The sequence below is a fragment of the Lissotriton vulgaris genome, chromosome 7, assembly GCF_964263255.1.
Source record: "Lissotriton vulgaris chromosome 7, aLisVul1.2, whole genome shotgun sequence".
In the NCBI taxonomy this organism is placed as follows: domain Eukaryota; kingdom Metazoa; phylum Chordata; class Amphibia; order Caudata; family Salamandridae; genus Lissotriton; species Lissotriton vulgaris.
This window is the reverse complement of record NC_141695.1, coordinates 549,329,537-549,906,252: the sequence shown is the minus strand read 5'-3', so window position 1 is coordinate 549,906,252 and position 576,716 is coordinate 549,329,537. Positions and strand designations below refer to the sequence as shown.

The window sequence follows — 576,716 nt, the reverse complement described above, 5'->3', positions numbered from 1 at the left end:
ACGGACCAGGGTACCTTCCTGGCACGCATTTCGGAGAAACTGGCGCCTTGACACGGTGTCCCATGGATACTGGGAGGCGACTACAACACGGTACTGGACCCTGTGATGGACCGCTCGGTCCCGCCCAGGCCAGAGGCAACATCCCTGGGGGCCACGAGGGCACTCACACAGTGGGCGACACAGTGGGACCTGAAAGATGCATGGCGCGCGCACAACCCCGACGCTAGGGTATACTCATATTTCTCAGGGGCGCACACACTGCACGTCCGCCTGGACAGGTACATGGTGTCTACGGAACTGTTGCCGCACATTACTGACTCCCAATACCTAGGCCGGACACATTCAGACCACAACCCCCACACACTACACATGGCTTGGGAACACCCGCACCACCCATCCCTACATGGCGGCTACAACCTGCTTTACTATAACACGCCCCCTTTCGGGACTCCCTGCAGGCCTGCGTAGCGCAATACTTCACTGACAACTCGGACACAGCGTCCTCTCCGAGAGTGGAGTGGGACGCCTTCAAGGTGGTGATACGGGGACACTGCCTGAGCGCTCAGGGAAGCATACAGAGGAAGTTGGAGGTAGAACTGCGCAGGGTAGAAGCGGACTTGCTCCGCTGGGAACAGGAGGCGGTGGGCAGCACAGGAGACCGGCTGAGGGAGGCCCGAGCGGAACATGAAGCATTGCTGGAAAGGCTGCGGCACGTTAACTTCGCGGCCCACTCGGCGCGAGTGCACCAATACAGTCCAAACCCCGGAGGCTATTGGCCTGGCTGGTCAGACAGGAGAACCGCACGGAGCCAGTATCCGCTATCCGTACGGCTGAGGGAGAGATAGTGTACACCCAAAGCAAGATACATCAGGCGTTTGTGGGGCACTACCAGGCCCTATACAAATCACAACTGAGGGTCTCCGCGGCCTACATTGCGGATTACCTTGTGGACATCCCACTGCCTTCCCTCACGGACGCACAGCAGGGCGCTCTAGGGGCACCATTCACCCCGGAAGAAATACGCGAAGCCGTTTTCGCACTGTCCAATGGCAAGTCCCCTGGCCCGGATGGCCTGCCCGCTGAATTCTTTAAGGCATGTTCGAACACGCTGATCCCGGAGATGCTCAAATTGTACAACAATGCGATTGAGGACTCGGCGCTTCCAGACTCGCTCAATGAGGCAAACTTGGTCTCACTACTGAAGCCAGGCAGGGATGGTACGCACATGGGGTCATACAGGCCGTTAGCCATGCTGAACACCGACTATAAAATCTTCACCTCCCTCTTGGCCCAACGCCTGGCCCTGGAGGTCCAGACCCTGGTACATGCGGATCAGAATGGCTTCATGCCGGCGAGGAGCACCTCCCGCAACCTTCGTCGCCTCTTCCGGGTTCAGGAAGCGGCCGCAACGCATTGGCCGAGATCGGGGTGTCTGGTCTTGGACCTGGAGAAGGCTTTCGACTCTGTGGAGTGGCCATATCTGGGGGCGGTATTGGATAGATTAGGTATGGGGGATGCCTTCGCTGACATGGTCGGACTGCTCTACCAGAGACCCAGTGTCCGAGTACGGACGGGCGGGCTGCTATCGGAGAAGGTCAGGGTACGCAGGGGCACTCGACAGGGTTGCCCCCTGTCGCCCCTCCTTTTCTCTCTGGCCATTGAACCCCTGGCGGCTCTACTACGGGACAGAGGAGCGGAATGGGGGATCCCGCTGGCCGATGGAATGTACACGGTCTCGCTCTACGCGGACGACCTGCTGCTCTATGTGCGGGACCTTACCGCGGTACCCGCCGAGCTGTCGAACATCTTCCAGACCTTCGCGGAGGTCTCGGGCCTCAGGGTCAACTGGACCAAGTCCGGTGTATACTCGTTCAGCCAAGACTAGGGGGAATGCGATGTGCACCTTGGTGGGGCTCGGCTCGCATGGTACCCAACCACGTTCAAATACCTCGGGCTACACATCTACAGAGACCCGCAGAACATACTGGAGGGTAATCTGGTGCGTACTATCTCCTCATTGCGAGCCCAGGTGTCCTTCTGGAAGACTTTGCCATTGAACGTGCCCAGCCGGATAGCACTATCCAAAATGATAGCGGTCCCCAGGCTACTCTACCACTTTGCGAATATCCCAACGTATGTCCCCTCACGGATATTCCGCGACCTGGAATCAATGCTTCGCGGCTTGATTTGGAACAAGGGACGCCCGCGCGTGGCTCTGGCTAAGCTTTACTCCCCGACTGCGGAGGGAGGACTGGCAGTCCCCAACATGGAGCTATACTACCTAGCTGCACAGCTACAATGGGTGACGTACTGGCTTAGCGACACACATCTCGACGACACGGCCACCGCGGACTACCAATGGACCCACTCCCAAGTGTGCGCCCTGTTTCACCCGTTGACCAAGGGTCCCCGCCCTCTACCCCTACATATGGCTGTGGCCCGCAAGTGCTTTGTCCGTAGCCTGAAACTGACGCAGAACGTCAGACCGTTTGCCCCGGCCCTCCCCCTGTTGGGCACCCCGAGGAGGTGCGGGATGATAACGCCACGCAACCTGGAACACTGGAATGCAGCCGGAGTAGAGACCATGGGCGACCTGTATGCAGATGGGGCCCTGCTTCCATTTGCGGAATTGTCGGAGGGCACAGGCCTGCCGGCAGGGCAGTTCTTGCTCCACGCGTCGGTACTGCGGGCATATACTGACTCCTGGGGGGACATCCAGGAAGAGCCACCGATGCATCATCTAATCCAATACTTGCATGTCATGGGCAGAGGCTCACACATTACACACTGGCTGGCGCAGGCGCTTCTCTTTCACACACAAAAACCCACGCAGCAGATCAGGGACAAATGGGCAGCCCACCGAGGGAGGGACTGGACAGATAAGGAGTGGAACCTAGTTCTAGCCAGCCCTGTGAACGTCCCCCGCAACTCCCGCTTCCGCATCATCCAGTTGTACATATTGCACCAGGCGTACTTAACACCAGATAGAATAAATAAGTATTTTGCGATCGACACTGCCGCTTGTCCCAGATGTGACCTGCTGGGCGCGGACATCCTACATATGGTCTGGCACTGCCCATCTCTGACTACATACTGGGGGGAAGTGACATCGCTCCTGACTCACAGCACAGGCCCGGGATTGCCTGACACGTGGGAGGCATGCGTTCTTGGGTTGTATAAAAGGACTAAACTGAATAAAGCACAAGCCCGGTTCTGGGATCTGGGCCTCCTCACAGCCAAGCGGCTGCTCACCAAGCACTGGAAGCGACGGGAACCACCTACCCCAGCACACTGGTTTGCGTCCTTCACTAACTGGGCCAGGGCAGAGGGAACGGCACTTCACAGGGAGGAAATAGCGGGTCTGAGGCAGTTCCTGATCGCACAGCTCTGGGATGGCATCCTGGGGTCCTTGCAGAGAGAGGGCGCGGTCAGAGGGCTCATGTAGAGAAAGCTGTGCTGGGCGAGCGCCATGGGGGCGACAACTCAGTAGGCGGAACCACCACGCATCGTGCCCCCCCCCCGATCCGGACACCGACCTACGCGCGCAGGCCACAGACACGGTCCGCCACCCACACGAGTGCTCTCCAGCAGACGCCACCTTACAATTCGCCCCCAGCTCCAAGCCGTTGACACCGCTCCCCCAAGTGCACTCCACCCCCCCCCACCCCCACCCCTTCCCCTCATATGTTCACTTGTTTGAAGTATCGGACTCCTGATTCCCAGCTGTGGCCTCAGCACCCTTCCACGTCACGGTGGACAGACGCCACTAGCCGCGCCCCCGACAGCGAGTCCAGGCGCGGGCGACATCTGCTATAACAACAGCTAGGCTACCCCACTTGACTGCTACACACGCCGCTAGCCAGGCCGGCGACCGGCGAGACACCACGGCCCACAGGAGCTGTCCCATTTCAAGTCCGCGCTTATTTGCGCATGCCCCACTAATATACTGACGCATTATCAGTGTACACTGCACCGTATAGAGGGGTCTTCTTTTAGCACCGTGTAAGCAGGACGGACACGACGCAACACAGACTCGAAAGCGACATTGGGACACGCCGATACGAACTGTTCTGTTTCGTTTGCTGAATTCATGGTTTAGTTCTAGAAAAATTGTAAACTAAGACGTCACTTATGGAACTGTTTATTTGCTGAACGAAAGTAATGTGACCGTAATACCTGAAGTTTAACATGCCAGAGACGAGTGGGGCGCAACAGCACACCATCCCCTGCAGACCCTCACCCTCAGGATCTACCGTCTTTTTGCAGCTGGCCCGCAGGGTTGTAGGCTTTGCTATATGTACTGCACTTTTGAACACTAATAAACGTCTTACAAAAAAAAAAAAAAAACTATCCAATCTATATGGGGTCCTTTCAAGACTGACCTTTTTGCAGACCGCCTGAACACCCAACTACAAGAATTCTTCAGTTGGAGGCCGGACCCTCAAGCTCGGGGAGCAGATGCCTTCCTCCAAGACTGGAAGGGCTTGAAACCATATGCCTTCTCTAGGAAAATTATAAGAAGCATGAGAGTTCTTAATCCTCCAACTCCTAAGTATTCCGTGCTTTGGGATGTTACATTGGTACTTCGAACCTTGTCCTCCTGGGGATAGAATTCTTCTCTCTCCTTGAAACGTATCTCTTTTAAACTCACTGTTTTATTATTCCTGGTTTCTTTCAGAAGAACTTCTGATGTTAAAGCTTTAGATATTTCTAACAGATCCTTTCAACCTGAGGGTGTATGTTTCTATGTTTCTATCTTAAGAAAAGAACCAAAACTATGTCGTCCTCTATCTTTTACCCCTTCTTTCCGCAGAATGAAAGACTCAGTGTGGTTAAATGTCTGAAAGAATATGGCAGGAAGACTGTTAATCTGAGATTGAGAGAGACTCAATTGTTAATTTCCTATAGATTCCCTCATGAGGGAGTTTCATCCCCAACCCTGGCAAGGTGGGTGAAGGGAGTTATGTGTGAAAGCGGTGTGGGTACCTCTATCTTTGGAGCTCATTCCATCAGAGGTGCATCAGCTTCTAAATCCTATTTCCTTGGTGGGATATAGGAAATTCTTAAGGCAGCAGACTGGTCTAATGATAGTATGTTTAAGACTTGTTATTTTAGGCCAATCTCTAATGTGATTGATAATGTTCTTAATGCACTTTGAACTTGCATAATATGGCCTCCGTGTCGTGCCATAAAATTTAGATTTTTCACAGCCTGCTGGGCAGAAAATCAGGATTTTATTAAGGAAACGGAGGCTAATATTATCCCACCACTTTTGGTTTATATTTTTTGAGCCCTCCCTATTGTTTTGACAAATATTACGAGATGGTATTCTCCTTCTTCTTTCAGAATAAGAATTTGTATTCCTCTGGACTGGGATTTAAGAAGCCTTCTACGTTTGGTGCCATGTTTTTTCTTCAAGTTGAATTTCTTTCTTCGCAGCCTGTCAAAGAAGGATGATACCTAGTCATAGAGGGACTCTTCATCTCCTCAGAATGTTCACTTAAGTTCTATTCGATTGTTGCTGCTGAGCTGTAGTAATAAAGGAGATTTGCATAATAATAGCCTCCGTGTCCTTAATAAAATCCAGATTTTCTGCCCAGCAGGCTGTGAAATATCTAAATTATCCATTTCGTTGCTTCTGGGAGCCAGGCGTGAGTTGCGCCCCTGGACCCCTTCAGAATGCTAATATGTTGCCTTGTAGGGGCCGCTGGAAGGAGAACGTGTGAATATTTTTGTTGTGTAGGCACCCACATTTCTATGCCCCAGTTTTCGAAAATGCTTGCTTCTCCAAGGATTGCGTCCCTTATAGATTCCCCGGACCACGTTGTTACGGTTGCCTCTGAGCCCCCTTTGCCTGGTATTGAGGAAAACTTGAACGAAGTAAGGTCCGAAGTGCTGACTCCAGACAGCGCTGGAACGTTGTTGAGTAGCCGAATAAGGTTGTTTCTGTTGAGGATGTCGTGTGGGCCCTTATGGGCGTAATGAGGGAAGAAAACAAGTTCAGCATCTTTTTCCGGACTTTGATGGTTCTGACTCCTGGATAATTCACTTGAAGATGCGAGCACCTTCAGTTGTTGGGGTCGTGCTTCAGATGAGTGATTGTTCCCCTCCTGATGGCCTTTCGATCCCAGGGCATATATACATTGGGCCTCAAAAAGCCTCTGTATTTGTATAGAAGAGTCCCCACAGTCTTTGGTTGGAACTTCTGGCATGTGGCACATAGAACAGCCCATTACTACACCCTCTGATACAATTTGAAGTTCTCCTTTCAGTGCTTTTGCCAGTCCCTGGCCATTAATTTGGCTGTTCTGAGTGCCTGGCGTTGCTACTGCGGGCTGTGCAGTATTGTTCTGGCTCCCAAGGCCTGGGTCATGGGTAGCAATTCCTTTGATTTTGTTTGGTAGAGATACGTACGTTGCCGTTGTGGAGTGTAGTTCGCTGACTCCCAAAGCCAGAGATGTTCCCACGGGTGTACCCTGTATTGGTTGCCCCATATTTTCTATGGTATCCTTACTGCACACCTGAGTCGAGCTTGTCCCGATAGTTTTCGTTTTGGGTTTTAAGACCAGATTAAAAATAGGAAAATACGGAAGGTCCTTGGATTTGATGGCTGGTATACTAAGAGCCGCTGGCCCGTCAAGCCCTACTCTCCTTTTCGCTAGACGTTGTTTTTTGGATTGTTTTTTCAATTTCTTTCTCTCCCTCCTTGACAATGGAGGTTTCATTGGGAGGTTTGAGGACGTGTGATTCATGTTTTTATAAGCTGTATTAGTGGGATTGGGCCACTGAATCGCTGATTTCGTCGGTGTTAGGCTGCTCAAATCGGAGCGTTCTGGACCAGCTTGGAGGTTCCCTGGGCTGGTCCCCGGTGGCAAACAAGCCGAGCTATTAGGATCTGAATCAGAAGACAAGGGGGTAGCTTTTCTCCCTGATGGAGAGCCGGCCAATGTAGCAGTATGTAAAAACTCCTCAGAGGAGATTGAAGTTTGGGGCTCCTGAGGGAGTTTCACTGTCCCGTTTCCCTTGATGTTGCTCTTCACACTTTCCAAAAGTGCTCCCAAGATTTCTGGGAGAGAGGAGAGTTTATTAATTATTGAAGAACAGGAGCAGAAATTCGAGTTATCCTGCGGCCCTACAGACCTTTCAAGAGAACTTAGCCAGGAGCCCAGATCAGAAAGTGCTGAGGCCAAAGTTTGAATTAGGTCAATCTGCAGTTCCATTTTCTGAGATTGCCAAAGCATGGCTGCAGCAATTGCGTCTTGCTTTACATGAAGAGATGTCAACGAGACCGAGATGGAGTTTATCAATCCCATGGAATGCGAACTGAGGCCCGGTGTGTGGGCAAGGGATTCCTCAATTCGGCTTCTAGAGAGGCCAAGAATCGCTTAGACGACAGGGGGCTTTCAAACATTAGGCTCTTTTTTAAACATAAAGGGTCCTTGTGGCTGATTTGGAAAACACCTGAACCTGGGCTGCGTTGTGGTAAGGGCTTAGGTGTCAAATCTACCATGTTGCAGTTGTCAGAATATTTTGGAGGAGTAGACGGTGCTCTGCTATGAACTTGGACTTGGACTTGTAACTTGGCCGCAGTATTTATTACAGAGGTGTTTGTAGTGAAGTTTGTAGAGTCTGAGCCCAAGACTGGTTCCAGTAGGTTCCCCAGGCCAGTAGAAAGGACACTTGGTGAAACAGTGAAGCTGTCCTGGGTCGTGATGGCGTCGTCCTGGGAAAGTATACACAACTGGGGATTCTCATGTGAGACAGGGGCTTTGGGCGAGGATGAATGCGGATTTTCTGAAAGTGAGTTTTTGAAGTGAACAGGGCTGGAAGCGGAATGTTTGTTGTGACCCAGGATATCCCCATTTGTTTCCGCGTTCGACTGTGATGTTGCAGTGGGGGGAGAGCCTGTTTGAGGAGCAGAGTTGCCGAAGAAGTCACTAATCCGGGATTGCGACAATGAGCCACCAGTGTGGTGAGTTTTGTCCAGGTGTGGCGGAAACTGCTGCTGGTCGGCCCCCGGGGAGACGGTACGTAAAACAGTGCCCTTTCTCTAAGGTAATTTCCTGAGCGGCTTGGAAGTCTCCATAGCAATTCCGCAAATATTGCAGCTTGCTGGAAGCGGAGCTTACACGCTCCCTGGTACCCTCCAGGAACTATGGCGGCCCAAGAGTGATGGTGAAAGAGCTGCAGGTGCCACAATCCACCAGCGACAGCCCGAGAACAGTACGTCAAGTTGCTGACAGTGGTGTAGACAAAGATTTCAAGTTGCCGCACCGCTTCTGACCTCCAGGCTCCGGGCCGCTGCCAATCCTGACCGTCTAGGTAGGTAACCGCTCTTTTAATGGTAAGCCCCTTTGAACACACTCATCCAAGTGTTACCTCCGTAGGTGGCGACACCACTGAAACTCCAGGTGGCGGGCAGGTAGGCAGGCAGTCCGTCTGGGAGACCTCAGCCACAGGCGATGGTCTGACAGACAGGCTGCCAATCGGTGACTGGGCGGCGAATGGGAGGCTATGCGGTACTTTCTGGGCTTAATGATTGTGATTGACTGGTTGTGGAACAACAAGGTTACATCCGTTATACTAAAAAGATACTAAAAAGATACTAAAAAGATAACGCTGGCAGACGTTAGTCTGCCAGCGTTATCTTCATAGTTTATGATTTGTGTGTTCTGACCGCCGCTTTGCATTTGTTCCACGTTTATTTGCCAGCGTTATCTGCATAGTTTATTTTTAGCCTAATTCTTCCCAGCATTTGCGTTCTCCCCAAGCGCTATCGGCGCCCAGACCCCTCCGCCTCCATTTTGATGATTGTTGTCCTCCGTAGCTAGCCCGCCCCGCCTCCCAGCTGAGACGCCCTCGCCCCTCCCCCTCCCCTATCCATATATGACAGTTGTTCCCGCGCGCAGCGTCCACGCGCAGCGACCGCGCCCAATTCGCGCCGAAGGTGCGCCAAAGGTAAGCCCGTCTACGCCCGTCCGCGCCTGGACCGCGCCCAGCGCCAGACCCCCTGCCCCCCGTGCTGCCTACGATGCCGCCACCCTCCTAGCCCTTAACCCCGGTCGCGCCCCCAACTGCGTCCAAGCCGCACCTGGACGCACCCATGGACCGTTCTCCTGCTTCTCCTGCAAATTTAGCGGCACCGACAACATCTCCGCTACGACCACACCACAGATTCCTGACCCCAACCACCTACAATGCATCCTTCTCAACACCCGCTCGGTCCACAGGCACGCCATTGACCTTTGGAATCTACTAGACACCATCTCTCCTGACGTCGCCTTCCTAACGGAAACATGGATGAACGCTTCCTCCGCCCCTGACATCGCCATCGCTATCCCTGATGACTATAAGATCACACGCAAGGACCGCACCGACCATACAGGAGGAGGTATCGCTATCGTCCATAAGAAATCCATCCGCATCTCTACCAGCTCCGACGCCAACCTCGCTAACTCCGAACACCTTCACTTCCAGATCCACATCGACCCCAAGACAACTCTTAGAGGCACCCTCCTCTACAGACCACCAGGACCCCGCGCAAAATTCAGTGAAGACATCACGGACTTCATCACCCCACACGCGCTCCCCTCCAAAGACTACATCCTTCTGGGAGACCTCAACTTCCACCTTGAAAAGATCAACGACCGCAACACCACCACCCTCTTAGACAACCTCGCCAACCTCGGACTTAAACAACTGGCCACTTCCCCCACCCACATCGCAGGTCACACACTCGACCCCATCTTCTCCTCCAGCAACCATGTCTCCTTCAGCCACACTACGGATCTCCTCTGGACTGACCACAGCTGCGTTCACTTCACCTACAACAAGCCGAAACCCATCATCCACTTCCAACCAACTCTACAAAGAAACTGGAACAAAATCACCACGGATCAGATCTCCACATCGCTCCTTCGAACCTCCCCAGCCCTCTCTTCTAACGCCAACGAAGCCGCCTCCAACCTCACCCTTTGGTTATCCAACACCGCCGACACCTTAGCACCACTGAAAAAACGTCAACACAAATTTGGCAACAAGAAGGCCTCATGGTTCAACGATGATCTCAAGAAGTCCAAGAAACTGTGCCGCTCCCTTGAAAAGGCCTGGAAAAAAGACCCATCCACCAGCAACAAGGACGCCTTCAAAAGCGCCACCCATACTCACCACCAACTGATCCGAAAAGCCAAGAAAACAGCATTCAAGGATCGACTTGACAACAACGCCCACAACAGCAAGGAACTCTTCAACATCGTCAAGGAATTTTTCAACCCCTCGGCCAACTCCAACGACATCACCCCCTCTCAAACCCTCTGCAACTCCCTAGCCTCTTTTTTCCACAACAAGTTTGCTGACATCCACAACAGCTTTGACAACCAACCCGGAAGCCAACCCACCCTACCATCTGCTGACCATCTTCCCCCCGTAAACACCCTTAACGCCTGGAACCCAATCTCCACTGAGGACACCATCCGCCTGATGAATTCCATCCACTCTGGATCCCCCACAGACCCATGCCCTCACCACATCTTCAACAAAGCAGACTCCGTCATAGCTCCGCACCTCCGAGACGTCATCAACTGCTCCTTCAACTCCGCTACCTTTCCAGAAGACTGGAAACACGCTGAACTCACCGCCCTTCTGAAAAAACCAACAGCAGACCCCACCGAACTCAAAAACTACCGCCCCATCTCGCTTCTTCCATTCCCGGCCAAAGTCATCGAGAAAGCTGTCAACAACCAGCTCGCCGCCTTCCTCGAAGCCAACAAATCACTCGACCCCTCACAATCTGGCTTCCATGCCAAACACAGCACTGAGACCGCCCTCATCGCAGCTACAGACGACATTCGAACTCTACTGGACAATGGAGACACAGTCGCCCTCATCCTCCTCGACCTCTCCGCAGCCTTCGACACAGTCTGTCACAGCACCCTTTTACAACGCCTCAGAAACATCGGAATCCAAGGAAAAGCACTGGAATGGATCACCTCGTTCCTCACCGGAAGAACCCAGAGAGTCCGCCTCCCACCATTCAAGTCCGAGGCCTCTGAAATCATCTGCGGAGTACCTCAAGGATCCTCACTCAGTCCCACCCTCTTCAACGTATACATGAGCCCCCTCGCGGCCATCGCCCGCCAACACAACCTCAACATCATCTCCTACGCGCAGGGCCGGACTGGGAACTGAAAGCAGCCCTGGCAAATTTTGGCAGACCAGCGCCCGCCCGGCGCGCTTAGCGAGCGAGCGCAGCGAGCGAGCACGACCACTAATATGGGGGTTTGGGGGGGTTCTCCCCCCACGAAAATTTTAGAAAAAGACAGACCAAAATGGTGTATTTTACAGCACATTTTTCATTACATATTCAATTGTATCAACTTTCAAATCACAGTAAATAGTAGATGATGACCTTAAAGAGCACCAGGTTACCCACCCAGTCATATGTACCCATAGACAGTCTTTCAGAGAGCACCAAAAATAGACACAAGTAATGAATCAGAGAGAACAAAGTAAAAGTGAGACCAACTCCCACTACTAAGGGGAGTTTGGGGGCTTGTCCCCCCAAGAAAATTTTGGAGACAGAAAGGCCAAAACAAAGCATTTTTCAACACATTTTTCATTGAATGTTTACTACAGGAGAGAGTTTAGAAGTGTATATTCTTTAAAGTTCTTTTAAACTATTCTGAGTGTTATGTGACGCAGATTAGCAGATACGCATGTCCATTTACTTCGAGGAGTTAATAATTGGCATAGCACTCCATCACTAGCAGCAATGAAAGTCCCTGATGTGCGCTGCATGCACCAAAGAAAGTACAAACTGCTCCCAGATAAATGGGAGGCCTCAGTCAGACCACAAATTTTTTACCATGGATCGGGGATATGTCCACAAGGATTTCAGATGCCTGCATGGGATGGTACCGGACTTCACGACTGATATAATTTTCTATGGATTGATGTGTACACTAGCATCCATTCTGGGTCACCCAGATGCCATGCTAGTGTACACATCACCGCTGCTGCTCCGGTTCTCAAATGATAGCCTAGAGCCAGGCCAGCTAATAGTCAAGTATCCTTATAAAAAGTTGACAGGGGACTCCTTAATATTGTAAACTGGTACTACAGTCAATTCATAAAGGGTATATCATAACCTGTTCAAACTAGAATACACTGCTTGCACTTTTATCATAAACAGCTCAATATATGACTGGATTTTCCCTGCCATTCTGGCAAAATGACCAGGAAAGACATTAGATAATTTCAGACAGCACTACTTGTTAAAGCGGTGTCGGTCTGAATTATAGGCAAGACAAAAGATTTCATAGGGTAATCTAATATTTGACCGAGCCTGTCCTGGACCTTTAAAGCTCTCAGAGGTCTTAAATGCTTTGAAATTCCAAAAGACCATACTTTGTAGTCACCAAAATTGTGCAAAAACTTAGTTTTCAATCTGCTGGTTGGGATCAGCGAATTATGGGGCAAACCTAGGAGGCATAGGACAGATGAGTGAGAGAGACTTATGTCGAGTTAGCCTGTTCACTTAATGTGCAGGTTTCAATCTACTTTCCACAGGTTTCAGTCTATACTGTGTAGTAACACACTAAGGAGCTGGCACTTGGGTCAGTCGCAGGTGGACATCACTTGCAGCTCCAAGTCTATGTATCCTCAGATACCCTTTTGAGGAGGGTGAAGATAGAAGAGGGTGAAGAGGAGATGGGATTTAGAGAGTGTATGGCAGCATGTTAGGAAATGTTTGTGCATTGAAAGGAGACTTTACATACCAGGGTTTCTGATATGGCTCTATATTTGTACATACTGAGATGATGTGTATGTTGGCCTGACAGTGGTGCTGGACATACCTGGGCAATATGTTTAGCATTAGATCATGTCAGCATGCACTACTATTTTGATTTTTTGTATGAAAGGAAACTCCACAAATAATGGCTGCTTTCATAAAATTGTATCTTAAAGCCGAACGATTATTGACCGCAAACAGTCAAACAAATGTAACCTAAGGATGGCTCCACAGTGACTTTTTTTAACCAGGGCACAATTGGAACTTTAGTGATGCTAAAGGAAACTTTTAAAATCTGATTTTAATTTCAGTAGAATTAAGATCTTTTAACGTTTTTATCTGTGTAATATTCCATGTTTTTTATTAACTGAAATAAATGTATCTATCTATCTAAAAAAAATACCTGGGCAAGAGGGAGCCAGGAAGGATTGTCCAATGGCTGAGAATGATCAATTCCGGCTCAACAATGCTTCACACACCAGAGGAATCTGGTTTCTGGTATGATTTCTATATCTGCACATTTTGTTTTATGTCATGACAATGGTGATTTACAGTTTTAAAATGTTATGATAGTATGTCCTTGTCATACTATGGTAAAGTGGGCACTGTCACTTGGATGTATATGCAATCTGATGAGCAAGTGAGCCCTGGGATATACTAATGATTAAACCTTGCTAGTTGCACCACCCTGAACAGGAACTCTAGTAGCTTAATCTGCCACTGACTCTGTGAGCTTTCTCACTTCACAATTAGCAGCACTTGCCGCTTTGAGGATCAGTGATCACCTTCACAAGCTGAGAGTATGAGAAGTACTCTGTCATGCAGGAATAATAACCCTAGCAGCCTAAAAGAATTTTGGATGGTGTGTTTAGTGGCAGAGGAACAGTGATGGACAGTATATTCTGACATACACTTTTGTTCTTGGAGCTTGTGATTTTTATTCCCCTTTTATTTGGAGGGGACATTGCCTGAGATAGGCACTGCATCGCCTGTAGCAACCACAATATTCTGATTTCCATCTATTTTTTTCTGCAACAAAATTTCTTTATGGGCATATCCGTGTTCGCTTAGAAGGGATTTTGCTACTCGGTGGTCTGCTAAACCTAGAACTATTGGGATATTTTATTATTTCTCTTTTCAAAACAGTTTTTAAAACATTTTGCTTTTCAACAGCTTATTAGACAAGCATTGGCATAGCCAGTGGGTCTCGCCTTTGGGAACTTGTATGCATTTAGCCATGCAGCACATTATCCTGGGTGCTACAACACCTACTGATACTTCACATGCCACTGGAGCCTGAGCTGCATGCCAATAAAGGCCTGGCTTGTATGGGACACAAGGGGTGAAAAAGCTGTCAGGTACTACACTATGGAAGACATATAAACAATATGAAAGCTTGGCAGTTATGCTCATGAAAACGGTGTAAATGTACGCTGAACTCACTCCCAAGGTATCTGAGGGGATATTAACCTCAAAAAGAGTATATCAATTATATCTTCTACCAACCCAAGGATCACATAATACACACTGGGTTGCACACGCCCAAAGGTGGAAGCACTAACAGTGCTTGTGGAGAATGGGTCACTCACACTGTCCCCAAACATCCATAACCAAGCAACACCAGCTCTCAGTGCATGAAGCATTTCAAGGCGTCCTGTGGCACCGTGATCTCCTGGGAAACTGAGGTGAAAAGCAGATACAGCCTGGGAGCCATGTTTGGAGCAAAGATAGCACGGATTACTGTGATGATAACAGTGCAATAGTGGTAAAAGTGAAGACTAAACGGATATCAAATACCATAGTATGAGCTCCCCGTGTCAAAAACAGATAAAAGTTAATGAACTCTCACCCTAGATGTATTTCAAAATATTGCTAATAATACTTCGCTACCTCAACCTCAGAATTTGTTATTGCAGACAGCAGTGGACGACGGAAGCCTGCTTTTAATTTGCATTTATTCAAGCAAGCTTTGCTGCAGCCAAAAAGTTGTCAATCTAAATTGGCGTTTTTGTAATTACTTGTTGCATTGTTTGCTGTTGGATGGAACTGCATCTTTTGAAACAATTGTTATTTCTGCTTTACCGAAAAGGAAAGAAATGCAAGTTACAGCTTTAACTTCAGCGCTGTGCACATTGAATGGGATACATCTGTGCTACTCACGGCATTCAGCAGTAATCTTTTACGCACAGAATGCACCAGAAATGCTATTACAAATGCCTGCTTTGCTTGGGTGACAATAGCTAAAATACAGTTGAAGTCATCAGGTAGCAGATACAATTCTGCAAGAAGGGCACAGAGAATATTTATTCTTCTAAATTGATAATCGGATGTCCGAGTGCTAATATATGCTATTTAGACTTGTCAAGTGTACCGTACCACCTTCAGCATGTCCTCGCTGTGCACTTTTTAGTTTGTGGCTTTTGCTAGCGAAGGGAGACAAACCATGTGCGCGCACAGACAGGCGATGTGCACGCGCATGGTGTCTCCTCTCTGCAAGCAGATAAGAAAAGTGTTCATGAAGCAGACGAGCTGCGGCGCACAGGCATTCCAAGGGTGCCTGTTCCGAGCACTTTCCTTTTCTCTTATTTGATGGGCCATTACTCATGTCTTCTGTTTCCTGCCCTCGCTACCAGGGCCGGACTGGCTACCGGGCATTTAGGCATTCTGCAGAGCTGGGGGCTGATGTCACTGCGGTGGGGGCTAATTTCGTAGATGGAGACCTGCGTGTGCTTCAAAATCAACATTGCAAAACGAATTTCGTTTTGCTCACGCAGGTCCCCATCAACAAAATCAGACCCCAGCTTGGCAGCATGACAAAACGCCCGGTAGCCAGTCTGGCCCTGCTCGCTACTCTACCCCCCACCCCACTCTCTCTGCAGTTCCTCCCCTGCTGTGTGGGGCGCAACGGCGACAGCTTGTTTAAGCAAAGTAGTAGAAGGCTGTTTTTAAACATTGAAAAGTGCACACCAGACTTAAGCATTACAGAAAAACTCCAATGTCGACTATTAATGGACAGACAACTCCACCAGCACGAATGCATAGTTTCTTGGTAAAAATCACATGGATAACCAGTGGGAACAGCCTGCAACATAGGGTCTTTTAAAAGTCACGCCCATTTTAATTTAACATGGTCATGAAATCGGGAGCTGTGGCAATTCTTGTTTTTCTCTGTCATTCCTCCTTCATTCTCAACCCCATGCCTCACAGACACTGTTTGTGCTGCAGTGCTTGAAAGCAGCTTCTCAGCACCGAGCACTATACAAAATACAAATACATCATTTGATGGAATGGAATCTTAATGTCAAAACAAAATTCTGCACATGTGGATGCGTAAGAAAGCAGAAGACCAAAGTGACACCTTTCCCATGAGCGGTAAACACATGTAACCTACACTAGTGCCGTGAAAAACACAGTATTCTGGGAAGCACTATAGAACACTTCCAGAAATTAAACTCTCTTTACAGCAGGAGTGCGCAGGGAGGAGGGTACACCCAAGGGCAGAGAGCCTCAGACACAGCGTTTACGAGCCCTGGCAAAAAAAAACAATTTGAAGTCATGTTTCACCAAATACACTCACACCATTTGCAGCACGGAGGAAGCTTCCAGGTGCGGTTCACACAAGAGAGAGAGGCGCTCCCTGCATTCCTCCGCGGCGGCACTAGGCGATATGTGTCAACGGCCATCAGCGTCTTTGTTAGCTGCCACAGACCACCCATCTCACCACAGACCGACAGGGTCCTGCAGCCTCGCTCCCAGAGGCCCTTGACAGTTCTGGTGGTAAGAGTGAGGCCCCTCTTCTAATGCCCGTGTCACCAGGGCGAACCGGGAACAGACGGGCCCACGTGGAAGCATAAAAACATGTCTCACAAAAACCTAAACTCCAAAATAGCGGCTGCCAAACTCTCGCCCTTGCATTAAAAAAAAACATAAACGTCGACCGTTATCTAATTCCTAAATCCACGTCACTACATTAGGAGAGGGTTAGTTTCTTCATCTGACACCACTGCTCACTGAGCCCTTCAAGACCGGAGGGAGGGGAGGCTTACCCGTGGGGAATTCGAGCAACTTTGGGCAGCGCTAAAGACAACTATCAGAGATAGGCCTCCATTTTACCCTCCACACTAAGTTTCTTTTTCATTTTTTTTCTTCACTCCTTTTCATTTGTTCGTTCCTTCCATTTTATTGTACATTATTCAATTATCCCTCATTCCTTCGTCTTCCTTCCATTCATGTCTTTTCTCCTCATTCCTTCCTCTCCTTGCCTGTATGTCTTTTACTTTCTCTTCCTCCCTTTTTTTACTTCCTTCGTATTTTACTTAACTTTTCCTCCTTTCTCCACCTTACTTTCTACCTGCCCACTTTCTACCTTCCTTCTCCCTTCTTTCCTTTCTTTCTCACTTTTATCGTTCTTCATTGTTTTCATTTGTACGTTTATACCATTTTGCCATACTTTCAGCTCTTCCTCCTTCATTTCTGTCAACATTTCATCATTCTCTTCCTACTTCTTCTCTTCCTTAGTTGATCTTTTGCTTCGTTTCTATTTTCCTTAACCATTCCATCTCCATCTTTCTACTCCTTCCATCTGCTCCCATTCCTTTCAGCCATACTTCCTTCTTCCCCTCATTTTCTCTTTTATATATATCTTGTTCCTTCATTCACTTCCTACGTTTCTACTGTCCTGTCTTCTAATTTGAGTTTATTGCCCCATCGGCCATCGCCATTCCTCACACTTATTTCATCCCCCCCCCTCTATACCATCCTCACTTTCATTCTTCCTGCTCCACTAACCCTCCTTTTGTTCCTTTTCTTATCCCTTTCTTCACCCCCCCTCCCTCCCTTGCTCCTCTGCACTCCCCTTCCTATGCACTTTCCTTTCCTTCCTTTCATGGTTAGTGTTCTGCTTTTCTCCCTTTCCGCTCCCTTTCTTCTTTTTTTCCCATTCTTCCTTTTTCCCTCCTTTCATTCTACACTCTTTCCTTTCTTCCCTTAGCGCACCTCCCTCACCTTTCTTCCCCTAGCCTTCCTTTTTAACTCCTTTGCTTTTGTTTGTCTTTCCTTCTTTCTTTTCTACCTCCGTCCCTCCTTCCATTCTTCATGCTTTCCTTCCGTCACTTAGCTCATGCCTGCCCCCCCCCCTCCCTCCACGCAGTCCTTTACCTCTTCCCTTGAAACCCAGGGAGGGCGGCAGCTGCCCTCTCATCGAACGTACCTTCTAATTTCGCACCCAATCGCACCTGCAGCGCTGCGAAGGCCGATTTTCCTGAGCAAAAAAAATACATCATTGCCTCGAAAGCAGTGAAAAGAGGCAATCTGTTGGCGCTGTTGTTTTCATTAATCATTGTGTTCCAACCTGTGCCACGCGCCGGCCTGCCCTGCTTGATAATGTAAGCTACCAGTGCGTTTCATGCCAGAGACTGGACTCACCTGCGGGCGGCAGACAGGGGGTCTAGATGTAATAAATTACAGAGTGCATCTCCTCAGCGTCGACTCGTATGTCTGGCCTCTCAGTTCATGAGATGCCTGCCTCCTCCTAAGTCCCCTCTGCAAGTCACACGCACTTTTTGAAAAGATGATCACGCGCATTGGGGCTGCGCTAGCCCCAATGCGCATGATCATCATCACCAGACCCACCCCAGCTAAGGGTGAACTGCGGCGCGCAGATTCGGCGGGAGCAGGAGACATCTGAGCGTTGCGAGCAGCATGTATAATGTGCAGCTGCAGGCGGAGCAAAGAGAGACACGGCAGAGCACTAGTCTGACAGTATTTCAACACAGTCAGACTAATACGGTCGGACGGACGGCCTCAGTCACTCTCAGGGTCCAAATCGGCCCCCAGCAAAAAAACGGCCCCCTGTCCCAAAACCGGCCCCCACCCCCTCCAGCCTACCGGGGGATTGCCCGGTGCCCGACATTATCAGTCCGGGCCTGCCTACGCGGATGACACTCAACTGATCCTTTCTCTCACCAAGGACCCCAGCACCGCCAAAACTAACCTACACGAAGGAATGAAAGAAGTCGCCGAATGGATGAAACAAAGCCGTCTGAAACTGAACTCAGACAAAACAGAAGTCCTCATCCTAGGTACTTCCCCCTCGGCATGGGACGACTCCTGGTGGCCGGAAGCCCTCGGAAAAGCACCCATCCCGACGGACCATGCACGGAACCTTGGCGTCATCCTGGATTCTTCACTCTCAATGAACAGACAAGTCAGCGCCGTATCCTCTTCCTGCTTTAACATCCTTCGCATGCTCAGAAAAACATTTCGCTGGATCCCCTCCGAAACAAGGAAAACAGTCACCCACGCTCTAGTCACGAGCCGACTGGACTACGGAAACACCCTCTACGCAGGTACCACCGCTAAACTCCAGAAGAAACTACAACGAATCCAAAACGCCTCAGCCAGGCTCATATTAGACATCCCACGCAACGAACACATCTCTGGCCACCTTAAAGACCTCCACTGGCTACCCGTCAATAAGAGGATCACTTTCCGACTGCTTACCCACGCACACAAATCACTCTACAACATCGGACCAGATTGCCTCAACTCTCGACTGTCCTTCTACACCCCCTCCCGCCAACTTCGCTCTTCCAGCCAAGCCTTCGCCACTGTACCTCGCATCAACAAGACCACCATGGGAGGCAGATCCTTTTCATACCTGGCTGCCAAAACATGGAACTCACTCCCCGCTTACCTTCGCCTCACCCAGAATCACCTAGCGTTCAGAAAGCAGCTTAAAACATGGATATTTGACAAATAATCCTCCTCCCCTTCCTAAGCGCCTTGAAACCCTCTGGGTATGTAGTGCGCTATACAAATTTTATGACTTGACTTGACTTGACACCAACATCTAGTAGCTTAACAGTCATTTTCGTGTTTGAGCCTGTATCCCCGATGGTTGAATCGGACAAACTTGAATATAATTTATCGGAGGGGTCTAGTGATGATATCTGCTTTGAAGTAGCTTTGCCCGTTTCTTTGAGAGATGTCACGCAGGGAGCAAATAAGAATTACTCAACCCACAACATTCTCTCTTGGAGCGTGGCAGGGTTAGCATGTAAAGTTACGGACCCTTTATGGGTACAGTTCATTAGCAAATTTACGCTTATCTGTCTCCAAGAAACGTGGCTAGTAAATTGTGACATCTCCTGGAGGGGTACCGAGCCTTTTATGTTCCGGCAACTAGAGCTACCAGTGGAAGAGCTAAGGGAGGTCTTGCCATTTTTGAATCGTTGGCTCTTCGATGCAATATTAGGAATATTCCAACTGCCAATAGAAATATTCAGGCAATTTCCTTGGGACACAAGGCCGGTTCCCTCTTGGTGCTAAACTTCTATAATTCCATCAATAGAGAAGAAGGTAGTGGGATCACAGATTTGAACAGCTTTGTCAAACAGGAAGGGGGCTCTCACAAGAAAAACCTGCTCATATTAGGAGACTTTAATATCCACCTATGTGGCGACCCCATGTTACATATCATGGGGCTCTTGGGATGCCCACTAACATTGGGCCTCCATTTTGAGCACACCATTCAGGGAGAAGAATTAAATGACATGCTTGCTGAGCAGGATTTAGCCCTGGCAATGAATTTTGTCTCCCCCATTGTAAATTAAGGGATCCTAAATTCAAGTGGAGAGGCAGTGGAACTTTTATAGACCATATATTACTATCTAGATCTATAGTACCTCACCTCAAGGGCTTTTCAATCATCCCAAGTTCACATAGTGATCATAACCCTCTCTGTGTGACTATAGGTGGGAGTACATTGAAGATAAAAGATAGAGTGATAGGTAGTAATAACCTTCAAACCACTGACGGAGGGCGTCGGAATAAGTGGAAACAGATCATCCCGTCCATTTTTCATGAGTCACTTAAAGTCGAATGTGAGGCAGATTTGTCTTGCTACCTCAACCCGGAATCAAGTCCTCCTTGTATACTAAAATCCTTTGAAGGAATCTCGTCTAAAATAGGTGATATGTTACTCGCAAAAGGGAGTAAGAGTTTGCCTGGTGGACCTAAGTGGTTCTGTCATATCTGTTCCAAAGCAGCGAGAGACCTTAAGGCTGGGCTAAAAAAGATTCCTAGGGATAGTGCTTTGATCTGCATTCTTAGGAAAAACTATAAAAATGCCCTAGCCAAGCGTAAGGCGGAAATAAAGGAAGCATTGTGGAGGGAACTCCTAGACCCCGCAATTCTGGCTAATAGTTCCAGATTTTGGAGCACAATAAACCGATCACCTATTTTAGCGGAAGGGGTCGGTAAGGTGGGCTCCAATATCACTAAGGACGAATGGGTGTCCCATTTTGAAGGTATCTTCAAAAATACATCCTGTAAGCCTCACACCCTGTCAGGGCAAACGGGAAATGAATTAGTGGTTTTCTCGGAGCATGAATTCAGGGAGGGTATCGCAAATTTGACTAATAAGAAAGCGCCAGGCCCAGATGGTATCCCCCGGACCTATTCAAATCAGAACCCAACTTTTGGGCGGGGATCTTGACTGCCGTGAGTAACGCAGCTGCTAGAGAAGGATGCCCAGATTCATGGGGTGTTTCCACGATTGTCCCGATACATAAAAAAGGGGATCGTAATTGTACAAAGAATTACAGGCCAATTTCGTTGATTGATTCCGTTGTCAAGGTCATTGGGGGGGCAATCCTTAAGAGATTGTGTACCTGGGCGGAGGAAAATAAGATTATCGCGGACCTACAGTACAGGTTTCGCCCAGGACACTCCACAATGGCCCAGTGTTTAAATCTCTGTATGATCATAGGGAAGTACACAAAGGCTCGTTCGGGCTCCGTTTTTATGGCCTTCATGGACCTCTCATCCGCCTTTGATTGTGTAAATCGGGGGGGGGGGGTTTGTGAGGGTCCATGGAGGCCATGGGGGTGGAGCGCAGCCTGGTGGACTTCCTGAGGGATCTCCACAGGGACACCAAGGCAAATGTCAGGTACTCCAATGACCTAAAGGTATCACGAAACTTTGAGATTGAAAGGGGGGTCAGACAGGGGTGCATATTAGCCCCCTTCCTTTTTAATTTATACATCAATGACCTGGAAGGTGCTTTGTTGGAAATAGGGGCTGATTACCCGTATGTGGGAAGGAGAGATCTGCCCGTCCTCTTGTATGCGGACGAAGCAGTCCTCCTGGCACGCACCACAAAGGGGCTTCAAACCCTGTTAGATGCATTTCATGATTTTATGGACAGGCGCGACCTGTCCATAAATAATACAAAATGTTATGTGATGCAGGTGGGGCCATGCTTAAAAAAACAGTACCCTTTTGAGGTGAACGGTATAAGTGTGCCACACTGTAAAACATTTTCCTATTTGGGTGTCCTGCTAGACCATCGGCTCAATTAGGTGGCACTTTTAAGCAAAAAAAGGAGCGAGGCCATTAGGGCAAACGCAGCACTGTTTGGATTTGCAGCTAGAATGGGTAATTGTCCAGTTGCAGCCATGCTCAAAATCTATAGGGCCAAGAGTGTGTCAATAGCAAGTTATGGCAGTGACCTGTGGGGATATTGTGGGCTTCAGGACCTCCAGGTGACAGAAAATAATTTCTTGAAGTAGCTCTTGAGCGTCCCAAAGGGGACAGAAAATCTGTCAGTTCACGAAGAAACGGGTATGCCATATATAAGTGATACCGTGGCCCTACGCCCCTTAACTTTTTGGCTACAGTGTTGGCTCAATAAGAACCTAGGCCTCACACACAGTATACTAAGAGAGGCTTTGAGACTTGATAACAAGATGAAGATCCCCTGGTTAAAATATTTAAAAACACGTTTTAAAGAGTTGGGACGTCCTGATCTGTTTTTTAATCCAGAATGTATCACCGGGCAGGATGTCGTGTTTATAAAGCACTCCTTTATACAATCAAAAAAAATGGACAGAGAGGAGAAAGAACTGCTGAAATCTAGTGTGAGGAATCATTTGATGCTTAAAACCTCCATAGATATTGAACAGTATTTATCTTGCCCGTTGCCAGCCTATGAGCGCTTTTTATTAACAAGGTTTAGATTTAACTTCTTTCATCTTTTATTGGCAGTTCCAAGGGGCAGTAATAATGGGATGGTGTTAGCACCCTGTGGCTGCGACAACTTGTCTCCACAGGACCTGCTCCACTTTCTATTCTTTTATAAATATTATGTAATGCCCAGGACTGTCTATTTATTACCTCTTTTAAAAAGACTTACTTTTGTCCAAGTACGTCCCGCTCTTTTATACTTGCAATTGCTTACCTTTGATTGTATCCCATTTGTGGCCGGGTTTCTTAAATGCGCAATGAAATACAGAAAATGTTTGGACTTTTAATACTATAGTATCTTACTTGGGCCCACTGATGTTGTCTTTAGTCCCCCCTGCCTCGTGTGTTAATACTGCTGCTTTTATACAACAATTGTTTTTATCTTCTGTATCATGGTTTTAGAGTGTATGTGTTGTATTTTAAAGTGTGACTTTTATGGTTTCTATCAAAGAATAGCGAATAAAGTATTTAAAGTAAAGTATTGTATTGCATTGAAGCTTTTGTAGAGTGCTTACTACACCTATGTGGAGCTCTGAAGCACTTACCTACACAAATAGTACGCTACACCAGGTGGGGCATGTAGTTGGAAGAGTGCTGTTTCTGTTTTGAGCCTATGGGGTAAGTATTTTCGTATGACTACTGAGATGCAGTTATCATGTTGCATGTTGGGGAACACAGTATCTGGCAATGTGATGGTTGAGGGTATGTGAGTGATAGACACACAATAATTATAATAAGGGCTAACCATCGCAGCCTCAGGTGCCACCGGGTGGTGTGTGACTGTGCACCAAAGGGGGGGGGGGGTCCAGCAAAGGCCCAGTAAGACAAATGGTGAGATGTGCCAGGCAAAGATGCTTTCAAACGAATCAAAAGACATCAATGGCACAAACATGGGAATTGGTGACATAAGCAGAGGCCATGCTCTTTTTTATTTGATCATTTATTTAGATATTTATTTATTTATTATTAAAGGCAGGGATATGTCCTACAGCTGAATAAATACAACCATGAAAAAAGAAGGAAATGGAAGAGCAATCAAGACTACTAACCTGAGTAGAAACTACACACACTTCCACCTACTCCTGCTATGTTGAATTTCTCCAAAAGTTTGAGCAGAGCTTCAAACCTCAAGCCTCACTCAGGCAAACCCTAGTCGGGCTATGGCTCAGAACCAAACCAGACTAGAACCTTCCACACGTGAGGACGAGAGACAAAGCACTTTTCAGGTTGAAGCCATGACAGCTCAAAAGCAAATCATGGTGCCTAGTGTTGGCCTGCTGCCCTCACCCCTCCATGCAAGCACACTACTTTTCTTAGATCTAGTTTACTTATCTAGTTTACTTATGGAGGCATCCGTTAAAAAGTAAACGCAGTCTCATCAGCCTGTTTCCACACCCTTTGCATGCTCCACAATACCTTTAGGAGGCTCCCAGTCAACACCATAAGGACAGTCATGCAGGCCCTCGTCACCAGCAGGGTGGACGTTAGAACATACTCTATGCAGGAATCACTGCACGCCTCCCGAAAAGAATCAAGATAATACAAAACTCAGCAGCAAGACTTATCCTCGACCTCCCCAGATGGACCCACATCACTGCACCTCAAGAAGCTACACTGGCTCCTGATCCAGAAGAGATGCCAGTTCAAGATGTTGACCCATGCATACAAACCACTGCACAACGAAGGACCAGCATACATCAATAAAAGCATGACCTTCCACCAACCGTCTAGACACCTACGATCTGCTTCCCTATTCCTCGCAGACACCCCCGAATCCACTGAGGCAACACCGGGGGGGCCCTCTTCTCACATTAGGCGGCCAAACCTTGGAACGACCTTACCCTGCACCTCAGAACTGCCTCATTGCTCTGGGAATTCAGGAAATAAATAGTTCACCACAAGCAGCTTGTAACTTCAGCAGGTGATATATCGCGCTCTGTAAATGCTGAATCCTCCTGACGTTCTAGAATTTCCTCCCTGAACAGCTTTCATTTTTTTTATTAGTAGTGAATGACATTTCAGGGTAAAAAAATACCATGTGGTGAAAGGAGACTTCCAATGCTTCCATTGTGTCAGCTAGGACTGCAGGACATCTAGCCCCCAGGCACCAAATCCCAAAATGACTATTGTGCTGACATCTCTCGTCCACACGCCAGGCCCTCCAGAAAAAACATAAATCCATAAAGAGGGGAAATAGTGGTGCCAGCGCTTACTTGATAAGACTATGTAAATTTACAAATTGGAGTTTCAGAAGCATGTGCATTGTTCCTTAACTGAAAAACAAAGGTTGAGGAGGGTCAAGGGGACTATATTTATAGACCATCCAAACTCAATACCCCTAGTCAAACTACTACAAACACAAGGAGTTGGAGGGTCTGTTAACTAACATAGCTGAGTCTAAGTGGTCCTATTCAAGTAACCCTTTTGGATTGCACTGAACCAGACCAGGTGGTCACATGACACGGGTCTATAATAGATATCCTGTCAGCCCACCCATTTGGCGGAGCCTCGTCATGTAGGACGTCTAACCAGGGTGGTGAGTCCAAGCCCAGATGAATTGGCCAGACAACACTCACTTCTGGTTTATATTGTTACAGTGTCCAGAGTGGTGCTGAAAAAATGCAGTGCAAAACAGGGTGTGAAGATAAGGAACAGATCAAATCAATTGTTAAAGAACTGTCCAAACTACTGGAGTGGTCTTGTAGACCATCCTACCGTATCCTCCTGACAAGTAGTTGATGGAGGAAAAATCCCAGCAATGTGTGGGAGTCGAGCCTCACCTCACCCGGCAACAGCTCGGAGATTGAGGCCCCGCTCTCTCCGTCGGTACCTCTCGGCTGACACCTGTTCCTTTCATTTTTCACTTTGCACAAAATATTTGAGTGTACCTTTGCAGTAGCAACATCTTCTTGTATCTGGCCCTGAAGAATGCCGGTGTAGTTTCACCTTCGGCAGAAACATGTTGGCCTAAACACAGCAAAGCATCACAGTGATTTTTTTCACACTGTTTTACACTTCTTTTTAACCTGGCGTCCTGGTGAATATCTTTAATAAAAATATTTTTCTTTGCCTCGACCGTCATTTTAGCTTCACTTATCTTCACACCCTGTTTTGCACTGCATTTTTTCAGCACCACTCTGTGGCATGGACACTGTAACAATATAAACCAGAAGTGAGTGTTGTCTGGCCAATTCATCTGGGCTTGGACTCACCACCCTGGTTAGACGTCCTACATGACGAGGCTCCGCAAATGGGTGGGCTGATAGGATATCTATTATAGACCCGTGTCATGTGACCACCTGGTCTGGTTCAGTGCAATCCAAAAGGGTTACTTGAATAGGACCACTTAGACTCAGCTATGTTAGTTAACAGACCCTCCAACTCCTTGTGTTTGTAGCATTGTTCCTTAACCCCTTGAGTACTCGAGACGGAACCACTCAGTCGGACGCGCTGTGCTGGTGATGGAGTGGTTCGGTCACGGCGCGGCCGCCCCGCCCACGCTGCAGGAATTCCGCACCTGCGCGGGCATTCTATTGAGCGGGCGGGGCCGTGACGGAACCACTCCGTCACCAGCACAGCGTGCCCGTGGCTCGTGGCGGAGTGGTTCCGTCACGAGCATGGTGGCGCCCCGCGGACCCCTCCTCCCCCCCAGCGCCACGGCAGAATTACAGCCGCGGCTAAGGGGTGAAGAGATTCAGTACTCAGTCCACAAGAAAGCCGTAAATTCCCAAATGTTTGGACACATGCCAATGTGTTGAGGAGACATATAGCTGTAAGATATGCAGTTGTTTATCTGATTCACAAAGGTCTCAAACATGCAAAACATTTTCAGGGATTCTGACACACATGAAAACATTGCAGTCTTTTCTTAACCCTATATGGGGAGAATCTGCAGTCCTCAAAACGTGCATAATTAGAAAATGTATGGAATTTATGTGACTTTTTAATATTTTCTCTTCACTTTAAAGGCATTGCCATCAACATATTCACATTACTTGTTTCCTATCAAGGGAAGACATGGCTTGGCAGTTCGGGCTGGACTGTTCTTATGAGGCAGAGGGTCAAGACTGATTTGCATATAGCTATGTCTGAACTGGGGTGGTGAAGTGAGTTAGAGAATGATGATAGATTCAACCCGTGAATGTCTGAAAAGTTTCAGCACTCCGTCCATCAACTCCTTCCATATACATTGATGAGGGGAGTGACATATGCATTAAATAAGGTGGGGCTAAGAGCCAATCCCTGAGGCACCCCACAGGGGAGAGAGAAAGGTCTAGAACTAGCATCTCCCATCTCTACCCACTGTTGTCTCCCATTAAGAACCAAGCTCAATAATGCTAGTGCAGTATTCCTGAAGCCTAGAGAATGCAATCATTTAATGAGAAGTGTATGATGAACCGTGTCAGAGGCAGCAGAGAGATTCAGCAAAATCAATGCTGCTCTGCCACCTTTGTCGACTACTCCTTTTAATTCCTCGGATGCTGCCACCAGTGCTGACTCAGTACAATGGTTTGCCCTGAAACCCTATTGAGAAGAGTCCTGCAGCTGGTTGGTGTTTAAGAAGAAAAGTATTTCCTCGTTCATCGCCTTCTCCAGAATCTTGGCCCGAAACAGAAGACAGGAAATGGGTCTGTAACTTTCCACCCGCCTAGGGTCCCCAGAGGGTTTTTTCACCAAAGAAGTATGGAAGTTCTCTTCCAGGTGATTGGGTATTGTCCAGAACAAAGAATCACATTTAATAGATCCATGAGTGGTCCTGCCACCGTACTGGCCACTAAATTAATGACCATAGGAGGACAAGGGTCCTACTGGGCACCGAATTTGATGGAGCTTATAAGATTAATAGCTTTTTCACATGGAAGGGGAGAAAAACTATCAAATCAGGGTGCTTCCAAAGGCCCAAGAGTTGGTCCGCAGTTCAAAAGCTCGACCTGATCTGAAGCTGCCGCTGCATTCGATATATTCGAGGCAAAAGAAAATGCCTGGAATATAGAATTAACTTTAAGCTGAAAGAAAGCGGCCAGCTGGTTACAGAAGGATGCACCAGGGACAAAACTGTTACTATTATTTAATTTGGACAGGGATTTAACTGTCTTAAAAAGTTCCCTGGTAGAGTTTGTCGCTAATCTAATTTTACCAGAGAAATATCTAGTCTTTCACAGCTTTAATCAACTCCCTAAACTCTGAGAGTAATTTTTTGAACTTGATTTTTTTCTTCAGGACAGTATTCTTTCCTCCAAATATGCTCCTTAAGTCTGCATTTCAGTAGTGCGGTTTTTAATTCCTGTGAAAACCATGGGGCTGATGGGTTTTTCCTGAAGCTCTTAAATACTTTTTCTGCATGCTGCATCTAGCCATTGTGTATAGGTGATTGCTGCATTATTAACATTGTTGTCTAGAGCGGGAACTGACTTAGAGAGTGTGTTCTGCAGTGCCTCCGTATTAAGATTTTTCCATGGCCTGTATTTAATGGTTCTAACTGTATTGTTCAATGATGCTCCATTACAGGGAGTTGGTATTGAAAAGAAGAATGCCTTATGGTCTGACCAAGAAAGTGGCAGAATTTATCTATTTCCAGTTCTTGATTGTTTGTTAAAAATCCATCCAGCGTATGATTAGCTAGATGGCCAGGTTATTCAATTAACTGGTGTAGGTTAACGCATTTTAGAGCATCCACTTAGTGGTCTGTATCCGAGTTGGTGGACAGCTCAAGATGGAAATTGAAATCCCCTACTATGGTAAAACCTGAATAATCTATTAAGGATTCCATAAAGGCCTGAATTTTATGTATGAAACTGGCCCATGGGCCAGGTGATCGATACACTAATAGTCCCTGAAACGTGTATGACATATTTATTTTTAAACTGAAGCTGAGTGTTTCACAATCCAAATGGAGTATTGGCCGAAAACTGGCCTCAATTTAGCACCGGTACACAATCGCTATCCCCCCTCCTCTCTTGTCTACTCTGTCCAGTCTGTGGACGTTGTGATGGTGATAGGGGCTTGTAAATATGCCCCCCTGGTCTTGGGGTGGCGATGCAAGGAGAAATTATTGATTTCTCCTCATATTTTGCTCTTTCAATGTATGCTGTAGGACACATACAAACAGCAAATCGTCTTTCAAGATTGTTTACGTGCAGGAAGGTGTCCCTTCCTGAACTCAAACAATTGACTCTGCAACATGGCGCAAGGGTGCCTGCGTTGGCTTTTGGTAGCTTTTTTAGTGCCAGCGCTGGGCGAAACGCAGGGGGTGTGAATACGGCACATTCCTGCATTTAAATAATGTCAGAGGGCAGTGTAACCAATTTAGGAGTAACACTGCGCTCCAACATTTTATTGTAAACATCCCCCATAGTGTCCATGGGCAGATTCAGTGCACTTTGCCACACTTTCTCCATAACTTTAACACTGTTGATTGAGGTGTAAATTTAGAATCATAGACCACTTTGGAATTGTACTGTAAATACGTGTAGATAAGCAAAACATGAAAACGATATATTTGCGATTCACCCTAAATTGTGCGGTTTGCAAGGAGGTAAGCTTACCCCAAAGCCCCAAACGCCTGCCTTCATCTGCACCCTCATTGATCTGCCCTCACTCCCTGCTCCACCACCACCGAGAGGACTGAACAGAGATCCCTCGGAGAGGAAACTGGATTAGCTTCAGAGATGGCAATGTGATTTCAGTCATAATAAACACTGCTGGCATCAGGCAATTATTAAACATTTTAAATGCCCTCTGGGTTAGCAGGGCCTGCTTGTGTCTGCTGTCTAGGCAGAAACACTCACTCATCCCTCCTCCCCTACCAGGCAAAGTCATTTTGGCTTCCCTTTCAATGCCATCTTCTGTGCTCATTCCACATTTAATGACAATCAGTTTTCAGTTATGCAAAACATTATCTTCAAGTGAACAATCTCTTTTACTTAAGTCCTACTTGGGAGGGTGTTGTCCACGAGTCATCATTGCTGGCTACGCCTGCCCCTGCCATCACTGTTCCCTGAAGTGCCCTTCAACCCCTAGCCAACTCCTTGTAGGTGCACATCCTCCTCAGACCTCAGGAGGGGAGAGCAGCTGGCTGTTACTCTGCACAAGAGCTGGAGGGAGCCTGTCAGCATGTGCTGGGCGCCTTGGGCTGCAGCTTTCTTAATACACTGCCCCCAGCTGCTTTTGTTTACAGGGGATGACGCAGAGCAGGGAGGGAAGGATCACAGAGCCACAGAAAACGTGCAAAGAGAAGCATGACAGAGACATAAATGTTTCTTCTTCTGTGTGTATGTGAGTGTATGCATAAGTCAGCCTGTCCTTTTGTGTGTGTATCTGCAAGTCTATGTGTGTGGGTATCTATAATCCATGCTATGTGGACCAGATCGGTCCTCAAAGCATGGGAAAACCCTGACAGAGCCAGGCAAACACTATCTTTGTGAGGACAACTGCGTTATGAGGACCGGTCCACGTCCTGTACTTTCGAGCGAGAGTGATTTATATTTGCCTCGGCCTGGTTTATTACCTACCCTACTATCAAAGTGTGTGTGGAGTTAGAATAGTAAATACACACTTCATTACGGTCAAGACCGGTCCTCACAATAATAGTTATGTTGTTTGTGTGTGTGTGTGTGTGTGTGTGTGTGTGTATGTGTTTAATCTACACTATGAGGAATGGACTGGTCCTAATTGTGTTGGTATGCCATGACAAACTCAGACAAGCATCATTGCTGTGAGGTTCATGGAGTTATAAGTCCCCGTCACAGCAGTGTGTTTAAGTACTTTCAATCAAGTGTATCAAAAAGGCACAATAATAATTACTCAGGTCCACTGTCTAACTTTCCCCAGTAACAAGGCGCACACACACTGACCATAACAGTCAATAACTTGACCTTGTAGATACAGGCATGCCATCATATGTGTTTGTGTGTGATGTGCGTGTGTGTGTGTGTGTGTATGCTGTGAGGGAAGGTAGGTGAAGGCTCACTGGTTAATGGCGACCCTGTTATGGTTTGGCCATAGCAGATTGTGGTTTTATTTGGTAATCCAAGACCATCCATGCTGTAGTGCTGTAGAAACATTTGTGCTTGACATATTATGGGAATTCATTACATCATGGCTATCCCTGACACAAAGGCGGCCATTCCTTGGCATATTGAGGGCTTTCCAGACAACACTCTGTGCCAGCCATAATAGCAACCCATATTTTGGCAAATTATGTGAATTCTTGACAGCAGTGGGGCTATCACTGGTACATCAGTGGCCCTCTATTTACATAATGTGGGTATTCCTAACAGCACTGTGTCTCTCCAAGGCATTATAATGGTGCATCCTTTGTATATTTATTTTAATGGCATTGATGACAACATTATGGCTAACCTAGCATTATAGTTAGACAATCTTTAACCTACTGTGGGCATGCCAGGGAAACTTCTGGCTATCCCAGTCATACTAACCTTCCTTCCTTGATAGCTTGTGGGCAATTATGACAACATTCTGTTTATTCAGAACCTAAAAGGGGTCCATCCTCAACATATTATAGCCATTTTGACAATATTCTGGATACCCCTTGAATAATAGTGACCCCTCTTTGATACATTGTGGGCGTTCTTGACATATTTCTGTGTATCCCTCCTGTAATGGTGGTGGACATCCCTGCTTCCATCCCTAACATTTGGTGCTGATAAGTGGTCCTCAAAGATATAATATGCTTGCATGCCTGAAGTACACGCAAGTGCTTGATAAAAATGAAGTTGTTGTTTGGAACCCCAACATTTATGTATTAATTAAGAAAGGAAGTTATTTTTGGGAAAGATTAAGAGAACAGAGTTTATATGTCCAACGTGAAAAGCCTGTATTTAAAAATATATATAGTACCAGAAACTGGCAAGCTGATGTTTGTGGAAACAAGTTACATTTTGATATTTAAAACTGGGATATGTGGGTGCTAATTCAAGCTGAGTTTGGGGACCTAATGCTGATCTTGTTTCATTGGCACCGGAAGGCTGTTGCTGGTACTGCTGCTGTCTTTTTACTTGTGAGTATGCAATTCATCGTCTGATACTGTGATTAGTTTTACCCGAGAGAGTACATGTAAGATGGCGAATCTTGTCTAACTTCTGATCCTATGATCCTATTGTTGCCTGTAAATGTAGTGGTAGTGCTGCTGTATGAACCTTAAGATTTATGTAGTTCTACTTTGTATGGCCTTTGATTGTGAGATGCATGATTTTTGATTATCCTCTTTGCTATTTTCAAGAAGATTCAAAGGGCTTCTGTATAGGTGCACGTTAGCGGGATATCAGCCAGACATCTGAAGATGCCTGATCGCCCACGCCTGCCTTCTCGCGACTTAAGTACGAACAAGGCTGTAAACCTAGTGGTGGAGCAACCACCAGCTCTGCCATCTCAAATATGATGTAGACTAAACTCATAGCCCATCTATTTCTTTTTTTTTTTTTATTTATTACATTATACAGCGCAACAGCTACCCAAAGGTTTCCCGGAGCTAGAAAACGCAAAAAGAAGGAAGGAAAAGCTAGCAAGTAAAAAAGAGGGGGACTATTGATTGAAGAGCCATGTTTTTACATCTTTACGAAATTTGGGATAGTGTTTTCAGTGCGTAGATGATAGGAGAGAGAGTTCCAGAGTGAAGGAGCCAGATGGGAGAAGGAGTGTCCACCCATTCTGACTCGTCTGATCCTAGGAATTTGGAATTTGTGCTGGTTAGAGGATCGAAGAAGGCGGGGGGCAATATTGGTGTACTAAGGCCTTTAAATACTGAGGTGCTTCACCAGAGTTAATCTTATGCATGTAACACAATGCTTTGAATTTTCCACGATTGTCAATCCGGAGCCAGTGGAGGTCACGTAGTGAAGCTGAGGTAGCAGTTCTGTTGGGGAGTTTGCAGAGCAATCTGGCAGCCGAGTTCTGTACAACCTGTAGCCTGTGCAGCACTTCCTTACTTGCGCCCAGATACAGAACATTTCCATAATCCAGTTGTGATGTTATAAGGGCATGGATTACAGTTTTTTGGGTGGGCAACGGAAGCATCCACAGGATTTTTCTCAGCCATTTTAAGATGACAAAACAAGTGGAGCCTACTTTGACCACTTGTTGCCTCATTGTCAGTTGGTCATCAAGAATGACGCCAAGGTTTCGGGCGGATTGCACAGGAAGCGGGGAAGAGCCCATCTGTGAAGGCCAATGTTGGGGGCCCCAGAGGGTTTTATTGTTACCGAAAAGAATGAGTTCGGTTTTTCCACCGTTAAGTTTTAATTTATTGCCGTGCATCCAGTCGGCAATGTTTATTAGCCCTGATAGGAGCATTGAGGTATTGTAATTTGTTTTGGAAGAGAGTGAGAAAATGATCTGGGTGTCATCGGCGTAGGAATATACCGTGAGCCCAGCTTGCTCAGCTATTCTAGCCAAAGGGCTGACATATATGTGGAAGAGCAAGGGACTCAGTATGGAGCCTTGAGGGACTTTATACTGAGAGACATGAACTTTGGAGTTAGAAGTAGGGAAAAAGACTTGGGAAGTCCTGTTCGATAGAAAGCTGGATAGCCACTTGAGTGCAAGGCCGGTGATACCACAAGAGTGGAGGGTGTTTAGGAGGATGGTATGGGAGACAGTATCGAACGCAGCACTTAGATCAAGAAGAATAAGTGCCACGGTTTCTCCTTTGTCGACCTGTAGACGGATGTTTTCAGTAACACCCAGCAGTGTTGATTCCGTAGAAAAGCCTGCTCTAAAGCCTGACTGGGAAGTGTGAAGGGAATTATGGGTTTCCGCAAAGTTGGTAAGCTGGACATTAATTTGTTTCTCCAGGATTTTCGAGCAGACTGGGAGAAGGGAGATGGGTGGAAATTTGATGGTACCTCTGGATCAGAATTAGCTTTTTTCAACAGAGGCACAATCATAGCATCTTTCCAGGCTGCAGGGACATTAGCTTCAAGTAAAGAAGTATTCAGTAACTCCATAATTAGATTAAGTGTAGGATGGTTTAAAGTTTGAATGACGGAAGGGAGAAGTGGATCGTTAGGGGACCCTGATTTGATGCTGCTAAGGATGTTGCGAAATGTAGTGATATCAAGTAGAGTCCATTTGTCTAAGCTGGTGCCATTGTTGGTTAGGGTGGTTTCCTGAGGGGGATGTTGATTAGGGAGACCATCGGCTTGTGGAATTGTTGAAGTAGGCGACTGACTAATCTGGTGACGGTGTCTCTCAGACACCGTCCGCCAGATTAGTATGTGCCTGCAAACATGCTTTTCCGCGGCGGCTTTTCCGCTGTGGAAAAGCATGTGTAACTTCACTGCGGGGGCCCGTTGTGGGCCCCCTAGGTGAAGGGGGGATGGGGGGTGCACATGGCGGGTACCTATGGTACCCCCCTGCATTTGTATGCAGAAAGCGGCAGGCACCGCGCGGTGCCTGCCTCCTTCTGCATGCAAATGCAATGCGTGCATTTTTAACATTGCCGCGGGTGCAGCTTGAAGCCGCACCTGCCGCAATGTTAAAAATAGAGGATGTGACCGCCACCCTGGCGGTCACATCCTAATCGCACAGGAGGGGACTCCGCAGCCCATGCAGACGTCCCCTCCTCCTCAATGATCGCGGACGGACGCAAGTCTGTCCGCAATCATAATCGGCCCCTTCGTTTTTACATTTGTTTTTTTCTTGTTTGAGTGCTTCAGAGAACCACGGGGCGGGAGGGTAGTGGTTGTTGTATTTCTTTTTGGACGAGGGTAGGCATGTGTTAATAGATGAGCTAAGCCAGTGATAGATGACCGCATCTTCATCCAGGGTAGTAATGGAGGCTACCGGTCTGGTGTTTTCAAGGAAGAGGTTAAATTTGTTTACATCCAGGTTTTTCCAGTTTCTGCCATTTCTAGACCCAGGTGGATATAAAGGATTTTTCAAAGGTTGCTAACATTTCATTTGGAATTTGACCAAGAAATAGTCGGACCAAAGAATGGGAATGGCAGGTTTGCATAAGACGGTCATGAGGTTGAAAAGATAGGATCTAGTAAATTGCCTGCTTCATGCGTGGGGCCGGAGATATGGAGAGTGATATTCAAAGCAGCTAAATCAGCAATGAGATTGACACTAGTAGGCTGGGAGGTATCGTTAAGGTGTATGTTAAGATCGCCCACGATCAAGAAATTGGTAGCCTGAAGTAAGAGCTGGGCCATGCGATCACGGAATGAGGCAGCCCGGGAACTGACTGGTCCTGGGGTGCGATAGATAAGAGCTCCTGAGAGGGTGAAATTAGGTGAGAGCACAAGTTTAAAAAGATCGGCTTTGCAGTGCTGGAAGTCAAGGTCGTCCCATTTGTATTTGTTTTTAAAAATAATTGCTATCCCTCCTCCTTCTTTACCAACACGTTTTCTACCCACGAAGGTATAGTTTAGGGGGAGAGCAATTGCGATATCCGGGCCAGAACTATCGCTTAGCCATGTCTCGGTGAGGAAGACAGCATCTGGTTGAGAGACAGAGAGTAGGTCATAGATATCTCTTTTATGTCTTGGAAGTGATCTACAGTTTAGGCTAAAGAAGGTAAATTCGGAGAGGTTTGTCGTGTTTTTATTTAAATGGGAGATCTGTGCAAGATCTGCAATGCTCTTATTTATATTAGGTGTTGAAGGTAAAAGGAGAAAGCCACAGCCATAGCAGTGTAAAGGGCTTAGGTAACAATTCAGGGGAGCATCGGGTGTACAGTGACTGTACCGGAGGGACAAAAGGGCCTCTCGGGGTATTTGAGTGGACCGTGAAGAAATTGGACAGGGGTTCTGGCCCCAGGCCCCATCTGGCCGCGGACGGGCACAGACGGGCTTGCCTCCGGCGCGCCATTGGCGCGCCCGCTGCTCGTGCGCGTTGTGGAAGCCATTTAATGCTCTATGGCCAGTGTAGCCAGCAGCACTAGCCCGCCGACCTCCACTCCCCTAAGGTGGCGCACGGCGGAATGCGCCCGGGAAGAGATCCCACGTCCCCAGTCAGCCCTCAATCGGCCGCATGGAGAAGCGTGAGACCCACAGGAAAAGTGAGTGTAGCAGGTGAGGTGAAAGAATACATTTAAAACAGTTAAAATTGCGTTCCTATGATTCCTGGCTTTCCGCCTCCGGAATCTCCCTAGGCCATCTAATGCCATTTTCACCAATGTCCTTTCTGTCTGAACCTGTCACGTGCCCCATGATGGTCCATATCGAAAAATCCTTACAATGCCCTTAAACCACTGGTAGAAAACACTTAGTTGATGGTGGTCATTAGTTATATTATTTTTGAAGAAGGACCCCTCCTATGATGGTTATTTGAGGGTTATCTCTTTGCGGATAACATAAGTAAAAAGCGGTCATGCAGACCGACTGAGGCAGATTATTTTTTCAAGCAAGCAGCTCCCATAATGTACACATACACTCTTTGAGTTAAAATGTCTGCTGGAATCGTGGACAAGTCTTGATTTGGAAGCATGGCTGCCATCAGCCGGAGCAGTGGTCGCCATTCTGAGAATCGATTTGGCAGGGTGGAAAAAATTAAAGGAAGTAGGATCGATAAGTGATGAAGGATGCTATAAAGATAAAAAAATGATAAGCCATTCTAAATTGCGTACCCAGATTTTTTGAACTGCTTGTATTCACTATGTTGACTTTTTATTAGAGAAAGTGGGTTTAAAAATGCACTGATTACTTATATTTTTACAATATAAATTTCCAACACGCCTGGAACGAGCAAGGCCTGGTTCACATACCATTAAAGTACTGGAGTATTTCAAAAGTGTCCCTTCAGAACATCTGGACTTTCAGCTCATTTATGTGGAAATTGATCTGCAAATGCATCCTTTGGCCAATGTTTACATTTTTTTTCTCTAGGGTAGAACTTTCTTGAACACCCAGGTAGGACTTTGACTATGCTCACTCCACTCTGTGCACTTGGGAGAATTGTTCTATTTAACACCACTTTGAGGGCCTTCTGTATGAGGTTTTACCATTGGGTAGCGCGCAGGCCTTCCTGCTGCGCTACCCTAGGGCAAAAGAAAAGGGCACGAGTTTGTTGTATCTATTAGATACTGCACATTCCCATCCTTTTCCCTTGCGTTGGCGCCACAATGGGCTGCCGTTTGCCAGTGCAGGCCCCGTTGGGCCATGGTGCAAGGGTGCCCGTGTTTTGGGGATGATTATTTTTGTGCAGGAAGGGAAACTTTCCTGCACAAAAACAGTCACAAGAGACTTTTTCCTCTTTCTATGTGTGCAGCACACATAGAAAATAGAAAGACGAGGAGAAATAAAGATATACTCCTCGTTGCGCCTACCTTACGCCTCCCCAGGCGTACGTTATTGGTGCTGCCTCTGATTTAAGATTTCTCATAAATGTGGGGCAGCGTCAAAAAGTCATGAATGTTACTGGAAACGCCCCTAGCAACACCCATTGCACGCCACTTTAACGCAGAAAACTGTGTTGAAGGGAACAATATTTACGAGGCAACATTAAGCAAAAAAAAGTGGCATGGTGCTGTGTCGTAAATATGGAGCAGACTCCTGCGCCACGGAACGTCACAAAAAGTGTCGTTCAGACAGGGTTGGGTGGTGGTGGGCACCTTGGGGTAGAGTTAGGTGTGGGGTCTTGCATTGCTGCTCATTGTGCGCCATGTGCTGCGTGTCTGAGTGTAGCTCCTCCAGCTGCTGCCTGTTCAGTTCAGAAAAGCTTCTTTTTCCATCGTCTGTGCTTATCCGCACAGAGGCGCTCATGGGCCGGCAGCCTCCCCTCCTTCCATCATTAAAACATCGGTTCAAATAAATACATCATTGCGCTGTGAATTCCCCTTTCATCCAACCGAACATCAAGCGACAATAAACACCAGAGAGACTTGGCTCCAATGCGGAATTAGTACACTTTGACGTGCTGCCCTAAATAATTGAACACAACCCTGGTGAGAATTAAATGTGCTGCTGCTGTTTAATGAAGATTATGCTTAACTGGTTATTCTTTGATTTCGATTCTGGCAAAATCCCTGGGGTGGACCCGAGGGAGGAAATGACTGATTGAGGTCTCGGTATGAAATCAAATGTAGTCCTCATCGCTTCAAAAATCAAATGGGACAAAATATAAGCTTTTCGACCAAGATTACTAGAATGTATTACAAGAAATAGCCCATGTACTTCCAGGGCTTTGGCCATGTTTAGCTTTGGATCATGTGGATGATCCAGTTAGCTCAGGAGGTTGTGCACACGGTCCCGTTCTGCGCTGGATCCACCTGTATTGAGTGCACCTAAAGCAGCGGTTTTATTTAGTAATTTATGCATTTTTATATAGCGCAAACTTTACCCAGAGGTGTCAGAGCGTTTACAATAGAACAAAGTAAATTAGATAAGGAATGAGAGTAGCATGGAAGTAGGTAACGCTACTAATAGGTACTCCTATCTGGATCATGCCCCGTGCAGTGCCCTCGGTCTAGGTGGGAACTTGCATCTGCCCTTTGGGCAGTGCATCAGGGAAAGAAAGTGTGCCAGCTTCAACCCGCTGCTCTGTCTTTCTCTGAAACAGGACAGCCTGATATTGAAGAAGGAGGTCAGAATTCCTTTATAGGCAGTAGTGGCCAGCATGCCTCGTGGATGGTGGGGGTGGGCAGGGGGGCGCAGGGTCACGTGGAGGAAGGGAGTCAAGCGGGGAGATTGGGTTCAATAATGATAACAAATTAAATCTACCTTTCTGCTGGCCTGGAGGCCGCGCATTAACTGCTCCTGCTCTCCTGCCTCTGACAGAAACAGGAAGCCTCCCTCCCTTCCCCAATGCCAATCACAATGCTCCAGTGGAGCGTTGTGATTGGTCGGGATGCTGCCCAGCCAGGGGCTGTAAGGGATGGCATGTTCTCTATTTAGGCTGCAATGCAGCCTGTATGGAAAACAGGCCCGGACTGGCCGTTGCGGGCACCGGGCAATCCCCCGGTGCGCCGCTAGGGTGGGGGCCGGTTTTGGGCCGAGGGGGCCATTTTTGTTACAGGGCCATTTTTGCAGCATAGCTGCAAAAGCGGCCCTGTATCAAAATCGGCCGAAAACCGGCCCGACAAAGAGCTCGGTCGCATCCCCAGGGGGCCGGCCGAGCACTTTGCCAGGGCTGGTGGAGAAGTGCAGAGTGGGCATGACTGGTTTGGGCGACCCGAGTGGCCAAACCACTCCTGCCCTGCCCGGCAGCTCCGCCGGCAATGCGAAAGAAACATAAAATGGCAATAACCAAAACTTATTACCATTTTATGCTTTGGCTTTCTCCCACTGTGAGAAAGCAGTGGGGCAATGCTTCTCCGGCCTAGTGGAGGAGCCGTCCCTGTCTATAGGCGAGTTCAGTGTGTGACGTCACTCATCTACAGAGTTGCTCTGGAGCATCTCTGTGACCCTGTTCTAACTTCCAATGATTCTCTTGGGGTTGCACTAAATGTGAGCCACTTTCTAGGTGGCACACAGTTAGTCGGTCTCCCACAAGCGTATGAGCAACTTGCTTGTGTTTGTAGAATGTCATGGGTGCAGACTAAAAGCTTTACATAGGCCCCAGCCTCCATTGACATGAAGGGATGCCCCCTTCAGATTGTTTTGCACCCAGGAAGTTGGCGTAAGAGACGGAACCACACCTACACCTGTGGCCCCTTCTGTAATACAGAAGGGCCCCAGGGCGCAAAGAATGGGTGGCAATATATCTGGTGTACAGATGCAGTTCTGTCATATAGCTTCTGCTGCAGATATCTTTATATCATCTACAGTCACTAGTGGAGGGTTTGAAATCAGATGTGAGATAAACACAATTTTCATACGTGCAACACCCATTGGGCTGAAAGAGCTTCACACCCCCTCCCCTGTCGTGTGTCTCAGCCCGGGCTTCTGCAGTTCAGGCTGCTGTGTGCTCGGCTGGGCAGTGTCTGGAGTTTTATTTCCAGCACACCCGAGTTTTTCACAGGTCTTTAAAGACCATTGAATATTTACATACCTTTTGTAAACTGGTTACCGAGGCTTAGTTTATTTTCTGGTTTCAGTACCCCCACTCTGCCTATTCCTTACCTTTGTATTTTACATTTACTGCCCTAGTGTGAGAATGCATTTCATGAAAAGGATTATAAAGTAGGGTTGCCAAAATAAAAATGCCAGCCATGTGTTGTTTAAAGAGCCTGCAAAGACCTCGTCTTGACACTAAATAGGGTTATAAATAAAAAAGTATTTATTAATTTGTAATAGAACTTCTCTGTCTTTGTACCCTTTAATTAGATCATTCAGGCCGCCCAAGAACACAATTAAAAGTGCATTCTATTTATATTCCTCCACTCGCGATTCCTGATTAATGCCATAATAGCAGGACTTTAAGTGGGCCAGGCCCTGCCAGTGCTCAGCACTGGCAGTTCTTAAAAGCAGGACATTTTCTCACACTCAGACTGGAAAAGAAAATCCTAACTCTGCAGCATTCTGTATTGCTAATACATCCTTATTTATTTTTTGGTAGGCACAGACGATTAAGTGATTTGCCCAGAAACACAGGATGTTGAGCTGACTTTGACAGTCAAACCTGCCTCCTCAGCTCCAAAGTTGGCAGCTCTAGCCATTATGCTGCAACCTCTTGCGCAAGAACTAAAGCATTTTCAATATTATATACAACAAAGCCATAGTTGTATGTATGCATGTAGTATATTTATCTTATGTAACTAACAACCTTTGACAAAGCCAATTGTCCTGGCTTGTTGTATGTGTAATATTACTTATGTGGAGGCAATAACAGAAGGGGCAAAATAGCAGTCGGGCGGCACATTATGCTGAGCACAGATTTTTAGCATAAATGTTTTAAGCTACTACCTTAATTATATCGGCCACGCCCCTCTTTGAGAGACCCCTCAGTTTTTTCAGCCCACTTAAAGCCCTTCGTAATAACAATAGTTTAACATATTTCTGAAATCCTACACTGCCATCAATGACATGCAGAGTCATTTCAAGTGTCTTGGAATGCACCTTGCATTCAGACAACTCACTCCTCATTCTCGCCCTTCACTTTCACACTCACAGCGATCGCAATGCACTCACACTGATCACCATGCACTCACACCGTTCACACGCTCACCCTGCACTCAGTGATCACTGTGGACTCACAATGCACTTGCGCTGTTCACCCTGTACCTCACCCTGCAGTCACACAAGCACACTATTCACCCTGCACTCATGTGACACTTTACTCACCTGTCCACCTCACTGCTCAATCTGCAATCTCACTCAAACAAGCCCATCACAAATCATGCATTCATCCGTCCCACTCTGTACTTACATCCGCACCCAAATTCATATGGTCACCTCACTCACCCTGCTGTCCCTCCTCTTACCCTACTCTCACACTGTTGCATCGCTCACCATGCACTAGCATGGGCACTCCAGCTACCTACACAGCGTAGAGTGTTAATGTGCCTGTTACAGAGAACGTGTACCATGTAGATCACAGAACTGAGCATGAGTTACCTATGAGTAGCAGTATAAAAAAACTAAATGTTTGTCAGAAAGGTGCTATAGAGAGATGAGGTGCATTGTTGGTGAGTGGCAGTGAAGGAATTCATGGAGAAGGAGGAAATGTGAGAGGGGCGCCAAAAAGACTGTTGTACCATGTGCAACCAGTGCAAGGGCTAGCCCTTGCTGGGAGTGTTACCCCCTCCAAAGTTCAGGTCTAGTTACATCCCTGCCATTCTTCATCCTTGGAAAACTATACCTGCTCGATTCAGAATTTTTTAATAGACTTTGTATCTGTTTCATGGGTGAACATACTCAATGCCCAGTTCTCAAAACCCTTTTTCTCTCATGTCAGACTTACATGTGGAAACCTTCAAAATTGCAGATAAAATATTGACTCTGATATATTGTTATGTTATGTTAGTTGATGTGTAGAGCGCTCTAATCACCTGTGCAGGTATCCAAGCGCTGAGAAGGTGTATGTAAGTAAGTAGTAGTAATTTTATTATGCATAGTTAATTGAAACCAGTGCAAACATTTAAAAGAAGGTTTTAAAATATAGTAAGAAAATTGATTCATATAAAACATCATTAAAAGGAGGTGTATAGGTAGGAAGACCTCGCAGAATTATATGGAGAGCTAGGTCTTCAGTTTCTTCTAAAACTCAAGTAGTAAGGAGGAGACTAAGATGTTGTGAGAGGTCGTTTCATGTTTTGCGATGTAGGAGAAGGAGCGACCTCCTGTTTTACTTTTGTGGATGGGGGTGTGTGCTAGTGAGAGTGTAGGTGTCTAGATGAACTGAGAAAGTGTATGTGGCTGTTGAGGTATGAGTCCAATGTCATGTAGGGCTATGTATGTGTGCATGAGGAGTTTGAATTGGCTGTGTTAGTGGATGGGGAGCCAGTGGAGCTCCCTGAGGTAAGGCGAGATGTGAGTGCGGTGAGGAAGGTAGAGTATGAGTGTAGCTGTGGCGTTCTGGATGGTCTGTATTCTGTTCAGGAGCTGATTGGAGAATCCAGTGTACAATAAGTTGCTGTAGTCAAGTCTGCTTATGATGAGTGCTTGCGTGACAGTTTGTCTAGTGTTCAGTGGTAGCCACCTGAAGATTTTCCGAAGCATCAGCAGGATGTGGAAGCAGGGAGAGCTCACTGTGTTGACTTGTGCTGAGATGTTGAGCTTGTCGTCCTGGATATTTCCCAGATTTCTGGCGGGCGGTGGGTGCTGGTGTGGGCCCTAGTTCTGTCAGCTACCAGGTAGCGTTCCATGGGAAAGTCCTGTTTCCAAATACCACTACTTTTGGTTTGCCAGATTTGAGTTTCAGGCAGTTACCAAGATCATGCAATTGGTGAAGTTGGTCCTGGTAGTAGGTGTCTTGTCTATCAGGGAAAGGATGAGGTGTGTGTCATCTTCATAGGAGATGACGGCGATTCCTTGAAATCTGTTGATGTTGGCCAGTGGTACCATGTACAAGTTGGACAGTGTCAAGCTGAGAGATGAGTTCTGGAGGCGCCGCATAATAGGTCCTTGGCATCCGATATGAATGGAGGCATTCTGACTCTTTGAGTTCATTCCGGGAAGAAGGAGCAGAATCTGGAGGTTTCTCCCTGCTGAACTGTCACTTACAAAGCAAAATGTCCATTAAATGTGTGAATTATTCCATAGTTGAGACAAGTAGTGGAATTTTCCCAGTGTCATTGCTGGAGTCAATGCAATGATGTACACACTGACATTTTTATAAATGTATATTGGATTAGATTGGCGTTCATCTGACATGCTTTTAACACTGTCACATCCAATATTAAACTTATGCCAAAATAACTCATTGCATGGGGGAAAAGTCTTGGTAAGGGCTTAGAATAGACTCACATTTTTTAAAATAATTTTATTTATAACATTTTGGAATTAAAAAACAGCAAAAACATAAATTCATCCTTTGATACACATTACAGAATACAGAGCAGCAGTACATGATAACAGTGTCTAATTCAGCCATATTTAATATCACATATTGAGATAGCAAATTCCACATCAATAGCAGGAGGTTATTCGAAAAACATTATGCATCAGGTGAGTGTGCCAGTATATATGCAGTGAAAGGACCCCAAATATCCAGTGGCCTAGAGGCCTGTGGTAGCTCTTCCCCATAACACACCAATTGATCACGACAATATGCAACATCTTTGAGCCATTGTGTCATCTGTGGTGCAGGCCTGCCATCCCAGTGAATGGAGACTCTATGTCTTGCCATCAGCAGCCCCATTACAGCCAACGTTCGATTAGCAGATCTAAACTTTAGCACATAGCCCAGGAGGCATACAGTCATATCACAAGGTAAGGTTCTCCAAGCATTTCCCCTAGAGCTTCAATAACTTTTTCCTAGAATTCCAACACTCTTGGACAGTTCCAAGCAAGATGACAGAAGTCAGCATTATCCGCCCTACAGCGCCTACAACAGGGCGAAGCCCTGAGCCCATATTTATGAAGCTGCAGCGGCGTATAATACATCTGATGGAGATATTTATAATGGATTAACCATAAATTTCCATTTGATGCATACTGAACGGTCAGTGCACAGCATGATTCCCATTCATCTTCTGTGAGCGGCTGTGTTAATACATCATTCCATCTTTTCATAGGTCCCTTAACAGTAGTTACCTCATCAGCCTGCGAAGCATTATATAACCTGGTAATTCATTTAGTTCTACGGCGTGAGGCGTACAGTATCTGCAACGCTGTCAGAGTGGGAGGCTCGTCAGGAAAACCAGGTATAACACCTGGACAGCAGCTTTCAAACTACAGTATACAAACACCGCCACAGAAGGCCTAGCCTCGTCTCCAACAAATGCTTGAAGATCAATAAATTTGCCGGCAGGGTAAACATCGCCCATTGTGTCTATCCCTGCTCTGCGGAGCATCTCGAGTGAGCCCGGTTCACTGGACACTGATATCTCCTCATGGTGCAAAAGCGGCATAGATGGGGCATACAATGGCAGTCTCCCTAGTTCTCTCCAAGCATGTGTTGTGCATTGCACCGTATCTATTTCACCTTTCTCAAAGACCGAAGTACTGTTAACAATCATCGCCTTCAAGGGTACTGGTCTCACCGCACCGGCCTCTACCGCTACATGTGGTGTGTACGGCGGTGCACTCTGCCAGTAAAAGGCATACTGCGCTTGTGCACATAAGTAATATAAGTTCATATCAGGCACTCTAAAGCCTCCCTTCTCATAAGGTCGCGTCAGGACATCCCACTTAATGCGTGGTTTCCCCCCCCGCCCCCCAAACCAGTGTAATCAGTAAACTAAATGTGTTAAAAAAATGTGACTTCAGTATTATAGGTATAGTGGTGAATAGGTATAAAAGTTTGGGTAGGACTACCATTTTAAGCAGAGCTACTGGATCCGCAAACGTCAAGGGTAGAGGTATCCATCGAGTGACCTGTTCCTCAAGCCGGGTAATCGTGGTGCCATAGTTTTCACTAATAACACATTGCGGGTCCCTGTGAACCCATACACCTAAGTATTTAACAGGGTCATCACTTCATAGCAAGGGGAAGCCGAGCTCGAATCGCTGTGTGGCCGTTGTCAAAGAAAGCACCACCGATTTATTCCAATTGATCCCCAAACCGGAGTGCCATTCAAACCTTACATATTCCCTAATGAGTTACTCCAGGTACACTGCCGGTTCCCGCACATAAAAAACCATGTCATCAGCGTACATGAAAACTGCTAACGGTCTCTGATGAAAACGAGAATAGACTCAGATTTAAATGATGCATGGTGAATGAGTTTCACAAATCATTTTTTTTTTATTTTGTGAAGAAAGAATTTGCAGGTGATACATTAATATTTTCTTTAAACATTGTGTGACGAGGGCTAGTAGTGAAAAAAACGTTGTTAGTTATAGGTGCTGCCATATGCTTGCTGAGATTTTCTGTTCATGACCTAATAAAAATCAGTTGTTGACGTTCTGCACTGGATTCCACACACAAGGACATGGGTAGAAGATGCCTGGCACTTGGTATGACCAAAGGCCTTGTTGTATTCCCTATGTTCCATCCCTCTTCATTCTAAAGTGCTTGCATGTATCAGGCAGGAGAAGGCAGAGTTAGTACTAGAAGGACCTTTCTGTCTGGGTAAGGCATGCTTTCCTCGGCTGGTCTGGGAGGTGGTATGTCTAGCCACCTCAAATGTTCCAGGATCCTCAGGGGTACAGGTGGTGGAAGAAAGTGGATTATTATTTGGGACGAGCAATCACCCACCTCAAGAAATAATAACACTATCCTGTCAGGGAAAAACTAGAGGTGCACTTTTGAGCAGTTATTGTCCTATTGTGAAATGAAACCATTTGCCACAGCCACTCCTCAAAATTTGCTGGACAAATGACAACCTCCTGCTTCCTGTAAACTGCCCCCCTTAAATCCTATCCAGTTGAGACTATTTTTACTGGTCCGGTGTACTTAGAAATTCACAATTCACCACAAAAATTCAGAAAAATATCTTTGGGGTTAACTATCAAACCATTAAGTGCTAAATTATCTCTAAGGGCCAGATGAACATACTTTGGATTTGTTAATAGTGGTTGTAAATTGTGAAACAAATTTAAGCGAATCTAACAGTATTTTTCGAACCGACCTATATACATTTAGATCAGTGCGCAAAATACAGAATCGCAGTTGGTTGCTATTTGACCTACCTCATGAATATTAATGAGGTAGGTCGAAAATTGTGACCAACTACTATTCGCTAACATCAAAGGGATGGTGGCTTGCTGGGTTCAGTCAGCCAGTGTTCCTTATAGGAAAACGAGACACGTTTATAAAAAAAAAGGGAAAAGTTTGTCAAATCAATTTTTAAGAGTAGGCTGTGGTCCCAGGGACCGTTGCCTATTCCTAAAAAAACATATTTTATTGACCATTCAGAAAGGTAAAAGGGTCCCCTGAGGGCCCCTTCCTGTTAGTTGACGGGTTTCTATCTTCTTAGAGGTGTCTATAAAATATTAATATTGTGCAACCGCATTTTGATTGCAAAACATTAATACATACCATAAGGGATCGCCATTTGGAAGGAACGGCCTAAACATGCCCCTTCCAAATAGCGATTCCTTATAATTTGCTAAACCCATTTAGTGTTTCAGTAACATGTTACAGTATCGCAAAATGGGTGTAGTACATTGTGAAATCACATTTTCTTGTCGCGAAACCTGCGATTTGCCAAATTGCTTGGTTTACGACAAGAAAAGGCATTAGTGCATCTGGTCCTATACCTTTTATAGTTTTCCCAAATGTTAATATTCCATTGTGCTTTAAAACGTAAAGGTTTCCATTAATTTTCTTCAAAGAATCTTTAAATATGGCACATAGAAAAACATAACTACTACCACTGGTAAAAACAACCAATCAGAGGTGGCTTAGGGAATCCGATATCGACTGTGGGTGGGGTTACTATGCGGGTATTAGGGCAATTGCAAACGTTGATTTAGCACTGCCATGATGGATTTTTCAAAATCTGGTGATCAAGAGGGTAACTTTGTAAGTGCTGTGGACAACTTGTAATGTACACTGGTGACAGTGTATCTTGAAAACTTCACAAATATAGTTACTTTTTCTGCAGTATTTTTCATCAAACCTTAATTCATAAACTAAACTTTAAAGAGATGCTGCCATTTGAAAGAACATTCCACATGAGCCTGACTTACCTGTAATTCAAATCAATAGTTCCATAAAGGCTGGAAAGGCTATTAATTCTGTAGCAAAATCAGTGTTCTCTTCCACTGTCATGACTGATCAACAGACCACTACAATCATCTGTAAAAATTAATGTTCGACCATTGAATGTGATGAAATAGGACCGAAAATTGCAGACGTTGGGCCATATGTATGAAGCAAATTCGCATTCGCAAATGCCGAAATTCTGCGAATTTCGGAGTTTGCTAATGCGAATTTGCAAAATGGTATGTATAAAGGAAAATGTGGTGCAAAATAAAGCATCGCAAAATTTGCGATACCTTATTTTGCTATTGCATTTAAGGAATCGCAAATTATGCGATTCCTTAAATGCAATGTATGATGCAAAAAATAATTAACAAATTGTCCCTAAGGAATCGCAAATTACCACCAACTTCAAGTTGGTGGTAATTTGCGAATTCCTTGAAAAATGCCCATTTTTGCATTTTTCTAAGTGCCATGTGACGCACATACATGCCCTTAGGGCATGTATGTGCACAACATGTGCACCCATGCAAATTTCAGGGGTGCAACAGGGTGTCCTTTGGACACCCCTGCACCCTTGAAATTATTCCCAATTTGCGATTCTCACTTCCCATTCATTCCTATGGGCCTCCTGGCCCATAGAAAGGAATGGGAAAGTATTCCTTAATTGCGATTCACAATTTGCTAATCGCAATTAAGGAATTTTAAGAAATCGCAAAAAAAAAATCGATTTTCTACATACATACCAATTTGCAAATCTCAAATAGCGATTTCTTAAAAATCGCTATTTGAGATTCGCAAATGGGTACCTTCATACATATGGCCCCTTATCCCTAATTTGCTGGAGAAAGTTCATAAAAATACATTACATTTTCCATCAGGAATACCCATCCAGTGTGAACACCTTTCAAAGCTCTTAAGCGGCCCGCATTTGACAATTATGTGAAAGGAGAGTGATTAATGGAAAATCCATTTATAGAAAAATCAAATTGGGCCAGCCTCTCCACGCCAAACAGCACTCAATACAAATCTTACGCGTTTAGAGGTATGATGGTTGCCTTTTAAAGAAGCCTTGAATTGTTTCAGGTAACCTATTCCTTCTTCCCATATTGTGATTCAGTAAAGTGAGTACATCAATTTCCATCCATACTATACAATGTACTGTAATTGCATTCTAGGTGTTTCCAGTGTGTGTAAATAAAAGAACTGAGGCACAGGTAGATAATGATTTACCAAGGATCATACAGCTCGGTCATGAGGGGAAACTGTGATTTGAGGCTAATTGTCCTTGTTCCAAACTCAGCAAATATATCAGTAGGCTTTTAAATAAAACTAATATATTAACCTTTTTACCCTACAATCATTCTTCATTTTCCATAATCACATTAAACTCCCCTCTCCAATCCAGCACTGAGTCAAATCCCAAAAATATTTCCCGTGTTAGCAGGGTTGGGGGTCTTGAAGAGCCAGGTTTACTGTCTGCAGTTCTTGTTCTCTGTTCTTCCCTGGACTCCAAGCAGCCTCCTAATTGCTACTGGTGGGTGTGGGGATGGTCAGGCACGTGCACCACACCGCAATGTAGTGTAGATGGAAAGGGTAGGAAGAGAATTTGAATTTAAGATTCAGCTTCCCCATGTCTTCTTTTGCCCCCAATTATTTAGGGGTAAATAATGCAGAAACACGCTACGTGAACAAAAACAACATTTACTAACTCTAGAATTCGTTCTCCTCAATGAGTAAAAGCTCAATGTTACATAAAGTTCCCAATATAATGCGATTATAATATCATCATCATTGGTGTTGCATATTGTCTTTGGATCACTAGGCTTACCCTGGCCCCATGACAGGAGTACTGAAAGTACGCCATCTTGCAAGGACAGGATGCATTACCCAAAGCACGGTTAGTGGTGCAATGGTGCCCCATTGCAAAGGCAATAGAACAACGCAGTTTCAAGCTCTCGGTGGTTATGAACACTCCTCCAACCTCTGTCCATCACAAGATTGTGAGGACTTGCATCTCACAGCCAAAGTAATGATGTATGAGGGCATGCCAGGGCTGTCTAGATGGGTGGTGGTGTAATTTTCTAGAATTACTACTTAGCTCCCCCTTCCATGAAACATAGTAAAAACATCCTTGGCCGTCAACCCTTCCTTTCGCCCAACTTCAGGAATTTTCAAAACTAGTTCAGTCGAGACCTGACAAAAAAGGCGCCACCTGCTGGATGATAATCTCAAAAGGCCCTGTGCCAGGGATAAATATACCCTGAGCCCAACAAATCATACTAGTAATGGGCCTCATGTTCCATAACTTCAAATCTTATTTAAATAACTTTATAACTCCCTAAACTAAAATTGTGGGAATTAAAGCTAAAGATACATCTGTGCCAACAGGTCCTTCAGTTAGCCATTGTTTTGTTGTCTATTCTTCCAGTCAAAGCTGGCCCTAAATCGGATTGAGCGGGACACCGCCCTCAGCGGAAAGAAAGTTTGGTATTTTGTTGTGGGACGAGGGTTGATGCAGTGACGGCAGAAGGTGTGAGAAAAATGGGAGAAGGGCAAAGGGTTGATGAGGTGCTAACAATTACGTTGAGGTACATTAAGGGCTGATTAAAAGGGCCTCATTTTGATGGCGGTCGGACATGCAGTGGGATTGAGACTGCCTGGCAAGTAGTCGGCAGGCCCACCCGCCATACATTGATAAGACCACTGTGTAGTCGGTTGGAAACTGCATTTTTCTACTGCTCCTTGTGCTGCAAACCGGAAAAGGGCTGTAGCACATGCAGCAGTAGAAAAAATCATGTTTTCAAACATCAATACACTGTGTGCCAGACACACAGTGCATGGATGTTTTGGGTGTACCACATGTGCCCCCTGGTCACTTAGCAGCTACCCATGCGGGACAGGTGCTGTGCTTAGGGCCCTCAAAGTCCCTTTCCAACAGCTTTTTCATGGCAGTGGGACCACCATGAAAAGGCTGTGGGAAATGGACATCCTAATCCTACGGCAGTGGCTGCGTAGGCACCACCTCCATTTTAGGGATTAGCAAGACCTCTGACCTCTGGTCTGAGGCCGGCTCTCCCCCCAGCAGCCCCGCTGTGCTGTGCCCCACTGCCAACACGCTGACCTCCACCTGAGAGGTGCTCGAGGCCGCTGTCTGCCCGCTGGTGTCCGTTGCTGCTACCAGCCTCTACCTGGTAATTAGCCCGTATCCCTACCCGCTCTGCTGTCCTTCGCTTCAGCATTCTGCTTCTGTTATTTAATTAATTCATGTTACACCGTTTTTAATATTCTGGTAATTCTGCTTTCTTTCGCCTGTTATTTCCCATTGTTTTTGCCCTGCTTATGTTTCTTGCCGCTGTTCCCCCTGCAGCCCCTCCCCCGACAGTCCCCTCTCCAGCCTCCCAGCTGCACGTTCTCCACCCTTCCCTATTTAATGGTGGCCTCTGCGGGGAGCGCAAGCAAGACCTCTGACCTCTGGTTTAAGGCCAGCTCTATCCCTAGCAGCTCTGCTGTGCTGTGCCCTGCCGCCGACACGCTGACCTCCACCTGGTAGGTGCTCAAGGCCGCTGTCTGCCCGCAGGTGTCCATTCCTGCTGCCTGCCTCTGCCTGGTAATTAGCCCGTCTCCCTGCCCGCACTGCTGTCCTTCACTTTAGCATTCTGCTTCCTTTATTTAATTTTATTCTCTTTTTAATATTCTGGTAACTCTGCTTACTTTCTTCTTTTCTTTCCCATTGTTTTTGCCCTGCCTCCATTTCCCACTGCTGCTGCCCCTGTGGCCCCTCTCCCCTGACGTTCCCCTCTCCCGCCTCCCAGCTCCACGTCCCTCCTCCATTCCCTATTTAATGGCGGCCTCTGCGCAGTCATGCCGCTGGCACGCCAAAGGCAAACCTGTCTGCACCCGTCCACGACCCGACCACGAACAGCGCCAAGGATCCTGGATCTCCAACCATCTACTGCTATGACTAACGCAGCCTCCTCTCACTTAAACCCGGAAGAAAGATAAACTGCCAACACGCCACACCACACACGACCCACAGCCAGTTCTTCTGCCGCCACTGCCTCCAAACCTTTACCGTCGCACCGGCTGCCGACACCGCCAACGCACTACGATGCATCCTCCTCAACGTACGCTCCATACACAGACATGCCGTAGAGGTCTGGAACCTCATGGACACCCTCTCGCCCGATGTCGCCTTCTTTACAGAAACCTGGACCAACACCCGTCCCGACATAGCAATCCTGGACAGATACAAGATCCAGAGGAAGGACCGCCCCAACCACCAGGGAGGAGGTCTCGCCATCGCTCACATAAATTCCCTCCGCCTCTCCACCTCCAGCAACACCTTCCCTGCCATTGAACACCTCCACTTCCAGGTCCAGACCATCCCCAACTCCCCACTCCGCAGCACTCTCACCTACAGAGCCCACGGCCCGAGCCCTCTTCACCGACAACCACACCGACCTCATCGCACCCCACGCCAGCACCTCCATGGACTACATACTCATTGGAGACCTGAACTTCCACCTCGAAAACCCCAACAACCCCAACTCCACCACCCTCTGGAAAAACCTTGGCAACATCGGACTGAAAGAACTCCTCACCTCACCGATCAACAATGCTGGACACACCCTCTACCCAAGTTTTGCAGGAGGAAATAGCGTCCACTTCAGTCACACCACGCAACCACCACTGCGTACACTTCCTCGTCGACAAACCCAAGCCTCCCAAACCAGTACTGCACCCCCGTGAAGGAACTGGAGCAGAGTCACCGAGGAGCAGCTCAACTCCACCCTCAACCGCAACACCCCCACCACGACAACGAACGCCAACCTCGCTGCTAGGGAATTCCACACATGATATCAAACTGTGCAGACTAGCTCACCCCGCTACGCAACCCCAACAGAGACTGCCCCAAGAAAGCAGCCTGGTTCACCACCAACCTCCAAGAAGCCAGATGCACCTGCAGACACCTGGAGAAAAACTGGAGAAACAGGAAGACACCCGAAAACCTCACCACCTACAAGAACGCCATCACGGAATACAACCTAAGCAGCAGAACCACTAAAAGGACCTTCACCCGCAACAAAATCATCACCAACTCCACCAGCTACAAAGAACTCTTCAGCGTCATCCAGGAATTCACCAAGCCCCTTACGAAGCCATGGACATAACCCTTTCCCAGGACCTTCCACCTGAAGATAAAAAACCTCTATGACAACTTCAATGACCACACACCTGATGCCGCAACCATCCCGCCCTCCGATAACGCCGCCAGCACACCATCTCCTCCTGGTCACCGGTCACGTCCGAAGAGACCACCACAACCCTGAGAGGCATCCACTTGGAGGCCCCCACAGACACCTGCCCACCTCACATCTACCAGAGAGACTGGACTACTGTAACAGTCTGATCCTCAATGGTCAACAAAGGCTCCTGAATAAACTTCAAATACTGCAGAATGCAGCAGCCAGACTGCTTCTGGGCACCCCTCGGTTTGCACCTATTGCCAGGGAAAAAAATAAACTGCACTGGCTTCCGGTAAGGAACTGAGTTCGCTTCAAAGCTCTTTGTCTGGTTTTTAAGGCGCTGCAGGAATAAGGACCTGATTTTCTTAAACAGCATTTTTGCTGGTATACACCAAAAAGACCACTTCGTTCGTTAGGGGCCAGGCTGGTCTCAGTGCCAGGCATAAAAAAAAGTTTGATGGGGTGGCAGAAGTTTTATATATGGTGTGGCCAAAGCCTGGAACAAACTGCTGTATCCCTTAACCCCTTCCATGCTGATGACGAGCTGGGCTAGTCATGGCGTAGCCTCCTCGCACGCTGATGACGAGCCCCGCTCGTCATGTAACATGCGCTTTTGAAAATCTCAGCGTAGGAGCGGAATTCCGCTAGCGCGCATGTGGTTAAGGAATACAACAAACCTCCTAGCTTTCAGGAGGAGCCTAAATACTTGTCTCTTTTCTCAATAAACTTCTTTCATTTTTTTGCCACAGGAGATGTAACTAGCACCGGGACACCCACGGGTTACAGTGCGCTGTATGAATTTCATTAACATCAACATTAACCGCCATTGCACCAGAATTACAACCCACCATCAATGCCACCTTTGAGACCGGCATTTTCCCTGATGATTCGAAGCACGCAGTAGTCAGGCCCCTGCTCAAGAAGCTCTCTGCAGATCCAACGGATCTCAGGAACTATTGGCCCATCTCACTCCTCCCCTTTTCAGCGAAAGTCGGTGAGAAGACCGTCAAAGTACAACTGACACGGTTCATCGAAGACAACGCCATCCTGGACCTGTGTCAATCTGGATTCTGCAGTAACCACAGCACCGAGAGTGCCCTACTCGCCGCTACTGATTACATCCGCATCCTCCTTGACCAAGGCCACACCGCAGCCCTGAGTCAGCAGCATTCAACACTGTCTCCCACCGCACTCTCACCACCAGACTGCATGACGCCGACATTCAAGGAACCGCCCTCAACTGGATCCGATTGTTTCTCGCTGGCAGAAGCCAAAGGATCAAACTGCCACCCTTCCTCTCCAACCCACGAAAATCAACTGCAGAGTGCCCCAGGGATCATTGCTCAGCCCAACCTTCTTCAACATCTACATTGCCTCCCTCACCGCCATCGTCCGGCAGCACGGCCTCAGCATAAGATCCTACGCCGACGACACCCAGCTCATCCTTTCCCTCACCAAGGACCCCACCACCTCCATACTCAATTTCCAGGAAGGAATGCAGGAATTCACAACCTGGATGTGCAACAGCTGCCTGAAACTCAACAGAAGTCCTGATCCTCAGGGCCACACCATCAGCATGGAACAACACCTGGAGGCCCACCACCCTAGGCAGCCCCCCAGCCCTATGGACCATGCCAGAAACCTAGGCATTGTACTTAACTCTTCCCTCTCCATGTACCGGCAGGTCATCGCCGTCACCTCCAGCTGCTTCAACCCCCTCCGCATCCTCTGCAAGACCTTCAAATGGTTCTCCCTGAGTCAAGGAAAACAGTCACCCACGCACTCATTACCAGCAGACTGGACTACGGAAATACCCTCTACACTGACATAAACAAGTCCCTGCACCGCAAGCTCCAGACTATACAGAACACTGCACAAGGACTCGTCCTTGGAATCCCCCGACTCGAGCCCATCAGTCAACATCTACAGAATCTCAACTGGCTCCCCATCAAGAAGAGAATCACTTTCAAGATACTCACCCAAACCTACAAATGCCTACACAACACCAGACCCCAATACCTCAACAATAGAATCACCCTACACGTACCCAAAAGAAATCTCTGATCAGCCAACCTCGTCCTTGACGAATCCCCTTGCATCCGCAGATCCAAAACAGGGGGAAGAGCCTTCTCCTACATCGCAGCCAAGTCCTAGAACGAGCTCCTGATCGACATCAGATGCGCCCCCTCCCTGAACACTTTCAGGAAGGCCGTCAAGACCTGGCTCTTCGATTTGACACAACTGCTGACCCCTCCCCCCCAGCGCTTTGAGACCCTCACTGGAGAGTAGAATGCTTACAAATTCCCTGATTGATTGATTGATTGAGTGTCTTACCACCGCCCAAATAGTCTCCTTCAACATGTCGTAGGTGACGGTCTGTCCCCCAGTCTGCTGCGGTCCGCTTTGTATTGGTCTAGATGTTGGTGAGACCGTCTCCGAAATCCTGTCGGTGGCGATCCCACCAACATCAAAATGAGGCCCAAATCTCTTTAACAGACCTGATTGAGACCAAGTGGAATGGACGAGCTGCTTTTGCATGACATTAAGCCAGGCAGCTCCCTGCTGCGCCCCTGAGAACATTGGCACCCCGGGCTTGGGCCCAGCTTGCCCATGCCCAAGGCCAGTCCTCCTTCCAGTTATCAGCACGGACTCTCAAGGGATGCTTCGGCAGCTTATGATTTATTTATTTATTTATTTATTTATTTATTTATTTATTTATAGTGTTTTATATAGCGCGAACAAGACCCGTGGGTATCAGAGCGCTTAACAGGAAGGAATTACATATAAAGACAATAAAAGCAATACTAACAACAAGAAAATAGTGAGGTAGAAGGCACTATACTGTATGGACGCGATTCAATATATATATTCATAATGATTGTGCCATTGTTATTATATAGAGAGCAAGGCTTGGCTTGTGTCGTGGTAACAAACCATGCTCGTTGAGGTAGTGTTATAAGGCGATTCAGTGCATATCAAGGGTAGTAAGTATAAATAAATCAAGTGCGGTAGAGGTTATATATAGTGGTTGTGACATATACTTAAAGTTCCACATATATGGATAAATAAGTCAAGTGAGATAGAAGTTATATAGTATGACTGTGAGATATAGTTCAAGTTCACACATATATACGAGGTAGCAGCGGTATCAGTTCGTTGTTCGATGATGATCTTCCAGTTTTCCATGGAGAGGGCAGCACTCAGTTAGCGTAAATGATCATCCCGGTGATCCTTAGGTTACTCTAAGTAGGGTATTTACTCATCAAGTGGCTCTTCAATTCTCGTTTGAATGTTACTGTATTTTGAATCTTCCTGATGTTTGGGAGGAGTGAGTTCCAGATTCTGGGGGCAGCTCCGGAGAATGCTCTGTTGTAGGTCTTTTTCTTGTGGAAAAAGGCTGGTCGTAATAGCAAATCTTTTGCACTTCTCGTTGTTCTGTTACCTCCTGAGATCTTAAGTTTCTTGGCTAGGTATCTAGGTGTGTTGTAGTGAACCGCTTTGTGCGTGATACAGGCCATCTTCATTTGAATTCTGGCTTCATAAGGTAGCCAGTGTAGTGCTTTCAGGTGAGGAGATATGTGATCGAATTTCTTCGTTCCCGTAATGAGTCTGGCCGCTGCGTTGAGGCAGGCTTTTAGTGGTGCTGTGGATGTTTTTGGCAGGCCCGCCAATGTGGTGCAGCCATATTCGATCCTCGAGATGACTAGTGATTGTATAGCCAGTTTTAGATCTGTCTCAGTGATAAAGGGTTTCAGTTTTCTTAAATAATTCAGGTGGAAGCGGGCGTTCTTGGCCATTGCGTTAATATGGTTTTTCATGTCGAGGTTCTTATCTAGTGTAATTCCTAGTGATTTGGCTGAGTTAACTAGGGTCGGGGTGCAGTTTAGCGCAGTCACCAGTTTAGTCCACTCTATAACTTCAGATTGGCTCCTTGTGGGTGAGATTAGCAGGAATTCGGTTTTCTGGGCGTTTAGTTTCAGATGATTCATTGTTAGCCATTGCAGAGCACTCTTTAGTGTCTTGTTCATTAGGTCAATGTCCTCCAGGGAGGCAATCTTTATGTATAATTGCGTGTCGTCCGCATACATGTGATAGGATACCTGTGATTTTAGAAGGATCTCCGTGAGGGGTTCTACATATAGGTTGAATAGATCTGGGGATAGCGTAGAGCCTTGTGGGACCCCTATTGCGTTGGGGCTCGGGGAAGAGATTGCTTGGTTAACCAGGAATCGCTGAGTCCTGTTCTGTAGGAAAGAATCAAACCATTTCAGCACGTTTCCGGACAGACCCATCCTGTTTTGTAATCTGGTCATAAGCACTTCGTGTTTTACCGTATCAAAAGCTGATGATAGGTCTAGGAGGATCAGTAGGCAAGATTGATTTCGGTCTAGGGCTTGTAGGGCGTCATCGACAATGTGCAGGATCGCAGTTTCGGTACTGTGCCCTGTTCTGAAACCTGACTGGCAATCATCCAGTAGCGAGAATTTAGCGATGTGTTGACTTAGTTGGCCCTGCACGCATTTCTCAATGAGTTTAGCCAGTAGAGGGATGTTGGTCACTGGTCGATAGTTGTTCGGGTCTGTAGCAACAGCTGTCGGTTTTTTAAGGATGGGCATCACCTGCCCTGTTTTTAGACAGTCAGGGAGGGTTCCTTGTGCAAGTGAGGCGTTTATTATCTCAGTCCAGATCGGAACTAGCGTGTGGCTGATTTCTCTTACACACTTTCCTGGTAATGGGTCTTGAAAGTGGTTGTTCGGTCTGAGTGCCGCCAGCGTTCTGGCGATTTTTTCCTGGTCGTATAGTTCAAATGTGTCCCAATTTGCCTTATTTTTAGTTTGGAGGCACTCTGGTGAGAAATTGGACTCGTTACTGGATTGAGGTAGTGCCTTAAGGTTAGTTGCTGCAAGTGTGAGGTCATCTTCAAGCAATTTAGATTTTTCGGTGAAAAATGAGGAGAATTCCTCGCAGCTTATGGGAGTTTTTGTATTCTCTAAGACCGTTTTGGCTAGTTTATTTGACTGTTGTTTTAAAATCTCAAAGAGTTTTCGTGGTCTGTTTATGGCACTGTCCAATTCCTCTCTGAAAAATTCTTTTTTGGAGTTGATTATTTTTTTGTTGTATTCTTTTCTTGTTTTTCTAAGCGCTATCAGCTCCGGGGAGGAGGGATGTTGTCTCCACCTCCTTTCGGCCATTCTCAGTTTGCGCCGGTCCTCATTCAATGATTCATTAAACCAAGGATTTCTTGGTTTCTCTGATACTTTTTTCGTTTTTAGGGGCATGGTGTCATTGACGATATTACCCATTGAGGTTATGTAATGATCGGTCAGCTCAATGACATTTTGCTTATTGTTGGGTGGCTTCAAGTCTCTCTCACACCTTTTAACCAGTAGTTCAGTGTTAGCCTCCTTCGTGTCTCGGATCAGTTTCTCGAGCTTGCGTGGTTGCACGGTCCTGCCCTTTGTCAATGTAGGTATCGTGAATGTTATGATGTGATGGTCAGACCAGTCACATGGGTCTATAGCAAGGATAGAGGTCTCATCCTTTTTTGAGATAATCCAGTCTAAGGTCGCTCCTTGTGAGTGAGTGGGTTGGTTGCAGGCTTGTACAAGTTTTAGCTCATTGAGGAAGTCTTTAAGCGCATTGACCAATTTATCACCGCCGTCATTCCAATGGAGGTTAAAGTCACCTAGGAATATGTTATTGGCGTCCGAGTTAGAGTTGGTCGTTATGATCTCCATCAGTTGTTCTGTGAACTTAGCATTCTCTCCTGGTGGGTGATAGAATGTATGCAGTTTGCAATTTTGATTCTTTGGTGTTCTCACATTAATACCAAGGTATTCACAGGATTCTAAGGGGTCAGATTGGAAATGACAGACCTCGATCTCCGACCGGTGAATGCAAGCTATGCCTCCTACCACATTCCTTGGTCTGTCAAGCCTGACAATGTTATATTGTGGTGGTACTAAGAGATCCATGATAGGAGATGATGATTCATTGAGCCATGTTTCCGTGAGGATGGCCAGGTCAATTTCCTTATTGATGATGAGGGCGGCTATGTCTGCTGCATGTTTAGTTGCCGAACGACAATTAAGTAGAAGACAGTTCAAGGCTTTCTGAGATTTAGCGAGTTTTCCATTATCCGTTTCAGATGTAATAAGCTGAATATGTTGAAGATTTTGGTGGATTGCTTTCCTGTCATTCTTTCTAGTCGTTCTATTAGAGTCAGTAGGTACTGTTTTGATATTCTCCTCCATACTGCGGGCAGGTTGCTCATAGGACCTGAGTAAGGCTCGAGTTTCTTCAATCGACAAGGGCTTTGTCCTGTTAGGTCTGTTGTGTCTAAGTACCAGATTCTGGATGTGTGAAACCTTGGTGTGCGTGCTTATCGTCATCTCCCAGATTTTTCCAATTGTCTGTGAGACTTTCATCGAGTTTTGTGCTAGATTACCTACAAGTTTTTGGAGCTCCTTGATTCCTTTCTGTGTTCGGGATGAGTTCTTGTGTGAGGTAGATCTGGCTGGATGAGCATTGTAGTTTGCTCTTCTCTGCAACTGATATGATCTCATTCCCACAAATCTTTTCTTGGTAAGGGGTGTTTTTGTGGATATGGATCTGTAGGATTCCGGTCTTGTATTCGCGGAAGGAAAGGCAGGGTCGATATCATCAGCTTTGTTCATTTCGTTGACTTCATAGAGGGATTCACTTGGAGCTGGGATACATTCTTCCAGCGCAGTGGAGTTGTGCGTTAGCGGCACTGGCTCTATCCTTGGGACCTTATTCTTCACTTTGTTTCCAAGGTTGTTGGCCATCGTTATCCTTTCTCTCTCAGTCTCTGGTGTTGCCATCGCATTTACGGTTAAATCTTCAGTGGTATCGGTTTGGTTGTTCTGTCCATCTAATAGATTGTTGTCTCTAGTGTTGGAGTCGATGTTATCACGTGTGATATCTGGTAGTGTCGCGTTTTGTTGAAAGTTTGGTCCTTCTGAGTCCTCCTCTAAGTTTTGGAGAGTTAGCTCAATGCTCTCAAGTTCTCTGTCGGTTACTTGCATCTGTTCTTCCTTGTGGGTCAGGCTATGCTCTTCATTAGCCGGATTGGAAGACCTCCCTGTTCTTCCGGTCCTAGTATCTAAGGTTACCTTCCCAATTTCCGTTATATCTCCACGGCTGGGGGTTTGGGAGTTGTGGCCCCCTGGTTGGTTGATGTCCCCAGTTGAGTTGAAACTGTTGTCCCGCATGATTTCATGCTGGGTCATGGGTGGTTGGTGTCTTGGTCTCTCCAGGGTTTCTTTTACAATTAGGAAAGTCTTCTCAAATTCCTCAAGGTCCCTATTGGCTGCTTGTATCAGCACTATTCCCGTTTTATATAACGTGATGCATAGTTCAGCATTGCAATTTCTTGATGGGGAAGTCATTATTTTTGTGCCATGAGGGATGTTTTTCATCTCTATTATGACCAGCATTTCTGTGAGTGCATTGCGCCATTTCGCTGTTTTATTTGTGTGAAAAATCAAGTCATTCATTATGTTGCCTTTGACCATATCAAAATATGGGTCGGCGAACAATGTGTCCGGGTTTTTTCTCAATGTGTTATGTTTGAACTTTTTGGCCGCATTTTTGGATAGAGTAGGATGTGCTGATCTTGTGCAGCAGGCCAATAATGTACTACTATAAACTGCCTTACTGTTTGGGATGGAATTATATGTGAATGAACAGTGCCTCTCTGAAAGATAGTTTTCTCTTTCTCACATACACAAAATGGCCAAGGACTATGTGTATGAGGCTATAAGAGTGTGGGGCACAGAAGCGAATGCAAACTTACATCAGGATCAACTCTCGGCCAGCCAGAGTCATTTGATGACAGAAATGTCAATCCAAAATGTCACACTTTTTTTAAGTGTGATGTCAGTAGGTAATGCCACTTGACAGCAGTGAGCCAGTGACAGGAGCTGTGGGTGGTCCCCACTTCCGTGGAATAGCTTGGACCCCGGCACTTATATTTTGGCAAATTAAGCTTTTAGCGTACCAAAGTGAAGGCAAAGTGACCCTGAAGCACCTAACAAAACCTAGAAATAATAATATAGGTTTCTGCAAACGCTGTGTCCTCTTTAGATGTTCTACGCCGCAGGGCACGTTCCCAACTCATTAGGTATATATTAAAACCACTACAGAGAAGCAGTGAAGAATAGATTGGAAACGAGGCTGAGAAGAGAATCCGATGCTGTCAGAATGAAAACACAGAGAACTACTCGCCTGAGCAGACAACGACCGAGGCACATTAATTCAGCTGTCGAGGCGGGTGCTTGAGCGAGTGCCATTGGCACACCGTGTGCTCGTTAGTGGGGAAAGAGAAGTCGGATCAAGCAGAAAGCACTGTCTGGTTTGATTAGGGGTGACTTCAAAAGGCTTTCTCTGTCATGGAGCGCGCCCCTATTGGAGCCAATGGCTGCTAGGTAGGCTGAACAGGAACAGGAAGTATGTGTCATCTGGTGTCTGGGATGCTGCGAGTGAATGATGTGATTGAATGTTGGTGTGTGGTCTGCAGTGAAAGCTAGGACAGAGGGACAGACGGAGGGAGAATGAAGCCCTGATAAGACCTACCTGCATGGGCTGTAACCTAAGGGCTTAACATGAAATAAAGCGTCTACCCCCAACCCCACCACCTTGAATGGGGTGGCATAATGTGATTGGACAATTGGACATGAAGTGCACCTGAAAATCAGACCACGCAGGAATTCTCGCTGCAGGTCCACACAGCATTTTATTGGATCATGTGGCCTCTGTTTCCAGGCAGTCACTGAGACATGTCAATCAACAACTCATTATTAGGATGGAAAGAGGCCCTGATTTCTGCATGATAGTCCTGCAAGTGAAATTCTGTCTAAAAAGTAAGATAGTGCGGGATGCCAAATGTCCTGCTTTTCTTTCTTGTCATAGAGGAAAATGCAAGCTGAGGTACTTGTAAAGCTCTATGAAGCTGCTCAGAGCTGCTCATCAATCAGGAAGATGTAACAAAAAAGGCGTACGTCAGGAAGCATCATCAAATAGGCCACTTGGCTGTCTCAGTCATGATACTGTGATCCTTGCAAGATATTTTATGGCATTTAATACACTAAGTCTTTTTCTAGGCATTACCAATATTTTCATCTACGAGAATAAAGGTAGAAGGACATTGTAATAGACATTTCTCCGGGTCGTGAAGCAGTAGGTTTGTAATTGCTAAACTCAATGGTTGGTCATATCTGTATCTTTTAAAGAGCCTGGGAATTGATTTGGAGGAGAGAGATATGGAATACAACCTCAAAATAGTCCCTTGCTAATTACATAGCTGCCAAGGTTTCAGATTGCAGTGTGTGACATTTTGATCATTTCAGTATAATTATGAGTGACATTTCAACGACTATGTGTGAGCAAAATCAATGAAAACCTACTGATAACGCCCATCACAACAAAGCAATTAAAGGGGGGCATGGCTAAGCGCGACTCGGTGATGAGCTCATCGCGTGCCGGGTGGTCGCCCAAAACCGGGGGCCTCTCCCTGACCCATCTTGGTGAGACTCCTGAATTTCAGAGACCGGGATGTAATACTACAGCATGCCAGGAACTCACCGCCTTTCAAATACGAAAACTCAACGGTCAGTTTTTTCCCGGATTACACTCAGGCTGTTCAGAGGCAACGACGATCATTTCTGGCTGTTAAAAAATCTTTGAGAGAAAAAGGATTGAAATACTCCATGCTCTTTCCCGCTAAGCTTCGAGTAGAGGCCAATGGGAAGGCCTGGTTCTTTGATCAGCCAGAGGCCGTAGCGGACTGGCTGGAGGGCTGAAGAGGCCCTGAGGAACACTCCCCACGTTGAGTCTGGTGATTTTTGTCGTTCGTGGTATGTGGATTTGATAGTTGACTGACTATGTGGAGGGGCTCCTGGATGAGGGGCTCCTGGATGCTCTTGTGGACTAGGGGTGGATGATATTGGGAGTGCTTGCCGCAAACTTGGGATTGCTGGTACTATTGGTCATATACCCTTCCCTGATGCCTGGGACTGGTCTCCACGATGAGGATTACTGTATTGTGTGTTTTTTCTTTCTACGGGGGGGATTGGGAGGGGGGTCCTTCATCCCCGCATTTAACCTGTGTTACTGTTTTTGGGGCGACAGGCACTCTGCGTAGTTTGTTGTTGAGCTAGTTTCAGGCCAGAGATGCAGGGAGGCAGGGAGGGGGGAGTTGAGACTGGGGTTGGGGGGAGGTTCGTCCTTTGTTGTTTTATCGGCTTCAATGATGCTCATGGTTTTGGATATGGTGTCATCCTTACTTGGGATCCTTAACACTTCACCATGGGGCCACACCGGGATAAAAGTTTCACTTTACTTAGTTGGAATGTCAACGGTCTTGGAGACAAGGTAAAACGCACAGTAGTCCTACAGTACATCAAACGACACTCGCCGGATGTAGTCCTCCTCCAGGAGACACACTTGGTGGGTTACATGTGTAGGGCCCTTAACAGGTGGGGGTACAAGCTCAACGCCCACTCGGGATTCACTAGTGGGTCCCGGGGAGTGGGTATCATGATCAAAACTTCCTTTCCATTCTCACCCCAGTCTACACAGGTTGATGATCGGGGGAGGTATGTCGAGCTGTCTGGGAGGGGAGTACAATGACCCTGGTGTCAATATAAGTTCCCCCAGGCCTACAGGCTCATTCGTTCACTGATCTAGGCACTTTGCTTCATTCTCTGCCGAATGGCCTTCTGATGGTGGGCGGTGATTTTAACGCAGTGTTGTCTGGGGAGTCGGGTCGTCGGCCCCCACGCGCCATGGGACCCTCCAAGAGTTGGCTTCCTGATTTCATAGAGGCATTTGGTCTTTCTGATGCTTGGAGGGCCCTCCCCCCTAGGGATACGCAATACACATTCTTTTCCAGTGTCCACCATAGTTTCTCATGCATTGATTACTTACTCTTGCCTGCCTCCCAACTGCCTCACCTGCAAGGTGTACGTCACCTGGCGAGGGGCATATCTGACCACTCACCGGTGTGGGCTAGATTGACGCTGGGAGAGTGCCGGGTTGACATGGTGGCACCTAATAATCCATGGTTCCTCCGAGACCCCTCTCTTTGTAGGGACCAAGAGAAGGCGATTGATCATTGCTTTTGCCAGAACCTTGGGTCAGTGGATTCTCCTCAGACTCTTTGGGAGGCATTCAAGTCTGTTGTGCGAGGGGCTGCCCTCTCTTTGGTGGCAGGGATCTGGAAGAAGACTTCCAGGGCAATTGAGGCGGTTGAGAGTGATGTAATACACCTGGAAGCGGAAGTGGAGTGGGGGGAGACCCTGGACGCGGAGCATCTTTTGCGTCTAAAGACGGAGGAATACAAGGCTCTCGCCATTGAGCGTGCCAAGTCCTGGGGTAAAGAGAGGGATGGTAGGGTGTAAGAATGGGGGGATAAGCTGGGAAACTTCTTTCTTAGCTGCATAAGAGGGAGCGGGCTAGTCGACTGGTGCCTGAACTCATGACCACTTCGAGTGAGAAGGTCCGGGACCCGGCCCTTATAACTGGCAAGTTCGCGGCACACTACTCAGCGGTGTACACATCACACTTGCCCCCGAGGAGGCAGATTCGGCAGATCTCCTTAAGGACATCGACCTTCCGTCCATATCGGAGGACAACCTGAGCTACCTGGACAGTGAGTTAACCAACGACGAAATTGTGCAAGCAATCACGGCCCTTAAACCGGGTAAGGCGTCGGGGCCCAACGGACTCCCCATTTAGCGTTGCATCTGCAGGCCATGTTCGAAGATAGCAGAGTGATGGGAGAACTGACGCCCGACCAACGGCTGGCCTCAATAGTAGTTAGCCCTAAGGACGGAAAACCGAAAGATCGGAGCACATCTGACCGACTCATCTCCTTGATCAATGCCGAACCAAAAATACTCGCTAAGCTTCTAACCACCCGCCTCTTGCGAGTACTCGCCTCCCTGGTGCACCCTGATCAGTCAGGATTCATACCCCACCGCAGTACTGCTCTAAATCTAAGGCGTGTGCATGGGGTGATAGCACGGGCAGGCACGATACAGGAAGATGCTGTTATCTTGTCTCTAGATGCGTCAATGGCTTTTGTCACCATCGAATGGCCCGATATCTATTTGCAGTGCTTTCTAAATTAGGTTTCGGGCCGCAGTTCATCTCTTGGGTCAGACTCCTTTACTCTGCCCCCTGGGCGCAAGTGGTGGTCAACAACAAGTGCTCAGAGCCCTTCCTTCTCGCTTAGGGCACCATGCAGGGATGTCCATTGTCGCCCCTGCTCTTCCCCCTATCCTGGCTGCCTGGATCCGCCAAGATTTGTCCCTCAGGGGGTTGCGGTGGTCGGCGGACTGTGAGGACCGCATTTCTCTCTAACGTGAAACGTGAAAAAGCCTTTTATTGATCGATTACTTAAAATCATTACAATATACTAGCAATGTAAAAGAATTGTATAAAAGAAAATAAGTTAAATTCCCTGCTTATTGCTACGACCTAGTAGAGCATAAAACCTTAAAAACAGTGTCACATTCTAGATATACAGTTTGAGTGCAAAGTGCATTAGTTTTAAAAGGGAGGTATGTCCGCGACTCCCATACTTCCGGGCCGACTGTGTTCTTTATCGGGCTCTATCTACTCGGACAATGCAGCTCTAATTAGTTCTATGAATTTCCCCAGCCGTGCAACTGTTTGAGTTGAGATCGAAGAAAAACACAAGTCCGAGACTTCGCTGCTTCGTGTGAGGCCCTGGGCTCTGCAGATTGGGATGACCAAACGGTGCCTCTTACTAGCTAACTTGGGGCAACAGCACAACAGGTGGAGCCAGGATTCCTGATGGTAATTGCAAAGTCTGCATGCAGCTAACTTATCCGGGCGGGCCCAGCTTTGGTTAAAGTCCACGATGGGCAAGGCGAGAAGCCTCTTGAAAGTGATCTTTTTTCGGGTTTGGACAGATAGTGCTTGCTCGAGGTAAGGCTGTGGTTTTCCCACTATATAGGAGGCGTCCAGTGAAGAAAGGTTTAGTTGGTGATGTAAACTATCCAGGTCTCTTGCGTGTGATATATACTTGACCTGTCTGTTCACGGCTCTTTTCCATGCAGCTATTGGAATGTTTGAGTTGTCCAGGTTTTGCACCTCTATTTCTCACAATTTTGTGGCCACTGACAATTGCGCATGCCATGGGGATCCACTTTCTTCAAAGATTGTTTTAATATGCGCTTTCAAGGTTGTTGCTGGAGCTCGCAGGGTACTAATATAGTATTTTATAGTGTCGCCAAGACAGGAAATATCTGGGCGAGATAGATCCAGCTCCAGCCTTACTCTGGCTCTTCTGGCCTGTCGTGAGATGCCTAATACTTTCTTGTATACAGAGATTTGGTAGCTCATGAAAAAGTCAGTAAGAGCGCCAGGAAAGGTTAAGTGGCCGTAGTTGACTGAGGGCACTACTTTTGCTTTTAGGACTTTCAGAATGGGTTCAATGAATGGACTGTGTAGTCTTCGGTTGAGACTTCTCAAGCTGAAGATGATTCCGGCCCCTTTGTTTCTTAGATATTTCAAGTGAGCTGATGATTTTGCCCCTCCCGTTAGCCTGAGACCCAGATAGTTATAGCTTTTACAAGATCTGATATGAAGGTCACCTAGGCGCCATTGAGCTGTCTTCTTTCAATGGTACTTTCCAAAGATAAGGATCTTTGTCTTCTCCTGATTTACCAGTAGATTATTCTTTTGATTGAATCTGTGTAGCGCTTCTAAGGCTTTCTGTAGACCTGACCTAGTGTGGTCCAAGATTACAAGGTCGTCCGCATATTGGAGGATTTGAAGCCACACATTCCCCAACTTTGGAATAACTAGATTTGCCCCCTCCAGGGCTTGGCCCAAGTCGGATGTGTAGATGTTAAAAAGTAAAGGGGCAAGGACGGACCCTTGTTTGAGGCCGTTATTGGTTGGGACCTTGGTTGTTAACGACGTTTGGCTGGTTTTAATGCGCACCCAGGTCCTATCATATAGAGCAATTATCGCCTTTAACAACTTTTGAGGTATGACCCAGTTGGTGAGTTTTCTCCATAACTTATCACGATCCACTCGGTTAAATGCTGCACTATAATCTACGAAGCAGCAGATCAAAGGGGGTTGAGAGGGCTGAGTTGTGCGTAGGGACAGATGACCCAGTGCTAGAATGTTATCTATGGTAGAGCATTGAGGTCTGAATCCGGTTTGGAAGAATGGGAGAATGTTGTGATCCTTTGCCCAGGTTTCTAAATCATTCAGCAACACTCTGGCGTATGCCTTTGCTTCTATGTCTAGCAGAGCCACAAGCCGATAATTTTCGGGTTTTGTGCGGTCACCTTTTTTATGAATCGGGAAAAGTATTGAGCCATTCCATGATGATTGAACGGTGGCCGTTTCAAAGGCATACTTGAAGAGGGGGGTTAGCTGGTCCGCCCAGAATCCATGGGACACTTTGAACACTGCCGCTGGCACTCCGTTAGGGCCCGGTGCGCCATCTGTCCTCATTTTCTTATTCAGGTTGGTTATCTCTACTGTATTGATGACTGGTGTTTTGTCCTCTTCCTCGGTTGCTGGACGGATTTGTTGTTCTTGGGTATCTGTCTTTTTCTGGTCTGTTGTGTACAGTAGCTTTACGTAATTAACCCACGCCGTTTTCTTTGCTTTGACCGGTGTGGCACAGTTGTCTGATGTGTCTCCAAAGTCGAGTGTGACCCTTTTCTTTGAGCAGGTTAAATATTTTCTGCCACTCTGCCTCAATTTTCTTTGTACGAATTTCCCAGATTTTCTTCCTGTGTTCCCTGCGAAGCGCTTTTATTTCCAGTATGCGGGAATTTGTGGCTCCTTTTCTTCTCGCCTTCAAGGCCTGTGAGAGACTCCGTTTGGTTTGCTCTAAGTCCCTAGAGTTTGGTTGTAATGAATGGCTTTGCAGATGGAAGACCTGAGCTTTGGGAATGCCTCTGACCTGTCCTAGCATTGTTTTTAGTTCCTCAAGTAGTTCCTTACAGAGCTCCACGGGAGGGGCCAACCTTCTATCTGTTTGGCACTGCTCTTTGTGTGTGACCCATTCCCTGAGTACTGGACTTAGTATTGTGGACCATTTTATTCTATTCAGTACCACATGGTGCTCTTAACCTGTTGAGGTACCCAGTGTTCCGGGGTGTTTTGCGGTTTTCCCATTTAAATCAAGAGTGACCCTCAATGGCCTGTGATCACTTTCATCCCTGTTTACCACCTCGAAGTCATTAAGTGTGTTCACAATTTTTCAGAGATAAAAATGTAATCAATTGTTTACTTATCCCTGAAGGTGGGCAAGGGAAGCCATAGAGGGTCCACTGCTTTCATGGATGAGTGGGTGGAAACCATGTTATGCTCGAGAAGAAGCTGTTGTAGAGGCGCCAATTCTGTTATTTTTGGAGGTTCCCTTGTACCATCTCCCAAGCCCCTGGTATTCATGTCCCCTACGATGATTGGATGATGTGAAGCATACTTGTTTATAAGATGGTCTATTTTTATAGTTAATGTTTTTAGTGCTTGCTTTTTTTGCCGTGTGGCAGGGTTTATATAACAATTAATTATCAACAGTCGAATTGAGATGTTATTGCTTTTAAATCCCCCGATCAGTGCTGCTTGCAGGGTGGGGAAATTAGTTGCTAGTGATTTTACCTCTATTTTGCGGGTATGATTGATATAAATTGAGAACCGCCTGCTGCTCTCCCAAAGATGTTGCATTTTATTGCTGCGGTGTGAATCTCATAATAGCCTGAGAGAATTAGGGGTTCAGTGGCCCATGTCTCTTGTAGGCACAGTATGTCATTTTCTCACATCTGAGCATACGCATCCCACTCGGGGTGACAAATGCAAAAACCACAATTGATGGACAGAATGCAGAACAATGTCATACATTCACCCCAGTACAGAGATCTGGGCCTAAATCCATAGTTTCTTTGCACTCCACACCACCCCAGTTCAGACATGGCCATATGTAAATCAGTCTGACCCTGTGCCTCATGGGAACAGTCCAGCCCGAACTGCCATGCCTTCCCTTGGCATGGTTCTGATTGCTGGGCCGGACTTTGGACTGGCTGTGCTGCTTGATCGCTGATTTTCTGCCAGCCCGAGCTATGTGTCCCATGAGTATGTTTGCCCTGATCCCGGGTTCATGGTCCATAACTGATCCCACTGGTTTTCTTTGCTCTGCCTTCTTGTTGTTTAGTGCATGAGGTGGATGGACTGTTATTGCCGGGCCTGTTGGATTTTGACAGACCTCCATGTGGGGGTTTGGCTGTGTGGGACTGTCCCTCCCTTTTGTGTTGCCCGAAGCGGCTGGAGCTATGCATGTTGAGTTATTTAAAGCATGATGGATTTAGTCCCAGATCTCTGTACTGGGGTGAATGTATGAAATTGTTCGGCATTCTGTCCATCAATTGTGGTTTTTGCATTTGTCACCCCGAGTGGGATGGGTATTCTCAGACGTGAGACTCATGCACTCCACACCACTGGATTCAAGCAAGCCGGGCTGAAGACGGCTGTAATGCCAGAAACCGGTCCTCAGGAACTTGTTTCCGGTCCAGGGAAGGCATGGCATGGCAGTTCGGGCTGGACTGTTCCCATGAGGCACAGGGTCAGACTGATTTGCATATGGCCATGTCTGAACTGGGGTGGTGTGGAGTGCAAAGAAACTATGGATTTAGGCCCAGATCTCTGTACTGGGGTGAATGTATGACATTGTTCTGCATTCTGTCCATCAATTGTGGTTTTTGCATTTGTCACCCCGAATGGGATGGGTATGCTCAGATGTGAGTCCCATGCACTCCACACCACTGGATTCAAGCAAGCCGGGCTGAAGACGGCTGGAATGCCAGAAACCGGTCCTCGGAAGCTTGTTTCCGGTCCAGGGAAGGCATGGCATGGCAGTTCAGGCTGGACTGTTCCCATGAGGCACAGGGTCAGACTGATCTGCATATGGCCATGTCTGAACTGGGGTGGTGTGGAGTGCAAAAAAAGATGGATTTAGGCCCAGATCTCTGTACTGGGTGAATGTACGACATTGTTCTGCATTCTGTCCATCAATTGTGGTTTTTGCATTTGTCACCCGAGTGGGATGGGTATGCTCAGATGTGAGTCCCATGCACTCCACACCACTGGATTCAAGCAAGCCGGGCTGAAGACGGCTGGAATGCCAGAAACCGGTCCTCGGAAGCTTGTTTCCGGTCCAGGGAAGGCATGGCATGGCATGGCAGTTCGGGCTGGACTGTTCCCATGAGGCACAGGGTCAGACTGATTTGCATATGGCCATGTCTGAACTGGGGTGGTGTGGAGTGCAAAAAAACGATGGATTTAGGCCCAGATCTCTGTACTGGGGTGAATGTATGACATTGTTCTGCATTCTGTCCATCAATTGTGGTTTTTGCATTTGTCACCCCGAGTGGGATGCGTATGCTCAGACGTTAGTCCCATGCACTCCACACCACTGGATTCAAGCAAGCCGGGCTGAAGACGGCTGGAATGCCAGAAACCGGTCCTCGGAAGCTTGTTTCCGGTCCAGGGAAGGCATGGCATGGCAGTTCGGGATGGACTGTTCCCATGAGGCACAGGGTCAGACTGATTTGCATATGGCCATGTCTGTACTTGGGTGGTGTGGAGTGCAAAAAAACGATGGATTTAGGCCCAGATCTCTGTACTGGGGTGAATGTATGACATTGTTCTGCATTCTAACTATCAATTGTGGTTTTTGCATTTGTCACCCCGAGTGGGATGGGTATGCTCAGACGTGAGTCCCATGCACTCCACACCACTGGATTCAAGCAAGCCGGGCTGAAGACGGCTGGAATGCCAGAAACCGGTCCTCGGTAGCTTGTTTCCGGTCCAGGGAAGACATGGCATGGCAGTTCGGGCTGGACTGTTCCCATGAGGTACAGGGTCAGACTGATTTTCATATGGCCATGTCTGAACTGGGGTCGTGTGGAGTGCAAAAAAACGATGGATTTAGGCCCAGATCTCTGTACTGGGTGAATGTATGACATTGTTCTGCATTCTGTCCATCAATTGTGGTTTTTGCATTTGTCACCCCGAGTGGGATGGGTATGCTCAGATGTGAGTCCCATGCACTCCAGACCACTGGATTCAAGCAAGCCGGGCTGAAGACGGCTGGAATGCCAGAAACCGGTCCTCGGAAGCTTGTTTCCGGTCCAGGGAAGGCATGGCATGGCAGTTCGGGCTGGACTGTTCCCATGAGGCACAGGGTCAGACTGATTTGCATATGGCCATGTCTGAACTGGGGTGGTGTGGAGTGCAAAAAAACGATGGATTTAGGCCCAGATCTCTGTACTGGGGTGAATGTATGACATTGTTCTGCATTCTGCCCATCAATTGTGGTTTTTGCACATGGGCAACACTGCCAGAAATCCTTGAAGGTTTGATAGAATTATTAAAAACTCAAACAGGAAGCAAGATGGGCCCAAGTAATAAGAGCAGCTCTACACCTGCTGTAATCCCAGAAAGCCTGCTGGGTATCGCAGCTAGAGGCAACACGGGGAACCCGACAACAAATTCTGAGACACAAGATCATTTGGTAACCACCAAACCTTTTAGCAGTCCATCCAGCTGTAATTCCAGCATTAGTATCTCTTCCCCAGGGAAGCAAACTGAGGGTAACAGCTTCAACCAGAAAAGGAAGGAGGAACCTCTTTCAAGGAGGGCTAAGAAAAAGTTAAAGAAAGAGGAAAAAAAGGTAAGGCATCAAAAAAAGTGCTCTCCTATTATCAACAGATACTCAGAATTCACATATCATCATAGAGAAAAGACGTCTCTTCCCGATTTTTTCAAAAAATCATGCTTTAAATAACTCAACATGCATAGCTCCAGCCACTTCGGGCAACACAAAAGGGAGGGACAGTCCCACACAGCCAAACCCCCACATGGAGGTCTGTCAAAATCCAACAGGCCCGGCAATAACAGTCCATCCACCTCATGCACTAAACAACAAGAAGGCAGAGCAAAGAAAACCAGTGGGATCAGTTAAGGACCATGAACCCGGGATCAGGGCAAACATACTCATGGGACACATAGCTCGGGCTGGCAGAAAATCAGCGATCAAGCAGCACAGCCAGTCCAAAGTCCGGCCCAGCAATCAGAACCATGCCAAGGGAAGGCATGGCATGGCAGTTCGGGTTGGACTGTTCCCATGAGGCACTGGGTCAGACTGATTTGCATATGGCCATGTCTGAACTGGGATGGTGTGGAGTGCAAAGAAACTATGGATTTAGGCCCAGATCTCTGTACTGGGGTGAATGTATGACATTGTTCTGCATTCTGTCCATCAATTGTGGTTTTTGCATTTGTCACCCCGAGTGGGATGGTATGCTCAGATGTGAGTCCCATGCACTCCACACCACTGGATTCAAGCAAGCCGGGCTGAAGACGGCTGGAATGCCAGAAACTGGTCCTCGGAAGCTTGTTTCCGGTCCAGGGAAGGCATGGCATGGCAGTTCAGGCTGGACTGTTCCCATGAGGCACAGGGTCAGACTGATTTGCATATGGCCATGTCTGAACTGGGGTGGTGTGGAGTGCAAAAAAAGATGGATTTAGGCCCAGATCTCTGAACGGGGTGAATGTATGACATTGTTCTGCATTCTGTCCATCAATTGTGGTTTTTGCATTTGTCTCCCGAGTGGGATGGGTATGCTCATATGTGAGTCCCATGCACTCCACACCACTGGATTCAAGCAAGCCGGGCTGAAGACGGCTGGAATGCCAGAAACCGGTACTCAGAAGCTTGTTTCCGGTCCAGGGAAGGCATAGCATGGCAGTTCGGGCGGGACTGTTCCCATGAGGCACAGGGTCAGACTGATTTGCATATGGCCATTTCTGAACTGGGGTGGTGTGGAGTGCAAGAAAACGATGGATTTAGGCCCAGATCTCTGTACTGGGGTGAATGTATGACATTGTTCTGCATTCTGTCCATCAATTGTGGTTTTTGCATTTGTCACCCCGAGTGGGATGGGTATGGTCAGACGTGAGTGCCATGCACTCCACACCACTGGATTCAAGCAAGCCGGGCTAAAGACGGCTGGAATGCCAGAAACCGGTCCTCGGAAGCTTGCTTCCGGTCCAGGGAAGGCATGGCATGGCAGTTCGGGCTGGACTGTTTCCATGAGGCACAGGGTCAGACTGATTTGCATATGGCCATGTCTGAACTGGGGTGGTGTGGAGTGCAAAGAAACGATGGATTTAGGCCCAGATCTCTGTACTGGGGTGAATGTATGACATTGTTCTGCATTCTGTCCATCAACTGTGGTTTTTGCATTCGTCACCCGAGTGGGATGGGTATGCTCAGACGTTAGTCCCATGCACTCCACACCACTGGATTCAAGCAAGCCGGGCTGAAGACGGCTGGAATGCCAGAAACCGGTCCTCGAAAGCTTGTTTCCGGTCCAGGGAAGGCATAGCTCGGCAGTTCGGGCTTGGACTGTTCCCATGAAGCACAGGGTCAGACTGATTTGCATATGGCCATGTCTGAACTGGGGTGGTGTGGAGTGCAAAAAAACGATGGATTTAGGCCCAGATCTCTGTACTGGGGTGAATGTATGACATTGTTCTGCATTCTGTCCATCAACTGTGGTTTTTGCAAGTGTTGTCCATGTATCCATGAGAGCTGCGCACGGGAAGGTGCCGATGCTGTTATTCTGGATCTCGCTAAACTTGTTCTCTAAGGAGTCCACCTTATTGTTCAGCTCCGCTAGTCATTGCGCAATGGTAGATAAAAGATCGATTTGTAACTCCATTTTCTTCGATTGCCAGAGCAGTGACCTGGCCGTGTTTTGCACTGTTTCCCCGGAAGGGGATGCTCCTAGATCGTGAATGGTACTGCTCTCATAAAGCTTCTGGCTTTGGGAGCTTGGTGTGGGGGAAGGAGAACGCCGGTTGTCGTTAGAGCTTCTGAAGAGATTTGAAGTCAGCTCCAGTGTGCTTTGTATCATGGATTCCAAGTTAAGGAGGAATGTTTTAGATAGGCTTCCCGAGTTTTGCAGCTGCTCTGACACACCTGTTTTTCTTAAACCGGAACCTATGAGTGCCCCCGACGGTATCTGCACCGGGGAGAGAAGACTAGGTTGTTCCTGGCAATGTATTTGGGCAGTCACAACTTGCTCTGGGTTTCTGCGGATTAATGCAATGCTGTCACCAACTGGGTCGCTTGTATGTCTGAGTTTCTTTCTGGAAGAGCGTCCCGGCCCCGAGCAGGATTGAGAGCGTCGTCTTTCAGTGCTTGTACTTCCTTTGTTTGCACTTTGTGCTTGTGTATCTGGGAGCATGGGATGGGACTGGCTCCCTGAACTGTAATCCAATCCGTCGCTAATCTTGGCTCTTGGTTGATCTAGCATGGCTGAAGTGCTCTCTGTATTGGGCGGACGTTTATATAAGAATTATGTTATGAGGCCTCCCGGTGGCGACTTTAAAAATAACTTTTTGTCGTGTTCTACCATCCTTGCACTCCTTAAAATTCTGGGTTATACTTTAGACTGGTCTAGTGGCTTTGTGTGGCCATTTTCTTGTTGCTGAGTGTTTTTTCCTTCTCTTTTTTTTGTCATTCTTCTGTGGGGATAATCTGCTTATCAATGAGACTTGTGTGCTCCTTACGGCTTCCTCCACAACTAGGCTCTCTGTGGGGTGGGGGAGGTGCTCCTTGAGGCTCCCGCTGATGCACTTCCCTCTGTTCGGGGGGAGGTGCTCCTCATAACTCCTACCCCCACTCTGCCCTCAATGTAAAGGGAAAGATGCGCTATTTTGATGTTGAAAGATTGCTTGGGATCTTGTTGCTTAGGTCCCTTTGCCTGCCGCCTTGGCCAGGCGCTGCTGATGATCCCTGCTTATATGTGGTCTCTTGCCTCCAGATCTCAGCCTGATCTCGGCTTAACGTCTCGTCCACCGCTTCCCGCACCTCCACAGCTCCGTCTACAGCAGCAACAGGGGGTGAAAGGTGAAGGGTGGAGGGAAAATTGTGTGGGGTAAAGCGAACAGAAGGTCTGACTGTCACCGCACCCTCCAGGCCACAAGGGAGTCACAGGGGCCACAGCCTCAGCACTCCACTGCACACCACTGCCCACCGCAATCCGCCAAAGCCGCTGTACGCGCTCCTCCACAGCCTACCTCCGCCGCCGACCGCTAGTGAAAGCAGTAGCGGTCGCTGAAGCTTGCAACAATGCCGGGAGTGGGAGCTACCAAGAGCATCTTGTGCGTCCTCGCCGTCCTCGAGCAGCGGTTGCGGCGAAAGCCAGGGCACTGGGGCACCAAGACCACGTTCGCCGATACACCCAGTTGGCTCAGGGGCGTCAGGGGCGTAAACGAGAAAAAAGTCTCGGAGGAAGGTAAAGCCGCTGCCGTTGCTGAAAGCTGAAAGCCTAAACTGCTTCGAGCCTTGCGGCGGCGGTGGTCATCGGGAAGATGCGCAGCGGATTCCTGGATACTGAGTGTGTCCCTTACGCGTACGACATTCTGCTCTATTTGTCCTCCCCTAATAAATCGCTCAGGTGTGTCTTGGACATCTTTACGTCCTTCGCTAGATCTTCGGGCTACTCTATCAACTGGGGAAGTCTCTTCTCTATGTCCTATCTGGCGGAGCCCCTTCTCTTCCTAGGGACTGTCGAATACAAGTGGTAACCAATGGTTTCCGCTATCTAGGGATTTATGTCACAGCTGATGCTAAGCTCCGGTATAAGAGGAACCTGCTCCCGTCCATTCAGCGTCTGCGACGAGATATCGCAGTTTGGAAGGCCCTACCACTCTTGCTGCTCAGACGTGCTGCTTTTTTCAAGATGATGTTCCTCCCCCGCTTCCTTTACGCCCTACAGAACTACCCAGTTCCAGTCCCTGCGTGCTACTTTAGGAAGCTAGAGGGGTTACAGAGGCAGATGCTGTGGGATGGGAGGCCCAGGATTGCGCTCCATAAGTTAACCCTCAACTGGTATGAAGGTGGTATCAGCCTCCATGACATTAAAAAATACTACTCGGCGGCTCATCTCGCTGCCATCAACCAGGGTACGTACCAAGCCCAGGGAGATCCGGGATATGCCATGGACAGATGGTTACTACCTGTTGGCCCATACAATCGTGCCCTCTACTCTAATCCCATTACCCTACATCTGACCAGACAAACGTCTCACTCGGTCCAGGTGTGGCACGCAGTTAACAGGAGTCTGGGATGGGAGCACAAGTTGACACTCGCTACCCCCCTCTGGGACACAGCTCAACTGGGTTGTCTTTACTCCTCCAAGGGCTTTGACAAGTGGGACATGATTGGCATATCTCGGGTGGGTGATCTTTGGGTGAAGGGCTGAATCCTTAGCTTTGGCCAGTTGAAACAACCAAATGAGCTCACGGACACAGAGTTTTTCCGATACTTCCAGATCCGTCACGCCCTAACCACCGCCAATGACGAGGGATCCACTCCTCCTGACTCCTCACCACTGGAAGATAGGCTACTGGATTGGCTCCTCTCACAGAAGGCTATCTCTTTGACATACAAGAAACGAATTAATAACACACCAGAGCCCTTACTTAAACTGGCCTCTTATTTGATGACGAGGATTGGGCGGCAGCGGTGGCCTCGCCGAGGGGGTTAGATATCTCCGCACATCTCCGCCTAATACAATTGAAAATTCTGCACAGGGTTTATATTACAGGGCCGCAGCTGGCCCATATGGGGCGTGGTGACAATGTGGAATGGTGGCCACATTTATGCAGATTCGTTGGGAATGTGAGTGCATTCAAACTTACTGGAAAGGGATCCATAAAGTCATGTGTGAGGTCCTGCACAAATCCATTAATCCATTAATCTAGAGGCGAATAGATGTTTGCTTAATGTGTGGGAACCCACGGATCTAATTGCAGCCGAAAAGTTATGGGTCACACTGGGGGCCACTGAAGCCAAGAGAGACTTTGCCCAATTATGGGGGGCAACGATGCCCCCTACTGTCACGATGTGGAAGCGAAACATGGACTGGTGCATGTTCCGGGAGAAGACTGTTTATGTGGCACGGGTTGCCCCCGAAAGTGGTCCAGAGTCTGGGCTAAGTGGAATTCAAACAGGGAAGATATATGTATTGCACTGGTTGCCCCTATTAACGACGAACAACTGTCTCCATAAGTGTGTAACAGAAAATGTGTGATATTTCATCTAGATTTTGTAACCTTAAGAAACTGCCATGTTCAACCATATGTTCTATTTTGGTACTGCAAATGCCGATTGAATAAAAATAAATAAATAAGAAAAACAAAGAAATTAAAGGAAACATTATGTCAGGCAAACCTAGTGGCATCCAGACTGCATTGCATTTTCAAAGCAAATCCAGGAGTTAGCAGGGCTCACCTGTACACCTCCTTCCTGGCACCGCAAGGATAGTGAGTTTGTGCAAGCACCGTGGTGGTCGCCTCCATGTTGAGGGATGAGACATAGACACTATTGGAGGCTTCTGCTTTACATACTGAAAAGAACTAAAGTCAGGCAAGATTACACACAATACAGTCCCATTTCACCCTAAATTTACATCTTCTGATGGTTCCACTCAGACAAATTGTCTTTGCATATGTATATGTATTGTGTTTTATAAAGTTATATGGATAGCTTAAACTCCTCGATGTACATTACAGTGAGATGCAAAATATGGCCAACGAGATTCACATGATAATTCCAGACCAGTTCATTGCATAGTTGAGGCACCACAAGGAGCTAGACCAGGAAGCTTTACCGTCAACAGGATTGTTTTTTCTGCCTATCTAGGTTATTGGGTTGAAAGGATCTGGTTATACTCAATAGGGCCCCAATTAACATTACGAGGCGGGGCAGAGAACTTGCCAATTGTTTATTTTTAGGAGTAGCACCAATTACACTACAGTATAACAGCTGAATGGCTTTTCGTCTACGTTATGAACATCTGTTCACGTGACAATAACCTGTCAGCCAGTGCTTCCTCTGACACTTAAGGTTCCCCCAGACGCATGCAACCTTCTTGGTACAACAGTTGGGCTCCCACAGATAATTAACATGGGGAAAGGACCACTGAACTGGTTAGTTATGACATCTAGGCCCAGTCACATAAGTGGGGTACAGTTTTTATCAGGGACAAGTGTTGGAACCCTGGGTTATAGGGAATTTGTGAACTCTCATAAATTCTGGAACTCTCTCACAGAAATGTGGGAAAATGCATTCTTTTAGCCAACATTTGAGTATTGCTAGGCTCTTTGGGTACAAAAACATAAGACACACCACCCTGGACTGCTCTGGGTGTAAAATTTTCAGAAATGTCTAGGTTTTCTATGTTTCTCTCGGTGACGATTGAGCTAGGGCCTAAATTCTAAAGCAACCGGCATTGTAAGTAAAGGATTGATTTTGCTGGATGAAATATGATGTCTCCAGGTCACATTTTGGGGTGTTTTGTATCATGGGCGGTAAGCCCAGCCACACAAGCGGTGTACCGTTTGTATCAGTAGATGTGTTGAAACACTGAATAGTAGAACTTTTGTTATTACCAATTACATTTTTCTGCACTTTTGGCATCAAATTGTAAGCAAGTGTGCATGAAAGAAAACATTTTGCTAAATGTCCTCTGAATCACAATAGTACTAGTCACTCAAAATTCACGGGAGTACAAATAACCACTATTGCTAAACTCAGTGTCTTGTGCACACATCATAAATGAATAGGTTTCTATCACACACATTTTTAGTTCACTAGAATTTATCTCATGAATTGCTGCATGGTTGGCGCATGATAAAAAAGCATTATACAAACTCTAAATAATATATATGCAACCAGAAAGTTCTGACGGATGTAACGGCATATAGGTTTTGTAAATCAGCTACTATGACAAAACATTACAGATGAAAAACGTTGTCACCAAGTGTTATTTTTTTCTGCCTATTGTCAATTTTTTTTGTTTCAATGGTTAGTTCCTACTGGGGAATTTACCTACAGAGGCAGTACCTTCAGACATGATGGAGGGGGCAGGCAGTGACATCAAGAGCAGACCAAACAAGGCAGGAACGCCTTCAGGATGCTGACCAAGGTGTGACAGTCATCCAAGTAGAACACCAACACCAAACTGAGGCTTTACCAGAGATGGATTCTGTCCAAACTCTTGTATGGATCAGAATGCCTGTGAATGACGGAAAGCGACATCACCAAACTGTCAGCCTGCAACACCAGTTACCTGGAGAAAATCTTATGCATTTTCTGGCCGCAAACCATCTCCAACCTGGAAATGCTCACTAGAAACTAACAAGAGAGCATGGACACCAACATCATGAGCAAAAGATAGAGATGGATAGGACACACCATCAGAAGAGAACAAAACACAAGAGTAGCTCTCCACTGAACTCCAGAAGGCAAAAGGAAGAGAGGCAGGCCAAAGAACACCGAGTCGAACTGTGGAAACAGAAATGAAGACCTGGAACCAACAGCTGGGGCATCGTACAGAAACGTTGTTGCTGCCATAATGAGGGCATCCATGCTCTCTTGCTTGCCTCTGGTGACCAGTTCCTAGTTGGAGATTGTTTGTGTCCAGTTACACTGTGTGGTGAACGCTTTTCTGATTACCTGTTTTTCAAGAAAATGTGTCAGAAACTAGGATCATTGTGGAACAAGACTTGCGTATAACATTTTGTTATGTAGAAATCCCTACACATAAATAGAAACACATATTTGCAAATGAAACTGCTTCAGCACTAGATTGAACAGTGGCATACGTAGCCACAGATAATGTGCATTCTTCATGACAATGGGTCTGTCCCGTGTTGTGTTTAGTGATGGTTCCTATTAGTTAAATGGAATGATTGCTGTGTGGCCCTAACTTGTCTGTCCTTGCATGCAGTCTTTATTGTATCTGCATGATCGATTAAGCCTTAAGACCTTGCCATTTATTTTGTTTCCTAAGTGTACGCAGTTGCCCATTACCTAGATGGTTGTGTTCTTTGAAGGTATCCCATTGCCATCTCCATAGCTTTGGGTTATGGCTGTGTGCCCCATACTGTTGGTGGACTGTCTACTGTGTTTTATTATGATTATGCATGTTAATCTGTGTGTAAAGTGTATTCTAGATGTGAAGAGCATTGCTTTGTCAACAATATGACTTTCAGATCGCATTATCTGCTTAAGGGTGATTTATGATCTGGCTAATGGGTGGTTCTGTTAGTCCTATAACAGTCATCTTGTGAGCATTGGATTGCATTGTCCACCATAAGCCCCGGTGCCATTGTCAGTCTCCTAGAGGGCTTGTTTAGTGTGTTCTGTTGGTATTTTTAACCATATGTTTGCATATTTACTGAGAGAGCATTATGGGCGAGCAAAGTTGCACAGCCTCTTGGCTCACAACTTGGTGCAATTGTTTAAAACGTTGACAGCTTTGGAAAGTGTGTATCTAGTAAATATTTTAAAAACTCTAAAAACCGGGGACCAGCTCAAAGTAATTGGGGTACTGATTTTGCTTTGCAGCTGTTCCCATTGTCCTCAGCTGTGAACTCCTCTCCCCATCGCACTGAGATTCACACTCACCTGTCCTAAACCCACCCAAATTGTATTGTATTGTAATTGCATTTGTATAGTGCCTACTACCCCTAATGAGGCGTCAAAGCGCTTTTTCGGTGAGTAGCACGCTACTCCGGGACACTTAGAGTATTGGTGTTGAATTAGTATATTGAAACATGCAAGTAAATTTTAAGTGGTGGATAGATTAGTCAGTTATTTGGATTCGGAAGGATAGCAGAAGGATAGAAGAGGAAAAAAGGTTTGTAGTTATGTAGCACTAGATTACCCCTGATGGGGTGTTGAAGCACGCTACTCCGGAAACCCATAAAGGATTAGTGGTGAATTAGTATGGTGAAATATGAAAGTAATTTGAGTGGTGGATATTAAGCAGTTATTTAGAGTGAGAAGGATAGCAGAGGGATAGAATGGGTTTGCATTCATATAGCACCTGTTACCCCTGATGGCTGTTGAAGCGCTCTTCTGGCTAGTAGCACGCTTTTCCGAACCTATAAAGGATTAGTGTTGAAAATTAGTATATTGAAATATGTAGTAATGTATGTGGGGGATATGCTATTCAGTTATTTGAATAGAGAAGGGTAGGTGGCGGGATAGAAGATGGAAAGAGGTTTGTATTTATATAGCGCTTGTTTCCCCTGATGGCTGTTGAAGCGCTTTTCTGGTGAGAAGCACGCTTTTCCAAACCTATAAAGGATTAGTGTTGAAAATTAGTATAGTGAAATATGTAGTAATGTAAGTGGGGGATATGTTATTCAGTTATTTGAATAGAGAAGGGTAGGTGGCGGGATAGAAGAGGGAAAGAGGTTTGTATTTATATAGAGCTTGTTACCCCTGATGGGGTTTTGAAGCGCTTTTTTGGCGAGTAGCACGCTACTCTGGAACCCATAAGGATTCGTTTGGTGAAACATGAAATTAATTTGAGTGGTGGATATGTTAGTCAGTTATTTAGATTGAGAAGGGATGGGGAGGGGTAGAAAAGGGAAAAATGTTTGCATTTATATAACGCTTGTAACCCTGATGGGGTGTTGAAACGCTTTATTGGAGAGTAGCACACTACTCTGGAACCCATAAAGGATTAGTGGTGAATTAGTATAGTGGAATATGGAATTCGAGAAGTGAACATTTTAGTCTGTTATTTTGATTAAAAAGGATAGTGAAGGGATAGAAGAGTGAAGTGTTTTCTTTTTTAGGTCATAGCAGCAGGAGGAGGTTTTGGATAGGTAAAAAGGGTTTTTGGAGGGTAAGAGTTTAGAAAGGTTTGTTTTGGGGGATCGGTATAGTAAAAGAGGTGTTGGATGATGCAAGGACGGCTAGAGTAGGAGAGAGTCTAGAAAGGGTTATTTTGAGGATCATAGTAGTGGTATGGGGTTTGGGATAAATGAGAGAGTGAATGTAGAGGATATATTAATAGAGGTATAGGGGAGAGATAGGGTAGAGCATTGGAAAGAGTAGTAGGAAGAAGTCTGAGATGAGTCAGAAAGTTGGGCTAGAAGATATATTGAGAGAAGATTACGCTGAGAAATAAGGTGTGCATTGGAAATGCTAAATTAGAAGAAATTGATAAATATATAGATCCATAAGTACATTGAAAGTATATAGATGCATAAAGGAGGAAAGTATATGTAGATTGAAGATATTGATAGAGGTACAGGATGAGAAATAGGATAGTGCATTGGTATGCTTTTTCAGGAGAAAAGTAACAGACACACAGATCCAAGTACATGAAGGTACATAGATGCACAATGGAAGCAAGTACATGTAGACCAAAGATATATATATATATATTTTTTTTTTTAACAACACTCACGTGCTTCTGGAGCCCGGGAGGTGGGTCCAATCTGGATATTGCCGTTTTCGGGTCGCAAATGCAGACCCTTTAAAGGGGGCTGCAGAGCGGCTGGACTGTCTTTTTTCTTGCCTCTCCACATTCTAGCAGTTGTTCCGTCTATGCGACGGAGATTTCATATTTGTCTCTCTTTTATCCACATCTCTACAGGTGCAGCGTGCTGAGGTCCCCGACGTAGGAAGAGATCAGCTTTCCCCTGTCTGGAGCACGCCGGGAGCCGCATGGGCTTGAGTGCATACTCACCTGCCCCACGAGACTGAGTGAGGAAACTCTGGTTTTATGAGCATTGGATGTGCTGGGGAGTCTCTGGTCTTTGTGCCCGGGGTCAGGTGAGAGGGAAGTCGGTCTTGCAGGTGGTGCCTGGAGTAAAGTGAGGGGGGATTTTTTCGTTCCCTTTATGGAGTGTGGATTTGTGGCATTTTTCAGGAGCTGTTGGAGCCCTAATTTACTGTTGAGGACAGGGATTGTCTGTTTGGAGCACATTGTGACAGTGCAGGATGGTATTGTGCCAGGTGATACGCAGGCAATAAGTAGGGCTTGTAGTAGGTTGGCCAGTGGTTGGTTGAACTGATATTAAACTGATTTGGATTGCCTAGTTTTGTCAGCAGAGCGCACAGGTGTTGATCTTTTGTGGCTACTGTTGCACTGGGAAAGCTTGGAATTATTATGGCACCTAAGGTTCAGAGGGGTGAGAAGCGCTCACGGATGGAGGACTTCATGGAGGCTATGATACGTATGATGGACGATATGGGGGAGTCTTTGGTGGATTTGCGGAACCGAGTTGAGGGGCAAGATGGAGCAGAGAAGAGGCCCAGGCAGTCTAGGGTTGCATTTCCTCCAGTGCTTAAAAACTCCAGAGCCAAACAGGGTGGAAGTGAGGCCCCCTTGCCCTAAGCTATGTCGATGCTGAGGCTGCAGGGCCTTCGACCCAGTGGTGGGAGTTCCTCCTGAAGGGGTGAGTGGGGCAGCACTAGCACCGGTTGTGGTGGCACCAGTGGGTGCTCCCAGTGCAGAGGGGGCCCCAAGCTAGCTAGTGTCTGTCCCCTGTGAGGTCCCGTCAAGCGGGGTACCTAGGCACCCAGATTTAGTAGCCAGTTTAGCAGCGGTGCTCCCATGGTTGACTAAGGCAGGGACTTGGGCCCCTGCAGTTGGCAGTGGGGTCTTGCTAGACGAGGAGGATGCCTTAGAAAGGGCCAGGAAGCTGGTGGCACAGGTGGAAGGGTCTAGGAAAGGGGAAGTGTAGAATGTTGCGGCAGGTGCAGCAGCCACTAGTGGTGCAGTAAACAGCAAGGCAGAGCAAAGTGGTGCAGGGAAGAACAAGGGTGGACCTGAACCTAAAAAAGCAAGTACAACGATGGAGGTAGAGCACGCCAAGAAGCAGGATGCAGCAGCAGCAGGTATGGCGCAAGTGTTACCAAGTTTAGGTTTGGGGGAATTAAGGTTCTCCAGAGATCATCTGGGTAGGCACATCTCACAGGAGGTAAAAGAAAAAATTTGGAAAGGGGAATATGTTAATCTGTTTTCATTATTACTTGATACAGATGAGTAGGAAGAAGCAAAAACGTTTAGGGAGTTGGCCCATACCATAGATTGGGGTAATTGGTCTCAGAAAAAGAAGAAGGTTGAGGAAACTGTGGTGAATTGAACAAAAAGGGTTCTCCAAATATCATGCAATAATGGTGGAGCGTTTCCCTGGGCTATGCGCGCAGATGGCATGCTATCAAAATAGGATTGCCTATGTGCATGATGAATACAGGGGAGAGGGATGGATGAATATGATAAGGAATTCAGGAGGTCAAAAGCAACTGACCATGGCTTAACCTGGGATCAGATTGACGTCATCATGTGGTTGTGTCACATGAAATACATAAGTCAAGATAATGCAGGAGGGCAGTCCTTTCGAGCAGGCCCCGGCTAACATGGGTGTTGGGGAGAAGGGGGCATTCTGGGATTTCAATAGGCGAACTTGCACCAGGCCTCCGGGTTCATGCAGATTTAAGCATGCCTGTTCCTTTTGTGGCATCTCCTCACATCCTGAATCCAAATGATTTAAAAAGTCAAGGGAAAAACATGGTTGAATAATTACAGTTGACAGACCAGATTCTTTTAGAAGGCTTCAGTGATGGTTTTAGGATTCCTGCACCTGACTACCTAGGGGTCTCTTACTGCCGCAATCAGCAATCTGTAAGGCCCTACAAGGCGGTGGAGGTAGCCAAGATTATGAAGGAAATGAGGCTTGGGAGGGTAGCTGGCCCATTTGATGCTATACCGGTAGAAGGTTTTGTTTTCTCACCGCTGGGGGTGGTACCCAAAAAAGACTCGGGAGAGTTCCACCTTAATTCAATCATTGAACAATGCTATCGATGGGGCCCTATGCACCGTGAAATATGCATCTCTGGATCAGGTGATAGAAATGTTACAGGGGCTGGGACCAGGCACATTGCTAGCAAAGTTTGACATCGAATCAGCTTTCCACTTACTGCCGGTGCACCCACAGTGTTTCCATTTGTTGGGTTTTCAACTGGAGTGAAAATATTACACGGGCAAGTGAATGCCCATGGGGTGCTCTGTCTCTTGCTCCTATTTCGAGAAAGTCAGCTCTTTCCTTGAATGGGTTTTCAGGCAGGTGACAGGGCATAAGTGGGTGCTGCATTACCTGGATAATTTCCTTTTCTTGGGTGCAATAGGTTCTCAAGAGTGTGACAGGGTTTTACAGACCTTTTGTGCACTCTTGTGTGAATTCCGGGTCCCTCTAGCGCAAGGAAAGACAGTAGGACCGGTCACTAAAATTGAGTTTTTGGGCATAGAACTGGATTCAGTGAATGGGGTATCATGACTCCCACAAGGGAAAGTTGTGGCTTTCACCTTAGCGTTGCAGGAGTGTCTGAGCAAGAAAAAGGTCAAGTTGCACCAGCTACAGAAAACGTCCACATGGCCCGCCCATTCTCACATTCCATTTTGCAGGCAATGTCAGGCTTAAAAGAAAAACACCACCACACTCAATTCTCCATCGAGGTCCGACAGGATATGCAAATTTGGATGTGATTCCTGCGTGATTTCAATGGCACTGTGGTGTGGCCCAGTCCCTCTAGGTCCAGGCCAGAGCTGGGCCTAATGACATATGCCGCAGGAAGTGAGGGGTTTGATGCCATCCTGGGCCCTGCATGGACTGCTCAACGTTGGCCTGCATGGAGGGTGGATTACCGCGTGACAGGTAACATTGGGTATTTGTATTGTTCCCCATTTTGGTGGCACTAACCATCTGGCCAGAACAATTTTACAATCAATCTGTGTTTTTTTGATCCAATAACATGTCGGTAGTGGAGTGCATTAACCATCAATCAGCTAATTGTAAAATGATGCTACAGTTGTTAAAGGAAATAGTATTCCAATGCATGAGATTGAATGTGCTGTTTAAGGACAAACATGTCCCAGGAGTGCTGATTCATGCTGCTTATGCTCTGTTTAAGATTCAGGTGTTCAGTTCATACCACGCAGGAGCAGCGGAAAGTCCAACGCCCTTTCCAGACCAGCTATGACAAATGTGCATAGACAGAATATTGAGTTTTAAATAACGACATACACAAATATCGAATTGGAAATATTGTGCTAAAGGAATATAGTCGTACAAAAGGAGGTGGTGATGGACGGAGCCAGGAATATAGTCAGCAAGAATATCCTGGTCAAGAATATCGACTTTAAGGTAAGAAATATCGTTTTTTGAAAATATCGAACTTAATAATATCATTTGAAAAAACTATTGTTAAAAATATCGATGTTTAAATTAGTGTTCTGTATTTTAGCATTGCTTTTGTTTTTTAATATATGTGTTACATTTTTAGTAGTGATTAATTTTATATTAATTAAATGTTGCGTTTAGTTCTGTACCGGGTTGAGGGTTTATAGGGGAATAGGGTGGGAAGTGATTTAATTATAATAAATTATCTATTTTTTATTACTTATTGGTATTCATTTAATTTAGATTTTATAGTGTCATTTATTGTAATTAATCTATTATTAATTAATTAATAATCGGTTGTTAATTTTTATTATTAAATTAATTGGCAATTATGTTATTGTGTTATTTTTTTTAGGCGCGAGTTGTGGGTTTATAGGGGAATAGGGCGGGAAGTAATTTAATTATAATAAATGAATTCGATTTTATTACTTAGGGCCCCATTAGGATGTCGGGCAGGCGGTGGCGACCCGCCCGAGATCCGTCCCCACTCGCCACCAATTTCCCCCACCATATAACTATCGCAGGGGAAAGCACGGCGGACAGAAAGACCGTCCACCACTTTTCCGCCCAGTCAACAAGTCGACCAGGCGTAAAAGAGTTCAATATGGTGGCGGTGTCTGCTAGACACCGTCATTCAGATTATGATGGGGTGGACACATGCCTTTTTGTGGCGGCGTTGCAGCCACTGAAAGGCATGCAGGAATCTCTTGCGGGGCCCTGTTGTGGGCCCCCAGGGATTCTGGGGTGAGGGGTGCACATGAGGGGGTACCTATGTACCCCTCTACATTTCAATGTACAACGTGGCAGGCACCGGCGGTGCCTGTCACATTGTGCATTGAAATGCATGACGTGCATTTTTTGCATTGCAGCGAGCGGTGCTTTTAGCACCGCCCGCCGCAATGTTAAAAATGCATGATGCGCCCGCCACCCTGGCAAGCGCATCATGCATTTTTAATGGGTGGCGGTCCCTTTTTACGTTGGGATGGCGGGTGGACAAAGTCCGCCCGCCATCCTAATGACCCCCTTAGTATTTGTTTAATTTAGATTTTATAGTGACAATTGTAGGAATTAATGTATTATTAATTAATTATTAATTTGTTGCTAATTTTGGGTTGTGGGTTTATAGGGGAATAGAGTGGAAAGTAATTTAATTATAATACATTATTTAATATCTTTTATTTATTAGTATTTATATAATTTAGATTTTATAGTATTAATTGCTGGGAATTAATGTATTATTAATTAATTATTAATTAGTTAATTATTATTAATTATTTGATAATTATGTTCATTGTATCATTGTTGTAGGAGCGGGTTGTGGGTTTTTAGGGGAATGGGGTGGGAAGTAATTTATTTTAATACATTTATTAATAATTGTTATATATTAATATTAATTTAATATAAAATTTATAGTGTTAACTGTGGGAATTATTTATAATTATTTATCAATTGTTTGGTAATTAATATTAAGTCATTAATTAATTGGTAATTCATTATGGTAATTGTGTCATTTTTTAGGAATGGGTTGTAGGGTTTATAGGGGAATAGGGTGGGACGTAATCTATTTAAAATTAATTAATAATGAATTGATAAATAATGGTAATTAATTCATTAAAAATTAAATACAGCAATTGGATAATGAATTTGAGATGTAAGTTGTGGGGTTTATAGTGGTAAAGGGTAGGAAATAAATATTTTGTAATTAATTAATAAGTTGTTAAAAGACAGTAATGTAATAATGTAAAATTAGTTATGGAAATTGTGTAATGATTTTTGGGTGTGTGTTGTGGTATTTATTGGGGTAGAGAGTGGAAGGTATTTTAGGTTTTATTAATTAATAATTAGTTGCTCATTATTATTCATTCATTCACTGATAAATATTTATGGTAATTGTGTACTTTTATTTTATGTGTGGATTTAATTTTATAGGGGTAATGTTTGGTGAGTAAATTATTTTTTAACTGTTTTAATTTATTATTTGATCAATAATATTTGTTCATTTGATAATTTATTATGTTAATTATGGAGGAACACTTTTTTAGAAATTTAGATGCGTGTTGTGAATTGTGTGGTGTTATAGGGTAGAAAATAAAGAATAAACAATTATGTAACAATGAATGTTTTTAATTATAATTAATTTCTAGTAAATATAGTTATTTTCCCCTCCGCCATCCAACACTTTCCCTACTGTTGCATTCACTGGAGTGGGAATAGGAATGTTTACCCATCCGCTATCCAACACTTTCTCTACTGTTGCACTCCCTGAAGTGGGAATAGTAATTTGACCCCTATGCTATCCAACATTTTCTCTACTGTTGCACTGAATGGAGTGCAAAATTTAAATTATTTTATATATTTTAATGTTTTAAGTTATAATATAATTTGTACCCCTCCGGTATCCAACACTTATCCTACTTTTATACTCACTGGAGTGGGAATAGTAATTTTTACATCTTCGCTATCCAACACTTTCCTTACTGTTACACTCATTGGAGTGGGAATAGTAATTTTTACCCCTCTGCTATCCAACACTTTCCCTACTGTTGCACTTACAGGAGTGGGAATAGTAATTTTAACATCTTCGCTATCCAACACTTTCCTTACTGTTGCACTCACTGGAGTGGGAATAGTAATTTTTACATCTTTGCTATCCAACACTTTCCCTACTGTTACACTCACTGGAGTGGTAACAGTAATTTTTACCCCTCCCCTATCCAACACTTTTCCTACTGTTGTACTCACTAGAGTGGGAATAGTAATTATTACCTCTCAGCTATGCACAACTTTCTCTACTGTTGCACTCACTGGGGTTGGAATAGTAATGTTTACCCATCCGCTATCCAAAACTTTCCCTACTGTTGCACTCACTGAAGTAAGAATAGTAATGTGTACCCCTCCACTATCCAACACTTTCCCTACTGTTGCACTCAATGGAGTGCAACATGTAAGTTTAAAAATTATCAAATATTGTAATGTTTTAATTTATATTATAATTTGTACCCCTCCGGTATCTAACACTTATCCTACTGTAGTACTCACTGGAGTGGGAATAGTAATTTTTACATCTTCGCTATCCAACACTTTCCTTACTGTTGCCCTCACTGGAGTGGGAATAGTAATTTTTACCCCTCCGCTATCCAACCTTTTCCCTACTGTTGCACTCAGTGGAGTGTAAAATGTAAGTTTAAAAATTAATAAATATTTTAATGTTTTAATTTACAATATAATGTATTTTTAATTAGATTTTATGGCGCCTTCAGGGTTGGATAACTGGTGGGGCGTAACAAGCAAGACTGGCACGGGGGCTATAATTTGTTCATGTTGAAATACTGAGGGCCTTGCTGTCTTTATCAATCCCTAGATCAAAAAGAGACCAAAATGCAGGGGGGACCATGTTATTCTGCATACAGCACAAGGGAGATCATGCTGCCCAGTGGGCAACATAGTCTTTTCTGGCCTACAGACCGCGGGGCATCCACTTTTAATTCACGAAGATGGTACCCTGCTCACAAATGTTCTAGCATTGGCGCTTTGGGCAGCAAGGTTGGATAAACTCAAATTTGGTACCCATTATTTCAGGATTGGGGCAGCCGCCAAGGCCACGGCTAGAGGCCTATTGGGCGAGCGGTACAGAGGATCGTGAGTTGGTCTTTTAATTGTTACAAATGATATGTGCGTTTACACATGCTTTGAGGTATGTTATGTCTAATGACAGTGCTTTGTGTCTTCAGTTTCACACAGTTTCCATGTCCTGTGCTGCAGGAAGGAAGTTTGTCGTTTGTGCGCGGTCACTGGAGCCTCGCCGAATCCAGTTCCCCGCCTTGGAGTTAGGTAGAATGGAAATTTGGATAGCAAGTCACTCGTTCGTGAACAGGTTGAAGCATCATTTTTTCACAGGCAACTATGTGGACAGGGCCCGTCGGGCAGGTTTCAATGTATCTTTGCATGGGCAAGGAGGTTTGCTCCTGGGGCAGTTGTGGAGCTTGTAATTGGTTCTGCTGTCGAAGACTTACACGCCCGTGCAGCACTAATTGTCCATCTGGGGGCAACGACCTGGTGCATTTGGGTAGGAAGTGTGTTGTCGAGGTGGTGATCACTGAGATAGGATGGTTGGCGAGGAAGTGTGTAGTGATAAGATCGTCACCAAAATTCTGCAGTGATCAAGTCCACTCAGTTCAAGTGATTCAAGGAGGTTTTATTGATAAGCGTGGAAGGGTATACTCAGATGTGAGTCCCTTGCTCACTGCACCATCAGGATTCAAGCAAGCAGGGCTGAAGACGGCTGTAATGCCAGAAACCGGTCCCCGGAAGCTTGTTTTCTTTCCAGTATAAGAATTGGCTTGGTAGTTTGGTCTGCCCTGTTCCCATGATGCACTGGGCCATGGACAGACTAATTTGCATGTAGCCAGGTTCTGAGCTGGGATGGTGCAGTGAGCTAAAAAACGGTGATGGATCAAGCCCTGATCTGTTGACTGGGTACGAGTGTTCTGTTTAATTCAGATACTCTGTCCATCACCACCCCCTTTTCTGAATCGTTTTGTCCACCATAAGAGTGGAAGGGTATACTCAGATGTGAGTCCCTTGCTCACTGCACCATCAGGATTCAAGCAAGCCGGGCCGAAGACGGCTGTAATGCCAGAAACCAGTCCCCGGAAGCTTGTTTCCTTTCCAGTATAAGAATTGGCTTGGTAGTTTGGTCTGCCCTGTTCCCATGATGCACTGGGCCAGGGACAGACTAATTTGCATGTAGCCAGGTTCTGAGCTGGGATGGTGCAGTGAGCTAAAAAACGGTGATGGATCAAGCCCTGATCTGTTGACTGGGTACGAGTGTTCTGTTTAATTCAGATACTCTGTCTATCACCACCCCCTTTTCTGAATCGTTTTGTCCACCATAAGCGTGGAAGGGTATACTCAGATGTGAGTCCCTTGCTCACTGCACCATCAGGATTCAAGCAAGCCGGGCCGAAGACGGCTGTAATGCCAGAAATCGGTCCCCGGAAGCTTTTTCCTTTCCAGTATAAGAATTGGCTTGGTAGTTTGGTCTGCCCTGTTCCCATGATGCACTGGGCCAGGGACAGACTCATTTGCATGTAGCCAGGTTCTGAGCTGGGATGGTGCAGTGAGCAGCTAAAAAAACGTGCTGGATAAAGCCCTGATCTGTTGACTGGGTACGAGTGTTCTGTTTAATTCAGATACTCTGTCCATCACCACCCCCTTTTCTGAATCGTTTTGTCCACCATAAGCGTGGAAGGGTATACTCAGATGTGAGTCCCTTGCTCACTGCACCATCAGGATTCAAGCAAGCCGGGCCGAAGACGGCTGTAATGCCAGAAACCGGTCCCCGGAAGCTTGTTTCCTTTCCAGTATAAGAATTGGCTTGGTAGTTTGGTCTGCCCTGTTCCCATGATGCACTGGGCCAGGGACGGACTAATTTGCATGTAGCCAGGTTCTGAGCTGGGATGGTGCAGTGAGCTAAAAAACGGTGATGGATCAAGCCCTGATCTGTTGACTGGGTACGAGTGTTCTGTTTAATTCAGATACTCTGTCCATCACCACCCCCTTTTCTGAATCGTTTTGTCCACCATAAGCGTGGAAGGGTATACTCAGATGTGAGTCCCTTGCTCATTGCACCATCAGGATTCAAGCAAGCCGGGCCAAAGACGGCTGTAATGCCAGAAACCGGTCCCCGGAAGCTTGTTTCCTTTCCAGTATAAGAATTGGCTTGGTAGTTTGGTCTGCCCTGTTCTCATGATGCACTTGGCCAGGGACAGACTAATTTGCATGTAGCCAGGTTCTGAGCTGGGATGGTGCAGTGAGCTAAAAAACGGTGATGGATCAAGCCCTGATCTGTTGACTGGGTACGAGTGTTCTGTTTAATTCAGATACTCTGTCCATTACCACCCCCTTTTCTGAATCGTTTTGTCCACCATAAGCGTGGAAGGGTATACTCAGATGTGAGTCCCTTGCTCACTGCACCATCAGGATTCAAGCAAGTCGGGCCGAAGACGGCTGTAATGCCAGAAACTGGTCCCCGGAAGCTTGTTTCCTTTCCAGTATAAGAATTGGCTTGGTAGTTTGGTCTGCCCTGTTCCCATGATGCACTGGGCCAGGGACAGACTAATTTGCATGTAGCCAGGTTCTGAGCTGGGATGGTGCAGTGAGCTAAAAAACGGTGATGGATCAAGCCCTGATCTGTTGACTGGGTACGAGTGTTCTGTTTAATTCAGATACTCTGTCCCTCACCACCCCCTTTTCTGAATCGTTTTGTCCACCATAAGCGTGGAAGGGTTGTCAGTAATTGACAACGTTTTCCCTCTGAGGCGGAAGCCGGAGGTTTGCTCTGTATTATGATGATTTAAAAACGATTGACTACTAAATTCGTTTTTTCTGTTTTAACCTCTGTAAATATTTTAAATAGCTTGTGTTTTACATTCCTGCCCCCCACCCAGGCGAGACTAATTCGCCGAGGCTCGGGTTCACTATCTTCCCTCAGCGACGCTGTTCACGCGCTGGGAAGCCATCAGCTCGACTTTGGGCGCCATCTTGTGTTGGGAAGGCTGCCCGGTTTGCTCTGCGCCCCTCCCGCCCTCCCAGGGTATTTAAAAGGCGTTCCCTCCCTCGCTCAGCCAGTAATTGACAACGTTTTCCCTCTGAGACGGAAGCCGGAGGTTTGCTCTGTATTATGATGATTTAAAAACGATTGACTACTAAATTCGTTTTTTCTGTTTTAACCTCTGTAAATATTTTAAATAGCTTGTGTTTTACATTCCCGCCCCCCACCCAGGCGAGACTAATTCGCCGAGGCTCGGGTTCACTATCTTCCCTCAGCGACGCTGTTCACGCGCTGGGAAGCCATCAGCTCGACTTTGGGCGCCATCTTGTGTTGGGAAGGCTGCCCGGTTTGCTCTGCGCCCCTCCCACCCTCCTCCCGCCCCGCCCTACTATGTATATTAATAACAGAACCGCCCGACCGCGCAACGGGCGGGCGCAGCGGGCGCGCCGGCGGCGCGCCGAATGCGCGCCAAAGGCGAGCCCGTCTGCGCCCGTCCGCGCCTGGCCCGGGCCTAGGGCCATCCCCCCTGGTCCGTCCCATCCTACCCCCCGTATCTGTTATACAGCCGCTCAGCTACTGTCTCTCCGCCCCATGACCAGTCATTTATGTGGCACATCCCACCCTAACGCTCTGCCTACAAAGCTTGCAGTACATTGCCCTGGCTGTCACGCTATGTTACCGTCCACTCGCAAATCTCATCAGATTGGCAAGCATCATCCTACGGAATCCTACACCATTGCGCTCACAAATGTCCGTTCGCTTGGCAAACATAGCCAGGACATCCATGATCTGATACAGGACCATAAAATAGATATCCTGTTCATGACGGAAACTTGGATGGGACAAGCATCTGATCCGGATCTTGTCATAGCCGTCCCTGCTGGGTTTACCACTTACAGACTGGACAGGCAAACCAAGAAAAAAGGCGGCGGCATTGCTATCATTGCCCGTGACTCCTATATCGTAAGGCACACGCTAATTCTCCATACTTCCTGCGATGCCTTAGAATTCGCAATAAAACTTACCCCTTCCTACACCTTCAAAGGGATCCTCCTTTATCGACCACCGGGACCTAGGGGTGACTTCCTGGGGGCTCACAGATCCTTTCTGGAAACATCCGCGCTGGAGAATTCCTTCACCATTCTAGGTGATTTTAATTTTCATTTTGATGTGCCCGAAAATCCCGACACAGCCACGCTTTTAGCTGACATGTCCACTTTTGGTCTATCCCCTTTGGTTCATTCCCCTACGCATGAAGGAGGTCACACACTAGACGGCATTTTTTCTAATGCCTCGGGCCTCAAACTCACAGAAATCCTCCCTCTAATTTGGTCGGATCACCATCTCATCCTGGCTTCACTTCCAGTGGGCGACCCCCTGGTCGACAAACCCCACCCTATTCCCTGTCTCCCCTACTTGGCATGGGATGACTTAGATGTATGCAGGCTGGAAACCTTGCTTAACGATACCCTCCCTACGTTATCTCCGGACCCTAACAATGCCACGTCCCAATTTTACAACTGGGTGAGCTCAGCAGCAAAAGATCTGGTCCCAGTTAAACAACGGTCATGCAACAGATCTACCCCTTCGGCCCCCTGGTACTCAGAGGAACTTCGTACCCAAAAGCAACAGTGCCGAAATAGAGAGAGACACTGGCGGAAGGACTACACACCTGAAGCCAAACTCCTTTATAAAGAGTCGGTAGCAAAATACAAACATCTTATCTTGGACGCAAAAAAAAAGTATTATTGCAATAAAATTTAAACTGCTCAAAATTCCAATAAATGCCTATATGAGACCACCAAACAATTAGCGGGTTTCTCTGTGGATCTCACACCTCCCCCGTCCCAATTCCTCTGCGACGCTTTATCAAAGTTCTTCTTCAGCAAAGTTGATGACATTTACAGGGTTTTCGCCAGTAATGTTACTCTCTCTCACAGGCCATCAACTCAACCTGAAGGACCCATTCTCTCGCAGTTCAGCGAGGTCACGTGTCCGCAGGTGCAAAATACTATATCCACCATTAAATCGGGATCGGCCCTTGACCCGTGTCCCTTGAAGGTCTTGAGACCTATCATGGATGCAGTCTTACCCTCTATAACCTATATCTGCAACTCCATGTTCAACACTGGCATCTATCCCGAGACACTAAAGAAAACCCTAATAAAACCGTTGCTCAAAAAACCCACTCTTGATAAAGAAGAACTCAAAAGCTACCGCCCCATCGCCGGTCTCCCACTATTAGCAAAAATAGTGGAAAAAATTATGAATGCCCAACTCTCCTCATTCATCGAGGATAACAAATGCCTAGATGAATCACAGTTTGGCTTCCGTCGCTTCCACAGAACCGAGACGGCCTTGATCAAAGCGGCGGACGACATCAGATCTATCCGGGATGCGGGAGGCACCGCCGTCCTGATATTACTAGACCTGTCGGCGGCCTTTGACACGGTCGACCATACCACCTTGGTCGACCGTGTCGAGAGCATAGGCATCCAAGGTCACGTCAAAAATCTTCTTGCCTCCTTCCTGGCCAACAGGACCCAGGTCGTCACTGTGGGACCTTTTGAATCCTCCCCCCTGTCACTACCGTGTGGAGTTCCCCAAGGCTCATCCCTTAGTCCGACACTATTTAACATTTATGTGTCGGACCTTGCCAAAGTCATCAGGGCACATGGGATGAGCCTCACTTCATACGCTGATGACACTCAACTGGTCCTTGCCGTCAAAAATGACGGGCTTCAGAAAGCCAACATGTTCAACCAGGGCATGTCGGCTATCGGGAACTGGATGTCACAGAATTGTCTGAAGCTAAACTCCGACAAATCGGAGGTTGTAATCTTCGGCAATCTCTCTCCGGAGTGGTCCCCCCTTTGGTGGCCGTCATCCATGGGTCAGCCCCCAGTCCCGGTCGACAAAGTGAGGAACCTGGGAGTCATGTTCGACAACCGTCTGAACTTCCTTCCACATGCCAACCAGATATCCTCTTCAGCCTTTCACAAACTTAGGCTCATCAAAAAAATTCTGCCCTTTTTACCTGAAAACATGGCGAAAACGCTGGTAAGCTCCCTGGTGCTCTCTACCCTAGACTACTGTAACGCTTTGTTTCTAGGGGCCCAGGAGAGAGTGTTAACAAAAATGCAGTCTATACAGAACGCGGCCGCCAGGCTACTAGGGCGAATCCCCAAATTCCATCCGGTTTCACCCACCTTGAAACAACTCCATTGGCTTCCGGTGAGGAAGAGGATTAAGTTTAAAACCTTGTGCCTAGTATACAAGGCTTTACACAACGCTGTCCCTGCGTTCTTCACTCAGAACCTCACCCCCTACTGTCCATCTAGAGCATTACGCTCTTCCAGCTCCCTGGACCTGGTGATTCCCCGAACTAAATCTGTCAACTGGGGTGACAGAAGATTCCTCGTGGCTGCTCCAAAGCTATGGAACACACTGCCTCATTCGATCAAGACTAGCACGTCACTCTGGTCTTTCCGAAAAAACCTCAAAACCTGGCTTTTTAATCAGTGATCTCCCAGTCCCCTTGTTGGCCAAACATTGCAGTTACTTAGCGCCGAGATGCCCACGGGCCTTTGTTTCGCGCTTTACAAATGTTAAAATCAATAAATAAATAAATAAATAAAATATTCAGATGTGAGTCCCTTGCTCACTGCACCATCAGGATTCAAGAAAGCCGGGCCGAAGACGGCTGTAATGCCAGAAACCGGTCCCCGGAAGCTTGTTTCCTTTCCAGTATAAGAATTGGCTTGGTAGCTTGGTCTGCCCTGTTCCCATGATGCACTGGGCCAGGGACAGACTAATTTGCATGTAGCCAGGTTCTGAGCTGGGATGAAGCAGTGAGCTAAAAAACGGTGATGGATCAAGCCCTGATCTGTTGACTGGATACAAGTGTTCTGTTTAATTCAGATACTCTGTCCATCACCACCCCCTTTTCTGAATCGTTTTGTCCACCATAAGCGTGGAAGGGTATACTCAGATGTGAGTACCTTGCTCACTGCACCATCAGGATTCAAGCAAGCCGGGCCGAAGACGGCTGTAATGCCAGAAACCGGTCCCCGGAAGCTTGTTTCCTTTCCAGTATAAGAATTGGCTTGGTAGTTTGGTCTGCCCTGTTCCCATGATGCACTGGGCCAGGGACAGACTAATTTGCATGTAGCCAGGTTCTGAGCTGGGATGGTGCAGTGAGCTAAAAAACGGTGATGGATCAAGCCCTGATCTGTTGACTGGGTACGAGTGTTCTGTTTAATTCAGATACTCTGTCCATCACCACCCCCTTTTCTGAATCACTTACACGCCCCTGCAGCACTAATTGTCCATCTGGAGGCAACGACCTGGTGCATTTGGGTAGGAAGTGTGTTGTCGAGGTGGTGATCACTGAGATAGGATGGTTGGCGAGGAAGTGTGTAGTGATAAGATCGTCACCAAAATTCTGTAGTGATCAAGTCCACTCAGTTCAAGTGATTTAAGGAGGTTTTATTGATGATGGTACAAGATCACAGGGAGACCATAAGTAGATCAGATTAAGACTAGAGCAAGACCAGATTAAGACCCAATCAGGAGCAGCCAGCAGCCAGCAGCCAGCAGCCAGCAGGCAGCTTAGCCAAGTCAACTGTCATTTATCTCTGCAGAGTCCTAACATTCTGACAGCATCATCACATTAACATTCCACTGGTGGTAGCATGGCATTGCATTAGCATTAGCAGGATATAACAAAGTGCCCACAGGCAGTTTTGGCATGGCCCCACATCATTCCCAGGTTCCAATAGCGGGGGTGGGTGGGTCGGTCTGGGCCGTGACCCCCTCAGTAAAAATAATTAATAAACAGACTTACAAGTTGTTTATGTCCCCATAACTCCAAACCATTGCATATTGGAGCATCCAGGGGGGAGTTAACCTCTCAAAACCGGGCAATGAAGTTTTCATAGAGCACTTGCTAGCATGGTTGGTAGGGAGAAGAGGCAGGGCATGACCTTAGTATGTCTCTGTGAGGGGGGGCAGATAGTTGGTCAACTATGCTAGCTTGTGGCGGTGAGGTCATGATTGGTGGGGCGTTTTATGGTCCTTAGTAGGCATCACCATTGTTAATGGGTACTCCTGGGGGGACACTGGTCTCTCATGGAACTCCAGGGGCATTTACGGCCGGTAGGCTGGAGGGTGCGGGGTGGGCAAGTTCTGCTTCGGCAGGCCTTTGGGCCAATCCCCGCACAGGTGCATGGGTGCCGTTGACATAACAGCACAGCCCCTTGGAGGTAGTATTTGAGGGCGTAGGGGGTGCCCGAGGGAAGTAATCTTCCGGGCAACAGGGCCTCTTGCGCAAGGTCACTCCGGTAGGAGGGGTGGACCTAGCATGTAGTTGGACCAGTCATCAACTTGCATGTAGGCTAAATTCGGAACACGCAGCAAAACAAAAATATATATAATTTAGTTTTAGGTTACGAATGGATATGTATTAGACAATATGTTAAGGTTAGCCAAACAAAATAATTGTAAATACATTGTATAAGAAATTTGGTTGATGTATGAATATTCTGTACTGATGGTCAGGTTTTTTGCGCGTTTTGTAAAAATACAAATCTTAAATATGTTTTGTATCATTTAATAAAATACGGCTGGGGTTTGTGTTGATTTATTGGTAGTAGTGGTACTCATGTGGTCATGATGGGGAAGGGATGTCAGCTTAGGGCTGGGGACTCGGAAATACCTGGCCATAAAACACAGTGCATGTTCCATGCACATGCGTGGCAGCCAATGGTTCCATGCATTTGTGACATACTTAAACAGTGTAAACTGTAATATCACTGCAGTGGGTTGGCCCAGATAGTCCCCTCACAAGTATAATTTGGAAGTGGCCATGTTTTACATTTTTTTGTTTAATGTTTTTGCATAGTGCTTGCACTAGTTTACGTCTGCTTCAGACTGCTTTGCATTACATGGAGCGTGAAGATGTTACAACTGTTTGAAGGAAGCTTCTGTGTTAATCATTATCCAGTACATTTTCGGATCTTTCCGAGACTTTATGACGCCTACTTAAAGCCAGAGAGGGAAAGGTAGAAAGCTCTAGAGGGCTGGACCTTATGAATACATTGATGTCCCCCAAAATGTTAAATTTTCACCAAGCAATTGGAGAGTAGTTTTTGCAAAGCCAGCACTTGCCGTACAGATTGTGAAAATACATTTTATTTCTGGACTGCCACTGGATTCTGAAGAAACACTTAGAGCGAATAATGTGTTTTATAGTTTCTGAATGACTACAGTGTCTAGGGAGGTGAACGACACCATAGGGCTGAGCATCACCTCACTGGTGAAGACCACAGAGACCTCCCGTCAGATAAGAAGGGTTGCTTTGCAGTTTCAGGGCTTTGAGGCATCTACTAGTGACCTCTAAGGACCTTCAGCTGTCACACAAAAGCTGGAGCGGGGCTCAAAACCAGCTGCAAGAGGAGCTAGAAGCGTGAGCAGCAAACTGGGATTTGGAAGGTCAGGTTCTCTGCGCTGGACCATTACATCAGCCTGGCCGTGGGTAAAAGCACTGACAGTTCTGAGGTGGGGAGATCTGAGGAGCTGCCACCGGCAGTGCGATGTACTGCCCTCTGCTCTCATATCCTAAACTTACTGGTTCCCTATGGAGTGCCTTTCTAACAGAGGTTCAGTGGCAGCTCTTTAAATGTAAGTGACTATTTTTCAGTGCACATTACAATACCAAAATAATGTTTTGCACTCAGCATCTTTTGACTTCCCACACAGTCAAAATAATTGCAATTCGGGTCTGATCATGTATCTGATTCTAAGCGATAGGTGTTAAAGGAGAGTAGCATTTCTTATGGTCCCTTTGCTCTCTAATGTCTTTACCAACCAAGGCACTGTTTTGTCTTACTGCTACATGAGGTTTTTGTGAGTTCCCTTCATAAAGAATTAGCATAGTCTAGGCTAGGGCTGCCACTTCCTAAATACAAAGGGGCATATTCTCAAGGACCTATCGCCGAGTTAGCAGCACTTTAGCGCAGCTAAATTGGCAATAATGTTATCGCCCCATTCACAGCTTGGTGCTAACAGCCCATATGACCAGTTTACCTGCGATAGCAGCCGCAGAAAACATCGCCACAGATGACTCCGGCAACTATCGTTAATGAGTATGCCTCCCCGTGCAAAAAGCTGTGACAACACCACACCGCAACATTCACAACGACCAGCTAGATCCACAAAGGGAACCCAAAACAGGTGATAAGGCGCATTAGCAGCAGTAAATTACCACCTGCTCTGACCTGGTGCAAAGTCTGACGACAACCTGCACCAGAAAAGGGAGCCCAGCCCAGAGCCACAACTGAAGAACAACAGATGCCATGGAGCTACTGATCATGCAGCTTGGAGCCCCAACAGGGCCACAACATCCACCCCCGCCACCCCAATGCCTGCCCCCCCGGACCATCCCCTCCCCCCGGACCACCACAGAGGCAGAGGACCTTCAGGAAATGCACCAGCCTCACAGACTTCACATCAGAGAATGTCATTGCCCACTAGAGGCTCAAAAGGACAACCATCCTCTGCATCCTGGCCATCATAGCCCACAGACTGACGGTACCAATACAGCGGACAAACAACATCCCACCACAGACAAAGCTGCTTGCTGTGCTGCACCTGTTGGCCTCTGGTACCTTCCAACCAACAACCCCCAGAGTCGGAAGATTCTCACAGCCAGCCCTATCCAAGTTCCTCAAACCTGTCCTGGATGCCATCATCAGCTTGGTACACCAGTACCTATAATTCCCACACACTGTGCAGTAACAGCTGGAGACCAAGCAAGGCTTCTATGCCATAGCTGGCTTTCCACACGTGTTGGGGGCAATTGACTGCAAACATGTCCTACTTGTGCCCCCTGCAGACACTGCACCCAATTACAGCAACAGAAAGCACACGCATTCCATCAATGTGCAGGCTATAGTGGACCACCAGGGACTCTTCACCAATGTCGTCGCAAACAACCCAGGCAGTGTGCATGATTCCTACATCTTCCGACAGTCCATCATCAACCAGCGTTTCCAGGATGGCACCTACTGAAATGCACTGCTCGTTGGTAAGTACCAAATGAACACATCACACACCTCAAATCCACAATCATGCAACTCAGACCCTCTCTGAATGCACGTTACAAACTCACATACAACATGCCAAACAACATGCCACCCACCAGACATGACAGCACAACTTACTGTGGAAATCTGGACCAGCCATGTACATAAGCCATCAACGGCATGACACCTCAGCCACACAATAGCAGATTGTGGGGAGAGGCGGGAATCGGGCATGTGCGAAGGAGGCTAGTGACCCATGAATGAGAATGTACAAAATGCCAAGTGTGTCGTGGATGTGATGACCAGACTTCAGTATGCAGACCACACACATATCCATGTTTGACATACACCACTGGTGTGTAGAGTTTAGTGGACAGTGGGCGCAACCATGTCACCCCAGCCAGTGGGGAATACCGTGGAAATATAGCTTGTTACTTCCCACCCCTGTAAGCGTGAGTGGAGTCGGCTGGCCCGGCGTATGCCAGGCCAGCTTAGGGGTGTGAATAAAAAGCACGTAACTCTGGGCGTGGTTGTCTTCTGGAATGTCCAACATGTCTGCCAGGCTGGCGCCTCTCACCTCGCCACGAGGCAGACGTCGTGAGTGGTGTTACCTGCAAAATTTGTGCACCTGCTGCACCCCGGACCACTGGTCCCCAAACCCGTCTTGCCCACCCATACACACCCAGGCCTCACTGTTCACCTGCCGACACTGGCGTGTGTCAAAGAGGGCCCACCACGTGCCCGTGCAAGCTCCAAACCCAAGGCCCCCCAACTTTGGCAGCCTTCTCAGACCATCACAGTCACCGCGAGCAAGGCCCGCAGTACTCCTTTCTCGTTGACATACTCCACCGGCATACACAGCGAACAAGTAGGTCATACATTTGGAACTGAGTCAAGATTAAACTATGGCCAAGTACATATTTTATGGCAGAGTTTATATCATTATACTCCATTCGATGTGGTGCCACCAACTCTGTGCATAGCATTCCAACCACACGTGGCTGTGGGCCCTTGCCGACTTCTGCCTTTGGCCTACGCTGTGGTCCAGATGGCCCCACACCAATCCAATGCAGTCCGTACCAGGCAGGACATTGCATCATCGCAGGCTGCACACCCGCTCGGCTCTGGTGACTCTACCTTCGTTGACGACAAATCGTCTCCACATGCCATTCCAATGTCGTGTGTTAGAGATCCAGGATGTGCTGGCTGAACAGCGGTTGACCCATGCTGACCGCTACCTCCAGCCTACACTGCGGTCAAGTAAGTCACACATTTGGAACTGAGTCTTGATTTCTTCATGGCAGAGTTAATATCACAGTACGCAAGGAGAGGAGTAAGAGGAAGACGCGGGTCAGTACGGAGGAGACTAGGATCTCTGTTACGGAGGTGATCGGACACTACCAACAACTGCACTTGTGCCACTAACTTTGCGCATTGCAAGCCGACGACACTTGGCTGTTGGCCACTGTTGACCGCTGCCTCCGGCACACACTGCGGTCGAGTAGGTCACACAATTGGAACTGAGTCTTGATCTCATCATGGCAGTGTCCATACCATTATATAGTCCTCATCGCAGACTGCATCCCCTCTAGCTCTGGTGCCACTGACTCTGTGCCACGGTAGTCATGGACACTCTCTGGTTGAACTTTGGTTGCGTCTGAGTCTATGGCCTGGGGATTAGCTTCATCATCATGTAGCTGATACTGACATGGTGGTAAAAAGGAGTCTGTATCATTCAACTCCTCCATATGCCTGTTTCTGCTTGCTTCTGCCCTATGCATCATGCCCTGGCAGGACGCCTCCCCCTGTCCACTCAACAACATTATCCTTGGACATCAACCAGGACACGCTCAGCTCTCGTGGCCCTAGCTCAGTGCATAGCAAGTCACAGTCCGTGGCGGTGTGCCTGTGCCGGACGCAGTGCATCCAGGGCCACTAACTCTGTGCAGCTCAAGTCATGGATCCTTGCTGTTTGGATGTATGATGTTACAATGCATACTTTTACAACGCATACCTTTACAACACATTTTTTACAACACAACATCCATTACAACGCATTCCATTACAACGCATCCCATTACAACAAATTTTTAAAAACTACCTTTACAACGCATTCCATTACATCGCATACTACCTTTACAACGCATACCATTACAACGCATAACATTACATTGCATGTAAGGTAAGAATTGGATAGTGTACGGGTAAATATTACTATTCTAACTCCAGGGGGGGGGGGTACAACAGTAGGGTAAGTGTTGGATAGTGTAGGGGTAAAAATTACTATTCTAACTTCAGGGGGTGCAGTAGTAGGGTAAGTGTTGTATAGTGTAGGGGTAAAAATTACTATTCTAACTCCAGGGGGTGCAACAGTAGGGTAAGTGTTGGATAGTGTAAGGGTACTATGTGTTGTAATGCTATGCGTTGTAATGTTATGCGTTTTAGTGACTGCGTTGTAATGACATGCGTTTTAGTGGCTTGCGTTGTAGTGTCATGCGTTGTAATGGTTGCGTTGTAATGGCATGCGTTGTAATGGATGTTGCGTTGTAAAAGTTTTGTTGTAATGGTAGTGCGTTGTAAAAGTTGCGTTGGAAAGGTTGTTTCCCTTGCCGTTTGATCTTTTAACTTCTGATTGTCTGATCGCTGTTGAGTTGTTTCCAGCACCAACCAACCCCTGAGGGATGGCTTACACTGCCCAACACCCATCCAGCACAGGCGTCACTGGACATATGACCCTGGCAATAAAGGGGGCCGGGCGCATGTGCCCGTAGCCAGTTCTACATACTATCTAAGTAGGTCCGTGTGGTCATTATGTATGCATGAGGGCCCCGGGCCATACAATATTACATTGTGATGTGTACAGCAGGCGCAACCTTGTCACCGCAGGCAGTGGGGTAGACCTGGGACATGTAGCTGTGTCGTACCCCCTGTGAGCGTAAGTGGAGAGGACCGGGGTACAGCAGCACAGCGTAGGGATGTGGTTATTCAATACGAGGCTCTGTGCGTGGTTAAGTTTAGGCCTTGCCAAGGAAGTGACTAATTCATGTGTCTCTGTTTTAGTGTCTGCGCCACCCATCCAGCAATGGACAATGTTGCTATGTAGCATGCCCCAGGAGTGTGCGGTCGGACTGATGGGTAAATGAAGGCGTGCAAGCCGCTCGGGGTCCTTGATCATACATGCGAACTGTTGTGTGTGTCGCTATTACTGAAGCATAAGCCAAAGTTCTACCCTCAACCGCATGGCGAGTTCAGCCAGGCATGAACTCTACATCTGTGTCCGCCCTGTCCTTACCATAGGCCTACACACACTTGGCCGGCCACCTTCAGCGCACAATGTCACTGTGTCATTGTCAGGCTTGTGGACATGCACAGACAGACATGACAATGGTGTGCCGTAGGGGTGCAAGTGATGCAACCGCGCTGGGCACACTAGTGAATAGGCTCGGGGGAGGGAGGAGCAGCAGTGAGGCTACGTAATACACATTGATGCCGCTCATTTGCAATAAGCAGTACATGTCACACAGGAATCACTTAGTCACACATTTAACGCACCAATGAACCAGTGAGCCTGCAGCACATCATGCAGAACCTACTATTGACTCATGTCTCTCTGCACTGTCACAGGTGATCAAGGATATGCACTCTTTGCTGGGATGATAACACCCCTCCAAGCCCCGAACACACAGGCCCAGAGGCAGTACAATGTGGCTCACAAACTCACCAGGGGCATCATGAAATGCACATTTGGCGTGTTGAAATCATGTTTCAGGTGCCTGAGCATCACAGATGGAAGGCTCTTGTACAGCCCAGACGTGTGCAAGATGATCGTTGCATGTTGTGTGTTGCACAACATATATTGTATGCAGCAATGCCCCATGGATACTAGTGCCAGATGCACCAGACAATGATGAGGAAGATGAGGCAGGTGGACTACACCCCACTGCAGCTGCAGCAGGAATAGCCCATAGGAACACCATCATTGATGATTTCTTCACATGAGCACATCACATTGTGACAGTCCTTGGCAATTTTGGGACAGTACAAAATGACCACAGGCACAGCATGTGCACAACATGTGCCAATAAATGCATTCCAAAACACATTCCCTGAGTGCATGTCACTTATCTGTACAAGCACATCACTCAGACAAGTGTGAGTGCGACATGTAGTGCTAACAATTTTATACTTTTTTGATGGTTGGTGGGTGTGTCACCTCTGTGCAGGGAGGCTGCTCAGGGTGTCACGTATTCGACCTGCCAGTTCTGTGGTTCACAGTTAGTACAGAATCCCACTGTTCAGCGTTTCACATGTGTCCCACATCATTCCATTTTGGCTGTCATTTGTGACCTACAAGTGACAACAGGGCTCCTTTTGGGGTCAAGTATGTGCCACCATGATGCAGGGATGCAAACTGTGACTCAAGTCCCACAACATGGTCAACATGTACGTAAGTGGGAGTCACTGCCCCAACAATCGTCCATGCTTTCATAATTGATTGATCATGGACATGATACGTCTGTGTGCAGGAGGTGTTGATTGTCTCTCTGCGATGGGGAGGGGAGATGCGGTTTCACAGTGTGTTTCATGTATGTTTCCACATTGGCACAGTTCACATGCAGACTGCATGTCAATGTACATTGTGACTGTTTGTGAGGAGATGCCTATTTGATACGGGACAGTGGTCATTTGTTTTACTTCACGGATGTGGGGTTGTGCTCGTAAATTGTCATCTCACCCTTGTTTTACTCTGCTTTTATGGTGCACTTTCCCACATGACGCGTGGGAATTGCAGGCCTATCGCTGGTTATCGCAGATTTTTGTATTGCGATTGCCCTCATCACTACTATTTTTGCATTTGACGTGTTAACGTGAACCTATCGCATGGTACCACCGTGTTGAGAATACAACGTTAAACACAGCGATATTTTCCCGTGATAGACTGCAATGTGAAGAGTTGCGTTAAGCTAATTTTGCAGTAATCATCACACGTTCTTGAGAACATCCCCCAAAGTACGGCAACTTGATCACTCCACATAGTGGTGGTGCCAAATAGCTGCGAAAGGGTTCAACAAGAGCCTTTTTGTAGAGTATATTGAGCGCTCCTGTGGGCAAAATGAAGCCCAGAGTGCTGGAAATTCTTCCACTGTTGGCTTTGGCTTTCATAGTGTTGCCAACTTATCTTTCGGACCAGTCCTTACAGTTTTCATATTTAAGAGAATCCCCATTTCTTCGATATTGGATTAGATCTCATACGGGCTCTGTCCATTGTCGACACTAGAAGTCACATTTTATTTTTCAAATAATATTTCCGGACCCAACCACTAGGTGGCATATTGCACAGCATGTGACCGTAGAATCGACTCGCGCTCCAAAATGGTAAGATTCTGGGCAATGCAATTTATCTTATTGTGCCTCAGATTGTAAAACATTTGTCATGGAAAAACGTGCTGCCTAATACTGTCCCAAATATACCCTTTCCCTTTCTCTTTCATACCACATTCTAGTTTCTGTCATCTGGTTAAATCCAGACCACGTGCATTGTATTTGTTTACTTGAAGTACTTTTCAATCGAGAAGCTCGGGTTAAAATAAAAAAAAGTTTCCTGCTGCTCATTTGACCTTGGTATAGGCTATGTTAAGTCTATTGAATAAAAATAACATCTATTTTTAGATCTGGCTGACAGCTCTAGCTGTCTGCAGACATCTTGTTTGCATTAGCTTGCTTTGAGGTTGTATCACTTCCAGCTTGGATCGGCCCGGGGGAATATTTCTCTCTCTTCTTGTACTATTTGCCACTGGGTGTTTCATTCCACCTACTACGGAGTGCTCTCATTGAAATCCATCGTGTGCTTTGTTTCCATGGTTATAAAAAAACAATGTGGTCGAAGGAATGCAAGAGTTAAAATTAGCCAATGACTATCGCCCTGAAGGTATTCCAGTCAATGTTTTTCACTTAGAAAACCACTTTAATCAAAGACTAGCCATATGCAAATCAAATTTTGTCCTACTCCTGTAGAAAAAAAGCCTGAAGGCCCAGGCCAAGGTCCTCTCCACTCAGGAAAACCAGCAACCTCAAATCAGTTTCAACTTACTTGAGCCTCATCAGTGAGCGGCCAGGATTAATTCAAACATTCTTCCATCACTGTGTAGCAGCAGTTGTTAATCTAAGTGCATGGAATATGCCCAGATGTGGGTCCCATGCTCAATGTTCCAATGGAATGAAGCTATACCACACTGATGAAGACTAACTAGGTTAAAAAAGATCTGGGTTTACTTAGAGTTACTTGTGTTCTTATCTGGAGGGAACGAGGGAACCTGGTCTACCAGTCTAAACTGGACTATTCTTATTGGAGCAAGGCAATGGATGGTTTCTATTTAGGGAGGGACAGTGGGTGAACAATGATGGACTCGCATGCATTACGGTAACCAGTGCCTGAGACTTCATTCAGACATTCCTCCCATTACTTTGTTATTTGCGACAGTAGACTCTTTAAGTGCGGTTGATATACCCAGACATTTGCTCACTGCTCGCTGCGCGGCAACACTGAAGCTTTACCTCATTGATTAAGCTTAGGTTATCTGGGACTGCTTGTGTTTCTGCCTGAAGGGGACTTGGTATGATAGTCTGGAGTAGACTGGTGCTATTGGAGGCAAATTGCTTATGACAGTTTGTGTCATGTCACAGTGGGTGAAAAAGGATGGACTGGAATGATTCACAAATGATCGCGAGTGGCTGAGATTAATTCTAGCATTCTGTCCATCACTTTGTTGTTTTTTGCTGCTATATAAGAGTAACACAGTGAGGGATTGGCTAAGCCATGACTAGATAATAACGTTTGGGGAAAAAGGCAGATTATATCAATAGAGACAGATTTATGAAAATTGTGTCATTTTCAGGTAAGTAGAAGTTACACATATTTATTTTATTGCAAAAATGTTCCTTCTAAAAGAGGAGTGACATACATCAGTCCAAAAAATCATGCTTAGGTATTTAGAAATAAGATGCACTTAAACCTTTTTTAGGTCTCACCTAGGCAGCGCATGAGGCATGCTGTATCTACAATATGGGCTTCAAGTACCTCCAATCTTCTTCATTTGTTCCTCTTACTGTCCTTTGTAAATGCCGGCTTTTCTTTGGTGAATACGCTTAGTAGTCCCTACTTTTGGACTTTTGTATCCTCCCATGAGGACTGCCCCTATTACACATGCTGTTACTTTTCAGGTTATTTAGGATACGTTGAGCACACTTTTTATTTGCCTGGCTCTGCTCATATTAAGTGTTGTGTCTTGTTTACTTCGTGCGCCAGCTTGATGAAAGATTTTCGGTCACTTTCTTTGCTGCGCCCCCACCGAGCTTGTTTAGGACTTGTTTTATTTTGTTTCTGCAGAGGCAGGAAGGGAAGACTCTCTGGTCGCACGGCTGCTCCACATGATCTTCGATTTCCAGTGTGACTGAACAGAGGCTAAAGGCCATTAAATCTTGACACAATGCTGCTTTCATGTCTTTTTTTTTATTTAGAGTTTGACATAGCACGAACTCGAACCAAAGGTATCAGAGTGCTTTACATGAACACCAGTTGCATTACAGACTTTTGTTAGGCACAGGGCGATTAAGTGATTTGCCCAGAATCACAGGATGTTGAGTGTCCCTGCCAAGACTAGCACCCAGTTCCCCAGCTTCAAGGTCGACCGCACTAGCCGTCTTATTACTTTCCTGCTCATGGTAGCACAGTTCTAATGTGAGCATGTGTTTGCAAGACCTTTTTTAAAATTATTTTTTTTAATAAAGAGAAGGCAGACTGTGTAGTTTGTTTGAATTGCACAAATGTTGTTTATTGATATGATTTTGGATGCCACGCAATTTTTATTTTATCAGCACGGAGCCCGCTTCAGGGCACTTTGTGCTTCAGTGTGTTGTCTTCTTTACACACCGGCGCTGGGGAGGGACATGGCAGCCCTGAAGTTTGCTTTCTACGCTGCAAGACCCCCCAAAGTCCAGCCTCCCCTCCCCCCCCCGCCCAGGAGTCTTGTTGCAGTTTCTTCATCAAAGTAAAATTCCTTCTCAGGGTGGTGGTGGCTGCATGAGGATTTCTCTCCTTACACTTTCTCAACTGTGTCCAGGCGCCTTTTCTTACTCTTGTTGCCCAGGGCCTCAGTGTAAAATGTGGTGCATCTCGGAAACGGCCCATGGGGTTTGTGGCCCTCCTTAGCCTGCAGTTCCTGTTGCCCGCTGCAGGGGGCCCCAGGAGGGAAAATCCCTGCAGCGGTGCATCCTGGTGTCCCACTGCGGGGAGCAGCCTTAGGGAACACCATCACCTCTGCCTTTTGTAGGGGAGCGGCCCCTCACCCCAGGTACCTGCAGAGAAGGCTCGGGCTGGATAGCACAGGGAAAGCGACGACATGGGGTTACCCGGGGACAGCGATCTGGGTGCCCTCACCCTTCTCTTTCCACATCAAAATATACCACCCCACACCAGCTGAGACTCACATCAGCCTTTAGGAGTGATCCCTGTACAAAAATTGAAGACTGTTCAAGTGTGTATAAAGAACGCATGCCATGCTGCTGTAGTGGTTTTGTTTATTTAAGGGATTCAGTACACTGTGTGTATGTGTATCAGGTGGCTCAGAACGCACACACCCCACAATACACTTTTACCATGCTGAATGGTTCTGTTCATGTGAGAGAGTTTGTGCTACTATACTGGTCCTATGTGTGTGCGTCAGGAAGTTTACGTTTTCTGAAATGCCCAAAACAATTGGCATTGCCTATGCCTTTCTTTTATACTTTTAAAGACCATCAAATGAAATTGAATTAGCTGACTGTGTTTCCAAAGGTGTCACCATATTCTACCAAGTTAAGTTGGAATCAGAATAGGCGTGTTTCCCTATACAGCTCAGCTGTGGTTAGGCACAATCAGTAGAGAACAATTCGTACCTATTTGAACAAAGACGAATAGTTCGAGTATTTGAGGAGATGACGTGTTATGCTGTCACTACATTAAATTAATTTCTCTGTACACCAAGAACAAAAAGGGTAAATACACGAGCTTCAGAAAAAATACATTACAGCGTTAATTGCAGCACAGTCTGTCACGGAAGTGCAGTTGTTTTCATGTCAAACATTTGCGCTTTCTTCTTTCTTGCTCTCACCAGGCATATGTTTTCCGGATTAAGGGACTCGTTGGATGGGGCTGGAGAAAGGCGAGGATGGGGGGTTGCTGGCCGGAGACGAGAAACCAGTAATATATGCCATTTTACCACATTGGCAGTTCAACAAACATTGTGAAATGATACCACTTTATTTCCTATTGGAAAAGCATGAGCCTCTTCTCGTGAAAATTGCTTGAGGCCATGAGCAAACCTACCAAACAATTCTAACGTGTCTGATACAAAAACATAATATTCTACAGTTAAGTGTGCACTGGTCTCGCATGTTGATCTGCTAGAAGTGTCACAAGTAATTGCTATCTTTGGTACCATATGGAATATATTTTTAAAACTGGGAGCGGAACATTTGTTGCAGTCTTACTGTATTATTTTGTCCTTTTTACAATATGAACACTGCCTGTGCAGAGCTTGCATCTCGTTAGTAACAATTTAACAGCAGCAGTCAGCAAGAAGGGGACCTGTCACTGCATGGGACATGTTTGGCCACTTTTTATTAAAAATGTTTGACCCGTTTTAACCCCTTGTCTGCTGATGACGGAACCGCTCCGTCATCAGCTGCGGTGGCGCTGTGCTGATGACGGAGCGGGTCCGTCATGGCCCGCTCGCTGCTCATGCGCGGCGCGAATTCCGCGGCTGCGCTGAGCGTTCTATTGAGCGGGAACCGCTCCGTCATAAGCACAGCGCCACCGACGCTGGTGACGGAGCGGTTCTGTCACCAGCATGCGGCCGCCGCGCGGCCGCCCGCCCCCTTAGCACTGCGGCGGAATAGCCGCCGCAGTGAAGGGGTTAAAGCATAGAAGCCCAACCATGGGTGGTGTGGCCATTTACTAGTGGCACATGAAGTAACAGTAGATGTTGTAGCACCCAGGATAATGTGCTGCATGGCTAAATACTTATAAGGTGCCAAAGGTGAGACCTATTGACTATGCCAATGCTTGTTCTACATTAGAGTATTTTATCCAATGCATATTGTTTGCATGGTTAGGGCTAAGAAATTTTAAACCCTTTGATATTAGCTGTTGACATGTTTTCACTGAAAATGTTTTCTTTAATATTTCACTTCTTGCACCTCTATTGACATAGGGCTGATTGGTGCACTTTACTACACCATCAGCTATGCTTACACTTGGATCTTTCAATTGTAACTTGTATGTCTTTTAAAGTGTAGGAATGGCATTGCTTGTTTGTGAACAAGCACCAAAGGGGGTCAACACATTTGAGGGGGACTTCCCGGATGAGTTCTCCAACACATGCCCTGAAGTGCATGCAAATGAACCTTCCACTAAAACTTACACATACCTTAAGCACTCACATTTCCAAGATGAATGCTTGTACCTTAAAAAATCAAACACAACAAGATGAAGGATGGAGTGCTGAAACTTTTCAACGACTTACCCCCAAGTCACAGATCTGGGTTTAATCCATTCTTCTTTTGCTCACTATGTCACTCTAGTTTGGACCCAGCCATATGCAAATCAGTCTTGACACTGTTCCTCGTGGGGACAGTCCAGCCAGAACTGCCAGGCCAGGTCCTCCCTGGACTGGAAACAAGCATCCTGGGACCGGTTTTGGGGTACTACCCCTCATCAGCCAGGTTAGCTTGAATCCAGTGACACAGCTTCTCTGCTCCTCGTGGCCCCCTCCCCCGCAAACAGAACTCTTTGTGCTGGACTGGGAAAGTAACCTTTCAGTAGGACTAACCTAGACCCTGTATCCAACGCTCGTTCCATCGCAGTTGGCTTGAACTTGTGACTTTCTCCCAGTCTCGCATGACAAGATGGCTGAGAGTGACGCTTTGGGCTCTTTGGCGCTATTTTCACTTAAATCTTTGAAATTGTATATCCCTGGTTCTACTGATTGCATTTTTGTAGTTTGAGTCTTGTTAAATGTTTAACATTGGGCTCTATTTTTCGGAGTTGGTGTAGGATTTTTCCTGTGTTGTGTTTTCCCTTTATTACTGTTTGAAGTGCTGCTTAAATACTTTACACATTGTCCCTTAGTTAAGCCTGACTGCTCAGTGCCAACCTACCAGAGTTTTGAGTGCAGGTTAATCAGTATATGTGAATGCCTTTGTTTAAATTCATTGGCTCATTCAATGCTAATCTATTGGTATTGATACTGCTTGTTTAAACTTTATAGACGGTACCTTGGTGTAATTCATTGCCAATCAATTTTATATTCATCAGGAAGACGGGAGCTGGTTCTACTGGTATGTGATATTTGAAGCTTTGTGCACGAGGAAGGAATGGAGTTTAGTGGCACCAATGGTGTCAGATTCCCTCATGTCTGCGACGTAATCTTCAGTCTTGAAATTCCGCCCCGTTAGTTCACCCACACGCCTCAGATGTCTGCTGTAACTGCTTTTGTACATTTTAGAGCATTACTGACTGGAAGAAGAACCGGTAAAGCGTTTATTTTCCCAAGACCATAAAGCCACTTATGTTTTTCCACACCGTCTGTAATTGACCCCATCACTTTTATGGCTTCATTGCTAGATGTTCTCATTGAAGGTCACCCACTGCGTTCGTGCTTCGGTCGTTGCACAGACATTTTTGTATTTAATATAGAAGCCTGTAGGAGAATAACATTGGAGAAACATGAGATGAATTGAAACCAGAAAAACAAGTCTTACTGCCCAAAAATACACAGAAAACCTATGAGTGCGTGTGTGTGTGTGTGTATGTGTATATTATTTTTCATCCATTCACATCTGCAGTCCCACCTATCTTGTCACACAATAATTCATGTATTCATTCATCCAAACTCTTGGACAGGTGTTGTCGATATGTGTAAGTATATGCATGTGTACAAGTATGTGTACCTAATAATCTGTGTGCATTGATGTCTTTATGTGTGCTATCTCTGTGTTCTTGTGTGAATGTACCCTTGTAAGCCTGCATACATGGGTGCGTGTATCTATGTAGTTCTGTGTCCAGGAATGTTTGAAAAAATGTTGGTCGATGTTTTAGGCGTGTTGCCATACCTTCATGTGTCCCTCTGTATTACGCTTTTCAGTATGAATTCCGTATACAAAAGCTAAATTTACTGGCTTTATCAATGCTTGCTTAAGAAGAACTAGAGGCTTAGGCCACGTTATCTGTTTTAACGAAGTCCAATGCTAGCTCTGGTAACCGCTTACTTACCCCACTTTTCTGCCCTCTGTGAGCTCAGCTTACTGTTCTTCCTGTTGGCCTGATGACTGACATGTTGGACTATTTTCCTGGACCCCCTTTCCACTCTTTGTTTGCAACTCCCTTTTTAAGTCTCGCTAGAGCCAGCGCATGCGCTGACCTGGCGAGACATTTAGTAGCTGGCTTTTGAAATTGCTGCCTAAGGCTGTTGCCTGCCGTCATTAAAACGCGGTGCTCTCACTTTCCCCGCGGCGCTCTCACTTTCGCCGCGGCGGGTGCTCACGCGTGCACCACATTTGAGGCCGGACTTGTTCTAAACAGCTATCAACACTCGCTCCCTCATTCCTTTTTGTGCCTAACTTTTTATACATAGCAGGCGCTATTACTTTTATTGTGCCTGGTTCCTTTGAGGAGGTAGAATGTTGTGTGCTCGGATTGCAAACCAACCAATAATGCTGTGCAGATTTCCGATGTGCTCATTGGCTGGGAAGTCCGCATGTGCTTCTCTAATATGTAAATACTGTCTGCATCTGATGACCACCGAAAGCAAGAGAGCCTCAACTCTCCAGTAAACATGGCAGGGATAGGACATGTGGTAGCCACCCGAGCAGATGACTACTGTCTAACAAGACAGGGCGGGTTGCTAGGTAGAGCCGGTGACCACATAGAATTTTATAGCATTGCTTGCTGTGGGCTGTGAGGGATTATGTGACACTGCTTAGAGTTTATCCATGACCCTTGGCCGAGAGATTCACTGCCCGGGTTCATTCACACCTAACAGTCCACAAGCTGTTCTGGCCCCCAAAAGGAATGCATAGGAAGCAATGCTCTCGCAACCACATTACAGTGTAAAACAAGCAATAAACAGTAATAACAAGTGGGTAGCGAACAAAAGCAGATCTTTGTGTTTCTATTCCTTTTCAAAAGACGTTTATTGGATCCACATTCAGCCGACACGTGTTTCGTCGTGTTCAAAAGTGGAGTCAACACGACTCTTCAGGGCTGGTAGATAGACCCAAGCATCTATGGGTCGATGCGATAAGTGAATATTGTTGGTAGAGGAATCCTGTGTATGCGCTGCTGAGTGTTCAATAAAATTAAATGAAGAAAACCCTAATTACGGGTTTGGAGCGACAAGTAGGTCTTCTTGGATAAATGTTCAAGCCCAGTGTGGCTCGTCAGTACCAAAATGAGACTAGACACGTGTGTTCCCGGTCGCCGTGTTCCAAGGTCCGTCCTTGGAACACGGCGACCGGGAACACACAGAGGAGGGATACCGAGCTACAGTTCGAATATCCACAGAGGGATCGAACTATGAACCAGGTCTAACTTTGAAGTTTGGATCCCCTCCCGGTACAGTGAGACACACACACGTAGCTCGAGAAGGCTTTCTAGGTGAAGTGTAATGTTTTAGTTTCAAGCTGTTGTTCGCTTGGAGAGAACCGGTTCAGGCTGACCCTTATCGAAGGAATGTATTTTTCTCCACTCCGAAGACACAACTTCAGGCCGGCCGGCTGGGAAAGTGTCCTTGGTACGGGGAGGTACAAGAATTTGGTGGGCGGCAGGTTACTGGCCGTGAATTTCCATGAAGGAACGGGCTTTGATATTAGCGAAGGTGTTAGTCAGTTTGTCAGTTAGTCCGTAGGCGGCATCTAGCCGTTAGCATCTCTGCCATTATTCATCTCATGGTGGACAAGTCGCCATCTTTGAAGTCGGAGAAAGATTTAAGACCGAAACTCTCTGAGAAAGACTGAACGAGAAGCAGCGCGGAGCGCACTGACAGAGAGAGAGAGAGAGACGGTAGCTAATAATCAGTAAGGTTCCGGTGTCCTGAAGGGAAGCAGACGAGGTTGAGCCTAGCGGTGCAGACGTGTACTTGTGACGGCTGGGGTGTGACTGCAAGGCGAGCCAGGATACAGAGACGAGAAGGGAACCTAGATGACTGCCGAGTCCAGACTTCCCACTAATAAGGTGACCTCTGTCTAAACTTTAATAGAATGTGCACTCTAATCTTTACCTTTTCTTTGCAGAATATCTGTTGCATAGTAATGTGATTGGTGTCTATTGTTAATAAATACCCTAATTCTTATAGAATTATTGTGTACCTGGTGTTCATGTTCAATCCTGGTAAACTACATTCCTAGTTGAGAGTTGTTTATGTGAACGGATGAGAAATCCCGATCAGGTAAATGGTGATCAAATAAAGAGGGAGTGAGTGGACCTGTGATGTCAAGAGCAGGGAGTACACTATACAATTTGGAACTATATTCAAAGTTATTATTATTATAGTTTTACCCCGGGTAGGTAACTGAGACTTGGTCCCGATAACTGTTCATAGGAATGTGGTCGTCGTTGATATACGGCGTTAGTGAGAACACTGGGGAGGACTACCAGTGCCGATACCCACAGGATTGTGGCTTGAATAAGTGAGAGCGCTAGGGGGTCGAACTAGCGTGGAGATCGACAGGATTGTTGGTCGTTTGGAAACGGGAGCATTGGGTTCTGCAGGCCCATGTGTAGTCGCACCGGATTGTGCGCAATATCTGCCCTAGGGTAGACCGGTCTGGGTCGGGGTGGCCGCGAGACCAACTGATGTGAATAAGATATTGTAGAAAATTCCTACATGTATATTATCATTCCCCATCCTTAGGTGCGACCTGTATATATATCTGTAAATCTATCCATTGTGAATACGATCTGAGGAGGGAAGGTGAGTACGTTTTGGCTGGGTCATAGGGGCCCCTGGGGGCTGATCCCATCTAAACAGAAAATCCAGCCATAACATCTGGCGTCACGAACTGTTTACGAAGCCTGTGTGCATTGTGTTGTTTTAATCTTGTTGGTTTGCGCTCGGCTTATACGTATTAATTTTGTTTATAATTGTGTATATAATTTTTTGTGTGTCATTATGTTTGCGAAAAAATCATCGTCGGTTTTCAAATTACCGATTCAGATTCCCGGCTGGGAATGTACCCCTTACGAGGCCTTGGCCCGTGAGTGGGCTGATTCTACTGGTTTGAGTGAAAATTGGTCTTCATGCTTGGAGCAGGCGGAGCCTGCCGATGTGGTATCGTGCTTGCAGAAAGCGCCAGTAGTGAAGGGTGATGAGCTTCCTATTTTAGGACGCAGAGGGTGGATTGTTCTTAATGCATACAGAATATTGCATGAGAAGTTTGTTCAGCTACAGAAGCGGTTTAAAGATATGGAAGGACAGTGTGTTGAATTACAAAATGCACATACTCTGTTGCGTTGTCAAAATAAATTGCTTGCCGACAAACTTGAGACATATCAGACCATTGCTGAAAGAGCTGCGGTCCGTATTGCACGATATAAGTATAAACATCGTCGTGGTCGTGTATCTACACGCAAAGTGCGTATGGTTGTAGCGAAAGCTGGAATGGATTGGAACCCCGATGAGTGGGACGGTAATATCTGGGATTCTCATACTTCTGACTCCTCGGCAGAGGAGGGTGATAAGCGCGAGTCTTCTCGCTCCGGACGTGATTGTAAATCTGCTTCGTGTACTAATATGGGTCCCGACACCGACCGTGCTCGTTCTTCCCGTTCGGATGACGTGGCTTGCACTGATTGTGCTACTAAATCTAAGATGCGGGCTTCCTCGGAAGCTCTTCCTGCAGTTTCTGCTCACCCGATTTTTCGACGAAAGTTACAACAGGCCCCTGGTAATCCGGGTGGTATTGCTCTTGATTGTATTGAAGACTTTACTCAACAGGAGGTTAGTGACATTTTGCAACGATTTCGACAACGGCCTGGTGAGGCCTTGCTTACCTGGATGGTGCGTCTTTATGAACTTGGCGCTGCCGGTATTATGCTCGATGCTGTTGATTGCTTACGATTTTGCTCTTTGAGTTCTGATTCTACGATTCAGGATCATTTTCGGAATTATAATGGTGCTGGTCAAATTTCTTTGCTCCAGCTTGCGTCCGACGGCTGTAATCATAAATATCCAACTGAATCTGATTGGCCTACTGATGAGAAACCGTGGTACACTCTGCGCGATGCGTCGCAACGTTTAAAAGAGGAAGTCATGAAAACGGCTATCTTTCTTAGTACTGCTGATAAACTTTTGGATGGTCTTTTAACATCTTCTGTGCGTAATCGCATTATACGTTCTTCTCCTGTTGCTTACAAGCAGGTCATGATGACATTATTGATTAACCAAACTGGCAACCCTTTGTCTGTTGTGCTTGAATCTGTTCGTCAGCTTGGTGAGCTGGGTGAATGGTTTAAACCTGAAAGACAATCTCGGCCTGAGGGTTGTACTGGTGGTGACTATAAGTTCTCTAGACGTGACATGTTCCTTGCTCTCATTGCTGATGGTGTCAAAAAGGAAGACATTGATGGTGAGCCTAATAATCGCTTATGGGACATGTTTCGTAAGCGTGGTCTGGATCGAAAGGAGGGTGCCCGTCGTGTGCGAAAGAATGAGTATGATCGTGGTTCGGATGACAGTGGTGACGAGAGACGACGTGTGAATTCTGATCGCCGTGATGATCGGCGCTATGAACGTGATGGATCCCCTCGTCGTAATGATGGAAGGGGGAGAGAGGATGATCTTGAAAGAGGAAGTGATGATCGTGTTTCTAACAGACGACGGGATGCAAGGAGTTATTCCCCTGACGTACGAAAGAGGGAGGATCGTAACAGACTCTCTGACCGTAATTCACAACTTTTTGAGCCTGACACTAATCCGTTTCGTACTGGAGACGGATATGAACAAGACATTCTAATACCAAAGAAAACCGAGAGTATTTACCCTGATTTGTCTTGGTTGACAGAGCGCAGGAAAAATGACTAGGAAATAGGTCAAGCTCCGGTACGCAAGTGGGCCCACAGAGATTACAGACCCTATGTAGATATTGAGATTTTTTGGAAACATCGTAATATCCAAAGGGCCCGAGCGTTAGTTGATACTGGGGCGGAGGCCACTCTAATTCATGGTAAATTGAGAAAGTTTCATGGACAGTCCTTTACGATTACTGGTCTGGGTGGTAAAGAGACACCCGCGGTTCAGACTGCACTCGAAATTAAAATTGGTAGAATCCCTCGTAGAGAATACTCTGTGTTGGTTGTGCCACTTTTGGAATACATTATTGGAATTGACATTTTGAAAGGTATGACTTTGCATTTGGATGATGGATACTATCAATTTGGTACACGACAGTACATTTCGACCAGACCCGTACGGGTTGGCCGTTTACTCATGCCACCTATTAAAATACCTTTAGCAACGAAAGTGATTTCTCAAAAGCAATATCGCATCCCAGGTGGTCATGAAGAAATTACCGCTACGATTCAGGATTTGGTTGACGCAGGAGTCATTACTCCGGTCACATCTGCTTGGAATAATCCCGTTTGGCCCGTGCGCAAAAGTGATAATTCTTGGCGCATGACTGTTGATTATCGAGAATTGAATAAAAATACGCCTAAATTGACTGTTGCAGTGCCTGACATCGTCACACTGATTGAGAGAATTCAAAAGCATCCAGGTACGTGGTATGCTTCCATTGATATTGCTAATGCATTCATTTCAATTCCGATTGCCCCCGAATGTCAAGAACAATTCAGTTTCACATGGAATGGACGTCAAATGACGTTCCGGAGTCTTCCTCAAGGCTATGTACATAGTCCTACGATCTGTCACCGGCTGGTGGCGGAACATTTGTCTGAAGTGCCCACGAATCCACAAGTTCAGGTTTGTCATTATATTGACGACATTTTGATTCAAGGTGAAACGCAAGACCAGGTGCAGTCCCATTTAGATCAGATCATTGACTGTTTGCGAGCGAAAGGCTGGGAAATTAATCCTGACAAATTACAAACTCCATCCCAAGCTGTGAAATTTTTAGGAATTAATTGGCATGAGGGTCACAGAGAGGTGATTCCACAGGTTAAACGAAAAATACTTGATTTTGCTGTTCCCAGAAACAGGAAAGAAGCTCAATGCTTTATTGGTTTGTTTGGATTTTGGCGTCAGCATATTCCCCATTTGAGTCAAATTTTAGCTCCACTGTATCGAGTCACTCGTAAGAAGAATGCGTTTGAATGGGGTGAACCTCAACAGACTGCTTTTAATTCGGCTAAAGAGCTATTCAGTATGCTCTGGATTTGTGGCCTGTGAGTGAAGGTGATGTGGATTTGAATGTGTCTGTGGAAGGCCTGTATGCCAATTGGAGTTTGTGGCAAAAGCAGGGCAGACATAAAGTGCCATTGGGTTTTTGGACTAAAAAGTTACCTGAGGCTGGTGAGCGTTACTCACCTTTTGAAAAACAGTTGCTTGCTTGTTATTGGGCTCTGGTGGATACCGAGCAATTGACCTTAGGCCATGCTGTGATTTTAAGGCACGAAATTCCCATTATGCAGTGGGTTTTGAGTTCACCTAAATCCCATCGAATTGGACATGCTCAGGAGGCTAGTGTGATTAAATGGAAATGGTACATTCAGGACAGGGCACGTGTGGGTCCGAAAGGTGTGGCGGTTTTACATGAGCGAGTGGCGCAGGCGCCCTCCAATGAGATTGAAAGTGAGTGTTTGGTGCCCGTAGTGCAGGAGTCTCCTGTGACGTGGGGTAAATCATTTGATGATCTGTCCGCGGAGGATAGAAAACATGTGTGGTTTACGGATGGTTCTGCGAAATTCATTGGTGACAAAAGACATTGGAAAGCTGTCTCTTATAACCCGATCACACAGAAATTATTAAGCACAACTGGAGACGGTAAGAGTAGTCAATATGCAGAACTCTATGCAGTTTACCACGTTTTGAAACAGGAACTACCTGGTACATGTCATATTTTCACTGATTCCTGGTCCACTGCAAATGGACTAGCGGTGTGGTTGCCAACTTGGCATTCTCATAATTGGGAATTGCATTCGAAGGAACTGTGGGGCAAGGAGCTGTGGCAAGAAATTTGGGAATTGCTCCCGCAGAGTACTGTAACAATCTTTCACGTGGATGCTCATACTCCAATTGACTGCCTTGACAAATTTTTCCATAATATTGCAGATGAACAGTCTAAAATTTCTGAGGCAGTGGTTGACATGCAGGATTCTGATTTGGCGGGATTGGCGAAGTGGGCCCATCAGAAAGCAGGACATTTTGGGGAGAAAGCCACTAGCAGGTGGGCTGCCGATAGAGGGATTCATATTCCTTTTTCTTTAATAAAAGATGTCATTCTACATTGTCCCATTTGTCAGCATTCTAGGAAAAAAGAGGTGCCTCAGATTGTTCGAGGTCACTTACATCGAGGTAAATTGCCCGCCCAAATTTGGCAGATTGATTACATTGGTCCGCTCCCTATGAGCAGAAATTGTCAATATATTTGCACAGTGGTTGATACTTATAGTGGCCTTTTGGTCGCTTTCCCTTGCAAAAACGCTACCCAAGTGAATACAATTAAAACCCTGGAGCTAATTATTCTGTACTATGGTGTCCCATTCCAGATTCAATCAGATAACGCATCCCACTTTCGTGGAAGATTGGTGCAAGAATTCTGTACGGAAAATAATATTGATTGGGTGTTTCATATTCCATATTACCCACAAGCTTCAGGATTGATTGAGAGAATGAATGGCTTGTTGAAAGAACAGTTGCGCAAGTTGACTGATGACCGTTACAGCCAGTGGAGAGATGTCCTACTTCAAGCTTTGTTAATTTTAAATAATCGTCCTTTGTTGCATGCTGAATCTCCTTTAATGCGTTTGTTTCCTCCACATGTTGATGCGAAACCGAATTCTATATCAAATACTGTTATGTATTGGGAAATTACCCCCGGTGCTCTGGCTCCATGTAGAGCTACCCCTGGTTCTGCAGGCCTCGACCTGCATGCTTTAAATGATGCTAAATTCCCAGGAAAGGATCGAATCATTGTTGAAACTGGCATTGGTGTCTGTATACCTGCCGGTAGCTTTGGATTAATTGCCCCTAGATCTGGCCTGGCCCTGAAAGGTGTACAAGTGCTCGGAGGAGTAATTGACAGTGATTATCAGGGAGAGATTAAGGTTCTCCTGCTTAATAGCAGTGAGACGGATTTGTTCATCAAAAAGTCTGACCGTGTTGCTCAATTACTGATTATGCCTGTCTTCAGTGGTGAGATCAAAAAAGGCTCTGCCCCAACGTTGCTAACTGTGCGAGGACAAAAAGGCTTCGGATCGTCTGATCTTCCTGGAGCTAAGATATGGGTGCAATCGCCTAAAAATCCTCCTGAACAGGCTGATATTATTGCGACCGGTCATGACAACACCGTTTTGGTGATGAAGCCAGGGAAAGATGGCTGGGAAGCTGTCCCAGCTGATAAATGTTACTTACGAGAATGATTAAGGCCTTTGTTTGTATTGTTTCAGATCATACTTTGGATTGCTGCTGCAGGATGTGTCGGCGCTGGACTCCTTTTGGCCTGTTACGCCGGGAGAGGAGAGGATCTACCGACGCCGGTTGATAGGATAATACGAGCCCCGCGGTCTGCGTGGATGTCGTCAACTAACTTTTGGATTACACTCGCCAAGCGGGTGACAAACTCTCCACATTTCTGCCTTACCCCCATGAAGTCCGTCACTGACATTTTAGCGACCTGTTTGGTTGCTGTCCCTGCATCCACCGAAACTCTACGTCATATTTTTAATATATCTAATGCTCGACCTAATGTTATTCTGGGCGACTTCGCGGCCCATGAATTCTGTCCCTCATGTACTGCTCTTCCAGATCTTGATGTCCCTATTCATTCCCGTATTACTACTTTTAATATTACCCCTGGAGACCTATGCTTTATCATGACTTGCGACCCAAAAGCTATTACTGAGTGCTTGAAGCTTAAGCTCCGAGCCGCTACTTCCTTTTCAGCTCATCAACGTTTGTTATGTTCAAAGAGACTTCCGAATTCATGTCTTTCAGTTAAAAATAATATGACATGTAAACGATTATTAGTAGCCACTAGCCATTATCGTTCAATGCTATTACCAGCTGGATGGCTCTTTTCCTGTGGGAATTCATCTTGGCCCTATATTCCTGCGAATATTTCTGGTGGCCCATGTGCCATCACTAGATTGAGTTTGTTAATGTTTTCTTCACATCCTACTTCACATTCCCGTATTGTACGTGATTCAATGTCATTGCATGAAGATTGTGATTCCTCTGTTAATCTCTATTCTAGATCAGAGTACCTTGGTTTAGCTTTTTCTATTATTGGAGTGCCTGCATTGGCCGTTTATAATGCCAAAACAATCGGCAAAATGGCCTGCTGGATGGTTAAGTCCATTAACCAAACGTCTACTGTTTTATCTGATCTCTCATTAGACGCCCAAGGTGAACGTCAAGCTATTTTGCAGAATAGGGCCGCTATTGATTATCTCTTGTTGAAACATGGACATGAATGTTCTGATTTTGAAGGTCTATGCTGTTTTAATTTGTCTGACCATTCTAAAGCTATCCAATCCCATATTGACAAACTCCATGACTTGACTGCAGAAATTAGACAACATATAGATCAGGGTTTCTTTGACTGGCTTTTTAATTGGCTCCCTGACATGCATTCCTTACGACAGATTTTAGGGGGGATTATTGTCGCTATTTGTGTCCTAATAGCTATTTGTTGCTTGATTCAGTGCATCCCTTCCCTGCTGCAATTCTTTAGACTTAGTAAGGGTCGTAGATCAGTTAGTTTTGTTTCATATTATTCTTCTACCGATGTTAGTTCCATTTAGTTTGTGGTTAATAGACTGGAGTCAAGGGGTGTAATGTAATGGCTGCCTTTTTGCTAGCTCTTTGGAGAAGGAGAATGATGGAGAGTGACTCCAGCCTATCACCCCCATAGCATAGGGATTAGGCCGATAGACAGGGACCCTGTCTTACATATATTAGGGCATTTTCGTACCATTTTCCTTAAAGTAAGGCTTATGAATTTAAGTTAGGGGATAGATATATAAGTATTAGTTATGATTTGCTCATTTACTAACATGCTGGGCTATTATCTATGGAGCTATGCATATTGTGGGCTCCGTAGGCCTTAAACGAGACAGACTCCATTTTGCTTTCTGCCCGGTAGCTCGAGAAGGCTTTCTAGGTGAAGTGTAATGTTTTAGTTTCAAGCTGTTGTTCGCTTGGAGAGAACCGGTTCAGGCTGACCCTTATCGAAGGAATGTATTTTTCTCCACTCCGAAGACACAACTTCAGGCCGGCCGGCTGGGAAAGTGTCCTTGGTACGGGGAGGTACAAGAATTTGGTGGGCGGCAGGTTACTGGCCGTGAATTTCCATGAAGGAACGGGCTTTGATATTAGCGAAGGTGTTAGTCAGTTTGTCAGTTAGTCCGTAGGCGGCATCTAGCCGTTAGCATCTCTGCCATTATTCATTTCATGGTGGACAAGTCGCCATCTTTGAAGTCGGAGAAAGATTTAAGACCGAAACTCTCTGAGAAAGACTGAACGAGAAGCAGCGCGGAGCGCACTGACAGAGAGAGAGAGAGAGACGGTAGCTAATAATCAGTAAGGTTCCGGTGTCCTGAAGGGAAGCAGACAAGGTTGAGCCTAGCGGTGCAGACGTGTACTTGTGACGGCTGGGGTGTGACTGCAAGGCGAGCCAGGATACAGAGACGAGAAGGGAACCTAGATGACTGCCGAGTACAGACTTCCCACTAATAAGGTGACCTCTGTCTAAACTTTAATAGAATGTGCACTCTAATCTTTACCTTTTCTTTGCAGAATATCTGTTGCATAGTAATGTGATTGGTGTCTATTGTTAATAAATACCCTAATTCTTATAGAATTATTGTGTACCTGGTGTTCATGTTCAATCCTGGTAAACTACATTCCTAGTTGAGAGTTGTTTATGTGAACGGATGAGAAATCCCGATCAGGTAAATGGTGATCAAATAAAGAGGGAGTGAGTGGACCTGTGATGTCAAGAGCAGGGAGTACACTATACAATTTGGAACTATATTCAAAGTTATTATTATTATAGTTTTACCCCGGGTAGGTAACTGAGACTTGGTCCCGATAACTGTTCATAGGAATGTGGTCGTCGTTGATATACGGCGTTAGTGAGAACACTGGGGAGGACTACCAGTGCCGATACCCACAGGATTGTGGCTTGAATAAGTGAGAGCGCTAGGGGGTCGAACTAGCGTGGAGATCGACAGGATTGTTGGTCGTTTGGAAACGGGAGCATTGGGTTCTGCAGGCCCATGTGTAGTCGCACCGGATTGTGCGCAATATCTGCCCTAGGGTAGACCGGTCTGGGTCGGGGTGGCCGCGAGACCAACTGATGTGAATAAGATATTGTAGAAAATTCCTACATGTATATTATCATTCCCCATCCTTAGGTGCGACCTGTATATATATCTGTAAATCTATCCATTGTGAATACGATCTGAGGAGGGAAGGTGAGTACGTTTTGGCTGGGTCATAGGGGCCCCTGGGGGCTGATCCCATCTAAACAGAAAATCCAGCCATAACAGCGGGCTTAGATTAAAAATGATAACAGTTATCTTAGTCTAAGCCTGCCTGATTGTATGAAATGGCGGCGGGCCGCGAGACAGGCCTTTCATTCTTTCACTTTCTGTCCAGAGTGACTCCAGTCCGACGCACACTGCACACTCACTCACAGGGTGACGCCGGCGGGGGCCCCCCACCATTTCGGACTTACTTCTCGGGGGCACGGCCGGGGCCCCTACCATCGAAGAAAAAGACCCTGACTCGGGCCCGGCCCGGCCGGGGCCCCGCACGCACCATGGCATGAAAGCATTTATTTTCAAACACTGTGACAGTGACTGACTGTCACTTCACTGACTAGACTGACTGTCTCAGGGTGAGTCATGGCCCCGGCCGCAGCCGCACCATTTACTACGAGCTCCTCCAGACATTCTCAGTCCCACTCTCCAGCCAGCCTCCCAGGGGGGCCCCCCCGGGCCCGGCCGGGGCCCCGCCCGCACCATCTCAAATATACTCGCAGGGGCCCCGGCCCCCTGTGCAGCGCTGCGCACCATTATGAGCCTCACTGCCTAAGCCTACACAGGCCAGGCCGTCTGTATTGTGTTGTACTTGTGCAGCTGAGAGTGACGTGAGAAGGGGCCCGGGGGCCCCCAGGAGCTCGGGGGCCCCCCCGCAATGCGTGGTCTGCGGGGGCTTGTGTTACGCCCCTGCTGTGTTTCCTTTCAGTGACCGTCTCTTTTGAGTGTAATTCAGTTGACGCGATGCACACAGCACGAACAACTCGCAGTTTTGTTGCTCCTGTTATAACAGTAATTAAGGCTTGGTAAAGGAGGCACTAGACAACTGACTTGCCTTTTGGACCACTATTAAAGTTTTCATCTTGGCAGAAGGGGGAAAGTATGGGATTTCCATCCAGTAGCCTCTAAAGATGCCCAGATATAACAACAAGCATTGGCATAGCCAATAGGTCTCGCCTTTGGGGCCTGCTGCATAACTAAATACTTATGAGGTCCCAAAGGCAAGACCTATTGGCTATGCCAATTCTTGTTAATTTTGGAATTGCCAAAAATGACAAACTGTTTCAGCAGAGCCATTTTCTGTACACCGCTTCACCTGCCCCTGATGTACCCCTTCCATTCTGCGCTTTCTTCATAGACTGTCTTTGCTCTTACCTGATTACTGCTACCTGCACACAGCGACTGTTATTTTCTGTTTTCAGTTGCTGGCTGCGGGTCATGTTTCTGTACCATTACTCCCCACATCTATGTTTGTTCCATGCCACCACTCACTCTTGGAATAGGTATCCCTACCTCTTCCTCTACAGTGTGGCTGTTGTATCATGACAGTAGGGCAGTAATTCACAATATCGACTACAAAAATACCAACCTGCAGAAACACCATCTTCATAATATCGACTATCAATGTATCATCAAAGTATACATGTATAAGGAAATATTTATTTATTTATTTAATGATTTTATAAAGCGCGTAGTAACTCAATGAGCATCCCAGCGCTGACCTGATTCTCCGAAGGTTCTGCCGATAAAAGAAATTATGTCTGCGGGAAAAGAAGGGTCTTCAGAGTTTTTCTAAACTGGAGATAGTTCGGTTCTATCCTGAGTCTACGTGGTAGGTGGTTCCAATGCTTGGCCGTGTGAACCGAGAAGCGATGGCCGCCGGTCTTGGCTTTTCTGACTCTGGGAACAACTATGAAGTTTTCTGTATTAGACCTGAGGTCTCTCTCCGCTTTGTATGGGATTAGTACTTCTTTGAGAAGAGGGGGGCCGGTGTTGTTGAGGGTTTTATGGGCCAGACAGAGGGCCTTGAAGACGACCCTTTCTCTGACTGGGAGCCAGTGGAGAGATCTTAAAGCCGGTCTGGCGGAGGATCGGCCTGGTGTGCCGGTGAATAGGCGGGCGGCGGCATTTTGCACTTTTTGCAGTGAGTGCATGGTGGCTTCAGGGGCTCCCAGATAGAGGGCGTTACAGTAGTCTAATCTTGCCAGGATTAGACCCTGAATGAGGAGCCTCCTTGCGGTATCAGGGAGCAGGGGGAAGATCTTCCTGCAGGCTCTGTAGAAATTTAGTTTTACTACTCTAACTCCACGGCTTGTACCCTGACCATAAAATCCAAGTCGATGTTTTGGAGTCAATATTGTTGCAGGTTGATATCAAACGATTGGTACTGTGACCCGCCACTGGTTGGTGTCACTAGTTGCTTTTTTAGCATACCTCTGCCTCCCTTATCTCTGCATTGCCGTCCCTACCATCAACTAACTACAGCCAACATCTTGTGCCAGAAGTCAACCTATGTTTTATTTATCTAATTTCAAGATCACTGGCGTAACGAAAGTTGAGGGGGACCCTCACATGGTACATGCTCTGGATTAAATCTGGAGCTCTCAGGCCTGACTACTTTGCAGAGGGGGCCCCCTGCAGCTCGGGTCCTCCCCCCCACACCGCGGGGATGCGGGGACCTGTGTTATGCCACTGTTCCGGATCCGCTTGGATGTCCTAACATGATGATGATGAGGATGATAATTGTTCCTCGTTTTGTGTGTCCTTGTGGCACTGCTCTCAAGACTAGACCCGACAGTGGTGAGATGTGAGCGGTTTTGAATCTAAATACTTGCAGCATGATGTGCGGAAAATGATTAGGAAAACACATATGCCAGAAATCATGTTATGCGCTACAACCTATCAAATATATGGGTAAATAGAAAATATAACATACAATTGAGTAACTGGACCCGCTGGATAAAAGAAACCAGCAGTGTAGTTTTAAAATGTGGAATATGCATTTTCAGTGAAGTCTGCCTAGCAATGTTCTGTTATGTTAATTACTGTTTCTACACTGCAAAGCAACCAGTGAAGGTTTCATGGCACTGAGCCCAAGGTAGGATAAACTGCAGATCATCCTGCTAGATTAGGTAAAACGGAAAGAAAATAACTAGGTGTGTGTGAAATTTAAATCGCGCCGGCGTAATTTGTGTCATTTCCTGACAATATGCCATTACTCCACATTCACATAATTTTGCTCACAATTCTCCTAATTACATGGTTGTTTTTCACACCTCTAAAAATACCAAGGGTTGTGAGTGATTCAGCGTAAGAGGTATACATATTTCAAATTTGACTACCACTTTTCTATTTACTCATCCAACCTCCAACTGCAAGGGCCCCCTACATTTAGATGGATTACAGCATTGCCCTCACCAGAGAGGCAAATGATAGTCTGATGGCTCATTCTCTGCCGATAGGAGGGATGGGAATTAGGATGTCAAAAACACAAACGTCAGCCCCCAAATAAGGACCATTAATTATGACTAACTCACAAATTTGAAATTAGATTCAAATACACTACTCTCAGGACCACAGTGTAAAAATGAACCCCTTCCATGCTCATGACGGAACGGTTCCATCATGACCACGCCCGTTTTCATTAGGGCTCAGCATCAGGGAGGAATTGGGGCCGCACAGAAGGGGTTAAGCATTGCAATGGGGAGACCCAATCTCCTAAAGAAATGAAGTCTAACCAAAATGATACAAACTAGAAGCTCTGCTACTGGTAACCTTCAAACTGGTCACACACGCCTACAAAGGCCTCCATAACACCATACCCCAATACCTTAATGAAAGACTCTCCTTCCACTCCTCCAAGAGAAACCTCTGCTCCACCGACCTAGCCCTAGCCACGGTCCCCTGCATCCACAGAGCCAGAAGGGAGGGCAGATCCTTCTGATACATCGCAGCCAAGACCTGGAACAAACTTCACCTCAGCATCAGACGAAGCCCTACCCTGCAAATATTCAGAAAGGACCTCAAGGCCTGGCTCTCCAGATGACCTCGGAGCTGCCCGAAACCTCCCACCCTCCACCCCCTAGAGCCTTGAGACACTCACAGGTGAGTAGTGCACTTTATAAATCCCTGATTGATTGACTGCAACACAGAATAGAAGAAAACGCACTTGATATTCTGAAAAGATTGGCTGATTCTCCCTACAACGCATTTAGATTAACAGAGTAATTTAAAAGAGTTCAAATAAAGAACATCAGGACACAATAATAGACTCAGGTAATTTAGATAACTAGTTATTATATTAATGATCAAAAATGTATACAAATAAGCAATTTCTTAAGCATTTCAGTCAAGAATATTAAATCATGTAGTTCGAAACATCACATCTAGTCAGAAGTTCACATCCAAAAGAATGAGTTTAAACAAACATCGGATACAAGATTGCAGACTTCTGCCATTAGAGGAAAAAAAATAGTTCAGTCCTATCTAAGATACAAAGCAAATGGGTAAAAGAATACATTTTAAAGCCCTCTAAGGGCGGGTTCATGAGCTTTAACAAAAATAAACAAAAATCTATTTGTTCGGCAAAGACGAATTCCAAGTTGGTTGCATGAATGTAGCAGCATTAGCAAAAGGGCAGTTCGAGATAGGGAAAATTAGGCAATGTGATAAAAAGATAAAATCCAAAACGCAATGAGTGGTGTTCCATAGAATATTTAGCAACGTGGGCATCCCGCATTGAGAGGAAATGAAAAATAATTGAGTTTTGTTAACAAAGGAAAAAAAAATATGGCGTGTCTCTCTTTTGGGGTTTCTTTTTTTATAGTCGTTATGACATCTTAATGATGTGATGCAACTCCACTATTTAGTTAGTTGTATGATTAGTTTACAGATGTAGTCATAGAATTAATTTAGTTACTGCTAGATTCTTTCCCATGCATTTTATGTGAAAGACTTGGCTTTCCGGGCCTCATAGGTTTGTCAATTGTAGAAAATATGCAATGTAACAGACTATGACATCGGGTGACAGCTGACTTTCCCACCAAGCTATTTCACCGTGAACTGCAAAAGAATTTCCTTTGTATGTATACTGAAACATGCACAGTACAAATAAAGCAACATTTGCAAAAATGGCAATGCATTATTATGCTTGCTAAGTGAAAAGTGCAGCTCAGCAAAGGATACGTTTAAAGCTTGAACGTATACATCTGCTCTAAATGAATTATACTTAATTGGAATCAAATATAATGCATCAAATCATCTCTTCATAATAAAAGACTAATAATAAAGATTTCACTAATGTATTATTACACTAAGTAGATTAGCATTAACTATGATCTACTACCACAATCTTTCTACATCCATACATGTAAATTATTTAAAAAAACATTTTACCAAAATCGTTTCTACATTTTTTTAAATCATTAGGGTCTCTAATATCACCTCTGTACTCAACTTCCCAGCTAATTTTATCACATAATTGCACCACAATCTAATTACAATGCGTTTGAAATGGAAGGCAATGAAACTGTTAGACCTCAACTTAAGATTAATTCGTTTTCAATCTTTCGTGAATAATAAAACATATTGTCATGAGTATTCTTCTTATGAAAATCTATTAATAAGTGCTATAACCATTTTGCAAGGTATTTTGTCCTTTTCTATCTTTTTCAAGCACACTTTACGGTGCTGTTACTTTACTTATCACTATTGTTGTAATAATTTGTCTATTTTGTGCAACGTGCACATCCAGGTTTTTGTGTCTAAATCGCTAAAGTGTCATTCAATGTGAATTTTAAAAATGTGCTCTGTCATGAGCATTTTCTAAATGTAGTAACAGCTGGGATGGAGTGAAGCCTAGGGAAAGACAATTCCGCAGAGTGGGAGTGAGAACTGTAATGCTTCTTCATTCGTACCATTGGTTCTTACACTGGGATATTACAGACAAGGGAATACTGTAATACCCGAAGAGTCAATGGAACAGTGGATACTTGGCATCACTGAATTTTAGGGCCCCAAGAATTTCTGCTGTTACAAGGTTCTGGATAACATGTAGCCTAAGCAACAAGTACAATGAGAATTCCAGTAGTCCAGGCTGGGGCCATTAGTGGCCATGATGGCCAGACAAAGTAGAATGTTACGCAGCTGTCGAATTCAATAGTAGTAAGAGGATGCAATTGAAGAAATCTGAGACATGAGATTTAAGATCTCGTCCAATTTGACATCAAGTTTTTAACCACTTTGTCCAGCTGAGGCTACAGATCCATTGAAGTGGGCCAGAACAGAAGTAGTCAAGCTACAGGGTTGCGGAACCCCATAGGACCTAAACGTTTGTTTTATACCTGGACATCTTGCAAACTTGCTGTAGAAAAGAAGGAAACAGACATAAAGACATGTGCCGATTGACTGCTATACCCCGAAGCCTTCCTACCGGTAAACACTGAAAAAAGGACTGGATGTGGCATGCTTGTACATCGTCAGACTCATATAGGTCCCCAGGGTAGAATTTAACAAGGAGCAGGCACACTGCTTGTATATTATTTGTCAAACTGGACCATTAAATTAAACTTGACTTGTGATCCGAAGACATCTCCATACACCACCGTGCTCGAACCCCACCCCTCCCCCTCACTCATCCACAGCCATTTTGAAGTGCGTGCCTGACTGAATTAAACTTGACTTGTGATCCGAAGACATCTCCATACACTCCCCGTACTCGAAACCCCCAATGAGGTGGCACGCCCACCCCTCCCCCTCACTCATCCACTGCCATGTTGTAATACGTGCCTGACTGAATTAAACTTGACTTGTGATCCAAAGACATACACCCCATTGCTTGAACCCCACCAATGAGGTGGTACCACCCTACCTCATCCCCAGCCATGTTGAAATGCGTGCCTGACTGAAGGAATCAGCAGCGCTGAGACCATTCCTGCTAGGCTCACCCTAGTGAACAAGTGGACCTTTTGCCTGTGCTGACTTGTAATGTGCGTGCATATTGGAATAGGCTGAAATATTGTATAGAGCTTGGTTCGGTATAATGTTCTAAAAAAAAAAAAAATAAAAATATATATATATATATATATATATATATATATATATATATATATATTCATACCTACCTGGCTGGGCATGTAGGGTAGCTGCTGAAGGCGTAAATAGACCAACGCTATCATCCTAGCAATCTGGCTAAGCCTTTCATCCTTACTAGGTTGGCGAAGGATTGAGTTAGGAAATAGTAATCTCTGTTTTTACAGCCCTTCCATACCCGAAGTTTGAACCCTTTATTAGAACAATTTGCTGAAATCATTCAGGTGCAGTAGTCTTTATTAATAATGCGGCTGCAACTTCAACAAGGTGATAATGTGGATTTTTATAATATTTCTGATGGTATTTTAAATTGATGGCATTTTATCTCATTTTGTCCCTGTGATTGTAAACCTATCTCGGGTCCACCGTTGCCATGTTTTATGGCATTGCAATTCCATGTACGAGATGAAGCAAGTGAGGTCTCCTGGACCCTGGCAGTGATTATTTTTCCCCCGTGGTTTGTTTTTGACGTTTTGTTTGTTCATTTGAGGCGAATCTCTCTTTGAGACGTTGTGAGGGCTGCTTTATGCAGGCATCAATTGCAGGCTTGCCGCAAATGACGGCCCGAGCCCATTAGAGCCCGCTCTTATCTCAAAGCTGGAGCCTCATGTGTGAGGCCTCAACAACCTCTGCAGCAAACACCAGGAAGAGGCTGAAGGTGGGAGGGCGGGGGAGATACTCTCCCCTGCTACAGTGTTTGCCAGCAGACGCTGGGAGGAAGAGCCCGGCCGGGGTGGGTGGGGGAGAGCTGCACTCCCCATGCCCCCTGAACCTCCGCTCTCTGTGCCTGCTTCCCAGCTGTGGTGAAGAATGTTCTTATCTGCTTGTTAAAATAAACAAGCAGATAAGAAAAGTTCTTTACCACAGCCATAAAGCAGGTCACGGTGTCTGGAGGGGCTGTCCGAAAAACGGACAGGGTGGCACCTAAATACACTCCTTTCCATTGGGAAGTCAGCGTTTACCATAAACACTGACGCTACCCAATGGAAAGGAGGGGCGGGGTATAACGTCCCCTTTTATAACAAAATCTCTCGTAGAGGCGGGGCAGCTTTGCAGCCACGCCCATGCCTCTGCGAGACCTAAACAACTTAAAATAGTATAACTTCATAAAGCAAGGAATGAAGTTAAGACATAAAAACATTCAGAGGCCATTCTCCATGTTATCAGCATATAAACTACGGAGTCTAATTTATGTAACACTTGTCTGCTAAAAAGAACCATTAAAGAGATCAAACACATCTCAGATTTCAAGCATACATCTTGTTCAGTAAATGCTGTTGTTTTTGCCAATGCATTATATTTTTTCTAGCTCTTCATATTGTATACCAGGCCATCTGCAGACAGCAATGTACTGCCAGCTCTGAGCTCCTTAAGAGCCTAGTGCACGTTAAGACACACCATGATACAATGGCAGTCCCTTTCCTGGGTTGCACATACGGTTCACTGGTGGTGGTGTGTTCATAAAAGCATGTTCATGTGTGAGGAGCATGACACTTTTCTGAAGACACTGAGCACAAGAATTGAGAAGTACCTAAGGCCTCATTTATGGGTAATTGGCGTAGGGCAGCGCCATAAGTCTTCTTGCAGCTCTGCACTATTCCAATATGAAAGGGCAGAAATGAACCGTAATTATGAAATATGGTACATTCCTGGCCTTTCTCTCAGCGCTAGCGCACAATTTGCTGCCTAGGGCTAACGGAGGCACCACTGCACCATGGTGCAAGGGTGCCTGCTTTGCATGCAGTATTGTTTTTGTGCAGGAAGGGGTGATACATTTCTCCTCATTATACCTGCACTGGGGAGGTGTATGGTGTTGGTGCTGTCCCAGGTTTACCTGATTAAGTAATTCTGGGTCAGCGTAAAAATTCATGGGTTTTGCATGGAAATACCCACTGCAATGCCTATGGAACACCTCTCTGGTACAGAGTAAGGCAACACAGCAGGTTGCGCTGCCTTGCCTTACTCCATATCTATTAGGCCATGCAAAGCCATAAAAAACAGCTTAGCGTGCCCTCATAGATATGGGTGAGAGGTTTGCGCTGCCAGAGCATCAGAAAAACTGATGCTCCTGTGGTGGACACCTCTGATAAATAAGCCCTAGATGAAAATCTATTGAAGTGTCCACTTTAATTCATTGAATTTGGTTTTGCATCAGCAATGTTGCCATTCAGTTTGTTCCTAAAACCTCAATTTTATTTAGAATACTAGCTTGCCTGTCGCACGTTGCTGCGATCTCCGAAGAAAGGAAATTCAAGGAAACTCGTCATGATAACATTCAATTTACATTGTGTCATTTTTATTGAAACATATTCATTTTAATATGGAAAACATTTCAAAGTGTCGTTTTAATTCTATTTATTTATTCGAGTGCTTGTGGATACACGATTTTTTGTTTTTCCGTCTGGTGTGTACATTATTATTCGAAAGATTATGAGGGCCCTTGGGGTCCGATATTTTAAAAAAATGTATGCCAGAAACCTTTGCGGAAGTGTACTTAACAACTTCCCAAAGTTTCCTGGCGATCGGATGAATGGTGTTTTAATTCTATTTATTTATTCGAGTGCTTGTGAATACATGATTTTTTGTTTTTCTGTCTTGTGCGTACATCAGTATTCAAAAGATTATGAGGGCCCTGGGGGGCTGATAATTAAAGATTTTTTATAGCAGAAACCTTCGCTGGAGTGTACTCAACAACTTCCCAAAGTTTCATGGCGATCGGATGAATGGTGTTTTAATTCTATTTATTTATTCGAGTGCTTGTGGATACACGATTTGTTGTTTTTCCGTCTGGTGCGTACATCATTATTCGAAAGATTATGAGGGCCCTGGGGGTCCGAAATTTTAAAAAAATGTATGCCAGAAACCTTCGCGGGAGTGTACTCAACAACTTCCCAAAGTTTGCTGGCGATCGGATGAATGGTGTTTTAATTCTATTTATTTATTCGAGTGCTTGTAGATACATGATTTTTTGTTTTTCCGTCTTGTGCGTACATCAGTATTGGAAAGATTATGAGGGCCCTGGGGGGGCCGATATTTAAAGATTTTTTATAGCAGAAACCTTCGCGGGAGTGTACTCAACAACTTCCCAAAGTTTCATGCCGATCGATGAATGGTGTTTTAATTCTATTTATTTATACGAGTGCTTGTGGATACACAATTTTTTGTTTTTCCATCTGGTGCTTACATCAGTATTCGACAAATTATGAGGGCCCCGGGGGGCCGATATTTAAAAAAAAATGTATGCCAGAAACCTTTGCGGGAGTGTACTCAACAACTTACCAAAGTTTCCTGGCAATCAGATGATTGGTGGTTTAATTCTATTTATTTATTCGAGTGCTTGTGGATACATGATTTTTTGTTTTTCCGTCTTGTGCGTACATCAGTATTCGATGGATTATGAGGGCCCTGGGGTGCCAATATTTAAAGATTTTTTATAGCAGAAACCTTTGCGGGAGTGTACTCAACAACTTCCCAAAGTTTCATGGCGATTGATGAATGGTGTTTTAATTCTATTTATTTATTTGAGTGCTTGTGGATACACGATTTGTTGTTTTTCCATCTGGTGCTTACATCAGTATTCCAAAAAAGTATGAGAGCCCTGGAGGGCCGATATTTTAAAAAAATGTATGCCAGAAACCTTTGCGGGAGTGTACTCAACAACTTTCCAAAGTTTCCTGGCAATCGGATGAATGGTGTTTTAATTCTATTTATTTATTCGAGTGCTTGTGGATACACAATTTTTTTATTTTTCCGTCTTGTGCGTACATCAGTATTTGAAAGAATATGAGGGCCCAGGGGGGGCGATATTTCAAAATTCTTATGGCAGAAACTTTCACTGGAGTGTACTCAACAACTTCCCAAAGTTTCATGGCGATCGGATGAATGGTGTTTTAATTCTATTTATTTATTCGAGTGCTTGTGGATACACGATTTGTTGTTTTTCCGTCTGGTGCATACATCAGTATTTGAAAGATTATGAGGGCCCTGGGGGGGCCCGATATTTTAAAAAAAATTATGCCAGAAACCTTTGCGGGAGTGTACTCAACAACTTCCCAAAGATTCATGGCGATCGGATGAATGGTGTAGTAATGCATAAAGGACAAACAGACATACATTCGTTTTTATATATTTAGATTACTACGGGTGTTATATTATTCTGTATATTAGAAGACAGCCCAATAATTGAAAATAACTTATATGGTGTAGTCATTACTTGTATCATTAAAGTGTGTGCTATTGTTCATATTTTATTGTAATTACAATAAATGTCACTACGACTCAAAGGCAATAGGCCCATTGAGAGTGACCTAGAGTGAGAGTGTGCACCAATAACTGTGCATCACACCGACTGAGTGAGTTTGTACTCCAAGGCCAATGACTCACACCAAATGAGTGAGATAGTACACAAAGTGGAGCACTGTATGAGGATCACACTTGATACATGAGACTGTAATGCCACTTTTCTAAGCATGCTGCTGAGTGAAGGATTTAATGTTTTACTTTAATTTGTGACAAATAAATTAGGCCTGGGCAGAATTTAAACTATGCCAGAGTAATCAAAATAATTTTGGTAATTCCGAGTTACTTTTAGAAGCGGAATTATCGCTAATTGCGAGAATATACCTGCTTGCACGTTTATGATTTAGGGGTTGGACGAAAAAAATATTACTGCGGGAGCACATTTAGCAAGTGCAGGTAGCTGCTCACAATCACTATTCTACCACATTTAGCGCTATTTCATATTTGTATTATTTATTTTATGTTTTATTTATAGAGGTTTATATAGCGCGAATGTGGCCCTTGGGTATCAGAGTGCTTCACAGTTACATAAGGTACATTTGGAATACAGTGGGTATAGCAGCATTAATATATATAATATTCCGGTACATGTCTTTCTTAGCCGTTTCAGCAAAAACAATTTTAGTAACTGATTAAAGAACATGGTGTAACAGTATTCCTATACACTTGGTTCTGATGTGCTTTTCCGTGAGTTCTACATCAGAAACAATTACTGATCGACGTTTCGGTATTAATCACAATGCTGATGATGAGCAGTCTTGCCTAAGGAAGGAACTTGCTCATTAGGAAGATCTTCGCTTCACTGTTGAATATTGCTGTGTTTGGAATTTTTCTCATGTTTGGAGGGAGTGAGTTCCAGATTCTGGGGGCTGCTCTTGAGAAAGCTCTGTCATACGTTTTCTTCTTCCGAAAGATGGGTGGTTTCAGCAACAGCTTTCTGGCACTCCTGGGTGGTCTGCTTCCCCGCTGAAAGTTCAATTATCTGAGCTAAGTACCTTGGTGTTTTGTAGTGGAGCGCTTTGTGGGTAGTACATGCCAGTTTAAGTTGAATGGTGAGAGGAGATATGTCCGTATTTTCTAGATCCAGTAATGAGTCTTGCGGACGCATTTAGACATGCTTTTAGTGGTGCTGTGGAAATGTTTCATAGACCTTCTAGAGTTGTACATCCATACTCATATTCAATCCTTGAAATAACTAAGGAATGGACTGCCAGTTTGAGGTCCGCTGTAGAAATGAGTGGTTTCACTTTTCTAATATAGTTCAGGTGTAACCGGGCACTTTTTGCCATTGATTTGATGTGGGCTTTCATGTCTAGGTTCTTATCAAGTGTGATTCCCAGTGATTTAGTAGATTCAACTAGAGTAGGGGTGCAGTTTAGCGCTGTGATCAGTTGGTCCATTCCTTCACTTCTGTGGGGTTCTTTGGTGGTGATATTATTAGGAATTCAGTTTTTTGCACATTTAGGGAGTCATTAGGATCGCGGACGGACTTGAGTCTGTCCGCGACACCAGAGTAGGAGGGAACATCCACATGGGCTGCGGCGTTCCCTCCGTGCAGATTAGGATGTGACCGCCAGGGTGGCGGTCACATCCTCTATCTTTAACATTGTGGCGGGTGCAGCTTCAAGCTGCACCCGCCTCAATGTTAAAAATGCATGCACCGCATTTACGTGCACAAGGCGGCAGGCACCGCGCGGTGCCTGCTGCTTTGTTCACGCAAATGCAGGGGTGGTACCATAGGTACCCCCCATGTGCACCCCCCACCCCCCCTTCATCCAGGGGGCCCGCAACGGGCCCCCGAAGTGAAGGTCCGTATGCTTTTCCACGGCGGAAAAGCCGCCGCGGAAAAGCATACATTTCACACCATCCTAATATGGCTGGCGGTGTCTGATATACACCGACAGCCATGTTAAAGCTTTTCCGCCGTGGTCGGAAGGCGACTGCGGCGGAAAGGCTGCGGACAGATTTCAAGACCCACCGCCATCCTAATATGGCATGGCGGTGGGTCTTTCGAGGTTCCGCAGCGGTTTTCCCGCATCCTCCGGGCCGGCGGTGTCTTCCGCCGGCCCAGAGGATGCGGGATAACCACTATCATAATCGGCCCCAAAGTTTCAGATGATTGCTAGTTAACCAGTGTAATAACATTTTTAAGCCTCATTCATTATCTTTCTGTCTTCCAGTGTTGCGATCTTGATGTAGATCTGAGTGTCATCTGCCTACACGTGATAAGATATGTTTGCGTCTCGGAGAATTTCTGTAAGGGGTTTGACATAAAGGTTGAATAGGGACAGAGATAGTGTTGATCCTTGAGCGACTCCAATCGAATTTGGGCATGATGGGGATAGCGTCTGGTTGACCAGGAATATTTTTGTTCTGTTCTAAAGGAAGGATTCAAACCATTTCAGAACATGTCCAGATAGCCCCATCATGTCTTGAAGAATGGCTAGCAATTTTTCATGATTTACCGTGTTAAAAGCAGACAACAGGTCAAGAAGAACTAGTAGGCGTGTTTGATTGTGATCTAGGGCCTGTAGCACATCATCCACTATATGTAAGATTGCTGTTTCCCTACTGTGGCCCAGTCGTCAGCAGCTTGAAATTGACGATGTGATTGCTCAGTTGATTTTGCATACATTTCTCAATTAGTTTGGCAAGTAATGGAATATTGGTTACTGGGCGAAAGTTATTTGGCTCTGCCGGGTCCGCTGTAAGTTTTTTGATGATGGGGAGGACTTGACCTGTTTTTAGACACTGGTAGGATCTCTTGAGATGGTGAGGCATTTATTATTTTTGTCCATATTGGGATGACAATATGGTTGATTCTTTTTAGGCATTTAGAGGGGAGGGGTTTCATTGTAGTGATTATTAGGTTTGATATCCGAGAGAGTTTTGGCAATGGTATTCTGGTCATATAACTTGAAGGTTGCCCATTGTGCATTGTTTTTCAATCTATCATGATTGTTTGTCGTGGTATCATTGTTCTGTGGTGGAAGTTGGCTGGAGAGGTTGTCGACTGCCATCCTGAGCTCTCTTTCTAGCGTGCCTGGCCTTGTCAGTGAAGAATGTTGAGAATTCTTTGCAGCTCAGTTGAGTTTTAGTAGTTTCTTGGACAGATTTGGCCAACTTATAGGATTGTTGCTTTTTAACTTCTTGAATAGTTTGCAAGGTCTGTTTTTGGTGTTGTCCAGTTCTGATCTAAAAAGTTCCTTTTTGGAGTTGAGTACCCATTTGTTGTACTCATTTCTGATTTTTCCGGGAGTTTTAAGCTGGGGGGATGATGCGTGCTGTCTCCATTTTCTTTCTGCAAGTCTTAGTTTCTGTCTATCTTCATTCAGTATCTCATTAAACCATGGATTTTTATCTTTCTCCGATATTCTTTTCAGTTTTAGTGGCATGGTGGAGTTGACTATATGTTATGTTATGTTACCCAGATTTGTGTAGCGCACAGCTGCCCCAGCAAAGAGGCATCCCGGCGCTGCAAGCATCGGAATAATGGACCTAGACACCAAGACAGTAAGACGCCCAAAACAGAAGAGGGGTCTGAAAGAGACTAAACTGAAGGAAAGAGAAGAGTTTTGATTGCTTTCCAAAAGTCCAGCAGACATTCCATTCTGCGGATCTGAGGAGGCTCGGTGTTCCACAGGTTGGCTGCCAAGCAGCGAAAGAAGCGGCCCCAGCGCGAAGGCGTTTCACATAGGGAACAATAACCAGGTGCTGCCCCAAGGAGCGCAGCTGGCGTGAAGGGACATACAGGGTAAGCAAATTGGCTAACAGGCTAGGTGAGGCAAGCTTCAGGATCTTGAAAGATAGACACAGTGTCTTAAAGTGATTGCGTTTAGCCATAGGTAGCCAGTGAAGTCTCCGGAAGGCGCCAACAGAGGGGCAGGTCCGCAGGAGCCCCAGCAAGGCTCTGGTGGCAGCGTTTTGGACACGCTGCATCCGCACAACTTCAGCCTGATTGGCCCCTAGCAAGAGAGAACTAGCATAATCCAGTCTGGATAGAATAGCTGACTAGACAATCAGCTGGCGCGTAGGTGAATAAAAAAACTTCAAAAGCGGCTTAAGACCCCGTAGGAGGCCAAAGCAGGTGCCGTCAACTTTTTTAGCATGGTCTTGGAAACTAAGAGAGGAGTCCATCCATACCCTCAGGTTCTTAACAACTGACTTAGGGGTATGGGTGCTAGCCAGAGCGCTCGGCCACCATTGCCCACTCCACAGGCTCAGGTTCTTCCCCACTAGCAGAACCTTTGTTTTGCTAGCGTTCAGCTGCAAGCAACTAGTTGTCATCCAATCTGCAACGGCAGCCAGGCCACTTCTAAACCTAGAGGCATCCGATGTTGAACCCTCTGCCAAGGCCACCACAAGCTGCGTATCGTCTGCATACGAGATAATGGTGAGGTCCCACTGCCTGGCGACCGCTGCAAGAGGCTGAACGTACAAGTTAAACAATTTGGGGCTTAGTGCTGAGCCCTGAGGCACCCCCTGATCGATGGAATGTGTCTGAGAAAGAAACTGGAGGGCTGACACTCTGGAAGGATCTTTAGGTCAGAAATTATCTGAACCATTCCGGAGCCAGGACAACTACACCAGCTTCTTCCAGCCGCTGTAACAGAATTCCATGTGAGACCGTATCAAAGGCGGCACTCAGATCAAGCAAGATCAGTGCGCCGTCTGACCAGAATCAAGTATGGTCCGCAGATGTTCTGTCATGGCCAGGAGAGCAATCTCCGTGCTGTGGCCAGGGCGGAAACCATTTTGAAATTCGTCATTGACTTAGTATAGTGCTCAGTGACTTTGTTAACGTTCAGCAAGTTGTATGGCGGATTTAGATACTTCTCACGTCTTGCTACTAGTAGCTCAATATGAAGGTCCGAGTCCACTTTTGAAGTTTGACAGGCTGCACAGTCTTGCTCTTTTTTATGGTGGGTATCAGGAAGGTTATTGCATGGTGATCCGACCAATCGCAAGGAACAATTGAGTGGACTGTAATATCTTTACTTCTAGAAATTACCCAGTCTAACCCGTTCCGTGCTCATGACGAGCTGAGCTCATCACGAGGCACGGTCGCTCTGTGCTCATGATGAGCAGAGCTCATCATGACCTTTGCGCCGTGCCCACGCGGGGATAATTCCCCTGCTGTGCTGGGCGTTCCATTGGAACAGGCGTGGTGGTGATATGCTCAGCTCGTCATGAGCACAGTGCCCCCGTGCTGCATGACGAGTCGAGCTCATCATGAGCTCTGCGGCGCTGCACGCGTCCCCCTTCCCCCAGCACAGCAGGGGAATTAGCCCCGTGGGGAAGGGGCTATCAATCAATCAATCAATCAATCATGGCATTTGTATAGCGCGCTATTCACCCGGAAGGGTCTCAAGGCGCTTGGGGAAGGGGTCCGCTACTGCTCGAACAGCCAGGTCTTCAGTTGCTTCCTGAAGGAGAGGTGGTCCTGGGTCAGCCGGAGGTGGATGGGGAGGGAGTTCCATGTTTTGGTCGCCAGGTAGGAGAAGGATCTGCCTCCGGCGGATGCGTGGTACGGCGGCGAGGGCGAGGCTAGCAGACCGTAGCTGGCGGGTGGGTGTGTGGAAGGTCAGGCGGTCGTTGAGGTACTTGGGGCCCAGGTCGGAGAGACTTGTGTGCGTGGGTGAGGAGCCTGAACGTGATCCTCTTGTTGACGGGGAGCCAGTGCAGGTCCCTCAGGTGGCCGGAGATGTGGTTGCGTCGGGGGATGTCCAGGATGAGTCGGGCGGAGGCATTCTGGATGCGTTGGAGTCTTTTCTGTAGCTTGGCTGTGGTTCCGGCGTAGAGGGTTTTTCCGTAGTCCAGTCGGCTGGTGACGAGGGCCTGGGTGACCGACTTCCTGGCTTCGGTCGGGATCGATCGGAAGATCTTGCGGAGCATGCGGAGGGTGTGAAAGCATGAAGAGGAGACGGCGTTGACTTGTCTGGTCATCGAGAGGGAGGAGTCCAGGATGAATCCCAGGTTGCGTGCGTGGTCTGTAGGCTTGGGGGCGGTCCACAGGGCTGGGGGCCACCAGGAGTCGTCTCAGGCAGAGGGTGATGGTCCTAGGATGAGGACTTCCGTCTTGTCTGAGTTCAGTTTCACGCGGCTGTTCTTCATCCACTCGACGACGTCTTTCATCCCTTCGTGTAGGCTGGTTCTGGCGGTGTCGGGGTCTCTAGTGAGGGAGAGGATCAGCTGGGTGCCGTCGGCGTAGGAGATGATATTGAGGTTGTGTTGGCGTGCGATGGTGGCGAGAAGTCTCATGTAGACATTGAAGAGGGTGGGGCTGAGTGATGATCCTTGCGGGACGCCGCAGATGACTTCAGTGGCCTCGGATCGAAACAGGGGGAGGCAGACTCTCTGTGTTCTTCCAGCGAGGAGCGAGATGATCCACTTCAGTGCCTTCTCTTGGATGCCGGTGTTGCTGAGGCGTTGGACTAGGGTGCGGTGGCAGACGGTGTCGAATGCTGCAGAGAGGTCCAGGAGGATGAGTGCCGCTGTTTCCCCGTTGTCGAGCAGGGCTCGGATGTCGTCGGTGGCTGCGATGAGGGCCGTCTCGGTGCTGTGGTTGGCTCTGAAACCAGGCTGCGAGGGGTCGAGGGATCCATTCGTCTCGAGGAAGGTAGCAAGTTGTCTGTTGGCGATCTTCTCTATGACTTTGGCAGGAAAAGGGAGGAGCGAGATGGGCGGAAGTGTTTGAGGTCGGTGGGGTCCGCTGTTGGTTTCTTCAGTAGGGCGCTGAGCTTGGCGTGCTTCCAGCTCTCCGGGAAGGTGGCGGTGTCGAAGGAGGTGTTGATGACGTCTCAGAGTTGGGGTGCGATGGTGGAGTCGGCCTTGTTGAAGACGTGGTGGGGGCAGGGGGCAGTCGAGGATCCGGAGTGTTCATCACGCAGGCTGTGTCTTCGGTGGTCACCGTCGTCCAGGTGCGGAGGGTGGCGGTGGGGTGCGTTGGTTCGACGGTTGGGTGCGTGGAAGGTGCGCCGAAGCTGTTGTGGATGTCGGCAATCTTGCGGTGGAAGAATGAGGCGAGGGAGTTGCAGAGATCTTGTGAAGGGGTGATGTCGATGTTGCCGGTGCTGGGATTGGAGAACTCCTTGACGATGCTGAAGAGTTCCTTGCTGTCGTGGGCGTTGTTGTCCAGTCGATCCTTTAGTGATTTCTTCTTGGTGGTGCGGATGAGCTGGTGGTGCTTGCGGGTTGCGTGTTTGAGGGCGGTCATGTTGTCAGTGGTCCGGTCGAGGAGCCAGGCTTTCTCGAGGGTGCGGCAGGTCTTCTTGGAGTCCTTAAGTTCGTCGGTGAACCAGGGGGGCCTTCTTGCTTCTGGGTTTGTTGGGGAGGGTTCTTCAGTGGTGCAAGGTCATTGGCGCAGGCGGTCAGCCACTGCGTGAAGTTGCGGGCTGCTTCGTTGGGGTCCAGTGTGCTGGCGGGTGGGTTTTGGTTGAGGTTGCCCCTTTTGAGTGAGTTGCTGTGTGCAGGCTTGAGTAAGGTTTAGATCTGTTAAAAAAGTCTTTAAGTTTGTTGACCTGTTTGTCATTATTGTCGTCCCATTGAAGTTGCCTAGGAATATGTTATTAGTGTGACTGTTAGAGTTAGCCGTGATGATCTCCATTAACTGGTCTATGAAAGTAGCATTATTGCCTGGTGGGTGGTAAAGTGTATGCAGGTTAAACATTTGATTGTCTGCAGTTCTTATAATGAGACCGAGGTATTCATAGGATTCGAGAGGGTCGGATTGTATTTGGTTGACCTCTATATCCGATCGGTGTGTGCAGGCTATACCACCACCTGTCTTTTTTAGTATGTCTAATCTCACAATGTTATAAAGAGGGGGCACCAGTAGATCCATGAAAGGGGAAGAGGATTCCGTAAGCCATCTTTCTGTTAGGATTGTCAGGTCTACTTCCTGGCTAAGGATGAGGGCAGCAATGTCTGAGGCATGTTTTGCTGTGGACCGACTGTTGAGCAGTAGGCATAGTAGTGGTTTCCCTGAGCTACTAGAGTTCATCTTTGAGTATTGGCTTTTAGCTGGACTTGTTGTAGGTTGTTAAGATTGGGTTTCCTATTCTTAGGCCAGGATGTTCTTTTTGCATTGATCAGGAATGATTTAATTTCCTCACTTCTACTGCTAACTTTAGGCTCATACGACCATAGTATGGTTAAGGTATCATCTTCTGATAAGTATTTAAGATTTCTGTCTGGTCGATTATGCCTATTTGATAATGGCATGGCTGTATCTCCACTCTTTTCTTGAATATCATGCACTCATTTTTGTACATGCTTGACTTTGTAGTGGGTGCTTACCATGATTTCTAGTATTTTTTCCATAATTTGTAGTACGCTTAAAATGTCCTGTGACATATTGCCCACTTGTGTTTGAACAGCTCCGATTTCTCTCTGAGTCTGAGGTGATATATTAGGAGCACACCTGCCTATTTCGGGTTTTGTTTGGTCCTGGTGCTTTAGAACTTTGATGTCTTATGTGTTCCTATTTTTGTCATTAATTCAAGTATTTGCACCTCCTCTATGTGTGGTGTGAGATGCGCTCCCTATGCCCTGAGCTCTTGATCTTACGCTAGGAGGATATGAGTTTCGTAAGGTCGTAGATGTAATTTGTAATGTTGTTGAGTGGGGTATGAGAGGGGTGTTAGCTTCCAAATCCTTTATTTCTGGATGGAGGTTCCCGTTGACTTGCCTACGTGTGGGAGAAGTCAAATCCTGTGGGAGAGGCGCTGATTATTCCCACTGTAACGGCATTGGGCGGTATTGGCATATGGTATAGAATTTTCTCATGTCTCTGTATCACTTCCGTCCAATGTGCCTTCTGTTAAAGTTGTGTCTCCTGGCAGCATTGTAGGTTGTGGTTCTAGAGGGTCTCTAGGTGTTGTGAAGTCTGTGGTGGTAGTTTTGGTGGTGAGTGGGGTGACTGCCTGTGTGGTCCAATGTTGATTATATAACCTTGAATTATCTACACATTCTTTTAACATTGAAAAGAGGCTGTTGAACTTTTCTAGCTCGTTGTTAGCTGCTTGTATAAGCACAATACCGTTCTTGTAGATGGTTATGCATAGATCCGCTCTATCTTGTTGACGGGAAGATCATAAGTTTTGTACCATGTGGGATGTTGCTTATATTTTTTATGTTGAGCATCTTTGTAATGACAGTGCGCCATTTAGCAATTTTTCTGGTGAAAAAAATCAAGTCATTTACAATAATGCCTTTGTTTAGATTAAAGTAGGGGTCAGAGATCAGCGTGTTTGGTTATTTTCTAATTAGGTTGTGTTTGAATTTTTTGTATGCATTCTTAGATAGGTTAGTTGGGTACTTTATGACATATGAGTTTATGACTGCTGATTTTAAATTGATTCCGGCCATATTTACTGAATAATATTAAATAATTCTCAGGGGTGTTCCTGCAGTGGTGACCTCACTTTGATGTCATTAACTGTCTCTTGCTGCTTGCAGATCTCTTGTCGTTCCTGTAGGTAGGTGTCTCTCATCGCCTTTGTTTCCTTGTGTCCCAATTTGATGTATCCTCTTGCCCCCTGGGTCTTTCAGTGGTTTCTGTAATGTCTTTACTATCTTTTCGCACCTTAAATTGTGATCATTTGGGAATTATCCTCCTCTGAAATAGAATTTATTTAATTCTATATCATTTGGTTAGGGCGTGTTGAGAACATGCAATTCCATGTCATTTCACAAACCACATTTACATTTATTGGAATTATAGTGAGTCATTCCAAGATGGCTGCCGTCATAGTGGCCTAGGCTCATCTAATAGCTGTAAGAGATGATGCATCCCAAATGCAAAAATTGCACTTGCAAAGGGCCAGATTCTCAGAATCTGGCCCTTTTGCGAGCGCATTTCGCTTGATGCATCTGGCCCATAGTCTCTGCTCTTTCACCCCGCCCTTGGCCTGCTCTGTGCGGGGTTGGGAAAGGGTGGGGTGAAATGCTGATCGACCTGTAGCCATGGGCGCTGCAGGGCTTAAGCCTGCAGCGCCCATTTCGACCTTTAGCTGTGACACTTAACACGTCACACGTGGGCGAAGCACCGAGGCGTGCCAGGGCCCTACTGCCAGGGATGGCATTCCTCAGCCCTGGTAAACTCTCTGAAGGCTGGTGCAGGCGCCCATGTGCGCCCGTGCCAGCCACCAGACAGAGACGGAGACTGTTGCAGAACAGAAGGAGGTTGGCATTTTTTATTATATCAAGAGTGAATAATACTGAATAATAGATTATTATTTACTCTTGGTATAATAAAAACAAATGGGCCAGAAATAAGCGGGAGTGCCCCCTCAGCCCATTAAGAGGAGCTGCCCCTGCAGACATATTTACAATCTTAGGTGCCGAAGAAAAGGTGATTTGTCGAGATCGTACCATTTTCAATCAAATTCCAGAGCAATAATTAATGCCCATATCCCCAGGTTCAAAGTTAAAAGCATTGCCATGAGATGACATGAATCTATAATACATTGATCATTTGTAAAGAGCATGGCTACTCCACTGAGTGTCTTGGCGCTATAAGGACAAGGCAAAAGCTAGGCACTGGGCATATTATTGGTGGGCTTTAAGAGCTTTCCTGAACACAAATTGATGTGACACAGCACAAAGTGATGGCAGAAGAACGGTAAAGGATCGTCCTCCGTTCTTAGCGAAGCGAAACCCAGACACATTAACACAGAGAAGAGGAGCGAAGAGAACTAAGCTGTTGATATTGTACGACCCTGTCAATAGGATATTGTGGGCCACTCTTTTAGAAGAAACAATGTATGTTGGTAAGGAATTTAAAAGAATACTTTTTAAGGAGACACTAGGGGTCACTCGTGTGCATGAACATGAAGGGCGTTGCTCCATCATTTGTAGAAGGAGAACAGGAAATGTGATTGAACCAACCAATCAGCTCAGCCCATAGGGCTGGCTGCTTTCTAATACGGCCGGTTCGGTTGGAAATTGTAATTTTTTTTTACAGGGTTGTTACCTGTTCATTAGTGTATCAGGATCAGAAGTGGCTGCTACGGGACCCGGGTGGTGGGCGGTACTCGGAGTGGGTTGCGCTCTTGTGTCCTTGCATTTGTACATATTTTGGTAATGATGAGAGCAGAGGTGTCTAGAGCTGATTCAGGTATCGCAGGGAGTGAGTATTGTGATCCTTGACTGGTCGGTGGTACTTTGTTCAGCATGTGCCTCCTCTTAACCTGGTGTGACCTAATTAGGACCAGACGAGTCATGTGAAAAGCAGTTTGTTCTTCTGGGTGCATTAGCACTGGTTGCACCCAGTGTTTCTAATTGCAGCGGGTGAAAGCAATGCTCTCGTTTAGATGTAGTAATTTGAAAAAGAGCAGTGGCTTGTCATACTGAAGAGGGTGTGTGATTACACTTCTACCCCATAAGTCCCTGGCTGTAAGCCATGTACTTGTTTCCAACATCTGCTTGTACCATTCCTTGTGCTTTTTATGGTCTGGCTTGACAGCGCAGCTGACGTCAGACAACTACGTGAAACGGAGCATCACCAGGAGAGGGGCTTTTGCTCCATCCACTTGTTTGGAGCCAGGAGCACATGTTTTGATTAGGCATGCGTTGATGTGCTTCCACACAAAAGTGTTCACTCGCCCTGCTGCTGGGATCATTTTGTTTATTTATCCAGCTGCCTGAGGCTGAACTTTCAGGGACACAAATATGACATCGTAATGCTATTTAAGTGTCTTAGATAACTAGATAATTAATGGTGTTTTTCTCTGGTAGCAGCACAGATCAAATAGGAGGACAGGAGCCATTAACCTACATGGATTTTTAAGTCTGGCTTGACAGCGAAGCTGTCGTCTGACCTTTTAACTGACACCAATATTATTCTACAATTCTATGTGTCATGCAAATGCATTTCCATTCCCATGCTGTTTGTAATGATTAATGATTCACATTACTATACCGCATTATTTTAAAGCCAGATCTATTGGCATTGCCAATGCTTTTTTTTTATCTGACTTGAGAAATGGTCATATGACCAGGGTACACTTTGGACTCAACATCCTGACAGGTCCAGACATGATTAGAAGGGTGAAAACTCTTTGAGCAGCAAATGCATTTGTGGTGCGTGAGCTTTCCAACCTGTGCTTTCAAAGAATAACACACTCAATTTTAAAACAATTACACCTGATAGCCGCATTGTTGAGATTTACCTGTGCCTGTAGTTCCCCAGCACTTTCAAGTTCTGCTTTGTGCACTTTCTCCTGGAGTGAATGTGTTTTTGTTTATAAAATAGTATAGCATATTCAGCCAGGCCTGGCTTTGGCTTTTAAATCAACAGCACAATTTGTTTTGGGACTTGTAGTTTAATATCTCTCTGTGTAGTTATGGGTCTACAAGTCTCAGAACATTAAGTTAGGCAGAAGCATAGCTAACCTTAGTGCAGCAGGTATTTTGACACTAGGGCCCAAGGCAGAGAGGGACCTGCTGCAGTCCCATGTTTGACTATGTTTTAATTCCTCAGAGGGTTTGTTTGATCACAAGACCTTTGACATCATTGCTACACCGCTGAAGACAGGACATGCTTGGGTTGTCTTTGCACCTTTATACTAGTTATGGCATTTCTGACTACACTAGGTCTGAAGAGCTTGGCAGACTGGGCACAGAGGTGTGCTGGTTATTGGTATTATGACCATAGCCATAAATTGGCTCATTGTTCTCAAAACCCCTTTGGAATTGTCTAAAACTTGTAGCCTTTTAGCAATTTCCTTGGGTAAAAGTTGTATAAAAATCATTATTTGGTGGCTAAGATGGCGGCTTAGGCAGACATGTTCTTCGGAGGATCCCCGTCCCCGTCCTACGTTCCGTGCCTAATTAGCTGACCTACCCGCTGCCGAGCCACGGTGTCAGTGGCCGGAGGTGGGGGGAACGCCTGTTGAGCGATTGGAGACGCCCGGCGAGTCCAGAGGCGGAAAACCGAATAGTGAAGCGGGAGAGTCAGCTGGGCCGCACTAGAGCGGAAGAGCGGCAACCCGGCTCCCGCCTTGAGGAGAGGTACGGGGGGCCTGCGACACTACTGTCGGACCAGGAGGCGTCACCGGAGCTGCCCACGACGACTGTGGAGGTTCTGGTGCGGCGTGTGCCGAGATCTGCCCCGGGGTCCCGGGCGGGCGACCCGCGGAAGGAGGCGCCGGGTGGCCCGGCAAGGGAAAGCAGGAAAGGCCCCGGCTGCAGCCTAGCCGGAGGAGGAGGCGAATCGGCCTCAGCTGGTGAGCACAAGTAAGGGCAGCGCCAGTTGACTGGGAGCACATCTACCCCAAAGAGTGAACGTGCTCAAGCTTGCATCGACCGGGTGGCCGGGAACTGTAACATGTGGGCCCCGGTCTTTGTGGAGGAGGGGTCAGAGAGTCCGGCGAGGAGAAACAAGTGAGGCCCCGGCTGGGGCCTAGCTGACGGGGACGCCTCAGCCTCGGGCCACAAGCACAGTGAGAGCATCGGCGGCGGTCTAGGAGCGCACTGCCCCCGGGAAGAGAGCGCTCGAGCCGGCACCACCAGGGAAGCCTGACATTGGGAAGCGAAGGCCCTGATATCTGGAGTCGGGTTGTCGGTGTCGGCGCCGGGGGTTATACAACCACCGAACATTGTGACATTGGTACCGGGGGCCGGGACGAGCAGGCCCAGAATGGACACATGAGATCGGGGGGCACGAATCGGGCCCCCGGCCATGACTGCAGTCCACGTCTCATCGCTGCTGTCCGCGACCCGACCCTAAGGCAAGGAATAGGGCTGACGTTGCTGGGGCCACGGTGGTCGGTGAAGGAGACAGGGGCCGAATCCCCTGAGGGGCCCCTCAGAAGAACCACCGGACAGGGGAACTGCCCTGGAGGAGGTGGGCGTTCCGCCGGTGCGGCGCGGGACAGGAGCCCTGGTCCCGATGAAAGAACCAAGTTCCTGATGCCGTAACAAGACTGGTGGCTCCAGGGGACCACGGGTGATACCAGCAGATCACGGAAGCAGGTGCATGCACCATTGCTGATGGGCTACGCGATCCAGGCACTCCATGTTCCTCTCCCCCTGCTGGCCCAAGCCGACTGACTGAGACCTCGGCGGGCGGGCGAAGAGGCCGGGTAACGGAGGGGCCGACTAGAAGGGAGAAGATGGCTTCCTCCAACCGCAAAGGAAATCGCACCATCACTGACATTCTGTCAAAAGGGACCTCCAAAGCTGAAAAAAGTCCGGACAAACCGGCTCAAGGACCCCCCCTAAAGGGACGGACCGCGAAGGAGGAGAATCCCCGGCAACCAAGGCTTTCATGGAGGCCCTCTACGCCTCCCTTAAGTAGGACATCCAATCCCTCTGACAGGAAATGGCGGGGGATTATAAAGAGTTACGCCGGGATGTCGACAAACTTGGGGAGCGAGGAGCGAAGAAGTGGAGTTCCTAAGACAAGAAATCGTTTGGCTTAATGAACAGCAGACTGATCTCCAGTCCCACACGGAGGACCTCGAAAATCGCTCAAGGCGAAACAACATTCAGGTTCGAAATGTGCCTTCTAGAGCGGAGGGGGAAGATATCACAAACTACCTACAAGGCCTTTTCCGGACAATACTTGACGAAAGTGATGACTTTGAGATCTGTATTGATAGAGCGCATCGGGTGGGTCCGGCCCGTAGGTCTCAGGGTCCCCCCCCCCCCCGACATCCTGGCCTTTCTGCCCGACAACCCTCTCAAGAAGCGCATACTGAAGTTGGCGCGTCTCAAACAGCCTATTCAGTATCAAGACCAAGCTCTGGAACTGTTCCAGGATCTTTCAGCAATCACCTTACAAAAGAGGAGATCATTCAAAATAGCTACCACCTTCCTCTGCAAAGAGGGGGGGCACCCCTTTCGACTGATCTTCCGGTGGAAAGGAGCCCTCCACCAACTGCGTTCCTTGAGAGACACTTGCTCCCTACTGGGTATCCCGTACGAAGAGGACCGACCGGGAGACGAAGAGCGGGGAGGCTCCTCGGGAACTCCGCTAAAATCTTCCCAAGCAACAAGCGACGGCTGGCAGAGGGTTCGACGCGGTCGATCTTCAAAGAAAAACCTCAAGCCGGATCTAAAGACAATGGAACAAGAAAAGGCAGCAGCAATTCAGGAGGTTTCCAAGGACACTGGAGCTGGCTCCTGAGAACTGACGGGGAGGTCATGATTAGATAAGTATGGCAACGGGGTAGGGGGACGGGGCGGGGGGTCTCGAGCCGTCGAGCCACCACTGGCACTTGTCCCTTGCAAGTACTTGTAGACTGCAGGTCCGGACTGGTATTACTGGGGCCTAGGTCGCAATCCAAAAACTGAGTTTCATGTTGGGGAATGTTGTTACATTGTCCGGTTGAGAAGTGTTGGGGTGGGGGGGGCTAGTGGTGTTGATACTGTGCAACTGCACACCGTAAGTCCTCTGCAAGATGTGTTGCGGGCGGCTGGAGGGGGGGCTATGATGTGGAGTGGGGTTGGAGAGACCTTGGCTACGTAGAAGAGGGATTTCGTTACTACGGGCTGGGCAAGATGGAGGAGGGAATGTTCCAAGAGGGGAGGGCAGGGCGGCGGATGGCTTCCATAGAGGAAGCACCAGGATTAACTGAGAATGCCTATTACTATAGGAACCTGGAACATTAAGGGACTCAACTCCCCGCAGCAGCGCCAGAAGGTCTGGAAATATATATTAGATCAGCACTTAGATATCGTAGCACTGCAGGAAACACATCTACTGAAAGCTGAAGACCACCGACTTAAACATAAGAAATACTCCCTTATCTATAAAGCCTCTGCAACCACTAAACAAAAAGGGGTAGCTCTTCTCTTCAGCTCGACCCCCCAGTTCCAACCTATGTGCACTCAGGGCAACAAAGAGGGGAGATGGCTGATGGTCAAGGGATGGATGAGGGGCAAGATATGCACTTTTGTGTCGGTTTATGCTCCCAATACTGGCCAAAAGAATTTCTTGCTTACACTATTGGGAAAAGTGATTGATTTTGCAGAGGGCCCTTTATTCCTCATGGGGGATTTCAACCTGGTCTGGCACCCTACACTGGATAGTACGCACACAAGACGCTCGTGTCAGGGCACTTACCCAGACACTATTCAGACACTCATTGGGGACATGGGGCTTTTGGACACCTGGCGGTTAGCGCATCCACTCACCCGTGACTACTCTTCTTTATTCGCACGTGCACCAGACCTACTCACGACTAGATTACATCTTTCTCAGTCAATCCCTGCAGGGCAATTTGCAAGATGCAAAGATACTCCCCATCTCTGTATCCGACCATGGGATGTACACAATTTGTCTGACCTGGCTTGGTAGCGCCCCAAAACCTGCCCGTTGGTACTTCCCAGAAGCCCTGACGAGGGATAAGGAATGGACTGCGCAGTTGAGGGAGACTATTAGAGAATTCTTCTCCTTTAACGACCCAGATGAGACCTCTGAATACAATACCTGAGACACGTTCAAAGCGGCTCTGAGAGGTAAATGCATAGCGCTTAACTCAGCCCTGAATAAACAGCGCGCAAAAGAAAGGGAAGATCTGGAAAAGGAACTAACGAATGCTGAACAGGCCCACAAGCGGACACCTACTAGGCAGATGCTTCACACACTCACAGCACTCAGAGGCAAGCTGAGGTCCATCTATAATAATAGGGCAGAGTTTACCCTCCTCAAGCTGCGCAACCTATCTCATACCCAGGGTAACAAAGTAGGGAAGCACCTGGCCAGACAACCGAAGGACAAAAGAGAAAGAGAATATATAGGGGGTATACAAGACGGGTCGGGGACACTTCTCCATAGGGACGAGGACAAGGCGGGCCTTTTCGGGTCATTCTATGAATCCTTATATATGGCTGATTCGCTTAACATTGAACACCAACGCGCTTTCCTGAGGGACTTGCCTGTCCCACAGGTCTCACCAGAATGGAATGAAACTCTCACTGCTCCCATCACCCTAGAGGAGGTCCAATTAGCTATCAAATCGCTGAAACTCCACAAGGCACCGGGAACGGATAGGTATACTGCTGTCTTTTATGAGACTTTTGCGTCTGAGATCGGGCTACACCTGGTCCGGCTTTTCAACCGTATGGCCACGGATGGCATCACCGCGGACTCCATGGCCGAGGCGGTGATCTCCGTGATCCCCAAACCGGGCAAGGACCCTACCCACTGTGCCTCCTACAGGCCCATTGCTCTCCTAAACGTAGATGCAAAGCTGTATTCCTCCATACTGGCCAAAGGAATGTATGACCTCATGCCACTTATCATCCATCCCGATCAGTCAGGATTCATTAAGGGAAGGCAGACACATGACAACACCCGGCGCATAGTCCATCTAATAGAGAAGGCCAACAAGTTTAAAATCCCTGCAGTGGTAGTCGGCCTTGATGCCGAAAAAGCATTTGACCGCGTAGATTGGAGTTTCCTGTGGTCCACACTGACGAGATTTGGCTTCTCTCCCCAATTTATTACAATGCTTCAGGCCAACTATAGACACCCACACTCTAAAGTCTCAGTCAATGGCGTGCAATCAATCTCCTTCAACCACTCCAGGGGGACTAGGCAGGGTTGCCCCCTGTCCCCCCTACTCTTCGCTCTTAGTATAGAACCCCTAGCTATAGCGGTGAGGGAACATCAGGGGATAGAGGGCCTCCCTTTCTCCGGAGACGCCCATAAAATCTCACTTTTTGCGGATGATGTCCTCCTCTCATTATCTAATCCGTTGGGTTTGCTCCCGTACTTGCAGGAGGTATTTGGGCTCCTTTGAAAAAGCGGCAGGCTTCAGGGTCAACCTGGACATATCCTACATTCTTAATCTAACCCTCTCACAGGCGGAAGCCTCACCTCTCCGATCGCTCACGCCTTTGGACTGGGCATCTTCTTCCATACAATATCTAGGGGTTCAACTGACACCCAAGGTTGAGCAACTGTATGCAGCCAATTTTCCCGCAATCCTCACCCGCATCCAAAAGGAACTGGTAAGATGGAAGCCGCTTTTTCTCTCCTGGCTGGGACGCATCCATGCTATAAAGATGACCCTCCTACCCAAACTGCCTTATTTGTTTCAGGCGCTCCCAATAGAATTGGAGGAAGACTTCTTTAAACGACTAAAGTCGATGATCCTGAAATTTGTGTGGTAGGGAGGGCGGGCACGCTTCTCATTTTTCATGCTCCGACAACCGCAGAGGGAAGAGGGAGCTTGACTCCCCGATCTTCGCCTCTATTATAAAGGTGCCCAACTGCGCATTCTGGTCCATTGGGCACAAATGGAATCAGAGAAACACTGGCTCCACATGGACCGTAGCATAGCGAGCAGGACAATCTGGGACTTTATCTGGCGCGACAGAAAGGACAGACCCCGAAATGCTTACATCAGCACTCCAACACGCACCACCCTCAAAGTGTGGGACTCTGTGGCGGGAAGGGAGGGCTGGACATCTTTCCCGTCACCACTCTCTCCAATTCACTTCACCTCTTCATTCCCCCCAGCGCTCCGGGAGGGACCGTTTGATGCCTGGAGGAAGGGTGGATGTCTTGCACTGACACACTTGTTCCACAACTATGACCCCCTTACATTTAAAAATTGCAAAAGGGACTATGGGGTGGGGGATCAGGAGCGATACCATCATGCGCAGCTGCTACACTGGGCTCTTACTCCACGGATTAGGGAGGGTGCCACCAGACCACTCACCGGGTTCGAACTGTTCCTCCTCAGGGCTAAATCCATGAAAGGGGCTATCTCGGCGCTATATAAATTCCTACTCTCCACGGAGACCGCCCCGCGGCCGCGATATATGTCTTGGTGGGAGGGGATGGCCTTGCGAGACTTCACGGAGGGAAAGTGGACCCGCCTGTGGACAGATATCTTCCAGTTCAATCAATCCACAGCGCTGAGAGAGGCACATTTAAAAGCAATGGCGGACTGGTACCTATACCCATCTAAGCTTGCTCAAATCTTTCCAGGTACATCAGACAGGTGTTGGAGGGGATGTGGCCTTTTGGGAGACTTCCAACACATTTGGTGGGATTGCCCCTCCATTAGGGCATTCTGGGAGGAGATCCTGGCTCAGATAAAATCCATCCTGGGATACCCTGTCCCGACCACGATGGCAGAAGCCCTGATTGGCATTAGGCTAGAGCACCAAACCAGGGCCGATAAAAGAATTATGTGGCTATGTCTGGGAGCTGCCAAACTGGTGGTGGCGAATGCATGGAAGAAGAGAGAGGCGCCGGCGATGTCCCTATGGCACTCCCGCGTATGGCAGCTGCTCAGCTTGGAGCGCATGTCTGACATATCCCGAGAGGACTTTAAAAACTTTGAGTACCGATGGGGACCGCTGATTTCATTCCTCTCGAAGGGCTTGCCGTCGGCAGTGTGCCCCTCCACTATCAGGGCCATGCATCTGTTCCAGATTTAAAGATCTCATACGGTTGACATTCTAATGTATAGCAACTCCACCACTGGGGGGAAGGGTGGGAGAGGGAGTTTTGGGGGGGGGGGAGGGAAAAGTTGAGGGATTCAGGTTGGTTAATATATGATTCAAGATATAATGTCCACTTTTGGGTCTCATTGAGCTCTGGAGAAACAATGCTAGTCAAGCGGGCTCGTTGGCAACCAGTTGGGCTGGGGAGCTTGGAGAGCGCACTCAATACAAAGACACTCATGAAGCACCACTGCTCTCGGAAAATATCCCTTACGGGTTAAGCTGGGACTCTACCTCGACCACCCAGAGGCTGAACTCTACGAACTTATGGCGGACGGACCTGAGGTACATTAAGACCATGGGAAGCTCCGACCCTCCCTCTTGCCTATATTGTGAATGATGAGCTCTATATTTCGAAGGGCCCCTGCGTGGGCTTACTGGCGGATTGTGCCTTGAGTCTTTTGATGTGGAAAACAATAAAATCTGTTTGGAAAAAAAACATTATTTTGTAGATCTAGTGTTCAGGATTGCCACAGTGAAACCAGTGAACAACCAGCCTGTGTATTACGGCAACACACTCTACGTACAAATCACCACCCCACACACACTCCTGCAGAGACTGCAGACTATACAGAATTCAGTGAGTGGCCAGACTCATCCCGACCTCCCCAAACAGACCCACATCACCCTCCACCTCAAGAAGCTCTCCTGACTCCCAATTCAGAAGAGATGTCAATTCAAGATGCTGATCCACACCTACAAAGCTCTTCACAATCAAGTGCCAGCATGCATCAACCACCGCTTGATCTTCCACCAATCCTCTAGAACCCTGCGCTCCGCCTCCCTCTCCCTCGTACACCCCAGCATCCACCGAAGCAACCGTAGAGGACTCTCCTGCTCCTACCTTGCCAGGAGTCCTCCCCCTCTGGACCTCATCCTCTCTTCTACAATTCAGGAAAGGACGCAAGACCTGGCTGTTCAAATGAACCCATCCGTAGCAGCAAGGTTCGCAGTGCCTGGATACCCTCGCAGGTGATAGCTGTGCATTATAAATCCTGATTTTTTGATTGACTGAACAGCCCCACAGCTCCCTGTTTGGGCTTGCACGCAGCACTCACTCACGCCATCATATTTTGTGCAGGTGATTATGCCCAACCACTTTCAAATTTCACTAGCTGCCACTGCCTAGATCACAAAGATATTGAGAGATTGTGTCCTGTGTAGGGATGTTCAAGATGACCCAGGCAGCTGCATTTATAACTACTTGGAGTTTTTTAATCGATTTTTCTGGGAGTCAGAAACAGAGAATGACATACCTCCAATTCCTCCTTATGGAGGGGTTATTACTTTCAAATTGGGGAATACCCTTGGAAAAATTATGATTAGCGTTTGGCTTGATTTCCAGTTGGGTTAGATTCTTACAATTAGTCTTATCTTCTTTTAAGTTGTCTCGGTCACTTTTGAATATGCCCTCTTCGTTAATTTGTGAAGATATTTTTAAAATTCAAAGTTTTGAGATTTGGTAACTATGCTTTTGTGAGAAGTTGGCCTGGTATATAACACACACGCGAATTACCATAGAGTTATAATGTGAACGTAAAAGTTACAAAGTAGTACATTTTGGACACTTCCGGATGGAATACGGTAAAACCCTTTTTAACTAGGACACTTGGATAGTTAACACGCACGGAAGCACCTGAGTACTCGAGTTACCTCACCCAGGGAAGCCGGGTGCATGGGTGTTCTTTCATGTCGGGTTTAGTCGCTGTTTCCAATGAAGAGATGCGAGAAAGTGCTGCAGGCGACCAGGAGAAAAGTGTCCGGGTGGATCCAAGGGTGGATCTGAGTAGTAAAGAACCTGAAAGCAGAGGGGACAGAGTCTGGGTCACTAGCCAGTGACCAGGAAGGAACAAGGCGATGTTGAGATGCAATCAGGTGAAGAGGTAAAGCTTGTGTCTGCAGCCACGAGGACCAGGAGGTGTCGACGACAATCAGGAGCTGGATTCGAGCTGACCCACAAAGGATCTAGTTGACTGCGGTGTCGGTATCTGGATTGGACCGAACAAGCCTTGGCAAACGCAATCCACGCAGGATGGGAAGATTGGCTTCAGTTCAGATCAGCAAGGTCTGGAGAGCTTCTCCTTCGCAGGGAAGCTGGAGCAAACCCAAAGCAACCGGGCAAGCAGTGTAGTTTCACAAAGAAGTCTTCGGAGGCCTAACTAGCCAATGGGCTAGCAACCGGGAAGACACGTTGAGCTGAAATGCAGGCGCAGGCCCCACGCGACACTCGTGAAGTGTGGAGGGCTGAGCTTTGGTGCAAATGCTGCTCGGGTGTGCGGCTTCTCAACCCCCAATGCACAACTTCGAGGGTTCCTCAGAAGCTGTACAAGTAGCAAAAAGCAAGTAGTCCAGGATGTCCAGTCCCATGTCTCTCGTGTCCGCCACGGGTCTAAGCTTTGCTGTGGATGTGGATCGGTGTTGGAGAGGTCTGGAAGTCCAGTTCCTGAGTTGCTAAGTCTTCGGGTTCTGGCAGAAACGTCGACAAAGCAAACCAGCAAGTTACTGGTGGTGCCTGTTTGCACAGGGTGGTCACTCCTTGGCAACAAGGGAGATGTCTTCATTCTTCCAGTCGATATGGAACGTCGAAGGTCCAAGAGTTTCATTTCAGAGTTTCTTTCCAGGATAATCTAATGTCTCTAGACACAGCTCCTATCTTTATACTAAACTAAGGGGCTGGATTACCTGCTAGGTCCCTCCTATGGGTGGAACCTGAGAAGGGGGTGGTTACACCCCTTTCTCTTTGTCCAGTTTCGTGCCAGAGCTGGGGCTGGAGTGCCCCAGCAACTGGTTCGAACCAGGCTATGCAGGTAGCACCTTGTGTGCCCCAGGCAGTGTCTGTAAAAGCATCTTTCCAATGAACCCACCCTGCCCCAATCCACTACAGGCTGTCTGGGGAGGTGCTAGCACCTCCCTCGACAGGAAACCTATTGTCCAGGCCTCCCCTGCCACAGTTTTGTCCAGCAGCAGGAGGTCAGACTCGTGTCTGTGGCAGCAGCATCCATTTTGTGATGCTGAGGCTCTGTTTAACTTTAACCGGGTAAAGCAGTAACTATAAGTCTTCTCCCTCTAGAAGGGTGGAATGCTACCCCCGCCGCCAGGACTAGCGGTGGGGGGGGGGTGTATTCCAAAGTGTTTGACACCTTACACAACATGTTTTGATAAAGCCAAACCAAAGTTAGCATTAACCACGAGGATTATAATGCACTTAAGAGTATATGGTATGGCTATATCATAGAACAGCTATAAGGACATGGTCCCGAAAGCTGCAGATGGGCTCAGCTCATGCTAAAGCACCATCTCACATAAAACCAAGCACTCTGCCTTCAGGATTGTCAAGGCCTACCATAGGAGTGACTTACAGGTATATATGTGTCTATATATATGGGTAGATATAGGAATACTATATCTAAGCAAGGGGTGATTACACCACCTTGCCCAAGCTGAGTGATAAGCCTGTGGTGTCAGTTTGGATGGCCAGCCAGGGGTGGCATAATTCATGCTGCAGCCCATGGTAGGCCTTGGATTCACCTATGCCCTGGGTACCTATGGTACACTATACAGGGGCTCACACGGTGACCCAATAACCAATTAGATATGTACCTAAAGTACATGGAGTCCATTTTACAGATAGAGCAAATAGCCTGGGGCCCTGAATAGAAGGATCCCAGGCCAACTAAGTAAAAAAACTGCTAAACACTAGGCAACAAGTTGAGGTAACCATATAGTCAGATATCCTCCTTCCTATAGCTTTAATTTGTACTGAATATATGTTTACGAGGAAAATAAAATATTCACTGCATATTTTATCTATGAAAGCAGACTTTTTGGTTTTAGATACCAAATTATCTCCTCAGCATTACGGTATAGCATAGTATTATCAAGAACAGAAAGTAACAATGTATGGTAAAAACACGGGATATTGTATATTATGAGGGTTATCTCAGAGTTAGAGTCTCACATAAGGTCAGAGGAGGTGAGGCAAGAGATTGTGGAAGAGTCTCCTCCTAGCTGGTTCCCATTCCCTTCTGCTCCTTTTTGTTCTTTGAGTTCTTCCTTGCCACTCTGAATTAACATGCACACCCTCTGTCTCTCCTTACGTGGACTTTTTATCCTCAGGTGCTATCAATGGCGCCCGGCACGGATAGGGGTGTGGGGGTGTTAAGGGGATCGAAAATAAGAAAAGAAAAAAGGAAAAAAAAACTTACTTTACTGACGTGTCTCTCTTCCGTCTCTCCTCCTCATCCCTTCGCACCGCAGGAACAGAACAGGAAGCACATCGAGGGTTCCCTAAGTCAATCACAACTCAGCAATGCAGCCTTGTGATTGGTCTGAGTGCTGTGGTTCAGCACTCAGACAGGCAGTGGGAGCCTGGGCATGTTCCCTACTCTTGCTATAATGCAGCCTGGGTGAAGAACAGGTAAAGTGAGCATGACTGTTTGGCCGGCAAAACATTCATGCACACTTACAACATGTGCTCACCACTCCCCCTGCTTGTGTCATCGGAGCAGCCCCACCCTGCCATGCAAATCTGAAGCAGCAGGACAAAATAAAATGATAATAACCTTGAGCTATGATCGCTTTATTTTTCCTTTTGTTTTACTGATCCTCCCTGTCTATTTCAGAATCCGGCAATGTAATATGCCTCCAGTTACCATGACACTGGGAGCATCCACAGCGAGGATACCACATCTTCCCCTTTTACAATGAACAAAAGAATAACAAAGTGTATTAATAAATTATATACATTGTAGTATTGCAATATTATACGACTAAAAAATATTACATGACTAAGCAATAGTAAAGAAAATGGTACATGGGAAAGAAAATGCAACAGTAAAGACAATGCAACAATCACTGCCATCACCCCTTTTTATACACATTTTCTTTAACATTTGTTCGCTTTTCACATACATAACGTAACTTCTGTATTTTACAGGTAAATTCACTGCTCTGCCAGTACGAGTCACTTTGTTGTTAATGTTAGATGATTACACTACATTCCCTTCAAAATGCCTATTGTGGGAATCAAGATGTTGTGAAGAAAAATCTTTCTTAAAGTCAGTAACATCATCCCATATCCAATCCATGGATGAGGTTTTCTTATTAACAATACAACTTGAGCTAATACCATCTCTGTTACATTTGGCCATTCTACTGTGATGCCACACTTTATAGTCACTTAACTTGGCAGACTTCGAGTAAGTATCTATGACCTGTAGAGGTGCAGAGTATCTGCTTTCCTCTTTTTTCTCTTGTTCCAAGCTTTATTTTGGCCCAATCACCAATCGTAAGATCAACATACTTAGAGCAATGTTTCTTGTCGAAGTTGACTTTATAAGGCTCATGTATCTTTCTTAAATTAGAGCGGACAACAGCTGGTGACCATTTCCCACAAACCTTCATACAATTCCCCGCTACATTGTCCTTTGTGAAGGGTTCCCTTCCTCTTAAAATCCTAAACTGACTGTAGCTGGTTCAAGTGGGTGTGATTCTGTAGGCCCATATGGTGCTGAATAATTATTTTTCCCAATCTTTTCCAGCACTAAACAAAGCTTGAACACTGCCCATAATCACTCTATTGAAGCGTTCAACAATACCATTCCCAGCCGGGTGGTATACAGGGTTATTTTTCCACAAATACAAATCCTTTTTAAAAATGGTGAGAATTTTACTGATGAAAATTGTGGACCATTATCACTGAGGAGAGTTTTTGGTATACATTCACGTATAAACAGTCTTTCTAATAAATTAATGACTACCTTAGAGTCAGAGCTTTCAGAAATTTCAATTTCTGGCCACTTCGAGTAATTATCAATAACAACAAGAATGTGTTTCATACAACCACTATCATCTTCAATAGGACCTAACCAATCAATACTTAAATCTTCCCAGGGATGATCAGGGATAAGTCTGGAACCAAGTATCGGTTTAAACACCTGTTGGGTCTTGTCAGAATTCCTACAAATTTAACATTGTTTTACAAGATTTTCAGATTCTTTATCAATTCCGGGCCACCATTATGACATTTTTATTTTGTTTTTAGGTTTGACTATACCTAGATGTCTTTTGTGATTGATTTGTAAAATTCTAGTGCGTAAATTTGTCAGTGCAACAATCCTTTAACCTCTGCATAAGTAATTGTTATCATCAATGGACAATTCATCTTTAATCTCCCACATTGCTCTTAGTTCACCTTGTAATTCTATTTTATTTGGCCAACCATTAACAACATAGTTACGAGTATCCATCACTCAGTGTTTTATCTTGCAAATATCCAGTGTCCCATTTTTCTTTTGAAATAGCACATGCAGGATCATAACAACAGCTACACTAAAGTTGTCCCAATCAGCATTCTCCGATTCTTGTAGAGGTAAAGGAGATCTACTAAGATAATGTGCCACTTGGTTCCTTTTGCCAAGTACATATTCAACCTCATACATGAAATCTAACTATTTTAAATTCATTCTAGCAATTCTTGGGGTAGCTTTGAGTATGCCCTCGGAAGTCAAGATTTTGAGCAAGGGTTTGTGGTCAGTGCGTAAGGTAAATCATGTGCCCCATACAAACTGTCTAAATTTCTCCATGGCCCAAACTGTGGACAACATCTCTTTCTCTATAACAGAGAATTTCTCTTCAGCAGGGGAAAGAGAACGAGATGTGAATGCAACCGTAACTTCAACTCTTTTTTCAGTGACTTGAGATAGAACTGCACCAAGACCTTTGCCAATAGCATCAGTGGTGATGAATCTGTTGGCAAAACAATCCTGCTATGTAATATGATTTTAGTTTCCATGATACTGGAAGCATCCATAGCGAGGATACCACAGCCACCACTGGGTGCTATTCGTCTTACAGCATCCTGTCTTCACACCATCTCTGCAGGGTTGCAGTCCTCTCCTTAGCTCTTCTGGCTATGGTCCTGTATCCTCGTAAGACGAGAGGTAGCTACAGTCTTACAGAGCCAAGTGAGATAGATGTAATCTGATAACACTATTCATCCATGCATTGCGCATTTTTGTTTGTTATATCACGCAAGTTTCTAATAGTCTTTATTTGTATTTGTTTTTACCAAGATCACGAACAGTGTTTCTGTGATGATCCAAGGCCAGTGGTGCTGGAACAGCTTTCAGAGTGTGGGTGCAGCCATCATTGTTACATCACTGAAGTCATGGTGATAGTGAAAAATCAAGTGTTTCACAAAGAACAAGTATAGAAAATGAACCATGTCCATTGATCAGGAGAGTGGTAAAGGTGTGAAATGTAGCCAATGGAGCATTGTGGAGTACACTGTCACAAATATCTTACTATAGCCTGGTGTGGCAGCACACTGTCATTTTCACGCACCACACTTTCCTTTGAAATGGTTTTAAATTTCACAATGACATGCAGTTCAACATATGCTATGGGACTGCCCACATCTGCGGGACTATTGGCGGGAGGTTGGCGAGACATTAACCGAAGTAACAGACAGGGAATTGCAATATACCATGGCGGTGTGAATATTGCATTAGTTCCTGCACACACCCAAGAATAGAATGACGAGTACATTTATTGATATGGGGTTAATACTGGCCAAGAGGGAAATAACTAGACATTGGAAATCGAAAAAGGGTCCTACACATAGGAGGTGGGTTAATGAGTGTCTTAAGTGGGCGGCGAGCGAGAGTACACTCAGGTATCAACTGGCTCACCGCAAATCCGACCACAGGGCACTGGAGGCGGCAGCGGCGTGGGAGTCTATGGTACAGGCTTTGCGAGACAGCACGTTGGAGGAGGAGGAAGGAATTTCCAACTCCGGTGCTGAAGCTCCCACAGACACACCAGGTGCACTTTCCGTGTAGATCATTAAACACTCCTGATAGCACTCATACACATACACTAACAGCGAGTTCAGGCATAGGTGGGGGCACTCGGAGGTGGGTGGGGGAGGAAGATAGGGAGTTAGGAAGTTGGGGGGGAGGAGGGGGTTAGGAGGGGGGGATGAAAAATGTAAAAGCAGACTGAAGATGTACTTGCATGGGAAATACTACCGCTCAGAGGTTGCCGTGAATAATGCTCCATCGCTTGACGCCGCCCGACCTCCCGGTTGTGGACTTATGGGCCGTGTATGAGAACCATGTGCACAAGAAATACTCATTAGTGCTGGTAATGCAATGTGCTTATAATTGTATGCTATGTAATTTGATTCTGCAATAAAAACGGTTTAAAAAAAAGAAAAAGAAAAAATGACATGCAGTTCAACTAATAATACTATTAGCACAGAACCAATAATGTGGGGAAATCGGGTTTCAGCAAACATTTATCATTGGGACATTACCAAATTAAGGGGCCTATTACGATGGCCACCGTAACGGAACACTGGACCGACCATCGAAGTTGCGGCGGTTCTGCCAGGCCAATTAGGATGCGCCCACCACACTGGTGAGTGCGTCCTCAACATTAAAATTGTGGCGGCGGTGCTGTAAGCAGCACCCACCGCAATGTTGGGGGCCATATTGTATATTGCCAGGCACAACGTGACAGGCACTGCGCGTTACCTGCCACCTTGTGCATGGCAATGGTGGGGGGTACCATGGGTACCCCTACTCCCATGGGGGCTCGCAATGGGCCCCCACTGTGATTTCCTGCATGCCTTTCCATGGCGGGGTCTCCGCCATGGAAAGGCAGGCATCTTAATATGGATATCCTGTGCCTTTTCCGCCCGGCCGGCAATCCGACCGGCAGAAAAGCGCCGGATGGTATTATCGTCCTCTGCAGTGCCCCTCGCCATACTAATATGGTGGGGGGTGAAACGGGGTAATTTGGCGAGTGGATCGCCACCACCGGGCCGGCGGTGGCAATCCACCAGTGATCCTTATAGGCCCCTAAGTGTCTTAAATTGTTTTGATCCTATTAAAATAATTTTTTCCATAAGATTTTAGAATTACCAAAAAAATTGCTTCATTTATGCTTATCTAGCTGCTGTTACATGTTGAATTATTTGTACAGTTCATTTACAGGTATTCAAATTTTAGCCTTAGAAAAAAACTCACATCCAACAGTATTTCCTTTCTCTCCTAGTTACCCAGCAGAGAGTTGACATAGCATAATCCTCTTCCCTTGCATTCAGAGGAAGAGAAGTAAAAATAAATCTCCAAAAGATATAGGACCTCGTTATGAGTTTGGGGGTGCGAAAGCAGGACCGCCCCCTATCACACAGCCAATCCCACGTACAAACTACCTGCCAGATCATGAGTGTTCTCCTGTATGGCATGAGGCTCTTTGGCATTCCCAGGGTGGTGCCTATTAAATAGGCAATGCAATGTGAACGTCAAAGGCAGTACCTGTGTGGCATGGACTACTAAAGTCCATGTTGTGCAGGTACTGGTGTTCATTCACACGGGGGCACATATTGTGCCCTTTTATGTGCATCCACATGGCATGGGGCACAAGGGGGCCCTGTAGGGCTTCCTTTGTTTCCGCTGCACCACACTTTTGATGGTGGTTGCACTGCCATGAAAAGTGCGGCGGTGAGGAAACTCTTAATATGCTTGCCAGGCCACAGCGGCCCGCCAAGCATATTGCAGCCTCAATACCAACGCGCCACCACCAGGACTCTCTGATCCCTGGCGGTTGCACTGGTCCTGGGGTGGCCCGACTGCCCTGGTCATAATGGGGCGCTTGGAAGACCGCCACCACTGCGGCCCCACGAGTCTGGCGGTCTGTGGACCTCCAGACTCATAATCAAGCCCACAGCCTGACATTGGACCCCTTACTTTGAAAGCACATCAAATGTGCCAAGATAAAAACACAATTTAAAGGCATCTTTATTGCTCATTCACTTTCTGAACTACAGCATGGTTAGTATGGGGGTTCCCTACTTCCAGCGCCTAGGTGGTTTCTGTTAGCACCATTTTTAATTAAATGGAAAGTATGTTCTGTATGTGAAACTTGCATGTGCTCTCTTGTCCATTGTTTTAATATTCAAATGATTAATTATCTTTAAATCAAGCAGTACCATTTTCTACAGATAGCAGAGGCACTGCCTTAAGAATTACTTATAATTCTCTAATGATCTGACAAAAGAAGCCCATATCAGGAAGTTAATTATATGCTATTGTTTCATAGTGTTTTTGCAGAATGATTTAATTCACGCCTTGGTTAAGTGAACTGCTGTGCGCTGTGCCTCTGCTCCGAGGATCGTTCTAATTATAATTCTTATATATAATTTAAAAGCTATTTTCATTCATAATCACCCTTTTGTTTGCAGAGTCTCTTGCAAAATGCGTGAAGATCTCCCTCTCTCACTTCACTCTTAGTGTGATGTCTCCTCTGGATAGGTTCCATTGTTTGTCAAATCCAAGCTCCTCTGGTAAATCACAGAAAAGACTCCTGGTTCATCTCGGGCTGACAAACTCCAAGAAAGTCCTCCAGACAATTTTCTATCTTAGGAAGGGTAGTTTTCCTTCATAATCATGGTGTCAATTAAACATATTAAGAATCATGTCTAATTTGACATCCTTTTCCTGCTGTTGGATTCTGCAGCTTCACTGCTGCCTACACTGGCGAATGCCTCCAACTGATCTCAAGACACCGCACCTGGTGACTGCGATCACAGAGCCATCGGTGGTACTTAGGACATGGGGACACTCAGCTAATTGCTGGGCTTGGTGTACATCAACATGGCATCCTGGTGTGAAGTGTGTGTACAGTCTTCCCTTGACTGCCTTTGACCTCAGTCAGCCTCTAGTAAGTAATGGCACAATTGTGACAGTACGCCCCCTCCTGAAGCTTTAGGTTTATCAGACCCAATTATTTTGGCAAGTATTACACTGATATTAAAGATGCCATTCCAAACTTTAGTATGCACTGTTTGACCCTCTGACTGAGGATGGTAACCAGAAGAAAAAGCTACTTCAACTTCCAAGGCTTTGATAGACCCTGACATAAATGCCATTTATCAGCAATTAACATGTGAGGTAGCCCATGAAGATGAATAATATTTGTCAAAAACATTGAGGCATGTCCTTGGCCAAAGATGAAAAATGAACCATTTTTGAAGAAGTATTCAGAACAACCATTATTACCTGGCATTCTTCAAACAGTGGAATATCTGTTATAAAGTCTAAAGAGATTGTATGCCACAGACAGCAGTTGTAAATATCTAAAAGGTTTAGAAAGTACTGACTGGTGCACGAATAGGACAGTCAAAACATATTATCAGGCACCAGAATGAACAGCTGCCTCACCAAAAAGATTGTAATGGTAAATCCAAGGTAGTCTCAAATTCTCTTTACCAGAAATTGCAGAATCATGACATATCTTCATTAAATCCAATTGTAATCGTTTAGCTGGAACCAAGAACTTGTGGACTGAAATACAATTTATTTCATGAAACGATAGAATTTTGAGATGGAGATCATCTAATTCCTTCTGCCCACCTGTTCTTGAGCTACTTTGATTCTGTCTAAAAAAAAAGCAGGAACCAAAGGAGGGTTTGGCTTGAGCGCAGTAAGGCTAAGCCTACAAATGTCTGAAAACAAAACAACTGCCAGTACTGCTCGTATTATTTAATCGAAGACACAAGGAGCTGAGTGTACCTTTCACAACTCCGTGGACCAAACATTCAGTCTACACCTAATGTTTATGTAAAGAAATTTATTTTCTACTTACAAAATTATTAATTTCAAAAAGCTTTTTTCAATTTTTTGTATATATCAACAGAGAATTGAATCTCAGAAATCGAACACAAAGATTGGGAAAGAAATTTTCAATATTTACAATTTCAAGTGAAACATGGGAAAGGAATGTGGGTGATGCGGGGGTTAACAATATACCACAAAAAATGACCAATACGTTTTACACAAATTGACAAGCTTGGCATTCATACTACAGTCATTCTACATGAAACAACATGAACAAGTGAGGGAAAGTGAACAGGTTATGTACAAGGGGAAAGGATTCTCATCTACTATGTACAATTTGAGTAGGCAAAAGTCAAGGCTCGGTTCTACACAAAAAACACAAAATACATTTAGTAGAAAGATGTCAGCTTAGTTAGCTCGATTCAAATGCACTAAATGCACAAACTAGATAAATCTCAATTAACCAGATGACACCAAGTCACCATGGGGAGAAATTTGGTAATTATTCAATCTAGAGGGGTCGACGCGTTTCGAATCCCATTATTCCTTGGGATTCTCCTCAGGACCAGAAACAGACATAGATCTGTAAAACATAAAATCAACAAAAAACACTCAGTCAAATGTCTGCACACCAGCGAGATACTCAACAGTTCATTCAGCCTCACACACACACAAGTAGTACCTGTCAAGTTTTCTTGTTGAATTCTTCGAGAAAAGCTGTAAGAAGGAAGGGATGGTCCGTGAATATTTAAATCGGTCGCAAATTCAAGGTAAAAAGCCGGAGTTGCAGAGTGGGACTCCCTGATTGGAATAGGAGAATGGGAGAATGATCAGGTCTGTGGAATTTTGAGCCCAAGACCCGCCGAGGCGGGGAATTGAACCCTGGTCCCGGGCTAGACCTCTGCATCAGGGTCTGCCGCTCTAATCATTGAGCCACACTAGGATGACAGATCTAGCCATTGTTGCTTAAGTACTTACCTTTCCATTTAAATGTTTGTGCTGAATGTCCTACTGCTCACAATATACAGCACCTGGACATAATTCTTTTAGGGCCTACATTTTTTTTCTTTTTTCTTTGCAAATAGGAGTATTATTGAATGGCAATATGTTTTATATTCATCCTGAATTGTGAAAGGTTGCTTTTAGTTTTCATATAGATATACATGTATGTTGGATAGGGTTTCAATACTATTATAGAGAGACTGTATGTGTGAAATCGGAAAGAAATTCTGATGTTTTTTCTCTCAATTTTCATCACAAATAATGATATTTTTCTCCTGGGGAAATGATTTCAATGATTTTTCTGTCATGTTTCATCACAACTGATGATATTGTTCCCACATTGGGATTCAAAATATATATTCAGGCACTCTTTTCGGTCTTCTCTCGGACAGGAAAAAAATCGACATGCATAGAACATTTTGTCTTTTTATCAAAGCTATAGTTATAGAACATCCCAGTGATATTCCCACTAAAAATGGATTCAAAAATATTGTTTAACCATAATATTGGTGTCAAAATAAAAATCTAAAACATAGCATAGGCTATTTCCTTTAATCTTTCTAATAAACTATGTTCCATTATTGATTCTTGTTTAACGAGTTCAGAAAAAGAAGCAAAAATAACTAACTCAATGGACCTTCTTACAATGTCCTTCGGACCGACAGTCCGACCGAAGCAGCCGCAATCCGATTCCAACCACCGGGCAGGGAAAGTCCCCCCCCCCAGTAATACAATGCAACTGCTGCTTCTGCAGAGGTCCCATCTATGGCCGAATACAAGAGTGTGCAAAATCACAGGAAATATGTGATATGCACACACATGCATAACATATGTGGGGATATGCCTTGTGCACCATGTACCCCAATGCTGAAGTGTGGTATGTGCACAGTCCAGTGGATACATGCCACCTATGTACTTACCTGCATTCCAGTGCCCACAGGGTCGTAGTCTCCGGGGTTCAGCTGCTTTGGTTAAGAAAGGTTACACGTCAGAGACTGGGTAGATGCTGATTTGGGGTGACTATGCACCCCAAATCCATTGTTCCGAAAAGGATCCATAGTGCTAGTAAACACCAGGGGATGTTGTTTTAGCAATTCATCAAAGACAGGTTGCTTAAAAATGTGTTTTAAGTTTCCTTCTTATTGTCAGAGGAAAGTTGCCATGGTAAGACCCTGCACTAATGTAGGGTGGAAGTTGTTTAAAAAACACAAGGGTGAAAAAACCTCTTTGCAATGCGTATAGGTGTTGATTGTTGTCAGGATTTCAAAACATATTAGACATTGAGTTAATCACACGATTGGAAAGTCCTGTGAAGTATAGAAGACAGGGCAGTGTATATTAGGCTCATGAAGTCACTATACCACACAACACAGTTTCACTTAACATCCTCACTTCTGGGTTAGCATGAACAGTTCTAGGAGTCAGTAATTAGGGCACATTTAAGAAAGAGCACTGGCTAGGAACTTGTTGTTTAACCATCCTTATTTGCCTATCTGTCCTTGTATCTATGTGTTTTGCTCCCTTTCTGATTCTTCACAATAAGGGTTTCCACTTAGTTCACCTATTGGTCCATGTGCTTGATTCCTTTTGTTTTCTTGCTTGGCTTTCATCTTTAGACCTAACAGTCTTCTGGTGTCATGAAGTTCCCTCCTGGTATCACATCTGACAGAAGCTCGTTATAGCACATCCTGCCATTATGATGGGTAAGCCTAACTCTATCCAGCTGTGGAACCAGGGACTCACTTTCACTGACGAAGATGTTAATAACATATTGTCAGCTTCACCACTCATGGTGGACTTCAATGTGGCACAAACAATCTCACAAAGTGCAGTTTGGGAAAATCTGACTGAAAAAAAGAAAAACCGCATCAGAACCATACTACATGGAGTAACATTAACAGAATACCTATGTTCCAACACAACCCCTACAGGTCTGATGGTCACAAATGCTTAAACGACGCAGCATTCCGAAAAGACTGTCCCATATCGCCTGTCATTGCACCAGGGACTGGATTATTTTAAGAAGCCAGACTGCCAAAAGACTATCAGACGCAATCCTGATAGATATTCAAGCAACAGAAAGCCATTACAAGACCACGCTGACATCCTATCCTATAAAAAAGACTGGATGAAGTTAATGAGATGGAGGAATACAAAGAGGAGTTGACCCAGTCCAAAACCATCAATTCCAGAAGGATTAAAAAAAATTCTCCTTTGTTAAAACCTATCCTTATTCAGATGCAGACTACAATGCTACAACTAGGACACCACATCTTGGTGAGAATGGATATCGAAAGCTTATATACAAGCCTACCACAATACGACATGCTTGAGGTCCTTAGCTCCTCTCTAGACGATACTGAGTGGAACTACAGGACACCAAAATCTTTTGTTCTACAATGCGCAGAGGTAGCCTTGAAAGACAACTTCTTTGAATACGAGAGTACACTGTTTTTACAAACATACAGCGCTTCGATGGGCAGCACGTTCGCTCCGATTGTAGCCGGGCTTTATGTGTACAACTTTGAAAAATCGCATATTCTGAATCCCACTTCACCATTCTTTAAGGAGATAACATTCTATAAAAGATACATAGATGATATCATCCTCATATGGGAAAGCACAGAAACCAGAGTACAAGAATTTCTGAACTGGGTCAATACCCTGGACCCAAATTTGAGGTTTACACACACAACCAGTCAGAAAAGTATCACCTTCCAAGATCTAAATACAGAGGCACACAGAGGCATCCTTACCACCAAGACACATTTCAAACCAATGGCAAAAAACTCATTGCTACGTTTTGAAAGCTTCCACCCCAGACCATTAAGGGAGAACTTGCCCTATGGCCAATACCTCCGATTGAGATGCAATTGTAGCGAGGTCAAGGACTTCAAATCCCAATCTAACTCACTAACTGAAAAATTGAAGACCAAAGGCTATCCTGAAAGGGTAATCAATAAAGCTAAAAAAAAGTGCCAGAAACCAGAACCAAGACATTCTACTGGAAAATGTTGGAAAAAACTGCACCTACTATTTCACTCACCTGCGTATCTACGTATAACTCCATTTCAAACAAAGTAACCAAAATCATTCAGAGCAACTGGAGAATAGTAGCATCCGGTAAATTGCAATTGGAAAAGCCTATTTTCCTACAAAAGAGCGCAAAACCTACGAGACAGCCTGGTATCCACACGCCCCAAACCAAAAATCACCACGAATCACACGATCCTGAACGCGCGGGGTCTACCGAATATAATTGGCCATTTTCCCTGCGGCAACTGCAGTGTCTGCCGCCTCACAAGAGCCACAAAAACACTAAACCTGGAAGTGGGAAAAACATGGCAAATCAAAAGACATACAGATTGCAATTCAGCAAATGTTGTGTGTCTTATCACGTGCCCAGGCAGTCTCTGATACGTGGGTATGACTAGCCGCAAGATAAAGACCAGGATATGCGAACATAGGAGCTACAAGCTACAAGCGAAACTCCACAAAAATGACCGATCACTTCTTGACAGCTGGACATACGGCCAACGACATGCCCTGCGTAGTCATTGAACAACTAGATACAAACACAAATAACTTACAGAACCTACTCTTAGAAAAAGAGCAACGTTGGTGTCATATCGTTATGCCTGACCTCTGTCCAGGGACAGGGCAGGCAAGTAGGAAGGGGCAGGGGAACCGGAAAAGGGAACAGGAAATGAGGGATTAACTTTAGTAGGAAGTTGTGGTAGGAAGAATAAAGACGCATTATCGAAACGCTCCAACTCCTGTGATTCTTTCAAAGGGGTCTGCGACACTGGCGACGAGGGTGGGATTGCCCTTATACCCACCGAAACTAACGCAGCCCCAGCCGTCCGTGCATGGCCTCTGACAGGCAAGTCTGCAGCTCATCACCCGGCAGCGCGAAGGAGCGCGAAAAAGGCAAAATCGGCGCATCGGGAGCTGCAGAGAGCGCATGAACCAGCGTAAAAGGTGCCACAAGTACGAAATTGCAGCGGGGACCAAGCAGCTACCGCCCCCCACCAAAGGTGACTGTGGTGGATTTCAGGCACCAAAAGCGGCGCGAAGTGAATGAAGGCGCAGAAAACGACCCCAACCTGGCGTGTGAGCACAAGAGTGCAGAAACACTGGGGTGAGTCCTACATCATAAATTAAGGACATTTGCAGTGAAGCAAAGTGAAAACTAAAGCAAAGGGGGGAAGCAAGGCCCAACAGTGCAGCATCCTGAGAGGCGGCCATTTTGAGGTCAGCCGCTGGCCATAGACTCCCCATGACTCTGGAAAGGCGGCCATTTTGAAGTCATAATTGTCACACAATGTCCTGCAAGGTAAAAGTTAGTAGACAGTTATGAATAGCATGCACATAGCATTGCTGCAATGGACAAGAAGGAGATCATTCATTTTTTTAATCAAAAAATAGTTATTCATTTTTTTGTTATAACATTCATTTCATAGTTGGGAGTACACAGTTGAGAACAGCACTGCAAGAAATGTATTGACAACCACATGAAACTTGGTGCAACAAACGTGAATAAATAGTGCAGGTGGCGACGCAAGTGAAAAGAGTGAAAACAGCGTAGTCGGCGCACTGTGTATAGAGTGCAATTTATCTACAGTGAGTGGGTAACAACGGCGCATGTGACATAGTGATATCACAGTGGGCACAATTAATTAAATAGATTTAGAGCCACTAAGAAGAAGTGCGTCTATTAATTAGGCTGTTGGGTCGACAGCGTTTCGATCCGGACCATTTCGGATCATCATCAGGACTGGTTGTCTGAATTGAATGGTGCTGTTGAGAAAGGGAAGGAGTGTTAGGGCGGGGAATATGGAAACCGTGAAGGATCAAGGGACAATTAAAGGGACTGAGGTTACCTTGAGTAATCCTTTTGAATTGGAGTACTTGTTATAGGTGTAACTTGAAAGGCCAGGGGATCACTGGGGATCTCTTCACTGGAGTGAGCCAGTTGAGGCTGGGAAGAGAGAAGGAAAGAGGGTAACTGAACGGGCAATGTACACATGAGCCATTCCCCATCGTTTAAATGCAATCGCTTCGTGTTTGGTTTTGTTTTTAGGGTTTCACAATGTTTCGATTGTGCAATGTAAACAAGAACCATTCCACATCGTTTGGAAACACCAAGATTAAGCAAGGTAGGAGAAAAGTGGGGGAGGGAAAAACAGGGGGGGTTTGGAAAGGGGGGGGGGGAAGGGGAGGGCAGAAAGTTGGGAGTGCGTACCTCACTGGGGGTTCCAAAATATATGGAACGTGCCTGTGGCTCAGCCAAGTTAGAGAGATTGCTTGGAGGCACCTTAGCGTTTCAGTCAGCCGCGTGAGTCAGCTGTACTTGGAGCGCTGGGGAAAGAACAAGGGAAGTTTTAAAATTGCGCCCGTGTGCGTTATGGCACGATATAAGGCCAGCGGGGTGTACAATGTTACCTGCATTACTCGCCGCATCTGAGTTACTGTCGGAATGAATGATGCTGTAGGCGGCGTGCATCAGATCGGCGGTATTTCATTTCCGCATTTGGGCGGAGATTGAGACCTGGGCGGGGCAAGCATGGGCGTCAGAGAGGGTGTGTTACTACTTCGAAAGGGGATTGGGTAACCCAATTACGAGGGTGGAACCAGGAAGGTTGCCATGGCTTGGCGTCTTAAGGGGCAAGTTACGCGATAATAATTTTCCTGAATATGCCGCGAGTGCAATGGGGAGGGCAAGAGAGGAAAAGTATGAAAAGCGGGGGCGGTTTTAAGGCGAGCACAGAAAAGGGAATGTTGAATTCTCTTGGTGAGAGTATCAAAATAATTCCAATCCAATGTTTTTACAATGAATATTTGTGCATTTAACATTCAAGTGAGGAAAAGCAGTTAAACAACAAAGTAGTGTTGTATCAGATATAGCAATTCAGTTTCAAATGTCACAACCTAAATAAACAAAGCCACACTCAATGTGTATCGTTTTGTAAAAGGTCACAGTTCTGAGGCAGGTTATGGCCCCGGAAATAGAATCAAACAGGTGAGGAAATAACAGCCACAGCTCAACAGAAATGTCAGAGGAGGGGGGGGGGGGTGTTAGTTGTGGGATTAAAGTCAAGTGGTGACAGTACTATTCCATTCATCAATGGTATTGAGGCCCTTGTTGATGGAATCACAGATTGTCATCCATTTGCATTCTGCCTTGTTAAGGAGGGTTTTAATGTCTCCTCCTCGAGTAGGCAGTGTAGGTTTTTCAATCACTTGCCATTGTATGTCAGTGTCAAGATGGTCGTTCTGTAAGTAATGTGCAACCAGTGGGGCTGTCATAGTTTTGCAATTGATGCGACTCTTGTGCTGGATGATGCGCTGTTTGATCATTTGCGTTGTCTGACCGATATAGATCAAATCGCAAGGGCATCTAATGGCGTAGATTACGTTTTGAGATCTACAGTTCGTATGTTTTCTCAGTTTGTGAGTACGGCCATTGGCAACGAATTCTTTGGTGTTGATAGTTAGACAGCAAACGCTGCAGGTCTGGCATTTGTAATGTCCTATCACAGGGTCAAGTCCCCAAGCTGCTGTGATGGTATTTCTGTCCTGTTGGATTTGTGGCCAAGTTATGGTATGTACTAGATGGTTGGCTAAATTGTTACCTCGTTGATATGAAAAAAGAGGCTCCTCCTTGAACTGTTCGTGGGAGCGTAACAGAGACCAATTTCTTCTGATAATTTTGTTTATTTTGTTGCTGTGGGGATTGAATTTCGAAACAAAGGGGATCCTAGACATAGGTTTCTTGGGCTGAGTGATTAGAAGATGTTCCCTGTGGCAAAACCATGCTCTTTTCTTGGCTCTTGTTACCAACCGTCTGGGGTAACCCCGATGTATTCGTTTTTTGGTCAGAATGTCCACTTCCCTGAAGTAATCTTTTTTCCATTTGCAGTTGCGGCAGATTCAGAGGAATTGCCCGTATGGTAAGCCGTCACGCAATCCGCGTGGGTGGTAACTTGAATATAGCAACAACGTGTTCTTTTCAGTGGGCTTTCGATATAAGGTAGTGCCCAAATGCCCGTCTTCGGCATGGATAGTCACATCCAGAAACGGCAAATTATTTTGCTTACAATCGCTGGTGAAAGTAAGGTGTTCTTGAGAGCGGTTGAGCCAATCTACAAAGGGTCGCAATGTGTCAGCTGTGCCAGTCCAGAGTAATAGAACGTCGTCTATATACCTGCGCCACAGGTTGATGTTATTAAAGAAAGGATTCAATGGTGTCAAGATCAATGTCTTTTCCAGATGGTACACAAACAAGATGGCAAAGTTTGGGGCGAAGCATGCGCCCATGGAGACTCCTTTGGTTTATAGGAAGAATGTATCATGGTAAAGAAAGTAATTGTTTTTCAAGGCTATTCGTAGAAGGTCCATGATGAATTCTGTGGGGATGCGTGTAGGCTGTGGTCTGGTGGTTAGTAAATTGTGGATAACCTGTAGGCCTTCGTCATGGGGGATGTTGGTATAAAGGGACTCGATGTCCAAACCTGCCATCACTTGTAAGTTGGTATCAAAGGGTAAATCCTCAATGGTGTTAATGAGGTCCATCGTGTCTCTGATGTAGGTGTCAGTTTCAGGTACAAAGGGCCTAATGATGGAGTCTATGCATTTTCCAAGTGGCTCCAGGATTAATCCGCACCCGGAAACAATAGGTCTGCTTGGAGGATTCAAGTTGTCTTTATGTACTTTGGGCAGAACGTAAAGTACCGGGGTGCGGGGTTGGCGTTGTTAAGGAACTCGAATTCTTTCTTGGTAATTATATCTTTTTCTTTTGCTTCCATGGTGACTGAAAATATTTTCTTTCGGATATCCTCAAGAGGGTCTTTGGGGAGAGGTCGGTAATGCTCTTGGTTAGCCAATTGTCTTTTGATTTCCAGGTCGTATTTGGTTGTACTCATAATCACAATACCTCCGCCCTTATCGGCCGGTTTTATGATGATGTTGTTATTTTCTTTGAGTGTTTTCAAGGCCAATTTTTCAGTGAGCGGGAGGTTATATGGAGTAAAATGTGGTTGATTCTTGAGGTCCATCACATCTTTGAGTACCAATCGCTCAAAGGCCAAGATTTCAGGTGGCATGGCATGTGAGGGAGGGTTAAAGGTGGATGGCGGTCTGAAAAGTAATGGATTTACGGGTACAGATTCTGCTTTGTCCGCAAAGTAGTGTCTTAATCAAATCCGTCTAAAGAATTTCAGAAGGGTAGCTTGGAGATCCAGGAAGTCCGTGCGTTCAGTTGGCACGAATGTAAGCCCCCGAGATAGAAGATTGATCTCTTCACTACTGAACACATGATCCGATAGATTAAAAATGGGTATTTGTAGATCGGTAGTTGCTGGTGAATTTCCATCTACTGTTGTGGATGTTGCCCCATTGGTAGAACCGGCTGCGGGTTTGGCGTTCTCCTTGAAGTTGCGGTTGATATTGCCGGTTTCTGTTGGGGCGATTTTGAGGGGGTTGGTGTCCGCGGCCATGGCCTCTCCCTAAAAAAACGGCCGGAATCAGAGGAGGCGGTCTGGCAGTGGAAGTGGAGGTACCTGGGCGGTTGTCAGAGTCTGAATCTTCCACTGAGGTGTTTGACGAATCAGAAAAAGTAATGCGCTGGTTATTTCTGAAGCGGCCCCAGTTACGGGTTCTTGGTGGAATATACTGAGTATTGTAGAATGCTTCGTCCAGGTATGGATAGGTGTTTCTCACTTTATAGTTGTTGATATCTTTTTGTATTTTGTTAGTTTTCTTGTTTAGTTCAAAGGTGTTGAAGGTGTCAATAGTGGAATTGATTTTCTCTAAAAGGCTCTTTGCATCCGTCAGTGATGGATCTTCCAAGATTTGTTTTTCCAAATGAGCTATTTCCAGGAGTTCCAAGCGGCTATGTTCGATGGCTGTGTCTATACCCAAGACCCAAGTGCCTCCAAGCAACTCTCTCCAACTTGGCTGAGCCACAGGCACGTTCCATATATTATGGAACCCCCAGTGAGGTGCGCACTCCCAACTTTCGGCCCCTCCCCTTTCCCCCCTTTTCCAAACCCCCCCCCCCTGTTTTTCCCTCCCCCCCCCACTTTTCTCCTACCTTGCTTAATCTTGGTGTTTCCAAACGATGTGGAATGATTCTTGTTTACATTGCACAATAGAAACATTGTGAAACCCTAAAAAAAAAAAACACGCAGCGATCGCATTTAAACGATGGGGTATGGCTCAAGTGTACATTGCTCGTTCAGTTACCCTCTTTCCTTCTCTCTTCCCAGCCTCAACTGGCTCACTCCAGTGAAGAGATCCCCAGTGATCCCCTGGCCTTTCAAGTTACACCTATAACAAGTACTCCAATTCAAAAGGATTACTCAAGGTAACCTCAGTCCCTTTTAATTGTCCCTTGATCCTTCACGGTTTCCGTATTCCCCGCCCTAACACTCCTTCCCTTTCTCAACAGCACCATTCAATTCAGACAACCAGTCCTGATGATGATCCGAAATGGTCCGGATCGAAACGCCGTCGACCCAACAGCCTAATTAATAGACGCACTTCTTCTTAGTGGCTCTAAATCTATTTAATTAATTGTGCCCACTGTCATATCACTATGTCACATGCGCCGTTGTTAGCCACTCACTGTAGATAAATTGCACTCTATACACAGTGCGCCGACTACGCTGTTTTCACTCTTTTCACTTGCGTTCCCACCTGCACTATTTATTCACGTTTGTTGCACCAAGTTTCATGTGGTTGTCAATAAATTTCCTGCAGTGCTGTTCTCAACTGTGTACTCCCAACCATGAAATGAATGTTATAACGAAAAAATGAATAACTATTTTTTGATTCAAAAAATGAGTGATCTCCTTCTTGTCCATTGCAGCAATGCTATGTGCATGCAATTCATAACTGTCTACTAACTTTTACCTTGCAGGACATTGTGTGACAATTATACCTTCCTACCCAGTCCTGACCTGGTCTATGGGTTATACTCCTGTCTTATTTACTAGATTGTGGGCAGCCGCTGGGCTGCGAGAGTCTGTACCCTTGGGTACTTACATTCCTTGACCATATTCAATATGGTCTCATCGTGGTGTCAATACATAGGACACATACGATGTCGAAGGAGTTTCACTCCTATACGGAGGACTATATTAACTCTCTCACGGTTGGTCCATCTCTACTTACCCATGCCCCTTCGTCCACCACGTCCAACACTCCTTCCACCGCTTCCAAAACTCTCCTAGAAAAATTGGAAAAGTTGAAAAAGAAACAAATTCGTACAGATCTCCATGCACGCATGCTCACTGACTATCTTAGATCAGGTACCATCCCTGTGGGCTTACAAATACGCAACACTCCTGCCATTTTCACAACCGACCCCTTGTTCCAGAACAAATTTAGTCACCTGGCCACAACCTGTTCCAGACATTGGATGGTCTTGGGTATAGACACAGCCATCGAACATAGCGGCTTGGAACTCCTGGAAATAGCTGATTTGGAAAAACAAATCTTGGAAGATCCATCACTGACGGACGCAAAGAGCCTTTTAGAGAAAATCAATTCCACTATTGACACCTTCAACACCTTTGAACTAAACAAGAAAATTAACAAAATCCAAAAAGATATCAACAGCTATAAAGTGGGAAACACCTATCCATACCTGGATGAATCATTCTACAATACTCAGTATATTCCACCAAGAACCCGTAACGGGGGCCGCTTCAGAAATAACCAGCGCATTACTTTTTCTGATTCGTCAAACACCTCAGTGGAAGATTCAGTCTCGGACAACCGCCCAGGTACCTCCACTTCCACTGCCAGACCGCCTCCTCTGATTCCGGCCGTTTTTTTAGGGAGAGGCCGTGGCCGCGGACAACAACCCCCTCAAAATCGCCCCACCAGAAACCGGCAATATCAACCGCAACTTCCGGGAGAACGCCAAACCCGCAACCGGTTCTACCAATGGGGACAACATCCACAACAGTAGATGGAAATTCACCAGCAACTACCGATCTACAAATACCCATTTTTAATCTATCGGATCATGTGTTCAGTAGTGAAGAGATCAATCTTCTATCTCGGGGGCTTACATTCGTGCCAACTGAACGCACGGACTTCCTGGATCTCCAAGCTAGCCTTCTGAAATTCTTTAAACAGATTCGATTAAGACACTACTTTGCGGACAAAGCAGAATCTGTACCCGTAAATCCATCACCTTTCAGACCGCCATCCACCTTTAACCCTCCCTCACATGCCATGCCACCTGAAATCTTGGCCTTTGAGCGATTGGTACTCAAAGATGTGATGGACCTCAAGAATCAACCACATTTTACTCCATATAACCTCCCGCTCACTGAAAAATTGGCCTTGAAAATACTCAAAGAAAATAACGACATCATCATAAAACCGGCCGATAAGGGCGGAGGTATTGTGATTATGAGTACAACCAAATACGACCTGGAAATCAAAAGACAATTGGCTAACCAAGAGCATTACCGACCTCTCCCCAAAGACCCTCTTGAGGATATCCGAAAGAAAATATTTTCAGTCACCATGGAAGCAAAAGAAAAAGATATCATTACCAAGAAAGAATTTGAGTTCCTTAACAACGCCAACCCCCGCACCCCGGTACTTTACGTTCTGCCCAAAGTACATAAAGACAGCTTGAATCCTCCAGGCAGACCTATTGTATCCGGGTGCGGATCAATCCTGGAGCCACTTGGAAAATACATAGACTCCATCATTAAGCCCTTTGTACCTGAAACTGACACCTACATCAGAGACACGATGGACCTCATTAACACCATCGAGGATTTACCCTTTGATACCAACTTACAAGTGATGGCAGGTTTGGACATCGAGTCCCTTTATACCAACATCCCCCATGACGAAGGCCTACAGGTTATCCACAATTTACTAACCAACAGACCACAGCCTACACGCATCCCCACAGAATTCATCATGGACCTTCTATGAATAGCCTTGAAAAACAATTACTTTCTTTACCATGATACATTCTTCCTACAAACCAAAGGAGTCTCCATGGGCGCATGCTTCGCCCCAAACTTTGCCATCTTGTTTGTGTACCATCTGGAAAAGACATTGATCTTGACACCATTGAATCCTTTCTTTAATAACATCAACCTGTGGCGCAGGCATATAGACGACGTTCTATTACTCTGGACTGGCACAGCTGACACATTGCGACCCTTTGTAGATTGGCTCAACCGCTCTCAAGAACACCTTACTCTCATCAGCGATTGTAAGCAAAATGATTTGCCGTTTCTGGATGTGACTATCCATGCCGAAGACGGGCATTTGGGCACTACCTTATATCAAAAGCCCACTGAAAAGAACACGTTGTTGCTATATTCAAGTTACCACCCACGCTGATTGCGTGACGGCTTACCATACGGGCAATTGCTCCGAATCGGCCGCAACTGCAAATGGAAAAAAGATTACTTCAGGGAAGCGGACATTCTGACCAAAAAACTAATACATCGGGGTTACCCCAGACAGTTGGTAACAAGAGCCAAGAAAAGAGCATGGCTTTGCCACAGGGAACACCTTCTAATCACTCAGCCCAAGAAACCTATCTCTAGGATCCCCTTTGTTTCGAAATTCCATCCCCACAGCAACAAAATAAACAAAATTATCAGAAGAAATTGGTCCTGTTACGCTCCCACGAACAGTTCAAGGAGGAGCCTCTTTTTTCATATCAACGAGGTAACAATTTAGCCAACCATCTAGTACATGCCATCACTTTTCCACAAATCCAACAGGACAGAAATACCATCACAGCAGCTTGGGGACTTGACCCTGTGATAGGACATTACAAATGCCAGACCTGCAGCGTTTGCTGTCTAACTATCAACACCAAAGAATTTGTTGCCAATGGCCGTACTCACAAACTGAGAATACATACGAACTGTAGATCTCAAAACGTAATCTACGCCATTAGATGCCCTTGCGATTTGATCTATATCGGTCAGACAACACAAATGATCAAACAGCGCATCATCCAGCACAAGAGTCGCATCAATTGCAAAACTATGACAGCCCCAATGGTTGCACATTACTTACAGAACGACCATCTTGACACTGACATACAATGGCAAGTGATTGAAAAACCTACACTGCCTACTCGAGGAGGAGACATTAAAACCCTCCTTAACAAGGCAGAATGCAAATGGATGACAATCTGTGATTCCATCAACAAGGGCCTCAATACCATTGATGAATGTAATAGTACTGTCACCACTTGACTTTACTCCCACAACTAACACCCCCCCCCGTCCCCCCCCCCCTGACATTTCTGTTGAGCTGTGGCTGTTATTTCCTCGCCTGTTTGATTCTATTTCCGGGGCCATAACCTGCCTCAGAACTGTGACCTTTTACAAAACGATACACATTGAGTGTGGCTTTGTTTATTTAGGTTGTGACATTTGAAACTGAATTGCTATATCTGATACGACACTACTTTTTTGTTTAACTGCTTTTCCTCACTTGAATGTTAAATGCACAAATATTCATTGTAAAAACATTGGATTGGAATTATTTTGATACTCTCACCAAGAGAATTCAACATTCCCTTTTCTGTGCTCGCTTTAAAACCGCCCCCACTTTTCATACTTTTCCTCTCTTGCCCTCCCCATTGCACTCGCGGCATATTCAGGCAAATGATTATCGCGTAACTTGCCCCTTAAGACGCCAAGCCATGGCAACCTTCCTGGTTCCACCCTCGTAATTGGGTTACCCAATCTCCTTTCGAAGTAGTAACACACCCTCTCTGACGCCCATGCTTGCCCCGCCCAGGTCTCAATCTCCGCCCAAATGCGGAAATGAAATACCGCCGATCTGATGCAGGCCGCCTACAGCATCATTCATTCCGACAGTAACTCGGATCCGGCGAGTAATGCAGGTAACATTGTACACCCCGCTGGCCTTATATCGTGCGACAACGCACACGGGTGCAATTTTAAAACTTCCCTTGTTCTTTCCCCAGCGCTCCAAGTACAGCTGACTCACGCGGCTGACTGAAACGCTAAGGTGCCTCCAAGCAACTCTCTCCAACTTGGCTGAGCCACAGGCACGTTCCATATATTTTGGAACGCCCAGTGAGGTACGCACTCCCAACTTTCTGCCCCTCCCCTTTCCCCCCCCTTTCGAACACCCCCATTTCGACCCCCCCCCCCAATATCCCCCCCACTTTTCTCCTACCTTGCTTAATCTTGGTGTTTCCAAACGATGTGGAATGGTTCTTGTTTACATTGCACAATAGAAACATTGTGAAACCCTAAAAAAAAAAAAAAACCCGCAGCGATCGCATTTAAACGATGGGGAATGGCTCATGTGTACATTGCCTGTTCAGTTACCCTCTTTCCTTTTCTCTTCCCAGCCTCAACTGGCTCACTCCAGTGAAGAGATCCCCAGTGATCCCCTGGCCTTTCAAGTTACACCTATAACAAGTACTCCAATTCAAAAGGATTACTCTAGGTAACCTCAGTCCCTTTTAATTGTCCCTTGATCCTTCACGGTTTCCGTATTCCCCGCCCTAACACTCCTTCCCTTCTCAACAGCACCATTCAATTCAGACAACCAGTCCTGATGATGATCCGAAATGGTCCGGATCGTAACGCCGTCGACCCAACAGCCTAATTAATAGACGCACTTCTTCTTAGTGGCTCTAAATCTATTTAATTAATTGTGCCCACTGTGATATCACTATGTCACATGCGCCGTCGTTAGCCACTCACTGTAGATAAATTGCACTCTATACACAGTGCGCCGACGACGCTGTTTTCACTCTTTTCACTTGCTTCGCCACCTGCACTATTTATTCACGTTTGTTGCACCAAGTTTCATGTGGTTGTCAATACATTTCTTGCAGTGCTGTTCTCAACTGTGTACTCCCAACCATGAAATGAATGTTATAACAAAAAAATGAACAACTATTTTTTGATTCAAAAAAATTAGTGATCTCCTTCTTGTCCATTGCAGCAATGCTATGTGCATGCTATTCATAACTGTCTACTAACTTTTACCTTGCAGGACATTGTGTGACAATTATACCTTCCTACCCAGTCCTGACCTGGTCTATGGGTTATACTCCTGTCTTATTTACAACATTTTGAAGTCAGGCGCCACCCGAAATCTCAGCTTACAAGTCACTAAAAGAAGCGGGAAAGCTCATAAACACTGCAAATCAAGCCACAAGAGCTCACGAAGTGACAAGAATAGACCAGAATGTCTGTCACCAGCTCTACAGGTACCTCAGGAGGAGTGGCGGCTCCGACCAACCCACCAGGCCCAGCAGCCACAGGCAACCCAGCGCTGGCACCCCAGGCGCACATGGGAGTACCTCATCTACGGCCACCGGAACCCCTAGAATTGACGCCTGGCATTAGCATGGGACCCAAATGGAAGAGTTGGATCGAAGATTTTGAGGACTACATGACTGGGTCACAAGTACAGGACCCCAAGCAGAAACTCATAGCTTTACGAAACTTAATAGGTAAAGACATCGCGCAGATCATCAAAGAGCTGCCAAATGCAGCCACTGCCCCTTATGACGACGTGAAGGGAGCCCTTGACAGAAGATTTTTACATAAGCGTAACCTGGATTACGAACGTTACATGTTCAATTTAGCCACGCAAGAGAAAGAAGAGCGCATGTGCGACTTCATCGTTAGCATCAGAAGATTAGCATGCCACTGCAAGTTTGATGATTTCAACACTGAAGACGCACTGCGACTCCGCATAATTGAAGGCTGTCAATCCGAGTCGCTAAGCCGGCGGCTACTAAAAAAACATTACACTCTTGAAGAGATCGAGGAACTAACGAGGATCAACGACCAGGCGGAAGATCACGCGAAGAGAATGGAGACCCACAAGACTGAGAGGAAAGAACAAGCCTTCCGAATGCACGCGTATAAGGACACGCGGCACAAAACTGACTCTCATAGGCCTAGCAAACCAACTCACTTTACGACCTCCAGAAGGACGTCGTCCCGACACGAATCACGACATACAAAATCTAGCAAACCGGCGTCAGCTTGCTACCGATGTGGACAGGATTACCCTCATTCAGGGCAATGCCCAGCTATCGGCCATGATGTCATCGCTGTGGGAGGGAAAATCATTTTGAGACAGTTTGTCAGGCCCAACAGTCAAGGCGAAGGCCTTCAAAAACCCGGCATACCACGCGACATCACGTTCGCGCAGTAAAAGGGAGGGAAGGACATTCCTCCAGCTCGTCGAGGTCAAGTACTCGGTCAGCAAGCTCATATCGATCACAAGGCCGATCAGCGAGCCCACATCGATCTCAAAGTCGGTCTGCAAACATATATCGGTCACAAAGATCAACATCCAGCGAGTCATTATCACACACGCCTGTGTCACAAGACAGTGATGAATACATCTGTATGGTGTCGGACCCTGACCGCCTGAAGAGATACCCGAAACTGGACATCAAGATTGGAGACCACCCGGCCAAATTTGTCCTTGACTCAGGAGCATCACTAAACTACATCTGCGCGCTTGAGTACCAAAGCATGAAACCACGACCCAAGCTAGAGCCAGCAGCTGTCCGCATACTCACGTGGATGTCAAGAAAGCCACTGCCATGCTTAGGTCGTTTCCACACGACGCTGTCATACAAAGACCGGAAGATTCCAGCCTACATCCACATCGTGGAAGGCCCAGATTTAGCTGACTGTCTGCTCAGCCTGCCGACAGCCGAAAGGCTAAGACTAGTAGAAATCCTCTACATGACCGAAGTTGCTCCCGACATCGTTGCGAAATTCCCGAACCTCTTTAAAGGATTAGGGAAGCTCAACCACTTCAAAGTGAAATTGCATATCGATGAACGTGTGACACCCGTCGCTCAACATCATAGAAAGGTACCCTTCCACCTACAGCAAGACGTAGATGACGAACTCCAAGATCTTCTAAAGACGGACATCATCGAGCGCACGTCAGGACCTACCCCATGGGTGTCACCGGTCGTAGTGGTACCCAAGAAAGGACAAGACAACAAAGTACGGCTATGTGTGGACATGCGTGCGCCCAACACTGCCATCGAGCGGGAGCGCCATCCGGGACCACACATAAGTGATATGATCACGCGCCTCAACGGAGCTACAGTATTCTCCAAGCTTGACCTTAACAAAGGTTACCACCAGCTGGAGCTCCATGACAAGTCGAGGTACATCACGACGTTCACAACACATCAGGGCCTTTTTCGATATAAGCGATTAAACTTTGGCATTTCTTCAGCCACAAAATTTTCCAAGAGGCCATCCGGAGAGTCATCCAAGGGATTCCTAACGCTTTCAATTACAGTGACGACCTGCTAGTCTTTGGGAAAGACCAGACTGAGCATGATACTGCCTTGGACAGAGTATGCCATGCGTTGCTGAACGCGAGCCTGACTTTAAACACCAACAAATGCGAATTTCACAAGAACACACTGAAATTCTACGGTCACATCTTTTCCAGAGACGGAATGAAACCAGACCCAGAGAAAGTGTCTGCCCTGGCTGACACTCCTACACCCCGAGACGTCAGCGACCTCCGTTCTTTCCTTGGAATGGCAAGCTACTGCGCACGCTACATCCGAGATTACGCTACCATCAGCTACCCTTTAAGAGAGCTCACACGTCAGGGTCAACCATTCACGTGGTCTACTGCGTGTGAACAAGCATTCGTTGAGATCAAAAAGGCCGTGAGTTCAGCTATTAACCTTGCCTATTTTGACACCAAAAAAAGAACAGAAATCACAGTTGATGCCAGCCCGGTAGGTCTAGGTGCTATCCTGGCACAATATCGACAGGACTCAGACCAACGCCACATCATCGCGTATGCCAGCCGCAGCCTCACCGATACTGAGAAAGCATACTCCCAATCGGAGAAAGAAAGCCTGGCGGTGGTGTGGGCATGCGAACATTTCCATCTGTTTGTATACGGGAAGCATTTCACCATCATCACAGACCACCAAGCACTCGCCACCATCTTTGGCAATCCCAACGCCAAAATGCCACCGCGCTTTGAACGATGGGGACTACGTCTCCAGGACTACATCTATACCATTGTCCACAAGCCGGGGAAAGCAGAAAATCCAGCTGACTATATGTCCCGACACCCCCAATCACTCACCGGTGTCGCGCACTCCCTGGCAGAAGAATACATTCATTTTGTCATTGGCGCCGCCTGCCCGCCTACAGTCCCACTGGAAGCCATCCGGGAAGCATCAGCACAAGATCCAATCCTGCAAGATGTCATGGACCGCATACGCAGCAACTCCTGGCGCCATGTAAAAGACACATCTCAAGACTTCAATTAGCACATCTGCGACTTGGTAGCATTCAAACATGTCCAAGAAGAACTGTCCATCAGTGACGATGGTCTACTCTTGAGAGGGGGAGGATTGTAATCCCACAAAGGCTACGTCAAGGAGTGATCAACCTCGCCCTTGAAGGTCACAGAGGCACAAGTGCCACAAAGAAGGCACTGCGGGAACGTGTCTGGTTCCCCACACTGGACCAGATGGTGGAGACAACTCTCAAAGGCTGCGTACCATGTCAACTAGTGAGTCGTGAAGAGCCCCCGCTCCCCTCCAAATGTCAGAACTGCCAGAAGGGGTATGGCAACAAGTCGCCATCGACTTCTTTGGTCCGTTAAGATCAGGTCAATACATCATCGTCGTCATGGACGAATACTCTCGATTTCCATTTGCACATCTAGTGTCATCCAGCAGAGCGACCACAGTGATTCCCGTGCTTGATGAAATCTTCGCGGCATGGGTCATCCCTCTGCGAGTCAAATCCGACAATGGGCCCCCGTTCAACGGCCATGAGTTTACAGAGTTCGCAGAACACCTCAACTTCAAGCACCAGAATATCACACCATTATGGCCTCAAGCCAATGGCATGGTGGAACGCTTTATGGGGACCCTGAAAAAGGAAGTTCAGCAAGCAGAGTTAACCCACGAGACATCCAACAAGACCTGAACGAATTACTGCGGGCATACCGCACCACACCTTATAACACCACCAATCACTGTCCGGCCACTGTGATGCTAGGAAGGACTCCCCGCACTCGACTGCCCATGTTGAACAGCACACCTCAGCCACGGACTGTGAACATTGACCATGACACTTTAGTCAAGATAGACCATGAAAAGAAACTGAAAATGAAAGCGTATGCAGATCGGCGCAGACGAGCCAGAGACACTGACATCCAAGAAGGGGACTGGGTGATGGTCCGGAGCGACCGAAGAACAAAATCTGACAGTCCTTATCTCGCTCACCCCCTCCAGGTCAGCAAACGGAAAGGAACTATGATCACAGCGGAAGCTGACCACAAACGAATCACCAGAAACATATCCCACTTCAAGAAGTGCAATTACAACAGCCACCATGAGGTCCAGTCACGTGAAACTTCCACTGACTCAATGAGCCAAAGTGAGAACAGTGACCGAGGTAACTACAGCCCAGCGAGATCTGATAGCACCGCGGATCGTCATGCCAGGACACCAGAACAATTGAGTCGCCCGAGAAGACAAATTAGAAAGCCAGCACGCCTCATCGAAGAAATATGAGAGACAGTAAGACTTTGTACAAAAGGGGGAGGTGTCATATCGTTATGCCTGACCTCTGTACAGGGACAGGGCAGGCAAGTAGGAAGGGGCGGGGGAACCGGAAAAGGGAACAGGAAATGAGGGATTAACTTTAGTAGGAAGTTGTGGTAGGAAGAATAAAGACGCATTATCGAAACGCTCCGACTCCTGTGATTCTTTCAAAGGGGACTGCGACAGTTGGGTATACAGACTTTCTACTCACCTAACAGGACTCAACAACAACGTCCCATGAAACGCACTACAAAGAGCATAAAATCTTGATTGTCCAATGAACACAAGGTTAATGTCATCTCACAACCACAACAATTTGTGGGCCCAACTAGACAGTCAACCAGTAATTATGTGGAACTAACAAAAACAATGGACAGTCCTCTTCGATAAATGTATGCTACATGCAACATAGCACACATATCAGAGCCAAACTTGTTTTAAAATGTATGCCACACGGGGCTATGCATTTTACAACCAACCATATAATCTACCAGTGAGGAACACAATATGGTATCACCTACACGCGGAATTAATTATTCCCATTGATAACACCAAACATACCATATCCTAATTTCATAATGTCTTATGTATCACGCTATGTAGACCCGTGATGCATTTTAGACACTTGTGTGGGCACCCCACAACTAAGTATTTCCACCCTTGTCAGACAAACTCCTAAAGATAGTCACCCCCGCTAAATCCGTCTTTTGCACGATTGTGGGTATTTCGTATTCGAAGAGAGGCTCAGTTGACTGCATGCGCATGCGCCCACTCTTTGGGCATCGCTGCGCCACCACGGAGACAAGGTAAACTGTTCTTACTGTTCTAGTTCCATCATGCCGCAGGACGTGACCAAGCCTCCCGCCCTGTAATGACACCCTTTCCAGGAAACTACTTGTTCGTGCACACGCAGTGAACGCCATATCTGCGAAATCATGTCTGCGCCGTAGGTCGCAGTGGTAGCTATCCAAAGACAAAGTAAGTTACAGCGCTCAGCATAATAGGGCATCTTAAGCGTGGTTATCCATACGCCTTTCACCGCTTTTATTCACTTCCAGCAGGGTCTCAATACAGGAAGCTCCTCTCTGTGATAGAATCCATGGATCCGTAAACACGCAGAGCTTAAGTAACCTGCATTTATATCATGTCTGTCTTGTCATGTCTGTCAGTTTGTCTTGTGAGTTACTGCAGCCATGTTCTTATGTATGTTTATTCAGATCACGCGCAGTAATTGTCAACAGATAAGCTATTGTTTTTAAACTCTCTACAACCACTTGTACCCTAATGGGGCACGTTTTGCCACTATAGCCGATCACAATCATTGATAGTATGCGCCTGTGTCACATTTTTGCACAATAACTTCTATGCTACCATACTAGGACAGCAACAAAAAAACGTTGATGTGTGCTTTTATGGCACATTGTATCCATGCATGGTTATTTACTATATAGTCATCATGCATTGCCACATCCAGTCACATGCATGATGCTTTCATTTTATAGCCTTGCCATTTGCAGAGCAACCCTATGCATGGAGGAGCGCAGAAGCTTAAGACATGCATGATACAAGCAACCTGTTGATAAATATGTGTGTCTACCGTATTTTTCCTTTTTTAGATACTCATTGCAAAGGATCAGTAAGTAACTCGATCCCACCACACTCACAGCACACTTTAGGGCGTGCGTTGATATATACATCTGGTGTGGCCTCTTAGTTTTTTGGCCACACTCACATTCCTGGTCCTGACGAAAGCCTCACGAATACCGCAGAAGGCTGAAACTAGTTGACCTAGACTCTTTAGGGATACTGAGCCACATTTTTACCTCACTAGTGTGCCAACTATGTTTTTAACTCTGTCCTGGGACCCTTCTATTAAAACGTTTACAAGGGCATTTCCTAGCGACATTTTTATCATTTATCCACATTTCACATAGCACTTTCACTTTCCACAAAAAAAACGCTCAACTGTAAATCAGGCGTTGAAGCACAGCTGGATTGCGTTCGGCAATCCAGCTGGGACCCTGATGATGAAGCATGCCACCTACTAGGTAGGTGGGTGAGGGGTCTTCTAAAAACAACCACTGGTTCTCTGCGTTCCCCGATTAGGGTATAGGTCATCAAACACTGACCACAACCCGTTAGGAATTTGTCCACATTGTTGATTCCTTTCTAATCTCACCATTATACCATATTCCATTTTCTATTGTATTCTGCTTGCCTAATAGCTGGCCCATCACCCTTGAAGTTGTAAAACCCACCCATTGTAGAAGCTCTCAGCTGGTTCCACTGATTGAGATGACCCCCCAACCCTCCAAGGCGGTGTATCCGGTTTTGAATTGCTAATAAACATTTTGACCTGCTTTTCCCTCGTTTGTCTGACTTGCATCTTATCAACCACATACCTGCTTGCAGGGATTTAGGGCCATTAGGGTTTCTTGGAGGGTCTGGCAACCTGGAACCTGACAATCTGCCAACCTATGGACATGTCTGAAAAAACACTACAATTTGGTATTCACAGAAGGCACTTACTCATTGGTGAGTAAGTGCCTTCTGTGAATACCAAAATGAGTAAGTGCCTTCTGTCAATACCAAAATGGTAGTAAGTTTAGGATTTTGTCTTAATTTAGTTCTGTGAATCGTGCCCACCATGACTTGGACTTGATTTTGAATCAGAATCCTTGTCTTGATAATCAGAACCGGTTTCTTACTCGATTCAGATAGACATTTGAGAAACACAAGACGAAGCCAGCTGCACGCTCAGGTTTATTAACTCTGAAACAAGGACATAAATAACTCCTGGCCTGTGTCAGTTATATAAACAAATGCCTTCCCAAACAACTTTGACAAAAGAGGCAGCTTCACCCACCTTCTATCAAGGGGTTAAGAGACGAGTTAAAAGATGCCTTGTCGTTCGTTGTTAACCAAACACACTACATTTAAAGTATTAATAATGTAATGCTACAAATAGATGCCCAGCAGAGAGTCCTTTGTGGTACATGGAGCTGTTATTCGCATCAGCATTGAATATCTAATGTTACAGAAACTGTTGAAAGAACCCCTGGGCAGAAGAGCCCATGGAGATTGGAGGAGCAAAGAAACCTCGCACTGGAGAAGAAAAGGCGAAAGGCACCGGTATACTTATAATGGGACAACATGGGCCATTATATGCAATCCGGTCTTCAGCTGTCGGGAAAATTGTCTGACCCATTCTTAGAAACAGTGGCGGAATGAACAAGGAATGACGTTTCTATTAAGAACAAAATACCTCTGCGAGCTTTTGGTTCCACGTCCTTTTACATAACTCAATTTCTCTCTTTTATTCAGATTTTTTTTAGACCAAAACACACCAACGTTCATGTTGTATGATGTAATAGGAAGTTTTATGACAATAGGACACATTTCTCTCAGCCACATAAAGGTGTCAGCCAATTTAGAACAATTGGTCTTAACCAGGGATATAAAAGTGTCTTCAGTACATATATGGAGACATTTGAGTCCAGATTATGAGTAATTCGGAATTCCATGTGGAAATTCTAGTTGGCCAGAATTATTTGTCCAGAATATCCTCATGGAATTCCTTCAATTCAATGGAATCCCCAGGGAATGGGGACTAACTGGGTGGAGCCAGTTTTACTGGGCAAAATTCAGCATGGTATTTCCTGTTCCAGATTAACACTCCCATTTACCACCTGCTCTAAGCAGATGGAAATGTAAGCTGGGGGGCTGCAGTGGCATGGAGGTGAGGGGAGGGGATTGCAAGGGTGGGTGAGGGGCAACTGTTATCTGAAAGGGGGAAGAATTGCATGCTCCCCCATACCACAGCTGAGGGTCAGACAGGAGCTGGAAAGTGGGAGGGGCTGCAATGCAGGCCTCCCCACTCACCATTGTACCAGCCAAATTGTGCCTGAAAAAATTGGATCCGGTGTTGCCGCACTCAGTAAGTCTGGTTATGGGAACACTGGTTGGATCGGATGGAGCAGGAATTCCTTTGGGAATTCGGTTCCGCTGATTCGTAATCGGCTCCTAAACGTTAATAGAACATTTAAATCGCCAATGACAATACTTAATAATTTATATCGTTGAAACATTACTTATTTTATTATTTCTCTGTTTCTGCTGCTGATAACGATTTGGCCGATTTTCATAATTAGATAACTAATAGGTTAATGCAAGAATTAAGTCAGTTGTAAGTGTTTTCTTTTTGAAAGCTCATTAATTTGTGTTCTCGGCTTCTACTGTGTGTATTGAACAGAGCTTTTACTTTACATGTAAAAGGAGAGTTATTGAAGTATTTACTGCATAGAAATAAGGGTTTTATTCACGCCTTAAACATTTGTATCGGAAAACTAGTGCTTAGATTTGAAATTAACACAACATTAATGGCGGATCTGATGCACATAGTACATGTTAGTGTTTGTATGAGTCTTGGGAAATGTGGTGAAGGTGAATGGATGAATGTTATTTGTAAAGCGCACATCTGCTTTCTAAGAAGCTTCCCTAATACAATGCATTGTAGGCACGCCATATTTTCAGCAGTTTGTGTATAAACAACTGTTCCTAGGACCACAACATAGTTTATAGCACGACATTTTTATTATTTCGCCACCCCACATGCTTTAATTTTTTTCAATGAAAGAGAACGTAGACATTCCACAATTAAAGCCCTTTGATATTCCATGCTATAATCACACATTACAGTATCTTCCCTACTTCACTACCCCCCGTATGGACAAAGAAAGTGACATAACAGCAATGACATAAAATGTTGTTGTATGCAATGCATAAACCACAGCAGTGGGTACCAAGTGTGCACAGCCAGCAAGGAGGAAACACACTTCTCTCCTAAATTCTTTAAGAAGGAGAAATAGAACAATATGATATTAAAAACCAGGTTGACATCAGGGGGCACTCCTCCGCAATTATATTTTAATATAGTTTTATTTTTATAGCTGCTAGCTGAGCCACGCATGTGCAAGGAGGAGCTGGGTTGGGCCAAGGGAGGGAGGAGGAGTGGAGTGGAGTGCACTTATAATGGGATGATACTTGGGATGATACGGGCGGCGGATGTGGCCGTTTGTAGGTGATCCAGCAGGGAGCCGTTTGGTATAAATGTCCAAACGTGAAGATTCCTCCTGCCGCATTGCCCATGGGGCACATTTTTATTAAATGATAAATCCAATGGTGTCTCCTATAAGAAGGAGCCTATAGCATCTTGGGGAAGACTTTTCTACTAAGGGCTTCGACAAATTACAGGTCGTATCATTAAGTGACACTACTCCCTGTATCTGTGCACTTCAGGGTGCCCAGGACAGTGAGTCGATTTTTCTTCTTGGTCCTGACGAATGCCGAGCGAACTCAGCTCAACTGGCAGAAACATGTTGACCGTGTTTTAAAAATATTTTCTTTTCACTTTTCAAATGGGACTTTGTGGTTCAAATTTGCACAACCCGGAGTAGTCCAGAAAAATCTATGTTTTTCGATCACTGTTTTTAACAGAGTTAGAGCTACCCTCTTATTAAATAATTTTGAGGAGTAGTGCATACTCTTTTTAGATTCACTTTCACTTCCCTAGCGACAAAAGGGACCCAATGAAGACAACTGGCTACCAGTGTTCCACTGGGGCCTGAGGGTCCTTTTAGCTAGTTCTTTGAACACGTGCACTCTATCCTTTCCAACTGACAATAACAGCCTTGTCTAACAACTTAGCGGTATTTAGTACTAACTTTGGCTAGTAGAGTTTGTCTGTTGTGGATACTAACACTCTCCTGTTGTTTGAGTTATGCACTTATAAGTCAAACAGACATGCCAAACAGACATGCGCAGTTAGGTTTCTCCAACCCAGCTGTATTCCACAGCCAGGTGGAGAAACGGCACAGACTTCCTGTGCCTGAGCAAGAGTTAAACTAGCCCACTCAGGCAAACACCCGCGCTGCTCTCATGCAGCATGAGAGCAACACAGGATTGGATGGGGAGTTTCGGATGTTGTCCCAGGGAATGCTGGGAGTAGCAAGCAGTGAAGCACCAAGCCGAAAGCGGGTAGCAGCATCAGGTACGTTTTTTATTTATTAATGATTTCTTCCACTACCCCTCTGCTGCCCCGCCTCCCGCCACTTTTTCTTGCCTGCAAGTATGACTGGTTGACATACTTTAATGTTTAGAACCCTGTTAAAACCTAACTGTTAGAAAATCCCTAAAATTAAGGGCAAATGTATTTCTTTGATGCACTGTACGAGGTCAGAGTTGAATGCAAAAGACACCAAATTAGTTCTACTGTTATTTTAAAGCAGAAACATAAACATGAACATGTTGGTACATTTGGTTTCAGAAGTAATTTATTGTTGAACAACAATACAAGATAATTTACACTTTTTCCCAGACATGATAAACACATCACTGTAGGAAGCTACACATAGGCAATAAACCATTAGTATCGAAGGAGCTCCACCTGGTCCCACCCTGCCCTCTGCGCACAGATTAAACATGGAGTCAAGCAAGACATCTGCTATATTGTATATTTATACTGCTTTCATAGGCCTTTGTATGACAACCCTTGGGGCACAGGTTTTTGGATGCAGGGGGGTTATCAAGCAGTACTGCATTGTCAGGTCCACGTTTTATTAACCTCTTGACTATTGAAAGGTTTTTCATTTGAGAAAGAAGATACCCTTTTAAAAATGTTGTGTGATTTTCAGAAGAAATTTTATAGATTTGAATATATATCACTTTAAAAAGCAACACATTAAGGAAATGTCACCAACACCTAGATTGAGCACCACACACAGAGCAGTAGCAAGGCACATACCCCAGAGCAAGCCAAATATCAGATTCTTCATATTCACAGATGTAGACTTGCTCATTTTTGTTGTTACTAGTGCAGATCTGGAGATAATGGGGTATATTTATCATTCAGTTGTGTAGCACATGCGCCATGCAATGGGGCGCAAGGGCGACACAACTACTAAGTAAGATTCATCAAGGCACGCTAGGCCACCTTGCGTGACCCTGCGTGGATTGATAAATCTAGAGTAACGCAACGCAGCACAAATAACTGCATACATAACTATGCCCCAGGGAGGCGTTCCATGGGTGGGGTGTGGATGTTCCAACGCTTCCATCCATGGATTTTACTGGTCGACAGGGAATGCGTCAAAATGCTATTCCTTCCCAGGTGAGAAGTAACAAAGAGAAATATCTTTATATCTCCTCTTGTTATGTGTGCTGCACTCTGCAATCTGCTGCGCACATAAAAAGAGGAAAATGCCCTACATGATTGCATTTGTGCAGGAAGGTGCTCCTTCCTGCACAAGAACAATCATGTCTGCAACGCAGGCACCCTTGCACCACGGCGCAAACGTACCTGCATTAGCCCTAGGCAGCAGTTTGTGCGCCAGTGCAAGGAAATGATAGGAATGCACCGTATAACATTAAATACAGCACATTTCTGGCCTTTCCCTTTCACGCAGCGCAACAAGGTGGCTTGCTGCGCTGTGTTAACGTTTGATAATTTTGCCCCATATCTTGTAAATACAGCTGCGCATCTTCAAAAGTGCTTATCATACATTGTATCAGTGTAGTGAGTTGGGTTCCAGCTGTGGAGACCCGTGTCTAAATTGTAAGTCACAGTTTCGAATTCCAGCCACCAACTGCCATCCACCGGAAGTCGATAAAGTAAACAAAATGAGCCTAAGTAATAGTGACATTGTCTTCAGCATGACAAAGTCAGTTGTGAGCTTTGTTTGAACTTTGACTTTTTTCCAACTGTAAATAAAATACAGAGACCTTCCAAATGTTGATTTTCTTGTTGTGACTGTTTTTAACATTCATTTGTGAAAGTATTATTCTTAAGAGTTTTGAAAATTCAGTGACAAATGACTGAAAATTCGATGCATCATGTTTATATTAGTAATTTTAACATTATGAAAACGTGTTTTCTCTTAATTATAATGTAATGCTTAAAAACTCTCCCTGATTACAGTTTGTACTTTTTTAAACATTTGTAAATGTTTGTGCTTTTTAAGTAAATTCACAATATGTTTAAATACTGTGTCCTAAACAATCTTTGAGGCCAACACTCATAATTTGGAGTTTTGGTGTTCATATAAGGTACTCAAAAATCTAGTCACATACATGTCACTATACCAATCACTGAAATGTCAAACTCAGAGCAGGGTGAACGTGAAATACTTGGAGTAATATTCCTTTAGTCCAGAACTATAAATCGAGACTTTGGTGTAAGTTACAGTTGTTTAGGAAGTTGCAAGTGAAAAATAACTAAAAATGTTGGAAAATGAAATTAAATGGAATATTTGCACAAATGTTAACCCAAAACAAAGCATTAATCTATGTACGTAGGTGGACTCAAGGCATGAAAATACTAAGAAAACCATCTACAGAGTCAAGAAGGATGGATAACGGATCGGGTACACAAGGTTGGGAGGAAGGAGGCACTTTATTGAAGTTCTTGAGCCCACAAAGCTGTCAGTTTTCTTATTGGAGGTGGTGAGATGATTCCTGGAGGGGAGAGTTTTTCCTTCATTCCAGAATTGACTAAGTGATACAAAAGGCTGGTATAGGTGGGATGTTGCTCAGTATACTGATTTGGTGAAAAGTATTGTTCTGGATTCATTTGTTTTTGTGGTGTCCTTGTCAGGCTTACTGCTGTTTTATTTTTCTTCCTACTCTTTAACATCATTTATTTGGTACATTGGTTTCACTGTACTTTTACTGGTTGATCCCCACTGTAGTTTAATTTATGACGTTACATTGGTGTATGACAATGCTGAATTGCTGGTGTTGCAGCATGTAACTTCATGTTTACACATCAACAATTATAGAGTAGACTGCTTCCTGGACTATTCAGTACTAAATGTTTATATCCACTTTTCCCTCACAGTCATAATTTACTCTACACTATAACAGCATCTTTGTGAGGTCTCCCATATACCTTCACTGATGGTAAAGAGGAAATATCATTTTCCCCACGGTACCACTACTGTGCCTACGCAGTTTCTAGCAATGGGGGAAACGGTTCAGGAAGTGGAGTGAATTTCGTATCAGCAAACATCTACCAGATACCTGGATCATGCAGAACTCTTTCGTTTTCTTCACTGTTCCTAAATTGGCATATAGGAACACCTCTGGACCGATTGCAGTTCTTTCAGTGTCACAGTTACGGAAAGCGTTATACATATGTCTGCAACATGTCCATGCTTCATGAAGGTTTTGATGGCTGGGAAACAGTAAATCAGAGGTCAGACATTATGGTTCCTCGAAGTGGATTGTTGGGCTGGATCAGAGTCACTCACTTGACTGATAGGCAGGTGCCTCTGAAAGGTAGAAGTGTTGTGGAAGAAGCAATTGGTTGTCAGAAAGGGCAGTAGCTTTAAAAAGTCTGAAAGACTAAGGGCCTGATTCCCATGTCAGACGGACCGGAGTCAGTCCGACATTTACTGTAACCGGAAGACCTCCTGTCGTCAGTTACAGACCTGCAGGTAGGATGCGACCAAACCCTGTTTGGTCGCATGCCTATACCTTTCAATGAGAGCATGCGTTCCAAAAGGAATGCATGCTCTAATTGAAAGAGCAGGGGTGCAGTTCATCCCTGCACCCCCTGGCAAGCATCTCAAGGTGTCTGCCAATGTGTGCCGGGATCAACAGGTGGGCACCGTAGGTGCCCCCTATGCCGCCATTCATCGACCTTGCACCCATGGGGGCCCTGCTGGAAAGACCAACAGAAAAAGGTAATTGGAAACTGCCATCATACTCCCTCGGCCGGAAAGAGCTGGCTGGGTAGTACTGAAAGGTTCCCAGATGGCGGACGGGCTCTCCGAGCCCATCGTAAGCCATCCCGAAAGCCGAGTCTGGAAAACTGAGTCAGATTCCTTTCCGACCAAGCCCGTCAGAATGGCTCGGTCAGAAAGAAATCCGAATGGCACATTCCGATGCAGGCAGGAGGACTTCGATTGACGGTCTGAGTTCTTCCACCCAGCCTCGGAATCGGCCCCTAAGTGGCAGCATTTGTATAGACCACACTAAGTAACTGGGTAGGACAGGACTGGTACTACGTATGCAGCATCAGGTGCATATGAGGTATGCCACAACCATGTCGGGAAAGTCTTCTCTATATTTCAGGTTAGCCTTGCCACCATTTTACTTGAGTGAACAACAAATCGGAATAAAGAATGATAGATAAATGAGCGTAGCCTTCCATGTTTGAGTGTGTGCTCAACTATTTCCATGTGCAAATGCTAGAGATTCCGGTTTGTGAACCAAGTGGCTCTTTGAGTGTCTCAAGAAATGCAACATGGATGAGAATTAGCCCATATTTTAAAGCAGGAAAAAGACTAGATGATTTAGCAGTAATTTTCAACACTTAACTTCGCTTTTCCTCATCACAGCGCTTACTTAGGAAGTGAACAGCACTTTTGAAACAAGAACGTCAGTCCTAATATTTCTGAAACTTAAGATTCCACAAGAGACCTCCGGATTATACAACAGTCGCAAATGAACCAATGGTCCAAATCGAAATCTTTGTCGGGCGTGGCGATGAAAAACAGACTATGGACATTACTGGTAAGCAATTTAGGCACTATCTTCACTCATCACTTCCTTTCGTCCTTAATAATGAGGAATACCTGAGCAAAAATCATTTTGATCTGTATTAAACCTAACATAGCACTCTGCAGTTGTTTTTTTAGTTTTTTATTTATTACAATGCCCACCGAACACTTTATTTGTACAAGCAAAAACTGAACAGTTTCAGGATGAAGTGGAAATCCATACAAGAATACCATCCTGAAACAAGAAGGCCTTATGTTCTCCACCTTTAATTAATGATGGTGAACTAGAATATGTGAAGATGCCCAAGTTGCAGCCCTTTGGATTTCTGTCAGAATGACCTTCTGAAGTTTAACATCTGAAATATATTTGGACAGTACAACCTGTGCAAACAAATCTGCCAGGCTAATGATCGGGTCTACAGAAGATTTCCTACAATTACCCCATGCGCGAAATATTCTATATAACTGTCTAACTGTCTACAAAGACAAAACAGATCAACTAAAAACTGTCTGACTGCAATCCAACACATGCCACAACTTCCTCTCATCTCAGACTGGGGGATGAAAGATAGGTGGCAAAAGAATCCACTGAGAGATAAAAAAGATTTGAGAGATCTTAGCCTGGAACCTGAGGTTAGGTTAAATAATTAGAACCACTGGATGAATCAGTGAGAAAGACTTCCTGAATTGGAGAGTCAGCCCTGTTAGGCGTCACCAAGCATCTTACAGTAATTCTTGACATTGGAGGGACTGCTGCACTGATTCTTCTGGATTTAAGCGCAGCGTTTGATACAATTTCACATTCCATACTTCTCAGCAGACTTGTGGACCGTGCATCAGGGGCTCTGCCCTGCAATGGCTTTTCTCCTTCCTACAGAGTCGTACTTTCCAGGTCACTTCCACTTCAATTTCTTCCTTGGTTCACCATATGCCGTTTGGTGTTCGCTAGGACTCTTCTTTGAGCTCTATGCTTTTCAACATATATGTTCTTCTTTCAGCGGTAGAGGAGTTTGACATTCCTATCGGCTGTGGCTTAATGTATGAAATACAACTGCTTGTAATTAAATGGTAACAAAATAGAAGTTATGGAGGTGGGAAATCAACCACAGGTTTGGGGACCATCAGGCTGGCCTGAGGAACTAGGCTGGTTCCTATTCCTAAGCAGGTGGTAAAGAAACTGGGCTTTTGCCTAGATATAGGACGGACTCTAAGATTACTAAGGTCTCTGCTAACTGTCATGAGCTCCCTAAATGTTTGCATCAAGTCCTTGGGCTTCTTCCTGTTTCTGCTCAAAGAACTGTTGTGCAAATGCTTATTACATCATATTTGAGCTACAGAAATGTTCTGTACCTGTGAGTCTCAGAGTCACTGCAATGCTGCCGCCAGACTCTTATGTCATGTTCCACAGCACGTTTCAGTTTCACTCCAGCTGCACAAGCTTAATTGACTGATTATTGAGAAGCAGGTCAAGTTTAAGGCATAGTGTTTTATATACAAGGCTCTGACTCAAAATGCCCCTATGCACTTTACCAACCTGGTGTCTTCTGCGTTCGTGCAGCTTGGGCCTCACTGTCATCCATCGGGTGAAATTGGCTAGGCAGGGGCGCGTTTCTTTAAATACTCAGGGCCCAAATTGTGGAATGTGCTGCCTCTCTGAGTTAGAACCTCTACCACTGTAGCGACATTTTGAAAGGGGAAACCTGGCTATTTTAGATTGTGGCTGCTTTCTCTCTAGTCGGATCATCTTAGCGCTGGGAAGCCTTGTCTGTGCAGCCAAGCGATTTATAAATGCAATTCAATTCAACTCAGCTCCCTAAACTATCTGACTGACATCATAACCACTAGAAGGATAATCTTCATTCTCAGAAATTTCTGAATCTTTGAAACCAGTGGTTAAAGCCAGTGGGTTTACAGGATCCAATGGTCTGAACAAGAGCATAACTTCAGTAACTCTGTATTACAATCTACCCATCAGAGTCTCCTTCTCATGTAGACCACCTGAAGTCTCTAATTACAGCTCACTGAATAAGAAATGTGTTATGGATTATTCTGTATTAAGGTTCCCATTTGAACTTGTAGTACAATGTCACCACAGACAACCTGGGAGAGCGTTCTGTGATAGATGGTCTGTCTTCACTTGACGAGCTGCTGGAAGGTTGTGTGCTGTCCTCTGTATTAAATTGCATCAACTTTCTTCAAGACACCCATCTCGCGTTGTTCTTCACAACACGTTTTGGAGAAGCGGCTCAAACCCATGTCTCAGGACAGCACTAGTACGACCATGTGTTACTTTCTTTTGCTGCATGCAGACAGGCAAGGTACGGCTCTGCTTATTTGACTTTTCAATATACGCTATACGGTGTGGCCACTATGGATTTTGCAGAACTGTTTGTGCCTCTCTGAGCACGTTGTTAAGAAGCATGCAGTGCTGCAGAAATCGTTGAGAGGCAGCTTTGGAGTTGGTGTTTGGGTGCCAGGCCCTGCGTTCACAAGTTGACTCCCTCAAACCTTTCACCGCTAGCCCAGTCCCAAGCTCCCATCCTGTTAGAGTATGCTACTCAGCCCTTGTACTCATCGCGAGCTCACATCGCTTCCATCAATTTCGAAAAGTGCCAGGAGGCGTTTTTCCCTGGCCCGTGCATGCACTCTGAAGCTCATGCGTTGCAACACAAGTGTCAAGCCTGATTGCCTCTCAAAAGCATGTCGGCTATGCTTGACGGCCGTATTTTGGGACAACAATCTCTGGTTCCACTTCCTGGTTGTGGCCACAGGCACGCCTTACTGCATCATTATTGGCCTGTCTTCAGCACTAGGCAAGCCTAACTGTCATTCATTATTGGTTCTACGATTGGCGTTTTTGGCATTTGCACGTCATTCAAAGGCATTTTAGTTGCTTGTTCTTGGCGATGGGCACAGCTTGCTACTTTCAATCATGTAAGCGCTCCTGAATACTCGGTTGTATTGTATTCCTGTTTGCCCCTGTTTTCAGGCATTTCAACTGCAGGATTAGTTCAACTCAGTGAATGGTAATAAATTCGTTTTGACACTGATAGACACAAACGTATTTGTTGCTGGCTGCATTTTATAAAAGTTTCTACAATTTTTACTTCTGTTTATGTTGTTGTGGGTACACAGTTGCTAGGTCTGATGGAATCATTAGAGCGCTCCACATTTTCGGTGCCCAGTACTTTCTACATATAGCGATAAGTGTGTTTTCTGTATCCTTAGTCTTTCAAGATGCAAAATGCCAATATTCCACCACCATTCTTAGCAAATGGCGATGCAGTTCGCGCAATGTAATTTACTTAACTCCGTTTTGCCGTATGCCGGAGTTTACCATGCTCCGCCCCCACCCCACGGCCCCACAGCACTCCTTCGGAGAGCTGCCACTGGGTGCAAAGATAAAATATGTTGGGGTGGAGGGATCATGGAGCACTCAGTATGGTACTGAGATTAGGAATTGAATGTCCCATATCTTTAGTGGAACATGTTGCGCAACCCGGAACGGTAACAAAGTTACTTGAGGATCATAGATCGCTTTTTGATGATCCGCTTGGTTTGGTGCAGGGATTCAAGCATAATATTGTTTTAAAAAAGGAGGCTGTACCAGTTGTACATAAAGCGTGAAATGTTCTGTTGAGTTTAAGGGATCACTTGAAGGATCATTTAGCTAAGTTGTATTCTGCAAGAGTCATTGAGCCTTTTCACTCTTATGAGTGGGTTGACCGGATTGTGGTAGCCAAAAAGAAAAATGGTGAGATTAGGCTCTCTGTTGACCTCAGGCCTCTCGACAAAGATATTCTGGTGGATTGTTTTCCCCTTCCCAAAATTCAAGAGTGGGTAGCACAATTAAGGAAAGACAGAGTATTTTCCACTATTGACCTGAAGGCAGCGTACTACCAAATAGATTTGTGCACAAATTCTTCATCCTTAACCACTGTAAGGTGCGCACAGGTTCCTGTGCTTGCCTTTCTGCCTAGCGTCAGCTGTTTCGGTCTTTCAGGAATTATTGTTTACGTTTTTTGGAGACAATAAGCAGGTTTTGGTGTACCAAGATGATATTTTAATGTTCACAAACAACGAGGAGGAACACTTGAAACCCTAGATGATGTGTTGGGCACACTAAAAAGAGAAGGTCTGATGGTAAAAAGGGATACATGTTGCTTCAAGGCTCCAGAAGTAGAGAATGTAGGACACATTTTGTCCAAAACTGGTATTAACCCCAAATCTGATTTGGTTGATGCAATTAAAGAAAGCATGGCACCTACACATAAAGATCAGTTAGGATCCTTCATAGGGATGTTAATATTATTCCAGGTGTATGCAGAGTTTTGCTTTACAAACTGAAATCCTCAGGGAAATTTTGTGCAAGGGAGTGAATATGTTTGGAAGAATGAGGAATGTGAACTGTTTTAAGGTTTGAAATAGTTGAGAATGCTCCTGCTTTATCTCCATTCAAAGATGGCACTAAGTCAATTATCACAGTAGGTGCTAGTGGGGTTAGTTTGGGGACAGTACTATCACAGATGGAGGGGGAAGAATGCACTGTAGCTTTTGCGGGGCTAAGCTTAACTACCGTACTATCAAACACAAAGCACTGGCTTGTGTATGGGCAACTAAACATTTTTTTAACATATCTGTGGATGTAGGTTTTCCTTCATTACGAATCACAAACTGCAGGTACTTTTACTTTCTGAAAAGAAATTGAGTAAGGCAAGTCCTAGGTTGGTAAGGCAATTATCAAGAATGTGTGAGTTCAACTTTGATGTGAAACACATTCCTGGAACCAAGGATGTCAGGGTAGATTTTCTATCCAGGTGCCCAATTAAGAATAATGGTGAAGAGACCATGGTTGATGAGGTTGAATGTATTGTTGGGAAAGTGGATGGTGTGGTAATTAGAAGCTAAATGATTTCATATGGGGAGTGGAAGGAGTATGCTGAGAAAGACAATTGTTAGGTCACATTAAAACAATTCTTTACCAAATGTTGGCCTGAGGAAAGAAACATAAGTGATGATATCAGGCCTTTTTAAGAAGTCAAAGAGGAGCTGTCTATTGAGAATGAGTTGGTGCTGCGTGCGAACATGCTCATTCCCCCATGTTTTCTGAGGAAGCGGTTGGTAGATCTAGCACATCAAGGTCACGTTGGCAGGACCGGCAGCATAAATAAGAGTGCATGACTTTTACTGGTGGTTTGGAATGGATAATGAGGTAGATGTGTGGGTAGGGTACTGCATGGTTTGTAGTCAAGCCAACAAATCCCTGCTGGTTTATCAAACCCCTTTGTGCCCAGTTGAGTTTCCTAAGGGTCCTTAAGAAAAGTTCGGTATGGACTTTGTATGGACTTTGTGGGTCCTATGTTTGATTTACCAATGTGTAGGAGATATGCCTTGGTATCTGTGGACTACTACTTTAAGTGGGTTGAGTGTAAATTTTTAAAAGAACCCAACATAGAGGCTGTAGTATGGTTGTTATCGTCTTTGCTTGAGAGGCAAGGTTATCCCCAGGTTATAGTCACTGACAATGGAGTGCAGTTCAAGTCTAACGCTATGAAGGAATTTATTAATGACAAGTGCATTAAGCATCTCACGGTTGCCAGTCACAAGGCAACGGAATGGTAGAAAGAGTAGACCGGATGTTGAAGGAAACTGTTCAGGTAGCATTGGCTGCTGTGGTAGATATATCGAAGGTTGTCCAAGATAGGCTTTGGAGATACCGGAATACCCTGCATTCTTCCAGTCATAGTCATAGGATTTTATTAAGCGCACATATCACCCATAGGTCTCAAAGCGCTAGCCAAAACCCTAGAGAGGGAAGGAAATATGATGATGGCTGGAAATGAGAATGATCAGAACAGCCATGTTTTCAGATTTCTCTGAAACTGTCTATGGTCGGTTACCATATGCCGCTGCAGTGGAAGCGAGTTCCAATAAGTACGGGTGAGGTATGAACATATACATTAACAAAGGAATCCATTAGGAAGTGGGTAGGAGGTGTCCCTACTGTGGTTGGGAACACACTAGTTGTTTTTGGGTACCCCTCACAAAACTTTAATTGCTACCCCACCAGCCAGGCACTTTTTAAACCCCACTCACTATTTAAACCCCACCACAGCACTCACTTATAAATTCCCTCACTAACACCACACATAGTCAAATTAGTGCTCCCACGCAACCGTCGTTTGCAGCACGCTGCATCCCGTAGAGGGATGCGAGGACCCTGATGATGAAGCATGACACCAAGGGGCCTGTTGGTGTGTGAGGGGTACCCAAAAACAACTAGTGTGGACCTCCTACCCATTTCCTAATGGATTCCTCTTGTTAATGTATATAACTCAGGGAGAACAAATCCATTTCAAGGAAATATTTTCTCTCTCTCCCTCTTTTTGTTGAAAGAGGTATGAACATAGTCATGGTCATAGGTAATTTTGTACAAGCTATGCAAAAGTTATGATGCCCGTATTGCGTTATTTTCCATGTATTTTTCTTTGCAAGCAATTTTTGTAATCTCATGTATTATAGTCCTTTATTGTTTGGGGGTTGTTAAAGAGACAGCTGTGTTATGGATTGTTCTGTATGTAGGTTCCAATTATTAACTTGTTGTAGAATGTTGCCACGGACATTCTGTAAGAGTGTTTTGTGGAGGACGGTTTATCTTCACTTGATGAGCTGCTGGAAGGCAGTGTGCTGTCCTCTGTATAAAACTGCATCTACTGTCTTCAAGACCCATCTCATGTTGTTCTTCACAACAAAATGCAGCTTGGTAATTACTATTAGGGGCACGTGGCCTAAGATTTATGAACAATAACTATGTTTTAGGTAACTTAAAACAAGACAACAAGCAAGAGTGGCTGTGTTTAAGGGACATTTGGAAGGTAGAGGCCTGAGGGATTGTTGAGGAGAATCAGTGGCTGGAAAATTGATATTTTGAATAATAAACAGCCTTCTTGAAGACATTCAAATCCCTCCAAGCTTGGAGGTACCTGTATACTGTACAAAAAAGAGTTGAAAAATTAGAAAAATGTTCAATTTTCAACTGTAACATAGTATTACCTTCCCTGTGATTCACAAGCACCCCCAGTAAGAAGGGAGCGCTGGGGATTCCCTTGCTGATGCCATGAGTATGTACAGCACTAGTTAGAGGATTTGCTTACTCCAGGAAAGGTAATCCTTGGAACTAACCAGTGCCTTGGAGCTTTGAATATGGGAAATATTTAGGATTCCACCTGCACTTTTGGCATTCTAGGGATTCCCCTGAGCTTAGGGGTTTCCACCAGGCACTGTTTCAACAAGGAAGACCCACAGTGCCACCATATGGACATCAATATGGTGGTGCTTAACCCATCATGATATTCAACGCTGTCTCAGCATTTTCCTACCTTGGCTCAGCTTCCCATGTAACTGCCTGCAATTACTAACAGTGGCCATTGTGTGGTGGCAAAGTTTAGGCCTGGTAGCATTGGTGCTTTTCTCCTGATTCTTTCCCTACTGTAGACTTCATCTCCAGTCCCAATGAAGACAGCTCAGGAGGTCTGATTGCAACCTTTAGGCCATACTTTCCAGCGACAGGGATATGGTTTGTTGAGCTAATGTACGTGTTGCACAATTATGTGTATGTATATGTCACTTCAAGATTTTTTTGTAAATTTTATCTTAGTTCCTGGAAATGGAGGATAACATCAAGCTGAGAGGTTACAAAGTCATCAGATCTTTTAGGGCCTGATAAAGCCATTTGCGGTCGCAAAACTTACAATCAGTTTGCACATGCAAAATTGTTTTGTTAAATCTACTAAACCAATTTTACGATTCTATTTAAGATTGCTGAATCACAAAATGGGTTTAGAAAGGCATAACAAATCACTATTTTGAAAGGAATGCTTAAGGGGTCCCTTCCAAATTGTGATTCGCAATGCGATGCATCAGTCGTTTACAACCGCAATTTTAGTCGCAAGCCATTGACAGGTTACTGACTCTTCAAAGGAGGTGGTAACCCATTTGCAAAGGGAGAAAAGTCTCATCAGGCTTCCATCCCCTTTGTGCCAGTAAAACCAAAAGTATGTTTGGAAGTGGGCTGTGATCCACTATAAAACAAACTTTTTTTAAAGGTTTTTTTTTCTGCAATGCAGACCAATTTCCTTTAAGGAATGTTTTAAATAATTCTTTATTAATACTTCATTTAAATTCAGTCATAGACACTAGCCACTGACCCCACCAGGCCACCAACCCCGAGATGGCATCCAATCAGAGTGAGCTGAAAATTGCAGCCCACTTCATGAATGTTGATGATGTAGGACAAATTGTGACCCACTCCGAATTGTGATTTTGCTAACCGACCTAATAGTACATAGGTTGACTCTTAAAATCAGAATTGAATTGAAAAAAAAACAGTGCGCAATTTGCGACCACGTTTTTGCAGATAAATTCTTTGCACATAAGGCCCAGAATGACTTAACTTCATGTTTTGTTTTTTAATGTATGTGTGTGCGTGTTTGTGTGTGTGTGTGTGGATCTAAAGAAAGACGAGTTCAGTTTAGGAAATTCAAGGTTTCCAAGAGACAAATGTCTCCAGTGCTTCATATCCATGATGAAATCCGACACAGACACCAGCAATCCCCGACTGAGAGTCTCTGGATCCAAGTGACTATTAGAAAGTGTACTTATTAGGGAGCTCTGACACCCGAAACATCACCCACCGTAGCTACACTCCTGGTGATTGACAATCCCAGGGAAACCCCATCCTAAAGAAACTTCCGTACGCCAACAACCTCCTAGCTTCATTCAGCTGAAGCATTCCCTGTACTGTATCCCCTGCATATTTCCTGAATTGCACGGTGGTTTCAAAGCCACGACCACTGGCACGTGCTGCATCAATTGGTGGAAAAGAGATCTTTGGTGGTATGCCACAGAAAAGGTTGGATGGAAACAGCCACCACTGGAGCTTATTCTGGTGTTTTGCAGCCACTGGAGTCTGTCCCTATCCCTGTGAGCCTGGCAACCAAAATGGGCAGAGAGCAGAAAGGCGATAATGTCTGTGTAGTTATGCAAATGGTGCCACACTTTGGGTTAACATCGATGGAATACTGTTCAAGCAACCTTCAGTAGCTGAAATTAAATCAAGCATCCCTTTCATCACTCTGTTGTTTGTTGCAGTGGATGCCCTAGCTGTGACTGGTGTGCCCTGTCCCAGTGTTTCGTGCTCGCTGAGTCGCAGGATGCAAGCTATGCTTCACTGATGAGGTCTCAGGAGCCCAAAACCATCCTGTGGTTGCTTAAGTTCCCATCTAAGGGCCCATGCTGGGTAGTTCTGCGTGGACTGTTCCTATTGGAGCAGCAAGCAGCAAAGCTGATTTGCATATGGCAGGTCTCTGTCTACCTTGGGAAGAAATTATGACATGCAAAAACTGACATTAGTACAATTCTGTATATTGGGCTGCCCCACGAGAAACTCTTTCTGGTTGGTATCGTGGACTGATACCTCAGTACTAATGACAGCTACCATCTAGGTCTTCCACATGGTTGCAGTTTTAGGGGCTTTGTTTGCTAATACACACATCAGCATCTCTTCGAAATTACCCTCCGGCCAATCAGGATTGGGACCTAGATATGGTGGAAAAAACTGAGCAGGGGTCTTTTACCCCAAAACTCAGTAAACTGCAAATACAGCAAAACCAGGCCAGGTCGGGGGCTTGCAGCCCTTCTACCAGCACGCATTATAGTTTGGCAGCCCTAATGTTTCATAACTATTCGAAATTGAAGTTCATATATTGGAGATTGGGTTTACCTCCTTTATAAGTACTACAATGAGGAAGTGGGTGCAGAGGCAATGGTCCAAATGAATTGTGCTTGTTTTTGGTTCCATCTTTCAATTTAAAAGATGGACTGAGTTGATGCTAAATGCGTCTTCTTCTTACTATCGAAACAACAACAAAGGAATACAATGGATCTAGGTGTAAAATGGATCTGATGCGGTGCTGTCACAGTGCACTATCATTGTACGTAACCATGCTTCTCAGATCTCACGTGCAACGTGTCTTGATGATAAATACCTTACCATTTAAGCTCCTCCCACACATTTCCTCTGTGCCAGATGCTATACAAAAAATACAGTGCAAATAAGTCACAAACAAAATAAACCTCTGTGGCTCTCCGGGTACCTCAGGTACGGCCATTCAGTAAGTAGTATTTGGGAATATTGAGAGAAGTGGTAGTTAGCGAAGCTTCAAGTGGAAACAAATTTGCAAAAGGGAAGTTTATCTCCTTTTGCAACCCCTTCATAATGATTTTGCATTGTGCCTAAAATATCGTCCTGTAGTTGAACAACATTTCTTATTCTGTTCCTGGAACGTATGTACTTTTTCTGAACCTCCCCCATCCCTCAAGAGAGCACGAAGCCCCTCTGCGAGTGAGTGTATAATCTTGAAGGAGCCAATCAAGATGCATACGGGACACGATACCTTCCAAAAATGTAGCATGGGAAAAGTCTTCCACAGTGAGACTGAAATTTTTGTCTAGAGACCTCTCAACTGTGAATGGTGTGAAAAGAGGTCAATGGTGTTATCAGAGACATAGCACTGCTCTCTCTTGCCTAAGGGGTCACATGTATCGCCTTTGCGCCCTGTGCAATTCAAGTGATAGATCTACTGTTCAAATTGTGACCATGTACCATCTATGGAACCCTGAATGTAGAATGTTGTTTCATTCATCACCTGTATGAACCGTGCAACCTCTGGAATAACTCTAAATTGTAATATGTCATAAGGTGGGACCTTTGTATTCCAGGGGATAGCTCTATTGTCTGGAGGTTACTCTGTAAGAATTATACAACCAGGTTCTGTTGCTGCTGTGTCATGCTTTAAGTCTTTAGTAACTGATGCTATAGTTGAGCTGAAATTAAAGTATAGTCTGTGCATCCCGGCAGATAGCCCTGTTCTCTGAGGTGACATCCTGTATGATAGGTGTTACTGGTGTACCACAAATCTAGTTCTGCTATCTTTGGTGATGAGTGACAGAAAGACACATCTCATTACTCCAGCCTCTAATAGAGTTAAGTAGGAGTTATGTCGGTTGATGGGAGCAGAGGCAGAGAGAAGATGATGTTGCCAGATATATGACAGGCTCTTCCTCCATTCTACTGGCCTTTCACCTGGAAAATGTCCTAATTTGCCCCAGCGATGGTCTGCCTCTGATTATTACACCCTAAATAGGGTGGGAATAAACCAGTCAAAGGGCCAGGTAGGAGAATTTGTTACCTCCAGATATGTGTGGCATGTTAGTGAATGCCCACCTGTTAGGGATCCTATAGTCCTGACGAAGGCTGTTGACCCTTATGGGTAATTTCAATGCCAAAACAATTGTACAACAAATTATGGAAGATGGAAGCATCATTTTCAATAAGCATTCAAAACTAGGCATTTTAATTATGTTAAGGTACCCTCCGAATAAAAAGAGATACCTTTTTGGGTAAATCCTTAGACATTGTTAACTGATCTGAATCCCTGTCTTTATCCAGTTGGAAAACATCCTAGAGCTCCCAATCATCATTGAGTCCACTCCAGGTGGTATCAACCTGCCTAAGTGTGGGGTGGACACCAATGATTAAGCATGCCACGATTAATAATGGGTGGGATGTTCACATCTAATTTCCTAAGACATCTGTATCATCAGAGGTGACAAACAGTTCTGTGTCCTATCTATAGCTATATACCCGGTGTGTATGGAACTACATGGACAAGAATAGAAAATTAATGTGGGGAGTGTAGACAAGTTATTCTGCAGCCTGCGGAATACTGACACAGGTTTTGTACAGCAGCTCTTCTTGATGGGTGGCATGTCTCTTCTGAAATCTACCATACTCCAGGATTCCACCAAGAGTCCCGCTTCTATGGATCATGTCCGGATCTGGAAGAGGGCAGTGCTAGACCTTTCACCAAAGTACGAATCAATTTATGTCATGGAGAAACAGAGGTAAGGTTTGCGGTCTGTGCAGCATTTGATGGTAAAGCAGATGTTCTCTTTAGTTGAATATGACTCAACTTGGATCCATTCCAGTCATGATATGCTGCAATTAAACACAGGGTCTACCAGAACCTGAAACCTTGATCACAATGGTATGTGCTAAAGACTTTGTCTTCACAGTCATTGCTACAGAACCAACAGCAGATTCAGAAATTGTGAAGTGCACCAATGTCAAACTTCCAATCACCTTGAAGTGGTCCTTTTATTTGTGGTTGTGCTGGTTTTAACCGAGAGATGTATGCTTGGGTGTTCCATCAAGCGCTCAGAATAGATATTCCTAGGCTGTGGCACCAGTAGAAAGGGATGTCTCCGCATCTGTCGGACGCCTCAGGAATGTTTGTGGCTTTTCTGATTTTGTGCTTGGTTGAGCATGGGAATGATGGAGAGCTCTCATAAGCAAAGACTGTGTCCACCGAAAGAGTGCTATGGAAAAGACAGAGATTGAGAGAGACCAAGAAAAGGAGATAGAGAAAAACAGAACGTGAGAAAGAGAGAGAGGGGGGGGGGAATGTGATTAGTGAAGCACATTTGACATGAACAGAAGCAGGTAAAAGAAAGAGCTAATCTCCCTTTGCTTATATTAGATTTGAACACTCCTGACCTACATCAGAACTAATCACGCTTGACTTCATCAGACCTGACTTCTCTTGACCTGAGCCAGAACTGACCACCCTTGATCTTCCAGAGTAGATTTCCCTAGACTTTAGTCAGACCAGACCACCCTTGATTTTTATCAGAGTTGACCTCCCTTGATCTGTTTCATGCCTTATTATCTTTGACATGTTGTTTGGCTGACCTTGCATGAACTTTGTTGGGCTGATACCCCTTGATCTTTCACATGTACAATCTTACTTGTTTTAGAGAGGGATCAAGCATTTATTAGTAGGCAGTGTAGAGATTGTGCACTAGTGTTGCTGTGACTTTGTTTGCTAGAGGAGTGAGTAGTACTCTTTGAACTTGTAGCAGGTGTATTATTAGTGCTGGCATAAACTGTATGAAGATAGCCATAATGTTGTTTGTCTATATCGCACTCCTCATCCGGCAGGTTTAGAAGGCATGTTGTTGGGTCTGCCTGTGTAGGTGGGGGAGATAGTAGTTGAGAGTGAGTAGGTGAGCTGTATTTCTTTTGCAGAGTAGCCTTTTGTGTAATAGACATGGCGGTGCAAAGTTGTGAAGAGTGGTATGTTGTTTATTTTGTTTATGTCTTTATGTGAGTTAGGGGTAGTGGTGGAGCATGTGGGTCATGTCTTAAGGCTTTAAATCATGCAATAGATGGAGTCAGGTGAATGAGTTTTTTTGTGTTGAGATGTTTGTGGTAGGTGTTGTTGAAGATAGAACATGTGGGAGTGAAGATGGTTTAGGATCTGCATTATTTGTGTAGTCATGAGGGTGGAGGCGTGTTTATTTCTATTTTGTGAGAGAATACAACATAAAGTTGTGTGTTTGTGTGTGAGCGTTTGATGTGCTGTGTGTTTGATGTGTTTTATTTTTGTGGAGTGGTGAGATGAGATATTGATGTAGTGAATTTCTGTGAATGTAAATAATGTTGGTGAGTGGAAGTGAATGGTAAAGGGGTGGTGATGTGCATTGGAGGAGTGTATGTGTGGTGTGTGAGAGGGGATGGATAGTGGTTATCAGTGTTTATGTTGGATTTGGTAGCAGGAAGAGGTAATATATGTGGTAGAGTGGAGTGTAAGTATTGTTGGGTTGTGTGTTTTTGGTAGAAAGAAGAGGAGGGTTTTGGTGGTGATTGATATGAGAGAGGGTTGAGTATAGGTTTAGTGGTGACGGAACGGGGTCTGTGAGCAGTAAGTAGGTGGTAGGGCTGGTGTTTTGTATGAACAGGATGTGTGTGTTTGTAGGGATTAAGGTTAAGTATAATGTGGGTTTGTGTTGTGTTGATGATGTGTGGATTGATATTGTTATGGGACAGAGTGGTGCTTACTGTGAGAGTGTATGTACCATTTTGTTGCAGTTGGGGTAGAAGGGTGTATAGATGTGTTTTGCACAATGCTGTAATGGTTGTTGAAACACTGAAGTGTGGATAGGGTTTCTTTGTTGTACATGATTAGTTTTCATTTGCTGAGTGTGTGTTATTATGTTTGTGGCGTGGATGGATTAAAGTGGTTGATGGTAAATGGTAACAAGGGCAACATTACTGGCCCTAGGCCTGACCTGGCCCGTGCAGGCAACTGCCCTTGCCCTCTTTGCCCGTGCTGAGATGCAGTGAGCCCTAAGGTTAAATAGCGCTAGGTCAGGTGACCTGTGTCCAGTGAGAATCCTAGCCCTAACCCTAACAAATCAGTACCATAGCCCTTAGCCCTAGGGCCAAAAGGAGACCTGGCCCTTCCAACCAATCACAACCCTTGCTCTAGAAACCAACCAAAAGCCAAATCCTAAGCCCTAAGTCTGATAGAAACCCTAGCCATAGGAACCAATAAAAACCATAGCCCTATCAGCCAATTAGAACTCAAACTCTAAGCCCTAGCACCAGTAGAAACTCTAACCCTAGGAGCCAGTCAGAACACAGATACAACAACAAGTAAGAAACTTATAAAAGGGGCATGTGACCGTAAGTTTGCAGATGGGGGCAGGAGATGCTACTGAAGTCAAAATCTCCTTGGATACAGAAAGGTTCAACCCACACTCTATAGCTACTGTTCAACCCTTCAGGTAAGTCCCAAATCTAAAGCGACTAAAAATACTGCTTTTCACACACACACAAATCACTTTCTCTAGCCATAAACGTGTGCTGCATACACTTTTCAAACACAATTTAACACACAAAGCAGATTAAGCAGTCTCTTAAACACACTCTGGTTAGGTTCTGGGGTGTATTGTGCCTGTTTAGTTTGTAAAATGAGGGTGGGGAGCACAGCCGCGGCCCGTGGAGGGAGTTCCGGTGGGGCAAACAGGCGGGGCTAGGGAGGGGCAGGGTGGGGGGTGATAAACACCGGAATATGGATGGTTGCAGGTAAGTAAACAATTAAATTAATAAAACGAATTTTGTAGCGCGCCCTGCACCGCATTGCGATGCAGGGCGCGCTACGAAATTCGTTTTATTAATTTAAGTGTTGACTTACCTGCAATCATTCATATTCCAGTGTTTATCACCCCCCTCCCTGTCCCTCCCCCGCCCCGCCTGCCTGTCCCACCAGAACTCCCTCCAGGGGCCACGGCTGGGGGAGGATGAATTGCCTTCTAGAGGGCTTAACACAGTATAGGGTAAAATTAGGAGAGAAATGTAAACAGTCACAGGTAGAATAAAACAGATGTTTTAAAAGTATACATTTCACAGACACCAGGAGTTATTTTAAACAGTCATGGGTAGAGGAAAAGAGCAGTTTTAAAGTTTCAAAATACACAGCACAAAGTCTGTGTCCTTACCACCGTCTTTTCCCAAAATGTAATTGCACTATCTTTATTAGCCATACCTGGATTGTACTCGAAACATGTGATCTTTGTAAACTAATCAGTTTTATAGTTACTTTACTTTACTTTATTTCAGTCATATACAACTATGAAATGTACAATACACTAATAGGTATAAATCACAACACATCAACTAAAACAGCTAGAAACAGACAGCTATTAAAATATGACAATAACCATATAGTAAATCACAGTTCAAATATCATCAGACTTACACGTTTGGAAGGCAAAATAGTTGTAAAGTGACTAGTGCAACAATCTAATGCATGAATCATACAATGGAAAAACCATATTCGTGAAACCATAATTAAAGAGGCATGGCCATGCTTGCGAGCAGAAAAACCCAAACAGTTGCAAAGTGACTAGTGCAACCATCTTGTAGATGAATCATACAATAAAAGCCACAAGTGGGTGAAAAGGCAATTAAAAAGTGGCAGATGCAACATTTTTATGGGAATCCCATTTCCTAAAATGTCTTCTAGCTTACATAAGTAATAAATCACCCCATTAAAAACGACATAAAAAGTCATAAAAAGAAACAAGGAACCAATTAATCAAATAAATAGAGTATTAAAAAGCCAGGAATTATAACATGGCATGATAACAATCATTTGGGTGTCACAATTCATAAATCTTTATCATTCTTGCACTTAAATGAAAATCGCACAATAATAAAATGACAAGTGAGGCTGTCTTACGGATAAAACATACATGGGAAGAACACACGTATGTATCCAGAAACCTATGGGGGACAAGCAAAATTTCAGTTCCTTGGATATTAGCCAACTTGCATGTGTAAGTAATCAGTTCATTCTACGGTTACATGTATCGGGGGCAGGTCTATACAACATTCACAAAGGGACCGCATATGAGTAACCAAGATGGACACTAGAATATTCTACAAAAAAACAGAATAAAAAAAAAAAATCATTCACTATGCCTTGTCTACACGAATGTCTGACAAAATATCGAAAACAAAAATATCGATATACAAAAATATCGGAACAAAAATATCGAAGTCAAAAATATAGGAATCCTATCCCTAACAAGGTAAGTACAAATATATCGAAAATGAAATATAGAATGCCAACAATATCGTTTTTTGTAAAATATCGTTTTTTTTTAATATAATAAAAATGTAATATTAACAAAATAATACTTATAAATGTAATAAACATATTTAAAAATTCACTATAATATTTAAAATTAATACATAATGTAATGCAAATTAATATTAATAAATATATAATACATAATATAATTTTCATTAATAATAACTCTAAATTAATTATTGTCATAACTTAAAAACAAATAAAAATGTAATAAATTACTAATACATTTATTTACATAAAATATTCACATAAATAACAATTAATAACAAAATAATACTAATAAAAAGCTAAATACATTTTAGATAGCGTATGAGTAAAAATTACTATTCCCACTCCAGAGAGTGCGACAGTAGGGAAAGTGTTGGATAGCGTAGCAGTAACAATTACTATTCCCACTCCAGAGAGTGCAACAGTAGGGAAAGTGTTGGATAGCGTAGGGTTAAAAATTACTATTCCAACTCCAGAGAGTGCAACAGTAGGGAAAGTGTTGGATAGCGTAGGGGTAACTATTACTATTCCTACTCCAGAGAGTGCAACAGTAGGGAAAGTTTTGGATAGCGTAGGGGTAAAAATTACTATTCCCACTCCAGAAAGTGCAACAGTAGGGAACGTGTTGTATAGCGTCAGGGTAACAATTACTATTCCAACTCCAGAGAGTGCAACAGTAGGGAAAGTTTTGGATAGTGTAGGATTAAAAATGACTATTCCAACTCCAGAGAGTGCAACAGTAGGGAAAGTGTTGGATAGCGTAGGGTTAAAAATTACTATTCCCACTCCAGAGAGTGCAACAGTAGGGAAAGTGTTGGATAGCGTAGGGCACGGGTACTCATAGTACGGCCCGCGGGCCGCTGGCGGCCCGGCAAGCCTTCCCTGGCGGCCCGCGGACCTTTCAGTACCCGTGTTTTATATAAACATTTCTAAAAAGTATCTTCAACCGGAGCGCGACTCCGAGAGACTGCTGCTCTGTGGGGGCCGGGTGATTCATTTCCATAGTCAGAGTGGAGCTGCAGGGGCCTACGAAGAGGTGAAATACTACAAAGCCCCATTAACATGCAAATGTTCGTTTAAAGACCCGTGAAGTTGACGGGTGCGGCTGTGTGTGTGCCCTGAATCTGTCTCAGCCAGGACACACACAGGCAGGGTGAGATGATAGGGCAGAATGCTCTAAATTAAATACAGAGAAACAGAAAGGCAATAATTTGAATGTTGGCGCACATGGCCAATAGAAATACTTATTAACATCTCTACTACTAGATGTCCGATATTGATTCAGCCAATCAAAGCTTTGAAATCTTCTATTAACTATTTTGGCATATTTTTCATGTGCAGTGTGAAGCTGAGGCATGATGCACAAAATAGGGTCAGTGGACAAGATTGTTCTCTGATGAGGGTGAGGTCAAAATAACCGGTGCGAATAGCTTAACTGAGCACAGCTTGGCTGGTGCTATGTGGCGCGAATTGCCCTTCTCCTCGTTAGGGGCCTTCAGTTCAGGGTAACTTCAGGCAGGCAATTAACAGTAGAACATGCCCTCACCAGAATGCAAAGACGATGGGTAAAAGATTTAATTGTCGGTGCCAGGGTGAGCAGACTTGATATAACCTCATCCAAGGAGGGAGTAAGACAGAGGAAGAGGGCGGGAAAGGGAGGGGAGGGAGGGAGAGTGTGACCAAGAAATGGAGACCAAGAAAGGGAGACAGACAGAAGGAGGGAGACAGACAGAGGGAGGGAGGGCGACAGAGGGAGAGAGGGCGACAGAGGGAGGAGGGCGACAGAGGGACGGAGACAGAGGGGCAGAGACAAAGGGAGGGTGATGGAGTGAGGGAGGTGGAGTGAGGGAGGGAAGGTAGTGAGGGAGGCAGAGGGAGGGAGGCAGAAGTGAGGGACTGAGGGAAGGGGAGTGAGGGAAGGGGAGTGAGGGAAGGGGAGTGAGGGAAGCGGAAGTGAGGGAGTGAGGGAAGGGGAGTGAGGGAAGGGAGTGAGGGAGGCAGAGGGAGGAAGGCAAAAGTGAGGAAGTGAGGGAAGGGGAGTGAGTGAGGGAAGGGAGTGAGGGAAGGGAGTGAGGGAAGGGAGTGAGGGGGGCAGAGGGAGGGAGGCAGAAGTGAGGGAAGGGGAGTGAGGGAAGGGGAGTGAGGGAGTGAGGGAAGTGGAAGTGAGGGAGTAAGGGAAGGGGAGTGAGGGAAGGGGAGTGAGGGAGTGAGGGAGTGAGGGAAGGGGAGTAGCGGAGTGCGGGAAGGGGAGTAGGGGAGTGAGGGAGGGAGTGAGGGAGGGAGGGAGTGAGGGAGGAAGGGAGGGAGGGAGTGAGGGAGGCGGGGAGGGAAGCGGCAGTGAGGGAGTGAGGGAAGGGGAGTGAGGGAGGCAGAGGGAGGGAGGCAGAAGTGAGGGAGTGAGGGGAGGGGAGTGAGGGAGTGAGAGAAGCGGAAGTGAGGGAGTAAGGGAAGGGGAGTGAGGGAGTGAGGGAGGCAAAGGGAGTGAGGGAGGCGGGGAGGGAAGCGGCAGTGAGGGAGTGAGGGAAGGGGAGTGAGGGAAGGGGAGTGAGGGAAGCGGAAGTGAGGGGGGGAGTGATGGAGTGAGTGAGGCAGAGGGAGGGAGGGAGTGAGTTAGGCAGAAAGGGAAGCGGCAGTGAAGGAGTGAGGGAAGGGGAGTGAGGGAGTGAGGGAAGGGGAGTGAGGGAAGCGGAAGTGAGGAAGTGAGGGAGTAAGGGAAGGGGAGTGAGGGTGAGGGAAGGGGAATGATGGAAGGTGAGTGAGTGAGGGAGGGAGTGAGGGAAGGGGAGGGAAGGAATGAAGGGGATAGGGGAGGGAGAAAGGGAAGAGGGTGAGGGACAGAGAGGGAGAAGGGGAGTGAGGGTGAGGGAAGGGGAGTGAGGGTGAGGGAAGGGGAGCGAGGGTGAGGGAAGGGGAGTGAGGGAGAAGGAAGGGGAGTGAGGGAGAGGGGAGGAGAGAGGGAAGGAGAGAGGGAACGGAGAGGGAGTGTGAGGGAAGGAGAGGGAGTGTGAGGGAAGGAGAGGGAGTGTGAGGGAAGGAGAGGGAGTGTGAGGGAAGGAGAGGGAGGGTGAGGGAAGGAGAGGGAGGGAGTGAGACAGTCAGAGAGAGGGTGAGTGAGGCAGAGGGAGAGGGATGGAGGGAGAGAGACAGAGAGATAGAGGGGCGAGACAGAGAGAGGGAGGGAGACGTAAAGAGAGAGAGGGAGACGTAGAGAGAGAGAGAGAGGGAGGGAGACATAGATAGATAGATAGATAGATAGATAGATAGATAGATAGATAGATAGATAGATAGATAGATAGATAGATAGATAGATAGATAGATAGAGGGATAGATAGATAGAGGGAAGGAGACAGAGAGAGAGAGAGAGACAGAGATGTGTCTATGCGGGTCTTGTGGCTCAGTGGACGAAGACGTCCGTTGCAGGGACCTGTGTTCAACCTATAGTCACAGTTTTTTTTGTTACTCTAGGCCCGCCCACACCCCCGCTGACCCCGCCCCCACCGGTGCGGCCCTCGGACACAAACCACACTGTAAATTTGGCCCCCAAGAGAAAGTTTGTGAGTACCCATGGCGTAGGGGTAACAATTACTATTCCAACTCCAGAGAGTGCAACAGTAGGGAAAGTGTTGGATAGCGTAGGGGTTTAAATTACATACTTATAAATTACATCTATCAAATAATTAATTATTTAAAATTAATTACCAATTAATTACATTTATTTACCAATTAATAAAAATAAATGTATGCTTCCTACTAATTAATAATTAATTCTACATAATGAAATTACTTCCCACCCTATTCCCCTATAAACCCATAACCCGCTACAGAACATATTTATCAATTAATTAAAAATAATTACCAAAATAATTAAATATAATTACCAATTATTTTTAATTAATGTATGATTCCTACTAATTAATAATTATTTAAACATTATTACATTACTTCCAACCCTATTCTCCTATAAACCCATAACTCGCTACAGAACATATTTATCAATTAATCAATTAATTAAAATTATTTACAAATAATTCTCAATTAATTAATTAATAATTCCTACTAATTAATAATTAATTTAACATAATTAAATTACTTCCCACCCTATTCCCCTATAAACCCATAACCCGCTACAGAACATATTTATCAATTAATCAATTAATAAAAATTAATTAAAAATTAATTCTCAATTAATTAATTAATAATTCCTACTAATTAATAATTAATTTAACATAATTAAATTACTTCCCACCCTATTCCCCTATAAACCCACAACCCGCTACAGTACTAAAAGACAATATTTAATTAAATTACATTAAAAATAAATAATAAAACATAATAAATACAATATAATATACACAAAATTTATTTAAAAATCGATATTAGTAACATCGAAATTATTTATTTCGATATTATTGACATCGATATTTAAAACTTCGAAATTACTAATATCATACTAATATCGATATTAAGACTGTCGATATTACTTACCTTCTATATTATGTCCCATCGATATTTAAACTTCGATATAATTGTATATCGAAATTTAAAACTCGATATTTTGTCTGTGTACCGTCTACACAAGTCTAGATCTTAAAGGCCAAGCCCGCCACACCTAGGGTCCCCTGGGCTATTTATTCACCGCACTCATGTCGCGCTGGCGTATGCTCACCCGACCCACTTGTGTTAAGTTACTGGGGGCTGTCACCAGGACCACCCCTAACTTTAGAGGAGACGTGGACTCTTCCAGTCTCCCGGATACTACATTCCTCCTTTACCAGGAAAGACATGTTAAACAAATATAAACATGAGTCCAACTATAGGAAAAACAATGTATGGAAAAACAGTTCAGGAACAAACCCTGCCGGGGCGGGTGCCAGCAGAACAGTCTTACTTAGTGTTTTCCGCCTTAACTGTCCACCGGGCTGCGACTCGATCCAGTGTTGCCGACTAGCCTCAGTCCTTGAATTTCTGGGAGGGTTTCGGACACGGTCTCAGGTTGTATCTGCTCTGGCTGTCCCGCCGCGAGGGCGTTGGGGACTCTTCCACTGGGCTGCTGTAGACAGACGGACTTTCGGCTCCGTGGGGGTATTGATCTTGTGCTGGTGCCGTCTGTGGACTGGAGTTTCGACCTTCTGTGGCAAGTTGGTCGGGATCGGACTCTACGTTGTTGACACCCGATGGCTTGCTGGCGAAGGTTCTCTGTGGCATCTCAGGCATTGAGCCATTATAGTCATCGCCAATAGGGACTCTTTTGAAGAACGACACATTGTGTGTTACAGTCTCGTGTCCCCTCTGGGCTGTCACCATGGTACCTTTTACTGCTGTGACCAGCCAGGGGTGAAGCTCGAAGGGTAAACGGAACTTCCCGCCTGGATTGCGGTCCCATACCAACACTCCATCGCCGACATCAATAGGACTCTCCTTAGCACGTCTCTTCATTGACGCAGCTTTGTTGTTCAGGTCACGTCGGCGGTCGGACTGGTTCGGCGGGTTGGGTGTTTCTGCCCATGTTGGGTGATGTGGTATGGAGTCAGTCATGGCTCGACCAAACACAGGCGACTCGGGGAGATGCCCGTGGTGCAATGAGGCGTGAGTCGGTACTCAGGGAGAAATTGGTATACTGCTTGTTCCAGGTTAACTCCGTCTGCCAGGGCAATTTGTATTGTTGAATTCAAAGTGCGCATCAGCCGCTCTACTTCGCCATTGGCTTGTGGCCATCTTGGTGGGATTCTTCGATGCTTCACTTTATGGGATGCCAGGTAGTCTGTCAGCTCTGCACTGTTAAACGGTGGACCGTTGTCTGTCCGGACCTCACCGAACAGTCCATGGGCTGCCATCAGTTTCTCGAGTTTCAGATTATTTCCGCTGCTGATGTTGACATGACAAACTCAACTTCGGGATATCGTGAGAAGTCGTCTACCACCACGAACATGTACTTTCGCCAGGCAGGCTGCCAAAGTCGGAACTCACCCTCTCCCACGGGGAGCTCGGAGCGGGTTCTTTGATGACAGGCGCTGGTTTGCCGGGCAGGCTCGTTGCGAGGCACACTGGACAGTGTTGAACGACGGCTTCTATCTGTTGATCTAGGCCTGGGAACCAGACTTTGCTGCGTAGCCTGTTTTTTTACTTCACAATCCCCTGATGGGCGCCATGAGCAAGAAGAGCTGCTTGTCTAGTCAAACTCTCGGGCAGTACCAGACGAGGGCCTCGTAGCAGGCAGCCTTCGGGGGGACACGGACAGTTCGTGCCGGACTTGATGAAGGGCTTTCAGGGTCGCTTAAGCCGTTTCCGTTCTCCAAGGTGACGGGTTCTGCAGGAGTCTCCAGTCGTCTGAGTTGTCTGCTTGGATGGCGCTCTGGAGGCAGTCATCGTCTTTGATGGCAGCGACGACCTTTTGTAGGGATATCGGCAGGGGCCAGGATCGTTCCACTACTAACCTCACGTAGTCTTCTGTGGCGGCCGCTTCAGCTGCTTCTGGGACTGTGGCAGGTCTGGAGTGTCGCGATAAGAAGTCGGCAGGATTCCGGGGGCCAGGTCGGTATTTCACGGTGAGTTGGAACTCCTGAAGTTGTAGGATCCACTTTTTGAGTCGTGGAGGGGAGCGAGACGATGAGCCTTGGAATAGTAGAACCAGTGGTTTGTGGTCTGTGATGACGGTGAATGGGTGGCCATACAGGTATATATGAAAGTTGCGGCACCCCCACAGGATCGCAATGGCTTCTTTTTCGATTTGCGAATACCGCTGCTTGGTAGGTGTGAGGGTCAGGCTCGCATAGGCAACAGGTGCCCACTCACCACAGTCTTGCCATTGCGCTAGAACCGCGCCGAGACCTGTGGGACGGGCGTCGACTACTAGCTGGGAGTCGTGTCGCGGGTCGAAGTAGACAAGTGTGGTGTCTGCGGACAGTGCTGCCTTCGTTTGCTTGAATGCCATTTCCTGCTTTAAACCCCAGACCCAGGGGGTGGTGGTTTTGGTGAGGTCATGCAGTGGGCCGGTCAGATCCGATAGGTTCCTGATGAAGCGTCCACAGTACGTGACCATGCCCAAGAAGCTGCGGACACCAGACACAGATATAGGGGCTGGTGCATCCTGGACATCTTTTACTTTTGTCGGGCCCGGGCCGCTGCCTTGGTCCGAGAAACGGCATTCAAAGAAGCTGATGTCACGTCGTAAGAACTTGCACTTTTCTCGGTGCAGGGTCATGCCACAATCACAGAGGTGGGTGAATACGGACGTCAGGCGGACAATGTGCTCTTCCAGGAATGGAGCGTGAACCAGGATATCGTCACTCACGTTGAGCACCCCCTCCAGCCAATGCAGGACGGTCTTGATGATGTTCTGGAACACCTCGGCTGCGCTCGAGATTCAGAAATTGAGACATTTGTACTGCCAGAGACCGGCCTGCATGGAGAAGATGCTTATTGAGTGAGAGTCCGGGTGTAGAGGGATCTGGTGGTACCCAGAGCGGAGGTCGATCTTCGAGAACCACTTGGACCCTGCCAGCTCTCCAATGATGTCGTCTACTGTGGGTGTCAAGTGGCGCTCCCGCTTGATGGCGAGGTTTGGGACCCGCAAGTCCACGCAGATGTGGACTGCATCAGGCTGCTTCGGCTTCCTCGCGACCACGATGGGGGACACCCATGAGGTGGGACCGTGCACTCGCTTGATGATTCCAGCTGCTTCCAGCAGACAGTGCTCCGCTTTGAACTTGGGGCGGAGATGGAAGGCGATCCTCCTGTGCCTGAGGGCAATCAGGGCTACCGACTTGTCTATGTGCAGTTTGACGGCTGGTCCTTTGAGGATCCAATCCCATTGAAGAGGGGCGTGAACTCAGACAGCAGGCGTTCTAGGCCATGGGCCATCGCGGTGAATGCAAAGTGGATGAGACGAAGATCTTGTGCTGTGCGGCAACTAAGCAAGAATCCAGCTCCCTCTTGCGAGACGTTGACTTTGGTCCGCTGACTGATCTGGTCGATGGGAAAGTGGAGTGTGTGTGCCGAAGCGTACACTTGGACATTGGTGTTACAAGGGCTGGCAGGTTGGGCAAGAGCCTGTAGACGCTGGCGGCCATGAGGTTGATAGTCGCGCCGGTGTCGATGAGTGATGCAACTGTGTTGTCCTGCACTTTGAAGGTGCACATGGGAGCAGCCTTCGGGGAACCTCGAGAGGGCATGTAGCATGTGTACCACATGTACAGTGGCGGCCTCGTCTTCGTCCATCTCGCCACTTGAGGAGTCATCAGGGAGCGGCTCGAGAGCTCGCACGTGGTGAGGAGTGCCTTGGGGTTGTCACTGCGGTTTCGAGCGGCAGACTTTGGAGAAATGATTGAGTTTTCCGCATGCACTGCAGGGTTTTCCCTGTGCTGGGATTGCGCCGTCATGTGGGAGGGGGCCGCCACACCATCCGCAGAGACGAGGCTTTGGGCTCTATCTTGAGCTGTGGGCTGGAGGTCTTCTAGGCCGTTGACGGGTGTCACGGGTTTCTGTGCGGACAGCGCAGACTGGTTCTTCTTTGACGACCGCTGAGGCTTTGGTCTCCATGTAGGCCACTCTGGCCTTAGATAGTTCTTTGGAGCGTCCTAGAGTAAGGATATCCCTCATTGGTATGTTGTGTTCTTGTAGGATACGCTCCCGTAATTTCGTGGAGGCACAGCCTTGAATGAAGTGCGCTCGGATCTCGTTGTCTTCATCAGGAAGGGTGCAGGTGCTGGCTAGTTCCTTAAGGCGGGCGTAAAACACATCTACGGACTCATCCGGAAGCTGTTTCGCCTGGCGAAGAAGGAAGCGTTCATAATCTGGGCTAGCGTAGGGCTCAAAATGCGCGGTGATGGCATCGCGCATATACGCATAATTTCTCGGGGGTCCAGCCTCGCGGACAGTATTCGCGATTTTGTGGATCTCGGCGCCACCCAGTGGGAGGAGCATGGGTCTTTGTCGCGGGGCCGGGATGTCTGCAGCATCAAAGAAGGTCTCCAACCTCTCCACCCATGCCTTCCATCGTGCAGCTTGAGACGGTGGCGGTCCGGTGATGTCGAATGGCTCCAGAGGCGGGATGGACGACATGCCTGGAAGCTGAGAGGTGGCGGCCAGAGAACACTGGTATGTGCGACTGTAGGGCGCAGAGGGGCGAAATCACTCCGTGGCGTGGTGTGCAGCGGAGTGGTCTAAGTGGCGTGGGGTAATTGAAAGAGGCCAGGGTAGGCCGCAGGCGTCTGGTTGTGGGGGCCCAGTGCTGAGGAGGCAGGCAGGCAATGTGATCAGGTAGCCTGGAAGGCACCCTGTAGCAGCCAGGCTGCGGTGAGCAAAACCCCGGGAGTCTTCAGCTACACGTGGGGCAGCAAGGCAGATGCAGCAGGGTGTTAGGGCTGACAGGGCAGCACAGCCCGCAGCGAGTTCCAGAGGCTGCAGGCCACTTGGGCAGGGACTAGCAGTAGTGGCCTGGGCAGAGCGTGTGCTTACAGCGCTCAAGCAGATGTCTGGGCTGGGTCGCGGAGGGCCAGTGGGCGGGGTAGCAGGGCCGCAGGTCACGCCTTACCGGGTCCGTGGTGGTACTGTCAGGAGTCGCCCGACGCTGGGAGTGCTGCGGGCACACGCGGGCGGGAGTCCGGGTTACTCTCGCGTGTGCGTGCGCTCACGATGCAGGCGCTCCATGCAGCAGCCGAAGCAGAGCTGTGGAGGAACGAGGCAAAAGTTCGGCTGTTAGCAGGCCGCCAGGATGTGGATGCCTTGGGAGCAGGCCGACACAGCAGGGTTGCAGGCCAGGCTTCAGAGGCAGAGCGCGGCAGTGCCGCTCACACTGGGCGGCGTCTTGAAGCACAGTGAGTCGGAGGGGAGGCGGGCAGCAGGCAGCTGCCCCACCCTCATCGCCAGTGTAATATCCTGACTAAGGGCCTAGCTGTTAGTCGCAAGGAGATACAGGAGGCACAATTACGATAGTGGCCAGCTAATCACTGCCACGCCCAGGGTCCCCTGCGTACGCTCAGCTGACCCACTTGTGTTACGTTACTGGGGGCGTTTACCAGGACCACCCCTAACTTTAGAGGAGTCGTGGACTCTTCCAGTCTCCCAGACACTACAGGTTCTTGCAAACTGCCATAATAATGTGATCCCAATATACACCCTTGATCCACTTGCTATACATTTTTTAATTTTATTTGGGTCATTCCACACTTCCTCTATTTTTAACAGTCTACACAAGGCTTTGACTGAGTTCAGCCATGTTGTGGCACAGTTCTTATCTATAGTCATTAGCTCCTCAAGGGCATGTGTATAGGGAGCCAGGGTGGGTGTTACCCAAATTCTGACACAGTAGTTCAGGATTTTAAATTGAGCAATATGATCAATTCTTTTTAGGTTCAGGTCTCACCTTAAAGGTATCAAGTAAAAGGTATCTCACAAAATTATTTTCAGAGCAGTTTAGCTGGTTATCATCCCCAAAGCCACAGATTTCTGCCCTGTACAAAGCTCCTCCATGAGCAGCGGTTCTATATACTTCAAGGGCTGGAGAGACAATTCTACTTTCTCTATGCTGGAGGATGGATTTACTTTTTGAGAACTGGTGATCCCAGGAGAGGGTATCAGTGGGCCTGACTCCTAGGTAGTCAAAATTCCTGACCTGCTCAACCGGGGCTCAGTCTACAACCATTTTATTTCTGAATGTTCGATGAGGGTGTAAACCACAAAATTAGATTTACCAGTATAAATCTCTAGACTCCCGTTCGTACTAAATCTCACAAAGTCATCCAGCAGTTCTGGCAAACCCTTTGGTATATGCGACAATAACAAACTGTTGTCAGCAAATAACAAGACCGAGGTGCTGAAACCTGCAGACCTTGGTGCATTGTGCTGGCATGTATTTAGCAACTCCACCACACCGTTCCTATACAAAGAGAACAGTGTGGGAGCCAGGACACATCCTTGCCTTACCACCCTCTTAATGGGGATACTATTCCTCAACTCTCCCTGGGCATTCCACCTCACATGTGCATCTGTGGCTGTATGTAATCTAAATAAAATATGAAGGCGGTCCTCTGGTATTCCATATTGCCCAAGTACTTTCCACTTACTTTCCCGGGGTATTAAATTGAAAGGAACCCTCATATCCATGAAGGCTACCTAAAGATGATCTTTCTTTATGGAAATGTACTTTCAGCAGTTTCATAGTTATCTGCAATGACATATCAACACCAAAAAAGCTTCAGAGCGATCAGCCACTCACATCACCTTTGGCACGTTCCGTGTTGGTAACGTCTAGGGTACGTTCTACATGATTGAACAGGTGAATCCGCAGCATTCTTTCAGAAGCGTGAGACCAGTTTTTGTCGCAAATGGTGTGGAGGTTTGTTGTGCCCTGGAAGTCATTTTCTTCTTCTCTTTTTTTGGTGCTAGGAAAGAAGAGTTAGGTTATTGTCTATGACATAGTAAAGTAACAGAGTTGTTTGTGAAATAATTGAAATCTCCAGCAGTTAAACAGCAATAGTTAAAGGGTACATATTAATCAAATATACATATACAGAGGTTTTGGTGGGATTAGTAAATTGATACAAGATTAAAACTGTGATTGTCAAACCTAGCTATTCCCTTCAGGTTTATATGAGTAAGTGGAATGCATAGCAATGTCGAGAAGGGGGATAATCAGGAAAGTGGCAGAAGAAACGGGTTCTCTGTGGCTGTAGAAGAAGGTGCAGATAGCCGATGGAATTGAGTGGAAAATTTCCAAGGTGGAAAAATTAGGCTGCGATATTGGGGATGTGATATCTTCACAAATCCCCCACCCCACAACTATAGAATGGGTAGTAAGTACTTGTATATGTGGTTTCCCTAGTCAGGTTACCCACCGACTTGGAGGCTATGTAGATTTGAGGTGCTAATCTGGTGAGGAGCAGGCACCAATTCTCTTCCAGACTGTAGAAGGAAACGTGGCCATAACCATTCTCATGAGTGTATGGTTGATAAATGTGGGTACACCTGGAATCCAATTGACATGCACTAATCACAAAGCATGAGACCGTACATGTCCATGTGCTGCCTATGCATATTTTTGCAAACAATAGGGAAGAGTTGTTTATTTCTCCCTGCGTGCCCGTTTAATCTTTGTACCAGAGTAGAGGATAATTTTTATTCATGGGGCGCTAGCTATCATAACTAACACATGCACCCGTATTTACAATAGTCTCAATAGTACCCCCCTTTCTTAAAATAACATGCAGAGCAGACAGGCGTGGCCGACAAGATAGCCGAGTAGGACGTGTCTCTTGGAGCTCTGCCTTGCTCGGTAATATCTGCCAGAATCCTGCGGTGCTTTTAAGGCACCGACCTCACCCTACACATCGGCCCTACCGGGAATGTCCCCTGGCCTGGGAATTATTCTCCAGGGTGCAGTAATTCAGGCGTGTGCAGCGCCGAAAGTTGAGCGTCTCCAGGACTGGGCGGCCATCTTGGCAATTATGGAGGCTCCTGCGGCATGTTTCGGAGACCGAAAGCATATGAACACCTCGGTGGTGCTCCTGATGATCCGAGGAGCAGTGCCGCAACTACGATGAAGGCCTTGGTGACTCCACGGCCGGTGGGTCCGTGGACGGAGGCACAGAACCAGGGCACCTCCACAAAGAACTGAGGCAATATGTGTGGTGATACTGCAGCAACCATGACCCGCTCGTGCTAGCGGGTTCCCCAACAAAAGGATCTGTTAGACCCCCAACAGGCAGAAGAGTGCACTGGAGGAGGCCTCCCCTCGTGCCTTACGCCTGATAGGTCACAGAAGCGGGGGATGGCAGAAGGAATAATGGCTGACCTCCGAAAGGCAGGAGGCTTGCAGCCCGATGAGAGAAATCGACAGGGATACCCCAGCCTCAACATCTGGCCCTGAGAGGAGGTCGAACTCAGCCCTCGAAGAAACTGTTGGTAAGAGTGCGAGAAGTCCTGTGGTGGTGGGTGAGTGAGCCTGGTTTCCCTGATTCCGGTCGCTGGGAGACGCATTGGAGGGATGAACTGAAAGTGGAAAACTCTGGTAGGCAGAAGAATGCTCCGGAGGGGGCCTGCCCTCGTGACCCATGCCCATTGGGCCACAGAAGCTGGAGTCAACAGGAGGTACAACAATGGACCTATGGAGTGAGGGTGGCAGCTATCTGGAGGACTGGGATGACTAGGAAACCCCTTGCCTCAACGCCTGGCTCCATGGAGTTATAGATGCCTGACTGTTGGAAGGAGAGTGCAGACTAGCTTGGTGATACCAACAGGTCTGGGGTGAGATCTGTGGATGTCCGGCGTCCGGGAAGAGCCCTGAATGGAGTAATTTGTCTTGAGGAGGCTCATTACCCATGTTGCAGTGGGACAACCTCTCCTCAATGGCCCTAATCAAAGGGATGCATGAGGAAAAAATGACTCCGAGATGAGCGGTGGGAAGAACAGCGGGATCCCCCCTTAAGCAATATCTTGATGGCTGCCTGGATTGCGAGAGACAAGTTGGTGACCAGGATCGACGCAGTGGTAATTGATGTCAACCTCCTCCGTTGTGACCTACGTAAGGTCTCGATAAGGGTCACTACGACAGAACAAAATGTGGATGTATTCCAAACAGAGGTCAAATCCCTGCGGGAGACAGTCATGAGGAAGACGATTGAATTAATGCGCATAGGACCAGGAGGGGCGCTCGGGAAGGAACAACATATGATTCGTGGGATTCCCAGAGCGAACGGAGGGTCCCTCTGTGGAGCTGGAGGACTGGATAACAAATGTGTTGGCACCAGGCAAACCATCCAAGTTCTTCAACATTGAGAGGGCACACAGGACACTGGTCCCTCCCCCACACCCGGGGGCTCCACCGAGGGCCATCTTAGCCCGATTCTTTAACTATCAGGATCAAGACATGCTCCTGCAATCCACCCATGCCAGAACCGACTTGCACTATGAGGGGCATCACATTGCGATCTTCCCAGACTACATGTAATGAGTGCAGGACCAACAACGCACCTTCTTGGCAGTGAAGAGATACATGAGAGAGACCGGGATGAAATACCGCCTCCTCTATCCAGCCAAGCTCTGAATTGAACCCAAAGGCAGAGCTCTGTTCTTTGGATCAGCTGAGGAGGCCCTAGACTGGATGGATGCTGCGGGAGAACGTGAAGCCCAACGGAGGCTGCAGTCCAATCCAAGAACACTCAGGGACTCAGTGGAATTGACGATGAGGAGGCGTAGACTGTCCAAAGGAAAACGACATAAAGACTCAAGCGATGGGGACATGGCCAGCCAGCCAAGATGGCGGACATACTCTGAAAGGCTCCGTCCACCGACCCAGCAATCCTGCAATTATCCAGTAATGCCAAGGGGCACAAGGAGGCCTCTCACTGCCAAATATGGAACAGTACTATCTCGCAGCCCAACCCAACTCCAGTGGGTGGCAAGATGGCTGAGCGTGCCATTTGGAAGACCTGGTGTCTCAGGCGCCAGAACTCACACATCCACAAGTGGTTGAGTTATTCCACCCCAGTGGGAAGAGCAGGCCACCAACCCAGCTGCTGTTAGAAGTAGCTCATTACTGCTTCTGCCGCAGCCTGTGAGTCACACGCAGTGTGATCCCTTATGCCCCATCCCTCCCCATAGTGGGCACACCCAGAGGGAATCATGCCACTATGGGTGTAGAACTATTAAACTGGGAGGAAGCAGGTATCATAACTGTAGGAGACGTATACAGTGATGGGCTACTCTTGCCTTTAGTGTGCTTGCTGAAGAGTTGGTTCTGCCGCAGGGCCAGTTCCTGCTGCAGGCGGCAGTTATCTGCACGCTGCAGAAGATGTGGGGTAACATAGCGCAGGAACCGGCCATGCACTTAACCATACAATATCTGCATGAACTAGGTTCAGGCTGCCACCTCTTGAAATGGTTGCTGAATCGCTGAGAGTGCACACGGAGCCGCAGCTGAGCTCCTTGCATGCTCATCGGGATGCAGACCTACGGCGACCCAGTACTGAGCGTGAATGGATGGCCATTCTTGAAGGTCCCACCCATGTCCCCCGTAAAGCAAGGTTCCGGTTAATCCAGTACTACATTACACACAGGGCCTACTTCACGCCCACCAATATAAATAAATATTTCTGTTGCGTCGATGCCAGTTGCCCAAGATGCGGAGATGTGGGACGTGACCTGCTCCACATGCTCTGGTCCTGTTCAGCTATACAACAATACTGGAAAGTGGTCATCACAACTTTAACGCAATGCAGAGAACGCACACTGAACTGGTCATGGGAGACATGCCTACTGGAACTGTACCACAGATCTGGCAGGCACAAAGTGACTTCCCGATACCCTGGGCCCGATTCACAGAATGACTTTAAGACTCAATCCTAAACTTACTACTGTTTTGGTATTCACAGATTGCACTTAATACTTTTGGTATTCACAGAATGAACTTACTACTTTTGGCATTCACAGAATGCACTTACTACTTTTGGTATTCACTGAATGAACTTACTCATTTCGGTATTCACAGAAGTTAGGACTCCTAACTTTAGGACTCCTAAATGCCTTCTGTGAATACCAAAAGTCCTAAAATTAAGATTTTTCTCAATTTAGTAGTAGTAAAGTTAGGACTACTAACTTTAGGACTCCTAAATGCCTTCTGTGAATACCGAAAGTCTTAAAATTAGGATTTTTGTCAATTTAATAGTAGTAAAGTTAGAACTCCTAACTTTAGGACTCCTAAATGCCTTCTGTGAATACCGAAAGTCCTAAAATTAGGATTTTTCTCAATTTAGTAGTAGTAAAGTTAGGAATACTAACTTTAGGACTCCTAAATGCCTTCTGTGAATACAGAAAGTCCTAAAATTACGATTTTTCTTAATTTAGTAGTAGTAAAGTTAGGACTACTAACTTTAGGACTCCTAAATGCCTTCTGTGAATACCGAAAGTCTTAAAATTACGATTTTTCTCAATTTAGTAGTAGTAAAGTTAGGACTCCTAACTTTAGGACTCCTAAATGCCTTCTGTGAATACCGAAAGTCTTAAAATTACGATTTTTCTCAATTTAGTAGTAGTAAAGTTAGGACTCCTAACTTTACTACTACTAAATTGATAAAAATCCTAATTTTAAGACTTTTGGTATTCACAGAAGGCATTTAGGCGTCCTAAAGTTAGTAGTCCTAACTTTACTACTACTAAATTGAGAAAAATCCGAATTTTAAGACTTTCAGTATTCACAGAAGGCATTTAGGAGTCCTAAAGTTAGTAGTCCTAACTTTACTACTACTAAATTGAGAAAAATCGTAATTTTAGGACTTTTGGTATTCACAGAAGGCATTTAGGAGTCCTAAAGTTAGGAGTCCTACCTTTACTACTACTAAATTGAGAAAAATCCTAATTTTAAGACTTTCGGTATTCACAGAAGGCATTTAGGAGTCCTAAAGTTAGGAGTCCTAACTTCTGTGAATACCGAAATGAGTAAGTTCATTCTGTGAATACCAAAAGTAGTAAGTGCATTCTGTGAAAGCCAAAAGTAGTACATTTATTCTGTGAATACCAAAAGTAGTAAGTGCAATCTGTGAATACCAAAACAGTAGTAAGTTTAAGATTGAGTCTTAAGTTCATTCTGGGAATGGGGCCCATAGACTTGGGGCTCATGGTGGCCAAACGTCTGATCACATAATCCTGGAAATCTGCCAAGCCTACTGTTGAGAGGGCCTGGTTTCAGACAAAGCTTTGCTGGGCGTAGGCAGAGAGTATAGCGTTGCGTCGCGAAGAAGCAATAGAAATTCGTAAACAGCCACTTGCGGCGAGCTGGGATGCAATTATAACAGATTTCAATGCGATATGGCAGAACCAGACCGGGAACAAACTAATACACCTGAGTGAAGCGCGAGACAGTACCTAACTGAAGTCTGATACTGCAAAAAGTAAAATCACAACATTCATGGCACACACGGCAGAACGCACAGGGAGGCGACAGAGATGTCCTGTGGTGACAGTCTAGTGTTGCCAGGGTGGCGGAGACCAGAACCGGAAGGGCGGCCATTTTAGATAGCGGCCGAGCCCGGCGAGAGCGTATCCATGGCGCTCCGAGGGAATAAAGAGTATTTAAACCGCACCTGGGCCTAAGTGTATTATTTATGGTGTGGATGGCCACCTCTACAAATGGCGACGAGGCGGGTCTGACAAACATTGGGGACCCACAAGAAGAAAAAAAAAGGAGGAGGTAAAAAGGAATAACCGGAAGTACAAGCCCATAGTGAATACATAGCTCGGAGTGTGGCAGAGGGTGAGCATCGCACAAGGCCACAAGAGCAAACACGGTGCCACGTGAGCAGCAGACCAGGTCGTGCAGCCACGGCTCAGAGGCCAAACACCTTCAGGGGGGCAAGGTAGCTGTGGAGCACGCCAGGGAAAGTATAAGCCCAGCTGCGAGCAGAAGCAGGAAGCCTCGGGCAGCACACTAGAAGGGGTATGCAGCGCTAGGCGACGCTCCACACTCGGAGTCACGAGGGTGCCTAGGCGCAACTGCAACCTGAACCACCCGAGAGAAGCAAAGAGCGCCAAACGGGCGGACTGGTCCAGGGGAGAGCTAACAACCCGACCAGGGAGAAAAGGCGGGAAGCAAACCTGGACGCCCGAGGGGCATCAGACATCGATGACGGCAGCCAGACCCAGGAGGGAGGAAGAGAAGAAAGGCAAGCACCAGGAAGCCCGCCCAGTGACAACGGGCTAGCAGGAGCTCAACATAGGGACAACGAAAGGATGGCTACACCCTCCACATCATTCACCAGCATGGTGCCGTTCCTGCCCAAAAGAGGAGAACCCACGATGCCGTGGGAGGACTGGAAGAGGTTCTTTCTCAATTATTTGTGGGCACTAGAGGAAGAGGGTGATGCAGAATACTCCAGCCCAAGGAGGAAGAGGATACTCCTGCACAATCTAGGGCCGGAAGGTATAAGAGTGTACGACAACATAGTGAAGATAACAAGGCAAGCGACGGACACAGACGTATTCCAACACGCAATAGAAGATCTAGATGCGCACTATAGACCAGTCGTGTGTGTGGCCATAGATCGGTGCAGTTTCTTCCAGAGGAAGCAGGAGAGCGGCGAGACTATTGACTAATACGTCGCAGCGCTACAAAAATTGGCCTTAACATGCAAGTTTGGTGCCCTACTTGATGAACTGGTGAGAGATCAAATCATCATGCATACGTCAAACACAGCAGTACAAGAAAAATTGTGGGTAAATGGAGATGCGCCCCTCAAGGAGGTATGGGCTTTAGTGAAGAAAGCGGAATTATCCAAAAGTTGCGCGGAGGCAGCCAGGAAGGACACGGGGAGCAAACAGACAGTATGCAGAGTGATGGTGAACAGCAAAGGGGGAAAACCCAAACAATTGGGACCACCCAGAAGCCAATACTTGAAAAGAAACCAGCAGAATGTGGGAGCGCCGCAGAAGACGAGTGGGGAGAAGAGGACAAGTTGTTACAGGTGTGGTAGCACATCACATGTGGGCAATGACAAAGTGTGTCCAGCATTCAGAGCGAAATGTGCGTTCTGCGGCATATTTGGCCATTACGAAAAAGTCTGCAGGTGAAAACCCAGAGGAGCAGCGGTCAAGTACATTGACCAAGGTAGCGCCGACGAAGAAGAGGCGCAAGGAGGAGAAGAGTACCTTGAAGAAGTTCTCTACATAGCAGACCAAGTGTTGGACGTGGACTGCAAAGGTTCCAGCAAACCGGTACTAAAAGTGAACATAGGAGGAGTGATGATCGACATAGTGGCAGACTCAGGATCTCCAATCACGATCGTGCAGAGAAAGGTATGGGAAGAAGAATTCCAAGAGGTAATAAGGAAGGAACTACATCCCATGGATTTGAGACCAGTCACCTGCACAGGACAAAGGATACCCATGTTGGGATATTGTCCTTTATTGTTTGAATTCAGAGGACGCCAAGCCGACTGCAAGCTGTATGTGTCGGGAAAAGGGCCTTGGGTGCTCGGATGGAAAGACCAAGGTGCCCTGGGCATTCAACTCAATCAGGGAGGAGTGGAGAAGGTGATGCTGACGGATACGCAACAAGGATACGAGGGAGAGGCATAGAATAGAGAGTACCCGGAAGTGTTCAGCGGGGAAATAGGAAAATTAACATAATTCACGCACATGATACACTTGAAGGAAGGAGCCAAACCCGTGAGCCACAAGGCCAGAAACATACCGTTTCGATGCCGAGAAGCAGTACAAGAATAACTAGAAAACTTGGAGAAAGGTGGCATAATAAAGGCCATTGAAAGTGCGGAATGGCTATCACCCTTAGTGGTGGCACAAAAACCCAATGGGAAGGTGAGGTTGTGCGTGGACCTCAGAGAGCTCAACAAGAACATACTGGTTGACTAATTCCCGCTGCCACGCATTAACGAGATGCTCACGAAAACCAAAGGAATAAAGTGGTTTTCCACGGTGGACCTATCCTCAGCATACCATCAAGTAGCATTGCACCCCACCTGCAGCCACCTCACACCCTTCATAACACCGTTCGGGTGTTACAAATTCGTGAGGATGCCATTTGGACTAGTGTCAGCGGCAGCAGTCATTCAAAAACTGATGCATAAAATGTTCCAAAAAGTGGAAGGAGTACAGTACTTCCAGGACGATATACTCGTAATGGGGAAGTCCAAACCTGAGCACAATGACAAGCTACATGCAGTACTGGTGATATTAAAGAACAACGGACTCACAGCAGAGTGGGGAAAATGCAAGTTTGGTGTACCATCTGTGACATACCTAGGACATGAAATCAGTGAGAAAGGTATTGAGCCAAAGAGGGCCAACTTGGCGGTGATAAAAGACGCACCAGCCCCCTCTAGAAAGGAACATGTCAGGTCATTCCTAGGGATGGCTGAATTTTACAGCAAGTCCATCCCACACTTTGCTACAAAAACCCACCATCTACGACAACTACTGAAAGAGAAAAACGGGTTCAAATCGAACAAGGAAGAACAAGAAGAGTTTGAGGCTTTGAAAAAGGAAATGAGCGAGGCCATACCACTCAAGGGTTTTGATCAGTCAGCAGCATCAATTCTAACCACAGACGCCAGCGACAGAGGGCTGGGGGCGGTGCTGATGCAGAAATCAAGTACTGGAGAGGGCTCTACGGTTTGCTTCGCGTCTAGATCCTTGGCGCCAAATGAAGAAAAGTTCAGTGTAATTGAAAAGGAGATGTTGGCTGTAGTGTGGGCGATGGAACATTTCAGGCAATTCCTATGGGAGGCTAAGTTCTTAGTGCGCACGGACTACAAACCCCTGATAAAAGTGCTTACCTCGAATGGACACGCACATGCTACACCGCGAATAGCGAAGATGACGCTAAGGCTGCTGGATTATGTATACGAGGTGGAGTACATACCAGGCCCCAGGACAGAGTCGCTGACTTCTTAAGCAGAGCGGCAGCCAAGGAAGGAGTGGACGAACAGGAACCCCTGGATGGGAAGGATACATGGTGGCGACCATGCAGGACCTGGAACAAGTCATCAGCGAACAAGAATGAACAGAAGCATACAGCCAAGATGAAACCCTGGAGGCAATCAAAGGGTATGTGACACATGGATGGACGGAAAAGAGACATCTAGACATCCAGATGAGGAAGTATTGGGAGGTGAGAGAAGAACTGTCGATTGGGTAGAATCCCACGTTCTTACTGAGGGGGGACAAAGTCATTCCTCCCCATAAGTTGGTGGAACACCTGTTGGCGATTCTGCATGAAGGACATCAAGGAATCACGAAGACCAAGGCGTTTACCAAAGCAGGCATACTGGTGGCCTGCGATTGACGCCCAAGGGGGGAGTATGTGAGGATGTGCGAATCATGCTCCAGAGCGGACAAATCTCAAACCTTGATAAGGCTGCAGTTGGGAAAATTTCCAATGCCCAGCAGCCCCTGGGAAATGGTATCCATTGACATCATAGAACCTATCCTCAACATCGAAGTAGTGCAGAAATATGCCATTGTGATAGTAGACAGGTACTCAAAGTGGCCGAAGGTGGAAGTAACAGAAACTGTGGACACGGAAGCGGTGCTGTCATTCCTGAATGCGATATTCATGAAAGAAAGGGATCCCCAAAGTGGGAACCATCCAAGCAGCAATCTGGGTGGGGACATAGTCCTCTTTGGGGAAGTCAATTGTGTGATGGACCGGATGTTGGACCGTGAACCGCCCCGGCCAGGTACCTAGCCATGTATCACTGGGGCCTTTGTAGATGTTATGAGGGAGCTGGGGTTAGTGGATGCATGGAAGGTCAGACACCAATACCAGGATGTTTTCCTGTTACACCCCTGCGACTAATAGATTGAGTAAATTGAACCGATTCTTAAAGTTATCTATTTTGATGTCTAGGGTCAAGGAAATAGTGTATCTCCCGAGAAATGTCTCGGATCATTCCCCTATGCTTCCATTTTTAAGCACTTACCCTTAACCCTTCCAAAACTTTTAGGAACTCTCCTGTGTTAAATTTCGTCCAGCTAGAAAGGGTAACCACCTTTGATTATTTGGGCATACGCATTTCCGATTCCATGAATTTGTCTTTGCATACATAGAAAATGCTCCTGGCCCATAAAAGGGTGGTGGGGTCATTACTAAAAGAACATTGCTCTTCATTGAGTAGACCAATCGCCCCCACCCTTACAATTTACAAGGCCAAGGCAGTAAACTCAGCACTTTATGGCGCTGAACTGTGGAGTTTCTCCAATATAGACCAAATCACACAATCGGAGAACAAATTTCTAAAAGGTTTAATGATGCTCCCCCAGAGGGCTCCCACAAGCCCCTTTTATATGACTTAGGCTGCCATTCACTGAGGGACACGGCGCGACTTCGCCCACCTTTGCTCTGGGTGCACCTGTGGCGGACCCAAGAGTTATCGAAATATGCAACTGGTCTGGGCGAGATCATGGACATGGACGGGTGGCAGAAAATCCATTGGCTCAAAAATTTAAAGAAACTTCTTTGCAATTTGGGCCTTAGTGAGGATTGGAAGAACAGATCTGCCCCTCCTAAGGCCGAGGTCAAGAGGCTGTATTGGCAGTGGGTCACCAAAAACGATGCTCTAAACACAAGATTAGGCAGACTCACAGAAGAATTCATGCAGCATAAGTCATCCCCCTGCTATGAGCCCTATCTAGATCTCATTCAGCAACCACGCGATAGAGCTCTCTACTTTGAGTTTAGGATAGGCACACTGCGATTAAGAGAAATGACTGCGCAGTGGTCGCCTCCACACCAAACCACAGCTTCTTGTCCATGCTGCGAGGCTATGACCGAGACAATCGCCCACTTTATGTTCATCTGTCCAGCCTACAAGTTCCCCAGGAGGTCTTGGCTGAAGCCAGTTTGCATTAAGATGGGCACTGGCAGCCACCAAGCCGCTCTGCGCATTCTAAAATCAGATTCTCAGGATCTCTATGCTTGTGGTCTTGCCAAATACCTCAAATGGGCATGGGGCATTAGAGCAAGGATTATAAAGTCTAAGCCCTGAAGCATGAACTTTGAAAATGGACTCTGCCATTATATTGTCCCACTCCCCTCCGCCACTACAAAGGTCCATAGTAAGCCTCTTCTTATAAACAAAAACTGTAATCCCATTGCTCATTGTTTGTGTATCACCTATTTTTATACGTTTTATACATACTGTATTTTATGATTTTTTAAGATGTGTACTGTATGTCTTTTTTTTGTACTCTTTTATTCGACTGTACAACTTTAATGGTATTTATTTATGGAAATAAAGCTTTTGAACATGAACATGAACATGTACTGGTAGGACCAGGACGGCAATCCCTACGTGGCGGTTGTCAACAAAGGCACTCACTGTCTCTCCCTTTGCTGGGAAGCTGAAAGAAGAGATCTTTAACTATTTTGTGGTGAATTGGGGTTTGGCATCCTCAAGAGGTATGGAATGGGAGGCAATGAAAATGGTTGTCCGGGGGTTTTACCTTAGTATGACTTATGGGGTCGGGCAGTAACTCGAGAGGGACATTAAAGTTTTCGAAAGGAACCTAGCCGAGTTGGAAGTGGCGTTCCCATGAATCCTGGTCACTTGAATGAATGGCGGGCGGCATGGGAAGAGCTGTTGGCGGTGCTATGTAGGCTTTTAAAGTTCCACTACACTGCATACCGACAACGACTGCACGTGAAGGGCGATCGTTCTAGGGCACTACTTGACAGATTGATTAGTAACTAGAAACCGGTGTCCCCCATCATGCAGATGAGGACTGCTGATGGAAGCACGGTGTACAGCTAGCAAAAAATCTTGGACACCCTAGCTGATCATTTGGCCGGGGTATAAGCGGTGTGTCCTAAGCCCGCTCTGGAAGGAGCGGCAGAGTTCCTCACTACACTGAATTTACCTCATTTAGAAACAGAGGCTAGCCAATTGTTGGATGACCCGATCTCGAAAGAGGAAATATTAGAGGATATAAAGTCCCCGTAGTATGCGAAGAGCACGGGAATGATGGCCTACCGGCTGAATTCTACAAGATATTTGCACCCCTAATAGCAGATCGCCTCCTGGAGGAATATAATGAGACCTTCCAAAATAGTACACTCCGTCTTCCATGAATGAGGCATTGGTGGTTATGATTCCCAAGGCAGATATGGATACTCAGCTGCTGGGGTCATACAGGCCCATTTCTTTGTTGAAATTCGACATAAAAGTCCTTAGCGGGATCATGGCGGCTGGACTGCAACTGCATATACAACACTTAATTCACCCCGATCAGGCAGGGTTCATCCCCAAACGCAGCACAGCACATAATTTACGACAGCTAGCCCACATATGGCACTCACCCTTAATACGACAGGAAGAGTGTGCCCTCGTGTTATTAGATATTGAACAAGCGTTCGATTCAGTTAGGTGGGATGTCCTACGTGCATTGGGTGTGGCGGCCACAATTCCTGAAATGGGTGCAGTTATTATCTTCGGAACCTCGTGCCAGGATCAGAATGGGGAGGTTAGTGTTGCGGCTCTTAGACTGCAATGTGGCACTAGAAAAGTTTTCCCGCAGTCGCCGCTTCTTTTTGACATTGCAAAGGAACCCCTAGCGGCAGGCCTTCGGAAAGAGATGCAGGCCTTTGGGGTCCCGCTGGGGAAGACAAACCATTTGGAGTCAATGTATGCGAACGGCACATTAGTTTGTTTCCGAAACCCTGTCAATGCGATATCGACACTCCTCGACGCTCTTGAAAGATTTGGACATGTGTCAGGGCTACGGATTAACTCAGGGAAGTCAAAATGAATCCACTTTTTAGACTGGCTTCGCTCTAGGACGAGGGCTTGCCGGAAGTGGACTCCCATGGGTGAGAGCCGCACCTAGATACCTGGGTGTTAGACTGGCAGAAATGGCCAAGCAGTACCTGGCGCTTAACATTGGGAAAGTAATTGAGGGATTGCAGGGTTCGGTGCGCTTCTGGCGATAGCTGCATCTGTCCCTTATGGGGAGGATAGCCCTGTCCAAGATGGTTGTCGTACCCAGATGCCTTTATGCAATGCAGCATTCTTTCTTTAAGATCCCCCAACACTTTTTTTATAACATTGGACAGTCTTCTGACTGATTTGCTGTGGGGGCTCAAACGTAGAAGGGTTAGCCTGCCCATTCTTCAGAGAACTTGGCAGAACGGAGGACGATAATTTCCATGTCTGAAATGTTATTATGCAGCTTTACAGCTGCAGCATGAGGACATTCGCCGGATGACCATGAGAACTGGGAGAAGGCCCTGCTGGTGGGGACCTTCAGGAATAGAACACTTTCTGAATTGCTCATGTTGAGAACACAGATACCGCTAACGAGCCCATATATTGTTTGACATGTGGAGGAGATCTGGGAATTTGTCATCCAGAAAGTGCTAATAAGGGCCCCCTATGCCCCAGACATGGCCTTGTGGTTTGTTTGAGCCTTTTACCAGATCTCCACATCTATGTCTGTGCGTAGATGGTGGGGGGGAGGGGGGTTGGAGGGGGGGGGTTGCCTCACCATGGGGGACCTATACAACAACAAGCAGTACATTACGCGTAAGCAGGCAGCGGATGCCTCTGCTCTGGGTCCGGGACAGTTCCTACAGTATGGGAAAATAGCCCAAGTGGCTAGGGAGCTGTGGCCCATGTTCCCTGACGTGCCTCCTGTCTCTAATGTGTTATAGACTCTGCTAATGATGGCCAAGGGTGCAGATTGATGTCACACCTATACCGGGCAATCTGGGATGACAAGATGGCCCGGGCACTACCGGTCCAGGCAAAATAGGAGACATTGACGGGAGACCGCAAAACAGAGAGCGACTGGACTAAAATCCACGAGGTGGTTAAGCAGGTGAGCTCAAATACATGGTTCAAGTTGATTCAATTCAATTATGTGCACCAGACATATCTTTTTCCTGAGATGTTACACAGGATTTACCCGGAACGATTGGGGCAATGTCCAAGATGTGGGGAGGCCAAGGCTATATTTATTCATATGGTCAGGTCCTGCCCTGAGCTTCAATTATACTGGACTGACGTCTTGAATGCGTTGCGGGGAGCGACGGGGTGGGAAATATTAAGGGAGATCCGGGTGGCTCTGCTTGGTTTGCTGCCCGACCTAAAAACAAGAACCTTAGTAGGAAGTTTGTTCTTCTGGGACTGGTGTTGGCGAAACGCTGGATAGCTATTTCCTGGCTAAGTTGCAGACTGCCCAAAATGATGCAATGGGTACGGGACATGAAGGAGTGGGCAACAGCTGAGGTGATTCGGATGCAACAGACCAGACTTGATAAAAAGCAGAGGATGACCTGAGGGCATGGAGAGCGGTGTTGGGTGAGCTGAAAAGTGAGGGGACGGATGATAAACTGCGGGAGGAAGCCACCGGGAGTGCACAGTCGGGTAATGGGCCAGAGGGCAACTAAGTGAAAGGGGAGAATGCTCATCCTGGACAGGTTAGACAGCGTACTGATGTGGATAAAAGGAAGAGCACTGGTTTACTTTACAGAGACGCACGCCAGACATGCTGAGGGGGTATGTTTTAGTTACGGGTGGGGGAGGGGTAGATGTTGGGATTATTTGATACAAGATTGCTTTCAAACACAATGAGGACTTGGACCAAGAAATCAGGCTTTATGGAAACGGGGATCAATACGGCAGAGTTCACGATGATGGGACTAAGCTCTTAAACGGTTGGTTTAGCACACACGCATGGACTGTATTTGGCCCAGTTAACCTTGTGTTCACGAATAGTTGATGATTCTTACTGTATAATTCTGAGTCTGTCCAAGCTGTTTTGTCATGACTGTTTCAAATGCCATTAAAGATATATTAAAAAAAATACAGAATGGGCTTTCTACCGGTGTGATATGATTCTCATACATGCTCTACCCAAGACTTATCCAAGACCGGGGTCCAACTATGTTCACGGACAGGACAGAATACTATCCAAATAAAATTCCTACATGTTCATAGCTGCAGCACTCCTATACTTTCTACAACTATACAGCATGCTGTTACAATTGTTACAATGCATTTCTTGTGAGATATACCAGGTTTACTGCACACCTGTTATCCTACAGAAGGTCCATGGTAGAACAAAAGCTCCTCTCTCCACATGATGTGGGCCATCTCACCTGGATAGTAGAAATCTGTCTCTAGCATTGCAAATGGGTCCACTCCATACTATACTGAGCTATAGTGACCCTAAGCATCTCCTTGCCACTCTTTGGTCGATTAGAGGTCAATAAAAAAAATTGCAATCCCTCAACTTGAAGACCTTTGCATCAGGGTTTGCGAAATAGATAACCCAGCAACCCATATGATGTGGGGTTGCCCCAGTCTTCTATACATAAGGGGGCTCACTCAGCCTGTCTGTGTGTGTGTGCTTGTGCGTGTGTGTGTGTGTGTGTGTGTGTGTGTGTGTAGGAGTGTGTGTCTCTGTCTCTCTAAAGCAGCTGCAGTGCGCAACATGTTCTGAGCTAACAGCAGTCTGAACCAGGAGTGAAGAGAAACAACAAAATAACTTATTTTGTTTCTTTTTCAGTAAGAGCTTGCCAGGCCCCTTATACCAGGGGCCAGGGCACCCTTAGAAAGAGCAACCTCAACAGAGCACTGCTCATCTGAGATGGGAAGAGGTCGCACGGAAGTGCCTGTGGCAGAGGTTTGGTGCAACTCTCACAATTGGACCAGAACACTGCTCACAGGCATTGGAAGATACAGTACACAATATTGATCGAATGTTAACCCCTTTCTGCTGGCCAGATTCCCCTGCTGTGCTGGGGGGAGGGGGGAGAGGCACAGCATCCCCCGGTGCTCACGACGAGCTCAGCTCGTCATGAGCCACGGTTCTCGTGTGCTCATGACGAGCTGAGCTCATCACGGCCACACCTGTTTCAATAGAACGCTCAGCATAGCAGGGGAATCATCCCCACACCTGAGCGTTCTAACGGCCGTGACGAGCTCAGCTCATCATGAGCACACGCAAACCGTGGCTCATGACAAGCTCAGCTTGTCATGAGCATGGGAGGGGTTAAATGAGGAGGTGAAGGGGTGATTGCACATGGGTGATTATAAAAAGCACTTGTGGTGGGTGAGTTAAGGTAGTGGGCGCTCTCCCGCAAAAGCTTCCCCTCCAAAACAGGTCCTTTTTTATCAATGAGTAGCACAGTTGTGCCTTGCACGGGGACCTTATTTTGTAATGGTCTGCTGAGATGGGACAGTGAAACATTTTTTAGATTGATAAGCTGCTTATTGTTTACATCTGCAGGCTTGGTGTCCTCTGCATATGCAATAAACCTAGGGGAGGTGTTGTATAGGGGCAGGCAATTTATGTTAATCCCTGCAGATCCATTAAAATATAACAGCATCTCTTACACTGAATGAGAGCATTTTTAAATGTATTGCACCAAACATCAATCACACATACCTGCGTGGAGCATCAAGTACAGTCAGATTATTTTCTCTCTGCTCTTTAAATGATTAAATATTAAAATACCACTAGCAGATACATAGCTGTGGCAAGGCGCAGTTCCTGTTCTTTCTGTTTCGCCTCCCGATGTTTTAGCAGCAGTGATGGTGGGGTATGGGGGGGGGGATATGACAAATCCCACTGGGGCGAAGGCTCCAGCTTGCTCCTCTAGAGTCACCACTAATGACTGTCTGGAGATAATGAATAGAACCTTGGGGTTTGGAGGTCCAGGGAGAGAGCAGGGGGAAGGGGGGCAATGAGAGCTCGAGATGAGGGATCCAGGCTCCATGGAATTTACAGGTTACAAAAAGCTGTGAATCCAGCAGTACCATACATGCCAACATTTTCGAAGAGGAAAGTCATAGATTTAAAAAAAGAATCGGGAGAATCTATATCCTCATTGATTTCTATTGAAGCAAAGGCAATTTCAGGCGGTAGACAGACAAAATAAATTACTTTTTTTTCTTCAAAATGTTGTAGTCTCTGGATTGAATTGGGTCTATTGGCATGTATGCACTTCTGGAAGACCCAGGCTCTTCACCCATGGACACAGCCTGTGGTAGATGGAGGCAGAGCACAGTGCACGATGGAGAAGCATCGGGAGAGGCATGGCTATCACCAGGGCCGGTGCTAGCCATGGGCGGTATGGGCAGCTGCCCAGGGCCTTGCGCTCAGTGGGCCCGCCGCAGCACCGGCCCCGCAGTTGCCGGAATGAATGGGAAAAGTCAAGTGCTACGCACAGCACTCTCACGCTTGCGCAGGGAAGAAGGGAACTAGTCTGTCACTGTCTGCGCACGCACCCCACCACTTAGCTTAGTGGTGGTGATGGTGCCTTAGTGGTGGTGCGCAGTACGCGGGCGGCCGGCCTTGCTAATTCATGATGCGGGTGACAGACAGTGGGTCCCAGGGCCATCAATCTGGTAGCGCGCGAAAGCGCTACCAATGACGGCCCTGGACATGATTTTATGGCCAGCCCCCGCTCTGCAGTGTGAGTGTGACACACCATGCACGCAATAAGTGAGGAGCAGGGTAGAGTCACTACTCGGATCGGGCCGCGTGGGCAGGAGTCGGTTCGGGCGTCCTCGTTGGGTCGTTGTGACTGAGTACGTTAAGGTAAGAGACCTGCTCCGCTACTGCTAGTATTTATTATAATACATTCATCCAATATAAAATATGTATTACATCTGTATGTGTGTGTCTGTGTGTCCTCTGGAGAGTTGAGCTGTACGTCACTCATACACCCCCTTACATAGTTCTCCTGCAGTTTTCAAAAGTTAACTAAACTAAGGGACTGTTTGTAATTATTCATTTAGCTATCTCACTATGCAGATGTGCCTATTAGGATGGCTTCTTCCTTAATGATGTTCCCCTTCACTGGTAGATATCTCTGTCTATGCAACGCTTGAGCTGATTACAGTTAGGCACTAGAGGTGTGCCTATCACTGTGGTTTCCTTTGGTTCGCTGACAAAGAGAATGAATATCGTAAGCTGCTGTGTTCAAAATGAAAATCATTCCAAAGCGTCAAAATGCCAGAACGACATTGAGTAAGTGGCGTCTGTTTCTTTAGAAGTTGGGGCTTGTTTCTGAGGCGTAGTGCGTTAGTTTCTTAAGCTGAGAGAAGTCACCTTTTAGACAGGAATAGTATGTGTGAGTCAGGCTTTTTCACGGTGAAGAGGCGAATGTACAAGGAGTGTGTGAGTTTATGTGCATGGAGAACACGTGCCTCACAAAGTAAGTAAAAATCCAGCCACTAGGCAGGCCAAAACCAAAAATCACAGTGCGAGGCGGGTGCTCAGCAAATAACCACAAACAATAAAACTTTTTGTGGTTAACGTTTCAACTGCAGCACGGGGTGAAACCTGCTGAGTAATACAGTTGCAATACTTACCATAGAGCACGTTTTTGATACTGTCAATGATCATGTAAAAATTATAGTTTCTCTCTTTGAATAAATCTTCTGAAGTCACAGAGGTTTCCTTAAATGTTTTTATTGTAAGTAAGACCTTCAGGGACCATTCCAGCCACCACCTACAAGCTGTTCCGTCTGTCTTTCAATTTCAAAACATCACATTCTTTATGGCCTTGAAATGGTGATTCACTAAAGACTAAATGAAATGAAATAATATGAAAGTGAGACTTATAGACCGTACTAATACCCTGAGGTGTCTAGGCGGTGGACTCGGAGCAAACAGGTAACCATCTAAATTGGTAAGCAGTGAAGAAAGGAAGCTACTGATTGAAAATCCAAGTGTTAAGGCTTTTTTGAATGCCAACAGATTTGTTATCCGTTCAGGTGAAAGTGGAAGGGAGTTCCAGAGTCGTGATGTTCTGCCTACAAAGTTTCTTACACCCCATTGAGACTTTTTAAATTCAGGGACTACCAGATTGTGTGCCGCAGTCGAGCGGAGTGATCTTGGGCAGAATTTGGGGGCATATCCAACTAATCATTCAAGTAGCCGGCAAGTGTTACACTCCTGGATATTTGCTCACCTGTTTTCCATCCCCTCTACTTTTTGTCCATGTTACTGATATCCACATTAGTTTGCTTCAGTGATGCCAAATAACTAAGATCAAAAGTCCTGCGAAGTCACTTTCTGTGATGTCACTACTTGCGATGCAATATGCAATTAGAAGGGCCTCACATCTTCCCTTTCGCCCGGGGCCTCAGAAGTCCTAGGACCGGCTCTGGCTATCACTGGGGCAGCCGCGGACCAGAGGCACCTAGGGGGCCAGAATACATTGCACCAGCTGTAGTTTATTTAAAAGACCATCTTTCCCATTCGGAATGATTTTTTCATTGTTATTTTCTCCTACTTAGCTCTGCTGATTCTTTCTTGGGGCGAGTGGAAGACTGTCATGGGGAGCGAGATTGGCGTGGCCCCACGCAACCACTGGCAAAGCCACAAAGTGGAGCAGAGGTCTGCAGACATTTCGGGCCGATATACAGTGGGCTCAGCATAAAAAAGGCAAACATACGATTTTTTTCTAGCGACAAGAAAAAGAATCAAAAGTGTAGAGGGCGATAGAGGAGAAAAAAAGAAAGGTAGCTTGGGAATAAATAGGAAGACGATGATAGAGTATAAATGAGATGGAGGCGAAAGTAAAGCAGCCATGAGGAGTTATGAGGATGATAACAGCTGGAAAGGCGATGGAGAACCGAGGGTTGAGATATAAAGGATGGAGAAAAGGAGGAGTAAATGGAAATGGTGCAAAAATGGTTCAAGTCGATATGAAACAAGAGTAGTAAGGCAAAGCAGATATGAAAAAAAGCATAACGGAAATTTGATGATGGGCTGGAACGGGAGAAAAAGTATAAGATTGGAATGACAGAGAGATGGAAGGAAAGAAAGGATGGGAGAAGAATGGAGAAATTATTGGATGGAAAGAATGGTGGGAAGCGAGGAAGCGAGGAAGGAGACATGATGAGAAGGAGCAAAGGAGAGGGCAATAGCTAGTAATGTAAAACAGAACAATAAAAAATGTATTAGGTCAAATCATTTTGGTTTAATTCTTGTCCCTGACATCACATTCACAAGCTATCTGAGCTATTCTTCGCGTCTTTTCTCCAAGCAGTAGGAGTTTGCAGTTTCCGATTGGTCAAAAGCAGTGACCTCTCCTTAACCCCAGCCTTTCCCACGAGCACAGAATGGTTATGCCATCAGTGTTGGCTGAGCCCACCCCAGCCAGTGACTAGTGGGATCGAGTTGATGACTATGAGTAATATGAGCCTAGGACCTGGACTCTGGGAGGCCTACAGTAGACTAATTGATATCAACTAACCGGACAATAACACCTCTAAATAGAACCAAGAGATCTGCAAGGGAAAGCCCTACCAGCTTTGTAAACAAGCGCAACTGGCCATCCGCCATTGCCAAACTGCCAGGCCCTCATTCAGAGCTAGGCTAGCATCTGATCAAATTGCACGAGACTGCATGACACTGAAGATTCAGGCAGATGCATGCAGGCTAACACTGTGAAAATGAGAGGGCTGAGCACCACAGCTTAAATTACAAGACGTCATTGGCTGAAACCTTGATATGCTATTATTTCCATCTTAGTGTACAGATCTCCTGGCCTGTTGTTCGGTAAAAGTTGTAATCAACTCCGTTGTGTTTGGCATGTGGATGTAAAAGATTTCAGTTGTAATGCTCCCACTCTAAATTGGAAGCACAACTTCCTGTCCAGTGGCACAGTGACAGAGTCCTAAAAATGCTCAAAAGTACAAGAAGACTTGAAATCAAAAAACTCCTGCGACAAAGTGGAACTACCATTTTTGGATGTCATTGGGCATTACACCTAACCAGTAGTGTTTTATCAGAGATTTTTTTGATGGAATATAGCCACCATTTGGTAATTCCCATAAGTTTTTCATACCTTCATAATGCAGTGCTTTGTCTAAAAGCGGTTGACAGATTGGCTGCAAAGGAAAGCCTCATGCTCCTGATGTGTTTTTTTGTCATTACATAACTCTGATGCAGACACTGAAGACGGATTCAGCTCCCGCGCTCATACAGCCAAAAGGCGAGACCTATTGGCTCTGCCAGTGCTTGTTTGTCATTGTCTTTCAGCCCTCCTCGATTCCAAATCAACCAACTGGCGAACCCAGGCTTTCTTCTGGATAAAGATCTCTCAATGAATAGTCAGACCAATGCAGTTGTTTCCTCCTGCTTCCATCAGCAGCGTCTCCTGAACAAATCTTTCCTCTACTTCTGCCTGATGTACAAATGCTGCGTGTCATACAATGCATGTATATTTTCATGGCTTTAATATAGTAATACGTTCTAAATGGGCTTCCCAGCATACCGCCTGGGATAACTGGGATAGCTCCAATGTGTCCAAAGCCTTGCAGTCAGACTTGTCTGTTGGTTTTAGAAATGTGATCATGCCACCTCTGCCAGGTAAAGGCTACACTTCCATCCCTGCCGCGTCACATTATGCTGAAGGCTTTCTATCTTGTACATCAGGCATACGACCTCAGTACGGTAAATGAAGCCCTATCTGTCCAGGTGCAAGCTTTTCTGCAGTTCCACAGCACTTGTGTACGTAGCGTGCACACTACTTCAATCTTAGGCCTCTACTTCTAATCATCTACCTTGAGGAGCGCCTTAAAGCATGTTCTCTTCCACTAAACTCTCCTCCATTTGTTTTCTTCTTAGGATCAAGTCGCAGTGCTATGCAATCTTTCATGTAACTGTGCTGTATAAGTAATGATCAGCTAAACAATCAGTCAATCAGTTATGTGTGTTCCTCTATAACATTCTAGGCGGTTAGAGCGGTTGTCCACGAACCTGGGGAACCGGGTTCGAGTCTTGGCAATGAAGCTCAACATCCTGTGATTCTGGGCAAATCACTTACTCCCCGTGCCTAACAAAAACAAAAATTAATGTGTTCATTTGTAACAAAACTGGTACTCATGTAAAGCACTCTGATACCCGATGTCTCGGGTCTAGTTTGCGCTATATAAAACTCTAAAAAAATTAATTTAAAAAAAGCTAGGTTAAGTACAGGGGTTCAAGGCAAAAGTAACAAGGAAGCAGGCATGGCAGTGGATAACTTGCAAAATGACATTCTCCCAACATCTGTAACCTGAGGTATAAACATGCTGCTGAATAAGGCAAGTGTTTTCTGTAACCATCACTAGGTCTGGTTCTCTGACCTGCCCTGAGGGCAATAAACAGGGGTGCGCCTTTGCCCACCTCCCAGTGTATGACCACCTATCCAGTGTAGAGCTCCTTGCTATGCTGACGAGGAACTCTTTGACAAAAGTTAATCTGCTGGGGCAGTGAATGCACTTTTGGCAAAACTTAATGATGAGTGGGCCGCCATCTTACCTCCCACTAAGAACACTTATTTGTTTTTCAAAGACAAACGCCCTAAATCAGGGGCTCGTTTCTGGAAACCAATGGCCTCCACACATAAGGTTTTTTTTGCTGTTTGTAGCAGTTAATGATGTTTTTCCCCTCCTGGCACTCCTAATAGGAGTCTGCATCAGGAAGCCGACCTATACGAGGACAGATCTCCCTGATGTACTGACGACAGGGACCCTGTGGTGGATCAGCCACACCTATGATAGACGGCGGGCTGACTAGGGCCCAACGTCTAGTCTTCCCTAACTCAGCCATCCAGAGTTCCTGGTAACTCCTGGAGGTGGGCTGACTGGAATTACCGGGTGCTGCACCCAGGCCCTCAGAATGAGGCTTTAATGACAAGGGGTCTTGTAGAACAGGAGATCCACAAACTCATGGTAGATCACTTCTCTGTGCCAACACATAAAGGACCCGCTTTGTCTTCAGCGTTTGGCATTACAAGCCTAATTCCTTATGTATACTTGTTTGCAGCAGTCAGGGCCCCTGCCAGGCAAATACCCAACTACATATTTGGATAAACTAGGTCTAAATGGATCAAGTATTTAAATACATGAAGAGACGATTCAAATGTGTTCAGGAAAGTGTCCAGCTGTGGCGGAATGAGAACAGGAGACAAAGTAGAATGGGTTGAGTCACTTTGGGTTCAGAGTTCTGAACAAGGCTCACTACATTTCAGGCACTTGGGGAAAGTAATCTGATAGACTCAGACACCAGCTCAGGTGTGACCTCAATACTAATGGGCCCATCTATACAGGCAAATGTCCTTCTATTATTTTACAAATATTCCTTGGAACTTTCCCAGTGTCCTCTCACTTTGTTGGTGGCCCTTTCCCGAAGACACAGTCTGCATGTGTAGGCTGTGGCCTTTGTCAGCTAATGATACCACCCAAACAGCGCGACACTCCTGTCTTTTTTATGCATCTCTGTTAGATAGGCAGCTGAATATATCTTCAATGAAGCAATGAACAAATGTGTCGACACCACCTCAAGAAAATGTCTACACCTGCACATGTCGTAACCGAACATTACAACACATTCCATTACAATGCATGCCATTACAATGAATTTTTTAAAACGACCTTTACAACGCATTCCATTACAACGCATACTACCTTTACAACGCATACCATTACCTCGCATACCATTACATTGCATGTATGGTAAGTATTGGATAGTGTAGGGGTAAAAATTACTGTTCTAACTCCAGGGGGGTGCAACAGTAGGGTAAGTGTTGGATAGTGTAAAGGTAAAAATTACTATTCTAACTCCGGGGGGGTGCAACAGTAGGGTAAGTGTTGGATAATGTAGGGGTAAAAATTACTATTCTAACTCCAGGGGGTGCAACAGTAGGGTAAGTGTTGGATAGTGTAAGGGTACTATGTGTTGTAATGCTACGCGTTGCAATGGTATGCGTTGTAATGACTATGTTGTAATGACATGCGTTGTAGTGGTATGCGTTGTAGTGTCATGCGTTGTAATGGTTGCGTTGTAATGGCATGCAATGTAATTGATGTTGTGTTGTAAAAGTTTTGTTGTAATGGTAGTGCGTTGTAAAAGTTGCGTTGTAAAGGTTGTTTCCCCTACAAATCAACCCATCCAAGCCATGCGGACAGCGGACTCTGCACCGAGCCTTCTATACCAAAGGGGACAGTGAAGCTGGAAATGACTAGTATTTGAAGCAAATAACAAACCCAAGTATTACTCACTAGACTTGTCCTTGAAGCAGCTTTTGGAGAGTTTGGTGTTAAGGAATTCGGCCATTTCCTTGTCTTCTTCTTTTTCCCTGTAAGCATAAAAAAAGAGTTATTAGCCTTTCGAGCGCAAGTGGTACGAGATTAGATCGCTGTTTATTAGAATCTCCTCTATGAAATGTGAAAGTTAGTACTACGGTCTAGTACTGTTCTCAATCTGGAGCTTTCATTTTACAATTCATTGTAGTCTGGGATTCGTAGTTCGGTGGTTACATTTAAGCGACCCAAGACCACAACCCGCACAATTCATACGTTTGCTAAATGTAAGCCCATCAGGCTGAGGCTGGTAATATCGTGCTCCGGTGACCGTAAACTATAGGACCAAGGCGCTAACAAGCATTGGCAAAGTCAGTAAATTTGGTTTTTGATACTGTCTGTAAATATACACATACCAGCAACAGTAAGTGCATGCTACATCAACTCATCCTACCCCAACCTCCACCACAGCTCCAGCCAAAGCCCCCAGCATGTCTGCCTGCAGGAGCTGCAGGGAGCACAAAAGCTGCAAGCAGGCTCGGGCAGGTGGGGGGGCGTACATGAGCCTCGAGATGCCTCCTTGAGTACCACTACCCTTCATGACACAGAGGAGCCCCACTACTCAAGATGGGTAAGATGCAAACTGTTAAGTGACAATGCTGAGAGCAAGTCTGTCCTGGGCCATTGAAACATATGAGCTTCTCACACTGCTCATCGGCGTGGGCTCCTTAAACTGCTCTGCAGGGCAAACTCCTCACTTTCACCTCCAGAGTGAGCGTCAGAGTGCCCACAGGCGTAAATTCCCATATTCTCATACACTGCACGCTTTGCACACTCCCTACTAGAGTCACCTTCTCAGGTTTACTTCCAGTGCAAGCTCCTTAGATTGAACAAAAGTCTGAGCTTTTGTGGAATTTTAGTTTACGAACTGAACATCATCTGCGCCAGCTTGTCACCTATGTACAACGTGCACGACAACCATTTTAGGTATCATGGTCTCCCCGTCCATGATCGGTTTCCAGCGCGCCCCTCTGACCCAGCAAGCATCCTCCGCGCATCCTGGCTCCCCCTCCCTCCCTCTCATGAGCATGACCCTTCCGCATGACCCTGTCCCTGGGAGTCACGCCAGCGCCTGACCAGCACCTCCTCTCCTCCCATGAATGCCCCTCTGTTGATCAACCTTCCCTCCGCACTGGATTGTCCACGCGGCATGAATACCACTGCTTTGATGACCCCTCACCCCGTGTCCGGCTGTCCACACAGGTCCAAGGCCATTGCCTAAGCCGGGAGATACCATTTACTGCCCCTCATTGTATGGAATCGCCCCTCTTCAAAGGACACACTGTTGATCAGGGCCTCCCCACCCCCTGGGATATGATCAGGCGCACACATCCTAAGACTTGGCGAAACACTCAGCTGCGTGATGACCCCCTCCTCTTATCAGCAGGTTGAGGACCTCTATTGTGAAGGTATATGAGGGTGGGATTGACACGAGGATTACGGGGATGTGTCTTTCCTTGTTGTTCACAATGATCTGATTGTAATAAAGAAAGGTCACATGCCATAAACCAGTGTATAAGAGGCCAGGCCTCCGAGAGGCTGTTAGAGCACCTCGAGACGATACCTTGTTGTCTGATCTGATGTGTTCTGCTCCGTCGGAATAAAACTTCTGTTTCCTGCCTTCTGGTCTCCGGCGCCTGCCTCATTGCTTGGTAAATTTGAATGGTACAAGGGCGTTTAGCGCCGGGCAAATCTTGAGAAAGGTCCTAGCTATACCTTTTTCTACAGTTGGCGTCCCAAAGCGTGGGGCCCATCAGCGACACGTGGATCCAGTGGGAGAGGTCCCGACGACAGAGTGAACGACTGCAATGATCGGGAAGAGCTCGTGTCCGATAGACCCTCGTCTGACAGCCGATCATCCGACCTTCACTAGTTCTGAACAGACCTCTCTCGAGTGATCTACGGTCCTGACTGGGAACCATCAGGAGTGCCACGGGCATCACGAAGGAGAGAGGACGATCGGGCGCTGGATCCAGAAGACAGGAAACCGTCCATGCGGTCCGGGTAAGGTCGTGTAAACACGACGAATTGAGAAAAGATTGTTTTGTTTGGATAATACTAGTATTACGCTTTGTTGAAACCCTCTGGAGATTCACTGTCTGCAAACGGAGAAAAACAACAGGCTCTCTCTTTGCAAGCAGTGAAGGATAGGTAACGCAGACTTTTGTCCCCGTTGTAATCCGTCGTGCCTATCTTCCTCCCCCAGTGTTTCCCGAACTATCGTTCGTGGATTATTGTCTGGAGATTCTTTGTCTGCAAACAGGGAAGAACAAGGTCTCTCTTTGCAGGTAGAGAAAGAGTGGGTAACGATAACTTTTCGTGCCCACTTATTCTCCCCACTGGATTGTTTGATTGACCGATTATTCGGTATTGGTTCGTTTGAGGTATTCACCGCCGGCAAACAACGGAGAATAGAAATATTCTGTCTAGTCTTTGCCCGCCGTGATAAGATAGGTAGTGCAGACTTTTGTCCCCGTTGTAATCCGTCATGCCTATCTTCTCCCCACTGGTTGGTAGCCTGTTTAGCCCGGACCGCTTATTAGAGATGAACCATCCAGCTCCACTGGAGGGCACCCCTAATAAGGACATGTTCACTAAGCATGGACTAGTCGCTATAGCTTATACTAAGTTATGGCATAAATATACAAAAAAGAACCCTGAAAGTCAGTGGCCACTGATAGGTTCCTTTAATGAAAATAAAATAAAAACATTAGAAATAGCGCTCCAGAAGAATAAGACCACGCCCACTATGCTCGACAGTATCGGCATGTGGCGCAAGGAAACGGAACAACGAAAGAAAAGAGAAGAAGCAAAAATAGGGAAAGAATTACGAAAGGCAGCCCACCTAGCCGCAAAGCAACTAGAAGAGGAAATAAAGGAAAGACAGGAAGCTACACAAAACCAAGAATCAGGGTCGACAGGCCAATGTCCTGTTAGGACCCCCTCTGCACTCTACCCTGAATTGCCCTCCAAACAACGGGCGAACGATGAGTTACTGCTAGGTCCCCCAATCATCTACATGCCCCCTCCATATGCCCCCTGCCGACAAAGCTTTCAAGCTCCGAGTGCGAGCGAAAGTGACCTTAGTGCTAGTGCACCAGCCCTCACGGCCTCTGCACCAGCCACATTAACAACATCGTCAGACGACCCCGAGGCTAGTAAACAACCACCAGCCAGACCAAATAGGTTGGGCAAAGATGAGCGGGATGGGATCGACAAAATAGCAAAGACCATAGTAGAACGAAGGGAGAGCGAAGAGTACACAATGAACATATATAATTCACATGCCGACAGCCACAGGCGGCATTTCATTTTGCGATTCAGCTACCACACCCTGAACGCATATGAAGATAGGTACCAAAGTAAGGGCCCGCTAAACTAACAACGCTGTATAGGAAGATTGATGTTGGAGATGGGACTGAATGTGAGGCGACGGAGCTCTTCACACAGATACTTGGGGTCCTCCGCCACCTCACGGAACAAAAACCAGAAGCCAAGGTTACAGTCCCTGAAACGACCTCAGTAGAAGTAGCCAATACTATGATGCCCATCAGAGAGGCGGCCCCTTACTGGATCCCGCCACGTGGCCAGGGAACAAGCGATGATATTAATAATGCAGATGCAAAAGGGAGGGTTGTGTATAATTGGGTTTACCAACCGTGGGACCGACAAGATATCCTAACCTTTAAACAAACCCTGCCCGATTTAAGAAAGAACCCGACAGCATTTTATACCGAATTAGGCACAGCCTTGGGTTCGACAATAATGACTTTAGCGGACATTGACTTGTTCTTCGGGTTATGCCTGCCAGCTGACGTGTGGAAGCAAATCCGGAAGGCTGACCACGCGGATCTGTTTGGACATACCTGGGACCAACTCGGTAAACTAGATAGACAACGAGAACCTGGAAGGAAACCAGTAAAAGACATACTAGAACTCCCAGACAAAATAGTTCAGAAATTAAAGACACTGATTCCAGAAAGAAAGGTAGACTGGTCGATAGTCACGGCCTGTCGACAGAAACCCCAGGAAGATGTGTCAGAATACTTCTCCAGGTTCGAGACAGTGTTCTCCGACTACAGTGGCCAAGACATGACCACCGCAACCGGACAGCACCTGTTCGTACAAAATTACGTAAAAGGCCTAACACAAGAGGTCTCCCAAAAGCTGCAGACGAGTGAGAGTAGTTGGGGGGCCTCTAAACCCGCAGCTATCCTTCAGATGGCTCAGTATTACGAGCACCAAAAGAATGAGAACGATAGGGCGTCCGAGAAAAAGAAGAAAGATTTAAAAGAAAGGGTAATGATAGCCCAGATACAAGGTATAACGGTAGGACGGGAACATCAAAGGGGGAACTACCAATCAGCCACCCCCAGAGATCTACCTCCTAAAGATCACACTCCCACACCCCACACTGGACGTAGAGACATTAGCAATGACCAATGCGCCTTCTGCAAAGGGTTCGGCCATTGGAAATACCAGTGTCCGGTTATGATAGAGATGAATAGAAATAGGGACTCCAGGGATGTGGCAGGTGGTCCAAGAAATAGAGTACAAGGACGAGGGCACACCAACGACACCAACAATGACAGATCAGGGAGACTGAACACATTTGACCGTCCCCGACAGAACCAATATCAGCTGTCCGAAGGTGAAAATGCCCCCGACTTTGCATAGGACTGCCAGGGGCAAGGGAGGGATCCAGTCGAGCTCTGTGTTGACCAGCAAGGTCCTTATGTCACCACTAAGGTCCTGGGTACAGAGTCTCCATTCTTGGTAGACACTGGGGCGCACGTAGTGTGTTATCAAAACGACTGATTCCAAGGGCACCCTTGTCTGGCTCACACATAACGTCGATAGGTTTCGATGGAACGCCCTCCACTAACCCCCTGTCCGTACCTATTACCTTTGACCTAGAAAACAACACCACTGACGCGACATTTCTGCTTTCCTCCAACTCCCCTGACGCCATTATGGGCATTGACTTACTGAAACATTTTCGAGCTACCATTAGGTGTTCCCCAGATGGAATACGAGTCATCTTGTACGACAACCCAGACATGCCCAGATCCCGTCCCCCACGACACATGTGCTCCATAACTGACGCTGACATGTCCTTGCTTGACACCCTGCCTCCGTACCTATGGGCCAAAAATGACTCTGATGTGGGGCGAATGATGATTGATCCTATTCATATAACTGTACGACAGGACGCTATGCTCCCGAAACTCCCGCAATATCGGATATCCCCAGAGGGTGAGAAGGCACTGGTAGCGATCATTCAGTCTCTGGTAGATGCAGGAGTGGTTGAAGAAGTGGTTAGCAACGTCTGCAACAGCCCAATCCTACCCATTGTTAAGAAGCAAGGCGAAGGAGATGAGAAAGCATATCGCTTCATCATCGACTTGCGAGAGATTAACAAAGTGGTTATACCCCAATACCCTGTAGTCTCCGATATCACTACCATTCTGACCCTCATCCCGTCCACTGCCACCACCTTCACTGTTATCGACCTTAAGAACGCGTTTTTCTCTATCCCCATCCATCCAGACAGCCGTTATCTCTTCGGCTTCACTTTAAAATCCCGCTCGTACCGATTTTGTAGAGCTCCCCAGGGGTACACTGAAAGTCCCAGCATTTACAGCCAGGCCCTCAAAAGGCAGCTGGATGCCTTCCAACTACCAGATGGAGTGGTGTTGATCCAATATGTCGATGATATCCTTTTGGCGGCCGACACCACCCCGCTTGCAACGACAGCCACCGTCCAACTCCTACACTTTCTTGCAGAAAATGGCCACAAAGTCTCCAAAAAGAAGTTACAATTCTGCCAGCCACAAGTGACTTACCTAGGCCATCTCCTGTCCAAAGAAGGGAGGAAACTTACACCCGACCGAATCCAAACCATCCTAGACACCCCCATCCCGAAAACACAAAAGCAAGTCCGCTCTTTGGTTGGCCTCACCTCTTTTTGCAGACAGTGGTTACCTAACTTCAGCCTCATTGTAAAACCCCTACTTGCCCTATTAACCAAAGATGCCTCCTTCCCGCTCCCTTGGACCCCTGAGTGTCAAGCATCCTTTAAGGAATTGCGAGATGCTCTCTGTTCGGCGCCTGTCCTAGGAACCCCGGATTACTCCAAACCCTTCTCCCTCTTCACCCACGAAAGGGAGGGGTGTGCATTGTCTGTTCTAACTCAATCGATTGGTCCTAAGCAGCGCCCTTGTGCCTACTTCTCCGCCACTCTTGATCCTATAGCCAGAGCTTTGCCTGCCTGCCTTCGAGCAGTAGCTGCCGCTGCTGTCTCTATCCGTCAGAGCGAGGGAATTGTACTTTCCAACTCCCTCATCGTGCTAGTACCCCATGCTGTCGACACCCTCCTGAACCAAACCAAGACTCAACACCTGACTAGCGCACGACTGACAGGGTACGAACTGACGTTACTTGCACCCCACATCACACTAAAGAGATGCACAACTTTGAATCCTGCCACATTGTTGCCCCTGCCTGAAAATGACCCCGACGTTCCTCCCATACACGACTGTGTGACCCTCACGGACGAACAAACTAGGAGTAGGGTTGACCTCCGAGACACGGCTTTTACTGACCCCGATGGAGAGCTATGGGTAGACGGCTCATGCATCAAACTCCCAGATGGCACCACTTCAGCTGCCTATGCAGTAACAACAGCCCGAACAGTAGTTGAAACAGCCCGCATCGCACAACGATCTGCCCAGGCAGCAGAGCTGATAGCCCTCACCCGAGCATGCATCATAGCCGCAGGGACCACCGCGAACGTATATACGGACAGCCAGTATGCCTTCGGAGTGGTCCACCATTTTGGACTCCTGTTGAGGGAGAGGGGATTCCTGACGTCCCACGGCACCCCGATCCTCCACGGAGATCTAGTCTCCGCCCTGATTGAAGCAGTTCTCCTCCCCAAACGATTAGCGGTGATCAAATGTCAGGCACACAAAAGGGTGACAGACTTAGTCGGACAAGGGAATGCATTGGCCGACATCACTGCACGAACCACAGCTGAGAATAGGACGGTGACGCGCATGTATGTGACCAGGTCACAAGCAGAGAAATGGAGCGACACAAGGGTAATGATCAGAGACATTCAGTCGGCCAGCACCCCTCACGAACTGACTAAGTGGGCAAGGGTGGGTTTGAAGGACGAAGAGGGTTGCTGGCGAACGAAGGATGCAAACAAGTGGTTGCTGCCCGACTCATATCTGATCCCCATACTGACAATGGCACATTCCCCCGCACACATAGGATCTGCACCCATGATCGAACTCATTTCCAAAGTCTGGCACAACGACAAAATCCCCGACTCAGCCAGACGCCTAGTTCAGCAGTGCCTTATCTGTTTGCAACACAACCCCGGGAAAGGAACTGTGGTACCCCGGGGAGGGTTTGGGACCCCCAATCACCCCTTTGAGGTCCTTCAGATGGACTACATCCAACTAGAGAGATGCCAAAGCTTGAAGTATGTACTAGTCATCGTATGTGCCTTCAGCAAATGGGTAGAGGCCTATCCAACCCGTGACAACACTGCCATGACTACTGCCAAAGTACTGCTGAAAGAATTCTTCCCTCGCTATGGCCTTTGTCGAATTTTATGGAGCGACAATGGCCCCCACTTCATAGCTGAGGTTATCCAACTAATCCTAAAGGGGTTGGGGGTGAAGCAAAGGTTTCATGCGGTCTTCCACCCCCAATCCGCCGGTCTGGTGGAACGCCATAATGCCACACTGAAGTTAAAATTGTCGAAAATAGTGGCCACCACTGGACTTAACTGGCCGGATGCCCTCCCACTGGCCTTGTTATCGATGCACTCCACTCCCACCAAGCACCACTTGACCCCCTACGAGGTCGTGTTTGGGCGACCGATGAATCTCTGGACTGCTCCCAAACCGACCTCCATTCATGACGTCCCAAACGTCCTACTATCTGATTATTTGTGCAAGTTAACTAAAACGTTGTCTGTCATTCATCAACAGGTGCAGCAGGCCATCCCCGATGCTTCCAGGGGCCCCGGCCACGACATCCAACCGGGAGATTTCGTCCTAATACGAAATTTCCAGCGGACCAAGAGTCTGGAACCTCGGTGGACGGGCCCCTGGCAAGTGCTGATTACCACCCAAACGGCGCTTCGAGTGGAGGGGAAGAAACACTGGCTGCACGCGCATCATTGCCGGAAGGTCTCTGCGAACCTGGCCACGACAGAAAACGTCAGCACCCAAGAAGAGCTCCTGAGCAAAGACCGACCGATATTGGACTGTTATCCCGATACTGAGGCACTCGAACTTGCAAAATTCTCTGATCCCACTGTGCCAACCAGAGAAGGGTATTTCCTGCGTCGAAAGGAGGGAGTTTCGGCTAAGTAGGCCACGGACTAAGTTGAATCTCAGAACGGTGACCTAAGCACAATCAAGGGTTACCGGGAGAGAAGCTAAACGAAGTCTGTGGTTCTGCCCACTACCGAGCCCCCTTGAAGGTGATGGAAGCGCCAGATAAGAAGATGATGGAAGCTCCAGAAAAGAAGATGATGGAAGCAACAGGAAATACCCAGTATAGAAATCCAAAGACTGACAACTTGCACAAATCAAAGACAATCGCACTCTTCATTGTCTTCCTCTTCTGCCTCCTCCTCATGACCTCCTTCTGGATTCTGGAGGAAAGCGCACCGGCTCATGAGGCATTGCTACCTACTGCACAACCAACACCCCTGAAAGAGCACTACCTAGTCTCTCTGTCGCCTCAGCTGCGAGAAAGGCGCAGGGAATTCTGGAACAATTCCTTCGTGCAGCCGTTGCATCAACACAACCTTGCTGCAAATGCTACGAACTGTTGGATCTGTGGGTTGCTCCCGCATGCCACTGGACACTCCATCCCCTTCATCCCTTCTCCTTTCTCAGTTCACGGCTCTTGCCTCGCCTGCAGGAGAGCCACAAGGACAACGCCACCTCCAGCCGGACAGTGTCACACTTCTACTCTGGGTTCTGGCTGAACAAAACCGAAAAGACCTCTGCTGCCCTGTGTCCTGCGCTCACGGGCGCCACCTTCCTTAAAGACATTCCAGCCAAAGAACGAGTCGAAGTACAGGTGCTCCACAATCCAGCCAGGACCACCTTCTCTCATCTGCAAAAACAAACTACCGCTACTCTGACTGTGGCCCTGTCTGTTATCAATGTCACAGGTCTTGTGTGTCTCGAAGGCCATGGAACGCAGCTGGTGGGTCACAGTGCCTGCCGAATCACCAGAACATTGGACTCAGTTGACCCCCCTTCCTTTGTTGCTTCTCCGAATATGTACTTTGTGTGTGGCACCAAAGCTTACACCTGGCTCCCGAGAGATTGGAAGGGCGCCTGTTACATTGCCTTCGTTCTTCCACCCACATATGTAGCCCCTGCCAACCATCACCGGCAGAGGCGTGCAGATGACATTGGACAAGCCGACTCCACCGGAGCACAGTTCCTAGATGCAGCAAAGGGACTTGTTCCTCTGTGGGGCCCAATGGCAAACAGCCGCGCTATCCGACACCTGACCCAGGCAGTAGAAACAACGATCAACATCACGGCTGGCATCCTCGCTAACAACACGGCTGAGCTTCAAGCGGTCTGCCTTGTGACACTTCAAAACCGCCTTGTCCTAGACGTGGTCCTAGCCGACCGAGGAGGAGCATGCCGCATCATCGGATCCAGCTGCTGCACCTACGTGCCAGACAACTCGCCTTCAGTCTACAAAGCCATTGAACACCTCCACAGACTTTCCTCGGAGGTTCACCAAGAGCAGGAAGGATGGTCGCTTGGGAGCTGGTTTTGGGACACTCTGAGGAACTGGGGTTGGAGGTTGTTTTCCTTCGTGCTGATACCTGTTGTGATATTATGTGGGTGTTGTTTAGGTATCCAATGTCTGCCATCTTTGTGTGGCCTTGTTTCTAACTGTATGTGCCCAAAGACTTTGGACTTCCGAAATGAGCACATGAGTCCCCTCTATGAAGTAGAAATACGTGGCCTTATGGGGATAAATCCGAACTGACAAGTTGGCGAGACATGTTAAAAGGGAGGACTGTGGAATTTTAGTTTACGAACTGAACATCATCTGCGCCAGCTTGTCACCTATGTACAACGTGCACGACAACCATTTTAGGTATCATGGTCTCCCCGTCCATGATCGGTTTCCAGCGCGCCCCTCTGACCCAGCAAGCATCCTCCGCGCATCCTGGCTCCCCCTCCCTCCCTCTCATGAGCATGACCCTTCCGCATGACCCTGTCCCTGGGAGTCACGCCAGCGCCTGACCAGCACCTCCTCTCCTCCCATGAACGCCCCTCTGTTGATCAACCTTCCCTCCGCACTGGATTGTCCACGCGGCATGAATACCACTGCTTTGATGACCCCTCACCCCGTGTCCGGCTGTCCACACAGGTCCGAGGCCATTGCCTAAGCCGGGAGATACCATTTACTGCCCCTCATTGTATGGAATCGCCCCTCTTCAAAGGACACACTGTTGATCAGGGCCTCCCCACCCCCTGGGATATGATCAGGCGCACACATCCTAAGACTTGGCGAAACACTCAGCTGCGTGATGACCCCCTCCTCTTATCAGCAGGTTGAGGACCTCTATTGTGAAGGTATATGAGGGTGGGATTGACACGAGGATTACGGGGATGTGTCTTTCCTTGTTGTTCACAATGATCTGATTGTAATAAAGAAAGGTCACATGCCATAAACCAGTGTATAAGAGGCCAGGCCTCCGAGAGGCTGTTAGAGCACCTCGAGACGATACCTTGTTGTCTGATCTGATGTGTTCTGCTCCGTCGGAATAAAACTTCTGTTTCCTGCCTTCTGGTCTCCGGCGCCTGCCTCATTGCTTGGTAAATTTGAATGGTACAAGGGCGTTTAGCGCCGGGCAAATCTTGAGAAAGGTCCTAGCCCTACCTTTTTCTACACTTTTTGCATTCACCTTTTCAAGTTCTTACTTCCCGCCAGTGGCTGCTGCGAGGGCATTTAACTCTGGGCATCTACTCTTAAGAGTGAGAATAAGAGTGTCATTTGTGTGGTAATTATGACAGCGGTTTTAGACAGAAGACACTTGCAGCTTCAGGTGGACGGGGAGACACTTCAGCACTGGGATTCTTAGCAGGAAGTGGTGTGAGCACACGGTTACAAGAAATCAAAGAACAGGAGTGCACGTTTCAAAAGTATTTAAGGCATATATTATGCAGCTAATAGACACAGCAAGAAGGTATGTTCAACACTCGGTATAAGTGTAGATGCTAAACTGGCTTCCCATCTTATAGGTAGGACTCTGTGCACAATGGCCCGGTCAGTATCGCGTACTGATCTCAGGAACTCTGCAGCTCATCCATCTTCCACTTGGTGGAAGCCCATACCTTCATGTGTTTCCCATGAGTCTGATGTGTGACTAATTCTGTATAGCTGCCAAGTGGCATCAGAGTAGGTGTAGGAAGTGTGACACCTTTAATAGGACTTTCTAGGAACTACAGTTTCTCTTTTAAAAATGTATATGTGGTTTCAAAGTTTGCAGCATGCAGAGTAGTTGGCTAAGAGCCCAGGGCTGCTGAAGGTGCCACATGTGACCCGAGGGCACCCGGCAGTTGTACCAGCTTTACCTGTTTTCAGAGGGGATTCCCCACCCCTGATGTCCTAGTCCAGACAGTTACCCTTGCCTTCCATACCTTAGCCTTTCGAACTCCACGTCATCAACCAGGAAATCACGAGTCTCCACCAGTTTGTGTATTTGCTGCAGTAGTTCATCCTCCTTTTGCTTGTCCTCTGCGGATTTATCTTTCTCTGAAATTGATGAAAACCAGGAAAGAGTAAAATGCACATTTCCAATCACCACCCTACACATCCAAACAATGGCTGAAGTGCATCTTTCCTATTCCTGCAGCTAATCTGTTAGCTAATCTTGGAGATTCCACCATCCCGAAAAACGTACACTGTCCTTTTAGACCAGAAAAATGATCTTTTATCCTTATGTCGATATTATAGTTTGGGTGTAGACTAGCCAGTACATGTTTTAAATTCACAGAGTGGGTTTCTGGGTCAGTCCACTTTGGCCACTGGTTGCTTCGGGTCAGCCCCCATTTTTGGTTGCTCTGAGAGAGTGTCAACCACATTTTGGATCAAGCCATAGTAGTGTCTTTGTCTCACAGTATTGCTACTAGCGGTTCGATATTAGGCACTGCCAAAGAGAGCTTTTCCACTGGAATCTGTGGGGTGCATTATTTTCAGCACCAGGCAGGTAATATTTGTTAAAGGACGAAGCTGCCTTGAAAAGAAAGCTTCCCACACTGTCACCACCTCATTTCAAGGGATAAATATGCACTTAGTTGAAGGTTAATCTAAACAAGTATGTAATTGCAAAATACCTTTCATCAGATCTTTTTCACTAAACTTGTTTGTGTGCACAGAAATGCTACTCAAAAAAACACAACGAATATTTGTATTCAAAACTAGAGCTCACAAATATTACAGCAGGTTCACATTCTTTTCTTGATCGTGGTTGCATTGTGTTTGTGTTTTTTCTATTCTACTTGTGTTGCTTTTAATGTTGGAAGCAGTCTTTCTAAGATGTCCTACAGCTCCACAGTGTGCTTGTTCTTGAAAGATGTGGGTGAATGCTGATAGTGATACGTCCTCTTGCAGTTCGCCCTCTGACTGAAAACCTCTTGTGTGGCCCCTTCTGAGCTTGATCTGTAGCTGCAGAACAAGGATATACATTATGTTGTCTCATAAACGAGGCAGTAATCTTAGAAGGGTTTGGCACACACTTTCCACAATGAATCATGTTCAGAGTGTGGGTTATAATTGCTTGGGATGGGATTATAAATAATCATTTAGACGTGTGTTTGTACCCACCTGTACTCAACTTGGACAGCCTGCTTGGTCTTATATACACTATTCTTTGTACAGTAGCTGCATACCTATATTTATTTACCCACTACACACATAACTGCATGTGCATCAACATGTATTTCCCATTTCAGCGTTGCACTTTGGGCGCCTGCAGTGTGTGTGTGTATATATGTGTGTAATATGTGGTATTTGTATAGAGTGAGCTTAATGAAAAGGCAGCAGAGCACTGAACAGAGCCAACGGCAAGTACACAGTCAAACGACTGATAGGAGAGGTATGTGCTTATTGAATTGTTACCACATAAAAACAACAGGAGGTACCCCTTCTGTGCTTAGCCTATCTCTTCATAACAGCCCAAGGGGATCACCCTATGGTATTAAAAGGATGTTCACCCACTTCCAAAGATTCCAAGTGTGATGCTTCTTCATAGAGACTTGTCCAGATACCTAGTGGGCCGATTACAATGTCAGTGGGACCGGCACTGACGGCACGTCGGTGTCAGTCCCACTGACATCTTTAAATGCGGTCAGTCTGAAGCATTACGATGCAGTCAATCTGACCGCATTTCCCCTGGGACAGACTGACAGCTTCCGACTGGCTCAAGGAGCCCATTGGGCCGTCGGTCAGATCACATTCCCCAAAATGGAGATTACGATCCACCTTTCCGCAAGCCATTTTAAGTTGGTTATTCCGACGTGAAAAGGCTGTAGGATAGGCTTTCTGAGACCCAAAGCAGGGCCTCTGTCACCCTTGGCCTACGCTATGGGCCCTGGGAGGGAGGGGGGCAGTGGCACCTATGGTGCCCCCTAAACATCCCTGCATCTTGTGCCTGCCACAGGGTCTAGGGATGTTTCTAAACTTGCCTCTTTGCATTGAGGCTTGTGCTGTGGCCCTTTTCTGGGCCGCAGCATAAGCCTTAATGCAAAGAGGTATGTTCCAACTGCCTCCAGGGCGGTTGGATCCTAATTTCGTGGGCGGGACCAATGTAAATGTAAATGTATTTGAGCTTATATAGCGCACAGCTACCCGCAGTGGGTTTCCCGGCGCTTGCTTAGGGAACCCATCCTGGTATTCCCCTGTGAGATAGCCCCGGCAGGGTATCCACAAGGTGAAAGCCAGGCATCCCGCCACGAGGGGCCGTTGTGGAGATTAAGCAAGCTATTGCCCAGAGTCTCAGAGTGTGAACCCGTGAGTCGAGAAGGTACCGGAGCGAGAATTATCGAGTCCGTGGAATTTTTAGCCCAAGACCCGCCGAGGCGGGGAATTGAACCCTGGTCCAGGGCCGATCTCAGCTTCCGGGTCTGCCGCCTCTAACCCCTGAGCCACACTTCTCCACCAATGCCTCACGAGGGTAGTTTGCTTTCGTCAGGCCCTCGCACAGATCCTGTTAGTACCCTCTTTCGGTGCCTTCAGTTGTGAAACTTCCATTGACCATACTCATACATGCCATATATGGAGACCCATTTGGTCTCTATATTCGTATTTCTTTAGTAGCATCCTATTTAGAGCTCAATGAGGGTAAGATGGCAGGTGGACCTTAGAATTAAACTTTTATCAAAGATCTCTTCCTGGTCATGGACCTATTTGTTTCCATCTTCCCCCTCATCATGCTAAGCATGGTAGGGGTTCCCTTCTGTTGTTTTTGCATGGTTAGATGCTTGGGAAGGTGACACACCCTGTATCGACTCTTGCTTCTGCCCTTATAGAATATAGTATTGGATTGTTACCTCATTGTATTGTACTGTTCTGTAAAGATGTGTGTCTTCATCTTTCCTAAATTGGAGAAACATTGGGGACGTCCTGATGGAGACGGTATGTTGTTCCAGATCCTGGGTGCTTAGGTGAACAAGCCCTGTTGCCTTTTTTTACTTTTTACATTTCTTAATATTTAATCTCATGGTGTCCTTGCTTCAGGTGTGCCTAGAACCACCACAGATGGTGCGCTTGTTTGCAAGATAACGGGGGTTGTTGATCTTGATATCTTTTAAAATGTTGCACCTGAGGGAAGCAATCCAGGAGTGCAGCGTGGGTGTTCCCACACATCCGCCCATGGATTCTGAAGCCTTCCAAGTTTTACCCATACTAATAGACCTGAAAATGCTTCAGAATGCGACACCTTCCAAGGGGAGGCGTAACGAGGAGAAAAATCTGTACTTCTCCTCATTACTGCCTCTTTCTATGTGTGCTGCAGCACACATAAAAAGAGGAATATGGCACAGGGGATTGGTTTTATGCAGGACGTTGTCCCTTCCTGCACAAAAAACAATCCTACTTACAACGTAGGCACTCTTGCTCATCCATGCAGGGGTGCCTGCATTGGCGCTAGGCAGCACATTGTGCGCCAGCGCTGGGAAAAGATAGCAATGCACCGTGATATGTTAAATTTCCACCCTGTCCCTGTCACACAGCACAGCAAGGGGACTTGCTGCACTGCACTGCACTGCATGGCTTTTTGGTAAATATGCCCCCAGCATGCACAGCGTGTGAGGCATGCACCGTAAAAGAATACTTTCAGAATAGCAAACAGATCAGTAAACCTGCACCTATGTGGATGGATATCTTTTAAAATGAAGTTGAGACAAGGGCCTGAACTCCATAATATAACAGTACTGATACATGAGGGTAATCAATATGCCCTGCAATGTGAACTTGAGTCACATATAATCCAGACATGCTGGGGTGTAGGCCTGTGAATTTCATAGGCTTGCTGTTTTTTGGTGTTTTACAAAGGTGACAATCATATTCCAGGATGAACTACGACTTTCCTAATTCACCTAGGGGGCACACAAACTGCTGTTGTAGGTTTAGCGTAAATATGCAACCACACACCAATGCTATATCTTTATTTTTCAAATAGAAATCAATTTTCCACATGAAGAAGACTCTTCCTTTGCTTCCCGTTGTAAATTTAGGTTGTATATAGCCGTTTCTAAGGCTTGTTTAATCAGTTACGCCAACTTCAAGTTGTTGTTCATTAGTAATGCAATGACTTCTCCTTTCGCCTTCTCATCATGACACCTATTTTCCTGTTAGCCTTTCCTGTGACCACGGAAGTCCGCTTTCATATTGCCGTCTGTGGCTGCAGAAATCTACAGAGCTATGGTTTGATATCATTGTCATTTGTGGAAGGAGATCGACATCTTTCACTCCTAAAACAAGTTTAGGCAATTAGAAAAGGTTCCGTTTTTTTAAACGTCTGTGCGTGCACTTTCATTTATGGAAATGAGCACTAAAATAACTGGAAAACATTTAAGGTATGCAAATGTCCACTTCCCCAGTGCTGTGTACACTGTCCACTCTTCCTCTTCCACGGTCTGTGCATCATGTAAAAGGGACTAGCTAGAAAACTAAAATACCCCCAACTTGAAATATACCTCTATTTATACCAAGCATGCGAAGCAAGCAAACAATATCCGCCTTATAATAGGTCCTTTCATCCTCCTTCCAACCATCTATCCATCCGTCCAATCACACTCCATCTGTCATTCATCTGTACTTCCCTTCACATTCTCATCCACCAACTTCTTCCATCCACTCATCCATCCATCCATCAATCCATTTCTGTATCCTTCCATGTATAATAATTCAATCAAGCAAAAACTTTCGAATTTAATAAGCTGGGCTGTACACAGGTGAGCTACTCAGAGGTACCTGGGGAGATACAGTAGCTCACGAGCTACTGGTTGGAGACCCCGCCTTTCACCTGTTGAAAGTTTCACTGTTCATCCATCTTTTCATTCTTCTATCTTTTCATCCTGCGAACCGTCCATTCATCCAGTCTTTCACTGTTCTATGGTCCCTTTTCCTTTTCACAGTTTGTTTCCTATCATTCTTCCTTCCTTCTGCTATTCTTTCTTTCCCCTTTCTATTTACCCACCCTTTTCTCCCTTTCTTACTTTTTTTCTCTCTTACAATTATCTCTCCTGCTTACTTTTGCTTTTTATTCCTCTCACTGTATTGTTTCCCTATTGTCATTGTTCTCTTAATCTCGTTTATCATTGTGCACCCCAGGCGAAGATCCACAACCCTCTTTCATGATATTCCACACAGTGCTAGTATTGCCCAAATTATCTGCAGGAAGAGGCCCATAAACAAGTAATTAACTCTAAAAAAAGGTGGATTACATGTGTTCTATAGGGTGGAAAATAGAAAAGGTACACCAGAAAAATACTTTCCCGATGGAGATAGAAATTAAAAAAGACTGAGGTTCAAATGCACAAATCCACTCGAATACCTGCCCGATGGGGAGGAAGTCATACCAAACATTCTACTTTAAATAATGTGTGTGATTCAACTGTTTAGTCATAGATTCCCTGATATGACGTCACTCTGCTGCCTCTGGCAATGTACAGTGCCTCTGTCAGACAGTGCTGGTCCCTTCCCGTTCAGAGCTGTTTGCCACCTCCAGAGCAGCTTGCTGCAGTCTTGTGACTTTTGTGTCTCTGGCATGTTGCCATGCCATCCTGGCATTCGGCTGTGGTCCACAGGTGTCCTCCAGCCGAGTCCATCTCTGTACACCACCAGGTAGGGGCGTAAACTTTCACATACTGCAAGGGGGGCAATATTTTGAGTTAGGCCACTGCCACCGGCAATGCTAGCTTTGTGTGACTGCAGGACTAGCTAGGGAACACAACAAGTTTGAAAGAATCATGTCTGCATGACACACGAGATGTACAGGATATTGGGGCACATGCATTAACGAAAATACAGATCGCAAACGGGCAGATTTGCGGAATCTGCCCCATTGAGAACGGGTATTTTTGCATTTGGGGTGCATCAACCCAAATACAAATTCGCAATTTAAGTAATCTCTAAATTTGCGATTACTTAAATTGTGAATGCATTTAGGGAAACGCAAATTGCGATTTCCTAAATGCAATGCATGATGCAATTCCAAATTACGAATTCGTAATTAGGGTTCGCAAATTACCATCAATTTTAACTTTATGGTAAATTGCTAAAACTTTGAAAAATGCACTAGAGTGCATTTTCCAAAGTTTCATGTTACACACACACATGCCCTTGGGGCATGTATGTGCGCAACATGTGATAACTTCTCAATTTCAGGGGTGCAACAGGGTTCCATTTGGCACCCTTGCACCCTTTTGGTACTCTCAAATTGCGTGTGCAATTCCCATTCATTCCTATGGGCCTATAGGCCCGTAGGAATGAATGGGAAGCAATTCCGTAAATGCTTCCCACTTACGGAATTGGGAATTGGGCAGCAATTAAGGAATTTGTAGAAATCACAGTTTTTTTGCGATTCCTACATGCGATAGGGATTTACAAATCCTAAATAGCGATTTCATAAAATTCGCTATTTAGGATTCGCAAATCCTGACTTTGATGCATGTGGCCCATTGTTTTTTGTGATCTTGGATCTGGCGGTTCATTTCTTGATTTCGAATCAAGCATGCATATCATTCTTTTGAATATGTTTTATATCGCCGCTTTCATGTTTGGGTGATCACGTGGTTCCCCTGAGCACCATTTCTTGGTAATCCGCATGAGTACTCTTTGCTTGCTTTGAACATGTGTTGGTGTACTCTGTAATCATAGATCTGCATCCATCCTAATCTGTGGTGAACTCTTTTCTAATTGAATTGTTCCTGGATGACTATAGGTCAAATCGTATAGACATTTATATGTTACCTTTAACAGTTCCCCCGAAGAAGGGAATGGAGCATGAACTCAGCTGAAATATTGGCAGTAAATGAAGCAATGTGATGTAACATTGCTTATGATGCAATATTGTCTATGTATGTAGAAATTGTTATGAACAACACACTTCTTATCAAGGCTGATTATCTTTGTCCATCGACTGAAAGAATGATATACATTTCACATAAAGCATAAATAAATGTATCTCTAACTTTATTGAGCCAGATGAAATTTTCACGATTGAATGAAGCTTATAAGTCTTGAGTTGTGTGCATTATGTTGGGTGTACAGTACTTGTACACCTCTTTCAGCATATTTACTTAGGGATACGAGCAGGTCCTGTCACGTGGCAGCACAAAATTGAAATACATTGATTAATTGATAATTTGTTTGTTTGCAGCCATGGCAGGTAGTGGGGGTGGATGTATGATGTTACAACGCATACTTTTACCACACATGCCTTTACAACGCGGGTTTTACAACGCATGCGCTTTGGGGTGCTGGATAGTGATAAGTTTAATTTACTATTCCAACTCCAGTCCCCGTGGACACTAGGGAAGGTGTTGGATAGTAAATTAAACTTATTCCCTATCCTAGAGCGCCCCCCAGCGCAATGCGTTGTAATGGTTTGCGTTGTAATGACTGTGTTGTAATGGTAGTGCTTTGTAAAAGTTTCGTTGTAAAGGTTGTATACCAGTGGGGGTACCGGGCGGGCGGTGACGTTGGGAGGGGGAGGGGCATGGTGGGGGGTAGTAATGTATGGATTACGGACCTTAACAGGTAAGTAAACATATAAATAAATAAAACGAATTTCGTTGCGCGCACTGCATCGCATTTGGTGATGCAGTGCGCGCAACGAAATTCTTTTTATTTATTTATATGTTTACTTACCTGTTAAGGTGCATAATCCATACATTACTACCCCCCACCCTGCCCCTCCCCCTCCCCACGTCACCGCCCGCCCGGTACTCCCACTACCGGCCGTGGCTGTTTTTTTGTGAGCACGTCGAGTGCAGGCTAAATACACTGTTTTCAGGCAAAAGAGTTTATTTTGCCAGGTTGAAATTGCAGTTTAAAACTGCATACACACGGGCTGCAATGGCAGACATGAGAAATGTTTCAAGGGCTACCACATGGGTGACAAAATGAGTGCTGAAGGACCACTAGTTTAGGGAAAGATCACCCTAAGGCTGTTAGGTCTAACAGATATAGAGGCATAATTCTTCACCTTGCGTTTAATGAAGGACCTACAATTATGGATGGTGCAGTCAAATCTTATTCCGATGAATCAGACGGGCTTCCCACAAAGTGCGGTATGAGTTTGAACTTATTTATTCTAGCCATCCTAATCGAGAAGTTCTGTGCTGAAAAAATTCCTCTTCACGCTTGTTTTGTAGACTCAATATCTACATTTGCCAAGGTCCCAAACACAGGTTGTGGGCAAAGCTTAAAGGTTGGAATATCTTGTCATCACTCCTTCGAGCAATTGAGATGTTATATATTTAAAAATGGGTTGCTGTAAATTTGGGCGACAAAGCTACTCTTACCAAGAATAACATTGCTGACATGAATTAATCGCTCGTCTAACCTAGTTTTAATCCTCCATAATTACATTTTTACCCATTTTCAAGCCTTCATTATGCTGAGGATATTTTGTTGCTAAGTAAGACCTCATTTGACCCCAGAAAATGACAATTGCCTCTGCAGCTTTTATCAAAACGAATGAAATGGAGATCAACATGAAAAAGACAAAAGTTTAGATTTTTGGAAATTGTTTTAAAAGTTTGCTACTTGTTACTTAGAAGTGAAGCTGCAAAATGTTAGAAAATGTTAGGACATACACTTATTTAGGAATCACGTTTGATAACCAGGGTTCTTTTAATCTCATATGTAAGCAATCAAGGCAAAGTTGAGATCATTGTTCTTTGCATTTGCAGCTATACTAAAAAACCTAAACTGCCCCTCACTGGATCCCATCCTTAGAGTGATGAATAGTAAACTAATCCCATCGCTGACATACGGATTAGAAATCTGTAGCGGGAAGGATGCAACATTGTTAGCCTCTATACAAGTTGCTATATTTAAAAAGCTGTTCAGGTTGCCGAGAACACTAGGCAAGCCCAGGTACCTTAAATTTGGCCTTGTGTTTCAACAATTTGCTCAGCAAGGCGCATTTATCAAATGGTGCAATAAAATGAAGGAGGCTTCATGGAATAAACTGAACTATTGTATATGGTACAACATCGTGCACTCAAGATCTGATATCCCGTGGCAGAAAAATCCACAATCATCACTGAATAAACTGGGCATTAACAGTATATGGGCCTCAACAACTTCGCCCATGGTCTTTACAAGTATGGTTCATAAGAGCGTAATGAGACTTTTGCAATTGAACAACATGGATATTATGGTAAAAAAAGCACACAGTTGGACTGTTTTAAATGTGAATGTCCTCCCTCATTGCCTGCAATATCTTAAAAAGAACTTTTTATGATGTTGAAGTTTCTTTAATACAGGATGGGAAACTTTCCTACAAAATATGTTGTCCCTAGATGGAAAGCAAAGTGGCGTAATGCAAATTTTGGCCTTTCTGGTTTTAAAGAAAATACATTGTGTGAATTGTATGTATACATCCAGCTTTGTTGGAGCCTCGCAGGAAATTGCTATAGAAATGTTTTAATCAACTTAATATAAGCTCGTGCAGGCAGGACCAGATTCAGATTTTAAACGGTCAGCACACTAACTAAGCTGTCATTTTATTAATGACTTGATTTTTAAGTGGGATTGTTTGCACTTAAATTGTTGCTTGTATTTTTTATCCTGGTCTCATTTTATGGCCATATGTATGAAAGGATTTAGCATTTCTTAATGTACCAAATCACAATTGCTAAATGGCCTTTCCACGTGTAAAAAGGCAGATAGGGTATTGCAAAATGAGATTTCTACCAAGAGGAAATCACATTTTGCGATTCCCTAAATAGGAAATCGCAAATAGGGCTTTCATATTTGCAATTTCCTAAGCACATGTACAAAGCATTTCCTAAAGGAGAAATGGGCATTTAGGAAATGGCATTTAGGAAATGCTATTTCCTAAATGCCAATGTCCATGGTTATCATCGAATTCAAATTATGGTAACCATGTGCAATTTTCAAAAATGCATTTTTTAAAGTGCCATGGAGCACACAAATTCCCCTAGCACATCTGTGCGCTTTACATGTGCTTTACTTCTTTTTGGGGTGCATCAAGGGTTGACTTACACCCATAGGTGCCCTTGTTTTTGAATTTCCTAATTCACAATTTCCTATTAGGAAATTTTAAATTTGGAAATGCAAAACCATACGTACCTATGGGCCTTTAGGCCAATAAGAACAACTGGTACAGCATTTCCTTCATAGCGATTTCCCAATAGAGATTAGGAAATCTCTATTTTTGTACATTCCATTTAGCATTTCCTAAATAGCGATTACTTGGATTCACTATTTAGGCAATGCAAAATTGAAATTTTGGACATATGGGCCATAGATCCATTTTTGTGATTTTATATAATAAGTTTGTCTTGTATTTTATATTTTAAAGGTTTTTATTGACCATATACAATAAAGATTTTTATTTATAGAACCAAGAGCAGTACAAATCTCAGTCCAAGAACACAGTCTGCATTAGCAATAGTTGCATTATCAACAAAATCACCAGCATTTGGTCTGTTTCCTCAAAAGCATCATGTATTGGCTTAGAAGAGGCGATAGATTGTGTTAACATGTCTGACAGGTACAGAGGGAGGGTTATACTTCTAAGCATTCTTTCCTAGGTGCTTGTGGTAGCCGACGGAGAATGCCATTCATCTAAAGGAAGAGATCATCAGGGATTTATGAGTTGTGCACCTCAAATCCTGAAAAGAAAGAGTTAAGAAAGTAGACCATGCTGGATATAAACAGGGCCAGAGGAGAGTCCATGGAGGTTGGTCTACAATCCACCATTACCTTCGTACTTTACCATCACACTTTTCTAGTAGCATCTATTGCTTGGAACCATAGAGGTTCATTGATGGCCTCATATGTACCCAGTCCACATTTAAACCAACAACTAGACCTGTAGACCATGGGGAGTAACCTTAGACAAAACTATTACTATAATTTTAAACACTAATTTTGCAGTATTATTAACCTGGACGTGCCAGTTTTTGAAGATGGTTCAAAGCTAATGAACATGGTCAAAGTACAAAAAAATAACATCCACAATCTCCAGGAGAAAATCTGTGCGCTGTCACCGATAGTAGAAATCCTGCCTCAATCTCGATTGTGAGGGGAAAGTTGAGATCACTGTCCAGCTAACAAACTATTCTGATGTCACTCTTGCTGTGCAAAGTAAGAGAATCACACTTGATCCAGCACCAAGCACCCCTCATACAAACAGAGACATTGAACATGTTGATCCCCCACCTGCTCTAGGAGGCCCCTGCCCACCAAGTCTCCCATTGTGTCACAGCCAACTAACTCAACTGGATATTTCGCTTTTTCACAAAGAAAATTTGAAATGAAAAGGTATTTACAGCACTTAGTAAATACCACACCCTACGGTATCGGTATAAAATACCTCTCCCATATCAGGGCCTTAGAGTGACTGGGCTAAAGAAACATTCCTTCATGCATTACTGAATTACCTTTAGAGCTGAATAAAGAGTGCCTCCGACATCCACCAGAAGCTGTGTGTCATCGGCTTACGCGAACCCAGAATTTTATGCAGCAGAAAGAGAAAGGAACCAGATAAAGGTTAAACAGCAGGGTGAGGAGGAGGGGCGTTCCCCCTCCTTTTAGATAAGTCTGTATTGAGGAGTAAACGCGTCCAGCTGGAAACTGCAACGAATGTTGGATAGATTGTCCTCTTGATGGAGGGTTTCTTTTAACAGTGGTAGAAGACAGCTGATTTAAATTCTACATGACTACTTCTCCCAGAATGCATTACCTGTAGCACAAAAATCCCAAACGGGAAATATGTTCATAATGACATAAAGTGTTGTGGCCACCTAAGGGGGCTCTGAATTCAGAAGGTGTGAGAGGATGGCGGACTGTTAGACATATCAAGGTTAGACATTTACATGGCAGTCTAGGAAGTGGTGAGAGTGCTCTCCATGCATATGACTTTGGGCCGTATGTAGGTAATCTACATTTACCGATTCTAAAATACCGAATTTTACTGATTCGGTATTTTAGAATCGGTAAATGCTATGTAGGAAAAACTTCTGTAAATTTGACCGATTTGGTAAAATTCTGTAATTACCGATTCGGTATTTACCGATTCTGTAATTCCCATTGATTCCTATGGGCCTGGAGGCCCATAGGAATGAATGAGAATTACTGATTCGGTAAACACTGAGTCGGTAATAGGGGGAAGACTTACAAGGGTGGCAGGGCGTCACATTGACACCCTATTGCACCCCTGAATAGTGCATTGGTGCACATGTGGCAGACATACATGCCCTAAGCGCATGTATTTCTGCCACATGGCACTGTTAAAAATTGCAAAAAATTGATTTTTTAACGGTTTTCGATATTTACCACCAACTTGTAGTTGTTGGTAAATAACGAATCCTGAAATGAGAAAAGCACTCATTTGAGTGCTCCCTACATTAGGGATTCAGTAATTTACCGAATCTGTATTTTAAGAATTTGGTAATTTACCTGTTCCTTAAATTACCGATTCGGTAAGTTACCGGATTCTTCAATTTGGCCTCCTACATCTGAAAAGCCTAATACCGGTCGGTAACGGCTGAAATTCGGTAATTTATGCCGTTACCAACCGGTATTAGGCTACCTACATCTGGCCCTTTGACTTTTGTGTTTACAACCTCTGACTAATTAGAAAAAACTGCGAAATGCATCTACCATAATGCTTTGGGAGAACTGCTGCTAACTTGTTGGCAATGTTTTCTGCCCGCTACATTCTTAACTACCCCCTCCCTTTTGGCTGTGGAGGGTATTAGTGACAGAGGGACAGCTTAAATGTGAGAAAGGAATGTATGACGTTAAAACGCATACATTTACAATGCATGCCTTTACAACACAGTTTTTACTTTGCGACATCCTTTACAATACATTCTTTTACATAGCATGCCATGACATCTCACTATCAGAAACTACCTTTACAACGCATTCCATTACATCGCATTATACCTTTACAATGCATAACATTACAATGCATACCATTGCATTGCATTTAAGGTTAGTGTTGGATAATGTAGGGGTAAAAATTACTATTCTAACTCCAGTGAGTGCAACAGTAGGGTAAGTGTCGGATAGTGTAAGGGTACTATGCGTTGTAATGGTATGCGTTGTAATGCCTTTCGATGTAATGCCTGCATTGTAGTAACCTACGTTGTTCTGACATGCGCTGTAGTGACATGCAATGTAATGGCTGCGTTGTAATGACATGCGATGTAAAGGATGTTGCGATGTAATGAGTGTTATGTAAAGGTAGTGTGATGTAATGACTGCTTTGTAAAGGTTGTTTCCCGTTAGAAAGCAGTGTCCAGACCCCTGGGGTAAGTTGTGAAGAAAATAAATGCAGGGGCTCTCATCAGGGGGCAGCCTGCACCAGCCGGTTTCTCCTGTTAGCTTTGCCTAAAACAGAACCAACTATTAACCATGAAAGTGGGGAGAGGATGTGGTGTAATGGTCAGAGCTGCTGATTTTGGAGCTGGTGAACCAGGTTCAAGTCTTGGCGTCAGCTCAACATTCTGCGATTCTGAGCAAACCACTTAATCTCCCTGGGCCTACCATAAATGAATGTGTCCTTAATTGGTGCTCATGAAAAACATTGGTGTTGAGGATTGAGTGCCGGTGCACCAGAAACCACTGGCTCAATTTAAGCACTATCAGGGCCTCTTTTAACAGACCAACTGAGGACAACGCGATACAAAAGGGGATGATGGACGGAGCGTTTGAGCAAATCAAACACTCACCCCAGTCATCTGATCTGGGTTTAATCCATCACCATTCTTTAGCTCACTCAGCCACCCCAGTTCAGACATGGCCCTTGCTCACTTGGCCACTGGATTCAAGATAGCCTGGCTGATGAGGATTATGAATCCGAAACCGGTCCCAGGATGCTTGTTTCCGGTCCAGGGAAGACATGGCTTGGCAGTTCGGGCTGGACTGTTCCCATGAGGCACAGGGTCAGACTGATTTGCATATGGCAATGTCTGAACTGGGGTGGCTGAGAGAGCTAAAGAATGGTGATGGATTAAACCCAGATCAGTTGACTGGGGGTGAATGTTTGATTTGCTCATTCGCTCCGTCCATCATCCCCTTTTGTATCACAACTGAGGACAACGCTAATTCAAACTGTTGTATGGTGCCTCTGACAATCCCTGGAATAATGTGCTAGCAGGTGCACTAGTCGCTGGTCCATGCAGAGCGTCTTTGATCGACTGTTCATTTTCTCCCAGTCGTCAGCTTCCCTTCACTATCTTCCTCTCTGTCATTATCACCATTCCACTGTCTTTTTAGAAGGGGGAGGTTCACATGGCAAAGCAACTTTAACATCACAGCAGGGGCAGCTGGGGGATTCTAAAAGTGGTGAGGCAGAAAGTTCAATCTGAAATGAATGGAGCGAGAAAGCGAATCTGCAATGAAGGAGGCTGGTGCACGGTTTTGCCTGCTGTGAAAGCATCAGGAAAATGTTTCTTTTTTAGCTTTATTACAAGAAAACTTACTCCAAAATTTTGAAAACATGGGGTTCAAATTATGCATTCTATAGTACAGTACAGTACAGTACAGTGTAGTATAGTACAGATTCCTAAATTGTAATACTGAGCATGCCATGTGTCTCTCCAATGACCGCCTAGGGGCTATGTTATGTTACAGGATTTGTAAAGCACGGTCCGACCCGCAGGCATCCTAGCGCTGATTATGGAAAAGAAATGTTCAGCAGAGTCAGGAAGAAGCATTTAGAACATAGCTCTTGAGGAAGCAGGTTTTAAGGGCCTTCCGAAATCCCAACTCATTCTCAATCGAGCGGATGGCCAAGGGGAGAGAGCTCCAAAGCTTTGCTACATTGAAACTAAAACATCGTCCACCATTTCTGGCTCCTTTAACCGAGGGCACGGAGGCTAGATGTAAATGAGAGATTCCAAGTTGCCTGTTTTGTAATGTGAGGGCTAACTCGCTGACGTAAAATGGGGGAACACGTGCGTGTAACGCTCTGTGGGCTACAAACAGATCTGAATTTGATTCTCGGAGTGACCGCGAGCCAGTGAAGAATTTTCAAACTGTTTCAGGCTGACTCGTGTCTGGGAATCCCAAGTAGGAGGTGTGCCGCAGCATTTTGCACCACTTGTAGTTTCGAAGTGACTGCGAATGGAAAGCCCAGATACAGTGAGTTGCTGTAGTCCAGGCGCGAAAGGATCAAAGCCTGAACTCCCAGCCTCCTCGCCATCTGAGGGAGCAGAGGCAGACTCTTGTGAGCATGCGCAGGATTCTATGACAACTGGCTGCATGTTTAGTGGCCTGAGTTTCCATCTTCAAAGCTTTATCAAGCCACACCCCCAGGCGTTTTATAGCTTTATTAGCAACTGGGGAGGGGGCGGCAGAAGTGAAACATCCTGGCCAGCCCAGGGCCCATTTATTTAATTTTAAAAAAAATATATATTTTTTATTGAGCACTGCAATTAATACACAGGTGTATACAGTTAAATCATAAGCATTTTGAAGGCTTCGCAGAAGAGCAAGGCATCTCGGATGTTGTCTGCATGTTAAAACAAAGCATGCATGTACGTCACAGAAAATACATCATGACTTGCAGCATAAATGTACAAACTGTATATCCAGACAGGTAACAACAACCCTAATGAGTAGTATCCTGTGCAGTACACATTACATCCCCCACCTAAAATAACCCTCCCCAAACAATACCCCAACAAACAACTGAAGTGCCGCTACACAGGCTACACACCTGGCTGATGTTCCTGCGCACAGTGCGTTTCAGATCTGAGAATCCCAGGAAGGGGCGTGTACTGAGGGGGGGGGGGGAGAAGGGGAGGGGAGAGAAACAAAGAGGGGAGCAAGGAGAGGGTGAGACCAAAGGGGGAAGGGACAAAGTAACAGGGCCGGATAAGGAAGCAGAAGGGAGGCACCCAGGTAAAGCGTGGGTAAGCATGGGTCCGCCAGCACCTATAGCACTGCACCACTGTCCTGCCTACTATATTACGAACCCATAGGCTCAACATCCTCCAATAGCTTTGAATTGTTCCACCAGGTGCGCCCAGTCCAGTGAAATCCTCCCTTTCAGCAACATCCCACCTGCCCACTGCTTCACGCCAAGCGCCCACTCGCGGCGCTAGACTAGACTTCCAGCGTCGTGTTATCATCCGTTTTGTCAGCATCAGAGCCAACCCTGCCAATCTATGTAGCAATTTTGCCATCCTCGGGAGGGGGAATATTCCCAAAAGGCAGGCCTCGATTGTATCCCATGGCATGCGCTCCGTCAACTCCACCAACCCCCTAACAACCTCTGACCAAAACCCCTGCGGCACCTGTCAGTACCATATCATATGAAGAAAATCTGCGTCATGCGTCCTGCACCGCAATCATACCGCGGTCGTCGTGGGAAACATTTTTTTTATATTAGTATAGAGTATGCTTTATGTAGAACAAATAACTGAATCGTTTTCAAACGGCAATTCTGAGAAACTTGCCGGGGATGTTCTAGCATTCGTGCCCATTCTCTATCCAGCTCTATCCAGCTCCCGCCCCAAGGTCAAGGCCCACTTCTGCCTAAGATGTTTCAGCATGCAAATGTTCTCTCATGCCTCGGTAAAGCCAGCGCACCAAGTGTCGGCAATGTCACATAATGTGTAGTGATCTCATTAATTGAAAAGTCCTGGGTTAGCCCAAGGCCCATTGAGGGGAAGAGTCCTCCACAGGACCATGAGTTTGGTCTTTAATACATTAAGCTTGAAGCAGGATGTGTACATACAGCTGTCAACCCATTCCAGGCAAGGGACCAATGTGAATGGTAAAGGGTCGTTGTCAAGACCAAATGAACAAACCGGCAGGGGAACTTCGGTGTAGGACAATGTTGAAATCGGCCAGAGTTTGCAGGAACAAGTTAAATAATGTGGGGCTGAGTGAAGATCTCTGTGGCACTCCACAGGTGACGGGAAAGACCTCGGATTAGCAGCCTTTTTGAAATATCTGAAGGAGTGCTCCTTCAAAAAGGAGCTCACCCCCATCCAGGAGCTTGCCAGAAACAGCTGCTCTGCTAATCCATTCCAGAAGTGTGGGATGGTCCACGGTATCAAAGATAGGAGTATAATAGCAACTGTGGCCTCTTAGTCCAATCTCCTCTTGGCATCCTCCAACTCCACTAGGAGGGCAGTCTCAGTACTGTGCTTGGGCCGAAAGCCGGTTTGCATGTGGCGCAATAGAGAGTTGAACTCTGGAAAGTCTGAGAGATGTCTATTAACATGTTTCGCGGCCACTTTACTGATTACAGGGAGTAAAGAGATTGGGCAATAGTTCCCCAGACTTGATGGCACAAGGTTGGGCTTCTTTATAATTGCCTTGACCATTACGTATTTTCAATGCTGTGGCACCGTGCCCAAGTCCAGAGAAAGATTAACCATTTGGAGCATGAAAGGTAAATTGTTTCAGCCTCAAGACTAAGAATATTGCAGGGCGGATCAATGGGCACCCAGAGGTGATTTGACCAAAAAGGGCAGTAAACTTGTCCAGTAAGGAAAGCAAATTCAGAGAGTACAGGAGAATCACACTCTTTACGGCTACTCATGAGGATGGGATCGAGGCTTCCATCCACCTTTTAGAAAGATCAGTAAATATCTGAGATTTTGGTGTCAAAAAAGCAGCAGGCGAATTGCATCTGCCCTTTGATGGTTCTGAAATAGGGCTATTAGAGGTTGGTTCAAATAAAGTTTTGTGATCCTAAACATTTCCCTCGGGGAGTTAGCATTTTCGGTAATTCTAATTTCATAATAAGCGGCTTGCGCAAGCTTAATTCCTGCACGGTAGGCCCTTACTGTTTCCTGATATATGAGTTTTTTACATTTCCTATAATCCTACCTCTATTCCCTCTCAGCAATCACACTTTTTTCTTAAATTTGAATTGAATTTGAATTTTTAGCTATTTGTAGAGCGCACATTCACTAGGCAGTTTCTTGGCGCTATAGGATTTCAAACTGAAGGGGAAAGACGGGGGCTATGGGCTAAAAGCTTGCTGGTAACAGAAAGGTCTTAAGAGCTCTGCGAAACTCCATGTAGGAGGGGGAGGATCTGAGAGGGGGGAAGGGAATTCCAGAAAGTAGGTGCAAGTACCGAAGATTTCTGGCCACCGGATTGTTTTTTCTTGAACCGGGGGATGACTAACAAGGACTTGGAGGAAGAACGTAAGTCTCTGTCAGGGCTGTAATTGATAATGGCGGAATTGATAAACGCTGGGGCAGTGCCCGCCCGGGCTTGGAAGGTGAGGCAGCCAAGTTTGAAGAGGGCTCTTTGTTTAATTGGAAGCCAATGGAGGGTCGTGAGAAGAGGGGAGGAGTGATGGTATTTCGATAGGCCATGCACCAGGCGAGCTGCCTGGTTCTGCACCATCTGGAGGCGTTGAAGTGCGTAGGCGGGAGCACCATTGTAAATGATGTTCCCGTAATCGATCTTAGATAAGACCATGGCCATGACAATCAATTTAAGTGTGGAATGAGAGAAAAACCGGGATACTTTTCTAATGATACGTAAAGTAAAAAAATAGGAAGAGACAACAGAACTTATATGGGTGTGAAGTGCCAGGTGGTGATTGAGCGTAATACCAAGGGTCTTGACAGAGTAAGAAGGAGAGGGAGGGGGGCCAAAAGAGGAGGGCCAAATGGAAGGCGACCAGGGGTTGCCGCTGCGTCCAGTCAGAATCAACTCTGTTTTATCCGGGTTGAGTTTAAGATGGGTTGCATTCATCCAAGCCCGGATAAACAGTAAGACAGACTGGAAGCTGGAGGCGCCTGGTGAAGGGGAAGAAAAATTAAAAATAATTTGGAGGTCATCAGCATAGTTGTAGACTGTGACCTCCATTTGTTGGAGTGCAAAAATAAGAGGAAAGATGTAAAGGTTAAATAAAATGGGGGAAAGAGAAGAGCCCTGGGGAACCCCGCATTTCACCCTGCTAGGTGGGGCCGAAAATTCGGCAAGATGGATCGCCTGTGTGCGTCCCTCCAGGAAGGATCCTATCCAGGCGAGAGCCTGTTCCCCTATGCCCGCCGCCTCGACACGGGACAGAAGGATGGAATGGTCTACTGTGTCAAAAGCGGCGGACAGGTTGAGGAGGACCAATGCCTGAGGGGTCTTGGTATCGAGTCCTTCCCTGAGTTGGTCCATAACTGAAATGACCACCTTCTCGGTGGAATGCCGGGGGCGGAAGCCCGCCTGGCAGGGTGCAAGGTAGTTGCTGCTCTCTATGAAGGAGCTGAGCACCTGGGTGACGTGGGACTCTGCTACTTTTCCCAAATAAGGGAGAAGGGATATAGGGCGGTAGTTTGCAGGGGAAGAAGGGTCGGCTCCTGGTTTTTTTAATATAGGAAAAATTATGGCAGTCTTCAAGGAGGCCGTAACAAAGCCAGAGGTAAAACAGTTGTTCAGGAGGGCCTCTCTAAGATGAGGGAGTACCAGGGGGCAGACTTCTTTTTAATACTTTGCTTGAATAAAATATTAGAAATAGTTTGGCCAAGGAATGGGTTGTCCATTCTGAAATCCTGTTGTTGTCTTGATGATTTGAGCCCAATGAAGGTGAGGTCAAAATTAGGATCCTTCTCTAATTGTGAGGATTTAGTCACGACCAGCGCAACCTTCCAACACCAAAGGGTTTAAATCTGAGGGCAAGCCAGGAATCAGGAGGATCGAGAGGATTTAAAAAATGACAAGTCCAAGGGACTGGTATAGGGTCCAAGACCTGAAGCTTGGGATTGCTTAAAAAGTTGGGGCCAAGCCCCTTTTTGTAGGTAGGGCCATGTACTCTTTGGCCAATTTCCAACGTTGTTCAGAAGACTAAATGCTATGGTATTGTCTGGCTCATCAAAGTGAAGGTTCAGGTCACGCAGGATAAAGCATCTGGTAGAGCCTGGTTGCAAAAGAAATACATTCAATTTGCTTTTGAAGCAGGTAAAGGGTAAAGAAGAGGTGTAGCCACCTAACTGGAGAACCAGCTCCAGCTCTTTCTGGTGCATAAGGACAGGACTTTATAAGAGGTGCACTGGATGAGTTAGGAGATGCATGACTTGCCTCCTCATGGGAATTATTTCCCCCTTATCACAGTCATCTTATCACTCCCAGAAAGCTGTGTCTAAGGTGAAGCACTTCCTAGATCATCATGAAAGAAAACATCAGCAGTCTATTAAAAAATGAACTAAATAATCAGAGACCAAATGTAGGTTTTACAAATGTGGGGTCAATGGAAGAATTAATATAAAAATGATAATGCCTCAGTTCGGGCACAAAAGAGAAGCCAAGGTGCGGCTGCAATACTAGTGGATGGAGGCCTGGACCTGGCCACAACACTTACAGTGACTGACCAGTTGGTGCTGTCGGATGGTTCAATCGTCCTGTAGTCAAATGGGTGCTAAAGTGGCAAAATAAATGCTAGGATGCGGTGCTGCACCCCTTGAGTTATGTCCTCCAGAACTAGATCTTGCTGACTTCCAACCTCAGCAAACCCATTCACGCATTAAAACCACCCGCTATCACTGGCCCTGGCCTTTAACAAGCTGTTGGCCTGGTGATTTTGCCCTTGGCCACAGCAGTCAGCAACGCTAGGGATACATAAGCAGCACTGATAAATTTGCAATTCTCACCACTCCTGATGTCATTTTTCCTACATTGGCTTGTGCTGAAGAGCGAGTACTAAATTGTACAGTGGATGCTGCCTACACAGGATTCAGTATATATGAAAGGTACTTGAAATGTTGATATACTTTTGGATCAATATAGATAAGATGGTTTGAAGAAGTCCTGCTCTCAGCCATAATATTCTCAAAAGATAGCACATTTCTGCCAGATATTCCCCAAACATCTAAATGTCTTTCCACCCCAGAACTGCTATTTTGAGGCCATATTTGAGCCAAATTTGAGCCTCACTCTCTTCCGTAACACTACAACCAACCAACTACCTCAAAACCCCTGTAATTTATACACTATTGCAGATATGGATTGTAAGAATTCCACTCTCATCTCGGGCTACACGCTTTCCTTCTGAATTATATGACAAAGCAATAAGATGATAATTAGCACCTTCGTGCAATATCTGGTGCATATAAAAACTACATGGATGCCATCATTACAAAATTCACAAATTCATAGGAGAGCTTTTCCCAAGGCCCCCGTGGCATACTTCAGGGTTAAAATGTTCATTCTTATTAATAGGAATAGTTGTTAGATTTTAAGGTCAATATTACAGGTCAGAAAAGGTTGGGGACTTTTAAATATATATGAGGACTGTATTTTTCCTTTTTTAAACAGGATTCAGTATCAAGGTTTGTACTAATATTGCACATTTGTTCTTTTAATAGACCTTTAGCTGCAATGCAGGCATTTCATCTAATGTATATTTTTTTAGATGAAACATCCTTACAGCATAAATGAAGTTTCTATAAAAAACAGACTGCTCTCTTTTTCTATCAAAAATTTCACAGCACATTAACCTTCTAAGTGTAAAAGCTTCACTCTTTATCAAGCGGTGACCCCAAAGGAGCACTGCTGTTAATGCCTGTGCAAAGGAGCTAATCAATCCAAATTCCAACCTCAGCACCTGAACAGTGGGTAGCCTAATGTATTCAGATGATCTCAGATCACACAGTTTACGCAAGATTTTACCCTCTATTGAGTCCAAAAAGGACCATTTTTCTTCTTTAGCTATTTCCACAGGGAATAAAATGGACGTTCAAACAATACACTTACAATAAATGAACAAAATGACGAAAACCAGTTACCATGAGATGCCTTACTAGAAACATGCTGTATATGTTTTTTTCATTTAAACTACTAGTAAAAAAACATTTCCTAAAGCCTTTCTCTTTAACCCCTTCACTGCGGCGGCTATTCCTCCGCAGTGCTAAGGGGGGAGGGCGGGCGAGCGGCAGGCGCATGCTGGTGACGGAACCGCTCCGTCACCAGCATCGGTTGCGCTGTGCTCATGATGGAGCGGTTCCGTCACGTCCCCGCCCGCTCAATAGAACGCGCCGCGCAGGCGCGACGGCCGGGCCATGACGGAACCTCTCCGTCATCAGCACAGCCCGACCGAGGCTGATGACGGAGCGGTTCCGTCATCAGCAGGGGAGGGGTTAAAGATCAGAAAATTACTTTTTGAGGTATTGATTTTTAAAAAGTGCCTCTATGCATAGTGTTGGCGGCCAGTGGCGGTCCCTGCAGGTAAGCAGGGTGGGGTGGGGGCAGGGCGGGTGGGAGGTGGGGAAGTAGACTGACGACGCAATAGGGAAAATTAAATAAATAAATAAATAATTCCTATTCTGTCCTCTGTTGGCCGCATGTCAGGCTTTTTTTCATGCCCTTCGGAGTTAGATCAAAAATCACAATGTCATCTGTGTACATTAAAGAGGAATCATCCTCATTAGAATTATTTAAATCCAAAGGCAAATCAAATATATAAAGTGAAAATAATAAGGGCGCCAGCAGACAACCCTGTTTTAATCCATTATAGGTAGTTATTGTGAACGAAAGGCCTTGGACACCCCCCTGCAATACCTGACACCAAGTTGATGAGTGCAATGCTCTAATTTTTCTTATGAGGTTTGCGGGTGTGCCTAGCCATAATAGTTTTCTCCCAAAAATGTGTCTATCAACTCTTTCAAAAGCGGTGCTAAATTGTATAAAAGTAGTATAAAGATTATCCACAGATCATTACATATTTTTCCGCTATTAATTGCAGCATAGCTATATTGTCTTGTGTGCAACAGTTTTTCCTGAATCCAGCTTGTTCTATGGGGTATTATCTGTTCTTTGACCACCCAATCCTGAAAATGTTCTAGGATACTTTTTGCGAAGATCTTCCCAACTGAATCGAGTAAGGCAATCTGCCTATAATTGTTAGTGGACCTTTTTGTTTTTTTTAGAGTGGAATTATAATGGTCCCGGACCACGATTCGGGGAGTACTGCATAGACATAGCACTAAAGCTATAAAGCACTAAAGTCAGCTGCCATCACAAAAAATGAAGCAAATGGCTCTAATATCTAGACCCTGTTTTCCATGCATACTGTAAAAAAAATCTATTTCGATTGATGTGTCTATTTGTTCCCTTTGGGAATTTGGAATTCACAGAACATTGCGATTTTAGCACAGCTGCCCAGAGTATCTTTCCAATGATATGATGATGATATGATAGATGTATTTCTAGAGCGCGCGTTCACCAACGGTTTCTTGGCGCTTAGTGGAAAATGCTTGAACATGTGCAGCAGGAGAGCCAATAATCGAAAGCCAGGGAGAAAAAAGCCACGTCTCGTCAATCTATAGGACATTTATACAAAACATGGTGGAGGGCATTGAACTATGGCATCCCTGTAGCCTAATCACCTGAGACTGCCGAAGGGCGCAGTGCCTACAATTGAGTCAATTTCAACCCAATTTTAACCGGAAATGGAAAAACTTGAACAGCAAAGTGAATTAATGACAGTTGGCTCATCTTTGCACTACTACAAATGTAGTTGTTTGCAGTAGCGGCTGCTACAGGAGGGGGTAATGGAGCGGGAGGGTTGTGGGGGGATATTCATTAATAGAAAAAAAATCCTTTTCCCAAAGACCCCTCAGTACCACTCACATAGGCCAGCCCTGCCACTTGCCATTTATGTGTATGATTCTCTGCTGACTCTGCCCTGGGCAAAACAATCAGACCCAGGTAGGCACATGCTGCATCACTGCTAAAACAGGCCCTGCCCACCGCTCCTGATATCACTGCTCCAGCTTGACCCTCGAGGGCAAGGTAAACCTCACCCAGTGCTGGTGCAATAGCACCCTCTCTATCTTCTTTTCACCTTCCTCTAAAAAAAGACTGTCTCGATTGGTTAAGCGCAAAAACTCTGCAGCCATTAGTGTTCTGTTGCATGTTGTTCTCCTTTTCGTTCTCTTTCACCGTGAATAGTGGGGCAAGGCCCCCAACACCCCTTAAGCCCAGGCGCCCTTGCGTCCCAGTGATGAGAGTGAACCAGAGACAGTGTGACACAGACTTAAAGAAGGAGGCAAAAAACGAAAGAGAGCAAGACAAGTGATGAAGAAGAAAGAAAAATGAGCAAAAAAGAGAAGGAAAGGGGAAGTGAGAATGTGCATAAAGGCTTAGTGAAAACACTATGCAAGAACAAGATTTGCTACATGAATTAAAAAAATACAATAATTCAAGTGAAAGCTGAATGGCAGAGGGACACATTTGCAAAGCCTCACAACTCCCGACTCGGTGTAATTTATCTCAAACTATGGGTTGCTACACAAAGACTATTCGTCGTTTTCAAAAACACAACAAAGCGCTGAGGGCAGTGAGAGCACCTGCGCTGTTCGACAACCTGTACCCTGCGTGTGAGTTCCTGCTCCAAGGCGTCCACTTACAAAAGTGCAGAAAACATATTGCATTTCAAACAAGCTTTGTTCTACTACGATCGAATTCCTTGAGTGGTATAAAGCAGAGTCCAATTTCCTCTATTGAGGTATAGGTTTGGGCTAATATTCGTGAAAGCAGATTATGCCATTCAGACGTGTTTCCCTCCAGTCTGCACTCACACGTTGCACCTTCATTAGAAATGCTCGAGTGTCAGAAGGTGGAGACAAAAGCACACAGCTGACATTGCATAACCCGAGGTCTTTGCTGAGGGGAAATATATGCTAAATATAGGCAATTAAACATGACAGCTTGGCAAACATGTCAAATATAACCATTTCGGTCACATGCTCAGAACTCTGCCTGTGTCCAAGTCCTCTGTAATTAGTCTCTGTTTGTTACAGACATAAAACGTGTTTAATGCATGAAGAAAAGAAATTAAGTGAGAAAAAGAGCGAACTCTCGGAATATATGAATGAGATTCATTCTTTACGCCAGACAAAGGTTCAGCATATTTGAAATGGACCAAAAATAGTGCTTGTATTTAAAAATCTAAATGAAAGGTTTCTCTGCATTTATTGTTTCTTCGGAATGAATCATGCATGGATCAAGTGAAGTAAAATGTGGAAACCTACGTGTGAAATCTATCTTGGACACATAACACCCCAGTCTATTAACAAAACAGCTCCCTGGTACAGTTCTACTCTTTCACAAAGGCAGGTTTGCTGAGAGGCCTTTCCTGGAGTGCAAACCCCAGGACAGGTAGGCCATGAATGAGGGGTTCATTGTGCATATCTGGAACAGGAGTGATAAGGGCATTATGGGGGGTGGAGAGACCTTCGCATAAAAGGGATTGCATGCCCTGATTTGGGCTTGTCTTTGATGCTGATGCATTAGGTGACAGAGCTTTGGATAGGGAATGGAGGGAAAATGTTGGAGCATCAAGAAATAAACATACCTGAATCTTGAGTTGGCAAAGAAGGGTTTGGTGTTGGTGTGGTAAGCAGAAGGGGCAAAGCCACAGGTGCTTTAGAGCATTAGGGAAAGGAATGTGCAGGAGGACGTGTTGTACACCGTGATCCCGCCTGCCTCGGGCCTTATGCTGGCAGGTATGCTCCTGGCTATCGAACTAGAATATTAAGGTATACAAATATCAGGGACAAAATATAGAAAGGTAAGTATAGATTTCTATACCTAACTCCAGTTATATGTACCATAAAAATATACATATATATTAATAGTAGTGTATGTGGATTTAAGAATAGTAAATCTATACTTCCTCTATATGTACTTACCTTTCTATACTTTGGTCTTTGATATTTTGTCCATGCTATTCTTATATCTTCATTTTCTTGGCCTCCATATTCAGTAGTACAATCAAGATGGAGGCTGATTTTGAAAGATGAAGCACAGCATAGGTTTGTAATTGTAAAAACATTTACTGGGAGTTGGAAGAAGTAGCAGGAAGACGCAAGATGAAGGCAATAGGTCAGTCTGCTTAGGGCAGCGCAATCATTGGGATCTTGGTAGAGCTGAAGGTGTCATGTATGACGTTTGAATGTGTGGTAGTGAGCAGACAAGTTGATCGTGATAATGCAGGAAGGTGGATCACATTTCTTTATAAAAATGATCTCAACATTTTCCTACAAAGAACAATCGAGATCAGAGTCGTCAAGAAAAGTGAAGTGCAGTGCAGTGATGGAGGGAAAGGATATGATGTCAGTGCTGGAAAGGTAATAGTGAAACAGTCCTTTCATATGTGGCATCAAATACGATCCACTGGCATGGAGTGCATGAGTTTGTTACGTACTGAAGGAGAAGGTATGTTTATCACTGCAAACAGGTAATGGAAGAAATCAACATAGGTAATAGTGTCACCCTGAGAGGTACTAAAGAGGCAGGAGAGGATGGCTGTCCACCACACCTTTAATCTTTTTTTGTTTTTCAGAAAATAACTCTCAAACTGGGAGTTTGCTTCTTAAAAACAAAAAAATAATGACCCCACACACAAGGAGTTTTCTCTCAGGGGTTCGTGTGGGCATTATTTATTTTTTCTGTTGATAAAAAAATGACATTACATGCTTCACCCTAAATAGGGCGGGCAGTGTAATGCCCTCTGCTGAAAGCCATTGGCTATGAACGAAGCTGTCAATTGCCAGAGCCAATAGAAACTTTACAGTCTCTAAAGGAGAGAAACCAATGTTTCCTGGTTTTTGCCCTGACTCTTGGCTGGCAGTGTCTCCTAGCTGTTTGTATTTGCTTCCTGGACGTTAGTATCTTCTTGTTGCTAGAGTTGGACTCTAGGCTGAGGGAGTCAGCCTGTTATAAGAATGTTGGCCTCCAGGGTTGTCCTCGTTGCTACTTTGGATTTATTGGCAGACAATGTCTCCTGGTTTTAAGACTATCAGCTGGCAGTATCTGATGGTTGTTAGTGATGGGCTATAGACTGCTACTGTATTCTGGCTGTGAGTGGCTGGCTCTGGGTATCACTGTCCCTTAGTTATAACGTTTTCTCAGCTAGAAGTGTCTCGTGGTAGGCAGTTTTTGGCTATGAAATGCTAGGGGCTTCAGTGCTTCCTGTTTGCTAGTGGGTCTGGGACTTGCAGTGTTTCTCTGACTGCTAGTGTGCGTCTCCCGATAAGTAGCATACCTGGAAAAGGAATAGCTATTCATGTGAAAAAGGAGGATGAAACAGAATAAGCGACACTAGTTTTACAAGCACCCATTTTCCCATCTCACCTGGAACTGAGACTAGTTTCTGCAGCTCTTTCTTTAATCGAGTAATTTCTTTGCACAGCTGAATATCGTCCATCCTGTAAGGAGAAAGAAAGTGGGACAAGTTGAATCACACAGAATATGTAGGAGATATAAGATATAAATTCAGCATAATTAAATGTGGCTGTTCCTCAAGGAAGTAGCACGAACATTAAAATACCCCTCACTTTGAATTAAAGTTCTGATGGCACCAAGTAGGTGAAGCAAGTGAGCTTGAAGCTCCCTAGAAGAGCTCCATTGTCTCTTCCATCTAATCATCTATCCGTTCATCCTTTTGCTCTTCCGCTTACCAGCCATTCCATTCCATCCATCCGCCCATCCACCCACCCACCCATACATCCGTCATTTGACTAACCCATCCATCAGTAACAGACTACATCCATCATTCGATCCTTTTGTTCATCCATTTAGCCATCTACTTATATTTCTATTTTCTTTGCCATATGTCCATCCGCTCAGATTTTCATTTACTATGCTGTCCATCTATCTCTCCATCCTCTCAGATTTTTATTTACCGTGCCATCCTTTCACCCACCCTTTCATCCTCTCAGATTCCCATTTACTCTGCCATACTTTCACTCATCCATCCATCCAACCGTCCATCCATCCATCCATCCATCCATCCATCCATCCATCCATACATCCATACATCCATACATCCATCCATCCTCTAAGATTTCCATTTAATCTGCCATCCTTTCAATCCATCCATCCTCTCAGATTTCCATTTACTCTACCATACCTTCACCCACCCACTAGCCACCAGTCCATCCATCCTTCCCTACATCCTCTCAACTTCCCATTTACTCTGCCATCCTTTCAATCCACCCATTCTTTCAGATTTCCATTAGTCTGTCATCCTTTCATTCTCCCACCCAACAACCAATACACCCACCCCTTTACCCAGTCATACACCCATCCTTTCACCCACTCATCCATCCATCTTTTCGCCCACCTACCCATTCTTTCACATCTCATGATAACTTAGTATTCTTGAGACTTAAGGTGCTGGACTGCTGTTTTGATAACAAGACTGGTACCGGATCCATAGAAGATATTGTAGATTTCAAGGAAAATAGTGGTTTTCAGTGAAATGGATTCCAAAGAAACTTGTGGTTCGTGTACATTTGTAGGTGGCACATTTGGAAAGGATTCCTGTTTAGCATTCGTGGATAACCTCTATTTTAACTTACTAATTGTGTCCAAAAAATGCATAATTTGGAGCAAGAAGCTTCTTATAGCATCCTTCTGGGGTCAGAAGTGGCAGCGTCCAGTTTAAACATAGAACATGTTTGACTACTAGTAATATTCAATGTAGGGCCTCATGACCGCAGGTCGGAGGCTTTCCGGTTCCCATTGCAGGTTTCACTTTCGACCTCTGCATTACGATGCAGGCAGTCAAAAGTGAAACCGGCCTGTCATTCTGGCTGGATTCCAACGGGCTCGCCCATCGGAGGCCTGCCTGTAATCCCTATGGACAGCATTTCAGCTGTAGGGATTATGAAGTCGGTTTCCGACAGGCTTTCATTGTCGGGCTTTCTGACATGGAAAGCCTGTCGAAAAGCGACATTGGGGGCCCCTAGCAAGGCCCCCTTCACCTTGCGGCCTCCGGTTGGGAACCGAGGGGGACCTATGGTGCCCCCTGTTAATCCCTGCACCATGTGGCAGGCATCCTGAGATACCTGCCCGCTGTGCAGGGATGAACAGATTCTACCATAGTAAAAAGGGAGTATGTGACCACGACCACACCATGGGCGGTCACATTGTCATCGCGTGTCGGAATGTCGAACGGAGGTAGGACGGTCCCGAGACCGCACCAGTATCCGCCCATCATCGTAATTAGGCCCTAAGTGTGAGTATGTTTCTAAAAAACAAAAAAGGAATGCCCCCCACACTCCCTGGGAGTTTGGGGGGGGGGGGGGTCATTATTATTTTCTGTTTGTAATGAACAGGAAAAAAAAGTATATCAGACGATCAAGTCGAAAAAGAGTGGGTGGTCAGTGTAAGTCAGTGGTGACACTCCCATCAGAAAACTAACGGGCAATCCTACTCACAATAGGCTGGCGGACCGAGAGTTTGACGGACTTGGGGGCATATTATCAAGGGGGTTTATCTCCGCTTTTTTGGCTTTAAAAGCCAAGAAAGCGGAGATAAAATTATCTCCCTATTACCAAGCTGTCGCTAACACCAGTTAGCGACAGCTAGTAGGAGATAGCGACCATCTTGGGCCCCACTTTGCATGTCAGTGATATTTATCACTAATGAGATGCAAAGTGGGCGTGCCAAGATGTTAGAGACTGGAAACAGTCCCTAACATCGCTATCTCCTATTACCAACTTTTGGAGATATTCGCGCTAAGCGGGAATATCTCCAAAAGCTAACACCTGCCCTGAGCAGTTCTTAGCCATGTTATCCAATGGGAGGTGGATAACATGGCTAAGAGCATTTGCTCGATAATGCATGAATATCGCTGACTTTTCAGCGATATTCATGCATTTCGGCCGTTTTTTATCGCATTTGCGATAAACCTTGTTAATAGCAAGGTTTATCTGCGATAAAAATCGCCGATGTGCGGCGATAATTTTTGTCTCTAAACAAGTTAGAGACAAAAATTATCGCTAGTTGTTGGTAATATGCCCCTTGGTACTCACGTTTGTGATCGAGTTCATTGTTTGCCAAACTGTATTCAGAGCTGTGTTCCTTCTGCACAAGCTATAAATATGTAAGCCATTTCATGGAGTGCATCCTTTTCATTTACGCAAAAGAAACAATATGTTTTAGTTTTTTGACTATAAGAGCTTGCCAAATTAACTATTAAAAGTAACATTTTAGGTATTTTATTTTTCTATTTGCAGGAACAGAATTCATTTATTTTTTAGCTGAATATTTGTCTTTCTATGAGGCAAGTTACTTGTTGGCAGCTGAAAGCCTGCACCGATTACCTTTAATGAATGCATTTATTTTACATATATATATATATATATATTACACACAAAAAATAAATCCATTCATTCCTCACAGCATAAACAAAAACAATGCGCACAATCACCTAATAAAACAATCCTTAAACCATAGACATAGAAAACATATGCGCTCTGTTTGTGCTTGTTTTTCAAATTTTGGAAAGTAATGTTGCCGTTACAGAGGTGAAAGCAGGCTCACATACATATACTACACATTTTCAAAACATTTTAAAAGCCTAAGTGTCAAAAATGATTATCCAAAGCACATTGGCGCACATAATTTCATAATTATAACAGTGAAAGGCGCTAGTGCCCACCACATATTCACGTGTAAAAGAGGGAGCGAAAGGTAGGACAGGCTAACTGAGTGCCTGATAGAGACTTAGGGGCAAATGCATCAAGGTAATCATTTGAGATTATCAAATAGCACATTTTAATGATTGGCTATTTGGTAATCGCAAATGCCTATCCATGAAGAATTTGCATATAATTTTTCAAATCCTTAAGATTCCCTAATAGCGAATCACAAATTGCAATTCACTATAAAGAATGCATTCTCATTCATTCCTATGTGCCAATAGCCTATAGGCCCATAGGAATGAATGGGAATGCATTAGCAATATGCGATTACCAAATTGGTATTCGCAAATTGAGAATGCAATTCTAAGGGTGCTAGGGGGCCTAAGGCCCTCCTGATGCACCCCAAAAAAGGTAAGTGTGCCCATGTGGCACGCACACATTTCCTAACGGCATGTGTGTGCGCCACATGTCACTTTGAAAAATGCACTTTTGTATATTTTTCAAAAGATTCAGAAATTACCATCAACTTGAAATTTATGGTAAATTGCGATTCCTAAATGCAAAGTCGCATTTTGGAAATGCTACTTGCATCGCATTTAGGGAATCGCAATTTTCGAATCCCTAAATGCATTTGCAATTTAGATCATCGCAAAAAATTGTGATTACCTATATTTCGAATGCAAAATGGTGCATGAATCGGTAAAGGCATTTTACCAGTCGCAAACGGGGCAATTCTGCGAATCAGCCTGTTTGCGACCGGTAAATTGTGTGATGGATGTGCCCCTTAGTATCCCTCAAAGAGAAGAAACAATGTATCTTGTCGGACGCATTCGTCTTAGCAAATCTGATCAAAGTGCATGTGTGCATGTTGAAGACTGAGTATCCATCACAGGGGAGAAAAACAGATTAAATCATGTTGCCTGCAATGCTATATCATGTGGAAGGCATTTGTATTAGCAAACCGCTTCATAGTTTATGCCAATGCGTTCGACACTGTGGCGCGTCATACCTTGCTGCAGTGTCTGAACAGAGGTGGTGTCTCTGGTCCAGCTCTGTATTGGCTGAAATCTTTCTTGGTAGGGCGTAGTTTCCAGGTGCAACAAGGGACATTTCAGTCCAAGGACATTGCACTGGAACAGGGGGTGCCTCAGGGCTCTGCCCTGAGCCCCACTCTGTTTAATTTGTATATGTCTCGCCTGGCAGAGGTTGTACAGGCGTTTGGGGTGGAGTTAGTCTCCTACGCGGACGACACCGAGCTGCTGATCTCCCTATCCCAGGCGCCCTCGGCTGAGGCATCCAACTTTAAAGCATGTATGCAGGAGCTTGCCTCCTGGATGAATAAGAACTGCTTAAAGTTGAATGGAACAGTACAAAAGGGGATGGTGATGGACAGGGCATCTGATTCAATCAATCACTCACACCCAGTCAAAAGATCTGGGTTTAATCCATCACCGTTCTTTAGCCCACTCTGTCACCCCAGTTCAGACATGGCTATATGCAAATCTGACCCTGTGCCTCATGGGAACAGTCCAGCCCGAACTGCCAAGACATGTCTTCCCTGGACCGGAAACAAGCTTCCGAGGTGATGGATTAAACCCAGATCTTTTGACTGGGTGTGAGTGTTTGATTGATTCAGATGCTCTGTCCATCACCACCCCCTTTTGTACTGCTTTTGGCCGCCATAAGTGTGGCAGGGTATGCTCAGACGTGAGTCCCTTGCTCCCTTTGCCACTGGATTCAAGCAAGCCGGGCTGAAGACGGCTGGAATGCCAGAAACCGGTCCTCGGAAGCTTGTTTCCGGTCCAGGGAAGACATGGCTTGGCAGTTCGGGCTGGACTGTTCTCTTGAGGCACAGGGTCAGACTGATTTGCATATAGCCATGTCTGAACTGGGGTGGCAGAGTGGGCTAAAGAACGGTGATGGATTAAACCCAGATCCTTTGACTGGGTGTGAGTGTTTGATTGATTCAGATGCTCCATCCATCACCACCCCCTTTTGTACCGCTTTTGGCCGACATAAGTGTGGCAGGGTATGCTCAGACGTGAGTCCCTTGCTCCCTTTGCCACTGGATTCAAGCAAGCCGGGCTGAAGACGGCTGGAATGCCAGAAACTGGTCCTCGGAAGCTTGTTTCCGGTCCAGGGAAGACATGGCTTGGCAGTTCGGGCTGGACTGTTCTCTTGAGGCACAGGGTCAGACTGATTTGCATATAGCCATGTCTGAACTGGGGTGGCAGAGTGGGCTAAAGAACGGTGATGGATTAAACCCAGATCCTTTGACTGGGTGTGAGTGTTTGATTGATTCAGATGCTCCATCCATCACCACCCCCTTTTGTACCGCTTTTGGCTGCCATAAGTGTGGCAGGGTATGCTCAGATGTGAGTACCTTGCTCACTTTGCCACTGGATTCAAGCAAGCCGGGCTGAAGACAACTGGAATGCCAGAAACCAGTCCTCGGAAGCTTGTTTCCGGTCCAGGGAAGACATGGCTTGGCAGTTCGGGCTGGACTGTTCCCATGAGGCACAGGGTCAGACTGATTTGCATATAGCCATGTCTGAACTGGGGTGGCAGAGTGGGCTAAAGAACGGTGATGGATTAAACCCAGATCTTTTGACTGGGTATGAGTGTTTGATTGATTCAGATGCTCCGTCCATCACCACCCCCTTTTGTACCGTAAAGTTGAATGGAAGCAAGACCGAGGTGATGGTGGTAGGTGGAGACAGATCTAGCTGGACCTCAGAGTGGTGGCCACAGTGTTAGGGTCCTACCCCCACACCTTGTACAGAGGCTAAAAATCTGGGGGTGTGGGTGGACCCCTTCCTCTCCTATGATGGCCAGATTCGTCGTTTAGTGGGGAAATGTTTTGGTGTTTTAAAAACTTTACGCGAAACATAAGACCTGCTGCTGCTGGAAGCTAGACAAATGATGACGCATGCTCTCATCACTTCCCGTCTTGATTACGGGAATGTATTATATCTGGGAGCATCAGTAAAGAATCTGGGACGGCTACAGGTACTGCAAAATGCGACTGCACGGTTGGTTCTGAGGCTGCCCAGAAGGGCAGTGTCGAAGCCCGCCCTTGAGGCCCTTCACTGGTTAGCGGTCAAAAAAAGAGTGCTGTTCAAGTCACTGCTCATTTGTCATCGGATCCTCCAGAATAAGGCTCCGCCTTATCTGGGGAATCTGGTCACCAGGTATTCTCCAGGAAGATCCCTGAGATCCTGTGGGACTGGGAAGCTGGCAATCCCTAAGATAAAGAAAGCGAGATTGGGCGGCCGCTCATTTCGTTTTTTAATAGCACAAAATTGGAATAAACTTCCATTATGCCTTAGGTTAGAAAGGTCGGAAACTAATTTTAGGAGATTACTTAAAACACATTTGTTCACTATTTAGTTTCTGTTAAGCTTTGATCTGTTTTCTGACAGTCATCTCTCCACAGCGCGGGGACACGCCGAGATGGCGTAACCAGGCGCTTTACAAATGTCTTTATTATTATTATATTATTAATAACGTCTAACATTTGTAATGCTTGTAATCGGGTTAATGACAAAGAATACAGATTGCAAAATAGAGATGAATTAAAAACAATGTGACAGAAAAAGCATAGCAACTTATCCCAGCCAAGTGCTTACAACATAGTAAAATGCTGCACAAGTTCATTGTAATATTTCATATTATAAACAGCAAATTAAATCCAGGCATTTGCAGTATGTACTGAGCGCGATCAAAGGCCTAGTTGCCAACACCGCATTGTGAAGTCGGATGCCTCTGCTACATCTTGTAAGCCTTGTGGCTGGAATCAAAACAAAAATCTCATTGACTCCTTCCAAAAACTCCCCTAGGCACAAGATAATGCTATTGTTAGGAAAACAAGGGGGAGGCAGGAAAAGATAAGAAAACATAATGATAACAAATTTTGAACAGTAGAGGTTTTTCGGAAGAACCCAAGACTTTCCAAACTCATGCCTGATTAGGCGTCTTACAAGCACACAATAATCACTGTCCAATTAAAAAAAAGTAAGTGAAATTAAAGGAAATAAGTGCATATGAATAAACATACTACCCTTGGAAAAACCAAGGGACCAACTAATAGCCTATGCGTGTTATCAAAAATCAAACGGTGGTGGGGAGACAACTGGAATTGATACCGGCAGCCCCCGGCCAATCAAAATACAACTAAGAACATCACATTGCTTCTCAAAACCAACAAAAAAGATCAAACTGAAAAAAATATATACAAATGCATATTGTATAACTTCATCCAAAAGAAACCTTCCACACGCAGCCCTTCAAAAAGGGGGGTGGGGTAAACATACATTATAAGGATATTGAGGTCACCGAAGAGTTCCATAACCATATACAGGAACAAGGCTGAAGGCCAAGTTCCTTTAAAAGGTTATGGAACTCCAAGGTGACTTGCAATATCCTTATCATGTACGGCAAGGGGTACTTTATCCCATATAATACATGTCACACCTTCACCTTTTCCACAAATCACTTAAAACGTTGGTGCATACCTCTTTCATATGAAAGAGTGAGCATGATTCCAAACATGAAGAATACAAATAAAACCTATACTGCAAAATTAAACACAGCAAAAACCTGTTAGATATTTGTTGCAAACAGATATTAGAAACAGTTCAATACAAGTCAGTTTGACAAAAAATAACAAAAATAAGCTGCATTAGCTCGGAATCTGTAGAAATATGCATAAAGATTATTTTTTTTATCTATCAAAGGAGTGCAAAAGGTAAACATATTCTCTCTGCTTGGCCAAATAAGCTAGTAAGAGAGAGCAGAAGAAAGAAAAGCAAGGTTCTGTTTTTGTTGCTTTAAATAGCTGCTCCAAATATGCTCCCTGACCTGTCTTTCACCTTGGCTGTTGGCTCTGGCAGCAGGTCTGGCAGCAGGTATTGTGAGTAGGAACTCGACTGTATTAACTTTATAAAAGTCGAGTTTCGATGTCTTTTCTTTATTAATCAGCGCCTTAGATGATTTTAAAGAAATTAATGACCGTTGTTTATACAGGGATAACAGAATACCATATATAAATATATATATATTTGTGAATACTGACAAGTTACACGTTAAAATATGGCTGACACCTTTCAAACAATTGTGATCTGTCTTAACACTGTGTCCATTGTTTGTTTCCATTACCAATGCAAGTGCATTTTAAAAGGGAAAAGTAATGGTGGAAAAAACATCGTGAACAAGGGAGTTCGACTTCCGAAACGCGTCGATGTATTGTGTCATTCTTCATAAATAATAAAAAGGACTTATAACTCTAGTGCTGGATGATTATCAGAGGCGCATGGGGTAATCTTATAACTAATATATATATATATTCACAGAAAAAACCATAGGTTTTAGGCCATATATAGTTAGGAATTTGCATTTACAAAACCTTGAAAATTCACTGAAAAAACCATTGGTTATAGACCATATATAGTTAGGGATTAGCCTTTTCAAAACCTTATTTTACTCACGCAAAACCATTGAAATTTCATATATAGTTAGTTGCACTAACTATATATCGCGCACCCGCAATCCACTGCTGATGATGTCACATATTACATCATTCATGACATGGTTAGTGACATCACTGATGACATCACTGATGACATCTCAAATGACATCACTGATGACATCTCAAATGACATCACTGATGACATCTCAAATGACATCACTGATAAAATCACTGATAACATCTCATTTGACATGACTGATCACATCACTGATGATATCATTCATGTGATAATACCATGAACCTCTTCAGACTCTAATATAACCTTAGATACAATCAGTGTAAAAAGACAGTCACAGACTGTCACTCATCCATGGAGTTACTCACACACCTAGTCAGTTATGCAAAAAATCAATCACACCTCCATTTTCTCAACTAAACAGTTATACACACCTTACTTATTCAAACATATACTAACACATATTTACTCTCTTATACAATCCCTGATACATGTTCACAATGATCCATACAGCCACTCACACATTCACTGGCTCTTATGCACAGTTATTTATATATGTCAACTCTCACATGTACTGTGTTTTACATATGTACTTACTTTGACATGTAGCACTGAGATATCCATTCACTCACCAATACACTCATGCACAGTCAACCGCCCATACAGCTGTTTCCACATGCACTTTTGAACCCATACATATAGTGAATCAACTACTCACACATCTATGTACAGAGTCACACACCTCCCAGCCACCCATACACACACACTCAGTTTCCCATACAAATACTTGGACAACCAATGAATAACCCAGACAGTTACTCATATAGCTACTGATCAACACATGCAGCAGTTTGTAGAACAACAGATATAATGATGCACAAATTAAGACAGTTTAGTCACTAACCCATGCACTCAGTAAGACACATTTAATCATTCTCGCATACAGTCAGTCATGCACCTACTAAATCCTTCTTCCAGACACTTGTACATCCACTCATTCTTCAATATGTAAGACATATTTTAACTTTACAGAAACATACAGTCACTGGATGTTGTCATCAGTGATGTTATCAGTGATGTCACTAACCATGTCATGAATGATGTAATATGTGACATCATCAGCAGTGGATTGCGGGTGCGCGATATATAGTTAGTGCAACTAACTATATATGAAATTTCAATGGTTTTGTGTGAGTAAAATAAGGTTTTGAAAAGGCTAATCCCTAACTATATATGGTCTATAACCAATGGTTTTTTCAGTGAATTTTCAAGGTTTTGTAAATGCAAATTCCTAACTATATATGGCCTAAAACCTATGTTTTTTTCTGTGAATTTCAATGGTTTTTTAATAGCAAATATCAAAAGCTGTCAAATGTCAAGTACGTGATAGGTAAAAACTTTTTCGTGTTTATGCACGCTGATGTGCTTTGAACGCTGCCCCCCCCCCCCCTCTTTTCTCTTAGTAGTACTCTCTCTTTGCAGATAGTGAAGGGTAGTTAACGCAGGCCTTTACCCCCGTTGTAATCCGTCGTGCCTGCTTGTCTCTCCATTTGATTGATTGTTATCCAAGCATTTACTGTTTTACAATTGATTCTCTTTGGTTCATTCTCTATTTACAAACAAGCACAAAGTCGCAATACTCTGTTTAGTCTTTGCAGATAGTGAAAAATCGTGAAAAATCGTGTAAAAAAATAAAAGTAATCGAGCAAAATCAGTAGGCCACTAATTGGATCTCTTTTTGACCTCGCTAAAATAGAAATATTAGGAACAACCCTTCATGAGAAATACGAAAATAGTGAGACGAACTGAGCTCCACACCATGAGGGCTGCAAGACAGCTCGGCTCCGTCACCCACCCCGCCCAAAATAACGACAAACCCTATGCAAATATTAAAAATATATACAACACACCAGCAAAGTAACAGGGTAAAACATTTTATTAAATAACTATTTACATAACTATTTTATACTTTTTGTTGCCCGATCCGGCTAGCTCAATCGATCGAGCATGAAACTCATGCACTCTGATAGCAAGCGTTGCTACTGATGCTATGCAGACCAAAACTGGTTTTCAGTTTGTACATTTTTCGAGATTTTTCCATCCGAGGTTGGTTGAGTTTGTAGAACAATGGCTTCAGATTTTCCACATACGGTGTGGTGGCGCGGACTGGGAGGGGGCGCTTCGCTCTTGCCCCCTCCCCAAGTAAGATTTTCATACGTGAAAGTACGTTAATGGTTTTGGTCCCTGAGTTGCTTCGATGTCACTGCCATTCTCAAATGGCATAAGTTCTGGATGTTGGGTGCTATAGTTCAGAGTTCTGAGCAGCGCTTGTAACACTGTCTGAAGCTTATTTCCACCTACTGCAGCTTCACTATTCTCAAAGTAAGTGAGGGTCGTTTGTGGACCTGACTGCATTTGAAAACAATGTGATATAGTACCTCCCTAAACCGCTTGACGGAGGCCCCCGAGGGGCGGTGTGATGGCACGGACTCGGAGAAGACGCTTGGCTCCGACCCCCTCCCCAAGTCTTATAGCACTGGTGTAGCCTGAGATCGCCCCTGACATAGGCGGCCGGCTCCCGGGGTCCGGCGGAACTTTTTGCCTTTTGATGACTCTTCTATTCTGGACCTTGTCCCACAATCCGTTTGACCTGAAGACACGCTGTAGTGGGGCGCCCCTTTACCGTTTTAGTTGCCATTCCGCCCGCTTTTGCTACACTGTGCCTCTTCCGCCATTCAGCTGTTTACCGCCCGCTCTTGCGACTACAGCGTCTCGCTCACCATGTAGTTGAGTTGCTCCCGCTCTTGCGATGCAACGATAAGCGGCTGCCACAGGACTCTCAAAATGGCGGCCGGCTCTTCAGATTTGGGCGTGGTCCACTAAAATGGCCCTGGGACACCTTGGAACTCGGACGCTTCCCTGATAGGGCTTGGGTCCCATTCTCAAAAGCGTCCCCTCAGCCGTGAAGATTCTACAAAAGTCTTGGGGGCCCCCGACTCCCGCAGGCTTCTGGTGGGGAGCGGCTGCCATGTTTGCTCGTGGAATGGCCACGACGGAGCTACGAGATGGTGGTGCTCTCATGCTGACGCCAGCTTTAGTCTGAAACATCCAGAAACACTGTAGACTACCAATTCGATCAGTTCCGGTAGCGCCCCAACATGACCCGGTAGAAAAGAACTTGCCCTCCCCTCTTTGACTGATGGTTCTTGTTGCCTGTCCCCTCTGTTGTCATTTAACAGAAGTTTTTGGACTGCTGAAAGGGGTTGTGTTCCGAACGCTGGTTGGTGGAGACATTTTGACTATATTCTTGACCTACGTTGTCGCGTAATGCGTTATATGACACGCCGCGTTAGCGCACCCGGAAGTGATCCGGGGCGCGGCGCGCAGCGCGTAACGTAAGCATAACAGGTCATGTGACTTGTTAATAAAACTTTTTATTGTTTCATTTTACTTTTGTTATTTTAATAATGAAAAGCTTGGTCATATGACCTAAAAAATACGCTTTTTATTGATTTCGAACATTTTTTTTTTTAAACATATATGTTATAATGTTCCAGGCTAATGTACTTTCCCGGAAAATTTACAACTGTCCTGCAAGTAAAATATATTCCTTTTTCGAGAAAAAGGGCGTTTCTTCGTCCCATGACGGGGCCGTTGAGTAAAAGAGGCTCGGCCTGCTGTCTTACTCGCCGATACGCCTGATTATCAGATTCTTATCGATCACTTTATGTTGCAGGAGTGGAAAACACAACTGCCCTTGACCATTTATCTTTACTGCGTTCCTACGTATTATACCTTTTATCCGTCATGTAATTGGACTGCTTTATTTCACTTGCCTTTTACTGATTCGAAAACAGTGACTAAAAGTAAAAACTTTACCAATGTAAATACTACTACCATGTTTTGTTTTAAAAACCTTTATTGTGAAAATGTCAGTATACAAATACGGGCCTATAACCACGTGGGCCGGCCACGGAGCAAACTGGAAACGTATATGATGAGGAGACATTTACACTGTAGAGGAACGTAACGAGCGGGCCATTAGGTTGCAAGAACTAAGGTGTCTAACAGTTGCGGAATCGGTGGACGTACATTTTGTAATTAAAATACGACAAAGCCACTTACAAAAAAATCATCTAGATATACATTTGCGGGCAAGTACCATGGGTGACGTTAATTCAAACTTTCAATAGTACAGTAATCAATAACACATCAGAACTTAATATCAATACGGATGTCGAAATATTCAATCAATTCTCGTCCCCGCCCGCCATGAGCATCAAAACTGCATTCATATCTCGTGATATCAAGGTTGTTCAACCAGTACACAACAAGGAGTTACGAGTCCCATTTATACCGGCGCCATTTTGGGCGAGACCGGGCAGGTCCAAGATATAGTCAAAATGTCTCCACCAACCATCGGCCAGACCAGAACCCCTTTCGGCCCTTTATGCTACAAGATGGTGTCTTCCATTCAGAAAATATTGTTGGCAGCATTTTGAAAGGAAAGATAAACAGCCGTTCTCCTAGTGAGTCTCACATTGTTACATTTAGGAAGAATGTTGAAGAGTAGTATGTTGAAAATCTGAAGCCATTTTTCTACAAACTCTCAATCAGCCTTGGATGGAAAAAAAATTCCTGAAGAATGTACAAACTGAAAACCAATTTTTGTCTGTATAGCATCAACAGCAACGCTTGAGTCAGCTTTGTGTGAAGCCGCCATTTTGATTCAATCAATAACGTCCCCGTGCACACATTCAGGGACCTGGTCGTGTCAGGTCAAACGGATTGTGGGACAAGATGCAGAAAGGAAAAGGAAAAAAGTTCCGCCGGACCTCGGGAGCCGGCCGCCTATGTCATGGGCGATCTTTGGCCACACCAGGGCAATAGTGAAGCTGCAGCAGGTGCAAATAAGCTTCAGATAGTCTTACAAGCACTGCTCAGAACTCTCAACTATGGCACTCAACATCCAGGACTTGCCATCCGGATCTTGGCGCCTTGTGCTGGTTCCGACCTATTCACACATCGGTCCACTACTGACATCACCTCATAAGCCAACGGGGCACCCCACGCCGACTTTCGGCGCAGCATTGTAGGATGGCCACACCAGTGCGGCAACTTGCTGGACACCACCTCGGTGCCATCCGGATCTCGGCGCGTTCGAGTCACTGTACCGCAAGTGACCGGAACTCAGCTGGACACGCCGTCTTTCGGCGCAGCATTGTAGGATGGCCACACCAGTGCGGCAACTTGCTGGACACCACCTCGGTGCCATCCAGATCTCGGCGCGCTGTGATGCCTTCGGCCTACTGTAGCCGCAAGTGCGGACGCAACTCAGTTGGATGGCGAGTGAAAAGATAAGGGGCGCCGCACTGCAGCCGAGGAGCCTCCATCTTGGGGGAGACGCACAGCCTCCACTGACTGACGCGACCTTACAGGCCAACGGGGCGCCCCACGCCGACTTTCGGCGCAGCATTGTAGGATAGCCACACCAGTGCAGCAACTTGCTGGACAACAACTCGGTGCCATCCGGATCTCGGCGCGTTGTGCTGCCTTCGGCTTATTCGCACATCGGTCCGCTACTGACGCCGCCTCACGTGCCAACGGATTTTCTACGCTTTTTGTAGCCCTATGCCGCATAACAGGTCATGTGACTTGTTTATAAAACTTTTCATTGGTTCATTTTACTTTTGGTTTCCTAATGATGGAAGGCTTGGTCATATGACCTAAAAATAACACTTTTCATTGGTTTAGAACATTTTTTTTTCCCAAACGATGAAAGCCCCACCTTGTTTCTGGATGTTTCAGACTGAAGCTGGCGTAAGCATGAGAGCACCACCATCTTGTGGCTCCGTCGTGGTCATTCCGCGAGCAATCATGGCAGCCGCTCCCCACCGGAAGCCTGCAGGAGTTGAGGGCCCCCAAGACTTATGTAGAATCTTCACGGCTGAGGGGACGCTTTCGAGAATGGAGCCCAAGCCCTAGCAGGCAAGCGTCCGAGTTCCAAGGTGTCCCAGGGCCATTTTAGTGGACCAGGCCCAAATCCGAAGAGCCGTCCGCCATTTTAAGAATCCAATGGCAGCCGCCTATCGCTGCACCGCAAGAGTGGGCGCAACTCAACTACATGGTGAGCGAGACGCTGTAGCCGCAAGAGCGGGCGATAAACAGCTGAATGGAGGATGAGGCACAGTGTAGCAAAAGCGGGCGGAATGGCAACTGAAACGGTAAAGGGGCGCCCCAGTACAGCAGACGAGCCTCCACCTGGGGACGCCCGTTCACGCCGCCTCCCCCACGCCCCCCCCCCCCCGGGGCGCCCCACGCCGTTTTTCGGAGCAGCATTGTAGGATACCAAAACCAGTGCGGCAAGTTACTGGACATCACCTGGGTGCCATCCACATCTCAGCGCGTTCTGCTGCCTTGGGACTATTCGCACAACAGACCGCTACTGACGAGGCCTCCCCCCGCACCACCCGGGACGCCCCACGCTGTTTTTCTGAGCTGCATTGTAGGAAACCAAAAACCAGTGCGGCACCCAGGTAACATCACCTGGGTGCCGTCCAGAACTCAGCACGTTGTGCTGCCTTGGGACTATTCGCACAAAAGACAGCTACTGACCATTGTTGCTTCTTTTTGCCAAAAAATGTTTAAATGTATTTACAGTTTTTGTTGCGTTCGATATATTTATAAAGTTAATAAAGTTTTATAATCCTACTTTGTTGGAGTACTATATATTTTTTAAAAATCGGGTGAATGGGGCCTTGAATCGGGTTATTGTCATGTGTGGGCTTTGGAAGTGTGCTGCTACAGGATCGGACATTTCAAACTCAAATGCACGTTCTTTTTCTTACCTTTCCAAAGCATGGAGCGCAATAGCAGACAGAGAAAGGGTGATGCAAGTGTTGAACACTTCCTGGCCTGGCAAGTTGCTGGCAGTGCCCCCCCCCCCCCGCCCGCTCCTGAAAGAGGGCACACACACACCGCTGCCCCCCCGAGTACTTCACATATCTTTAAAAGACCATGCGCTTGTTAATGAGGCTTAAATGGTTTATCACCCCTTCTAGAGCCCCTGCATCGGCCCTCTGACGTTTCCTGGAAGAATTAGCACGTAACACAATACCAAGCACTGTCAGCTGAAACCCCTGAGGAATCGGGTTTTTGCTTGCAGGAATCGGGAGGCGGGAGACTAGCACTGAAATCGGTAGTCTCACGCCTGAATCGGGAGGGTTGGCATGTCTGGATTCTCTGCAGCTGGGGCCATAAACTACATCCGCAGGGCTAGGTGATAGCCTGGGACCGGCCTGGACAATCGGACACAGAGGAAGAGGAGTGTCAGAGGGTGCGGTAGTGAATAGGGTGAAAGGGAGGTGTCGGACGGACACAGGGTGTGATTCTCAGGGAAGAGCAGCGCAGATGGGGGGAAGTTTATGGCCCATGCATGAGAGAGAGAGCGGGGGTGACCAGTGCGTGTGGGAGATGCTTGCGAGGGTGGGGAGCCGTGCTGAGGATCGGCGGCGTGCAGAGAGTGGGTCTGGTCAAGGCATCTAAAATGGCTGCCGTGCACGACAAAATTGTGGCATTGGAAAAAAGGCAAGATGGCGCAGACAATGTTTATCAATAAGGATTCATTTATAACAAAATATTTTATCGCAGTGACAAATTGGCGGTCAACACTTCCTGATTTCCATCGAATCGAACGTTAACAGACGTCACGCAGCAAAAAAAAAAAAACGCTCACGCACAGCCGCTGGAAGACATGTATCAACATATATGAGCCTCCTCAGCCACCCTCAGAAAACATAAGGGATCAGGATACGTCTCCCGCACCCCCTTATACCTAGTAATTTAATTAAAACGAAACACAAAATGGCGAATTCCCGTTTCGCTACCAGTTTGCGGCCCAGTTCGCGGCCCGAGAAGCACTTCTACCGTGAAAAATCAATTTTTTTTTATTTTCCCCACGGGACCCTTTAATAACCCCAACATCATTCCTAGGGGGTCAAGAGGGGTCTACCTTGCCTCCTTTCATTAAATTCCCCCTTCGTTTTTCACCTCTTCTTCTCTCTCGATCCTACCGAGAGACAAGATGGCGGCCGCACAGCCGCTGGAAGACATATATCAACATATATGAGCCTCCTCAGCCACCCTCAGAAAACATAAGGGATCAGGATACGTCTCCCGCACCCCCTTATACCTAGTAATTTAATTAAATCGAAACACAAAATGGCGAATTCCCGTTTCGCTACCAGTTTGCGGCCCAGTTCGCGGCCCGAGAAGCGCTTCTACCGTGAAAAATCAATTTTTTTTTATTTTCCCCACGGGACCCTTTAATAACCCCAACATCATTCCTAGGGGGTCAAGAGGGGTCTACCTTGCCCCCTTTCATTAAATTCCCCCTTCGTTTTTATCCTCCTCTTGTCTCTCGATCCTACCGAGAGACAAGATGGCGGCCGCACCGGACTGTTTAGAATGTTGACAGACACCGGAGAGCCAATCAGCATCGCTTCGCAAAGTTCCGTTTCGCGAAAAGTAAGCGGACCGGAGCGCAGCCCGGAGCGCTGTTACAGATATATATCTTGTTTTGAACGTTAATTTCTCAAAATCCACTGGAGCACATATATTGAGACCTAGCAAAGGCACATCGGGCTAACAGTCCCTACAATTTTGCCAAGTTTCGTGCAAATCCATTCAGCCGTTCGAGCTAAAAGTGAGGCCAACCGCCCTATGGAAAAATGAATGGGAAAAACGCGTTTTGGGACCCCCCTTTTTTCTCGGCCCCCCCAAATTTTTAGGGGCTGCTCAGAAACAAAATGTGCCATTTTCCTGAAAATTTCAGCCGATTCCGTCCACAAACGCCAAAGTTATTAGACATAGAATTTTCAAAAATCCCATAGGGAAAAAATCCTAACTATATATACCTACTGGCGATAGCCAGTAGGTAATATATATATATATATATATATAAATATATATATATATATATATATATATATATATATATATATATATATATATATACAAAAACCTTTCAGGCATAGAGTGACGCATAAAGTATGCAAAATGTCTGTTTTTCTATCTATGAGGTGAGCAGATCCATAGTGTCGCTGGTGTTGAGAGTGGTCTAACAGGAGCTGCTTTCCACCTAAATTTGAGAACTACCCAGAGTTCTCTCCTTCTTTTTTGCATAAATATATATTTTTTTTTTTACTGAAAAAAACAAAGGCTTTATAGTTAGACTCAGATTTCACTCATATGAACCCAGTGAAATTCAGCAGTTATAGTTACCTGAGCTAACTATAACTTACACCCCTACAATGCAATGCTTATGACCTCACATATTACATCTTTCATGACATGGTGAGTGACATCACTAATGACATCTCAAATTACATCACTGGTAACATCATCTCACACATCCACTCACACTCCTTTACAACCTCTCATGCACCCACTCATACATCCACACAACCACTCACATACCCATGCAGGTACTCATACATCCACTCGCTCATACATAGAGCTACTCACACACCCACTCACTCCCTCATACTTGCATTCACACAACCACTCAATCATCCATACAGCTACTCATACAACCAGTCACCCATGCTCGGTTTTCTGCCCTTAGTTTTGCCTTTCGTGCTTGTTTGTCTGCCCTCTGTTTTGCCCTCTTCTGCTCTGTTTTGCCTTTTCTTTTCATTTGTCTGCCCTGCTTTGCCTTTTTTGATAATTGTGAAAGGGGCCCTGTGGGATATATATATATATATATATATATATATATATATATATATATATATATATATATATATACATATTCCAGACAAAGTCCTCCGTTACTGGAGCCCCCGGCCCTTCAAGGCGTCCTCCTAAAGTATATATATTCACTGAAAAAACCAAAAAACCATAGGTTTCACACCAGTTATAGTTAGGAGTTAGCATTTAAAAAACCTATTAAATTCACTGAAAAAACCATAGGTTTGACACCAGTTATAGTTAGCTGGAAATGTTACTGACATAAAACCATTGAAATTCCCACGTTATAGTTAGTTGGACTCACTATAACTTGCGCGTGTAATGCACTGCTGATGACATCACATATTACATCACTCATGACATGGTCAGTGACATCACTCATGACATCACTGATGACACCATCCAGTGAATGTGTGTCTTTCTGAAAAATAAATATGTTTTATATATGTATATGTAAAGGTCGATGGAAGAATAAATGTTTAAATAAGTGTCTTAATGGATGTTTTTTAAAAAAAATTGATTGGTTAACTGGCTTATTAAGTGTATTTTAGTGAATACATATATTAGCGAGTATTGTTTAAATATTTAAATGTTTGTATCAGTGTTTCACTTTGTGTATAAGTGGCTGCATGAGTTGGTGAGTAGCTACATGTGTGTGTATATGGGTTATTAGATTTTTTTTTAGTATCAGTATGAGTGTCTGTATGGTTTGGTGGCGGTATTACTTAGTACATAGATGCATCAATGACTGACTCACTGTTTATGTGTTTGGAAGACAGGATATGTGCAGGACTGTATGGGTGGATGAGTGTATATATGTGTGTGTTAGTGAGTGAATGACTGTCTCACTAGTGTCTTTATCAGTAACTACATATGTTTTAATCTAGTATATGTGAGTATTGATGTATATAAGTGAGTATATGTGAGAGTGAGAGATTGAAAGAGTTCTTGTTTAAATAAGTATGTGTTTCTATAAGTGATTGTTTAAGAGAGTAAGTATTTGTAAGTTTCCTTAGAAGTAAGGTGGTAGTGTGTGTATAGCTGTATATGCAAATAAATGGATGTTCATTAGTTTATTTGCATGTGTGAGTATGTGTGTGAGCAACTTTTGGAAGACTGTCGGTGTGTTACAGGATGTATAGGTGTATCACTACATATGATGACTGAGTATATGTATGAGTGACTATATAGAACTGTTGGTGAATGAGTGGATGTGTATATAAATGGTGGAATTACTGAATTGGTTGTTGTAACTGGTATGGGTATCTCCACTTTTTTGAAAATGTTAGTTTATATTTTTGAATATGTGTTTCAAGGATTACTTTACAGTGAAAGGAGGTCTGTCACTCTGTCACAAGGATGGTGTCATGAGTGATGTCACTGACCATGTCATGAGTGATGTAATATGTGATGTCATCAGCAGTGCATTACACGCGCAAGTTATAGTGAGTCCAACTAACTATATTTCAATGGTTTTATGTCAGTAACATTTCCAGCTAACTATAACTGGTGTCAAACCTATGTTTTTTTCAGTGAATTTAATAGTAGCGTAAGCGGGTCGGGTCATGTGACCTGAAAATAAAACTTTTTATTGGTTCATTTCACTTTTGGTTTCCTAATGATGTAAGGCCAGGTCATGTGACCTAAAAATAACACTTTTCATTGGTTCAGAACAGTTTTCTTTTCCAAATGATGAAAGACCCCACCTTTTTTCCTCATTCTACCTTTGTGCTTTGAGAGAGGTAGACCTACAGTTATTTCAGGAGAAAATGGCTACATTAGCTGCAGCTGCTGGATCTTCTGGACCACCACCACCACCACAAGGACCACCACAACTTCACAGTGGTGGAGATCAAGAAGAGGAGGAGGATGAGGAGGAGGAGGAGAGGAGATTCGTCCCAGAGGACAATATTACCTACAAACCAAAAGAGCACATCATCTGGCAATTTTTTTCAATCCCCAACAACAACAAAAAAAGTAAATGCGCCTAAGGCAACCTGTTTAATATGCCATCAGGAGCTGTCAAGGGGAAATCCCAACAAAAAATACTCCTTTGGCAACCATACCATGATCAGGCATATGCAACGGAAGCATCCAAATAACTATGCTAGGGCAGAGGTCAGGGAACTGGCCAGGAACCCTGTCTAATCTTCTGCCTGCATCTCCCAAACTAATGTTTCCACCCCATCAGGACCGAAAGTTAGGGAGATGTGCTCCACCATACAAACAAAGTTTGCCAATTTTAAAATGGTTTGTATTTTTTGTGGACAAACAATATGCTATGGAGAGAAATGCATCACACTTCCGTGCATGGGATAACCACAAGTGCCCAAGGAAACATTAATTTTTTCCTCTTTTTTTTTGCTCCTGTTGAGCCCTTTAGAATTCGCTGTTTTTTGTTTCTCCCCTTAAAAAATACAACAAAAAAAATGTTCAAAAAAAGTAAAAAATGTTCAAAAAAACAATAAAAAAATATAAAACAACAAAAAGAATAAAAACAACAGTTCTTTTTAGAACTACCTCTAATGTATAAAAAAAAGCAACTTTTTTGGGAAACTCTGTCATGTTTTTTTCTCCACGGTACGCTCCCGGGTACGCGTACCGGGGCATGTACCGGTCGCTCCCCCGGCGAAAATCGATTTATTTTTGTTTTTTTTGTTTTGTTTTCAGCGCCTGGGCCCTTTTATGTCCCCCACATCAAACCTAAGGGGTCAGGGAGGGTCGACCCTGCCCCCTTTTGGCTATTTCCCCCTCTATATATATATATAAAAGCAATTGTCCCTTCTGGGAGGAGCAGCAGATAGCTGGTGCCGGCGGCGACGCAGAGACAAGCCCCGCAACAATTTGTTTAAGCAAGGTTCAACAAATACGCCGCACTCTCTTTGGATGATTTAAACACGATTTATTTCACTCAGAGTCTTCCTCCTTCACCTTCACCTACGCGTTTCGAACTTTCAGCAGTTCCTGATCACGGTAGTAACAAGTCCTTCATTTGTTTCTGGTTATTTCTACTAGGTCACCACTTATACATTTAAGGTGCATTGTGGGCTTAGTAGTTCAAGGCATGGCTATCTATTTAATTAATAGCCTAGCTGCGTTCCCATTCTGTCGGAGGATTTTGAACACTCCCCAGGACATATTTTACTGCGTTATTTAGGTGATTTAACAATGTATCCACTTTATGGTGGCATAGGTTTTAGGCTGAGTGCCTACTTAACCTATTTGCCACTTATATATCTGCTTCCCTTGCGGTTAGGGGAACCCAAATGTAAAGACATTTATTGTCAAATACGTTTTGTTCTTAATCTGTTATTGATTGTTTCTTGAAGCTGAGTGCTTGAATAGGTCCTTTGGGTCAATGTTCTCTTCCCTCACCAACAGAACAGGATTCGCAGATCCAAATATTTACAAAATATGTATACTGTTTAAACACATTGAAGACATCAATGCCTCTATTTACATTTTTCCATAAGCAATTATTTCTATCTAATTCAAAAACTTTTGTTTGAGGCTGGTACAATTGTCGCAAATAATTCCTGCAAAGCACATGAGTCATACGTCAGGCAGGCATATTCTCCAGTTGTTTCTCTTAGTAATCGCCTCCAATGGTGGTCACCAGTAGATAGTTATAGTTAGGACCATGCTTCCATAGGAAAAGCATTTTTTTGATTTGCTAATAACTTTGGCGCCATTTGAGGAATCTTCACAAATTTGACAGAACTAGTTTGCCAGTCACTTCAGCTGCTGTCTTGAAAGTTTCGGGGTGATCCGTCAAGCAGGGGTGAGAAAAAGGGGGGATCCCAAAACACCTTTTACCCCATGCAATTTTCCATTGGGATTTTAGACCCAACTATAGTCTGAACCCCTGAATGGAATTACACTAAATTTGGCAGAAAGTTAGATCTTGGCACAGAAAGTGCTTTTTGCAATTTGGTGTAAATCTCTTCAGTAGTTTTGGAGTTATTAAAGTAAAAAGATTTATGTATATCTAGAGAAGCAGATCCGCTGTGCATCCTCTGCAGATCTGGGCAGATTTGCGGATCCGTGCAATACTTTGTTTGGCTGGCTGCAACCTCAGAAGAAAGGTGCAGCAACCATTTTGTTAATCAGGAATCAGTTCCCAGTGGGTAAAATAAAACGTAAAAAGTGATAGAAGGAGTCAGAGTAGAGGTACCCTGACCCTATGCGACTAATGGAGCAGTTTGTGAGGGACCCATCATGGGCCAAAAATTGCTCAAAAACGTTTTGTTTTGGAGCGCGCTAGAAAATGTGGATTCACCTGAATCCTCATGGATTTGGGCGGATTCAGGTGGCTCCACAGATCCAGAACCGAATGTTTTAACAAAACACATATACCGACTTACCGACCCAGACACTTACTGCAGATTTTAAAAGCATGTATAGTTAAACTATAATAAACTATAATATGTCCTAAGGTAACTATAACCAGCGCCTCCACCATGCAAAACTTTCTCTTCAATAATTTTACAGCAAATGTTGTTGTGATATTATCAATGATGTCATAGAAAATGTCATGAGTGATATAAAATGTGGGGGTATTAGTAGTGACGATAACTCTAACTATAAATGCTGAATTTCTATGCTTTTGTGTGTATAAAATCTGAGCCAAACTATAACGTCCCTGTAACCTTTGGTTTTTCAGTGAATATCTATGCCTTTTTAGTACTATTTCCTAACTATAACGTCACTGTAACCATTGTTTTTTTCAGTGAATTTCCAGGGTTTCTTTAAGGTAAAGCAATTTTAATTACCATAGTTAAATCCAACCAAGGCTGTGTCTGGAGTGAGTTGGTGGCAGGACATGGCCCGTGGCCAGGCACTCTGGCTGACCTCCCAAAGGCTGCCAACCTGAGAGTGGGGCATGCAGCCCCCCTCCCTGCCCAATTTAGGCTGTGGGGACCCAATACCTCCGGGACCTGTGACATTTTGTGGGAGAGGGAGGCAAGTGTCCCCCTCCCCGGGCTGTTTTTCGACCCGGGGACCCCATCTCACAGGTTCACTTTTAACAGTTAAATTCTTTGCGTATATGTAATGTGGTGTTGGTCAAACATGAAATGTATTGCTTCGTGTTAGCACCGTGCCTACATGCAACGCTGAAACCCTGGGCTTCCCTTGAGCCAGGGCTCAGGAATGATCATCTCTGGACTGCTCACCACTAATTCTTGCTGCATGGATTTACCGCGACGGAAAGTGAGCAGAGGTTTGCTAGGCAATGTAGGTCGAGTAGTAGAATCACTTTTGACCAGATGCCAATGTAGTGTGAGAATATTTTTGCACTTTTTGGTGTTACATGTTGAACCCTGTGATCATCCTAAGCTCATGTGCTGCTGATTGAGTATTGTCCTTTCTGGAGAATAACAACATTTCCCATCCCTCGAGATTAGCTTTGATTTTGGCATTCTCTACTACCTCAGAACTAAAGCCTGTGGCCAGAAACCTATCCTTGACCTCTTCTTGTACTTCTTCTAGAAGATTCTAATTGCTACAATTACCTTTTCATGAAAAGATTCTCTGCATAGGGTAAACCGCATTTCAATTTCTTCGGATGGAAACTACACGCATGAAGTATCAAATTCCCTGCTGTGGGATTTCCAAAAGTTTTAGTTTGGATCTTGCCATCTTTTACAAAAACTACCAGGTCCAAAGAATGGACCTCTTCTGTACTAATAATGGTGGTGAAACTGAAGTTGAAAATATTGTCATTCAATTTTTATCTGAACACCCTAGCTGAGGTCAGAGTCCCTCTCCATGGGATAAAAAGAACATCAATGAATCGGGTCCATAGGACCACATTTTCAAACTACTCAGTAATGAAATCCTGTGCAAGCACCGACTCCTCCCACAGCCCATATGCAAATTAGCATAGCTTGGGGCGAAGCAGGAGTCCATGGCAGTGCCCCTCACCTGCCTATAAACCTCTTTGCCAAATAGGAAAAAAGTTATCGGGTAAGCACTTTGCATATGGCTGGATCTAATCTGAGGTACCATGGTGGGCAAAAGAATGATTGGTTAGCATGCTACACTGAGCGATTGCTAGTGGATAGACTTATTGCAAACATTCCTCTTAGGACCTTTTGTGTGTTTGATGAAGCCTAAAATACCCCTGGCTACATTTACAGGAGATGCTGCTGCACATTACAAATTAGTGGCCCAGAGGAGTGTCAGGACTCTTAGGTCAGGATTAGGACACCTACATGCCTGAAAAAGCTGTCTGATGGCTGCCACACGTACCTCTCTGTGCCTGTGCTAGCCTCCAGCTAGACTAACTGTCCATCGCTGCTTGACCCTCACTCAGTGTTTTTTATTTATGCGCTATGAGTAATGACATTCTTCCAGATCACATGTGCACACACGCCTGAAAATGAGAGCACTTCAGGGTCGGGGTTAGTGTACTGCGGCTGCTCGGTCACACATATACTTTTGTATTTTTTTATGTTTGCAAAAAATACATAAATAAAGGGTTCCCAATGCCAGACCTATTGGCTTTGCCAATGCTTTTTATATATTTCTGCTCAAAATACTAGTAAACACCAATTGCAGAAACTAGAAATGTTTACCTAATGAAGAGATATTATTTGCTTAATTAAAGGCCAGCAAATCCAAGATCTAATGTAAATAAATTTGCCTTAATTAGGACTCTCCAATCTTTTTATGGGAGGAGTCTCCGCAGTCGTAAAATTATTAGTAGTAAAAATAAAGTTGCTGTTCGTGAATACCAAAAAAACTGTAAACTTACACAAGTGTAAGTACGCCTTTGTGAATCAGGCCCATACATTTTAAATGAAGAAGCAGGAAACAAGGGATGCTGGAGTCCTGTCAGCTGGGTATCACCAGTTTCCCATCTGCTTCCATTGCAGCCCTTGACCTTTTGCAACAAATTTCTTGATGAGCTGTTTGCACCATGAACATACAGGTTCATGTTTTAGCTGTTGAGGGTTTTAGTATGTGGATTTATATTGCGCATGGCTGTCCCTGAAAAGGTCTTACCAGCTCGCCAAATGCAAACAGCAAGATAGAGACACACAGGTCTAAAAGTTCAAAACAGCCAGGTCTTAAGCTGTTTTCTGACACTGAAGTAGTTGGTTTTGCTACGGAAGCTGATCGGTAGCTTTAATCTTTTGTGTTTAGCTATCACTCTAAAAGATCTTCAGGCAGTTCTAAGAGTAGTGCTTAATTTGATCTGGAGGTTGTGGGTGCGGTCCACCCACACTCATTTTTGGGGACCTCTTCAGACATTTACCGAGAGCAAGAAAGGGACAACACATAAAGGAGAAAGAACGGGGAATAGAAAGACGGAAAAACTGTTACAAAAGGAGAAAGAAGCTACATGCAACAGTGAGATAAAAGCGCAGACGGTGTCTGACAGTGGATAAAAGAGACAGGGTGTGTATGGCGAGTATGGATTAGGCTCGTCTGCATGTAATAGCGCCAAACACGAGCTTCTAAGGAAAGCTTTGGGCACCTGCGCTCATTCTTTTACAAATGAAGCACTGTCTAAGTCTGTCTAGCAGAGATGAGATTGAAGTGCCTTAGTTAACACATAGTGTTCTTAACTCCTTTGCAGTAACAGAATTTGAGCAAGTCCTCATCAGCTCATGTAGCCAGCCATTTGTGTAAAAGAGAAAAGGAATCACCAGCTTTTTAGCAAACCATGGGTATAAAAATTCGTTTCTAGTCAGGACTGACTAGAGACTGCAAAGTGTGCATTCAGGGCATTGATGGGACTTGTGCTGAGAAGCAGGAGGTATGTTTTCCAGCGCTCGTCCTCTGTGTCTTGCCTTTGTTATCAGTATTTTTGTGGCAGCCAACAGTATGTAAGGCCAGAAGTGTGACCCATAATTTCCTTCTGAGGTTTGTGGCGAAAAATGTGAAGGTGCCAACTGGGATATTGCCTGTCAATTACCACGCATCAGGCGTTAGACTGACGCATTTCAGTGTGGTGGTATGCATCACCGCACTGAAATGCGAAGCCACGCATATTTGCGCTTCTTCAGATGCCTGTCAAGAGCTGTGGCGGAAAGCTGGCTGCTAATAATAACACTACAGCGGCCGTTTGCAGCTCAGCTGAGCTGCCCAGAGCAGAGTCCGTCACCAATCACAGAGAGAGGCAAGCCAAATGGCCATGTGGCTGTTCCCGCTGGCCGTCGGAGCAAAAGTAAGTGTGCCTAGAGTGAAGGGCATAAAATAATTTTCTGGTGGGGTAATGCTTCAAATTCCAAATGTGCCTGCACGACACACGACCCGCACTTGCAGCCACACACACTTGACATACACATTTAGAGTGACACGCGCAAACTGCAGCGCTGCACTCAAAACTAACAGCCTTACACATATTGTCAACACAGTCGGCCTGTCCGTGTGGTGCAGGACCTGCATGATTTGCACAATGCATTCAGAGCCTGGCTACAGCGCATGATGAAAGGAGGGTTGGTTGGAGTGAGCGTAATTTGAAAGTCAAATAAAAGCGTACCTTCATTCATAGTTTACCACCTGTGTCTGAAGCCAGAGTGGGGCTTTTTATTACACGAAATAATTCGCAGACTTTATGACAAAAGTGCCAGTGAGTCAGTGCCAGTCAAGTGCTACCCTACAAATGTGCTTTTTTAGGTCTCGCCTGTCAATGCGCTTGCGCATTGAGCTTGCGAGAATATAGGGGCTTAACCAAACGGGCGATTTGCTGCTGTGCCCGTGAAAAGCAAGCTCAATGCGCAAGCGCATTGACCTTAAAAGCGCTGTACACATCAAAGCCAGCCATCTGTTCCCCAGCGTGGTGCCTCCAGCAGCTCTTCAAAGGTATCCGCTCCGCCCCCTGCTGCATCAAAGGCTTTCATTTCGCGGCCGCGTTTTTTACTTTCATATATTTATTCATTTATTTATTTTTGCAATTTATAAAGCGCAACTTATACCCGTAGGTGTCTTGGCGCTGAACTATGCATCAAAGTAACTCAATTAGTGTGCCCATCAAGAGTTAAACAGCACCTTACCTGACCCTAATATCTATAATATACAAATAGTCACTTTGCATGTAATGTAGGGAATTGTACTCCAAAAGAACCTAGAATTGTATAATTATAGACAACTATTAATCTAATGCAACTGCACATTAAGTTTCCTTAATGCAACAATTCAACTCATTTTGCGGCGCGTTTTTTTTTCTGCCCCTGTTGTGCCGCCCGACTTGTTTTCCGTGTGGCCGCGTTTCTTTCACATTGAACACATTCTTCCATTAAGCGCATTTCCCAGCACTAGCATTTCCCGGCCGCTTTTTTTTTTACGTCTTCCAAAATATTTATCTCATGCAGCTGGATCACACTTGCAGATAGTTTCTATGGGACCCTGTAAAATGTTCTTTTCCGACGTTCTATTTGTGGTTTATTATTAGATGAGCAGTAAACATTGTGGCTGCAGATTCACGTAACAGCACAACACATGAGATGTTACTACATTTCCCAGCACTAGCATTTCCCGGCCGCTTGTTTTTTATGTCTTCCAAAATATTTCTCTCATGCAGCTGGATCACACTTGCAGATAGTTTCTATGGGAACAAAATTGGCCCCCAGGGGCCCAAAACCGGTCCCCATCTGTGCGGCGCACCAGGGGATTTCCCGGTGCCCGCTACGGCCAGTCCAGGCCTGGTGCATACTGAGAAGACTTTGCTACATCATTTGAGCCGGACCAGGCCTGGGTATCCCTTCTTATTATAAAGGTCTTAATCTATTTATGAGGTGATATATATGTCAGAAGGTGGCTTTGAGGGTCGCATAGTACGGGAGGGGGATACACTGTTTGTGCTGGTTTCATTCTGGGTCTTCTCAGCACAGTTTAATCAGTTGCTGCAGAGGGAGGATGATGTTTCAACAAAACAAGGGAACCCTTAAGGTATAGCATAGGGACCTTGGGCATTAATTATTATACAGAACAGTGGTCCCTATAATAAATATATTGTAAGCAATGATCATACACTTGATAAATTGTATGTCTTCGGTCCATCCGGACAGGTATTTATTTTTTAATCAACAAATTATTTTTTGGTTATTAAAAATGTCAAGCGGGCACAGCCGTGACCTTCAACATAAAGAGGACAACAACAAAAAAGGAAAAATGGAGAAAGCTCAAAATATGTCTGTACACTTGTGTTTCAGTAGGACAGACGTTGAATGTAAAAACACGCCATTGCAATTATCAATGTTACATACACAGTTTGCATATGGGGTTATGTGTCGACGTTTCGATGCCTATTTTAGAATGTGGGCATCATCATCAGGACATTGGATGACATTATTGTTGTCTTAGTTATTGTAAACGCAATTAGTGGCATGGTTTACATGGCGGGTGAAACCTGGATTCTAGGAAATAATCAGGTCGTGTTCGCAGGGAATTCTGCACCCTCGCGGTATATTTAAAAATCCGGCGCGAGTTAATCACAGCGTTCGGTTTATACAGGAATACGTCGAAAAGCACAATGGCTATTTCGGGTTAGGTAGGAGGCTGCCACGAGTCTGGCGATATGGTGCAGAGGGAGGATGAGGCACAGGGTTCTGCTTAAGTCCACCTACGCAAGATCTATCCTGTTTTTGTGGGTGGTGAGTCTCATTTTGCAGGCAGCATGGCCTGTAACATCCTGTCTGGTACAGTCGAGTCCCACAGTGCCCTTCCATTTCTGGCGCTTTACAGTAGTTTTAAGATCTTAGAGTTTCTCGGTGCTCAAATGGGTGTAATTTCAGATATTTATAGGTTGCAGTTGTATTGCAAGACAGTGTCACTCATAGTACTTGAAATGTCACTCGTAATTACACTGAAATTATGAAAATGTCACGCAAAGCAATCTGAAACCTTGGCAGCTATGTTGCCTGTGTCCGCTCACCTCGTCCCCAGCTGTGGGGTCCAGGCAGGCTGTGCTCTGTTTCAGGTATGGACGCGGTTACAGACTCTTAGAGAATCCAGCGCAAGTGTAGACATGAGAACATATAAGGAGGCCAGCACGGATTTAGGAGCTGAACTTGTGGACGAGAATTATCTTTTAATTTGCCCGTGTGCACTAGTCGGTGGCATGAGTGCGTGCATGTGTGAGAGCTTGTGTACTCGTGCGCCCCAATAAAAAGAGGAAACAGAAAGGTAAGGAGAACTAGAGAAGAGCGCGAAGACGACAAAGAGAGAATAGAGGAGCTAAGGAAGTGATACACGAACACAACTTGCCAATATACAGAAGCAAAGAAATAAGCCGCAACAGTAGAATATTCCCACGCCAGGAGTCACCGGTTCAAGGCCTGGAAAACGTCTCTCCCTTTCATCATTCTGACAGCAAAACAAAGATGACCAGTTTTAGTTAAATAATCTTATGAAGAGATTAGGGCAACAACGTCATATGACAAGCCAGCAAGTTAGAGTTAGAAAACAGAGAGGCCATGACAGACAGTGGAAAACGAGAGATCAGACGTGTTCTTTAATGGCCATAGGCAGAATCCCTTAGACCAGAGGTCTTCAAACTTTTTTAGGGCCAGCCCCCCCAAGGCAATATTTTTTAGGAGCCGGGCCCCCCCATCACTATAATTTCTGGAAATTGGGATTTGGCATCTTTGACAACCGGTTTATCCCTGAGGCGTCAGCTGACAACTAATTTTCACAATAGCAAAATAACATTAGCAGGGTTTTGTGAAGTTAAGATTTGGGAGTTGTAAATCTGGCACCCAATCACTGAACTCATTCAACACCCTTTGATGGGAAACTTTCTTTTGGGGAAAACCACCACAAGGCCAGTGCATGCACCCCCACCTTTCAGGACCACATATAACACCATTCAGCCTGATCTAGCGAACAAGCAGAATGATGGCAGACCTGGCAACCACATCATTCTCGGGGCAAGGTCTTTGCTCTGAAAGTACATCTCAATCAACCGAAATTCTCACTGCCATATATGTTAATTTTGTATTATCATGTAATAGCAGTATAGATACCCTGGGTCCTGGTACAGGTAAAAAAAATGACCTACTTGACTAGAGCTGGGATAGGAATAGACAGCAACTGTCAGGATTTAATGGGCCGAATCTACATTAAGGCTGTGCAGGAGGCTTCATGACAGCACTATCACACATGAACAGGACTGGGTGTAAAACTGCAACAAATGACATGAAAATGCTGTATTATGGAAAATACTATGGCAAATGGTCAAATGTAATTTCACCTCAAGCTCTGAAAATGCCTGCATCACAGCAGATTTGCAGAAGCCAAACCCTTCTGGTGGTGTTTAAACCCAACCAAGTTTCGTGAACATTTCCCTGTTTTAAGTACGTGTACAGTCCATGGAACTGTTGCATGCCTTACGTGTGTGTGTATGTTTGAAAGGATATCAGCTTGTCTAGTAGTGTGAACACCTGTTGAGTGATTATGCTTGTACAAGGGCTGTGCAGTGAGGCAAAACTCAATTTATTTTTGGCAGTGGTAAAAAAACAGAAGTAGATAGAAGATGGGGGGGAATAAGGAAATTATACTGCAGGAAAATGTTTACATTTGACCTATGAGTCGCTTCAAATGTCTAGACAGCTGTGCAATGAACCGATGTAAAAGGCAGCAGCAAGGATGCCAAAAGGCACCAGCAAGAAAAGCTAAGGCCCGGGAAGATGCACCACACAAAGCAGCATACGTTTTTAAGTTTCATTTTGGATGAAAGTGAAATTCGCTGCCATTTCCTGCCTTTTGTCTCGGATTAAAAGAAGGTCAAAGTTGAAGCCTCCACATATTTATTATTTGTTCTGACTGCTGCCCCCAGTCAGAGAGAGTCCTGTTTTCGATGGCCATGATTCTCGAGAATAAACGTAAAGGGGAAATCTTTCTGTGAAGCTCGCGCCCCCCCCCCTCCCCCCCCCCCCCCCCCGGATGTTTCCTCGCCCCCCCTGGGGGGCGCGCCCCACAGTTTGAAGACCTCTGCTTTAGAAGATGTATCAATCGTGCGTAGGCACCTCTCATCCGTCGCGCGCTCTCATCGGTAACGCGCTCACCCAGCTCAATGAACAGTAATTAGGTCCGTTTCATACATTGATGCCTTGCACGCATTGAGTACTTGGCCTGTCAGCTGCTGTCCCGATAGTCTAATGGTGCTGATGGATAAAGTCCTTTCTAATAGGGAACATTCGACGGCAAAGTCTGCTCAAAGCTTTGTCAAAGTAAAAAGATAAAGAGAGCATGCTGACAACAACTAGGCTAACTGTGCATGGGGAAGATGAAGCCAGAAGGACGTCCTTCTGTGCAGGTGTGCATTCAGACACCCACATAGTGCTTTCAGCAATCCATAAATTGAATGTATAGATGTGGCATCTGGAAGCAGTGATGAGGAAAAAGCTAAATCTGACAGTGTTATTATTATTTTTTCTTTTTTTATTTACAATTCTTTTTCACAAGAAAACTGGGAAAAAAAGGAACGCTAGAGTGAAAAACAAAGAAAGTTATGCACTAAATTGTCCCAACTTTTTTTTTAACTACCCAAGAACCCGAACCCTCCTTCCCAACCCACCCTCAAGGAGTTGGCCTCACTCTGTTATTTTTAGTTTTTGAGTTAAAAAATAAAAATGGGCTTTACAGCTTACCCATTCTTCTCAATCCATCTGGACAATGGTGCCCAGATTTTTAAGCCTTAGTTCAGGAGCACAGTCCCCTTTTTGCATAAATAGCTTTTTTGAAATTATAATTTGCTAGTAGAAGAGAAAGCCACTGGTGAAACCCGGGGGGGATTCGGACCCAACCAGGAAGATGCGAGGCATTAGAGAAGTATTGCCATGCAGATAAACACAAATTCTTCTCCTGGCTTCCCCTGCATATCCTGGTCTACCACAAGTCCAATCAAGGTCGGAGAGAGGAAGCAGTCAGCTTCCAGCACCTCCTTGAGAAAGTTGGTGATCTCTTGAAGAGCAGGTCTCGAGTGTTGTTGTGCAGTAACTATCATAAATATATATATGATGAGCAAGTGGATGTTCAATCAATCAATGGCCCAGCTTGCAGCCATCGTCAGAAGAAACAGACTCAACATTGTCTCCTATGCCGACGACACCCAGCTGATTCTCCCCCTCACAGATGAACCCACAGCTGCCAAAAGCAACTTCCACAAAGGGATGAAGGCAGTCGCCAACTGAATGAAGGAAAGCTGCTACAAGCTTAACTCAGACAAGACTGTAGTCCTCATCCTGGGCTTCACCCCCTTCATCTGGGACTACTCCTCGTGGCCCGCAGCGCTCAGAACCCCCCCCCCCCCCACACACACACCCATGGACCACGGACAAAACCTCAGGATCATCCTGGATGCCTTGCCGCCAAATGAATGCCGTTTCATCATCCTGCTTCCACACGGTCTGCCTGCTACCTGCCTACCTCAACAACCGCCTCTCCTTCTACACTCCCACCAGACATCTCTGTTCCACCCAACCAACCTTGGTCACCATCCCACGGATCTGCAGGACCACGGCTGGAGGAAGATCCTTCTACCTCATTTCGAAGACCTGGAACTTCCTGCCTCTGCACCTCAGGCAATCGCCATCACTGCTGTAATTCAGGAAGGACCTCGAGAATTGGCTCTTCGACTGAATCACAGATCTCCCCCCCCCCTCAATCAGCGCCTTGAAACCTCCCAGGTGAGTAGTCGCACTTCATAAGCAACCAGATTGATTGATTGAATCAGTAGATTTGTATAGCGCTACTTGCCACCCGTGAAGGTATCCAGGCGCTGGCTGGGTCCAGTTGATTAGCCAAATAGTCAGGTCTTCAGGGACTTTAGGTACTCTGGAGAGATGAGGAGGTGCATCAATGAAAGGGTAGCCAGTTCCTTGTCATTGCTGCTAGGTAGAAGAAGGAGTGATGTGCTACATCAGATGTGGGGCGTTAGGGTTAGAGAACGGGACATGGACTGGAGATGTGTGGTGGGCTAATGGAAATTCAGGAGGTGGTTCAAGTAGGCTGGTCAATAGTTGTGTAGGGCCTTTTATGCATGTGCCAGGTGCTTAAAATGGCATCTTTTCTGTACACGGAGCCAGTGGAGTTTCTTGAGGTAGGGGGTGATGTGAGTTCATTTAGGGAAGTCCAGTATGAGTCTGGCTGTGGCGTTCTGTATGGTCCCTGGTCATCGGATGCGGTGAGCTGCGATCCTTGTAAAGAGAGCATTGCTATAGTCCAGTCGTCTGGAGATTAAGGCTTACATAATAGTGCATCTTGAGCTTTGGGGTAGCCATTTGAATATCTTATAAAGCGTGCGGAGGATGAAGAATCAGGAGGAGAGAAGGAGTTGACCTGAGTCATCATAGTTAGCTTGTTGCCCAGAATGGTTCCTCAGTTTCTAGCATGGTCTGTGGGGGTAAGAATAAGTCCACGTTCTGAGGGCCACCAGGATGTGTCCCATAAGGATATTTTGTTTCTGTCTTGTCCATGTTGAGCTTCAGGCAGTTGTCCTTCATCCGGTTGGTGACATCTGTCATGCAGCAGTGGAAGTGGGTCTTGGCATTGGTGGTGTCTTCGAAGATGGAGGGGATGAGTTGTGTATCATAGGGTATGATGTTGAGTCCGTGGATTTTGGTGATGCTTGCCAGAGGTGTCATGAAAGTGTTAAAATGGGGCTGGAGAAGGTGTTGACAAGTATTCATGAGAGTGTTGCATTTTGTTTGGGTTGTGTGGTCGGGTGCAGATGGGCTTGCTTTTTTTTTTTTTTAATTTTAGCCTTTATTCACAGTCAAAATTCTATTACAGAGTTAGTCGCCTGCAGCCCCAGGGGGGCAACAGCCAGTGTCTAGAAAAACATGTTGTGTACTCAGCAAATATCTGACACAGCCTGAGAGCCGACATCCCGGAGGCTCAGCGGCGTACGATGAAAGCATAGTGCATTACAGATCTAGAAGCATTCAAAATAGCATCATCGTGCATACCTTTCAGAACTCGTGTCATCACACCGCTGACTGCGTATGGGACGGTGACACTACTAACCCAGGGGCAAGCAGGCAAGACTCAACCCAGCATCATAAAAAGAAAATGAAAAGAGAAGGGCTAACTAACTTCTACCCCAACTACCCCCCCACCCTCATATCGCCATCAGTGCTCCTGCCCAGATTGCAACACAGCTAAAACTTGATTGAACATGATGCTACTCGAATAAAAAAGGAGAAACTTGAGTGCCGCCTAACATCCTGCGGTCCTCTCAAGGCAGGCAGAGCCCTCCAGTGTGGCCCGCGGGCAACGCATCTCACATATCCCCTGCATGCAGCCTGCACCCCAGTGCCCCTCTACTCGCCATGTCCCTACCGCACCCCCCTGAGAGCCCCAGCTATGCACTAACCTCAAACCACTAGAAAGGCCCCTACCCGGGTTCCTCAGGTATGTCCTGCTCGTCAACATCCCCACCCTGCTCTGTTTCCTCCTCCTCCCCGTACCGCTGATGTATGACTGATACAATGTCCAGAAGTTCTTGGGCCGGCTCATGGGAGGGAGTAATTTGCTATATACCTCAGACTGTGTGCAGCAGTACAACATGTCCTTTGCCCATCTTTTCTTTGTTGGTAATGGGCCTCTCATCCAGCAAGCGGCCACGACTCTTCTAGCTATTAACAAGGCCATATCCACCAACCGTCTCAAGACAACAGGCAAGGGCTTCGAGTATCCCAGCAGAGCCAACGCCGGATCAGCCACGATCTCCACCTCTAGAATTAAGCTCAGTTCCGAGAACACTTCCCCCCAGAATTTACTGACGCCCGGACAGACCCAGGCCATGTGGAGGAAATCAGCTGTCATCGCATGGCAGCGTTCACACTCCGGGGATTGCCGCAAACCGTATCTGTGCAGCCTCTCCGGGGTATAATAGACACACTGTAGGAATTTGAAGTGAACCAGTCTGTGTCTCCCATTTAATGACAGCCTCTTTGTGCTGAGGCAACAGTACCTCCACATGTCATCCTCTATCTGTAGTTGAAGATCGCGCTGCCACTCTGTTCTAGCTTTGGAGGGCTGGGGCTGCTTGTGACGGGATCCCAGTTTGTTTAGGTTAGTCACCAGCTTACGAGAAGAGACAGTTTTAATCACGTAAGTGAGTTCCGGTACCTCAGTAGGTTCCTGCAGATCCGGTCCCAGGAGTTCCCGCAATGCCCCCCGGACTCTGTGATACTGAAAGCGTGATAGGAGCGAGACGTCTGCCTGCGGGGGGGACAATTGTTCCCACGTCTTCACCACTCCATCCGCGAACAGGTCCTCAAGTTTGGACACTCCCAACTTCTGCAATATTCTTGTGACTCCCCTCTCCCTCAGCAGGGGGATCCATACCGCCCATTCAATTCTCAGGAGCGGGGAGTACAGAAGGTCGCAGCTCTGCGCTCGTGCCAACTCATGCCATGCATGGTTCGTGGTTTTTATGGAGTCCAGTCTACCTATGCTCCGGTCTACCGGCAGGCATACTGTGGCTGGCAGCGACAGCGGTTCCGCGAAGAGGCACTCAAGAATTATATGCGGGATCTGCAGGGATCCGTGTATCCAGGAATGAAGGTGTGCCGCCTGCGCCACTCTGTAATATCTCTCCATGTCCGGGGCGCCTAGGCCTCCCATTTCATAAGGTAATGTCAAGGTCTGCCACTGTATCCTGGGGTGTTTCCCCCCCCACGCTAGACGAGTGAGCGCCTGTGTCAGTTGTTTGAAAAAGGCCTTAGAAAGGACAACTGGGATGTTGGTGAACAGGAACAGAAACCTAGGCAGCACCACCATTTTCATAATAGAGATCCTGCCCATCAGAGACAGGGGGAGCTTGCACCATTTCTCTATATCATCCACAAGTCTGGAAAATGCGGTCCCATAGTTTTCCCGAATCAAGATTTCAGGGTCCATATGCAACTGCATCCCCAAGTATCAGACCGGGTCAGAGGACCACTGGAGGGGGTATTCCATCTCAAAAGGTTTGGTGACTGGGGTTAACGGGAACGCTACAGATTTGTTCCAATTGACTTTGAGACCCGATAGCGCCCCAATCCGCACAACCTCTCTAAGCGCTGATTGGAGATTCGTCTCCGGATCGCGGACGTAAAGCAGAGTGTCATCCGCGTATGTGGATATGCCAATCTTATACGTCGGGAAATTGATGCCCTCTGCAGCATGGTACTCCCTAAGCGCGCAGGCTAGGGGTTCAGCCACTAGGGCATATAGTAAGGGAGAGAGAGGGCATCCCTGTCTTGTTCCCCTGCTAATTTCGAAAGGGTCAGTGACAGAGTTCCGCATTCGCAATCTAGCCGTACGTTTATAGTACAGTGCTCCCAGCATTTGCAGGAAGGGTTCACCCAGTCCGGGTTTTCGCAGCACTCTTAACATGAAAGGCCATTCTATTGAATCGAATGCTTTTTCCATATCAAGAAATATGGCTATGGTCTTATTCTCTTGCCTAACATGTTGCATTGTGCCCAACACTGTCCTGATGTTATATGTCAGATTCCGTTCTGGGACAAAACCTGCCTGCTCCGGCGCCACGAGGTCGGGGACAAGGAGCGCTAAACGTGTGGCCAGCACTTTGGCATACAGTTTGGTATCCACATTCAATAGTGACAGTAGCCGATATGAGCCGCAAACTTCAGGGGGCTTACCGGGCTTCAATATCGTTATCAGCAGGGCCTCGCTCATGGTGGGAGACATCGACCCGTCTGCACAGATCTCATCGAAGAGGGTGATCAGGTGGGGCATAAGTGTGTCCAGAAAAGTCTTGTAGAAGCCCACAGTAAGACCATCTGCTCCGGGGGCACTACCCGCTCTCATCCCCCCAGAGCCTCCCGTATCTCATCCTCTTGTACCGGTGCCACCAGGAACTCTCTCATCGAGTCCAGCAGGAATGGCATCCTAATGTAGCTAAGATAATCCTCTATCTCCTCTTCCATGTGAGAGGATTTGGACTGATAGAGATCAGAATAATAATTTTTAAGTGTTGCAATAATCTCCGTTTCGTCCGTAAGGGAATCCCCAGTGGGTGAAATCAATTTGTCTATTATCAAAGGCTTCCTCTCCTGTCGCATAATTCGAGCCAGAACTGAGCTGGGCCTATCCCCCTCCCCGTACACCCTTGCCGTGGCGTACTTGCCCATATGCTGAACCTCTCTGTCAGCCTCCTCATGATATTCAGCTAGCAGTGATTTAAGACGTTCCGCAGTGTCCGAAGCAGGGCAGCCGCCTTGCTTCTCCTCCAGATCTCTCAGTTGGGTTTTGAGCGTCCGCAACCACTGTCTAATGGCTTTGAGTACACTGGAGTGTTTGGCCATGGCCATCCCTCTGATGTATGCCTTAAACGCATCCCACAGAGTCAGGAAGCTATCCACAGAGCCCAGGTTCGTTTCAAAGAAAGCGTCAATGTCTTCCGCAAGGCCACCCCTGAACCCCTCATCTAGAAGTGAGTAGGGAGGGAATCTCCAAGTGAATGGGGGAATTCTTTTCGCCGGGACCACCAGCGTCAACAGCAGGGGGAATGGTCCGAGAGTGTACGGGGCAGCACCTCGCAGCTACGGACACCTGCAATTATCGATTGTGAGGCAAGGAAGTGATCGATGCGCGTATGTATATCATGGTATGCCGAGTAGTGTGTGAACCCTCCCCGTGTGGGGTGCCTATTGCGCCAAACATCAACCAGGTCTAGTTTCAACATTTCCGCCTGCATAAGGAGGGCCGCGGCCGCCGGGCGAAGCGTCGGCCCCCTGGATCTGTCTTTATCAGGGTCGTAGACAAAGTGAAAGTCCCCCCCCATAACATCCTGGAGGTCTCATAGGGCCGACAACGCGTTGATAACCCTGCGTAGAACTTGGGGTGGTCGTAGTTGGGCCCATACACATTAACCACTACCAGGTCCAGACCCTTACCTAAGCATCGTGCAATCAAGAAACGCCCCTCGGGGTCCGCATCGATTAGGGACAGACGCAATTGCGAGCGCGGATTGACCCATATGAGCACTCCCCTAGAGTGTGTTGTGAATCCCGCTGCTAGACAGTTACCTCTAACGCCTGTGGTATCAAGCATCCTGCTCTGGGGAGGGAGGTGTGTCTCCTGTATGAGTGCAAGATCAACATGGTGTCTATGTAGGTAGTTTAACACCTTCCTAAGCTTGCGGTAATCATTCAGACCCCTCACATTCCATGTTAATGTATTCAGTGAATCGGGCCCACCATCAGTGGTCATTCTACCCACGTCTGCCATTTCTGGAGAGAAAACAGTGTAGCAGCAAACAACATTTCCCCCTTGCTGTTAAATATTTTCCATGAATTTACAATAAGAGCAACAGTTCCTGCAAGATAGCATTCAGTCAGCAGTCTGCATGGCGTACCCATTAGATTCCCCCATTTGCAACGGTAACCTCCCGCAACCTGTACCTCCCCCCACCCACTGCAGACCTCCCCCAACCTGGCCTGACAGGGTCCAATCCCACCCTCAGAACTCAAAATCGTAGAACCATCCAGGGGATCCCCAGACATAGTCCACCTGGGGTCAGCTTGAGCTATGCACGCTGGGGCAGAGGTCGCTAGGGGAAACACATAAGAGGACCACATTTGTGTAACGTACGGTCGCTGCCCCAGGCGCCACCACCACATGTCATGTCCATCAACGGGAAGAAAGAAACAGGGCACCATAGAAAAACACTCATTGCTGCCTCCAGGAAGTCCCCTACATAGTCTCGTGCCGCAGCTCTGCATTCAAAGTTCAAAAAAAGGGAGAAATTAACAACAAAGAAAAGAGAGCGATCTCACCCAACTGCCAGCCTTCAGGAATTTTATGAATGCCTTCACTTCTTTGCACCTGGAAGTCCAAACCGCATGGAGTCTCAGCCGTGCAGCGCCTCAGCGCAACCGCACCGCACTGCATCAGGCAAGTACCAAAGTGAACCTCTCAGTTGCTGGCTGGGGCGTCATTCCTGTTCATCCAGCCTGCTACTGTCCGCTTGGTCATTGGATGCTCTGTTAGGGCTGGCTCTCTGCTCCTTGGTCCACTTCTTCAGAGATTTCTGAAGATCCTTAGGATCAGTGAAAAAATGTGAGTGCCCTCTCCTGTTTATTCGCAATTTCGCAGGGTACAACTTGCGTAGTCGAGTCCCAGCTCACGCAGTTGTCTTTTGTAGGGGGCAAAGCGCCTCCGTTCCTCTTGGACTTTCGCTGTGAAGTCAGGGTACAGGGAGATATCCATGCCTTCGAACTGCAGTTTCCCTTTCTCTCTGGCCACCCTCAGTGCTGCGTCGCGGTCTCTGTAATTCAGCAGTTTCGCTATGATCGGCCTAGGGGCAGCCCCCTTGGGTGGTCGCTGAGCCAACGTTTGGTGCGCCCTTTCAACTACAAACATCGGGGAGAAGACATCATCTCCCAGCAGAGTGACTAGCAGCTTCTCCACGAACAGTTCCATCCTCCCGGTTTGCGTCGTCTCCGAAATTCCTGTAATGCGAATGTTCGAGCGCCTCGAACGGGCCTCCAAATCCTCCGACTTCTCCTGAATGACTTGTAGGAGTCTGGAGAACTGCTTACAATCCTTGTCCCATTCAGTTTGTGCCTCCTCCACCTCTGTGATGCGCCTCTCCGACATATTGAGTCTTTCCGCATGTTTGTCAACCCTCTCCGCCATGCGATCCATGCGGTAGGTGAGCGCGTCTATCTTCGTACCTATGGACGCCATACTTTCCTGTAGCCCCCGTTCCATGGATACAAGCATGTCCTTAATGTCGGCATAGAGCGTGTTTTCGGGGCCCACACTCTTTGCTGGGGGGTCCGGCTGTTGCTCTTCAGGTGTTTTCGACTTACGTTGGTCAAAGGCCAATTTGGATTGTGTTCTGTCGTTTTTGCCCATAGTTTATTGTCTGAGGCGGTAGGAGCCGCACTTCTCAGTACTGGTATTCGCCCTTTGCGTGCAACTGAGAAAAGGTAACCGGTATACTGCGCTTCGCTGTCCGTCCGCACCCAATCCTGTCCGCCGCCACCACTGTGTCTGCGCCTCGTCGTCTTATCCGCTTACTCCGTACCGTAGGCCGTGGTGCATGGGCCCACGATGCAGTGCCCACAAGGGCAGCCCGACTCCTTTCCACAGCCGGTTCTCGCACCTGACTCCAGCGACGGCTGCGTTAGTGGGTCCCCGGCTCCGTGCCTTACAGCCGCCTCCGTGTGGACACCACCGAAGTCCAAGGACGCCTACTCACGGCGCTTAGTGGCCGACTATTTAGCTGCGCCCCTCTCACCAAGTCTCAAAGCAGTAATGGCAGTATGCGCAGTACACCCAACGCAGCCCAGCACTCCACGTTTCCTTCCAGGAGTGAGGGGGGGGGGTGGAAAAGGGGACCAAATCGTGTTGTCCGTGAATATGGGGGACCTGTGCCATCACTGGGACAGAGTTAGTCGGCAGATCCGCAGGTCAGGACCCACCCTCGCCGCACTGCCGTCGGTGCACTCCCGTGACGATACCCCTCTGGGCCCCCGGTGTCCGAGCGTACAGTCGCTGAGGGCTCCGCAGCGCTGCTCAATGACTTGTGGCACTGTGTGATGGGGTGGGGGGGGGGCACCGCCGAGCCCCCAGACTTGGCGCGCCCCAACAATCACCACGCCGGGCCGCAGCTCAAGGCCCGGCTCACCGCCCACGTGTTCTTCGGCCCCCTCTGCCGACCCACGCAGACCTGCACCAACCTCCGCCGGCCCTCTCACCGCTCTGTCCGTTGTTCGCTCCAGCCTCCGTAGTCGAGTGCCGGGCCGCCGCGCTATCAGGGCCGCCCACTGGTTTTTGAGTCCGGGGCAGAGGTCGCCCGCCGTCCCGCGGGACCTCGTCGCTTCACTGGCCGCACGTCAGGTTACGCACGCCGGCCAAGCACTCGGGCTAGACCGCTGCTTTTGGGCCTGGTTCCGCCGGGTCTCTGTCACCTTGTAGCTCCGTAAATTGCGGCAGTTCCGCCGCGAGAGCGCAACCGTGTGTGCCCTACGGTTTTCAACTGGCAGCAGAGCACACTTGTAAGGGCAAAGGCCCGTCGATAAAGGATAATATTGCAGGATTATGTAGGTGATGGCGCGGAGCTCAGCGCTCACACGTCCGGCATCGACGCTTGCAAGCTCCGCCCCCCGATGGGCTTGCTTTTGACACCACTCATACACGCCATTGGTGCGCCCGCTGTGTTCCCACACTGCAGCTGCCATTAAATAGGTCCTGGGAGGAGGGAGGAGCACAGAGTACGGTGGGGGAAAACTAGTGATGTCACTTTCTGTGCAGATGGATGATGGGCGATCCAGTGATGTCACTCCCTGTGCAGATGAATGATGGCACGTCCAGTGATGTTGCTTCCTATGCAGATGGATGATTTGCCTTTGGGACCTATTGGGTTTGCCAATGCCTTTTAGCCATGCTGTAGAGCATATCAGATGTTGTGCAGCATGGCTAAAGAATTATATAAAAAGAGCTGTGGTGTGTCTATCTGCGTCATTTTGTAGATGTGTATACCATCTATGCATATACCTACAAAATGATGTGGGTGTTTTTTTCCCTTTCTATTCACTGAACCAAGTGGTATCTATATATATAAAAAAAATGTTTGTCTGTCTGTTTGTCCTTTAAGCATTACTACACCATTCATCCGATCGGCATGAAACTTTGGGAAGTTGTTGAGAACACTCCCGCGAAGGTTTCTGGCAAACAAAAAACAACAACAAAAAAAAAAACAATTTGTTAAAAGTTGTTGAGTACATTCCCGTGAAGGTTTCTGGCAAAAATAAAAGGAAAAAAGAAAAATGTGTTAAATATCGTCCCCCAGGGCCCTCATAATCTTTCCAATACTGAACGTTAACAGTTTCCGGTGCGACTCGCTTTTGCAATGACCATCAACAAAGCACAAGGACAATCGCTGCAAGTGTGTGGACTAGATTTGGAGAATCCGTGCTTCTCACATGGACAACTGTATGTGGCCAGCTCACGCGTCGGAAAACCTTCTGATTTACTCGTGTACGCACCAGACGGAAAAACAAAAAATAACATGTATCCACAAGCACTCGAATAAATAAACAGAATTAAAACAACACTTTAAAATGTTTTCCATATTAAAATGAATACGTTTCAGTAAAAATGACACAATGTAAGTTTCCTTAAATTTCCTTTCTTCTGAGATCGCAGCAACACGCGACGGGTAAGCTAGTTGGTAAATAAAAATTAAAAGAACATGCTAAATCTTTTTTTAATGGGTAGAGGGATGGAGGATGCAAACCAGAGGGGAAGAGGGCAGAAGCAACACAGGGAATCAGAAGCAACATGGAGTTCATGAGTGGGGAAAGCAACATGAGGGGCCAGGATGGGGGATGGAAGCAACACAGGGGTGTGGGTGGGGGGAAGCAACAAGGAAGGTGCGGGTGGGGAACACAGAAACGCAACCAGGAGAGAGATAGAAATGTGGAGCGCAGTAGTTAGAAAAGCAAATTGCAAGAGCATCATAAAGCTGGGGGGAGAAGCACACAGACTATAAAGCAACGTGGGGGGAGAAACAAACAAGGTCGAGGGCATCACCAAGGTGGTTGGGGAGAAGCACACCGATGGCAGAGAGTAAAATAAAGCAGAGGGGTGAAGAGACGCACCCTCAGAAGATGGCTTGAAAACTCATGCACTCTCAAGGAGTGCTTAATGAAAAATAAAAGAGTAGCTCCTGAGAACAGAGCGGCAGAAGAACACAAGTAAATTGGAACGGTGTCATGAGAGGGACAGACACACGATGGACAAGGCAAGCCATTGAAAAAGACCAAGCTAATAAGAGTGACAGTAAAGCCCACTAGTGTAAGCAACAGGCGGTCTGCAAGTCCCACTATGTTCTTGGTAAGCCCACAGTATGTCTTTCCTGGCCAGACAGCTTGCGTTGTCTGGTAGACTTGATCTACAATCAGGGCAGCTCTAGTGGGTGTAAAAGTTGGCTGGCCAGCATAGCCATGGATGAGCACAAGTGAGTGACAGGGGCAGAGCTTTAAATGGCAATGGACCTGTCAGTATTCACTACCAGCAGTACTTAAAAACTGACTTTGAAATGAGTCCTTACCAACCCAATAGTTCTTAACTTTACAGGCAAAAACACTTCGTTTTCCAGATGTTAAGTTGTGCATCCAACAACCTCTCTTTTATAGTGCATTTAGATAATTCACACACTTCTAGGTGCCTGGGTGGATTTTGTTTGTGGATGGAGGTTCCTTATAGGGCACAACTGAGAGATAGGAAGTTGAGGCTGAAAGTAGGGTGAGTTTCTCACACTGCCTGTCAATGGATCATAAAGTGTTGAGAATATATATACTCGTCCAATCCATTCATTGGCCGCTCTGCATAGTACACACAACTTTGGTCATGTGTGTTGCAACTATAATCATCATTCTAGAGGAAAGTGAGTAAAGGAGGAATTCACAGCTTTTGAAATGCTGAAAGTGTCAAAAGAAAAAAATGGTGTGTGTGTGAGTGTGTCAGCATAGTTATTAAGGGTCCATTGGAACTGGGCCAAGAGGTATGAGGGTGCCCTGTGTGCTCTCCTCTGTCTTCTGTTTACTTAAATGCCAGCCCGAACTTTGTGTTTTTTTGCTATTAACCTCCTGGGGACTTGATCTGCTTTAAGTCTCCCCGGAACTGGTGCTACAATGAGTGAGACTCAGAGGTGTAATGGAAGTTTCTGAGGCTGTACGTATGGGGCCGGCTGCTGCTTGCAGGGATCTTAGCTGCTTTGTATGTAGACCGCTGATGCGTCAGCCTTCACATTAGAAAGTAGCTTTGCCATAGTAGGAGCTTCGAAGCCTCCAGGTGCAAACTGCCAGCTCATGTGTATTTGTGTTCTGGAGGAGTCTGGCTGCTATCATTACAATAGTCTCTAATTATAATTAACATATAGCATAGACAATGATTTCAGGAAACAATGTCTGCTAAATTTTGAAATGTTGCACACTGACATCTCAGCTATTCTAACATCTGACTGGGACTGCCACAGATGGTACTTCAAGGTTTCAAACAAGTCATTGCATTAAACCTGACTTGATGCCCAATTCGAAATGATTGTAACTAGTTGACATATGCAACTTTTAGAAAGTTGCCACTCTGTTGCTCAGTTTTCCAGTGGCCATTTACGGATGCTGGTCATGAGACAGCCTTCTGCACGCTTGGAAAGATGTGTTGAAGGTTCCAAAGACAAGTAACAAAAGAGGCCTGCAGCTGGAGGTGGTGCTACTTTCTCCGGGAAGGAACCCACACTGGGTGTTAGCCCAAAAGACAAGCTTCAAAGGGAATACCATCTTTGAAGGGCAAATGGTGAACACTCTTCTCTTTTGCTCGGATAGACAGGTTGGCGTCGGGACAGAGAGGGAGAAACACTGGTCAAACCATGTGTGAATGTGTGTGTAGCCCCCAGGTAGCCCCACCTTTAGGGTAATCAACCAAGCTCCACACACCAAGAGCGGGGTGCTGATATCTTGCGAGAGGGCAGAATAAAACACTCTGGGATTGCTAGACTTCACAGAAAGTTGTCATCAGGCAGGAGGGAAGCTAGTAGCCCATTGGCTCGTGTCCGCAACCTCCCCTAAGGAGACCTTTTGGCATAAAAGGGGCATCCTGGCAGCCAGAACTCACATCTTGCTTGGACTGGGGAAATGGACCGAAGAAGGGCTGCCATGCTGACCTTGGAACTAGCAAAGAATAGGCTGCACCGAAGTTAGCCTGCACCTGCTACTCCTTGGGCTATCAAAGGAAAGGAATGTGCTTGCTGTGCCCTGCTCGTGGAGAAGACGTCCCTCGAACCCAGCTAGAAGCAGACACACCAAGAGTTAATTGGCTGACTTCCTGTTTGCAGAACTGGGCCACAAAAGCTGAATAAATCTGCGTGGCAAGTTGGAGGCCCAAATCACCAGATCGTTGCTCCTCCTACTAGTGCAGTCCAGCAGCCCAAGACCTGATGCACAGAAGTTGCACCCAAATCTGCTGTACCCAGGAGAGTCTTTAGAGTGCAGTTTGGTCACGCACAAGGAGAGTTATTGTCAAAAGAAGGAAACAACTAAGTTCATTGTGCCCTGTGACCGTTAGTCCAGTGGAAACTGGACTTTTGCTGGACCAAAGAGGACTTCGAGGGACCTCAACCCCTTTGGCCAAAGTTGCCCCACCTGGACTGTACACCAAGGAGTGCCCCCAGGAAGACCCTTGTCATCCGTACACCATGTTCAGCATCCTTGAGCATCTTCAGCATCCTGTATCCCCTGCATCAGGACCACACTATAGAAGTCAATGGCAAGGGGCCACTAACATTGGAAGTGGGCGAAAAAACTGCTTTTCTTGTCATGGTAATTTTTTCTTCAGACCTTGCTTGCCCCCTTGACTGATTCCCTGCTGGGGTTGGCCGCCCAAGGGAACTCGAAGTAACAGCCTTTCACTTAGTTTTCATTAAAAAAGTTGCTGTCAAATTTGTTGAATTTGCCAGTGCTTGTTCACAGTTAAGTGAAAATGTGTAATTTGCTGTTTCTTTAAAAATCTATATCTCTGGAACCCACAGGTGGCTCACTTTCATTTTAATGTTGATAAATTCACATAAATACAGTCTATTTTTCATAAATTGGTGTTTGATTTCTTGAGAGTCTTGCTTCTTTCTTCGTCAATTGTTTTGGTGCTGTTTTAAACACTTTGCACTCATTCCTTTGTTGAAGCCTGACAGCTCAGAGCCACAGCTACCCATGATAGTGCTATGGTTTAACAATTAACGCCTGACTAGTTCTAGAAGGGTTGGTCCTGTATTACACCGTGAGGCCTCACAGCGCACCATATAATTTACCCCATTTCCTCACAGGTAAATATCAGAAATAAAGTTCTCCATCTCTAACCAGAGCTCATATAGTCAAGCCTGAGGCTTTGAAGGACGGACAGAATTAGTCTTGAGTCAGCCACTGTCAGCTGAATGACGCCCATTGCGCCCTGTTCCATGATGCCTTTGGTGCTGATGACTCAATGGTATTCAGCGCAGCCATGAAACTAAGTGACAATGGGTAGATACAACACTGGGAATGCGTGCACTGATTGGTTATTTTGGCGTCATGCCTTATTATTGTGAACAGTCACAATAACATTGAAGTTATAAGCCTTTCCGAATAACAACTGAACTGTAGGATTGGTGGTTAAATTCTTTTATTCTTGTTTCCATGCACAACAGAGCCAGCTGTGAGTCAGCTGCGACTCTCTGGGTCTGTGAACCATCATGGGCTGATCAGGAGCTGTGACTTGAGATCAAGCACTTGAAGTGACGTCTCTGACCCGGGCACACTTTATCTCACTTCTGGGTCTGCTACATTTTGTCTTGTTTTGAGATCATTTCAAACTACAGCATGGCTTCCTGTTGGTGAATAGGTGAAAACAAAAATAGTGCTTTTGGAAACAGGTGGCAAGGTTGTGAGGGTTGTCATTTACCAGCACAATGGTGGACAATGGTGGACTGGAGTCACTATGTTAGTCAATTTGAAGATTTCACTGTTCCTTGCATTGTTAAGTGATGGTCAACTTGCTGCTTGGGTGCAGTACGAGTGTGTGTGAGTTTACTACTGAACATGTGCCATAGAACTTCTCCAATTAATGCTTTTGGCTATTGTCACTGTAGCTGTAGTAGTAGCAGCTGCCAAGATTTTGACGGTATTGAAAGTGGCATCGGGCCTAGCAACCATTTTTTCCGGGGCAACCAGTTCATTACTGCCTGCCTGGGGCAGCCTGGGCTTGGCTCGGCGCGCGCTCGCTCGCTCGCATCCTTCAGCCGGCTCCGAGGCACCTGTTGCTAAGCATCCTTTCGACGGCTCTGAATGAAGGAACGCCATCACTCGGGAGCCGGGGCTGAGTCATACCGGGGGCCTCGCTCGCTCGATGACTCACAGCTGCATAGAACTGACTTGAACTGCTGTCTGCTCGAATGCATCATGGGAAGAAAGCTTTTAATGACCGGAATGTACAATTAAGAGACTAGCCGAGCGCTGCCGCAAGGCAGCAGAGACTGGACCAGTGTTGAAGGGAGCGCTATAGAACCCCCTCCCCTCCACCTCGCCGTGGGGGCGTCTGAAAAAGACTCCGCCCTCAAATCGCCCTTATGTGGTTGTGTCTGCTAGTTACTAACTAGCGCCCGGAATCTGGCTTTTATTAGAACATGTTGCTTTTGAAAAAAACGCCACTTATTATGTGCAAGAATGCCCTGCAAGGAACTATAAAGGCAGGGCCACTGAATTTGTGGCAGGGCAGAATTAAGCGACAGATTGAATAAATTATGTGGCACGAAAAGCCAAATAACGAAGAGTAATGCTGCACATTTTTGCATATTATTACTTTTTTTACGTGATAACACAGTATGGGCAACAGTTTCACCTCAATAATGACAGTTTAACGCCCAAATACAGCAATAAACTACTGAAATGTGACCAGTCTACCTCTATGATGGGCAACACATGCTGCTGCGTTTTTATAACTTTTGTTTCACTTGCTATAGAAACAACGTTCATTTTTAGTTAACATCTGCAGATCATGCAGCAGATGATGAATTAATTGCCAAATGGGACAAATCCCTAATCATGAGCGAATGCCGCAGTTGCAGAATCGCATAATGACAGTGGCCTTGGGTATGGGTTACAAGACAAACAGCATGGCGGCCCGCATTATACATTGTGCTCGGGGGGCGCACCAGGAGTGTGCACCCGCTTTGAGTGTCCCCGTAGCACAATGGGATTACAGAGGGGTCTGCAGACTCTTGCGCGTCCCCTTTTGTAATACAGATCACACTGGTGCACTTGTTGCACCAGCGCTATCACGAGAGGGCGTTCTCTCATTTGCATGGGGGTGTGGCCCCACGCAAATGAGGGAAACGCTTTGCCTCTGTGCCCACGCTGTATTACAGACATGGGTGCAGAGGTAAACATGCCTTTAAGAGGCACACTGAAAGTGCACCAGAAAAAGATGAAGCACTTTCAGTGCACCTCCTACAGACAGCCCTCTGGGGAGGGGGAGACTAGGGGTCCTATGTACCCCCAGACATCCCCCTCCAGGCGGTTGAAGTCACTCACTGAACCTGCCTGCAAGGGGATCTCTAACCCCACGTAAAAAGTGCAGGCGGGTTGCTGCCTGCACAGTGAAATACAGAGCAGATTTGAAGCAGCTGCTCTGTATTTCACCTGAATGTGCTGGCCCTGGGGGCAGCGCATTCATTTAATATGAAGCACTTTCCTTGATTACACCTGGCGCAGCTTTTGACAGGTGCGCTGCAGCAGAACAAGTAAAATGCACTGTATCAGTAATAAAGCCCCAGGTATCCAACCAGAAAGCGGGTTCATTTTATGGCCCCTCATACACACTTAGAGGCATATTTACAAGGGCATTGCGCCACCAGAGAGTCACTGTTTGCGATGCTCCATGACACTGTGCCCTGTTCCATATTTACAAGACCGCACTAAGCACTTTAAGTGGCCTAGCACCGCCCTGGTCCTCCTTGATGAAGTTTTCTGAGGCAAAAGGGCATGCAATGGGTGTTGCTGTGGGCGTTGCCAAGCAACATCCATTGCTTTTTGACTACTCCAGATTTACACGGATCTGTACATCTGAGGCGGAGCCAAAAAACCTACGCATCCCTGGGGAGGAGTATGAGGGGAGCAATGAGGAGAAATACTTTTATTTTTCCTCGGTTGTTGCTCTTTTTATGTGTGCTGCATTCTGCACAGGAATGCGCCGTATTGTTGTAAATATGGCGCATTCCCCGCACTTACAAAATGATGCAGGTCTGCGCAGCAAAATTGCTTGCAGCAAAGCGCTACGCCATTGTCTTGTAAATATGCCCATTTATGTAAAACAAATAACTAAGCAGAGAAGTACAGTGCAACAAGAAAACTATTGTTGCATCTGGTTAACCCCTTCGCTGCGGCGGGAATTCCGCCACAGCGCTATGGGGGCGGGGCGGCCGAGCAGCGCTCGCATGCTCGTGACGGAGCCGCTCCGTCACGAGCCGCGGTTGAGCTGTGCTCGTGACAGAGCGGTTCCGTCATGGCCCTCCCCGCTCAATGGAACGTCCTATATATTTACAACAAGGGGTGGTGAGGGACAGAGTCTCTGAATTAAGCAGAAAGCTCTCACCCAGTCAAGAGATCAGGGCTAGATCCAACACCGTTTTTTAGCTCACTGCACCATCCCAGTTTCAGAACCTGGCTGTATGCAAATTAGTCTGTTCCTGTCCCAGTGCATGATGGGAACAGGGCAAACCAAACTACAAAAGCCAATTCTTACACTGGGAAGGAAACAAGCTTCCGGGGACCGGTTTCTGGCATTTCAGCCGTCATCGGCCCGGCTTGCTTGAATCCTGATGGTGCGTCCAGCGCAGGCGCGAAATTCGCGCCGCGCAGGCGCGCCGAGCGGGCCATGACGGAACCGCTCCGTCATGAGCACAGCTCAACCGAGGCTCATGACGGAGCGGCTCCGTCATGAGCATAGAACGGGTTAAATGGTGGGTGGGTTGGTTGGGTCACTGTTGTCAAGATCTGTGGGTCACAGGCTCAAACCACAGTATACCTATCGCAGTCTCCCATCCTTCAAAGATGAATAATAGGAGTATCATTCAAGTTGGAAATCTTCACCTACAGTATTTCAGAGCCAAGAGACAATTCAGTTCACCACATCATATTGTCATCGAAAGATAAATATCTTGTTGATATGAGAGTAAAAAAAAGAGGTGAAGAAGAAACAAAGAAAGAGCAGTCAAGAATCATACACATTAAAATCCAAACAAAAAAGAGCAGTGAAACATACATTTCAAACAAAATACCGCTAATGAGCAACTGTTATTGTGCTAGCCATGGTGTATTATGAAGCCTGTGGTCAACAGATTGCCAACATATTGGTGTGTTGGTCTGGGCGTGACCAGGGTAGAATCTATGGAGGTGGTTCCTAGAGGGAGGGAAGATCTTATGATTGTCACCAAACATGGGTGCATGCAAGGATGGCATGCAGTGGTTGTGAATAGGAATGCATGCCTTATGTCGTCTGCTCATATTTGTGAGCTTAATTAGAATGTATGTTACAGCTGGTCCCAGTAGAGGTGCTCCAAAAGGGTGGGGGTAGAATTTGGGTATTGCGACCATCTCTAGATAATTAAGTCTGTGGCAGGGCAGGCTCCTCCATTAGGGCAGAGGAGCGTCGCCCCACTGCTTTCTTGCAGTGCGAGAAGCAGAAACATAAAATAGTAAAACTACCATTGAACGTTTCTGCTTCACGCACTGCGAGCTGGGAGTGGGCAGGAGGGCGGGTCTACGCTAGGACAGGGGAGGAGTGGCTTGCCCACTGCTGAAGGCGCTGACTGTTTGGTCATGCACACTGCCTTTTCTCTATGTAGGCTGCATGGTGTAAGGATGGGGCCCTCGTCACTAAGTTGGTAGAGGCATAGTCTGGATTAGTTACAAAGAGCTTGTATGCAAGAGTGGGAGCATCATCGACTAAATACTCAGCTGACACTCCCCCCTTCCCAAGGCAGACCCTACACATCCCACTCAGACTGTCTTCAATCGTTGTCCTAATGACACAGATCACCCCATAGCGCAGTGATTTCTGATCCCTCATAGGCAGGTCTTACTGAGTTTTCCCGCACCCTCAATGAGGTATGCACCTCTAACACTCTCTCACAGATTGCGAACTGAATGGAGCGTAAACTCAACTCTCTTGCTACCAACTTAGTGCATCTTAGACAAGATCTCTCAAACCAGACCATCCTTGCCAGCGTTCACATACACAAGAGTCGGAAATTGCCTCCTCATACTGGTTCTCCGACTTCCTTACAATCCTCCCCCTGGCCCTCCATTTCCCTATGCTGCTTGTCCCACAGGCCCCACCGCTCACACTGCCCTTTTTCCGCACTGGAAGCAGATGCTCTCAGCTAATCTTACCTCCCCAAGACCCAGACCATGGCCCATAATCCTCTCTCTACAATCCCAGTAATAGTGGGCATAAATAGAACCACTGTAATCTCTATCTCGCCAGACCTCCTGCTCAATACAGCACCATTCATACTCTAATATCTGCTAAGGTTAATCCCTGCCATCTATCTTGCATGGTCATCAATTAACACTCCACAGATATCTCTGAAACCATTCTCAGTGAGTGAATTGATATCGCTTTCCTCACTGAATCTTGGCTCAATGACCATGCTACTGCCATACTTGACCTACTTACACCTCCTGCTTACTCCATCATTAGACATGACAGACCTGAAAGAACAGGTGGAGGTCTAGCCATAATCCACCAAGCTGAAATTCAACTTTCCATTTTAATGAATGCAGAATACTCAGCTTTTGAATACCTCAGCGTTGGACTTATAGGTAAAGACTCCCCACCTATAAACTTCACACCATCTACCTCCCGCCTGGTGATTGTCCCTCTTCAATGAAGAGTTATCTGACCTACTTACTCAGTTCTCCCTTACTGACCCGAAGGAAGTGTTTTTGGGTGATTGTAACATTTATTGGAACAACACAGAAGACTCCACAGTTAGGCACCTCATGAACCTCTTTGAAATGAATAACCTAAACAAACTCTGCAATGAACCAACTCACAACAAAGGCACCACTCTAGATGAGATTATCACTAGAAACTAACTGGTCTCCCTCAGTACTGTGAGAAGTTGGCCTGATATATATTGTTCACTATTCTAGTGAGCACTTTGTATCAGTCCAAACAACCCTTATTGATGATTGGTTGTAAGTCAACCTTATAGACCAGCTATCCTAGTAGCGTGGATACGAGCAGTCTTCGGGCTAAACTCTAGAGGGCGTGTTAAGCCAGCTGTTATACCATCACATATACCCCTTGAACACCAAGTGAAAGGACACCACACAAGTGTTATGAAAATAAACAGTGTATTTATTTAGATCACAACAGCCCTGTACTCTTTATGAGGACAGGGTACTAAGCACACAACAAAACTCTTACGAAAATACTTTAAGTTGCACAATTTACACAAATGCCCGAGGGCCACGGAAAAACCATATACTCTAAAAGTGGAATGCGAAATTACTAGCAGGTAAGTACTGTACTAATAGGCTTTGGAATCGCTAGGACTACGTTACTGAACCTTCAGATTACTAGTAGGAGGCCTAGGGGACTCGGGTGCAGAGGGTGCACTCTCACGCGGGATGCAGGACAAAGTCTATGGGAGCTAGTAAAGACAAAGTTAGTGTTCTCGGGCGAACCCGATAAGAGATCTTGAATATATGATTTGTGAACAACTTCAACATCTCCCTCTTACTTAAAACATAAATGATCTCACTGCCCACTTCAATACTGCGATAACGGAAGTTCTCGACCAAGTTGCACCGCTCAAATTAAAACAGCTAAGATCAATCCAACCAAAATCATGGTGTAACTCTGATCTTATCAACGAAAGAAGACAGCTCAGACTAGCAGAAAGGTCAATGAGACAAACCCGATCGTCATTACATCTAACTCTACTCAGAACTGCTAGGTTAGCATACAAGAATCACATTTTCAGAGAAAAAGCATCTTTCCTTCCCATCCACCTCGACTGTGCTAACAAGAGGCCCAGGGAGCTCTTTAACATTATCAAGCGACAAACCACGTCTTCTTCCCCACACAAAATAATAGCCTCTAAAAAACAATTGGAAGAAATTGCTAGCTTCTTCATGGACAAAATCACTAAAATTGAGCAATTTTTCCTTAAGTCACAACCTTACCTACCCTGCTAACTACTCTCACTGACACACTTACCTCCACAGCAGTCCTGCCACCCGGATTTATTAATAATCAATTAATCATAAATGGAACAAACAACAACCTTTTTACCACCCAATTGTAAAACAACGCCAATTGGTCAGACTTCAAACCCATGGCTGAACTAGAAGTCTTCAATATTATTGCGAATTTAAAGCCTACTTCACACAGCAAAGATCCCCTTCCTGCAAAAATGGTAAATTACTTACACCACATCATCCCTCCGTGTTGGACAAAAGTCATCAATACTTCTCTCTCCACTGGTTGTGTACCGGATTCCCTCCAACTAGGTCAAATCACACCGATTCTCAAAAACCCCATGGCAGACCTTAACGATCTCAACAACCTCACACCTATCTCTAACCTCCCGTTCCTAGCCAAAACTATGGAAAAATGCGTCTTACGACAACTCAACAGGCATATAGGTGAATCCAACCTACATGACTCCTTCAAATCAGGGTTCAGGAAAGGCTGCAGCACAGAAACCGGCATGCTCAATATTGCAGATGACATCCATAGATCCTTAGAGGATGGAGATTCTTGCCTACTTATCCTACTTGACCTATCAGTGGCTCTTGATACAGTCAATCACTCCGCCTTACTGGAGTCACTGAAGATCCGCTCCGGTATTAATGGGCAAGTTTTAAAATGGTTCACATCTTACCTACAACAGCGATCTCAATAAATCAAAATCAAGTCTTGCCTCTTGAAATCCACGCCTGTCACTCTTGGTGTCCCCCAGGGCTCAATCCTCTCCACCTCACTTTTTAACATCTTCATGGAACCCCTTACTATCATCCTGAAACAAGCAGGGATCAAAGACCACCTCTATGCAGATGACACAAAACTCTACTACAAAATCAAATCACCCAGTGACATCCTACATCTCAGTGTCACATTGAATAAGATACAATCTTGGTTTAACTCTAAGCATCTAAAATTAAACATCACAAAAACAGAAATTATTCTGTTCTCCACCAAAAGTAACCACCTTCCAATCCAAGACTGGATCAGCGACCTGAAGGCCGTGAATTGTTCACTCACTTTATCCAACTCGGCTAAATCCTTAGGCTTCACCCTGGATAAAAACTTGTCAATGAAAGATCACATCAAAAACTAAAGGAGCACTTTACACACTACAACACCTAAAAAAAATTAAACCATTCATTCCCTCAGATGAATTCAAATGGGTTGTTCAATCCCTGGTCTTCTCCAAATTTGACTACACATCTACTTTCCTCACAGGAACCCCGAAAACTCACCTCGCCCCCTCAGATCAGTACTAAACATGGCAGCCTGGCTCATAACAGATATTAAACGGTATGAACACATCATGCCTGCCTTCAAGTCCCTAAACTGGCTTCCCATGGAAGGAAGATGTATCTACAAGACTGCATGCATCACCCACAAAGCACTCCACTCCCATTCCCCTGAATATTTAGACAACAAACTCACAAAAGCAGGAAGAACCAGACCAATGAGAAGCTCCTCCACACGTCTTCTCGTTGATCCCAAAATAATAAGGAAAATAACCCAGGATCGCTCTTTTTCGGGTAATGCTCCCAGCATTTGGACATCCCTCCCGAGGGACCTACAATGCAACCCGTCCTTCCCTGGCTTCAAAAGAGACCTGAAACGCCATCTCCTCAACAAATACTGGAACTGATGAGCAAACTAAACTCCGTTCAAAAAGGCTCTCATGCTCAGTTCAGACTCCGTTATCTGAGGGAAGTTTTCTTTTTTTTGTGTTTTGCCTTTATTGACTTGGATGTATTGCTCTCCATGGACTCTAAATGTTTTTGAATTGACCACAATTTTGCCACTAGATTCAAGCAAGCCGGGCTGAAGACGGCGGGAATGCCAGAAACCGGTCCTCGGAAGCTTGTTTCCGGTCCAGGGAAGGCATGGCTTGGCAGTTCGGGCTGGACTGTTCCCATGAGGCACAGGGTCAGACTGATTTGCATATAGCCATGTCTGAACTGGGGTGGCAGAGTGGGCTAAAGAACGGTGATGGATTAAACCCAGATCTTTGGACTGGGTGTGAGTGTTTGATTGGTTCAGATGCTCCGTCCATTACCACCCCCTTTTGTGCCGCTTTTGGCCGCCATAAGTGTGGCAGGGTATGCTCAGACGTGAGTCCCTTGCTCACTTTGCCACTGGATTCAAGCAAGCCGGGCTGAAGACGGCTGGAATGCCAGAAACCAGTCCTTCGAAGCTTTTTTCCGGTCCAGGGAAGGCATGGCTTGGCAGTTCGGGCTGGACTGTTCCCATGAGGCTCAGGGTCAGACTGATTTGCATATAGCCATGTCTGAACTGGGGTGGCAGAGTGGGCTATAGAACGGTGATGGATTAAACCCAGATCTTTTGACTGGGTGTGAGTGTTTGATTGGTTCAGATGCTCCGTCCATTACCACCCCCTTTTGTACCGCAACCCTTAAGATGCAATTTATCTAACCAAGTAAGACCCCTTTTTGCGTGGTCCAGATAGGTTTGATAAATCTGGATTAATGAAACGCATCGCAAATCGGTGTTACTCTTCCTTAGGAGGGTGGTCCATGGGTGGCCCCACGCAAAACTCATGGATTTTGACACATTTCCAGATTTGCCATACATGTAGGACCTGGGAATGTGTCAACACTGCTATGTATATGCAGGGGAGGCATTTCAAGGAGAAATATGTTTATTTCTCCTCGTTTTTTTTCTTTCTATGTGTGCTGCACAAATAGAAAGAGGAAAATGCCTCAGGGGATTGTTTTTGCAATGCAGGCACCCTTGCACTATGGTGCAAGAGTGCCTGCATTGGTGCTAGACAGCACATTGTGCGCTAGCTCTGGAAAAAGGCAGGAATGCACCAAATTACGTTAAATACTGCACGTTCCTGCCCTTTCGCAGCAAGGTGACTTGTTGTGCTGCGTTGCGTCATATCTTAATAAATATGCCCCTGCGTGTGAGTGAATTAAAAGTAGCACTATAAAGAAAATGAAATGCATGTCAGAGGGAGGGCTATGGAGAGATGATGGGCACTGTTGGAGGGTGGTGGTGAGGGAATTTGTGGAGAAGGAGGTCATTGGAGGGGAGGGAGGGTGCCAAAAAAGACTGTCGCACTGGGCGCCACCAGTGCTAAAGCCGTCCTTGCTCGTATCTGTGCATGCGGATGTACGTCGTTACAACGCATGCTTTTACAACGCATGCCTTTACGACGCAACTTTTACAACGCAAGTCGTTACAACAACTTGCGTTGGGGGGCGCTGGATAGTGAATAGTTTAATTTACTATTCCAACTCCAGTCCCCGTGGATAGTAGGGAAGGTGTTGGATAGTAAATTAAAACGATGCCCTATCCTAGAGCGCCCCCCAGCGCAAGTCGTTGTAATGACCTGCGTTGCAATAGTTGCGTCGTAAAGGTACTTCGTTGTAAAAGATGCATTGTAAACGCTGTTCCCCGTGCATGCCCTAGTGTCAGCCAGAAGAACCAGGCCTGGAGCATCTTCCGGAAGGTCGGGTGGTCCTTAACAGCATGCACATGTGCAGCAAGAGCAGTCGATAAAGGGGGCTTAGTTACTGCTATGGCTTGGCTCGATCCCAACATGTTTTGAATGAATTCGTGGCTTTCCCTTACCACGCCCACAGTTATTAATTAAGGAATGGATTTCTGCTGTGAGGAGCGCTAAATGAACATAACTTCACAAACCAGCACTTCCTTGTTACAGCGCCCAAGATACTGTGTGCTCACGTAGCCGTTTTCATGCCACCTTCCAGGCGACATCACAGAACGGTCTCTCTCTTGCAGGTCACAATAACCCAGTGAGAGACGCAGCCAATGAGTGAATTGGCACCGCCCTCTCTCTGGGACTGAAGTTAAAGGGTTAAGGGTTGCTTCATAGATACAGAGGTCATTGTAGGGCCCTCGGGGTTCCAAGCTCCCAACAGGATGTCATGTGCGACAATAAAAGCAGAAAGATGTCGGCCTATACACAGTTGTCATGGTCAGAATATGAGAAAATACCCTGAAGAGGTGAGACCGGACCCACTGCTCCCTTCCAAAACAGAAGGAACACCAGCTCTGACACAGGTTGCATTTTATAACCACTTGTGCAAGCTTCCCTCGTGCAGAAAGCAGATCTCATACAGGGAAAAGAAGAAATGCAAGCATCTCTTACACGCACATCAGGTACACCCAACCAGCGTATCATAGGCATTAACCTACAATCACCTGCTAGAGTTCCCCAAACATGTTTTAATTGAAAAATACACTAACAGGAAGAAGAAGGCATTTAATATCACTTCGTCCCTAATCCTCCTCTCAGTCCTACCATTATAAGAATGAGCCGTGTTCCGGAAAAAGGAAAACACATTGGCTCTGTAAATCTAACATTTTTAGTTTTCACCCATCATCTTGCATCGAGAGCATAAATATACGATCTTTCAGAGGGAAGCTGTTTTTTTCTGTTTGCTTAATTCTGATCTTTACACTGAATGATGCTGTGTGCCTAGTTAAGTTCCCGCTCCTCTGCTGTCTTCTAATTTGCTAGTATAGCAGTCCTGGTGCAGTCAAATTCAGATAATATTACTGTTTTTTTTATTATTTTAGGTCTCATCTGTTGTTGAAGACTTATTGTCTCTAATACATTACAATATAAAGAGTGGGAGCATTTCTTCCTTACTAAGTTCTGATTTGATAACTTGCATTCTTCTACTCCTTGCACTCAGGGGAGTACTTTTTAGGTTTTGCCTCGCCAAAAATATGCGCTCTGCGCATCTTTTTCGGCGCAGGCGAAAACCTGATGAGAACTGTAGTGTGCTTTGGGTCGGCCCTCGTCATTCATTGGCTGGCTCCGTAAATGGAGCCTAGCCATTGGATGAGGGGCCTGTCCGTCAATGCCGGACCAGACACGGGGGCGTTCCCGACATTCTTTGGCTTTTGCCGACGTCACGCGACGCCGGGAACGCCCCCGAGTCTGGTCCGGCATTGCCGGCACTTCTGCGTCTCTTCTCCCCCGTTTCCCGCCCCGTGACTGGCCGGCCGGCCAATCCTAGCGCGGCCGGCCGGAAGTGCCCGCCCCCCGCAGAAGAAGGAAGACGGCAAGAAGTATGGCGGCGCCCGCGGGGCTCCCGTGGCCTGGAGGGAACCCCGGGAGATGCCGAGGACGTTGCCGGTCTGCTTGCTTTTTTTTTGTGCATTTTTTTTTGCCCTTTCCCACCCCCTCTCCCGCTCTCCGTGTCACCGAACCCGTTACCTCCCTTTCAAAAGACCCATACTACCCTCAATAGCTTCTTCACACTTTTCCTCGTGGCCCGCCTCACGCATCCATTTACAGCTATCCGCGCCAGGGGCCGCACCCACTTTCCTGAAACGAGAGCTGCCGGCAGCGTTGCTTGTTGCCTTGCACCCCTGGGGACTTTGTGCTGGTGAGATTACGTCAACAATGAAAGCAAACATTAACCGGTTTCGCAACACTGAGGTTTTCTAAGTGTGCAGTGCACGCAGGAGCACTCAACTATCGGGAAACTCGGGAATCTGGTGTGTTGTGCTTCGAAGAACTAAAGGTATAACCATAATAACATTTGGTAGCATAGATCTGTAGAGTGAGTTCGTTGCTTCTTATCTTATGCAGAGAACGAGGCAGCCTGATTGCCTAACTGTCCCGGGCTGGGCCACGGAATTAGGGCAGGTCGAGTCCCGGAATTGGGGCTGGCCATTAAACGAGACCGACTAAGCAGTGAGTGTACACAAAAACCTGCTCTTCAACATGTCTGTCCGTGCTCCACTTGGGCTGGAGAGGTCAATTCTTTTCAGAAGACCATAGCGAGAAGAGGCAATTTCTTTATTACATAATTTAGCTATAATAACTACCCATTAGCCCTCTTGGCTGCATGATCTATGCATTGACATATGAACTAGTGGCTTGTTAATACCCTGGTCTTTGTTATATACATGCAAATATCTTTGTATGAATTTGGATTCAGCAAATTCCCGGCTGCCACAGATGGTTCCTAACATGGCTTCTGGGATTACAGGGTCAAACTGGGTTGTCTCCTTTTAGCTATGTTTTATTGTCTTACAGTGAAGTGCTGTCTTTTAGTCCTGCTATGTGGACGTGGCAGATCTTTCCTATCTACAGTAGGATTATATTAGTGAATAACCATATATTTGTTGCAGTAGCATAATTCGCTGAAGCGAACACCATTCACTGTTTGCTTGAAGACCAACCTAGTATATTTTCAAGGTGTGACCTCTACATAATGTTGTGTCTACCTACCTCAAGCTGAAGTTTCCCAGTACCAGTTGTATGTGGATTTATGTGACACCGCTTCAAGAAGTTGGGAATGGAAAAGGTCATCTCAAATTACTTCTGAGTTTTTTTTGTCGATGATTTAAAAAAATCTCCATATAACAGTCAAACAGTTTCATGTAGTGTGCGACTGACTACTTGAAGCCTGCATTTAATTTCAAAACTTGTAGTTTCCCGTTTCAGTCTATACCTACGATCCCGCAAATGTAACCGCATTCAAAGTGCTGTTGGTCAAAAATCCAGGACTGTCTGAAGAGCTCATACTTGGCACGGGGCCCTTTGGCAGCCTGGAGAGCCAGTACGTAGTTTGGACTGATAATTGATGAAGATGGCTCCTGCCACATTTCAATGCTACAGGAGGGCATGTGCCGACCATAATAAATGCAAATTATTGACGGATGGTTTAGAAACTTAAATGGATGTACCTTTTCTCAACAACTGAATTATTTAAGCAGAGTCCTGTTTAACCTCCCCACCTCCAGGGCTACGCTTTCTTCAAACGTCATCATCTGTATGTTGCACATATTCAGACTTCACTTCGTTTTTAGTTGTGGCCTAGGAGCACCTTTGCACCTATAGGTGTAAGCGTCCCCATCCTTATATAGTGAGCCATACATACTGCTGCAAGTCAAATTACACTTCCTTAGTTTTGCAGAATACCCTTTGCCCTGCAGGCCACCATGTTGCAGTGAATATTTAGGAGTTAAAGTCAAACTGATCTGTTTTATGCAAATTCGTATGTTCCTTTTCTCAAGCAGACTATCATTTGCCCAGCACATGTCTTTCGTCATTTCGTATGCTGGGGTGCGTGCAGATTTAAGCAAAAGCTAGCACATGATGGGATATTTCTGCTGCTCCTGGGCTGGACTGGACTCCCGTATGAGGTGCAGTCAGTTTTGCTGAAGCAGGTGTGTTCCTGCCAGTTCACATGCGGCTTCTCTTCAGACACCAAACCTCTGCTGCATGTGTCCTCTTGCTTTCATCCCTCCCCAGCAGGGCCGTGCCCCCTTAGCTGTCAAGCCTTTGCAGTTATTTGTTCCCCAGATCTGCCCACTCCTATCCTCGTAACCCTCACCGGTTCCTTGTGTTCCTGTAGTTTGCCTTCAACAATGGTTGGAGCAGCGGTGGCCCAGCCAAGTCCGTGTGTCACCTGCTAAAAATGGCGCTCGTTCAATTGCACTATCCTAGTCTCTCTGTGTCCAATCTAAACCCACTCCTAGCCTTCAGTCCACTGTGACTCCTGATGCTGTCCCATCCGTTCACCAACCCCAACAAGGTTCTGTCTCTCCTCCCCATCCAAATGATGCAAACTGCTGAACTAGTATTAAGAGAGAGTAGGGATGTTTGATTTGATTTTTCTGTTGTCCTTTCTCTCTTGCCCCCGGCTGTATCCCCCTCTTACCCATTCCTGTCCATGTTTCATCATTATCCCCCATACACTCTGTGTCCCATCCTATCGTTAGTTCTCCAGTAAGATCATTACAGGCTGGCTGCCCTATAAAGTGCAACAAACTATGCCAGAAATTGCTTTCTTGGCTGGGACTCCAAATGCACTTGCACTGGAACGGCACCCTTTCGTATGACTTCCATCATGGGGCTTTGTCCTTCTTCCCCCGTTTCCCTCTCGTTCCTCTCCAACTGTGGTTCTGGTCCATTGTTTCTCCTCCTTTATCCCCTGTAAGTTCATTCCCACCACTGCCACGGTGGTTGGTATCCTTTGCTCATCCATCTCCCCCCCCCCCTCCCTTCCTACATGTGGGAGATCACATTGCTGTTTCACTCACGCTTCTATAGGTGGTGGGGTAATGTGGGACAGGGGCGTTGAGTGCGATGGTTCAGATTTATGTGATAATTTTCATTTTAATGAAGTAATGAGAGTGCTGCAGTGTTTCAGGGTCACACAGAGGCTATATGATTATGCATGGTATGAGTTTGGTACGACCTTGGAATATATTAAAGATCTCTCATTTTGCTTTGCTCCTCGTCAGTGACCCTCTCAAATTAGACCTTTTTCTTATGTCTTAATGGCTTTATGGTAGCCCATTCTATGGTTTCTTTTCTGTCTTGTCGTACACGTTTCATGTAGAGAGCTGTGCAATAGAAATTCCAGTTGGCAGCTTGCCTTTTTTGGGTTCAATCATTTCTCAGTTGACCCATTTGTTGGTCACTTTGGCTCCATGTGATGAATACTTTCAGTGTGTTGGGTGGGTCTGTTATGATGTGATAGAACGTTTACACTATGGCTTTTGGTTTTTGAATATTCAACCAATTTTCCCCATCTCCATTTTATTTATTTATATAAAGTTTTATATAGCGCAGACGTGATCAAGTGGGTATCAGAGCGCTTTACAAATGATCGAGCTACAAACAGAGTTGCAGGTAATAAAAACAATGATGAGTAAGAAACTGGAAAAGATAAAATATGCCAACGCAAGAGGAAATAGAGTAGCTTATAAGTGCAACAGACAAATAGAGGGGTTTAGCACAAACCGACGTCACAGCCATAGTCAAAAGCATAGGACCCCCTGCAGGAAATAAAAAAATGAAGTAGCGTTAATGGAGGTAATTGCCGTCAAACAAGGGCATTCATCCATAGAGCTTTCACTTCTTCTTAGGTTTTGACTGGCGATGCGCTTTGCGCATGCGCCAAAAAACCTTGTTTTGTGTGTGGGGTCGGGTCTACGCCCCCTCCATTCCCCTCCTCCCATTGGCTAGCTCCATAAATGGAGGCTAGCCATTGGGAGAGGGCTCCGTCTGTCAATCTCGGACCAGATTCGGGGGCGTTCCCGAGAATTTTTGGCTTTTGGCGACGTCACGCTACGTCAGCCAAAAGCCGAGAACGCCCCCGAATCTGGTCCGGCATTGAGCCGGCACCTGCCTTCCTGCCTTCCTGCTTGCGTGAGTGCTTTGTTTTTTTTGCCGTGTGTGTCTGTTCCCGCTCCCCCACCCCCCCTCCTTTGTGTGGCTGTGTGTGTGGGGGGCTCTGTGTGGCTGTGTGTGTGGGGGGCTCTGTGTGGGTGTCATTTGCGAGAGATAAAGCTAGTGGCATTGTAAATGACAATGCCATTTATTTATGTTAAAAAAACATAAATAAAAATAATGTCAAGAGCAATGCCAATAGCTCTAACTTTAACAAAGGCAAAACCATTGCATTGTAAATGCTTGTTCTTCTAGTGCTCCATGGATTCCATGTTTATTCTTGCTCTTTCTATTCCGTACTACTTTCCTCCTCGTTCTCTTTGTTGTTTGTCCCCTAAACCACATCTATTCTGTGCTTCCCCTGACCCTCTTCACCTGTTTTTGTACTTGTTAAAAGTCCCCCTCACCCCTTTGTTGCTAATCCATACCCCTGCTTCTGAAAACAATCGGCAACCTTGACTTCGTTCTCCCCATTTATCACCCACTCCTCCCCTGCGCCACAACTCTCCTCATCACATTCTTCAGCAATTTGCAACCCGGCTGCTTTTTTTCTGTTTTCATTCGCTTTCACACCTATTTTTAGGTCGAGCCTAGAGTCAGTGCACATTCGAGACTTGCTGTCCTGGAGCATGGATAGAAGCCCTGCTCACTCTCCACCCATATTTTTCATTGACTTGTGTCTTTGTCCTTCGTAAATGCTGGCTTCTGATTCAGTAATCAGCTTGTTAGTCCCTCCTTAGTACTGACTTGTCTTCATTTGTGACCTCCCTTGGCTACTGGCTCTTTTACTTCTGTTGGTTCAAGGTAGGTAAGCACTACTGTCTTTAATGAGTTTTTCATACTGCAGGCACAACATGCTTTCCTGCATGGCGGCCCCCTATCCTAGGGCCATGTCCTCCTCCCAAGACAGCTGCACGCAACCTTGGTGTAATTCTAGACTCCAAACTTTCTATGTCAGATCACATCAACAATCTGGTCCGCATTTGCTATGGACTTATGCGCAGTCTCAGAAAAATATTCAAGTGGATCCCACTTTCCTCCCTCATGCCCCTAGTACAGGGACTAATTATTAGTCGCCTGGACTACAGTAACTCTCTTCTTGCCTCTACTAATGTAGAACTCCTGCCAAGCTCCAGGTCATGCAGAATCCAGCGGCCAGATCGGTCCTTAATCTGCCCCCGCGTTCTCCTTCTGCGCCCAGTCTAAGGGCCTTTCACTGGCTTCCAATCAAAAAGAGGATCCATTTCAAACTGTGCTGTCTGGTGCATAAGACGCTTAATAACAAAGGACCTCACTACCTAGCTAAAAAACTCACTGTACACCAACAGGCAAGAACCCTTAGATCCAATAGCAAACACCTTCTGACTGTGCCGAAGGTCCGCACCGTCAGAAATTGTAGGAGATTCTTCTCCCGGGTAGCACACAAAACTTGGAATAAACTGCCTTTATCCCTTTGCCTGGAAATAGATCACAGGAAGTTCCGTGGACTTCTCAAAACTTGGCTATTCTAGCCCAGTCCTTTCCCTCTGGCTGTCGCGTTATCCTGTCTGTCCTGAGTACTAGCAAGCGCTTTTAGACCTTTGTGGTGATATATGTGCTCTATGAATACAAAATACAAATACAAATACAAATTAAGGAGACACCCAGGCAGCGCTGTCGGAAAGCTACACCCCAGCAAGGACATGTCCTACATGGACACAAGGGGACGTTGTGGGGGTTAATCTATGTCACATGCAGCTAATTATGTATTCACAAAACCTTTCAGTCATGGATTTCTGTCACCAGGTGTGTTTTACTGCGCTATTGCCCGCAGCAGAAGCTCTGTGTCCAAGATTACAGTGTGTGCGCAGGCAGCTGGGATCTCAAAGGATTACTCGGGCCACTGAATCTATGGGGATCGATGCTAGACGAGAGACGTGTCCCTGATCTTGGTAGATTACTACTACCTGTGCGTTCCTGTGGGTTCCTCCCTTTGACACCCCACTCATGTGTATTTTAGGTGACATGTATTTTAATGATTTCTGCGAAGCCCACGCAGGGCCTGTACATTACCCCAGCAACAGGCGGTGTGTCTAAGATCAAATGCCTGTGTGCAGGCTGCTGGGATCTGAATGTATAGCTCATGCTAATGTGCTTTATGGTGGTAACAGGCTTTGGCAGGTTCATGTGACTGGCAGCATTTTATTGATACTATGGATGTATTTTTTCTATAGTGCATTGCACCACAGTTTTGCCATTTCTGAGCTCTGTAAATAACAGGTTTTACTATTGATCAATGGAAGATCTGTTTGTGTGAATAGAAGTAGGGGACAGATGGGGGGGGGGGGGCAGTCGCTCTTGAATTCCGTGCCATTCAGGATAAAAATTAACTCCGAGCACGCCATTCGTGGAAAAAATGTACCACAAACACATAGAAACAATAGAATGGGAGCAGCGGTTGTTTGCTGTCATTTGGCTTTTTTGCATCATTTTGTGAGAAAACTATCCTTACATCAAAAATATAGCGCAAAAGGATGGATTTGCATTTCACGCAATTACAGTTAATATTTTGCCGAAATGTCACAATGATTTCACTTGGAGTGTGGCTGTTGAGAACACTTATGGTGTGTTTGGGCTGCAATATCAGCAAGGAAATAAAAATTACGGAATAGCATGCTTTCAGAGGTACTGCAATGGTTCAAATTATTTCAATTAACTTTGTTGCTTATTTTATGTATCCTGGATATGAAAGCAATATTTGATTATTAAAATATTGCTTTAATAATTGTAATCTGTAGCAAACTGATCATTCAGTGTACAAAGTCTGAGTAATGTGATTCCTCTAATAAAATAAGAATTGTCAAAGCCACTAGGTCTAGGTTCAATGTCTTAACTCAAGCAGTATAATCACATTAAACCCAGAGAGAGAGATTAAAAAGCGGGCTGTATTGAAGGGTCCTTTGACTTCGATACAGTCCTCTTTTGCGTCTATTTATAACAGTTGTATGAGAGAAACAGGCATGGCTGAACCACGCGTGCCTCTACAACACGATCCCAACAACGAATGCGTCTTAATCACTTATTTCTTTACCACACATCCCTTTACCATGCAATTTTGCTGTAAAGGCATAATTGGTAAAGGGATAAGGGTGGTAAAGATCACCACTACCGCTCCACCCCCACCCCACCCAGTGCCCTAAAATCCTATCCCCTTACCTCATCCCCTCGACCTGAGGCCTAAAACCGACCCCGACCTACCCTTAAAACTACCCCTTCCCCTCCTCTGAGGCCTACCACCCTGCCCGAACCAAAAACTACCCAGACCCCTCACCCTGAGCCCTAAAACTTACCCGCGCTGCACTTAAACTACTTTGACTCCCTCCCCCAGCCTTGAGCCCTAACACCCAGCCCTCTTTTAAAAAGACTGCCCGACCCCCCACACCCTGAACCCTAAAACCGAACGCCACCCCTAAAAAAGACCCACCCCCAAACCTGGCCCCTTGAAATTACCCCACCCAGAGCCCTAAAACTCTGCCCCCCTCCAAAACTAAATGAGCCCTAACACTACCCCCACCCCTAACATCTACCCCCAAACTTGTCCCCAGCCCCACTTACCTGTCCGTGTCCGGAGCTTGCTGTTCAACGCTTCCTCCTCCCTTTCCCCTGTCTATCCGCAAGACTGCTATCTGCATAAACCACGCGTATGCATGTTAAGGCAGATGTGTGGTTCAGGCAAGCGTTGTTATGCTTGCGGGGAAACACCACGCGTGGCTCGTCCTGCGTTGTATAGGCTGTTTGCCATTTAAGACACTTTCGATTATCAAGAGAATCTTCAATATTGGCCTTCTTTAGATGTATAACTTAGAAAGTAAGAACTATAATGAAAGCTACCTTGCCTTCTGACCTTCTTTTGTAATAGAAAAAAAAGAGGAACATATTATTGGCAAGGGAGGTTTCAGTATAGAAAAAACAAAAATACTGGGTCCTGTCGGCTACAATTGGAACCTGCCAACAGGGAAAAGCACACACCTTACAGAGGGATTGGGATAGATAAGTGCATGAGGATATCCTGGGGGCGGGAAGTTGTGAGCATATGGGGAAGAAAGGAGAGGCGGAATGGAGGAATGGAAGAGGGCGGCCGACAGGTTAAAGAAGGGATGGGGCACTTAGGGAAGGAAGTGGGACAGGAGGGATGAACGAGAGTGGTGACTAGGAAGGGACAAGCAGAAGGGTAGGGGTAAGAAAGCCATGACCCGTGCAGGTAAGGGCGGTGGGACCGGGTGGTGGGGGGAGATTTCGACAGATGAAAATGAGAAATTATTTATTTAATTTTCCCTCACCATCGTCCGTTGAAATCCCTCCCATCCAGCCCCAACGCCCTACCGCTCTTACCTGCATTGGCCGCGGCTGGTGTAAGATACTACAGGGTGGCTTAACATGGGATTGAGGAGCTCACAGGGAATGGGGGTAGGGAGGGAGAGAAACAACAGAGACACAACAGAGACACAATGGAGGGAGCCAGCAGGAGTGAACAGAGAGGACTGCAGATGTGAAGTAGACTTTGATGCAGCTTAATTCAAGCACTTGAGTGGGGGAGGGCGAACTACCGACCAGCCACTAGCATTAGGTGATAGATACATACTCCTCTGGGTTGAGTCAAGATGTGATTGCTGAAGTATGAAGCCAGTGTCTCAAGGACGCTGGTTGAAGTAAACCAATGGCAAAAAAGAGTGAACCAAAACCCTGCCACACGCATAATGGTAGCAAGGGTCGGTCTGTTTGGCAGCTATGCTGTCAAAACTCAGAGCTACATTTGGAGCTGGTGTGTTTCTCTCCTCTCCCTGACTGCCTTATTCTCAGTATCTCTTCAGAGAGGTCAGAGGCACTGCAGCTGCTCTAACCTTCACTGTAGTTTAATCTCTTCATGGTTTAGAACAGTTCAATAGTTGGACATATCAACCCTTCAGCTTCTTAACAGAAATGGAAGCCTTGCTGGAAGCTGACTGTTTTGCCCAGTATCCTCGACCTCTTTCAGACCAAGGGTACAGTTTCCCAGGACAGTTTCTGGGGCTGAAAGCTGTTATTTTCTTCCTTGCTACCCTGTGCTTGAGATGCCGAAAACAGAATGGTTGCAGGCAGTGCTTAATTTGTAAAAGAATGAGTGGTGGGGCCCGATTCTTGGATCAGAAGCCTGCGACCAGTGTAATTAAACGTCGGCGCGCCAAATACCAAGGCTGGTGGTTTCAAATCCACCTCACTACCAGACAGTCCCTCCTCTTTTATTTCACTCCTGCAGGTTTCTGCTCTCTCCCTTTGTGACGGTTTTGCCATCTTTCTCTTCCTCTGTCTTTCCGATCTGTATGTTTTTCTTTCAGTAAATATTTGAGGAGGAAAAATAAGAGCCGGTCCCCAAAAAGAAGTGCCGGTGGCTGCAGGTGTGTATCTACCCACCTCAAGACTGCTTGTGAGAATTATGGCTCTGATAGAGGCTAGCATTTCTACCACTCCCTCGGTTCATGATTTAATCTTTTGGGAGCTATGCAGGACGACTACTGTCTGTTGCTCCTTTTGAGGCTAGCCTATTCCCCTGGCTTTACCATGGCCAGCTAACCGGGACAGATGCTGAGGATCTCACCATACTCCTGGTCTATTGGACTGGAAGGGTGCTACTCCAGCAAAGATGGGGGTTCCTGAGGCTGTTGCCGTAGATTGGAAGTTTTAGTGTCATTCCTTCAGATCTGATAAATACATACTAGTATTCCAGTGTATCATTTGAACATGGCCTTCCTCTCATGACATCTTAGACGGTTCAGCAGGACAATCTTTCAGGGGCTAACTTTGTTACACTTCCAATAATGTTGACATTTCCGAATGGCTCGCCGTGTTTAGAAGCAAGTATGACCTGTTTATCCAAGGTAAATAATGTATTTGTTATCTGTTTGATACTCTTGCAGTCCAATATCTGCCAAGATAACTCAGCTGGTTGAGCACCTGCTGCTGCTTTCTGCATGAAGCCTGCAGATCACACCTGTGAATGCTGGCTGGGATGCTTCTGGAGTTGATCGCAGGAATCTCCTTGACTTGGGTAACACTAATGGCACTGACCCAAAACCGACTGGAAGAACAGCAGACCTGCACCTCCACTCAGGTTTGTGATATTATCTGACTAGAAACATGAAATGTGCATAACAATTTACAGCAATGACGGTGCTGTATTGGGACGACACAAATTGTTGAAAATAGGCTAAGGATTTCACAATGACTTTGTGGCATGAAGGGCACCACCCCCTTTGCTTTAACAGTATCTTAGTGAAGATAGTGAAGGCTAGATATGCCAAATGGTTATGGAGGCGTGCAGATGTGTTAACAGCCTTGTGCTGTTATCTGAAATAGTGCCCTCCAGGATTTGCAATGGTCCAATGACATTGGTAGCTCTGCTATTTAGAGTGGACTTCTGCTGCAAGCAGTTTGCAGCAGGAACATTACAAATATGTAAGTTTACGGATATATTTTTCTGTTCCCTTGAACAGTTTCCGCCTTACTTTTCAACATAATGATTACTGATTTCTGCGACCAATTCGATTTGATCCCTCAGAATTTCTTTTATTTTGCAGGTATTTGTAGTATGCAGTGCTATGCAGTGTTCATGTTGCTGGCTCCTCTTACATGGTTGACATGTTTTCAATAATTATACATGGTTGTCTGTGTGTCACATGCAGGCTCTCCATGATCCAGGTGGATGCACCTTTGCATAGGATGTCCGCGAGTTCCTGGCAACGAGGACACAGATTCAGGCTTCCTCACTTCTGTAGGCTCAGTGACTGTACACCTGTTGGTGCATTTTGTATCTCTACAGCTGTTGGTTTAGTCCACTGCTATCTGTAGCTTTGTCACCTATAGGCAATGATGTTTCCTGGGCTGGGTGGCATTGTGGTCCAAAAGTACAAGCCCACGGTGACAGTTTTCTATGGGCATTGGCCTGCGGGTTCATCGGAGAGCTGAATGCCGCTTGAGGGTCCCATGTTGTGCACGCTTCTTGAGAAACAGCCAATGACTGTTGGTGACAGCTTGGTGTGTGTACATATCGGTATGAAAGAGAGACAGAGTGCCAATGTCCTGATTACTTAAAAGTAATATACAAATACCACTCAAATAAACTCCTCATATTTCTTTTTTATTAATCCAACGCTTCCGCTGTAGCGTAATACTCGCCGAAAAGCACTTAAACGCCTCGTCAGGAGTAGTTACAGCTATATAAATACAATACGCAAAGTGTTGTGTGAGAAGGGGCGATATTTACAGGCACATGTAAAGCCATGCAGGGTGGCGTTACGTGTTCTTGTAAATATTGGACAACAGGTTGCGCTGCCAGTGCGTCACGCAATGTGATGTACCGGCGGCGCAAGGAGCTTTTAAATAAGCCCCTAAATTTCTTACTGGATTGAGGGGGACCAATAGCAGATTTTGCCATTTGGCGATTCATGGTACTCAACTTGACCATGGAGAGAAGGACAACTCGGTCTGCTTTGCAACGGTTGTTCTTGTGACCTCAAATGAACGTTGAGCTCACTGACCCACTCTCCTGCTTGTCCTATCCCAGGGTGAAAGTATGTTGTAGGGGTGGATTCTCCAGTAGAGTTGTGGGTCTGTGCCCCCCTGATATTCCTTCATGTTAGTGTGCAAATATTAAATATATCGATTTATTTAGAGATAAGATCATATCGCTAAACAAATCGATGTATTTAAGTCTGGCCTGTCCGTCCCAGGCTGCCTGCCCCGCCTCGAGACGGAAGCAGGAAACGGAAGCCAGGCAATAAATCAACTTTCTTAACTGTGACGCACTCAGGGCTTGCTGTTCTGAAGCCCTTCATAAATAATCATTGCCATTGTCAGTGCTTTAAATGGGCCGGTACTCACCGGTACGGAGTACCAGCACTTCTTAGATTTGTCACTCTGAGTACCGGCACTTCTCTTCTGCCAGAGGAGAGTACCGGTACTCATGACAAGGGAGGTCACTGGCTGAGAGTGCGAATGAGAAGGTGGGGACGTTTCCGTCAGCCAAGGTGCCACTTCTGTAGCCCCCATCTGAGCCCCTGCTGAGCTAATCGGCAGGGCTCACTTGAATAATGTGAGGTGCTCACGGTCACGCTGTGCTAGACAAAGCAGGGTGGAGATTCTTTTTACCTGCTAGTGTGCGCATGTGATTTTCAAAGCGCAGCACTTCAGAAAGTGAAAAGTACTTCAAACATATACATTTTAGCAGTGGCAAGGGCGGTGGATTCTCACACTTCCTGTACTTTCTGGATCAGAGGGTTAAAGCCCAGACAATGCGATGGAAGAGGCTCTTTGAGCGCTAATATAACAGCGTTCTGCACTGAGAAACCCACCTTTCTAAAAAAAAGTGTCTCAATTACCCAGTGTGCCTGCATTTGTATGACTGGTTTTGTAAGGAAAACGCGCGAGAGAAAGAGAATCAAGGCATGCTCAGAAGGTATTTTAAAGAAAATGGGTGGCACGTTGTGTGTACATGTCTGTGGTGACAAAGGTTCATGAATAACGTAGTAGGGAATGTTGGTGGGTGAGTGAGTGGGTGGGTGAGTGAGTGGATGGATGAGGGAGCTAGGGTGGATGTATTGATGGATGGATGAGTGAATGGATGTATGAGTGAATGGATGTGTGGGTGAAAGAGGGTGGATGATTGGATAAAAGGGCAGATGATGGATGTGTAAGTGAAAGATTGGATGGATGGATGGATGGGTGGATGAATGGAAGTGAGGGAGGATGGATGAAAGGGTGGATGATGGATGAGTGAAAGGAGGTATTGAGTGGATGTATAAAGGAGTGAAAGGGTTGATGGATAGATGAGCAAAAGGATTGATGGATGAGTGAAAGGGTGGATAAAGAGATGGATGAGTGAAAGGATGAATGGATATGTTTAAGGATGGATGGATAGGTTTGGATATGAAGGGTGGACAGACGGAATGGTGAAAAACTGAATGATGGATGAAAAACCAAATAGATGACGGAATGTAAAGGGTAAATGGTGGACATCAGCAGGTAAATGGTAGGATGAAAGGATGACTGTATAGATCGACGGAAGAGACAAGAGATATCTTCTGGGGAGGGTCATGATGATTTGCTTCATTTGCTAGTTGTGTAAGAGCTTTGATTTGATGTGGGGTTATTTTCAGTTTCTTCCTACTCACATGCTCAAAAATATATAGTATTGTGCCAAACATCATCAATTAACAGTATGGCATTAAGAAGGTGCAACTATTGCAAAAAAAGGAAAAGTTAACATATTATCGCATTTCTCTTTCATTTAGTATAATGAGTTAACCTGCTTTGTTTATATAAACACATTTATCATGTGCTTTGGTGTGTGCTACAACTATTATGGAAGTTGTTAATTATCATTATGTCTTGCCCTTAGCCCCGCCCCTAGCTCCGCCCAGCCCTGTCCACTCACAACAACTCTAGCTCATTTTAATGAGCACCTGCACTTATTTTTTCCCATTTAAAGCACTGGCCATTGTAGTCTATGGCAGTATTCTCTATAGGCCAGTGACGCTGTCAGAATCATGGGTTTGGGGCGATGGAGTCTCCCACCCTGTGTGAGAGCAGCTGTTCGTCATTCAGAGGCATAGATCCCACCCTTTTCCATTCGTCACAGCCATAGTCCTGAATGCAAGCACATGTGTTTTGTTCCTTGTCCTCGGAATTGGTCAGTGGAACGGACTCTCTCGCATCACCAGGAGACACGGGCCTTTGGCAGCCAATATCTGTAAGTCTCAGCGTCACATGTTCTTGTTTAAGCACTTGAATAGAAACACAACTTTGCTGGTCTGTCGTCATGTGCACTGTGGAGTACATTATTAAAGGAAAAAGCAATGTGTTTTTCAAATGAAAGACATCATTGGGCACGTGCAATGGGCCTTTGGTGTAAATCAGGACACCAGTTGAGAACCCGCTATATGTGCTGTGCCGCCACCGCCTCGCCTCCATTAACCGGCGCATGAAGGGAGGTGATGCAGGACGGGCGTGTTAGAGGCCGCTTTACGTTCGTTTTACTGGTACAGAATCGCAGGCATGTGTCCACTATAACAAACGTAGGCAATATTCGAAGTGCAGAGTAAATTATACGGCCTGCCACAAAAGAGCCTAAAATATACGCTCATCAGAGGCTTGGCAAAGTTGGTGGCCCTCTGTAATAAGGGGGTAAGGCAGAAGGCAGGCGCGCAACACCCAATTGCGCAACCACCCCCCTCGTGTGTGGCAGCCCGGGATGAGACAGCTTCACGGGCACACACACAGCCGCACCCGAGCACTTCACAGGTCTTTAAAAGACCTTGTGCGTGTTAATGGGGCTTTGTTATTGTTTCACTCCTTCTAAGAGCCCCTGCAGCTCCACTCTGCCTATTGCTTAAAGTTTCAGCCCCCCCCTCCCCTCTGAAAAAAATGTTGGCCCCCCCTCCGAAATGTGGCTCTAGTTGCGCCTCTGGAGAGGGACACACAAAAGAATAATTTATGAGGTTATGTCAAACAAAATTGCTGAGAAATTGCTGCTCTACAGACTCGAGCAACGGTGGAAAAACGTTGAAGCGGTTTTCGTAGATACTAAATAATAACTACGATAAGGAAAATATTGTATTACTATCGCTGTGCTTCCCCATTGCCATCAAACCGGGAACGGAAGTACTGGCTAAAGGTGCCCAATAAAATCAATAAGGTGAATGCTCTAGCTGTCCACATCTACCCTGGGTGCTGAGCAGGCGGGCAACTAGAGCCAAATTTCGGGGGGTGGGGGTGTTGAAAAATATTTCGGTGGGGGGCTAATCCTTCCAACCACAGACAGAGTGACTGAAAAAATGGGTGAAAACACACCAAACGCTTAATTTACACTTAAATGGTCTTTTAAAGCCCCGTGAGCCCAATGGGTGTTGCACGCCTGGTGCTGAGCAGCAACTGAATTGGAAAGTAATACTACCGTGCAGTAGGAAGGGGTCGCCGCTGTTCTGCCAGTTACACAATGTGAACGCAGAGGCTGAGTGGCAGAGTTTAGCGTTACATCCCCAGCTGCCTCTTTTGAACAGGAGAACAAAGCTCAAGTCTTAGCATCAGCTCAACCATCTTGTGACTCTGGGCAAGTCAATGAATGAGCCAATGCTTAAAAAATAAATCAGCCTCCTGCAATGTAACCTGCTCATTTAAAGTGCTCCAATACCTTCAGATCAAAAATGCGCAGTATAAAACTCACATAATCATATATTTTGTATATATGTGCATGCAGATATGGTAGGTTAACTTAGGTGGGTAGCCCTGTGAATGCTCTGTTCCTGAACATAAACCGTAGTGCAGAATTTCTCATGATGATAAATGACGGTACATGTGCAATGTGCCCTTTGTAGAGAGCTGTCACACAGAACCACTCTGACAAGGCCAAAGAAAGCCTATGCCAAAGGTCTATGTTGCTTGAGCTCCTGTTCAGAGGGGTTTTGATATGGTTGAGCTTGCTGGAGTGCAAACAGGTCAAGTGGAGAAGTGTGGCTCAATGGTTAGAGCGGCAGACCCTGATGCAGAGGTCTAGCCCGGGACCAGGGTTCAACTGCCCGTCTCGGCGGGTCTTGGGCTCAAAATTCCACGGACCTGATAATTCTCGCCTCTGTGCCTATTCCAATCATGGAGTCCCACTCTGCAATTCTGGGCAATAGCTTGCTTAATCTCCACAACGGCCCCCACAACGCTTAGGATGCCTGGCCTCCACCTTGGGGGTGCCCATAAGTGGACGCCTCACAGGGAAAGCCAGGATGGGTTTCCACAGCGGTATTCGTACAAGCGCCTTGAGACCCTTGCGGGTGAGTAGTGCGCTATACAAGTATCAATTTACATTTACATTTTACAAGGCGAATAGGGTGGGGATAATTCTAGCTTCGTTTGCTTTTAAAATAACCCTTGTCATTTTTTTATGTTAAACCAGAGATCAGTACTTTCTAAACAAAAAGAGGCATCTTCAAGATGCCCTTCATGAAAACAAGTTAATGATGCAGTAAAAAGCATCCCAACATGACTGTTAAAACCATTAGAAGTGGACCTGTATGGTTGTGCACTAGAGTAACGGTTGAACATATTTAATGCACTAAGATACTGGGCAGTCTTTAATGCTCATAAATAATGTAATAATTCAAAACTATAGTTTAGAATTGTTTTATAAACATTGTCTCACAACATTCTTTATTGAAATTAGCTCTAAAATGCCCCATTTGCCAAATATTTCTCATGGGGAGAAACCTACTTAATTCCCTTAATTAAATTCGAGCTTGCTTGCTTCGCTTGTTACATAAAACTCATCCCCGAATTTTACACCCTATTACTTTTAAAAGTCACAGGCTGCCACTGTTTAGGAATGGGGATTACTTGTAAGTAATCCTAGCACTTTTTAGATGCATTCACTTCTTCCCTTCTCTGCTAACGTCACCAACGAAAGAAACACATTATTTGGAATATCAGGAGAGGGTAGCACACTTCCATGACCTGTACCACACAACCGCAGCTAAGCGCTATGCCAATAATGCGCGACAATGCACTTCAGTGCAGTGCTGCGAAGCAACACACTGAAATGCGTTAGTCTAGTGCCCGATACGTGATACTTGGCAGGACTGCTGATTCTGATTCCGTCAGAAGCTGAGATGCCACAGAATAAAATGACTTTTATTCATAGGTAGATTTGGTGCACACTGAGATGAAACCGCCTGTTTCACTCGGCTCCCCCAGCACCCTGGGGCAGATATACAATAAACTAATGTAGCACAGTGCAGGAAGGCATTTCGCTGCACCGGGCTGTGTTAGCTTGCAAGCACAGAAATGCAGCATATTTACAACAATATGTTGCATCTCTGTGCTTCCCCCTGCGCTGACGCACAAACTGCTGCCATGAACTGATGCAGGCACCCTTGCACCATGGTGCAAGGACGCCTGCGTCACTGGGATGATTTTTTGTGTGCAAGAAGAGTTCCCTTCCTGCACAGAAACAATCAGAAATGGCATTTTACAACTTCTATGTGTACCGCATTATCACACACATGGAACTTGTAAAACGTGTTGTTTATGTGCATGTAGGGGCGGTTCCTCCATGTGGGTGGAGGAGCGTCGCCCCACTGCTTTCTAGCAGTGCCAGAAGGAGAAACACATAGAAAGAGGGAACAAAAACGAGGACAAATTAATACATTTCTCCTCGTTGCGCTTCCCTTTGCCTCCCCTGGGGTGGCATGGCATTCAAGCGCATTTTCAGATTTAAGATTTCTTGTAAATCTGGAAATGTGTCTGGTTCCATGGGTGTTGCGTGGGAACACCCACAGCAACACCCATTGAACGCCCCTTTCACGCAAAGTGCTGCGTGTAAAGGGGTCTTATTTACAAGGACAAGAAAAGTCACGCAGGGTGGTTTTTACTGTCCTTGTAAATATGGGGCAGAGAAATGCGCTGCCAGTGCGTCACTAAAAGTGACGCACTGGCAGCACAAGGAACTGCAAATCTGCCCCCCTGTTGTTTGTTACATGGAATGAAGCTATCAGGCCCCAGCACAGCCCCGCTGACAACTTCAGATCCGAGCTCGAGTCAGGGGGGGGGCCAGTTGCGGCCTATTCCACCAAGATAGCAAAGTGGTCACTCCACGCGCACTGCCATTTGTAATTTAAAAGTCAATCTACATGGCAGAGTAGAAGGGCGGGAAAGATCAGCGCGCGCGAAGCAGCATCAATCAGAACAGTCCCTTTGCATTAGGGAGGCGCCTTGGTGTAGGATGGGTGTTATTATGCACTAACCCGACGTTCACAGCAATTCATTTCCATCCTGTTTTTATCGCGCCCTTCAGCTTGCCAGACGGACTCACTGAGACAAGCCGCTCTAAAATTACTGACAAGACAGGAAAGGATTGATTTACCTCCAGGGAGAATTCTCCACAGACAGGAGCCTCGGAAAAGCTAAGGCCACTCACTTATTTTGGGAATCTGAGGCTTTTCTCAGGGGTTGGAGGCCAGTGGAAGACCTGTGGGTAGGAAGTATAGCCTGTCCCCAGCCAGCTAGTTTTAACCAGGCCCTTCCCTTCTGCGGGAAGGTTTTGGGGCATTAGATGAGTGGTGCAAGGACTTTCAGCACTCCTGGCAAAACAGAAAACTGTCTGCTGGAGCGCCCCTTCCACATTTAAACAAGCATTGGCAAAGCCACCATGTCTAGCTTGCACTTTGATCTATAAGCCACACCTACTTGCTCTGCCATTGCTGCCAGGTGCACAGATGTTTTTTATGTCAGCAGCGACCAAGTAGGGGAACTGCCAGTTGCGCTGAATCTTGTTAGAGGCCCAGAGGTTGCAAGAGATGCGCAATGGCTATTATTCTGTGATACAAATCATTACAGGAATGATCCTTTGGGTTCCCCAGCGATTCGTTTGTTTTGCCGTAAGGTGAATTAATGTGTCTTGAAGTGATAAAAACGCAAAACCGATATTTTTGTATATAATGAAGAATTGAATGTAACAAAGTGTAATAACATTGTATTTTTCAGACACAAAAGGACTTAAAATGGAAGCATTTCAAAGAAGACAGAAGAACATAACTAAATAGCCAATAGCATGATGGTGATATTCTTCTGGGCTGATCCAAGATGTGTTTGGCAATGTCTCAAGCCAATGGTTGGAAGGGGCACACTCTTCCGAGCCAGTGGCTTGAAGAAGTTGACCCAAAGTCCACTCTTTGAGTATTGAACACAGGAGGTTAGCTTCACAAGACCTAAAAGGGCATATTTGGCCTTTTCAATTAATGAAGTGTTGTCACTTGGAGGCGCTCTATGCAGGCTGCCTTACACCACCTTTCGGGTGCACTGGTCCTCGGACCATGAGAAAGAAAGGGCCCAATGGAAAAGAGCAGAGAACTTAACCAGTGGCAATGGAATCCTCACCATCAAGAATATTACGCCACAGGATTAGAACTTTTAAGAGTTAAAAGAACACCAAGAAGAAGTCCATGAGACTTGCCTATCTCAGAGTAACCTCCAAACAAGAGTCAATATTTATTAACATTGGTAATTTATTTTAAAATGTTTCTATTTTACAAAAAAATCTATTCAAATTTCTTTCTTTTTCATTAAAAACGAATACATTGAATGTGTGATATCCCTACATTTTTGCACACAGCATTCATTCCATTTATACAAATTCATACAAAGAATACCACTCTTCACATCAGCTAGAGTTGCACACTTTTATTGGAATTCAAAACCAAATGATGCTTTGTTAGAAATACAATAATTAATATTATCTTCATTATATACACATTATCAAAGCATTAACAGCAATTTCAGCCATCATATTTTGTCCTCATTTAGTTTAGGACTTCTTTAGCGATTTAAAACATAGAAAGGAACATGGCTATTTATAATTAGCTGCGGTCGGTAGTGGGATGACCTGCAGGGCGGTGACGGGGTGAGGGGGAGGGGGAGGGGCAGGTTGGGGGGTAGTAATGTCTGGATTACGGAGTTTTACAGGTAAGTAAACATATAAATAAATAAAACGAATTTTGTTGCATGCACTGCATCACCAAATGCGATGCAGTGCCCGCAACGGAATTCGTTTTATTTATTTATGTTTACTTACCTGTAAAACTCCATAATCCATACATTACTACCCCCCACCCTGCCCCTCCCCCTCCCCATGTCACCGCCCTGCAGGTCATCCCACTACCGACCGCAGCTGATTATAATTTACACATAATTCCAGGTTTATCAAATATATTTTGAAGATAAAAGTTAAAAAAGATAAAAGGACATGATAATGACTGTAAAGAGGGACATAAGTTTGTGTTTGCTGGCAAACTTGATGGCCTACCTCAGTAGGAGGAAAACTGCAGCTAGAACAGAAGATGATGTTTATAATTTCCTAAAAATATATTGCTTTCTTTTATATGCTGAATAGGTTTTTGGTTAGTACAGTCAAAAAAAGCTGATCTAACTTGTTTTCAGTCTCTACATAATGTCTTGTCAACTAAGTAGAATTCCATTTACACCTGATAGTACTCCGGTGTTCGGTGATACATACCCTGATCTTCCTGGTCATCATCCCTACATACTATAGGCTACAAGGGCATTTAATCATGCAGATGAGTTTGTCACTGTTACAGTTGGTATGCTGTTGAAACTCCCTTGGAGTACTGAGTCCTAGTTCAAGATGTGTGATGTGCTTTGGTGCAAACCCCCCACAGGATCCACATGGAAAGTGGCCCCTGACAGATGGTGGAGTCCATATGTCAAAGGAGAAAGAGGTCTCATGTGCACCAGCTGGTCTGTCTGCCTACGTCTGAAGGCAAACAGAGGTTGTTGACAAGTCAGTTACCTTTATTCAGTCGGTGCAATTCTTGCGCACCACACGTTTAATAGTGGTAGAGTGACTGCCGAAAGTACTAACGCAAACTAGTCTGTCTGTGGTGGTCTTTGGCACAGCTGTTATTCCTGGCTCGTTTGGCTGCAATACTCACTTAATGCTCAGGGTAATCTCTGTGTATCAGCTGTGAGGAGAGAACTTTTGCGTGCTCATTGTATCTGGACACTTGTGAACACTTGCACATAATGCGAAGGAACTGTCCCACTGGCAAGTTATCTCTTAATGCTCCTGTATGAAACCTATTGTAGGAAAGTAATGACTTTCGGTCCATGGGTTTCAAGTGCAACCCTGTCTCCAGGGTGCCCTCTTAGGGATATATCAGGAAATCTATAAAGGGTAACTTATTCTTACTGTATTCATAGGTGAATCTCAGAAATGTGCATCTCACTCCTCATCCTACTACTCAGTGAGATATTCAATCTGTACAAGGGCTCGTTGCTCCCATTAAAATCTCCCGCCAGTAGCAAGGTACATTTAAACACAATGCAAGCTAAAAAAACTCTCCAGAAGGTGTAATGTGGAAGGTTCTTTATTCGTCAGGACACCAAAGATCGTGGTATGAGTAGCCCTAATATATCAGGTGAGGGGATGTCTAACTGTTTGATTTTATATCTTAACATCTTTATCCAGCTCAAAAGACCACGGTAAGGCTTCTATACTGTTTGTTAAGTATTCATAGGATCTAATGTTCACATTTTCTGGAATGCGCAGATTTGATAGCCATCAACAAACTGCCCCCGATTTGGGTCATTTAACGTGGAATTTAATACTGCCAAATTCCAGGTTAAGAGATGTAAAAGGGAGGTAGCCTTCGGTAATGTGATAGTGCGCTCATGAGAAATGTTGTGTTGTCTACCTATGCAAGGGTTGTTTCTAGATCCCCATAAGGCACAATTATAATTAAGGCTCCTTGTTTTCCGTTTTTACTGATAAATACAAACAGAAAACCCTTCATTTTCCTGTCTGTATTTATATGTAAATGTGGATAAAAACTGAAATTAGTTTATTTTTTTCAGTGATTCTAAATACTGGGATTCATGATTGTCAGACCAATATAGCTCTGTAGATTGACAGGTAAGCGGTTAACAAATAAATAGATTATTGCTATGAGGCTTTAACTCCAGTAGATTTGCAAAAGGTTGTTACAACATTTTTCATATTTTCATATATGTGCATTGATTTATGATCAGTCGGATTTATATTATTAAAATCTGTCATACATTCAGATGAGAGTTTACATTTATTGTTTAAATAAATGTGGAATTGTACTATTTTTGCTTCATTTTCTCATAAAATAATATTGGATAAATACAGATAAAATTAGCAAAAAATAAATATGGATAAATACAGACGGAACTGTCAAGAAAATAAATACTACCACACCGGGAGCCCCACTTATAATTGACTGTGGACCCATCCCTCATAATATTGATAGTAAAGTTGACTTTCATTTACCATCAATGTACATTATTCGGTCAACAATTCATTTTTATCATATTAATACGTATAGGATACAATGTCTTCTGTGCCTCAAGCTTTTATCTACATCGTTTGATAACGATCTACCATGTAGCCAAGTGCTTTCAGTGAAGATTGATGTTTCAAATGAAGAGACTTATAATACTTGACAAGAAAAGAGTATAATTCAGTTAATAAAAGTAAGTGGAGAGAGAGAGATAAAAACTGGCAAGTTTATATAACAATGAAACTTTGAAAGACTGGCGTAGAATTACATCTTATTGGCTGTTTAGATAGTGAGCAACATTTCCTGTAGAAAAAGTGAAGACAACTTTGTCATTGCAAACAAAAGACATCCTTTCTTGAACCACCATAACAGAAACATTTTCCTCACTTACAAGTGGAGAATTGTAACCATAGGATAATGGAAGATCTAGCAGTGCATTCACACTCTAGAAAATAATTCTCCTGTGAAACAAATATGTTTGTATGTAGAGTCAGGTGTACATGTTAACTGTACTAATTGACCCAGAAATCTTGCAAAGCCAGTGCTTATTGCCATGTACATAAACCATATAACATGAACAATGACTAACATTCAATGAGCGAGTTTTCAGTTGTGCCAAATATGTTTGTTTACTGCTATGGAGCTAACTAAAGCCCTATCAGCTGGGCTGACTATGAAACACATTTATGTTGTTATGCTCTAATGTGAGTTAATACATTTAATTTTAGTTCTGTTTTAATAGTTTTTTATTGTATAGAATTTAGCAATTAGTTGTCCTGTTAATTTAGGGACATATACATTTGCATTCATTTTAACATATTTTCATAAATTCTATTTTACCATTTCAAGTTACATATGATTGGGGATTTAGATTAAATCCTGCATAACTGATGCTGAGAAGTCTTCATCAGGATGTAATTATCTATTCTTTGGTTTCTAATTTCTATATATTTAGAGATGTACTTTAGTATAGTGTAAACATAGAGAAGAAAGTGAAATAGCAAACCGTAGGAGGACTAGAAGCAATTGTTGGATGTTTAGAATGTTGAAGTTTTCTTTTACTATCACTTTGATTTTTTTTTTCCACTCTATCACTATGGAGTCTTTATCCTCTCACTATTTTCTATTTACTATTTTGGCAACGTTTGTCAAATATTAAGTCACAATATTTGATAAACTAATGGCAAGGCATGCTTATAATTTATGCACCACGAATGTTTTAATGTGGTTGAAGGGAGATGAGAATGAAGCCGTCATTTCATACCCTCACACAATTGCAGCTAGGATACAGTAAGTGATTAACATATTGTAGATGAAGATTCTTTGCATTGTTTCATGGACACATAGGACCAGTGACCCACTGACAGGCTGAGCTCTGTCACAGTTATTGTGAAACAGTGGGTTTCCCCACTCAAACAACTTGCCTAACCACCTTTTACATTTCATATCTTAAAGTGGAGGTCCAGGCTCACAAGGAGTGTGTCAAATGACGTAGCAGACCACACGCTGTTGGTGAGGGCTCAACCTTCCATAATTAAAAGTCCTTTACACCTGAAACTCACATTACACACTCAAAAGAGGGCGCCATTTTTTTAGGGTCTCCTACTTAAGGTGCTGTTATAGAAAGCAATACCACTAGATCTAGATAAAGGTGCAACAAATATAATAGAGGAAAAATGATTTCAGGAAAGAGGTTAAGAAAGCATATGCAAAGGCTTATGCGGCATAGAACACAATGGCATCTACCACAAAGGCTGGTTTTTGGTGGTACGAAGGAACGGAAAATGAAAACCTCCAAATGCGGCCTTAAGCCCACTCTCCGCAGGCACTAGTTGCAATTAAATGGCTGACACAACAGGACCACTTAAAATACTTTTTTCACTGTCTTCCTTCATTGAGCATTCCAACAATTTTGGCAAAGTTGTCATTGTGTTTTTCTCCCAGCTTGGAATCCGTGACTCTATAAACAGGATATACTTACTGTACAGCACTTTATTACTGAGAGGTCAAAGGAGGAACTTTGACAAGACTGAGACACAACAATTTGTCACACTGAAAATACTTCCTGCTGCAACAAAGCCCACCATCAGTGGTGGGGAGCTACCAGTACTCACATATATCGCAGCTCAGACTCCCGCCTCACTAGAACCTCTCTGATTCGTTCGATTTTGAATAGCTCATCTTCAATATCATCCACTGTTGCTGTGGAGTCTGCCATGGATACGATATCTGCGTCTGAAACCAAAAAAAACAAAAGAAAGAACAAAATGGCATTAGAAGCATGCAGGAGCATAATAGGTCCATGTAGGCGTCAGAATGGGATCATGCAGCAGGCCATAGGTATACCCCAGCAAGACAGCAACTGAGGGCTACCCCGGGGCACACTGGGAAAAAAGTACTTAAAGAAGCAGTACAATGTTAATAAAAGTAGTGACAAACATCCTCTCATTTTATAATAACCCTGAATAGCAGCATGCACTCAACTGTGCTATAAGGTGGGCATTCGGTAGCGTAGGACCGTCCGGAATAGGTTGTAAAGCTCAAAGTGGGTTGATCCAGTTCCGGGTGTACTGTGGAACCTACCACTGTGGCTAGGGGTGGATGCAGTTCGCTGGCCCGGGCCCTAGTACAGTGGGAGGGGATCTCAGTGGGCTGCACCAGTCTCCTCTTGGCTAAGAAGTACTCTATTTCCTAGCTGGTTCTTGTCTCTGCTGCGCTCTCAATCCTCAGAGTCATGTAGAAAGTAAATCTTATTTCTTTTGACTTTTGACTTCCAGGATCAAATTTCTTAACTAGCTCACTAATAACTATATGGTTTAAAAATGTACACAACCTTGCTTAAGTATGTATTGATTTGTTTAGTTGTGACCAACACTTTGGTGAATGCATTCTAAAATAAAATGAAATAAATGTAAAGGAAATGGTATGCTATGAAGGTTTCCTCAGTTTCTTGAAGGGCCCTTCCATCCAATTGTGGGTAGCCATGCCTTGTAGACTTATTTGCCTTGTAATTCTCTGCCATATGGGATGCATTCATCCATCTTTGGCTTTGCAGTCAAACGCTCTCCTGGAATGGAACTTAGCGGCTAATGTGATCCATTGCTCCACTTAGCCTTTTTTAAATCTGTGTAATAGGAACTACTACTTAGCAGAAGTCAGTACAGCCGCTGCACTATTCTTTTTCTGTCTGGCACGGTTGTATCTGTTATGTGAGCATGACTTAAAATTAGCTGTTGCTATCCTGACTCTTTATACCATTATGTACAGCGCTGGTAAAGGATCATGCACAAGAGGTGAAGGTTCGTGAGAGGGAGGAGTAGTTGGTGTGCGACACACCCTAAATAAATGCATTCCTGGCTTGAGAGTTGGGTCTGTGAGTCATGAGTCTAGTCTTCTATGGATTTATTATTTTTTTCGTCATCCTCGTTTGACTAAAAGGTCTTAACTTATGTTTTTTAATCAGGCACTTACAAGGCCAACCTAATGCAGATCAGTATTGAAGCTGTTCCTCATGGGAACAGAACATTCCCAACCCTTGGTCATGCATACTGCTCTAAGCTATGCCGCTGCTCTTCCCTTGCTATGATACAGACACAACTCGAAGCTGCACACCAGTGAATAGATGATGTGGCCTTATGGCCAGAGCTGCCAACAGGGGAACCGAGTTTGAGTCTCGTGGTAGACTCAAAATCCTGTGATTCTGGGCAAATCACATAAATCTCCTGTGACTAAAAAACAACAATAATTGTGTCCTTGTGTAATGTAACCAGTGCTCCTGTAAAGAGCTCCTATACCTTCGGGTGATTTAGCGCTACATCAAAGTTTTAAACTGCAACAAAAAAATTGAGTGTTCCTTGAGGTACATATGCTGTGCATGACGGACAACTAGGGACAGTGTACTTTCTTCAACATTCACTCCAACCTGCCATATCTCTTTCGCCCTGCTCCTGTGTGATCCCTGGGTGTGCCCCTCGGTGCTCACGGCCAGGCCATGCTGATTCCCCCACAGCAGTGACCGACCTGGAAAAACATTGCCCCACCTCTCTCGCCAGAATCACTTATGCCACAGCCACACCCGAGCTACATTCAACTGGCACACAATTTGGAAGTGAGACCCTAGTGGAGAGGGCGAAGGGAGGTTGAGAGCAAAAAAACTACAAGAAGGGAAGGAGAGCCTGGAGCCGCAGGCGGCCTTGAATGAATAACAAACATTAAGGTTTGCTAATTAGCTGGGTGCGCCCCTCTGAAGCTAGGCGCCCACTCGCCCATGCCAAAAGCCCGCCCTGTTCGATACTCATTTGTTTTTGCTAACCTGAATGGTTGGCTTATCGGCCGCGGCCAGTGGGTCAACGCAGCATATGGCCTATGCCAGGCAGGGTGGGATCGGGCATTATGGGCAGTCTGCATTCTGGGGCTTGACGTTTAGTTTTATAAATATATATATATATATATGTGGCAATACAGGGCTGGCTAGAAGTTTAAATATATTACATGTCGTGGGGTCACGTGGCAGTTATGCACCCACCGGGATTCCACACGTTTTCACACGTTTACCCGTTCGTGAAAATCTTTGCCAACCCACCCAGTGACGACGAGGGAGCAGCTCGCATATCATTACCCCGTTGAGTTCCCTCACTGATAACTATTATTCCGTAGCAATAAAGCAGCCCCTGTGCAAATTAAGTCTCACATTTCGAGGGCACGTTGCTCTAACAGACACAGGCAGGCTGGGCCTCCTTCCACCCCAGCTCCGCGGCGCCAGATGCGCTGCGCCCTGACCCACTTCACACTCCGCTACCTGCATTACCATCAGAGCCGGCTGACTGACTTATGCAGGGCCTGCACACACATGCAATATGCATGACGGCTCGGCGCCCGCTGCAGGAGGGGCTCTGCTGCCTTGAAATGTGCAAAACCAGTGCCGAAGACAGTCATCCATCCTTTACATAGGAGGACCAGCGGGGCGTGGCCAGGCGGGGGTTGAACACAAACAGCAAGAAAGGAGGTCTATTTTGTGCAGATGGCCGCACGCGAGAGATCGGCATTTTAGCACAGAAACGAGTTCCCTAAGAGAAAGATTTGACCACGTGATCAGATGATAGGTCTTTTGCTAACCATGTTGCAAAGAGGGCACCAAATATCCTGTCCATGTAATTAGGAAATTTCCATGGTTGCAAGTCTCCGGGGCGCCGTTTGCTCAGTAAGATTGGGGGGGCCTTCAAATTTCCAGCAATCACGCTGGGTAAAATACATTATATGAGAAACAGTGGCTTCTATGTGCAGCACCTAGACACCATTGGGTAAATGCGCTCAACAAATTATAATAAATTATAACATGTAGCATGGAAAGTCACGCGATCTTGTAGTAGATCGCATAATGGCTGAGTTCTAGCAGTGCCTTAATGCAAAGTAACCCACTGTCGCCATATCACTTATATCCCGCAGGGATTAATATGTGAGATTATAGTGAGCAAAAAAGCCTACTTATCCTGCGGATCGCGTACAGTTCATGTGACCCATGCGCGCGCACAGGAATTCGCTCCCCCTACCCCTCCCAAAAAGCAAGACAAGCCAAGAACATCAAAGCAACCGGCTGCTTTGATTCCATTTGCCACCAGCCACTTCACGCGCTCTGCAGGTCATAAACAGACAAGCCGCCCCCACGCCACCCCACCCCCTCACCCCCGCCGCGCAATGCCCACGTTAGCTGGCTGGCAGTGGCTACAAGCTTCAGTGCACGTGCGTGTGCACGTGCGGCCATCTGCTTTTCCTGCCTTTCTTCATGGCGCCTCTCACAACTGCCCCTCCCCCATCACAGAGCGCGTCTCACGGACACGTGTCCATGTCACCATCGTTCGCTTTCACTTTCATGGCCGCGCAGCCGTGTCTCTTTATTAATATGTCTCTTTTGTATGAAGGCGCCTCCTCTGCATGCGCTCAGATCTGCTCATGTAGGACGCCCTAACTTTTTCTGTGTTTTTGCAGATTATACAGCGCGAGTTCGACCCAAAGGTTTCATAGCACTTTACACAAGCACATTCATATTTGTTTGGCGCAGGCAGATGAAGTTGTTTGCCCAAAACCACAGGATGCTGAGCGCCCCTGGCGGGGCTTGTTTAAATTCAGCACTGTCACTGTGTTTGCCTAATAGCTCAATGTTATTGCGTCACAACTCACAGATCTCTCAAAGCCTTCACAGATCCCACGCATTTACTTCCCCCCTCAAACCTTTTCTCACAACTCCTGCTTCTCATACAAGCCTAGCCGTGCACTTCTTGCACTAACAGCCTTCTCCTTTTCACTCACACTTCACTCCCGCTTCATTTCCCTTTTATTTTTCTGCCCCAATACTCATCCTTTGACTTGTTGTCAAACTTACTCTCCCACATTCCCTTGGCCCACACACACTTTCTGCCTAACACTCCTTTTCCAAACTCCCTCCCTTTCACCCTTCTGTCCCCTCTCCCTCCTCCTACACATCCCTCCCCTCCAAATCAAAGTACTTGGCTGAACTGACATGCACCCCCTCCGGCTCACACTCACCTTCAGTGCCGCTGGAGCAGACGAGCAGCAGGGCCAGCAGCCCCCAGATGCACCAGTGCAGGGTGCCATGCAGTGCCATGCTCCTTAGTGCAGTGCCATTTTACTCGTTCTTTTTTCTCACTCACTTACCCTCATTTCCCTCTGAAGCCTCAGCCTCCCTTTTCATTCACATGCTCCCCATTCTCTTATTTACTTTTGTCCTCCTGCACTTACCACCTTTCCCCTGATTCAGTTCCCCTGACACCCTTGCACACCTTCTCTCCAAACCCCAAAACATTTCTCTCCTTCCCCTCACATGTACTATTCTTCTATACTGTTTCCCTTTCACATTTCCATTGTTCCCTTCCTAAAAGGGCCAATCACATATTTTCTAAGGCAGATAAAAGTTGCCAGCATTAAAAGGACAAAAAAACGCAAGACATTATTTATTGTTTATACTTTTTTAATATATTCGTTCACTTGTACACAATGCTTCCTTGTTTATTCCAGGCAGTTATCCATCCGCACGTCTTAGTGCACGTCCTGTGTTTATTTCACAAGAGTCCGTTTTTAAATTACACGCTCATGTCAGTACTTGAAACAATGCTTAATATGTGACATTGAAACAATGCTAAATATGTGACATTGAAACAATGCTAAATATGTGACATTGAAACAATGCTAAATATGTGACATTGTGCATAATGTGACGTGTCCTTGAAACAAACAATGCTGCATATGTCAGTGCTTAATTTGTAAAAAAAAATAAAGTGCCATGACCCTCATCAAGAGGTCACTGCAGCCTGCACCACACATTGCCCCATCTCCTTTCTTTAGTAAATGAACTGAGTTCGCCTCTGAATGCACTAACCCGTTTCAGGGAGGCCTTTGTGTTGTTGTCCTCCCCCTCCCTGTCTGGGCCTCATAGTCACCTCCCCCTCTGGGTATCGCTGCCCTTTCCCCTCCCACTCTGTTTTGTGCTCCTGGGGTGTCTGAGCCCCTCCCAACCCCCTCCGCCTGTTTCTCTTTCCAGCCAGTCACGTACAGCCTCTCCCCCTGCCAATCCCACATGTCTTTCCCTGACGCTGAGCTCTTTGGGTCCAGCAACGTGTGTAACCCACCCATGGTATGCAGGAAATCCCGACAAGGTGTTTTCCTGCCCCACTACAACAACAAAAAAACTTCCCTTATCGATCCCATAACCCCTCTCCTAAAATACTTCATACCATTTCTATCAAGCCCAAATGATCATGGGGCATATTACCAAGGGCCATTATCGCCGCTTTAGCGGGACTTTTTTCAGCTAAAGCGGCGATAATTTTATCGCCCTATTACCAAGCTGTCGCTAACACCAGTTAGCGACAGCTTGTAGGCGATAGCGGGCATTTTGGTCCACGCTTTGCATGTCAGCGATAATTATCGCTAATGGCATGCAAAGTGGGCGTGCCAAAATGTCAGCGACTGAAAACAGTTGCTGCAATGGCTATTGCTTATGATCAACACAGGCGTAGTTTTGGAAATATTCGCGCTAAGCGCGAATATCTCCAAAAGCTAACGCCTGCCCTGACTAGTTCTTAGCCATGTTATCCAATGAGAGGTGGATAACATGGCTAAGAGCATTGTCACGGTAATGCCTGAATATCGCTGTTTTGACGGCGATATTCACGCATTTCGCCCGTTTTTTATCGCTTCTGAGATAAACCTTGATAATAGCAAGGTATCTCAGCGATAAAAAAAGGTGAAGGGCGGCAATAGGAATATTCCCGCTAAGCCAACATAGCGATAATTTTCGCTAGTTGTTAATATGCCCCCATGTTTTTTAACCTAAAAAGACAAATGCACGCCGTCTGAGAGATACATTACGAACTCCACAACAATGTGTGTGCCAACACCCCAAAGCTGCTCTCTACAAAATACTTTCATCTCTCCATTTAACTTCTTTCTGGCGCTGTCCTTGGTCCAGTGCTTCAAAGCCTCTCTTCACACTCTTTTAGGCATATATTCTGTCCAGATAATGAACGTGTTAGCCCACAGCTGTTTCTAACACAGGAAATCCACAGTCATCTTAAACAGTGCCAGACCCAACAGCTGCACTATGTCATTCTCCGCTAAATGTATAATTAACTCCCCAATACAATCTCTGCCCATGAAGAGTTTTGGCAAATAACGGCGGCAGTTGAAGTCAGCGCATGTCGCTACGTCCCCACCTAGAGACAACATCTTGGCTACTGTACTGTGTAATTGAAGAGCTCTTCCAATTAGATGCTAATTGGCCGGTTTTTGCCACCTGTTTTATAAATGAATGCCCCCCAATCCACAGTACACCTTTGCTGGCATACAGCTTCGAAAACGTCGTACAAGAAAACAAACCGCAAAATAATGAAACAAACCTAACCTCCTACTGCAACTCCTTAGATGGACTAATATATCCCTTGCAGCAGGCAGAGTTCCATTCACATACATGCCTAATATCCTCCATAGTAAAGTCTAATCCATCCACTTGTGTTCCCGCACCAATCTTAAATAGATGAGTTTCATGTTGCTCTGCCAGCAGACCTAAAGCCTTTAACACCTTCCTGAAACCGCCAGCATTTTTGACACCATCCGATCATCCACATGGCAGAAAACTTCCTCAAATGAACCGATCTGAATTCTCTGTAAACTGTTCTCACATTTCAAGTGGACAAATTTCACTTCTATTCAACCCATTCAGAAACACCAAATGCCCTTTTTATGTTTGATCCGTTTTCGATCCAGTCAACCAATTCACTAAAACCACTGCCTACATCTTCACAAGTCTGAAATAGGAAAAGCTCCAAAAAACAACCTAAGCTTGCATAACAACAACAAACTCACCTCGAATTCTGAATAGCAACACCATAGCAACTTCTTAACCACATCCTTTAGTAAACCATACATAACATGCTACTTAACACAGCATTTCTTTAATTTCTCCCTCACCCAACTTAACCACATCCTTCCTCCTCTCAATCATCCTTTCCTCATCTCTATCCATTTTCTCAGCACCACCAACTTTCTCCTGGCCTGCTTATAAACTCTCTTTGTAGATGGTACTAATAAATGTCCTATGAGTTCCAATACTTTTAGTTACCTAGCACCTACTGTGAAAAGTTGGCCTGGTATATGATGTCCACTATTCTAGTGAGCACCCTGAATCAGTCCAAACAACACTTATGGTGATGGTTGTAAAGTCAACCTTATAGACCAGCGATCATAGTGGTAGCGTGGACAAATCAGTCTTGGGCTAAAACTTCAGAGAGCATGTGAAGCCAGCTGTTTTACCATTAATACCAATCAACCTCTTTTAGCCTCATCGGCAAAATGGTGTGAAGAACTCTCTGTGTTCTTTGTGGAAAAAAATTGAAAAAATCCAAGATGACCTGCTTACTGTATGTAGCAATTTTCCAGTCTCCATGACTATTCCTTCCCCCATTATGCCCATCTCTATGGATCAGTTTGCCCTCTTCACTCCAGTGAATACAACAGAGGTTGTGAAAATTCTGGCTACCTTACAATCGGGTTCCCCCGCTGACCCCTGCCCGGCCAGAGTCCTTGCGGGCCTGGCTAATACAGTTGGTCAAGAGGTGACACATATTGTCAACCTCTCTTTTTCCAGCGCCACTGTTCCAGCCTGCTGGAAACAGGCAAAATTGTTACCACTTCTCAAAAAAAATGGCCTAGACCCGAAGGCCCCCGCTAACTTCCGGCCAATATCTCTATTGCCAGCTCTGGTAAAGATATGCGAAAAAGTTGCATTTTCACAGCTGGACACATTTGTTGAAAGCTCTCAAGCTCTTCACCCTGCGCAATCAGGCTTTAGAGCTGCCTTCAGCACAGAGACGGCTCTAGTCGAGGTTTCTGAGGCCATTCGTGAGTGTTTGGACGGAGGTGGCAGAGCGGCGCTGATTTTATTGGACCTCTCTGCCGCCTTCGATACGGTCCCTCACTCCCTCTTACTTACCAGACTAGCAGCCATAGGCATAACTGGCCCAGCTCTTGGCTGGCTAACATCTTTTTTAGACAACAGGTCCCAGCAAGTGTGGATGCCGCCTTTCTCCTCCTCTCCCAAAAAACTATCTACTGGTGTACAACAGGGCTCCACTCTAAGCCCCCTGCTTTTTAATGTATATATGACCCCCCTCATTTATCTTGCGGAACAGCTAGGTGCCAAAATTATGGCCTATGCCGATGATACTCAGCTTTTGTTTACATGGCCCAAAAATAACTCGGACACGTCGAGAGTTCAATTTTGCTTATCATCGGTTTTCCGCTGGCTGGCCTGTGCCCAACTTAAATGTAATGAGAGCAAATCTGAAATCCTGCTGTACGGCTCCTTTCCAGATAACTTTAGTGATTCTCTCTGGCCCACCGACTTTCCTAGCCCCAAATCCATTGGTGGACCTGCAAAAAACCTAGGAGTCTGGTTCAGCAACAATCTCAGATTTGAGGACCACCTGAAAAAACTCACTGGAATTTGCTTCTCCACCCTTAAAACCTTGCGTAGATTTCTACCTTTGCTTCCGAGAGCCGCCAAGGAGACGGTCATTCGCGCTCTGATATTATCCAGATTGGATTATGCGAATGCTCTCTACTGCGGACTCCCAGCCTATCTGATCCATCGCCTCCAAGTCATTCAAAATGCTGCGGTCCGGCTGCTGTTTAACATACCCAGAAGATCTAGTGTCCGCCAACCTCTTAGAGATCTTCACTGGCTCCCAGTTGCTCAAAGGATCTTATTTAAGATCCTTGTGCTAGCATACCGAGCACTCCATCAAACGGGCCCAACCTATCTGAGAAAAAGATTTTCCCTCTATGCTCCCAACCGTCCTCTTAGATCAAGCAATCTCCACCAAATGACTGTGCCAAAGTTTAAATATAGCAGGCTTGGCGGCCAATCCATCTCTGTTAGAGCAGCGAGAGCTTGGAATACCCTGCCTCTGCATTTGAGAACAGCCCCTTCCATCATGGCGTTCAGGAAAGGCCTAAAAACCCACCTTTTTAACACCACTGCCTAATGGCTGTCTCTCTTTTGCACATACTGTGATCTGTTCCCCTCTCTCTCGCGCCAGGATACTATACTTTTTAGTAGCAGAGCGCGCTATAAAAGCCTCTATAATTAATAATCCCTTGAATTCTGAAATGAAACGACACCACACAAGGTATACATCAAATATATATGTATTTATTACTAACACAACCCTTCTGCACTCTTTATGAGGTCAGGGTTCGAGATACCGCACAAGTTACTCAATAAGCATACTATAAGTTGCACAAATACAATTCTGCCCTGGGGGACTCACAAGCCATATACTATGTAAGTGGTATAAGAATCACGTCAGGAAAGGTGAATAGGACTAGGGCCTACAGAATTGCTGGGGCTACACTGGACAACCAAAGGTTAGGAAGTAGGAGTCCCTCAGGATGCGTGTGCAGTGTCTAAACACACACGCGAGTTACCATAGAGTTATAATGGGAACGTAAAAGTTACAAAGTAGTAGATTTCGGACACTTCCGGATGGACTACAGGAAAGTCCTGGTAAACTAGGACACTTGGATAGTTAATACCCACAGGAGCACCGGAGTACTTGAGTTACCTCACCCAGGGAAGCCGGGTGCATAGTTGTTCTTTCGTGTCGGGTTTCGTCGCTAAATCCTATGGAGAGCTGCAAGAAAGTGCTGCAGGGGACCAGAAGGAAAGTGTCCGGGTGGATCCAAGGGTGGATCGGAGTCGAGAAGAACCTGAAAGCAGAGGGGACAGAGTCTGGGTCACTAGCCAGTGACCAGGAAGGAACCAGGAAGGAACCAGGCGATGTCGAGATGCAATCAGGTGAAGAGTTGAATCTTGTCTCTGCAGCCACGAGGACCCTGGAGGCGTCGACGGTGACCAGGAACTGGAGTTGAGCTGTCCCATGCGGATCTAGCTGTTGGCGGTGTCGGTATCCGGATTGGACCCAACAAACCTTGGCAAATGTAATCCACGCAGGATGGGAAGATTGGCTTCTGTTCAGACCAGGAGCTTCATTGTTGATTCAAAGATTCGTCTTCGTAGGGCTCACTAGCTAACGGGCTAGCAACCGGGAAGCCGCGTCAAGCTGAAATGCAGGAGCGGGCCCCACGCGGCACTCGTGGAGTGTGGAGGGCTGAGCTTCGGTGCAAATGCTGCTCGGGTCTGGGGCTTCTCAAACCCCAATGCACAACTTCGAGGGTACCTCTGAAGCTGCACGGTTAGCAAAAAGCAAGTAGTCTAGGATGTCCAGTCCCACATCTCTTGTGTCCGCCATGGGTCTCAGCTTTGTTGTGGATGTGGATCGGAGTCGGAGAAGTCTGGAAGTCCAGTTCCTGAGTCGCTGAGTCTTCAGGTTCCAGCGGGAGCATCGACAAAACAAACTGGCAAGTTACTGGTGGTGCCTGTTTGCACAGGGTGGTCACTCCTTGACCACAAGGGAGATGTTTTTAGTCTTCCAGTCTATATGGAACGTCGGAGGTCCAAGAGTTCATTTCAGAGTTTTTTTCCAGGATAATCTAATGTCTCTAGACACAGGTCCTATCTTTATACTAAACTAAGGGGCTGGATTACCTGCTAGGTCCCTCCTATGGGTGGATCCTGAGAAGGGGGTTGTTACACCGCTTTCTCTTTGTCCAGTTTTGCACCAGAGCTGGGGCTGGAGTGCCCCAGCAACTGGTTTGACCCGGGCTATGCATGGAGCACCTTGTGTGCCCCAGGCAGTGTCTAGAAAAGCATCTTTCCATTGAACCCACCCTGCCCCAATCCACTACAGGCTGTCTGGGGAGGTGGTAGCACCTCCTTCGACAGGAAATCTATTGTCCAGGCCTCCCCTGCCGGAGTTTCATCCAGCAGCAGGAGGTCAGACTCGTGTTTGTGGCAGCAGCATCCATTTTGTGATGCTGAGGCTCTGTTTAACTTTAACCGGGTAAAGCAGTAACTACATGTCTTCTCCCTCTAGAAGGGTGGAATGCTACCCCCGCCGCCAGGACTGGCGGGGGTGGGGGGGGTAGTATTCCAAAATGTGTGACACCTTACACAACATGTTTTGATAAAGCCAAACCAAAGTTAGCATTAACCGCGAGGATTATAATGCACTTAAGACTATATGGTATGGCTACATCATAGAACAGCTATAAGGACATGGTTCCGAAAGCTACAGACAGGCTCAGCTCATGCTAGAGCACCATCTCACATAAAACCAAGCACTCTGCCTTCAGGATTATCAAGGCCTGCCATAGGGGTGACTTATATGTATATATGTGTCTATATATAAGGGTAGATATAGGAATACTATATCTAAGCAAGGGGTGATTACGCCACCTTGCCCAAGCTGAGTGTTCAGCCTGTAGTGTCAGTTTGGATGGCCAGCCAGGGGTGGCATAATTCATGCTGCAGCCCCTGGTAGGCTTTGGATGCACCTATGTCCTGGGTTTCTATGGTACACTATACAGGGGCTCACAAGGTGACACAATATCCAATTAGATATGTACCTAAAGTACATGGAGTCCATTGTACAGAGAGAGCAGATAGCATGGGGCCCTGAATAGCAGGATCCCAGGCCAACTAAGTAAACAAGCATTAGAAATGCAATAGGTCTCGCAGCATTAGAGTTAGTGCTTTTAGAATTGTTTATGGTTTTTTTTGTAAATCTTTAGCATGAGGTTGAGGGTGAGTGAGGGTGAGTGAGGGTGAGGGGTTGAGGGTGAGTGAGGGTGAGTGAGGGTGAGGGGTTGAGGGTGAGTGAGGGTGAGGCTGAGGTGGTGAGGGTGAGTGAGGGTGAGTGAGGGGTTGAGGGTGAGGGGTTGAGGGTGAGTGAGGGTGAGGGGTTGAGGGTGGGTGAGGGGTTGAGGGTGGGTGAGGGGTTGAGGGTGAGTGAGGTGAGGGGTTGAGGGTGAGTGAGAGTGAGGGTGAGTGAGGGTGAGGGGTTGAGGGTGAGTGAGGGTGAGTGAGGGTGAGTGAGGGTGAGGGTGGGTGAGGGGTTGAGGGTGAGTGAGGTGAGGGGTTGAGGGTGAGTGAGGGTGAGGGTGAGTGAGGGTGAGTGAGGGTGAGGGGTTGAGGGTGAGTGAGGGTGAGTGAGGGTGAGTGAGGGTGAGTGAGGGTGAGTGAGGGTGAGTGAGGTGAGTGAGGGGTTGAGGGTGAGTGAGGGTGAGTGAGGTGAGGGGTTGAGGGTGAGTGAGGGTGAGTGAGGGTGAGGTGAGGGGTTGAGGGTGAGTGAGGGTGAGTGAGGGGTTGAGGGTGAGTGAGGGTGATGGTGAGTGAGGGTGATGGTGAGTGAGGGTGAGTGAGAGTGAGTGAGTGAGGGGTTGAGGGTGAGTGAGTGAGGGGTTGAGGGTGAGTGAGTGAGTGAGGGGTTGAGGGTGAGTGAGGGTGAGTGAGGGTGGGTGAGGGTGAGTGAGGGTGGGTGAGGGTGAGTGAGGGTGGGTGAGGGTGGGTGAGGGTGGGTGAGTGAGGGTGAGTGAGGGTGGGTGAGTGAGGGTGAGTGAGGGTGAGTGAGGGTGAGTGAGGTGAGGGGTTGAGGGTGAGTGAGGGTGAGTGCGGGTGAGTGAGGGTGAGTGAGGTGAGGGGTTGAGGGTGAGTGAGGGTGAGGGAGGGTGAGTGAGGGTGAGTGAGGGGTTGAGGGTGAGTGAGGGTGAGTGAGAGTGAGTGAGTGAGGGGTTGAGGGTGAGTGAGTGAGGGGTTGAGGGTGAGTGAGTGAGGGGTTGAGGGTGAGTGAGGGTGAGTGAGGGTGAGGGGTTGAGGGTGAGTGAGGGTGAGGGTGAGGTATTGAGGGTGAGGGGTTGGGTGAGGGTGAGTGAGGGTGAGGTATTGAGGGTGAGGGGTTGAGGTTGAGTGAGGGTGAGGGTGAGGGGTTGAGGGTGAGTGAGGGTGAGGGGTTCTTCAGGGCTTTTTTTTTCTCCTAAATTAGGAAGTGGGACCTCCGTTTGTGAAATCCCACAAGATATTCCCTTCTGCTTGTGTGGTTTTAAGCTAGTAGGTGGGACATCATTTTTAAAGGAAAATTTGCTGAGAGCTAACCAAGTGGACGAAGAATTCGAGCAAGATCGTTGGCACTAGCTGGAGGGATTTGATAATTTAGTTACTACCTTGTTTCATGTCCAGTTCTGTGGTTTATCTGTAAACCTATTGCACTCTGGGAGTTGTAGTCTGGGTTTACTTAGATATTCAACCAATTGCACTGCACGCCTTGAAATGATACGTGTAGTTTTTAAGAGCCAAGACCAGGGATGGAACATGGATTCTTGCTGAAATGGAGTGAGGTTGGAACCCTAGCGGCATAAGAGGAAGTCCTCACCGGGGTATGTCGATGCTGCTGGATCTGAGCAGTCGCATTTATGAAACCAGTGCTGCATGGGGTGGAGACATGGGGGACCACAGCGTGGGGACTGAGCATGTTTGAGAATCTATGAAGTGGTCAGCAGCGGCATTTGGAGGTGGTGACTGTAGGAGAGGACTCTCACTGAAGGCCATGGAGCAGTTAAGGTGGACAAGGAGGTTATCATGGTTGGCGTGCCCGGGGTGGAGAGACGAGGCATGTGAGAGGGCTCTTCGTCCATGGACTGGCCGGGGGAGAGCAGCCGGAGGGAAGAGAGGGGAGGGGGGAGGAGAGCGAAAGGATCGGAGACACGGCGGGTAAAATAAACAAAAAAAAAGCCGGAGGGAAGAGAGGGGAGGGGGGGAGGAGAAATGCGACACGGCGGGAAGGGGAGGGGGCGGAGCGGGTCAAATAAACAAAAAACAAGCTGGAGGGAAGAGAGGGGAGGGGGGAGGAGAAGTGCGACAGGGGAAATGCGAGACGGCGGGAAGGGGAGGGGGCGGAGCGGGTCTGTGCAGGGGAAGCTGCCTCGGGCTGGGGGTGCTAGGAGAGGAGGAGGGGGGAGGAGACCTTGGAAGCAGAATCTGTTACAGCTTTGATGTGCCCTTTGAGATCCGGATTTTCGTCGAGCATGACGCCCAGTAGTGACCATTCTGAAGTCAACATCTCTTAGTTTCAAACTAGAGACTATGACTGTTGGGTCAGATTTGGAGGGGAAGAGAAGAAAATCAGTCTTGAAGGCATTATATTTAATTTTTTTTTGATCCATCCATTTGTGGCTGCTGTGCAGGACAGATTAATTCTTGGAGATACGTTTGAGGAAATCCATCCATTTTGAGATCGAGTTGCGTGTCTTCAGTGTATTGGTGAGATAAGATGCCAAGATCTTTAAGTAGTCCCCCCTCTGTGATTCTTTGACTTGCACATTGTCAAGGATTTGTTCTAGGATCCAACTGTGTGGGGTGCGGACGGAAATTAAAGTGGGGTCCGAAAGGGAATTGTCAGTTTTCACTATTTGGGAGTGTTCTGAGAGGTAGGATTGGTACCATTTCACAATGCTTTCCTACATGCGCATCCTGTTTTTAAGAGTGTCCAGAAGAATTTGGTGGCCGGTGATGATGTTTAACATGGCAGTTAGGTCTAATAAAAAAATGACGTCAGTGGCTTTTTTTAAAAGGTGCGGAGTGTGTCATTGGTCACCATTAGTGCTGCCAGTTTTGTACATGGTTTGGACCAAGCTTCGATTTTTAAGGGTGGGTTTTGACATGATGGCGGTGACTCATGGCTGCAGGGCTCTGGAGTGAGAATTGAAGCGGGGCAATTGTGGTGACTCCGCGATCGCTGCTGTGGTGAAGGCTCCGCGCCCGTGCTGCCAGATGATTTCTTCCTGCTCGCTGAGGAACGCCTAACACCCCCGCGCTAGATTGCTGCGCAGCCGAGGATTACCCAGGGCAAAGCTGCGGAGAGCTGTAACGGCGCATACGGGGTAGACGCTGCTGGCCTCGGTTTGGCGGTCTTAAAGAGTAGCCACTATACACCCCTGATAGCCGTGTAGATTGCTGGGCTGCGCGAAACAACGTGGAGCGTTACGGCGGCCTGTGCTCATCTGGCGAGACAAGACAGCGAGCAGGTCAGGGTCTGTGACCCGCGTGGGAGAGTGCCGGACGATCCAGCCGAGTGCACCAAAATCGTGTGAGTATAGTGGATTCAACAGCGGAGCAGATATCCTCGGCGCCGGTACCGGAGCTGAAAACCAGCGCTTACCTGGGCACCGGTAGGCAGAGTACCGAGAGGCTGCATGCCCTGAGGGCCCATTAGAGGTGATTGGCGTACTGCTGCAGCCTGGCTTCTGTCGGCATACGGAGAGAGTGAGAGTGTCTGGGGCTGCGTGCCTCTAATTGCACAAACGGTTGATACAGTGGCAAACACTGTGGCCACGTGAGAGAGGCGCGGAAACTACTGCGGTGCATATCCTCGGTCTTTGACAGAGTACTCACACGCCGGTGGACCATGCGGTGCAGCCTACGAGGAGATTGCTGGCGGACCGCCTGTGCTGCTGTTTGAATGTTTGCCACAGTCACATCGTAATCTTCTGGTGTCCTGGTCAATGTGACTGTCTGCAGGCAGAGGAGGAGGGGGGAGGAGAGCGAAAGGATCGGAGACACGGCGGGTAAAATAAACAAAACAAAAAAAAAAAGCCGGAGGGAAGAGAGGGGAGGGGGGAGGAGAAATGCGACATGGCGGGAAGGGGAGGGGGCGGAACGGGGGCGGAGAGGGGAGAGAGAGAGTAGGCAAGGGTAAACAAACACGGACGTGCACGCGCCCGTGACTTTTAAGGTCAATGCGCATGCGCATAAGCTTAATGCGCATGCGCATTGACCTTAAAAGTCACGGGCACTGCAAGGAATCGCCACGATTCCTTGCAGTTAGATAAAGAGTGGGTGAGCCCCTATAGTCTCGCTTGCTCGATGCGCATGCGCATCGACAGGCGAGACCTAAAAACCAGCTAAACACTAGGCAAAAAGAATGGGCCTCCAGGCTTATGGAATCTCCCCCCCACCCCCCGGCTCTAGACCCAGCCACCGCTGATATGGCGTTTAACTCCTGGCTTACTCAATCACTGGATAGCCTCCTTCCCAAAATAACCACCCTGAAATGAGCCAAAATAGTGAACCCGGCCCCTTGGTACACTCCGGAGCTTAACGTTCTACAGAAGGAATGCAAAAGGACAGAGCGCGTTTGGATGAAGGACAAATCCACAGTCAAAATAGACGCTTTCCGCGCCTCCATAAGAGCTTACAAACTCGCCCTATGTAACACCAAAAGCCAATTTTATGAGGAAAGAATAAAAAACTCCTCCAGCTCCGCTAGAGAAACCTTTATTATCCTGAAAGAATTACTTAAAGCCCCGGATCCTCCAGAGAAACCCCCAGCCTCCAACATCTCTGGAGATAAATGCCTTAAATTGGCTAAGTATTTTGACAAGAAAATCCAGAAAATTCTCGCCACTTTACCCCCAGTTGACCACAGTACCAACAATGAGGGTTGCCACATACCTGACCGAACCGCGATTCCTCATCCGGATACCCCCGCCATCTACCTAGACACCCTCGGCCCGGTTACCACTGAAGAGGTGCTGGCAATGCTCGCCACAATCAAAAGTGGTTCTCCCAGCGACCCGGTACCTATGCGTATCCTCAAAAAAGTGGCTCCCACTATTGCCCCTCCTTTAACGGACCTCATTAATTCCTCCTTACTTCAGGGAAAGTTCCCCGCCAGCTGGAAAGCGGCTGTTGTCAAGGCCCTTTTAAAAAAGCCTCTTCTAGACCCGCTGGATCTGGCCAACTACAGGCCAATTTCCCTCCTCCCAGGAATTATTAAAATCACTGAAAAAATAGTGAATAAAAAGCTCTCTTACTTTTTGGAGTCTAATAACTTACTCAGGAGCTCGCAGACTGGATTTCGCCCAGGTCAGGGCACGGACACCGCCCTCCTGGCTGCAGTGGAGGAGACCAGATGTATTTTGGATGCAGGAGGATCAGTGGCAGTGATCCTCCTGGACCTCAGTGCGGCCTTCGACACTGTCAACCACCGGGTGCTAATCCAGAGGCTCAGAGACATCGGGGTGGATGGCACTGCCCTGACCTGGTTCGGGTCATTCCTTAACCATCGGTCCTTCCAGGTTTGGGAGAATGACACCCACTCCCCTGCAGTTCCCCTCCAGTGTGGAGTGCCACAGGGCTCTTCGTTAAGCCCGACATTATTCAATGTCTACATGTCCCCACTGGAGGAGGTGGTCATCCCATTGGGAGTGAAAATCATCAGCTATGCTGATGACACCCAGCTCGTGGTGTCCTTATCCCATCCCAATCAAGAACCATCTAACCTCCACAGCTGCCTTTCCAAAATCCAGGGATGGATGAATAACTCAGCATTGAAACTCAACGGGTCCAAGACAGAAATTCTGCTCCTTGGTTATAAAGGGCTCTCCCTTCCCCCGAACATCTGGCCCCCCTGTCTGGGTGAACCCCCGGTCCCTAAGAACAAGGTCAAGAGCCTGGGAATTTGGCTAGAGAAAGACCTGTCCTTCAAAACCCAGGCTAAAAAAACGGCTGGGATTTGTTTTGGGCTTCTTAGATCTGTTAGGAAAATCCTCCCCTTGCTCCCCCCCTCTCCAGGAAATTGCTTATCCAAGGCCTTATTCTATCTCGGCTGGATTATAGCAATGCCATCTATCTGGGAGCCCCCAAAGCCACCTACAACAAATTACAAACAATTCAGAACGCCGCGGCCCGGCTTCTCACCAACACCCCAGCTAGATCCTTGGCAAAACCAGCTCTGAAGCACCTTCATTGGCTGCCAGTAAGAGAGAGAGTTAAGTTCAAGGCTCTCTGTCTGGCCCATAAACTTTTACAGGACAAAGGCCCCCTCATCCTTAAAAACTTTATAATTCCTTACAAAGCCACAAGATCCCTCCGCTCGGACCATGAACACCTCATCACATTTCACAGAGTGAAAAGGGCCCGTACAGGCAGACGGCGTTTCTCTGTGAACACGGCCAGCCTTTGGAACACCCTCCCCCGCAAACTAAGGATGGAATCTGATTACCTTCGATTCAGGAAACTATTGAAAACACATCTATTCCCCTGATCCCCCTTCTTCCTCCCTCTCCGCTTCCTACCTCTCGAATGTCTTGGTCTTAGCGCTGGGATGCTTACGGGTTACTACGCGCTCTACAAAACCCCAATAATAATAATATTAATAATAAAAAGTTGGCGTAACCATATAGTCAGATATCCACCTTCCTACACCTACCATTCTAGTGGATCCCTGGTCTTCTGCTCTTCTGTGCCTGGACCAGATTACCCAACCTCTGCAACTATGAATGAGGCAATGCATTTGCAATGTTTTTGTCCAATGCAACATACACTCCAAAAAATACCACTCAGTGCCACATAATTATACGCCACATAATTACACTATACTGAATACAACATACACTCCAGACAATACCACTCAGTGCCACATAATTATATGCTACATAATTACACTGCGCTCAACACAACGTACACTCAAAATACCACTCAGTGCCACAAAATTACATGCCACATAATTTCACTGCACTCAATGCAACATACACTCCAAATACCTCTCAGTGCCACATAATTACACTCAACATAATTACACTGCACTCTGTGCAACATACACTGCAAATACCACTCAATGCCACATAATTACATGCCACATAATTACACTCTACTGAATGCAACACACACTCCACACAATACCACTCAGTGCCACATAATTATATGCTACATAATTACACTGCACTCAATGCAACATACACTCCAAACAATACCACTCAGTGCCACATAATTACACATCACACAGTTATACTCTAACGAATACAATATACACTCCTCATAATACCACTCAGTGCCACATAATTATATGCTACATAATTACACTGCGCTCAATGCAACATACACTCCGAATACCACTCAGCACCACATAATTACACGCCAAATAATTACACTGTACTCAATGCAACATACACTCCAAATACCACTCAGTGCAACATAATTATATGCTACATATTTACACTGCGCTCAACGCAACATGCACTCCAAATACCACTTAGTGCCACATAATAACACGCCACATAATTACTATATCTATCTATCTATCTATCTATCTATCTATCTATCTATCTATCTATCTATCTATCTATCTATCTATCTATCTATCTACCTATCTATCTATCTATCTATCTATCGCCCTCCCTCTATCTATCGCCCTCCCTCCCTCCCTCCCTCTATCTATCTGTCGCCCTCCCTCTATCTATCGGCCTCACTCTATCTATCTAGCGCACTCACTCTATCTATCTATCGCATCACCACAGCATCACTCAGCACCACCACAGCATCACTCAGGAGCACCACAACATCACTATGCTCTACCACCGCATCACTGAACGCCACAGCATCACTCGTCGCCACCACAACATCACTCAGCGCCACCACAGCATCAATCTGTGCAACCATTCAACAACAACTAGTTAAAATATGTTCTCTCAAGCTTTATTAGAAATGTCACAAAAAGATGTTAATATTTCTCTTCTGTTCTTGGATTTTTGTCACAATAAAATATACTGAACATAGTCTTCACAAAAGTTATTTACAAATGTTTAAGCTATTGCCATTATAAATTACAATAACTTTTATTTAAGTATTAATTATTTTAAAAAATTTAAAGCATTGTTATTTGTAATATCAATACATCTAAGTCACATAAATACAGCACATATTGCATTACAAATGCTATAGGTGTCACATTTGCGAAAGTTATAACTATTGGCATTGTAAATGACAAAGCTATTAATTTCGCTATTTTCAAACCCAACACATAAATAGAAAAGTTGTAATTTACAATACCAATAGCTCAAACTTTCTTAATGCGAGACCTATTGCATTGCAAATGCTTGTTAACTGCGCCACATTTACGTCGAAAGTGCACTTTAATGAACCTATAAACCCTGGGTCCAATGACTCTCTGACTGTATTGCCTTGCTTATAGAAAGGCTTATCTTGTTCGGTTGTTTATGGCTTTTGTCTATTTTGAACTTGTAACTATTTTGACTCGCCGCAGTGTTTTTATCTGTACGCGTGTGTTTAAAGCCTGTTCACCTGGCACTTGTGAGACAGTTTTGTTACCTAAGTAGAGTAGTGTCATCCAATGGCGTCGCTGGTCCTTCAGCCGACCGTGGTGGTCCCTGCGTCGGGGGGAGGCCGCCACCCCCAAACTCGTGCCACCCAGCAGACGGACCGCCCCTCTGCCCCCCCTTCTGAGAGGAATGGAGGGCATGCCACCCAATAAGGGGGAGGGGAGTGGTCCTGTGAAATATCTGCAACCAATTAAAGTCCCATCCCAGTACCAAATGGCCCACCATCATATCAGCCATTTGGGCAGAGAGACAAGCCAGAAAGGCCACTTGTTCTTGGTTAGGCGCATATCCGCAGACCAGTGTAATATCCTGACCAAATGGTCTCCCTGTAAAAAGTACATACCTGCCCTCTTTGTCTATCAGGGTTCATGTTGGCTCAAAGGGGATTCCTGCTCTTATCCATATCAACGCCCTTCAGGCATTGGCAGAGAAGGTGATGGCGAAATCCTGCCCCATCCATCGCCTTCGCAACTTTTCAACCTCCCCCTTGAGCAAGTGTGTCTCTTGTAGTAGAGCTATTTGTACCCCTGCCTCTTCAAATAGTAATATATGTTGTGACATTTAGACAGTGACCCCATCCCTTCAATGTTCCATGTTAGAAATTTCAGTGTATGGTGTGTTGCCGGCATCTTAACGTTGATCCATAGACTCCCACCTCCCTTGCCACCCACCTAGCCCCTTTCTCAGGAAAAAAGGAAAAACACTCCCCCTCCTGCAAATCAAACAAATCAAAGCATATTTGAAAATCCCAACATACAACAACTCCCCAATCTCAGAGCAGTCTGGCAACGGCCAACCACCCAAACCAGTTATACATCTTCAAAATCTAAAAAGGGCCCAAACCAACCACAGTGAGGTCCATCAGGGGTCACGAACTCTCTCATTAAGCTACAGGCGTGTATGTGGAGTGTATGTGGCGTGCACCGTCCCCAGTGTTTGTCCGGTCTAAACAGGTTCCTGAGTAACTCAGGGGGTTGCCTTCCCCTTCAGAAAAGGCTGAAGCTGTGGCAATTCTTGGTGAAGTTCAGTGTTATATAATCTCATCAGCTGTCTTTGGGGTCACTGTTGGCATGGTGAGGCTTTCCCCTTAGGAGTAGTCAGAGTTTGAGCCATTAGTTCCTCTCACAAAGCGCAACCCCACCTCTGATGGGGACCCCTCCTTGCGCACAATCTGGGCTACTACCTGCAGTACTGCCGCTCTCTCTCACTCCGTTTGAGAAGGGCTCGGTTTCTTCGATGAGCTTCACGTGGGACACCTTTAGGTTCTTTTTCTGGGCCCTCGGCTTCGGGCCTTGGGATCGGTCCCAGTTTTGTAGGGGGACCTTAGGTTCTATATACCTCTATCCAATCCCATGCCGCTTTGGGGTCCTTACCAAAATGGGTCTTTCCGTCTATTACTATACGGAGTCGGAAGGGAAACATTATTGGAGGCCTTCTTCCCTCAGTGTTTTGTTGAACTCAAAGAACGAAGCACGCCTCTGCTGGACGTCGAGTGTATAGTCAGGGAATATGGAGATTTTACTATTACCCACCACGAAGGGACCAGCGGTTTAAGCTTTGTGTAGAATAATATCTCTGTCATTGTATTGTAAGATCTGGCCAATACAGGATGTGGGGGTGACCCGGGGCCGTTCGGCGTGCTGGCACCCGGTGAGCCCTCTCAAGAGTATAAAATGGCATTAAGCACCCCAGCAAAGCACTGTGCTGAGCCACGGCTCCAGATAACCGACCATATATCGGCCCTCGACTCCGTCCGGCAGACCAAGGACCCTTATATTATTTAGTCTGCTACGGCCTTCTCCATCTTCTGCCCTATGTTCCAGGGTCCGGACCCTGTCCGTAAGTTCTGCCACCTGCCATGACAGCACCTGCTGTGTTGGGGTCAGCTCCACGATCTCAGATTCCACCACTTCACCCTTTCAGCCAGCTTCTTGTGTTCCACGTGGAGGAGCCCCAACCCCACCGAAACAGCACTTATATCTTGATGCAGTGTTGTCTTGGTGTCTGAGATGGTGTCCAGGATTCTAGAAAGCTGTTGTTTTACTGGGTCTGACTGGAGTGGGGTCTCCATGTTTCCCTGCCTGGATTCCCGTGGGTCTACCTCCCGTGCCGGGGTAGCCCATACTTCATTTTATCCTAACTTTGCCCATCTTCTTGTCCCAAATTGTATGTGGTTCCTGTACTCTCAACTGCTGTTTCAGGTCACTACCCATCTAGATGACTCTGTGGGTGGGGTATGTACCCCTAAAGTCCAGATAGGTAGTGGGTCTCTATGTGGCTATCCACCTTCAGTGTGTCTCACTTTCTGTCCAGAGAGCGCAGCTCTATTCAGTATAGGCCCCCAGGGTGCATCAGCATGGCTTCACCTCCACGTGTGCAGGGTGAGCCCCAAGGGGGGCTCCGCATCTGCCGCACGTAGCCCAATTCCGACTGGCGCCCCAATCAGCAGGGCTAGGTCGGCGCCCAACTATTTATGCAGACATATATTGCCCGCCCCAGGGAGAACAGATAGAGAGCTGGTTGTGCGCAGCAATCCCCAGACTAAATACTGGTTCCTTTCAGGTATTTTCACCCCGTGGTCGTAGGCATGGGACGAGCCAGAAAGCAGCAGAGGGAAATTGTCTTTGTCCCCCCCCCATAGAGATCTCAGGGGGGCACACCTAATAAAGCAGGGTGGAACTCGTCGCCTCTCACTGCCAGTAGCCAGCATTGTGCCCCCGGCTCCGGGCTTCAGGCTTCCTCTGAGCAGCAGCGGCCAGCTCCTCTCCCTCGGCCCAGTCGTGCAGCCGCTAATGACCCCACTCCAGGGCTTGTGCTCCCTGCCCAGGCCCACGCCCAACAGCAGAGCCCGCTCCACCAGCCGGCACCCAGTCAGGACGCCGCCTCCCAGGTACAGCAGGGCCGCGAGCTTAGACTAGGCCCCGCGGTGTCAGCCCCACCTCATCATGGTCTCCAGTCTTCCAGACCATGCTCCCGTTCACAGAATCTACAGCCCAGCGCCCCTACTCCGCCATCCAGTACTGTAATTTCGGGGGCAGGTCAGTCCAGCAGCTGCGGCCCCCCAGATTGCAGTATTTTTATGACCCAGATATGTATCTATGTAGATACCAGGCTGGCTTCAGAAACTTGCACATGCATGAAAAACGTGATCAGAATTGCATCAGACTGCTGAACTTTTTTTTTTAATCTTCTGCCGCTTGTGGTGTTAACATTTTCATCTAAGTGATGCTGTAGACTTGAACAGTTGCACCACCAGTGGGGCATCACCAACACTGGTCACATTTTGAGACAAGAATTTGAAGTGTAGTTCAGAATGATATTGAAAGCACCGTACCACAATTGCCCTTTTTAGGTCTCAGGTAGACAGCGCATGTGCTGTCTCGAAGAGAAGTATAGTGTTTAATCTGTAGGTTTTAGCCCACCCATGGACTTACCATTTGCATGCTACATTGTCGCTCTCAAATGACACCTAATAGCACTCCATAGAATTCCAATACACTCAATACCACCTAATTACTATCCACATATTTCTACTGCACACCCTGCCACATAATTCCACTACACATAACTCCACTCAACAACCCATAATTCCATGTCACACAATTCCACAACAAACAATTTCACTCCAACCCGCATAATTCCACTCTGCACCACATCCATCCATTCCACAACGCATGGATACAAAATATTGTCATCGACAACACTAATAGGTCTAGCATTGTCGAGACATATTGGTTTTGCCAATGGTTATTTTCCAAGATTCTCACTTTGGTGATATTCCAAGTCAGCATCCTGAAAGTCCTGCTGCTGTCAGCTGGAGAACTGCTGTTTGGGTTGATTCTTGTGTTCCATGTATTTAGAAGTAGGACATTGTTATTTGTAGCAGCCACACTACAGTGTAAACTATGCTCTAAACAGGCAGACAAGTAACCCGATATTTGAACTAATCACCCGTAAGGGTCTCAAGGCGGTGGGGGCCTTTCGGAGAAACTGAGCATGTTATTGCCTAGAGTCACATGGAGCTGGGCTAAGCTGCCGCCGCTGATCGTACCCTAAGCCTTGCGCTCTGGAGTCAGCCGTCCTGGCCGCTGTGCCACGCCTCATCTAAAAGGTTTTGAATGCATGCTCGCTAGGCACTCCGCAGCTCCAGGCACAGTGCTGCAGCTGTTCAAAATATTGAGGGCAGCCAGTGCTCTCTAGGCTAACTAGCCTTTCTGGAGCACTCCTCATATGCTAAAAATGTGATAAATAGGTTATGGCTGCCTTAACCATGACTCTAATTCACCAAATTGCCAGGGGAAGCAGGGTTGATTTACACACGCACTTGCTTAAACAAGCACACACATTCATGCACTTTCTCTTAGATTAACACTGTCACTTACAAGCATGCAAACAACATACATTTAAAAGCATTTTTTACTGACGGCAGCTGTCAGATGGGCAGGAGCGTTAGGACCGAGGAGTGTCCGCCACTGCCCACAGAATAAAATGGCAAAAAAAATAAATGTATTACCATTTTATTTTCCATCCTCCCATTCTGACCCGAGTGTCAGGACGGGCCGGGGCCATTGCGCGCTGCAGGGAGCTGCGCACGTCAGTTTAAAGTGCGCATGTCTTTTTGGCCGACTGTCTTGCAACGGCCAGCCAGACATGCGCAGTTTAAAGTACTCTAACGTAGCTGACTTAACACAGATGGGTTAGAGAAAGCACAGGCCTCCAGCGCTCTTGAGAATGCTGAGAGTGGCCGCTCACTCCATTCGTGGCGCTTCTCTCATGCTGCTTACCAGCATGATAGCAAGCCAGGGGTAGCAAAGGTAGTGCCAGGGGTAGCAAGGGACAAGCCAGGGGTCGCAGCTGCGAACCCTGGAGTCGCCTAAATGACGTCCATTGGCACCTTATGGAAGCGCCAGGCCTAGGTCTAGAAGGCCGGTGTGACTGGGGCGAGTCAGTCACACGTCAGGGTCTTAACCAGAATACATGACTTACTCCAGATGCGCTGAGCCCCCTTCGGCCCAAGCCTCATCTTTTCCGGTTGTCTTTGCCGCATGAACAGCCCAGGTCACCCTCAATGCTTCTCGTCTGACCACGGACGGTGTGCACTGAAATATGACCCAGGGACAGTGGAAGGAACAGAGTCGCAATCGTTCAAAAGTCTCCTTGAGTGAACTCCTCGTCCCCAGTGGAGATGCGTCTTCATATTGCTGGAGATGAAATGCTGGGGGATCTTGTATCGAGGCGCAGGCAGCAGACAAATTACAGCCCGGAGGAACACAGCGTGCTCTGGTGCGGAGCGGAATAATTGCGCTCGCTCAAGACCGGTGACTCAAAGGCGCGTTCCGCCGAGCACCAATTAAAAGATGTTCCGTAGGGAGGTGGGCGCGAGGGGAACAGAGGAGAGTATTGTCAGAAAGTTGTCAGTATTTTCAGCGCTCCACATAAATTGCCATTTTGCTTCTGGAGCGCTCCTTAGTAAAAAAAAAAAAAGGCACATGTGCAGGCTATTCGCTTTATTTCGTGTATCACTAAATAGCACTTTAAATGTGCTACTTTGCCTTAGGACGTTGCCACAGCCAGTTGCTCTTGGCAAAATTAACTGGAATTCCCAGCTTTAAAGTAAACGTTCCTTTTATACAATTTTTATTTTTATGATGACATTTACAACAATCATCAAGTCCCATAATGTCTGCAAAAATATATTTGTTACTAGAAACGGTATTGTATAGAGTGGCCCTGCCCCTGTATTGATCCCTCAACTAACCCATTATAGTACTGTGCTCAAGCTGTGATGTCACTTCCTGTGAGTTTGAACTTCACTATCACAGTACAAACTGATTTCAGGGATCAGGACCAGTTTTAGGGTGCTGTAAAGATAGGGAGAGGGGAAGGCCCCAGGCACCAGGGTCTGGCGGGTCTGGCGGGAGACAGGTGCTGCAGCAGCAAGCAGAATAACAAGGCCATGCGCGGTCCGACCACCCTTTAAGATCGCCCTAGTCCGCGTGATAACGAACAAGTTGGACATGCACCTCTCACTGTTACGAAGACCACCAGGCTGGGCCATCCGCAGTCCTAGACCACCCTCCTTGGGATCTTTAAGCACCCACTCTCTGTGCATCGGCCCAGTTAACGTTTACCAACAATCTTCCACTGCAAAGCAGTGCACGGTTCAGCATTTTTAGTAGGTTTTGATCTGTTTCCCCCCCAAAAATGTTTTTTTGTAACAATCTGCAGATTGTGCAGCAGATGGTGGGTTAGGTGGCAAATGGGACAAAAACATAGTTATTCAGAAAATGCTGCAGCTGCAAAATCACATCATTCCAGTTGCCTGGCGCACAGGGAGTGCAAGCAGGAATACTGTAGGATGTCAATTTGTTTCTAATTCACAACACATGTAAATACATGTAAATGAACTTCACACATATTTCAAAATATACCAGCGGGTGTGAAAGCACAAATAAAACACATTTTGCTTTTTAATTCTGAAGTATGATGGAAACAAAGATTTTTAAAGGATCAAAACATCTTGGTGATGCACAAATTATAAATATTGTATTGTATTGCACATATGTACAGTGCTTACTACACCTATGTGGGGCACTCAAGTGCTTACCTACTTGAGCAGCAAGCTGTGCCATAAAGGGTGGTGTGGGTGGTGTGTGGCTGGAAGCGGGTTGTGTTTGTTTTGTGGTCCGTGTGGGGATGTTTTTCCATGTCATGCGTGATGACAATCGAGTTGTGTTATGAGATGCAGCGTGAAGCAGTGTGGTGGGTGATGAAGTGTAAGAGAAACAGACCTGCAGTTTATGGTTGTTCAGTAAGCTGGCACATTTGAACTGCTCTGCATGTCACTTTATGGCATTTCTTATAATATAGTCAGCTTAGCTGGTTACTGCACTGGGTTGTCCAATCAGAATGTTTGTGTGTACCTGTGGACTTGAGTTGGCATGGTTGGAGAGAGTGAAAAAGTGGAGACATCTTCTGGAACGGGCATTGTTAATATCATCCCATATGTGAGTGTTATTGTGAGATATGAAGTTGCAAACATAGTGCATAGATATTAGGGACCTGCAGTGCTGGACTAGATAAAAGTCCTCTGATTGACCAGGAAATGTGACAGATCCCCTTAGTTATTCCATGCCTGTTTACTTGGTGATGGCTGGTTCATTGGCTGCACAGTACTGATCCTGGTCACCCTTGTATTAGATACGTGTTATGAGAATGTAAGAGGTGTCATTTACAGTTGGCTGCCCACCACTGAGTGTTATGGTATTAGTATTAGTGTTGGCCAGAAATGTTATGTATGAATTTACATAACTGTGTGATACCCTGGCAAAGCATAGGTCACCATCCTTAACTTACCTGGTTATTGAGAGTAGTTTGTTGGTTGGGTTGTTTCTAATCTGTGGATTGTATGCTAAACATTCAGCTTGAGGTTGCTGCTGCCTGTCCAGGTTCTGTTGCCAGCATGTGTGGTGTGGTGGTTATCTTGGAAATAACCATGTTTTCAACTGTCTTCTGAAGTACATATGCTCCTGAACAATTTGAATGCTCACAAGCTAGTCAGTTCCAGAGCTTGGCGGTTGTACTGGAAAAGCAATGCATCCAACAGACTTCTTATGATAAGGTGGTATGATAATAAGTGGTGCAAGCCTTTAGCACAGTGTCCTGATTTGTTTATATTGCCTGAATTTAGCTTATAGGTAAGGCAATTATTTTACTTGGAGGCTCTATGAACAATGCAAAGTGGCTAGAACACTGCTCTTCTTGCTATAGGTGTGATTGCAAGACTGGGCTTGCATTCCCCTGGGTGAAGGCAGAGAAGAAGTCATGCAGCAACATTTTGGATGAGTTGTATTTTACATATGATGAATGTGAGTGCACCAAGGTATGTTGGCATAGTCAACCTTGGAGATTATGAGTGTGAAGATGGCTTGCAGTTTTTGTTGGTTTCCAAGGTATGGTAGATGCAATGTAGTATTTTCATTGTGTAGAAGGCACTCAGTTTAACGTTGTTAACACACATGGTCAAATATAAGTCGGAATCTATGGTTACCCCTAGGTTTCTGAATTCTCCTGATATTGTTGGAGGCGCCTCATGTTCCTTGGGCCATAGGGCAGTAAGCTCGTATTTTTGTAATTGTCAGCAGGTCAAAAGCTCTGTCTTTGTGATATATAGCTTAGATAGTTATTCATCACTCATGTTTATGTACCGAAGGCAGTCATCAAGTTTTAAATTGTAGAGGTCTTACAGACCATCCATTTTTTAAAGGATTTGGTTATCATCTGCATAGTTGTAACAGGCGAGGTTGAGTGATTTAATCAGGTTTGGTAAGGGGGTTAGGTAGATTTTGAACAGTAGAGGGGATATAATGAATCCCTGTGGGACGCCACAGCGTTGAGTGTAAGGAGCTGATATGAAAGGTGGTACCAACACTAGTTCACTGTCACAGTTGAGAGGCCAAGAATTGTATGGGCATTCACTGAACTCCCTTCTCACTTTCCATATGGTACGTCAAACAAGAATTTACTGTGTGGTGAGATTGTACAACTGTATAGGACATTGGGTCATGTTGTTCTTAAGTCAGCAACTTTCATGATGTTTCTTATTTCTGAAACATAAGTGGTTGTCACTAGTTAAACCTACCAGCCGTTCAAAAGCAATGTCCAAACAGGAAAGCTCCAGATTCCAATATGGCATGGCGCTTTAATTAGGCTATTTTACTGGGGTAATTAGAGTTAGTTACAAGTTAGGTACGACTGACATTGCTCCAGCCTACACTTGCCTCTTGTGAAAGATAGCCTGAGGTGATAATGTATCTTTTCTAGAGATCATTATTTTGGTTGAAGGAACCAGATAGTTTGCTAGGTTAAGGTGCCTGCTGCAGAAGGGTGAAAATACCCTAACTAGCAGTAGTGTGAATCCGAAATGACCCAATATAGCCTGCCATGTCACAAAGGGCTGCTATAACCGACTAGCATCTTTTCAAGAATGGTGTAATATATAGATAACCCAGCCAGGGTCAACATGCTGAGGATTCATCTCCTTGAACAAAATAGTGTGGACACCTTAATCAGGGCATCTGAGGACGAAAGCATTTGGATTATAATTGAACTCTCTAAACATCTCTGCAGAGCATCAAATCTCTGCAGAACATCAACTGACATTTTCAGATTTTTATATGTTTCAATTTAAGATCTGGATGTTATAGATTATCCCAGATTCCAGCATTTCCCTTCAAAGAAATCTGTGATTTAGCCAAAGCTTGGTGACTGCAGGGCATTCTGGGTAAGAAACAGTATTGGGATCCATGCAAGCCACACCACCCCAACCTACCCTAGGCACCTTTATTTTCAGAAATGTCTGTGTGTGGCAGGTTTCCCTGGCTGCTGAATTAGGTCTAGCCTAAAAATCACAGCTACCCACTTCACTAACCCTGGTCAATTTGCAGGGCGAAATCTTGGTGTTTGCTTGTATTTTAGGGGGCTTACGTCGCCTTTCCTTTCATGGGAAATAAATAACTCAGTCACACAAGTGGGGTACGGTTGTTATTGGGAGAAGCGTAGGAACGATGTGCGGTAAGACATTTATGGATCCCCTCAGATTCCACTAGCGCAGTCTGCTTTCACTTTTCTTTTGATGTTTGACGTAAGTGCGTACAACATACTGCTCAATACAGCATACCAAAAAAAAACCTCTGGACTCGTAGGACGCATTTCCCTCACATGCCAACTTTGATTATGAAAAATAATTATATATAATATTATAATTATTTTCTAGTGTTTTTCCCAGAGGTATTATTTTTCCAGTACTGTGGATAACCGGTCGAAGTAGACTGCACTATGAAGGTACACTGGTGGATGTCAACAGGTCACCATCTGCCATAAAGCAGTTAAAATCCACCAAATCCGGAGGAGGAGCTTCGCGGGCAAGCAAGATGGTCGCGTAAGCTCGGAGCTCCGGAGACCCTCCGACCCTCCACATAAATCCTGATGAGAATCCTGATCCACGATAGTGGAATATTGTGGGTGAACGGTTGCTGAGGCAGGACTCGTTGTCCGATTCAAAATCCGACTCTCCTAGGCGGAGTTACACCGTGTAGAAGATCCGTGCCAGGGACGTGCTGCTGCCCGTGCCGTGGGTGACGACGGCGACATTACCGCACGGACATGGTGTGGTGTGAGCGTGTCTACTCCGCTGGCCCAACGAAGCACGGGGAGTTGCGGAGTGGGACGGCACTGATCAGCAATTGGTGTTCACGGCGCCCGATAGTCGCATCGAAGAGCAGGAGTGACCCCAGTGTGTGATCCATTGTGCTGTCCCCAAAACCATCATGGCGGCCAGAGGCGAGCCGGACAAGACGAGGGTCCGTGGGAGTAGGAAAACGACGTATTCCCAATCGAACAATATGGATCGCTATGCCCAGCAGAAGAGCTCGCCAGGTTCAGCCACCCGGCCTAAAGACTCAAATCGGGACGGGTCGCCAGGCACTTCGGACCCGACACTACGGGACGTCATGGGCGCCATCGCGGGCATCAAAACGGAGATGCATAAACAACATGAGGTCCTGACACATAAAGTCGACACCCTGGCGATTGAGATCAACTTGATTAGAGCCGATCTGGGCAAGACCAACGATAGGGTCAAATCGTTGGACATTAAAACCGCGAGCCTCATAACCGATGTCTCGGACCTACAAACAGAAGTCCGAGACTTGAGATCGGCCAACGATTCTTTCGCGAGACGGCTGGATGATTTTGAAGGACGTGCCAGGCGACAGAACGTCCGAATCATCGGCGTGCCAGAAGGGGCAGAGGACTCAGCAACCGATCTTTTTGTGGAAGACCTGATACAGACTCATCTGGCCCCTGCGGGCCTCAGCTGTTTCTTCTCAGTGGAACGAGCTCATAGACTGCCGGGGGGACGCCCGCAACTGGGTACCCCTCCGAGGCCCATTATAGCACGGCTGTTTAATTTCAGGGATCGGGATGCTATCCTGCAGGCTTCAAGGAGAAACGGGCCGCTCAAGTTCCAGAATGCGGACATAAACTTCTATCCGGACTTTACACGGTCGGTACAGAGACGGCGGCAAAGCTTCACGGGGGTGAAGAGGCGACTTAGAGAACTGGGGATGAAGTACTCGATGATGTTCCCTGCGAAACTGCGGATTGAACATGATGGCCGTGCCATATTCTTTGATTTGCCTGAAGTGGTGAGCGAGTGGTTGGACACGTTGCCACAGAGACATGAGGAACGTGAGGAACATTCGGAGGGCGCCTCGGGAGGCCCTGAGCAACAGGAGTAGAATCTATCTTTGGAACATTGTCGGACAATGGGACTGCTGGTGACAACCGGTATCACTTTCTTGCACTTTATATCGAATATCCTTTACTTGGTTATGGAGGGTGGCGAGGGGGCCTCTGTGATCTCCATTCTCCTCTAGGGTCTTTCTGTAGCGTAGTTTTCTGGGGCGACAGGCAAACTGCTAGTTGGGGGGGCTACTTAGTCTAATGCAGGGGTGCAGGGTGGGGGGTGGTTTGATTGTTGGTTGTCTGTTTTTTCTCTTTTCCCCTTTTTCTTCTCCAAGGCAATGTAAAAACTGTAATTCTTCTGATTCTGTAACTTTGATGCCGGACGGGACTGGTGAAGGCCCACAACTCGACGATGGGGGGTAGGAACCTAAAAATATTGTGTTGGAATGTCAATGGGCTGGGGGATCGTATAAAGAGAGGTGTGGTTTTGCAACTGTTTAAAAGATGTATGCCCGACGTTATTTTGCTACAAGAGACACACTTAGTGGGGAACACGTGCCAAGCTCTTAACAGGCAGGGTTTTAAGATGGTGGCGCACTCGGGGTTCTCTTCGGGATCCAGAGGGGCGGGGATTATGGTGCGCGCGTCTCTCCCATTTGAGATTGACTCCAGTGTTGCCGATGAGAGGGGGTGGTACGTCGCCGTCTCGGGGAGATGGGAGGGACGGTCCCTGGTTCTGGTTTCGGTTTATGTTCCCCCTGGGCTGCAAAACAGCACATTTCAGGACATTGAGGGCGCCATCTTAGGTCTCCCTGAGGGCCTGCTTATTATAGGAGGGGATTTCAAGGCAGTTTGTTCGGGGACCCTAGACAGACATCCTTCCAGGGATCTCCGAGGCTCGCAATCCTGGCTTCCCGACTTCCTGGACACCATGGGACTTATTGACTGCTGGCGGCTTCGACACCCTACCCAGCGTCAATACTCATTCCACTCAGGGGCACACGGAAGCCTCTCCAGAATTGATTATGTTCTGGCTCTAGCGGCCCACGCGTCGGCAGTCTCTGAGGCCCGATTACTGGCGAGGGGCATCTCAGACCACTCTCCGGTCTGGGTGTCCTTTGACTTCGACATCGTGGGGACCGAGAGGGTGGTAGCGGTTAATCCGTGGTACTTCCGCAACCCCAAGACTCGTGGACTCATGGCTAAGGCTATTGAGCTTTACTTCTCTGAAAACTCAGGGTCAGTTACATCGGCTATCTCCCTATGGGAGGCCTTTAAGACGGTCTTGAGGGGTGAGGCGTTCTCCCTTATAGCTGAGGTTCGGAGACGCAGAGATGCGGACGTGGTGCGGATTGAATCTGAAATTGAAGATCTGGACTCCCAATTGGAAATTGACCCGACACCGGACCTACTCCATATTCTCTCACTCAAACATTCAGAATACCGAGCTACTGTTACCGATGCTGCCAAGGTAATGGGTAGAGAACAACAGGGTAGGATCTATGATGTCGGGGACAAGGCGGGCAAACTCATCGCTTGGCTGGATAAGAAAGAGAGAGCAAGCCGTGTGGTCCCGGAGGTGCTTGGGGAGGATGGCGTGACAGTCACCGACCCGAGTGCCATAGTCATGGAATTTGCAGACTATTTCGAGACCGTTTACACCTCGGTCTCCGACATGTCCGAGGCTGACTCTGGAGAGCTCCTGGCAGAAGCGGAGCTCCCGTGCCTGTCGGAAGCCGAGCGGGTAGATATGGATAGAGATATTACCGCTGATGAGATTGCCCTCGCAATATGTTCCTTGAGATCCGGCAAAGCGCCCGGCCCCAACGGAATACCAGTGGAGCTTTATAAGATTAAGCCTGATGCCATCTCTCTGCACCTACGGAACATGTTCTTGGAGGCGCGAGAGACGAGCATGCTTCCCTTGGACCAGAGACTGGCCACCATTGTGGTCATTCATAAAGATGGGAAACCCAGAGACCTGTGTCGATCGTACCGTTCCATCTCTCTGTTGAATGCTGAACCCAAGATTTTTGGCTCAATTGCTTTCCAACCGTTTGGTTGGTGCGATTAGCGACTTGGTTCACCCGGACCAATCGGGCTTTATTCCACACCACAACACTGCCCTTAACCTCCGGAGACTACGAGGGGCCCTCGCAAGGGTTCACACGCTCAGGGAACCTGCCGTTTTGGCGTCTTTGGATGCTACGATGGCTTTTGACTCCCTTGAGTAGAACTATCTGTGGGCAGTGTTGGCGAAGTTCGGATTTGGTCCAAAGTACGCTACACGAATAACTTGCTCCCCCCTCTTGCACGTCTCCGACGTGACGTGGAAGGATGGCGGAAGCTCCCGCTCTCCCTGCCCGGGCGTGCGGCGCTGTTTAAAATTATGTCCCTGCCCAGATTCCTGTATGCTCTCCAAAATACCCAGGATCCGGTCCCATCCAGTTATTTTAGGGAGGTCGAGGCTTTACAGCGGGCCCTTCTCTGGGATGGCAGGCCAGGCATCGCTATTACGAAGCTTACACTCCCATGGTATGATGGAGGCATAGCGTTACCTGACATCCGGAGATATTACTGGGCTTCTCAGCTAGCGGCCCTTTATCATGGCCTCTACGGTCCAGTAGTAAACCCAGGTTATGCCATGGATCGGTGGCTCCTGGACGACGGGAAGTATCATAGAGCGTTATACTCGAGATCTCTGGATGGTAGGATGTCGGGGCCGACGGCAATCACAAAATCACAAGGGTGGAAGGGTAGGCTCACGATGGCAACTCCTCTTTTTGAATCTGAAATACTGGGCAAACTATGGCACACGAAGGGATTCGACAGATGGGACATGAAAGGCATATCCAAGATGGAAGACATGATTGGTAAAGGGGAGATAAAGTCCTTTACTCTTCGACAGACAGAGTTCCAGCTGGGTGATACGGAATATTTCCGGTACGCCCAATTGCGTCATGCCATTCTGGCGGTGATGCCGGCTGGAGAGAAGATCCCTGAGTCTTCCCCGTTGGAGGACAGGGTGCTGGACGGCCACATGCCGGACAGTGCCATTTCCTTAATATACAAAAAACTCATCAATGTCCGTACTGACCTCCTCTTTGGGGTGAGAGACCAGTGGGTGCGGGATGGTATTGAGCTGGACGATGAAGACTGGCAATATGCAGTGTCCTCCCCCAAGGAGGTGGCGATCCCGGCCAGGTTGCGGCTGGTTCAATAAAAAATTCTCCATAGAGTGTATGTGACGGGTCCCAGACTGATACACATGGGTCATTCAGTTGACGGCCTCTGCAGGCGAGGATGTGGTGCATTGGCCACCTTCATGCATATTATCTGGGAGTGTCACTTGGTTGCCACCTACTGGAGGCGGGTGCATATGATCATGAGTGAGGTGACTGGGATTGACGTGATGGCAGAGGCCCGGCGCTGTCTCCTGAATGTGTGGGGTCCTACTGATTATAATAGTGCACAAACACAATGGGTCACCTTGGGGAACATGATCGCGAAACGAGACATTGCTCAAATGTGGGGTGCGGCTACGGCCCCAAAGGTGGTACAGTGGAAGGCCAATATGGACTGGTGCATGTTCCGAGAAAAGATGGTGTACATGGCCAGGGGTAAACCCAAAAAGTGGCAAAAGATATGGGGGGCCTGGAACGAGTATAGGGGCGATATTTGCCTGCCGCCTGACACCGCCCCCATGGAAGAACGAATGTCCCCGTAGCCTATGACTCCAACATACGTCCGATTAGCTGATGTCTCCGGTTTCCTCCCCCCCTCCATGGTTTTGCATTTGGTGCTGATCACATTGTTTTTATGCTATTGGACCTAGCCTTTCCTATGATCGGGCGCAGTTACACAAATGATTAATTGCCTTGTTCCCTAGCACTAGTTTGGTGCTTTCCCCTTTTTTCATCTTAGTTACTTTTCAAAAAGTTTTTAAAACAAAAAAAAAACAACCTTTGTACGATTTGGTAATATGCTCCTTGTACACCAGCCGATTGACTGATAATATGCTGCCTAGCCTCCGGGATGTAAGGCTAAATAGCTGTGTGCATTGATTTGAAAATAAAGGTTTTCCAAAAATTAAAAAAAAATCCACCAAATGCATTCAGCCTGGTGTCCTGTCCAACAAGAATTGATAACAACCTGCAAGTATATGATGGCCGCATTGCACTAATTACGTTGTTCATGATCATAGATGACTTCTCCAGTTCCAATTCTGGCACTGGTGAATAGCGAAAATCATAGTGGTCACAGAAAATTGGCAAGTACTGCTCATTACCAATGCATCCAAGAGAATGTTTTAGTTGCCATATATGATCTATGGAGAAAAGGGCTGAAAAGAGAATATAAAAGATTGAGAAGACCAAAAAAGATAAAGAGAAGCTATAGAGAAGATGTTCTAGAAAAGGAGAGAAGATTGAGAGAAGAAAAGGAGAGTAAAAAAAGTAAGAGAGTGTGCAGGAGAGAGGCAAAGGAAGATGGATGCAGTAGCAAACAGAAAGTAATGGTAGGGAAAAGGCTGAGAATGGCAATGGGGACAGAGATGGGGGAGGGGTTTAGAGAATGTAAGCGAAGCATAAAGGAGCAAAATGAGAGCTAGGTAACACATAGATAAATGGTGTCTTGAGATTTTACGTGGAATTTATAGCTTACCATGTTTAGGCCAATATGCCTGGCCTAACGTGATTTCAAGTACAATTTGAACTTTATTTTCTAAAAGGGATCTTAGTGCAAGATCAAAAAATCACCTTGCATAGTGGTCTTTAATATTCTAATAAGGTCTGACCATTGTTACTTGATCCAAATTACTTTTTGAAAATTACTTAATAATGGCATCCCCATGTTATTTGTTACTATATGCTCTTGTTGAGGAGTGCTAACACCTTCTGCTTTCGTGTATTTCAGCCATATCTGTATTTTATGGTATAGTTGCTGGAAAGCACAGCTTACTTGCTGAGAAGTCTACGTTCTATTAAGGAGGTGATTTCACTTTCTAGTGCACATATAGATATAGCAGTCTCTTAACTATTTCATAACATGAAGCTTGACTTTTATCTATGCCTGTAGCTGTACCTGTAGTAATACCAAACAATCCCTTTGCAAGTAAATATTTGCCATTTCCAGTTCACATGGCAGGTTTCCATGCGTTCTACATTCACCACTCATAAGTGTCCGTGTTCATCTAAGCAATGTTGGTCACATAGAGGTGCTACCTTGAGGATTCCATGTACAGAGCCTATTGCATTTAAAAGACTAGAGAATGTCCATAATTCTGGAAGTGGATGACTCTGTATCATCTAAATGGGAGGTACTGTGCAAGCAATATCAAACAGAGATGTTATCACAGAGCAGGTTTCTAGATGCAAACCGTGAAACCACCACTCAGAGCTTTAGAGGAAGTGCTGTTCCCTTCCCATATTTGGCTCCTCTAACTGAAGATGAAACACGTGCCCTGAGCCAGGCCACATACATCAACTGGACTCATTCTGGGCTTACACAATTACCTATCCTTTACCATGCATACCTATCTTGCTGGTCGATGTCTAACGAAGGTCTACTTCTGTACAATACTGCCTGTAACTATGAAAGGGGTATTCCAATGTCGGAGCCTGCTTCAAGGCCATGTAATTTTGACTGGTGCTTTTGAACAAATGTAATCTTTTGTCACAACCTTATATTGGAATTCATTGAGGGACCTTCTAAAATTCCCCTGTAAAATGACATTTACATTCTATTTAGTTTTGGTTATGGTGTACAAAGCCTTAGCTAAAACCAGCCCCACGGGCATTGGATCTATCCTGTCTCAGTACAATCCCGGCAGGAATCTTCGTTCCTCACATAAACTTCTTCTTTCTGTGCCTCGTGTCAGGAAGACAAGATGGGGTGGCAAGGCCTTTTCCAATCTGGCCCCAAAATGGTGGAATGCTCTCCCTCTGGAAGTAAGGTCCCGCCCCACTCTACAAGCCTTTAGATCTGCTTTAAAGACCCACCTCTTTACACGCGCATACCTGTAGTGGTGCTCTGCAAACTTTTTGATCTGTTTTTGATAGGCGCCTTGACACCTTCGGGTTTAGTTTGCGCGATATAAATTGCATAATAAATAAATAAATAAACAGTTTTCACCATTGATGCAGCCCTAAAATGTTTAAAACACACCACTAATTTCCCAAAATGTTTTTGTAAAGTTATTTTAAATTAGTGGCGAGTTAAATTAAAACTTCATTTATGAAGTTGGTTAGAATTAGGAAATGGCACACTTTATAAAGCAGATGAGGTTTCTTGAATTTATGTGAGGTAAGGTTTATCCTTTATTGCCTTCCATTTGTGCTGATTTCCTGATGCAGAATAACCCAGGTACGACATCTTCCAGCAAAAACCTTTTCAGTATGAAGGCTGGACATCCACCACCTGAGGTAAGAGGTGTGGGAAGGAGGGATCCGAGCTGATGCCAGCTTATTTTTATTTAAGAAAGAACTTGACAAGCTTTGCACTGCACAAGCCTGAACCATTTAAAAAATACAAAAAAGTTCCTACTTTAAATCCCATCTAATTTATAGGATTTAAAATTGGGTCGTGAGACAGTTCCTTCACACAGAATCACATGGTGTGCACCTGAATGTCGGAACCAGAATATCGATGGCACAGAATATTGTGGACAGAATATCAATCCCACAACACTGACAGGTAAGTAAGTATGGATTTTATATACCTTACTCCCCATATAGGTACCTAGAAAATGTATATATCCGCAAGGTATGTAAATGTGGAGTTAGGAATAGAGAATCTATACTTCCCTATATTCCCTTACCTTTCAATTTTCTGTCTTCAATATTCTTATACCACAATATTATGGAAGTCATTATTCAGTAGTGCAACCAGTATTTGGGAAATAATACACCTATAGAGCAGGTTAATCTGCATTTGTGCTACATCTGAAGATTGCCTGTGGACCTTGGTATGAACACAGCGTCACCAGTACTACGAGCACTTCCTGGGCTATGGATATGGTTGTACTTTGGACATTCCTGTATTTTAATTCTCTCTCTCTCCTTCTCTATTATGTAATAATATTAGTTGAACACCAAATGATCTCTTTTTTGACTATAGACTTATTGGGATAATCTTTCTTCTCTGTGTTTTATAATGTGTAACGTAGGTCTCCCTGGGGTGGTTTCTTTGTTTTGGGGTCAAATAGAAAAGCTTGACATAGACCATTGTACGTATTGTGTTTTTTATTGTTACTCTAGTTTGTTTGATACATTTTATTTACTTATTCTGATAAAAGTGTCATCAGCTGATTGTCAATTTATGTGTTTTTTCTTTTGCAAAAACCTTTTTTGATTTGCTAACATCGACTGCCATTTTGTTTTACCAGTTTATATTTCATTTGCTATCTCACTCTGTTTTTTATTCAAAGTGAGTTTTTCCCTGTGCAATCTTTATACTTATACTGGCTTAGGAATTGTGTCTAGTCATCCTGCGGCGAGTCTGCTATGTCTGTGTCGGTTTTTCTTTCAACCTGATTTCTCGGAGAGCTTTTAAGGTGTTCATTTTTTGGATCAGAGACTGACTGTTCAGATATATTAGGCAGAGTTTATTACTGTGAAAAATGTATACAATTGTGGTCTGGTCCAGTGACCCCTAAATAAGGAGGCGGTAACTACTGAATATGTTGATTGTTGTCCCTTGTACATGTAACTGTGTGTCTTTTTATGTAATGTGTAAATAAGAAAGTGATTTCTATATGCAGCCTGCTAACAACTAAAGTTTAAAGAGGCAGGCCATCCCACTCAAGAGAAAGAGGAACTTTACAGATGAGGAGGTAGACATTGTGGTCAATTTAGTAGTTGACTACTATGGTAAACTACATGGTCAGCCACCACATACCTACCATGCAGTGGAAAAGCAGGCCATGTGACAGTAAGTCGCTGAATGAGTAAAAGCATTGGGGTGGAGATATACACAGTGGGGGAAATCAAGAAAAAGTGGCAAGATGAGAGGATGCATTTGGAAGTTAAGTTTGCCAGGACTGAGTTATATACTGTTCTTTAATAATGTTGGAACTGGCTCATGGCTCTGAATCGTGGTTGTGCTTAGGTCCTGGTCAAATGTACCATTGAGTTGCCTTGGTAGTTTGTGGTTTCTTGCTGCTTTTTGGCTTAACCTTTTACAAATTCATATCTCTAGTTGCCTTCATTTGATTCAGACCATTTTTGTTTCTTTTAGTTTATTACATTTTTGTCCAAACCACAAAAGAAAAATCTCTTCCAGCAGTCTTTGGTTTTGGACTTTCTCAGTTACTTCCCTTAATCCGAGGTGCACACTATTACCCTACACTCAATGGTTGACCTCAAAACTATAATCAAACCCTAATCCCCAGGAGGAGGACCTCATGGAGAGGTGTGGCTCACTGGTTAGAGGCGGCAGACCCGAGTGCAGAGAACGGCCCGGGACCAGGGTTCGATTCCCGACGCGGCAGGGTCTTGGACCAGGATCAGCGGACTGATAATTCTCGCATCGGTGCCTACTCCGACCAGGGAGCACACTCGGCAACTCTGGGCATTAGCTTGCCTCATCTCCACAACGGCCCCACACAAACGCCGGGGATGCCTGGTTTCACCTTGGAGACCCCCAGGAGGGACTATCTCACAGGGAAAGCCAGGACGGGTTCCCCAGCGGTCTATAGCGCTACGAGGCCTCCGGGTAGCAGTGCGCTTTACAAGACACAACAATTTACAATTTACAATAAGAGTCGTGATCGTCATGATGAAATTTCATACTCAGGGCGGGTCCCTAGCAAAATGGGTAACTGCTACTGCCAGTCTGCATAGGCCTGTAATTGTTTGGCACTACTCTGGTAGTGGATGCTGCCTATGTTCAGTAGCATGAGGACACAAAGGCCTATGTGGCTAGTTGACTTATGCTTATCTGTGACTGACTCTGAATATAGGCTGGTACTCTGAGTCCCATGTTGACTTTTACAGGAGCTCTGCACCAGCATAGAGGAGGGTGTTGGAACAGGACTCCATAGCAGTGTGATCCATTAAGTGTTGTGTCATTCTATGACTGTGGAGAAAAGCCTGCTCTTGCTGTGACATAAAGAGGAGGCAGACTGCCTTGTGTGACTGGGACATGCCATAACTCATTTACAGAATTGCTAAGATCAGCTGTTTTTCGACATGGTAAGAGTGCTGAAAACTAGCATGCAGCTTTAACTACATAAACCACCACAACATATCACACCAGAGATTAAATCAGCTTCTCAAAAACATTCTCAATGGTCCCCTCGATCGAGCCCTGTAGTTGCTGTATCAAGGACTCTCGGGAGTAAGAGAAGTGTCAGGTCTTAATTTGAGACTGTGGTTTCTAGTGGTAGGTACCAGCACATAATTGTCAACACCAGCACCTATGACAGTCAACTGCTCTGGGGTTTTTAAGATAATTCAGATATCAAGGGCGCACTGCCTCAATTAATACGTTACTGTGTTTGAAGGAATTATTCAATGTGTAGTGCGTAAAGAGCAGACGGAAAACACCCTTAACCGTCTAAAAAGTCAAAAGACTATATAAACAATTTACCAAGCTGTGCTCTCGCAACTACAATAAGGTGTCACAAAATTAGGTACAATGACCAAAGTAATTAAATGAACAGAAGCAGATTCTTTGGTGTGTTTCTTGTCACAGCAAGCTGATGGTTTATTGTATCCAGACTTGAGGAATGTCACAGTAAGCCGACACGTGTTTCGTCGTGTACATTTGAGTCAACACGACTCTTCAGGGCTTTAAACTCAACTCGAAACGTATTGGTTGAGAAAAGTCTGGAACTTGTGGTAGCGTTCTATGCGGGTAGATTAGAGAGAGACACTAAGTCTTAAGATTCTAATTAATGGGTGAGTAGGAATGGTATATCCAATATAGTCCGATGCAAAAAAATGTTATTCTTGGTTCTATGTTCCACCCTGTTAGGTTGGACACAGTCTTCAAATGATAGCGCTTGGACGTCCGTTCACGAAAGACGGCGACCGGGAACCAACAGAGGAGGGATACCGCACCACGGCACACCGCTAAATGAATAAACGAACCCGTTTTCTGCAGTACTTCTACCGACGGATCCCCTCCCGGTTACTGCCTGATACATACCCGTATTAAGCGCTATCATTTGAAGACTGTGTCCAACCTAACAGGGCAGAACATAGACCCAAGAATAATTTTTTTTTGCATCGGACTATATTGGATATACCATTCCTACTCACCCATTAATTAGAATCTTAAGACTTAGTGTCTCTCTCTAATCTACCCGCATAGAACGCTACCACAAGTTCCAGACTTTTCTCAACCAATACGTTTGGAGTTGAGTTTAAAGCCCTGAAGAGTCGTGTTGACTCAAATGTACACGACGAAACACGTGTCGGCTTACTGTGACATTCCTCAAGTCTGGATACAATAAACCATCAGCTTGCTGTGACAAGAAACACACCAAAGAATCTGCTTCTGTTCATTTAATTACTTTGGTCATTGTACCTAATTTTGTGACACCTTATTGTAGTTACGAGAGCACAGCTTGGTAACCTATGACAGTCTACCACATGGTGGCACAGTCTGTCTAATTTATAAATGAGCACATCAACAGTCATTTATTAATCCAATATACATTATAAAGAACTAATAGCAACCAACCAAGCCATTCTAATAGTGTTGGGTACGAAGAATAGTCAGAATTGTCACACTTGTAGGAATGGGATGGCTAATAATTGTGTTGGTACTGTCCAGGGCTGGCTTTAGCAGTGGTGGTACCGTGTGCAGCAATGTCTGTTGGCGCCTTTCCAATGACCACCTCTGCTACGGATTCCCTCACTAGCACCCTTAAACATTGCCCCTCAAGTCTCCATAACCACTGTCTCTCAGATTCATTTAGTTTTATAGCACCACTCAGCCAGTGTGTGGTGTCAGAGCACTTAACATCACACATACATTACAAGGAGACAACTATCATGCGTGTGTAAATCAGTGTATAGGAAATGTTACATCAGACAGGACTACAAGGTGTAGTGTAGGAGTGATATGTCATCGGTACTGGCAGGCAATACAGTTTGAGTCCATATTCTGGAAAAGCACAAATTCAGAATTTAAAATGTAACATCAATGTTAGGGGTTCCCTTTGATAATAAGAATTGTTTTCTACCCAAAAGAACCATATTATCAAGATTAGAATGATGAAAGACTTGGCAAAAAAACATATAGCTCTAACATATCCCTTGCCGTATGCATGCAGCTCGTTCATGACATTTAATAGCTCAATGTTCTATGTTAGGATTTTGACTTCCAAACGCCAAGTGACAAAAGGAGCTCTCTTACAGAAGCAGTAACCCACTGACCTATTTACATTATATGCAATTTTTTATCTGCTTGGGCCACGTTCTTAGCACCAGGCATTTTAAATCCTGTGCGCTACCTTAGGATGAGTCAAAACGTCCACTAGACAAACCTCTGGTCTCTTTCCAGAAAGATGATTAATCACCAGAGTTATCTTGACATTTTAATTGATGCCTGAAAATTGCTCGAGGCCAGGAACGCTGCAGTAGGTGATTCTAAAATGATAAGATACTTGTAAAAATGACGCCCCACCCCTAGTCAGCACCCGGTGCGATGTTACCAACCGCACCGCCCTAGAGCTGGCCCTGGTACTGACATTGGTAGCGCTGGCAGTGGCAGTCGATGGTGCAAGCTGCAGTCATTTCCAAATTAAATACTGGAAGTGCTTTAGAGCTACTTGGGTGAATCACTTTCTTTTTCATGAGTTACCCTACATTTTGCCCATACTGTGTGACCTACTTCGCTTTATCTCTTCAATGTCACTGAGTCTACAGACCTTGGCACACTTCCCAGTGCCACCTATCACCACTCAAGCTACTGGCAAACGTTTCATTCTCCTGGGCACTTGCAACTGGACACTATCCTTTTTCCATAGGCTGGCTTGATTGAGGTAGGGCACATCCAGAGAAGCCCTGTAAAGGGCCAGGAAATATTTGCCTGACTCCAACATTTCCCTCATCTGGGCTTCTGACTGGCAATAACCGCCGCCAGGCATTGCGAAGATGGAGATCACACAAAAACAGCAGCCACTGAATCACTTCCACCAATAGCAAGTAAGGCTAAGAAAGAAGACAGGGGGGAGGAGCCAAGATGGCGACGGGTGAGGACGTGTAGGCTCCCGGCTCCCGCGGCTACCTATCCTCCGTCCCGGAATCCTGATCCCTATCCTGTCCTAGTTGGCGGCGGAATGTGCGCTATGTTGTGCAGGCTTGTTTCGTCGTTCCCGCGCCTCTCAGCTCACCCGGCGGCCGGAGATATTTGACCGGAGACTTTGAGCCCTGGCCCCGAGACGACGCCGCCGACCGTCCCCGAGCCTGGTAGACTGCGGAGCGGCCGTCCTGCCCGCGATCCGTTGCCGATGAGGGGGTGGCTGCTTCCCCTCGAGCTGAGCTCTTGGTAGTATCGCCTGCTGTGGTAAGCCGTGATCGGCGCTCTGTGCTTCATCACCCCTCGAGGCGCCCTGCAAGCTACGCGTCTTTGTTTGAGACGGGTGGCAAGAAGACCGGACACACGGCCATATTGTGACTGTGCTGAATGCCTACACCCGCGGCTCGGTGAGGCGGCCTGCGGCGCTGCAGCCCTTAGTTTTGGCCGCACAACTTCCATCGCTTTTCCGGGCTTGCCGCCCTGTGCTGTGGACAGTTGCACTGTTTTCAACTATCAACTTCCCCCGTGCCTCGATCGCCAGGATGAGCGCCATTGCCTCAGAAACTGGGGGCGGACACCCGTCCCAGTCTACTGGATATGTAGCCCGCCGAGCACTGGGGTCCAATTTGCTCGTTCCTCTCCGGGAACATGACTGCGAGAGTCTCCTGCTGCCGCTCTCCTACGGATCTATCCTGGCCGTTCTCACTGAATTGAGGACTGAAATGTGTGTGGGTTTTCGAGCGCTGGGTGAGCGCTTCGACACAATGGCGGCTGACCTACGGAGGGATCGTGCTGCGGAGGGCCAGCCACTTCTGGGTCTCTCCTCATCTGCACCTACGGGGGAAGCTGTGCCTTGCTTTCCTGGCGGGGGAGACACGGCCACTTTAGCCTTTACGGACGCCTGCCACCGGCCGACCAGTGCTTTGACCTGTGAGACTTTGTTTCCCTTGGCTCCGGGACTTCTAACTCTGCCGCTTGCAACAGTGTTGCAGCCTCATGCCCGGGACTCGCAACAGCTGGCCCCCCCGGCGGATTTCTTATTGTTGCCTTTATCCAGCGCTCCGGATACTCCACATTTCCCCGATGGACTGCGGAACTTCATTGGTACGGACGATGGACATATTGGTGACGTTCTATTGATGTTGTGTGTCACTGTTTCACTCTCCTTTGCAATGCGGCCATGTTGGTTCTTTGTTTTGATGGGGGCGGGCCTTCTTCATGGGCTCCATTTTGAGATCTGTCCGAGGTCGGGTCAGGGCTAGGTTTCTTCTTGTGCTGCCGGTTGTTTAGCTGATTGGACCGGGATTAGAGGTGGCACGCATTGGTTTCAGTCGCACACGTTATAATGTCCTTCCCTGCCTGCTTTCGTGTTACTGTTTACTTCTTAATAATTGCATATTGCGTGGGATTGTGGATTTGACGGGGGGGCTGGGAATGTTTGAAATGGCTCCTCCTCCCGCTTCCTTTGTAGCTTTTGAGAGTCGCAGATTAGAACGGTCTAGTCTCACTCTCTATATTTCAAAGTGATCTTTATTCTTTTTTCTTTTTTCTCCTTTCTTCTCTTCTCTTTCTTGAACTGCATTTCGGGTTCTCTATGGGGCGACAGACACATTGTCGGGGGGGGTAGGCCGTAGCCTCCGCTTGGTGTAGGGTGGGGGGGTATATTTTAATTTCTTTTAATTTCTATGGGCCTTTTTCTTATTTTTCTGCGCTTTCTCACACTGTTTTCTTTCTGGGTCTGTGATAGGGGATGGTTGGGAGTGGGCGGCGCTGGGAGTGGCACGAGCGTGGTTCCTGTTGCCTGCTTTGTTCTTCTATTGTATTGCCACTCTGAAGGGGTGTTCCATGTAATTGATGCTAGTATTCCTGTTGCCTACTCATGTGGACTTAATGTACGGACTCGGATCTCCTTTGTACCTATCCTACATTGTTTTCTAGATTTAAAATTAAAATTAACCTCCATTGTTCCTTAGGCGTGATAGCCAATACTCTCCAGTGTAACTGATGACTAATTGCTTATCGAGATTGTCAACTATTGCGTCTTCATATTGCTTGCACTTGTGCTCAACCAGTTTTCGTGGCCAGCCTCAGGGTTGTGGGCCCGTATTTGTACTTTTGTGGACGCACCAATAAAGGTTTTCAAAAATTAAAAAAAAAAAAAAAAAGAAAGAAGACAGAAAATATATATCTGCGCGAGCCTGCTTGACACACAGTACCTAGGCTCAGGGCTCGAGTCGGGGTACCACGTGGGTGGATGGCATCCCCCCACTTATTTTACCGGGGGGACGCCATCCCCCCTGCCAAACAGCTGGAACTCACTCTTTGGCCTCCCTGCAGTTAGCACTGTTAACACATTTCTGTTTCCCTGCCTTGGGAAAAGCCCCGCTCGCGCGTACCCCTCGGCTGGCTGTGATGTATGTGCTGTTGCTTTTGGAACAGGCCCCTGTTTAGTCTGTCAGAGGCGGTGGTCCTGCTTCTTGCCTGCGAAAACGCGCTGGCCCTGTTATAATCAGGCTCAGAGGGAGCGCGCCGGCCAGATGCGAACGCCGAAGCCACAGAGGTATTAGCTAAAAATTAGGCAGCGCTTTAATTTAATTTAATTTGCGTGTTTATATAGCGCTAGAATCACTCCCGGGGGAGTATCTCCGCGCTTCGACCGCTGCGAAACCCTTCCTGGCTTCCCTGAGAGATGGTCCCTTAATGGGTATCTCCAGGGTGAGACCAGGCATCCCCGGCGGTCTGGTGGGGCCGTTAGTGAAGATGAGGCAAGCTAATGCCCAGAGTTGCCGAGTGTGATCGCTGATCAGAGTGGGCACCGAGGCGAGAGAATTATCGAGTCCGCTGACCCTGGTCCAGAAATCTGCCGCGCCGGGAATCGAACCCTGGTCCCGGGCCGTCCTCTGCTCTCGGGTCTGCCGCCTCTAACCAGTGAGCCACACTACCTCGCTTTACATGCCAGTCTTCCGGATTTCATTTAAAAGCCACGGCAGCTCGAGCCAGTCATACTTTGTCGCGAAGGTAGAGCCCGAGAAGTGACAGCAAGTTCTGTGGGATTTATTTCTGCATTAAACCATGCAGTTCCAGCTGAACCGGGGCACGGGAACCTTGCTTTTGTCACATGGGCACGCTCGCCTCGTCCCTGTCCCCATTATGCGGCATCAAAGCGAGGGGAGGTAATGAGCCCGGTGTTGCAAGCAACCTTTCGTGACGTCACTTCTGTCTTGACGTCACTTCCGGTGACAGCGTCCCCCCACTTCTTTTTGTAGGACTTGAGCCCTGCCTAGGCTGTATTAATAAAAATGAAAACACAGGTGCTTTCTAGTGCCTATTTTAACTTGTTCGGCGCTTATGACGGAACCGTTCCATCACACGCCTCAGGTGAGCTGTGCTAGTGACGGAACGGTTCCGTCACGGCCTGCTCGACGCACCTGCGCGGTGCTGATTTTGCGCCTGCGCGGCGCGTTCTATTGAGCGGGCGCGTTCGTGACGGAACCGTTCCGTCACTAGCACAGCTCACCCGAGGCGCGTGATGGAGCGGTTCCGTCACAAGCGCAGGTGAGTCGCGCGGCCCCCCACCCCCTAGCACTGCGGCGGAATTGCCGCCGCAGTGAAGGGGTTAAACACCTGCGCTTACATTTGAGAGGCATCAGCTACGGGGAAGCCAAGGGGTCTCCGTTTTGAGTGTAAACATATTCTATTAAACCTTGAGGTGGGTAAAGTCCTATTCCTTTTACAAAGCTACAGCATTAACTGGAAATTCAGGTCCAGATTTATCAAGGTTTTGCATTACCCTTGTGCACACAAGGTAACGAAAGGGAGATGCAAAACCTAGATGAGATTTGCTGAGCCGCGCAAAGGCACTTTGCCTAGTAAATCTGGAGTATCGCAAGGCAGCACAAGTCCCTGCCTTGCTTCACTCTACGTGGTGGGGTGTTTAATGGGTGGAGCGTGGAGGACCCCATGCATACACTCATGTATTCTGAGGTATTACCAGATTTAGCAAAGCTCAACAGGGCCTGCTCCAAGTCTCCATTTTAGTCTCACGTTTCAGCGTGACATTGTTTTCGAATTCCGATTTTTTTACATGATTTTCACTTACCCGATAATATACAGATAAGCTATTTTGCATGCAGTTAAGTTCGTGATAATCATTATTATCATGTTATTCGTATACTCTTTACGAGGCTAGGTACATAGACTGTGATACCCTTGAATATGGTTGCTCAGTTGGAGACAGCTCCAAGGCTCCAGACAAACAATTGCATCAGCTCTGCACCTTTGACACAATGCGATTGGTACAGTGTTTTTATTATATAAATGGCTACATTCGGGAGAGGACCACTCCTGCTAGGATTGTCCTGGAACGCAACACCATGTTACTGAGATGCAGTCCTGCGGACTTTGATCTCTATCCTGCAAAGGATGGTAGCCTGTTCCACATAGGCAGGCTTCTTGGCATATTATACTCAGATATAGGGGGTTAGGCTACTCCAATTGATCTGGCAGACAATACTCCCATTGTGCTCTCGATAGTACAAGTAGTGTTAGGTAGGAGTGTGATCATATAGTAATGTTATAACAGTTAATCCGGTTATTTTTTTCACCATTCTTGTAATGCTGGTTGCAATGCTTTGTTTCTTCTGCCTAATAATTGCAACTCACTCTTTTTCTACAAGACTACGATTGCTCAAATAATTGTTTGAAAAGCCATTCTTGAGTTTTACCTTGGGCATGCTAAAGTGACAACGAAAGGGTAGATCCAGGGCAGGACTGGGAACCAGAACCGGCCCTGGCAAAAGTGCTCGGCCGGCCCCCCTCTCCCCCTCCGGGAGGAGAGGGGAGGGGAGGGGGGGGGGGGGGAGGTGCGACCGCGCTCTGTGACAGGGCCGGTTTTCGGCCGTTTTTGTTACAGGGCCGTTTTTGCAGCATAACGGCCCTGTAACAAAAACGGCCCCAGGGGCCCAAAACCGGCCCCCAACCATGCGGCCCACCGGGGATTGCCTGGTGCCCTCAACGGCCAGTCCGGGCCTGGGTAGATCTGTTTCCAAGAGTTCCCTGGGGGATAAAGAGCTGTCATATTCGAGGTTGCTGATACCATCTGGTATGGTTAGGGGTTCAGAAGGGGCACTCTGAGCAAGCTAGGAACCAGGCTAACATTTTCTGATGGTATGTGTGAACTTAGGGCTATATGTATCAAAAACGATCTTTGCGATTCTCAAATTGCGATTTTTAACAAATCACAATTAGAGAATCGCAAAATGCAATGTATGTCGGATTTGCTAAATATTTAGCAAATCCTACATATTCCTTATTTGCGAATCGCAAATTGAGATTCACAAATAAGGAATTCCCTCCCATTTATTCCTATGGGCTAGGAGGCCCATAGGATTGAATGGGATGAGATTCTCAATTTGCGATACGCAATTAGAGAATCGCAAATTGAGAATGCAGTTTCAAGGGTGCCAGGGTGTCAAAAGGACACCCTGTTGCACCCCTAAAATATGTATGTGTGCACTTGAAAAATGCAAAAAATTGCATTTTTCAAAGAAATCGCAAATTACCACCAACTTGAAGTTGGTGGTAATTTGCGATTCCTTACGGCCAAATCGCACTTTTTCTGTGCTTCTTACATTGCATTTAAGCAATCGCAATTTGAGATTCCTTAAATACACCCGCAAAATAAGGAATCGCAAATTATGCAATTCCTTATTTTGCGAGTGGTTTTCTTTCTCATACATTGCACACAGCTAAATTGCGATCCAAATGCTAAAGATCTGCGAATTTTAGCGTTTGTGATCGCAATTTAGCTTGATACATATGCCCCATAGTTTCCATATTCTGAAGCTTATGTTGTCCAAATACACAGTCCTACTTAATTTGTAGGAACTGTATGACAACACTGGTAGACCTGGGAATGCGTTAGAATTGTATGCCTTCCCACCAGAGGTGCAACAAGGGCAAACATCTTTATTTCCCCTTGTTGTTCCCTTCTTCAAAGTGTGCTGCATTTTGCAGTACACTTAGAAAGAGGAATATGCCACTGAGGATTGTTTTTGTACCGGAAGTTGTGTGAAAGAATGATAAATCTGCCCCTCAATAGTTTCAGTGTTATCTATGAACAGACTATAGATCTGAGCTCCTAAAGCTGCATCATGCTAAAAAGGTGAGCCTTAACTGCTCAACCTTCATGACCCTAACATTCAAAGCCTTCAATGTATGTTTTTGGTGCTTCAGTGAAGGATGCACTAACAGCCCAGCCAAGAGATACTACAGGCAATACTTGTCAGAGTAATTGCCTAGAACCTCAGAGTCCTCGAGGTCTAAGAGATCTGGCCTGACCTAGCTGTATTATCACATCACGAGTGAACTGAAATAGAAACTTTAGCAGAAGACTTTTCAAAAACCATATCCCAAAAATGTTTTAGATGCAGTGCAGCAGCTGAGAAATGTTACAGCATCCTTGTGGAGTACAGGCACACACTTGCAAGTAGAAGTTTTTTTTAAAAAAAACACTTTCTAGACCATTCACCCTGCTATCCCTCCACTATACTTTTCAACCCAACTAACAGACTAAAATGTCCACCACTCAAATAAATTTCATATTTCCCTATACCAGTTCCCCACTAATCCTGTTTGGGTTCTGGAGTAGCGTGCTACCTGCCGAAAAGCACTTTGCCAACTTGTCTGCGATAGCAAGCGCTATATAAATGCAAACCCATCCCTCTTCTATCCCTCCACTATATTTTTACAATCCAAATAACAAACTCACATGTCCACCGCTCAAATTAATTTAATATCTCCCTATACTAATTCACCTCTAATCCATTTTGGGTTTCACAGTAGCGTGCTACTCGCCGAAAAAGCGCTTGGACGCCTCGTTAGCGGTAGTAAGTGCTACAATACCATACAATAAATAGGAGCTCATAGTAAATAGGAGCTCATAGTAGGTCTCTCGTGACAATGTACCGTGGAATGTGCTCAAGAAGGCAGTGAAATCAGAAAATTATCTGTTCATTCTCTGCTCTCTGAAATGAGAGACATTCTTTTTTTGGTCAGATTTAAGGCAACTCAATACGTTTTGTTTTGCTATATCATTGTTCTAAAGAACTTGGCGTTCATCCAGGAAACGAGAACAGGCGCTTGACTCTGTACAACACCGAGGCTGAAAGGGAACCTCAACCTCCACAAAGGCAGTCCGAACAATAACAAGCGGGATCTTTTTGTTAATGAAGATTTGAACGTTTTGAACCTGGAACACAAGACAAAAGCAATGTTTGAATTGAGTAAGATGTGAACTTTAATGAAGGTAAAGCCAGAAAGTAACATCCCTTCACTGGAAAAAGCAGGCCATGGAGTAAACTGTAGGAACCCTTAAGGTAAACATGTTTAATTTGAGTGTTAGACCGAGTACTTCTGTTCAATGTGAAAATATAAACTATACAAATATATATTTAAAACATAAGCTGCTAAAATCAAAACTGTACATAAATATCTCCTCACAAAAATATCTACCTATTTTAACTGTCTAATTCCAGCCAAAGTGGCTTCCCACTCGTTTCAGGGATGGGTAATATATGGTTCTATCTCCAGTTGTGCCATATTTGGGAGCAAGTGTTAAACAGGGTTAAGAATCATGTCAAATATATTTAGAGGCATTTTACAGAGGCACCATTACACCTGAGTTAAAGTTAGCAACAGACCTCACAGAAAATCACTTTTTGGGCTCTTAATACCGTAGTCCCTCCTCACACTATTGCAGTTTGTAAATTTGGCGCAGATTGCTTGTGGGGATCAAACATTACAAAGGGGTCTCAAAACATAATTTTTCCATTCATATAAAATAATAACTTTCCCGTAGGAAACTTTTTCGATTCTTTGGTACAAAACTTATGAACAAACGAAGTCCATGATTTGTTGTATTTTCTTGGTGGGGTGAATTTTGGTTGGCCACTTTGGCGATATAAGCAGAACTGTGAATGTCTAGCGCGCATTCTATGACTATGTATGTATTTGTAAAAGGTTCTGATCACCGGAAAATAGGGAAAATCAACCACAAGCACCAGAAAATATATGAAAGGTGCACCGACCTTCACACACCTTCACTCTCCAAATGTTTGCAAACTATGAGAGGAAAGCAGAAACAAAACAGAACAACTTAGTGGCAATGTCGATGCTGTGTGCGCAGTTATAGTCTAGAGATGTCTCCCAGCCAGTTTGTCACAGAGATAGAACAAGCATTTGCAATGCAATAGGTCTCGCATTTACGCGAGTTTGAGCTATTGACATTGCAAATGACAATGCCTTTTATTTGTGTTTTTGTTTTTAAAACATAAATGGTTCATGCAAATGCAAGGGGTCACAGAAATGGCCTAAAGAAACAAGCAAAAGCGAAAGCAAGGCATGTTGTATGTAACCTGACACACGAGGAATGCAGCTGCCACCCTGCGCGCCGCTGCTCGCTTCAGAGAGCAAAACGCTGTGGGAGTGAGCCTTAAAAAAGAAGGCGGGACATGCACACACCTTTAGCTATTTGCGTGCTTTCATTTGTGAAAGACACACGCAAAAGCCAATCCTATGTGTGGGAGGAGTCAGACCCACACAGAGTAGTTGAGAGTACTTACAAGAAGCCTCGAAGAGCAGCGCCAGCGCGCTGGCTCAGGATAGACCTAAAAAATGGGCCTTCAACCCCACCAGCCGTGGCCTGGTCAGAAATAGAAGGATTCCAGAAAACCCTTTGCCTTGACAGATCTAAGGGTGTGAATAAAACACTTCCTGAACTTGCCAATCGTCCCGATAGGCTTCTTTGTGTGGCTCTACTGAGCCTCAGCCTTGCCTAAGGGTGGAGGTTAATTTCAAACCATCTGGCCTTGCGTTATAGCAGAGCAGGCACATGGCCACACAGCCCCATCCTGCCCAAGGGAAAGCGGGGAGAGATAGATCAGGGAGCTGCTTGCCAGGATCAGCCACCAGACTAATCATCAACCTGCCCAAGAGAAACCACATCACTCAGCACCTAAAAGACCTCCACTGGCTCCCTGTACAGACAAGATGCCACTTCAAACTCCTCACAGACACCTACCAAACTCTCCATGACCAAGGATCCGCCAACATGAACCACCTCCTTCAATTCCACTGCCCCCCAGGAACCTCTGCTCTGCACACCTCGGCCACGCACAGATCCCCCGCATATGTCGCTGCCGTGCCAGAGGATGCTCCTCGCCACCAAAACCTGGAACACCCTCCACCTTTACCTCCGCATCTTGCCATCGTTGACCAACATCAGGAATGGGCTCAGGACCTGGCTGTTCACTGAAGACCCACAGCAAGTGTCTGGATACCCTCACAGGTGACAAGAACACGCTCTACAAATAGAACTTGATTGAATGTGCTTTTTCTGTGCGAAGAAATGTGCACTCTTTACATATTAAAGCACCTCTTCATATTGTCAAAGTACGGGAGATTTTGTAACACCTGCCACTTTGCCTGAAGAGGAACACATGCTCTTCAACCCTCACACTGTCCAAGTTGATTTTGTCAGATTAAAAGAACTGATAAGAAAGGATGGCAATTGGAAGATGTTAGTTCACCTGGTTTAGTGCATAAAAACGTGGACCATTGTTGGCTTGAGGGTGTTGGCACCGTGCCATAGCACCGCACAACTGGCTGAACCGAGATAAAAACAACCCGCAGAGGTCTTTTTGGTGGCTGCATTTCTCAGGAGGAAATTACAAGGGTATGATAACTCTGATGGGTAATGCACCTGAGGGAGAGATCTGCAATGTGTCTAGTCACAGACTGAACTCATGATATAGCAGCATAGAGGGTTAATGTTCCTGCCGCAAAGCACAATGCATGACATGCAGATCACAGATAAGTATTTCATGTAAATAGCTCAGTCGGTTATTGCTTTTGTCACATACATTGCTCTGTTACACAGAGTTCAAAAGTAAGAGTCCTTTAAATGTAGCACATTGAGCTATGAACTGGCATCAAAATGCTGCGTGCAAATTAAAACGATTCAGAAAAGGGGGTGGTGATGGACAGAGTATCTGAATTAAGCAGAACACTCGTACCCAGTCAACAGATCAGGGCTTGATCCATCACCGTTTTTTAGCTCACTGCACCATCCCAGCTCAGAACCTGGCTACATGCAAATTAGTCTGTCCCTGGCCCAGTGCATCATGGGAACAGGGCAGACCAAACTACCAAGCCAATTCTTTTACTGGAAAGGAAACAAGCTTCCGGGGACCGGTTTCTGGCATTACAGCCGTCTTCGGCCTGGCTTGCTTGAATCCTGATGGTGCAATGAGCAAGCGACTCATGTCTGAGCATACCCTTCCACGCTTATGGTGGACAAAAACGATTCAGAAAAGGGGGTGGTGATGGACAGAGTATCTGAATTAAGCAGAACACTCGTACCCAGTCAACAGATCAGGGCTTGATCCATCACCGTTTTTTAGCTCACTGCACCATCCCAGCTCAGAACCTGGTGCAAAGTGTTATTTAGGCACTTACATTTAAGCCTGAATTTAACAAAAAAGTAGCACTATGCTCTACTTTACAATTCAGAGGAATACTATGGGTGGTACATGGACGTTCCTATGTACTCCCCCCATGGAGTTTAACGCTAATCCATATCTACTAACTTTGGTAGAAAGGGATTGGCATCATAACATTTCACCTCCTCACAGTTGGCGTAAAGTTGGAGAAAAGATTTGTTTTCTTCAAGCCTTTCCAACTTTGCATGTGTGCTATACACATACAAAGTGGCAGTGTTATCTTTGTCAAAGCATAGATTTTTGTGCTAGAAGAGTCTCCTTACAGTATAAAAACTAAGCTTCACATCATGCAAACACCCTTTCACTACACTATGGATCAAGGGTGTGTGCGTTGTTGCAAGGCAGCCTAAGCTAAGCCAGCACTAACAAAGAGAGCAACAGCACCGCAGTAGTAGATAAGGAGCTGTTGTTCTTGCCCCTTTTAACACAATGCAGGGCAGCAACTTTGGTTAATACATTTAATAAAACCGTATTTAATCAGCCCCTTTGCTTCTCCAGTTCAAGCGCTCTTAACATATAATACCTACTAGTATGGATGACATGTGACTCCTACACCTTGTAGCCCTTATTGTCTTAAGTAACATTTGCTATACATTGTATTACACACTTGCACGACTCATTGTTTCTGTGTAACATGTTTGTGATATAAAGTGCTCTGACAAGCAGTATGAGATGAGTTGTGCTGTAAAATAAATGTGAAAGAGAGCCTTTTCTGTCCCTGAGGCTTCTGATCAGAAGGCCAGTCATCTAGCCCTTGGAGTCACTCTGATTCTCCTGGGATCAGGATGCAGGTCTAGTCCTTCTTACTCAGGCAGCAGGGTAGTAAGTCAGCAGAACAGAGGAGCAGTTCTTCTGACAGAGCAGCACAGCAATCCTTCTGAGTCTATCACAGGTCCAGAGGTGTACTGAAAAGTTGGGTCTGAAGGTCCAATATTTATACCTGGTGCTCACTTTGAAATAGGAGAAGGTTCTGGGGGTTTCACCTCCAGGGGTGTTAAGAATTTTCTGCCTCCCAGTCCTGACACAGCTTGTCTGAGGTCATAATAGATTGTATCAAACCCTTTTTGAGTGTGCTCAGGCAGATCCTTTGTGATGTGGAAGTGTGGAAGATCACCTTTCCTGCCTCTGATCAAGTCAGAGATGGCCTATGCTACCAACACCTATGCTCCTTTTTCTCACTGTTTGGGAGCAACATGCATAGACCAACTGACAGCTACAGCTAGAAATGTAGCCCAGGATGCAAGAAGCAGACATCAAATAGTTGGGACAAGAAAATACCAACTTTCAAAAAGTGGAGTTTTCGAAAGTGTGACTTAAAATCTGACTTTCCCATTAAGGAGAGCTTGAAATCACAATGCTTTAGATACCAAACTCGACATTCCTACCTCCTCCCAATTGAAAGTGAGCACTTATTAAATTTAATATGGCAACCCAATGTTATCCTATGGGAGAGGTAGGCCTTGCAGTAGTTAAAAACGAATTTAAGAGTTTTTCCCCACCAGGACATGTAAAAGTTGACCGACCTTTTAAATACACTGCACCTTGCCCTCTGGACTGTTTAGGGCCTACCCTAGGGGCGACTTATATGTATTAAAAAGGAAGGTTTAGGCCTGAAAAGAGTTCTATTTTGCCAGGTCAAAATGGCAGTTTAAATGGCACACTCAGGCTGCACTGGCATGCTGGAGACATGTTTAATAAAGGATGTTTAAGTAAGTGGAGCAACCAGTGCTGCAATTTTCAGTGCTCTGTCCATCATCTCGTTGTGTTTGCTTTGTTCGCCCTAAGTTGGCAGGGTATGCCCAGACGTGGGTCCCTTGCTCACTTTGCCACTGGATTCAAGCTAACCTGGCTGATGAAGGGTTTTACTCAGAAACTTGATGCTAGTTTCCGGTTCAGGGAAGACCTGGCTTGGCAATTCGGGTTGGACTGTTCCCATGAGGCACAGGGTCAAGACTGATTTGCATATTGCTGGATCTGAACTGAGGTGGCGAAGTGAGCTAAAGAATAATGATGGATTCAACCCAGATCTGTGATTGAGGGTCAGTGTCTGAAAGGTTTCAGCTCTCCTTTCAGCGCCTTAGCTCTAGTAAGCAATGGTAAAGTGCACCTAGGGCCAAAAAAAACAAGATCAGCAAAGATGGAGGAGTAAGGCATTATTCCCTGGTTTTGGACCCTCCCGCAAATAAGGTGCAAACCCTTTTAAATACTGCAGCAAATCTTTTGTTGTTCCTGCCTGTTTTGCATGCAAAATCCCCATTCCATAAAAATGTAAACATTCCAATCCTGATCTGGTCAAACAGAAAACTTTAACACTGCCCAAATAACGCTTTTTTCAAACAAGATAGGCTGTGGGTTTGAATTTTATAAGGCAACTAAGAGATGTCCAGCAGTCACAAAAAGCTAATAATAATACCATTTATTTTATAAACAGAGTTTTTTGGTTTTAAAACCACCGAGGTGGTAAGGTTAAACAGTTGACACACAAGCATCAAGGTGCAGCAATAGGAGCAGCAATTATACATGCCAGCGACTCTCAAGTAGTACACCAGAATTATGAAAAGTGCCAGCCAACATTCTGCACCAATTATACTGTCAGTCAATTTGACACAGCCACTTTCCTCAAACTCGCCTGTGTTTGTGGGGACATCCTCTGGCCTCATTTATCACTTGTTCCTGTCGCGCACACCAATCTACTAGGTCCCGGATCACCATAATCCAGTAGTTTGTAACCACAGTGCAGGACCATACCATATTATAATAATCCGCTGGGTCCTATCCACAATGAGGGCATGATGGATTAGAGCAAATGCTCACCAGATGCATTCCAGCTGGGGAGAGGTAGGCGTTGTAAAGATAATATGCTTCAACCAGCCGCATCGCAAGGGCCACACTGGCCGTAGGAGGGGCCCGCATTTCCCCGGCGGACCACCAAGGTGGGGGCCGGTTTCAGGCCCCTGAGAGGGTGTTTTTGTTACCCGAGGCTGATTGGCTATATCGGCCCCTTGTAACAAAAGCAGCCATGTCTTTTGCACGCACACTACAACACCCTACCCTCCCTCCCCCGCAGCCGACCCGACTCAATTACCAGAGCTGGTTTGCGTTCCCAGCCCTGCTCTGGCAGTCGGGACGAGCTAGTAAGCTCTCATTTGGCCATGAATGCATCACGCCTATCCTCATCTTCAATGTGTCCTAACCCACTGAGTCCTAAGATGATGTAGTGTTCAGGGGAAAGTGATTATCAAGGTATGGCAAATCTGAGAGATGTCACCACGACCAAGATTTCCCATAAGGAACTTGGCTTCAAGTGGACTAAACTCTGGAAACACTTCAGATGTCAAGGTATAAGTATGTAGAGCATGTCGGAGTTGAAGATATTTATACAATTGGGTGTTGGCCAGGGCATAGGTGGATTGAAGGTCTTGAAAGGAGCAAATGTGTATCCCTGAACAGATGTCCCCCTGTTGGGTGATGCCAATTAGATCCCAGGCCCTAAAACCCAGAACCATTACCACTTCCCTTAACCAAGTACCAAGCCAAAGGGGTGTCTGCTGAGTAAGCTTGGTATCCCACTGCACATGATGAAGCACAGCCCTCCAGGCTAAGAACATCATTCTAGTGACTTGAGGCATGGAGGTAGGAATTGTAGAGCCATAAAGCAGGGCCTGTAGGTGAGGGAAGCCCAGCAGAGACAACTCTAATCGGTAAGCAGGATCGGACCAACTCCCATTAAACCAATTGGGAATCACAAGGAGATGAGAGGCCAAATAATAAAAATAAGGTCTGGTCATCCCCAAGCCTCTGTCATAGGGACCCCGTAGACAGTGCATGAAGGCAAGGCGGTGTCAAGATCCCCACCACAGGAACGTTGTGGCCATCCTGTCCAGAGCTCAGAACCACGCCTGAGGCAGGAGGAATGGTTAAATTTGAAAGCTATAGGTACCATGACATTTAGGGGAAGCGATTGCCACCTAAGAAGATCAGATTTGGCTTTACGAACTTGGGATTGGAGAATGATAGTCCAGGTGAGTTCCTGTTGTAAAGTAACCCGGGTACCTAAATACTGAGCTGGCAAAGAGCAATGTTTGTCTGCCAGTCAAAACAATCTCTAGCTGGGGCTAGGAGGACCAATATGAAATTAAAGGGGTTCATCTTGAGACCTGAAGCTGCCTCAAAGCATTTCAATAAATGAAGACAGCGGGGACCACTCGTGGCAGGCTCTGCAAACTATAGGAGAATACCGTCCGTATACAGTGCTATGCCGTCCTCCTGGCAATCACCCCAATTCCATCCTCAAAACTGGGCATCTGCACAAATCAGTTGGACAAAAGGCTCAATTGCGAGCGCAAAAAGAAGGGGGGATAGGGGACAGCCCTGTCTCATCCCTCGCTGTAAGGGGAAAGATGCAAAGAGGACCCTATTGATCTGGACTCGAGTGGTAGGATTGTAATAGAGAGCACTGAAATCAAGGTCCAACACCAGCCCCGGTCAGCACTTGTTGTAGGTATCCCAAGTCCACCGTATCGAAGGCCTTTTCAAAATCAATGAATAATAAGGCAAGATCCTGGGGCAAGCGATGATTGTGGGCCAAGGCCACATGTAGCTGTCGGAAACAATACTTTGTACTGCGCGTTGGCATGAAGCCACATTGATCCGGGTGGATCAACGTGACCAGAACCTGCATGAGCTGGGTAACCAGCATAGTGACAAAGATTTTGACCTCTCCATTAAGAAGTGATATCTGTTGGTAGAACCGTGCATGATGTGGAGGGAGGTTGTGTCTTAGGAATCACCACTACAGTGGCTGAGCCCAGAACCAGAGAAAAGGTGCCGGGTGTGGCACACTTCTTTGTAAAGAGGCAGGAGGTGGGGAGTTAGTGTCTTTCGGAATGTAGTGTATTATTCCGTGGGAAAACCATCTGGCCCCGGGGTTTTTCCCAGTGCCAACCTAAACAATGCTTCCCCCATCTCTGCAACTGTAAGGGGTTCATTAAGCATGCGAGATTCAGTGGGAGACAAGAAAAGGAGAGGGACTGCTTCGAGAAAGAGTGCAGTGAAATCCATGTCCTAGCCAGTGGGGGCTGTGTACAAGGTTGTAAAGTACCTGGGCAAATGCTTGTGTAATTTCAGAAAGAGTGTGACAGAGGTGACCACTTTCATTAAGAGTTTTAGTTATAACTCTATTCACTTGTCACTTGTTGACGGGAGGCCAAACAATATAACAGCTTCCCATTTTTGTCTTCCCAGCCATGTATCAAAGATTTTTGGCGGCATCAAGGGAATATTGATGGATCTCCTCATGTAGAAGACCCAGTTTCCAGGAGATGTTCTCCTGGGGATCAGAGGCTAGTGATCGTTCCAAGAGAAGGGTGCGTGCATCTAGTTGGCTAACATGGGAAGAGCTAGCGGCTCATGGGGCCCCAATATGCCCTTAGCAAAGCCGTGTACAGTCACCTTACTTACGGCCTACAGGGTGCCCATCCTCGCTACCTATCCCTCATTAGTGAGGAAGTAAGCTTGGAGTTCAGCACTAAGTGTTTGAATGAAGGCCTTTTCCTAGAGATACCAGGCATTAAGACGCCAAATAGGGCGCTGGTCAGACCTGGGGGGACTGAGATGAAGTATTAGGGGAGTCATCCGAAATCGCAATAGGTAATATTTGAATTTGTAAAAGTACTCAGCAGCCAGAAGAAGGTAAAAAGACTAAGTCTATCTGGGAGTGAGTGTGGTGTGCAGCTGATGTATGCATTAATTTATTAAGTCATGGATGCCACGTCCTCCAAGTGTCACAGAGCCCAACAGTGGCTGTCCCGTCCGCAAAGTGGCATGCCCAAGCACATCTAGAGCTGGTGGGAGACCCAGTTGTATCGAGCTCTGGGTTGGGCACCACAATTAAGTCACCTCCTAATAATGTAAGACCTTGTGGGAGCCCAGCCAGGAGGTTGGAGAGGTCTTGGAGACAGGCATTAAGAGAATCGAATAAAGTGCAACCGCATACTAAAGGGATCACATTGAATCACTGACAGAATTTCGACCTCAGAAATATCGACCTACAAGAATATCGATGGCAAAAATATCGACATCCTATCTACAACATGGTAAGTACAAAAATATCGAAAAAATAATATAGATGTAAAAAATATCGATGTTAAAAATATCGATTTTTTTTCTTTTTATATATAAATGTAAAATTAAGTATATAACACTAATAAATAAAATATACATATTTAAAAGTATCTAATAATGTTTAAAATTAATAAATAATACATATATATTAATAATACATTAATTAAATATATACAGTAAATATATAATATCTATGTACTGAACAATAATTATTAATAATTATTTTACTAATTTATAAATTAATAAAATATATTCTAAATTAGTAATACATTTACAAACATAAAACAATAACATAAATAAAATGTAAGTAATATAAAAAATTAAATAAACATTTAATTTTTTACTATTAATTATATAAAACGTTGGATAGCGTAAGGGTAAAAATTACTATTCCTACTCCAGAGAGTGCAACAGTAGGGAAAGCGTTTGATAGCGTAGGGGTAAAATTACTATTCCCACTCCAGAGAGTGCAACAGTAGGGAAAGCGTTGGATAGCGTAGGAGTAAAAATTACTATTCCCACTCCAGAGAGTGCAACAGTAGGGAAAGCGTTGGATAGCGTAGGGGTAAAAATTACTATTCCCACTCCAGAGAGTGCAACAGTAGGGAAAGCGTTGGATTGCGTAGGGGTACAAATTACTATTCCCACTCCAGAGAGTGCAACAGTAGGGAAAGCGTTGGATAGCGTACGGGTAAAAATTACTATTCCCACTCCAGAGAGTGCAACAGTAGGGAAAGCATTGGATAGCGTAGGGGTAAAAATTACTATTCCCACTCCAGAGAGTGCAACAGTAGGGAAAGTGTTGGATAGCGTAGGGGTAAAAATTACTATTCCCACTCCAGAGAGTGCAACAGTAGGGAAAACGTTGGATAGCGTAGGGGTAAAAATTACTATTCCCACTCCAGAGAGTGCAACAGTAGGGAAAGTGTTGGATAGCGTAGGGGTAAAAATTACTATTCCCACTCCAGAGAGTGCAACAGTAGGGAAAACGTTGGATAGCGTGGGGGTAAAATTTACTATTCCCACTCCAGAGAGTGCAACAGTAGGGAAAGCGTTTGATAGCGTAGGGGTAAAATTACTATTCCCACTCCAGAGAGTGCAACAGTAGGGAAAGCGTTGGATAGCGTAGGAGTAAAAATTACTATTCCCACTCCAGAGAGTGCAACAGTAGGGAAAGCGTTGGATAGCGTAGGGGTAAAAATTACTATTTCCACTCCAGAGAGTGCAACAGTAGGGAAAGCGTTGGATTGCGTAGGGGTACAAATTACTATTCCCACTCCAGAGAGTGCAACAGTAGGGAAAGCGTTGGATAGCGTAGGGGTAAAAATTACTATTCCCACTCCAGAGAGTGCAACAGTAGGGAAAGCATTGGATAGCGTAGGGGTAAAAATTACTATTCCCACTCCAGAGAGTGCAACAGTAGGGAAAACGTTGGATAGCGTAGGGGTAAAATTTACTATTCCCACTCCAGAGAGTGCAACAGTAGGGAAAACGTTGGATAGCGTAGGGGTAAAATTTACTATTCCCACTCCAGAGAGTGCAACAGTAGGGAAAGCGTTGGATAGCGTAGGGGTAAAAATTACTATTTCCACTCCAGAGAGTGCAACAGTAGGGAAAGCGTTGGATTGCGTAGGGGTACAAATTACTATTCCCACTCCAGAGAGTGCAACAGTAGGGAAAGCGTTGGATAGCGTAGGGGTAAAAATTACTATTCCCACTCCAGAGAGTGCAACAGTAGGGAAAGCATTGGATAGCGTAGGGGTAAAAATTACTATTCCCACTCCAGAGAGTGCAACAGTAGGGAAAGTGTTGGATAGCGTAGGGGTAAAAATTACTATTCCCACTCCAGAGAGTGCAACAGTAGGGAAAGCGTTGGATAGCGTAGGGGTAAAAATTACTATTCCCACTCCAGAGAGTGCAACAGTAGGGAAAGCATTGGATAGCGTAGGGGTAAAAATTACTATTCCCACTCCAGAGAGTGCAACAGTAGGGAAAGCGTTGGATAGCGTAGGAGTAAAAATCACTATTCCCACTCCAGAGAGTGCAACAGTAGGGAAAGCATTGGATAGCGTAGGGGTAAAAATTACTATTCCCACTCCAGAGAGTGCAACAGTAGGGAAGGCGTTGGATAGCGTAGGGGTAAAAATTACTATTCCCACTCCAGAGAGTGCAACAGTAGAGAAAGCATTGGATAGCGTAGGGGTAAAAATTACTATTCCCACTCCAGAGAGTGCAACAGTAGGGAAAGCGTTGGATAGCGTAGGGGTAAAAAATACTATTCCAACTCCAGAGAGTGCAACAGTAGGGAAAGTGTTGGACAGTATAAGGGTTAAAATAACATACTTATAAATAAACGATTTTTGTAGTTATAAAAAAATTAACTATTAAATAAATATAAACCATATACAATCCCTATACTTAATTATAAAACACATGCTTAGCAAAATATATTTTACCTAAAATAAATTTTAAATAATACCATTTAATAATATTTAATTACCAATTAATAATTATTTAACAATTATATTATTAACAATACAATTAGTTTTAATACATTATTAATTAATTAAATTAACTTTACTTCCCACCATATTTCCCTATAAAACCACTACCCACAACATAACACATTTATTCATTTATGAAATAATGAAATATATTTAGCAAATAATTATAATTAATTAACTATTAATTAAAATTAATTACCAATTAATTAAATTTATTTTATAATTCCAACTAATTATTAAATAATTAATCATAATTAATTTACTCCCCACCCTATTCCCCTATAAACCCACATCCCGCTACAGAAAATATATATCAATTAATCAATTAATTTATTTTTATTTCAATTAATTAATAATAATTAGCAATTAATTATAATTAATTAATTAATCCTACTAATTATTCATCTACTTACCATAATTAAATTACTTCCCACCCTATTCCCCTATAAACCCACAACCCGCTACAGAACATATATATCAATTAATAAATTATTTAAAATTATTTTCCTATTATTTTCTAATAATTACCAATTAATTATAATTTATTAAAAAATCCTACTAATTAATAATCAAATTAACATAATTAAATTACTTCCCACCCTATTCCCCTATAAACCCACAACCCGCTCCAGTACTAAAACATACAATTTTCTTATAAATTAATTTATTTTTATATAATATTAATACACATATAATAGCAATTATTTTAAATACTTAAGTTAAACATATAACACATACATAATAAAAAACTATAAAATAATACAAATATCGATATTAGTGTCATCGAAATTAGTAACATCGATATATATGCTATCGATATTACTAACTTCGATATTACTTACATCGATATTAAGAATTTCGAAATTACTTACCTTGGGTTGATATTCTGTCCTACGATATTCTTGCCTTCGATATTATGCTCCTTCGATATTTCAGACTCGATATTATGGTAGGTCGATATTTCCTACTCGATATTTTGACTGTGTACCGATCACATTGCCCTATATTGTACCAGGGCAAGAAAGTGGCCTTGTGGGTCGTGTGTTTCATGGGAAATGGTAAGAGGCAAAAAGCGCCCCAGCAGGATAGCAACCTCCCATGAACCGCAGGTGCCATCTGCATGGGAGACTGTCATACCCCTTACGATCCATTAAAGGGCTGTGATTCCCCACAAGATGAGTTTCTTGAAGTAGAAGTACGTTGGGAAGATGACAGTGGGCAAAAGTGAGAGCAGTGGTGTGTTTCACACAGTCCAGGAGATCATTAACATTCCAAGACGGTACTCAGAAGGTCATATCTACAGGGAACGGGCATGAGCATGTGCAGCGGGAATGGTGTGACAAGGGTCCACTGCGACCGACCTGCAGAGCATGAAGTCCGACAAGTGAGTGCTACAAGGAGACCTGGCTAAGAAAGCTCTACAACGTGCATTGGTGTGTGTCAAAACCTAAGGAATAAGACACAAAATGAATAAAATATGCAAGTAAACATCGCCAACATATGACTAAATACCCACTCCCTAACTCCCACCCTTACCCACACTTCTTCCCTAGAAGCATCTGTCACCCTGAAAAGAAGAGACAAGAGAGAAAACAATGGACACAACAATTTAGTATCATCAAAGGGGAAATCCCCCACTGAGTAAAGGACATGGTGGTAACTGCCATATTATGTGATGGAGTCGTCAGTGAAGAGGATATAGGGACAACTGGTTAAGTGAACTTAGAGCAGGACAGGTGAACAAACAAGACAAGTCCCATGTTTTGAGACCTGACACTTGCTGGAGAGTCAATTCAAGTTACATTGTGGAGCTGCAAGAGAGGTCCGTACCCAATGAGGAGCAGCCGGCAGTGATGATATAGAGGACGGAGGCCCCTCCTGGTCCGGCTCCCCCCTCTCTCTGTAGGAAGCCTGGTTGGACGAAGATGAAGACAGTTGCACCTGGGGGGACCGGGAGAGTGCATGGGATTGAAGAGTTCTCCATCCCCTTTGGGAACGAAGGGCTCTGCCTGCGTGGTTCAATCAATCAGGGATTTATAGAGTGCCCTACTCACCCATGAGGTTCTCATGGCGCTAGGGGAAGGGCGGGATTCGGGCAACTACGGTCATCCGAAAAGCCAGGTCTTGAGGCTCCTCCTTAATGCTTGCAGTGTGGGGCTTTGTCTGATGCTGATGGAGAGTTTGTTTCAGGTCTTTGCTGCAATGTAGGAGAAGGGTCTGCCTCCTGTTCTGGCTCTGTGGATGTGGGGGATTTCGGCCAGGGCCAGGTCAGTGGAGCGGAGGTTTCTCTTGGGGGCTTAGAAGGACATTTTTTTGTTGATGTATTGGGGTTGAGAGTTGTGCAGGGCTTGGTAGGTGTGTGCGAGCAGCTTGAAGGTCACTCTTTTTTCAACGGGGAGCCAGTGGAGGTCTGTGAGGTGCTGGGAGATGTGGTCTTGTCGTGGGATGCTGAGGACGAATCTGGCTGCAGCATTCTGGGCGGTCTGGAGTTTGTGGAGTAGGGATCTGTTGATTCCAGCGAAGAGGGTATTCCCGTAGTTCAGCCTGCTGGTGATGAGTGCGTGGGTGAAGGTCTTCCTGGATTCTGGGGGTGATCCATTTGAAGGTCTTGCAGAATATTCAGCGGTGTTGAAGCATGTGGTGGATACGGCGTTGATTTGTCAGTTCATGGTGAGGGAGGAGTCGAGTATGAAGCCGAGGTTGTGGGCGTGGTTCATGGAAGTGGGAGGGGTGCAGAGGCTGGAGGGCCACCAGGTGTTGTCACATGTGGAGGGGGTGGATCCGAGGATGAGGACATCTGTTTTCTCCGAGTTGAGCTTCAGGCAGCTGGTGCTCATCCAGGTTGCAACGTCTTTCATTCTTTACTGGAAGTTGTGCCTAGTGATGTCTGTTTAGGCAGCATCGACAGCCCATTCAAGCCAGTAGCGTTCGGCCAGGGTGACGTGAAGGCAGCATGGCCATGGAGTGGATGATCCTCAGTGAGCCATTGCCAAACATACTCTGGATTGTCAAAAAAAATGATATATTAGCATGAATGACCAAGATTCGGCTTCAGTGCAGTAGCATTCCAGAGATCTTGGCGAAGTAGCACCACATCCATTCTCACTTCTTCAATTTTTGTTTCTACAGCTGTCTGTGAGAACTGGAAAGTCGGAAAGATAGTGGTGAGGTCGCTGAGTGGAGAGACAGACTTGTCTCTCTCAGAAGGAACAGGCGGCCCATTGGTAGGTCCAGTAGTGTTTTGGTCTATGAGGGTTTGTGAAGTAGTAGAGCGTGTAGGCCTGTCTTTACCCATCTTGGTGAGATCTCAAGTCATTCAGATCTCTTAGCAGAGAGGAGTTGGCCTGCTTGCCACAAGATTGTAGCAGCACGAGCAGCCAGCTCTGGGGATTTGGCGATTGACCTTTGCAGTGGGTATGGGATGTGAACAGTGAGAGGGGGTAGCAGCTGGTTATTCCTGTCACACACATTGCATAGATGGATTCTACCTTGCTCAGCAGAACAATGGAGCACAAAACTCAGGGAGTGCCTTCGTAGGGGGGTCGGCTGCAAGATGGGAAACCAGTCAAGGCAGAGACAAGTGGTCCTGACAGAGTCAGTATATCGCCACAGCAGTTGTGAAATGGCAGACAAGACATTCCCACCTCATGAGGCAAGGACTCAGGGCATCTTACTAGAGTGGGTAATGAAATGAAGAGCCTCTGTAGAGCAGGAAGGTCAGGTCTGATGACAGCTACATGGATTCCAGAGCTCCACAAGTACCAGGAGTGCGTATCTAGGCTGGCGCATCCCCCCTCTGTCCCTCGGTGGCATCATCACCTGGATCAGGGACAGGAGAGTTGCCCCCAGGGAAAGTACTGCAACAGCAGAGTCAACCTCAGGCCTCTACGTGGCCTACAGGGGCAGAGGGATCAGTACATGGGGAGTCTCCACTAGGCAAAGGGCAGCTATGGTCAGGTTCGCTTCACCCAATTGGCCTGCACCCAGCACTAGAAGATGAATTAGACTGAAACAATAAAACTGGGCGTCGCATCTCGGCAGTGGCCTGGGTCCAACGTGCAGCCATCATGGGGGGGTGATGCTCGGGAACAGCAGGAAGCCCCAGACCCACAGGAGGGGGGTACCCTGCAATCAGTCCTGAGGAGCGCCATATAAATCAGGCAGGCATGATTCCAAAGCTCTAGGCCAGGTACCACCCATCAGCTGCCCCCAGCGGAAGACCACTTCAGCCGCAGTGGCCCACACTCAGGATCCTTGATCATCTGCCACAGCCGAGGGCCACACTGGGCCTCAGGCAATCCTACCAGCTCAGGGGAGGAGCGAGGTAAAGTTTGTCACAACGCAGGTTCCTCACATCACCATGGGCCGTGCCCCAACGCCAAGAGGGTGGTTGGGTAAGTAGGCCCCCTGGGGCTCCAGGTCGAGATCTCAATTTTTCCCATGTTCGATCAATCCCGCGGCAGGCACTGGTGGCGGGCCAGACTTCAAGACACATGCAGCTCCAACAGGCCCAAGGTGGGACCAGCAACCACAATGTTGATGGGGAAGCTGCGGTCCCCCAGCACCAACTAGCTCCACAGCCCGTTGGATCAAGGCAATGTCACCAGTCCATGGGAGGGGGTTGTCCCCTCCCCTGGTGGCACAGGGCCCCGGCAGCACCACGGACCATACCCTCAGAGGAAGGAGCAGTTGAATGGGTCTTTCTAGGGCCCGGGCTGATACTCAAGTGCCACCCGCCCCGGGGCAACAACGGAGTCGAGACTGGCTCCCCCTCTGCTCAGAAGCAGACCAGCAGAGGAAAGAGAGCGGGCCCCGGCTCCGACTTTCAAGCAGCACAGAAGGGCCCAGGAGGGGGTTGGCAGTCACGAGGTTGCAGTTACTGACCCAGCTTCCCCTCCCCACTGGCACCGCAGGCGTTACTTCTGCGACAAGTGCCAGGAATGCTTTCAGGGGGATCCCGGGGAAAGGAATGTTCCAACCCAGTTGCGTTAGCCAGGGAGTCGCTTTTAGAGTGTCCAATGGTAGTTAGGAAGGTAGATTTCCATTGAATTAATGGAGGTTAATACGGAACCGAGCTAAGAAGAGGCCATCATGATGGCTGTCCAAGCCACACCCCAATAAAATTAAAATGAATACTATCAGGTTGTTGGACTAGGCCCTTTTTGCCGGGTCATCCCTGAACTTTTTGCCTTCCTCCTGTATTTTGTCTGACCTGTTTTTGTTGGTTTTATGACTCTGGGCACTTTACCACTGCTGATCAGTGCTAAAGTGCATATGCTCTCCTCATTATAAATTGATGTATGCATTAGTCATTCCATGATTGGCTGGTTTGGTTTACCTGTCAGACCAGTCCTGGGACCAGCCCTGGGCACCAGGAGTGCCCAGGGCTGGTAATCAAAATGCTGCTGGTGGGCTGACAGCACTGGTTGTGCCACCCACAGAAGCAGCCTGTAAACATTTGTCTCAGGTCTACCATTGTAGTGCCTGTGTGCAGTCTGGTACTGCCTTGCTGACTGGGCAAGTGCACCCACTTGCGAGTCCCTAAACCTTCCCTTTTCTTCATATCAGACACCCCTATGGTAGCCCCAAGGGCAGGGTGCATTGTAAGAATAAGGTAGGACATGCCCTGGTGTGTGTGACATGTCCTAATATTGAATTACAGCCATTTTCGTTTTCCACTATTGCAAGGCTATCTGTTCTCCGTAGGCCAGAATGGGCAGTTAGATTATTACATCTTATAATCCTAACTGACTCAGGAAACATGGTAGAAATTCGAGTTTAGTATGGCTGAACTCAGAATGATAAAATACATCTTTTAGTGAAGTTGATTTTAACATTCAGTGTTTGAAAATACCACTTTTAGAAAGCAGGTATTTTCTTGTCTAACTATCCAAAGCCTGCCTCTGCTAGGTTGTGGATTCCTTGTCTGGTGTTTGAGTGACAGGGCTGGGGGATTCCAGGAGACAGAGTGAGTCCGTCCAGTGGTGAATAGAGAGATCTGCATCTAGTTGGGAGGGGGGAGTTGCACCTGGGACCTGAATAGGGCTGTGCCCCCCCCCCCCCGCACAGTGCTGGCTCCACCTCCTGTGGTGCGTCTGATGTCTCTGCCCTGCACTGTGAAAGGAAAGAAGGAGTCATGTAAACAGAGTGCTCCAGAACTGGTTTGGACCAGGCAAAGGCCCATCTGCCCTCAGAGGACAAATGATTTTGAGGTATAAGTATTGAGACCCTGATCCCAAAAATGTTGATCACTTTTGGACTACAAGAAGAAACCTTTGCTGAGGAGAGGAACCTGAAGAAACTGAGGAGAGACTATCCCCAAGCTGAAGTGCTGCTTGGGGTATTGGCCTGCAGTGGTTGCCTGACTGCCAGAAAAAGGAGAAAAAACTTTGTGTGCTTTATTTTCAACTTGTGAAGGATCTCCAAGGGCTTGGAACAGAGCTTGCCTCCTGCTGGAGTCTCAGGGACAACAGACTTCAAACCCCAACTCCCCAGAGTTCTTTGGAAGTGCCTACTGCTGTTTTGGGGCCTTCTGAGGGACTGCCTGTCGCAAGGAGCTGTTAGCGTGACTCAAGAGGAAGAAGCGTGTCGCTGTCGCAGCTGCTGCCGTCGCAACTCCGGAGAAGGGTATCGCTGCTGTAGCCGTGGTATTGCACCGCATCCAGAGAAGCGCATCGCAACGAAGAGGAAGCGTGTTACCGTCGCTGCTGCTGCCGTCGCATCGTGGATGTTGCCGCTGTAGCTGTCGTATTGCACCGCATCGAGAGAAGTGTCTCACAACGAGGAAGAAGCGTGTCGTGGCTGCTGCCGTCGCATCGTGGATGTCACCGCTGTAGCTGTCGTATTGCACCACATCAAGAAAAGCGCCTTGCATCCACGGAGAAGCGCGCCGCCATCGGAGCTGCTGACATCACATCTTGGATGTCGTTGCTGTAGTTGTCGCATCGTGCGGAAGCTTCTCGCAAACGTCAGCGAAGACTGTCGCAGCCGAGGCTGTTGCCGTCTCATCGCTGAACAAGGGTATTGCAGCTGCAGTTGACGCATCGAACCGAGACTTCTCGCATCATCGGAGAAGTGTGCTGCATCTGGAAGATCTTCACGTCTTTATTTCTTTGCACCGGAACTTTGCCACATTTCCATCGCTGCAACATTGCTTTTTGTGGAAGCGCAACGCATTGTAAGGTACATTGACGCAAAGTGTCGCATCTTAAGAACTGAACGGAACTAAGCTAAAACTACCATCTTCAGTATAGTTTTGTGAATTTGTTTATGATCTAGTGTTAAATCTATATAAAGAATACTTATTTTTGATATAAAACCTGTGTGGTGTCCATCTGTAGTGTTGTCACTTGATTACTGTATGTGGTCACAAATCCTTTACACACTGCCTCTGAGATAAGCCTGCCTGCTCGTGCCAAGCTACCAAGGGGGTGAGCAGGGGTTATTTTAGGAGTGTACCCCCTTACCCTGACTAGAGGCAAGGGTCCCTATTTGTCACAAGTATCTACCTGTGCCAACTAGAGACCCACAAAATCTAACACAGGTATTGTTATTGTTGTTGTTGCTATTAATAATATTAATAATAATAATAATAATTATTATAGTTATTAGCATTTTGTGAGGGGTGCACATGGCCTTAACATTCAAGCACACAGCCTATTTTGCTTGAAAACCAGATTTTCAGCACTATAATAATAATAATAATAATAATTGCAGTAAAAACTTGGAGTGACTACACAAAAAATAATAATGATAATTATTATTATTAGAAAAATCCCTTATTAATAATAATAATAATAATAATAATAATATTAACACCAATCATGATAACAACCATTACCATCATCATCATTATGATAATTATTATTGATAACAATAATAATAATAATAATAATAATGGTTATCATTATTATTGTTGTTATCAGTATTATTGTTATTATTATTATTAATGGGAAATTCCGCTTTTGCCCATTTGTGCGTGGTCATCCCCAATTGTTTGCTATATATTATTGCAGGTTTTGGGACTCTGCACACTCGGAGATCGCTATCCAGTGCCTAGTGTATATGCACTAACCTTTAATATAGCAGATTTCAATATTTAACTCACCCAGAAGTCCTTAGTAATAGTACATAATGTACAAAGGACCTGTAAGTTAAATGTCACTAGTGGACAGCAGCACATGTGCCACCACTAAAGTGACGATGCAAAACATGACTGCAGACCTGCCACGAATAACTGGGCTGTGGAGGTTTAAACTAAAAATTCGGCCTGTCAAAATAAACCCCTTATGATGGGCCTAAACCCTCCTTTTAAATATTGAGTGACTCCTAAGTATGCCATAAGGGCCCGCATAACAGGGTGCATGACACTTAAAAGGTCCTGCTAGCTTGGTGTGAGGTATAGGGGGGCATTATGGGATTGTTTGCAGTGTGGCACATAGGAAGTGCTACAAAAGTGATTAGGGCTACCCCAGGAAATCTTTTCCCTAATGGTCAGGGAAGAGCCAGAAATCACCCTCGCCCACAGGTTAGTGCCAGGCAGAAACGTGGCACCCCTGGGCACCCTCTTCAGAACACTACTGGACTTGTGAAAGACAGAAGAAGGACTGCTGTGTTGTCTAGTGAGGAGAATCTTAAGGAGTGGAACTGCTCCCACTTGTTTCCAGCACTAACAAGTTGACTCCAAGGGTCAGTGGGAGGACCTGCTATTAAGCTACAGCGACACAAAAGCTGCAAGAAGCCCACTTTCATGAAGGAGCCCAGCTGACCAGTTTCAAGTGGACCTAACCTGGACCCTGTTGGTGGCTTCTGTGGAATGAGTCCTGATCGACAAGTCCTGTTCCTGGAGTCATGCAACCGTTGACTAGTGTCAGAGTGTACTCCTGCCTAACCCTAAAACCTGGGACTTAAAAATGTTTGTCAAGAATTTTTGTCTGGAGAAACAGAAGACCATGACAAACCTGCCAAGTCGAGCCGACGAAGGTGCATTGTTTCTGGGCCAAATATTTTGGTTGCTCTTACTCTGAGCTTTTCTTCAGCAGCAAATCATTTTCAGTGGGACTTCGAGGAGAAGCTATCTAGCCCAGTGAACCCTTTTTGGTTACAGCTTGCAGCCTTTCTCCACTGGAGGAAATCAAGCTCCAAACCAGTGACTAAGTCCAAAGGTAGCAATCTTTCCCATGTGCCTTCCTTGGGAATCAATTTTGAATTTTTTGCGCTCTGTACTTTTCCACCAAAAATCAACAGCTTCACTGGAACTTCATCTGAGCTTATGGAACCCATCTTGGCCACAGACGGCTGCCTTACTCCGCTGAAGATTTTTTTCTTCTGTTTCAGAGACTGATTCAGAAGGTGAAACTTCTGACCGAGACGAATCTGGTCTTTATATACAAGCAGCACACCATCACAGTTGGCATTAACTTGCACTTAGGTACCCGTGAAGCACAACCAGATGATCGCAGTAGGTGCTTAATGCTTTTTTGGGCACTCTTTGTCTTTGTAGCTTCAAAAATTCATATCTCTGGTTCCCGTTATTGGATATTTTTCATTTTGGTGTAATTTTTTAAAAATAATATTCTCTATTTTCATAAATTGGAGTGTGATTTCTATGTGTGTGTTTTCAGCTTTTTAGCAGTTTTTATATTTCTAAATGCTTTTTCTTTTTTATGTTAAGCCTGTCAACTCTGTGCTATTGCTGCTAGGGGTAGAGCTTAGGTTTAAATTACTGAAATCTTTAATAAGCCTAATAGGAATAGCAACATTATTACATGTGGTAGACTACCATCATCCCAACTAGTAATTAATAATAATAATTATATCAATAATAATAATAAAAGCATTGCATTATAGACTGCTGCTGGCAGCTATACAGGTTGTTAAAGGACATCTACCTGGGTTATAGGCTGTAGCCAAAGTTCAGGGCCTATAAAAAGGGAGAAAGCCATAACAACTGTTACAGCTAGAGGCAGAAGACCTATAGTGACCCCAAGGGGCTAGAATGTGCTCAAATAAACATGGAGAGACAGAAAGAAAAGCCTTGGAATGTTTGAGAAGACGGTCTATCCAGCAATTTTTATCTTTCAGGCACTTCATTATCTTTAATGGAACTATCCACGTACCACTACTACTACTACTACTACTACTACTGCTGCTACTACTATTACTATTTCGACTAATAATAATATCAATAATAATTATAATAAAATTGACCATAATAACCATAATAAAAGGCCTGAGAGAAATACTAATAATACCAATAATAATAATAATAATGAAATAGCCATCATCATATAAATTACAATAACAACAAAATCAATCAATCAATCAGTATTTATAAAGGGTGGCTAATCACCCAATAGGGTGGAGGCCTTGGTGGCTTTTTTGAACAACCAAGTCTTGAGGGCCATTCGGGATTCCAAAAGTGAGGTGATGGTCCGGAGGTGCTTGGACAGCCTGTTCAACGTCTTTGCTGTGATGTGGAAGAAGGAGCATCTTCTGCTTCAGTAGGTGTGGAGAGTATGGGCAAGTGAAAGGGAGGCAGGGCGTAATCTTCTTGATGGTTGGTGAAAATTCAGGCAGTGATTATGTAGGCAGGTCCTTAGTTGTGTAGAGCCTTGTGTGTGTGGGTCAGCAGGTTGAATTGGCATCTCTTCTGTACCGGGAGCCAGTGGAGTTTCCTGAAGTGAGGTGTGATGTGGGTTTGTCGGGGAAGGCCAAGCATGAGTCTGGTTGCGGCATCCTGTATGGTCTGAAGTCTCTATGGAAGGTGTGTGGAGATTCCTACGTAGAGGGAATAGCTGTAGTTCAGTCAGCTGATGATGAGGGCTTGTGTCATAGTGCATCTTGTGTGTAGGGGTAGCCACTTGAAGATCTTACATAACATGTGCAGAGTGAGGAAGCAGGCGGAGGAGACAGCGTTGATCTATGATTTCATGGTGAGCTTGTTGTCAAGGATGATTCTGAGGTTGTTGGTGTGGTTGTGGGGTCATCAGTGAGTGAGAGGATGAGTTGGGTGTCATCTGTGTAGGAAATTATGTTGAGACCATGGGATCTGACGATGTTGGCCAGCGGGGTCATATATTTGCTGAAGAGCATGGGGGTGAGGGATGAGCCCTGGGGGACACTGCAGGTGATCTTGTGTTCAGAGGTGAAAGGTGGGAGGTAGGGCCTCTGGGTTCTTCCCGTGAAGAAGGAGGTGATCCATTTGAGAACATCCCCTTGGATGCCGATGTGGTGGAGACTTTCAATCAGTATGTGGTGGGATACGGTGTCAAAAGCAGCTGAGTGGTCAAGAAAGATCAAAGCTGCTGTTACTCCTCCATCAAGGAGGCAGTTTTGGTGATGTGATTGCAGCGGAAGCCGGATTGGGAGGCGTTGAGCAGCTGGTTCTGCTCTACGTGTGTCATGAGTTGTTTGTTTATGTTCTTTTGCAGTACCTTCACCGAAAATGGGAGCAGGGAAATTGGCCGGTACCTTTTGAGTTCGCTAAGGTCAGCAGAGGGTTTTTTAAATAGTGGTCAGACTTTGGCATTTTTCCAGGCATCAGGAAATGTTGTGATGGTGATACAGATGTTGAGTAGGGTGGTGAGTTCCTGGTCGATATTTTGGTTTCCGAGGTTGAAGATGTGGTGCGGGGTCTCTGGAAGCTCCTGAGTGGATGGATTTCCTAGTGGAGGTGGTGAGGATGTTCCAAGTAGTCAGTGTGTGGTTTGTATTGGTTACGGTGGTGGCTTATCTGTTAAGGAAGTCTGTAGGTGTGGGTTGGGGTTCGAAGTATCTGTATATGATTGCAATCTTGTCATGGAAGACGTGGGTGAAGTTGTTGCACAGCTTCTGTGTGGGTGTGATGTCGTTTTCTCTGGAAGCCAGGTTGTAGAATTCCTTAAAGATGTTGAAAGGTTCCTTGGTGTTGGTGGTGCTGGTTTCAATGTACGCGGCAAGGGCTGTCTTTTTTGCTACCCTCAGCAGATGGTGGTAGAGGTTGAGGGAGGTCTGAAAGGCTGTCCTGTCTGAAATGTCCTTGCTGGTGCACCATCTTCTCTCCAACTGTTTGCTGTCTCGTTTCGCTGTTCTGAGTTATTGGGTGTGCCAGCTGGCCTTTTTGGAGGATTTTCTTTGGATGTTGCTCTTGATGGTGATGATGCTGTCTGAGCAATTAGTGATCCAGGGGGTGCTGTTTTTCACTCCCTATTCGCGGTTGGTGGCAGTAGTAGGGTTGGAACTGTTGAGGGTATTCATCCAGTTTGTGTCTGAGATTATGTTCCACCTCTAGGGGGGGACTTGGTCATCTTGGGGGTGGTGGTGCGTGGTCTGGAGATGCTGAAGTGGATGATGGAATGTTCAGTCCATGTGAGTTCTGTGACATGGCTGTATTTGACGTGGTTGCTGAAGGTGGAAATGGGGTCCGGAGTGTATCCCGCGGTGTGTGTAGGGTTGTAGATGATATGGATCAATCCATGGCTGCTCATACTGTCAAGGAGGTGTGTGGTGTTTTTGTCGTTGAGGTCATCGATGTAGAAATGTAGGTCCTCGAGGAAGATGTAGCCCTTGGAGTCTAAGGCTAGGTGCTCAATGAAGTCTGCAATGGTGTTACAGAAGCTGGAGCGCGGTCCTGGGGGTCAGTATGCGAGGGTGACTCTGGTGGTTATCTTGTTGTCTGTGTGGAGCTTGATGATGAGATGTTCTATTGGGTGGTGGAATTGTCTGTGGTGGTGGTACACTGCATGGTCTCTTTGTGGATGATGGCTATTCCTCCTACCTGCTTGTTGGTGCGTTCCTGGTGAGTGATTTTCTATCTGTCTGGGATCTCTGTGGCAACGTCTGGGGCAGATGTGAGTTTGAGCCAACTCTCAGTGAGAAAGACGATGCCGGTGCGAAGGTGGTGAGGAGGTCCCACAATTCAGTAGAATGCTTGCATAGTAAGCGTGTGTTGAGAAGGGTGCATGCAAGTTGTTTTTGTTAACAGGTGTTGTCTGTAGTGTGTGCAGGGTGTGGCTGGTCAGTGGACTGGTGGGTGTGCAGTGGCAAGTGAAGTGGAAGCTGGTGCAGGTGAAAGGTCCAACCATGGAGCGTGGGTCAGCATGGTGGCAGTGTTTGTTGGGCGTCCGGGGTCGAGGGCGTAGAGCTCGCTGATGGTGTATCTGCGGGGACAGGATGGTCAGGGGTCGTGGCACTAGGTACGGTCCAGTCGCAAACTGACTTGGTACACCAGCGTTGTGCCCTTTGTGCCTGCATTAAGTAGGTCGTGGATGAGCAGGGCTTCTGTTGGTGGGAAGAATGTTGAGTGGAAAACCCCCAGCAGGAAAGCCACAGCTGGAAAACCCGGGCAGCCATGGTGTTACTGGATCAGTCTGGAAGAAGCAGCAACTGGAGGCCACAGGCAAGTGGCAAGTTAGGTGTCCAGGTGCCTACTGATATGGTTTCACTGTGGCCTGCATTTAAGTAGGTCCCAGGGTAGGCAGGTCTTCTGTGGGCAGAAAGAACGGTGAGTGGGAAAACCTGATCTGGAAAAATCCATGCAGCTGCGGTATCACTGGATCAGTCTGGAACAAGCATGAACTTGAGGCCACAGGCAGGTGGCAAGCTAGGTGGCCAGATGCCTACTCCTAACAATGGCAATAACGGGGCTGACCATACTAATACTCCTAACAATAACAAAATTACAAAAAACAACAATAATAACAAAAGCAACTATAACAATCATAACACAACAATCATAATAATAAGTACAACAAAAATAATAATAACATTAGATTCTATAAATATGAAAATCTGAGAATGACGTTCTGCATTTTCTTGATCCGCTTTACACCTCTAAAGTTAGAGTTCCACTGTAAATACCCGGAACCAGGCAGGAGTTCTGCTTTAGTGGAATGAGATTATTTTACAAATTGTTCTAATGAAACAGTACAATTGCATACCTAAATATATACTTGTGGCAAATTTAGAGTGCCCTCTTTTGCTCATTACCAACAATACATCATTGAAGTGATATGCGGGCAACATCCAGCTCTTATAAAAACGGGCACCCAGTTTAGGGTGTGATAACGGTAGCAGGGCTGAAGCCTGTTGAGAGAGTCACACTCTCTATTCCCACCTCCTCCAAACCCTCTTTTGTTCTTTATTGTTGCTCAAATTATTAACCTCATGCGGAGTAAAGACTGAGTTGATCCTTCATGGGGCTGTATCATGATCCCATTTTCTACTCTGCACTGTTGTGGAAGGGGGTTGTGTTTATGTGGTTTTTTCACGTCTTCAGTATATGTATTAACTCTAAATATCTGCGAGCTAGTGCATGTTTTGTTGGCAGCAAAGCTCGGAAGCACAAAGAGGCAATCACTGCCCTGTTTCCGAGCTCTGCTGTCTGCAGTCCATGAAGTGCTTAATTTGAGCCGGTGGTTTCCGGTGCTCAGCCCCGGTGCTGGCAAGGCACCTAATTGCCAGCACCGGGGCTTATGACAGTCTGCCACATGGTGGCCATGTCTGGCTAATTTAGGTATTAGCACAACAACAGCTGTGTGTGATGGTTAGTAGCTGTGTTTGTACCGGCATTGCCAGCTAGCAGGCGGTTGTGCAAGCTGTAGTGGCCTCTCGACGAGAGCCCTGGCACTTATTGGTTTTCAAATTAAGCACTGCCATCCACTAATTTGGACTTATTTGGAGTCAAAATATGCACTGAAGATAAAAAAAAGAAATTCAATGGCCCCTTCTGTGCCGGGGCAGCATGTTAAACGGGATCATGAAGTGGCCCCCAGGTGTGAATCTGTGACCAGCAAGTTACGCCAGCTGTCATCAGTAAGCACTTACCATGCTGCCTCTTCACACCAAGCAGATTCCACACCACCAGAACCTCCTTCATCAACCCAGGTGGGACATGAACCTGCTGATCGCCACGGCGCAGTATGGATGCGGGCACTGTCGTCAATGATCCCACTGCCACGAGAAAGTCAGACACTAAGCAGCAGCAAAGCCCCTGCTCAGACCAGAGAGAACCAGCCTCTGCTGACAAGAAGACTGGAAGAACTGCTTCCATTCCATCTCCTGGTAGCAGTGACCAAGAGCCCCACCACAAAGAGCTGTGACAAAAGGCAAAGCATCCTCAGAAGTCAACCCTGAATGAGACACTTAGAAGGATGCCAGACTCCAACAAAAAAACAAAGGGTAATCCTCGCCCAGAGATACAGCTACAAGTCACTGCCATTCTTGCAAAAGCCAGAGTCTGACAACAAGAAATATGGGCACCCATTTGCAGCGGATTCTCTGCCCAAGCCCAACTGAAGGTCAAGTGCCGCCAGACAAGATTGCAAGTGAAGAAGTGCCTCATTCATCGACAGAAACTATGTCTGGCCACGTGCTCTACTGGTTGTCCTATATTCCGTAGTGGCTGAGTTGTGGCATGCTTAGTGTGGCCACCTCACCCATGTCACAACAGGCACTGTTTCCACTCCTGGGCTTTTCAACTGCAAATAATTGTTATCAGGAATGTTCCTCTAAATAGATCACTGAGAGCAATAGAGACTACAATGCCCAAAGTGCATTAGGTTCCTATACTAAATATTTGTAATATTTTTTGTAATATTTGTGGGGTATTTGTAGAGCGCGACGTTCGCTCCGGAGGGAGCATCTTGGCGCTAGGGAACCTAAGTGAGCCAGTGCAAGAGGATTAGATGGAAGCTTTGGAGTGATCGTCCGGGAGATTAAAGATCCAGGTCTTTAGCAGTTTTCGAAAAGGTTTTTCCTGGGTTTGTTGTCTGAGGGATTTGGGTAATTTGTTCCAGGCTTTAGTTGCAAGGAAGCTGAGGGTCTTCTCACCCTTCGTTTTCAGATTGTATTTGGGGAGAAGAATGAGGTTGTCGTTGGTTGAGCGAAGGTGACGGCTGGGCAGGTAGTGGGGGAAGCGTTTGGTGAGGTATTTAGGGCCAGTTTTGTTGTAGGCACGAAAGGCTATAATCAGGATCTTAAAGAGAATCCTTTTGTGAAGGGAGAGCCAGTGGAGTGAACGAAGTGCTGCAGAAATAGAGGATCTGCGGGGAAGACCCAGGACAAGACGGGCGGCTGTGTGTAGTACGCTCTGCAGTTTATGGATAGTGTTCTTTTTGGCTCCTGCGAGCAAGCCGTTGCAGTAGTCCAGTCGCGAGATAATGAGTGCTACTGTCACCGTCTTTCTGGCATCGATGGGAAGAAAGTCAAAGAACTTTCTCATGGATCTGATCATTCCAAAGCATTTGCCAGCGACGGTTCTGGCATGCTGATCAAAGGAGAGGTCGGAGTCAAAAATAACGCCGAGGTTCCTGGCCGACGAAACTGTCTGGGGGGGGGCAACAGAGTTGTCCGGCCACCAAAGTGCTGGACAAAAGGAGATATTTGTACCGATCGGAAGGATCTCCGTTTTGCTCGAATTGCATTTCAGGTGGTTATTGTCCATCCAGCGAAATACTTCAGTCAGGCAGTGTTTTAGGTTGAGTTCAGCTTTGGTAGATAGTTTGTCTAATGGCACAATGAGCTGTGTGTCATCGGCATAGGAGGTAACAGGTATGCCGAATGATTCTATTAGATTAAGGAGGGGAATGAGGTAAACGTTAAAAAGGAGAGGGCTCAGGATGGAGCCTTGCGGAACACCTGAGGAGACAAGTTTGTCTTTGGAGTGAAATGGGCCCAAGGAGACGGTTTGGGAACGGTCGGAGAGAAAAGACGAGATCCAGGAGAGGGCAGAGTCAGAAATGCCGATGTCCCTGAGTCTGCTGATAAGGATAGTGTGGGAGACAGTGTCAAACGCCGCCGTTAGGTCGAGAAGGATGAGGATGGAGTTTTTTCTCTGATCTTGCAGAGTTTTTATAGTGTCAGACAGTTCAATGAGGGCGGTTTCTGTCGAGTGCTTGGGGCGGAATCCTGATTGTTGAGGATGGAGAAGGTTGTTTTCATCTAGATAGTGTTTCAGTTCATTGTGGACTAGATGTTCCGTGATTTTTCCCAAGGCCGGGAGTAACGAGATGGGGCGGAGGTTGGTAAGATCCGTCGGGGGTTTATTCGCCTTCTTCATAAGGGGTTTGACGATTCCTTTTTTCCAGCGGCTAGGAACTGTGCCTGAGCTAAGCGAGGAGTTGATTAGGTTGTTGATGGTCGGGTTAACCTCGTCGATTAGTTGGTGGAGTATCTTGGGAGGACAAGGATCAGACGGGGAGCCCGATTTACAGGCCAGGATGGCTATTTTCGACTGCTCAAGAGTGATAGGGGAGAAGCGACTTAGCGTACAGCTTTGGGAGACCAGTGGGGGGGGCACTGGGAGAGTGGCGGGGGGGGGGAAAGTTGATTTGGATCGAGGCAATTTTTTCCTCGAAGAAGTCAGAAATTTGATCGCAGAGTTTCTGAGAGGGTGGGATTTCAGGCAAAAGATCCTTGGGTTGCGTAAATGATTTGACTATCGCAAACAGCGCCTTTTGTTTCTGACCTGCGTTTTTTATGGCGTTGATGTAGTAGTTTTTCTTTGCCAGTTTGATTTCCGAAAGGTAGTTTTTCCTAGTTGCGATGTAAGAGGTACGATAAGTAACCTCGTAGGCCTTCCGCCATTTTCTTTCTGCCTTTTTACAAAGCAGATGTGCATTAGCAAGTTCTGGTGTAAACCAGGGGGCATTGGGTTTAGTTTTGCCCCGGGAGGTGCGGGGACGTGAGGGCGGGATTCTGGATTTTGTTTCTTGGGTGATCCAGTTGTGAAAAAGATCGGCGTCGGTATCAATATTACCGGAGAGGGTGGGTGCTTGGGTTTGTATTGACGGATTGAGAGTAATGTTATCCTGGACCTTTTTCCAATTGATGTGATTGGCGGGGAGGGAAGCAGATTTGTTGCGGTTGGATAGGTTTTCATTCAGGATGTGAAATGGGATCAAGAAATGATCAGACCAGATCTGGGGCAGGGGCGATAGTGTGGTCAAGAGAGAGAAGTTTGTGCAGACTCCATCGAGGGTATGACCCATGGAGTGGGTGGGTGAGGTGACAAGTTGCTTAAAATTGAATATATCGAGGGTTTGTACGAAATTGATGGTATGAATGTCTGTTGTCGATTCTAGATGGAGGTTAAAGTCACCAAGGAGGGTGAAGAAAGGGTATCTGAGTGAAAGTTGTCCTAACGAGTCGTGCAGCGAGTCGAGGAACTCAGATGCGTTGCCGGGTGGGCGATAAATGAGTCCGCCAGAGAACGAAGTATGGTCGTTTAGTTTAATGGAGAAGCCTAATCCTTCAGTCTTTTTTAGGGACTCTAGACTAAAGGTGTGGCAGGAGAAGGTGTCTTTGAGAATGATTGCAACACCTCCGCCACGGCCCTTAGGTCTGTCTTCCCTGAAGAGTGAGTAGCCGAGGGGAAGGGCAACAGCAATATCAGGGTTGCTGTCTGCTGTTAGCCATGTCTCAGTTATCATGAGGCAGTCGAGGTCTGACTCCAAGATAAGATCGTGTATATCTTGGTTGTGTTTGCACATGGAGCGCGCGTTGATCAGGCCGCCTTTGAAGGGGGGCCGAGGGGCCTGAGGCATATTGGCCGGTGGGACTGCTAAATGGAGCCCGGTGGACCAGTGGCAGTGTTTGCAACTGACTGGGCCTGAAAGTGTGGCTGGGTCGAGTATACATGGACACTGCTTAGTGACCTGTAGTTGGAGGAGGTCGTTAGAATGGTAGGAAATGTGGGAGGTAATATGGGCAGAGTTTCCTGCGCCTGTCGCGGTCTTGTCGCGGACGGGCGCAGACGGGCTTGCCTTAGGCGCGCCTTCGGCGCGCAAACGGCGCTCCCGCTGCGCTCGTCCGCTGCGCGTCTTGTATAGGCACATTTATGGGAGACCAAGGGGGGTGTGGCCTCAGAAAGGGGCGGAGTCAGCGTGCACGCCGGTGGTGATGGCGGCGGCAGGCTAGAAGAGCCAGGAAGGGCGCGAAGCAGCTATTCCATCAGCTGTGCGCGAGCGCTGAGTGAGGTATGAGGCTTAGGTCCTTAAAAATACAAGAGATCAATTTGTGACACCACACAGAGAAATTTTAAAATAACAGAGTACCTCCAGTTCCCGGCTTCCGCCTCAGGAACTGGGTCAAATGGTTTCCGTTGCAGCTCGAGAATCGGCTGTTTATGTACAATGAGCGGGGGGCGTGGCCTCAGAAAGGGGCGGAGTCAGCGTGCACGCCGGTGGTGATGGCGGCGGCAGGCTAGAAGAGCCAGGAAGGGCGCGAAGCAGCTATTCCATCAGCTGTGCGCGAGCGCTGAGTGAGGTATGAGGCTTAGGTCCTTAAAAATACAAGAGATCAATTTGTGACACCACACAGAGAAATTTTAAAATAACAGAGTACCTCCAGTTCCCGGCTTCCGCCTCAGGAACTGGGTCAAATGGTTTCCGTTGCAGCTCGAGAATCGGCTGTTTATGTACAATGAGCGGGGGGCGTGGCCTCAGAAAGGGGCGGAGTCAGCGTGCACGCCGGTGGTGATGGCGGCGGCAGGCTAGAAGAGCCAGGAAGGGCGCGAAGCAGCTATTCCATCAGCTGTGCGCGAGCGCTGAGTGAGGTATGAGGCTTAGGTCCTTAAAAATACAAGAGATCAATTTGTGACACCACACAGAGAAATTTTAAAATAACAGAGTACCTCCAGTTCCCGGCTTCCGCCTCAGGAACTGGGTCAAATGGTAAAGCCAGGACTGCAAACCGCGTTTGTCTTGGCATGCAGTGAGGTGGTCACCCTAGGCATGATGCCCTCATTCGTGTCTTCACAGTATCCGTGATCACCTGAATGACAGTGAAAGCCCAGTGTGTGGGAGCATCACATAGCAGTGACTTGCCACGCAGGGTAAATGCATCATGCTGTAAAACCAGGAAGAATTTTGAATATGCAGTGAAGTGCAGCTTAGCCTCATATGTTTTTTTTATTTTTTTAAATTGTATTTATTTCAATAGCGAGTAAATTCTAGAGGTAAGTTTTACCTTCCTCCAATTTGCAGGAGGGTTTGGTTTCTCACATGTGTTTCAGGTAACGCCAGGCATAGAACTCCGCTCTGCCCGCGGAGGGTGCAGAGATTTGCCTTCTCTCAAGAAGCGTGCATAAACTGGCGCGCGCGCATGCACAGTTTTCACAAGGATTGCCGATACAGCGAGGAAGAGGAGAGCAGCCTGGGGACGCCGCAGTACAGATAAGTGGTTTTCAATGTATTTTTAATTAATGTTTAATTACTGGTTAATGGGGGTGAGGGGGGTGGAGGCGGGTGGCGGAGCGGAGTTTGTTTGAATTTGAATTGAATTTTAAAATATTTATAGAGCGCTCTTATACCGAAATCGGTTTCATGGCGCAACTCTGTGAACTTCCACGTAGCCCTACTATGCACACTACGCCCAGGGTTAATTTCATGTTCTAGTGGAAATGCTACCCAGGCTTTGCGGACTGCCAAGGCTAGACCTGCATATGCAAGGAAGCAGCAACCCACTATTCCCCATTTACCACAGAAAGCGCCGTAGCCCATCATTAGGACATCTTCAAATAAATCTCCCATATTGTGTGGGGTGTCTCTCTCACCTCTGTGTCTGAAAAAGAGTGACATCGCTGGGTGGATCCCTGACTGCCAGAGTATCAACTGTTGCATATAGATATACTCGTCCCCTTCATTCTTTGTTGCCCTTCCCAGACATCTCGCAGAGTCTGAACCTGTAAGGGTAATGTGTTTTGTTTCTTGCGAGGAATAGGGGTAAAGCCAATAACGCCTGTGGCCTTGCCAGGCACACCAGCATCCGCGCCACTGGGTCCATGCTCTCATCCTGAAGTCACAGCCCCACATGTTGAAGGTGCGCTGCCCAGCAGCAGATCTTAAAGTGTGGCTCCTGCAGCCCTCCACTGTCCCATGGATGCTTTAGGACATCTAAGCTTATCGTGCCCTTCTGGTACCCCAATACAGCAAGTGGAGCAATTTGTCAAATCTGCAAAAATAGGATTCCGGTATGCACATCGACATGTGTTGCACCACATGTAGGACTCGATGCAACATAATCAATTTACAGATGGCAATGGACCCCATCAAGGAGATTGGAAACCATAACCATTTGTACACTGTATTCTAGGGAGACCTGTATGTTGCCCACAGTAATGTCATATATTTTAATCATGTCTGAGCTCAAGTACACTCCTAGGTATTGTATTTTTATGTTAGGTAAGTATGCATCGCCAGCCACTGTTGCCCGCATAGGATACAGTACTGAGTTATCTCCATTTAGCCAGAACTCAGAGTGCTCCCCCACTCAGGCCAGTGTACTATAAACCGCCAGCCATATAGTCACCGGGTTTCTCAGTATTAACAATATATCGGCAGCATATAATGAGACGTTCCCCATTGACCTCCTACTATTATACCGTCCTTCGTGTGCCGGGTGCATATCATTTGCACCAGGTGTTCTATAACCTGTAAATATATCAGCGGTGAGAGGGGGCATCCCTGCCTAGTCCCTCTCTCTACCGGCCAGCTGTCCGACATTCTATTGCCTACTCTCACTTGCGCCCTGCTGTTGCTATAAAGTAACTTCACTCATCGCAAGTAAGCCATCCCAATCCATAGCGCTGTAGTGTAGGGTCCATAAACCCCAATCGACATTGTTAAATGCCTTTTGAGCATCAAGACTAGCCACTGCACATGGCTCCTATCCTTGCATTGCCTGTTCCATGATGAGAAATGCTGTTTGTATGTTAGTAGAGGTGGTGCGGCCGCTCACAAATCCAGCTTGATCAGTGTGTGCTACCCCCTCTGTTGCCTTTGCTAGGCAACGGGCCAATACTTTCCCCAGTATTTTAGCATGGACAATGGCCGATATGATTTGCAGTCAGAAGAATCCCTTCCAGGTTTGGGCAAGACCACTATACTTGCTTCCCTGAGTGAGGCAGGCAGTACTCCTTTCTCGAATGTTTCCTTGGACATAGCCAGGACAGGTGCCCACAGCAAATCCACGCGTCTGATAGAATTTGATAGGCAACCTGTCAGTGCCCACCTAATATCTGCCTCCTCTATTGGAGCATTCAGAATAGCACTTGTGCCGTCATCTATCACTGATAGGTGCCCTACATCCAGAAGGAGGTCAATGCCTACCTTGTCACTGCTGTTGTGTTGTGTATATAAGGCCTTGTAAAATTGGGTCAATCTGTTCAGAATGTTAGTTGGAGAAGTCAGAATCTCCCCAGTGGCGGCCCTGAGGGAGCCAACAGCAACGCCACCTTTTTCTCTATTGTCAGCCATGCTAACCAATACCCAGAATTATCCCCTTGCTCGTGTTGGGTTTCAGTATGTGTTCTTTAATCATGTTTCCCTTGCCTCGTCTAAGTCAACCATTAGCTTGTGTTGCGCCTCCCAGGTCGCTTCATCGTGTGGGGCCTGCCTATATATATCTCATATCTGTTGTTCTAACATCATGACCGTGCGCCTCAAAGATGTCTGCACCTCTTAAGTCGGGGCCATACATTTCCCTCTTATGGTCCCCTTGAAGGCTTCCCATACCACCCCGGCAGAGGATACAGTCCCTTCATTTGTATCAAAAAAGTCCCTTACTGCATGTCTGATTTCCTCTCGATACCTTTGGTCACATAAGGCACGGGGCTGGAGTCGCCACTGCGGTATCGGCACCACATTCTACCGCAATTCTTTGTGTGTTTTATTAACTTTTTATAAAATACGTTGTGTATATTTCATTTGTGGTAGTTGTGCATATAAGACATGCTTTTATGTGTTTTTGAGTTTGGAGTGGCTGTCAATGTGTGTGTTTATGTAGTGCAGTTTAGGTGTTAGTGCGTACTAGAGAAGTATTTTATTTGAAACATTCAATCGCATCTATCACATTAATGGCTCGTAATGGTCGTGTAAAAGTGATAATAACCCCGTTTCCTGTTGATTTTAGCAGTGATGGTTGGTGAGATTTGAAAGTGGTGGGGCACAGAGGCAGTCCCACAAAATGCACAAAGTATCTGAGCCCATATCCATCCACAGTGGTTTGGAGGCGTTCATCACGGTTGTTTCAAAAATACTTTTAGCTATGAAGCAAATGCTGTATGGGTGCCAAACGCTACCAGCTAAACATTACCAGAAAACATGACTAGGCGGTAACATAATACAATAGAAATAGTGACTATTTGCAGACATTTTTAAAAGCAGCAAGGCGTATGCCAAATCTACAAGAAATACCCAACAGCTCGCCTGGATCTCATAGGAGAAAGAAGTAAACCACAGAAGGACACAAAACAAGAGAAAAAGAAACTGGCAGAGGAAGGGTATCATACCCAGCTAAGGAGAAGCGTGCCACTTTCAGGCAAGATGATGTCACCCCTGAGCCAAGGAAAGACGGACCCTTTTGGAAGGGCCAGTGTCCTCGCCACTGCTCCGAGACACACAAGAAGCCCGCGAGATTGGGGGGCAAGGAAGTGGCCGATTCTTTGATGCCCACAGTGTGCCTGTAAACTGCCCTTCTGCTGCCAGTGGGAGCGTAGTGGGCACGCTACAGATTTCTACTTAGGCTTCTGGGCTCGACCCCAAACTCTGGTGTCTTGTGCCATTCCAGATGTTGTAAACAGCAGTTCGTGAGCTGGTTGACTCAGTGTACGCCGACTACATGGAAGGCTCTACAGCGAGCGAGGGGCACTGCGTCGCAGACACTACAGCAAGCGTCACTACATCGGAGGTAATGTAACAGCTCCCCAAGGCTGCAGTCTGTGTACTCGAGACCGGAAGTTCCACACGAGCAAGGACCAGCCCAAGGCAGGTGAGGTGCCTTCTCATTGCTGGAGAGTGTTGAGTGAGGTGCAGTCCAAGCGTTGACTGAGAGAGACAGTGACAAAGAATATAGACGGGTTTATGCAGGAGGGAGCGGCAAGGTACACAGAGGGGGGTACGGATATTGGAGCTCCCTAAGGGAAACATGTGATTGGCAGTTACTTGTATGGGCGCCGGCAATGCCGCCAAAAACATGCACCCGCGGCACGGGTAGAACCTTTAAAATGGAGAGGGCTGGTGCCTTTTGATGCATTTATGTTTGTATTCGTTTACCCAGAGGGATAGCTCCGCAGTCCAATGACTGCCCTGTGACACTGCATGATGCATCAGCTACTCAGCCAGGGCCCGTGCTGGGTGCTTCACACGACTGGACAGCCCTGCTGCCTAGCGCCGAGCCTCTTTTATCTGGGCACTCTGGGTGCTTAATGATTGCACCTTCACCATCTGTGAAACTTGCACAACAGCGCTGCGCTCCTGAGCCGAAACCGGTGCTATCCGAGGGTCTGTGGGAGAGAACACCGGTGCTGCCGAGGTGAGATCCTAGGGTGTGCTTATAAGCGGAGGTGTGTGTGTGTGTGGGGGGGGGGGGGGGGGGGGGCTTCTAGTGCCTGAGGCTTTACCATAAACGAGGGCAGGCTCTGCTGTGCACATCCCGAGCCCGTGGCATCTGTGACCCAGGATTGGAGCTCTCTTGTCGCTCACACACTATCACCCGACTCAACCCTGTCCCATGCCTCTGCCCATATTGTCTTTACTCCAAGCAGGGCCGGCTCTAGGGATGTGCAAGCTGTGCACCTGCACAGGGCCACCAAACCCCAGGGGCCACCACGCCAATATATATCCTTAATATATTAATCCTCTGAGGATGGATGCATATTTGCGTGGTGGCCCCTGGCAGAGATTTGGCGGCCTCCGGCTCTGTTCCACTACTAAACACCCTGACCCCCTCCCCTCTTTACTGGCCTGCGCGCTCCGCCCCGCCCGGACCACCTCTTCCGGGCCCCCTACCTACGCTCCTTGCCCAGGGCCACCATGAGCCTAGAGCCGGCCCTGCTCCAAGGAGTACCTGAACAATCAATAAAAACAAGTGGCATGTGTTTATTTTCGAAGTGTATCTGCACACACACACAAGCATGTGTGTGATAAGAGATGTTGTTCATATATATAAATAGATGCACATGCATGCGAAAATACCTGTTCAGGTGTGTGTCTGTGTGCACGCGTTTGCCTTTCGGTACCTTGAGCGTACTTCATCGCCTACATCTATATGTTTGCATCTATATTTCGCAGCTCTACCTAGACAACATATCACAGATAACACGACCGGGCGCCCTTACCTTTGCCGGGCTCCACCGCACTCCACTTGGTTGAGTCCAGCGATCCGTACTGCTTGGGTGGTTTCCTCTCCTTGTCCATGCTGCTGCCTGCCCCTTTGCCAGGACTGCCTTTTGTGTATGTTTGTTTGCCTTCCAAAGTACCAGGGCTCTCAGAGCTCTTGCTTTCCCCGGTGCCCTCCTGTCCCGGATACCTTTGAAGATGACTCAGCCCCCATCCTGGGTTGTGTTGGGCAGAGAGGGGAGGGAGTATATTCGCAAACCACACAAACAGCAGTAAAAACAAGAATCACATTTGCTGACACCTGCCTGGAAGCTGCAGCCGCGAAGACCGTGGATGCTTTAACTGGGAGCCAGGGAACTGCGTCTCTTTCTGTTTCTCGGATATCGCCCTCTGGTGGCCGTCGATCAGAAGCGCTGCTTCAGTGTGTGTGCGCGCGCGAGCTTATACATCCTTCAGACTAGATCAATATTTACCCGCTTCTTCCATCTGTGTCTGTCTGAAGAGGAGCCAAGGAACCCCCAGTCTGACACATAAAGTAAACGAGATGGTGCTTTTCAGCTCTGCAAAGATTAGGTTCCCTTTATCACAGCCCCGGGGCATCACTGACTGACACTGAGGCATACTGATGGCAGCTTGGTGCGACTGCACCTGACGTGACATCCGTGTTAACCAGAGAGTCCCATCCTACTAGGCGAGTTAATGCTCCTGCTGCAGAGACCTGTGCGTGCCCTCCTGTTCAAACTTCAAATCACAGCAAACAACCTGCTGTACAGATTATGTGTGTAACCCGCACGTCACAGATCAGAAACTTGCCCGAGCCACACATGCCTTTCATGCTCCCGGCGTTCATTAAGAGGGTACTGTTGAGTCTGGCACTAATAACCTCACCTTTTATGAACATGGCTATGAAAAGGTTAAATGTGTCTAGTCATGCGCAGAGCACATATGGAGTTGGTGCACGTTGTTCGAATAGACTTCTTTCCTGTATTGTGATGGACGTCAGCCGGTGGGTATCAGGCTCAATGGCGTCACGTGCCAGCGGCTGAGATCGTTTGGGCCAGGTTTACGAAAGGATTGCGCTGCCCTTGCCTCACGCTAGTGCCTTGCCTTAAGTGAGATTTACTCACGAGCCACCTTGCGTCACGTGGCACAGCAAACCTGGAGTATCATAAGGCGGTGCAAGTTTCTCCCGGCGTTCCGTGGTGGAGGCGCGTGGGTGTTCCCACACATCCACTCATGGTTTTTGGCACATTCCCAAATTTACTATAGTAAACAGAAGGTATGCCTTCTCAGGCAGCACGCGTAGAAAGAGGAAGAAGCTTCTAAGGATTGTTTTTGTGCAAAAACAATCCTTCTTGCAAGGCAGGCACTCTTGCCCCCTGGTGCAAGGCTGCATCCATTGGCACTAGCGGAACTGAGAGTGCCAGCGCAAATAGCACGTCGGAATGTACCATATCTTAATAGAAATGGCACATTCCTGCATTTTCCATTTGACGCAGCGCAGCAAGTTGTCGTGCTGCGTTGCGCTGCGTCACATCTTCCCGAATCCAGCCCTTCGGGTTTTTGTGCACTCTGTAACTACTGTCATTCGGTCCGGCAATCAGTCAGAGGCAGTTCATTCCTCTTCAGATTCACTTTAATGTGCTTTTAATCATTATTTAGAATGAATTGTTTGTATCACTTGATCAGCCCCCTTCCTTGCCCGTTTATCTCTTTCACCCCCCCCCCCCCCCCCCTCGCCACTGAACACCAACAACTACCATCTCTATCCCCCAAAAAAACAACTTGCCACCAGCATGACGGAGCTATGAATTAGGTGCTCTGGGCGAGGTGTGGAGATGTTTGTGTTCAGAGGGCAGTCATTACTCTGATGCAATCGGCCAGGGACTAAGGCATTATGCTGTGGACACAAAAGACCCCCCGCGGTTTCATTTTAAGTGCCAGCAGCAGCGAGGGCGTCACATGTCCTTCCACCCACGGGGCCACTCGGGCAAGGGCCGACTCTGCTTTCACGTACCACTTAATGCTGTTAAGCCTCTCTTTATGTGTTCCTCATTCTGGCAGGTTAAATAATACTAGGATAGAATAGAATAGAATAGAATGGAATAGAATAGAATAGAATAGAATAGAATAGAATAGAATAGAATAGAATAGAATATACGCATTGTTTGACAGGTATGACGCATCAAACGTAGGCGCTGAATCAAGTGAACGTAAACTCCAGCGGTGCACGACCCCCTGCTCATTCAAACAGTTCTGGCGTGAAAGGATGTGGTGGAAAGGGCCATGTTTTAAGGGTCATCCTGAAGATGACATATTCACTAATGGTTCACAGAGACTCCTGTTTGACGTTCCAGGATGTCGAAGTCTGGGCTGAAATGGCCCTGCCTCCCTAACTAGACTGCCTAAAACGATTGGAGTAACTTGCAGGAGTTCACAGGAGGCCTTGCGTAGCCATCTAAAGTAGATTGGTTCATTTTAAAAAAAGGTTAAGGCTCTGCGTCTTCGACATGCTTTCAAATTTGACCCAACTGGAAACCAACTACAACATAGGTAGCGTTGAGCTGTGAATGCGGTCTGGCAAACGAAGCCTTACTGCTGTCTGCCCTATAACAAAGGTTTGCAACTGTCTCTACTACTCGATGTAAACCCACTTTACAACCCATAGCGCTCACTTTACCATGCTTGTCCATTCATTTACTGCTCACTCCTTCACAGCCCATCACATCTCACCTGGTGTACACACCACAACCGACAACCAACACTTTGTTACGGCCATCCCTGAATTCACACCAGCTCTCACCAACAACATCAGTCTTTGGGATACATTTAAAATGTTAAATTATTTTTAATTACAAACTTTCTTAGGGATTACCTGCTCAGCTTCACAGGTAAATCTATAAAGATAAATACTGTGGTGAGGTCTTAGGTGACCAGAGGTGGAGAGATACAGATCACAAGGGCTTCTGTAACCAATTCCGAGTGTCAATCCTTATTAACATATCTGAGAACAGCCCACACATTCACTTAACCATTCATCACTTAAAAACACATACTTATGCTAACTTTACACTTTAGACACAACTTTAGCTCCATCCTCTGAACCACACGTCTCCAAGACATACAACTAGCTAAGAGTTTACCACCTCACAGCACAACTAGATCGCATTGCACCTCACCCTACGAAACAGCACATGTAAGGCACAACTCCTGGCTACATCATGCCTACAACCCAGTTTCAACCAAAAACACGTGTTAAACATTTCCCAGCTCAATGGAACATAGAATCAAGTAATAATGAGCCATCTATATCCTATCACAAATGTGCAAACCAATAAAGGGGCACGCTAAACCTACCGCGTACAGGTAGAATCGAATGGGCAAAGGCGTGTCTCAAACATAGCATCACCTTGATGATGAGCAATTAATAAACTTCCACCCCAGCAGAACAGAACAGACTACAATGTGCTACTGCGCACACTTCCAGGCACATAATGTTCCGCGCAGATGCATAAAAGGATCTAGGTGGGCACTGTGTTCTCAAAACCGTCATTACTATCCCATCATCCCTAACACCGATAATGGCCCCTAAGTGGATCTCAGAGTAGCAAGGAAGTTCGACTGATCTCGACATTTTTCAGAGGGATATAGAATAAACTAAATCTAACTTTTTTGACTCAGATTTCAGTTTTGGGATTTTCTGTAACTCGATATCTAGGGATTTTAAGTGGAATATTGAGTCTAAATTTTGCGCAGACAACCAGACGATCCATATAGAAGAAACTGGATCTTAAAGAATATTGCTGGCTTTGAAAACCTTAAACTAACTGGTGAAAGTAAAAGAAAACAACTTTGAGCTGACGAGTTGACTGGTCCATCAGCAATAATCGAGGGCACATAAAAAAAGATAAGATTTACTGAAATAATGTTGGTGTGTACTGGAAGAGCGACTCACTTGCAAGAAAACAATCATATTCTATCTTCTCAAGATCACTTTAATTCTAATGCACCCTTCCTCATGCACAAATCTACTGCTCTCATCAAGAATTACTGAAAGAAGACCCTTCCAGTGCACCAAATCCACAAGGGACTGAAGTGCCTAATACGTACACCCTCTTCTGCTGGACAGAACTCGTGCCATGGAGCCAGAGAAAGGACATCACTGCTCAGAAGAAGGGAGGCCTTTGGCTCGAAGGGTGGTATTCACCCCACAGCTACTTTCAAAAACATCTTGGGGCTAATTCATAAAAATGTTGCTGTGATTTACTCTTGTAGTACTTGTGACATACTCGTAAACTTGTAAACCAGGAATATTAGAAGAAATCAGTCACACCTACTGATAGCAAATTGTTTGTGATTTATGGCGCCATATCATGGCATTAATCCTAACACAGTCAAAAGCTCTTAATTATTTGGTGGTTTTATAAAGCGTTGCTTGTCGCATTTCAGTGACTTTAGAGTGCCAGAATGTGAACCAAACTTTCTCCATGAATCCGAATTGAAGATGTCAGCATCCTTTCAGCAAGGGCCAACATTCTTCTTCGTGACTCCTGCACCGCATGGAGTTTGTTTTAAGGCACTTCCTGCACCACATTATATTCCTGCTTTGCCATCGGCGCTGGGTTCAATACGTTTTATCGCTTGAAATTTCCAGAGGCCGCCCTCTGCGCTCGCGGCATTTATTGGTTTGTGGTTTGATCAATTGTACATATCTTGTGCAGATGTCGATCACAGGTTTCTAGCCAGCCTGCAGTGGAGTGAGCGATCCTAGGAGAATCCTGGCCCTGTGCACAGGGCACAGAATTTAAAGTCTGATGATGCACTTACAGGGAACCACTGACAGGATTTCAGGCCTGGCTGTCTGTAGTTGGGCTTTTGGAGACTGAGCCCCACTCTAGATGTTCAATTTTCTAGACATTGCAACCTGCGGGTGATATTCTCATGTACCCTCTCGTAAATATCGCTGAGGGAGTCTATATGTGCCATAGCTATCGCATCTCCTTCTCATCAACCCTGTCCAGTGGATTGATTAGAAAAAGGGAGGATTTTCTTGTGAATGCGATGTGTTGTTTGACACTCATGGTCATAGTGTTGTCTTGGGGGCTTACCAAGAGCTTGGAAGTACTCCCATATTACTCAATTCAAATGAAGCCATTGGCCAGCCCCTTAATAACAGACCCATTCTAACTTAGACTACGATGCACAGTTCTTGGAATAAACAGTCAACACTCAACATCAGGCATTTATTGAGGATACACCTCATCTCAACACCGCTTGATCAGATTTTGGTCCAAGGCTTGTACAAAATCTTTGGTTATGACAGCTAACAGCTACCGATGATTCGTCTCAATCTGTCAGCTGCTTTCAACACTGTTGACGACGCCACACTTCCGGGAGACTTGAGGACTGTGGGGCCATATTATCAAGGAAAGCCAATACATTATCGCGGCTTTTATCGGCAGCAAACTGCCGCTAAAGCGGCAATAATGGGCTTGATAATATGCCCTTGTGAATTCCCATAGAAGTCTAGGTTAACACCAGAACCTGGGCTTCTATGGGAATTCACAAGGACATATTATCAAGCCCATTATCGCCGCTTTAGAGGCAGTTTCCTGCCGATAAAAGCGGCGATGATGTATTGCCCTTGCTTGATAATATGGCCCGTGGTTTCTTTCTATGCAGTATACAGATCACAGGTAGTCGCACCTGTTCCATTTACATCTTCACCAGGATATATCACGCGGAGACCCGGGGGCTCAACATTCTAACATATACATTTCACCATCTACATGACCTTCGGAGGAGACTGTATACAGGACCAATGCTGCAGGATCCGCTGCAAGAACAGCAGCCAATGCCCTTTCTTCAGACTCCTCCTTGGGTCTTCTGTCTGGCTGTCAGCATGAACTCTGTGCTGACAATTACCAGTTACTGTAGGGAAATGGCAATTACAATGCAGGCTGAGCACGCGTGCTGTTTCCACCCAAGCGGAACTACGCTTGCCTCTACCACGCATATGGGAGGTTAAGGCAGTCAGCGGTCTAGATAAAGATTGGATGGGCAGGGAGAAGAACGAGAAGGCTCTCTAGAGGACGGACCAGGATGGGGCTTGGTAAGTGGGGCTGGAGCTGGTTTTGGGGGGTGCCATTTTTGGAGCTGGGGGCCGGGTTTAGGGCTCCGAGTGGGGAGCCGGGACAGTTTTTAGGGCTGGGGCGGGGTTGACTGTAGAGCTGGGATATCGGGTTTAAGGGTTTAGGGCGTGGGGGCTGTGGTGTGATCTTCACCATGCATTTCCATTTACCAATCACGCCTTCACAACGACATTCACTGTACAGGCATGCGTGGTAAAGATGTGGTTGTGGTTTAGACTGCGTTGTTCAGGCATGCGTTGGTTAAGGCATGAGTTGTTGTATCATACAACCACGACTGTCGTGGCTGCCTGCCTGACTTGACGCAACTTCATGCCGCTTTCTTCCACCACCTTCCACTGTCTCACTCTTGCAGATTCTTTTTCAACTCTGCTTTCTCCATTTGCTGCTGTTGGCTTTCTTCCAATTCCTCATTTCTTCCTTTTCGGCCTTCGTGTTTCTTGCTCTGGCTCAAACTCTAATGAGGATGAATGCATATTGTTTCGTGGCATTAGGTCAAAGGTTGGAGACAGGACAGTGTTTTCAGAACTGTCACCACCACAGTCTGAAAGGGTATATGGGAACAGCTTTAACCAGTCCACATAGATGCACGGACCATGGAAACTGGTATGAACTAAACTAGACCAAACACAAGGTAACACATGGAACAATCAATTTGACCCCATGGTTTTTACTGGCGAGCGCATTTTGCCATCAACAGTCAGGCAGTCTAGGCGCGGATGCTCATCGGAAATTACAATAAATAAATAAACAGGAAAAACAACGAAATCCCGAAGACTCATGTCATGTAATGACAAGCAAGACAATTTGGCAGCCAGCCGCGCGCAGATGTCGGGTGACATGTGCACCGCGCACCTGCAGAGCCAGCGGATAATTAAGCGCAGAAAATGAAGATGAATTTTGCCATGAAGACGAGGCGGGCAATTTCTAAACAAACATCTCACAACATCTGCGGGAGAAATAACTAGAAATGCGTGGCTATCCTTGTTAAACAAAGACCATATTGAAGTCCTCTAATGGTATTTGCTATAATCAAAAAGGGATTATTTTGCACAGTGTTTAACAGACGATTCAAATGTACATTTTTTTCTCCTGCAAAGTTTTGTGCAATGTGGAGAAGTGTGGCTCACTGGTTAGAGCAGGCAGACCCTGAAGCAGAGGTCAGATCCTGGACCAGGGTTCAATTCCCGACGCGGCAGGGTCTTGAGCTCAAATGTCCATGGACTCGATAATTCTCGCTTCGGTGCCTGACCTAATAATGGGTTCATACTCTGCAACTCTGGGCATTAAGCTTGCTTAATCTCCACAACGGCCCCCCGCGGCGGGATGCCTGGCTTTCACCTTGGGGATCCCCTGTAGGGGCTATCTCACAGGGAAAAACCAGGACGGGTTCCCAAGGCAAGTGCGGAGATACCCCTTCGGGGGTTGATTCTGGCGCTATATAAGAAACATAATAATAATAATAATGTATAACTTCGATTGTTAACAGTAGGAAATTTGTACAAGCGCAATTCGACCAGTTAGAAATGGTTGATGGAATGTGTTTGGAGTGTTTTTTAAAAAAAAAATTATTTCAACAATCTTTTATTAGCAAGTTTTCATATATACATACAGTACAGTGATAGCATTGCCTCGCGGATTCCGTAAGGGTTACAACGGGCTTGGCGGGCTTCATGGTGGAGCGTATATCACAAGATCGGTTGTGTAGGCACATTGTTAAATCTTGTTGCACCCTTGTTGAAAAAGAAAGTGAGTGAGAGATGAAGAGAAGAGGGTGAAAAGGAAATGAAGTGGAGATAGAGATGAGTTATCGCATGGTTGTGCTTTGCCAAGCACCAGTGGTCGGTGGTGAAATGGAGACTCCTATAGGACCCTCTCATGGGGGTTTGTGCGTACCCAGGTGTATGTCTAGGGATGCCCACATTTCGCCTCTCGCTGTATGGTTGGGCGCATGTGTTGCCGCTATGTTGTCACCCCCCCTTAGAAAGGTGATCCAGTTGACCCAGCCCTTGAAGGTGGCCTTCCTTGTGTTTTTCCAGTTTGCTAGAATTGTTTTGACTGCTGCCGTGAGGAGGAGGTCTATCAGGTCCCCGTCCTCTTTTGATTGGAGGTCTGGGGCCATGAAGGCCATCGCTAGTCCTACAAAGCCTGGCTGTATGTCCCTCCCCACTGCCTTTGTGACGAAATCTGTGATTTTGGCCCAAAAGGCCCTGACTCGGGTACAGTGAAATATTAGGTGTGCAAGGTCTCCTCTCTCTTTTTTGCAGTTCCATCAGGTGTCGCTCTCTCTGACCCCTACCTCCGCAAGTCTGGCTGGCGTCCAGTAGGCTTTGTGTAGTAGCCAGTATTTTGTCTGTGCAACCTGGGGTGAGATTTTGTTTTGGGAGGTGGACAGCCACAGGCGGCTTTTTTCTTTCACATTCAGTTGTCTGCCTAGAAGCTTTTCCCAGAACCCCATTGTCTTTTTGTTGAGTTTTGACGCTGTCGGACTTAGTAATTTGCATAGATGGGATGTGTGGTGGCCTAGCTTGTTTAGGTTCCCCATGTATTGTAAGATGGAGGGTGTGTTTTTGTCCAGATTGGCTTTCGTGACGGTAGCTTTGATTTTCAGAAACCCATAAAATTCAACCGTGGGTAGGTTGTGGAGGTTTTGTAGGGCTTCGAAAGTTAGTGGTGCGTTGTTTTTTTCCAGTTGTTGGGGAGTGGATATGCCCTTCCCAGGCCAGGTGTTGTTTGCTAGGTACTTCCCTTTACTTTGAATTTTGGGGTTGTACCATATGGGTTCCCATTTGGTGTTTCTGACGCTGTGTTCCATTTTTTTATCTACTTTGAGTAGGGCTGTTTTAGTGTTTTTTAAGGATAGTGTTGTTGGCCTCTGGGTGTTTTTTTTGCCGTGAGCATTGCTATGTGGTCCAAACCTCCTAGCATGGCTCTCTCTAGCTCTAACCACACTGGTGTGTATTCCTTATCAGGGGCCAGCCAGTGGGCACCCTGTCTGGCCAAGCACGCTGTTTGGAATGTCTTGAAGTCAGTTATGTTGAGTCCTCCTAAGTTTTTGCTCAGTCTAAGTTTGTGCAGGTTTATCCTGGGTTTTTTATCTTTCCATATGAATTTGTTAATCATGGCGTCTAGTTGTTTGTGGAAGTCTGTTGTTAGTGTTAGTGGTAGCATTCCTAGCAAGTAGTTGATTAGTGGCGTTATCATCATCTTGATAGTCTCCACCCTACCCCACCAGCTTATGTATTTAGGTGACCAGACGGTCAGTTTATCCTTAATCTTTTTTAGGGTGATAGTCTCGTTGTGTTCTAGGGTGTCCCTGAGGTCTTTGCCGAAATGGAGTCCGAGGTATTTAAGGAGCTTCTTTTTCCAGGTCAGCCCCGAAGGGCCCAGGACCGCACTTGTCGTGTGGACGTTCATAGGTTTACATTCCGACTTGTCTCTGTTGAGTCTGTAACCAGAGACTTTTGCGTACTCTTCAATGGTTTTCATAAGTGCCGCTATCGATTCTGTGGGTTGTTTGGTTATGATCAAGACGTCGTCAGCATATGCTGCCAGTTTTACCGTCTTTCCGTGTGAGTCTACCCCAGAGATGTTGGGGTTGTTCCTGATCATGCTGAGGAGTGGCTCTATTTCCAGTAGGAAGAGGGCTGGAGACAGGGGGAAACCTTGTCTTGTTCCCCTTACCAGTGTTAGTGGCTCTGATGATCCCCCATTGACTACCACTCTCGCTTTGGGTTTGTTGTATAGGGCCATCACCATGCCCCTATAGATCGCTCCTAGCCCAAACTTCTGCATGCACTGTTCCAAGTACGGCCAGGACACTCTGTCAAAGGCCTTCTCGGCGTCTAATGCTATCATGACCGCTGGGTCTGCACTGGTAGATGTGTGGTTGATCAGGTGTCAGAGAAGTCTTGTGTTATCTTTGAAAAGTCTGTTCTTGATGTAGCCTACTTGTGAGTTGTGAATAAGGTGAGGGAGATAGCTATTCAGTCTGTTTGCTAATATTTTTGCATAGATTTTGCAGTCGACATTGATCAGCGAGATAGGTCTGTAGTTTTGTGGGTATTGTGGATCTTTCCCTTCTTTCGCTATCACTATGATGTTCGCCTCCGCCATAGTGTCTGTCATTCGCCCCTTTTGTACACAGTGCGTGAACACTTCTACCAAGGTGGGATTCAGCAGTTGTAGATAGAGCTTGTAGAAGCTCGCTGTATACCCGTCTGGCCAGGGTGCTTTGTTTACCTTAAGTGATTCAACCGCTCTTTCAATCTCCGCCCCTGTTATGTTTGAATCCAGCAGTGATCTTTGGTGTTCTGTCAAAGTGGGTAGGTCTAGTTTGCTTAGCATGTCAGCCCCCCGTCCTCTAGTAGGTTTTTGTCTGCTTTGTACAGTTCGCCGTAGAAATCTTTGAAAGTTTTCAATATTTCTTTGTTGGCTGTGTGGGTCTTTTTTGCAGAGTCAGTGATTGCGGCTATGGAGTGCTGCCTTTGTTTTGCTTTTAGGTAGGACGCTAGTGCCCTCCCTGCCTTGTTGGCCGTGTACAGGTTGATTGCTTTATATTTATTTATCCACGTGCTGCCCTTTCGCTTAGGATTCTGTTTAGCTCGTATTTCTTCTTAGGCAGGGCAGTCAGCGTGTTCGCGTCCACCAGATTGGCACAGTGGCCTTTCTCCAGGTCCGTGATCTCATTCTCGAGGTCCTTAATTTTTTTGTTTCTTTCCCTATTCATCTTGGCGTTGATGTTTAGGAGCTTCCCTCTAGGGGTGGCTTTGAGGGCGTCCCACAGGACGCCTTTGTCTACTTCTGTATTATCATTGAAGGTCAGGTATTCCTTAATCGCCTCCTCAATCTCTGTGACATGTGAAGGGTGCTGCAGAGTGTCGTTGTTTAGTCTCCATCTGCGGCTAGGTTGCTCATTGTGCCTGCCGCTGAGGAAGAGACTGATGTGTGCGCGGTCTGAGATTGTTATAGGCGCTATCTCTGTGCGGTCGATGAGGTGTGTGTGTGAGGCTGACATGAATATGTAGTCTATTCTACTGTATGAATTGTGGGGGTGCGAGTAGAATGTGTATTCTCTTGCGTCCGGGTTTTGTAGTCTCCAGGGATCTTTAAGTTGGAGCTTTGTGCATAAGTTTGATAGGGTGCTCTGCTCTTGGGCTCTATGGCTCTGCCTAGCCGGGTGTCTGTCGGTTGCCTGGTCTAGCACCTCATTCATGTCTCCGGCCAGGTCGTTGTTGGGGAGTTTGTCTAGTCTGCTCTCTATACTGTTCCAGAATTCCTTATTTTCTGCGTTAGGACCGTAGACGTTGGCTATGTGTATGGTCTCGTCCCCTCTTTTCAGGCTCGTTATGAGCAGCCTTCCATCATCATCAGTTTGGCATTCCTGTAGGACTAGGTTACTTTTCTTGTGTATCAGTGTGACGACTCCTCTTTTTTTTTGTTTGGCCGGGGAGCAGAAGGTGCCGCTTATCCAGCTTGCTCTGAGGCGCGTCGCGTCATCCTCTGAGAGTTTAGTCTCCTGGAGGACATACACATCGGCCTTTAGTTTTGCTAAGTAGTCTAGTGTCTTTCTGCGCTTGACAGGGTGATTGAGGCCTTTGACATTTAGGGACACCACCTTGATGTCCGAGTTCAGCTGACTAGGTGTAGGTGTTGGTGTTGTCATGAGGTTGCGTATCTATCGCCTGTTTGTATGGTGTGTCCCATTTGTCGGCTGTGTGTGAATCTCCCTTGCTGGTTTACCACTGGTATTTGCGATCTAGATCTCTGACCACCATGCTTTGGCCAGATCAATGGACTGTTGGCTCTGTCTCCGAGACGGATGTAGTGCTAGGACAGAAAGTCAGGGATAAAAAAGAAGAGAGAAAAAAGAAGATATACACAGAAGACTATAGCAGTAGTAGCATACCGCCGTACTTGAAGGACCCCCCCTGCCCTCCCTCCCCCCTCCCCCTCTCCCCGTGCTTCGTACTATAGGCGTGCAACAGTGATGATCCCCCTCCCCCCCTAGAGTAGTCTCTGGCTTGGTCCCGCTAGACCCTCGGGATCACATATTGAAAGTTCCTCCCCCTTATCTGCTCAGGTACTATGAGCATCTGTGGTAGTTACTCAGCAACTTCAAAAGGATATACATTGCTCACTGTCTTCCAGTGGGGCTTCCGGTTTTCCTCCGGATCTGTCTCTGGTGTGGTACATATCTTAAGGTAGATTGGTTCAATAACAGTACTGAGGTGGGTTAGTTGGCTGCGTGTTTGTGCAGCTCACCTGCTCCAACAAAAGGAGTGGGCTGATCAGTCTTGAGGTAGATGTGTCGGTCAGAGCATGACCTGGCTTGAAAGGGTGGCACAAGGCCATGAGGTAGCGCCGGTTTGGCATTCACTAGTCTGGCTTGTGGGAGTGTTCATGTTCATAGTCCTAGTCCGTGGTTGTCTTCTTCGCCGTTGTCCGATGGGGCTCGTCTTTTTCCTGTACCAGGGCTTTGTGCCTCCATTTCCTCTGTGGTGGGGCCTTGTAGATATCTCCTGAGCTCACCAGGGTCATCGAACAGCCAGGTGCCCCTCATGTCCGTGATTTTCAATCTTGACGGTCCTGCAAAGTTAAAAGTTATGCCTTCTCTTCTCATTTTGTCTCTTTGGGCCAGAAAGCCCTTCCTGGTTTCCACTGTTAGCTTGGAGAAATCTTGTGTGATTATGATTTTATTCCCGTTCCAAATTAGGTTTTGGTTCTTCCTTGCGGTGGCGAAAATTGCTTCTGTATGGTGGCTGCGAAGCGGTTTGCAAATGATTGGGCGCGGTCCTCGGTTGTGTTGGGGTTTGTGGGCTGGTATTCTGTACGCCTTATCGATTTCAAATTGTCTATCAAACTTCCTTCCTGTTAGTTGTGGCAGCAGTGTTTCTAGTAGGGCCACGCAGGACCCGGTTTGGTCCTCCTCTCCTTCTGGGACGCCCAGGATGCGTATGTTTCCCCTCCTATTCCTGTCGTCTTGCTCTGCCATCATTTTCTGGAGGTTATCTGTGGTCTTTGCCACGTGTGTCAGCTCTCTGCGCGTTTGCCCGCTGTTGTCTTCTAGATCACTGATCCTTTCCTCTGCTGCTGTCAGCCTGCCATTTGCTTTGCTCTGATCCGCTTTTATGGCCGCTAATTCCATCTGCATATTGTCTATTGTCTTCTTTGTTGCTTTAGCGAGCCCATTCCCTTCGGTAATTTTTTTAAGGAGTGTTTCTAGGGTGGTTTCGCTATTCTGATTGTTCTTAAGCTTTGATGGAGATTCCAGTGTGTCTTTCCGCGCGCTTTTTGATGTCGTTGGTGGGTTTGCCGTTGTGACCTGCCATCGTTGCGACTCCTCTTCTGGCTAGATATTTATGGATCCTGTCGACCCTTTGTTGTTTTGAGCCTAGTCCTTCAAGTCGGAACCTGCAGGGCTCTCTAATTGTCCTTGTTCTGGTCTTGGCTCCCGCCAGTGCCGCTTGTGGGTGAGCGTTTGTGTGGGCTGCTGTGGTTTTGGTTGTGATGGCCTCCTCTCTAGTTGTTGGTCCTTTGATCGCTTTTGTGGGCAGACTTGCGTGCTTGGTTGTCCCCTTTCACCTTCCTGCTTGCTTAGTTTGCCCAAATTGAGGTGCCCCCGTTCTTGGGCACTATCCACGCTTGTAGCGCACCTGCGTGGTATTTTGAAGGGTCTTGTGTTTTCACGGTGCTTAGCCTGTGTCTGGACTTATTTGTTATGGTGGCTGGCATTACCCTCTGTTGTCTCTCTCCGTTGCCAGTGCTTCTTGGCTACTCTACTTGTTGTCTGATACTCTCAGATGGGGCAGTTGAGGCTGTGGTTGACAATCGTTGCTATCGTCTCAGCGCAAGGCGGCTTCCTCCCGCTATGTGGCTCCGGATTTGCTCTGTTTGGCTTTATGCGCTTTGTCTTCCTTCGACGCTGCAATACGTGTTGTTAGGAGAAGGGGTGGGGTTAAGTGCAAGATGGCCGCTCCCATTTGTATTGGTTTCGGTTTCGGCTTTCCCCTTACGCAGCTCTTGCTTGCTGGCTGTCCAGTTTGTACTCGGCTTGGTTTCTCTTTAGTGCCTCCTTTGTCCTCCCTTGTGCGCGTTTGCTCTATGTTCTCCTTATAGCCGTGAATTTATGATCACACAGCTGGCGGTGGGGGTCATAGATGTGCCCCTCTACGGAGGAGGGGGGAGGAGGTGAGCGCAGACCGGCCGCTTCCGTTTTATTGGCTTTTAATCAGTCTTTTATTTCGCCCCCCTGCTCTGTCTTAGTAGCGCAGTTTGCTCTCCCGCTGCCCCCTCCTTACTTTTAGCCGTGGTGTTGTTGAGGAGCCCCTCGTCGCACCAGTCGTGTGCCGCCCTCCTGGGCTCCCCGCTGCCGGTTTTCCCTGATCTCCTTTATCACTTCACCTTGGCCCTTTTATTTCCTCTGATCGTGTTTCACGCTACCGGTAGCTCTCACAGGCGCGTCTGTTTTGCAGAGGGGGGAGGCGGGAGCCGGCAGTGCGCAAAATGGCCGCTTGTATTTCCTGACTTCACATCAGTTTCGGTTTCGGTTTAGATCGGATCGATCGATCGATTCGGTCTTCCTGACCTTTTTGATCGGCTTTTTATCCTGTACCGCTCCCTGTACGGGTGCTTTTCCTGTCCTGCTCCGCGTTCTGTTTCCTCCCCGCTGCCCCTCTCCTTACTCTTGCAGCGGTGTAGTTGAGCTCTCATCTCCTCAGTTGAGTGACGCCATCTTGGGCTCCTCTCGCTCCGCTCCTGCCCCCGCTCCGTCTGCTGCTGGTTACTCCCTTTTCCTGCTTCTTTGCCTGGGTTCGTGTCTGCCAACATGTGCTCTGTGCCTTCCCATGCCAGATTCTGCCGCTTGTTCCTGTTTCTTTTGTGTGTAGGACCTTTGCTCGCTGTTATTTCGTCTCGGGGTGGCGGAGGTAATGAACTCAGGCACCCGTCCTCATCACCGTCCAAGCCACGCCCCCTGTTTGGAGTGTTATTCATACATTTCTTCCTTGTTTTGCCTCGTAGCACTCCAGGCTGACCAGAGCTTGCTTTTCAGGCAGTGTCTGTGTCTGTCAATGCATATGCTTGTCTGTCATTCGCCACGTATGATTTTGTGTCTCACGTGCTCTTCTTATCTCTTTGCTTGTGTCTCTTCTCCGTGTTTGTGTCTCTTTCTAATATCTGAAGCTCTTGTACTCGCTGTAGCTTTTCTATCTTTGTCTCCTTGTCTTAGTATTTCTGCCAGCACATTGCCTTATCTCTACGTTTCCCTGCCTCGTTTCTAAACGTCTAACTATTCTAGAGTGAATTTGTCTCGGGGTTTCTCAGTCTCTCCCAGAGTCTGTGTCCCCCCAAAACTGAGCTCCTGTATGGGCGGGCGTGGCCAGGCAAGATGGCTGCCTGGACGTGTTTCCCAGAGCTCCCGCCGACAGGTTTATAATCCTGCACCATCGGCAGTAATCATGACCGGGGCCGGACTGACCACCGGGCTTTCCTAAATAAACAATGCACAACAAATGTTTAAAAAGCACGTTTTAAAGCTATTTGTTTTGCATTGTTTATTTAGAAGTGCCGGCAGGTTCCAGCAACAAAATCAGTAGCAGTGCGGCTGCCCGAGGCCACCGTAGGTGGACACTCAAGAGGGCGGCCCCTTTAGTGACTTTGGGCTTCCCTCGCCCATTCTACTACCCACTCGTGTCCCCAACGGGGAGGGTGGTGGAGAGGAGGAGCCTCGTGAGGGGCCGCGGGCTCAACGTCATGTCCGGTACTGCAGGTAGGCAGGGTGAGGTGTACTTAAGTCCCCATCACCATTTTCCAAGCCTCTTTGTCGCACCGGACATGCCGTCGATGCCTCGCTAGATGACACACAATCTTTCGTGCCCCCCTCCCCCTTTATCTTCCCCTAACGAGTTGCGATTTGCACACGGTGAGTGAGGCTCTTATTCCCCCCCCTCTGCTCCCTCCCCCTATAGGGGTTGAAGCTGGGTTGGGCGGCCTGCTTAGGTGCGGGCCGCTGAGGGGGGGCAAGTTGGGCAGTTGCGGTTGGGCCCGGGTGTCGCCTCCTTTGCCTGGGCCCTAGGAGCACCGCAGGCATAAGGCAGGGGGAAGGCGCTCTGCACAAGATACAGGTGCAGAGCAGGGGAGTAGAGGAGACATCGGCGGTGTGTGTCCCTCTCTTTCTTAGTCGGTGTCGCGCAAGAGGGGGGACCTTAGTGCAGGGTTTAGCCTGAGTCCGGCGTGGCTACTGTGTTGCATGAAAGGAGAGAGGCGAGTGCGTTGGAGCCCCGGGGTCGCGTCGTGGCCCAGGCTCAGTAAGCAGTGCAGGGCGGGGGTAGGAGGGCCTGGTGTTTTGTCAGGCTGCGCTATCACGATCGGGCATGGACCGGCCAATTTTTAGTTTCGCATGCCGGAGTCCGTGCCCCACCTCAGAGCCCCTGCACTCCCTAGGCAACAACACGCGGGTGCGGGTCTGGATACGTGAGTTCAGTGGCCGAGTAGGAGGGAGGAGGGAGGAGGGACGGCGGCTCGCCATCAGGGGAGGAGGCGGGTACAAACCTACCGTCACCGGGGGTAACTCCTCCTCGCAAATGATTGACCGACCACCTGCACCTTCCACGGCCAGGGCTCGAGTGGTTTTGGGAGCTTCAGGCAGGGACTCACTCCGATGGGCTGCGCCTCCTCCCGCACGAGTGAGGGCACAGCATGGAAAAAGGCTGCACACGGTGTGGTAGCGACATGCACTTCCCCTCCCCCCACTGCACAGTCTGATGGGAAACAAAATGGCGCCAACGTCGGTTAGTCAGCTGTAGCGGTCGGGTGTTTTAGTACAGTGCATCCGTCAGTCGAAAAGAGCAATTACACGTCATGTGTGTGCCTGAGTGCACTAGGTGTAAAGGGCGGGGCATATTAAGCCGCCTGTCCAGTTGCTCAGTTACAGCGGGGTGCGAATAGGCATAGCTGGTGTGCCTGATCCCTGTACGGGCTAGAGTCGGGTTTGCAGTAGATCTCCTGCATAGAGGGGGTTCATGCGACGAGGTACCGATATGCCTCCATGACATAAGGGCAGGTAATCAGTAGGGGGCCCACTCACAGTCAGCCGGCCGTTGCGGTCAGGCGCAAGAGGACGGCAAACGCAGCCATGAGAAGGTGTACTAAGGGGCACATTGGGCTAGTGCGAGGGATTATCAACAGCACTCGCTATGAACAAGCATGGGAGTGTGAGTGCGGCCTCAACTGGAACAAGACGTGGTAGCACACGCACATTAGGACGAGGTGAGCCACTGGGGCGCTCGCGATACAGGCTTGTTGGGGGAGCAGGAGTAAGTTGGGCATGTGGTGCATAGCCCGTGTACCGTCGAAAGGTGCCACATCGTGAGTTGCGGTTGAGTTGCCCCCTCCTCACCCACTTTACATGAATTTCGGTGGAACCTACAGGTCGGCGACCGGGAGGGGGCAGCAAAGGCAATTGGGCCCAGTATGAACCTGGGGTAGTTGGTTCGAGGGATGGGTGCGGAGTACAGATGGCGACCACCGCCCTTACCTCCTGTGCCCAGCACCGCGCGTCCTTGTTACGGGGGGACCAGTGCGGCAGCCCGAATGAACCACTAACATTCCGCTCGCAGGGCCCCGATGGCCGGGGGGGCGAGTACCAGGATTGCAGACATACTTGTGCGAAAGAGTGACCTGGCTGGAACGGTTATACGCTAATAGGAAGGAAGAGAGGGGTCGCAGCAGCGAAGTATCAGGAACGGCATTGCCATTGGTTTGCATTGTACGTTGTGTCGACCTGAAATATGTTTGTGTGTGCGTAATAACCTGTTGTATTTCCTGTACAGGTCAGAGATAGGAGGCAATTCTGGTCAACATAAGCCCCACCCAGTCACGCTCGGTGCAGGTAATTGGGAGAGGGAATGTCTTGCGGGGTCCCAATAAGCTCAGCAGTAATTTATAATCCCAGTGGTCATGGATACAAGGTCACAGGTGGGAAAGGTTGGCTGCAGCTAAGTTTTAAAAAAGGGGATAAAGGTCCCAGCAGCAAAGCTGAGTTGGATGGCCATGGCATGGTCACCCAGGTATCCTCCGACACAGATGTAGGCTAGGCGTACTCACGTGTGCTGTCCTTCTTTTCAGCATCGCCGGTGGTCACCGATGTACGTCGCATTATAGGGCCACGCTCAGTCAACAGAAGGCGTCTTGGAGATAATATAGTTGGCATGTGGGGGGCTGCTGCGCAGACCATTGGGAACATCCAATGTTTCCCGGCTGGGGGGGGGGGATTAGGAAGGGTGGACAGGGAGGAGGCTGGACTGCAGCCTCCTGGCAGCTGTGGGGTGGTTTGTAATAATACTATGCTTCCCCAGCAGGATATCAGCAAGAACTGCTCCAACACCGTTCCCCCCCCTCGCCCCTGCGTTCCCTCGCATCCAACAACGACGAAGAGTGCTGGTTGGGGTCTGGCCGAGGGTAACTGGACATAATATCGACTACATATTATCGAATGGACAAAATATCGACGGAAAAATATCGACATTAACAAAATATCGACTATAGGAATATCGTTGGACAAAATATCGACTGAAAAAATGACCAAAAAATATCGAATACAAAAATATCGACTCAAAAATATCGACCAGACAAAATATCGAAAAATAGTGAAAGTCAAAAATATCGAGAATATGTAGAAAAAAATTGTTAAAATTTTTTTTTTTTAATAAAATATAAATAAATAGTAGTGTTTAGGAGCGGGTTGTGGGTTTATAGGGGAATAGGGTGGGAAGTAATTTAATAATAATTGATTAATTAATATATGTTTGTTAATTGTTTTATTTAAATTTGAATTGGTAATTAATTAATATTAATTAGTTACATGTTTTATTAAGTATTTAGAATATTATTTAATTGATTAATCGGTAATAAATAATAATTAGTGAATGTATTTTATTATTGATTTGTATATTATTTTAATTGATAAATTGGTTATTAATTAATAATAATTAGTGAATTATCTTATTATTAATTAGCATATTATTGAAATTTAGAAATTGGTAAAAAATTAATTATAATTAGTTAATTATCTTATTAATATTTTGCATTTTATTTTAATTCATTAATTGGTAATTAATTAATAATAATGACTTAATTACATTAATTGTATGCATTTAAATTTAATGTATAAATGTATGTTCATGTTAATTAATTAATTGGAAATAAACAATATTAATTAATCAAATTTATTATTATAGCTAATGTGATAATATATTTTCTTTTTGTTTTTGTTAATTATTATTATTGTGTTAAATAAATATTAATGTTTAATGTTGTGTACATTATTATTTATAGTGTTCAGGGTCAGTTAAATAATTTTTTGTATAGGGTAATTTTTTAGGGTTCTGGGTCATTTTACTGTTCGTGAGTAAAGGTGTATTTAGTGGGATTTGGGAAATTATTCAGGTTGTGGGTAAAGGGGTTTTTAAAGGGTTAAGGGTCAGTTTTCAGTTTGTGGGTCAAGGGCTTATTTAAAGATTGAGGGTCAGTTTTCTGTTCTTGGGTGAATGGGTATTGTTTGGGTTGAGGGTCAGTTTTCAGTTTGTGGGTTAAGGGGTGTTTTTTAAGAATCAGTGTCAGTTTTCAGTTCAGCGGTAAAGGTGTATTTTTTGGGGTCAGGGTCAGTTTTTAGTTTGTGGGTAAAGGGGTATTTATAGGGTTTAGGGTCAGTTTTCAGTTTGTAGATAAAGGGATATTTATAGGGTTCAGGGTCAGTTTTCAGGTGTTGGGTAAAGGGGTTTTATTTTTGTTGAGGGTCAGTTTTCAGTTTGTGGGTAAAGGTGTATTTTTTGGGTTGAGGGTCAGTTTTCAGTTTGTGGGTAAAGGGGTATTTGTAGGGTTCAGGGTCAGTTTTCAGTTTGTGGGTAAAGGAGTTTTTTAAAGGTTCAGGGTCAGTTTTCAGTTCTTGGGTAAAGGTGTTTTTTTTGGGATCAGGGTCAGTTTTCAGTTTGTGGGTAAAGGGGTATTTTTGGGGTTCTGGGTCAGTTTTCAGATCTTGGGTAAAGGGGTATTTTTAGGGTTGAGGGTTAGTTTTCAGTTTGTGGGTAAAGGGGTATTTGTAGGGTTCAGGGTTAGTTTTCAGTTTGTGGGTAAAGGAGTTTTTTCAAGGTTCAGGGTCAGTTTTCTGTTCTTGGGTAAAGGTGTAATTTTTGGGATCAGGGTCAGTTTTCAGTTTGTGGGTAAAGGGGTATTTTTGGGGTTCTGGGTCAGTTTTCAGTTCTTGGGTAAAGGGGTATTTTTTGGGTTGAGGTCAGTTTTCAGTTTGTGGGTAAAGGGGTATTTGTAGGGTTCAGGGTCAGTTTTCAGTTTGTGGGTAAAGGAGTTTTTTAAAGGGTCAGGGTCAGTTTTCAGTTCTTGGGTAAAGGTGTATTTTTTGGGATCAGGGTCAGTTTTCAGTTTGTGGGTAAAGGGGTATTTTTGGGGTTCTGGGTCAGTTTTCAGTTCTTGGGTAAAGGGGTATTTTTTGGGTTGAGGTCAGTTTTCAGTTTGTGGGTAAAGGGGTATTTGTAGGGTTTAGGGTCAGTTTTCAGTTTGTGGGTAAAGGAGTTTTTTTAAAGGCTCAGGGTCAGTTTTCAGTTCTTGGGTAAAGGTGTATTTTTGGGGATCAGGGTCAGTTTTCAGTTTGTGGGTAAAGGGGTATTTTTGGGGCTCTGGGTCAATTTTCAGTTCTTGGGTAAAGGGGTATTTTTGGGGTTGAGGGTCAGTTTTCAGTTTCTGAGTAAAGGGGTATTTGTAGGGTTCAGGGTCAGTTTTAAGTTTGTGGATAAAGGGGTATATGTAGGGTTCTGGGTCAGTTTTGGGCTTTGGGGTTAAGGGGTATTTTTAGTGTTCAGGGACAGTTTTGGGTATTTTGGAGTGCTGGGGTATAGTGTAAAATAAAACACTTATACATTAAAGCTATTACAGGAAAATACAAAAAAATAAAACTTTACATTATTAAGTTTTACTTTTATCTAAAAAATATATGTATTAGCATCTTTGCAGACAGTAGCTAGAGTGGAGTTGGAATTCTAACTATTAATTGGTTAGTGTCCAGCACCATCACTGATATTACCGACACTGGAGTTGGATTGCTAAATCAACATTGGTCAGTGTCCACCACATTTTATGATATTACCTTGACTGGAGTAGGAATAGTAAATAATTATTAGCTAGTGTCCTGCAGCTTCTATGATATTAGCTTGACTGGAGTAGCAATAGGACATATTAAATTGGTCAGTGTGCAGCACATTTGCATACATTTTTTCATTACTGTCTTTTAATATTAAAAAATAATGCAACATGGATGTTTTCAAAAAACTTTATTAAACAATTTTTCTATTTTTTATTGTGTACTACAATACAATCACAAACAAAAATAACATAACATTATTTTGACTTTTAGTATTCACAGAATAACACATTTACATTTATATACATGTTGTCAATAATAAAAATAAAATTGTTTACACCATTATTTCAGTAAATTTAACATATTCCCATCATTCACTTACAGTTACAAGTATTTATATTGAAATACATAAAAAATGATTTATAATACATTTCTTACATTAATATTTAATAATGTTAATATTAAATATTAATATCATTAAATATATATAAAACATTTTTTTTAACAAGTAACATGACTATTATTACATTTGTTAGAAGAAATTGAAATACAAAATAAAATATTTGTTGGTATATATTTCAGAAAATGTTGTTTTTAAATTAAACATAGAAATGTATTTGGTTGTAAACTTTATAATTGTATAGGGAAACAATATGTTGAATTATAATATCTGGTATTTCCAAAATATTAGTTAAGCTATTATATACTTTTGTTATAGTTAGAAATTATTATAAAACATTTTGTAATAATTAATAAAAATAATAACTATTTTATTTATTATTATTATTATTAATTAATAAACATAAACATTCCTTTATTATTTTCAAAAAAACATACATTCACAGATAAAATAAATACTTTTTTTCTGGCCATTGTTTATATAGTAAATCGTTCAAATTGTTATATTAATAACAATAAATAAGTTATATTATTTATTACTATTAATTATTACCATAAACATTTATAATGTTTACTTACAAATAAACACAACCTTATTCATATAAATGTACACAATAACCAAATATTTACATCTTTTATTCAAAGTCTTACATATTTATTTAATATTATTAATATATAATAATTATTATATATTAATTTATATTAAATATATTTATTTTTCTTAAATAAGGAAAATTGGAATGAATATAGTGTATTAATTTGTTAAATTATACATGTGTATGTATTATATTTTTTAACTATTACATTGTATTGTCTATTATACTTTTACACAAATGGGTTAAGGGGACTACTTTTTTACCGCGTGAGGTTATTGCGCTCCATTCTGGACTGGAGAAGCTCGCGGTTGGGAGTTGCTTCGCGTGGAGAGAGGTAAGGTTATTTTTACCTACAAATTATAAGTAAGTGGTCATGTTTGAGGGTATAATCGAACTTTGTAGTGTTTCTTGGTGTATGTATTAATTGTTTAAGTAGCGTTTTGGTGAAAAGTCTCCGTTATAGATGTGTCGTGATTTTTTAGCTTCAAGTGTTATTTTAAGTGTTCGGAAATGTCTTCTTACATGGTTAATGTTAATTGTTAGTATATTTACAAATGTGAAGGGGGTATTTGTGGGTGGGTTTCGTTATGTATGTTATTTTACAGGTTCCGGTTCCTCGCATGAAAACTACATGGAAGGAAGCGTGTTTTTTTACGGAGAAACAAATGTTTGACTTATTATGCTTATATTTTGACATTTATCTCCTATTTTTCGTGTTTGCCCGGAGCGGTTTTAACACTTTTTCAACCTTTTTCAGGTTTTTTGGAGGGTTTCGAATCGGATTGATACATTGATATGCGTGACCGTTTTTTAAAAGTTGTGTGTATATCACTTTAAATACTAAAGTGTCCACACTACTGTTTTCGGGATTTCCTGGAGCGTTTTTTTAAATTTTACACTTTCATTTTCGGGTTTTTGAGGGTTTCCCATTTTGGAATTGTAAGATATTGGATTGGATTCTATGGATTGCTTTTTGCTTGATTGCGTCTTTCTCATCTCCAAAAATTGTAAGTATTTTATTTACAATTTTCATTGGGTGGGAAGTGTTGAATTTTAATGTTATGTGTATGTGTGATGAAATTATAAACATTGCATATTTGTTACGAAATATTTTTATTAATTTTAATAAGTTTGTCAAACAAATATGTATTATTTATAATTGATTATATATGTTTATGACATTTAAATTTTACTATTATTGTAAGAAGCCATTAGTCTATTTAGTTGACATTTTTATAGTAGACTTTTAGCTATTATTGACAGGTATTCTAATCCTCTAGTTGTAGGGTATAGTGTGACTTGACTTTGAAGTAGTCGGAACATTTGTTTAGTTTGTTTAGTGAGTTTTGGACCTATTTGTGACACTGATTGTTCCATTCTTAGTTCCTGATAGCTTTGTTCTTTTTTCAAAGCTTCTAGAAGGTTATGGAATGTGGGTTTGCCTCTGTTTGTAGTTGCTTGGAAAGCATTATGCCACCCTTCTACACTGTTGTTGGTTTTAGCCTCTTGGTTTAAAGTACTAAGATAGACATTCCAAAAGGCATTTGGAATTTGGGCTGGCGTCGATGTCCAGATCTGTGCAACCTTCCCACCCAAGTGTCTTCGAAATAGTCCAGTAATGGGGTTAGTTTATCCTCATTCCTCTTGTAATATGTGCTGTCAATTAATAAATTGTAATGTTCCGCTACATCTGTAACAGGGACGTAGGCCAGGGCTATTAACTTTTTAATTTGATAGGCAAAGGTGCTATCTGTATAGTATACTTAAAGTAGATTTTTGGAGATGCCTCCATATGCTCTGATTAAAATGATAATAGCAACCCTGGATTGCTGTGTGGGGAAATGTTCTCAAAATGCTATTAATCATAGCTAATTCGAAATCAATAATTATTTTTTCAGGAAAATAATTATTGATTTCCGTTTTGAGAACATTTAACATTTCTGTGTAAGTGTTTTGCTGTTTGTTGGGTAGCAAACAGTAAATGAAAGGTATGTTAGAATTATGGTATAAACCGTGGATGGAATACAGTTGATAAAAAGGTTTTGGGCATGGTTTAAATGTTCCATCCATCATCCATTGAGGACACTGTTGGATTTTTCGTAAATTACTTGCAGTTGCAAACATAATTATTCTGTTTGTACTGCTTTCATTATCAAAAAGGATAAATTTATCTTTATTGTGTGTGATGGCCATTTCTGGTGAAATAATAATTTCCTCAAAAGTTGTTGGGTTGGGTTGGGTTGTGCTAGTGAGTCGTTTAGTGCGTGCAATTGTGTGTTTCAGGGAGTCAATAGAGGGTAGTTGACCTGAAGCATGGGCTGGGACTTTTACCAGTTCTTCTTTAAGGATTTGTGTTGTTGGTTTATCACTTTGTGTGCTAGCACTTTTAATACTTTCTAAAGCATCTCTAATTTCAATTTCTGTGACATTTGGGGGATGATTGTGTTCCCTAGTAAATAGCACATTCGTTTCCTCAGTAGTAGCCCTCCCATAACATTTGTTGGAGTAATATTTGGTACACTTCCAAAAAACTTTTCTACCACTTTGTCTTTCCTGATTATACACATAACCCATGTAGCATTAAAGTAATTTATTTTTCTGAGACATGACAAATTCTGCACCTTCAGTCATTTTGATTTACTTGTTCTAGGAAAGAGTAGAAAGAAACAAAATCAAAACACATATTTTTCCTTTTGTGGTGCTAACATCATTAATGATGTATTTATACTTACAGTTAATCAAAGTAGTAGTCACAAAAACAGAAATGTCTTTAGAAGGATTTTCTTGTATGTATGTCTTTATTTGCTGTTGGTATGAAAATATAGAAAAGCCACGTTAATGTTTACACATAACAAACGTATTTCCTACTAAAAAGCAGTTTTCATTTTTGCTTACTTGTACATTTGATGTAAACATTACATATACTTACTTGTTTAAATAGTAGAGTAGTAGTAATTGGTGGAGTACATCAAGTTAGTACAGGTCTGATCTGTAGAGTAGATAGAAGAAATAAATGAAAATTATTATAATTTTTATATTGAACCATTTGGAAATGGGAAATATTTAAAAGTATACTAACTTCTAAATAAGTCGTTTTCTTTGATGTAGGCAGAATAGCTGTATGATGTATTCAGAATATCTGTAGAGGAAATATAAAATAGATAACATGTTGTTAAGAACATAGTGTGTGTTATTTTCGGCAGTTTTAGAGAAATGACAAGTATACTTACATTTTTTACAAGGGTATTCTTGTATATTGGTATAGTTTGTGTTGGATGTTTTCATAGGATATGTCGAATAGATGTATGATGTTTTCAGAATATCTGTAGAGGCAATTCAAAATATATAACATGGTGTTAAGAATATAGTTTGCGTTTTTTTGGCCAGTTTTAGACAAATTACAATTATACTTACATTTTTCAAAAGGGTACTCTTGTCTTTTGGTATAGTTGATGTTGGATCTTATAAATGATCTATAAGGAAGATGTAAAAAGCAAGATATGTTGCTTAGAAATGTGCAATAATAAAATTGGCTGTTTCATAACAAACACATCTATCCTTACATGTGTAATTAGTGTAGTTTTATCCTTTTTGGTGTAGAAATAGGACAATCTCAGTATATCTGTAAATATAATGTTTATAAAAATTAAATACTCTTGTAAATTAGTGTTTAAAAACAGCACTTGGTGTATAACAGAGCATTATTATATACTTACTATCTGATTTTGCACGTGAAGAAATATGACCATGCAATAGGAATTGTGTTGGAGTAGTAGAAATGTAGGAAGAGATGAAAATAAAATAAGTGTAAGAGTTAGGACATGTAAGGAAAATAGTGCACTTCTAATTTAGATTTCTAAAAAATGCAGTGTTACTTACTTGATTAATTAGGTAGTGGGCTGGATCTTTGAAGATGTTTATTCTGCAACAAAATCTTCAGAGTGTTGGCATCTACTTTCCAGAGAGGTAGCAGCAACAAATGGTAGAATGCATGTATCCCTTTTATAGTATATGTATTATGTGTGCTTTGATTTGATTGGTTGTAGGATGTAATGAAGCATTGTATAGGCTAGTTTGAATTTTTTTTAGTTAATTGGAGTGTTTGTTGATGTGAGAATGGTGGTATGTGGTGATTCCCGCATTAAAGCAGGTTCGTTTTTAAATGAAATAGATTTTTATGTGAAAATAAGTAATGAAAATGTTAGTTAAATGCAAAGAATATTTAGAAAATGATAAAATGCATGTAATAGAATGTATAGCAAATGTTGATTAATAGTAATTTTATTTAAGTAACAGGTATTATATGTGAAATGTATTTTGTATAGAGCAATGACTTATACTGATGATTAAGATGGTATTTTACAAATGAAAGTGTACAAACACGAACTCGATATTTTTTTTTTAACGATATTTTGGTAGTCTATATTTTTTTAGTCGATATTTTTGTAGTGTTAGGGCAAATTTCATGTCCAACGATATATTTGTAGTCGATATTTTTTGAAGCAATATTTATGTATTCGATATAGTAAGTACTCGATATTTTTTACTCGATATTTTTGTAATTTGTGTAATAAGTATAGAAAGTCGATATTTTTGTCGTCGATAATTTGTCAACGATATTTTGGTAAGTCGATAATGTGACCGTCGATAATATTTCAGTGATCCCTGGCCGATCTTGCACCTAAGTAGCAAAGTAAGTGGAGATTGGGGATCGGGGCAATAGAGACTCGAAGGGGTGGGGCACTCTCAGGCCGGACTGCTACAGCTGGCGAGGCCATTGGTTGACTGCTCCATTTAAGTTAGCCTGAAGTGCCAGCATGAATAGCCAGGGATCCCACCTGCTTGTCACACAGATGTCCCAGGTGGAGGATTCCCTGCCCGGAACCTCCCAAGATGCGCAGCTGGCAGCAGTGATGGAAATGGTCAGGGCAAAAGGAGTGCTTTGGACCAGCGAGCTATTGAGAGCAAATAATCCGGGTGACTCCGGAGTCAGCATGTCCGTTCCCCCTACGGTGCAAGAACCCTCTGAGGAGACAGGGCTCACCAGGTCCAAAAGGGTAAAAAGGGCCACAGTCAGATACCTCCCAGTGGAACCATCGCCAGCAAAGAGTCCGAACACTGAACTTTCAAAGGGAACAGTAATCGGATCGGCAGCTCCCTCGCCACCACCAGTTGGACCGGTGGTACCCCAAGCCAGTACAACGCCGCCATCGAATTTTGCTACACGAGAAGACCTTGGTAAGCTCATAGACTAGTTATCTGACTTTATATATGAAGTTAGAGCCGGCCTCCGGGCGGCCAGTAGCACTGGGGGGGCGGGCAGCACAAACGGTGGGGTTGGGGTGGTGGCTGCAGCTTCACCAAGTCAGGCACAGGTTGGCACACCATTCACACAAGTGTGGGTTGGGGGTGATGTTTCATTGGAGACGCAGCCGGGGCGAGTTCAGGCAATAACCTCCCAGGGGGGGAATTGCCGGTGGGCGCTACAAAGAACTCACAGTGTCAGCAGGGGGCAGCGCCGGTTCTGCCGCAGACAACATCGCCTTCCCCATCAATGGCGGCCACTGCAGCCGCTACCATTCCACCTCCTACTATTGCAGCGACCAACACCACTCCCACTACAGCAACTCAGACCGCGCCTGCGGCATCGGGGCCACTAGTGACTATGGCCCCTCTGCTGTCTGGTCGTTGCTCCATAGCATGGCAAGTGCCATTGGCAGCCAAGGAAGGCATATGGTGTAAGGAGTTCATTGACATTTCCACACTATTGATGCACGGGGCAGAGGGTGTAGACACTAGGAAAATGGGCGGGAAGGACGACGACAAAAAGGTGCGCTTTCAGGCTTGGCCGGAGAAGTCGATCAAGACATGGGGACAGGCTTTTGCTATCTTGTCAGCGGTAGTAATGGAGCGCTTCCCAGACCAGGGATAGGGTCTGTTCCAATATGTTAGCATCAACACCAATGATGCAGAAACCAATGGGGGCATGGGCTGGTACAAATATGATTGTGAATTCAGGAAGAAGATGGCCATTTGCCCAGAGCTTGACTTGGACCAGATGGAGGTGCAGCTATGGATGCAGCACATGGGCAAAGGACGGGTCGAGTCAGTAGAGAAGGCTGTCAGCAACTACTAGAAGGGGGAGTGAAGTAAGGGACAAAAGCAGGACAAGAAGTTTCAGACCAGGCAGTCCTTTCGGGGAGGCGGCAATGAGGGACAGAAACAGGGAGCTAGAAGACCATTCACTGGAACATGCAGGCTTTACAATGGGGGGGACATGCACCTGGGGGAGGGCTTGCAGATTCTCCCACACATGCAGCAAGTGTGGTGGTACCCACCCTGCAACAGCGTGCGACAAGCGGGAGTCCTACTCGGCGCCGCTAGACAAGAGAAGTAAGATTGTGGGCCGGCCGAGTTATGCAGGAGCATCCCATCCCCATTCCTCCTCCTCCCCAGTAACTACGCCTCTCCAGCGTGCGCAATCAGGACCTTGCCTCGCCAAAGGTCCCTCACCCATTGACATTCCAAACTTGCTAGCCCTACTATGGGAGTACCCCAATTCCAAAGACAGGAACGTGTTAGTGGAAGGTTTCGTTGAGGGTTTCAAAATTGCCTTATCAGGGCACCCTGGTCAACAGGTTTGCTGAGAATCTCAGGTCAACCAGGGACCACCCGAGGTAGTGGGGCAAAGGTTAGGAAGGAAGTAGCCCTGGGGAGGGTGGCGGGCCCCTGCCGGCACCCCCTCCTAAAATTTGTGGTCTCACCCTTGAGGGTGGTTCATAAGAAGGAACCAGGGGCTTTCAGGCTGATACAGCACCTCTCGTATCCGGAGGGTGACTCAGTGAACTTCTGGCTTGACGAGGGCTCTTGCTCGGTCTCGTACTGTTCCTTTGACATGGTTGTCGATATGGTTCGGAGGGCAGGGAACGGAGCTTTGTTGGCGAAAGCTGACATTGAGTCAGCATTTAGACTACTGCCCTGAGAGTCAGCACCTCCTCGGCTTCAAGTGGCAGGGGGAGTTCTTCTTCGACAGATGCATGCCGATGGGCTGTGCTGTGTTGTGTGCCTTTTTGAAGCATTTAGCTTGTTCCTGCATTGGGCACTCTCGCTGAAATATGAAGTGGACTAGGTGACCCACTACCTGGATGACTTTCTGTTCATCGGGGGAGTGGGCATGCAAGAATGCAGCTGGGGACTCCATGCTTTCCAGGATTTGGCCCGACACCTAGGGGTGCCGCTAGCACCCGGAAAGACAGAAGGCCCTGCGCAGGTCCTCACTTTTTTAGGCATTGAGTTGGACGAGATAAAAGGCGTGTCAAGACTCTCTGCTGAGAAGGTGCAGGCGCTGCAACTGGACATTCGGTCACTGCTGGGGAAAGACAAGGCGCCGCTGGGGGTTATCCAGAGCCTCTTGGGCAAACTTAACTTCGCAGCTAGAGTGATTCCTGTGGGGAGGGTTTTTGCTAGGAGACTGGCCAGAGCCACTGTGAAAGTGGCGAAGAAACACCACTTTGTCAAGCTCTCTCTAGGCCTGAAGAAGGACTTGGCAATGTGGGGCGAGTTCCTGTCCCAGTTCAATGGGACGGTTCTCTGGAGGGCCCCATGGGTGGATAGTCCGGAACTGAGCATGTTCACTGACGCTTCAGGGAGGGAGGGCTTTGGGGCAATCCTGGGCGAACGATGGTGTGCACAGGAATGGCCCAACACCTGGCGCAAGTGCGGAATAATGTCCAATATCACTGTCCTCGAGCTCTTCCCTATTGTCATCGCAATCCACCTTTAGCCAGAGATCCTGTCAGACAAAAGGTCCTATTCTGGCCTGACAACATGGCGGTAGTACAGGCGATCAATGGGCAGACAGCCAAGTGCCCTTTGGTGCTGTGCTTGCTGAGAGAGTTAGTAAGAGGGAGCCTGCGTTGCAACATTGAGTGTAGGGCGAGACAAATAGAGGGGGTCAAGAATGTGGCAGCTGATGCTCTCTCTCGTTTCCAGTGGCACCGTTTCAGGGAGGCTTGGCCGCAGGCGAGAGTAGAGATGATCCCCTTCCCGTCAACCCTTTGGCGATTCTTGGAGAGGAGCAGGAATTGAGAGCCATGGGAGAGCAGTCCTTGGCTCCAGGCACCAGGAAATGTCATGGGAGCCAGCTGAATTCTTTCAACAAAGCGGTGAACGCATTGGGCTTAGCCGAGATACCATTGGAGGGCAGAGTTCAGGCATTTGTGGTATGGGCAAAGAAACAGGGGAGATCACATTCCTGGGTTTGCGGGCATCTGGTGGCCATCAGTCTTGATGCCAGGTTGAAAGGAGGTCAAGACCCAGCCAAGTCCTTTGTCATCAGGGCGGATTTGAAAGGTTGGGCCAGGGATGAGCCCAGGGTTCCAGACAGCAGGTCCCCCATAGATTTCCCCGTACTGCAGGCCATGCTTGGCGTAGTAGGAGTGGTCACCAACTCGCCCTTTGAGGCTGCCCTATTTGCGGCAGCTTTCTGCTTAGCTTTTTTCAGGGCCTTCCGCATCAGCGAGCTTGTGGCGCGCTCGAAAATTGACCAATCAGGTGATGCGTTGGGGGTAGCCGACATCAGCCTAGATGACAATTTGACTGTTCACCTCAGGAAATCTGAGACAGATCAGGTAGGCAAGGGAGTAGATGTGGTGTTAGGGCCGTTGGGTGGTCCCAGATACTGCCCAGTGGGAAAGGTCAGAGAGTACTTGGCGCTGCGCCCACGGTCAGCTGGCTATTTATTGATCCATGAGGACAGGGGGTCATTAACAAAGTATCAGATGGAGCGCATCATGGGGCATGCTTATCTAGGGCTGGCATCCTGCGCTCTGGCAAAAGATTCTCCAGTCACTCTTTTAGGATTGGAGCGGCCACACATCAGGCATGGCACCGGCAGAGGTTAGGAAGGTGGGACGCTAGGAGTCCCAATGTTACAAACGTTATATCCGCCTTTGAAGGCGTCGATTTTGCAGTGGTGTGTGATATTATTGTTTGCAGTGTTGTGCGTCTTACAATTATGTGATGGAGATATCAATAAAGACAACAAGTTGAAACGTGTCCTTTGTTTTGTCAGGGTCCAGAGTGTGGGTCATTGGGCACTCGGCTATCTCTAGGTTAGCCCATTGGGCAGCGATCAAGAACTGGACGCGTGGAATTCCACAGACTAAGTTTGAGTGGTTGGGGCACCCAGGGATGCGTTGGAACAGCCTCATGAACAGACTCGAGCACTCGCTAGCAACGTTAGGAGGCCACCCCAACTGTTTGGTGATGCATCTTGGGGGCGATGACCTTACTATCACTGGAAGGACTTTATTACTGCACAGGATGAAGTCTGATCTGGGTGAGGTTAGCAAGCGCATGGGTCAGTGTGAGGTCTTGTGGTCAGAGATCGTGCCACGTAGAGTGTGGCATGGGGCGAAATCATTGCAAGCAGTCGAGCGATCCAGGAGACGAGTCAACAGCTCCATGAGTAAGTTCACAGAGCAGAGGGGCCTGGGTTTCATCAGACACGAAATGATCCAGGAGAGGGTCAAAGGTTACTATGAAGAGGATGGGGTCCACCTAACAACAGTAGGGATGGACTTATTCCTTTTAGATCTTCAGGAAGCGTTACTGCTGAGGGGTTGTAGGTAAAGACACAGGAGCAGGGTATTGTGGGAGGGCCCCGTCAGCGACAGGGGCCGCCGACAGGGCTGTGGCAGAGTTACAGGGCGATCTGGAAGCAGATGGGTACAGAAGGGTACCTCAGCGTGGCACATAGGGGTGTCAGAGCCTAACACAAGGGGCCTCATGGGAGGTTCCTGGAACCGATGTCGGTGCCCCAGTAGTCCTTCGGGCGGTTGTGGGCCTGAGCAACCGGGGGCTGGCCTAGCTACGCCCCGCCCCGAAAGGGGTGTGAGTCATACGGAACTATGGTCAGGTGATCCATGAAGGATTACCAGAAGGGGCAGCACAGAGGTGGTTCGCCACGGTGCTGCCCGGCTCCTCAGGCGAGCGGGTGGCTAGAATACTACATGCCCTTGGATCGCCCGTAAGCTAACCCACAATGATTACATAACATTGTATGTAACAAACCTGCAGCAGCTTTACCCAAGTTAACACTGGTGTGGTGTGTATTATTTGCGGGATGCATGCTATGAGGGGTGGGGGCCTGTTGCCATGATGTTACTATGCGGCTGTCCGAGGCCACAGTAGGTGGCCACTCAAGAGGGCGGCCCCTTTAGTGACATTGGGCTTCCCCACCCATTCTACCACCCCCTCATGTCCCCAAAGGGGAGGGTGGTGGGGAGGAGGAGCCTCGTGAGGGGCCGCGGGCTCAACGTCATGTCCGGTGCTGCAGGTAGGCAGGGCGAGGGCTACTTAAGTCCCCATCTTCATTTTCCTAGCCTCTTTGTCGCACCGGACGCGCCGTCGATGCCTCGCTAGATGACACGCAATCTCCCTCCCTACCGCTTACCCGGCGTATGGGCAAGGGGGATATGGTCTGAACATTTAATGTTTTCTTTTATCGTTGCAGGCGGAGTTACAGGGTGATCTGGAAGCAGATGGGTACAGAAGGGCACCACAGCGTTGCACATAGGGGTGCCAGAGCCTAACAACAGGGGCCTCATGGGAGGTTCGTAGAACCGATGTCGGCGCCCCAGTAGTCCTTCGGGCGGTTGTGGGCCTGAGCATCCGGGGGCTTGCCTAGCTATGCTCCGCCCCGAAAGGGGTGTGAGTCATAAGGAACTATGGTCAGGTGATCCGTGAAGGATTACCAGAAGGGGCAGCACAGAGGTGATTCGCCACGTGCTGCCCGGCTCCTCAGGCGGGCGGGTATCTAGAATGCTGCCTGCCCTTGGATCGCCCGTAAGCTAACCCACAATGATTACATAATTTTGTATGTAATAAACCTGAAGCAGCTTTTCCCAAGTTAACACTGGTGTGGTGTGTGTTATTTGCGGGATGCATGCTATGAGGGGTGGGGGCCATGATGTTACTATGAATCTTGACCCCACCCTGTCACCCCAGCAAAAAAGACCCGGTAGCCAGTCTGGCCCTGATCACGACGGCATAGGGGCTCCAGTTGACCCCCACTGCAAAGAAGGCTTAGCCCCGGCGAATTGGCAATGGAAAACGGCAATGGAGGTAGCCCACTGGTGAGGCCCTCAATCCTGTGGCCTGAGCTGCAATGTGACGGGACCACTAAGAACTTGTGGCCAGCCAGAGAGGGAGAGGAAATTGTTTTTTAGCTGCTCTGAACACTGATGCCCTGAGGTAAAGGAGATCCGGAGGAGACAGTACCTGGCATTTTCTGGTGGCTGGGGCAGACGTGCTGCCGGGCTCCGGGTGATCGCTGGAGGCCATTACGAGTGCCTGCGTTGAGCTGCGCACCAGGAGTGCGGGATGGATTTCATCGAAGGAGTGCATTGACGAGGGCCGGACCGATGGAGGAAGACCAGACCGGGCGGGTCCACCCCCGGCTTTGAAAGCGTGCTGCTAGTTGTCCGGGCAGTGAGGTCGGCTCAGAAGACGAGGTGAGCCACGGCTGGGAGGCGGCTTCTGGGCCAGGTGCTGGGCAGCCCTGTGAGTTCAATGATCGTGTGCACCTGTTACCCTGAAGCCCGGAAGGTCTTGGGAGCATCGAGAGCTGGAGGTGAGGCGACGGCCCAGTCAACTAGGCCCGCCGAAGGCGGTGCGCGGCCTGGCACAATGGTGGTGGCTGTTGGCCAAGGCGGTGTGTGTCTGGGCCGTAATCGAGGCCTGCATGGCCTGCATGCACATTAAAATTGGCTTAGGGCCCCCATGCCATATCACATGGCGTTGTCCTGTCCTCAACATCGACCCGGTCACATATTATAAACCCCTGATGCAAAGGTAATCCGGTGTTGAGAGCCTGGCTGGGTGTAGGCCACTTCCCGGGCTCATGTGAGTTGGAAGATTTGGCCACTTTGGATTTGGAGCACTGGCTGGAGAATGGGAGGTGGCTGCTGGCTGATGAAGGGTGCATCAGGGTTTAATCTGGTGAGGATAGAGGAGGGGGCTAACCGTCGGCCCTGGAAATCGGTCCTGTTCTATTCTATAACCCCTGACACAGAGATGATCTGGTGGAGACAGCCTGGTTGTGTATGGGCCACTTTCCCGGCCCATGAGATCGGGAGATTTTGCCTCATTTGGGTTCCTTGGCCCCGGTTAAAGGCAGGTCACTATATGGTTTGCCATGTCTAAAGAGAAGTTGGCCAAGTCGGTTCAAGATAACAAAATTGACAACTATGCACAACCTCTGCAGTCTGGTGGAGCGGTGGGGGGCTCAACACTGCCGACCTGATGGGGGAGCAGGGAGTTTCCACTATGGCAGAGATACTGGCAGAAATTAAGGGATCTAGGTAACTTACCCTTGCCAAGATAGACACGGTGGGGCTGGAAATGGGATTGCTCCGTTCTGATGTTCGCAAGATTTCTGAAAGGGTCGCGGACACTGGAAAGGATGCACAGACCCTGCAATCTGAGGTGGCTATCCTACAAAAAATGGTGTCTGAACTACGGACACAGTCCCTACGCCTAAAAGCGTAAGTGGAGGACCCCGAAGGGTGCTTCAGGAGGAATAATATTTGCCTTGTGGGTTTTCCTGAGAAAGCGGAGGGTCAATCTATGGAGCTTTTCTTGGAAGACTGGATTGTGAACACTTTATGACCCGAAAGTCTCTCAAAGTTTTTCACAATTGAGCAGGCGCACAGGGCACTAGCCCTCCCGCCCCGGCCCAGGGCACGCCTTGCACAATCATAGCACAATTGTTTAACTTCAGGGACCGGGATGCGATCATACAGCATGCTAGGGCGCATGGCACATCCAGTGAAGGAAGGTAGGTTCCTTCTGCATGGTTACCCCCACTTTTTGCCTGGTGCTGCTATGTTTGCTGACTAGTCTCACTGGAATCCTGCTAATCAGGACCCCAGTCTCTGTGCTTCTTCCATAAATTTGACATGGTGAGTACATAGGTACAATCCAGATTGGCTACTGGTACCTGATAGGTCCCTAGTAAATGGTACCAAGGTGCCCTGGGCATAGGTACACCAGGGGTCTCCCATGGGCTGAAGCATGTATTATGCCACCCATGAGAGACCACACAAATTGTTACTACAGGCCTGCCATTGCAGCCTTTGGAAGCTGGTGCTAGATCTTTTGACTGGGTGTGAGTGTTTAATTGGTTCAGATACTCCGTCCATCACTACCCCCTTTTGTACAGCTAGCACCACTTGCAACAGATATACATTTCCTTATATCTGAGGTCACTGCACTTAAAACCGATGAGTCACCCCTAAGGCAGGCCTATCAATCCTGAAGGCAGGGTGCTCAGTTCTAAGTGTGAGGGTGCCCCTGCATGAGTGGGGGCATCCCTACAACCTTCAGAGTCCATTATACCTGGTTGTAAGTGCATCAGCCATTACAACATATAGGGTGGCCATGCATCATTACATGATGAGCATCTCTAAACTGGCAGGAAAGATCCCTGTCATACTTCGTATCAAACATGTTGGAATCATACCCCCACACTGTAAAGGGTGAAGGAGGTATGATTCCATGCACTGTAAAGCTCCTCTCAGAGGCCTGCAGTGCTCTCGGTACTAGTCTTCCAGAACCGGACGACAAGCAAGGGCAGCTGCTGACCAGAGACATGATTCTGCTCTCTTGCTGCTGAGCCAAGCTTGAGTAGGGTAAGACAGAACAATAGGTATCCTGTCACAGGGAGGTGTGACCATCTCCCAGACAGGGTTTAGTGTATTGGAACAGGATTACCAGTGCCACTGAGACTGCGTGAAGGGCACATTTGGTGCCCTCTTTGCATATTCCAGTTCAAACCAGTTCATGGAGCCGTTGGCTGCCGCTCTGGCACAAAACTGGACTAAGGATATGGGAGTATCCCACCACTGTCCAGCGCCTCCTTTGGGAGGGACCCCTGAATCGTCCCAACGCTTTCCTAAGGATACTTAAGGGCCTACCTGTGGGTGGGTCCTTAGATTCGTCATAGAACAAGATTCAGATCACATACAACTTCAACTTCGACCGCCTGGGCACTCCGGGCTTCGCTTTGGGAACCAAGACTGCAATGGAGAAGATTCCTGCTGCTACTGGTCTCATCTTCCTGCAGGATTTTTGCAACCTCTGTGCCTGTGCTCCATATAAGTTCTTCACCAGGCCTGTGGACATCCAAGACACCTGAAGGAATCTCCCTTGGAGTGAAGGAGTCACTCCCCTGCATCTGCAGGCACCACAATGCAGCCGACCAGTCTGCTGCTCCTGGGCTCCCATGGACTTCGAAAGGGTCAGCAACACAGGTGGTGGTTCTGCAACTCCCTCCAGTCCTTTACTGTGTTCATACCAAGTTTGAGGCCAGTATCTCTCATCGGAACTGCTTGAACAGAACCCCTGTGCACTGCCTCGACTCCTGGTAACTCCTGAGTGGCATAGACTCTGTCCCCTCTGCTTGGAGGTACCTCTCATCCTGAATCCACCTAAGGGATCCACCGGACTCCTTCGTCTTCTTCTGCAGCAGCATCTTTCCTGAAGTCCTCCATTGTCATCTACAGCAGTTTCTGATGTCACTTGACACCTATACATCCGACTTCCCAGGTGTAGGTATCCTGGTTAATGGATATCCTTGGGTGGGGTGACTCTGCAACCTTCCATCTTCCACGGGGTTTCTTCAGGGTCCATTGGGAAGGGTCCTTCTTTAAAATGGAAGGACCCTTCCCAATGGTATTCCCTATTGACTAACATTGAGCACAACCTCAGTGGTGTTCCTAGTTGCTCATCTAGGGTAGTTCCTTGGGTCTCCTGCTCTTCTATTTCTTCTCGGTCCATTCTTCACTTGAGTGGTGGTTCGCATTTCACTATTTTAGTATATGGTTTGGTCTGCCCCGGAGACCATTGTGTATCTGTGCTACTTACAAATGCTATTTCCTAAATATTGTTGGATTGTGTTTATAACTCCGGGTAGGAGACAATACAATGTGTTAGTTGGTGTTTGTAATAAAATACATATTTTTATAAATACACTGTGTAATTCTTTTTTACTTAACCTATACCATAAGATTAAGTACTGTTAAAACACGCTGCTTTACACTGCTTCTGGACTAAACCTGAAGGCTGCTCTCCACAGCTACCACTTAGGGAGCTTTCTAAGGTTGTCTAAGACAACTAAAATCACCATAAGGGTTGTCTGGATTAGTGCAGGGTGCTACACTTACAAAAGTGAGCACCATACACTAAGCCAGCCTCTCAAACCCAAGTTCAATGGTCAAGTCATCATGATTTTCCCGGACTATACTCGCATGGTACAAGACCTACGGAAGGATTTCTGGGCAACGAAAAAACAACTGAGAGACAGCAACATGCAAAATGGCCTCATGTTTCCAGCGAAACTTAGAATCCAACATAACGGGAAAGCATATTTCTTTACAAGCCTGCAGAGGCCAATGACTGCAAGGATACTTTGGGGGGCGAACCTCGGCAGAATATCCAGGATCGTATGAGGAAACAGACTGGAACGCAGGGGCGGGGACCTCAGGGGCAGTGCCACTCCACCCCGTTTTCAGATTTGGTGCATCACAAATTGCTTCTATCAAAGAAGTCTTAGGTGAGATACCCTCTTTGCAAAGAGTATGACCCAAATACATGATGGATTTCACAGCAAATTTACATTTGGAATGTTCAACAGTCAGGCCCTTGGATTCGAGAATGGAAAGTACCTCATTAAGAATTTTGTTACGTTCATTTCTATCAGCACCGAAAACAAGGATGTCATCCTGAAAACACCGCATATTTTTCATCTTACCAAACAGGTGATACATCAATCTTTGAAAAATAGCAGCCGCAGAGGCCAAACCTAAAGGAAGCCTTTTATATTGAAAACAGCCAAATGGTGTGATGAAGGCTGTCAATTCTTTACTTTCCTCAGCTGGTGATATCTGATGGTAGGCAGCAGATAAATCAATTGATCAAAACCATTCAGCATCCTTTACAAGTGAGAACATTTCAGAAATCTTAGGAAGAGGAAATTTGTCTACTACTATGTTAATATTTAAAATGCCTAAGGTCAATGCATAATCTCAATTTGCCATTACTGCGTCTGGCAACTTGGTTCTATTATGCCAGCCTTAACAAGTTTATCTAATTCTTTTTCTACATCATCCCTAAGAAGAATTGGAATGTGATAAACGTTGTGCACTTAAGGACAGGCATTCGACTTTAAAACGATTTTGTGTTCAAAATCATTGAGATTACCAATGTTCCCATTAAAAACCTTAGGAAAATTCTTTAACATCTCTTCACATATTAAGTCATTTTCATTGAGAACCATGACAGGTTCAGGACTATTAGGGTTAAGAATTATATCCAACTTGCACTGATCCTTCCAACCTAAGACAGCTGGTCCTTTCTTAGCAACGTACAATTTGCTAGAAGTTTGCCTGTTCTTAAATTTAAAAACTAAGGGCCTTTATCCAACCATATCAATTTTTTCTCCGGAAAATCCCTCAGGCTGAATATCTGAATCCAAAAGTATATTCCCTAATCTAGTAGCAAAAAGAGATTTCCATGTAGCTTCATCAATAATGGTATATGGGGAATCAGAGTCTGCATACATTTGTACAGTAATCCCTCCCATGAACATAGAACATAAAGGTTTCTTACATGACTTACTGTTGTAATCATTTATGTTCCAAAAAAAAGATCTACAGAATCATCGCAAGAATCTTTGATAGAAAGTTTCTTGATGCCCTCATCACCATCACTGAATTCATAGTCAGGTTCATCTAAGCATTTAACTCTTCTACCACCCCCCTTTCTTCTGCAAGCTTTCGTGAAATGGCCAACAATTCCACATTTAGAACAACGTTGCTTCAAAGCAGGGCGCAACTTACTTGAAGCTAAATGTGATGGACTATCACACCTAAAACATCTGAAACTAGAGTTACGACTATACTCTTCTTTTTATTGAACTCAACTTTGTGTTTAACAGGAATTAAAGGTTTCAAATTAGATGCCTTTGCTTTAATCTTACTAACAACTTCAGCCAAAGTTTCTGCAAAAGCAGCATCTTGTTTAAGTAATTTAGCACTACCGTTAGACAGTTCAGCTTTCCTGACAATACTAAGAATATCTTTAAATTCAGCATCACCATTTATCCACAGTCTGTCTTGTACAGCCGGATCCATATTGTGCATAACTACCTGATCTGTAATAAATTGATCAACTAAATGATCAAAGTTACAATCTTCTGCAAGTTTCCTAAGCGCTGACACGTATTGATCAATAGTTTCATTACTTTCTTGTTAACGCTGGAAAAAACGGAATCCTGCAATGCCAATGCATACTTTTGGAGCAAAATAAGTATCAAAATCATTCACAGTATCATCGAATACATTGACATCACCACCCTCCAATGCTTTTGTCATTTCTTCATAAGCTTTAAGCCCACCAGGACCCAAGGAATGTAGTAAGAGTTTCTTTTTCCTTTCAGGTGTCATTTTCACTTCCTCATCGATAGTATCAATAAAGTTAAGGAAATAAGCCTTCCATTCTGACCATTTCATGCATGGTTCGGATCCTGCCAGCCAAAACGCTTGAGGGGGTTGTATAGAATATTTTTGACTTGTCATGTTGAAGAATTGGAAATAATAAAAGCTATTAAATAACAAGAAAGATGAAAGTGAAGATATGTAAATAAGCAGAATATAAATCGAGTGCATATATTAAGTTTGCACCAAAATCAGATGTGCAAATAGTAATGTGTTTCCCAGAGTGTGCACATCACTGATGCTATAATTAAATAAACATTAACATGCACTTAAACTTGCACAAACGCTGAAATTAGAATAATAAAATGGTGTGCACATCACTGTGTGCTTTGCATTAATAAATAACTGTGCTCTTCAAAATTGAGGGTGTGCACATCACCATGAACTGCATGGAGAGCGATCTGCATAAAAATCTTTAAATTAGAGGTGAGTAGCAGCAATAATATCCACACGTAGAAGGATTACTTGTACGCAGAATACACAGGTGTGCGCCTCACCGAAGTGGAAATAATATCCACACCCAAGATGGCAGCACGTAGAGGTCAACGTACGTGACCCGAGCGTAATGCGCAGCACGTCAATCGCTCTCTGACGAAGAATGCAGAAGCTTTGAAATGAACTCTCTTGAGGCGAGGTAAGGCACTCATGCTCGAGAGTAGGCAGTTAAACTTTGGAACACAATATCAATGAAGGAAGAGAACAAATCTTTAAATAGAATAAAGTTAACAGGTATATACGACCTGTAAGCGATCCAAAACATCAACGTGGGAGAAGCAGCAATAAATGACACCCAACCGATGCAGGACGCTTGAGTAAATCATCCAAGTCTTTAAAGACGAAATCCAAGTCCGACAATACAAAGTCCAGACGAAGTCCGATGAGCGTGAGTTCGTAATTCCGCAAGTCGCCAAATTGTAAAGACGGTAGGACACTCAAATAGTGTGGAATGGAGATTTATTCCAGCATCAATTGCATAGCAGAAAAACACCTCTACTCTCTTCCCTCAGCGCTCCAACTGTTCCACAATCTAGAACACCTCAACAGTGGAAGCTTGGAGCAAGGGAAAGAGCGAGGCACAGCACGAGAGAGAACATAAGAACATAAATACATACATAACACAATACCACTGTTGTCTGGTAAGCAAAGGGACAATGTGGATGCCCCATAACTAAAGATGAGATAATGGAGGCAAAGAAAGCATTGAAGATTACCAAGGCCGTGACGGCTTACCAGCCAAGTTTTATCACACTAGACAGTGAGACCTTGCTGAGCTTCTGCTGGAAGTCTAGAAGAGGCTCATTAGAGGGGGTTGCTTCCAGAGTCTATGAGGGAGGCGATGATAGTGACGCTGCCCAAGCACAAAAGGGACGGTTCAGCGGTGTCCTCCTACTACCCTTTATCTATGCTAAATGTCAACTTGAAAATCCTGAGTAAGGTAAGCCATAAGACTTACCAGCTTTAGTTAATAGTGCTGGACCAGTGTGGGATCATCTTAAATATGAACACTCTGCACAATTTACGATGGCTGCCATTGGTGCTACATTCCCCCATCTTGCACAATGATCAGTATGATCTTGCTTTGCTGGACATCGAACAAACTTCGATTCTCTATTGTGGGATTTGTTGTGGGAGGTGTTATGTAAAGTAGGCATCGGGGAAAACTATATAAAATGGGTGCAACAGCTGTATAGTGGCTAGATCTCTGGGGATTTGAATCATGGTTATAAGTGATTAGATTGATGATTCTGTAATATAGCCGCAATTGACCCACGAGGTCTAATTAGCATGCAATGTTAATGGTAATGATTATTAGGTGGTATTGCAATTACTTCAGGATTAAAATGCTTTTATTATAAACGATGCGCAATTCACCTGTGTGATCTTAGTAACTTGTGGGGTTACTAAATTGGACAGCGATGTTCGAGTGGAGCAGGAGCGGGACAGACGCGCTCACGCGGATGTATAACGTTACAACGCATACTTTTACCACGCATGCCTTCACAACGCGGTTTTTACAACGCATGCCTTTACAACGCATAGCGCTTTGGGGTGCTGGATAGTGAAAAGTTTAATTTACTATTCCAACTCCAGTCCCCGTGGACACTAGGGAAGGTGTTGGATAGTAAATTAAACTTATTCCCTATCCTAGAGCGCCCCCCAGCGCAATGCGTTGTAATGGTTTGCGTTGTAATGACTGCGTTGTAATGGTAGTGCGTTGTAAAAGTTTAGTTGTAAAGGTTGTATACCGCTCGCGCGCTTGGGGAGCAGTCCGCTTTCTACTGCCTGACGTCTTGTGCATGAGCGAACAGCCGATCGGAGTTTCCTTCTCGATCGGCTGGACGTGCACTTGCAAGTGAGGACTCCTCAGCCCCCGGTCTCTGGTGAGCGCCCGACAGGACAGAAAAGCATCTCAAGGCTCTGCCTAGCGGGAATTAAGGGGTGGCTCCCTCCACTAAAATTAGCACTAGCAAAATTAAAGAATTATAGTTGGTTAGGGAGACTACATTAGTTCTGCATTGGGTCAATCTCTCAAGTGAGGGTGCTCTCAACAGAATTGGGCTTGCAGCTCAAAATATTGTCATTTAAGTTAGTCAGGTTGTTAGGGTCTGTGCACACCTTGGTTTTTACCCCCCTTAAAATTCCTCCACATCTCCTGTATCACGATGGTGTAGTACGCTGAGGAGATTTATCAGTGGACTGACTTCGACGATCATGCAGAGTTTGAGGAGGTTCCTTATGAGCACCAGATGGAGGAACAATTGGCGGAATCCTTGGATACCCAAGTCCAGGGTCCGGTGAACAGGGTGCTCATTAAGGCGTTACAACCATTTACAAAGTCCCTGCAAAATTATGGCAAACAAAAGTTTAAGGCTTTCCTGGGTGAGAAACGCAGGATTGTGATTGGGTGTTTGTCCCCTAGATACCCAATGATTGAAGATTGGTTAAGAGTCATGGCTGAATGGATAAACACTGAGGGCTGTCACATGAAAAACACACGCAGGGATGAAAAACTTGAGGATCACATGAGGGCTTGGGCAGCAATGCTTACAGAACTACTAACACTGCCAGATGAGTTACCCCCATAGATTAGAGGGGCGGTGAAAACTTGATACAGACGATACAGAAACTTCTCGGGGTGAAATGACCGACTCAGATTAACTCCAAACAGATTTAACATGAATATAGATCACTGGTCCACTGGAGCTGCCACTAATGCAATGCTTTACGGAGTTCACTTTTTCTTTATATGTGATGATTTGAGCCCTGGGGGATGTGAATGTGAAGGGGGCAGTTGATACACTATGTACTTTGTACTAATAAGCTGTGATATAGTACACTGGCTTCCTGTTGTTTATGTACTTATTTAAAATGCTAATAAAATTATATATAATCTCTCCTTCATCGAACAATTACTCAAAATCATCTCCGGTAATGTTGATTCCGCAGTTCCCCAAATCTTCTTCAGTGATTTCAACCTTCATTGGTCTAACCCCAATTACCAAGTTGCTACATGCTTTAAATCCTTCTTAGATGTTCACGAGTTGACCCAATGACAGGCCAATCTATACTACTATTATAAAGAGAGAGAGCCCAAAATTTTGAGGCGGGTAATCTGAGTAACCACAGCACCAATCACAACACCCAATATAGCATTGGAAAGGCCAGTTGCAGCAGAAGGACATAGGTTATGCAGACGGCCACCATATACATTTAAGAGCTAAAAGACCTGTGCCAGCAAAGTAGTTCCTTGTGGGCGTGTATGCGTTGTGCTGTGGGCGTGTATGCTGGGGGCGTGACAAACGCTTCGGGCGTGTGGTACGTTCTACCATTCATGCCATCCTATCGTGTGCAAACGCTGGGGGCCCGGCAACAGCGCGCCCGGCGGTCCAACATCCGGTTTCCGAGAGCACCCTTCGCTGCGACGCCATGCGGCACTCACACGCTCTCCGGCGGTCCAAGATCCGGTTTCTCAAATTTCCAACTCCTAGACCATCACCAATCTGGTTTTCGGAGTGGACACAGCACTGAATCGGCTCTTATTCATGTTTTTGATGACATTCTAAAAAATTCTCTACCACAACAAATCCTGCCCTCTGATAATCCTTGACCTTTTCTCTGCATTTGACACTGTAAATCAAGACAATCTATTATCAGTTCTGGAACACAGGATGGGCCTCTCTGGTCTGGTGCTGCAATGGTTCTCCTCCTTCCTTCGCCACAGATCCCAAAGAATAAAGGCTAACCACTCCCTATCCCAGCCCTCGCCTGTATCCATGGGTGTCCCTCAAGGGTCTGCCTTATTCCCCATACTATTCAACCTATTCTTGGAACCACCTGCAAATGCACTAAACTTAATGAACATTCTCTTCCACAAGTACGCAGATGACACACAACTTTAGATGAAAATCTTTTACCCTGACAATCTCACATCACTCAACACTACCCTCATGAAAACTCACAACTGGCTAACGGAGAATCACCTCCTACTCAACATTCCAAAACCGAATTCTTGCTCATTTCTCCTCCGAATCATACCCCCAAGGTAGACCTATGGTTGAACCATCTCACTGCTTTCAACTCCTCCCCATCATCATTGATTCAGCCAAATCGCTCGGAATCATCCCGGACAAACACTTAAATTTGAAGAACCACATTAGTAAGGTTTGCAAGGGAGCGAATCACCAGATCAGATTACTCATGAATCTCAAACCTTTCCTCCTACAAGCTGACTTCAAGCAGGTTGTTCAAGCGCGGGTTCTACCTAGGCTAGATTATGGCAGTGCTACACTATGTGGCCTCCCGAAATATATCTTGGCCCCACTTAAAGCTGTATTGAATGCGGCAGTCAGACTGACCACAGGCACTAAAAGATCTGTGCATATCTCCCAAGTCCTAAAATCTCTAAATTGGCTGCCTTTTGAAGTAAGAATACAGTTAAAGATTGCCTGCCTAACTCCCAAAGCTCTCCATCTCAAAACCCCCAAGTACCTATGCCAAAAGCTGTAAACTATCTGGAGGTGGTAGACCTTCAGTAAGCGCTAACACCTTCCTTCTGAAACCTCAGATATTTTGAAAAAAGAGAATTTGTCAAAGAGCTTTCTCTGGCTCCACTTCACGGATCTGGAACTCTCTCCCTCCTGAAATTCGTAGTCTCTGATCCATGGTTGCCTTCAAAATTGAAGTAAAACGATTCCTTATGTGCAAGTTCTTATCTTGATTGGGCTCCGATCTTGTGCTTGAAGATACTGGAATTACTCCCTCAATCATTATACTTAATGTGATGATGTGTTTGCACCCTTTGTAATTGTTTCCTGTGTTATGTATTTGTTGCCTGCCTTACCTTGAACAACCATAATTGTGAAGCGCTCTAATATCCCTCAGGATCATGTTCGCGCTTAAAATATATTTTTTAAAACTATGTCCCTGTCTCCCCTGGCTGTGTGTGTGTCTCTATTTTTCTCTGTCCAGTGACAGTGTGGGGTTCTCTTGTTTGCAGTGTATGCATTGGTCTCTTAAACACAGGGCAGATTTACTAACAGTTTGCACTGGTTTACATTGTGACAAAAATCAAAAATGTATTTGCCCTGGAAATTAACCCTAAAGCAAACGTAGAGTATCACTAATGCCGCTTTGCATTAAGGAGCATGCCATTGGGTGGTACATGGGTATTCTCACGTTACCACCAATGGCTTTTTTATACAAAACTCTATCTAATAACAATTGTAGACAGGCCTTTGCACCAAAAAAAATACATCTTTTTGAGGACAGTATTAGTTTGGAATGTATTTTTTATTTCTAAACTTTTCCAACTTTGCATGTGAAAGCAAAACCGTATACCAAAATTTGGACACTTCAAATTTTTACCTCATTCAGTTCTCCCACAGCTGACTGGATCAGAGACTAAGTTACATCTTAATTTCATGAGGCAATGGGATAACTGACACAATATCAGAATCAACAAAATCGTGTAACTCAAATATTCTGTCCAAAGTATTGTTTACAAAAATATTGATTTTCTATCCTTATAATAGTAAGTACAAAAACATTGGGAATTTTTCACACTAATATGTAGAAATAAAACAAAAAACAATATATATATATATATATATATATATATATATATATATATATATATATATATATATATATATATATATACCTACTGGCTATCGCCAGTAGGTATATATAGTTAGGATTAATTCCCTATGGGATTTTTGAAAATTCTATGTCTAATAACTTTGGCGTTTGTGGACGGAATCGGCTGAAATTTTCAGGAAAATGGCACATTTTGTTTCTGAGCAGCCCCTGAAAATTTGGTGGGGTTTCGTCAAGGGGGGGCTGAGAAAAAAGGGGGGTCCCAAAACGCGTTTTTAACATTGAGTTTTCCATAGGGCGGTTGGACTCACTTTTAGCTCGAACGGCTGAATGGATTTGCACGAAACTTGGCAAAATTGTAGGGACTGTTAGCCCGATGTGCCTTTGCTAGGTCTCAATATATGTGCTTCAGTGGATTTTGAGAAATTAACGTTTAAATCAAGATATATATCTGTAACAGCGCTCCGGGCAGCGATCCGGTCCGCTTACTTTTCGCGTTTCGGAACTTTGCGCGCAGAAAGCTGATTGGCTCTCCGGTGTCTGTCAACATTCTAAACAGTCCGGAGCGGCCGCCATCTTGTCTCTCGGTAGGATCGAGAGAGAAGAAGAGGTGAAAAACGAAGGGGGAATTTAATGAAAGGGGGCAAGGTATCCCCCTCTTGACCCCCTAGGAATGTTGTTGGGGTTATTAAAGGGTCCCGTGGGGAAAAGAAAAAAAAAATGATTTTTCACGGTAGAAGCGCTTCACGGGCCGCGAACTGGGCCGCAAACTGGTAGCGAAACGGGAATTCGCCATTTTGTGCTTCGTTAATTAAATTACTAGGTATGAGGGGGGTGCGGGAGACGTATCCTAATCCCCTATGTTTCCTGAGGGTGGCTGAGGAGGCTGATATATGTTGATACATCTCTTCCAGCGGCTGCGCCATCTTGCCTTTTTTCCAATGCCACAATTTTGTCGTGCACGGCAGCCATTTTAGATGCCAGGCTGGTCCCAGGCTATCACCTACCCCTGCGGATGTAGTTTATGGCCCCAGCTGTAGAGAATTCAGACATGCCAACCCTCCCGATTCAGGCGTGAGACTACTGATTTCAGTGCTAGTCTTCCGCCTCCCGATTTCTGCAAGCAAAAACCCGGGGGCATATTACGAACAACTAGCGATAATTTTTGTCTCTAACTTGTTTAGAGACAAAAATTATCGCCGCACATCGGCGATTTTTATCGCAGATAAACCTTGCTATTATCGCAGAAAAGTCAGCGATATTCATGTATTATCGAGCAAATGCTCTTAGCCATGTTATCCACCTCCCATTGGATAACATGGCTAAGAACTGCTCAGGGCAGGTGTTAGATTTTGGAGATATTCGCGCTTAGCGCGAATATCTCCAAAAGTTGGTAATAGGAGATAGCGATGTTAGGGACTGTTTCCAGTCGCTAACATCTTGGCACGCCACTTTGCATGTCATTAGTGATAAGTATCACTGACATGCAAAGCGGGGCCCAAGATGGTCGCCATCTCCTTTTAGCTGTCACTAACTGGTGTTAGCGACAGCTTGGTAATAGGGAGATAATTTTATCTCCGCTTTCATGGCTTTTAAAGCCAAAAAAGCGGAGATAAACCCCCTTGATAATATGCCCCACGATTCCTTGGGGGTTTCAGCTGACAGGGCTTGGTATTGTGTTACATGGTAATTTTTCCAGGAAACGTCAGAGGGTCGATGCAGGGGTTCTAGAAGAGGTGATAAACCATTTAAGCCTCATGAACAAGCGCATGGTCTTTTAAAGATTTGTGAAGTACTCGGGGCGGAAGTGTGTGTGTGCCCTCTTTCAGGAGCGGGCGGGGGGGCACTGCCAGCAACTTGCCAGGTCAGGTAGTGTTCAACACGTGCATCACCCTTTCTCTGCCTGCTATTGCGCTCCATGCTTCGGAAAGGTAAGAAAAAGAACGTGCTTTTGAGTTTGAAATCTCCGATCCTGCAGCAGCACACTTCCAAAGCCCACACATGACAATAACCCGATTCAAGGCCCCATTCACCCGTTTTTAAAAAAATAGATAACACTCCAACAAAGTAAGATTATAAAACTTTATTAACTTTTAACTATAATGAACGGAACAAAAACTAAAAACATTTAAACATTTTTCAACCCAAAAAGCAACAATGGTTAGAAGCTGTCTTTTGTGCGAATAGTCCCAAGGCAGCACAACGTGCAGAGTTCTGGACGGCACCCAGGTGATGTCGCCTGGGTGCCGCACTGGTTTTGGGATCCTACAATGCAGCACAGAAAAACATGGTGGGGCGTCCCGGGTGGTGCGGGGGGAGGCCTCGTCAGTAGCGGTCTGTTGTGCGAATAGTCCCAAGGCAGCAGAACGCGTTGAGATGTTGATGGCACTGTGTCCAGTGTCCCATGGCTGACACAACATGTACGACAGGCACCCAGGTGATGTCCAGTAAACTGCCGCACTGGTTTTGGTATCCTACAATGCTGCTCCGAAAATTGGCGTGCGGCGGCCCGGGGGGGGGGGGGGGGGGCGTGGGGGAGGCGGCGTGAACGGGCCTTCCCAGGTGGCGGCCATCCAGCTGAGTTGCGCCCGCTCTTGCGGCTACAGCGTCTCGCTCACCATGTTGTTGAGTTGCTCCCACTCTTGCAGTGCAGCGATAGGCGGCTGCCACATGACTCTTAAAATGGCGGACGGCTCCTCGGTTTTGGGCCTGGTCCACTGAAATGGCCCTGGGACACCTTGGAACTCGGACGCTTGCCTGCTAGGGCTTGGGCTCCATTCTCGAAAAGCGTCCCCTCAGCCGTGAAGATTCTACAAAAGTCTTGGGGGCCCCCGACTCCCGCAGGCTTCCGGTGGGGAGCGGCTGCCATGATTGCTCGCGGAATGACCACGACGGAGCCACGAGATGGTGGTGCTCTCATGCTGACGCCAGCTTCAGTCTGAATGATCCAGAAACAAGGTGGGGCTTTCATCGTTTGGGAAAAAAAAATGTTCTAAACCAATGAAAAGTGTTATTTTTAGGTCATATGACCAAGCCTTCCATCTTTAGGAAACCAAAAGTAAAATGAACCAATGAAAAGTTTTATAAACAAGTCACATGACCTGTTATGCGGCATAGGGCTACAAAAAGCGTAGAAAATCCGTTGGCACGTGAGGCGGCGTCAGTAGCGGACCGATTTGCGAATAGGCCGAAGGCAGCACAACGCGCCGAGATCCGGATGGCACCGAGGTGGTGTCCAGCAAATTGCCGCACTGGTGTGGCCATCCTACAATTCTGCGCCGAAAGACGGCGTGTCCAGCTGAGTTGCGGTCACTGTTGCGGTACAGTGACTCGAACGCGCCGAGATCCGGATGGCACCGAGGTGGTGTCCAGCAAATTGCCGCACTGGTGTGGCCATCCTACAATGCTGCGCCGAAAGACGGCGTGTCCAGCTGAGTTGCGGTCACTGTTGCGGTACAGTGACTCGAACGCGCCGAGATCCGGATGGCACCGAGGTGGTGTCCAGCAAATTGCCGCACTGGTGTGGCCATCCTACAATGCTGCGCCGAAAGACGGCGTGTCCAGCTGAGTTGCGGTCACTCTTGCGGTACAGTGAGTCGAACGCGCCGAGATCTGGATGGCCCCGATGTTGTGTCCAGCAAGTTGCCGCACTGGTGTGGCCATCCTACAATGCTGCGCCGAAAGTCGGTGTGGGGTGCCCCGTTGGCTTATGAGGTGATGTCAGTAGTGGACCGATGTGTGAATAGGTCGGAACCAGCACAAGGCGCCAAGATCCGAATGGCAAGTCCTGGATGTTGAGTGCCTCAGTTGAGAGTTCTGAGCAGTGCTTGTAAGACTGTCTGAAGCTTATTTGCACCTGCTGCAGCTTCACTATTGCCCTGGTGTGGCCAAAGGTCGCACATGACATAGGCGGTCGGCTCCCGAGGTCCGGCGGAACTTTTTTCCTTTTCCTTTCTGCTTCTTTTCCTACAATCCGTTTCATCTGAAGACACGACCAGGTCCCTGAATGTGTGCAGGGGGACGCTATTGTTTGAATGAAAATGGCGGCTTGACACAAAGCTGACTCAAGCGTTACTGTTGATGCTATACAGACAAAAATTGGTTTTCAGTTTGTACATTCTTCAGGTTTTTTTTTTCCATCCAAGTCTGATTGAGAGTTTGTAGAAAAATGGCTTCAGATTTTCCACATACTACTCTTCAACATTCTTCCTAAATGTAACAATGTGAAACTCACTAGGAGAACGGCTGTTTCTGTTTCCTTTCAAAATGCTGCCAACAATATTTTCTGAATGGAAGACACCATCTTGTAGCATAAAGGGCCGAAAGGGGTTCTGGTCTGGCCGATGGTTGGTGGAGACATTTTGACTATATCTTGGACCTGCCCGGCCTCGCCCAAAATGGCGCCGGTATAAATGGGACTCGTAACTCCTTGCCCGCAAATGTATATCTAGAAAATGTTATTGTAAGTGGCCCTGTCTTATTTTAATTACAAAATGTACGTCCACCGATTCCGCAACTGTTAGACACCTTTGTTCTTGCAACCTAATGGCCCGCTCGTTACGTTCTTCTACAGTGTAAATGTCTCCTCATCATATACGATTTCAGTTTGCTCCGTGGCCGGCCCACGTGGTTATAGGCCCGTATTTGTATACTAACATTTTCACAATAAAGGTTTTTAAAACAAAACACGGTAGTAGTATTTATATTGGTAAAGTTTTTACTTTTAGTCACTGTTTTCGAATCAGTAAAAGGCAAGTGAAATAAAGCAGTCCAATTACATGACGGATAAAAGGTATAATATGTAGGAACGCAGTAAAGATAAATGGTCAAGGGCAGTTGTGTTTTTCATGTCTGCAACATAAAGTGATCGATAAGAATCTGATAATCAGGCGTATCGGCGACTAAGACAGCAGGCGGAATCTCTTTTACTCAACGGCTCCGTCATGGAAGGAAGAAACGCCCTTTTTCTCGAAAAAGGAATATATTTTACTTGCAAGACAGTTGTAAATTTTCCGGGAAAGTACATTAGCCTGGAATATTATAACATATGTTTGAAAAAAAAATATTGTTCGAAAACAATAAAAAGCGTAATTTTTAGGTCATATGACCAAGCTTTTCATCATTAAATTAACAAAAGTAAAATGAACCAATGAAAAGTTTTATTAACAAGTCACATGACCTGTTACGTTACGCGCTGCGCGCCGCGCCTCGGATCACTTCCGGGTGCGCTAACGCGGCGTGTCATATAACGCATTACGCGACAACGTAGGTCAAGAATATAGTCAAAATGTCTCCACCAACCAGCGTTCGGAACACAACCCCTTTCAGCAGTCCAAAAAGTTCTGTTAAATGACAATAGAGGGGACAGGCAACAAGAACCATCAGTCAAAGAGGGGAGGGCAAGTTCTTCTCTTCCGGGTCATGTTGGGGCGCTACCGGAACTGATCGAATTGGTAGTCTACAGTGTTTCTGGATGTTTCAGACTAAAGCTGGCGTCAGCATGAGAGCACTACCATCTCGTAGCTCCGTCGTGGCCATTCCACGAGCAATCATGGCAGCCGCTCCCCACCAGAAGCCTGCGGGAGTCGGAGGCCCCCAAGACTTTTGTAGAATCTTCACGGCTGAGGGGACGCTTTTCGAGAATGGGACCCAAGCCCTATCAGGAAAGCGTCCGAGTTCAAAGGTGTCCCAGGGCCATTTTAGTGGACCAGGCCCAAAACCGAAGAGCCGGCCGCCATTTTGAGAGTCCTGTGGCAGCCGCCTATCGCTGCACCGCAAGAGCGGGAGCAACTCAACTACATGATGAGCGAGACGCTGTAGTCGCAAGAGCGGGCGGTAAACAGCTGAATGGCGGAAGAGGCACAGTGTAGCAAAAGCGGGCGGAATGGCAACTGACACGGTAAAGGGGCGCCCCACTACAGCGTGTCTTCAGGTCAAACGGATTGTGGGACAAGGTTCAGAATTGAAGAGTCATCAAAAGGCAAAAAGTTCCGCCGGACCCCGGGAGCCGGCCGCCTATGTCGGGGGCGATCTCAGGCTACACCAGTGCTATAAGACTTGGGGAGGGTGTCGGAGCCAAGCGTCTTCTCCGAGTCCATGGCCATCACACCGCCCCTCAGGGGCCTCCGTCAAGCTGTTTAGGAAGGTAACATATCACATTGTTTTCTAATGCAGTCAGGTCCACAAACGACACTCACTTACTTTGAGAATAGTGAAGCTGCAGTAGGTGGAAATAAGCTTCAGACAGTGTTACAAGCACTGCTCAGAACTCTTAACTATGGCACCCAACATCCAGAACTTATGCCATTTGAGAATGGCAGTGACATCGAAGCAACTCAGGGACCAAAACCATTAACGTACTTTCACGTATGAAAATCTTACTTGGGGAGGGGGCAGGAGCGAAGCGCCCCCTCCCAGTCAGCGCCACCACACCGTATGTTGAAAATTTGAAGCCATTGTTCTACAAAGTCAACCAAACTTGGATTGAAAAATCTAGAAAAATGTACAAACTGAAAACCAGTTTTGGTCTGCATAGCATCAGTAGCAACTCTTGAGTCAGCTTTGTGTCAAGCCGCCATTTTGATTCAACAAAGCACAGGCATTGAAAAAGGCTCCAACTCAGAACTCTGAACTATGGCACCCAACATCCAGGAGCTTGCCATCCGGATCTTGGAGCCTTGTGCTGCTTTCGACCTATTCACACATCGGTCCACTACTGACATCATCTTATAAACCAACGTTATGTAAATAGTTTTTTAATAAAATGTTTTACCCTGTTTCTTTGCTGGTGTGTTGTCTATATTTTTAATATTTGCATAGGGTTTGTCGTTATTTTGTGCGGGATGGGTGATGGAGCCGAGCTGTCTTGCAGCCCTCATGGTGTGGAGCTCAGTTCATCTCACTATTTTCGTATTTCTCATGAAGGGTTGTTCCTAATATTTCTATTTTAGCGAGGTCAAAAAGAGATCCAATTAGTGGCCTACTGATTTTGCTCGATTACTTATATTTTTTTACACGATTTTTCACTATCTGCAAAGACTAAACAGAGTATTGCGACTTTGTGCTTGTTTGTAAATAGAGAATGATCCAAAGAGAACCAATTCTAAAACAGTAAATGCTTGGACAACAATCAATCAAATGGAGAGACAAGCAGGCACGACGGATTACAACGGTGGCAAAGGCTTGCGTTAACTACCGTTCACTATCTGCAAAGAGAGAGTACTACTAAGACAAAAGAGGGGAGGGGGGGGTGCAGCGTTCAAAGCACATCAGCGTGCATAAATACGAAAATGTTTTTATCTATCACGTACTTGACATTTTAAAGCTTTTCATATTTGCTATTAAAAAACCAATGAAATTCACAGAAAAAACCATAGGTTATAGTGGATATATAGTTAGGAATTTGCATTTACAAAACCTTGAAAATTCAATGAAAAAACCATTGGTTTTAGGCCATATATAGTTAGGGATTTGCATTTACAAAACCTTATTTTACTCGCATAAAACCATTGAAATTCCATATATAGTTATAAGCGCTAACTATATATCGCGCACCCGCAATCCACTGCTGATGATGTCACATATTACATCATTCATGACATGGTTAGTGACATCACTGATGACATCACTGATGACATCTCAAATGACATCACTGATGACATCACTGACATCTCATTTGACATTACTGATTACACCACTGATGATATCATTTATGTGATAATACATCTTCAGACTCTAATATAACCTTAGATACACTCAGTGTAAACAGGCACTCACAGACTGTCACACATCCATGGAGTTACTCACACACCTAGTCAGTCATGCAAAGAATCAATCACAACTCCATTTCCTCAACTATATAGTTATACACACTTTACTTATTCAAACATATAGTAACACATATTTACTCTCTTATACAATCCCTGATACAAGCTCACAGTGATTCATACAGCCACTCACACATTCACTGGCTCTTATCCACAGTTATTTATATATGTCAACTCTCACATGTATTGTGTTTTACATACATACTTACTTGCACATGTAGCACTGAGATATCCATTCACTCACCAACACACCCATGCACAGTCAACCGCCCATATAGCTGTTTCCACATGCACTCTTGAACTCATACACCTAGTGAATCAACTGCTTACACATCTATGCACAGAGTCACACACCTCCCAGCCACCCACACACACACTCAGCCTCCCATTCAAATACTTGGGCAACCAATCAATAACCGATATAGCCACTCTTATAGCTACTGATCAACACATGCAGCAGCTTACACAACAACAGACATACTGATGCACAAATTAAGACAGTTTAGTCACTAACCCATGCACTCAGTGAGACACATTTAATCACTCACTCATACAGTCAGTCATGCACCTACTAAATCCTTCATCCAGACACTTATACATCCACTCATTCTTCAATATGTAAGACATATTTTAACTTTACAGAAACATACAGTCACTGGATGTTGTCATCAGTGATGTCATCAGTGATGTCATTTGAGATGTCATCAGTGATGTCATCAGTGATGTCACTAACCATGTCATGAATGATGTAATATGTGACATCATCAGCAGTGGATTGCGGGTGCGCGATATATAGTTAGCGCTTATAACTATATATGGAATTTCAATGGTTTTATGCGAGTAAAATAAGGTTTTGTAAATGCAAATCCCTAACTATATATGGCCTAAAACCAATGGTTTTTTCATTGAATATATATATATATATATATATATATATATATATATATATATATATATATATATATATATATTACAAAATTGAGAAAACATTAAAAACATTAAAAAGTCACTTTTAAAACAATAAATACATTATCAAACAATTAAAATAAAAAAACACATTTACAAAAAATATTATTAATATTTTAAAACAAATACAAATATAAACATATACTATACAATTATAGCTGTAGACAAATATTTAAAAAAAATCATCAATGTTAGGAAATATATTTTATGTAACAGTAAAGAAAATGTAGAACTTTGCAGGCAGCACAACAGTGGGGAAAGTGTTGGACGTCGGAAGGGTTTTCATTCACTATTCCCATTGCAGTCTGTGCAACAGTAGGTAAAGCGTTGGACTTTGGAGGGGTAAGATTTATTATTCTCAAACCAATCTATGTAACAGTAGGGAAAGTGTTGGACTTCGGAAGGATAGGATTTACTATTCCTACTCCAGTCTGGGCAACAGTAGGGAAAGCATTGGATTTTGGAGACGTTACATTTACTATTCCACTCCAGTCTAAGCAACTGTGGGGAAACCATTGGAGTTCAGAGGGGTACATTTGACTATTCCCACTTTAGTATATGCAACAGTAGGGAAAGCATTGAACTTTGGAGGGGTAATATTTTCTATTCCCACTCCAGTCTGTGCAACAGTAGGGAAAACGCTGGACTTTGGAGGGGTAAGATTTTCTATTCCCACTCCAGTCTATACAACAGTAGATAAAGTACTCCACTTCAAACACATTACGTACTTGAATAGCTCTATTAATTTAGAGAAAATATAAAACTCTCAATATAAACATTACTACCTAAATTAAAATATATCTAAGAATTAAAAAAACTGTTATCCAATTCACACAATTTATAAACAATGTAATAATTAATTTTCAATTAGAAAATAATGCATATTTAATAGTTACTTACCTTTCCACTCTATTCCCCCACAAACCTAGCAACCTACACCTAAAATATAATGAAAATAAGTATGACACAATTTACATACTTTATAAACAATTCGATTCATTATTAGTTAATTGTTAATTAATTATTACTTAATTAACTTCCCACCATACAACCCTACAATCCCAGCAGCCCACACCTGAAATATAACTAAAATATGTAATTGTGACACCTTTCCATAATTATAAATCAATTAAATATTTATTTATACTTCAGTAACTATTATGTTTTAAATATTTACTTAACTCCCCACCGTATATTCTTATAAAGCGACAATTAAAATATAACTAAAATAAATAATTATAACATAATGTACATCATTAATATTTAATACAATAACTGATAACTAATTAATTAATTGGCAATTAATTATTACATAAATAACTTGTACCTCTATACCTCTACAAACCAAGCAGCCCACACCTAAAATATGACAAAAGGACATCATTGCTACACAATGTACATAATTATGAATCAACTAAATATTTAATTATACATTAATGAATATTAATTTGTAATTATTATTTGATTAACTTCCCACCGTATATTCCTACAAACCTATCAACCTGCAACTAGAATATATCTAAAATTAATCAATAATACATAATGTACATAATTAATCAATATAATAATGTAACAATGAATAATACACTATTGGTTAATTATTACCTAAATAACTTCCCACCCTATACCCCTACAAACATAGCAACCAACACCTTAAATATAAGTATAATAAATCAATATTACATCCAGGTTCACCAATTTTGTCCCACAGTTGGAGCGTCTCTTTAAAGCCTCTTCGGAAACATCTGTACGCTGGTCATCTCTGTATTAAAACCTAACAAACACCGCTCAGACATGTCCTCTTGCAGACCTCTATCCATTCTCAATACTGAATACAAAATCTTCAGTAAAGTCTTTGTTTGCCGCTTGTTTCTCCTACTTCCCAAACTCCTACACAGTGATCATTGCGGCTTTGTCCCCAATCGCAATACCTCCCTCTATATTCACCAATGACACCACGTTATGGAAGCTGTCCGTGGGCGACATCGCTGGGCAGGCTGTATTTTATTAGACTTAAGAAAAGTATTTGATACACTAAGCTTGAACTTTATGCTTCTTGTCCTTAAATAATATGGTATACCTCCCACATATATTTGCTGGGTAAAATTTCTCCCTACTGGTCCTACAGTGCGAATCTGCACATGGCAACATATTTCATCTCATTATCTGATACAGCGAGGCACACGTCAGGGCTGCCCTCTATTGTCTCTTCTTTTTGTCCTAGCACTGGAACCCTTGGCACAACAAGTACGCCAAGATGCCTGAGTATGGGGTATCACATATGGCTCACAACCCAAGCAATCTCATTATATGTATATGATATTGCACATTAAAGATATCCACCTAAACCTAGTGGCAGTGGTTAGACACTTTACAGTTTTTGCGGCCCTATCTGGCCTCCAAATTAATGAGAATAAATCCTATGCATTTTCCTTTGAAGACACTTACCGCTGGCCATCTCTACCATTCGGGCAAATGTCTCTTCAAGTGACACTCAACACATTCCAGTACTTAGGAGTGTAAATCTACAGAGGAGCACTTGATGTGATAGAGGGTAACCTCCTTAAAAATATCATGTCCCTCAAATGGCAAATGAACTTCTGGACTACCCCACCATTATCAGTAGCAGGAAGACTGACACAAGCTAAAATTATTATGTTGCCCTATTTACTTTACCACTTTGTAAATCTTCTGGTACTTATCCTTGCACAGATTTTTAAAATGGTGAACACTCTTCTAATTTATTTAATCTGTGCTAGTGGCCGTCGTAGGGTTACCCTCCCCAAACTCCAACTTCCCCTGACAAAGGAGGAATGGGTTTACCCAATTTACATCTTACTGTATTGTAGGACAACTACAGTAGCTCTACTACTGGCTAGTTGTCCATAATCTGCCTGAAATTGACTACACCGTGGCCCTGCTCAAAAAGGTACACAACATATTATGTTTTGCCCTGGTGCTCCCTTTCCTGTGAAGGGCCCCCTGTTGCTCTGTGTTGCCCTCTCCTATTGGGAGATGGCTTAAGGTAAACCTCCTACAAGTGCTTATACTACTCATTTACTACTAACGGGTCTTCCAACAACCTCTGGGACTCCAAAGGCACATAGACTGCTGTCTTGGACAAAGGGTGGAGCAGAAACAGTTGGCAATATTATTGTAGAGGGTGCCCTATTGAATCACACAGACTTCACACACACACCCACACACACACACACACACATGGCCTGTTTAACACAAACTACTCCAGGCAATACACATGATGGGACATGGGCGTCATTTAGTTCATTGGCTCTACCAGTACATTTGAGGGCACTTGCGGTCCCTTTTTACCTCCCTGCAGGCTAGAAGAGGACCAAGGACAAAATCTACAAGACTGGGAATTCCTGATGGAGTACCCCAGGAACATTTCTTAACCCGTTAGCCGTGGCCGTTTTTTCGTGGCAGTGCGGCGTTTTGAAAGAGTGGACGGGGCCGCGTTGGCCGTTGGACGCTCGCAGCACCAGCGAGGTAGTGCTCGTGACGGCCAACGGCCAACAGCAGCAGGGAAGGGGTTAAAACTCCTGAATCAAATGTATACAATTTTGCATTTTACACCAAGCTTATCTCACCCCACACAGAATACACATCATGGACCAGATGTACGACCATTCTCGAAAAACGGAATGTACTAATGTGTCTCAGACACATTTAGCGATTCCCAATGGGATCGCAATTAACCTGCCTCATCAATATTCATGAGGCAGGTCACAATTTGCAACCCATTGGGAATGGGCTGCAATCACAAGGATGGTGGGCTGCTGGGGGCAGCAGACCACCATATCTCTGTTTGCTTTTGAAATAAAGCATCGTTATTTTTCTCAAATTCTGTCCGTTTTCCTGAAAGGAAAATGGGATGGGTTTAAAAGAGAAAAATGAAAAGTTTTCTTTTCATTTTTTAAGGGCAGGCAGTGATCTGCCTGCTCTTAAGAAATATTTTTGCTGCCAAAGACAAAGGGGAAGGGGAACCCTGGGAACCTCTTCCCGTTTGCGACTGGCTTACTACAAATTTGAAATTGGTGGCAACTGTGATTGTTTTGCTACCGCATTTGCGGTAGCAAAACAGTCATACATCTCCCTGCGACTGGCTATTAGGGATGGACGCCCTTGGCACATCCCTTCCTAAAAGCGGCTTGCAAACCCTAATTTGCGAGTCAGTAACAGGTTACCGACTAGCAAAATATGGTTTGTACATGCTACAACCCTTTTTTGCAGTCGCAAACTGCTGGATTATTGGTTTGCGACTGCTAAAAACCGTAGATTTGACTTCATGTTTCCAACAGTCCCCTCAACCTGCCCACGATATCAAACACTGGATGCTGACTTATTACATGTTATGGGCCTGCCCTATATTGACCTACTACTGGATGCAAATCATGGCTATTTTCTCAGAAGTGAGCCATTGCCACACGCTAAAATGTTGAATACTTGACCCAAAAACGCTAGGGTGACACAGAGTTTTATTGACTTAGCGCTATTATTGCCTAGACACCTTTTGACGAAAAAGTGGAAATCTCACTCCGCCTCCTTAGTTTCCGAATGGCAAGAGGAAGTGGTTGAAAGCGGGCCTGGCTGAGAGCGGGGCACTACGCCGTATGAAATACCGGGGCTTATGGAAAAGACCCACAGCACTGGAATGGGATGCTATTTTGGAATCCTTTAAAACCGCACACACTGTAGATTCCTAAACTGGCTTATATCACTACACTGTGGATAACCTGGGCCATTCCAGGATCCCTATCACGTAATATTGCCACAGGTACCTCTGACTTCCTTTTTACTCCAGTTCATGCTGGTACAATGACACTAAATTGACAAATTGACATATATAAAACGTTTAACATGCTTGCTCTTAGAGTGACAATGTCTAGTTAAAGGTGGTTGGGAACCGGCATAATTGTTCAAGTTGAAGAATTTATTGTATTGTAACCTTTCCTGCAGTAGAATGGATTGTAGCCTGTGGTAATTTGTAAATCAATGTGGTTTGTAGATATGTATCTCATGACGGCAATAGGTGTGTCTTTGAGAAAATTGAAATAAAGTTTGTGTTAAAAAAAATCAATATTACATAATATATAGCAATCGCATACTTACTTAAAAAACGATGAATTAATTAAAATTGAATTATTACTTAATTAATTTCCCACCATATCCCCCTAGAGACCCAACAACCTACTACCACACTATAAATTACTAGTAACAATTTAATGAATAATTCTAAATCACTTATAATCACAAACTGAATAAATGAATTAATATAAATTTGTAAAATGTGGACTTAGCCCAAGGGCATCAAGGCACTATGCGGAACTAACAACCTGCAGACGGAAAGAGGCATGTTCACACTGAGATCTGTAAGAAAAGCCAGGTCTTTAAGGCTTTACGGAAAAGAGAATGAGACACCTGTCTGCAGAGCTCCTCCGGAAGGGAATTCCACAGCTTAGCAGCAACAGTGGAGAAGGCTCTGCATCCCCATTTTGACCTTTTAAACCTCGGTACTGTTAGCAAATTTTTATCTGAGGACCGTAGCTGTCTGGTGGCAGCATATTGTTGGAAAATTGCATTGATCCCATCGTGGCCTGAGCCGTAAAAAGCATCATGAGCCAGGCACAGTGATTTGAAAAGGATCCTACGGTCTACAGGGAGCCAGTGCAGCGTGGAGGCTGTGAATGAGTGATACTTCGGTAGGTTCATCACCAGCCTGGCCGCAGCATTCTTTACCAGCTGTAGACGTCACACCAGGCCTTTATTAATGCCCAGATAATGGACATTACAATAGTTCAGTCTGGACGTTACCAAAGCAATAACAGCCTGCTTGCGGGCCTCGTATGAGAGATTTTTCTAAGGATCCTGATAATCCAGAAGCATGTTGATACAGTCCTATTTACTTGCAGGCTAAGGTAGAGTGAGTTATCCACTATGACCCTTAGGTTTTCCCCATGGGTACCGGGCAGGGACAGATGCCAAGCATTTCCGGCCACCAATCACTAGACCAGAACTCAAGATTGCTGCCAAAAATCAGGACCTCAGTTTTCCCCCCATTCAACTTAATAAAAGTTTCCACCATCCAGTAGGAGACTGACTGCATACAATTCCTGAAATGAAGGGCAGAGTCCCTGATACTGTGAGAGATGGAAACCATTATTTGGGTGTCGTCTGCATAGGACAACACCTCTAACCCAAAGGATCTCACAACCTTAGCCAGAGGGGCAACATAGATATTAAACAGTGTCAGGCTCAGGGAAGACCGCTGAGGGACACCACACAACAGTGATTTAGCGGCTGAATTGAATTGGCCACATTTAACTGTCTGGGCCCGATCACTGAGGAAGGACGCCAGAAGCCCCAAGGCCGATCCCCCGATCTCTATCTCCCCGAGGCATTCAACTAGCCTCAGCGGAGACAGGGTATCAAAGGCGGCAGTGAGGTCAAGAAGAACAAGCAGGATGGTGCGCCCTGTGTCTACTTGAATACGGATGTTGTTGAAGACAGCAGTCACTGCTGTTTCCGTACTATGGTGGCTTCTAAACCCATGTTGTGAGCCATCAAGTATTTGATGGTCCTTCAGGTAAGCATTAAGATGAAAATTTAAATAAGATTCCTAAATCTTAGCAGGGACCGGAAGTAGAGAAATTGGCCGATATTTTTTCAATTCTACCGGATCCAGCGAGGGCTTCTTCAAAAGTGGCTTGACCACAGCTGTCTTCCACAAACTGGGATACTGCCCCTCTGAAATGGCAGCGTTAAGGACCGCAGTGAGGTAAGGAATAATAATCTCACAGCCCGTTTTTAGCACCTTCAGGGGGCAGGGATCCAAAGGTGACCCCAATTTGACTCGTTTCAGGAGCCGATCAGTCACCTCTGGCAACATCAGGGGGAAGGTAGATAGCCTGGGAGTCTCCCCATTAGATAGATCCTCCTCCGGAAGAAGAATAGGCTGAGCAGACAACCCCACATTGGAGTTGGAAGCTTTCAGCCCAGTGTAGATATCTGTGATTTTTTTTTATGAATAACAATTATACAAACAATACTAACACATAAAATTAATATATACACTAAAACACATCAATTTAATAAAAAAACGATATTCTTCACATACTATATTATTGAAAACGATATTCACACCAACATTATTCTTAACAATGATATTACTTATCTGAAAAAATGTATCATTGTTGCAGTTTAGGAGTCCTTATAGCGAATTTTAGAGAGCCGCTATTAGGGACTCGCAAAATGCAATGTATGTAGGATTCGCAATAATAATTGCAATTCCTACATTTTCCTAAATTGCAAATCGCAAATAGCGATTCGCAATTAAGGAATACCTTCCCTTTCAATCCTATGGGCCTAGAGGCCCATAGGAATGAATAGGAAGACATTCACAATTTGCGAGTACACAATAGGTACTCGCAAATTGCGAATGCAATTTTAAGGGTGCCAGAAGGACACCCTGTTGCACCACTGAAATATGCATGTGTGCACATGTGGTACACATACATGTCCTAAGGGCATGTATGTGCGCCACATGGCACTTTGAAAAATGCAAAAAAGTGCATTTTTCAAAGAAATCGCGAATTACCACCAACTTAATTTGGGGAATCGCAATTTGCCCGTCTCAAACCCTCTCTTGGTTACCCTGACAGCTGTTGGCTATTATTCAATATACTAGTCAGGAGCTCCACTCCTTAAACGCTGCAACTCGCCTGTTACAGATGGTAAAGAGATTGCTTGATTGCTAGGCAGCTCTTGCTTCGCTTAGTTTTTAACCTTGTATGAATTTTAAAACTTGCATGAACGGTACAAATTGAAATTGAAACTTACAAGCCAGCATTTTGCACTTGAGCACTTGAGCACTTTAGAACTGGTAACAAAGAACGAGACTGACTGTTTTAAAAAGCCAGCTTGCACCTTGATTTTTAATTGTGCTGCGCCGTGTTTTAAAGAAGGCACTCTTTGTAAGCATTTCCACAAACGATCGAAATCTGTATTGTGTTGAAATTGAAACTGTGCCCCTGATTACCTACTGGACACCCGATCCGTCACGGCTTGTGCCGCTAGCACAGCGGGGTCCTTCCTCCACAACAGCGCTTCCGGTAGCCCACACCGATCAGCGCTCTCTAGACTCCCCGGAAGGCGGTCCCGCCCACTCCTGCAAATAGCGGAGTGCGTAGAGCGGACTCGCCCAGACAGATGGTAAAGAGATTGCTTGATTGCTAGGCAGCTCTTGCTTCGCTTCGTTTTTAACCTTGTATGAATTTTAAAACTTGCATGAACAATACAAATTGAAATTGAAACTTACAAGCCAGCATTTTGCACGTGAGCACTTGAGCACTTTAGAACTGGTAACAAAGAACGAGACTGACTGATTTTAAAAGCCAGCTTGCACCTTGATTTTTAATTGTGCTGCGCCGTGTTTTAAAGAAGGCACTCTTTGTAAGCATTTCAACAAACGATTGAAATCTGTATTGTGTTGAAATTGAAACTGTGCCCCTGATTACCTACTGGACACCCGATCCGTCACGGCTTGTGCCGCTAGCACGGCGGGGTCCTTCCTCCCACAACAGCGCTTCCGGTAGCCCACACCGGTCAGCGTTCTAGACTCCCCGGAAGGCGGTCCCGCCCACTCCTGCATATAGCGGAGTGCGTAGAGCGGACTCGCGCAGCGACGCACAGGCAGCGCGCCTAAGTCGCGCCAAAGTCAAGCCCTGCCTGTCTGCGCCTGTCTGGGCCAGGCAAGCGACAGGCCCACTCTTATTGATCCCCTGACAGTCCGTCATCTACAAACAGGTAAAAATAAATATAACTTCTAAAATGATTACCTACACTCGCACAGAGCTCCTGTCCCTCAACTCGACCAAGTTAGCTAACGTGGAGCCTCCTACCAAACCTGGCCCCCCACCAACACGCAAACCGCTGACCTGCCTTTATGGAAATGTGCGGTTGCTCCCTAAGCACAAACTTGAGATCTGGGACATACTTGATCAAGAAGCCCTGGATCTTTTCTTTATAACCGAGACCTGGTTATTGGAAACATCGGGCCCGGACATAGCGGTAGCTTTGCCCTCAGATTACAAAATAGCCAGACTATACAGAACCTGGAAACAAGGGGGAGGGACTGCGATAATATACAAAACGGAGATTGAAATTAACATCATCGCCACCCATCTAGACACCTGGGGAGAGATTTTAATCTTCTCCCTTGCCTTCAATAGGAAGGAGTCATGGAAAGGAGCCTTGATTTACCGACCCCCAGAAACCAAAGCCAATTTTGCTGCCCAACTAGTTGACATCTTGGCACCCCATATATTAGCCTGTAAAAACTTCCTGCAGTTAGGCGATCTGAACCCACAATGGAAGTAATGAACACTATTGAGTCCCTGAATCTAAGACTACTCGAAACTGACCCCACACACAAAGCGGGTCACACACTAGACATTGTATGCACCAACAAGAAACGCATATAAATGAACTAATTCCTGTCTAATAGTCAGACCATGTAATAATCAAATTCACTATTTAAACCCGTGAGCCAGCTCAGGCTCACCTTAAAGAAAAAAAGCTGAGCCGCCCATGGAAAAAGATTAACCTAGAAGTGTTCTCCAAAACCTTTGCACCCTCGAGAGTAAGCGAGGACATAGAGCTAGATAAGTCGGTATTAGACTTTGATTCCGCAATCAGTAAGACTCTGGATCTCATAGCCCCTGAACGCCAAATAAACTGCCCGAAAATGAAATCGCCCTGGTTCACTGATGAATTGAAAACCACTAAACAATATACTGGAAAAGCTGAACGACAATGGCGCAAATCAAAAAACAGCGACGACAAATTACAATACAAAATTGCACATAAAGAATACATGAGCAAAATAGCCACTGCTAAGAAAACTTATCTTGGGGAAAGCAGCCAGTAATTCACAGAAAGAACTCTATTCAATCGTAAAAGATTTCTCAAACCCCCTTACCTGCCAAAAGGCCGCTCAGGAGTCTCAGGACTGGGCTGATAAATTAGCTACCTATTTCAAAGATAAAATAAATATAATCCATGAATCATTCCCCACAGAAACAGGCACAGCAAGTGAAGTATGCCATGCAGACCTCTCCACCACAAACCCCATAAAGCATAACCTAGCTGACTTTGGAACAATTACTGAGGACGAGGTAGCTGACATACTAAAAAAGGCTAAATCAGGATCTCCCAAAGACCCAGCGTCTGCTCAGATTTTAGCAAAACTAGCACCCGCCCTGGCTCCCACACTGACATCCATTTTTAATGTGTCCCTAACACGTGCCACCTTCCCTACTCCCTGGAAAGAAGCCCTTGTGAGGACAATCCTGAAGAAAAATAGCGCAGACCCTAAGCAACCGATGAATTACCGCCCCATATCTCTATTACCACTTTTCGGTAAATCAATGGAATTCATTATCAACCCTAAACTGGTAAAATACCTTGAAAGTCATACGCTCTTGGATTCCTCGCAGTCAGGATTCAGAGCTTCCCACAGCACAGAGACTGCACTGATAGAGGTGGTTGACAACGTTCGGCTGGCACTGGACTCCAAACAGTCGGCTATCCTCATCCTGCTAGACCTTTCGGCGGCCTTCAACACCATATCCCACAGAGTCCTATTAAAGCGACTAGCGGGGATAGGTGTCGAAGGCCAAGCCCTAGGTTGGATCCAGAGCTATCTTGCAGGACGAAGCTCTAGGGTCAAATCAGGACCTTTTTCATCAGGGGCGATCGATAACGACAAGGGAGTGCCCCAGGGCTCAATTCTAAGCCCGACCTTATTCAACGTTTACGTATCACCATTGGCCAAAATATTTAGGGACTTCGGCTTCGACACAGTGTCGTATGCCGACGACACTCAAATCCTCATAACCCTTGGCCCAGAACCATCAGAGACAAGAGTGAGATTCAGGAACTGCATGTTAGAGAGAAAGGGCTGGATGACCAATAATTTCCTGATGCTCAATACAGGCAAATCCGAAATAATGCTTTTCGGCGCTGCCAAATCCATCTGGTCTCAAGAGTGGTGGCCACAGGAACTTGGAACCTGCCCATCTCCGAAAAGTACTGTTCGGAATTTGGGTTTCACCCATGATGACAACCTGACCATGGCTCCCCACATAGACAAAGTAGTTCACACCTGCATAGGTCTTATGAGAAGCCTAAGGAAAATATTCAAATGGCTACCCCTGCATTACCATAAACCACTGATACAAGGCCTAATCACCAGCCGCCTTGATTATGGCAATGCACTTCTGGCTGATGCGAATGAAGGTACACTAACTAAACTGCAGACACTCCAAAATGCAGCAGCTAGACTGACTCTCGACCTGCCCCCACGCACTCCCTCTGCCCCGTGCCTGAAGAAACTGCACTGGCTCCCAGTCAGAAAACGCATAAGGTTCAAGATCTGTTGCCTAGTGCATAAATCAATACATGGACAAGGCCCCAAATATCTAAAAAACAAACTTCAGGGATACTGCCCGGAAAGAACACTGCGCTCTTCAAACAAAAATCTCCTAAAAATACCAAGAGTTCGAACTGTCAGAAATGGAGATAGGAGTTTCTCGAAGGTTGGCCCAATGGCATTAAACTCCCTGCCTACGGCCTTAAGATCAAACCAGAATCATAAAATCTTCCGGAGAGAACTCAAAACATTACTATTCAAGGTAACGGCATAATACCCCTTCTTTTTTGCATCTCCCAAACCCTCTGTCAGAGGTATGAGACCGAATGGTGATATGTGCGCTTTATAAAAATAAATACATACATGCATACATTACAGAGAAACCCCCTATCCTTACAGATCAACACCCGTACTGACCAGGAACTCTCCCCGCATATACGAGAATGCTTAGAAGCTCCCAGCCACATCAAACACAGCAAAAGTGAGCCTTCACCTCACTCTCCGACAAACCTAACCTGCCTATACTGCAATGCCCGGTCCCTCCCTAAGCACGCCCTAGAAATATGGCCGCTACTTGACACTGAAAAGCCAGACCTATTTTTCGTCACAGAAACATGGCTTCAAGAATCCTCTACACCCGACATCTCTATAGCCTTACCCCACGACTATAAGATATACAGACTGGACCGACCCGGGAAAAGAGGAGGGGCACTGCAATCATCCACAGGTCATATATTAAACTCCACATCATTGACTCCCACTTAGAAAACTGGGGCGAAATGTGCATCGCTACCATAACAGCTGGGAATAAGGAGTCATGGAAGGTTGCCCTTATCTATAGGCTGCGAGGTATTAAAACCCACTTTGTAAATAAACTCATGGAGGTAATAGCACCACATGCCCTGACCTCCGGCAATTTTCTTTTATTAGGGGATTTTAATTATCACGCTCTACAAACCCTAGATCCTCACACCAGTGATTTGATCACCAGCATCAACTCCTTAGGATTAAACATGCTAGCCACCGGCCCTACTCACATTGCAGGCCACTCACTAGATTTATCGTTCACTAACTCCCCGAAAGTACAAATACAAAATACAAAATAGTTAAACAATTTACGAACCCCCTGCCTGTCAGCCTCCACTTACCGAATACCAAGACTGGGTCAACTCCCTATCATCCTATTTCCATGAGAAAATTAACAACATCCATAAACTCTTCCCCAAACCAACATAACCTATCCAGACCAGGCCTTCACCTAAAGAGGTCAACATAGAATCCGCTCCCCTAGCCATAGCCCTTAAAGAATTTCAACCTTTCTCAGAAACAGAAGTAGTATTCACTTTGCACAAAATTAAATCTGGATCCCCTGGTGATCCAGCCTCCTCTCAGATTTTAGCAAAAATAGCACCTGCCCTGAATCCCGACTTAACTAAGACCCTATGGGCCAGATGTAGGTCGCCCTATACCGGTCGGTAACGGCCGAAATTACTGAATTTCGGCCGTTACCGACCGGTATTAGGCTTTTCAGATGTAGGGGCCTAATGTTAGGATTCGGTAATTTACCGAATCGGTAATTTAAGGAATCAGTAAATTACCGAATTCTTAACACCTTGGCTGCTGTGGTTATTTTTCCCCTGTGCTGGAAAAACCTTGATGCCATATATTCATGATGAGCTCAGCTCGTCATCAGCACACGACCACCGTGGTCATCAGCATCGAAGGGGTTAAATATAGATTTGGTAAATTACCGAATCCTTAATGAAGGGAGCACTCAAATGAGTGCTTTTCCCATTTTAGGATTCGTTATTTACCACCAACTACAAGTTGGTGGTAAATATCGAAAACCCCAAAAGAAGCAATTTTTTGCAAATTATTACAGTGCGATGTGGCAGACATACATGCCCTAAGGGCACATGTGCACCCATACACTCTTGAGGGGTGCCACAGGGTGTCAAAGTGACACCCTGCCACCCTTCAATGTGTTCCCCCTTTTAATTCACATTCATTCCTATGGGCCTCCAGGCCCATAGGAATGAATGTGAATTACCGAGTCGGTAAATACCGATTTGGTATTTACCTAATCTTACCGATTCGGTAATACTTACCAAATTAATACTTATATCCCATTTACCGATTTTAAAATACCGAATCGGTAAAATGCGGTATTTTAGAATCAGTAAATCTGGATTACCTACATCTGGCCCTTAATCTTTCTTTATTGCACGCTTCTGTTCCCTTGCACTGGAAGGAGGCCACGATCAGACCAATTTTAAAGAAACCCTTTGCCCACCCTAAACAACTCTCCATTTACCGGCCTATCTCCCTCCTGCATCTATTTGGAAAGATCATGGAATCCTTGATAAACAAGCAACTAGGCAAATATCTACAGACAAACAAACTCCTAGATCCATCTCAATCAAGATTCAGAGCGTTTCATAGTACTGAGACTGCCCTACTTGAGATAGTAGATAATGTCAGGATGACCCTCGATGCAGGACAATTTGCCATATTGGTCCTGCTCAACTTGTCGGCCGCCTTCGACCATCTCGCACCACATTCTTTTAGAGCATCTTGCAGAGAGTGGTGTCAAAGGCTCAGCCTTACTTTGGATCAAACGTTATCTGACCGAAAGGCGCTCAAAGGTCCAATTAGGAGCATACACCTCTAGTTACCAGGAAAATGATACAGGTGTCCCCCAGGGATTATAGTGAGCCATACGCTCTTCAACTTATACGTATCCCCCTTGGCACAAGTAATCAGAGCTCACGGTTTTGGAACCGTGTCTTACGCTGACGAAACTCAGCTACTGATCACCGTAGGCCCAGACCCCAATGAAACCAAATTGAGATTCCAAAAGTGCATGGTTTCAATACATGATTGGATGCTGGCAAAACGGTGATCGTGCTCTTCGGAAATGCTGACATACTCTGGACAGATGAATGGTGGCCACCGACACTGGGACCTTGCCCCTCTCCCAAGTCCTCAGTCAGGAACCTAGGGGTGACAATTGACAACAGGCTGTCCATGACTGAACATGTCAACAAAATAGTGCACACAAGCTTTGGACTGATGCGCAGCCGGAAGAAAATGTTCAAATGGATCCCCCTCCATCCCGCATGCCCTTAGTCCAAGGCCCAATCATCAGCCGTATGGATTATGGAAATGCTCTGCTGGCTTCCATAAATGAAAATCTCCTGGCAAAACTTCAGGTCCTGTAAAACACCCCAGCTAGAATGGTACTTAATCTTCCCCACCCCCACCCCCCCCGCACTCCCTCGGTGCCCAGCCTCAAGACTCTGCACTGGCTCCCTATAAAGAAACGCATACAATTCAAATTATGCTGCCTAGTCCATAAAACTATCTATGGACAAGGACCGAAATATTTAGAAAAAAAACTTAAAATCCATAGTCCGGTCAGAACTCTCAGATACTCCAGCAAGCTGCTTCTAACTACTCCCAAAGTTCGCACAGTTAGAAACGGCGACAGGGCCTTCTCCAAAATAGCCCCTGAAACCTGGAATGCCCTGCCCCAACACATCAGGACAGAACCCAACCATCTGAGATTCCGAAGAAACCTAAAAACCTGGCTTTTGTAAATCATCTGACCACTGTCCCAGCTTTTGAGGATCTGCAAGCGCTCTGAGACCTTAGGGTGATTTATGCGCTATTTAAATGCATATACAAATACAAATAGCAGCGTCAACACTGGCAAGGCAACTACGGCAGTGGAAATAAAACATTATGTCGTCAACTTAACTGTCTGCTCTGCCTTGCAAAGCCTGTGGGGTGAGGATTTACGCAGGGTGGTAAGCAGGAGTGAGTGACTGGAATGGCTTCCATCTTGTTCAAAAGGGAGATTTATACAGGGATGTGTGAGTAAATAAAACACATTGATAAACGTCACTTCCATTATTTCTATGAAATTTGTTTGAATTACAGTTGCATTCATTCAGCCTAGTTATATAGGATCATATGTAAAATTTTATTTAAAAGTTATTATGGATTCACAAAAATATAAACTTAAAAAGAACAATTACACATGTGTACTCTCCCAGCAGCAGCTTCTATGCTTAACCCCACAAGAGTACCAGTGCTAGGAGAGAGGGAAATAGCACCATATGTTAATAGATATGCTGCTGTTCCGCTTTCTCACTTTCATGCAATGCAGCACAGCAACTTTACTTGCTGTGCTGCGTTGGCGGTGTGGCGACAGGTCCATTTCGCCGTCGCCCAGCCAAATCTGTGGTGAGGCGTTGTTCGGGAGTCCCACTGCGGTGCCTTTAAAAACAGGCACCGCAATGGGAACATCAAAAACAGTTCATGCACGACATGGGCTCAAAAGTCAAATCCATGCAGGAACCGATGTTCTTGCATACAGATGGGCACATGTTGTGCCCCCCTATGTGCATCCACATGGCCTGAGGCACAAGGGGTGCCCTGTAAGGCCCCCTTTGCTTTCTCTCTGCAAGGGTTTACATTGAGGAGCGACTGTCATTTAAACCCTGGCAGAGAGGAAACTTGCAATATGCTTGGCCCCGCTAATCATAATGCAGCTTCAGGATTTCCAAACCACCTCCCAGGAACAGCAGTTCCCTGGAGGCATCAGCGTTACCATGGCAATCTTAATTGGGCAGTCAGGAGACCGCCACCACCACGCCCATGTGAGTCTGGTGGTCCTCAGACCGCCAGACTCGTAATCGGACCCTTAATGTCTATTGTTTTCAGTGTGTAGGTACGTCTTACTTCTAGGGCTATATTATATAAAGTGACAGGGGGCACAGCGGTCATGTACTCCTGCTTTGTGCTACTCTATAGCACTTTGGTATTACAGATGGGTCTCCAGACACTTGTGGACCCCCTTCTGAAATACTAATAGCGCACATATAGATGTCATCAGCGTATGCTGTTAGTTTAAGTTGCTGGTCATTATAGGGAAAACAATAGATATCTTGATTTTGATGTAACCTAGATAAACAATGCTCAAAGGCTAAATTAAGAAGAAAAGGTGAAAGTGGACAACCTTGTCTAACTCCTCTACCCATAGAAAAATTTGAGGAGGTGAGTCTATTTGCAAAGATGACTGCTTGAGGGGATGTATAAAGAAGGCATATCAAAGTAATAATTTTTGGTTCAAATCCAATCCATTTGAGGGTATGAAAAAAAAAAGGCCAATAGACTCTGCCAAAAGCTTTTTCAACATCTAGGATTATTGCTGGTTAAGGTTCAGACATATGAGTGGATTTTGCTAAAAACATCAAAAAATAGACTGGTGATTCCTTTAACAAAGCCTGATTGTTCTTTATCAAGGAGTTCAGGAATGACGGACTCTGATAATAAAGCTAACGTTTTTGAGAAATCTTTATAATCAAGCAAAAAGTGAATACTATACATCTAGAATCATGAAAGGAGACAATAACAGCAAGGAGATCTTTGCCATTGTTCAAAGTTTTATGTCCCCCCGAGCGGAGCAAAAGATTATTCCCGTCTCAGCGGGCTGGTGTGAGAAGCTTTCATCCTTCTTCACCAATAAGATTAAACTGATCGAAGAGGGACTAGCACTGTTCACCGACCCACCTCTCCTGTCTCCTGAGTGCACATTCTGTCCTCCCCCTAGCAGGCACCTATCCCAGTTTGACATGGCAGAACTACCTGATATTCTGAACATCCTTAAATCCTTAAAATCTGGTTCGCCCTCTGATCCTTGCCCCGCCAGGGTTTTGGCTGGAGTGGCGGACACCATAGGTGCAGAAGTCACAAGCCTGGTAAATAGGTCGCTGCAATCAGCCACGGTGCCAAGACGATGGAAGCAAGCTAAGCTCCTTCCACTACTAAAGAAACCCTCGGCTGACCCTCTCATAACAGCTAACTATCGACCCATTTCGCTGTTGCCAGCTTTGGCTAAAGTTTGTGAGAAGATTGTCTTTCGCCAATTGAACGCTTTTGTGGAGGAGTAGGAGCCCCTCCACCCAGCGCAGTCTGGCTTCCGATCGTCTTTTAGCACTGAGACGGCTCTGGTCGAGGTGACAGAGTCAATTAAGGATTGCCTAGACAGAGGCGGCAGAGCGGCCCTGATTTTATTGGACCTCTCTGCCACCTTTGATACGGTACCCCACCAACTTCTTCTAGCGGGCCTATCCTCTATTGGCATCTCTGAGGCCGTGTGGTCATGGCTGGAATCCTTTCTTAGCTCCTGCACCCAGCAAGTCTGGTTGCCGCCCTACTCGTCCTCGGCCAGAGAAGTTCAGACAGGGGTCCCTCAGGGCTTGACGCTGAGCCCGCTTCTTTTTAACATATACATGACCCCCCTGATCTTCCTAGCCGAAGCACTGGGTGCTAAGATTATGGCCTACGCCGACGACACACAGCTGCTGTTCACCTGGAAAAACTTGAACTCAGAAGTTGATGCAGCAAAAAAATGCCTGGCACCCGTATTCACCTGGCTTGCCCAGGCCAAACTTTAATGTAATGAGGGAAAGTCGGAAATCATCCTATATGGCAAATTCCCCGCTCAATTCACAGAAGCACTATAGCCCACGGATTTTCCCCGCCCCCTCTCGGAAGGTGGCCTAGCCAAGAATCTAGGCATCTGGTTTGGGGAAGATCTATGGTTTTCAGAACACATAAAGCGACTCTCGGGCATCTGCTTTGGGACCCTTAAGTCTTTAGGCCGTTTTTTTCCCTGCTTCCCCAACAGGCCAAGGAGATGGTTGCCCGAGCACTCATCTTGTCTCGCCTGGACTATGCCAACGCACTCTATCTGGGCATACCAGCATTCCTGGTTAATAAGATACAACTTATCCAGAATGCTGCGGCGAGACTCCTTCTGGGCATCTCTAAACGTACCAGCATAAGAGCGCAAATGTCCTCACTGCACTGGCTTCCAGTGACACAGATGATTCAATTTAAGGCCCTGGTCTTAGCCCACAGAGCCCTGCATGACTCAGGCACTTCCTATATTAGGAAGAGAGTGGCCTTCTATATTCCCCGACGTCCCCTAAGATCGGCGTCCCAACGCTTGATGGTACTTCCCTACTTCCGTCGCGCCAGGTTGGGCGGCCAATAGTTTGCGGTAAAAGCAGCCATTCTTTGGAATACCCTTCCTTCAGTCCTACGTCACACTCAGGAGATAAAATGTTTTAAAAAACTTCTTAAAACCCACTTCTTCGGCCAGGCCTATTAATGCAATTTCTCTCGCCATATGTGTACTTTTGCTTCGCGCCAGGATACTCATGAGTAGTTGTGCGCGCTATAAATATCAATATAACATAACATAACATGTTGACAATGAGATAGGTCTATCATTTTTACAATGGTGAGGGTCCTTCCCCTGTTTTGGAGTAAGGCAAATAAAGGAGTATAAAAAGGAGCCAGTCGATTTGTGTAGATGTGAAGAGGAGGGAGGAGCCAGTAGGTGTTTGTAGATGTGAACAGAAAGTTGCAAGGGTATGCAATTTAGGTAAAAGTAAATTGGAAAATTGTGTACAAAAATGTAACTGTGAAGCCATCTGGACCTGTAGCTTTATCCTTTTTAAGTGTATTTAAATCAGTACGAAGTTCTAGCTGTGAAACATTGTGTTCTAATGAGTCACCGTCAAGTTGAGTATTAAAAGATCTTTGGATATTTATAATTGCAGAATCAGAGGGAGAGTTTTCAGGTGTATATAATGTTTTATAAAAGTGAACAAGTTAATGTAAGATGTCTAAGTCTTTGTGTTTTGGCACCTGATGAATATCTATGATTGATTCAATTTTGAGTTTTTTTTCATTTTAATGTAGTTCCCTAAACATTTTCCAGATTAATTTTTGCCTATATAAACGTTTGCAATGGATTTTAAGAGATGAGTTGATGCATTGACCGTAGCTAGCTTATTAAAATGAAGTTTAGTGTTAATAAGGTCTTGTAAGCACTCATTTGATTTGGAAGTACAGTAAGTGTGTTTTAGATGTTTACTTTTTGCAAAAAAGTCTTTAATTTGAGTATGGGATTGCTTTTCTTTCTAGACATGTCGTTAATTATAAAGTTGCAAGTTGAAGCCTTGAAAGCATCGCAGATGGTGGGGAAAGGAATATCGTCTGTTTGATTGAAGTGGAAGTATTCATGAAAAAAAGAGGTAAAAGTGGAAGTGAAGGATGTGTCCAAAAGAAGGAAATTATTAAACATCCATCTTTTGGGCTCTTTGGATTTAGGAAGAACATCCAATTGCACAGAGATAGGAGCGTGATCAGATATTAGGAGTGGAGCCTATGTCTGTTGAGTATAAGTTCTGAGCTAGAGCATGCAAGAAAAATATATGGTCTATTCTTGATTGGGTATAGTGAACTAGAGAAAAAGATGTATATTCTCTCAGTGTGGAATTACATAACCTCCACGCATCAATTCAAATTCTCTGTTTTAGAGCAGACACAAACAGTTTTTGTGCCGTATTTAGCTTATAAGTAGCTGATGTATTTTGATCAATAAAAGAGCCAAAAACTTGGTTGCAATCACCAGCAAAATTATCATATGGACATTGAATAATCGTTTGAGCGATATTAGACCAGAATTGAAAGTAGTAGTGGGTCCACGAATATAAAAGAGAGAGATTTGAAATTTGTCAATCAATAATCAGGTAAGTGACCATTTTCCGTCATTATCAGACTCTTGATATTATTTGCACATAAAGTGAATTATGACATAAAGTCACAACTCCATTTTTTCTACCATTTCCCAGAGAAAAGAACACCTTAGCAACCCACTCTCTCCTCAATGTCAAAGATTCACTTTCTGTAAGATGTGATTCTTGTATGAGCATAATGTGTTCACCTAGTTTTGATAAATGAGTCAAAACTTGCTGTCTTTTAGACGGAGAGTATAGACCTCTGACATTTCAAGACACAATTTTTAGAGAGCAAAGAAACGGTTAGATCAGACACATTAAATAGGAAAGGAAATGAGAACTATGTCACAATGAACAAAGCTTGCAAAACAGGGAAAAAAGATGGAAGAAATACGCAAGGAGTAAATAGGTAGTAAATAAAAAAGGGAAATGGAGAAGATTGAAAAAGAAGGTGAGAAGGAAAGGAATAACCTTGGTGAGAAGATGGAAGGAGATACATCAGTAAAAAAAGTGCAGAAAGAGTCAAACATACCTAAAAATTCAAAAAGTAAAGAGGGCTTTAGAATAGGAAACTCAGACCCGCACAAGCAAAAACCGGTATCACAATCAGCCTGATTCATCAATCTCCCGTTTGGCGAGGCCCTAATAGCGAATTATTGCGATTCGCTATTAAGGACTCGCAAAACGGGATTCATGTAGGATTAGCAAAATTTATTGCGATTCCTACTGATTCCTTATTTGCGATTAGCAAATTGCTAATCGCAAATAAGGAAAAACTCCCCATTCATTCCTATGGGCCAAAAGGCCCATAGGAATGAATGGGGAGTATTCCTTATTTGCGATTTGCAATTTGCTAATCGCAAATAAGATTGCGATTTGAAGGGTGCCAGGGGTGTCCAAAGGACACCCTGTAGCACCCCTCAAATGCACATTTGAACAGGTGTTGCGCACACACATGTCCAGAGGACATGTGTGTGTGTAACATGCAAAAGTAAAAAATGCACAAAAGTGCTTTTTACTCGTTTTTCGCAATTTACCACAAAGTCAGATTTCGTGGTAAATTGCGACCAAATATTGCGAATTCGCAATTTCAAATAGGGTGATGAATTGCATTTAAGGAATCTCTATTAGAGATTCCTTAAATCCAATTCTTCGCAAATATGCGATTTCGCAAATAGCGATTTTTGCATTTGGGAGGATGAATCCCAAATGCAAAAATCGCACTCGCAAACGGCCAGATTCTTAGAATCTGGCCATTTGCGAGCGCAATTCAGGTTGATGAATATGGCTGAATATCTGTAAAAGGAAAAATTAATTAGTATGGAAAACTAACTGTGAAGACATGATAATACTGTTGCAAATAAAAGTTATATCAAAACAACATCATCAACCCCAAAAAAAAGCAAGTTAAATAGCAGAGCTCAACAATGAAATGACTGGTTATGTTGGCATGGAAAGGTCAAAATGTAGTGTTCCCGATATATCCATGTTCTCTGCTCTGCAGGTCTCGAGAAAAGTCTTTAATTTGGTCAGATCTTCGTAGGTTTTTGTATATTTTCTTAGGTCTCTTTGAATACAAAAGGATGGAATAAGCTGAAGTGAGTGTTAATAGAGCAAAGTGCTGGTCTCATATTGAGAGAGTGCTTGCATCTATCTGCTGTCATTTTAGCATAGTCCTGTGAAAAATACACAATAGATCCTGACCATGAAACTTGTTTAATCAATTTAGCTGCTGAATGAACTTTAAGTATATCAGTATACTCCAGGAAGCAAAGTGTGACACCTCTTGGTCTTGTATCAGTGGAAGAAAGAGCAGGTTGATGTCCTAATCTGTGTGCACACTGGATATTGAGTAAGGTTGTCTCTGGCATTTTAAGCACTTTAGGAAGAAAGGATATGAAAAACACATTAGGCTCAGTGCATTCAGTACCCTCATGCAAACCATTAAAATTAAAATTATTCCTTTTCTTTCAATTTTCCAACTCTTCAACCTGTTGCTGCAGAGTAAAAATGTGTACCTGAAAGGTATTCACTGTGGTTGAAGTGAATTCGAAAGATGTGATGTGTTGTTCAGTCGTGGACAGACACTCCTCCAATTGAGACCATCTGTCGCTAAGGTTTTGTAGTTTAGCCTTAATTTCTTCCATATACGGGCATAAAGCACAAATTAATTTTAATAAAAGACCCATAGAAACATCAGGAAGAGATTACGTGGGGGATGGTGGATCTTTTTTGAGTCTCTTGGTAGATGCTTTCCCAACAACCAATGGCAGAGGAGTTAAAACAGAACTGAAGCAAGAAGACTTACGTCAATGTTAAGATGCAGTTGAATCTTCCATCTTGGAGAACTGGGGAAATGTAGAGGAGTTTTTAAGAAACTTTTGTGAGGAGCATGCCAATGGTGTTTTTTTTAAATCTTCCCATATATAATGAGAACACAGAGAAGATATTTTGACTGGGGAGTGTGTATCAGATTAGCTAGAAGTAAAGAGATGTTATTATATAAACACAAAAGAACTTAGAAAGAGCCATATCTCGTTGGTTCTTGCACAGCAAGCGTAATGTAACAAAATTAAGCATTAAAAAAGAGAAATATGATTAAAATTGAGCAAATTCCATAAATTAGCAGTATGTGCGTACAGCAAAATATGTCAGGGAGATGAAAAAATATGCCGTTGTAAATAAAGTTTGGGAAGGCCAACTTGAATGCTTCAGCTCATGTCTCTAACATTGGAAGTGGATGTGGCGCAGTGGCCAGAGCTGGCTACCCGGGAGCTGGGGATCCAGGTTCAGGTCTCAGAGTCAATGCAACATCCTGTGATTCTGGGCAAATCACTTATTCTCCCCATGCCCATGGACAGCGCCTGGATACCCTTACTGGAGAGAAACTGCGCAATGTAATGCTGCAAAGTTACATAGACTTTTCAAGAAAAACAATTGAGAAGTAAGTAGAAAGCCCACCTGAAATATATTTGAAGTTAGCGCTTTCTTAAAATATGAGTAGAATAGAACATACTCCACATATTAGTATGTGTGCATTATTTAATACAGTGGGAGATGAAATATATGAAGGGTAAACATCCTTTTGTACCCGGTCATTGCATTGAGTACTTTCGTGAGGGCTGGGCCTTGTTGCGCACATTGCTATGTTAGCATAGGCTTATTAGAAGTTTAAGCATCATTTGACCTTTTTGCTGCTTTTGCACACGACACTGCATATAGCAGTTGTTGTAAATCAGGCTTGTTTTCGGCATCCCCAGACTTACATCGCGACCCTAGTCTGCACAGTGAGTGCTAAAGCCTCCAAGGTTATCATAACAAGGTAGCTGTTGTTCGGGCTGATCGGCTCACGTTTTAGACATTACATGCATGCTTCTGCAGCCAATACGATTCTGGCGCCTTTAATAATGCACTATAAGCATGATTTCAGGCACTTGGAAGAATCCCGTTTTTCCAGAAAGACAGAGAGCTTTAGCAGATCCTGATGTGATTTACTTCTGCTGATCTTAGAGGTATGGGGTCCCCCACACAAGCCTAAGAGACCTTCTATATTTTATCAAACATAGTTCCTAGCTAGGGAGGGTGTTACACTAGGCACTATAAGACCTGTTTTCACCATCATTGTCCTATGATTTCTTCTTTTACGTTTTATGGAATTGTGACAATGCTGATCATATTATTTCTAATCATATGTCTGCTTATGTTAGCAAAGAAACTGCATCTTAGAGCACTTTGTTAAAATAAATATTTTAACCTTTCCTGTGTCTCTTTTTACTCCTATTGTGGACTGGTATGAGAGTATAACGAAAGAGTATTCTTGCTTCCCACCATTCCTGAGTATACCCTAAGTCGCATGCTCTGGGTTGTCTAATCATTTGTTCCTTTGCTATAGGACGAAGAGCTAATGTGCACTGATGCTCGCTGGTTAGGGTTTCTAGGTACTGAGGTGAGTTTTTTGGTCCACCACAATTCACTGAGGTCCTGGGTCTCTGTGCACAGTTCTGTGTAGGAGCAGAATCCCTGCAACAGTACCATTACTACACATGCGTTACAAAGCATGCGCTGGAATAACGCGTAGCCTTTACTACTCATGTTATTACTTCGCATGCGCTGTTACAACGCATGCGTAGTAATGCGTGTATGGATGGCGGATAGTCGAGGAGGCAGCAGTGATGAATTGCAGTGAGGAGGAGTCCAGAAAGACGGCGTGGAGGAAGGAGAACAGGTGACAATAGCATCGAATGAGGGGCTCCGGGCACCCACTGAGGAGAGAGAGGTAAGAGGGACTGTTTAATTTTGTAGGGTTTGTGTTTGAGGAGTAGTGTTTTTAGTTTAAGGGTAGTGTTGTGGGTCATGTAGGGTATTGTTTGTGTGTAGATACAGGAGTGTGGTTGTGCTGGTGGTAGTGTTTTAGGGTTTAAGGTAGTGTTATAGTGTTTGTGTAGTGTAGGGTAATCTTGTAGAGTTTAGGGTAGTGTTGGGGGCCCTGCAGGGTATTGTTTGGGAGTAGGGACAGGACTGGGGCACAGGTCATGGTCGTGCTGGGGGGTAGTGTTTTAGGGTTCAGGGTGTGTATCTCTAATGTACTAATTGGCACAGATTAGACAAGTGTAGCTCACTAGGTCTTTATTCTCTCACAGTAGCTCTCACTTCAGTTCATTAGTTCACCTTTGGAGGACAACTAGCCCTCGTCTTCAAGTCGATATTTTGAATACTCGCAGAGTACTTCTTCCTTGATCATGAAGAACTTGGAACTGGAACAAAGTGGATTGGTTTGGGTTCCACTTCCATGCACAATTTCAGCCCAGAACATACGCATTCCCCCACTCCGGTCCCTACACTCATTCGCTACCCTTCACAGCCCCCCGACACTACACTAACTTCTAAACAGTAACCTACACTACTCTCTCACGTTGTTGCTTGCACCTTTTTTTTTTTGCTTCTCTCTCCTCCCTCCGTGCCGATATTAGCCCGCTGCTTTTACATGACCCATGTCCTTGCCTACTTCCACATCTTTGCTTGCCCCTTTGTTGTTTGCCCGTTGTTCATTCCCATGTAAATCCTGCCCCTCACTGTTGCTTGCCCCTTCAGTTAGCATGGCATAAGGTGGAGCATGAGAACCTTCCCCAGAGAGTGAAAGTGTATCACCTATATTCCTGTGGCTGAGGACTAGAGATCCAGATACTGAAGTCACAGATGATACAAACATATTGCTTTTAATGGATCTGGAATTCCCTGCCCACTTCATTAAAAACTGAAACTATTTATCTCAACTTTCGCAAAGGCCTAAAGACATGGCTTTTTCTGCAATAATCTGCTTTTTGTTCTGTTTTCATTCTTTTAATCTACCCCTTAGCGCCGGGAAACCCTGTGTGGGTAGCTGCGCGCCTTAAAAGTTAACTAAATAATAATAATAATGTGGAACTTGTCAGCAAAGCACTGCGGATTAGTTTGGTAGATGGTGGGGGTGATTACTCACAGCACAGTTTCTGTTCAAGGTGAGAACCTTTCTAGGAGGGCCCTCCCTTTTATCTGTCCTTGATCACTGCTTGAGAAAGGTTTATGACAGCCAGGTGCAAAGAGCACACAATGCATTGGGTCCCTGTTTTAGGTACTCCTGCTTAGAGCCAACACCCTTGCCACCTGCTGTGATATCCATCATGTTGTACAAAGGCTGTGAACAGAAACTGGCATTTGAAAGGGAACCAAGACAAGCCACTTCTGAAACATTAGTAAGTGGATCTACATCCCCTGGGCTGAAATTGTGCATGGAAGTGGGACCCAAACCAATCCACTTTGTTCCAGTTCCTTTTTTTTTATTTTTTTTATTTGCATCACGGGGAACAACCCAAAAAAAGAATTCCTACAAACAGTAAAAACAGAATCAATACAAAACATATCCTCAGCAAGATAATAAAATAATAATAAAATAATTAGAGAAACAATTATTATGACATTATTAATCCCCACATTCTGTCCACTTTTCGCTTAGTCTGTAGACCCCTTGTAATTGCAAGAGAATGCTCCATGTTATATATTTCCTTAACAAGGCTCCACCACTCAATAACCGTTGGTGGATTTTGTTGAACCCAGACTCTAGCAATAGCCAACCGAGCACATGTAATTAAAATGTTCAACAAATAACATAACACATTGTTTCCCCCTGACACACCCACAAACACATCCATTGATGAAAATATAATAGGACTAACGAGTCTAGTAGACACAACTTTAGTTACTCCATTCCAAAATTCAACAAGATGCGGACACGAAAAGAACAACTTTAGTTACTCCATTCCAAAATTCAACAAGATGCGGACACGAAAAGAACATATATCAGCTCCACTTAGATCGCATTTTGGGCATTTTGTACGATCACTGAAGTTATTATTTGTTGCCCATTTAAGAATCCTATCCGGCGTGTAATAGAGTTGGCATATAGTTTTAAATAACTGCAGTTTAAGACTTGAAGATTGAACAGAAAGATTGAGGCTGTTTAAAGACGAGATGATCAGATCTGATGGTACATTAATCGCCAACTTCCTACTCCATTTCTCTGCCAGCTTTATAATATCGTTAGTGTTATAGCCAAAAAAAATCTTGTACCCAATACTGATCATTGCTTTGTCTGCTTCTCTATAAATACAATTCCAAACTTCAGAATCTGACAGAGTGGTAAGTTCTAACTTCCTAAAAAAATAGTCCCTGATCTGATAATATTTAAACCGAGCCCCCTCTGACAAATTATAACACACCTTCAGTCTTTCAAATACAAAAAATCCCTTGTGGTCGTATAAATCTCCCAATATTTTAATACCACATTGTGATAATACACGACCAGCTGAATCCTGAAAAATTTCCGGTAAGCCTGGATTGAACCACAAAGGGGTTTTATAATGAAAAAGAGAGACTTTACTCTTAACAAGAATGGAGCGCCAAATATTAACTTTGTCTCGTACCATCTTGAACTTTACACGTTAAAAGTAATTGGGGTCATTTAGTCTGTAAAGAAACATATTTGCATCCACTCCTAACAAAAATCTGTGAAAATATAAACATTTATCGGGGATCAACAAACTACGAAAGCGGGTCGAAAAAGCAGACCAATAATAAAGTTTAATATCCGGAAGACCCAGACCTCCTTGATTAAAAGGAAGTTTGAGAAATGACACAGCCCGCCGGGCTTTCTTATAACCCCAGATGAAGCTACTAATAATACCTTCTAGTCTGTGAAAATAAGAATTATTTACCCGTAGAGGGATAGAACGAAATAGATATAAATATTTTGGTAATATTTTATTTTGACCAAGTTTATTCGGCCAATAATGCTAAGCGGTAATTTATGCCATTTCTTAAATAGCATAGCAGTCTCCTTTAATAAGGGTTCATAATTTAATGCCACAATTAAATCAATTAAATCAATATTCGAAGAGATTTTTATCCCCAAATAAGTCGCTACATCACATATCCCTATCACCGGGGCTGATGGTTGATGATTCATAATAATTTGAGTTTTGCTAGTATTAAGTAGATAGCCTGGCACTTAGCCATATTTCCCTGCTTCTGCTACAATATCCTTCATAGCTTCAGACATATTGGTTGAATAGTCTGCGACATCATCCGCATAAACGGTTATATCAAGAGAATTTGGGCCATTTGTAAAGGGGCGAATAAGAGCCTGGCTCTGAAGCGCAATCAGAAAAGGTTCCATTCCCAAGGCAAATAGTAGGGGTGATAGAGGGCACCCCTGCCGCGTTCCTCGCATAATCATAAAAGTAGAGGAACATTTTCCCATATAGCAGACCTTACCCAACAGCTTATCATGTAACGATTGAACCCATTTCAAAAATTGGCCTTTTATACCGAACGCCTGCAAAGCAGCCCATAAAAAGCCCCACCCCACTCGGTCAAATGCCTTCTCTGCATCTAATAAAATCATACCAAGTGGGGTGAGCTGAGTCCGTGCCACATCAAATGAGGAAATGGCCATATTAATATGTGCCGTAGTGTCTCTTTTTGGGATAAACCCATGTTGCTGGGGTGACACCAATTGAGACATTAGTGGTGCCAGCCGAATTGCCAGTATTTTTGCGAAGATTTTTGCGTCGCTATTAATGAGTGAGATTGGTCTGTAAGAGCCTCTCTCCTGCGGTGGTTTGCCCCTTTTTAAAAAAAAGATAATTTGAGTGACATTCCAAGACTTTGGAGCTTGCTCCCCATTGCCAATAGCTTGGATAACTTTAATTAACATCGGTATCAGCTCTTCCATACAGTTTTTAAATAATTCCAAAGGGATAGAGTCCTCTCCTACAGCTTTATTAGATGCTAGGGAATTAATGGCTATTCTAATTTCTGCCGTTGTAATGTCAGCCGCAAGTTGGTCAGATTGTTCAGCCTCCATAGTTTTAACTCTATTTACCGCTATATAGCTTTTGATATTATCTTCTGTGACTACAGTTTCTGGCGTATAAAGATCTTGATAGAACGATGCAAACTGTTGCAGTATTGATTTGGGATCCTGAAATATCTGGTTATTATCCCCTTTATTATCCTTAATAACATTCTGGGCTCGGTCTTCGGACACCTTATAAGCTAAAAATTTGCCAATCTTTTCACTGTTTTCATATTGGTCAAGTTGATATTTTTTTAATTTACTAATACTTTTTTCCCTAAAAAGATTTTCAAAGCTACTTTTAGTTCAATTAATTTGAAATTTAACGCATCCAGATTAGCTACCCCGGTTAGTAGAGCTTCAGATATTTGATGTTCAATATTAAGTATTTCTGTAATCATTTTCTCATTTTGGCAACGACTCTCCTTATTTTGCCGCCATATAAACTGCTGTGTAAATCCACGTATGCTTGCCTTACATGCATCCCATACTATCATAGGTGGAGCTGAGTACATATTTATATCTATACATTCCTTTATATGCTCTTTCAGTTGATTCACAAATTTAAGATCCATAAATAGATATCTGGGAAATGAAAAAAGACGAGGAGTAGGTCTCTCTGTTGTTATCTCAAATGTTAAAAGAATCGGATTATGATCAGAGGTTACTCTTGGACATAGTACTGGTTTCAAGAATGGAATCTGTAACCCAAATCATATCTATGCGTGAGCATAATTTATGTGCAGCAGAATAGTACATATACCCGGCTATATTGGTGTATAAGCATCTCCACGCGTCTTTAATTAGATGAATTGCCGCAAGGTCTATAATTGCAGCCCTAGTCTTCCTCATTCTCTGGAATGAGCCTTTTCTAGTTGTATCTAAATTATAGTTCATGATACAATTAAAATCTCCAAGTATTACATACTCCCCATCCCATGCAAGCAATTCCATATAAAATTGATCAATGATTTTTGGTTCATCCTGATTCGACGCATAAACCACGCAGATTGTATATTTAAAGCCTTCAAGTAATATCTGTACGATTGCCCACCTACCAGCCTTATCAGTTAATGTTCTGCTTATTTCTACCTTAAGCTGTTTATGTTTTAGTATTGCCACCCCCCAAATTGAAGCATTAAATTCAGTGCAAACCATGATATCATATCCCAATTGTTTGAGCAATTTTTTATCCTTATATGCTATGTGAGTTTCGGTGATGACTGCTATCTGAGGGTTATACATCCTGAGTTCCTCATACACAAGACTTCTTTTAATCCTGCTATTTAAACCCGCCACATTCCATACTAAACATTTTACTTGATACATTTTATAAAGTACATATCCCTATCCTTAAAGCCCCTACAGAAAATCATATCAGCCTTGCTGTACCTCCAAAAAATTATATAGTTGTCTAACCCCATGAAGCCTTTTTTACCCCAAAATAAACCACCCCCCACCCCACCCTTGCCTAACAGCACACTACCCCACCCCCTCCCAATCCTATAGCTACCTACAGGTCCCCCCATTGAACCAGCTGCCGCTGTACTGGCAGCCAAAGAACGGAGTCAGCCGCCCGAGGATCCAGGCATTCAAATATAATCTCAAATATACAAGACCACGTATAACAGCCTATGATACTTTATACTGCCTTCTAGCCCATTATGTCAAAGACAGAAATAAAAAGAAAATATTAAGTCCCTAAATAAACACCCATATTCCACATGTAGATATCATGCCCATCGCCTGTTTTAACATTATTGAAAAAAACCAAAAAATATAGAAAAGAGCATTATTCAATGTCCATTTTTTTCAATTTCCAATTAGCCAATGCTCGTTCCACCTCGTTCTCTTCCAAGAAATAATATATGCGGCCATTCTTTCGAACTTTCAGTTTAGCTGGTTCTTGCAGGAAAGCCTGGCCACCCAGCTCCTTTATCGGATCAATATACTGTTTCAATTTCCAGCGTCGCTCCATGGAAAGTTTACTTAGGTCAGATCTTACAAAAAAAGTAGTTAAGTCAATGGTGACTGGAGCATTTGGTCTCGCTTTTAATGAAATTGCCTGGCGAAGCAGAAAATTACCAATACAAATCAGAATTGGGCGGGGATATTTGCTGCCCTTGTTCCTTTGAAACAGTGGGAGCCGGTGGGCACGTTGTATCTGTGAGTCCCAAGCCCAGTCTGATAATTCAGGAAATGCTTTCTGAAATAGTCGGACGATAAATGCTCTAGAGTCAGCTCCCTCAGCCCCTTCCGCAGTTCCAAATATACGTAAGTTCTGTCTACGTTGCCGATTTTCTAAGTCTTCAAGCTTAGCTTGCATTTGACACATCTGGGCCTTGTGTTTATTCACAGCTATTTCAGAACGCAGTGATTTTTCCTCCGTTAAAACCACTCTTTGCTGAAGCTCTTCCACATCCTGGGAAACAGCGCCAAGTTTACAGGACATTTCCTGCAAAGAAGATTGAGTCTTGCTACTATCTTCCCTCGACTGCTGATAGGGAGACTGGGCTTCCTGTTTTTGCTCATTTAACAATTATAAGATCATCTGGAATGATGACGACACCTCCCCTTGTAGGGTCCAGTCCACAGGCAGAAATGTATTATTCTGAGAGGTATTCGTCAAGTATAAATCATTAGAATTCTTTAGCCCAGCTACACCAGATTCCTTTATTAATCCTGCACTCAAAGCTGTCTCAGGCACTGCCGCTGCTGCTGCTGCTAAACTTACTACAGCCTGTGAGGCGGTGGGAGAAGAGGGTGCGCTAGGGGTTGCCACAGACGCTATTGGTGCTAACATTGTTGCTAGCTGAGGAGCCGGAAGGGAAGGAAATTAGGCTTCCATTGAGGGATCCAGCACGTCAAGCCCATCCACTACTGCCATTGTAGAAGTAGGAGTAGGAGTGAAAGTAGAAGTAGATTGTCCATTTTGAGTTAAAGTAATTACATTGGCCGCCCCCTTTGCAGGACCCTCAGAACCTGTTAAATCCGTCACATCGTTAAGACCGCTAATATCCCCTGATGCAGCAGCTGACTCAATAGGGCTATTTCCTGAAAGTCTCATGGCCATAGATTTGACACCACCTTTAGCTTGTGCCCATTTTCTAATAGGACTATTTTCTGCTATCACCTTTATAGTAGAGGGTTTAGGTTTATTTATAACTTTCTTAACCTTATTCTTGATCTTGCCTCTCCCCTTTTTAATACTGATAGCTTTATCTTTAGCTGAAAGTGAGGGTACATTATTGCCCAGGTCAGAAAAGTCACAGTACTCCTCATCAGTTTCTGCACCCTCCGTATGTTCCAAGTATTCTGCCCCTAAAGTCTCCTTTATTTCTTTTATCCCTTTTATCCCCTCTATTTCACTACTTAACTCCGCTTCAACCAGCGCCTCAGCTGTTAATGCCAATGTGGATATAGCCTGTGTAGATTGTATAGCATTCATACTAATATTTTCCACAGGTTGTATCTCCGATTGAGACTGGATATTACTGATAGTTACTGTTGGTAATATAGGTTTAGTGGCCATGGCAAGAGTACTGGTATCTGCCATAGTTTGTATGTCAATATCAGTGTCAGCCCTTGAGGCACAGTCACTTAATATGTTATTCACATTCATAACATTGTCAGCATTGTTCACCTTAGCTTCCAAAGCAGTATTCACATCCTGACTCTTCCTGCTAGCTAGAATGTTACTCCCTGCTCCGGAGCAATCGATTAAATCTGAAGCCATCAGTGGGTTAGCCTCCGTTAGTAGCAACATAGTATTATCAGATGTTAAATTGGATTTAGCAGCATTGGGAAGACGGGGGAGTGGCTTACCGGCGGTTAGACAACCCCCCAATCTCTCCCCCAGTTTCTCTTGCCTACCAGTGATTTTCTTCCGTGCGTCCGGAATCAGGGATTGCCGTTTGAATTTTCAGAGACGTTGCTGCACTAACGACATTCCCGGCAAGAGCTAAATCCGTGGCACTAGTTGTCAATGTTTGTTTAGCCACCGTCGTCGTCCGAGTGCTCCGTCCTTGAGGTTTTGGCGCCATCACCTTGCACTCCGTTACTGCTGTGACCGTTGGTGAGCTAGAGCGCTGATGAGCCTGCAGACCAAACCAGCTGATTGCCACCCAGCCCTTCGATGTTACAGGGATGAGGCGTGGCAACCGTATGGAACGAAGTAACCCCCTCACCCGGCTCTCAATCAGCAGGAGTCGCCCTGGCTCCGGTTCTGCTTCGGTTCTGCTCAGCCTCCAACTGATGAAACCACAAGTATGCCGCACTTAAACCAATCCGCACGGCGTTCCGTAGTCAGCTCGTAGTCTCTGCTCAGCCGTACCAACCCAATCCAAACGGTGTAATCGCAGTCAGCTCTGCCTCCCGGCGTTGCAGTAGATAAGCCGCTCTAGCCCAACACCGTCTGGTTTAAATTAATTTTCGCCGGCAATGTAGTACAATATCGCCCGGATTCTGAGCTAAATCACTAGAATCGGTTAGATCAGCAAGAAACGTGGTCCGCCATGACCACAGCCCGGACCCTCAGCAAGCGTTCCTCCGCACTGGCGGTGTCAATGTCAAGTCAAGTCAAGTCATAACACTTATATAGCGCACTACATACCCAGAGGGTTTCAAGGCGCTTAGGAAGGGGAGGTGGATTATTTGTCAAATATCCACGTTTTAAGCTGCTTTCTGAACGCTAGGTGATTCTGGGTGAGGCGAAGGTAAGCGGGGAGTGAGTTCCATGTTTTGGCAGCCAGGTATGAGAAGGATCTGCCTCCCATGGTGGTCTTGTTGATGCGAGGTACAGTGGCGAAGGCTTGGCTGGAAGAGCGCAGTTGGCGGGAGGGGGTGTAGAAGGACAGTCGAGAGTTGAGGCAATCTGGTCCGATGTCGTAGAGTGATTTGTGTGCGTGGGTAAGCAGTCGGAAAGTAATCCTCTTATTGACGGGTAGCCAGTGGAGGTCTTTAAGGTGACCAGAGATGTGTTCGTTGCGTGGGATGTCTAATATGAGTCTGGCTGAGGCGTTTTGGATTCGTTGTAGTTTCTTCTGGAGTTTAGCGGTGGTACCTGCGTAGAGGGTGTTTCCGTAGTCCAGTCGGCTCGTGACTAGAGCGTGGGTGACTGTTTTCCTTGTTTCAGAGGGGATCCAGCGAAATGTTTTTCTGAGCATGCGAAGAATGTTAAAGCAGGAAGAGGATACGGCGCTGACTTGTCTGTTCATTGAGAGTGAAGAATCCAGGATGACGCCAAGGTTCCGTGCGTGGTCTGTCGGGATGGGTGCATTTCCGAGGGCTTCCGGCCACCAGGAGTCGTCCCATGCAGAGGGGGATTTACCTAAGATGAGGACTTCTGTTTTGTCTGAGTTCAGTTTCAGACGGCTTTCTTTCATCCATTCGGCGACTTCTTTCATTCCTTCGTGTAAGTTAGTTTTGGCGGTGCTGGGGTCCTTGGTGAGAGATAGGATCAGTTGAGTGTCATCCGCGTAAGAGATGATGTTGAGGTTGTGTTGGCGGGCGATGGCCGCGAGGGGGCTCATGTATACGTTGAAGAGGGTGGGACTGAGTGAGGATCCTTGTGGTACGCCGCATATGATTTCAGAGGCCTCGGACTTGAATGGTGGGAGGCGGACTCTCTGGGTTCTTCCGGTGAGGAACGAGGTGATCCATTCCAGTGCCTTTCCTTGGATACCGATGTTTCTGAGGCGTTGTAAAAGGGTGCTGTGGCAGACTGTGTCGAAGGCTGCAGAGAGGTCGAGGAGGATGAGGGCGACTGTGTCTCCCGAATGTCGTCTGTTGCTGCGATGAGTGCGGTCTCAGTGCTGTGTTTGGCTCGGAAGCCAGATTGTGAGGGGTCGAGTGATTTGTTGGCTTCGAGGAAGGCGGAGAGCTGGTTGTTGACAGCTTTCTCGATGACTTTGGCCGGGAATGGAAGAAGTGAGATGGGGCGGTAGTTTTTGAGTTCGGTGGGGTCTGCTGTTGGTTTTTTCAGAAGGGCGGTGAGTTCAGCGTGTTTCCAGTCTTCTGGGAAGGTAGCGGAGTTGAAGGAGCAGTTGATGACGTCTCGGAGGTGCGGAGCTATGACGGAGTCTGCTTTGTTGAAGATGTGGTGGGGGCATGGGTCTGTGGGGGATCCAGAGTGGATGGAATTCATCAGGCGGATGGTGTCCTCAGTGGAGATTGGGTTCCAGGCGTTAAGGGTGTTAACGGGGGGAGGATGGTCAGCTGATGGTAGGGTGGGTTGCCTTCCGGGTTGGTTGTCAAAGCTGTTGTGGATGTCAGCAATCATGTTGTGGAAAAAAGAGGCTAGGGAATCGCAGAGGGTTTGAGAGGGGGTGATGTCGTTGGAGTTGGCCGAGGGGTTGGAAAATTCCTTGACGATGTTGAAAAGTTCCTTGCTGTTGTGGGCGTTGTTGTCAAGTCGATCTTTGAATGCTGTTTTCTTGGCTTTTCGGATCAGTTGGTGGTGAGTACGGATGGCGCTTTTGAAGGCGTCCTTGTTGCTGGTGGATGGGTCTTTTTTCCAGGCCTTTTCAAGGGAGCGGCACAGTTTCTTGGATTTCTTGAGGTCGTCGTTGAACCATGAGGCCTTCTTGAAGCCAAGTTTGTGTTGACGTTTTTTCAGTGGTGCTAAGGTGTCGGCGGTGTTGGATAACCAAACGGTGAGGTTGGAGGCGGCTTCGTTGGCGTTAGAAGAGAGGGCTGGGGAGGATTGAAGGAGTGATGTGGAGATCTGCTCTGTGGTGATTTTGTTCCAGTTTCTTTGCAGAGTTGGTTGGGGGTGGTTGATGGGTTTCGGCTTGTTGTAGATGAAGTGAACGCAGCTGTGGTCAGTCCAGAGGAGATCCGTAGTGTGGCTGAAGGAGACATGGTTGCTGGAGGTGAAGATGGGGTCGAGAGTGTGACCTGCGATGTGGGTGGGGGAAGTGACCAGTTGTTTAAGTTCGAGGTTGGCGAGGTTGTCCAAGAGGGTGGCGGTGTTGCGGTCGTTGATCTTTTCAAGGTGGAAGTTGAGGTCTCCCAGAAGGATGTAGTCTTTGGAGGGGAGCGCGTGTGGAGTGATGAAGTCCGTGATGTCTTCACTGAATTTTGCGCGTGGTCCAGGTGGTCTGTAGAGGAGGGTGCCTCTGAGTGTGGTCTTGGGGTCGATGTGGATCTGGAAGTGAAGGTGTTCGGAGTTGGCGAGGTTGGCATCAGAGCTGGTTGAGATGCGGATTGTTTTCTTATGGACGATAGCGATTCCACCTCCTGTATGGTCGGTGCGGTCCTTGCGTGTGATCTTATAGTCATCAGGGATAGCGATGGCGATGTCAGGGGCGGAGGAAGCGTTCATCCATGTTTCCGTTAGGAAGGCGACGTCAGGAGAGATGGTGTCTAGTAGGTTCCAAAGGTCAATGGCGTGCCTGTGGACCGAGCGGGTGTTGAGAAGGATGCATTCTAGGTGGTTGGGGTCGGGAATCTGTGGTGTGGTCGTAGCGGAGATGTTGTCGGTGCCGCTAAATTTGCAGGAGAAGCAGGAGAACGGTCCATGGGTGCGTCCAGGAGCGGCTAGGACGCAGTTGGGGGCGCGACCGGGGTCAAGGGCTAGGAGGGTGGCGGCATCATAGGTAATGCGGGAGGGCTGTGGAGCGCGAGGGGCAGGGGGTATGGCGCTGGGCGCGGTCCAGGCGCGGACGGGCGTAGACGGGCTTACCTTTGGCGCACCTTCGGCGCGGATTGGGCGCGGTCGCTGCGCGTGGACGCTGCGCGCAAGAGCAACTGTCATAGGTAGGTGGGTAGGGGGAGGGGCGAGGGAGGAGCAGCAGGGAGGCGGGTGCGTGGTGGAGGGGGCGGGCTCAGGGCAAGACAACAACAACAGCACAGCAAATGGCGGCTGCAACGCGAGGGCAGACCGGGTTGGGGGAGATGCGGAGGTAATTGGCAAAGGTATATTTTCACACAAACACACAGTGAACAAATACAATATACAATAGCAATTGAGCGCACAAGCAGGCAGGCAGACACGTTAAAGCGCTAAGTGAGGCCAGCGGCGCTATGCAGGCTAGCGTGCAGGTAAAATGGAGCAAGCAGCTTCAGGTGATAGGAAAGCTCACCAGCGTAGAGCACACGATAGCAGGCAGCTGTGAGAAGGAGGCAGCGAGGGCAGAAGGGAGCGACCGTTCCCAACGTAGTTGAGGCGGTCACAGCGCTAGAGTGGACAGGGGTGAGCCAATACTCTAAGTGGGAGGGAGGGTCCGATGGGAGGCGGGTGCGTGGTGGAGGGGGCGGGCTCAGGGCAAGACAACAACAACAGCACAGCAAATGGCGGCTGCAACGCGAGGGCAGACCGGGTTGACCCGAAGTTCCAGTTCCAAGTTCTTCATGATCAAGGAAGAAGTGCCCTGCGAGTATTCAAAAGATTGACTGTAAGACCAGGGCTAGTTGTCCTCTAGAGGTGAACTAATGAACTGAAATGAGAGCTACTGTGAGAGAATAAAGACCTAGGGCTAGATGTTGGTAATGAAAATTTACCGATTCTAAAATACCGAATTTTACCGATTCGGTATTTTAGAATCGGTAAATGCAATGTAGATAAAAATTCGGTAAGTATTACCGAATCGGTACGATTCGTTATTTACCGAATCGGTATTTACCGATTCAGTAATTCCCATTCATTCCTATGGGCCTGGAGGCCCATAGGAATGAATGGGAATTACCGAATCGGTAAATACCAATTAGGTAAAATAAGGAAACATTCAAGGGTGGCAGGGTGTCACATTGACACCCTGTTGCATCCCTGAAAAGTGCTTGTGTGCACATGTGGCACACATACATGCCCTAAGGGCATGTATGTCTGCCACATGGCACTGTTGAAAATGCACAGATTTGCATTTTCAAAGGTATTCGTTAATTACCACCAACTAATAGTTGGTGGTAAATAACGAATCCTTAAATGTAAAAAGCACTCACTTGAGTGCTCTCTACATTAAGGAGTTGGTAATTTACCGAATCGGTATGTTAAGAATTCGGTACTTTACCGATTCCTTAAATTACTGATTCGGTAAATTATAGAATCCTACTATTCAGCCACCTATATCTGAAAAGCCTAATTCCGGTCGATAACGGCCGAAATTCGATAATTTCGGCCGTTACCGACCGGAATTAGGCTTCCTACATCTGGCCCCTAGTGAGCTACACGTGTCTAATCTGCGCCAATGAGTACGTTAGAGATACACACAATAACCACTATTAAAACGAGTAGAGGGCGCTACAGTGGTGGGTTGTTTAAATAGGAATTATGGTTGGATTCGTAGCGCAAATGAGCCCCATTGATTTGTGCTGTATTGTGTTTTGCTGTGAAGAAAAGGTAATTTATTTGTGATAAGCTAAACAGTGGGCTAGACAATTTATTGTATGTGTTGTTTGACTGTTGGTTCTGAGCTCTTGCCCCCCCCCCCCCCCCCCCCCCCCACAACACCTCTCCGAGAAGCCTTTGACTGCGACTAGTCTTTGATACCCTGAGAGTCAAGTACAGAAAAGATGTATGTGGCTCAATTTGCAAAACCCGGGACCCAGGACATCAGTGAAAAATTGCCTCAACCACCCGGTTATGGTACAATAGCCCTTCTATGCCCTGTGACCCCCAAGCTCGGCCTTACAGTGAGGAATTACCATGGCAAAATCTTTACATATCATATAGCGATCTTTTCAAAGCTTTTTTGTTTTTTTACTCCGAGTCCTAACGTGTCAAGGAGAGAAGCCGACAGTTTACCATCATTCTCTTATGCTGTTCTGCCTCAAATATAATCAGCTTTCATTTAAACATACTTCGGAGTGAAAGGGAGCGACATGTGAGGCAGCATTCCCCTCCAGTTGCTAAGTGATGCGAATGTTCCCATGTGAGTCTGCTTCAGACAGAGGAGCGAGCGCAGGAGGATGGAAAGAGGTAGGAGCTGCGAAGATGACCGACTGTGTGTGGGGGGAACTTTGAAGCAAGGGGGATGGGGGAGTTAGGAAGTTACGACTCCAGGCCTCGCTTTCTGCTACGGAGGACGATGGCACGCTCGGCGAACTGGACTGTCATGGGATATTGTGGGTTCCTCACAGGGGTGTAACGCAGCCCCTGATTCGCAGGAGGGGTCTATACAGCCCAAGGTCGATAATTAGCTGTGAGATATGGGAGGATGAAGGGCCCCTCTTCACATTCAGCAGCCCCCCACCTTGTGCGTTACATCACTGATTGCTCACCTACTCCACGTTTCCCTGATCCATGCCTGGTTAGGAGGTCCAGTGCTTTTTGTTGCATTCCGGGTCTTGTAGTGCTGTTTTTTTCTAATGGGACCTACAAGTTCCAGCATGCAAAGAAAAGCTGGGCTGGAGCAGTTAGTCACGCATGGATGGACCTTGGAATTTGACAGGGCTGCACACCAACTCGTCATAAGGACGCCAAGCGTCCAGTTCTGGGGCTTTTCTGTTGCAAGTCATTGTCATCAAGTGTCCATCAAGTCAGTCCAGTAGGTCCAATGACAGCACCCGCCAGCCCCAAGAACCTTTAAGCCTCCTAAAGTGCCTGCGTTCAATGCCCGATTAGCTGCTCCAGTCCACGTTTTTTTCAATTTGCATTCTGGAAGTTGTAGCAAAGAAAAAAGTGGACTGGAGCATCTAATTACACGTGGACCTGGGAAACTTGGCCGCTATGACCATGAGATTGCCAAATGACAGCTCAGGACCAAAGGGAGATGGTCAAATGTGGTGTGCCCACTCCCTCACAATGAACCCAGCCTGCCATGTTTGCTCGGCTGTGCTCTACGCACACTTACATTTCCCAAAAACAGCACTGAAACTACTGCCAATCATAACAACCCCCCCACACACACTCTTTTATCTCTAGCGCTAAGAAAAAGAATCTCAACATAAAACGCTCAAGTATTCCAGACAATGAATGCTGCTAAAGCAATAATGGCTCCTTTTTTAAAAGGCACCTTAAAAAGCTGCCATAAGCTAGTAGCCGGTGTACTCACAGCTTTGTGTGCCCTCAATCAGCCTGTTGAGTCAGGAGGGGAGGGCAGGTGTTTCCTAGCCCTCCCACGATTGTTTCCCAGAGCAGGGTTAGCTTGCATGTGTGTGTAGGGTGTGCCCGGAGGAGGTTAGGATGCAGGTGTGTGCGTAATTGCCAAGGGATTCTCGTTCCCTCCTAGACCAATGCATCTCAAGGTGCGGCTCCGCCTTTTCCCATTCTAAGAAACTGATAACATGTTTGTACCCTTTTTTCCCTTCTAGTGGGGCTACTGTGTACGTAGGAGGGCTTCATACCATCACAGCCCATTGGAGCTGCAAGGTGCGCAATGCTGAAACCTAAAAGCACACAGATTCTTCCATAGCGCAAGCTGCAGAATGAACCTCTAGGAGCTTACAAATCGAAGTTCCTGACTAAATGTCATCCAGCCCAAGTGTATTTTTACATTTAATGTTCTGCACTGTGGCACACTTGAACTGGGTGCGTCATGCTCAAACCAGGTAAATGTGCCCTAGCACAATGAACATGCTGTGCCCAACCCAGCCATAAACTCCTCTTTCCCTGGGGTCAGTGTATCAGAGAAAGGCAGCATGGATGTTTGAAGCAGCAGGTCCTCTTACATCTGTCTGCATTTCAAAGGGGGAGGAGGCAGAGATCCCTCTGCAAGGTGATGCACCAAGCAGGGACATGTTTTGAGGGATTCAATGGAAACCCCTGACACCCCCTTTCAATGTTCACAACCTGACAACTCTTTGTAGGTCGAGCCTGGGCAGCGCATGCTCTGCCAGGCATGCTGTAATCGAATATGGACTTGAAGCTCCGCCCATATTTGTCAATGGCTTGTGTCATTGCCCTTCCTAAATGCTGGCTTCAGATTCGTTATTAGGCTTGTTAGTTCCTCCTTAGTACCACCTTGTCTTCATTCGTAACCTCCCATGAGGACTGACCCTTTTACTTAATTTGTTACACAGTATGTCTTATTTAGGCTGTAAGTACTATTTTCTTTAATGAGTTTCACTTACTGCAGACATGACATGCTTTCCTGCAACATTCAGCGCGCCATGTGTACTTTCACTTTCCAAGCAGCTCGGGACAATGGTAGCTGCTTCTTTGAAATGCAATAGGTGTCGCATTTACTAGAGTTTGAGCTATTGGAATTGTAATTGACAATACCTTTTATTTATATGTTAATTATCAAAACAGATCAATAAAAGGCATTGTCATTTACAATGCCAAAACTAAGCTTAAACTATTGCAAATGCGAGACCTATTGCATTGCAAATGCTTGTTTCTCTTGTATTTGTATTTGTATTTGTGGATATTTGTTAAGCGCAACCTATCGCTCCGAAGGGAGCATCTTGGCGCTGAGAAATTGTGTGGAGATGAAAGATTAGATGATGGAGCTTCTAGATAGCGGCCATCACATAGGCATTAGATTGCTGATAGACCCAGGTCTTCAGTTGTTTCCTGAAAAGGCTCTCAGTCTCAACCAGTCTTAGATTTAAGGGAAAGTTGTTCCAGGCCCTTGCTGCTAGGACTGTGAAAGTTTTTCCGCCCTTGGTTTTGTATTTATACCTCGGGATCTTGGTAAGGTTACCACCGGAGGATCTCAAGCTTCGTACGGGGTCATAGTGAACAAAACGGTTGACAAGGTATTTAGGACCGATGTTTTTCAGTGCTTTGAAGACTGTAAGTAGAAGTTTGAAAAGGATCCTCTTGTGCAAGGGCAACCAATGAAGACGATTTAGTGCTGCTGAGGCTGAGGATTTCCTGGGGAGTTTTAACACTAATCTTGCAGCCGCGTGTTGTACACTTTGCAACTTCTTCAGCGTTGATTTTTTCACTCCAGCCATCAACCCATTGCAGTAATCGAGTCGGGAGAGTATTAATGCGACCACGACTGATTTCCTGGACGCAATGGGGAGGAAGTCAAAGAATTTTTTTAAAGATTTGATAAGTCCGAAACAGCAACCTGCCGTGATCCTGACGTGATCGTCGAAGGAAAGGGCTGCATCAAATTGCACGCCTAGGTTACGAGCAGAAGTCACTGCACTAGGCGGGGCCTCTGAATCTTTGGGCCACCAATCCTTGGGGCGAAAGGGCAGATCTTTACCTAATGGTATGATTTCTGTTTTCCCACTGTTGCATTTCAGGTGGTTTTTGTTCAACCACTGAAATACCTCCGTGAGACAATTCTGGAAACGCAGCTCTGTGTCTGTGCAGTTTTTGTCGATAGAGACGACGAGTTGGGTGTCGTCGGCATAAGACGTGACTAGGATCCCATGGGACTCTATCACAGCTAGGAGGGGTGCCATGTAGATGTTAAACAGTAATGGACTTAATATGGACCCCTGCGGTACTCCCGATGTTATGGTTTTTACGCTGGATAGATGGGGACCCAGTGACACAGATTGGGACCTATTGGTCAGGAACGATGTTACCCATGCCAAAGCTGTGTCTGTCACGCCAATCCCACGCATCCTGTCAATCAGGATGGCATGAGATATTGTGTCGAACGAAGCAGTGAGATCAAGCAGGATGAGGACGGCTTTCCTCCCCTCATCCTGCAGGAATTTGATGGAGTCGGAGAGTTCTATAAGGGCTGTTTCGGTAGAGTGGCTGGGGCGAAAGCCAGATTGCTGTGGGTGCAGAATGTTATGGTCCTCCACATAGGCTTTCAGCTCCCAGTACACTATCTGCTCCGTGATCTTGCCTAGAGCAGGTAGGAGTGAGATGGGTCGCATGTTAGTCAGGTCTGTGGGGGATTTATTTTGTTTTTTGGCAAATGCTCTTTATTGTTACTGGCAAGAGAAAGTTGGATGCATCACAGGCCTAGGACAAGGTCTTCTTGAAAGGAAAGCGGCATACTACTGTACTGTGTTCATAATGAAGAATTTTAGTCTCTGGTCTTTATTGATGATTTCGCAGTGCAAGCGTTGTAGGAGTGAGACACATGGGTGAATGGTTTCCCACTACTTATTGTCCCATGTTTGTTATTTTTTAAGCTGCGATTGTCCCGAGTTAGATCATAAAGGTTGGGGATGTTCCAGACTGTTTTCGTTAGTCACCCCAATTTAATTTCAGAATTGTTGGGACTTTTTCCTCTGATTCTTTGAGTCTAGAAGGTGTCCCTGATTTTTATTATCGAATTATTTCATGTATTAACATGTTCCCTTTGTTGCGAAGGCTGATTTTCCTCAGAGTTGGTGAGAGTGGTTACAACTGGTGGTGATTGTGCCCTTCATAGCTCTGGAATATACTCTGCTATTCTTCCCAATGTCCCTGAGGAGCCCAGTTCAGTCAGTACACTCAGTTCAGTAGGAACCTTCAACAGGGTGGAAGTTGAACTTGCCCTTTTGTCAGGTTTATCCCCAAACTCTTTGCCTTTTGCTTACTATTTATCTGATCCTGTTTTTGTTGGCGTTAGGACTCTGGGCACTTTACCACTGCTGATCAGTGCTAAAGTGCATATGCTCTCTGTGTAAATTGTGATTATGATTGGTACCATTACAATTCTGGAGTCTGGGGGTATTGCTCTAGGAAGGAGGGTGCAGAGCCCCGGGTAGGAGGACAGGTTGTAGTGGGAGAGTCCACCCCAGTCTCCTGTCCATCCTCAGGGGACAGATCCTGGGCTGAGTCCAGTGCACGATCTCTGACGCCGAAGATCCCTGCACCGACTCCAATGCAGGCCCTGTTGGATGGCAAGAAGAATAGACGCATCGCCGGTCGGTGGCAGGAAAAATCGAAGCAGCACCTGGTTCGCTGTTGGCGCAACACCTCCAGCGCATTCAGATTTTCCATGTATCGCACCTGTGCGCCGAATCTACAACAACACTGGGGCGGCAGTAAGAAACCAATGCATCATGTCCCCTCACAGTAGGAAACCGACGTATCACCTCCTCTCCAGTAATGAACCAACGCATCACCTGCCCCTGCGTGGCAATAAGGAACCGAAGCATCACCTCCCCTGGAGCAAGGAACTGAGCATCACCTTTTCTGCGGCTGTTTCTGCTTGTGATTTTGACGCATTCCAGGTACTTTGTGCTGAAAGCTGAAGTTTCATATGGACAGAACTGTTTTTTTCACCTTTTAAAAGTCATATTTTGATATATGTATGTTCGATTTTTGTCATTTTGGGCTTGTTTGGTTTAGATAATCATACTTTATTTTTCTAAACTGCTGTGGTGTCCATTTGTGGTGTTTTCACTCTGTTACTGTGGGTTATATGCAAATGATTTACACATTGCTGCTGTAGGTCAGCCTGACTGCTCTGTGCCAAGCTACCAGAGGGTGAGCACAGGCAAACAGAGGTATGTACTTTACTCTTTCTGACTAGAAGGGAGGATCCCTACTTGAACAGGGTGCAAACCATTGCCAACTAGAGACCCCCAATTCTAACAGCTGGGGTTTCGAAATTATTGTTTGAAGTGTAGACTTTCCTTTTTTACAGGCAGCTCACGGACACCCAACTAACAAGCATTTAGAATGCAATAGGTTTCGCATTGACGTGAGTTTGAGCTATTGACATTGCAAATAACAATGCCTTTTTTTTTTTTAAACATAAATAAAAGTCATTGTTATTTACAATGTTAATAGCTCAGACTTGAGTCAATGCGAGACATATTGCATTGCAAATGCTTGTTTTCATTGGAGTCTAAATGAGCATCTTAATCTGTAGCTGCACAATTATTCTGACCTAATTAGCTTGAGTGGGGGTGGGGCAGGTGGCGGTCTGCTCTCTGGGCGAACAACAACCAGGTGTGTTCTGTGCTGGAACAGAGGCACGTCAGCCGCTGCCCCGATAATTCACAGGGACATAGTTATCCGTGTAGCAGGTGCAGTGACGCCGGGGCAGACTGTAGAAAGAGCCACAGTCACCGTAAAAAGGAACCTGTTGCAGGAAGTGGAGTGAGGCGCTGCTTCCAACTTCCAGTCACACATTTCTCCGGCCCCTGTACGCCCGCCCCCCACCCTGGGGAACCCAAGGACCGTGCGGGTGTTATGGTGCCTCTTGAAAGGTTGTTTTATATCCTACAAATATGCCTGTTTTTTTTTTTACATAACCGCGTTATTGTAAATATAAAAACACTAATCAGAGGAGCCCTCGCATCAAAATCTCCCAGAACCATTTGTGGAAAAATAGATGCCTGTGATGCCTTCACCTGTGGTATTCTCCTTTGAATCGCTAAACTCACCCCATTTAACGTAAAAGAAATACGGGAGCACAAACCTCTATCAAAGCAGGCGGGGGAGGTCAGATTGACATGGTGTTCATCTAACAACGTGTCCACTGTATGGTCAGGTGAAGTGTAATAAATGAGTAAAATGACAACTCAACGGGCGCCGAAAAAGTCTGCATTCTTTGAAACCCAAGAAGGCAGCACCTGGCTCTGAGCCAAGAAAAAATGGAAAACAAACAGATTTAAAGAGAAAAAAATGTGAGGGGAGGCGCTGAAACTCAGCGCACAATACCGGTCTCATGGAGGGGTAGAGATTAGGCCGGTTGGTTTCGGACTGTAGTTTCGGAGTCCCACGGAGATGAGGTTGGCACAGGGGATAGCGGGCGAGGTCCGGCTGCTGCCAAGCACCGTGGGGTAGAAAGGAGCCCGAGCACCGGAGAGACAAGGCCACGGGTCGTGCCAAGGGCACCCAGTGTCCGTGGGGAAGAAGCGTGAACTTATTTTGCGGCGACTGTTGCAGTGCTCCAGATTTACTACCGGATTTCTAGAGAATGGCGGGAGTTCAGGAGTGCAACTAAAGCAAAGCACTATATGTGCATTGGGTTCGGGGGGGGGGGGATTTCTTCATACATGACTTATATGTAACACCGAATCACCACATCTATCTATCATTTCGATAAACTATATTTATCTGACAGGATCGCAGCTCTCCGCGCACTGTGAACACCAGGTCACTTTTACCAATATAAAGCGTAACTTTTAGCCAACTCAATAGTACTTTATTAGCTGCGAAGGATGAAAGGCTGAACCTACCCCGCCCGTATTCCAACCAGTGGTCGGTCATACGCAAAGACAGATACCCCATATTAGACTCATGGCCCACCAAGCAATATGTCCCTAAGTGACCTGTGTGCTATACTGCTCGCTCTGGGAACTCTTCAAGAAGCAGGGACAAAGCTGCGTAATTGCTCTGCAGCGAATCAAGTGCCGGTTGGCGGCAGTACAGCCAATGGCAAGGTTAGGCCGCGAAACCGAAACCACGGTTGTAGCGCAGGAGACGCCGTTGCCGTGCGCGTGGACGTTTGCTGTCCCTGCGCAAGCTGTGATGAGAAGACACGCCGAGCCGAGGTAGGGGATGTGTGTGTGTGTAAGCACCGGAGGGCCGGGGGGTTCTGTATGTATGTGTGTGTGTGTGTGCATGCGTGTGTGTATGCGCGGCTGTGGGGGGGGGTGCTCTATGTGTGTGTGTATGCGTAGCGGTGGGGGTGTTCTCTATGTGTGTGTGTGTATGCACGGCAGTGGGGGGGTCTGTCTGTATGTGTGTGTGTGCTTGCGTGTGAGTCTGCTTCCAAGGAGCCATGGGAGAGAGGAAGCGCGTGTGACCTGATCCGTTTACGCGCGCGTGCACATCACTTGTCTCCTGTGGCCCGTGACTCCTTGAAAGCAGAAACGATCACAATAGAGTTTCACAGCGACGATCGCTTCGCGATCGGTTCGCAGTGCGAAACCTAAAAAGGTCTGCACCACCACTAGGAAAACTTCCCTTTAATGATGTTATGAGAAACAGCTTACACCCAGAGATTGTGGTGAGCCAGTGTTTTTTTAGTTTCTTCAGAAGGGTGTTGATCTCAAATGGAGATTGGACATCCTGTGAATAGTAATCTTGGAGGGTCTTCGTGAATCTTGCCATGATTTAAAATGCTATAAAGTACTGGAGTATACGGAACTTAAGAAGCATTTACTCTTTCCTACGAATGCAAAGTTCTCCCTCCTAGGATCTTTCCAGTACAGACATCATTCCCAGCATCTTGATGAGATATCAGAGCAGCTTCTTTCATTGAAGTTCCTCTTCCTGTTTACCATTAGATTGGTCCATAGGTTGGGAGACCTTTTTTTTAGTTTAATATTGCCCCAACTTGACCTTAAGGTATCAGAGGCTTTACATGAACACCAGTTACGTTACATACGGACACATTTATTTTCCGTGATTTGCCCAGAATCTCAGAATGTTGAACGTCCCCCTGTCGAGACTCGAACCCGGTTCCGCAGCTTTGAGGTCGACCCTCTAGCTGTTAGACCACATCTTCTCCCCTTGGGTCTCTTTCTGCAGAGCTTCTTACTTGAGGGGTTTCGCAGACAGACTTGTCTTCAGGAGCAGTGCAGTAAAGCTGGTAGGGCAGGGCGGGGGGCGGGAGGGGGGTGTTGACAGATGACGGAATAGGATTTATTTATTTATTTAACATTTAACTTTCCCTATTCCATCTTCTGTCGACCCCCCCCCCCCCCCCCTGCGGCCCCCCTTACCTGCACAGCCCTCTGTTTCTGGTCTTTGGTTTTGAATCTAGCTTTGTTGCTGTTTGGTTGCCCCTGAAAAAGTATTACGACACCCTCTTCCTCCTTCACACTCCTCTTCCACCTTCAGTAGATGCATCATGATGCTAATATCTGTAACCAGCTACAGAGAGGGGTTGTTCCTCTTCTAGCCATTCAAAGAAGATGGTCATGGGCTTTGGCAGCTCGGCTGGCAGATGAGGGTGGGGCTTCCGTGACTGGCAAGCATTGCCCAGTTGTTGGCCGACTCCCTCTACTTCTGTCTCCCTTTATAAGTGGAAGATAGATCAAAGAAACGCCTCGACCTTTGAAGCTGGGGCGCTTTCTTCAGCCACTCGGCATGAGGGAGTCTGGGTGTGAGGAAAATAACTGTGGTAGCAGCAGACCGATATCTTGGTGTGTTCATGGGTTAATTTTATAACAAATAAAAATGTGTTACACTCATGAAAAAAGGACTGGAACATGGAATATAAACAGGACAAATCACGTTGATAAAGCTTCTATAAATGAGTCTCTTGGCCTAATTACTCCCTCATTTTATGTAATTGCAATATTGCAAAAAAGTCTTTCATTGTTGGAGCGAGATTTCACAGGGGTGTTACTGCTTCAATGCTCCGTACCCGCTCCATTATGAAACGGCATTTACTGATGGGTCTGCGATATTAATATGGGGAGACGGAGGCCTACAAGGGGAAGGTTGGGGCGGAACATGGCCACATAATCTATATTAATTTGGATTAGATTACATTGAGACAGGGCAGATCTGTGAGCTCCCGTCGAGTAGTCGCAGAAACGACGCTTTTCCACAGCCGAAGAAAGGAAAGGAAATTAAGTTTAAAGATGCGAAAGAAAAATCAATAGGGGAAGATATTTCATCTTTAAGTCTCTGGTAAGTGGCTTCAAATGGCATTTTTTAAAGCCTGAATAAACAGAGAATCGCAGTTGGAAGCTGCAATATGAGGCCGCAAGGACAGCTTCCCTGCCTTTAGCAACACTTAATCTGTTCTTTCGGTTCTTGTCAGGTTATTTTGCACAGCTCCAACCACAGAGTCATTTATATCAAACCTTTGCAGCATTCTTACTGCTCCCTGGGGAGTGTCTCAGAGCAAGAAAGCTTGCTGTGTGTCCTAAATGTGTTTATCGCGGGGCTGTTTTAACATGGCAGCCCGGAATGGAGGTCTTTTAAGGGACGCCAGGGGACGCAGCTGTGAGCCCTGGCACTCCTCTTGCGGCGCCTGGCACTGTTTTTGCGACCACTGGCAAAATCAGTGGCAAGAACACAAATGGGAGTTTGTCTCTTTGTGACCTTAAGGCAACAGTCCTTGTTCTCTGCCTATATTTTATTACACTAATGGTGAAAAATAGTTTATTATTCCTAGTTAGAATAATACAACAAATGAAGCAGGTGGAGCGGAAATATGGCAACTGAGGAAAGAAAAAAATGTTTTCAAATGTATATTGTGGGTATGCACATGGTTGAGAGTGTGTTTTAGGAGTGAGAACATTTGTGTGTGTGTGTGTGACAGTGAGTGACAGGTAGTAAGAATGCGTGTCAGTGAGCATGATCGAGAGTAAGAATGACTCGAAGTGACTGAGTGACCATGATTAAAAATAAGTGTGGGGGAGTGTTCAAGCGTGTGAGGTATGGTGAGTAATACGGAGTGACTGAGTCAGAATGAATGAAAATAAATGAGAAAGAGTAAGTGTGAGTGAGTGATAAAGAATGAACGAGTGAGAATAAGGGTGAACTGTAGTGAGTGCAAATGAATGAGTGAGAATGCGTGAGTCAGAGTGAGTTAGAATAAGAAAGACTGAGTGACAATGAGTGAGTGACAGTAAGAATCGGTGAAAGCAAGTGTGATTGAGTGAGAAATTATGAGTGAGTCAATCTACTGAGTGAAAGTGAGTGTAAATGAGTGATAGTGAGTAAAATGAGAGTGTGAGTGCAAGTGAGTGAGAAAGAATGAGAGTGAGTGAGAGTGAGCAAGAATGAGTGTGAGCAAGTGGAAATGTGTGTGAATGAGAATGTAGCGTTATGCTGGGCAGTGGCATACTGTAGGTAATTCTTGACTTATAGAGGCACCCATGACAAAATGCTGATGCACTGGGGGCAATTCATGGTATGACAGACATCTTCGACAAAAAACTGTCATTGGCATACTAGAGGTAATACTTAGCACATGGGGCACCCATAAAAAAAGGCTGGTGCTGGCATTCTAAAGGTAATTCTTGGCATGAGGCATTAACGAAAAAAGACTGGCGCTGGTGCAGTGGAAGTAATTCTTAGCATAAGGGAGGACAACTGTGGCATATGGGATGAGTTGGGGAGCAACCATGACTGAATGCGCTTGAATTAACCCCTTTCCCGCAGGGCTAATTCCCCTCCTGTGTGGGGGTAAGAGGGCCGCATGCGCTGCTGCGGTGCTCGTGATGCGCTGAGCTCGTCACGCTGCACAGCGGAGCTGTGCTCATGATGAGCTCAGCTCGTCATGACTCTGCCCACTCAATGGAACGCCCCACACAGGAGGGGAATCAGCCCCGCGTGGGCATTCCACGACGGGTATGAAGAGCTCATCTCGTCATGAGCACAGCTCCCCTGTGCCTCATGACAAGTGCACAACGGGTTAATACAGTTACATTTATTATACATAAGGGATGTGGACTTCACTAATGCCAAAGTTCTGGCACTTGCATATTGAGTGTAATTTTTAGTCTAAGGGGTCACCCGTGGTATAATGAAGTGCAGGGGGCACACGGTCAAAATGCTGGTCCTTGCACAATGGAGGGTCATTTTTAACATATGTTATACAATATTCTGAAAAAATTAGATCAACTCCTAAAGCGCATCAGGGTTGATGGCTTGGCCCTGGTGTGGTGTTCATAAGTATTTAATGAGGGCCCTTTCAAACCTTATGGCTTGTGAGTAAATTGATGTAGAAATTGTGCTTTAAAATGCACTACATGGCCCCATTGTTTTCACATTTTTATCACGGGTGAAGTCCCCCAAACTATGCTTAGAAGATGGTGAATTAATTAACTTTGCACGCACACTATAATGCAGAGTAACTATTACTACTTAAAAATCAGCTGCCAATGGAAAAACTGTAGGTAAACAGTGTTGGTGAGCACTGTTCACCTCTGCAGCTTCTACTGGGACCGGGACATTAGGGTTTATAAAGTAAATAAATGAATCAGTGCAATGCGCACTTTTCTGATTGAGTACAGAAAAACCCATAAAAAACAAACCCTTATTTAAACAAGTTTCATCATTACGAACACATGAAAAACTATGGGGCATATCATCAAGGCGCCGCGATAAAATTATCTCTGCTTTAGCGTCTGTTTTCGGGGGAAAAGCAGTGATAATTTTATCACATTATCAGCAAGGTCACGCTATTGAATGAATCCTAGCCATAGAGCCGTTGCCCTCAATGCCCAGCTTTGCATCTCTAATGAGATGCAAAGTGGGCGTTCCGCCAAGAAATAACGTGAGAAATGTCGCTAACCGACGATTCTCCTATAAACAAACCTCACGCTAACTTGTATGGCGATAAGAAAAGTCCCGCTAACCGCGCTTATCGCTACTTTTCTTACGCCTGCTTTCAATCTGACTTAGCGATTATATCCAATGGAAGGTGGATATAATGGCTAAGTCTGCCCTGCCCTATTAACAATGTATCTCCAATAGTTGTACGATTATCGCTGGAATTCCAGCGATAATCGTACATTTGGCAGCTAACTCTGGAATTTTTATCCCTTTGGAGATAAGCTTCGCAGATAGCGTGATATCTCACCACCGAAGACACCATCCGCCTAATGAACTCAATCCACTCTGGCTCGCCAACCGACCCCTGCCCCCACCACATCTTCAACAAAGCTGACTCCGTCATCGCACCCCATCTCCGTGATGCCATCAACTGCTCGTTCAACTCTGCCACCTTCCCAGAAAGCTGGAAACACGCCGAACTCAGCGCCCTCCTGAAGAAACCCACAGCAGACCCCTCTGAACTTAAAAACTACCGACCCACATCCCTCCTCCCCTTCCCCGCCAAAGTCATCGAGAAAGCCGTCAACAGCCAGCTCGCCGCCTTCCTCGAATCCAACAACTCCCTCGACCCCTCACAGTCCGGCTTCCGTGCCAAACACAGCACCGAAACCGCCCTCATCGCAGCTACAGACGACATCCGAACGCTACTGGACAACGGAGAAACAGTGGCCATCATCCTACTCGACCTCTCCGCTGCCTTCGACACCCTTATACAACGCCTCAGCAACATCGGCATACAAGGAAAAGCCTTGGACTGGATCATCTCATTCCTCACCGGGAGAACTCAAAGAGTACGACTTCCCCCATTCAACTCAGAGGCTACTGAAGTCATTTGTGGAGTACCCAGGGCTTAATTTGAGCCGGAGCTTGCCGGTGCTTAGCACCAGCACCTAATTATGAGGTCCGGGTCTATAGTCATGGCGGCCGCTGCATTAAGTGCACCTGTCCTGCATTAGAAATTAAAGTCTCCTGCCTTAGAAATGCTACTGCTGTGGTGTCATAAGGGGGTTGTTGACTGTGACTCGTTGTTGACTGATTAACAGTACTTACTGCCGGGTGACGTGACGTCACTCAGTGACGTGAGTGTGACTGACACTGACTCCAGTCCAGTGACAGTCCCACTTCGATACTCAATAATTTCCTCCTCCGAACAAACCACGAGTCCTACCTTACTGTCTCTGCAAGACTTCCAGTCAGTTCCAGGCCGCCAGGGCCCCAGTGTGGGCGAGACACTAGTTAGTGTTGTTGTTGCAGGGCAGGGCTTTGCTGCCGGGGTTGGAGCTGTGCGCGTCAGAGGCACCGACGCGTGCGCAGATAATGCATTTAATACACGCGCATTTTCACTGGCCGCCCCAGCATACCCGCACCTCCTCACCAGCAGCTTGAGAGCAGCCATCGAGTATCCATCCAGTCAGTGGTGGTGTACTCAACCAACGCACGCCGCCTGCCTTTCAACTCAAAATCATCATTTCAAAGTAGTAGCAGGAGTTGGTGCTCAGCTAGTGAGGGCGAGGCGAGCGAGGCAGGCAGGGCTTGGCTGGCAGGCCGCAGCCAGGCGCCGTTACGGTGGTGGTGACTGACTCACTGTGATAACTGTCAGGTTTTTAAAACAAGATGGCCTGGGGGTAGGCCGGCCACAGGCGGCGGCCGAATGAATCATCATGATCAAGCTGCGCAGGCAGGTGAGGCAGGGCAGGGCCTGGGGGCCGCAGGCGCGGGATCACTGTTTTTAATTTTTATTTTTAATCATAATTCAATTGTTGACTCTGGTGAGTGGTGACTGACTGGTTAGGATAGGCGGCATAGTAGTAGGTCGGAGGCCATAAAAAAATAATGAAGTTGCGCAGTTGAGGCCTACGGTCACGTTACTGGTTGTTTTTGATCCCCGACTGGTTTGATCGACATCAACAATCATGTTGTTGCCAGCAGTGCACTGCAGTGGGCAGGCAGTAGTGGCTATTTATTGCGCAGTTGCGGCAGGGCTGGACTGCCTGGACAGATGACAGATCAGTACTACACAGGATTCTGCTTCGTTTCAGGGCAGGGCAGTGAGGACACGCTCATAAAATCTGTGGGGGTTGGGGCTGTGCGCGGCAAGCAGCGTGCGCACATTATTTCACATTTGTAATGCGCGCACATTCACTGCTTTGCCACCACCACACCCCACCGATAAGTTATAACGACGGTCAGTTCATGCTTCTCAATTGCAGCCATTTACACGATAAAGTAGAAGCTCCGATAGAAGGAGTTTCTTAAGTTGCTGATAGTCCTATAATTGTGATGTCCTGTCCTATGGGTTTTATGGGTGCGCCCTCTTTGCCTTCCAATGCCCATGCGCAATGATGGCGGTTATACCTGGCTTGGAAAGGCCAGATGATAGACGAACAAGTTTGGCTAGCTCACTCGGTTTAATTTTGGAGGTGCCACTCGATTATGCTGTTAACATTTGCAGAGGGCTGGGGGTTTCCCGGTTTTCTGAATCAATGTATACCGCGTGAGACACACAAACCAAGTACACACTGGGGGTGGGTTTTCAGGGAAGAGGGTGGGTGCTTTATGAGGGCAGAGCAGAGGTGAGGGCCGGGGATATAACGTGGCTGCGATTCTTCCTGAGGGAGGTGGACAGCTGAGCAGTGATGGGGCAGAAGTGTGAGGAGGTAGAATTGGCCAGAGGTGAGAGGGAGATTGAGGCAGAGTCGAGATCGGGGACGATTTAGGCTGAGATGAGAGGAAGAAAAATGTGGCAGAGATGAGAGGGAGAATGAGATAGAGGTATGAGGCACTTATGCAATATGTAATTGAGGTAGAAGGAAGTGAATGTAGATAAAAGAGAAGCGAGGCAGCAGCATACACTTTGTGAATGTGAAGGGTGGTGCAGTGGTGAACTGGGGGTAGAAGGGATGAGACAAAGGTACGATGGGGTGAGGTGTTGTAACACAGAGCCCTCAGCGAAGATCTGTTTAATTCTTTCATGTAACACTATGGGGGTGGGCAGTTTGCCAGTATATTCTTGTTTTAAAAGCAGCTGGTGCCGAGTTCCTGGGCTCCAGTAAAATTCAGGCATAAATTAAATTGTCAAGATAACTCTGGTGATTAATCGTCTACCTGGAGAGAGGCAGGAGCTTTGTCTAAGGGAAGCTGCAGGTGTGACTGCTTGAAAGGAAGTATAGGGTGATATACCTACTGCAAATAACGTTTACCATGCAGATCAAAAAGTGCATATAATGTAAAATAGATCAGTGTGCTACTACTTCTGTCGGAGAGATCCTTTTGTTACTTGCAGTTTGTAAGTTAAAATCCTATCATAGAACAGCAAGCTATTAACTAGTCTGTCTGTCATCAAAGAGATGCATGCAAACGGCAAGTTATATATTAGAGCTATATGTGTTTTGGCTAATCTTTCATTATCCTCATGTTGCAAAAAGGGTCTAATGTGGATAGAAATCAATTCTTATTGACGAGAACCCCTAACATTGCTGTTATGTTTTGAATTCTGCATTTGCGCTTTTCCAGACTTTGAACTCTTAAAGTATATTGCCTACAATGACAATCATGGATGACTTGTGACTCCTATACCTTGTAGTCCTGTCTGATGTAACATTCCTTCTCTACTGAGTTACACACGTAGGATTGTATTTATGCAATGTGTGAATGATGCAAAGTGCTCTGACACCTTAAACTGGTATGAGAGGCACTATTAAACTAAATTTAATGTAAGAAACTGGGTACTCCGCTACATAATGCTCCCAAACAGGGCTTACACGTCTGTGATTGTTCAACAACTTTGAGCAATGTTTTACATTTTTTGTGACTTTAGCTAATTTATTCCAAAATTGTACTTTAAATGCACTTTTGAGTTAATCTTTTAAAAAATGCTCACAGGGCAAGGGAACCTCCTATCAAAACCTTACTATGAGGAAGGCTCCCTTGCTGAAATTTGGATCAGCCAGATATATATTAACTCTGACTTTTAGCAGTACCAGTTGAAAAGGTGGGTGGAGCTAATATAGTAAGTGGGTGGCGCCAGTGGAATAAGTGGGTGGGGCCAGAGAAAAGTAGGTGTGGCCTCCAACAAACATTTGAGCACCTGCACTTCATATTTTACAAATTAAGCACTGGGAGTACCACAAGGATCTTCACTCAGTCCCACCCTCTTCAACGTTTACATGAGTCCTCTCGCCTCCATCTCGCGTCAACACAACCTTAACATCATCTCTCACGCTGACGACACCCAGTTGATCCTTTCCCTCACCAAAGACCCTAACACCGCCAAAACCAATCTTCACGAAGGCATGAAAGAAGTAGCCGAATGGATGAAACATAGCCGCCTAAAACTCAACTCAGACAAAACGGAGGTGCTCATCCTAGGAACCTCCCCATCGGCCTGGGACGACTCTTGGTGGCCTTCTGCCCTGGGCACCGCTCCCACAACCACAGACCACGCACGCAACCTGGGATTCATCCTAGACTCCTCTCTCTCGATGTCCAGACAAGTCAACGCAGTCTCATCCTCCTGCTTCAACGTACTTCGTACTCTCAAAAAGATCTTCCGCTGGATCCCCATCGAAACAAGAAAGAATGTAACCCACGCAATGGTCACTAGCCGACTGGATTATGGTAACACACTATACGCCGGAATCACAGTAACATTACAGAAAAAACTCCAACGCATCCAAAACGCATCAGCGAGACGCATTTTGGACATCCCTCGCCAAGATCACATCACCGGACACCTAAAAGACCTCCACTGGCTTCCCGTCAACAAGAGAATTACATTCCGCCTTCTCACCCACGCACACAAGGCCCTCTACAAACTTGGACCCAAATGCCTCAACACTCGACTGTTCTTCTACATACTCACCCGCCAACTTAGATCGGCCTATCAAGCCCTCGCCACAGTCCCGCGCATCCGAAAATCCACCATGGGTGGCAGGTCCTTCTCCTTCCTGGCTGCCAAGACCTGGAACTCACTCCCCACTCACCTCCGCCTCACTCAAAACCACATCCCCTTCAGAAAAGAACTCAAAACCTGGCTTTTCGATAAAGATTGATCCCCCCTTCCCCAAGCGCCTTGAGACCCTCTGGTGAGTAGTGCGCTATATAAATCCTTGAACTTGAACTTGAACTTGAAAAGGATCATAAATGAAGATGTATGAACAATAAGGAACAACTGAAGCCAATGACAATGCTTATATTCAACATAAGCTCTAAATCAATTAATGTATATAACCACTACGTTTTATTTAAATCTCTTTTTCTGCTTATTATTTATCAGTACATTTCTTTTTGTTGTACACACTAAAGGATATTAAATCCACAGTTTGTGGTATAAACCATTTTGGTTCCCAGTGCTGTTCTGTGTTTTTGTCTTCAGACAAACACATAATTGTTCATGTATTACAAAGAGTAACGAGTACAGTTTTCCAGGCATATCATGTCAACACCTTAATTCAGGTGGTATCTCAAACAAGCATTTGTCTGCGTTGCATTGTTATATTAATCATGCAGTTATTATGGAACTTGTGTTATGTTAACTATTATGATGGAATCAGGGATAAAGTCAAGTCACATCAATTCTTTGGAAGATTAAAGGTAAAAGGTCATATGATGTTACTTATTCTGAGGTCATTCAAGTCAAAGGGTGGGTAGTGTCTCTTTTCCTGCACATAGCCTCTCTTCCCCTAGATTTATTATGGAAAACCATACTGCATCAACAGGCAATCAGAATTCTTCTTTATATTAAGTCCAAGTTAATCGCCCCCGTCCTTCACTCAGAAGAACACTCATATGATGAGCATGGAAGCGCTAATGCTAATATGGCTGAGATACCCGCCACCCCCTCTCAACACAATCCCCAAGAATGGGAATACGGAAACGGTTCTGAACTTTTGGAAGGCGGGAGGGAGTTACCCTCCCGGCCGTATTTATTAAAATATGAAACAAAATTAAAACATTAAAATAACAGTTTCATATCATGTACAATTTCATTTCCACATTACGATGTTCTTGGCTAACCTTAACACATCTCTAATACAAAGGTTCTCCTAGCCGATACTAAACATCCTGCAAATGCATTTCTAAAAATTGAAATTGTACATCCTAACATTACGGGCCAACGGCAAGGTCGTAACCGGTGTCAAGGACCAATAGGAACGGAACGCCCCTTCGTATGCCTTCCTTGTCCTGGGTGCTAAACTCTCTCCCACGAGGTTTTGTAGTTCGGGGCACCGAGAGACCAGAGAGCTTCGGAGAATGGTGCCGCCACCGGGTCCGCTGTGGGCAGAAAATCCCAGAAGGCCTGCATACGGGAACGAGAAAGCGCATCAGCTGCTTGATTCAGCACCCCTGGCACATGTCTTGCCCTAAAAAGGACGTTCAGTTGCATACATAGCAAGACAATATCCTTAAGCAGTCTCAAAAATCCATTTGCATCGTGCTGCCTGACTATTGATACACTCAACCACGGTCATGTTATCAGACCAGAACACCACAGAGTGATCCCGAAACCCCTCAGGCCATGTTTTCAAGGCCACCAGAATAGGGAATAATTTGAGAAACCCAATGTTACCTGTAAGCCCACTCTCATGCCACCACGACGGCCATGTTTGGGCTGACCAGTGATTACCCAATATGGCGCCAAAGCCCATACTCCCTGCCGAGTCTGTCCACAACCCCAGCTCCTCGGAGGACACCGCCGGTTTGTTCCAGACCACACGACCATTGAAATCCGCCAGGAATGCCAACCAAATGCGCATGACTTGGCGAACCTCTGCCGAGAGCCTTGCGCGGTGGTGCCCCTCATTAAGGCCGACCATGGCTTGTGCAATCGAGCGGGAAAAAGGGCGAGCCATTGGTATCACTCTAAGGGCAAAATTCAGCTGACCCACAGTCTGTTGTAATTGATGCAAATTCACCTTTGTCTCGCTAATACATGTTTCCAGCGAGGCCCTGAATTTTGTTACCTTTTCTTTGGGCAACCGGAAGCAACCCTCTTCGGAATCGAGCTCTATTCCAAGAAACTCGAGCGAAGTAAACGGTCCCACAGTCTTACCTGGCGCCAATGGCACACCGAAATGTCTCATGAGATCACAAAATTCGTTCAAAGCCTGTGCACATTCGGTGTCCCCGGCTGCCCCCAGGAACAGAAAATCGTCAAGATAATGCATAACATGCGTAAACCCCGTTATTCTTGTGAACGCCCATTGAAGAAAACTACTGAATTTCTCAAAATACGCACAAGATATGGAGCAACCCATCGGCATACATTTATCCATGTAATAGCGTCCCTGAAACATGAAACCAAGGAGACGCTGGTCGTCTGGGTGTACCGGGAGCAACCGGAACGCTGACTCGATGTCCGATTTGGCCATCAGCGCTCCAGGCCCCAGGCGATTCAACATGGCGACGGCCTCATCAAAAGATGCATACCGCACCGAACAAACTCCCGGGTCAATCGCATCGTTCACCGAAAGACCCCTCGGAGCTGACAAGTTATGTATCAACCTAAATTCGCCTGGGTCCTTCTTGGGGACTACTCCCAGGGGTGAACAAACAAAATCAGGAACTGGCGGTCTGTCATATGGTCCGGCAACCCGACCCCGGGTCACCTCTTTCCCAATCTTTGCTTGAACCACAGTTGTATTCTGCAGAACCGACAGTTGGTTCCTACATTGTGTTTTACCCTGAAAATTCCCCGCCGGGATGCGGAAACCATACAAGAACCCGTCTCGCAACACCCCAGCGGAGCTATGATCCGGGTATTCATTGAGCCAAGGAATCATTGCCATGGTATCAACCGGGGTAGGTAGAGGCGCCCCTCGGACTATTTCAGACCTGTTTGGCGCCCCCTCTACTTCCCGTGTCACCCGTTTTGGCTCTGCACATGGTCTCGGGATGCGAGGACTGCCCACACCCTGTACATTCATGTGAGGAAATATAAATTTTATGGTCAAGAAATGTTCCCTAACGTGTACCCCACCGTCTCCATGTACGAGCTTAAAGTGCATGTAACTTCCCTCCTGTGCCAGCTATGAAGACGCAAATACATTTGCGTCCAACGTTAACATGTCCTCTTTCAGATCCACCCTGAACGGGCTGAATATTCCATTCCTAAGTATGCCATGCCAACGTCTTTTTGTGGTGTACTTTACACGTTTTTCAGCTCTGGCGAAGTAGGCCCTGAATTCTGCCATCGAGCCTTTTCCTGCCTTCTGACTCTGAATGCCTCAGCCTGGGCTGCCTCTGTACCCGTGACCTCTGCCTTACTCCCTGCGCGGCTAACGGCGCTTAGCTCAGCCTGTTGCCTGCCATGACTGTATTCAACCTTCGAATTATCTGCTCCGCTCCTCAAAAATACATTCCTGCCTACTAGTTCAAGTAAACATCCTTCCAGCTGCAGAGCAAAGGGCCCGGCCTCACTGTCTCCGTGCAAGTAATTCATAGCTCCTGTTACCATGGTAGGCCCATGCCCCCTATCATCTCATGCAGACACGTAGACGCTTATACACGCACTCACAGTCAGTATAGAATAGCCTCTGCCCAAGAGACCTTTCCCTCTAGATAATATGGTTCCCAAACATCAGATATCAGATATGATATAGGTACGAGTTGATCTGACACGCCAGACTTCTGTCTCTTTCCTCTAGTGTAAATGTCAAGTCCCCTGCACCCTCCAGCTTCACGTCAATCACACGTCATGCAGCTGCGCGCGCATCCAGATCTCAGATTTCTGCTGACATTGCAAGATTCTGCTATGTACCCACCCACTTGTGACACTTTCATGTGACGTCTCTAGCACACACCTCTATGTTCACGCCTAGTTCACACCGTCTGATTACGTATTGCTAACACGTGTGTGCTCTTATCTTGTTTCTCTCAGCTGTTACGCCTACTGTATTAGTTTCCATTATATGATTTAAGTATAAAAGTTATGTCTTGTCAATAAAGTATGCTCTATCCCTTCCTGAACCCCAGTGGTGTCAGGAACACGATATCCGGTTCAAGAACCATTCCTTTTTAAGGAATAAAACCCCTAAGAACTCTAACACCACGGACTCTGCGTCTTTCTTTCCGATTGAGTTATTATATTTTTAGTACTTACCTGCATAGAAATTAAGACGGTAATTAAATATTTACCACATTATTTTGGCGCCCGAATAGGGACCCCTCCCCCACCCCACGCGCCGGTTGGTGCGTTGCAACCTTTGCCCCCTGCCATAAGTCAAGACGGAAATTACGCGTACCCGCAGGATTTCCTGTATCTCCCTCAGGCCTACGGAGGTGACGGAAACTGCGATCAGCACCCAGACGAGGCGGTGAGGAGTGCGGAGGATCCCGACCAGAGCCTAGCCGAAAGAAGCGAGGTGTCAAGAGGCCCGCCAATTCCGAAGTATTCACGTGCCGAGTCAAGTCGAGTCCAGTCCGGTCCAGTCCAGTCGAGTTTTCCGAGGCCTTCTGTTCCGTGCTTCCCGGTGAGTACCATTGCTGGGGACGCATCTAGACGGGTGCATTATTATGTAACCGGTAAAGACGGGTTTGGGTACACAAACACGGTCTGCACTGTTTTAGACAGTGTATCTGTACTGTTTAGCAGTACATCAGGCATTCAAGTTCTTGCACTGTTCTCGACAGTGTATCTGTGCTGTTTAGCAGTACATCTAGTATCAAGGGTAGTCATATGTGTTCAAAATGTTTTCATGTGATTAATGTCGTGGTATGAGTGACTGTTTGATGTACATTACTGTGTTTTTGTGTAACTAGCTGTGTTCAGAGTAAGTAACAAGTATCGAGTATCCAGTACTAAGTAACAAGATGCCGTTTTTCAATAAACTAAGACAGATAGGAACTAGGAAAGGGATACTAGAGGAAGAAATTCCTATCCCCCCTAGGGACACTCCTGGAAATTTTATGTACCATAAGCATGGCTTAGATGCCATACTGTACCTAGATTTATGGGCCGATTATACCAAGCACCTAGAGGAGAGACACAGATGGCCCGTTACAGGAACATGGGATGCCGAGTGCATCATGAAAGTAGAAGAAGCGCTATGGAAAAAGAAAGCCAGACAATCTCAGAAAGATGCCATAGAATTGTGGCGTAAAGAATCACATAAACGTGCCGAAAAAGCACTCCGAAAAGAAGATAGACATAGAGAAGAGTCGGATAAAGTCCGAGAAAACAAATTACTTAATGAAGGGATCCGAGTAAAAGCAGAACAAGTAGACCGCATGCGAAACACTCTTGTAAATGGCATGTACTTAGTGGCCGAGGGTTTGCCTGAAGCCACTTCAGAAATACCGAAAGATCTGCCGCCACCATTGGTTCCAACTAAAGTAAGTCACAGGACCACCAAAGACATATTCCTTGCTTCCTATCTAGACGATGTAGCTCCCGCTTACACCAATCCACGTGCCCACGTACCGCCTACTGACGGTGACGGAGGTGGCAACCCGCTCCAAGACAATGTCCCGCCATTGCCGCAACAAGGTTCACCCGTTCGACAGCCTGCTCCACCTGCTCCTCCACCTCCACCACTTCCCACATCTAAGATTAATATACTAAATCCGTTTACGCCTGATCCTAGTAAGAGACAAGTTCAGGTACAGATACCGACTCCACAGACACACCATGCTCAAGCCTACGCCTCAGGAGGTGCAACAGGAGGTCTCCAGACTCCGCCATCAACACACAGATTAAATCTTAGGGACATAATGAAGCAACGTACACCCCAAACACCACGTTTCGACATGCTTAAAGATCCCCTTCCAATTTGCAGATACGATCCACCCGGTAAAGACGATAGAATGTTGTTAGCATCCCTACGTTTACGAAAAGTTACAGATTACCTAGTGTTATTTCCAGGAATGACTGAACACCTAGATAGAATATATCATTTTATCCAGACTGGGGAAAATCCTGAAAGTATTAAGGAGGCCCTGGCTCACCAGAAAGTTGACACTCAAGGTTGTATATTACGTTTCTTCATAAATTGCTTAATAAGAGAACGAGACAGGCCTGGAGTAGACCAGGAAGAGATGGAAGGACTAAACAGGTGGGGTCAAAATATAGCCGAAGGAAACCATGATAAACTGAATTGTATAGCAAGCATGTACAAGAAAATCAGAAAAGCAGTAATAGAAATACACAAAAAAGAACAAGAAAAAGAAAAAGAAAGTGACAGAAATGACTCCTCCGAGGAGGACGAACCTGAAGAACATGAAACGGGTAAAGAAATGATAGCGTATGTGGTAAGGGAAATTACCTTAGGAAAGGCATTCGCCCAGAAAGCAAGAGAGTTTTTCTCTCTGGCATATCAAAACCGAGTTCTCCCGAATATCTGTTTCAAGGTACCGATAAAATTCTTCAAGAACGAATGGGGTACCATGTACTCGATTCTATGGATGAACAAGAACTAGCCCGGTCAGCAGTACTATGGGCTGACAACCCTAGCACATACAATGATGATACAGTAGCACAGACATTTCTGAACCTTTCCCCAGACGAGCAGAAATTAGCCGGTGTGTACATGATTCAGCATCTCATCACGTTATACAGACAACAACATTCTGATCCAGGTCCCTTACCTGATACATTAGAAGCACTACTTATGAATAGATGGAGAGGCCTAAGTACCAAGTTAATTCAAATAATTCTAGAACAACGGCGCAGATATAACGCTTTCTTAGGCCCACAATATGTTTCAGCTCCGCCCTCAGAAAGAAAAATGTTTCATTTTGACAGGCAGAATCCTTTACGAGAAGTACACCCAGTTATGAATGCCAATCATACCTTGGAACGTGTGTTTGTGTACACACCTTTAACAAAGTTGGAATTGTTAGAAATGAAGAAACTAGTACCCTGTCACGATAAAGACCCTGCAGGTTTTCACCGAAAACTTAAGGACATGTTACTCATGGGAGATTACACGTATACGGATATTATGAAATTGTTAAAAGTACTGCTGCCCACCGGCATTTACGAGAAACTCAAGGAAAAAGAATGGGAGGTGGGAGATAAAAAGAATATTTGGACTGAAATAGAAGACGAGGAAAAAGGTCGTACTCCAGGGCTAGGCCTTGGGGACAAAGCTAAAGCATTACCAGGTTTAATAGTACAGGTCTTGCCAAGATTATTGACAACTAAAAAGGAAGACTGGGACGCAATCTCAGCCTGTAAACAGAAACACGATGAAGATACTAGTGACTTCTATTCAAGATTCGAGAAATGTTTCATTATTAATAGTGGCCTGAAACCAGGTAGCGAGTCATACCCACATCTTTTTGTAACAAAATTAGTCGAGAATTCCCTGACACAAGTTAAGAACCGTGTATATAAAGTTGAAAGTACATGGCAAGCAAATACGCCATCCCAGATGTTACAAATGTTACAATATCATCAGAACAGAATTAGAGAAGAACAGGATCATGAACAGAGACGTATGAAAGACACGAAAATGAAAATGTTAGTGGCCCAGTCGGTTCCAGCCGACGGTCAGAGAAAGGGTACGACCCAGACAGGTAATTCAGCAGCTCCCGTTAAAGGGACATGCAACTATTGCAAACA

The 576,716-nt window shown here is 45.8% G+C and overlaps 1 protein-coding gene across 1 annotated transcript; it reads right to left on the bottom strand.

The window, feature by feature from the left end:
* Positions 1-209,412: 209,412 nt before the first annotated feature.
* On the bottom strand, positions 209,413-459,165 carry LOC147702018 (bMERB domain-containing protein 1-like). The gene is made up of 7 exons (XM_086928738.1): positions 458,927-459,165; positions 370,676-370,796; positions 288,209-288,282; positions 261,037-261,151; positions 249,248-249,324; positions 224,958-225,118; positions 209,413-209,628 (listed from the first exon to the last, which is right to left on the bottom strand). Exons 1-6 carry the CDS (start codon positions 459,003-459,005, stop codon positions 224,997-224,999), a joined length of 588 nt encoding a protein of 195 aa, XP_086784864.1. The 5' UTR covers positions 459,006-459,165; the 3' UTR covers positions 209,413-209,628; positions 224,958-224,996.
* Positions 459,166-576,716: the final 117,551 nt, after the last annotated feature.

Coding starts and splice junctions, on each gene's coding strand:
- LOC147702018 (XM_086928738.1), bottom strand. CDS start 459,005: ATGGACAAGGAGAGGAAACCACCCAAGCAGTACGGATCGCTGGACTCA. Junction 370,797..458,926: donor TGCGGTGGAGCCCGGCAAAG/GTAAGGGCGCCC, acceptor TTTTGGTTTCAG/ACGCAGATATCGTATCCATG. Junction 288,283..370,675: donor GAGTCTGAGCTGCGATATAT/GTGAGTACTGGT, acceptor TTCTCCTTACAG/GATGGACGATATTCAGCTGT.